The sequence below is a fragment of the Lygodium microphyllum genome, chromosome 18, assembly GCF_053477565.2.
Source record: "Lygodium microphyllum isolate KBCC chromosome 18, Lygodium_microphyllum_v1.1.10, whole genome shotgun sequence".
Taxonomy (NCBI): domain Eukaryota; kingdom Viridiplantae; phylum Streptophyta; class Polypodiopsida; order Schizaeales; family Lygodiaceae; genus Lygodium; species Lygodium microphyllum.
The window spans coordinates 91,351,416-91,928,131 of record NC_141152.1 but is presented as its reverse complement, the minus strand read 5'-3'; the positions used below and the strand labels follow the sequence as shown (position 1 = coordinate 91,928,131).

The following is a 576,716-nucleotide window of genomic DNA, read 5'->3' as shown; positions in this document are numbered from 1 at the left end:
GGAGACAACATCAATAATTGTCGGAATGTGAGGTTTGGTTTAAAGGTATCTAAATCTCTGACCAGATCATATTCCTTAATAGGATCCACTGGCTTCTCTAACCGGTTAGGGAATGGGGCAACACCCATTTTCATTTTCCTTTGTTCTTCCAATAGGGGCATCATGGGAACTACTTCTGCCACTTGTGGCACTTCCTCCTCTTCTATCTCCTAGACCTCTGGTCCTATCTCTGGAACTGTCTCTGTGACTCTCTGTGGCACTGTAGTGCTCTGTACGACACTGTCAGGCTCTGTTCTGTTCTGTTCTTCTGGTGGAAGATTGAACTTCATTGTTCTGGCAGGAGGATTATTTTCTTTCTGGATAGGTGGTTCCTTCTTCTTTGCACGCGTGATGGCAGCAACTTCCAATTCCACTAAATTGGAGGTAGGCTCTTGGGCCTTGGCCGGACTATTAGCAGCACTGTTTTTCACTGGGGCTGGGCTTGGATAGTCTTTTGCAGTATGGCCTTCTCCTTTGCATCGACTGCATAAGGGCTTATAATCCACTGACCTTCTGGGATTTGGACAATTTGGTGAAATGTGTCCCTTTTCTCCGCATCTGTAACACTCCAATTCTGATCTTTGACCACCGCCAGACTGTCTTCCTCTGTAACTTTGGGATGGAAATATTCTTGGACCGAAATTAGGACCAAACTCCCTAGGCTTGGGTCCAATATCCTATGTTATCATTTTGGATTCCAGCAAGTTGAATCTTGTGTCTTCTGTTAGATATGATCAATGCCCCACCCTCATTAGGTGCTACCAATGATCCATGGTGCTCAAAGTTGTAAGGCCCCCATTATGAGGAGAAGCCAAATGTGAGCCCGGACATTGGTTGAGTCCTGACTTGTATATCAGATGAGGTCTATGTGATCGGATGGCAAAAAGGTGACTGTTGTGGGTCTAATCTTTGGGTTAGACGGAGTGGTTAAGCTGGCCCGATGGTAAAGGGAATATTCCCTGGAATATTCCCTGGCCGACTAGTGGAGGCTCATATGGTAGGTCGGTCAGCAGGCCGACCTAACGACCTTCGCGGGCTATAAAAGCTAAACCCCTTCGCAGCCATCTCTCACTCATCTTTCACCCAATCAGAGTTGTTGTTCCAGCTAGCCTTAAGCTCTTCACCTATCTTCTGTCTAGATCGCCATCTAAGCTTCACACAGTGGAAGCGCACGGGTGGACAGAGCCATCTTTGTATCAGTTGTTTGGAGTTAAAGAATTTACTGATTCTCCTCTTATCTATTGTGTACTCTCTATCTCTTTCTCAGATTCTGTTCGCTGCGCCGTGTAATATTTTACATGGTATCAGAGCCCAGGGGGCTCTAGAGATCGGAGAGCGTGCAAGAGGCAAAGGCTTCAACAGCAAAGAGAAACGATGTCGACTCCGGGAAGCAGTTCTGGCGCATCAGGAAGCGGTGCAGGAGGTGGTGCTGCTGTACCGGCTATTCAAACACTGAGGATTCGTCCACCAACCTTCAGCGAAGGAAAGTTAGATGGTACAAACTACACCTTGTGGAAGTTCAAAATTACAACTATCCTTGATTCTTATGAGCTTCTGGAGACTGTGCTGGGGACTGACGCAGAACCACAGCCTACCCCCGACCCATCAAATCCTAGTGTGATGATTCCTCCGAATGCAGATCTTCTACGAGCTTGGAAACGAAGGAATACAGATGCATTGTGTGCCTTAGTTACAAGCTGTTCTGACAGTGTTTTGACTCTGATTCAGCATACAACCAAAGCGTCAGAGGCTTGGAATGTACTAAGGAGTCAGTACGAAACACGAAACCAAACAAGGATTCAAAACTTGGAGAATCAACTAGCAGCGGAGAAGTTTGCTGAAGGAGAGACGGTTGAAGCATTCATCACTCGGATTAAGAATCTGCGCGACCAGATGGCTAGCGCTGGGATACAAAAGACTAGCGAAGAGCTAGCTTGGAGGTGTCTTCGGATTTGTCCACAAAAGTTTGATGGACTAGTAACTGCCCTTAATACTCAGGTGAGACCTCAAGCTTTGACTTTTGAGGAGTTTTGTGCATTATTAATGGAGGAGGAGTTGAGGCTGAAAGCCCGAGAAGGAAGCAACAATGGAGATGCTGCATTCTCTGCCAATGCAAAAGGCAAAGGTGTTTCCTCCACCAAAAATGATGGTGACAAAAAGAAGAAGGGCGGAAAGAAGAAGTTTCAAGGAGAGTGCTTCTACTGTAAGAAGAAAGGACATGCAATTGCAGATTGTCGTGTCAAGAAGGTAGATGAAAAGAATGGTACCCTTAAAAGTAAAGGGAAAGAGACAGCCAATACGGCTGAAGCAAAGTTGGAATTATTCATGGCGACCATTGAGGAAGTGTGCTCCTCGGCGCAAGAAGAATCTACCACTGACTCTTGGGTGTTGGATAGTGGGGCCTCCCGTCACATGACCAACAAGAAAGGTCTATACAGTTCTATACAGCCTCTACAAGAATCCATCACTGTGATGGTTGGAAATGATGCTAAATGCCCTGCTGCGGGCACAGGTACTATTTCTTTTGTTGCTGCAAATGGTGAAGTCAAAAAGCTTTCAAATGTGTTGTATGTTCCCGAAATCAGGAGAAATCTCTTATCAGTTGCTGCCATAACTGATCTTGGTCATGAAGTGAGGTTCAAGAAGACAGGTGCAGAAATTATTGATAGTGCTGGCACAATTGTTGGCAAAGGTGAAAGAAGGAACAACCTGTATGAGCTAAGTGCTCTTACAGCCACCGCTGGAGTGGGCACAAGTAAGCTTTGGCATGAAAGGTTTGGACACATCGGATTTGCAGTATTGAAGGAGATGCAAAAGCAAGGTATGGTTGCTCACCTACCTACAATAACTGAATTGAAGGAACCATGTGAAGCTTGTATGATGGGCAAGCAACAAAGAAAGGCATTTCCACAAGAAAGCAAGAATAGAGCACAGGCTCCTCTAGAGTTGGTGCATGCTGACTTGTGTGGTAAGATGCCTACACAGGCCTTGGGGGGATCTTCTTATTTTATGTTGATCGTCGACGACTACAGTAGGAAGATGTGGGTGTACTTCCTTCGTGATAAGGCTCAAGCTTTTGGTAAGTTTAAAGAATGGCTAATACTTGTTGAGAATGAAACAGGGAAAAGTGTGAAGAAATTTAGAACAGATGGTGGTGGTGAGTTCAACTCAAAGGAGTTTGAAGGCTTTTGCAAGAGCAAAGGCATCAAGCGTCAATTGACGACGCCTCACACACCTCAGCAGAATGGTGTTGTGGAACGCAGGAATCGCACCATTGTGGAGATGGCAAGATGCATGCTAAAGGGCAAGGGATTGCCTAACCATTTTTGGGCTGAACTGTTAATACTGCGGTCTACATTCTAAATCGGAGCTATACAAAGGCTCTCAAGGGAAAAACACCTCATGAGGCTTACACTGGTAAGAAACCATCTGTCTCACATTTCAGAATTTTTGGATGTGAATGTTATGCACATGTTCCAGATGAGAAGAGAAACAAGTTACAACCAAAAAGCAGAAAATGTATCTTCTTGGGTTATAGTGATGAGCAGAAGGCTTACAAATTATATGACCAAGAGGCAAAGAAGATCATCGCGAGCCGTGATGTGGTGTTCAAGGAGGAGCCGCATACAGTGGAGGAGGAGAAGGCAAGTTCTTCCACTTTATCATCAAGCGAAGAAGTAGTCCACTATGAACCTGTCCCGAGAGCTATCCCTATCCTTAAGGAGGAGGAAGCATCATCTTCAGATGATGAAGAAAAAGTTCACCAACCTGACATCACCCCACCGGAAAAGCCATTTCCGCGCTGGGTGAAGCAACTCTATGACCACAATAATCCTATGCCTGCATCTGTTGAGGAGAAGGCAGACGGACCAAGGAGGTCTCAGAGAATAGAGGAGCAAAGGAGGGCTTCTGCTCACATAGTCAATATGGCCTTGATGGTTGAGATTATGAGAGAAGTAAAGGAGCCAACTGACTTAGAAGAAGCACTTGCAGATCCATCATGGAAGGCTGCTATGCAGGCGGAGTATGACAGCATAATGAAGAATGACACTCGGGAGCTAGTGGATCGACCAGCAAAGCGGAAGGTTATTGGCACCAAGTGGATATGGAAGGTAAAGTACAAGGCTGATGGTACCTTAGAAAAGTACAAAGCTAGACTGGTTGCCCAAGGTTTTTCACAAGTTGAAGGGTTTGATTTTCAAGAGTCATTTGCCCCAACTGCCAGAATGACCACTATTCGCACGGTACTTGTAGTGGCTACCCATAAGAAGTGGCCAGTGTACCAAATGGATGTTAAGTCAATGTTCTTAAATGGTGACCTCAAGGAGGAGGTGTACGTGGCTCAGCCACCAGGGTTTGAGGCCCCCCATTCTGAGAACAAAGTGTGTAAACTGAAGAAGGCATTGTATGGGTTGAAAAAAGCCCCCAGAGCATGGTACCAGCGGATAGATAGGTTCTTTTTAAACCTAAACTTCAAAAGATGTGCCTCAGATGCTAACTTGTATGTTTACAGGGATGGTAAAAAGTAGTGATTGTCCTATATGTGGACGACCTTCTTATTACAGGTGACTATGAAGATATGATCAACCAAACTCGAAAGGCTTTGAGTTCTGAGTTTGAAATGACAGACTTGGGCTTGCTACACTATTGTTTGGGGATTGAAGTCTGGCAAGAGCCAGGAAAGATCTTCATCTCTCAGAAGAAGTATGCATGGGAGATCTTGAAGGCATTTGGCATGACCGAGTGCAAGGAGATAGCTACACCTATGGAGGTGAATGCAAAGTTATCCGTCGAGGATACATCAGCACTAGCAGACATTGGGAGGTATAGGAGGTTGGTCGACAGTCTGATCTACTTGTGTAACACCAGACCAGATATCAGTTTTGCCATTGGTGTTTTGAGCAAGTTCTCAAACAAACCTCATGAGAGTCATTGGAAGGCTGGGATGTGGGTGCTCAGATACTTGAAGAAAACTCTTGACTATGGTATCACATACAATTTCGGAACTTCTCTTGTGGGGAACTGTGACTCAGATTGGGCAGGAGACATTGATTCCAGGAAGTCAGTTTTTGGTTATTGTTTCTCTTTGGGTTCAGGAATTTTCTCTTGGATTAGTAAGAAGCAACCAACAGTGGCGTTGTCTTCTACCGAAGCAGAGTACAAGGCAGCTTGTTTTGCTGCATGTGAGGCCGTATGGTTGAGAAGGATTCTATGGCATATGGGAGTGCAGGATGAAGAACCAACTGTGCTGAGATGTGACAATCAGAGTTGCATCGCCATTGCCAAAAATCCAGTGTTTCATGCACGCACCAAACATATAGAGATCCAGTATCACTATGTGCGTGATTTGATGGAGGATGGGATAGTGGAATTGGTCTACTGTCCAACAGAGGAGAATGGAGCAGATATCTTCACCAAAGCACTTACGAAGGATCTGCTTCAAGTTCATCTTCAGAGACTCGGCATTGGGCCGAGGAGATAGTTCACCTATGGATGGACATTGAGGGGGGGTGTTAGATATGATCAATGCCCCACCCTCATTAGGTGCTACCAATGATCCATGGTGCTCAAAGTTGTAAGGCCCCCATTATGAGGAGAAGCCAAATGTGAGCCCGGACATTGGTTGAGTCCTGACTTGTATATCAGATGAGGTCTATGTGACTGGATGGCAAAAAGGTGACTGTTGTGGGTCTAATCTTTGGGTTAGACGGAGTGGTTAAGCTGGTAGCAACTCGAGGCACATTGCATTGCCCGATGGTAAAGGGAATATTCCCTGGAATATTCCCTGGCCGACTAGTGGAGGCTCATATGGTAGGTCGGTCAGCAGGCCGACCTAATGACCTTCGCGGGCTATAAAAGCTAAACCCCTTCGCAGCCATCTCTCACTCATCTTTCACCCAGTCAGAGTTGTTGTTCCAGCTAGCCTTAAGCTCTTCACCTATCTTCTGTATAGATCGCCATCTAAGCTTCACACAGTGGAAGCGCACGGGTGGACAGAGCCATCTTTGTATCAGTTGTTTGGAGTTAAAGAATTTATTGATTCTCCTCTTATCTGTTGTGTACTCTCTATCTCTTTCTCAGATTCTGTTCGCTGCGCCGTGTAATATTTTACATCGTCTTCCTTCCTTCTCCTATCATGCATCTCCTTCAGAGAGCAAATATCCTCTGTATGGTTCTTCCGTAAACAGTAGGAACAGAAAGCTCCAGGGATGGTTGGTTTTCGTGTACATTCAGTGGCTAAATGGCCTCCTTGATGACACTTACCACACCAAGTATTTGACCGCATCGCATCTCTTCCTGCTCTTGCAACGTTGGATATCCTGGCGGTATTCACTTTCAGCGTCTGTAGCTGCTATGTAATCACATCCATCAACTCCTTTTTGATACTTGCAACTGAGTTGGATAAATAATCCTTCAAGCTTTCTCCTCCTGAGGTATTGGCAGTAGGGTTTTGAGGAGTCTCTGTAATCACTGCATAAACAGGTTGGGCTGGTGCAGAGGGATCTTTGTTCGGGTTCTGATTCAGAGCTCCTGTTTGAACTGTTGGCTATTGGTTCCAGTTGGTAGGGTTTCTCTATTGCTGCTGATTTGGCATTGGGAAAATTGGTTGGAACCATTGTTGTTGTGGTTGAACCATCATTTGAGGCATTTATTGTGGCCACTGTGGATTTGGTGCACTATACTATGATACTGGGGGCATCTATTGGTAGGGGTATGGGACTGTCCCTGGGACTGCATTTGGTGGGTACATCATTCCTGGCATCAGAGGAGGTAGGACTCCTCTTCCTGGATTCATCGCCAATCTAGCTTCCACTTCATCGTACAGTCTTGCACCTTCTGTTGCAGCTTGCAGTGTGGCTGGTCTTTGTAGCTCCACAAACTTACAGACTTCTAGTTGTAATCCTCTGAGAAACACCCCCTTCTGAATGCCATCATCTAGATTATGGTTAGTCCATCTCTTCAGGATGGATTCCATTCGTGAGACATAAGCTTCTACTCTTTCTCTAGAGGTCTGACTTAGGTTCATAAATTCCTCTCGCATCCGCTCTTCAAAACCTTCACGCCTGAATTTAGTGAGGAAGGCTAACTTCAGGTCATCCCACGTGCCAAAAGTTCCTGCTGCTTGTCTCTCATACCACTGAAACCCCGCGCCCTTGAAAGTGGCAGGGAATATTGCTAACCAATGCTCAGGGGTTCTGGCATTGTTAGCCACACATGCTACCATAAACTCTGCTACATGAAGATTGGGGTCTTCATTGTACTCTCCCTTAAAAACTGGCAATGGAACTACATTCGCTGGCCTGTCATCAATATTTCCAGGACGGATCTAGCTTGGAAGTGGAGCTCTAGCAGGAGGAGGAAGGGCTTGATGTGCCATTGGGACTTCTGTAAAGAGTTCCACAAGGGCGTCAAAGGCGGCTTCTGCTGCGAGCTCGTTCTCAGCTTTGATTTTTGCTTTCTCTCTTCTCATGTACCTCTGGACTCGTTCTAACGCTTGCCTCTTTATTGCGTCATTCATCAGGGGGTTGGCTCCACTATGTCGTTAGTGCTCCACAGAGGGATTACAGAAGGCTTCAGTCTCTGGAGGACTCTCTTGCCAACATTTCTTCTACTTCTTTCTTTTTAACATCTCTGAATTCTGCTTTCATGCCACTACACAGAGGAAGGTATTCGGTTCTGAAGGTGTCAAAATGCATACGTCTAAGCATTGTGGTGGTGCCATCATCATAGTAATGCCAGATTCTGATGGTTTCAACAGTGTATGTTGTGAAAAACACTCTGTCTACCAACTTCCAGTGGGTTGCTAATTGAACAAACAGAAGATTATCAGTACACCAAGCATCCCATGTATCTTCCTGTTGAGCATCCACGAACAAATTCCAACTCTTTTCCTTCTTGTCTTTGTGAACCTCCACAAACCAAGACTCCTGAGGCTTCTTCACAATCTCCCATTTGATGATGTCTGGAAACTTCTCAATGAATGCCAAATCTTCCATAGATGGTCATTCTCTCTGTTTCTGCTCTTTAGTTTATTCCCAAACAATTTGCCACCAAGATGCAAGTTTCTGCTGCTTCAACAGAAAGAGGAAACTGTCCACCACATAGAGCATGCATCATGATGGTGATGTGTTTCCGCCATTGTGGGATGAACTTCTTGTGGAAAGTAGCTTTGATTATGAGAAATTCCAACTCTTCAGTGAAAGAAGGAACTTTACAAACATCCATTGAATTCTTCTTTTCTTGGCAATGCCATTTCCTTCATTTTCAGCCTCTTCTGCTGCTTGTTGATGGCAAGCTTCCCCGGCTGCGCACCAAAAACATGGAGCCCTAAAAGGAACACCAAGGACAAGGGAGTTATCTTGCAAGAAAATCTATCTTGTAACATCAACAAGCTTTTTTATTAGGTTTTATATGATCACAATGAAGAAAAGAATACCAAGCACAACAAATCTTCATGCAGCATCATGTAGATCTCCCACGGATTTGATAGAATCAACCATATTCTTCAATATCTTCACAAAATCCATCAATAGAACAAAGAACACAAAGGAATACACCATCTTTGAATGGAAATACATCACATAGTATTCATCTTCAATGTCTTCATAGTCTTCTCTCTCAATCTCTCACATACAATCACTCTGTTTTCATAGAATTGGCTATCTCCGACTCTCTCTCTCTCTCTCCATCAATAAGACATCATATCCTCACTACAATATCTCATAATCACTCTCAATAATCCTTCTTAGGTTGTGGATACCCCTCCCAAGAGGTATGTCTGATATGAAGAGTCACCAGAGCCACTACAGTGTCTTTTCACAGCTCACTACTGTCACTTCACTTCAGTCTTTACTTGAGTTTTCAGCAGCTACTTCTTTCACTTCTTTTAGCTCTTTTGCACTTGTATTCACCTCTTTCCAAGGCTAGAAAACTTTCCTAAGCTACACATACATCCTACAGAACACATACAAAAGCATACAGAACAGTCACAGTACAGTACCAGAACAGCCACAGTAAGAGATAGAAGCTCTACAGAAGATCTACAAAAGGTCATCAAAAACCTCATAAATCATACTCAAACCATTCCAAAATCTCAAAAACTATTCAATAAGCGTTCACAAGATCTCAATATTCATCAATTATCAATCCATGCTTCATACAGAAGACAATTAGAACAAAACAGAAGCTATACAGAAGGTATACAGAACCAATCAGAACCAAATAGAACATCACAGAACCTCATATCTCCACTGAAAATCGTCATGAACTTCCAAAACATAATCAATATCATCCAAAACACTCTCAAACCACTTCCAAACCAATCAATCATCTCATAAAATCAACCATTCAGCTCTCAAAAACAACAAAAATCAGCCAAAAAATAAGTCATTTCAACACTCAACATAGGGCTTTCCACGTCTACCACGTAGCGGAAGTATTCCGGTCGTTCCCACTTAGGATCGACCTGAATTAGGGTTTTTCCTTATTGGTCATTTCCTAACGGCAACAACTTGTCTCGGACTCAAGTGAACTACTTTACGCAGAAACGCCAGGTCCGAAGCGGATTCACGCTACACTTGGTTCAAGGAGAATGGAAAATGAGAGGGATGCAAAGCTCAATCTCTTTGCCATAAGGCATAGTCCCATTACGTTTTCCTAAAATAGCATAAATTGGGGTCAATCATAACCCTAGGTCAACGCTTTTGTTGGTCGTGTTCTTCGACGACTGTCCATCATGATTTGAGAAAAGTTCCCGGCCAACTGGGACCACCCATCCGTAGGATGGATCTATGGCTACATCCACCGCACTTTCCTCGGGTTGTTTTAATTATCTAATTACCTAACACATTTAGTTGGACATGTATCAATCAGCTTCTTCAATTAGCCCGTTAGGCATTGATTCTTTCACGTAATCATATCACTTGACATAGAAAGATAATGTCAAACAAGTTCCTTATTAACATGTTATCATATTTATCTTTGAAATACAAAAGTCCAGCCCGTAGGCCTATACACAATCCGCCCGAAGGCTATCCAGCAATCCACAAGGATCACTAATCCAAGATTCCGCCCGTAGACTAGTATGCGGGCCTCAAGATCCAATCCCGAGTCACGTTAGCCTCTTGTGCAGGGCCTAGAAGGCAAGGGATTTACGGCCAGAGCCCCCTGGCACCCAAGCGTCCTCCTGCTCCAAGTAGCGCTCAACGGAGAGACCTCACGTGGCAAGTTCGGTCCACTTTCCCGGTGCAGTTAAGAACCCCCTTGGTTAGGGTTAGGCAGGCAGTCGGGGGTAACTGAAGCTGCCTCTCCCTTCAGGCCTTCAACCTGAAGTATTAGATATCCATTTATCTTTTTAATTCATTGATCATACAAAGCCAAATTGTGCTCTTAAATCTGTAACAAGCACAAACATTTCCATTGGTCGTTTTTGTTGACAAACTGTTAAGGAATGAATCCTTCCTCTCGAATGCGTTCAACAGTCGATCCAGGATGACTTGCGACTTGGCAAGATTCCCTATATCCTGGGTTAGGGCCGTACCCTATTAACCCAACTTGGTCAATACCTTAAGTTCATATGTTATACCAATTTATTGATTTGTCCTTTGCTCCAAGCAATTATTTTTACTCAAGAAAGATACTAAATTAGGATGATTATTCATCCTCTTGCAAGATAACTTACGTAAGGTCCTGCCAACCTTATTGCGAGAATTGACCATTCCCTTGTGATCCAATCACAAGATAATATGACTCCGCACTTGTTGTACAAGTGTCGCAACGAACTATGAGACTATTCTACTCATTGAATGGAGTTATGAAACAATATGTTCCTGATTACATTAGGCTGACGTCGTCAATCTAGGGTTCCAAGTTCCATCTCGTAAGATTCTTAGGGACAAACCCTAGTTCACTTTCCGAATATGTTTCACTGTCCCTACATTCGGTGAATGTGGGCAAGTATTTAAGGTATAAGAGTTTCAGTTTTAGCAATACGTGCGATTAGGTCACGTATTAATTCCTAGTGAATTTCTTGGAATTTAACTCATTCTAAACGAGTACTCTGTGGTTTAGGTGTTTAGGTTTGTGCCAATTTGTTTAACTCTTGAAGATAGTTACTTTAACATTTCATAAACACATGACTCGTTGTCTACGCATAAATTGATTTTTCAACCTTAACTTATCGATTAAGGTCAGGCATAGGTTAGGTTAATTCCAACTAACCTTCCTATAACTTGCGAACAAAATTCATGCTAAACAAGCAACCTTTTACTTGATAATTTATGCAGTTGACAAACAGTAATTGCCTAGAGTTATGCATCGTAAGAATCATTTCATGCCTTGCACTTTCCTAAGGATTCCTAGCACTTTCCATGATGATTCATTGCAAAGAGGATATGGGTTAATAATGCGATATGCAGTTTAAACTTCCATGTTTAATCGAGGTATACTATTTTAATTCCGTTTTATAACAATGGACATTAATCTAATTTTAATTTGTTGAATTGCATAGAGCTATTTACTAGAAATGCATTTATGCTCCCTTTATTTTGCTTGTTCAATTGAAAATATTAATGACTAAATTCCTCCGTCGTGAGCATTTAGTACAAAAATGTATCCTATATCCAACAATTATCCTTGCATGATTTAATTACAACAATACCAAATAAAAATTAGGAAGGAAAACCTGGGCTTGGGGTGAGATGTCCACGTGGATGCTAGGAGACGACCCTCCCACGGTTGCGCCTTGGACTTTCTTAGGAGGCATTGCAATTGTAGTCTTTCCGTCGTGGAAGTAGCTTTACAACTCCTTTTTGAAATTCCACCATGGCTTCCTTTGCGATAACTTGAAACGGTTTTAGAAGGCTTCCTCCTTGAAGTAGGGACTTTGAAAAAGGGGGTGTTTCAAAGTCTTACACGAATAAGGCCCATTAAAGCCATGGGAGAGGCTTAATGGCCTTTTTAAGACTCACAAGAATGGGGAAAAAAAAGGTGTAGAATCCCTTTACGAGGGCTTTTGAATGGGAAAGGAAGGTGTCAAAAGACCCTCAACACTCTCTTTTCTTTACGTGTGGGGCAGAAAAACAAGGTATTGAGAGAGCTCCAAGGGGTATTTTTTGCATGGGGAAAGAAAAGGAGCTAAGGGGCCCCTTAGGGGAGTTTGAGATACTGGGGGGGGGGGGGGGGGGGGGGGGGGGGGGTAAGGCCCTTTAAGGAAACTTTGGGTAAAACCCTCTTCTTTCTTCTTTTCTTTTTTTGGGGGGAAAAAGGGCCTATATAAAGCTTCAAGGGGAAATTTGAGGGGGGAAGGAAAAATGGATAAGGTAAAATTTTCTTGGGGAAAAAAGGGCCTTATAGAATCCTAAGGGAGAAACTCCAAGGGGTTGGGAAAAGGAGACCCTAAGGGAGCCTTTAGGGAGGAGTTTTTTTTTTTTTAAGGGAAAAAAAAAGTGGCTTTTCACGCTATAGGAAAGGGGCCTAAGGCCCTTAAGGAAAAATTGGAGGGGGGGGGGGGTTGGGGGAGCGTTTTTTTAAGGGAAAAAAAAAGTGGCCTTTAACGCTATAGGAAAGGGGCCTAAGGCCCTTAAGGAAAAATTGGAGGGAGGGCCGGGGGGGGGAGGGGGTGGAGAAACCCCAAAGCCCAACAAGAAGGGGGGCTTAGGAAGCCCCCCTTGGAAGCTTCTAAGCTTCCAGAAGCTCAAGACCACGTGGAGGGGGAGGTTCAGATCTCCACGTGAGGGGAGGAGACGTCGAATCGTGGCGACTGGCGCAGGTTTTAGGAGGCAGTGATTAGGCGGACTGACAGGAGGACAGAGGCTGAACGGCAGCGGCAGCTGACTGGCGTGGCAGCTCACGGCTCCCCTAGGGTGGACTGGTGACGACCTCCTTAGCATCTCCCTCCCTCACGATTCCTACAGGGCCACCTCCTATGGCAATAAAGGCAGCATCTTACCACAGGGCCTTCTCTCTCCCACTACTGCAATATATCTCCCTGTACAGCGTCGTTCCCCTTCAATATATATAGGGGAGGGGATGAGATCCTCCCTCCCCCATGTGTCGATGGGCATGCCCCATTGCCTAGGCAAGCTCCAGCAAGGAGCTTGCCTCACTTGCTATTCCCCTCTTCCTCCAGCTCGACGGTCGGCTGGAGGAGAGGGGAAATTAAAAAAATTGCTTAAACAAAAGAATTTTCCAATTCATTTATCCTCTATTGAGGCACTTCACGCGTGCTTGCGCCTTCGGAATATTACAGTTGAATTACAATTAGCTTGTTAAAATGTTGCAAGATCCACAAGTGTTTGATAAGAACAAAAATTTTGTTTACACACTATGTACTTGCACATAACTAAAATCAAGGAAAGATGGAAACATTGCTTTTGATGGTCAATCATTGTTTTTCAAAACCATAATAAGCTATAGAGCATGAAAATAAGAAACAACCAAAAGATCCAAGAACGCCTAGATCCTCAAGAATGAAACATGAGAACTCAACTTTCTTCTTCTTCTCAGATTCTTACCCTCATCACAAGCAAGAAACCCTAGTGTCAATTGGACATCATGAATGACTTCCTAGCAACCATGAACTCTTCTCAACACACTACACTATCAGGGTTCTCCAAGCTACAAAGCTAAATGACCAAGCAAATATCCTAAAAAGTGATAGGGTTGAGTACCTTCCCATGGCTACAATGGAAAACACTAATGCACTTTACCTAGATCAAACAACCCTTCATTCTTCCGATGATCGAAATTTAAAAGACATCACATTCTTAGAACCTCCAAACTTCTTCTTCAACTCCACAACATGATAGCCTAACTGCAAAGTATATGTTCCCAAAATAAACAAAATCCAAATGTTATGAAGTCATCTCATGACCCACCCCATACATCATCTACCACACAGCCTTGTAAGTCTAAAGGTTGTTGGAATTCCCATCAATTAGGCCATGTATACTACTACTTTATCCCGAGGCAACTAACCAATTCTATTGACCCTCAATGCATTGGATTCACCTCCATGTGTTAGGAATGTCCAAAATAAACAACATCTAGTAGCAATTTCCCTACACCTATCGGCCTTAAGACTTCTACTTGCATAGCAAAGGCTATCACCATAGACCCAAAAGATGATGAGCTAATCACACCTACCTATCTTAGGATCAAATGAGTTGTGAAAAGTGAGCATGTAATTGATGCTCTCATTGAAGAAGAAGCTTATTACAATATCCTCACATGTGATGCTTGGACTAGCATAGGATAACCTCAACTTGTGCCAACCAATGCCATAGTCAACCCATATGGGGGAGCCCCATACTCCATCCTAGGAAAATGCAAGATCCTAATGACCCTAGAGACTAAAAGCTTGCCAACTCTATTCTATGTGCTTCCCTAAATAGAGAGGACATCGAAAAGGAATCCTACTTGAAAGACCTTTCAAGCGAGCAGCTAAGTGCGATGCAGACTATGAAGCATATCAAATACCTTTGACCGTACCTGGTGTCAAGATAGCTACGATGTTTAGCAAAGCAAACCTTGCCATTGCTCAAGACAATGGAAAAAAACAATCTTTGATCTAGATAGAAACTCTAGAGAAGAGAGTTAGGCAATTCTTAGAGAAATCTTGAAGGCACAAATACAAAAGTAAATTTCCATTAGTACATAATTCCCTAATTCTAGTGTAAAGGTCAACATACCTAACAACTCCCAACCAGCTCTCAAAGCTGCTAGAAACAAACCCCCATGCAAAAAGAGACAAAGATCCTAGGGATACTAGCATAAACTTGATAGAGAGTTAGCACAATGCCATAGTGGGTTCCCAAAGTGTTGCTATGTGCTCAAGGGTATTACATGAGAAACCAATGGATTTGGTTACCCAAACCATCTGTGTCACCACCTCTATCATTCATAACCCAAAATTTACCCAAAGAAATGAAATGATGGGAACAACCTGAACATAGAACACAATCTAAGACAAAAACCACTCAAGATATTGAGCTAGCTAAGTTAGAAACTAATAAGCCAAACTCCACCCATCAAAAAAATGAGAATCATCCTAACTTGATTGAAGTACAACTTCTTTGATGCAGTTTTGAAATCCAAGGAGAAGTTGGCAATAACTCATGGGAAAACAACTACAAAAGAGGGACCCAAGTGCCCACCTCATGATGGTATTACTTTGCTACATATGACTGCTCAAATGAGAAAATAGTCACACCATCAAGAAGAATCAAGTAGCCACTAGAGGCACCAACTAGCCCGCTTAAGAGTCCCAAGTCTCCTAAGAGCTCTTCACCTAAGTAGAAATAGGAAACCCAGCAATAGCAACCTTGTGCAACTACTCAATCTATGAAAATAAACCCACAAAAACTAGCCAAGGATATTGCCATAGCCGACCAAGATGAGGATTTGTCCAAGCAATCAATCTTGATTGATGAAAGTAACCAACCCTCCAACTCAAGTGCTACTACTTTCCAATGAGAATCTCAACAATCACAACCTTTGGATGTGACAAAGGGCACATCCACAAATGAATAAACCCTTGTTATTCCACTCTCAAAAGTGACATTTCAAAAAACATCTTCATCACATCCAACACCCCCAATGCACCTAAGGCCTAGGCACATGAAGAAAACTCTAGAGGAGATGGCTGAGGAGATAATGCAATAAACCAATGAGCCAATAATGAAGTGTTTAGTCCAACTGGCTACAAAGTTGATATTTCTCATGCGTGCATATATTTATACCAACATTGGAAAATTGATAAACGAGCAAAAACAAATATTAGAAAATCCATTGATTTGGGATGAGCAACAACAGATTTTCTCTCACTATACATGACCATTATTTAAGAACTCATGAAAGGTATGCCAAAAGCCATAACTAGAGAGTTGTGTTGAATTTCTCTTTCTATACCTCCCTTTGTGAGCACTTTCGTATGCAGGATGTAAAGCCTATTGGTTGTCCATTGCCTTCTTATGTGAAGGTACCACAGGCTGATTGTTCACAGATAGATGAGCAGAGGGCCGAGATGGCCAAGATTCCCTATGCATCCGTAGTGGGCAGTCTTATGTATGCCATGATAGCCACTCGTCCAGATATTGCCTTTGCAGTTGGTGTTGTGGGATGCTATATGGCTACACGTGGCAAGAAGCATTGGGATGCCGTGAAGGGTATCATGAGGTACCTGAAGGGCATTGCAGATATGTGCATATGCTATGGCAGCCACGGTACAGGAGTCGTGGGGTACACTGACTCTGATTATGCACGACATGCAGATAGTAGGAAGTCCACTTCCGGCTATGTATTTACCTATCCTAGAGGTGCTGTTTCTTGGATGCCTAGGGTCCCATTAAATCTTACCTACCCTTGAAGGAAACCTTACATGCTTATGTATACCTCATTTTCTATTTGTACCTTAATTTGGATTTAAGGTTTTGTGTTTAAGCCAAAGATATGAAGGTGAAAGCAGTGGAAGATACTGGACTTGTTTGCAATGTTTGGTTTTATGTAAGCTAAGTTGTTTGATTAACGAAGGGTTAGAGTTCTCTTGAAAATGAATTGCCGAGAGAGGAGCCAAGTGACAAGCTAATTGTCAAGAGTTCTTTTTTTGAGGTTTCAATTATTTATTTTATATCATCTAACATGCATATACTTCAGAGTTTTCATAGCTTTTTGTCTTAGTTGACACACGTACTAACTCCTGCTTTGTGGTGCGCCTGCTTCATGAGGCCTTGTGTCTTTTCGACCATTGCATGTGCAAGACTCCAACAACATATTCTCGCATCATACATAGATGATAATGCGACTCGTATTCCTACCTATTGCTACTTTTGATGCATGCATATGTTAACAAAAAATAAGCATCATGCATTTCAAGAAACAAAATAAAACAGCTTTACTTAAACTAATTGAATTGAGTACACATCACATGGAATATATATATATATATATATATATATATATATATATATATATATATATATATATATATATATATATATTCTCTGGTGTTTTGGCTTTCCAAGAATGATGGTTCTATGTCACTAGTGGCAAAACCTATGAAGGAGTCCCCTTACCTTGTTGAAGCCAAACGATAAAGTTCATGTGTTTATTTGTGATTGTGACGTGCTTTGCATGGATGGCTCCTAGTTGTGTATCATCAAACACATTGATGAGAAATCCTTCTGAAACTATTTGCAAGGCCTCCATGGCTATAACAATCCACTTGCATGTCCATGGGCCATCATCTACTCGTGCCTAGGACCTTCCGAGCCCTTTTACTCGCACATCTTGCAATATTTACAAACAATGTTTTGGGAGGAACTTCTTGGGATGAGAAGCTCATACCCAAGTTGAATTCTCCTTATCTCTCAAAGGGAAATAGTCCTTGATCTCCATCTCCTCTTCTTCTATGGTGGTCATTATGGTCAAGGGGTAGCATGTGCTAGTACGTCAGAGGAGGATCCACCTTGTACTCCAAGTGGACCATGGCATCCATTCTTCACTTGAGGTGAAACGACAAGCAACTTGCTTGGTGCATGCCATGCAAGATTGAGGAGGGTGGGATCAAGGAGAGTTAGAGGCTAGGAATGTAAGAATTAAGGAAGTAATGAAAGCAACATGTAAAAATGAGAAGAAGAATGAGCTTCTAACCCATTTAAACCTAAAAACTAGGTTCATGTAGCTTCATACACATGGTCTATCATGTGATCGTGAATCCATAACCTTTTACTAGAATGCAACAAAACTTCACACATGCACACATTAGGTAGCCAAGAGCCCAATATACTTTTTTTGGCCCAAAAGGATGCCATGGGATTTCTTATTATTCAAAGTGTGGAGCTACTAGAAAAGTGGCTCTAGACACACTTTGAAAAAGGGGTATCCTAGCCTTTTTTTACTTAAAAAAATAGGGGGCTCTTGTCTACCTAACAAGTGTGAGTGTGAAGTTACATCCTATTTCTAGATAGTTTGACATTTTTAAAATTATATTGTATCAAAATTATAGATGGATCGATAATCAACAAATGAACATTGCAATTGCAAGCCTTTAGAAACTTTGCACCACACACGGATCATATAGAGGTATTAGGAGAAAAGTGTACAATGAGAAATGGTAAATTTTCACATGTTTTCCTATTAAAGTGGATGGTGTTATCAAGAACTACAACGAAGATACACATAGAATTTGAGAGTGAAGGACGAGAGCAAACACTTAATTCATATTTTTAGGTGAGAATAGTAGTTTTGCATTGGAACATAGTCACTTGTCCAGAGCATAAGGAGAATACTATTCCAAAAAATATAACATTACAAACTATATTCATTCTATTGGGACAAACACATCCTTCACTACTTGAAGATTTCTTACAAGTTGGAAGTCCTTGGGAGATATAATCATACGCTTCACATGTAGTGCATAATGCTGAGCATTAGTTATCAAGTCTACCAAAAGGACCTCTACAGTAGAATGCTATAGAGCATGAAGTTACTCTTTTGTGAAGCGATTGGGTCTATCCTAAACCTATGGCAAAACCCACCTCCTACTTTCTATGCAGTAGAGGTCTTGCATAATCTCGCAAACAAGCCTTGAGAAACTCGCCTTTCAAATGACGAGATCAAAAAAATGCTAATACTTTCTAATTTCTCTTAGGGACACTATATTGCACTTCCAATTGTGTTTCTTGTGGAGATATTAAGGAGGACCCCTCTTAGGGAAACTTTAGAAAGTTGGTTTAGGTTGAGAAGGAGATGGTCCATTCGTAGACTATGAAGTGCCATTGTGTCCACGACTGTATCTAAGCTAGTAGATACTCCATGAAGTTGAATATGATAATATGGGACTTTGACAGAAGCTTCTTCTATAGATATCTTAGACCTAGGCATCTTTCCTACAGAGTAAGAGATTTAAAATCTTAATGAATAAGATAGAAAGTGAACCCTCCTATATATTTCTTAAACTTTAAGACTTATTTACATGGATGCACTCTCTCTTTCTCTCTTAAATAATGAATTGCATTCACATTGAACACATTCTTCATCTTACTATCGTAGCTCTTTTCAAACCCACAATGCCTTCTTAAATCCTTAATTCTAATCACTTGGAATGGTTTTCTTTGGCATTTGAGGTATCATAACATGCTCTTTTAGTGACATAGTGATTCAATCACATCTACATTTAATTTACCAACACTTTCATATGCTCTCTTTTGTGAGAGTTGAGCTTCATTCACTAGTATGATCCTATACCACCAAGATAGCAATTGGATCATTAGATTTCTACCATTCATCCCTCCACCATGATCCATTTTTCTTTTGTATGCACCACATACTATCCAATGTAAAATTTTTGTCCCTTGTGTGGACCAAACTTCGATGCTTCCCTTTTCTATGAAGTATGGACTATGCACCTCAACAATATACTACAAATGTATATATCACACATGAATTAAAAAATGCTAAATAACTTATAAAATTTATGTGCTTCTAAAATATTGACTTAGTACGCATCATGTAATGTGTGATAGAACTTTTGTACTATGCTTTCACTGTGTTTTCATAGAAGTTATACACAACATCAATAAACTCTTGCTTATCTCCATTATCAAACACCAAATTTTAAAGGAAGGGAGCCAATTTATTGAGACTAATTCAAATCTTCTCTTTGGCCAACCTTGCTTTACCTCCATTACTTCAATTAGGAACCATAGTATGCAACTTTTTCCACCCATTGAATCTTTTAGCCTAGAAATTGTTACGTTTCCTTCCTCACTGATGGGTGGTGAAAGAGACTTCCTAGTCTTCACTCCTCCAAAGTAAGGATTTTTTGTCAAGTTACCATTTTTTCTAATCTCTTTTCATCTTTTTCAATCATTACTCGACACTTATATATCCTAATTTTTGATAGCACTCACATAACATTCCTACATATTGCAATGGCTTCTTTTTCAGGTTTCATCCTACAAGCAAAGCGAATATACTCATATACAATTTTCTCATGATTTTGATAAAAGCATGCAATGAAAAAATATAAACACGATACAATAGAATATTGTAGATGGGCTTCCAAGTGGAATCTTCTTTATTGCACGTCAATGCAACACTTGTTACCCTTTGCCAATTCTTCTTCTTGTTCTTTCCTTCCACCATCTCTATTAAGCAATATTGGTATGGATGCTCTGCATTTGCACCATTGGAGACTCCACACATGCATTTTAAATCTCTTAAGTCTCTTGCAAGATGCCATTCCGCCAAATATTTACCATACCCTTCAATTAAGAGCAACTTGCCATGTTCTTGTGATGATGGATGATGTTTGGAATGCTTGTGTGCATAAAGAACATCATTAGCATCTCAAATGTTTTCTTAGGAACCTTAAATGTATTGAGACACCACACACCGTGCTCTCATTGAATACTAAAGTTCCCTAGCTTACTATTATTGAATTGTAAAGCTTTGTTCATCAAAGTTATACTAACTCTTTCAAGCTTTACTCCTTTGATGACTTCACTTTCATCTAATTTAATAACAAACTATAAATTGTTATCTACACCTTGTATAAATCTAGATAATAATTATTGAGTTTCAGTGGGCTTCATCTTGTATACAATTTTGGTCCTAACTTTAGTGTTTCCACACCTTGAACATGCATGGGATCTCTTATTAACTCCAAAATTTTGCATTAAGTTCTCATCTGGCATATATTAACTTTGAAGATCTAGAAAGCCACATGATTCTATTTCTCTTCAACACATGACAAAACCCAGTCTTCACACCCATGAATATTTTTGAAGTTGTATTAATTTTGGCACTGCTACAAATGGATTGTGCATCCATAGTTGAGAAGGTATATATTTCAATGTGGATTTAATCACCTTCCTTCACAATCTTAAGCTTTGGATTGCTTAAGAATTTTCCAATTTACTTACTTTTAGCAATCTTCTAATAGATGATCCAAGCTCACCCTTACCTAGGTTTTCATTCTGAGCTTCATTGTATGCTTTAATACATTGTTTCCATTCACTACTATTCACAATTAACCCATTGATTGGCTTCTTCTTGCATTTTCACTCCTAAATTAGCTTGCTATTGATCTCTCTAAGGTCATTCAATTGTGCCTTTGTCCCCTCATATGAGATACCAATGTCATTGATAGTGTTCTACATTGTAATAATAGAACTATTTTGTTGAATTATAGTCTTATTTAGTTGTGCTACTTGTCATATGAGCTATTTTGTATGAAGTTGATGCATAACAATAACATCATGAAATTTTTTTATGGTTGCTTAGTAGGTTATAAACATTTGAATGCTTGATCATTGAGCTGCTAATTATAACCAAGCAACACATTATTACCCTTACACACGTATTTCAAAACAATTGTAATTCTCGAGAAAGTTAAAGGTTTATTAGTTAGGGGATCAATTGGGTAGATTTTTTTATCAGCCAATAAGTCCATCTACTTTAATCACATTTACCTATAGCTCTATAGAACTTGAGGGTTGCCACTAGTACGTTGGGTCCTTTTAACCAATGGGGCATATTTGACCTCTATTGCATTATGCAGCTCCTTCTTTTCTATATGCATTTTACTAATTACTTGTGCCCTAGTTGCATATATATGAATTGATTATATAGAGATGCTAATTAGAATATGAGTTTAGTATTTCGAGATTTAGACTAAAGAGAAGCCAAATGACACACTTATATATTAATAAGAATAGTGCTATTAAGTTTATAGTGATAAACTAGAGAGGCATAGGTAGAGACATTGCGATAAACACATAAAGATGCTAATAAAAATAGTTGGTTTTGTGAATATATAGAGATAGGTTGGGAGGATGCATGGAGGTATTAATAGAAATGGAGAACTCAGTTGGTTGTCTTTAGGAGATAGAGTAGAGATACAAAAAAAGGCACACAAAGGCATCAAGGAGAAGGAGGTAGTTTAGTGGAGTGAGGGAGGATATATAGATAGACACAGATAGATTGCATATAGTGGTTATGGATGAGTGATTGTGAAAAAGAGAGATATAACTAATTCTTTGTGTTAATGAAGGTTTCATAATGATAGAGAAGAGGTCACAGTAGAGCCATGAGAGAGTAAAGAAATGAGAAAAATGCCTTAGAGAGTAGGGATATCCAAGAGTGTTTGTATTTTGGAAAATTCAAATTTACTTCTAAAAACATGTTTTTTAAAAATGAGAAAATTGACCAATAGGTTGTTTTTTGACCAAAAGCTATGATATAAAAAACCCATAACTTAAAAGAAATATTCAAATTCTCATTTTTCTCATTTTAGATTGAAATATCAATTACCTCATATCTATTAATCATTTTTAAATATAAAATTTGTTTGAAAAAGGTTTCTTAAATGAGAAGAGAGAAGAATTTGAACAAATCATGCATGGATATTATAAAAAAGGAAAAATAAGATTGTTAAAGTGGAGAGAGAAGAGGATTATTTTACTATTCTTCTCTTCTCTTTACCTTATTTTAAGGAGGAGAGAAGGGGGACTAAAAGGCCTATTTTTTAGGTCATATGTTTTCCTAATATATATAAGCATTTTTTATCTATACTTATAGAATATTTAGTCAATACATTGACAAGTTTCTAGGTCCAAAATCAGTCTCCAAAATAGTCAGAATACCCATATCAAGTTCTAATAACTTAATGAGAATTTTGAGTAGATCACAACACATGCAATGTGTTATCTTGAGTACTACAAGGCATCTAAGCCTCAAAATATAAAAAAACAACATATTTTGTGAAAAGCCATGATTTTGAACTATTCTGAGAGGATTTTCATAATTTTGCCCATGATAGGTTGTAGATCAAGTCTATTTCACTCAAATTGAGTACTTGGATGACCATATTTTGAGTTTGAATAAAAATGTTTAGGTTAAAACAAGTTGTAGCCAGAAAAAGCAAGACTGCTCTTCTCAAGTTTTGATTATATTCCACTATTTAAAGGGTTTTTTGCTTAAGACATCTACTTGCCTACTTTTGGCGAATGTGTAGCATCTCTCCCGTGTCTCCCCCATGAGAACCCCCCGTTCTAAAATTTTTAAAAATTAACTCAAATTTTTTAACCTCTCTCTCTCCCTACCAATAGCATGTCGGGGGGAGAGAGAGAGAGAGAGGGAGTAAGAGTGGGAGAGGGGAGCATGCACCCCCGAGGTGTGGGGTGGTGGCTCGTCAAACGGCCGTCTCCCCCCCTCCCCCATGAACCACCCCCTCCCCACTGTATAAGGGGAGCCCCCCCTCCCCCCTGGAGGTGGTCTTCAGTGCCGCCCCCTGCTCCGTCTTCAGTGCCATGTCACCCCCCTGCTCAGCCTGAAACGCCGCCAGGCTACCAGGACCTCCGCCACCCTCATCATCATCATTTTCGTCTTCCCAGCACGATTGAGGAGGAGGAGTCACTGTCAGGCCAATTGCCAGAAAGGAAGAAGCTTCCACAAAGAGCTCCTAAAGGGTGTTTCACTCGTGGATCGTGTAAAGGACACAATTTGTTTGTGAAAGGAGTTTCCTTGCGAGAAGGAAGGACTGCCAGCTTGCAGAGAATTTCAACACACCCTCCACCTACCCGACTTATTTCCAAGTCCCAATTGTAATGGCCCCAAAGCACACAAGAGGAGCATGCGCGAGAGCAAGAGGAGCACATGTAGGAGTCCTCACCCGAAGCGCAGGAATCGATAATACCCCTCCTGCGGATGTTCAGGTTCCATCAAATTCACCTCCTTCATTTATGCATGATATGGGTGCATTAAGTATAAATTTGCATAGGAAAGACTTAATCGCATTGGAAATTTACTATAATTGAGTGCCTTGTTTTTTTTAAAAAAAGACCATAGGAATGTTCGAAAAATTTGCATGACAAGGTACTTATATTTCTTGCACCATCATGATGAAAGGTTGTTGCATTTTTGAATATATGGTTCAGGTGTTAAAAGATGCACTTATGCAATAATGTCCTAGTTGCATCCCGCATATAGGTTAAATGTAGATTGCAATGTTCCTGTGCATTGGAAGGTTTGCACTAGGTAATTTACGTTGGAAAGAACAAATTATGCAATAAAAATCCCTTGCGACGATCGTAAATAAGTTAATTCATAGAAGGATGTTTAATTAAAGAATAGATAGTTGCTATGAAGAGGAGTAAAAGAGTTATATTTTATTTAGAATTCGCATAAGCAACTGCATTCTTATTCACGTGACTTGCATGGGAAAAGAAAAGATTATGCTTTTATAGCATTATAAATTTATGTAGCATAACTTGCATGCATAAGTAGACATATGAAGGGAAAAAGGGTTATATTTCATGAAAAGCATATACGATGCAATACGCATGAAATAATAGTTACATTCAATATGAAAGATAGGTTAAGTTAAGTTAAAATGTTGCTTAGTATTGTGCTTGCAGAGTTAATCCAACGTTCTCGTACTTAGATCGTTCTATATTGCGAGTAAGAGAGGGTACTAGGCCTTAGGACACAAATACTAGTAATATCGACAAAGAAAGGGATGTAATTCCTCAAGATCGGCATTGTTACCTATCTCGTGCAACTAATCTGCAAGGTCATATGCTATTGCAACTAAATCATAAGATGCTACTATTGCATCTTAGGCTAAGGGAGGCGAGATCTAATTACAAGTTAGATTCGTTAAAAAGTCGAGTAGTCGCCCTACTACAACTCTCTCTCTTGGGGACCGATTTGTCAAACTTAGGAAAATTGTGAATTGCCAAGAAGCAAATTGACCAACCGAGGATGAGGGGGTCGCCCAAGATCTATTTGACTATGTACAAGGAGACCTAAGGTAATGAAAATTGGGATCGGTAGGGTATAAACCCTAACCCAAAGAAAAAAGGGAAACAAGCAACCTAGCTTGCCAAGCCCTTGGAATCTCGCCAAGTCACTAACAATCCAAGATCGAATGCTGGGAGTATTCGGGAAGAAGGAATCACACCTTAGCAGTTGGTCATACGAACGACCACAAAAATGATCGTGATTGTACACTTAGGTACCTTGTTTGAACTTCTTTGCTTAAGGAAATAATTCAAGGCCAAACACTTAATGCTTCAGGTTAATAGCCTAGAGGGAGAGGTAGGTTTAGTTACCTTCGACTGCCTGCCTGGCCCTATCCAAGGGGGTTGTTAGCCGCGCCGGGTACATGGACCGAACCCGCCGCGAGAGGTCTCTCCGTGGTGCTGCTTGGAGCAGGAGAACGCTTGGGTGCTAGGGGAGGCTCTGGCTGTAAATTCCTTGCCTTCGGATCCGGGACAAGAGGCCGACATGACTCGAGATGGGATCTTGAGGCCTGTGTACTAGTCTACGGGCAAACTTGGAGCAACAATCCTGATGATTGCCGGGATAGCCTTCGGGCAAGATACTTGATGTATTCCAAGACTATGATAACTAAAGATCAGATATTTGAAAAAGGATCTTGCTTGACATTGTTTTTTTATGTCAGTGCCTAAGTCGCGTGAAGGAACCTGTATTTAAATTGATTAATTAAGGAAGCTGCTTTTGCATGTCAAACATAATGTGGTATGTAATTAAATAACTAAGAAACCCAAGAAAAGTGCGGTGGACAAGACTTGGGAACGTCCTGCGGAAGGGTGGTCCCGGTTAGCTGGGAACTTTTCTCAAAAGACGTGATAACGAAACTGTGAAGACCTAGAGTCAATAGAGTTAGAATCCCGATTTATGCTGTTTTAGGGGAGTGGAATGGGATTATGCCTTATGGGCAGAGAGGTTGAGCTTTGCATCCCTCTCGTTTCCCATTCTCCATGAACCAAGTGTAGCATAAATTCGCTTCGACTCTGTTGTTCCTACGCAAAGTGGTTCATCTGGAGCTCGACGCTAGCCACCTCCTAGAGACTTGGCTGATAGGAAAAAAAACCCTGACTTCAGGTCCGTCCTAAGTGGGAACGGCTGGATACTTCTACTTCGGGGCAGACTAGGGAAGACCTAGATCGCAAACCTTGTGACATTCCTTGCGAGTGCTAGGTGGCGCTTTCTAGACTCTCTTCCCGATGGGCCGCTAAGAGGTGTCCCACAAGTGAACAAGCGGACACATGACAGTTGGTATCAGACCAAACCAACGAGATCTAAAGATTATAAGGGATCTTAATGGAGGAAGATAAAGGGAATAAGGGGGTAAACAGGGGAGGGTGAGTAGAACAGAGCAGTGTTTTCTATTGACAACATTTCTTTACTCACTTATGGATGCTGGGTTACAGAGTCACAAAGCATGGAGCAAGTTCTTAGTGTTCCAGGTCATGTTCATGACTCCACATGAAGCTTTCTACGATGGATCTTCCTATTCCAAAGGATGGTTGGAGTGGGGCTTGGTCTCCTGAGTTGCTGACAGAGGTGGTCCGTATGGTGTTTGAGGATTCTATCACGACCGATACCATGTTGATGTCATATATGTATCTACGAGGAGACTTGTTGATTCCAGATGAAGTGGATATGGCTTGGTATGTGGGAGACATGGTTTTATAAGCTGTTTTGTATGTCAACCATTTGGAGTTGCGAATAGATGACATGTTTCAGAGTTACTCCAAAGTGGCTACTTGCCCTGATAATTCTTGGCATACCATGATTGATTCTGTGGTCCTGAATCAAAGACAGAACACAGCCCCTACATATGTCCAGAGCACTAATCAACTGAGGGTGGATCGCATAGCTTATCTTTCCAAACATAATCCATTTGATTCTACCTTTTTTTATGCCTATCAGAGAAGATCTATCTTAGGTCCTTCTGTTCCTACCCTACTGTATTACCAACAAATGACTCACCGTTATGATATATATCTTTCCCTCTATCAAACCAATTCCACAACCATCTTACCCCTTCTTTTCCAACCTCAATCTTTTCCTCAAATTCCCATATTTACATACTGCTCTTTTATCGAGGATAGAGTATTTTTCCCTTCTCCACCATGTCCTTCTCCATCCATTCATGTACCTTCTACCTTTCCTATTTATCAGTTAACACCCTTCCTAAGTGATTCCCTACAATTTTCAGCCACTCCTTCATTAAATTATTCCTCCTTTTATGATTTTGCCTACCCATCTCTTCATCCACTTTTCCTTATTCCACTTCCATCTCGTGCCACTTCTATATCTCAACCACCTCAGTTGGTTAGTGACTATGACGGGTTTGATCATCAGATTTCCAGAAGAAGAGGATGGAGCTTGAATGATTCTCTTACAGGACCTCAGATAAACTGGCCCATAATTCCAGGAGATTGGACAACTGCCAGTCAAGCATACCAGAACTATATTCATTTTGCTCACCAATATTCACAGTCTCTAGATCCTTCGGTGAGATTGACAGCTCATTTTGCTTGGTATCTGGCGTATATGCATAGGCATTCTCATAATGATTCAAAGCCTTTTCCAAAGTTGTGCCTGAATGTCAATGTGAGCATTGATTCCTAGTAACTGGATGTATTGTACTTTCATACCCTTTGTTTGCCTAGCAGATACCTTGTCTTGTTGGAAAGAATGTGCTACCTTCAGTTTTTTCAGAATCCTCCCAAGACATTTGTATATGAATCTTTATCTATGGATCGTTTTCGAAATCACCAATCTTTCAAGAGGGATCATCTTCATTGATACCTTTGCCATGTATGGTGGATGATTTTTAATGATAAAATCTCTCTTTTTGGAGGAGTCATTCAGATGGTTGTGTTGTGTGTAGTGTTTGTATTGTGGGTTAATTTATGTAATAAGATCGTGGTGGTTGCCTATTCGATTGGCTTTCGTGCAAGCTACATTTTTGGAGATTTGTGGTGATGGGGTTGTGGTTGGAGAGTTGAAGATGCTGATGTAGAAGAAGAAGAAACCTCTTATATCCTTTATAAGTTTGTTGTGATTTTCAGTTTGATAAGAAGTGTTAATGTATAAAGGGTTTTCCTTTCGTTGTATTTTTATATCAGATACAGGTGATAAGTTGGGGTCGTGGTTGGATGGACTGTTTTTGAAGATGTATTGAAGATCAAAGTTGAGCTTTTGAATGAACTTGTATTCTCTTTTTCCTGGGTCACGAGGACGTTTCCTTATTAAGTGTGGGGATATGGTGAGTGTTGAAATGACTTATTTTTGGCTGATTTTTGTTGTTTTTGAGAGCTGAATGGTTGATTTTATGAGATGATTGATTGGTTTGGAAGTGGTTTGAGAGTGTTTTGGATGATATTGATTATGTTTTGGAAGTTCATGACGATTTTCAGTGGAGATATGAGGTTCTGTGATGTTCTATTTGGTTCTGATTGGTTCTGTATACCTTCTGTATAGCTTCTGTTTTGTTCTAATTGTCTTCTGTATGAAGCATGGATTGATGATTGATGAAGATTGAGATCTTGTGAAAGCTTATTGAATAGTTTTTGAGATTTTGGAATGGTTTGAGTATGAGTTATGAGGTTTTTGATGACCTTCTATAGATCTTCTGTAGAGCTTCTGTCTCTGTACTGTAACTGTACTATAGCTGTTCTGGTACTATACTGTGACTATTCTGTATGCTTCTGTATGTATTCTGTAGGATGTATGTGTATCTTGGGAAAGTTTTCTAGCCTTGGAAAGAGGTGAATACAAGTGCAAAAGAGCTAAAAGAAGTGAAAGAAGTAGCTGCTGAAGACTCAAGTAAAGACTGAAGTGAAGTGACAGTAGTGAGCTGTGAAAAGATACGGTAGTGGCTCTGGTGACTCTTCATATTAGACATACCTCTTGGGAGGGATATCCACGATCTAAGAAGGATTATTGAGAGTGATTATGAGAGATTGTAGTGAGGATATGATGTATTATTGATGGAGAGAGAGAGAGAGAGAGTCAGAGATAGCCAATTCTATGAAAACAGAGTGATTGTATGTGAGAGATTGAGAGAGAAGACTATGAAGACATTGAAGATGAATACTATGTGATGTATTTCCATTCAAAGATGGTGTATTCCTTTGTGTTCTTTGTTCTATTGATGGATTTTGTGAAGATATTGAAGAATATGGTTGATTCTATCAAATCCGTGGGAGATCTACATGATGCTGCATGAAGATTTGTTGTTGCCTGGTGTTCTTTTCTTCATTGTGATCATATAAAACCTAATAAAAAAGCTTGTTGATGTTACAAGATAGATTTTCTTGCAAGAGAATTCCCTTTTCCTTGGTGTTCCTTTTGGGGCTCCACCCTAGATCGCAAACCCCGTAACATTCCATGGGAGTGCCGAGTGGAGCTTTCTAGACATCCTTTCCGATGGACTGCTAAGACATGTCATGAAGATACAAGTAGACACGTTATAGTTGGTATCAGAGCCAACCAACAATTGAATTGCTTTTATAAAATCTTAATAATATAAAGTAAAGCAAATGTTGCTATCCAAACATTTTCTTACTTCCAATGCTATCTTGCAGAATTACGAAGCGTGGAACAAGTTCTTAGTATTTCGAGTCATGTTTATGACTGCAATGCATTCTCCGCATTATCAACAAAGGGTTGAGAGGATGAACATCTTGGAGAAAATCTATAATCCATCACCTTTGTACATGGAACAAAGATGGACGGGTGCCTCAGGAATCTACTATGTAGCCACCCACCAGTTTGCTTACCTACAAACCAACCTAAAGAGGATCAAGTGGTTGGAAGACTTGAAAGTCATGAAGCTGTTCATTTTTGTGGAAGCTCACATGAACTCAACTTTACATATTCGAGGTCGAAGGGTTGAGATGAACTCATATGTATATGAGGAAGTAATCCGTATGATCCCCGCCAACAGGATTAAAGTGTTGGGGCGCCATGAAAAGAATGGGTTCCAAAGGGAAGGATACCCTGAACTTCCAATGACTTACCGATTCCTGAAGATCCGACCATGAAAGCAGAGTTTGAAAGGGCGACAGTCCATGCCACTCTACACAAGAAAGGGCCAAATCGCCAGTTCTTGGTAATTCAAACACCGTCGGACTATCAAGGTAAAAGTTTCAAGACCTTGATTGATTGTGGCAGTACACATTTCTTTATCTCACCAGCTTGTGCAAAAAGACTAGGAATAGCCACAGTAGAAGCACCTATCTTGCTTGTGGAATTGGCAAATGGTCGTGAGGTTACTTGTACCAGACAAACTGCTAAGGTGGAATTCTTTCTGGGAGGAAAGAAGACTTCAGTCAAATTCAGAGTCATGAATTTAGGTATCCATGAGTGTCTACTCGGAATGGATTGGCTTAGACCTAATGACGCCCACATTCATTGTGGAAAGGGCCAAGTTTCCTTTCAAAACTTTGAAATGGAATTAGTCACAACTCAAGGTGAAGCTGGAATGCCAAAAATCCAATTGGCCAAAGTATCTCGGATCATAAAAGGATTACTTGTCTACTTAATTAAGCTCAACAAGTTAGATCAGAAGCAAGAGTCTAGTGAAGGACCTTCTTGGCTAAAGGAATACGCGGACGTATTCCCTGAAGAGTTGACAGAACTCCTGTCTCAAAGAGAAGTGGATCATGAGATTAAGTTAGTACCAAGAGCTGCGCCAATTGCAAAGAGACCTTATAGAATGTCCATACCAAAAGCAATTGAGCTGAAGGAACAACTCAAGCAACTACTAGATCAGGGCTACATCCAGCCTAGCAGTTCACCATGGGGAGCTCTAGTACTATTCCAGAAAAAGAAAGATGGAACACTTCGACTATGCATTGATTTCCGAGGATTGAATCAATCAACGGTCAAGAACAAGTACCCTATTCCTAGAATAGATGAGCTTCTTGATTGCCTTCAAGGTGCAAAGATCTTCTCCAAGATTGATCTTAGGTCGGGTTACTATTAGATAAGGATCAAGGAAGAAGATATCCCCAAGACGGCCTTCAATACGAGATATGGGCACTTTGAGTTCCTAGTTATGTCATTCGGACTTACGAATGCACCTGCCACCTTCAACAAGTTAATGCAGGATATCTTTAGGCCATATCTTGATGATTTCGTGCTTGTCTTCTTCGACAACACTTTAGTCTATTCTAAATAGGAAGAAGATCATGAACCCCAACTTTGGATTGTCCTTGAGACAATGAGGGCGCATAAGCTGTATGCTAAGATGAAGAAGTGTGCATTCTTCAAACATCAGATTGAATATCTAGGATTCATAGTATCAGCAGAAGGAATCTCAGTGGACCCAGCCAAGGTCAGAGATGTGCTAGAATGGCCAATACCAACATCTATCAAAGAAATACGCAGTTTTCTTGGATTGACAGGATGGTATAGGGTCTTCATAAAAAACTATGCTTTGATTGCAGCACCTCTGACGGACTTATTGAAGAAGCAAACTTCCATTGCATGGTCAACTCCCGAACAAAATAGCTTCGACAGAATGAAGCAAAGTTTGGTATCAGCACCTATTCTAAAACTTCCAGACCTCAATAAGGAGTTCGAGGTAGTAACTGATGCTAGCACACTTGCCTTGGGATGTGTGCTCATGCAGGAAGGTCATCCTGTAGCATACTCTTCAAGGAAATTGAAGAGTCATGAGAAGAATTATGCTCCGCATGATTTGGAATTGCTAGCTGTCATCCACGCTCTAAGGCTTTGGAGACACTACCTGTTGGGTAACAAGTTTACACTAGTAACTGACCATAAGAGTCTCAAATGGATCTTTACCCAGAATGAGCTCAACATGAGGCAACGTCGATGGATTGAAGTGCTGGAGGAATATGACTTTGAAATCAAGTACCGACCAGGTCAAGAGAATGTAGTTGCCGATGCACTTAGTCGCAAGTCATTCCTTAATTCCCTAATCTTGCAGAATCCATCAACATCCAGATCTCTAGCTACAAAAGTATCTATGCCAAATAACCCTATACTTGAGTTAGCTAGAGAGGATGCATGCCATGATCCGGCCTACCAAACAATGCTAAGGGAGATATCCATCAAGGATCAGAACCAAAAGCTACAGGCTAAGTATCATGAATTTTCTATCAATATGGACTTGTCTACTATAGAACGAGGTTGTGTATACTCGCAAGTCAGTCACTTAAGCAGAAGATGTTGTGGGAAGCTCATGATTCCCCTTTCTCAGGACATCCTGGCTATGCCAAGACTCTCAATGCAGTTAGGAAAAGCTACCATTGGGAGAGGCTCAAAGGTGATGTTCTAAAGTATGTCACCGAGTGTTTGCCTTGTCAACGTATCAAAGCTGAACATGTCAAGATGCCAGGGAAGCTGCAACCACTTGACATTCCCCAAATGAAATGGGAATTCATCAGTATGGATTTTGTTGTAGGCCTACCCCAAGTCCAGGGAGGATACAACTCCATCATGGTTGTGGTTGAAATGCTTACTAAGGTTGCACACCTTACACCAGTAAAGACAAACAATAAGGCTTCAGACATTGCACGATTGTTTATCAAGGAGATATTCAAGATACATGGGCTACCCAGAAGAATCATTAGTGATCATGATTCTCTCTTCACATCACACTTCTGGAGAGCTATCTTTGAAGCCATTGGAACTCAACTTTGCTTTAGCACCGCTTACCATCCCCAAACGGATGGCCAAACAGAGTGACTAAATCAAGTCATCAAGGATATGCTTAGGGCATACTGCTGTCGTGAGCCGAAGAGGTGGATTCAATACTTGCCTTTAGTTGAATTTGCCTACAATGCTTCTTACCAACAAAGCATTCAGATGACCCCTTTCCAAGCATTGTATGGTCATGACTGCCAAAGTCCCCTAAACTTCTTAGATCCAACCTTAAGGGTTGAAGCTTCAAGGCAGATGTTGGAAGAGATGGATGACCAAATAAAGTCAATAAGACAGGACATCCAAGCTGCCAAGGATAGATAGAAGGCATACACGGATTTGAAATGTCAAGATAGAGTCTTCAAAGAAGAAGACATGGTCCTCATTCGCGTACGCCCTAAGAAGAGTTCCCTATCCTTAGGAGATTGCAAGAAGCTAAGTCCAAGGTATTGTGGACCGTACAAGATCCTCAAGTGCCTAGGACCTAATGCTTATAAACTGTAACTCCCTGAGAACCTAAAGGTTCATAATGTATTCCATATCAGCCTATTGAAAAAGTATGTACCTAATCCTAACCATGTACTTGATGACCAACAAGTTGTAATGCCTAGTCAAGGAGTCCTTGAACTAAGGCATGACAGGATCTTAGATGCTAGAGAGAGACAATTGAGATCCAGAACCTTGAGAGAATGGCTCATCTAGTGGAAAGACTATCCCGAAGAGGATGCCACTTGGATAGATGAAGGCACTCTCAACCATCAATATCCCCAATTTATCTCGAGATGAGGACATCTCTATTCCTCCAAGGGGGAGAGATGAGAGCAAAGTTTTGAGCTCGGGATGTGCCTAAAATTTGCCAAAAAATCCAAAATTTAGGGTAAAAATATTTAACATCGAAGGCGGCGGCTCCAACTAGGACGATTTTAAGCACCAAGTGAAATACGACTCTTAAAAGGTGCCCGAGTGACACTTGTTGATTTTTGATAATTTTTCAGACTTTCATGTGGGTTGTCAGGAGTTTCCAGCTAATGCGGGATGTCAATCCGGATGCCCAAGTTTTTTCAGAGCTCGATTTGGAGCCCGGACGGGGAAATGGCCAAGAAACCGGTCAATATATGAAGAGGTGGACAAAGTTTGGCCAAAAGGGAGTGGTGCCTTTTGGGGCCTTTGGACCCCCCCAACATTTTATGCCACACATCAAATCGTGGGCAACATGGAGAAGAAGAAAACGTGAGAAGAGGAGGCGTCATCTGCGGCCGAAAAATGCGCTCATAATCTTGATGATCAATCTTCTGCCTGTGAGCAACCTACCCAATGGACATTGGGGCTTGCCTACCCTCTACCTGCTGATAATTTCACTGCCCTTCACTCGTGCAATGATGGCCTGGATGAAGAACTTTGATTTTAGTCTTTCTCTCTCCTCTCTCTCTCTCCCCTAAGGGGTTGTTCTTGTGTGCAAGAGGAAAATGAAGAATGATGAAGGAAAGCTTGTCTGGATGAGACCCGATTGCTTCCGAATCAATGAAGACATGAAGATTGCTGATTTTGAAGATGCTGGACATTGAATGTGGGTTGACCCGCTGTCAAAGAGATCGTGCAAGAGCTGCAGAACACAGGGTTCAAGGTACAGCAAGAAATAAAGACTACCAAGAAGATCTCGATAACACAATATTTGATGCCAAGTTCATTATATTGTTTGTCAAATAAGCTACAAGAAGTTCATATTCAAAATTTTGAAGACAGTTATGACTTTGGTTCATAGACTTGAGGAGACTTCAAGAGTTCAGCTGGACTGGGCAGTAATCCCTATGAACAAATTTTCAGAAATCTTTTCAATGCCATTACAATGAAGTTCCGTGGGCATCCTGATGCTTCTTCCTTATCTCCTATTGACATCTTGCAAAATTACGTCTACACACTCATCAAGTTCCAACTCTGTCATTTCAGGTTCAGGCCTAGAAGGTAAGATTCCCTCCATACACATCACAGTTCTGGGGTAAGTAAACCAGTTTCAGGAAAGTCTACAGTGAAATGAATGTAAAGCTTTCCCTTCATCTCTCTGGCATGCCCAATACATGTACAGCTAAGCAGAGCTCGCAAAATGGTATGTGGCTGATGATACTTGATTGCATGGCTCACTTCTATAGTTCCCAAGTTGTTCATCAATCACCATACAACAGTATTTATACCAGTCAAAGTAGTTGAAGTGCTGTCTTGAAGATGAAGAGATCTTGAAGATGAAGAGAACACAAGATCAGCCACTTTATAGACGGAATAACATCAGCAGAGGTCAAATCCGCAGCTTCCGATTGGTCTGGAATGCTGAGTGTGGGTGCTCAACAGCAGACTGATCATCTAATAAAACTCGAAGTCTATTCCTGATCGATACTTCTCCTGCTCGGGGGTCTTTTCATGATAACGACTCTGTGAAACTCCCTGTGCAAGCAGCTCTTTAACTCTTCCTCCAGCATACAGTTCAGACAGGCAACCGTGAACCTCTGTAATAACTGAGGCTCTAAATGCTCAGAGACCTAATTGAGCCATGGCTCGGTTAAATAGTATTTGAGTGGAGATGTCCATGTGCTGGACGCTATCCTGCAAATGGCTCATCAACAGCAAATCTCTGGCTGTGTGAAACTCCTCAGAATTTGCTTGATGATAGATGTCCCAAAGCATAGCCCTTGCTTCACTCTCTGTCCATCCTTGAAATTCTTTAAAGAGAACCGGAGGTATCCATGCTGAGGCCTGAGTTTTGCCCTGGATTGGCTTTGGATCTGCTGGTTCACTGAAACTTATATGATTGGCCTGTCATCGAACATCAAGCATGCAAGATAATTACAATGCTCATAGAATGACATTTGCTGCACTGGTACTGATGAACTCCCATGATTATGCTCGACGGTTACTTGTAGTCATCCTGAGTGGACTACAGGAGATCTTACATGGGCAATAGGGTGACGGAAGAGATAGTAGGGTAGGGTGGATGATGAAGCGACCAATCAGGCAGCAGCATATCTCCTCCGAGTTTGCCAATAATTCCAAATACTACAGTGGTTTCAGCGGCCAGCAATCGCTCTTGTTTTCCCTCCATCCTGTTCTGATGGTGGCAAGCATCTGATCCACATTCAAGCACTCAAGAACCTGCAGTTTCCGTCATGCCCGACAACTACTCCGGCACGTCCACCTTGTATTCTCAACGCAAAGGGCATCCTGCGTTGATTGGTCGACATGCACCATATGCAGTCACAAAGGAGGCAGCTGAAAGACGGCTTCATCCTCAGAAAAAGATCCAAACAAAAACACCCGGGAGTGGCCATGTCTTTAATTTGCATCAACTCTGTCGTATATGCCAGCAGGGCCTCTGCTACCAAACACTCCTCCTGGCCAGGCCGCTCCCGCCATGGCGCTATGCTGCATATTCTCGTGTACAAGGGAGTAAAATTCCCAATAATAGGGAGTGAATTCCTCTTATTCCTGTCTCAGCTCTGTCTTCCATAAAGAAGTACCAAGGGATCACAGACGATGCAGAAGAGAGAGGTTAAGCGCGAGAACTGTAGAGGGAGGAGGTCCGAGAAACCGTGCAGGCCATCGACTTTTGAGAGAGGTCGCTCCTAAAGGCTGGAAGCAGACTGTCGTTCGCCAAGTGTCAAAGTGGTGGATACATAAGCTCTGATGCTGTTCAGACGATTCATTGTGAGGCACTGCATATGAATTGCGGATAACAACGATGTCATCAGAAGATATCGAGCCTAGCTGAGTGCCAATGACACAATCGGTCTGGTCATTGCGCCTGATGTACGAGTCACAGATGTTGAAAAGGACAGTGGGATAGAGTTTGGCCACCGCCCCCGGTTGAGCCAGAGACGAGCTGCTGGATCATACTCCCTGTCGACACACCTTGTGCCTCTCAATTCCGTGCCCCTTAAGCTCCCCCTTGACGATTTCAGCTCCTCCCCTTTCCAATTCAGGCGCAGCCCGCCATTTTGCCTTTTTCAAAAATATCTTCCTCCCAGAATAGACTAGCTTTATTTTCATTAGAACTTCTTGCCTTTTGGATCACTAGAGAACATGTGCTTCACACGTCTTTAGGTATTAGTAAAGATTAGGGTGATGACAATACATATCATCTCATTATTCCACATATCTCAGTCCAGAGAATTCTCATAGCTTAGACTTGCTTGGGGCTGTGCAGAGGGCAGTACCAGGAACACAGCCTCCTAGAACAATAATAGAGATGCATCACCATGATAAATCACCAATACAACCCAGCCCTCTCTTACAGTGTCAATGAGCTTGCATACACCATGACCTTTGCCTCAGCTCTTGCCTATGTCGTACACAATAAAAAATAGCCCTATTTACAAGAGCAGAAGATTTAGGAGTCCATTCCTAATGATTTCTTGGATCCAAAGTGCAGGAAATATATACATTGGCTGCGGATTACTAAAATGCATCACACAAACAATAAATCACACGCAGAAATTGACACAAATGCACAACAAAAATAGAGGTGTTCACGGCTCAGATGCGCAGCAACACGACATCCACCCCCTCTAAACCTGCGCATCCTCCGGATGTGCCAACTATCCAGGATCATTCAAGTCCACAAACAGGTCAAGTCCATCTTCTGATTCTAGTAAAATTGTTTCTCCATCAGCTTCATCATCTATGTCTTCTGTCTCTTCTGCTTGTCTTTCCTCTACCTGCTCTTCTTCTGTCAATGCTTCAAGTGCATATTCTTCATCTTCTCTTCTCTTGAAAATCTTGACTCGTTTTCCAGCAATAGGCACCCTCAATAATGTTCCATCTAGTTCAGCCAGCTCATAGGTACCATTGTCAAAAACCTTTTTCACTTCATACGGTCCAAACCATCTTTGAACCATTTTTCTCATACTACTATGCTGATTTTCTAGACTACTGTCGAAGACTAGAACCCAATCTCCTTCTTTTATGGCTCTAGGCCTCAAGCGATGCCTTAAATCAAACCTGTCCTTATTTCTGAGACGGGCTGCCTTCAAACGATCAATAGCTAGCTGCACATCTTCTGTCCTTCTCTCTAGTTGACGAATCCGAAGGGCTAACAGCTCTTCCCTTGATAAATTCTCATGCCACGGAAGAACACTCCAAGTGAGAGCACAAATTTCAGTAGGCATGACAGGTTTTTGCCCATACATCAACTCCGCAGGCATGTATCCAGTAGTCACACTATGTGTAGAGCGATCAGCCCACAATGCAAAAGGTAGTAATCTCGGCCAATCTCCAATCCGACCTCTACAAGCTTTTGCCAATGCTTTAACTATTGGCGGATGTCCTCTTTCACTTTTGCCATTTCCCTCTGGATTATAGGCAGTAGTAAGAGCCAATTTAATCCCAAGCCGTGAGAAGAATTCTCTAGCTTCATCAGCATCTAGCTCTCCACGATCAGCTGTAATCTTGCCTATACATCCATACCTGCAAAATATTTCTTCCAACAAGAATTTACATACTGTAGTGGTGGTCTTCGTCCGCAACGGTCTGCCTTCAACATAGTTTGTAAGATCCTCCCTAGCCAAGACAAGATATCTCATCTGCCAAAGTCCCACTGGCAAAGTAACCAAGTCTACCACCCACTTGTAATGCATACATAGTGGATAAGTCGGATGCAACTCATCACGATGTCGCACTAAAGAGTAAAGCTGGCAATCCCTGCAAGTCTCCACAAAGTGAGAAACATCTTTATACATCCCTTTCCACCAGTATCTTTCTTTGATTTTCTCATAGGTAGCCCACACACCTCTATGTCCTGCCCATGAGCTCTCATGAAACTCTCGCATAATCTGTATTTGCATCACTACATCACAAACTACTCTCAAGGGCAAGCCTCCTCTCTTTCTTGGATGCTTCCAAAGAAAACCATCTTTCAAGAAATACCCATAAGCCTTCCTTCTGATTTTCTTGAATTCATCATCTGTCCAATCAGCTCTTCGAGTCAATGAACTTAGATACTGTCCAATTTGCAGCCACTCATCAACATAAAGTTCTTCAATAAAAGCTTCAACAGTAGATACATGACAATCATGAATAAGGATAGAAGCAGCAAACTCTGTCTCATCATCTTCTGCAAACATTGACTCCTCATCCTCATATCTCGCTCTAGAAAGCATGTCAGCAACTGGATTATCTTTCCCTGCTATGTGTCGAAATTCTGGATTCAATGATTTGATATAGGCAATCCATCGAAGCATCACTATATCTGGAGTCGAGCAACTAGTAATCATGCCAAGCAAAGGCAAACAATCTGTTTCCACAATAACTGAAGCTCCAATGAAATACCCTTTATCACACTTCAGTGCAGTGACTACTCCCCACAACTCTCTTTTGATCTGCGAATATCTCCTTTGTCGCTCATTAAGAACTTTAGCTCCAAAGCGGATAGCATACCTATTTCCATCAGCATCATCCTGTCCCACAGCCCAACCTATGCCAATAGGGCTAGTATCAACTGTCAACATGATAGGCCGTCCACACTGATAATCCGCCTTACGTAGAGTAGGAGCTGATTGCAACAGCTTCTTGAGCTTACGCATGGCTTTTGAATGCTTCTCATCCCAATGAAATTTCTGCCCTTTTCGAAGCAGCTGATAGAGAACATCTGCAATATGGGCAAAATGAGGAATCCAAATCATGTAAAATACACAAGCTCCCACAAATCTTCGCACCTCTGAAGTAGTCGAGCAATACTCTGCAATCCTGTTTATGGCATCCACCTTTGCAGGAGAAGGCTTTCTGCCATAGTATCCAACCATATGCCCAACTATGATGACTTCATTAACAGCAAAGACAGATTTCAGCCCTAAAAGTGTCAAATTTACCTCCTCTAATCGTGTCAATATTTGCTCACAAGCAACCAAGTGATCGGCCACAAACTGTCTACATCCACGCAAATCAAGACTTTCATTCTTTTCTTCTTCTGCACAACCCTTAATAGGCACATCATCTAGAAATGGTATGGTATATTGCGGAATATAGTCTCAAAGAACTCTATGCATAGCATTCATCATATGAGCAACTGAGTTTGTAGCACCTTGAGGCAAGGTACACATCCTCACAAGACCAATAGGTGTCCGCATAGTAGTAATATCCCTGCTTTCCAAGGCAAGCTGAAACTGATCATAACCTGAATACAAGTCACCTAGTGAATAGATGGCTCGTCCTGCAAAAGCCTCAGCAAATTCATCCACAACTGGACCTGTACCCACATTCCTGATTGTCACTTTGTTCACGGGCTGCATATCCTGAATAAATCTCAAAGTACCATTCTTCTTTGGTACAGTAAACCACCTGTTAGAATAAGGTGCAGAAGAGGGTTCCAAAATCCCCATTTTAATCTTCTCATTCAGCAACTCTATCAGCTTTGGCAACTGTGCTTTAGGCACAGGTATAGGACGTATATTCCATGGTACATGAGGAACAGTGAAGATGACCATAGGTGCAACCAATTCGGGACTAATGCAGCCAATTTCATGTGGAAAGAAAGCAAATGCCTTACCATGACGTCCAAGCATCTCTCTAAAACATTCTTTTTCCACAGGAAGCAAAAAATCTTCATTTCCAATCTTCAATTCTGCAAGAGTTTCAGCTGTAAACTTATGTCCAATATTTGCAGGATCCCTCAACATAGGCTGCTTCATAGCTTTTTCAATCTGTTCATCACTATCAGAAGGAAGCGGGCCTGCAACCGGCTTAACCTTCTTATCAACTGTTTTATATTTTGTGTCAACCTTGGCATCATTCAAGCACTCTTTTCTTTGCTGCAATTTCTGCAAATTTTCAGCATCTTTCAACTCTGTTGGCTGAAAAATTTCAGCCTTTAGCTCTATGGACTACATGGGTGCAGTCTGAAACTCTGTATGCAGAAATTTTTCTGCATTCAACTCTGGTGGCTGAATGGATTCAGCCCTCGGCTCTATGGATTGCATAGATGCATCCTGAAACTCTGTATGCAGAAATTTTTCTGCATTCAACTCTGTTGGCTGAATGAATTCAGCCCTCTGTAATTCTATTAGCTGATCAAGATCAGCCATAAATTCAGTTTGCTGAGTTTTCTCAGCCTCTAACTCTGTTTGCAGCATAAAACTAGAAATTTCCTGAAACATATCCAAGGTTTGCACAGGTATGATCTTTGAACCCTTGCATACATCAGTTTTCAGCATTGCTCTCATCTCAAACAATGTATCTGCATAAGACATCCCTCCATACAATCCATCCACATGCTCTTCTGCTTGCAAAATACCTGCATTCTTCAACTCTTTCTCCTTACGACCAATGTACTGCCTGGCAGCTCTAGGCAAATCTGAAATTTTCTGATAACTCACTGAACTATCTGAAGTAAACCCAACAAAGTTATTGGAGAAAGACTAGCTGCTAGGAGGCGAGATCTCCTCTTTTCTCCGCTCCGTACCACTGGCGTCTCGCAAGACAGCGGTACCTAATGAAAATCCAACTCCTTCGCAGGTAGTGGTGCCTCACGCAAGGAGTCCCTGTTTCTCGGATGATTTACCCCAACAGTCATAAACTGAACAGCTCGCATACCATCTTTACTGCGTATCCGCGCATAAGCTGATCCGTCATCCATCACTTTTGTTTCCATTCTTGCTTCTGTAATGAAAGGCTGTCCAAGAATAATCGGATAAGAGCATGAATCCTGAACAAAGCAATGATAATCCTCTTCAACATTACCAATAGAAATTCTAATACTCGGACAAGCAGCATACATATCACCAGAAGTATTATTGGCGGCTCTCATGCGCCAGCCATGCTCTGCATCCATAGACCACTTGCCACTTTCATAAACACCTCAAGCAATAAGATTAATCTCAGAACCATGATCAACTAAAGCAATCAAGGGAATTTGTTTCTCTCCAATCCTTACCACTGTCTCAGTGGTCGCTCTAGCCCAATGACTTCGTGAAAAATGGCTGCGAGGAATGAGAATAGGGGTCTCATCATCTTCATACTGCATAGGCTGCACTATTTTCTCCGATTGCGGATTAACAGAAGCATTCTCAACCTGCATCATCATGCTCTTTCCCAAGAGCTCCATGCCACAATCCCTGTAAAGTAGGTCCTTCCATCGCATGTCGTTTCCTCCGCAAAAGATCCTGCATCTGATCCTATATTTCTCTTCTAGCAATCCCAAGAGCCTCTCCAACAGTAAAAGTGACTTCACTATTCAAAATTCTTTCATGAAAAATCTTACTCATATCCGTTTGCATATCAAGGTCTGACAAGAGCTTGAATCCTGGCTCTTTTCTTGGTTGCCTCTTTTCTTTCTGCTTGTCTCCCATTGGTTGATCAGATCCTGTTTGAGCTGGAGAATTTGGCATAGGTGGAGCTGTAACAGGTGGTGAAACAAAGTCACCCCCTCTAGTCTTTTTGGAGGAACTAGGACCCTCCTCATCTCTTCTTCTCTTTTCTTCAACCATGGCATCTAAACCCTGCGTTTTAGCAATATAAGCAAAAATAGAATACCTGTCAACAGGAGAATCCCATCTTGTTTCTCCTCGGATGCTAGAGCCCACACAAGTCATAGTAGAAGTTTGAACTTTCCCTCTTCTCGCTATCTCCAAGGCAGAAGACCATAAGATAGAGTCTCCATCAGATTTCTGCTCAAGCTGGACTCCAAAAGCTGAAGCATCTCCTCTAACACTCACATAAGCTGATCGCGCAGCCATATCATCAACAAGCTTCTTCATACCTCCCTTACCAAAGTTCGTGTCAAGAGGAGCGCCAGTCTCTGTCAGCCATATCTTCCCATCTTGTCCCCAGAACACTACATTCTTCTTACGTGCTTCCTGAAAAGCATCACAATCTCTGCAGTGTTGGTGCTCTGTACTATCACACCAAATACATCGTCGCCCTTTTCTTTGACCAGCTGGAAAAGCAGTCACTGGAGCAGGTGCTACAGCAGGTACTGACATAAGTTGCTCCTTTAACTTACCAACTTCAGCTTTGACTGCTTCAATCGTCAAATCCGCCAAGCCTTTAATAACATCATCTACAAATAAGGGCACTGGAGCAGCAGGAACTGGTGGATTCACAACAGAAGGAGTAGGCTTAGGCAAAGAAGTTGCAGTAGGGGTAGAAGAAGAAGTCTCCAAGGATTTTTCAGGAACTAATCCTGTATTACGATGCAATCTGACTCTCCTGCGCTGCTTCTTGACAAGAGCATTCACAGCATCAATGACATGTCTCCACTCAGTCTTTAAACCTGAATCAGTAGCTTGATCTTCCAAAAGATCATCCAACTTTTCCTGCAAATCAGCATCTGCAGCTTGCAAAAATAACTCCACTTTCTGCATCTCCAAAGCTTGCTGTTCAGTCCCATCCAACTGATCATAACGGCTTTCAAACTCTCGCAGAAGAGCGGTAACAGAAAGTCCCTTATTAGGCATAGAAACCCATGCTAAAAAATTCCTGCGATTCATAAGACCTGTATCCTCCAGGAAATATTCATCTTTTAATGCCTTTTTAAATTCAGCCCAACCTGCATGTGCCTCTTGAATTTCTGCAATTCGACCTTCAAGAGCGCGCACCACGATCCGCAAGAAGTAGCGGCTCCAAACATCTTGAGAAACTCCAAAAAACTTCATCTTTTCTTCATACAAATGCAGGTAAGTTGACACTTGCTGGCCATTAAACTGCTTCATCTCCTGTTGGACAGCTTTCAAGGCATCCATAGCATCACTGTCTCGTTTTGCATGAACTTGCTGCTGCATATACATGGTAAATGACTGAAACAGGTTCTTCATGACATTATCATCTATCATCTCTTCTTGCGAGTCTCCCATCTTGCTGATGATGCAGCACTTTCACGTCGGGTTCACCAGAAATGTCAAAGAGATCGTGCAAGAGCTGCAGAACACAGGGTTCAAGGTACAGCAAGAAATAAAGACTACCAAGAAGATCTCGATAACACAATATTTGATGCCAAGTTCATTATATTGTTTGTCAAATAAGCTACAAGAAGTTCATATTCAAAATTTTGAAGACAATTATGACTTTGGTTCGTAGACTTGAGGAGACTTCAAGAGTTCAGCTGGACTGGGCAGTAATCCCTATGAACAAATTTTCAAAAATCTTTTCAATGCCATTACAATGAAGTTCCGTGGGCATCTTGATGCTTCTTCCTTATCTCCTATTGACATCTTGCAAAATTACGTCTACACACTCATCAAGTTCCAACTCTGCCATTTCAGGTTCAGGCCTAAAAGGTAAGATTCCCTCCATACACAGCACAGTTCTGGGGTAAGTAAACCAGTTTCAGGAAAGTCTACAGTGAAATGAATGTAAAGCTTTCCCTTCATCTCTCTGGCATGCCCAATACATGTACAGCTAAGCAGAGCTCGCAAAATGGTATGTGGCTGATGATACTTGATTGCATGGCTCACTTCTATAGTTCCCAAGTTGTTCATCAATCACCATACAACAGTATTTATACCAGTCAAAGTAGTTGAAGTGCTGTCTTGAAGATGAAGAGATCTTGAAGATGAAGAGAACACAAGATCAGCCACTTTATAGACGGAATAACATCAGCAGAGGTCAAATCCGCAGCTTCCGATTGGTCTGGAATGCTGAGTGTGGGTGCTCAACAGCAGACTGATCATCTAATAAAACTCGAAGTCTATTCCTGATCGATACTTCTCCTGCTCGGGGGTCTTTTCATGATAACGACTCTGTGAAACTCCCTGTGCAAGCAGCTCTTTAACTCTTCCTCCAGCATACAGTTCAGACAGGCAACCGTGAACCTCTGTAATAACTGAGGCTCTAAATGCTCAGAGACCTAATTGAGCCATGGCTCGGTTAAATAGTATTTGAGTGGAGATGTCCATGTGCTGGACGCTATCCTGCAAATGGCTCATCAACAGCAAATCTCTGGCTGTGTGAAACTCCTCAGAATTTGCTTGATGATAGATGTCCCAAAGCATAGCCCTTGCTTCACTCTCTGTCCATCCTTGAAATTCTTTAAAGAGAACCGGAGGTATCCATGCTGAGGCCTGAGTTTTGCCCTGGATTGGCTTTGGATCTGCTGGTTCACTGAAACTTATATGATTGGCCTGTCATCGAACATCAAGCATGCAAGATAATTACAATGCTCATAGAATGACATTTGCTGCACTGGTACTGATGAACTCCCATGATTATTCTCGACGGTTACTTGTAGTCATCCTGAGTGGACTACAGGAGATCTTACATGGGCAATAGGGTGACGGAAGAGATAGTAGGGTAGGGTGGATGATGAAGCGACCAATCAGGCAGCAGTATATCTCCTCCGAGTTTGCCAATAATTCCAAATACTACAGTGGTTTCAGCGGCCAGCAATCGCTCTTGTTTTCCCTCCATCCTGTTCTGATGGTGGCAAGCATCTGATCCACATTCAAGCACTCAAGAACCTGCAGTTTCCGTCATTCCCGACAACTACTCCGGCACGTCCACCTTGTATTCTCAACGCAAAGGGCATCCTGCGTTGATTGGTCGACATGCACCATATGCAGTCACAAAGGAGGCAGCTGAAAGACGGCTTCATCCTCAGAAAAAGATCCAAACAAAAACACCCAGGAGTGGCCATGTCTTTAATTTGCATCAACTCTGTCGTATATGCCAGCAGGGCCTCTGCTACCAAACACTCCTCCTGGCCAGGCCGCTCTCGCCATGGCGCTATGCTGCATATTCTCGTGTACAAGGGAGTAAAATTCCCAATAATAGGGAGTGAATTCCTCTTATTCCTGTCTCAGCTCTGTCTTCCATAAAGAAGTACCAAGGGATCACAGACAATGCAGAAGAGAGAGGTTAAGCGCGAGAACTGTAGAGGGAGGAGGTCCGAGAAACCGTGCAGGCCATCGACTTTTGAGAGAGGTCGCTCCTAAAGGCTGGAAGCAGACTGTCGTTCGCCAAGTGTCAAAGTGGTGGATACATAAGCTCTGATGCTGTTCAGACGATTCATTGTGAGGCACTGCATATGAATTGCGGATAACAACGATGTCATCAGAAGATATCGAGCCTAGCTGAGTGCCAATGACACAATCGGTCTGGTCATTGCGCCTGATGTACGAGTCACAGATGTTGAAAAGGACAGTGGGATAGAGTTTGGCCACCGCCCCCGGTTGAGCCAGAGACGAGCTGCTGGATCATACTCCCTGTCGACACACCTTGTGCCTCTCAATTCCGTGCCCCTTAAGCTCCCCCTTGACGATTTCAGCTCCTCCCCTTTCCAATTCAGGCGCAGCCCGCCATTTTGCCTTTTTCAAAAATATCTTCCTCCCAGAATAGACTAGCTTTATTTTCATTAGAACTTCTTGCCTTTTGGATCACTAGAGAACATGTGCTTCACACGTCTTTAGGTGTTAGTAAAGATTAGGGTGATGACAATACATATCATCTCATTATTCCACATATCTCAGTCCAGAGAATTCTCATAGCTTAGACTTGCTTGGGGCTGTGCAGAGGGCAGTACCAGGAACACAGCCTCCTAGAACAATAATAGAGATGCATCACCATGATAAATCACCAATACAACCCAGCCCTCTCTTACAGTGTCAATGAGCTTGCATACACCATGACCTTTGCCTCAGCTCTTGCCTATGTCGTACACAATAAAAAATAGCCATGTTTACAAGAGCAGAAGATTTAGGAGTCCATTCCTAATGATTTCTTGGATCCAAAGTGCAGGAAATATATACATTGGCTGCGGATTACTAAAATGCATCACACAAACAATAAATCACACGCAGAAATTGACACAAATGCACAACAAAAATAGAGGTGTTCACGGCTCAGATGCGCAGCAACACGACACCGCAGTCCCGCACCAAAACCGAGATCCCGAGACACAAAGCCTAAGCGGTAATTCATTTTTTATGAAGAAAAAATGAGTTTTTATGCTATTTGGTTGATGAAATATTGTTCCCATGGGCTGATTATGCATTATGATGTTTTTAGCTATGAGTTTGATCAGTTTATGCTCAGAAAATCATAAGTATAATGGTATAAAACCCGTAAAACACGCATTTAAAGGGTAAAATGGGGGTTTTTTGCAAGATAAAGGGAAAATATGAGACATAACATCTACAGAACCTGAAATTTTGCTGTCATAGAACATAAGGACCACAACCCACAATCAATCTTAATTTCTAGTCATTTTTATTGAAGAAAATAGAGGAAAAATACCAAAAAATGGTGAAAAATGGGTTTTAAATGGGAGAAAATTAGGAAACGATAAAAAGAAAATTCTAGAAAATTACATAAGTGTTTGTGCAATGTATAATGAAGGTAGAGCACGAGGTTGGCATCGGTTTACCCTCATTTCTATGTTTTTGTCCGTATTTATCGCTTTCTCTACAAAGAAATACACATAAAATGACTCTTACACCTATCAACGAATGCAAAACATTAAACGGTAGGGTGAGAGGGGAGTTTGAGCGTCAAAGTATGATTTTAAATTTGATTTATGTGTTGCATCATGCCTATAGGACATTGTTTTAAAAGAAAGGAAAAGGCAGCATGAGCGTAAGGCTCGGTGTCTCTCCTCGGTTCAATACATAAACGTTAGCATGGAAATCATGAAAAGATCGATTTTGCACAATGCACAATGCTGATTTTCTTTTGTTTGTGCACTAAACCATTCACATTCTGCACTAGGCATGGTTCATGGTATCAAAGGAAAATCTCCTAGACTACATGGCAATTGTTTTCTTAGGAATTTGATCCACGATTAAGAGTGTAAGGTTATCCCTTGTCGTAGGATAGAGGGGCGGTTTCCTAAGGGACTGTTTGGTGAGAAAGCATGGTATATCTCGTGGAAATACGAGAAATATAAAAGAGAGGAGTTTGTGTTCGATTGTTCTATATGTTTAGCAGCGCATCAAAGGGCCAATCCTTGCGATGTAGGAGAGCTGCAATGGAGCTGCGGTGTTTCCACCGAGAGGTTGCCTCCATATGTGTGTGATCGTGGCATTGCCAATGTGTAAGGGTTCTCCCTCTGAGGAGTTTAAGGGAAACGTTGGACTATAAACTATAAACGCATGAATTAGGCTTTAGGGCAGTTTGTCCTTTAGCATTAGATTGACGCTCCTGGTCCGCGAGGCCGTGAGGGTGTTTGCATGTCATGAGCATGAGGTCCGGTTAGTGCCATAGCCAATGCCAGCCCATTTCAGGTCCCATCAGTGGTGTGTCTGCCGAGAACTACCAATAAGTGGTGGTTTTCGGATCTAGGGTTTGTAGGGACAAAAAAAAAGAGTTGGTTTATGTCCTCTGACAAGGACCGTCAAGCCGAAATCCAGAAAGCAGAACGTGCTGAGAGGGCTAGACGGAAGTTAGAGATCATAAGTCATTATTCTCCTCAAAGGAGTAGTCCGGTACGTATAAGAGGCAGTGTCTTAGTGACTCAACTGCTCCATATAGTTTGTTGGATGCAGGAGGAAGCATAAGTTCTTCTTCTCCTCCACCAAGTCTACCCACTTCAAGTGGGGGTGTGATTCCGATAGTTCAAACTCCCATTGCTAATCCGATTGTCACCATGGCACAACCTATTGCAATTCCTACAGGGACGCCGGATTTACCAGCTTTAGGAGTTCTCTTGCCCATTTTTAATGGGTTAGCGAAAGAGGATGCAAAATTTCACATTTGTGAATTTCAAAGATTGATGTTCAATTATTGCATCCAAGATGAGGGACATCTCATGATGTTCTTTAATATGACGTTAAAAGGAAGGGCTGCGGTATGGTATCACAGCATAGAGTCTGGAACCATAACCACAATTGATCAATTTTATGTAGCTTTCCGAGGAGAATATGCCCCTGAAAGAGGTGGCCAATATTGGTTGCGTGTCTTCAATGTAACACGCCAAGACCCTCATGAGAATGTGAAAGCATATGCCAAGAAGCTGAAGGAAGTATTTCGTAAGTTACAAACTTACATTCCCATTCCACCGGCTGCCCAATTGCAATACTTTTTTCATGGGTTGGATTTTAATATTCAAGTACAATTGAGCAGTATGGCCTTGGCAGATTTAGACACCACTATTACGCAGGCAAAGGGAGTAGAAGCACGATTACAAACGGCCTACTCCTCTCGAATGAATGTTAATGCGGGTTTAGTACCTGGAGGCAATCTACCATTGACGAATGGAAGTCAAGGGATACCTATGACTAACCCTAATGGGAGAGGAAGTATGGTTCAAAATGTACCTTTGCTGCCAGCTCCTCCCAGTGTGACTATGCCTATGGCAAGTCAGTTGGCTCCACCAAATGTTGGAGGCCAAGTTTTGAAATCTAATGTTGTTCCTATGGGTCAACAACCAATGCCAAATCAGATTGTTAGGCCAATGGAAAGACGGGTCGACCGATCAAGGCTGTGAGTCGAGTGCATCTAATGTCCTTGGCAAAGCTAAGGATATGATGAAGCATTATACCGATATGATTTTCAAAAAATATCGACAAATAGCTGTTGACGTTAATTTCTTGAAGAAGCAGCAGAATCTGATAGGGAGTCGACGCCCTGAAGAGGGTGGATCCTCAATATTTAGTTGTAAGTGGTGTGGTGGACAACATTTCCCTAGAAACTGTCCAAATGTTAAATGTGACATTTGTGGAAAGTCGGGCCACTTAGCTGCTACCTGTTGGAGTAAGATTAGTTCCCTCCAACAAGGGAGTAAACAACCAGGTCCCATGAATCATAGAGCGCAAGGAAATAACTTGCAGCAGAATGATGCACCAAGACAAATATTGCAGAGGGGAAAGACCACTATAGAAGATTTGCCACAAGGCAATGGAGCCAGCCTTATTGAGGCTGTACGAGTCAATGATGCTGAAACCTCTAACTTAAGAGCCGTGATAAGAGGTTGATAAAGATCATGCAAAACCGGTTGAGGGAAACCCTAAGCAAGGGGATAAGGGGACGCAAGTCCAGAATCCTAGCATGGAAGGGGGACCGCTAAGGCCCATTGTTGACAAGAAAGTCGGCCCTAAAAAGGATGAGAAAGTGCCAAGAAAGAAGGCAAGAGCCAAGAAAGAAACACCAAAACCGGTCCAAAGACCAAAAGAGAGGATGGTTTGGCGAGAAAAGAGAGCTTTGGCTACCTATCATGACTTTGATTTAGCAAGTTCTCTTTGTGAAGTCAAACCAAATGTGAACCTCTTGTAATTGATTAAATTATCCCCAGGAGTACGCAAGGAATTCAAGAAGATCCTGCGTATTGGGTATATTGTAGAACCTTTGGGCATAGCACGAGTAGGGGAAGATTGGTTTGATCATGTTGAAAAGAATTGCCCTAGGGTTCCAGCTTATGTAGATGGAATATTAGTGGAACATGCCATTGTAGACACTGGATCCTCCGTCAATATCATGAGTTTAGAGTTGATGGAGAGGTTGGGTCTAGGCATCCAAAAAGACAACTCCACCCTTCTTAGAATGGCTGATGATACTCTTAAACAACCAGAAGGTTGCGTTACTAAGGTCCATATTACAGTTGCAAGTGTAGAATGCTTCTTGGAATTTAGGGTGATAAGATTTGTAGGACATCCTAGCTATCGAGTTTTGTTAGGTAGACCTTGGATCTTATGTGAACAGATTGTCAAGTCGATATACCTGCCAGTCGAGTGGTTCTAGGTAGAGGTGCTAATCGAGTAATAGTCGATGCTTACCCTGAGTCTCCTCAGAGTGAGAGACCTCCTTTATCCTCTACTGAATTAGAGACAGCAGATGATCCATTTGGTAGTGAGACATCATCCAGCGATGAATCTAAAGAGAGGTCCACTACAGAGGATATTTATCAGATAACTCTAAATGAGCCGATAGAGCCGCAAGATAGGATAAGAGATGAGGATGTGATTGAGTTAGACCTTGGCACACCGAATAATTCACGGCCAATTAAACTAGGTTCCATGCTCAGTTCAGCAGAAAGTGAGGACTATGTGTCATTGATTCAAGAATTCTGTGACATCTTTGCTTGGAGTTATGATGAGCTGAGAGGCATTCCTCCCAGCCTAGCTTTTCATACTATTCCTGTAAAAGAAGGCAGTCATCCTGTGCGTCAGAAAGTAAGGCGTATGCCTTTTGAACTTAGGGATGGGCTGTTTGAGGAGTTGCAGAAGTTACGGAAAGCTGGTTTGATCTTCCCTATTTAGCACACAGAATGGTGTTCACCAGTTGTCATCAAGAATAAGAAAAACAACTAGATCCGACTATATGTAGATTTTAGGGAGCTGAATAAGCAGACGATTAAGGATTACTACCCGTTGCCATTTATTGATCTGATTTTGGATCAATTAGTGGGTAGGGAAATATATTCGTTCATGGATTGCTTTGCAGGTTACAACCAGATGGCAATTGCAGAAGAAGACAAGTTGAAAACTACTTTTATTACTGTCTCAGAAAAGGATTAAGTGTCGCCTTGCGAGGGCTTGGTAGGTTCTTGGGTATCGAGACAGGACTTGAGGCTGATGCCCCGTTCTCCTTGGGTCACTACGCTCAGCTCTCTCCTTTTTGCACGCCCACGTATGAAACATAAAACCCTGAAAGAAGCAATGTGGTGAAAGAAAATACTTCTTGATCAGGCTATAGAAGTCCTTGCCTACTAGGAGCTCCTGGTTGTGTTGTCCTTAGTTAGGTAGGTAGTTCAGACCACCACTTAGGGCAACCTCTTTGATAGTTCTTTTTAGTTTGGCCGTGATGGAACAATTGGTTAGTGACTAGCTTCAGACCTTCTATCAGATTATGCTAGGCCTAGTCCTTGCGGATGTCATGCCTTGGTTTTGTCAGGCGGTAGGGTGAGCATTGTGCTGTGTTTAGTATATCTATTTTGTATCAGCTTGATGCTTCCTTTGGTTGTTTTTGTGCAGATCTATTGTGGGATTTGACGAGCTGAGTCACCCTATCCCATGGTCGCCAATGAGAGCGGAGTTTTGAGCTCAGGATGTGCCTAAATTTTGCCAAAAAATCTAGAATTTAGGGGAAAAATATTTAACATCGAAGGTGGCATCTCCAGCTAGGACGATTTTAAGCACCAAGTGAAATACGACTCTTAAAAGGTGCCCAAGTGACACTTGTTGATTTTTTATAAATTTTCAGACTGCCGTGCAGGTTGTCAGGAGTTGCTACCTAATGCGGGATGTCAAGCCGGTTGCCCAGGATTTTTCAAAGCTCGATTTGGAGCCCAGATGGGAAAATGGCCAAGAAACCGATCAATATATGAAGAGGTGGACAAAGTTTGGCCGAAAGGGAGTGGTGCCTTTTGGGGCCTTTGGACCCCCCCAACATTTTATGCCACACATCAAATCGTGGGCAACATGGAGAAGAAGAAAACGTGAGAAGAGGAGGTGGCATCTGCGCCCGAAAAATACGCTCATAATCTTGATGATCAATCTCCTGCCTGTGAGCAACCTACCCAATGGACATTGGGGCTTGCCTACCCTCTGCTTGCTCATCATTTTGCCGCCCTTTGCTCGCGCAATGATGGTCTGGATGAAGAACTCTGATTTTAGTCTTTCTCTCTCCTCCCTCTCTCTCTCCCCTAAGGGGCTGTTCTTGTGTGCAAGAGAAAAATGAAGAATGATGAAGGAAAGCTTGTCCGGATGAGACCGGATTGTTTCCGGATCAATGAAGACATGAAGATTGCTGATTTTGAAGATGCTGGACATTGAATGTGATTGATCCGCAGTCCTGCACCAAAACCGAGATCCCGAGACACAAAGCCTAAGCGGTAATTCAATTTTTATGAAGAAAAAATGAGTTTTTATGCTATTTGGTTGATGAAATATTGTTTCCATGGGCTGCTTATGCATTATGATGTTGTTTGCTATGAGTTTGATCAGTTTATGCTCAGAAAATTAGAAAATCATAAGTGGTATGGCTGAAATTAATGGTATAAAACCCGTAAAACACGCGTTTAAAGGGTAAAATGGGGGTTTTTTGCAAGATAAAGGAAAAATATGAGACGTAACATATACAAAACCTGAAATTTTGCTATCAAAGAACCTAAGGGCCACAACCCACAATCAATCTTAATTTCTAGTCATTTTTTATTGAAGAAAATAGAGGGAAAATACCAAAAAATGTGAAAAATGGGTTTTAAATGGGAGAAAATTAGGAAACGATAAAAAGAAAATTCTAGAAAATTACATAAGTGTTTGTGCAATGTATAATGAAGGTAGAGCACGAGGTTGGCGTCGGTTTACCCTCATTTCTATGTTTTTGTCCGTATTTATCGCTTTCTCTACAAAGAAATACACATAAAATGACTCTTACACCTATCAACGAATGCAAAACATTAAACGGTAGGGTGAGAGGGGAGTTTGAGCATCAAAGTATGATTTTAAATCTAATTTATGTGTTGCATCATGCCTATATGACATTGTTTTAAAATAAAGGAAAAGGCAGCATGAGCGTAAGGCTCGATGTTTCTCCTCGGTTCAATACATAAACGTTAGTATGGAAATCATGGAAAGATCGGTTTTGCACGATGCACAATGCTGATTTTCTTTTGTTTGTGCACTAACCCATTCACATTATGAACTATGCATGGTTCATGGTATCAAAGGAAAATCTCCTGGGCTGCATGGCAATTGTTTTCTTAGGAATTTGACCCACAATTGAGAGTGTAAGGTTATCCCTTGCCGTAGGATAGAGGGGCGGTTTCCTAAGGGACTGTTTGGTGAGAAAGCATGGTATATCTCCTGGAAATACGAGAAATATAAAAAAGAGGAGTTTGTGTTTGATTGTTCTATATGTTTAGCATCGCATCAAAGGGCCAAACCTTGTGATGTAGGAGAGCTGCAATGGGGCCGCGGTGTTTCCATCGAGAGGTTGCCTCCATATGTGTGTGATCGTGGCATTGCCAATGTGTAAGGGTTCTCCCTCTGAGGAGCTTAAGGGAAACGTTGGACTATAAACTATAAACTCATGAATTAAGCTTTAGGGCAGTTTGTTCTTTAGCATTAGATTGACGCTCCTGGTCCGCAAGGCCGTGAGGGTGTTTGTGTGTCATGAGCATGAGGTCCGGCTAGTGCCATAGCCAATGCCGGCCCATTTTAGGTCCCATCAAGAGAATGTAATATTCCGAAGGCGCAAGCACGGGTGAACTGCCTTAATAGAGGATAAATGAATTGGAAAATTCTTTTGTTTAAGCAAATTTTTTTATTTCCCCTCTCCTCAAGCCGACTGTCGAGCTGGAGAAAGAGGGGAATAGCAAGTGAGACAAGCTCCTTGTTGGAGCTTGCCTAGGCAATGGGGCATGCTCATCGACGAGTGGGGGAGGGAGGATCTTATCCCCTCCCCTATATATATTGAAGGGGGACAACGCTGTACAGGGAGATATACTGCGGTAGTGGGAGAGAGAAGGCCCTGTGGTAAGATGCTACCTTTATTGCCATAGGAGGTGCCCCTGTAGGAATCGTGAGGGAGGGAGAGGCTAAGGAGATTGCCGTTAGTCCACCCTGGGGGAGCCGTGGGCTGCCACGCCAGTCAGCCCCACTGTCATTCAGCCTCCGTCCTCCTGCCAGTTCACCTTATCACCGCCGCCTGAAACCTGCGTTAGTCGCCACGATTCGACGTCTTGTCCCCCCCACGTGGAGATCTGAACCTCCCCCTCCACGTGGTCGTGCCCCCCCCCCCCCCCCCCCCCCCCTCCAATTTTTCCTTAAGGGCCTTAGGCCCCTTTCCTATAGCGTTAAAGGCCACTTTTTTTTTCCCTTCAAAAAAAAAAACTCCTTCCTAAAGGCTCCCTTAGGGTCTCCTTTTCCCAACCCCTTGGAGTTTCTCCCTTAGGATTCTATAAGGCCCTTTTTCCCCCAAGAAAATTTTACCTTAGCCCTTTTTTCTTCCCCCCTCAAATTTCCCCTTGAAGCTTTATAAAGGCCCTTTTTCCCCCCAAAAAAAGAAAAGAATAAAGAAGAGGGTTTTACCCAAAGTTTCCTTAAAGGGCCTTACCCCCCCCCCCCCCCGTATCTCAAACTCCCCTAAGGGCCCCCTTAGCTCCTTTTCTTTCCCCATGCAAAAAATACCCCTTGGAGCTCTCTCAATACCTTGTTTTTCTGCCCCACACGTAAAGAAAAGAGAGTGTTGAGGGTCTTTTGACACCTTCCTTTCCCATTCAAAAGCCCTCGTAAAGGGATTCTACACCTTTTTTTTTCCCCGTTCTTGTGAGTCTTAAAAAGGCCATTAAGCCTCTCCCATGGCTTTAATGGGCCTTATTCGTGTAAGACTTTAAAACACCCCCTTTTTCGAAGTCCCTACTTCAAGGAGGAAGCCTTCTAAAACCATTTTCGATGGACAGTGCAAGTTATCGCAAAGGAAGCCACGGTGGAATTTCAAAAAGGAGTTGTAAAGCTGCTTCCAGGACGGAAAGACTACAATTGCGATGCCTCCTAAGAAAGTCCAAGGCACAACCGTGGGAGGGTCATCTCCTAGCATCCACGTGGACATCTCACCCCAAGCCCAGGTTTTCCTTCCTAATTTTTATTTGGTATTGTTGTAATTAAATCATGCAAGGATAATTGTTGGAAATAGGATACATTTTTGTCCTAAATGCTCACGACGAAGGAATTTAGTCATTAATATTTTCAATTGAACAAGCAAAATAAAGGAAGCATAATTGATTTCTAGTAAATAGCTCTATGCAGTGCAACGAATTAAAATTAGATTAATGTCCATTGTTATAAAACGGAATTAAAATAGTATACCTCGATTAAACATGGAAGTTTAAACTGCATATCGCATTATTAATCCATATCCTCTTTGCAATGAATCATCATGGAAAGTGCTAGGAATCCTTAGGAAAGTGCAAGGCATGAAATGATTCTTACGATGCATAACTCTAGGCAATTACTGTTTGTCAACTGCATAAATTATCAAGTAAAAGGTTGCTTGTTTAGCATGAATTTTGTTCACAAGTTATAGGAAGGTTAATTGGAATTAACCTAACCTATGTCTGACCTTAATCGATAAGTTAAGGTTGAAAAATCAATTTACGCGTAGACAACGAGTCATGTGTTTATGAAATGTTAAAGTAACTATCTTCAAGAGTTAAACAAACCTAAACACCTAAACCCCGGAGTACTCGTTTAGAATGAGTTAAATTCCAAGATATTCACTAGGAATTAATACGTGACCTAATCGTACGTATCGCTAAAACTGAAACTCTTATACCTTAAATAGTTGCCCACATTCACCGAATGTAGGGACATTGAAACATATTTGGAAAGTGAACTAGGATTTGTCCCTAAAAATCTTACGAGATGGAACTTGGAACCCTAGACTGACGACGTCAGCCTAATGTAATCAGGAACAGATTGTTTCATAACTCCATTCGATGAGTAGAATAGTCTCATAGTCTGTTGCGACACTTGTGCAACAAGTGCGGAGTCGTATGATCTTATGATTGGATCACAAGGGAATGGCCAATTCTCGCAATAAGATTGGCAGGACCTTACGCAAGTTATCTTGCAAGAGGATGAATAATCATCCTAATTTAGTATCTTTCTTGAGTAAAAATAATTGCTTGGAGCAAAGGACAAACCAATAAATTGGTATAACATATGAACTTAAGGTATTGACCAAGTTGGGTTAATAGGGTATGGCCATAACCCAGGATATAGGGAATCTTGCCAAGTCGCAAGTCATCCCGGATCAAGTGTTGAACACATTCAAGAGGAAGGATTCATTCCTTAGCAATTTGCCAACAAAAACGACCAATGGAAATGTTTGTGCTTGTTACAAATTTAAGAGTACTATTTGGCTTTGTATGATCAATGAATTAAAAAGATAAATGGATATCTAATACTTCAGTTTGAAGGCCTAAAGGGAGAGTAGCTTCAGTTACTCCCGACTGCCTGCCTAACCCGAACCAAGGGGGTTGTTAACCGTGCCAGGAAAGTGGACCGAACTTGCCACGTGAGGTCTCTCCGTTGAGCGCTACTTGGAGCAAGAGGACGCTTGGGTGCCAGGGGGGCTTCAGCCATAAATCCGTCGCCTTCCGGGCCCTGCACAAGAGGCTAACGTGACTCGGGATTGGATCTCGAGGCCCGCATACTAGTCTACGAGTGGAATCTTGGATTAGTGATCCTTATGGATTGCTGGATAGCCTTCGGGCGGATTGTGTATATGCCTACGGGCTGGACTTTTGTATTTCAAAGATAAATATGATAACCTATTAATACGGAACTTGTTTGACATTATCTTTCTATGTCAAGTGATATGATTACGTGAAAGAATCAGTGCCTAACGGGCTAATTAAAGAAGCTAATTGATACATGTCCAACTAAATGTGTTAGGTAATTATATAATTAAAACAACCGGAGGAAAGTGCGGTGGATGTGGCCATAGGTCCGTCCTACGAATGGGTGGTCCCGGTTGGCTGGGAACTTTTCTCAAATCACGATGGACAGCCAGAAGATCGTCGAAGAACACGACCAACAAAAGCGTTGACCTAGGGTTATGATTGACCTCGATTTACACTGTTTTAGGGGAATGGGATGGGACTATGCCTTATGGCAGAGAGGTTGAGCTTTGCATCCCTCTCGTTTCCCATTCTCCTTGAACCAAGTGCAGTGTGAATCCACTTTGGACTTGGCATTTCTGCTTAAAGTAGTTCACTTGAATCTGACGCTAGTTGCGGTTAGGAAATGACCAATAAGAAAAAACCCTAATTTAGGTCGATCCTAAGTGGGAACGGCTAGAATACTTCCGCTATGTGGCAGACACGGAAAGCCCTAGATCGCAAACCCCATAACATTCCATGGGAGTGCCGGGCGGAGCTTTCTAGACATCCTTTTCGATGGACTGCTAAGACGTGTCCTGAAGATACAAGTGGACACGTTACATCAACAATGATTGTAGTGATTGTCATACGTGTTTGCATTTCTTAGCTCCTAGGCTTCTAGACTCTATTGAATGCTGATAATTCAGTCTTTGGGTTCTTTAGCTTCAAATGTCTCAGCTTTGCTCAATGTCTAGACCTTAAGTTCACCTACACAAGGTTATTTATGCATGCCATGGTGAAAGTTAACCTATATGCCCTAGAATTAGATGTGTGTGTGGATGTGAGATGCAATGTGAATGTGCATGTGTTTATGTTGTGTGTATGTATGGGTGATGCTACATGTAGTGTGTTGTAGTTATGTGTGAATGTTTATCTAGTGTGTCTAGTGCGTAGTAAGTTGTTTGTCTACCATGTGTATAAGAAGGTATGCATGTGAGTGAGTGTCTAGTGTGTCAAGGGTGCCATGGTGTGTGTTACTATGTGAGTGTAAGGTGTGTGTAATGTACATGTGTGATAGGATGTGCGGTAGTGTGTCGATGTGTATGATAAGGTGTGTCTGGTGCGTATGTGTATCTATGTGTATAGTGAACGTGGGGAGTATGTTTGGGTGTGCACACTAAAGAGGTATAGATGCAGTTATTTGTATAGCTTCTATATGTGTGTGGTGTGTATGTGTATCTATGTGTATAGTGAACATGGGGAGTATGTTTGGGAGTGCACACTAGAGAGATATGGATGCACTTGTTTGTATATCTTCTATGTGTGTAGTGCTAGGTTGTGAAATACATGTTGTTGCTATGTGTGTGTGCATGTGTATGCTATGTGAGTGTGTGCGCATGTAGGTGTTGCATATGTTTATATGCATGCCAAGTGTGTATGAGTGATGTGTACTGTGTATGTATATGTAAGTAGGAGACTGCATACATAGTGATGTGTGTGCGCCACTACACGCAAGCATATGTATCTATATGCATGCCCATATATGTGTGTGCATGTGTGTGGGTAATGCTAAGAGTATGTGTGCATGGGTGAGATGTGTGGTATGAGTATATGTTTACCTAAGGTGTATGTGTGGGTGGGGTATGAGGTGTATGTGTAGGGGTTCTATGTGTGTGTGGTGTTTTCTTCAAATGTGTGTATGGTACGTGTGTCTATACATGTGTGGTGTCCTAAAGTATGTGTGTAATGAGTGTGTGTATGTGTGATGTAAGGTGTGGTATGTGTGCCTCATGCATGTTGCATGTTCTTATGTGTCTTGTGGGTTTATGTGTGTGTGTATGGGATAGGTGGTGTGTGTATGTGATGTGGGTTTTATGTCTATGTGTGTGTAGTGTGGAGCATGTGTATGGGTGTTAGTGGGATGCATTGTGAGGGTGTGTATATGTGTATGTGGCATATATCTATGTGAGTCTAAATGTGTCTACATGTGCATACATGTCTAGTGTGTGTGGGGGTGTGTGCCTATATGCATATGGGTGGTGTGCACGTAGGTGTGTTGTGCGTGTGGGTATGGGTTAATGTGAGTGTGCATATACATGTGCTATATGTAGGCACGTGTGTGCTATGTGTATGTCACATAGTTACATGTGGTGTGTGTCTAATGTGTAAAGGTGGTTACATGTCTAGCATGTAGTGATGCACGTGTGTGTGGGTAAGTGGACAGAGGCACAATGTGTGTGCATCACATGAATGATACCAATGCATTTGTTGTGTCTTCCATTACCATAAATCCTTCCTACTGAGTGGGTTGTACGTGGCTTTTGAAGAGGAAAGAGGGTGCCAAGATGTGCAATTGTATTGTTCCTATGTGTGTGTGTACCCTCAGTGCATGTGGAGGGTGAATGCATGTGTGGTGGTGTGTGTGTATGAGGTGTGATATGCATGTGATGGTGTAGTGGGTATGGTTGTGATGGACCTAAAAACAGGCCGGCACTGGCTCATGTACTAGCCGGACCTCGTCACTATGCACAAGATAACCCCTCGGCCTCGCGGCCAGGAGCGTCTATCAAAATCTCTGCCTTCCTACACATTGCGTTTGTAATACGTTGTAGTCCAACTGATCCTAACCCAATATTACTCCTCAGAGGGAGTCCCTTTCACATAGCCAAAAGGCTCGAATCACATACACATGGGGTTCCTCCTACGGCTGAATGCCGTCAACCCTCTGCGACTCTCCTACACCTTGGGGATTGGCCCCTCGATGCGTCGCTCAACATTTAGACATTTCGCACAAACGTCGCTCAAGGTACCCAATAAGCGTATCCAGGAATGTACCATTGTCCTTACTTGATTTCCCCTTTAGGATCCCACGACTAGCCTACAGCATGGGTATCTCACTGCCTCTCAACGTAGGTCATGTCCTCATAAACCAATTGCAATGCATGTCCAGGAGCTGATCACTGATACTTTTAAATTCTTTTTCATGCTCCATGCATTTGGTGGATGCCTAGTGCTCAAACATTTAGCAAACAATATTGTGCACAAGTGCAAAAACATTCTTTTAATGGTTTCCAACTACCATTCGTGCTTTGTTGCATGGGCTTAGCACCGAGGTGATCCTCGTGCTACTAAGCTCTTAATTTTAATTATCATCCATCCTAAATGCTATGCATAGAAATCAGCAACTTTTCCATCATTTCACACGGCATTTAGACATATTTCAACTTCTCTACCCTTCCCCGTTTAAGTATTGCATCGTTGGATAGATTTATAGGGTATTTCACCATCATTTTATGTATAAAAACCGGGAAAAACCACACTAGAACAAGAAGGTGGGGTTGAACTGAGGCAAATCCTCATGCTTCAGTCCCCACAAACATTCACAAACATTGCTCTTATTTATCCTTATTTTTCGGAACCCAAAATGTATTTTTCCCCTATTTTTTAGGGTTTTTCCACCATTTTCTTGTATTTTCCCTTATTTTTATGCATTATTTAATTGCTGAAAATTAAGAACAGGTTATGGGCTGTGGCCCTTAGTTCCTTCTTGCAGAAAAAATGAAAGTTTAGTTGATGTTCCTATTCACTTTCCCATTTTTATGCCAAAAACCCTCATTTTTCCTTGTTTTTTCATGGTTGACGTGTTTTAGCATATTATTTTGAACCACAAAATGCATATTTTTTTTATTTTTTTATTATGACCAGCAAGAACTCATAGAAAACAACAACATGAACAATTATTATCCCACATGAACAACATTTCATCAAACAAAAGCCATAAAAGCTCAAATTTCCTTTGAAAAATTTAAATTACCGCTTATTTGCGTGTTTCGGGTTTCATGTCCATGGCTGTAGATTTGGAAATCAGCAGCACTTCATGTCCAGCACAATCACCAATCACCATTTCCAGCCCGTGGAGCAATCCGATCCATGCCGGACAAGCCTCCACCATTCTTTCTTCTTCCTTCTTCTCCCCACATGAACTTGCCTTTAGAAGAGAGAGAGGGAGGAGAGAGAAAGACTGAAATCAGAATTCTCCAAAGAGGGCATCATTGCGCGAGCGAAGGGCGGCGATAGAGTCAGCATACAGAGGGGAATGAGGGCCAATGATGATTGGGGGGGGGGGGGGGGGGGGTTGTTTGCAGGCAGGTGGTTGAGCATCTCCATCCATGGCATGAATTTCGGGCGCAGTTTCTCCACGCTTCCTCCACGATTTTTATGCATCATGCCTCTCCAAAGTTTCAAGCTACATTTAAATTTGGGCTCCCAAGGGTCACTTGCCCATTTTGGCCAAATTTTGTCCACCCCTTCGTATCTTGACCGGTTTCTTGGCCATTTCCCCGTCCGGACTCGGAATCGAGCTCTGAAAAATCATGGGCGTCCGGCTTAGCATCCCGCATTGGCCAATAGCTCGTGTCAACCCGCACGACTGTCTAAAAAATTATAAAAAATCAACAAGTGTCGCTCGGGCGCCTTTAAAGCACTTTGGCGCTTAAAATCGTCCTAGATCGAGCCGCCGCCTTTGACAGTGAATATTTTTCCCTTGATATTCATAATTTTTAGCTATTTTTAAGCACTTCCCGTCACCTAAATTCCGCTCTCATTGGCGACCACGGGATAGGGCGACACAGCCCGTCGAATCCACGAACATATCTGCACATAAACAACCAAAGAAGCATCAAACTGATACAAAACAATTATCATCATAAAACTCAGCACAATGCTCCCCCTACCCCTGGCAGAACCAAGGCATAACATCCACAAGGAGTAGGCCTAGCATCATTTAATAGAAGATCCGAAGCGAGTCACTAACCAGCTGCTCCAACACAGCCAAACTAAAAAGAACTGTCAAAGAGGTTGCCTGAAGTGGTAGTCTGAACTACTGACCAACTAAAGACAACATAACTAGGAGCTCCTACAAGGCGAGGACTCCTATAGCCTGATCAAAGTGTACTTTCTTCCAGTACATGTCTTCTTTTGGGGTTTGTATTGGATGAACATACTTGGGCATGTAAAAAGGAGGGAGCTGAGCGTAGTGACCCAAGGAGAACAGGGCATCGGTCTCAGGACCTGTCGCGGCACCCAAGAACCTACCAAGCCCTCGCAAGGCGACACTTAATCCTTTTCTAACGCTCACTTTTATTTTCGCTCCACCCTTCCTTGTTTTGGTATTATTTATCCAGCAAGAAGCCACCCCTAGGAAGACAAGGTATCGGCCCCGGGTCTGACTCGTCCCCAGGAACCTACCAGGCCTTCGCAAGGCAATGAGCAACGGCTTATATATTTTCATTTCATTTCTTTTCTTTGATAGGGGTTAGAACCCCTTTTTACACACCTTCGTATTGATATTCATCTTTTAGGATGTACAGAGTTTCTTGGCATCATTATTATTATCTTCTAGCAGGCTTCTCTAACTGCCTCACTACTAACAAGAACTCCTAGAACGGCTGCCTAGCAGGCTGGCAGAACAGGGCCACTAGGACTTCCTTCTCAAACAGGTCTTTCAATGCCTAACAATGTCTTTACAGGAGGCAATGACTACTCCGACCTCCCTCAAACATACTTAGCCTAAACCTGGGACTTCATGCCTTGGTTGCCGGTCCCCAACAAAAATGTGTCCCCTCGACAAGTACAAATACACATAGAACAGGAAGGAAAGGTAGTCGTAAAGGAGAAATATCACCTGGATTGACCACAAGAAGCTTCCATCGCAGCAAAGGCTCCTCCAGGCTCCACCAAATTCCACTAACCACGAAATCTGTCCAGCACAACACTTAAAACAAAAACCCGATTAAACGCACCCGCACTAGACAGGGAAATGGCCCTCTTGGCCTAATGAAATGAAACACTTCACTACAAAACTGAATCGGCCCTCTTGGCCTAATGAAATAAAACAATACTATGTAGAACATCCACCGGGGAACAACCATGATAGACATCAAAGCATACTATTCCCAGGGGAATAGAGGCTCGTAGCCCTATACTAAGTGCATTAAATTATGACCTATCCCTCCTGCATATATCGCAAGAGGTGTTCGCATCACATGTCGTCTAACCAGTCTGTGGGTCCAAGATAATAAAGGCAGATGAGTCTCGCTTACCCTCTGCATCACCCAGATCAACCATCGTCTGCCAAAGAGGGCATGTTCAGAAAGCATACCCCACAAGCAACCAGGTCATGTCTCATCGTCAATAGATATATCGGGACAAGGGCCACAATTAAAGAAGAGGTCTTCTTCATACGCAAAATTAGCCAATGAATCGGCAAACTGATTCCAATTCCATGGAATCAGCTAAAAAGACACTCTATCGAATTCATCTAGCAGGGCTATGGCAGTATGATGGTACATACAAAGGATGGGGTTTCGTACCATGTACGTCCCATTGAGTTGATTTAAAACCAACTGAGAGTCCCCTTTTACCAAAAACTGGCGGATACCACCCTTCTTTGCAATATTCAAACCCATGATCAGGGCTTTGTATTCGGCCATATTATTAGTAAAATTCGCCTCGAGATAAGCAGCTAACTTCATGACAATGCGTCGTCGAGGGTCTCGGATGACAACTCCTACACTTCCTTTTTTACATGCACCCCTGGACGCCCCATCAAAGTACAAGGTGTACGTCCATAAAGGGTTTACATATCCCGCCATCCCGGACTCTACTCGTAATTATGGTAATCGAAATTCAGCATATTCAACGGGTGGACTGTAGGCTCCATCCCTCCATCATCATTGAATTCAACAGGGATGCTCGTCAAAATTTGTAGGTAGTGATGGCAGAAGACCTTGATTTCCCAAATAAATGTCCCACCTTCTTGCTTAATCACCTTGTATCCTTTGCTCCACCAAATGAGCTTCCCCTGATGATACCTCTGTTCTAAATATGGGTGTTCTAAATAAGGGATCAGACGACCCATCAACCTCTATCACGATTTCCTTGCAGATGTTTGATCGATCTTGCCTAGACCTGCAAGGCAGTCATAGCATTAGTGTAATCAGAAGTAATAAGGTTTAATCTTATTAAGATTAACCTTATTTTTAAATTCTATCCCCTCAAGGTCAGCTAACAACACTGTAGATTTATTATTTCCTATTCTAACGATCCTATAGGGCCCATCCCATTTGGGTTCTAGCTTGCCTGGGAATAATTCACGTCGTGCGTCATAATACAGAACAAGCTGTCCTTTCTTGAAGGTGTATTTCTTGGCTTTGAGGTCATGTAGTTGCTTCATTCGGCGCTTCGCTACTTCTTGGTGCAATAAGCTCTGCAGCTTAAGCTCATCTAAATGTGCCAGTGTCGTCAAGCGCTCAAAAAGTGCATCTTCACCGCTCAAAGAATGATTGATGCCAAACCGAATAGTCGGCAGCTCAATTTCTAAAGGCAAAACACACTCCTCCCCATATACTAACTTGAACGGGGTATGGCCAGTGGCTCGTTTGAAAGTCGTATTATAAGCCCACACTGCCACGTATAACTTTTTATCCCAATCCCGTTTCTTTTCTGAAACAATTTTGGACAGGATGCCCACAAGCTGCTTGTTGGTGCTTTCGACTTGCCCATTGGCCTGCGGATTATATGGGGTTGTCTTGTTATGCTTGATGTGCCACAACTCCGTCAAACCTTTGATCACCTTATTTAGAAAATGGGTTCCGCGGTCCGACACTAATTCTTTCGGTGGACCAAACCGGCATATTATCTGCTCTAAAAGGAAACTAGCAGTTTCTTTAGCATCATCTTTCCTTGTTGCACGTGCTTCTGACCACTTTGTGAAGTAGTCAGTTGCTACAATGATGTACCGCTTTTGCGTAGTCGATGACGGAGTAATAGGACCCACAAAGTCTATTCCCCACTTCTCAAATGGAAGTATCGCCATAATAGGGGTGAGTGGTCATTTCATATTCTCTCGACTATCATGTCGTTGGCAAATATCGCATCGCTTAACATACGCAAACGCATCCTGGAAGATGGCAGGCCACCAATAACCTGCTCTTAAAGCCTTCTGTGCTGTAAGCCGTCCAGCAAAATGGCCACCACAAGCAGAATCATGGCACTCTTCCAAAATGAATGGCACCTCGTCAGGCATCACACACTGGCGATAGATGTCATCAACCCCTTGCCGATATAATGTACCTGCGATCAATGCAAACTTTAACGCTTGCTGCTTAATTTTCATTTTCTCAGCCTTAGATAATTCGGATCCCGCCTCTCCCTTTGATAAATAATGCGTTATTGCAGCATACCAGGAGGGAATAGATGCCGTATCTATTTTAAATAACCACTCCATATCACTACCTTCAGCCACAGATTCTTTCGGCTCCCCAAAGTCCACAAGACATTCCACGATGCCTTGCAACCTTGGTGGCTTACTCTTGATTTCATAATCAAATTCCTACAAAGTGATTAACCACTTCGCTAAACGATCAGGCGGCTGTAACTTATTCATCAATAGTCAAAGTCCCTCCGCCTTCGTATAAAGCACGACTTTCTCATAGAGAATGTAATGCCTGAATTTCTTGGTCCCAAAGACCATCGCTAGACACAGCTTCTCCATGTAGGTGAAATTGATTTCGGATACCCCCAGCTTCCGACTAGCAAAAGCAATCGGGTGGTACCACTTCTCTTCCCAAATTTGGGCTAAACAGCAGCTGATACTATACATGGTGGCTGCTGAGAATATATAGAACACCTCACCTCTTTTAGGTGCTTTTAAAACGGGCGCTCTTGCTAGCTCTTGTTTCACATCCTCGAATGCTACCTTACAAGGGTCACCCCATACAAACGAACAGCTAAAGGACAATAAATTTGTAAGTGGCAACGTTCTTTCTGCTAAGGCGTTGATGAATCTACGGTAGTAACCAACCGAAGACAGAAAGCTATGAACCTCTTTCGGAGTGTGTGGTGGACCCATGGCAACTATAACTTTGACCTTCTCGGGGTCTGTCACAATTCCTACCGAACGGACCACATGACCCAACAATAGCCCATAAGGTACTCCAAAAACACACTTCCGTGGGTTTAGGGCGATGCAAAATTGTCTACAGCGCTCAAAGCATTTTCTCAGAATGATCAACTGCCTTTCTCTCACGGTGGCAACCCCTAAGTCATCAATAAACACCTTCAACTCTTCAGGGGATATGTCACCGAATGTCTTATCTGCTGTTCGTTGCCACGAACCAGGCGCATTGCATAAACCAAAGGCCATCACATGGTACGCAAAAGTACCAAATACAGTGATGAAAGTTGTTTTCAACTTATCCTCTTCTGCAATTGCCATTTGGTTATATCCTGCAAAGCAATCCATAAACGAATATATCTCCCTACTCGCTAATTGATCCAAAATCTGGTCAATAAATGGCAACGGGTAATAGTCCTTAACGGTGTGCTTATTCAGCTCCCTAAAGTCTACACATAAATGGATCTGATTATTCTTCTTCTTTCTAATCACAACTGGCGAACACCATTCCGTGTGTTGCACAGGAAAAATCAAACCCGCTTCTCGAAGCTTCTGTAACTCTTCAAGCAGACCGTCCCTCAATTCGAAAGGCATACGCCTTACTTTCTGTCGTACAGGACGACTGCCCTCTTTCAACGGAATTGTATGAACAGCAAGGCTAGGAGGAATGCCTCTCAACTCATCATAACTCCAGGCAAAAATATCACGGAATTCCTGGATCAAGGCCACATAGTCCTCCCTTTCTGCTGTGCTGAGCATAGAACCTAATTTGATTGGCCGCGAATCACCAAGCGTACCAAGGTCTAGCTCGATGACATCTGCATCTCTTATACGATCTTGGCCCTCTATCGGCTCATTCAAAGTGATCTGATAGATGTCCTCCGTGGTGGATCCCTCTTTGGACTCATCACTCGATGATGTCTCACTGCCAGATAAATCTTCTAATGTCTCCAATTCTGTAGAAGATAGAGGAGCTCTCTCACTCCGCGGGGACTCAGGATAAGCATCAACCACCACACGCTGGGCACCTCTGCCGAATATCAGTCGACCGGCAGGTATATCTACTTGGCAGTCCGCTTGCAAGATCCAAGGTCGTCCAAGTAATACTTGGTAACTTGGCCGCCCTGCAAAACGAATCACCCTAAAGTCCAACATGCATTCTACATTTGCAACAGTGACATGGACCTTAGTAATGCAGCCTTTCGGCTGTCTCAAACTGTCATCTGCCATTCTGAGAATTGTGGAGGTATCTTTCTGAATCGCAAGACCCAACCTTTCCATCAGTTCAGAACTCATAATGTTAACAGATGATCCTGTGTCGACAATGGCATAATCTACTAATATCCCATCGACATAGGCTGCAACCCTTGGGCAATGCTTCTCAGCATGCTCGAACCAGTCATCACCAACTCGCGCAATACCCAAAGGTTCTACGATATACCCGGTACGTAGGATCTTTCTAAATTCCTTACGTACTCCTGGGGAAAGCTTAATAAGCTGTAAAAGATTCACATCCGGCTTGACTTCGCAAAGAGAGCTCCCCAAATCGAATTCATGATAGTTCGACAGAGCTCGCTTTTCACGCCAAACCATCCGCTCTTTAGGTCGCTGAACCGGCTTTATTGCCTCTTTCTTAACTTTCACCTTCTTCTTTGGTGGTTCCTTATCGGCTTTACTTTCCACGGGCTTCAAAGGTCCCCCTTCCATGGCAGGATCCAAAAATTGCGTTCCTTTGTCGCCTTGTTTAGGGTTTCCGTCGACAGGCTTATCCCTGTCGGCTCCTCTACCCTTTTGACCTCTTGTAAGAACAGCTCGCAGATTAAAGGTTTCAGCATCATTAATGCGTACAGCCTCAATCAAACTAACCCCACTACCACTAGGTAGCTCCTCCACTGTAGTCTTTGGTCGTTGAAGTATTTGTTTAGGCCCGTCCTCTCGCTGGGAATCATTTCCTTGGGCACGATGATTAACAGGCCCTGGTTGCCGACTTCCTCGCTGGAGGGAACTGATCTTACTCCAGCAAGTAGCTGCTAAATGGCCGGATTTTCCACAAATGTCGCACTTAACATTTGGGCAATTTCTTGGATAGTGCTGCCCGCCACACCATTTGCAACTAAACCTCGACGGTGCACCCTCCTCCGGGTATCTACTTCCTATCAAATTTTGTTGTTTTTTAAGGAAGTTGGCATCAACAGCTATTTGTCGATACTGCTCCGTAATCATGTCGGTATAATGCTTCATCATGTCCTTAACCTCGCCAAGAACATTGGAAGAACTCGACTCATAGCCTTGGTCATTACTATGTCGTTCAATCGGCCTAACAATTTGATTAGGCACAGGCTGTTGAGCTACAGGCATGGTGTTAGAATTGACCGCCTGGCCTCCACTACTTGGAGCCATTTGACTGTCCGTAGGCATCGACATGCTAGGGGGAGCTGGTAATAAAGGGACATTCTGCATCATGTTCCCTCTCCCATTAGGATTAGCCATCGCTATCCCTTGACCACTACTGCCATTGGTCATTGCCACATTGTTTCCCAATACTAAACCCATATTCGAATTGCCGCGAGAAGCATAGGCTGCTTGTAGTCGGGATTCCACCTCTTGTGCTCGTGTAATGGCAGTATCTATATCCCCCAAGGGAACACTACTCAACTACAATTGGATATTAAAGTCCAAACCATGTAGGAAATATTGCAATTGGGCAGCTGCGGGGATAGGGATAGAGGTGTCCAACTTACGGAAAACCTCTTTTATCTTCTTCGCATAAGCACGAATATCTTCGTGTGGTTCTTGGCGGGTCACGTTGAGTACACGCAACCAATATTGCCCACCCCTTTCAGGGGCAAACTCCCTTCGAAAAGCTCCATACAATGCATCAATGTTCAATATGGTTCCGGCTTCTAAACCATGATACCATATAGCGGCTCTTCCTTTGAGAGTCATATTGAAGAACATCATCAAATGTCCTTCCTCTTGAATGCGACAGTTAAACATCAGCTTTTGAAACTCCCTAATGTGGAGTTCCGCATCTTCCTCAACTAACCCATTAAAAATGGGTAGCGGGTAACCTAGAGCCGGCAAATCCGTCGTTCCTGCTGGAATTGCAATAGGCTACGCCATGACGAGGATTGGATTTGCACTAGGAATAGGGGACGGTGGGGTTACACTTCCCGTACTTGACGTGGACTGGCTTATAGAAGGAAGGGAAGCACTAGAGCTTCCGCCTTCTCCTAACTTACTGCTTGTGGTCCTAAGACCACTAGATCCACTCCCTCGTAAGGGTTCACCACCGCTACGCTTAGGGGAATATCTCCTAAAAATTTTAGCACGTCGCCTAGCTCTTTCGTCTCTCTCTTGCTTTTGGATTTCTACTAGACGATGCTTATCAATAAATAACGGATCAATCTCAGTATCCTTTGGCATAAACTGCCAGTTGGTCCCTAAACAACCAGGATTCGAGAACCGCCACTTTTAAGCGGCTCCCGGCAGACGCACCACTGATGGACCTAAAAACGGGCCGGCACTGGCTCATGCACTAGCCGGACCTCGTCACTATGCACAAGACAACCCCTCGGCCTCGGGGCCAGGAGCGTCTATCAAAATCTCTGCCTTCCTACACATTGCGTTTGTAATACGTTGTAGTCCAACTGATCCTAACCCAATATTACTCCTCAGAGGGAGTCCCTTTCACATAGCCAAAAGGCTCGAATCACATACACATGGGGTTCCTCCTACGGCTGAATGCCGTCAACCCTCTGCGACTCTCCTACACCTTGGGGATTGGCCCCTCAATGCGTCGCTCAACATTTAGACATTTCGCACAAACGTCGCTCAAGGTACCCAATAAGCGTATCCACGAATGTACCATTGTCCTTACTTGATTTTCCCTTTAGGATCCCACGACTAGCCTACAGCATGGGTATCTCACTGCCTCTCAACGTAGGTCATGTCCTCATAAACCAATTGCAATGCATGTCCAGGAGCTGATCACTGATACTTTTAAATTCTTTTTCATGCTCCATGCATTTGGTGGATGCCTAGTGCTCAAACATTTAGCAAACAATATTGTGCACAAGTGCAAAAACATTCTTTTAATGGTTTCCAACTACCATTCGTGCTTCGTTGCATGGGCTTAGCACCGAGGTGATCCTCGTGCTACTAAGCTCTTAATTTTAATTATCATCCGTCCTAAATGCTATGCATAGAAATCAGCAACTTTCCCATCATTTCACACGGTATTTAAACATATTTCAACTTCTCTACCCTTCCCCGTTTAAGTATTGCATCGTTGGATAGATTTATAGGGTATTTCACCATCATTTTATGTATAAAAACCGGGAAAAACCACACTAGAACAAGAAGGTGGGGTTGAACTGAGGCAAATCCTCATGCTTCAGTCCCCACAAATATTCACAAACATTGCTCTTATTTATCCTTATTTTTCGGAACCCAAAATGTATTTTTTCCCCTATTTTTTAGGGTTTTTCCACCATTTTCTTGTATTTTCCCTTATTTTTATGCATTATTTAATTGCTGAAAATTAAGAACAGGTTATGGGCTGTGGCCCTTAGTTCCTTCTTGCAGAAAAAATGAAAGTTTAGTTGATGTTCCTATTCACTTTCCCATTTTTATGCCAAAAACCCTCATTTTTCCTTGTTTTTTCATGGTTGACGTGTTTTAGCATATTATTTTGAACCACAAAATGCATATTTTTTTGATTTTTTTATTATGACCAGCAAGAACTCATAGAAAACAACAACATGAACAATTATTATCCCACATGAACAACATTTCATCAAACAAAAGCCATAAAAGCTCAAATTTCCTTTGAAAATTTTAAATTACCGCTTATTTGCGTGTTTCGGGTTTCATATCCATGGCTGTAGATTTGGAAATCAGCAGCACTTCATGTCCAGCACAATCACCAATCACCATTTCCAGCCCGTGGAGCAATCCGATCCATGCCGGACAAGCCTCCACCATTCTTTCTTCTTCCTTCTTCTCCCCACATGAACTTGCCTTTAGAAGAGAGAGAGGGAGGAGAGAGAAAGAATGAAATCAGAATTCTCCAAAGAGGGCATCATTGCACGAGCGAAGGGCGGCGATAGAGTCAGCATACAGAGGGGAATGAGGGCCAATGATGATTGGGGGGGGGTTGTTTGCAGGCAGGAGGTTGAGCATCTCCATCCATGGCGTGAATTTCGGGCGCAGTTTCTCCACGCTTCCTCCACGATTTTTATGCATCATGCCTCTCCAAAGTTTCATGCTACATTTAAATTTGGGCTCCCAAGGGTCACTTGCCCATTTTGGCCAAATTTTGTCCACCCCTTCGTATCTTGACCGGTTTCTTGGCCATTTTCCCGTCCGAACTCGGAATCGAGCTCTGAAAAATCCTGGGCGTCCGGCTTAGCATCCCGCATTGGCCAATAGCTCGTGTCAACCCGCACGACTGTCTAAAAAATTATAAAAAATCAACAAGTGTCGCTCGGGCGCCTTTAAAGCACTTTGGCACTTAAAATCGTCCTAGATCGAGCCGCCGCCTTTGACAGTGAATATTTTTCCCTTGATATTCATAATTTTTAGCTATTTTTAAGCACTTCCCGTCACCTAAATTCCGCTCTCAAGTTGCATTAGTATGTATATTGTGCACTTAAGGGAGCTCACTCCTCCTGTGCACCCCACTCTCTTCGTCCTTGCTACAAGAGGAACTAAGGGGAGTAGGATGGGATAGGCGTGCATGAATCTCAGGTAAGTTACTCATGAATATATGTGTGCATTATGTGGATTCAAAATAAGCAATTTTTAAAATACCATTTTTATGCATTTTTTACATACAAAAGGGTGTAATATAAAGGGGTTATTTATATATTGAATAGAAAAGGGTTATATTTTATTCACAAAGAATTCACAGGTAAGGTTATTTATAAATATGCCGTGAATGCACGTGATGTAGATGATATACATATACTAACTTCCCCGAGGTATGAAGCATGTCTATGTGTAGGTAAGGTGTGCATATATATGTGTGTAGTTACATGTGCAAAGTGGGTTGCAGATGAATGCACCTCAACTGTCACTTTTCTCCCTCCTCTCTCCCCTTGACCCTCCCTTGCCAACAAGTTGGTTTTGGGGTCAGTTGAGAGTAAGTGAGAATAAGAGCGCACACACATATTAATCTTGTGCATGTGCCAACATTAAATCCCTAAATGCTATCATGTGGGCATGTTCCTAGTGCGAGATCTTTATGTGCATAAGGAATGGTTGTGTGCCAAGGTGTGTGTGTATATGTTATGTGTGAGTGTGTAAATGTGTTGTGTGCATGTGGTATGTGTGCTAGGTAGGATGTGCATTATGTTAGGGTGTATTGGGTATGGAGTGCATGTGTGCATGTGTGTGTAGCCTATTTGTGTGCTAATCATGTGTGAGATGCAAGTTAAGTGTGTGTGTTACTAATGAGCATCTCATATAAAGAATCCATAAATTACTCATGTTCAAATATGGTGACAACAAAATATTTTTTTAAATTAATATTTCGTCTTTTAATGAGAAAGAGCATGATGAAGTACATATGGGCCTATGAACCATCTTTAATAAGAGAAATATACATGGGATCATTGCAAAAAGATAAAGATTTTTCTCGAGCATTGCATATTTCAAATCAAGGTAAAAAGGACATGGCCAAGAGGTGATCCTCTTACCTACAAAATCAATCAAAGATTCTAGTTAGTGAGAACTAATAAATATTGATGGGTTGCACATGTTAGGGGACCACCTCAATTGAACCTTCAATGCATCCTCTCACCGTTGGATCCTCCCCTTCAGGACTTAGAAGACTTTGTGGCCACCATCACCACTTGCACATATTCCATCAAGGGATCTGACATGACTTGGGTGTCTCTAGAGGAATAGCTCATGGTATTTCAAGCAAGAAAGAACCACCAAAGAGTGGTGAATAGGCGTTTAGCCTATGTGGATCCTTTGCACAAAATATGCGTTGTTCCCATGGGAAATGCACCAAGTACAATACCTTTTGAGCTCATGAAACATGATTGTGCATTGGTTATTTACCTCCTTACATTGGATACACCCATAGAGAAGGAGAGTGATAAAGCTAGAACTCTAAAGTTTTTTGCTATCGCATATGGGGAGAAGATCCAATTAAATAGCCAATAAATATTCAAGAGGAACGGTAAGTAGTGGTGGAGCAAGGGTTGGCTATCATGGTGCCATCCTCTTCAAAAGAGCTACAAGTCGATAAATCTAACCTCGCCTCCTTGATACCCATTGAAGTAGATGACATGCAATACTTGCTTCTATTGAATGTGCTACAATACTTGGAAATGAAGGACAAATAGTTATCCTCTATGGGATATCTCATCGATTATGATTATGTGGATGTATATCCAATGATGGCAAAGGTTGGAAGATATGATGGCACAAGCTTAGATATAGTGAGTGCCGTAATAGCATCACAGGAGTAGATTTCCTTGGCTAAAGAAGAGTACCTTGTGCTAGATGTTGAGTTTGAAGCACTAGATCATGATTTATATGGACCAAGGTCCCAACTTCCTACCAAGGAGTTTGTGGATTCCTCTTCCCAAGGAGGTGTCTTGTTGACACATAAGAAATGAAAATACAAGATGATCTAGGAAATATGAGATTTCTAACTATCATATATTTTTACACGAGGAGACTTGAATGTAGGGTGCATTGGGTTCCCTAGAGTCCATCAGTGAAATATTGGCAACAAATGATGTATTTGCATTAAGGCAAGGAGGAACTTGACAAACGGATCGATGAAAGAATTTAGCTCTAAAGGAGTACATTGGCAACCTTGTTGCCAACTTGGTGGTCTTCCATAAGAAGTGCTCATCATGATGTGAGAAAAAAATCATGAAAATTTGGGCCTTGAAGATTGTCGAGCGATACCTCCAAATCTAGCTTGGAGAAGGTGGCACTAGTAAAGCAATCAAAGCTTCTCTACTTGTTTGACCAAGTGTGTGGTGGAGCAATGTATGTGCTCACTACATTATATGAGCTTGCAAAAGTGTGAGATTCTCTTCTTCTCGAGGAAGAGCTAAAGGAGATGTGTATCATTTTTGAAGCAAAGAAGGAACTTCTATTTTCATCAAAAGCTAGCCCCTCCTCTCTACTAATGAAAAAGCCAAGGAACAAATGAGATTTCTTATTCGCTATGAGCTCTTTGTATTTATCATCATTATCAAACATTGCATGTATTTTTCTTGATAAATAAAAGACAATTTGATTTATCTCTATAAATAAACGTTCTTTGAATAAATGTGTGGTTTGTGTAACTATGATGATAATGTGTGATACTTTAATGATGCATTTGCATGCATTAATATAATTCAATTTAATTATGTCAACACGTAGTAGGTTATCATGCCACTTTTCTTCCTCCATGTGAAATCTTTGGATGTTGCATGTGATTGGATAGCTTTTCGTGGATAGTAAACAATAAAACATGTAGGGACATTGAAGAGTTAATGCATCGAACAATTCATAAGCTTGATCATGCTTACCTTCATATATACTTAGCATTATGTGGGGACTGAACTTTATGTATGAGCTCATCCTCATTCGAAGCCTTATCCGTTCATCATTGTAAAGCTCATTGCTCTTGGTGTTAGTACTTATATATGCTAACTTTAGATTGAATAAAGAGGCAAGGCAAAGAGGAATGTGATAGAGGAATTTCTAGACAAAAAGGAGGGAGGAGCGTGGATCTTTTTGGTGTAGGAGTAAAAGCATGCTTTTTGTCCTACACATGGGTTTTTGGCCATGAGAGGAGAAAAAGAAAGAAAAACAAATAAGGTGGGGGGAAGAAGAAATTAGCTTTTTGACAATCTTTATGTTTTCATGCAAGGGGAACCGATACTTTTAGTAGCAATGCTAATGAGTGAGGAGGAGAGGAACTTGTGCTTATGAAGGATGTGCTTGTGCTTTTCTTTGGAGGAATATCTAACACCATAATACATGTGAGAAAGGCTGTAGTTGACACAAGCAAAGTTTGGAGGAGAACTTCCTTATCATGATGCAATAGCCTATTTGTTGATCCAACAGTAGGGATCGAGGGGAAGAGAAGAAACAATGGGATAAAAGGAGGATACATGAGAGAGGAGTAACATTAGCATCACTATATAGGGGATCACATATTGATTATGGGATGCTTAGTTGTGAGTATGTGTGGTGATTAGTTTAAGCATAAAGTTCATCATCATGTCTAAGAGGTTGCAAAGATCTTTTTGATTACCTTCGGTGTAGGGTTTTGAAGAATAAGGGAGGAGTAAGAGTCGTAATCATTTAGCAATGGGATCCAATTCTAGAACAATGGCGTCACTAGCTTTATCGTTTTATGTTTGATTGAAAGGTACTGAGAAATTTTGTGTGTTTCACACCAATTTCCCATCGACTGGTTGACTAACTACAGCAATGGTGTGATCGGGAGGGGAAATGTATAAGGAAGGAAAACTAAAGGTATAGGTCATCAAGAAAATAACAAGGATGGATTGCAGTAAGAGGACAATATAGTTGGATAGCTCATAGGATGGAGACCAATAGGGAAAAATTATCATGAAGTATTGATGCCATAACCTCGAGCTAAATCTAATAAGAGCCATGAAATATAGTGAAGCAAGCTCAACAGGGTAAAGCTAGGTGGCCAACTACAATGTTTTTTATGGAAGCTTGTATATGTGTAGTTGAAGGCTAGTAAAACACTTGGTGATGTACCAAATAAGGAAACATGTAGTCATTGATTGCTTCTTTGTTGTGTATGATATGTTTAGATTGAAGGCATTCTCATCATCCTCTAAACCATGTCTAGCTATAGGGAGTGAAGTTTTGACCTTAAGAAAGCAACAAACTAATGGCCTTGCTTTTGAGATCAAAGTTACTAAGATTAGCAAAAAGCTTTCAAAATAGCATCTTTGGCTTGAATCCATGTCCCTACCATTAAATTTCCATTTGTAGACCTTCCTTGATGAGATGTAATACTACATATAGACTCTTTTTCCCTTCTCGTCGTTGGTACACCACCCATGAATAATAGCTAGATGACAGCTATCCTTATCTACTCTAGTTCGTGGCTCAGTTAGTATGCCACCTTACTTAGTTGAGTTTGGTTTGAGACCCATATATAGGGTTCTTCTATTTCTTTGTATGAGAGTTCTTTTTTGCTTACACAACTAAGAAGAGGAAAACTGTTTTCAGCCTCCACCTTTGTGTGTATTCCCCCGTTGTGCAAGCAGAAAAGCTACAAGTGAGACTCCTTTCTTCTCTCCCACAATCTTGACATGGTATCAGAGCCTTGTTCGTGGTAAGGAGCTCAAGAAAGCAAACAAAGTTCGCGGTGTTCTAGTAAGAGGACCAGTGTTGCTTTCATTTTTCTATTTTGGGAGCAAGTCTCTGCAGGTAGCACAGCCAGAAAGTGCAAGAGTGCATTGTCTCAGATTGAGACGCCCTTCGCGGTGTAGCAAGAGAGCAGTATATGCTGCGGGAGAAGGCTTTAGCCGTTGGTTGCTCTGTTTTTTTTATTTGAGGTCATTTCGGGGCCTTTTTTGGAGGCAGAAGTTTTCTGCACGCACTCAGGAAAAGCCCTGTTTTATGCTGTGCGACCACTGTTCTACAGGTCGGTGAAAACTTACTGTAGAAATTGCATCGTATGCCTGTGCACAGAGACATTGGGAGTTACAGAATCATCCTTGTTGCATGTTGATGCAAAATCGTCACTAGGAAGTGACTGTGTGGTCAAATACCACTTTCGTCAGTTTTGCAGATTTGCTCTTGTGAGGCTGAAGCTGTGTTTTTTGCAGTGACAGAATTTTTTGCAGTATTCTGTAATGGGGTCTGATTCTCTTTCACAGATTGTCACTGAAAAGCTTGACAAGAACAACTTCCAAGCATGGAAGTTTAGAATGACGAATTTCCTTATGGGAAAAGGATATTGGGAATTTGTTGCAGGAAATGAAGAAGAACCAGTTCTTCCTGATGTTCCCAATCAACAGCAAATGCAGGCATTTAAAGCATGGCATGAGAGGGCTAGGAAAGTTATGTGCTGGCTGTCTATCAGCATTTCAGACTCTATGATTGTGCATATTCAGGATGCAAGTATGCCAAAGGAGGCATGGGATACTTTGTCAAAAATGTATAGCACAAATACGCAAGCCAGGAAAATGCAGCTCAAGCAAGAGTTGCACAATGTGTAAAGAGAAAGTATGAGCATCAATGACTACCACATGAAGGTGAAGAAGATTGCAGATGCACTTGCTTCCATTGGGTCGCCAGTGGATGATGATGATTTAGTTTCTGTGACCTTGAATGGTCTAGGAAAGGATTATGCACAATTCCGAACATCCATTTTCGTCCGTGAAAGATTTCCTAATTTTGAAGAGTTGATTGCTCTTCTAATTTCTGAGGAGCAGAGAAATGGTGGTGCATCTTCTTCAGGAGGAACTTCAAAAGAAGTTGTCGTCTACTCAAATGCTGGAAGAGATAGAGGCAGAGGTAGAGAAGGCCGATCTGGAGGCCGTGGTAGAAATCAAAATATACAGCAAACTCAAGAAAACCAATCCTATGGAGGAGGACGTGGTAACTCTAGAGGCAGGGGGAGCCAAAGAGGTCATGGTGGATGGCAAAGAGGCCAAAATGCAAATAGCAATGTTGAATGCTACTACTATGGTAAAATGGGTCATATGGCTAAAGACTGCTATAAAAAGCAGAATGACATCATAAATGGAAAATTGCAATAAGGGAATTATGCATCTTCTAGTAGACAGGGTGATGACAGAAATGAGCATTTGTTTATGGTGCAGCACATGACCAATTCTGTGACAAGTGCAGAAGAAAGCAACGATGCGTGGTATGTTGACTCAGGTGCATCAAACCACATGACAGGTCATGCAGAATGGATGCAGGATGCAAGGAAAATGGAAAAACCAAGATTTGTGGAGACTGGTGATGATACTGCACATCCTATTGTGCAGATTGGAAAAATTCATTTGTCTATGCAGGATGGGAAAAAGAAATACCTGTCGGATGTATTTCATGTCCCGAATATCACCAAGAACCTAGTTTCTGTTGGTCAAATGGTTGAGCAGGGCTTGCAGGTCAGATTTAATTCCCATGGATGCTTTGTTGAGGATATGAAAAATAAAGGTCGCTTGATAGCAAAAGGAAAGAAGAAGGGCAGAATGTTTACATTGGATGCAGACATGCCTGAATTGAGTGCAGCAATGTTTGCACATGGGACCGGTGTAGTTGCAGATATTGATATCTGGCATAAACGCATTGGTCATGCTAATGTATAGCGACTTAAATCAATGCAGGCCCAAAATATTGTTGCAGGATTGCCTAAATTCAAGGTTGCAAAAATGCATAAGGTATGTGAAGCCTGACAGTTTGGAAAACAGGCAAGGAAACCATTTCCTAGACATGTTCAAGAGAGTAAGAAGCCATTGGAATTAATCCACTCTGATGTGTGGACTACTAAAGCTGCATCTCTTGGAGGCTGTCATTATTTTGTCACTTTTATTGATGACTATAGCAGAAAAGTTTGGGTGTATTTTATGAAAAAGAAAAGTGAAGATTTTGGGCATTTCAAAACTCTTAAAGCTATGGTTGAAAAAGAAACAGGCCTACAAATAAAATGCCTAAGGTTAGATGGAGGGGGAGAGTACCTCTCAAATGAGTTTGCAAGGTTCTTGCAGGAGCATGGCATAAAGTAGCAATATTCATGTAGTCATACCCCACAACAAAATGGAATTGCAGAAAGAAAAAACAGGCATATTGGAGAGGTATCTCGTGCCATGCTCAATGAAAAAGACCTGCCATATTTTTACTGGGCTGAGACAGTTGCTACAGCAGTCTACATAATGAACAGGACTTCCACTGCAGCAATACATGGCATGACTCCAGAGGAGAGGTATACTGGTAAGAAACCTGATATTTCTCATTTGAAACCTTGCCGAAGGGACCCGAGATAAGGCAAGTTCATCAGTGATCCCTCCATTAAGTGCAATACGGGCCACTGTCCCCTTTTTGGCTACATTGCTTATGTTCATGTGCCAGATGAGTTGAGATCCAAGTTGGATCCAAAAGCTGAGAAGTGCATCTTTATTGGTTACTCTCTGCAGCAAAAAGGATATAGATGTTATAACCCTTCTACTCGTAAGTTTACAGTGAGTAGAGATGTTGTTTTTGATGAGATGAGTAGCTGGTATAAACCAGTAAATGTGATTGATAATGTAGATACACAAAATGGTAATGCTGCACAGAATTCACACCACAAGATATTAGTGGACCAGGAGCATCCTCTAGTAGTGGTTCACATTCTTCGCCATGGACAGGCAGATTGAGATCAGGAGAATCTTCTCAAAGCAATGTAGATAGTGGTATGCAGGTATCACGAAAAGGAAAAGAGAAGGTAGATCAGCCCATGTTTGATGTGAATGCAGGTCACTCTTATGCGGATGGTGAATCCAATGGCTCAGAAACAGAGCATTGATGATGAGTTGGGTATTCCTTCTATTGTTAAACTTGGAGTAAGGAAGACCAGGGATGTTTTGAGAGCACCTAGGAGTGAACCTACTTTGCGCAGGTCTACAAGAGCTAGGTATCCTGTGGATAGGCTGAAATATGATGGATTTACAGCCATTCACTGTGCCTATATGGTCAAAGTGATACAGGAACCAGAACCCACTTCTTTTGAGCAAGCCATGGGAAAAGAAAAATGGGAGAAAGCCATGGATGAAGAAATGGATGCCTTGGAAGCAAATGCTACATGGGAATTGGTACCTTTGCCTAAAGATAAGAATGCAATTGGTTGTAAGTGGGTTTATAAGGTGAAGCATAATGCAGATGGTTTTGTGAACAGATACAAGGCAAGATTAGTAGTCAAGGGGTATGCACAAACATATGGCATTGATTATGAAGAAACATTCAATCTGGTTGCAAGGATGGCAACCGTAAGAGCAGTCATTGCTATGGTTGCATCAAAGGGATGGTCTTTACATCAGATGGATGTAAAGAATGCCTTTTTGCATGGTGATTTGCAAGAAGAGGTCTATATGGAATAGCCACCAGGTTATGTGCATGCTGTTCATCCTGAGTTTGTTTGCAGGTTGAAGAAAGCCTTGTATGGCTTGAAGCAAGCACCTAGAGCATGGTCTGACAAGATAGGACAGTATCTTGTCACTATTGGCTTTCAGATTTCCAAGGCAGATTTTTCACTTTATGTGAGAAAAACAGAGAAAGGTATTATGCTGCTTGTCATTTATGTTGATGATTTGATTATGACACGTGATAGTGATTAAGATATCCTTCATGTGACAATGTTATTGAAGCAGAAGTTTGAGATGAAGGATTTGGGAGAGCTGCGTTATTTCTTGGGCATTGAGGTGATTAGATCACCAAGTGGGATATGGCTCTTGCAGAGGCAGTATGGATTGGACATGCTGTCCAAATATGGGATGACAGGTTGTAAGCCTATTTCAGTTTCTTTGGAGAAGAATGTGAAGCTGAGCGCAAATGCAGGTGAGCTTCTAGAAGACCCTACTATGTATAGACGCATAGTAGAAAGTCTGATTTATATGACTATTACTAGGCCAGATTTGAGCTATGATGTTGGATTGGTAAGTCAGTTTATGCAAGCTCCAAGGAAACTCCATTTGGATGCAGCTAGACACATACTCAGGTATGTGAAGTCCACATTGCAGTTTGGACTATTTTATGAGACTAGGGTTCAGATACAGTTGCATGGATACACTGATGCTGATTGGGCTGGTAGTATTTCTGATAGACGATCTACCAGTGGATATGTGTTCTCTTTTGGGAGTGTTGCAGTCACTTGGAGCAGCAAGAAACAGCCTACAGTTGCCTTGTCGAGCACAGAGGCTGAGTACAGGGGTGCAGCAATGGCTACATGTGAGGTAGCTTGGTTGCATAAGCTACTTTATGATATGCATCAGCCTACAGATGGGCCAGTTGTCATTTATTGTGACAACATGAGTAGTATAAACTTGGCAAATAACCCATTCTATCATGCTAGAACAAAGCACATTGAGGTGCATTATCACTATGTGCGGGAGAGGGTTTTACTAGGTCTTATTGATCTAGTTTATGTCAACACAGAGGATCAGGTAGCTGACATATTTACAAAGGCATTGGGCACAGAGAAGCTGCGCAAGTTCAGAGACCTGCTTGGTGTGCAGGAATTGGGATTGAGCTCGAGGGGGAGTGTTGAGATATCGAGCTCCACTCGTGATATGCCAGGGTGACCGTTGTGCATTTATGTCACCGACTTGTCAGTCGCAGATGCGGTTGATACACCGCCCATGAATAATAGCTAGATGACAGCTATCATTATCTACTCTAGTTCGTGGCTCAGTTAGTATGCCACCTTAGTTAGTTGAGTTTGGTTTGAGACCCATATATAGGGTTCTTCTATTTCTTTGTATGAGAATTGTTTTTGGCTTACACAACTAAGAAGAGGAAAACTGTTTTTAGCCTCCACCTTTGTGTGTATTCCCCCATTGTGCAAGCAGAAAAGCTACAAGTGATACTCCTTCCTTCTCTCCCACAATCTTGACACTAAGGACATTGAAAAATTGTCAAGAAGGTCTAATAGAATGGCATTGAACACCTTGTGAGGAAGACTTATTAGGAGAGGCAATGGAGGACTGATTGAGCCAATGCATCACGGGTAACAAGGGATAAGTAGAGCAGGCAATAGAAGGGGGATTGGTATAGAAGACTAGTTCAATGTTACAACTATGGAGAAGAAGGACATATCAATCCACAATATCCTTACCCACTTAGAGCTAGAGGTGATATATATCGGTTCCCTAGGAATTTTCCCAATAGACAAAATGACTTCAATATTGAGATCAAAGACCCTTCCACATCTCCAAGTCCTAAACCAAGTTTGGAAGAGAAAGGAAAACAAGTGATTAGTTGCATCATGGTTGATAAAAATAATGAGAGAAAGGAAAAAAACTTTAGTGAAGTAAAAGTTGAAAAGAAGGATGGAAAGATATAATTTTTGAATGTCATGCCTACCATAAAAAGAAGGAGAAAGAAGGGTACACCTGAGACTAGCAAAGAAGGTGAAGAGAGAGCAAGGATAGAAAAGAAAATGAAAATGGGGAAAGAGAAAACAAAACAAAGGGCTTTTAGGAAATATTATCATGCCATAAACACTTCTTTGGGAGAGGGTGAAGAAGATTATGATTTGAAAAGAGACAAGATAGAAAGGAAAGTTGATCTCACATTTTCTCAATTAATGGAATTATGTCCAAAAATGCATGGCCAATGGAAGAAACTTTTAAATTCAAAGTTCAAAGAGAAGAAATAAGGAAAGTTGATATCACATTTTCTCAATTAATGGAACTATGTAATAAAATGCATGGCCAATGGAAGAAACTTGTAAATTCAAAGTTGAAAGAGAAGAAAAAAGGAACCATAAGAGTTTTAAGTGTTGACGATTTAATTGATATTTGTCCTAATTGTAGATGCCTGGTATATGTGGGAGCTTTCGCTCAACCGCTAAGACCCATGGACCACTTTTTGCTTCAAGCATTCCAAGCGAGCTCTAATGGCTATCTCTCACCTAGCCGACGCGTCGTCGATCCTACGAGTGTAGTGAGCTTACCTTGATGCTTCGAGTACCCTCCTCTCTCTTGCACTCCGGTAGCTCCACGATTCTTGATCCTAGCTCAAGCATCCTCAATCCTCCTCTATCTCCAAGCTTCATCCTCCATAGCTGTGCGCGCAAGAGAAGAGAAGAGAAGAAGAGAAGAGGAGATGGTGAAGAGGTTCACCCTCTTGATCCCTCACTCCCACACACTCACTCCCTCACACTCTCACACTCCCTCTCTCAAGAGCACACACAAGCAAGAAGGAGAGAAAAAGAGAGGAAGAAGAAGACTCTTTTTGCCACACACCAAAAGAATGAGCTTCTCATTCACTTTTCAACTTTATATACAAAACCCTAAATCGCTTTTGGGCGGTCATCCCCTTTTTTCCTTTTTTACATGGCCAGCCGTAGCCTAGGCCCTTTTTCCTATTTCCCACCACTCTAACTTTATCCTATTCCCAACTAATGCGTACAATTTGCACAAGAGCGAGCTTGGTGCTCTTTTACAAGGATTCGGGAGCGCTTCCATATTTAATGGTGCGCCTTTTACTCTTTTGTTGTCTCGGGGCGACACTGAGACTTTCTGAGGGTCGTGCCCGAACATTTAAATTTTTCAGGGTTTGGTTACCGGTCAAGGCGCCCTTTTCTGCTTTTATCCTGCGCCTTTTTTGCTATTTTTGCTATTTCCTTTTTTCCATTTTCCGCTCCTCTGTGCTGCAGGAAACATGGTAACATTACCCCCCTCCTAGCCAAGTGCCAGTCCCATGGCACTGCGGTGGAAAATAGTGGCTAGTTAGGTCTACTGCTAGGCGGAACTGGTGGGTGGATGACACTGCTTCCAAGGTGGTTGTGTGAATGAGAGGTGATGGAGTTTAATGTCGATGACCAAGAGAGATTCTGGCGTGCTTTAGGCTTCATGAAGATGCTCGACATCTTTCACATTGTGGCGTCCATTATGTAGCCGGTCGTCCCTTGAGCATCAGAAACGCTTGAAGCAATAAGCAATCCCTTAGGAGGATGGTATTGGAGGGATTTATCCTGGAGAAGCCCCCCCCCCCCCCCTCTCCCCCGAACTCTGCCTTGACAGTGATATGGTTTGTCGTCGCCTTGAAAATTTGTGTCTTTGATTTGAAGATCTTTGTCTTTGAGTTGAAGGTCTTCAGTGCTGCGTTGAAGATCTTCAACCTTGCATTGAAATTCTTCAGGCTTGTGGAATCAATAAGCGATCCGTAGATCTTGAGGCGTTGGGCATGCATCTTTGGAAGATGAAGTTCCAAGATCTATGCCAATGGTAGATCCATGACTAAGTACTCCTTTTGCTTGATTTGGTTCAGTCATGGTAGCCATCAGCAGGCAGATGGTTGGTGGCATGAAGCACGTTGGTCCATCCATTCCAATGCAGAAAGGCTCCTGAAACAGCAACAATGGTGTCATGTCCGGCATATGGAACAGATTTTGGTCATTCAAGGATGTCGTGGGTGATCTTCTTCAGCTGAGTAGCTAGTTCTTGAAACTCGAACATAACCTACAAGAAAAGTTGTGCACTCCCTAAGGGGTGTGTCTGCCTCTTCGTGTAGTGCGTGGTGCTCCTGGCAGTGGAACTGGGAGATGGGTCTAGCCTTGGGCAAGCCCTTGGTAATGTCCACACTTGAGGACCCAGTTCGTGTGTCATTGGAGGTGCGGTGCAAGTCTTAGGGTGACAGGTCTGAAAGTCCTGCCCTTGATGTGCCCTAAGTGTGGGGTGGGGGAGCAAAAAAGGGCTAGGGGGTTAGGAGCGGAGCCGGCCAACCGCACCACCATCGGGCACGCCTAACTTGAGGACCCCTAGGTGCAATGGTAGTGCTCTATGTGGTGTTCAAGTGTTGCTGCGAGTGAGTGCTTGTGTGCTTCCTTTTTTTTTTTTTGAAAATGATAGCCATGCCTAATTGTCTTCATCGGAATGAGGAGGGGAAGGGGGTCGGATAGATTTACTCAAAAACTAGCGACTTTGCATGTAATCTTTCAGATTCATGCGGACATGAAGAGAAGTGGTGGAGAGGAAAGGGTGATTGCACATAGTGAATTGGCTGTCATTCATATCTTCTAAGAGGGCTAGGCAAAAAGAGAGAAGGAGACTAGCCCTAATCATAAGACGAGCCATGGCGCAGTTGTCTATAGCGTTAGGGTCAAAGAATAGGGGAGGTAGGCCGCGCTCTTATGGAGTCGGGTCCTGCTTAAGAAGTAGCCTAAGTAACCTAAGATAATTATAGGTTGTTACAAAAGTGGGGTCAGGACATGAGGAGAAATCCGCAAGAAAGTGTGTCATAGAATCATCTAGGCTTTCGACGGTAAAGAGAAGGGCATGCTCGAAGGATACTACATTAGAGTTATAAATAATAGGGAAGTCATACCGCCCGTGGAGGGTAGCATCAAAATCCACCCCTACCCTTCGAGGGTATGCCATGTAGGTAGGGTTGTTCCGCTTGAATGGCAGGGTGTTACAAAACGCCATCCAGGCGAGCATGTTGATGTTGCATACTCGCCTCCTCCACAGGGGTTGGCTTCTGTAGCCCTGTACAATGTGTGGGACTTCAAAAACTTTGTTCTGCTAGTAGTCAGCCGCTTCTGTGCCCCAAGAGGTTGGGGTCCTTTCTCGCTCTTCTAGCCATCTTTGCCCCAACCGACCACCGACCGCAATTACCTCGTCCATCACCTTGAGCAGCAAGACCCTCCGCAAACTGTTGGGTAGGAGGAAACTAAAGGTGAATGGATCCTTTTCTTGTTCATGTATCTCCCACAACACCAGTTCTGCGTGGAATCCTGCGGGGAGATCATCAGGTCACTGTGGGAGAGGTGTGGACGGCAGCACGGTTGGTTTGGCTCTCAGCTGTTTCCTTGCTTCCTCTACTAGCTTTCTGTGTCTTTCCCTAGAGGCGGCTTTTCTTTCCGCACATGGGTCCTCTTGTGGTGGCTCTTGAGACCGCGGCAAGGGGGGTTGGGGAACTACATCCTCCCTGAATCGGTTCATGTCGATTTCAAGTTCTGCTTCCTCCCCCTGCCGTTCTCCCTGTGCTGCTTCTTCTTCGAATTTGAGGGCGTCGATTTCCTGGGGGGTTAGGCCGGCCAGCAATAGGTATTTTCGTTGCTCATCCAAGCTCAGCCTAACCTCCGTAGGTAAGGGTGGCATCTGCAATCCAGCGTGTAAGGCTCTCCGCACCATGCCAAGCTTTCTCTGCGTCACCTCCAATGACTCTCCTTGCGTCGCGTGGGTGGTGTCTAGGATGGTGTCGAGGAAGGCCTTCTATTGAGTACTGAAGGCCACTTGGGCAGCTTCTGCCTTGCACTCTGCGATGATTTTCTCCTTCTCTACCAGAGCAAGGCGCCGCGCCAGTGTCTTCACCCTCTTTTCATTGTGTGTAGCCCACTCCTCTGCTCTTTTGTTCATCTCTTCCAAGCTCTCTCCTTACTTTAGGGTTAGCATCATGAGTTTCTGCTCATAGTCTTTCAAGTCCCTAACCAGCCTCTCTTGCCCTTCTTTTCCAGAGTTTAGTTGATCTGTCAGGCGCTCGATCTCCTCTTGTTGCTCCTTTATGCCTTGTTTTCTCTCCTCGTCCTTGGCATTTAGCTCAGTCACAAGCGCTCCACCTGAGCAGATTTCGTAGCGAGCTCCTGGTATTGCACTATCAGGAGCTTGTGCTCTCTTTGCATTTTGACTAGTTCCTGTGTCTCATTTTCAAGCTGCTGTCTCTAGTACTCCTCCCTATCATCCTTAGCCTTCATTTCTTGTTTGAGATATGCGATCTCCCTCTGCTGCATGGCTATCATCCTTGTTTTATCCAGTTGGAAGGCGGCCACTGATTCCTTCTCGACTGCCAACTTAGCCACGGCTATCTTGCGTTCCTCCTTAGCTTTCTCCAATTGGGAGAGCAGCTCGGTGACATACTCATCGTAATTATCCGATGGCGTCATCGTTGTGTGGATGGGCGAGGTTGAGGCTTCTACCTTCTGCCTTTTGGGCTCTTGCCTGGATTCCACATCTGTAGCTGGTCTCTTTTATCCTGTGGCCGTGGTTTCTGTGCTGTCCCTGGCCCATCTCTTTGTTAATGAAGTATTGCATCCATGCCACGAAGCCTGACACGTTCGCACTGGTCGGGATGCTAGGGGTGATGGTAGTGGGTTCAGTGGGAAGCACTAGGAGGGTAGGAATTGGATAAATCGGGGCCTTGCCCTTGCCCTCAGGGATTGGAGGTGGCACAAACTCCGGCACCTGTGTGCTAGACCCTGGCCCTACTTCTCTATGCGGGCTCAGGTTCCCCAATTCATCTGCTCGGCTTTGTTGCTCAATGGACCGGTGTGTGGCTTCCGCCAGGTCCTCTTCCTCCTTCCTTCATAGCTCTTCCTCTTCCTCATCCGCCTTTCTTTTCCTTTCCTCCTCCGCTTTTCTCTGCTCTTCCTTCTTTTTTCCTTTTTTATCTTTTTCCTTTCTTTTCTTCTCCTTTGCTTCTTGTTTCAATGCCTTCTTTGCTTTCTGTAATTCTTCTTTTTCCTTCTCCTCCTCCTATCTCTTCGTGCTCTCTCTCTCCTTGGCCTCTTTGAGGGACTCTTTCTTTGCCCTTTCCAAATATTCTCTCTCCTTCTTTCTGCCTTCGTCATCCTTCTTCTTTCTCTGCATTGTCTTCTTCTTGGGTTTCCTGGTTGCCTTTTTGCTTGTCTGTCCCTCCCCTTCTTCTTCTGTCTCAATTCTATCGGTGGACCTATCCTTGTCCTGGTGAGGAGGCGACCTCTCTGGCATTTCTCCTTCTCTCTCTTCCGCCTCCTATGCTTCCTTCACTGCCTTCTAGATGAGTGCAGTCAAGACACCTCCATACTCGATGAAGGAGGCTTTGGAGGAGGCTTTCTTTCTTTCTGTAACTTTAGAGGCCGGAGATTCTCCTCCTGCTGGTACACTTCCTAGGGCCAATGCTTTGGCTGCCTGATTGATCATTTTTTGCACGTACCCATTCCAATCTACTTCATCTAGGGTATGGGCTGCTACATTCTCCAGCACCGGTACGCTAATTCGATGCATCAAGGAATTGTAACGCTAACTGGAGAAGAGCACATGTATCAGCTTGGCCTGCATCCTGGCTTCTGCGTCAAGGATATCCTGGATGCTTATGCCATCATTTGTAAGCACATCTTCCTTTTTCATTTTCAGCATGGCATAAACATCCCTTTTTTGTTTCCTCTCTGTCTTTGGTACCAATCCCAAAGCCTTCTCCACCAAGGCTGGGTCTAAACGGACCTATACCTGCTTTGCATCTTCTCCTCTGCCCATTGTTATACTACCACATTCTTGTTCTGGGTTGTATGTTCTGAGGAACTCCATGCACTTCAGGTGATTCGACTCCTGCGAGAACTTTTCAAGGTACTTCGTGAGGTTGCATTGTTCAACCACCCTCCTGGTTGCTTCCTCCTTGGCCACCACGACTTCTATGTTGCAGATGGTTAGAAATTTGAGCTGGCTGAAGGCGCGGTTCTCTAGATGGATGCGGTATTGCTCCCTTTCCTCGTCTGTGAATGGGATTTGATGGGCACGGTCTTGCTGTGACATTTTATGCTCCTGCCATAAATCGTAACTTCCATTAGTACTTTCCACATATCAATTCGCTGATTGCTGAAAAAGAAAAACTCTATGCTTTTTTAATGAATTCATTAGGAAGCCATGTATATTTTCCTTTTTAGACTTGGACTTTTTGCCCTTTTCTTTAAAGTTTTCCTGCCCATTTTCCTACCCCATTTGTTTTTTCATACTACCTGTTTATGCTTTTCAATAATTTTACTTTGATTTATCCCCTTTGATTCATTTCTCATCTGATTCATTCCACCTTACCTCCTCCCCTTCCATCTTGAAAAGAATCCTTCCTAGAATTGAGGGTCAAAAGGTTAAGGGCTTTCGGCATGTTGGGGTAGGAGTTACTTGTGAAGGAGCCAAGTATAGAAATTTGGGTTGTATTCCAGTTGAGCTGCACGGTCCAAATCAAAGGGTCGAATTCCCACGTGCGTGATGTATGTGAGAACATCTGTGAGGAAGTCAGTAGAGCCGACCCGACTCGCAATGTGGAGTTCTTCCTCTATTAAGAGGCGGTCAAGGTAGGGATGCCCCTTGATGTGCTCTTCCATGGGTCGACACCGAAGAGTGGTTAACACTCTATATGAGGTGGGCGCGACATAAGTGGGATCATACTCTACTATTTTGATGGCTCGGCGTTGGTCATTATGTGGCATCCTTCAACTACCCATTGCAACCTAAGAGCGTACCACTGCCTCAAGAAAGGTGATCCAGTATCAGTAAGGTGTGATAACTCCGCGATTTCCTCGTCAGTGATAACAGAAGTGGTTCGTGGATCATATGACATGATAAGGAGCTATTTGATGGCTTGCTCCTTGGAGATCTCGCTATTAATCAACTCAGTAGTGGAGCAAGAAGCTTTTGCAAATGCGAATTCAAAGGTCTCCCAAGAGCAAGGCATATTGGGTACTTCCGTTGCAAAGGGTTCTTCCAACAGACCTGTCCAAGCGGTCGTAGCTAAGGGCTAGCAACACGAAGCTGGCATCAAGTCATTTAATGCATTCCACCACATCATCCCCGGTGTCCTCCGCAAGGTCAATGGCTAGCACTAGGAAGGATTTTCGTTCGTAGGAAGGCGTAAGGCCGACAGGTGGTTGAGGTTTGACAGAACAAGCACTTTTGACAATGAAGATGGGTGGTTGGGAGTTTCCTTGAGCCTGCAGTTGGGCTGTTTGGAATGTGGGTGGATTAGGGTCAGCCACAACAGATGAACTGCTGCATTTAGGTTTGTTTTGGGGAGTCGAATTGACTTGGTCGGATGATGCCTCTTGTGACGGTGACTACTGCTTGGGCCGATAGGCCGGTGCGACTCTCTTGGCCTGAAGCATAGATGAGTCAGATGGTTGGGGCTCTGGACAGCACTGCGGCTTATGGTTTTGAGGTGTCATGGGACGTGGGATGATCAAGCTTGAGGGTGGCGTACGAATAGTGCATTTGGCCGTGGGGGCCTTAGGGATCCATAGCCAGGTATTTCCCTCGTAGTAGCCTTGCGCATGCAAGAGGGTTTTAGGGACCCATCTTTGCTTGATCACACGGCGCTTCCTGTGATTGCATCTTGGCCTCCTAGGTTTAGAGTTCTGGGTCTTCTGAGGACAGGAGCTTCGACTCTTAGGCAGTTGTTGTGGCTGTTTAGGCACCCATTGAAGGTGAGGTTGTTGGGCCTTAGCTTTGGCATGGAAGTCGGGGAGTGGTGGCCGCGTACTACCCCCTCCTTAGTCTTGCCTACGGATGTTTCTACCGATGGCTATGCGGACGGTGATGGTGTAACGCAGCCCTTGCTGAAGGCTATGACAATGCACATGTTGCCTATTGCTAGGTGGATGCGCTGCAACTCATAATCAACATTACAGTGAGTCTTCTTTTTGAAGGTTCGCCCCAATAGTGACTCCATGCCTGCGTCTGTAGCACTTGGTAATATGTAAAAAAGCATTGGAACAGTCTCAGACTTGATAGAAACGATGACTCTGCACTTGCCGAGAAGTGCGCATGAGTGGGCCCCGTATGGGTTTAATTTGACAGTTGTGGGTTGAAGTAGTGGTTTGCCAAGTTGGATCCAATGACTGTGGGTTAAGACGTTGAATTCTGCTCCCTCGTCGATCAAAGCGTTGAAAGCGCATGTTTGCTTGGCAGTGACCATGATACGGAGGTAAGCGGGTTCTACGGCTTCCTCATCCTCTTCATTGATTTCAGTGATTGTAGCTACTCGTACTTTGATCGACGGTTCTAACAACGGTGGCTCATGCAAAGGATGCATGGGAGGGAAGTACTTCTTGACACGACTGCCATTGAAGAAGCCTATTCCCTCACCGTCTAGTGTCTCAAGCTCAACATTGCCAGTTCAGCTGATTGCACAAACCTTGAAGGTTCCGAGACCTCTGAATTTCAAATTTTTCTTATGCCCCTTAACTGACTAAGGGGCACTAAGTCACCTTGTTCAAATTCACGCTACTTGACATGCTTATCGAACCAGCTTTTGCGTCGGGCTTTCTCACAGATAAGCGCGTGGGTGGCTAGAAGACGAGTTTCTGATAGGCGTTCAAGCTCGACCAAGCGTTGCGTCTATGGCTCCTTCCCTTCCCATTGTTCTTGAAGTGCTATTCTCAGGCTAGGAATAAATAATTCTAATGGTACAATTGCCTCAGCTCCATAGGTTAGCCTAAAGGGGGTTTGGCCCGACAGCCGTTTTATAAGCTGTGCAATAGGCCCACAAGGCGGCCATCAGCTTGTTGTCCCAGGCGTTGCATGAGCCTGAGACTACTCTAGTTAGGACATTGATAAGAATCTTATTAGTTGATTCTTCCTGGCCATTCGCCTAAGGGTAGTATGGTGAGGATTTGTGATGGATAATGAGAAAGGTGGATAGGAGATGTGCTATCACTTCGTTTTGATGAAGTGCGTGCCTTGGTCACTAACCAGTTTGATGGGGCAGCCGAAGCGCGAGAGCACTTGCTCCCATAAGAACTTGGCAATCGTCCTCGCATTGTTTTTTTGTGTGGCTCTTGCCTCTGCCCATTTTGTGAGGTAATCCGTGGCTACAATGATGTACTTAGCTTGTGAGTACTGTGCCGCAGGACTGATGGGTCCTATGAAGTCGATTCCCCATTTTTCGAATGGTTTTCGAGAAATAATTGGGGTCAACTCCATTTGATCCTTGCGAATCGGTACTTTTGTCCATTTGCACTCGTCACAATGCTTCACGAATCACTCGGCGTCGCCGAAAAGCGTGGACCACCATAGTTGAGACTGCAGCATCTTCCGTGCTGTCGTGTCTCCACTAAAGTGTCCTCCCGCAATGCCGCTGTGCGCCTCAGAGAGCACATCGTGCATCTCATGCTCAGACACGCACCTACGTAGCAATCCGTCTTACCCCAGCCTATAGAGTTGGCCTGCAATCAGCTGGTTGGGCTGGATTTTCAGGATCAAGCGCCTAAGTCGAGCTTTTTCTATTGGTCACTTAGGTAGTCCGTGCTCGAGCACTTGGACTATGTCGTCCGCCCAATATCGCGTTAGATCAGCCTTAAATAAGCCTCTCTCGCTGGACAGGTGGAATAGGTGGGCATCGGGTAACTTGTCAATGATGCCTTGTCCAGCAGCTTCTCCTGTGGGGATGCTGTCAACGATGCCTTCTCCTGTGGGGATTTGCAGGCCTATTTCTTTTCCAACCATAGCTTTAAGAGTTTTGAAATGCCTAAACACTTCACTTTTCTTTTTCATAAAATACACCCAAATTCTTCTGCTATAGTCATCAATAAAAGTGACAAAATAATGATAGCCTCCAATAGATGCAGCTTTAATAGTCCACACATCAGAGTGGATTAATTCCAATGGCTTCTTACTCTCTTGAACATGTCTAGGAAATGGTTTCCTTGCCTATTTTCCAAATTGACAAGCTTCACATACCTTATGCATTTCTACAACCTTGAATTTAGGCAATCCTGCAACAATATTTTGGGCTTGCATTGATTTAAGTCGTTGTACATTAACATGACCAATGCGTTTACGTCAGATATCAATATCTGCAACTACACCGGTCCCATGTGCAAACATTGATGTGCTCAATTCAGGCATGTTTACATCCAACGTAAACATTCTACCCTTCTTCTTTCCTTTTGCTATCAAGCGACCTTTATTTTTCATATCCTCAACAAAGCATCCATGAGAATTAAATCTGACCTGCAAGCCCTGCTCAACCATTTGACCAACAGAAACCAGGTTCTTGGTGATATTCGGGACATGAAATACATCCAATAGGTATTTCTTTTTCCCATCCTGCATAGACAAAGGAATTTTTCCAATCTGCACAATAGGATGTGCAGTATCATCGCCAGTCTCCAAAAATCCTAGTTTTTCCATTTTCCTTGCATCCTGCATCCATTTTGCATGACCTGTCATGTGGTTTGATGCACCTGAGTCAACATACCACACATCGTTGCTTTCTTCTACACTTGTCACAGAATTGGTCATGTGCTGCACCATAAACAAATGCTCATTTCTGTCATCACCCTGTCTACTAGAAGATGTATAATTCCCTTGTTGCAATTTTCCATTCATGATGCCATTCTGCTTTTTATAGCAGTCTTTAGCCATATGACCCATTTTACCACAGTAGTAGCATTCAACATTGCTGTTTGCATTTTAGCCTCTTTGCCATCCACCACGACCTCTTTGGCTCCCCCTGCCTCTAGAGTTACCATGTCCTCCTCCATGGGACTGGTTTTCTTGAGTTTGCTGCATATTCTGATTTCTACCACGGCCTCCTCTACCTCTGCCTCTACCTCTTCCAGCATTTCAGTAGAAGACAGCTTCTTTTGAAATTCCTCCTGAAGAAGATGCACCACCATTTCTTTTCTCCTCAGAAAGTAGAAGAGCAATCAACTCCTCAAAATTAGAAAATCTTTCACGAACGGAAATGGATGTTCGAAACTGTGCATAATCCTTTCCTAGACCATTCAAGGTCACGGAAACTAAATTATCATCTTCCACTGGCGACCCAATGGAAGCAAGTGCATCTGCAATCTTCTTCACCTTCATGTGGTAGTCATTGATGCTCATACTTTTTCTTTGCACATTGTGCAACTCTTGCTTAAGCTGCATTTTCCTGGCTTGCGTATTTGTGCTATACATTTTTGACAAAGTATCCCATGCCTCCTTTGGCGTACTTGCATCCTGAATATGCACAATCATAGAGTCTGAAATACTGATAGACAGCCAGTACATAACTTTTTTGGCTCTCTCATGCCATCCTTTAAATACCTACATTTGTTGTTGATTGGGAACATCAGGAAGAACTAGTTCTTCTTCATTTCTTGCAATGAATTCCCAATATCCTTTTCCCATAAGGAAATTCGTCATTCTAAACTTCCACCCTCTCCTGCAGCATATACTGCCCTCTTGCTACACCGCGAAGGGCGTCTCAATCTGAGACAATGCACTCTTGCACTTTCTGGCTGTGCTACCTGTGCAGAGACTTGCTCCCAAACTCGAAAAATGAAAGCAACACTGGTCCTCTTACTAGAACGCCGCGAACTTGGTTTGCTTTCTTGAGCTCCTTACCACGAACCAGGCTCTGATACCATGTCAAGATTGTGGGAGAGAAGGAAGGAGTCTCACTTGTAGCTTTCTCACTTACACAATGGGGGAATACACACAAAGGTGGAGGCTGAAAATAGTTTTCCTCTTCTTAGTTGTGTAAGCCAAAAGAACTCTAGTACAAAGAAATAGAAGAACCCTATATATGGGTCTCAAACCAAACTCAACTAAGTAAGGTGGCATACTAACTGAGCCACGAACTAGAGTAGATAAGGATAGCTGTCATCTAGCTATTATTCATGGGCGGTGTACCAACCGCATCTGCAGCTAACAAGTTGGTGACATAAATGCACAACGGTCACCCTGGCATATCACGAGTGGAGCTCGATATCTCAACATGCGTGACATGTGATCAGCCATGTAATTCTATTTTCCCTTTCGTACTACCACAGAGAAATGGAACTCTAGAAGTAGGAGGAGCCACGAGCTATGCACCCTATAGCATAGGGTTTGTTTGCTAAATAGAGCAAGGCTTGATGGTCCACAAAAAAGACTAAGGGTGTGGCCAATAGATAATATCGGAATTTCTTCACAGCGAACACCATGGCTAATCCCTCCCTTTCTGTTGTCGAGTAGTTCATCTCTGTCTCAGTGAGTTGTCTGCCAGCAAAGCTCACTGGATAATCTAAGTTGTGCTCACCAGGTTGGCACAACACTGCCCCCATGGCAAACTTAGAAGCATCGATGTGGACGTGGAAGGTAATGGTCCAATTTGGGGCTCGTAGAATTGGTGTTGTTGTTAGAGCCTCTTTCAATTCTTCGTACGCTCGTTGGCATGCCTCGGTCCACTCGAAGACAATCAGCAGCTTGTACAATGGTCTGTGATCAGCGCATAGTTCAGTAAAAACCGCCGATAGTATCCTGTATGGCCTAAGAAGCATTCAACTCCCTTGTAATTAATTAGGGGCGGAAGGTCAACAATAACCATGACCTTCGAGAAGTCAGTGGCAATGCCGTTCTTTGACACCATGTGTCCTAAGATGCATCCGTGCTTTACCCAAAACTGACACTTCAAGGGGTTCAAGGAGAGACGATATAAGCAACATCGTTCAAAGACTACGCGGAGTTTGTCTAAGTGTTCGATCCAAGTCGAATGGACACACAGGTCATCGACAAAGACCTCTAACTCCTTGCGAAGCATGTCCTTAAAGATGGTGCACATGAGACGTTGAAAAGTGGCGGGGGCATTGGTCAACCCGAAGGGCATGACTATGTATGCAAAGACACTCCACTCAGTGGCAAAGGCGGTCTTGTGCATGTCCGCAGGATGCACTTGCACCTCGTTGTACCCTGAGAAGCCATCCAGAAAACTGTAGGCTTCCTTGCCTGCCACCCTCTCGAGCATGTGCTCGATGTAGAGCAATGGATAGTTGTCTCTCTTCGTAGCAGTGTTCACCTTCTTGTAATTGACGCACACTCGGATTTTTCCATTCTTCTTCATCACAATGACTATGGGTGATATCCAGTCTGTGTGCTCAATTTCGTAAATGAATCCATCTTTCATCAGCTTGTCAATTTCCTCTTTGACAGCATGAGCGTGTTTTGGATTCATAGGGTACGGTCACTGCTTGACCGGCATTGCGTCCGACGTCATGGGTATGTTGTGAGTCACAACACTCGAATCTACCCTCGCTTCACCAGTCAAGTCATCGGCAATGAATATTGGTCGGGGTATTTTCCCTTCCTGGTCTAAGTCTACCTCCTTGAATTTGGATGGTCCCTCAATTGGTTCGCTCGTCTGCCCTTGACGTTTGGCACCTAACAGAACCACTACCCTATCCCCTTTCTTGAATTTCGTGAAGCGTTTAGGGAGGGGAGGTCCTGCGGCTTTCACTATTCTTCTATTCGTGTATCCCTAGGTTGCTTTGCCTTTTCCTACCTTAACCATCTATGCCTCAGGTGGACGGGTAGGTCCCCCTTGGTACGTCTGGTCGTGGGCGGCCTAGGGATTTCTGGATCAGTATCCAAACTAACTTCTGATTCAGATTCAAACCCTCCATCCTCACTAGAAGAGGTGGTGTCCCCTGGTGGCCATAGTTCAGATGGCGATTCGGTCCTAAGTATTGATGTCATTCGTGGCTGGGCTAGGCCTGCTTGCTCAGGGTCTATGGCTCCTACACGTTCCAACCAAGCACAATCACATTCCATGCGCATGACTCCTCGCTCTACTCTAAAGGTATGCCTTTTCTACGGCTTGGCGTCTGCTCGTATTTGCTCAATTTCTTGTCCTTCAGTGTCGTATTCTATAGCATCTACTTCACCCTCGCTCTCATCACTAAAGGATTGGCAATCTTCGTATTTGTCGCTAGAATCTTTGTCATCCGACTGCTCGTCATCTCCTAGGGTTTGGTATGCCTCGTGTCAGTTATACATGAGGTTTAAGTCGTGCACCTTGGTCCATTGCCACTTGAATTCCTCTAAGAGATCCTGGAGTGGTTTGAAGTTTGCAGCTGGATTGCCAGCTAGCTTGTCCGTTAGGTATTCCAGTATCCCCTGGAGTTCTCTTTTGTTGGATGGTACGTGGAAGGTGACAGGCTTAGGCTTTCCACAGAGGCTTCCTGCCATCATGTAGACTGGTGTAGAGAGTGCTTCGTTAGACTTGCCGATCATTTTGATGGCTTGCTCATACGCCTCGTGATCTGAGAATGGCAGGTCAATTGTAGCGAGAACATGCATCAAGTCCCGCTCATCCTCTGGGCATGGGATATACTTGGTCAGGGGCCCATAGGGCTACTTGACCTGAGTGTTCCCCTTGAGCATAGAAGAGATGGCGTCTATGTCGACTGGTGAGGTCTTCCAAGTATCCATCTCTATTCTTACGGCGTCCATTATATTGCCAAGGAAGATCAAGCCGTTACCCCAATCTTCGATGACCCTAGCGTTGCGCATCCAGGGTCGGCCTAATAGGATATCGTAGTCCACTCCCTTCATGACTATAAAGTCAACAGAGAACTGGACACCTACAATCTTCACTGGCCAATTCTTAAGTACCCCGAATGGATTCACTCTCATATCGTTTGCTAATGTGACATTAAACCTAGCAATTTTGACAGGCAGGTTTTCCCAAGTCTGGAGCATTGTGTGGCTAAGCACACTAACCCCAGCTCCCGTGTCTACGATTCCCTTTCTTGTTGTGTCGCCTAGGGCTAGGACCGGTAAGACTGCGTGCATCTCAGAGCCTTCCCAAAAGGCATTGACGTGCAAGGATTTAGGCACAGAGTGCAATGTCAAACTTGGTAATTGTGTTTCTGCATCATGGTCTCGAGGGTCCACCGTGACCTTCTCTTGTGATCCTTCGACCCACTGCTTAATATCTTGCCATAGGGTAGGATGCTGCTTAAGCAGATCTCCCAGGCTAAGTGTTACAGGGGTAGTCACCAGCGTGGTCAGGAGATCGTTGGATACTCGTCCTTCCCCTAACCTAGATTGTCCCGGGCCAATGGCCACGGCTGATCTGCAGCTCTGTCGCGTCAAGGCTTGGTCTTAGCGGCACTGCTTGTGGCGCGGTTGCTTCTGTCGACTTAGGTTGAGGTGGTGATATCGGCATGCTTACGCTGGAGAGGTCATCGATCTCGTCCTCTATGATGGGCTCAGCATCTTTAAGGTGCTCTTGAGTCTCCTTCACCCATTCCTTCACCTTTTCTATGGCCTCTAACTGTCGCTTCGGATGCGGGTACTCCCCTACCTTAGCGCTTCCCTTTTCGGCCATCTTAGGGGCTGAAGTCTCTGCCTCTGCGTCTAAAACCTTCTTTCCAGCAGGCAGAGTCATGGCACTCTCAGTCTTTAGTGTGACCTTAGCTTCCGATCTCTTCTTTTTCCTCCTACGGCTTTTCTTCCCTATCGAGGTTGCGTCAAGATTGCTAGGTCCTGGCAGAGAGATGCCGGCGTGCTTCGTTTGGGCTCGGGTCATGACCCGCAATGAAATAGGTGTGGCCTCCCCATCAAGGTTTTCGACACCAAACAGCCCCAATGGGACAGATGGCAAGTTGGCTGAGCTAGAGGATGGCTTCCGCCTTGAGCAATCTACGAAAAGATGGGTGATTCCGCACTCTGCGCACCTTTAGTCAGCCTTGTCTCTATTTTGCTGTTCTCTTTCAAGGCAGCGTGATGAGACATGACCGGGGTGACCAAAAGTCCAGCAAGTGACTGGATCGTGTGGCTGCCCTCCTAGCCCTCTACCTCATCCTCGTCCTAACGCCATCACCGGCACGGGTCGATAATCCATGAGAACCACGTTGCCCTCGTCATCGTGCGAGACATAAGGGTATATATAGGTCTCTTCATCATTTGGCTCCTCTACGTAGTGTACTGGAGCATCGCTCGGTGGGTGGGTCACGTAAGGACCAGGCGGTCTAGGAATGCCAATGGGATTGATGTCCATTCTAGGGACGGTTGGTTTCATATCGTTAGGCGCGGGAAGAGCCAATGGGACTCCCCTTCCGAAGAATGGATGCGGCCTGTTCACTAGATAAGGCTGGCCGTAGGGTTGCGAGTATGGAAGTCTTCTTGGTAATCTACAATGCGCGACATCATGGCCGAACCTACCGCAGTTAGCACAAGGTCTTGACCTAAGGTCTTGACAATTGGCCGGCAAGTGGTTTCTGCCACAGTACACGCATTGGACGTGTGGGCGCGTTGGTCATCTCAACATGTCTTGCAACTTGGCCAATTCCATCTTGACCTCATCCAAGCCTTAGTCTGTCTCAGTGGCCTTCCCCTTATCTTGGGATGATGGGATTGACCGCTCACTAGAGGTTGACGTTCTCTCTGAGCTTCGCGAGTTGGTCTCCTCTAAATTTGAGCTCCTGGAGCTCCGCTTTTTCAGCTGATCATCGACTCTGATGGCTTCCTCAAACACTCTAGCCACCGTGTCCTGCTGCAAGCTTAAATTGCCTGCCAAAGCCTTATATAACTCCTCGTCTCGAATTCTGCTGATGAATACAATCAAAACTGCTCTGTTAGTCGGTCGCTCGCCCAGAGGGATTCTCTTAAAGAGACTCCTCGCATGGGTCATGTAGTCGCGGATGTTCTCCTTCTCTTTCTGCTTGATGTTCATCAAGCGTACTAGCAAGTTATCCGAGAATCCGGGCTCGGTGAATCTCTTGATAAAGAGATCCTTGAGGTCATTGAAGTTGGCTCACTCTGCAGCATCTAGGCTTGTATACCACGTCCTACCCTTGTCGCCTAGGCAAAGCTCGAATGCTTGCGAGCGTTGAGTTTAGTCGTTGAGGCCGTTAGCTTCGCAAACTTGCTCAAACTACTCAACAAAGTTGTATGGGTCGTCATGAGGTTGGTACTTATTGAGTTGCTTGGCAACAATCGGTATTTTGGCATGGCTTTTTGAGCCTTGGTTCGCCCCTAATCCTGCGAGCAGCGACGTAGCTAGTGCGGTGGCACTCTACTCTATTGCTGTATTTCTATTGCTATATTATCGAGCAGTCCTTTCATGAGAAGCTTGCTCAATGTCAAGTCTCCCTCTAGTGCTCTCTCATGGTCCGTTTGGTCTCGGCCAGCCAAGTTCAGCACCACTCGCTGCACCTCATGTAGCTCCATGCTTTGCCTTTGGCTCCTAGCCTGCTGATCCCTATTGTACTCGGCTATGCCCTGCAATGCTTTGCGGGCTAGCCTTCTCTCCTCCTCTAGATCTGCAATGATTGAGTCTACTATCCTGCCGCGGTGCTCGTACCGGGCGTGCGCATCATAACTATTGAATAGCATCTGGGAATACGTTCAAATCGAGCTCCTCATTAGACCGATGGTCTGAGCTCTCTTCCGTCATGGTCAAGTTCTCGCACTCCACTACGCTATTGATCAGGTTGAATAGACTTGACAGATCCTCGTCGTTGGCGCTCCTTGCTTGGTCCTATTCTATGCTTTGATGGATTGTCTATGTCTTGGGTCCTCTCCTATTGGTGGGTTCCTTGAGTGGTGTATCTGAGTGAGTTCCTTTGGTTATTGAATAGAAACCTCAATTCATGGTCACTCGGTGCGTGTGTCGTTTCGCGTGCACTTGTGCCCAATCAGGCTTTCAACTTTCTTAAGTGTACTTCAAGTGCGGAGATTCAATGTGAGTGTAGCAAGCAATTCCTCAGTGTCTTACACACTCTCGCTTGTTTCGGGCCTGATAGGCTTGTAGATCCATTTTCTGGCCATTTTGTCAGGGTTTAGGGTTTTCTCGTATGTTGCCTTGTTCGTTTTCGGTCAATCAGGTTTCACAGCTCAGCGGTTCGCGTCTAAGTCCTTGGGTCTCGCAACTACCCACTTCTAGCTGCCCAGCGGCTGCGCACTACAATTTCTCTTATTACGCATACCAGAATCAAGTTCTAAGCGCCCGAAGTGTTTCGACAATTTGCATTGCTGCGTATTTGCCGGGTCAGGTCAAATTTCTGAAAATTTTGATAAAAAGTTGCACTTGGACCAAGTGGTCCGAATTGCAGGGTCCGAGTAGGTCACTCGGACGGCCCAAATGGTACAGGGCCGAGGGCTGAATTTCGGGGATGGACTCGAACGGTTTTGATTTGGACAAGCCGAATGGCGGATTCGGACAAGGTGATTTGGATGGGCCGAGGCACAAGGCCAAGGGGGGCTGAATTTGAGACGTGGCCGAGGGTCGAATTTGAGACTCGGACGGGTCACTCGGGCGGGCTGAGGCCAGATGTGCCATGTGGCAAAAAGTTTTGACTCGAACGGCCAGATGGGTTGACTCAGACCGTTTACCTTGGACGACGGTCCGAGGGCCAGGTTTGGCCGGGTGGGCCAAGGGCCGATTCTGGGACTTGGCCCAGGAAAGGCCACTCGAACGGGCCGAACGCGGTGCGCGTAACCCGTGCGAATACGATTTCGATCGATTCACCAAATGTAGGCCGGCACCATGGCCACGCACTTCCAGATCCTATCTAGGGAAGTAGAGGGAGAGATTCGTATACCTGAACGGGCCGATAAGTGCATCGGTGATGCGATCGAATCGATACAGCCTAGAGCTCTCTATCTCTCTCTCTCTCTTTCTCTCACACTGAAATGGCACAAATGAGCTCTCCCTTGGCCTCTTGGCTCTTATATCCCTTCCCAAGTGTGGCGTTGATGCCCCCAATCACTCACTTGCCGATCTTAGGCATCACTAGCGAGCATTTTACCCATTTTGCACGATTTTTGCCCTGTTTTGCCCTATTTTGAAACAGTAAACCATACCCTTCTCCGATTCGATTTCCTAACTCTAACCTATGCTAAATGCAACAAAAATCGAAGGCAAAAAACTAAAATAGATTCTCCATGCTTTCCAATCATCAAACAACCAAAATATCCCAAAATACTTACTTGTTTTGAATATCAAAAACACCCAAACTTCCTACCTATCTCAAGCTCCGTTTCGGGGATGAATCCCCTACTTCGACGCTCGATATGAGGCGCACAAGTGCTCAAGCTTGAATCTGTTGGTCCCGGCAATGGAACCAAAATGTGGGAGCTTTCCCTCAACCGCCAAGACCCACGGACCACTTCTTGCGTCAAGTGTTCCAAGCGAGCTCTAATGGCTATCTCTCACCTAGCCGACGCACCGTCGATCCTACGAGTGTAGTGAGCTTACCTTGATGCTTGATCAAGTACCCTCCTCTCTCTTGCACTCCAGTAGCTCCACGATTCTTGACGCTAGCTCAAGCATCCTCAATCCTCCTCCATCTCCAAGCTCCATCCTCCATAGCCGTGTGCGCAAGAGAAGATAAGAGAAGAAGAGAAGAGGAGATGGTGAAGAGCTTCACCCTCTTGATCCCTCACTCCCACACACTCACTCCCTCGCACTCTCACACTCCCTCTCTCAAGAGCACACACAAGCAAGAAGGAGAGAAGAAGAGAGGAAGAAGAAGACTCTTTTTGCTACACACCAAAAGAATGAGCTTCTCATTCACTTTTCGACTTTATATACAAAACCCTAAATCCCTTTTGGGCAATCATCCCCTTTTTCCCTTTTTTACATGGCCGGTCGTAGCCTAGGCCCTTTTTCCCATTTCCCACCACTCTAAGTTTATCATATTCCCAACTAATGTGTACAATTTGAACAGAAGCGAGCCTGGCGCTCTTTTACAAGGATTCGGGAGTGCTTCCATATTTAATGGTGCGCCTTTTACTCTTTTGTTGTCTCGAGGCGACACTGAGACTTTCTGAGGGTCATGCCCGAACATTTAAATTTTTCAGGGTCTGGTTACTGGTCAAGGCACCCTTTTCTGCTTTTATCCTGCAACTTTTTTGCTATTTTTGCTATTTTCTTTTTTCCATTTTCCGCTCCTCTGTGCTGCGGGAAACATGGTAATAGTATAAGAACCAAAATATAGGTGAGGCCTATATTGATGGTGGAGCATATGTCAGTGTCATAACCCAAGCATGTGTGGAGCACTATGGTTTGAAAATTTTTGCAGGTTCAAGCTTGAAGATCATGCAAAGGCAAAATGTTTGGGTATTATCCAAGATTTGGATGTGAAGATCTATGGCATTCCATTTAGATTAATTGTCATATTATGCTTGTAGGTCTAGGTGCTTTTCCCTTAATATTGGGATGACCATGGCTTCACAAATCAAGAGCAATGTAGGATTGGGAAAGAGGTACCATCACCATCTAAGACAGAAGAAGCCTAACAAGAAAATTTGACATGTCTTTAAGGAAGCAATAGAAAGATAATGAAGAAGAAGAGGATGATAAAGATGAAGACTATGAAGAAAGTTCGAAAGAAGATAATGAAGAAGAAGATGATGATAAAGATGAAGACTATGAAGAAAGTTCTGAAGAAGATGATGAAGAGGAGGAAGATTTAGACAGTGATTATGATTCCAAGGTATTACAAGAAAATGAAGCATTATGTTGGAAGAATTTGATTATTAAAACTAATGCATGGAAATCCTTTTATAACGAGCAAAAGAATTGTTCTTTTTGTTGAAAGTTGAAGAAACAATAGAAGAGGAAATAATATCTGAAAGAGAGAAGAGTGAGAGTGAATATGATCAATGTGAGGATGAGTTCTAAATAATCAATAAATTTGAAGAAAATTTTGAAATTGGAGAGGATGAGAAACAAAAGTTATAATAGTTGGAAAAACTCATGAAATAAGTTCCACAAACTTCTGAAAAAAGAGAATTAATGGAAAAGATTTTCACTATTGAATTGTCTTTAATGGAAAAACAATAATACTTCACTTAGTGGATGGATAGGAGGCATGAGCCTTTAATTAGAGGGAAAATGGGTGCATTACCTAATCTATGCCCATGCTTTTTGTGGTATTTGAGTAATATTGAAAAGGGAAATAAGACCACCAATTTGAGCTTTTTATGTTGGTTTTCTAGGCAGTAAGGAGATTGAATCAAAGAGAGATCCCTTGTAAGGGGGTTGCTCTTTGTGAGGGTAGGGAATAAAAGCATTCATCAACGCATCTACAAAGTATATATGCCATATATGAAGCTGAGCAAGAAGACATACTTCATATTGAAACAAGGGACTATTATGGACTATTTTGAATAGTATAGACTATTGATATACATGGAGTTCTCTCTTTCTGCTCTATGTTTGAAGATTACTCTTGGCTATCTTGAATAGTGGAAATTTTTAGACTATTTTGTTGTGTCTTGCTCAAGTGCTATAATACGATGCAATATTGATGTTTTGGCTAAAAGAAGAGTATTTTAGGAACTCATAACAAGGATTTATATGTATGTATGGGGTGCATAGATTTTGGATTGTTTGTATGAATAGAAAGCTTGTTTTTGAGCCATAGATACATTTTTTGCTATATAAACTCATGTATGGTGAATCATAATAAACACGTATGAATATAAGTAGGTTTATACTAAGCAATAACCTCAGTTGTTCGTCTATATATTTAAGTACATGATGTATATGGTTTGGGCTCATGCTTTTATACCATAGTCATAACCTTTAGTTGGATTTCTTACATATATTAGATTTTTATTGTTTTGAACCATCTCCTGCTATGAAATTTCTTCTCTGTATACTTTGAGCTCTTCTTATCTAAGTCTTTTGCGACTTTAATAAATCGTGTATTATTTATTAATTATTAGTAATTAATAATATATTAGTTATAATTAATTATTTTAATACATATTTTATAATTATTAACTTTATTATAAATAATTAGTAATAGTAATGATACATAATTAATTAAAAATAATTAGTAATTAGTACTTCATTTATTAATTTTTGCATATGGATTTTTGATTGAGTAGGTCAAATCTCTTTAGCTTTTGCCAACAATGAGACAAGCCACATGTTTGTTTGTGTTAATGCTCACTTGAGGGGTGCTATTTATAACATATAATTATTTTGTACTACTAAAGAACTCTTTCCTATAAAAATATATTTTGTGTAAAATGTTCTCTCATAAAAGGAAGAATTTTTCCATTAATATTTTTCTTGGTCCAATATTATAATCCATGTATTTATTGGTGTATCCTTAGATTATGCCCTATATTTTTGGGGGTTACCATATAATAGTATCATATTTTTTCTATTATAAAAAACTTGTATTTGTATGAATGTAACCTAGAACTATATCATATAACTAAACTAAAGGGAAAAAATTTTATTACCATATTGAGATTGTTTGGCTCTGTGTGTGTGTGTGTGTGTGTGTGAGAGAGAGAGAGAGAGAGAGAGAGAGAGAGAGAGAGAGAGAGAGAGAGAGAGAGAGAGAGAGAGAGAGAGAGAGAGAGAGAGAGAGAGAGAGAGAGAGAGAGAGAGAGAGAGAGAGAGAGAGAGAGAGAGAGTGAGTGAGTGAGTGAGTGAGTGAGTGAGAGTGAGAGTGAGAGAGAGAGAGAGAGAGAGAGAGAGAGAGAGAGAGAGAGAGAGAGAGAGAGAGAGAGAGAGAGAGAGAGAGAGAGAGAGAGAGAGAGAGAGAGAGAGAGAGAGAGAGAGAGAGAGAGAGAGAGAGTGTGTGTGTGTGTGTGTGTGTGTGTGTGTGTGTGTGTTAATTAGTAATAGTGATAATGTAGTTGTAATCCTTGGACTAAAGTTGTAAAATTGTTTATTAAGGAGATTAGTATCTCCCATGGTTGCGCAATTATCTGGGCATCTTGGTGGCACATGCTGAATTCTATGAGACTTCTTAAACTATCATTGTCTTTTATTTTAACTCATTTAATTGCCTCTTGGCAAGAGATATTTTGCCTTATAGTTCGGACCTCCGAAAGGAGGCTAACTCATTACATGAAAAAGTGACCTCATCTACTAGCCTTCAAATGACTTTTATTCCTTTTTGAAGTTTTCTTTTCATTGGTGAATGATATTCAGTATGGTAAAATTAGTATCTATTGTTATCTATTTAAGGTTGTCTTTTCAAACATTGGTCAATGGAACAAGAGTGATTGATAAGGGATAATCATATTAGCAAGTGTTAGGATTATTACATCAAAGTGTTCAATGAGTATTGTTATTGAAATGTGTTCTTTCCTTTTTGCACCGATTGTCTTTTCTCTATAGAAAGGTGTAGCAAATGACGAAGAACACATTTCAAGGGCAACACACTCATCACATTTTGAGACATTGTAATGATACTAACAAAATTTGATTATCGGATAGCTATGGTTTTATGATGTAGAAGTCCCCATGCATGAAGGAGTTTGTGGTATGCGAGAACATGCATCCAAATATATTTACCAACCATAAATATAGAACATTTCTTTTTTACAAGACTACAAGTTCAAAGCATGAATTGACATTTCATTACTTCAAATTTCTAATTAACTATATTCTCTCTTTTCAAGGAGGATTAGGAATACAATATTAATTTATAGAATAAGTTCCAAAAATAAATAAATCTCCCTCTCTCAAAAGAATCATGCAAACTTGCAACTTTTAAGCTAGCATGACTCAAGGATCTAAATCTTTTTTTTTCATTAGGTCTACATATATACATAGTCATTTTCATATGTATAGACATTGGTGGATCTATAGATCATACTAGTTTTCTCAAGAGAGTCCATATTACTAGCATAATAATTATAGACCATTGGATTTCCATCATCATTAACCCTAAGATAATGTATCATGAACTATTATATTTTCCTTGGATAGTCAACATTCTTCCATCTATAAATTAAAAGTAGTAATGAAGGTGCTCCCACAAGTTAGAGATTGTGCACATGTGACACTTTGAGTGTTCAAGCTCTTCTAGATGAAAATCTCATCTATAACATCATTACTACTATTATGTTGAGTGTCTTATAGTTGATTATTTGGAAAAAATATCACAATTTATCTTTCATTAAATCATATGGTAGGAATTTGATGATGAAGGATATTCAATGATGTCTTACTATGCTAGTAATGTGGGTAGAAGGGGCAAAGCTAAAAATGAGACAATGTGCTCGAGAAACTAGTGTGATCTATAGAATTATCAATGTTTGTATTCAAGGAAAGTGTTAAGCAAGTAAGGTCTCAAGGTAAGGTCTGGAGGACTCAAAGCTAGGTCTCATGATTTGAAGATCTCAATGCTTTTTTAGTGAATCCAATATTTATAGTATTCATCAGAGTTTTGTGTTATGAGAGGTAGTAGAGCTATATACCATCCTTTATTTATATCTATCTTTACAATAGATTCTAGAGTCTCTAAACTTTCTAAACTCAACCAAACATTCCATATGCTATTAGATATTTGGCCTTTTAGGACTTGAAAGTTTATTTACAATGTTTCCTACATCTTATTTAGGTCTCATAGTTTAAAGATTCTAATATGGGTAGGAACTCTAGTGATGATGATTTTCTTCCCTACTAAATCTTCTTACATCCGTGGGAGGAAGAGAAAATCCCATCATCACTATACATTACCATCAAGGTTAGTATATCTAAACTCTAAAAGCTAAATAAGATACCCCAAACACTTCAAAATAGATTTCAACACTAATTCGATGCATCTATACTGTTTGAGAGACTCCAAAATCGCTTGCAAAATAAGATTAAAATAAGGACACACTAGAACTCTACCACCCATCTTGACAGAGGGAAAGAATAAAACATTCCTTGATTTTTGCGACATTAGAAATTCTATTGAACATTGTCATGGTATTCTTTGTCCATGATAAGAAAACATCCATTCGTTTGTTTTTGTGTTACCTTGAAAACCCCTACCAAAGAGCTGATATAGGACATTTTCCTTACTTGAACAAGTCTAAGTCGCACAAGTCTAGTGTATGTACCATGATGTATGCAGGATAGGAGCCTCAATGACTTGCCAAATGTTGCTTCATGATCATCTCTTATCCCCTTTATATGCTTGTTATATGCCTATACTCTTCAAAGTTGTGTAGAATGACTATGTCTATTTCCTTGAAGTCACATAAGTCAGGAGCATAAGACATGATGTTTTCTTGAGAAGAAACCTCTCTGACTTCTAAAAATCCTTTATCTTTACTTAGTGATGGTTGGAACAAAGTTTTGATGATCATAACCCTTAAAAATCCATGTGTAACATCATGAAAATAAAACAAGTCTTTTAAGTCCTTAAACATAGGACATGGTATGTAAGTTCTACATGACTTATGAGGACTAAGGAGGATCAATGCAATTTATGCCAAAAAATTTGGGCAAGAAGAGTGCAAATTAGGGTGCAACAAAATGGCAAAGGATGGAGCTCATAGGCTACCACACACATGGTTGTGAAGGCATGCAACCTCAAGAAGAAGATGAAGATCATGACTACCTTCCACCACTTGGCCAGTAAGTGACTCTTGTGCCCATGCATTGGCTGCCAATGAAGCCTCATGAGGTTGTCCAAATAGGGGTAGATCTATGTATTTAAGGGCCGACATTGGCTATGGCACTAGCCGAACCTCATGCACACAACAGACAACCCCACCACACGGCCTCGCGGCAAGGAGCATCTAAGACTCACTCTACACTAAATGCTAATGTCGATTCTGTGTTTGTATTAGGTCATAGTCCAATGTTTTCCATCCCTTCTCCTCAAAGGGAGACCCCATAACATATAGGCATAATACATTGTAGCACAAACATAGGGAAGCACCTCTCAGCAGACTACCACGGCTCCAACATAAAGTACACACGATACAAGATCCAATCTTTCACTTTGAACATATTTTAGGAGATACCATCTGTCCTTACCAAAACATTCCCAAAAAAACGATCAATGGTTCTTTGTATTCCGATGCCATGGTTGATATGCACATGCAAAAGTGGAGGATCCTAATGTGCTCAAACATAATTTTCAATCAGAAATGTGGCGTGCATGACTAGGCTTTCCAATTCTCATTTACTAACTCGTTGTAACGATGTAAGGATAGCATTGAGACAATGCTCATGCTACTATCCTCTTAATTAAAATACAATGAACCCTATATCATGATATGCATAAGCAAAATCAGCAATAAACAGCACCCAAATTGCATCATTTATACACCCCACCCCCTACTTTTAGGTAGTGCTTCCGTTGCATAGGTGTAGGGGTTCATTTTGGCATGTTTTGATATATGTAAAGTGATAAATCACAAAATTTGACAAAGAGATAGGGAAAAGTGAGACTAAACCTCATGCTCTGCCAATACCATTGAAGGGACCTCAAATGGGCCGGCACTGGCTACGGCACTAGCCGGACCTCATGCTCATAACAAACAAACACACCCACACGACCTCGTAGGCCAGGAGCGTCTATTTGCTGCTAAAGGACGAACTGTCCTAAAGCCTAATCTATGAGTTTTTTATTTTGTAGTCCAACGTTTCCCTTTCTATAAACTCCATAGAGGGAGAACCCATACACATTGGCAATAAATACCACGATAATCACATACATGGGAGGCAACCTCTCGGTGGAATCACCGCGGCCTCACTGCATCTCTCCTACATCGCAGGGATTGGCCCCTTGATGCGTTGCTCAACATATAGAACAAACAAACAAACTCCACTCTTTCATTTTAAACGTATTCCAAGAGATGCCATGTGTCCTTTCCAAATAATTTCCCAAGAAATGAATGTCTATCCAATGGCTTAGGTTGCCTTCCCACCCTCAAGCGTGGGTCATTGTCATCGAAAATATGTGCTATGCATCCAGTCATTTGTATTCTGATACCATGGTTGACATGCACATGCAAAAGTGGATGATCCTAAAGTGCTCAAACATAATTTTCAATCAGAAATGTGTGGTGCACAACCAGGCTTTCCAATGCTCATTCACTAACTCGTTGCGGCGATGTAAGGATAGCACCGAGACAACACCCGTGCTACTATCCTCTTAATTAAAATACAACAAACTTTATATCATGATATGCATCAAAAAATTAGCAATAATCAGCACGCAAATCGCACCATTCAAACATCCCACCCCCCCTACGTTTAGGTATTGCTTTCGTTGCATAGGTGTAGAGGTTCATTTTGTCATGTTTTAATATATGAAAAGCGGTAAATCACAAACTTTGACAAGGAGATAGGGCAAACTGAGGCTAAACCTCAAGCTTTGCCACTACCATACATCCACAAACAATCATTATATTTTTCCTTATTTTTGTGAAGTATATTTCTATTTTTCCCCTTATTTTTTCTATTTTCTTGATTTATTTGTCAATAAAATATGTTGTTTTCTGATTTTTCTTGTTCCAATCACTTCAACATACTAACACTCAATTTATTTTCCATTTTTCCCCCATAGGAACACATTTCACTCACCCGAAACGACAAAACTATCATTTTACCGCTTAAAAACCACATTTCGAGTTTTACGAGAATTAAATAGCGCATGTAAATCATTGCAAAATCAAAATTTTTTGATAAACAAAAACTAATCATGATGCAACTAGCACTCAAACAAATTTTCATCCAATAAGAACATCATTACCATCATAAAATACCAAAAACCCTTCATTTTCTTCATAAAAATGGTCATACCGTGTTTTTCAAAACTCGAGACGCATTAAATGACTGCATGACCAGCGGACGGAGCCTCCATTACTCTCAATCCAATGCTTCACATCAATCTTCAGCATCTCCATCACCATTTTCTTCAATCTCCCTCATGATTCCCCCTTCAAGATAGTGCGCATAAACAGCCCATAGAGAGAAGAGAGAGGGAGGAGAGAGAAAGAATAGATTCTGATCTCTTCATTTTGTCAGCCATATCTCGTGCGAAGACTGGCGATATGATTAGGGAAGAAGGAGCATTTTTCGGGCAATGTCTGTTCTATGGTGTGCTTGCTGTCCCAAAATCGATTTGTGGGGGGGGGGGGGGTGGTAGCGATTTTTTCGGCGTTGTTTTCAACCATGGCATGCTACCGCCTTCGTGGGAAAAATTGGAGGGGGGGTTTAAGGCCCCAAAGGGCACCCCCCTTTTGGTCCTAAGTTTTTGTCCACCTTTTCAAATTTGGTCAATTTTTGGCCTCTTCCGCGTCCGGGCTGCGATTCGATCTCTGAAAAATCCTGCGCATCCGTCTCGGCATCCCACACTGATTGGCAGCTCTTGGCATCCCGCATGGCAGTCGAAAAAATTATCAAAAATCCAAATTGTCTCTCGGGCCCCTTTTAAAAACCGTCTTTCACTTGGTGCTTAAAATCGTCCTAGCTGCAGCCGCCGCCTTCAATGTGAACATTTTTCTCCCAAATTTCAGATTTTTTGACAAATTTTAGGCAGATTCTGGGCTCAAAACTCTGCTCTCATTGGCAACCATGGGATAGGGCGACTCAGCCCGTCAAATCCCACAACAGATCTGCACAAAACAACCAAAGGAAGCATCAAGCTGATACAAAATAGATACATATTAAAACACAGCACAATGCTCACCCTACCCCTGACAAAACCAAGGCATGAAATCCACGAGGAGTAGGCCTAGCATAATCTGATAGAAGATCCCAAGCTAGTCACTACTGCTCCAACACGGACAAACTAAAAAGAACTATCAAAGAGGTCGCCCTAAGTGGTGGTCTGAACTACCTACCTAATTAAGGACAACACACCCCAAAAGTTCCTACTAGGTGAGGACTCCTATAGCCTGATCAAGAAGTATTTTCTATTAGCACATTTCTTCTTTTAGGTTTTTATTTTTCCATACTCGAGCGTGTAAAAAGGAGGGAGCTGAGTGTAGTGACCCAAGGAGAACAGGGCATCGGCCTCGGGTCCTGTCTCGGTACCCAAGAACCTACCAAGCCCTCGCGAGGCGACACTTAATCCTTTTCGAATGCTCACTTTTATTTTTTATCCAACCTTCCTTACTTTCTTCTTTTCCAACGAGACGCCACCCCTAGGAAGACAAGGCATTGGCCCCGGGTCTATTCTATTCTATTCTCTATTCTATTTTCCTTTCTTTTCTATTCTATTTTTATAGGGATTAGAACCCCTTTTACACACCTTTGTATATATTTATTGTCTTTTAAATATTCAAGGGTTTTTTTCCTCTCTATCATCATCATTTGTTTCCTCTGGCAAGCTTCTCTAACTGCCTCACAACTAACAAGAACTCCTAGAATGGCTACCTAGCATGGCTGCCTAGCAAGCTAGCAGAACAGGGTCACTAGAACTACTTTCTGAAATAGGTCTCAATGCCTGGCAATGTCTTTACAGGAGGTAACGACTACTCAGACCTCCCTCAGACAGGCCTAACCAAAACCTGGGACTTCATGCCTTGGACGCCGGTTCCCAACAAGAAAAGAAAATCCCCTACAAGTACACAGACACATATAGCATAAAAACACGGTACTCGTAAAGGAGAGATATCACCTGGATAGGGCCACGAGAAGTCTCCGTGCGACATAGGCTCCTTCCAAGCTCTTCTTTGAACCTATCTAGCACAGGACTAAAACAAGAAACCATTAACCGCACTCAGACTAAATAGACGACTGGCCCTCTTGGCCTAATGAAATAAAGCATTTCACTACAAAAATTGATCGGCCTTCTTGGCCTAATGAGATAAAACATTTAAAATCTCGCAAAGCTAGCCCTCTTGGCCTAATGAGATAAAATAGAATAGCACCTACACATCCCTCCCCGAAATAGTACAGATAGACAATAATATGCTCCTTTCCAAGGAGGAAAAATAGGGCTCGCATCCCTAAACTAAATGCATAAGATTATAACCCATCCCTCCTACATATATAGCAAGAGGTGTACGCATAACATGTTGTCTAATCAGCCTATGGATCCAAGAAAACAATGATAGATGGGTCTCGGCTACTCTTTGCATCACCCATATCAACCATCGCCTGCCATATATTGCATGCTCTTGAAGAAAATGTCTTCTTCCTAAGCAAGATTTTCCAGAAGCGCGGGTGATGAGGTAGGACAATGCAAAAGAGACTGCAAGTTTCCTCTTAGAGCAGATTATCTACCGTTTCGAACCACTTAAGGAACTAGTGTCGGACCGTGGAACCCACTTTTTGAATAAAGTGATCAAAAGCCTGACTGAAGCTTGGCAAATCAAGCATAACAAAACGACCCCCTATAATCTGCAAGCCAACGGGCAAGTCGAAAGTACTAATAAGCAGCTTGTGGGTATCTTGTCTAAAATAGTCTCTGAGAAGAAACGAGACTGGGACAGGAAGATGTATGTGGCAGTATGGACATACAATACAACGTTCAAGCGAGCTACCGACCATACTCCATTTAAATTAGTTTATGGGAAAGAGTGTGTGTTACCCCTCGAAATCGAGTTGCCAACCATACGGTTTGCAATTCACCACTCTTTGGGAGATGAGGATGCACTCTTTGAACGTTTCACGACCATAGCCCACCTGGATGAGCTGAAATTGCAGAGCTTATTACACCAGGAGGTAGCTAAACATCGAATGAAGTAGTTGCACGACCTTAAAGTAAAGAAGTATACCTTTAAAAAAGGGCAATTAGTTCTGTATTACGATGCGCGTAGGGAGCTACTTCTAGGGAAGCTGGAACCTAGATGGGATGGCCCATACAAGATTGTCAGGATAGGAAAAAATAGGTCAACGGCTCTACTAGCTGATCTACAAGGAGTAGAATTTAAAAATAAGGTTAATCTTAATAAGATTAAACCTTATTATTTCTAAGTATGCTAACACGGAGAAATGCATTGCAGGTCCATGCTGGGGCTGATTTGAGACCTGCAAAAGAGCTTAAAGCTGGTTGATGGGGCTATTAATTCCTTATTTGGAGCACCCATATCTGGAGCAGAGATACCATCAAGGGAAACTTATCTGGTGGAGCAAAGGATACAAAGTGATTGAGCAAGAAGATGGAACCTTTGTGTGGGAGATCAAAGTCTTCTGCCATCACTGCTTATGAATGTTGACAAGTATCCCTATTGAGTTTAATGAAGAAGGTGGGATGGAGTCGTCAAATCATCCTCTAAACATGCTAAATTTTGACTATCATAATTACGAATAGAGGAGTTCGTGATGGCAGGCTGTGTAAACCCATTGTGGACGTACACATTATATTTTGACGGAGCATCCAGGGGCCCATAAACCTCTGATAGTACCCTATCAATGACAAAAAGCTATGTACCTATTTCAGAGTGCATGGTGGACTCATAGCGACTATAAGCTTGATCTTTTCAGGGTCAGTTGCGATCCCTACTGAGCTGACCACATGGCCTAGCGATAGCCCATAAGGCACTCCAAAGACACACTTCCGTGGGTTAAGAGTGATACAAAATTGTCTGCAGTGCTCAAAGCACTTTCTTAAGATAATCAACATCCTTTCCCTTACAGTGGCTGCCCCTAGGTCATCAATAAATACTTTCAACTCATCTGGGGAGATGTCACCAAAGGTCTTGTCTGTTGTTCGTTGCCATGATCCAGATGCATTGCACAAACCAAAGGCCATCACATGGTACGCAAAAGTACCAAAGACAGTAATGAAAGTTGTTTTCAACTTGTCCTCTTCTGCAATTGCCATCTGGTTATAACCCGCAAAGCAATCCATAAACGAATATATTTCCCTACTCGCTAATTGATCCAAAATCTGGTCAATAAATGGCTGCGGGTAGTAATCCTTAACCGTCTGCTTATTCAGCTCTCTAAAATCTACACATAGTTGGATCTGGTTGTTTTTCTTCTTCCTGATGACAACTGGTGAGCACCATTCTGTGTGCTTTACAAGGAAGATTAAACCATCTTTTCTTAACTTCTGTAAGTCCTCAAACAGCCCGTCCCTCAATTCAAAAGGCATACGCCTTACTTTCTGATGCACAGGACGACTGCCTTCTTTTATAGGAATAATATAAACAGCCAGGCTAAGAGGAATGCCTCTCAGCTCGTTATAACTCCAAGCAAAGATATCACGGAATTCTTGAATCAAGGACACATAGCCCTCCCTTTTTACTGAACTGAGCATGGAACCTAATTTAATTGGTCGCGAATCATTCGATGTACCAAGGTTCAACTCAATCGCATCCGCGTCTCTTATCCTATCTTGTGGCTCTATCGGCTTATTTAGAGTTATCTGATAAATATCCTCTGTAGTGGACCCCTCTTTAGATTCATCGCTGGATGATGTCTCACTACCAGATGGATCATTAGCTGTCTCTAATTCAGTGGAGGATAAAGGAGCTCTCTCACTCTGAGGAGACTCACGGTAAGCATCGACTATTACTCGATTAGCACCTCTACCTAGAACCACTCAACTGGTGGGTATATCGACTTGACAGTCTGTTCGTAAGATCCAAGGCCTACCTAGCAAGACTCAATAGCTAGGACGTCCTGCAAATCTTATCACCCTAAAGTCCAAAAAGCATTCTACACTTACAACTGTAACATGGACTTTAGTAACACAACCTTCTGGTTGCCTTAGACTATCATCAGCCATTCTAAGAAGGGTGGAGCCATCTTTTTGGATGCCTCGACCCAACCTCTCCATCAACTCTGAACTCATGATATTGACGGAGGACCCATTGTCTACGATAGCATGCTCCACTAGTATTCTATCCACGTATGCTGGAACCCTAGGGCAATTCTTTTCAGCATGATCAAACCAATCTTCCCCTACTCGTGCTATGCCCAAAGGTTCCACAATGTACCCAATACGCAGGATCTTTTTGAATTCCTTGCATACTCCTAGAGATAATTTAATCAACTATAAGAGGTTTACATCTGGTTTGACTTCGCAAAGAGAACTTGCTAAATAAAAATCATGATAGGTAGCCAAAGCTCTATTTTCTCGCCAAACCATCCTTTCCTTTGGTCTCGGGGCCAACTTTAGTGCTTCTTTTTTAGCTCTTGGCTTCTTTCTTGGCACTTCCTCATCCTTCTTAGGATCGATTTTTTTGTCAACAGGCCTTAGAGGTCCACCTTCTATGCCAGGATTTAGGACTTGCGTTCCCTTATCCCCTTGCTTAGGGTTTTCCTCGACCGGTTTTGCATTATCTTTATCACCCTCTTTAGCCTTTTGGCCTCTTGTCACGGATCGTAGGTTAGAGGTTTCAACGCCATTAACGCGTACAGCCTCGATAAGGCTGACTCCATTGCCTTGTGGCAACTCCTCTATAGTGGTCTTTCCCCTTTGCAGTATTTGTCTTGGTCCATCATTTTGTTGGAGATTACTACCTTGTACTCTATGATTAACTGGACCTGGTTGTTTACTCCCTTGTTGGAGGAAACTAATCTTACTCCAACAGGTAGCGGCTAAGTGGCCCGACTTCCCACAAATATCACATTTAACATTTGGACGGTTTCTAGGGAAATGTTGTCCGCCACACCACTTACAGCTGAATCTTGAGGGACCCACCCTCTTCAGGGCGTCGACTCCCTATTAGATTATGCTGCTTCTTCAGGAAATTGACGTCAACAGCTATTTTCCGATATTGTTTAGAAATCATGTCGGTGTAGTGTTTCATCATATCCTTAACTTCGCCAAGGACATTAGAGGCATTCGACTCATAGCCTTGATCGTATATCCGTCGTTCCATTGGCCTACCAATTTGATTGGGCATTGGTTGTTGACTCATAGGAACACCATTAGGGTTCAAAGCTTGGCCTCCAACATTTGGTGGAGCCAACTGACTAGCCATAGGCATAGTCACACTGGGAGGAGCTGGCAGTAAAGGTACATTTTGGACCATGCTTCCTCTCCCATTAGGATTATTCATAGGCATCCCTTGACTTCCATTTATCAATGGTAAATTGCCTCCAGGTACTAGACCCGCATTAAGATTTATTCGAGAGGAGTAGGCCATTTGTAATCGTGACTCTACCCTTCTGCCCGCATGATGGCATTGTCTATATCAGCCAAAGCCACACTACTCAATTGTACCTGAATATTGAAATCTAATCCATGCAAGAAGTATTGCAATTGGGCAGCTGGCGGAATGGGAATGTAAGTTTGTAACTTACGAAATACTTCCTTAAGCTTCTTGGCATAGGCTTTCACATTCTCATGGGGGTCTTGGCTTGTTACATTCAAAACACGCAACCAGTATTAGCCACCTCTTTCAGGGGCATATTCTCCTCGGAAAGCTTCATAAAATTGGTCGATTGTAGTTGTGGTTCCAATCTCTATGCTATGATACCATACTGCAGCCCTTCCTTTTAATGTTATGTTAAAGAACATCATAAGATGTCTCTCATCTTGGATGCAGTAATTAAACATTAATCTTTGGAATTCACAAATGTGAAACTCCGCATCTTCTTTGGCTAACCCATTAAAAATGGGCAAAGGAACTCCTAAAGCTGGCAGATCCGGCGTCCCTGCACGAATTGCAATGGGTTGTGCCATGACGACAATCGGATTGACAATAGGAGTTTGAACTGATGGGATCACACCCCCACTTGAAGTGGGTTGACTTGATGGAAGAGAGAAAGAACCTCGCTTCCTCCTGCACCTAAAGGACTATGCGCATCAGTTGGGTTACTAAGACCACTGCCTTTTATGCGTATCAGGCTGCTCCTTTGAGGAGAATAGCGACTTACAATCTCCAACCGCCGTCTAGCCCTCTCAGCATATTCTGCTTTTTGTATTTCGGCTTGACGATCCTTGTTAGAGGATATAAACCAACTTTTTTGGTCCCTAACAATCCTAGATTTAAGAACCACCACTTGTTGGCAGCTCTCGGCAGACACACCACTAAAGGGACCTCAAATTGGCCGGCACTGGCTACGGTAATAGCCGGACCTCATGTTCATAACAAACAAACACACCCACATGGCGTCGCAGGCCAGGAGAGTTTATCTGCTTCTGTTAAAGGACGAACTATCCTAAAGCCTAATCTATGCATTTTTTGTTTTGTAGTTCAACATTTCCCTTTCTATAAACTCCATAGAGGGAGAACCCATACACATTGGTAATAAATACCACGATAATCACATACATGGGAGGCAACCTCTCGGTGGAATCATCGGGCCTCACTGCAACTCTCCTACATCGCAGGGATTGGCCCCTTGATGCGCTACTCAACATATAGAACAAACGAACAAACTCCACTCTTTCATTTTAAACGTATTCCAGGAGATGCCATGTGTCTTTTCCAAATAATTCCCCAAGAAACGAACGTCTATCCTACGCCTTAGGTTTCCTTCCTACCCTCAAGCCTGGGTCATCGTCATCGAAAACAGGTGCTATGCTTCTAGTCATTTGTATTCTGATACCATGGTCGATATGCACATGCAAAAGTGGATGATCCTAAAGTGCTCAAACATAATTTTCAATCAGAAATGTGTGGTGCACAACCAGGCTTTCCAATGCTCATTCACTAACTCGTTGCGACGATGTAAGGATAGCACCGAGACAACACCCGTGCTACTATCCTCTTAATTAAAATACAACAAACTCTATATCATGATATGCATCAAAAAATCAGCAATAATCAACACGCAAATCGCACCATTCAGACATCCCATCCCCCCTACGTTTAGGTATTGCTTTCGGTGCATAGGTGTAGAGGTTCATTTTGTCATGTTTTGATGTATGAAAAGCGGTAAATCACAAACTTTGACAAGGAGATAGGGCAAACTGAGGCTACACCTCAGGCTTTGCCACTACCATACATCCACAAACAATCATTATATTTTTCTTTATTTTTGTGAAGCGTATTTCTATTTTTTTCCTTATTTTCCCTATTTTCTTAATTTATTTGTCAATAAAATATGCTATTTTCTGATTTTTCTTGTTCCAATCACTTCAGCATATTAACACACAATTTATTTTTCATTTTTCCTCCATAGGAACACATTTCACTCACCCGAAACGACAAAACTATCATTTTACCGCTTAAAAACCGCATTTCGGGTTTTACAGGAATTAAATAGCGCATGTGAATCATTGCAAAATCAAAATTTTCCAATAAACAACAATTAATCATGATGCATCCAGCACTCAAACAAATTTTCATCCAATAAGAACATCATTACCATCATAAAATACCAAAAACCATTCATTTTCTTCATAAAAATGGTCATACCGTGTTTTTCGAAACCCGAGATGCATTAAATGACTGCATGACCAGTGGATGGAGCCTCCATTGCTCTCAATCCAATGCTGTATATCAATCTTTAGCATCTCCATCACCATTTTCTTCAATCTCCTTCCTGATTCCTCCTTCAAGATAGTGCGCATGAACAGCCCATAGAGAGGAGAGAGAGGGAGGAGAGAGAAAGACTAGATTCTGATCTCTTCATTCTGTCAGCCATATCTCACGCAAAGACCGGTGATATGATCAAGGAAGAAGGAGCATTTGCCAGGCAATGTCTGTTCTATGGGGTGCTTGCTGCCCCAAAATCGATTTGGGGGGGGAGGGGGGGTAGCGATTTTTTTTGCGCCATTTTCAGCCATGGCGTGCTACCACCTTCGTGGGAAAAATTGGAGGGGGGGGGGGGGGGGGGGGGGGGTTGGTTTTAAGGCCCCAAAGGGCACCCCCCTTTTGGTCCTAAGTTTTTATCCACCTTTTCAAATTTGGCTAATTTTTTGCCTCTTCCGCGTCCGGGCTCCGATTCAACCTCTGAAAAATCCTACGCGTCCGTCTCGGCATCCCGCACTGAGTAGCAGCTCGCGGCATCCCGCACGGCAGTTGAAAAAATTATCAAAAATCCACAAGTGTTGCTCGAGCGCCTTTTAAAAATCGTCTTTCACTTGGTGCTTAAAACCGTCCTAGCTGCAGCCACCGCCTTCAATATTGAACATTTTTCCCCCAAATTTTGGATTTTTTGGCAAATTTTAGGCACATTTTGGGCTCAAAACTCCGCTCTCAACCATGCATTCACAAACACTCATTATATTTTTTTCTTATTTTTATAAAGCCTAATTCTATTTTTCACTTATTTTTTTAATTTTTTTGCATTTATTTATCAATAATCACTATTATTTTCTAATTTTTCTTATACCAATCATTTCAACATACTAAAAATTTATTTTATTTTTATTTTTCCCATAAGAACACATTTTTCCCACCCAAAACGACAAAACTATCATTTTACCCTTATAAACCACATTTCGGGTTTTGCGAGATTTAAATAGCGCACATAAATCATTACGAAATCAGAATCTTTTGATAAACGGCAATTAAACATGATGCAACCAGCACTCAAACAATTTTCCATCGCATAAGCATGTCATTTATATCTTAAAATATCGAAAAACCTTCATTTCCTTCATAAAAAATAGTCATACCATGTTTCTAGGAAACCTGAGACGCATGGAATGATTGTGTGACCAATAGATGGAGCCTCCATCACTCTCAATCCCATAGTGCACATCAATCTTTAACATCTCCATTAATCTCCATCATCATTTTCTTCAATCTCCTTCCCGATTCCTCCTTCAAGGTAGTGCGCATGAACATCCCATACAGGGGAGAGAGATGGAGGAGAGAGAAATACTAGAACAGCAACTCAGCAATAGGGTAGCCATTTCACGGGCCGAAGGTGATGATGGAGAGCAAATGAAGTCTTCATCAGGCTACTATGATTGATCCATGGGGTTGCATTGAGGTGAGAGATGGCCTATAGCCCTCCTCCTCCTAAAAAAACATCGTTGTGCAGGTCGCCATGTCCTTTTTTTTTCTTCATGCGAAAAAAATGGACCTCCCTCCCCAATCGTCAAATTTTAGGGGGACCCAAGGGGAGCTACCAAGGGTCACACCATTTTGCACCTTAAATCTTTTTCAAACTTGGCCCTCTTTTGGTCTTGGCCTCAGGCACTCCCATTCTCACATCTGGCATCATACTTTGGATCTGTAAATTTTTGCTCAACTTTCTTGAGGTCCCACATTGCATAGCACTTCTTGAAATCCAATCCAATAGTCAAAAGAATTATGAAAAATCTGCAACCATCAGTTGGTGGGTCTTTAAAGCACTTTTGGAACCCGTCGGCTGCTTGCTGCTTAAAATCAACTCGATTGCTTATGCCGCCTTCGACGGAGTTTATTTTTCCCTTGAAATTTGGATGTTTTGACAAATTTTAAGCAATTCTTGGGCTCAAAAATCAGCTCACATTGGTGACCACTAGATAGGGCAACTGAGCCCGTCGAATCCCCGCGTCGAATCCCCGAACAGATCTACACATCAACTAAAAGGATCATCAAGCTAATACAAAATATACTCAACAAAACATATCACAACTCTCACCCTACCGCTTGTCAAAACCAATGCATGAACTCCATGAGGAGTAGGCCTAGCATACTCTGACAGAAAGCCCTAAAGCTAGTCACTAACCAACTGTTCCAACACAGCCAAGCCAGAAAGGACTATTAGAGAGGTCATCCTAAGTGGTGGTGTGAACTACCTTCCTAACTGAGGACAACTAGAAGCTCCTCCTAGGCGAGGACTCCTATAGCCTGAGCAAAAAATGTTTACATATAGCACATTTTTCCTCTTAGGCCTTTATTTTCCATACTTGAACTTGTAAAAAGGAGGGACTTGAGCGTAGTGACTCAAGGAGAACAAGGCATTGACCTCAGGACCTGTCTCGGTACCCAAGAGCCTACCAAGCTCTCGCAAGGTGACACTTATTCATTTTTCCTTTTTCATCTTTCACTCACTTTTATTTTTGCTCTAACTTTCTCGTATTTTTATTTTTAGCTAGATGCCACCCCTAGGAAGACAAGGCATCGACCGCAGGTCTTGTCTCGATACCCAAGAACCTACCAGGCCTTCACAAGGCGATGAACAACTACTCAATGATTTTTCTTTCTTTCCTTTTCTATTTCTACAGGGGTTAGAACCCCTTTTTACACACCTTTGTATATTCATCTATTTCCTCTAAGATATTTATTAGCTAACAGGTCAGCAAAACAGGGTCACTAGAACTGCCTTCTAAAATAAGTCTTTCAATGCTTGACAATGCCTTTGCAAGAGACAATGACTACTCAGACCTCCCACAGACATACTAACATATACCTAGGACTTCCCCGTGATTGCCGGTCTCCAACAAACAAAAAGAAGTACCCCTTACATACACATATATCATTAATTGCTTAAGGGAAAAGACTCGGAAAGGGGGACGAAACCACCCAGAATGGCCACAAGAAGCTCATCCGTAGTAACGGCTCCCTCCAGTGTCTTCATCAACCTATTTGGTATAACACTAAAACATAAAACTATTAAAAGCACCCGCACCTAAGAGACAGACGGCCCTCGTGGCCTAAAGAGATCAAGCATTTCCTAGCGACCTAATTAGCCCTCTTGGCCTAATGTAGTCTGATCATAATATCCAAAGTAACCATCCTTCCTAGCCTAAAATAGATAGGTCATTCTAATCCATGCAATACATGGTCTCCTTGGCATATACATCACATCCTATCAAACTAACTAGGATACCAAGGATAGCATACAATAGGACAGCTAGCCCCATGCTACTCATGCCACGCAACTCAAGGCTTGATCTTGGGCTTTTGTAAATCCACTAGCCCAAGCCTTTCTACTGATATAACATTGATATGGCCTATCCTTCCTTGGGTACCATTGGCTAGGTGAATGACATCATTGGGTTTGCATGTCCCACATTTATTTTCATCCAAATGAACTAGTCGTTCGAGCAACTTAGAGGCTCCTTTAGTAGAAAGAATCACAGCTTGGTGCTCATTCGAACCTTCCCTATTTGGGTTTTGACATAAGTCAGTGTTGCAACCCAAACTAGGTAGGGTTTCAATTTGAGACCCATCACATGACTGTATCGTAGAGCAGTGCATATTGTCAAATGTATCATTATGGCCTTTTATCACACGTACATGGGAATTGATCACAATATATCCACACAGTATTATTGACCTTGTATCTAACGCACCAACCACATTTTGAGACATCTTGGGTTTCCAAACCCATCTCACACCCCTTCTTACATTCTTAGACTACCTCAATGGCCCACATTGGTCCCATGGACTCACTCTAGATTTATCACTATCACCAGATGGCCTCACAGTCTTATTGCTTCTATTTAGTATAGGTCGACCTTTGGCATGCCGCATCTTCTCTACGCAAGATGTCTTTACTTGCCATTTTCCACTCTGCAATTGCCTATTTATAGGAACCATGCTCTTACTGATATCAACAGCATCTACTCAAAAGCATGACTCATTTAAAGATGGCAAAGGTCTCTTTAGAGTCTTTCCACTAGCAAAACTAGAACCACCCATAAGATACTTTTGCACACTCATAGGCCCAATGGTTCTATCAATGTAACTATCAGGGGTATATTATCCCTACTATTGCCATTTTGTGCTTGGAGATTTTGGCTCTACCAAGATTCCCCTCATAGGCTACCTTGGTATCAACAAGTGAGTTGTCTCCTTGTAGAAATGGTTGGAAGCTAGGATGCACTTAACTGAGTGGCAAAAAGAAAAGGAGTCAGATATTTACATGTTTTATACATCACTAAATACCTAAGCTGCAACTATGGCAAATACTCAAGGCACTGACAATATCACTCAAAATGTAGGAGAAAAGCTAGACAATAGAAACTTTTCTTTATGGGAGTTTCGTATGAAGAATTTTTTGGTTGGTAGAGGCTATTGGGACTTATGTACAGGTGATGAGGCTGAACCTGAAATGCATGAAAGGAATCCGACAAATGATCAAAAAAGGGCTCATAAGCTATGGACTGAGAGAGCATGCAAGGTGTTACATTGGTTTTCCTTATGTATATTAGATGCTATGGTTATACAGATTACCGGATGCAGTTCTCCAAAGGATGCATGGGACATACTCATGAAGAATTATGAAAATGTGACACATGTAAGAAAGATTCAACTAAAGAAACAGTTCAATAACATGTCTAGGAATGGAAGAAGCATTCAAGCCTACACTACAGAGATCAAGAACATAGTGGATCAGCTTGCCACCATTGGATCTTTAGTGTCTGAGGATGATATGATTGCAATGACATTGAATGGACTTGGCAAAGAGTATAAAGCATTTGATATGTCTATTTCTATGAGATTTTAATCCCCTAATTGGAATGAGCTGATTGCTTTGCTACTGCATGAGGAAGTTAAGCTTGGGCTGAATATAGGTTCTAGTATGTCTCAAAGCAGAGACATTGTTCTTTACTCTAGCCAGCATAGTAGAGGGGATAGAGGCCATGGCTCTTTTCGAGGTCGAGGAGACACTCGATAAAATTATGGACATCATCAATAGAATGCTTGGCATGGCACAAATATATAGGGCCAGCGTGGATCTAGCGACTTTAGAGGTAGGGGAGATCATTCCATGGTAGAGGTGGTGGATATGGTTCGTGGGAGTCAAATGATCAGTCAAACAGAGATAAGGACTATCATGACTATGGCAAATATGGACACATTGCAAAGGATTGTTACAAGAAGCAAGGAGATATGAAGGCAAAGGGCAAACAACATGGGCACTATGCATCTTCTAGCGGTGCTCATGATGAGCAGGTTGACAAATTGTTTGCCATGCAGCATGTGTCTAAGAATGCATCTAGGTAGAAGAGATATGAGAGATGGTACATTGATTTAGGGGCTTCAAATCATATGAAATCCCATGGAGAATGGTTTAATGAGATGGTTGTAGGTTCACATGGTTATGTGTGTACTAGGGATGACACCCAACATGACATTCAGCCACACAAGAATTGTTTCGTTGTTGATGCTTGATGGTAAGAAAAAGAGCCTGCATGATGTACTACATGTACCTGCAATAACCAAGAATCTTTTGTCAGTTGGACAGATGGCAGAACAATATCTGTAGGTGAGATTTAATAGAGATGGATGCTTTGTTGAAGAATATGGTAATGGCTGCAAATTGATTGCTAGAGGCCGAAGAGATGGCAGAATGTTTACTCTTGATAGATCAATTCCAAAATTGAAAGCAACCATGTTTGCACATGATGATGGTGCTATACGAGATGTTGAGATATGGCATAAGCGGATCAGCCATGTGAATGTACAAAAGCTGAAATCTATGTAGCATAAGGAGATTGTGCTTGGACTACCTAGGTTCAAGTATCATGACTTTGGATATGTATGTGATGCATGTCAATTTGGAAAGTAGACATGATTTCCATTTATGAGACATGTACATAATAGCTCACGACCCTTGCAGTTGGTACATTCACATGTATGGGATCCATCTCATAATGCTTCATTTGGTTGTGCTCATTACTACGTATCCTTCATTGATGATTTTAGTAGCTATACTTGGCTTTACATACTAAAACATAAGGATGATGTGTTTGATGCATCCAAGGACTTCAAGAAGCATGCTAAAATGAGTTGAGCTGTAAAATTTCATGTCTTAGATCAGAGACTTTGACATGTACCTTGCTAAACATGGGATCAGAAGACAGTTAACTTGCAGCTATATATCGCAGCAAAATGGTGTAGCAGAAAGGAAAAATAAGGTAATAATGGAATCGGCAAAAGCTATGCTGAATGAGAAGAGTTTGCCAAATGGTTATTGGGCTAAAGTAGTAGTGACTGTTGTCTATGTGTTGAATAGAACCCCTACATCAAGGATTCTTAATGTAACTCCATATGAGAGGTTGTATGGTCATAAGCCTAACATTTCACTCTTGAAGGTATTTGTAGCATTGCATATGTGCATGTTCTTGATGAAAAGAGGAAGAAATTGGATCCTAAAGTTGTCAAGAGTGTGTTTCTTGGTTATGCACAAGTCCGAAAAGCTTACAAGTATTATGTGCCATCTACATATGAGACATTGATTAGCACAGATGTTGTTTTTGATGAGCTGGCATCGTGGTATGGTAATCCTATTGCAATGGCTCCTAATGGATCAGTCAGTACTAGTAATGCTAAAAATACACCTACAGTGAGTACATCTATGAGTGATCCTATAGGTGATGGGTCACCTATAGTAAGTCCTTGGTCAGGACGCTTGCGGAGTCATACTCCTACATCCACTAACACAGTTATGTCAATGAGGGGGAGATTGGATAAGGGAAAAGAAAAGATACCTAAGGATGTGACAAGTCCACTTACAGCATGTTATGAGTCATCTAACAATGATAGTTTGGGCAGTGGGTTGGGCATTCCATCTATTATGACACCTGGAGCAAGGCAAAGTCATTATGTACCGCCTCATGAGAGGCAAGCTCAAAGTGAGCCACGGTTATAGAGATCTGAGAGAGTCAAAAAACCAATTGATAGGTTTACATAAACTAGTTATTCAGTCTGCCATTATGCATACATGGCTAGTGTGACAAGCTACAAAGAACCTACAAATTTTGATGATGCAAATACAGATGATACTTGGTGTGCTACCATGGATGAGGAGTATGTAGCCCTGGCTGAAAATGAGACATGGGAACTGGTTGAGTTTCCTGAAGACAAAGTCCCCATTGGCTACAAATGGGTGTACAAGATTAAGTGTAAGTCAGATGGTTCATTAGAACGCTGTAAGACCACACTGGTTGCAAAAGGGTATGCATAGCAATATGGCCTTGACTATTAGGAGACTTTCAATCCGGTGACAAAAATGGCAACAGTCAGAACTAACATTGCTTTGGTAGCATGCAAAGGCTAGAAAATATGGCAAATGGACGTCAAGAATGCTTTCTTGAACAGTGATTTGGTTGAGGAAGTATATATGGAGCAGCCTGAAGGCTATGTTCACTCGGATTTTCCTACACATGTATGTAAGTTAAAAAATGCTTTATATGGACTAAAACAGGCACCTAGAGCATGGAATGCTCGAATCAGCAGTTATTTAGAGCAACATGGATTTAGATTGGATTATGCAGATCACAAACTGTTCATGAAGAAGACAAATCATGGATATGTGTTTCTAGTGGTTTATGTAGATGATCTTATCATCATTGGAGATGATGAAGAGGGCAATGCTGAAATTAAATCATGTTTACAAGCTGAATTCAGAGTCAAAGACCTTGGTGAACTAAAGTATTTTCTTGGGATTGAGGTAGTCTCTATGCCTCAAGGTATATGGCTACTACAGAAGCAGTATGCTCATGACATGTTACAGAAGTATGGTATGGCTGAATGCAAGCCTATGGAGACACCTCTTGATCAAAATGTCAAGTTGCAAATTGATGTTGGGAATGACATAGAGAATGTGACCATGTATCGACAGATGGTGGGCAGCTTGATATACTTGACTATTACCCATCCTGACTTATATTATGTAGTGGGGCTGATTAGTCAGTTCATGTAGAAGCCTTGCAAACCACATTTAGATGTAGTCAGAAGGATCATGAGATATGTAAAGGATACTACAGATTATGGGTTGTTTTATGTATATGGAAAATCCCTTGACTTGACAGGGTTTACTAATGTTGATTGGGCTACTTGTGCCCATGACAGGAGGTCAACTAGTGGTTATGCATTTCAATTGGGCAACAGTATGATTAGTTGGAAGAGTAAGAAATAGCCTACTATTGCATTGTCTAGTATAGAGGAGCTGCCTTAGTGGCTTGCAAAGCAGTTTGGTTAATGAAACTGCTGAAAGACTTGGGAATATAGCTGGAAAGCATAGTGAGATTGCATTGTGATAACCTTAGCAGTGTTATGTTGGCTAGCAATCCTGTCTACCATGCTGGGTCCAAACATATTGAGGTTCACTACCATTTCTAGAGAAATGGTTCTTACAGGGCAGATTGACTTGATTCATGTGAAGACTGAAGGCCAGGTAGCAAACATATTTACCAAGTCTCTTGGTAAAGAAAAGTTCATATACTTCAAACAACTACTTGGAGTTTATCAGATAGTTTGAGCTTGAGGGGGAGTGTTAGAATATCAAGCTCCCGTTACTCCTTATGATGCCAGGAGGCATATTTCACGGTGGATTCCGTAAACTTTGATGACCGGGGCTCATACACAAAGTGGATTCTTTGTGCGAAAAGTTGATGGGGATGCCTGTCCTTTTTGGGCGTTTCATTAATTTAGTGTGTACATGGGTGATTCCATAGCGGGTGATTCCGCAAAATGCATATTAAATTAATAAACATTTATGAGTTTAGAGTGCGCACTCGTAATAAATTAAGGTTAGGATTTATTTCTAACCAGTTGATTTATTTATGTAGTTGAAGACTGCTAGGTATTCACTTTTGTTGGTTTAATTGTATTATTTTACTAACGATTGTGAATGCTTCAGTTGATGTGTAGAGATAGCAGCAGTGGCGGAGGAAAGCATTGGAGGATAGCGAGTATTCGATTTATTGATTATATTTTGATGGGCGCATACCTTAGACATGGCGCCTATATTTTGCTGCACCTACTTATTGAGGCATTGGATATTTATTATTATTTTGTATGCGCATGGGCGCACGATTATGTTATTTGTACTTGGACATTGTATTGGGCATGCCAGACTCTTTGGGCACCGTCCATTAGCTTTATTCCTATTTTGTGTTAAAGCAAACTCAAAAGCTAAAAGCTTGCTATTTTGTAATTTGGGCTATTATTTGAGCTTAAAGATGAATAATACATAAAACACATGCTTTGTGGAGTGCTCACACAAGGCATGGGGGGAGATTGCACCCAATTGGTCTCTTGTTCATGTCGTTCATGCTTTTTACCTTGTAATTTGTGCAAAAAGTAGAGTTCTATTGTTCTTGGGGACCTTTCGGCATTCACTACGCGAGCGTACAGCATCCGATCTGCGCACCAGTGGTATCAGAGCGAAGCTGAGATCAAGAGCTTCCAATCGCTACCCATCTTGTGCGAAGGTGGAGCTCCTGGAACGATCGAGCTCTACGGTCAATCTCGTCGCGAACGGTCGATACAGGCAGATTCCTGGTGATCAAGAACCCCTGTTTCCATCATCAGACTGCGAAGGACCGGTCTACAGAGGTGGAGGACCACTTCCATCTTTCCTATATCAAGTCGTGAAGAACAGAGATAAGCTCTCTCTTAATCTCAAAAGTTTTAAAGCCTAATAAGCTTCATAAGCTTCATAAGCTTAATAAGCTTAGTCTAGGCTTAAAAAGCTTAATTGGACCAAATCGTCACGTCTGGGACAAGAGTATGCCCGCAATTTTACCGCCGGCAGAAAAAATGCCCCCCCCCCAACGATTTCGCCATGCTTCATAGATTAAGCTCCTAAGCTTAATCACTTAAGCTTCTAATCAGCTAAGTCCTCTCAAAACTCCAAGTCATACACAACCAATCAGATTCTGCAAGTTTTTCAAGTCAAGTTCTACAAGTTCCATAAAGCAAGCAAGTTCTGCAAGTCTACAAACTCTACAAGTCACATTAGTCTAGTACTCTGCAAGTCAGACAAGTCAACTAGAGTCAAAACTGACTTCTGTTCAAAACTCATAGAAGGGTTGTTCCTGCGCAGAAACTCCGAACTGCAAAGTTGTTCATTGGAAGGTACTCTACGCATACGCAGGATTGCTGAAGCATTTTCAGCATACGAAGAAGGATAAAACACAGATTTTTCAAAGATTGTGAAAGCCATACCCAAAAATATATAAGCCTTGTATTCCCAAACTTGAGCTACGCTCATCCCGCTAACTTGATTTTGAGAGTGAGAGGTCTTTTGAGTTTTGCAGGATGACGGAACCACATATGGATGATTTAATGGCTGAAGGCGACCTACCTGAACCTACGATGGAGCAAAAGCTGGACTTAATTATGATGCAATTGGATGAAGAACGACGGGCTAGGCAAGCATTGCAAGTTCAATTGGCAAATTTACAAAGATCGACTACTGACAAAGAGGAACCTCAATCTGAAGATCTTATCCGACGTACCATTGACGCGACTCTCGAAGCTCAAACCATCTGCAAGGAATCAAAGATAAGTAAAAGAAATTTCAAGTTCCGTACTTTCAATGGCACTCGAGAGGGAAAAACTGTTCTTGCATTCATTAGTCAGTTTGACGACTACTTTCATGAGGAAACCTATGCAGAAAAAGATAAAATCAAGTGTGTCACTAATCATTTAGTGGACAAAGCATCTCTTTGGTGGACTGTGGTACGCAAGAGTATAGATTGTCCCACTACCTTGGAGAATTTCAAGAAGAAGTTTATGCAGAATTTCCTTCCTCCACAATTTCATGAGAAAGCTATAAAGCAATGGGATCTTCTTCAGCATCGGGATCGTGAGCCTATTCCTCAGCACACAGAGCGTTTTTGGAATGCATTACTCCAGCTACGCATGCTTGAAGACGTACCTGAAACGACACACAAGCGCAAGTATATGTCTGGACTCCTTGGGCATTACTACGCTGAAGTTAACATGTTCAAGCATGCAACTCTTGAAGACACAATTTCATTAGCTCACGACACTGAAGATAAGTTGCGAGGTAGAGACAGACGTCCACAGCAATTCCAAGCCAATGGTAACTATGGATCTAAACAATTCAACTCAAATTTTAGAAGATTTAATCAAGGTCGTTTTACTTCATCATCTTTCCGTAAAAATTGGGCAAAACCACCTGCTTTACCATCCAATGTCAATCAAAACCCCAAGCCTATTCCACAGCCAAATCCCAATATCCCTAGACTTCCCGCCATTGCAAACAATGTAACCAAAGCCAAACCTATAGTATGCTATAAATGCCACCAGCCTGGACGTCTAGCAGCAAATTGCCATTCAAAGAAGCCACCTGCCCATATCAACTACCTTGGAGCAATGGAAGAAGACAAACATGAAGATATGCCTAATTTCACGGAAGATGAGGACGACACTACTACTCCTTCGGATACTTTACTAGGTATGCCAACTCCACATTCTTTATTGACTATGAAATGTTTAGTGCATGGAAAGGAAAAGATTATTTTGCATGATGACGGTAGTACTCATGATTTTATTTCAGCAAAGTTAGTAAAGGAATTGAAGTTACAGACTGTACCTATGCATTATCGCATTAAAGCAGCATTCTTAGGCACTAGGTATAATGATACACAGGAAGTGCATGACTTAGAGATTCAAATTGGTCAATACACTGAAAGAAGAAATTTTCTAGTTGTTCCATTACAGTCGAGTGACATTATTTTAGGTATGCATTGGCGTCATCAGCATAACCCAGATATAGATTATTCCACACATTCAATTAATATTAAATTTCAAGGAAAACATATTACATTGTATGGTATGCATGCATCTAATGCTTTTCCACTGCTTTCGCATACTCAAGCTAAACATGCATTACGCAAGAGTAGTAAATCTTATCTCATTTGGGTGAATGAACTGCAAGTAAAAGAAAATCATATGCATCCTAGGCATAAAGAATTTCTTGCACATTTTAAAGACTGTTTTGCCAAAGATCTACCACCTGGTTTACCTCCTTCACGTCCAGAAGACCATAAAATAGATTTGTTTCCTAGTATACAACCACCTTGCAAAGCACCATATAGACATAACCAGATAGGGCAAAAAGAAATTCAGAGTCACGTTGAGGAATTACTAAATAGAGGATTGATTAGACCTAGTAGTTCTCCATTTGGTGCACCTGTTCTGTTAGTCAAGAAAAAGAATAATACCTATCGTATGTGCATTGACTATCGTGCTTTAAATAAGATCACTGTAAAGAATAGGTATCCAATTCCTAGAGTCGATGACCTTATGGATAAACTGCAAGGATCTGCTATATTTAGTAAAATAGACCTTAAGTCTGGTTATCATCAGGTGAGATTAGATAAGTCAGACATATTCAAGACTGCATTTAGAACACAGTTTGATCATTATGAATTTTTAGTGATGCCATTTGGATTGACTAATGCACCTGCTACATTTAGTAGAATGATGAACCGTATATTTTTGAAATATCAGTATTGTGTAATTGTCTTCTTTGATGATATTTTGGTGTTTAGTCGAAATGAGAAAGAACATTATGAGCATTTGTCATTGGTTTTCCAGTTATTAAAAGATAATCAATTGTATGCAAATCTTGAAAAGAGTGAATTTTTTAAAACAGAAATTGAGTGTTTAGGTCATATTGTATCATCTGATGGAATTAAAGTTGACCCTAAGAAAATAGATGCAATATTAAATTGGCTTGTACCTAAAAATGTGCATGAGTTACAATCATTCCTAGGTCTTGCTAGTTTCTATAGGAAGTTTGTACGTAATTTTTCATTACTTGCTTTACCATTGACTAAACTTCTGAAGAAAGGTGTTTTTTATCATTGGTCTGATAATCAACAGAAATCATTTGACTTATTGAAACATGCATTAACCCATGCCCCTGTTTTACAGTTGCCTGATTTTAATAGACCATTCTTTCTAGTAGTGAATGATGCTAGTGGATCAGGAATAGGAGCCGTACTTATGCAGGACAATCATCCTATAGCCTATTCTAGTTGTAAGCTGAAACCCTCTGAACTGAAATATTCCATATATGACAAATAATTATTAGCTGTTGTACAGGCATTAAGACAGTGGAAACACTACTTAATGGGTTCAAAATTTATGATTAAGACCGATCAGCAAAGTATTAGACATTTACTTAGCCAACCCCAAATATCAGACCAACATATCAAATGGGATGCCTTTATTCAAAGTTTTCATCCTATCATTCAATATCAACCCGGTAAAGAAAATGTAGTGGCTGATGCATTAAGTAGAAGACCTGCCATTCATAATATTTCTGCTATATCTTTAGATTCTTTGATTGCTATGAAAGATACTTATCATCATGATATTACTTTTCATGCTGATTGGAATAAATTAGTTCAAAATAACTTCATTCCTATTGATTCATTATCTTATAATGATGGATTTATGTTTTATGAAAAGAGATTGTGTGTTACAGTTCCATTCCGCTCTTTTGTTTTGAATGAGATTCATTGTCCTCCATATCAAGGTCATAGAGGTATCATATCTACTTTACGAACATTAATTGAAGATTTTTATTGGTCGCATATGGACACTGATGTATCTAACTTTGTTTCTGAATGTTTGATTTGTCAAAGAGTTAAGAGACATCATGGTAAACAGTATGGATTACTTATGCCTTTGTCTATTCCATCTAGACCTTGGGAACAAATTTCTATGGATTTTATTACTGGTTTACCTAATACTAAATCTAACCATGATATGATTTGAACAGTAGTAGATAGGTTTAGTAAACAAGCATATTTTATTCCATGTAAGAAAACTTTAACAGCAGCACAATTATTTTTGAAAACTATTTTTACTAACCATGGATTACCAAAAGTTATTATTTCTGATCGTGATTCTAGATTTTGTAACAACTTTTGGATTACTCTGTTTGCTAACCTAGGCACAAAGATTGATTTCTCATCTGCATTTCATCCTAAAACTAATGGACAAACAGAAGCCACTAATAGCACTATTCTAGATCTTTTACGTGCTTATACTATTTCTAAACCTCAGACATGGGATACACATTTGCATTTATTACAGTTTGCATATAACAATACACCACACACATCTACCAAGAAAGCACCGTTTGAAGTGATTTATGGTTATAGATTATCTACACCTATTGCATCTTTGTCAAATAGAATTCAGAGTGCTGATGATATTGCTAGTATGCATAATACTATTTTTGATGAGGTTAAAGTTATGATTGCCAAAGGCCAGCAATCATATACCAAGCAAGCCAATAAGAAAAGACAAGCAATGAATTTCAAAGTTGATGACTATGTTTGGTTGAGAATAGAAAAACGTAGACTACAAAGTGTAGATAGACACCCAGTTGTGAAATTAGCCCCTAGATTCTATGGACCATTTAGGATCATTCATAAAATTAATGACAATGCATTCAAGTTAGAATTACCACCTCACTGGAAAATTCACAACACATTTCACATTAGTTTATTAAGACCCTTTAGAGGCCAATTACCTGTACATCCTGTTTATGAAAACCCACCTTTGTTAGAGGAAGAGACTGAAATACTTGAACCTGAAGCTATCATGGACACTGTAGAACTGGCCGAAGATATTCTAGATATCTAGTTAAATTTAAGAACCATCCTGTAGAGGAAGCACAATGGATGCTCGCTAAAGACTTAAATGCTTTCCCCACTCTGTTAGCTCCACATTGAGCTAATAGCAATTGAGGTCAATTGTTATCCCACCCCGGGGGTATGATGCCAGGAGGCATATTTCACGGTGGATTCCGTGCCACGGTGGATTCCGTGAGGTTTTACGGTGGATTCTGTAAACTTTGATGACCGAGGCTCATACACAAAGTGGATCCTTTGTGCGAGAAGTTGATGGGGACGCCTGTCCTTTTTGGCGTTTCATTAATTTAGTGTGTACATGGGTGATTCCATATCGGGTGATTCCGCAAAATGCATATTAAATTAATAAACGTTTATGAGTTTAGAGTGCGCACTCGTAATAAATTAAGATTAGGATTTATTTCTAACCAGTTGATTTATTTATGTAGCTGAAGACTGCTAGGTATTCACTTTTGTCGGTTTAATTGTATTATTTTACTAACGATTGTGAATGCTTCAGTTGATGTGTAGAGATAGCAGTAGTGGCGGAGGAAAGCATTGGAGGATAGCGAGTATTCGATTTATTGATTATATTTTGATGGGCGCATACCTTAGACATGGCACCTATATTTTGTCGCACCTACTTATTGAGGCGTTTGATATTTATTATTATTTTGTATGCGCATGGGCGCACGATTATGTTATTTATACTTGGACATTGTATTGGGCATGCCAGACTCTTTGGGCACTGTCCATTAGCTTTATTCCTATTTTTTGTTAAAGCAAACTCAAAAGCTAAAAGCTTGCTATTTTGTAATTTGGGCTATTATTTGAGCTTGAAGATGAATAATACATAAAATACATGCTTTGTGGAGCGCTCACACAAGGCATGGGGGGAGATTGCACCCAATTGGTCTCTTGTTCATGTCGTTCATGCTTTTTACCTTGTAATTTGTGCAAAAAGTAGAGTTCTATTGTTCTTGGGGACCTTCCGGCATTCACTACGCGAGCGTACAGCATCCGATCTGCGCACCACCTTAGTCAGTCTATCTTTATGTGTGTGACCGACATTAGTAGGATACAGCTTTACATGTGTGTGACATTCAATAAGTCAGTGTAGTCAGTGACTTGACCACAATTAGTCTTTGTTAGTCATACCTATGTGTGTAAGTCTCTTTCAGTTAGTATGATGGAAGAATAATGGAAGAACAACAACAATGAGCTGAGGCTCATCTTCCACTCCACTCTGTCTCTCCCCCTCTCTTCCAACAACCTGTGGCAGGGTTATAACAACGATACCCTTTCTGCTCTAAAGAGTATCCAATAAAAATACATTTTTCAGTCTTTGGATCAAGCTTCTTCCGTAGCTCATCTGGCACATGAACATATGCAACGCAACCAAATACCTTCAAGTGTGATACATCGGGCTTCTTGCCATTAAAGCATTCTTCGGGAGTCATCCCATGAACTGCAGCTGTGGGGGTTCTATTGATAATATAGACAGCAGTATGGACAACTTCAAACCAAAAAAATTTGGCATATTCTTTTCAGCCATTAATGCCCGTGCAACTTCTATAATATGCCTATTTTTTCTTTCTACAATCCCATTTTGTTGTGGGCTATACATGCAAGTAAATTGTCTTTTTATCCCATGAGTGCTAAAGAAGCCACTAAACTCATTAGAGAGGTACTCTCCCCCTCCATCTGATCTCAAGCACTTCACTTTCAAGCATGTTTCTATTTCAACAGCTGCCTTGAAAGATTTGAAGTGCTCACATACATCACTATTTTCCTTCATAAAATATACCCATAGGTTCCTTGAACAATCATCAATAAATGTGAAAAAGTATTTGCTGCCACCAAGAGATACATTCTGTATGCACTACATCAAGTATATTTCTGCTTGCTTCTTTGTCATGCGAGAAGGGTTGTCTCACTTGGTTACCAAACTGGCATGCTTCACAGACTTTATGAAATTCTACAACTCTAAAAGATTTCAATCTAGAGGATACATCATCATGTGACCTCTTTCTTGTAATTGCATTCATCATATGCTGCATAACAAACAAATGCTCATTTTTGTATTCATTCTGTTGTGAAGATGATGCATAGTTTCCTTGCTGCAATTTACCACTGCGAATATCATCCTTCTTAGCATAACAATGGGTTGCAATATGACCTGTCTTGCCACAATAATGGCAAATAATAGTAGAATTTCCAGAACCTCTATTCTTCCATCCACCTCTTCCTCTAGAGCTCCCCCCTACCTCTAAAGTTTTCTTGGCCTCCTGAAACTTGCATTTCACCAAATTGCTGCTTGAACCTGTTTTGCTAGTTATCACTAGCACATCCCATATCATAGCCTCTTGAAGAGGATCTACCATGTTCCCTTCCTAAACTTGAGTAAAATGCTTGGACCTATTCATCATTTTTTTCAAATGAGTCACCTTGCATATTGATCTCTTCGATAATCATGAGAGAGATCAGCTCATCAAAAACTGGAAATGGCTTCCATACGTATATTTAAGTAACAAATGATTTTCATACCTTCTCATTATTAAGGCCACTCAAAGTGGATGAAACCAAATCATCATCATCAAGAATTGCATCAATTGCTGCTAAAGCATCTGCAATGCTTCTCACCTTCAAAACATACTCATTGACAAACATTTTCCCTTTCTTCAAGGTATTCAACTCTTGCTTGAGTTGAATCTTCTGTGCCTTTGTATTTACTGAAAACATGTTTTCAAAAATCGTCCAAGCTGCATGTGAAGTTTTTGCATTTTTGATATGTCCCAACATCGTATTATCAATGACTGCAGATAGCTAGTACATCACCTTTTTGTCTTTTGCATTTCATTCTTTCCATGATTTCAATTCATCTGCACAATCAGAGGGATATTCTAGCTCTGGCCCCTTTTCTTCACCTAAAACAAACTCATAAAGTCCCTTTCCAATGAGAAAGTTCGTCACACAAAACTTCCATGAAGGGTAGTTGATCTTGTCGATCTTCTCAATAATGGGATTTCCGCTGTTCTCTAGCATTATCACAAAAAAGATACAACATAGCAAACTAGTCTTCTACAGCCTTTCACAACAAGTGCACAGCAATACACCAAGCAACCTTTTTCACTGAATGATCATAGATGACTGTGACATCTTAGCATTACTTTCACTTTCTCGTTTCTCTAATCCCCATGGGTTGTTAATCTTAGAGGTACCTCCATGGATATTTTCCCATAGGGACCCAAACTCAAGCATGGTGTCACTTTCGGGGGAAATGCTAAAATAGTCAATCACATGACGTGTCCAAGATCCCACGAGACCATTCAGGATAGAAAAAGTATCTTTTGGGTTCTAGGGATTTCTTGGATTAATCATCATAAGGATGACCAAAGTTTTAACCAGTCTAACTTGATATCCACCGCTTCAAGGCGGCTCTCAATTAAAGCATAAGGCTAATAGGTTCCGTATATGACAAAGATTCAAAAACCGCCACTTCTAGGCAGCTCCTAACAGACGCACCACTGATGGGACCCAAAATGGGCTAGTTGGACGTCATGCACACAGCAGACAACCCCACCACACAGCCTTGCGGCTAGGAGTGTCTAAGACTCACTCTATACTAAATGCTAATGTCATTTCCGTTTATATTAGGTCATAGTCCAATGTTTACCACCCCTTCTCCTGAGAGGGAGATCCCATAACATATAGGCATAATACCTCGTAGCACAAACATAGGGAAGCACCTCTCGGCTAGCTACCGCGGCTCCACTACAACTCTCCTACACCTCAGGGATTGGCCCCAAGATGTGTCGCTCTAACATAAAGTACACACGATACAAGCTCCATCTTTCATTTTGAACATATTCCAGGAGATACCATGTGTCCTTACCAAACAATTCCCAAAAAGAACGATCAACTAACCTATAGCTTAAGTTGTCTCCCACACTCAAGCGTAGGTCATCATAATGGAAAACATGTGATATGCATCTAGTTCTTTGTATTTTGATACCATGGTCGATATGCACATGCAAAATTGAATGATCCTAATGTGCTCAAACATAATTTTCAATCAGAAACGTATCGTGCACAACCAGGCTTTCCAATGCTCATTTACTAATTCGTTGCAGCGATGTAAGGATAGCACCGAGACAACGCTCATGCTACTATCCTCTTAATTAAAATACAAAAAACCCTATGTCATGATATACATCAACAAAATCTGCAATAAACAACACCCAAATTGCATCATTCAAACACCCCACCCCCTACTTTTAGATAGTGCTTCCGTTGCATAGGTGCAGGGGTTCATTTTGGCATGTTTTGATGTATGTAAAGTAATAAATCATGAAATTTGGCAAAGAGATAGGGAAAAACGAGGCTAAACCTCATGCTCCGCCACTACCATACATTCACAAACACTCATTATATTTTTTCTTATTTTTATGAAGTGTGTTTCTATTTTTTCCTTATTTTTTCTTATTTTTTAGCACATATTTATCAATAATCACTATTATTTTCTAATTTTTCTTATATATATCATTTTAGCATACTGAAATTCAATTTATTTTCCATTTTTTCCCATAAGAACACATTTTCCCCACCCGAAATGACAAAACTATCATTTTACCCTTAAAAATTGTATTTCGAGTTTTGTGAGATTTAAATAGCGCATGTAAATCATTACGAAATCAAAATCTTCAGATAAAAAACAATTAAACATGATGCAACTAGTACTCAAACAATTTTTCATCGCATAAGAACATCATTTCTATCATAAAATGTCAAAAAACCTTTATTTCCTTCATAAAAAATAGTCATACCCATGTTTCTACGAAACCCAAGACGCATTGAATGACTACGTGACCAATGGATAGAGCCTCCATCGCTCTCAATACCATGCTACACACATCAATCTTTAGCATCTCCATTAATATCCATCATCATTTTCTTCAATCTCCTTCCCGATTCCTCCTTCAAGGTAGTGCGTATGAACAACCCATAAAGGGGAGAGAGAGGGAGGAGAGAGAAATGCTAGAATAGCAACTCAGCAACCAAGAAGCCATTTCATGGGCTGAAGGCAGTGATGGAGAGCGAAGGAAGCCTTCATTAGGCTATTGTGATTGATCCATGGGGTTGCATTGAGGTGAGAGATGGCTTATAGCCCTCCTCCTCCTAAAAAAACATCATCGTGCAGGTCGCCATGGCCTTTTTTTTCTTCATGCAAAAAAAATGGAAACCCCCCCAATCGTCAAATTTTAGGGGGCCCCAAGCGGAACCCCCAAGGGTCACACCCTTTTGCACCTTAAGTCTCTTTTAAACTTGGCCCTCTTTTGGTCTTAGCCTTGGGCACTCCCATTCTGGGACATCACACGTTCCAAAGAGGGCTGCAAAATCTCAAGTGTATCTCCCCATCTCAACAGCTGCTTCTCCAACAACGAGGCTAAGACACACTCATCGATGTAATCTCCATTTTTTGAGCCTTGGAAGCTTGGCATTTCCCAACCCATTGAAAGGCTGATAGCCTCAACATATTGCAATGGTTGTACTCAGGCAAGTCCAAAAAAAAAAAGACCAAGAAAATGAAAACAAAAAGAAAATGAAAAAGGAAAAAAGAAAAGAAACGAACGAAAAGATAAGAAGCACCCACGATCACAGCACAGCACCTAGGGGCCCTCAAATTAGGTACGTCCAGTGACCTTGGTCGGCTGGCTCCGTCCCTAGTCCCCTAGCCCTTTAACATCACCCACAATTGTTCAGGGCACATCAAGGGCAGGACATACCTAGGGAGCTTGTCTCGCTTATGGTTAGACTTGTCACCCTGACCCATTCGCACGATTCCCTCTTGCACTCTACCTTAGTACCATTGCAATCAATCGTGGTAAGCACCGTACGAATGGCCATGAAAAGTACATTGTCCTCATCATGCTACCCTAGAAGGAGAGGGTGTAGGCTTCTTCAATAGAAGTCGCCTTAAGAAGTACTACCCCCCAATGCATCCACTACAAGAATCTCCAGTGCTAGAACCCCCTGTAATAGTGAGAGTTTCCACTATCATCTTGATTGAGAAAGAGGATGAGGAAACGGTAGAACCTACCTACCTACGCATATCAATGTGATTGCCTAAAAGATCCATGTATTTAACACGCTTATTGATGAGAGAGATGATTGTAATATCCTTATATGCATGACCATTGGGCCCTCATTGGTCAGCCCCAATTGTAGCCTACTAATGACAAGCTCAACCCATTTGGGGGACAATCCTACCCATAGCTGGGAAAATGCAAAATAGTAGTCTCTATCGAGCTTGAAAGCCTACCTATGATCTTCTATGTGATGCCTAACACCAAGGCCACTGGTAAGGAATCATTGTAGATGCACATTCAAAAAACAAGCACATTGTAATGTCGACTATGACTTGTAGTGCATTCACCTCGCCATTGGCAATGTTCAAATAGTGACGGATTTCAGTAAGGGCAGCGTGGCTCCATCACAGCCTCTAGTGCCACCAGTATGGTCAATGAAGGATAAAAAGGGCATATCCAAAAGATAATGATGAAACTTCTTTACAATGAATACCATGGCTAGGCCTTCCCTTTCTGTTGTGAAGTAATTCGCCTCCGTATTTGTGAGTTGTCTACTAGCAAAGCTCATAGGATAATCAAGATTATGTTCACCAAATTGACATAAAATAGCTCCCACGATGAACTTCAATGCATCAATGTACACATGAAATGTTATATTTCAATCTAGGGCTTGTAGAATTGGTGCGTTCGCGAGAGCCTTTTTTAGTTCTTCATACGCGCGTTGGCATTCCTCAGTCCACTTGAATACGATTAGCAATTTGTAATGGGACCTAACGATCAATGCATAGTTCAAAATGAATCACCAATAGTACCATGTGTGTCCCAAGAAGCATTGAACTCCCTTATAGTTCATAGGTGGTGGTAGATCAACAATGACTCTAACTTTGGAGAAGTTGGTGGCAATGCCATTCCTAGATACCACATGTCCTAGAATACATCCATACTTCACCCAAAAATGGCACTTCAAGGGATTCAAGGAGAGGCTATACAGCCTACACCACCACTCGAGAACCGCGTGAAGATTATCTAGGTGTTCGCTCCAACTAGAGTGATGCATAGATCATCAAAAAATACCTCTAATTCTCACCTAAGCATGTTATTGAATATGGTACACATGAGGCGCTAAAAGGTAGCTAGTGCATTCGTTAGTCCAAAAACATGACTATGTAGGCAAACATGTCCCATTCTGCCGCAAACATTGCCTTATGCCTATCATTAGGGTATACCTACACCTAGTTATAACCTAAGAATCTATCCAGGAGACTGTAGGCCTTTTTTCCCACTACTCTTTCAAGCGTGTGCTCCATATGGGGCAATGGATAGTTATCTCTCTTCATTGTAGCATTGACCTTTTTATAATTCACACATGCTCAAATCTTTCCGTTCTTCTTTAGGACAATGTCACTTTCAAAGCTCACTTTTGACTCAGAGTCAAACTTGCAACCTTTGTTAGAAGAAGGAGTTTTCCTTAGTAGTTGCAGCTCTGAGGTTGATTCTGTTCTAAGGAGTGGTGCAATACTTAGTTGAACCAATCCAGCTTGCTCGTGTTCTATTACCCCTAGGTGATCCAAGACACTATTTCCCTTGTCTTGGGTGCTCTGGTTAGATCTTTCACTAATGGTCGTAGCTCCTTTTGAGGTTTTAGAGATAGTGTTGTCTTGAGTTGTGGGTCTTGAGCTCCTCTTCTTGAGTAGATCATCCACTCGTATGGCTTCTTCGAAGACCTAGCTAGCACATCCATTTGCAAGGTTGAGTTGCTCACCAAGGCCTTGTAAAGCTCTTCGCTTTGGATTCTGCTTATGAACACATTGGAGACCACTTGTTCACTAGGTCGTTCTATAGCTGGGATTCTCTTAAAGAGACTCTACACATGGGTGTGACTTAGTCTTGGATATTCTCCTTGTCCTTTTGGCTGATGTTCATCAACTTAACAATAATGTTGGAACATGGATCTAGGACATGGCAATGCGAAAGCTATGGAGGTTGAAAGATGAAGACCAAACTCATGGACATATATATAGACAAGACCAACTATCACACAAGTGAATTAGGTTCCAAGATTGAGACTTGGACTCATAAACACAATCTTATGTGCGGACAATGACACAGACACTTTATTGGAAAGAAAAGAGTATTATCATTGCCTTGAAAAAAGGAAGCAAGTACAATGCTTTATAGGAAAGTCTAGGCAGCACATCCTCCTACTGTGCTTATGGGATTCTTGACTTGAGCCCTCACTACTCCATCCAAAGAGACTGAAATAGGTGTGATTGCAAACATCTCAACACCCCTCCTCAATCACAACCAGAAGTACAAAGTGTGTAGAGGCTTTAGTGAGCAACCACCTAAAAAGTATGGGCACACCACAAACTTGGTGAACACCAAAGGCTATCGCAGAAAAGGCTAAGTGTGGGTACTAAATACATGGTGGACATCCAAAGGCTGTAACAGGGGCCTCAAGTGTATAGAGGTTGTAGTATAAGGTTTGCATGAGGAGTTTACAAGCTTATGTCAAAGGCATTAGGGCTAAGCAATACAAGGCTAAAAAATTCTATTAGAATAGAAGGATTGATGAGATTTGTCCTTCTCTTGGTGATCTTCTTCTTCTTCTTCTTTTGCTCCATAGTCTTCTTTTTCTTTAACAGCAACTAGATAGGCCTTTTGGGACCTCTTCCTGGCATGATAGAACTTCTTAGTGTGTCCGGTCCTTTTGCAAAATTCACAAAACAGCTGGTCCTTTCTTCCTTTGTTCTTGTTACTGACATACATCTTTTGTTCATCTTTAGAGGTGCTTGGATCTTCCTTTGACTTTATCTTCTTTTTCTCCTCTAGCAAAGAAGCTTTAATGTCAACCAATTTAGGGTTTGGCATGTTGATTAGGGTGGTTGAAACATTATCATAATTAGAAGGCAAACTTTTTAGCAAAACACTAATACAAATATATTCATCCATTTTGAGATTTATCCCCTGCAAGTTGGGTTAGGAAACTTTCCATGTAGTTCAGATGAGATGCTAGGGATGTATTAGGCTTCATATCAAGTCAAAAGAATTCAATCACTAAACCATACTTTGAGGACTTGGACTGTGCACCAAACAAAGTATCTAATCTATCCCAAGTGTCATGGGACGTGTCACAAGCATCTACATGATGGATGTAGCTGTCATCCAACTCCAATTTGATGATGGCCTATGCTTTGTCATCATTTTTCTGCCAAGTAACTGCAAGAGTTGCATCCTGAGGCTTCTTTTCTTGTCCATTGGTAATGGCCCATAGGCCCTTTTTCATCAGGATGAGTTTGATGTAGGTTTGCCAGGTGTGAAACTTGACTCCTTTGAAGTGAGCTATTTGAGAGTCTTTTTTCATTTTGAATAGCTGGAGTAGCAGCAAATCAATACCAAAATTCTCAGATTAGATTAGTAAATGAGCTGATTGTGTCAAAGGACACAAGTGGCAAAAGCCACTGAATGAGTGTCAATAGACACTATGCTTGCATCTTCTTGGGTCTTCCAAAAACTTCAAGATCTTCCAAATCCAAATGTTCCCCTCCTTGATTTGATGTTGGGAACTTCAAATTTAGTAGGTTGGAACTTAAGTTGACTGGAACAGTGAGAAACTTGAGTGAAAAAGAGAGCTTGGCATGAAATGGCTATGGTTGCCATAATTAGGGTTTGGACATAGCCTGGTTTTTTGCTTACAGCAGCTCATACAGTAAGCCATTTTGCAAAAGATTTGAGGTAAGAGTTGCTTGGGTAGTGCCCTTCCATTTCCTTATGGTTGTGGGAAGAATCATTGAGCATAGGTGTAGCATTAATCGTACGACAAGTTGCATACGAAATATGCACCAAATCTGAGAGAAACTCCAATGCCAATTACAGCGCACATGAATCTGGTCGATTTTTAGGACAAGACGGAGTGCCTTGACCTGGAGAAGTTATCCATAGAAGAAAGCTCAAGGAGATGTGCCTTGGCTGAAGAGATATCAACCCTCCAAGTCAGCTAGGTCCTACAGTCTATGACAGTCATGAAGGAAAGAATGAGGATGGAGGTAAGAAATGAGCTCATTAGCTGAGCTAGGTAGAGGTGAAGAGAAGCTGAAAGAGTAGAGAAGGGAGCCAAGGCCATGCCCGACTGGGCTGTGATATCATGTTGGAACATGGATCTAGGACATGGCAATGTGGAAGCTATGGAGGTTGAAAGATGAAGACCAAACTCATGAAGACATAGACACAGACAAGACCAACTGTCACACAAGTAAATTAGGTTCCAAGATTGAGACTTGGATTCATAAATACAATCTTGTGTGTGGACAATGACACAGACACTTTACTAGAAAGAAAAGAGTACTATCATTGCCTTGAAAAAAGGAAGCAAGTACAATGCTTTTGTAGGAAAGTCTAGGCAGCACTTCCTCCTATTGTGCTTATGGGATTCTTGACCTGAGCCCTCATTGATCCATCCAAAGAGACTAAAGTAGGTGTGATTGCAAACATCTCAACAAGTAAGGTTTTCAGAGTATCCCATCTCAGAGAATCTCTTGATGAAGAGACTCTTGAGGTTACTAAAGTCATTGCATTTGTCATTGTCTAGACTAATATACCACCATGTCTGTCATTTGTCTCCTAGGAAAATTCTGAAATCTTGTGCACATTGAGCAAGGTTCGTAAGACCGTTAGCCTTGCATACTTCCTCAAAGTGCTCCACAAAGCTATATGAGTCATTGTCAGGCTGATACTTGTATATTGAGAAACACGGATCTAGACCTAGTTAGCTATGGTGGACACAAATCAAATACACGATACATTATCAGAATGAGAGATTGTAACTCAAGTGAATTAGGTTCCAAGATAGATTAGCTTGGACTCATAAAGATTGTCTTGAGTAACTCAAATGGATAGTTCCATATATTTTTTGAAATGAGTGTCAAGTACATGCTTATATAGCTTTTGGATAGTATCACTCTCCTCACTATGCATATGGGATTCTGAACATCTCTTCCTAGAGCATACATCATTTGCTATTCTCAATACCCCCCTCAAATGATGAGTCTCTACCCTTGCTGGCTTTTGCCCCCCCTACATGTGAACATGGACCAAGAGACTAGCTCTTTGGCAGCCTAATCAAGTTAAGGCTTGAAACTTTACATCTTGGTAGGGTTTGTTACATCCACTATGGGAAACAAAAATCCACTATGGGAAATAAGGATCCACTATGGGAAGATTTTTTGTTATCGGCAGCAGAGAATATTTTCTTCATCTTCTTTGTGCTTCTTTCGCACCTATTAAAAAATACTCAAATCTTTGGATGCAATCAAGGGAACGAATTATCTAGTGTTCACTTTTATGTGACCATATGATACAATAAATTCATCTACCACTTAATTTTCCTCTCTAGAAAATGTTTGAGGAGCATTGCAACCATAATTTTACATGCAACCATTAATATAATGTCACATGCAAGTTTACAAGGTAGAGTGGACTATCAAACCATGCATTCTATTATGAAGGGAATAATCCACTTACTTCTAAAAAGAGGTCACATGAAACACTTATTGAAGGTTCCAGAACTGATAACATTAAGTCACCTCACAACATAATGGAACTAAGATTGAGTTGTCCACTTGAAGAGCTTATTTGTGCTGATCTCCAAGCTATAGATCTATCACCTTCAAGTCCTCCTGTAAGAAAGCTTCTATGACTTGATAAGTATGTAAGTTGGAAGCCAAGCAAGTGAAGATGGAACACCAATCCAGCTTATCAAAGCATATTCACCGGTTTCGAACTGCCAGATACTCGATCCTCATAAATGTAGTCAATTCCCTTGTAGTTGAGAGGATGTCCTACAGCTAAGTAATGGTGCAGCCGGCTCGGGAGTGGAAGTATCAGAACCTATAGTCAATGGGAATGGGGCTGCTCCAGAAGCATTGCATACTCTCCTACCAGATTGTGAACTCGAGAGGCTCCAAAAGAAAGGTAGTGATTCACCATGGTCTAATCCTGGAAAAACCTCCATCAAGATACCATACCTTGTTGGAAGAAAACTCTCGAAGAATGGAAGGAGCTTCCAAGTGCATGCTGATACTTGAAGGCTGTTAATAGACTTTCGGGGCATTGACCGTGGAGCCTACAAATTTCTTGGCCAACAACAAGGCATATAAGATTTGGTAGAACACCTCCATTGAAAATTACCACATTTTCTAGTAGCTTGCTCAACTCCTCATCATTCCTCACAGCTAACTGGATGTGGCAAGGGATAATTCTTGTCTTCTTGTTGCCTTGTGCTACATTGTCCGCAAGCTCTAGCACCTCAACCGCAAGGTTTTCCATCACAACAGCCATGAGACGAGAGCCCCAGCCCCCACACGCTCGGCATAGGCGAGCACAAACGAGGAAAGACACAATCCTTGTAAAAGAGCATCAGTCTCTCTCCTGTGCAATTTGTAAATGGAGATGGGCATGGGTAAAGGCACAATGCAAATAGGAAGGGAATAGATTAAGAGGACCTAGGCTAAAATGGTCGTGCATGTAAAAAGGGATGGGTGCCCAAAGGGGATTGGGGTTTTGTATAAAAAGGAAAAAAGTGAATGAAGAAGCTCATTCTTGCACGTGGCCAAAACTCTTCTTCTTCTTCTTCTTCTTCTTCTTCTTCTTCTTCTTCTTCTTCTTGCTTGCTTGCTTGCTTGAGCTTGTGCTTGTGCTTGAGAGGGAAGAGTGAGGGAGTGAGTGTGGGAGGGTGAGGGACCGTGGTGGAGAAGCTCTCCATCTTTTCGTCTCTTTTTCTTCTCTTCTCTTTTCTTCTCTTGTCTCGTGTGTGGCAATGGAGAATGGAGCTTGGAGCTTGAGGATCCAGCTTGCTTGAGCTTGCACCTTGGATCATGGAGCTATCAAAGTGCTTGAGGGAGGAGGCAACTCGATCAAGCATGGAGGTAAGCTCACTACACTCATAGGTGTGAGAGCGCATACGGCTATGTGAGAGGTAGCCATTGCACTTGGCTTGAAACGCTTGAAGAAATAAGCGGTCCGTGGGTCTTGGTGATCGAACAAGAAGCTCCCACATTTTGGTTCCATTTTCGGGACCAACAAATTTAAGATTTGAGTGCTTCTGCGCTCTAAATCGAGCATTGAAGTAGGGTTTGCCTCAAACCAGTGCTTGAGATAGGTAAGAAGTGAAGGAGTTGAAGAGGTATTCAATCTCCTTTGCAAGTAGTTTTTTCTGGTTTTTTGGATTTAGGTAAGTAGGTTGGATTAGTGTAAGTGGTTGCTTGTGATTTGGATGCATTTAGGTAATGAAAATTTAGGGAAATTAGAGAAACAAACAGTAGGGTTACTGTTGTAAAAACGGGACAGAACAGTAAGAAAAAGGGGCTTCAATGCATTGAGAGAAGAAATAGAGAAGAAGGAGAGTGGAAGACTGAAGAGCAAGGGGTTTAAGAGGTAAAGAGAGCAAAGGGGAGCTCATTTCTGCATTCAAAGTTGAGAGAGAGAAAAAGCTAGACAGGTATGTTGCAAGGTAGCTGTGAGGCAAGGAGAGCTTCGATTCATTCGATCATTCCGAGGCTACAAGTGAGTTGTTTTGTTTGCTAACCCCTCGTTGTTTGATTTTGGAGCTTGCCATAGACTAGGAGGAAGCATTGAGCGTGATACACCATATTTTTATCGAGTTTACACCCATTTTCATCACTTGTGTTTGAATCGTCTGATTTCTAGAATTGGACCATTTGACTACCTCTAATTATTCTGATTTTAAAAATGAGACACAATCAGATCATCTAATTGGACAAAATTTTGACAAGTCTAGAATTGGACATCCTAGAATCGGACAACCCAGAATCGGATAGCCTAGAATCGAGCCTAGAATCGGACAGTCCAAAATCGGATAGTCGATCTTGGAAATTGGAAGAAAAACTTGCAAATTGGATGGGAAAATCAAACATTAAATTTTGACAAACTTTGACCTCACTAGACCTTACAGAGGCCATGTCAAGATTGTGGGAGAGAAGGAAGGAGTCTCACTTGTAGCTTTCTTGCTTGCACAATGGGAGAATACACACAAGGGTAGAGGCTGAAAACAGTTTTCCTCTTCTTAGTTGTGTAAGCCAAAAGAACTCTCATACAAAGAAATAGAAGAACCCTATATATGGGTCTCAAACCAAACTCAACTAACTAAGGTGGCATACTAACTGAGCCACGAACTAGAGTAGATAAGGATAGCTATCATGTAGCTATTATTCATGGGCAGTGTACCAACCGCGTCTGCAACTGACAAGTCGGTGACATAAATACACAACGGTCACCCTGGCGTATCACGAGTGGAGCTCGATATCTCAACACTCCCCCTCGAGCTCAATCCCAATTCCTGCACACCAAGCAGGTCTCTAAACTTGCGCAGCTTCTCTGCGCCCAATGCCTTCGTAAATATGTCAGCTACCTGATCCTCTGTGCTGACATAAACTAGATCAATAAGACCTAGTAAAACCCTCTCCCGCACATAGTGATAATGCACCTCAATGTGCTTTGTTCTAGCATGATAGACTAGGTTATTTGCCAAGTGTATACTACTCATGTTGTCACAATAAATGACAACTGGCCCATCTGTAGGCTGATGCATATCATAAAGTAGCTTATGCAACCAAGCTACCTCACATGCAGCCATTGCTGCACCCCTGTACTCAGCCTCTGTGCTGGACAAGGCAACTGTAGGCTGTTTCTTGCTGCTTCAAGTGACTGCAGCACTCCCAAAAGAGAACACATATCCACTGGTAGATCGTCTATCAAAAATGCTACCAGCCCAATCAGCATCAGTGTATCCATGCAACTGTATCTGAACCCCAGTCTCATAAAATAGTCCATACTGCAATGTGGACTTCACATACCTGAGTATGCGTCTAGCCGCATCCAAATGCGGTTTCCTTGGAGCCTGCATAAACTGACTTACCAATCCAATAGCATAGCTCAAATCTGGCCTGGTAATGGTCATATAAATCAAGCTTCCTACTATGCGTCTGTACATAGTAGGGTCTTCCAGAAGCTCACCTGCATCTGCGCTCAGCTTCACATTCTGCTCCAAAGGAACTGAAATAGGCTTACAGCCTATCATCCCATATTTGGACAGCATGTCCAATCCATACTGCCTCTGCAAGAGCTGTATCCCACTTGGTGATCTAATCACCTCAATGCCCAAGAAATAATGCAGCTCTCCCAAATCCTTCATCTCAAACTTCTGCTTCAATAGCATTTTCACATAAAGGATATCTTCATCACTGTCACCTGTCATAATCAAATCATCAACATAAATGACAAGTAGCATAATACCTTTCTCTGTTTTTCTCACATAAAGTGAGAAATCTGCCTTGGAAATCTGAAAGCCAATAGTGACAAGATACTGTCCTATCTTGTCAAACCATGCTCTAGGTGCTTGCTTCAAGCCATACAAGGCTTTCTTCAACCTGCAAACAAACTCAGGATGAACAGCATGCACATAACCTGGTGGCTGCTCCATATAAACCTCTTCTTGCAAATCACCATGCAAGAAGGCATTCTTTACATCCATCTGATGTAAAGACCATCCCTTTGATGCAGCCATAGCAATGACTGCTCTTACGGTTGCCATCCTTGCAATCGGACTGAATGTTTCTTCATAGTCAATGCCATATGTTTGTGCATACCCCTTGACTACTAATCTTGCCTTGTATCTGTTCACAGAACCATCTACATTGTGCTTCACCTTATAAACCCACTTACAGCCAATTGCATTTTTACCTTTAGGCAAAGGTACCAATTCCCATATAGCATTTGCTTCCAAGGCATCCATTTCTTCATCCATGGCTTTCTCCCATTTTTCTTTTCCCATGGCTTCCTCAAAAGAAGTGGGTTCTGGTTCCTGTATCACTTTAACCATATGTGCATAGTGAATGGCTGTAAATCCATCATATTTCAGCCTATCCACAGGATACCTAGCTCTCGTAGACCTGCGCAAAGTAGGTTCACTCCCAGGTGCTCTCAAAACATCCCTGGTCTTCCTTACTCCAGGTGTAACAATAGAAGAAATACCCAACTCATCATCAATGCTCTGTTCTGAGCCACTGGATTCACCATCCACATAAGAGTGACCTGCATTCACATCAAACATGGGCTGATCAACCTTCTCTTTTCCTTTTCGTGATACCTGCATACCACTATCTGCATTGCTTTGAGAAGATTCTCCTGATCTCAATCTGCCTGTCCATGGCGAAGAATGTGAACCACTGCTAGAGGACGCTCCAGGTCCACTAATATTTTGTGACTGCTGCTGTGAATTCTGTGCAGCATTACCATTTTGTGCATCTACATCATCAATCACATTTACTGGTTTATACCAGCTACTCATCTCATCAAAAACAACATCTCTACTCACTGTAAACTTACGAGTAGAAGGGTTATAGCATCTATACCCTTTTTGCTGCAGAGAGTAACCAATAAAGATGCACTCCTCAGCTTTTGGATCCAACTTGGATCTCAACTCATCTGGCACATGTACATAGGCAATGCAACCAAAAATTTTCAAATGAGAAATATCTGGTTTCCTACCAGTATACCTCTCCTCTGGAGTCATTCCATGTATTGCTGCAGTGGGAGTCCTGTTCATTATGTAGACTGCTGTAGCAACTGCTTCAGCCCAATAAAAATCTGGCAAGTCTTTTTCATTGAGTATGGCACGAGATACCTCTCCAATATGCCTGTTTTTCCTTTCTGCAATTCCATTTTGTTGTGGGGTATGACTGCATGAATATTGCTGCTTTATGCCATGCTCCTGCAAGAACCTTGCAAACTCATTTGAGAGGTACTCTCCCCCTCCATCTGACCTTAGGCATTTTATCTGCAGGCCTGTTTCTTTTTCAACCATAGCTTTAAGAGTTTTGAAATGCCCAAAAACTTCACTTTTCTTTTTCATAAAATACACCCAAACTTTTCTGCTATAGTCATCAATAAAAGTGACAAAATAATGATAGCCTCCAAGAGATGCAGCTTTAGTAGTCCACACATTAGAGTGGATTAATTCCAATGGCTTCTCACTCTCTTGAACATGTCTAGGAAATGGTTTCCTTGCCTGTTTTCCAAACTGATAGGCTTCACATACCTTATGCATTTCTGCAACCTTGAATTTGGGCAATCCTACAACAATATTTTGGGCCTGCATTGATTTAAGTCGCTGTACATTAACATGACCAATGCGTTTATGCCAGATATCAATATCTGCAACTACACCGGTCCCATGTGCAAACATTGCTGCACTCAATTCAAACATGTCTGCATCCAATGTAAACATTCTGCCCTTCTTCTTTCCTTTTGCTATCAAGCGACCTTTATTTTTCATATCCTCAACAAAGCATCCATGAGGATTAAATCTGACCTGCAAGCCCTGCTCAACCATTTGACCAACAGAAACTAGATTCTTGGTGATATTCGGGACATGAAATACATCGGACAGGTATTTCTTTTTCCCATCCTGCATAAACAAAGGAATTTTTCCAATCTGCACAATAGGATGTGCAGTATCATCACCAGTCTCCACAAATCTTGGTTTTTCCATTTTCCTTGCATCCTCCATCCATTCTGCATGACCTGTCATGTGGTTTGACGCACCTGAGTCAACATACCATACATCGTTGCTTTCTTCTGCACTTGTCACAGAATTATTCATGTGCTGCACCATAAACAAATGCTCATTTCTGTCATCACCCTGTCTACTAGAAGATGCATAATTCCCTTGTTGCAGTTTTCCATTCATGATGTCGTTCTGCTTTTTATAGCAGTCTTTAGCCATATGACCCATTTTACCACAGTAGTAGCATTCAACATTACTATTTGCATTTTGGCCTCTTTGCCATCCACCACGACCTCTTTGGCTCCCCTTGCCTCTAGAGTTACCACGTCCTCCTCCATAAGACTGGTTTTCTTGAGTTTGCTGCATATTCTGATTTCTACCACGGCCTCCTCTACCTCTGCCTCTACCTCTTCCAGCATTCGAGTAGAAGATAGCTTCTTTTTGTTAAAAATGCGGGATCTAGAGCATGACATAACCGGAAGCTATGGAGGATGGAAGGAGAAGTGTAGACTCATGATGGAACGGACACTGTTTGTTACACAAGTGAATTAGGTTCCAAGATTGAGACTTGGACTCATAAACACAATCTTGTGTATGTGGACAATGACATTGACACTTTACTGAAATGAAAAGAGTACTATCATTTTATTAAGAAAGGAAGCAAGTACAATGCTTTATAGGAAAGTACGAAACTGCAGTAGGCACCATTGTGCATATGGGATAAGTTAGCCTGCATGTCCTTGACCCTGAGACTCCATACAAAGAGGCTGTTTGAGTGTGATTGCTGATTCTCAACACCCCTCCTCAATCACAACTAGGAAAGGCACAAAGTGTGTAGAGGCTGTAATGAGAACCAACTGCAAAGTGTGGGTATACCACAGACATGGCAAAACACCAGAGGCTGTCGCAGAAAAAGCTAAGTGTGGGTACCATAAACATGGTGGACATCCAGAGGCTGTAACAGGGGCCTCACAAAGTGTACAGGGACTGTAATGCCAAGTTACATAAGGAGTTTACATAGCTTATGGCAGGAAGCATTAGGGCAAGGAAAAATACAAGGCTATTAAAACAGTCTATCAGAATTATGAGAGTACAAGGACTGATGAGTCTTGTCCTTCCGATCCTGGTGATCTTCATCTTCTTCTTCCTTTGCTTCATTTTCTTCTTCTTCTTTGACTGCGACTAGATAGGCCTTTTGGGATCTCTTTCTTGCGTGGCAGAACTTCTCGGTGTGTCCGGTCCTTTTGCAGAAGTCACAAAAGAGCTGATCTTTCTTGCCTTTGTACCTGTTGCCAACATATAATGCATGCTCATCTCTAGAGGTACTTGGTTCTTCTTTAGTTTTTAGCTTCTTTTCTTCTTCTAACAGTGATGCCTGGATATCAACAAGTTCAGGATTTGGCATGTTGATTAAAGTTGTTGATACGTTATTATATTCAGGAGGCAAGCTCTTAAGTAGAACACCGATGCAAACGTCTTCATCCATTTTAATGTTGATTCCTGCAAGTTGGGTTAGGAGTCCTTCCATGTAATTAAGATGTGTGGCAAGTGATGTGCTGGACTTCATTTCAAGCCTGAAGAATTCAATTAGGAGACCATACTTTGATGATTTAGATTGTGCACCGAACAGGGTGTCAAGTCTTTTCCATGTATCCTGTGAGGTCTCACAGTTATCCACATGATGGATATAACTGTCATCTAGCTCCAATTTGATAATGGCCTGGGCTCTGTCATCATTCTTTTGCCAAGTAGTTGCAAGGTCCGCGTCCCGCGGTTTCTTCTCTTTGCCATTTGTGATGGCCCAGAGACCCTTCTTCATCAGGATGAGCTTGATGCGGGTTTGCCAAGTGTGGAATCCGACTCCTTTGAATCGAGCATTTGGCGAGTCTTTGCCCATGTTAGATTTACGGGAACAGTAGAAAATCAACTTCAGACTTTATTAGATTTGAGCAACAGAAGAATTGATTGAGAGACACAAGTGCTAAAAAGCACTAACTGAGTGTCAATGGATACCAAATCTGCAAAAGTCTTTTACTCCAAGTGATCTTCCCCTTCTTGGTTTGATGCTGATGTCTTCAAATCTGAGTGACAGTACTTTAACGAACTTCAGAGAGTATTGCTCAGTGATTAAAATCACTATTGATAACTTCAGTGAGAGAAACAGTGAAAAATGTCAAGATTTTGAAGCTTTTGGCTATGGTGGAATTAGGGTTTCTGAGACAGGGGCTTGGTTTTTTGCTTATTGCAGGAGCTACAGTGCATCATTTTCAAAACTTTTTACATATCTAGGAAGCTTATGTCATGGGCTACCAAAGCCCCATGGAGATTGTGCAGATCGTGGTCAGTATGCAGCGCGCAGGTGCCGCGAACAGAATCGGCGCATATCTGGACAACGAGGTCGAATTTCTGCAATGCTGGAGCCAGGGAGCATCAATGTCATTGATTATTGTGCCAACATGAGGCACCTTGAGCAGAGGAACAACTCTCCAGAAGAAATCGTGGGCTGAAATGGCCTGATTGAAGAGTTATGGAAGCTCCAAGCAAGGTAGGTCCTGTCTGGCTATGGCAGACACAGAACAGAGATTGGGGATTTTCACAATGCTGAGCTCCAGATGGTCCAATGTCCTGGATTGATGTGATACAGGGAAGCTTTATGAGTTGGGGAATACTTTTCCAGAAGGAAGCTCCAAGAGATTTGACCTGTGGAGTGAGATATAAGCAGTTCAATCTGACAGGGTGCTGCTGGCTATGGCTGCCATGGAAGCTTCAGTGAGAGTAGAGTTGAGAAAAGAAGTCATACACTGACACTGAGCTGGATGGAGGTTCAGAAGAATCAAGAGAGGCTGGAGAAGCAATGCCATGCCCAACTGGGCTCTGATACCATGTTAAAAATGCGGGATCTAGAGCATGACATAACCGGAAGCTATGGAGGATGGAAGGAGAAGTGTAGACTCATGATGGAACGGACACTGTTTGTTACACAAGTGAATTAGGTTCCAAGATTGAGACTTGGACTCATAAACACAATCTTGTGTATGTGGACAATGACATTGACACTTTACTGAAATGAAAAGAGTACTATCATTTTATTAAGAAAGGAAGCAAGTACAATGCTTTATAGGAAAGTACGAAACTGCAGTAGGCACCATTGTGCATATGGGATAAGTTAGCCTGCATGTCCTTGACCCTGAGACTCCATACAAAGAGGCTGTTTGAGTGTGATTGCTGATTCTCAACACTTTTGAAGTTCCTCCTGAAGAAGATGCACCACCATTTCTCTGCTCCTCAGAAATTAGAAGAGCAATCAACTCCTCAAAATCAGGAAATCTTTCACGAATGGAAATGGATGTTCGGAACTGTGCATAATCCTTTCTTAGACCATTCAAGGTCACAGAAACTAAATCATCATCTTCCACTAGCGATCCAATGGAAGCAAGTGCATATGCAATCTTCTTCACCTTCATGTGGTAGTCGTTGATGCTCATGTTTTCTCTTTGCACATTGTGCAACTCTTGCTTGAGCTGCATTTTCCTGGCTTACGTATTTGTGCTATACATTTTTGACAAAGTATCCCATGCCTCCTTTGGCGTACTTGCATCTTGAATATGCACAATCATAGAGTCTGAAATGCTGATAGACAGCCAGTACATAACTTTCCTGGCTCTCTCATGCCATGCTTTAAATGCATGCATTTGCTGTTGATTGGGAACATCAGGAAGAACCGGTTCTTCTTCATTTCCTGCAACAAATTCCCAATATCCTTTTCCCATAAGGAAATTCGTCATTCTAAACTTCCATGCTTGGAAGTTGTTCTTATCAAGCTTTTTAGTGACAATCTGTGAGAGAGAATCAGACGCCATTACAGAACACTGCAAAAAAATTCTGTCACTGCAAAGAACACAGCTTCAGCCTCACAAAGGCAAATCTACAAAACTGACGAAAGTGGTATTTGACCACACAGTCACTTCCTAGTGACGATTTTGCATCAACAGGCAACAGGATGATTCTGTAACTCCCAATGTCTCTGCGCACAAGCATACGATGCAATTTCTACAGTAACTTTTCATCGACCTGTAGAACAGTGGCTGCACAGCATAAAACTGCGCCTTTTCCTGAGTGCGTGTAGAAAACTTTCGCCTCCAAAACAAGCCCCGAAATGGCCTCAAATCAAAAAAACAAGGTCGCCTAGGGCTAAAGCCCTATCCCGCAGCATATACTGCCCTCTTGCTTCACCGCGAAGGGCGTCTCAACCTGAGACAATGCACTCCTGCACTTTTCGGCTATGCTACCTGCAAAGATCTGCTCCCAAAATAGAAAATGAAAGCAACACTGCTCCTCTTACCAGAACACCGCGAGCTTGGCTTGCTTTCTTGAGCTCCTTACCACGAACAAGGCTCTGATACCATGTCAAGATTGTGGGAGAGAAGGAAGGAGTCTCACTGCTTTCTTGCTTGCACAATGGGGGAATACACACAAGGGTGGAGGCTGAAAACAGTTTTCCTCTTCTTAGTTGTGTAAGCCAAAAGAACTCTCATACAAAGAAATAGAAGAACCCTATATATGGGTCTCAAACCAAACTCAACTAACTAAGGTGGCATACTAACTGAGCCACGAACTAGAGTAGATAAGGATAGCTATCATGTAGCTATTATTCATGGGCGGTGTACCAACCGCGTCTGCAACTGACAAGTCGGTGACATAAATACACAACGGTCACCCTGGCGTATCACGAGTGGAGCTCGATATCTCAACAAGCCAAGCCCTAGATGTAGGACACCCTGATAGATCCCAAGGTGAGTAAATGGGGCAATAAAGCCAATTACTCAAGAGTTGAGACTTGACACTCCTGGAGTGACTGCGGTCATTGACCATACCCCAATAGAGATCCAAACTGACAACTTGAAACTGCTACCCTCCAGACCACACTTCAAGCGTATAGCAAGAACCTAGAGTGGATCACTACGAGTGGCCGCCACCTATACGGAAGAGCTAGCATTAGCCAAAATCGATTAAAGGGAGCGTGATCTGCATTGATTGTGATTGAATTCACACATTTAGTCATATAAACACTTGGAGTGCACCAGAAAAGCTAAAAGCTTGATTTCTCACATCGCACATTGAGGAGCACCCCACTAGTATCGAGTGTACAAAACATTGAGAATTGGTTTAAATAGCAAGGAATTCACACAAGATAAGGTAAACTAAATGAACCAACTAGTAGAAGGAGACCCCCAAACATTGAATAGTGGCCAAGGATCCCGATCACCGAGTACTAAGAGACTTAAATTGTCTAGCTGCTTAGGGAGCAACAATGATAGGCATGATTAGGGACATAGCTCTACCTGACTTGATTGATCTAATCGACACCCCAGTAGCTCAAGAAGTCGGCAATATGCCAAGAACCATCAACAACCCAAAAAATGATGAGCTTGACTTGGAAAATTTCCTAGTCGACATCCAACGACAAACTGATGACATGATATGACCTACAAACCAAAATGGAGCATCACAGTAGACTAGTCGAGGACATCATAGCCAATCTAGAGGAGGAGAGAAGGTTGGCAAGGAAAATGCTACAAAGCATGGCCACCTACAACTGAGAGTAAGGAGCTCAAAAGATGAGACAAGACATAGAAATGTGTGAGATCCAATGTGTCTTAGATCTCACCAATAGAACCAAGACATGACCAAATGCTGAGAGGGAGATAGCCTTAGAGGCTAACCTCACACCAAGCGAGCTTCTCATGAAGCAACTCTTAGACAACACAACTGTGGAGTAGAGTGAAGTAGCCCTAGCGACTACATTGCTAGTAGAACTGGGAATCGCCTCAAATTCTAAGAGCCAAACCAAGATACCTATGGTTGCTAAGCAACTCAACAATGTTGAGAATAGCAAATGATGTATGCTCTAGGAAGAGATGTTCAGAATTCCATATGCATAGTGAGGAGAGTGATACTATCCAAAAGCTATATAACAAGAGACATATGCTCTTTTTAGATAAATGACATTCAACTCTGTTATTATACCACTGAAATCTTTGAGAAAACTGAGCCAAATGTTTCTTAAATCAGCCCAAAATCATAACCATACCATTCGGACATCAAAATAGCATACCCAAAGTATCAAACATGCATTATGGAATTTATTGTTTGCTATCTAATCCAAAACTTTTCTGTTTTGTGTAAAATAGAGAATAGAAAACTACACAAAATCAACTCAATGAGTGCCCAAATTTCTAGATCTCTTCTCACTCTTCGTTTCTAACTATAGAATGCCTAAATCCAATATTGTATGCAAAAGATATGGCCAAAATACGATAGTGATGTCAAGCTACCATAGCTATCCACGACTTCTACTATATACTCTATATCCACTCAAAATGGTTAAAATGACTACTCCTTAGCTCAATAAGCACTCAACAAGGCTCAGCTAAGCCTTGGAAAGCTCCTCAACAAGCCGAGGGCAAGTTGGAAGAAGGGAAGACTCAATGCATACCTCAAGAGAAAGAAACAATGGCTACCATGAAACCTTGAGTTGAAGCTTTGAATCTAGGCTAAAGCAAAGGATGAAGAAGATCCTTGAATGGTTGGCTTTGATACCAGTTGCAAGAAGTGAGCACACGTTTGAGACATCATAGTTGCATTTAATTTTCAAAGTAGACCTAGGACAAAAGAATAGATGAGCTATCCATGTTTGATCATAGTGACAAACTTGAAGGGGTTCAATCAAAGACAATGGCATTAATGTTTAATCCAAGTGTTAGGCTTATGGTGCTATGATAATAGACATTAGCATTTGTGGTCTACTTGGGAGCTAAGTAACCTTACAAGATACAATGTTCTCTCACTTCTAGCTCATAGCTAACAAATTATTTTGTCCGCCATGGTGGCATGGTGTCTTGTCCATTCCCTCTTCCCTTCTATACCCCTCTAGCCAACTCACTTTTAGTTTTATAGATTTCAGGAGGAAATTGCTAGTTAGAAATGAATTGTAATGAGTAGAGGAATCACTCATTGCTTAAGGGAGATGACCTTAAGGTTACAAATGAAGCCCCTCACATGGTAGACCTTCCATCCCTAACTTGGTTATTTGCAATAGTTTTATAGACTATTGCATTTTTTCTCGTTATTAGTAGTGTATTATCAAAATGTGAAAAATGTTATTGCCTCTCTCTCTCTCTCATGTTTTCCATGTAGTTCCTACACTTGAGAATATATATGTGTATAAAGTATTGGTTACTTCTTTTTCTTATTACTTATCTAACCTCAAGTTTGAAGTTTGGAATATTGTTTCTTACTTGACTTTCATAACTTGTAGACATTTGTTTCTTTGTCGTGGAGCACCAATCAAGTTTGTAGTTTGGAACACCCTTCAATGTTTTACCTTTCTCCATCAGGGCAAAGGAGATACAAATTTTGAAAAGTAGGACCACCACAAGAAAAATCCCTCACACACTAACCTTCCGAAAGAATTGTACAATGTGGTTAAATAGTACGGTAAGGTTATATTATATTTAAATAAGACTTTGAAAATGGAATTCTAACTACCCTCAAATTTGAAGGATGCACACCACACTTACCTTGATGATGACCTTTGTTTGAGGGTTTGATCATGTGGGGGTTTGGTATTACAACATAGTTGATATGGCAACCACCCACATCAAGCCAATGGAAGTAAATGAGTTGATTCCAAGTGTTTGCTTTGGTTAGTTGGGTGGTTGATTGCTAGAACTCTCTATCTAATCCTCCTTTCCTCTTGCCCTCGTATGGTCAATTCTTATGATAGATGCAAGTACATGAGTTGATTCCAAGTGTTGCTTTGGCTAGTTGGGTGGTTGATTTGCTAGAGGTATAATCCAACTCTCCATTTGATCCTCCTTTGCTCTTCCGCTTGTATGGTCGATTCTTGTATTTCTATATGATATTCTTTACCAATACTTATTTTTATATATCAATGGCCATTTACCATCACCCCTTACGGAGCACATAGATGCTTGAAGGAAGGGAAAATGCTTGACTCGTTCATTAGGCCGACTTTACACGTACCGTGTGAGTCGCACACGTCTGGGAAGCTCAAGCGCGTGGCCTTCTCTACCGACTTAAAATACAGAATCATCCAAGCAACTCTTTAAGAGCCTGAGTTGGGAAGGTAGAGAACATCAACAACCATCAAGCGTTTCTGAGTTCTAAGGTGAAATCATTCAACACACACACGCGCACGCACAAGATGGGACACGGCCACCACCATCACCACCACCATCACGACGAGTACGCAGGAGGCAGCAGCTATGGCGGCCACCATCTTCCACCTCCTTACCCCATGTACAACTCTGCCTACCCTCCTGCTCCTCCGGCGGTTCTTCCATACTATCCTTCCCCTGACCCGTATGCCATGAGTAATTACAATATGCAGCCTCCGGCTCCCTACTATGGCGCCCCGAATAACATCTACCAGCAGGACCAACTGAATCACGCCATCGCGGAGGAGCATCGCCATCGCCGGAACGAGCACGTGGCGGAGGCGGGCGCAGTGGCGGCAGGGGCGTTTGCGCTGGTATGAACAACCGGGCTCGGACCTCGAAATATACGGAGGATTATGTGGTAATGGTGCGTTTGTGGTTTTGGTCCTGAATCCTGATGATAAATTGTGGTGGGTGCAGTACGAGGCTCACGAGGCGAAGGTGGATCCTGCGCATGCCGCGAGGCACAGGCTGGAGGCGGGCGCGGCCGGGGCGGCCGCCGTCGGATCTGCGGCTTACGCCCTCCACGAGCACTCCCAACACAAGAAAGACGAGCACCTCATCCAAAGCCTTGGCGGATCATCAGGCCACGCCTACTCTCCTTCTCATCATGCCCATCATCACGACGGACACCACCACAAGCACCACCACTTTTGGTGATTCGGTCTCTCCGCGGCTTACACGTATTTCCTTCCTCCCTTCCTCCTCCTCTGGTTTTCAGATCTTCGAAGCTTTCATGTCAGTAAGTATGTACGCGACCGTGTAATGCCCCTGCCTCCCTTCCTCCTCCTCTGGTTTTCAGATCTTCGTAGCTTTCAGATCTTCGAAGCTTTCATGTAAGTAAGTAGTATGTAGGCGACCATGTATGCCCCTGCCTCCCTTCCTCCTCCTCTGGTTTTCGAAGCTTTCATGTAAGTAAGTATGTAGGCGACCATGTATGCCCCTGCCTCCCTTCCTCCTCCTCTGGTTTTCGAAGCTTTCATGTAAGTAAGTATGTAGGCGACCATGTATGCCCTGCCTCTTCAACACTAGCAGACTTCTAGGGTTTCAATTTCAGATTTGTCAAATCTTTCAAACCAGATAATAAAACACTATGAGATTGGACCTATTTGATCGTGAATACATCTTCATCTTCATCTTCATCATTCGTATATTAAGATCTTTGGACGCCTCATTGAAAAGTTCCCTGACGCGTGGAAAAGTTCTCCACGCAAGTGCTCCTGGGGATAGTCGGATTTTCTTTGCTACATTTCACGTTAAGAGCTAAGAGTTAAATAAATACACCTCCAATAACTATGTGAGTATGGATCATTGGATGTGCATCTATGTATGATGAGTTTATGCACATGTGCCTATGTCGTCTCCTCAATATGGTTCCATTTGTGCACTTCGCAAGGATTTCTCCTTCCAGAATCTCTTTGTATACATATGCATTTAAGATACGTTTTTGTTTGTATCTTTTTGTAAGAAATGCTTTTGGTTTAGTCACTCTTACATCTTTTCTACAAATACTATTATCTAACCCCTCCGATACTCACATAGCCATAGTTCCACCATCGCCAATATTTTTTACATAATCTTTAAAAAAAATTCTCCTATTTTGAAGTATTCTTACTTGCATTCCTTTCCTTTTAAGTAGCATTCTTCTCTAATTCATTTCAATGATATCTAGGCATCATCAAAGGTAATCTTGTAATTTTATATTGGCTCTATATTTATAATATGAAGGATGAGCACGATAAATGAAAAATGTTGAGATGTGAAGCTTCATATGAGTTGGCATCTGCCGCACACCTTGGTGATGTGGCAAGACTTTACTCATTGACATGTTAGATTATCAACATGGAGGACATACTAATTATTCTACAGTTGACTCATATATACATGAATAAGCAAACACAAAGTAAAGTGATGTATTGGCTACATGTGAGTGTCATTAATAGTATGATAGGATATTTGTAGAAATTTGGAATAAATAGTTGACTCATATACATGAATAAGCAAACACAAAGTAAAGTGATGTATTGGCTACATGTGAGTGTCATTAATAGTATGATAGGATATTTGTAGAAATTTGGAATAAATAGTTGACTCATATATACATGAATAAGCAAACACAAAGTAAAGTGATGTATTGGCTACATGTGAGTGTCATTAATAGTATGATAGGATATTTGTAGAAATTTGGAATATTTATTGGAGTATTTCATTATATGGTAGGTTAGATATGATGATCTAATCACCTTCTTGGGCTATAAGAGGAAGATCCTTCAAAATGCATTTTCAATCTATCTTTTACCCAATTAGAATTCCTCCAACTAGCCTTAAACCTCTTATGTCATTTCTCTAGATTGCCATCTAAGAGCTTCGCAGTGAAAGCACACGGGTGACAACCATCTTTGTATCAGCTTCTTTGGAATTTAAAAAGTTTATACTTTTCTTATATTTACTATGTTTAATCTCTATTCCTTGCAAAGATTCTATTTCTTGCTATTGTTTAGAAGAATCTAACAATGTTGTTTGGGATAAACACATCAAGGCTAGAAAGCTACAATTCAAGTCAAATCTAAAGTAATATAAAAGATAAAATTTATCAATCAATGACTATGCATTAAAAGTCGAGAGTTTTGTAGAATCTCTAAAATATCAAGGTAGTAGTTGATGATGATAATGTTATGGAGTATATTTAAATAGATTTAGAGATGAGTCCAAGAGCTTCAGGTCATCTATGAACACCATGGATGCTACATTGTAAGATGTGTTTCAGTAAAGTCATACATGAGTGTGTGCGAGAAGCGAGCTTTTGGAGCAAGCTCTTTTTGGCAACCTTGAGTTTTATTCCACATAGTCCACTTGGTCCTCTTTTTCTTTTGGACATATATCAAGCACCAATGTTGCTCCTCCATTGCCACCACCACCTCTACCACCGCCCCTACCACCACCACCACCACCACCATAAGCATCGCCATTACTACCACAACATCTTACTCTCCCTCTCCTCATTAGAACCACAACCAATTCTCCTCTCTCTCTCTCTCCTCATATGTTGAGAACCAACCATTGACATCTCACTCTCCTCAATAACATTACCACCACTAGCACTGTCACTACACTACCATATCTTACTCATAACCACAACTGATTCTCCTCTCTCTCTCTCTCTCTCTCTCTCTCTCTCTCTCTCTCTCTCTCTCTCACATATGTTGGAAACCAACCACTGATATCTCACTCCCCTTAATAGCATTTCTCTCCTCTCTCTCTCACATATGTTGGAGACCAATCACTGACATCTCACTCCCCTTAATAGCATCTCTCTCTCTCTCTCTCTCTCTCTCTCTCTCTCTCTCTCTCTCTCAGACCCACAACATGCATCTCTCTCTTCTCCTTCCTCTCAATAACGCCCTCCCTCTCTCTTTTTTACCCCTAACTCTCTCTCTCTCTCTCTCTCTCTCTCTCTCTCTCTCTCTCTAACAATGCACTAGTAGTTCTTTCTCCTTATTTACATAACTAGATTAAGCTTATGTGCTTATCTTTGATAATATTATTACAATGTTAATGGTTCAATTATGCATATATATGAGATATCACACTACATATACATTCACATTTTCCTCTCCCTTCTTTGCATGTATTTTATAATTACATCTTCATGTGTTAGTACTTTAATTATGCACACACGAGCAAACTATTGACACATCTACTAATACTTGCACATTGCTCTCTCTCTTTCTCATTTGATTAGGCTTACATATGGATTAAAGTTATGCATTCGTTTACAATAGACCCTTGCAAGCAATTGCTTCACAATCTCCATAAAATATAGCTCCATATTGCTGCATTACTTATAACTGTTATTCCTTTCAAGAAATATTTATTTTAAACTCCAAACTTCAACAATCAAATATTTTAATATACTAATATATTTTATATTATATTGCATGAACTTACTGTAAAAACTACCAAAAATACTAAATCCACAAATGTATTTACAAGTTAGTGAACTACTATGTGCAAAGAAAATAAACATATTTATTGCAAATATTAAATATCAACCCAACTTTCCATTACTGGAGGGTGAAATGGGTATTCTCTAACAAACTACTAGACTCCCCCATGAAAACCTGTTAGCTCAATCAAACATGGAAACATGTATTCCAAGAGAATAGTATTGAAGAGATCTTCCTCAGTCAAATAGGAAAACATGTGTTTAAGAGGATGCTATCCATGGGATTTTCTTAAAATGTAAATGGATATGTAAAGGAGTTAGGTGGGTTACATTGTATCTTTTTTATGCTATCATCCACAAATAGTATCATTGTAGGGCTAAAGTGTGGCCAACTAATATCATCAGAACATTTTAGAAATTGTGGCTTCACCCTGACTCCTTACTGAAGAATGAGTTACAAGAACAAATGCACTCGAGGTATCACTTTCCTGCAATTAGCCATATTCTCTTTAGAAGAAGACATAAAAAGTGTGACATATTCTAAAGAATACATGTGGAATTACTTACCAGAATTTGGATCCTTATGTCTCTTGCACCTTTTTTTCTTTGAGTATTTTTGGTATAATGTTTTTTTGTTGGAGAGGAATTCACCTTCAGGTAGTCAAGGAAGATAAGACATCTCTTCGGTACACCTCCTCATTTTGCCTACTGCTCAATCTGGTGATCCTTATATAAAAGCTACTCCTTCAAGTGCACCTAATCTGTGCATTTCCCTAGCAAAGTTTGCAATATCCCATTCTCCAATTATTGGGAATGCAGGGCCATCGTGCCTTTTATATGTACACGGGTGTGAATATACCCTTAGCACATTGTACTTTCATATATATATATATATATATATATATATCTAAAAACCTAAAGAGGTACACTTGTCATTGTACCCACAAGTCGTGCTCACTCTCACTCTCTACTCTGCACTCTCCCTCTGTCTCTGTCTCTCTACTGACAGCAAGCACTGCGTGTCTCAATCCTCGTGCCTCAAAGCTTAACAAATTGGTATCAAAGTGCAGGTGTTGAATGCTCCATCAGTCGTGCATGAGTCAGTCAACAGAATCAGAGTTGCAGGTTGGGCGGCAGGACTGATAAAGTCTAAGTCATCGAGTTGTTGCATGTGTGGGCGATAGGACTGACGAGGGCGTGCAGTAGTGACGGGCTGCTAGATGGCGTGCGACAGGTCGTCGATAGGCGATAGTTTCACCAGGTGCAGGATAGGGTAGTTGCATTCTCACACAGACGACTGGCGAACGGGTCCAATGCAGGTGAACGAAGCAGGCAAGCAGCAAGGAGGCATGTGACGGGGCTGGAGGCAATGGTGTTGTGAGACGGGGCGCTACTGTGCGATGGGTGACTGTAGCGACCAGCTGACGTGCGGCAACTGACGGGTAGGTGCGCTGACAACGGAAGCAGTAGCTAACGAGACTCGCGTGGCCAAACGGGCGCTGTTAGTCTTGATAGGTCAACGGGCCCGTCATCCAAAACATTATTTTCTTCAAAATCTTTTTTTTTTTTAACCCCTCCCTCTAACCGACGTTCGCGCACATAACACACAAAGTGCAGATTTTTGCAATCTTGGCTCGGAAATTTTGGGATTTTCTCGGATTTGGGGATTGTGATGCAGAGCAAGATCATTTATCTTAGAAATCGCAAAAATTTGTGACATTTTGCCTCCGACATTTGGGGCTTTTCATGTACATGCAAAATTGGACTGAAATTTACCCAATTTCTCGACATTTATGCACATTGGACCCTGTGCAATTTGGGGCTTTTGCTGTTTGGGCGAAATTTGTGGGCCATTTGGTCATTTTATGTACATGTGGATTTAATTCCATGCAATTTGGATACCTAGCACTTGGAAAAATTTGGGGGTTTTGTTGAAATTGCTCTATTTTGGCAAAATTTGCATGTTCTATGTATGTCAGAGGCAGTGCAGATGTATGGTTGATGCTTTGAGCACAAAAATTTTGGGGCTTTTTGACCATGTGTGTCAAATTTTGTGCTCGTGGGTGCATGTACAACAGAAATTGTAGCTAAAATTTAGGACTTCTCATGTAATGTGATGTATTTGCCCCTAAAACAGTTGTAATTAGTTGTGAAGTGTTACAGCACAAGGTTTAGTGCTTCTAAAAATTTATATGCAGATTTGAAATTTTTGCTTCTATGTGGCTATCTATTGCTGGTTGGTACTTGTTTGTACCTTGGTCACTTGTGTGACAGTTTGGGCCTGCATTTGTTGAATTTTTTTGTCACATTTGGGCTAAAAATCATGGCTAGCAACAGTGACATTAGTAATGTCATGCACATTAAGAAGCTTGAAGGAGCACATAACTTTGCAGTCTGGTAAAAACAGTGCTACAATATCATGTTGTTGAAGAAGCAAACAAAGCTTATTAAGACCAAAGGGACAAAGCGTGCAGATATGGAACATGAAGATTGGGATGAGTTAAATGAGCTTACACTCTCAACCATCGAGCTATCGATTTTTGATGCCTTGTTGTTTAACATTGAAGGTTTGGATTCTGCATATGCTATTTGGACTTGACTGGAAGAACTGTATGCATAGAAGAGTGCCGCAAGCAAAGTGTATTGTCTTAAAAAGATTACGGATTTGTGTATGAAAGAGGGTACAGCAATGTCCACTCACTTGAGTGAGTTTAACTCTATTTTCAACCGGCTGGTTGCCTTAAAGTTCTTGATTGATGAAGAATTTAAGGCTACGTTCTTGCTTTGCACTCTGCTAGAGAGTTGGGATACATTCAGGATTGTTATGAGCAATTCTAATGCGATTCTTTTGTATGTTGATGTGGAGAATATTGTACTCATGGAAGAAATGAATGGGCAGAACAATGCATCTAGTAAGTCTTCTAGTGCTTTGCATACTAGGGGTAAATCACAATATAAATGCAAATCTGATAGCAAGGGATGCCGTAAATCACGTGGCAAGGATGTTGAACATTGTGGCAAGCAGGGTCACTTTAAACATGACTGCTACAAATGGAAGAAAGAGAAAGGAAAGGACAAGAAGACAAATGATAGCAAGGAAAACAAAAAAGAGAGTCGGCCTAAGAAGAGCGGTGTCAAAATTGAAGAGGTGAATGTAGTCACTCATGACAGTGACACTGGGAATGACGTACCCTTGGTCTCTTCACACTTTAGTGCACGTGCTTTACTTGCAAACACAGATGATGACATGCATACTTGGATTCTCAATTTAGGTGCTTCATTTCATGTCACCCCTCATCGTGAGTGGTTCTCTGACTATACAGGGGGTCAACATGGTGTTGTCCATCTTGGGGACAACAATGCATGTGACATTGTAGGCATTGGCAATGTGCAGTTGCAGTTTCAGCATGGCTCTGTGTTCACACTTCAACATGTACACCATGTACCTTAGCTTAAGAAGAGCTTAATTAGCATAGGGCAACTAAATGACGATGGATTTCATACCACCTTTGGTGATGGGAAATGGAAGATCTGTAAGGGATCTAGAGTGATTGCCAAAGGTTCTAAAAGTAATACCTTGTATATTCTCCATGTATCTAGTGTGAGTGATCATGTTGTTGCCATGACCGAGCAGCCAAGTGTTTCTTTGTGGCATGGCCGGTTGGGACACATGAGTCAAACTGGAATGAAAGTTCTTTCTCATTTGGGTTACTTGCCTTGCCTTTGTTATGCTGATTTTGAGCATTGTGATCATTGTGTTTATGGTAAACATGCACAGACATCTCATAAGAAGTCTCTTTCGCTGAAATCTTCTCCTCTAGAGTTAGTACATTTCGATGTATGTCAAATGCCAAGGTTATCTTTAGGGGCAAAGAAATCTTTTATCACCTTTGTCGAAGATGCTGCACGGAAGGTATGGGTTTATCCTATTCGTAGCAAGGATGAAGTGCTTGACAAGTTTAGAAAATTCCTGGCATTGGTTGAAAATCAGATTGATAAGACACTTAAGTGTCTTCGCTCTGACAATGGTAGAGAATATGTGTCCAAGGTCTTTCAAGCATTTTGTGGCAACAAAGGGATAAAGAGGGAGCTCACTGTCCCTCATAATCCACCCCAAAATGGAGTTGCAGAGCGTATGAATCTGACCATACAGGATAAGGTCCGTACGATGCTGCCTCATGGTACATTACCCCATGGTTTTTGGGTAGAGGCTGTTATGAGAGCCGTACACTTGATTAATTGGTCATCAAATAGGTCTTGGGAGAGGAGAGGGGAGTTCCCCAAGAAGCGTGGTCAGGCAAGCCACCTTCATATGCATACTTGAAAGTGTTTGGCTATGAAGCATTTGTGCACATTCGTAAAGAAAAAACACAACAAACTTGAGTCAAAGTCTTATAAATGCATTTTCCTAGAATATGGTGACAAGAGTGAAATGGGATATAGATTATGGGATCCCCAGAAAAGGAAAGTAGTACGCAGCAATGATATCTTCCGGTAAGATCGCATGCATAAATAGCTCAAAAAGATTGAGGAGGTCTGTAGGGTTGTATTTCGCGAAGAAATACCTTTTGGACAACAAAATGTGCCCGTTGTACAGTAGTAAATACCTACTGTAAATGAACCTACAAACACAAAAAATAATGTTGGAAATGATCAGCCAACTATTGCCCATGATGATGAGCCACCGGATGTGTAGGAACAGCCAGGACAACAAGCTATTAATGTTGATTTGTAGACTAAAATGCCAGGACAGCAAGTTGAAAATGCTCAATAGCCTAGCAAACAATGATCATTGGGTTAGGAGATCGTCTAGGGCTACTAGACAACCTGATAGATTCATTCCTGGTGCAAACAATGTGGCTGGTGTCATGTTGGCAGACTAATGGTGAACCATCTTGCTTCAAAGAAGCAATGGACAGGTAGGATAGCAAGAAATTGTATAAAGCCATGTTGTCAGAAATGGAATCTCTTGAGAAAAATGGCACTTGGGACTTGGTGCAGTTGCCTAAAGGGTAAAAACTCCTTCCATGCAAATGGCTTTACAAGATGAAGGTCACTTCTGGTTCCTCACCAAAGTACAAAGCAAGATTGGTTGCGAAGGGATACAAGCAGGAACATGGAGCTGACTTTGATGAGATCTTCTCTCCTGTAGTCAAGATATCTACATTGAGAACCATTTTGGGCTTGGTTGCAGCTCAGGATATGGAGCTCATACAGATGGATATAAATACTGCATTCTTACATGGTGATCTACATGAAAACATATATATGCAGCAATCTGAAGGGTTTGTGGAAAAAGGGAAAGAGAAGATGGTATGTAAGGTCAACAGAAGTTTGTATGGGCTGAAACAAGTACCAAGAGAATGGTATCATAAGTTTGATACATTTATGCAGTCTCAAGGTTTTCATAGAAGTCAAGTGGATCACTGCTTGTACACCAAGAAGGCCGCAAATGGAAGCTTGATTATCTTGCTTCTGTACGTTGATGACATGCCGATTGCTAGCAAGGGATACTTATGCCTTGGACTCACTGAAGCAATGTCTTCATGTGGCAGCTTTGACATGAAGGATATTGGTGATGCAAATCACATTCTTGGCATGCGAATACTCAAAGATAGGTCAAAATGATTACTCTATCTATCTCAGCAGGAGTATATCTCCAAGGTTTTGCAGCGTTTCAATATGGAGGGGGGGAATTTTTGGGGTTCCATTGCCTCCATATGTGAAACTCGGTGCAGAGGACAGTCCTACATCTGATGATGAGAAGGCTGAAATGGCCAAGATACCATATGCTTCAGTTGTTGGCAGTTTGATGTATGCTATGGTTACTACATGTCCTAACATTGCCTTTGCAGTAGTGGGAGTGGTTAGTAGATACATGGCAAACCCTGGTAAAAAGCATTGGGAAGCAGTGAAAGGTATTATGAGATACCTCAAAGGCACAAAGGATTTGTGCATATGCTTTGGAAAGTAGAAGGCATCGGTCATTGGCTTTACGGATGTAGACTATCCTGGTCATGCGGATTGTAGAAAGTCCACTTCTGGGTATGTGTTTACCTTCACAAGAGGAGCAGTCTCTTGGATCTCCAGGCTACAAAAGTGTGTTGCATTGTCTACTACAGAGGTGGCTACCATTAAGGCATGCAAGGAGGCTTTATGGCTTTCATGCCTGGCGGGAGAGCTTGGTATTACAAAGTTACATGTTCTCCATTGTGATAGTCAGAGTGCTATCATGCTAGCACGGAATCCCATCTTTCATGCAAAGACGAAGCACATACAGGTGAAGTATCACTTCATTAGACATGTACTTAACAACAAGAGCATTGAGCTTGTCAAAGTGCATACAGATGATAATCTTGCAGATCTTCTCACAAAGGGTCTTCCAACAGAGCGGTTTGCTCATTGCCGACAGATGATGGGAGTTGGATAGATATATGTATTTCAGCTTTGTACATATCTAGACTTAGCTGATTATTTTCTCCCCTTAAGGCACATTGCCTTTAGGTGGGAGGTTGTTGGGAATAAAGGGCCATCGTGCCTTTTATATGTGCACGGGTATGAATACACCCTTAGCACATTGTACTTTCATATATATATGTCTATCTAAAAACCTAAAGAGATACACTCGTCATTGTACCCACAAGTTGTGCTCACTCTCACTCTCTACTTTGCACTCTCTCTCTCTATCTCTCTGCTGATAGCAAGCATTGTGTGTCTCGATCCTCGCGCCTTAGAGCTCAACACCAATTACCCACACATGAACCTACCATTCATACCTCTTTTACATATAGAGAACACATCAACAAGATACCATTACAAATATACTTCTATAGAAGGATACTAAGTTATGCCTGTAGAGAAGTCTCTATGTTGCTAACTTGCATGACTTCTAAGACTCAATATCATCATCAAGTTTTAAATTCTCTTTATCTCCTATATGAACAAGAAGAACAAAAATGTTGTAGTAGTTTCCTCATATATATATATAATGTGACTTTATAATCATCTCTCTAAAGGGATGTGAATTTTTTTTTGCCAAACAGGGGTTGCCGGCAACCCCTTCTCGGAGAGAGAGAGAGAGAGAGAGAGAGAGAGAGAGAGAGAGAGAGAGAGAGAAAGAGAACTTTGAATCACAACTCCCCTCCATCATCTCTCTAAAGGGATATGGAATTTTTTATTGCTAGATAGGGGTTACCAGCAACCTCGTCTCAGTGAAAAAAAATCACAAGTTACCTCCATCTCTCTGAGGGGACTTATGGAAATTTTTTTGGTTGGGAAGGGGTTGCTAATAGCTCTATGTTCAATAAAAAAAAGTTTTAGAGAGGACTTGTGAAAAAAAAAATTGCTGAGAAGGGATTGCTAGCAACTCCCTATTCGATGAAAAAAAAATCACAAGTCCCCTTAAAGAAATGATGAAGGAGACTTGTGAAAAAAAATTCATCTCAAGAAGGGATTGCAAGCAACCCTCTTCTTGACGCGTTGCTAGCAACCCCTTTCTGGACCAAAAAAAAAGTCAAAGTAAGTCTCTCTCTCTCTCTCTCATTTATCTTGCTTTCTCCTTCTCTCATTCATCTCTCTCTCTCTCCCCCCTCTCTTTATATATTTATTTAGTAGTTAAATTAAAAATAATTAGTAATTAACTAAGTAATAAATTAATTAGTGCATGTATGTATGCATCTCTCTCTCTATGTGTATGTGTGTGTATGTGTATGTGTTTGTACATGGCCCTTATCTTCATTTCTCACTATGTGTATCTCTTGCAACTCTGTGTTTCTCTCTCTCTCTTTCTCTCTCTCTCTCTCTCTCTCTCTCTCTCTCTCTCTCTCTCTCTCTCTCAGAGAGAGAGAGAGAGAGAGAGAGAGAGCTCTATATATCAGTAAAGAGAGAAATTGTTCATTGCAACACGTCACAATCCAATGTAATACAAGTTCTATCGATTTGGAGTGCTTGTACAAATGTTTTCATATTGCAAACATGAGAGAGAGAGAGAGAGAGAGCTATTTGTTTAAACACCTTTCACAATATAATATAATATAGATTCTATCAATCCAAAGTGCTAGCACAAATTATTTTTGGATTGAGAGAGAGAGAGAGAGAGAGAGAGATGGTGGTGATGGTGACATAGATGGCATAATCTGAGAGAGAGAGAGAGAGAGAGAGAGAGAGAGAGAGAGAGAGACTAAGAATGTGTGTTCTGTGAGAGGAGAGAAAGAGAGAGACAGAGATAGAGAGAATGAGCTACTTATATGTAGAGAGAGAGAGAGAGAGAGTGTGTGTGTGTGTGTGTGTGAGTGAGTGAGTGAGTGAAGGTGGTGGTCAAGGTAGTGATGGCAGTGGTAGTGGTAGAGCTAGCAACGATGGCGGCGGTGGCAGTGGTGGTAGTGGAAGTGGAAGTGAAGGTGGGTATATCTAAGGTTGGAATAAGTGAACTATGTTGAATAAGAATAGAGCGTTTGCCCAAAAAAACTCACTCAAAAGCTCACTCAAAAAACTCACTTCTTGCCCTTCACCATCATACATTAATAAAATTTAGCCTTGCAAGGTGCCTTCTGTGTGTGCGTGTGCGTGTGCGTGTGTGTGCGCTTCATGTCAAGTCATATATATGTCACTACAAGTAGTTACTTTGTTTAGTTGTCTTTAAGACCATGCTTATTAGGATCCCGTTAGTACAAATATATGTATATTCTCCCAATTATACTTTTTTCTTCTTAGATATTGGGAATCCCATTGATGCATTCTTCTTTTTTTTTGTAGATATACTTAGTTCTCAAGGCTTCATAAGCATAATTATATCATATCAAAAAATTATGTCAATTCAATTTGCAACATTAGCAATAGTAGTTGTAGTGTACTTAGCAATCCTTTTAAAGCCACATGAAATGTTAGGGTTGTTTCAAGTGATGGTTTCAAATTGGATTGCTAGCAAAGTGTAAGTGGACCCTTTTCCTTAGCATAATGGGTTGAGTGAGGTGATTAATTTTTATATATTTATTAAAGAATACAAAATACTATTTTTATAAAGCTAACAGAATAGAGTGTGTTTTGATTTATTTGGACAAAAAGCAAGGCATGCAAAGTGAGGGGAAGCATGAAACACAAAAAGGATGCTTTCAATGTATTTTGGACACTAAAGCTTATTCTAATATTATAAATACATGCATGGGGAAGAAGCTTACCCATGCATGGGGGGAGATTGTACCCAATCGTGTATCGTGCAAGTTCTTGGTATTTTCTTCTCTCATGCTATTTGTTCACTTTATATTGTATTCTCAACTATGTTCTATTCTATTGTGAGGGCAAGCAACATTGCTATCAAAGCAAGGTGATTGGTTTGTGCATTAACATCAAGAGACTAGCCATCCATCCATGCTTGGAAGTCATCATCAAGGCACATCTCAATATCCACTAGTTGAAGGCTTCATACAGTGGTTATTCTCCAAAAAGCTTGTGGTTTTCAAGGGTGTTGTCAATACCAAGTACCTAAGGCTAAAAAAGACTTGTAAAAAGTCTTCTCAAAGGTTACTATCTCTCTCCTATTTCTCCAAAAACCAGACAGGGCTGCCAAAACCACCCATATTAGTGGTTTCCTCCACCATAAGTGGTTTTAGACAATACAAAACAAGATAAGGATCCAAGGATGTTGATCTAATTGCACCACCTTGATGGCCTCCAAACTACCATTCACTACCGAAAACGATGTCAATCTTGCCATCTCCATCAATGAACAATTGTTGTTGTCAGTACCTTCATCACATATCAAGGCAATGTTTCACGCTTTTAAGCTTTATTATGCTCATCAATTTTGATGCCTATCCTTTTACCACTCAAGAAAGGGGAGGGTCATAAATTAAGTCCCCCTTCATATTGGCAACACACATTAGCATCCTTCCATCTATCTGCCAAGCATAGTGCAACCAATACAGTACGCACATGTTGCACAATAAATCATGAATCATGCAGCAAATAAACAAAATCCACAATAAATTTTGATAAATTACTATGATAAACATAATTCCGTAATTTCGTCACAACCACCATGACCAGATTGCTAGCCAAAGCACCTAGTTGCGCCGAGTAAGCAACTATTGTACTTGCACCCATCCATACAAGTCTCAAACTTCAAAACTCCATTCATGTGACATCAACAATCGCTAGAATAGCTTTTGAACCACCAACGAGAAACTACCCATTTGAGAATCACCTCTATATCCTCCTACTAAAATCCATTTATCATTGAGAACAAGAGAATCTCGTGCCCAATTCAATAGACTGCCTCTTCATCTTTCTTGGGATAGACATCTACAATTGTGGATGAGAGAATCCTCCCTCCAAGCTACACACTTGGTCCTCTTGTTTACTCTCCTCCATGGTTGGAACAATTAAACCCTAGTCATGTCCCTCAATATAGCTTAGCATGCCCTCTATAAATAGATAGCCTAAAGCTCTCGCCCATAGAAAGTGGCATTTGAACTCCTCACTAATGCATTGTATCTAAAAGTGCAAACAAAATCTATCATATTATTGTTGACTTATGTATGTATCAACTATTTTGTTATTAACTCTAACTATGATGATGACAAACAAAAGCTCACTATAATATATATATACTATTACTTTTAAAATACTATTGACTATACATCCATAACAAAACTATGAACTATAGCTTTAGATGCTAATTTTTCAAGTGATGAAAGGACTTGGTGGAAAGGGAATGCATACTTATAGTTCTTTGAAGCATGAACTAGTTCATGCTTAAGAAACTACTTTTTCAAGGAAAGAGAAGACTTGGTTGAATACGAATGAGGGCTTATATTTCTTCAAAGCAATGCAAAGAAAGAAAGAATACTATAAGAATAAATGTGTTAGCTTCAACTACAAACATCTAATCTAAACTATGAACTATAGCTTAAGAAACTACTTTCTCAAGGGAAGAGAAAACTTGGTTGAATAGAAATGTGAGGTGCTTACAGTTTTTTGAAACATACAAAGAAGGAAAGACTTGTTGAACACAAATGTAAGATTATATTTCGTTATAGTCTATAAAGAAAGAAAAATGATCTATAGTAAGCAAGTGAGTAAGGTAGTTATACAACCTAGGCACTAAGAATATTAAGTATTGCTATTAGCATACCATTAACTATACTATTAGTCTACTTACACAACACTACATTTATTGTAGGACTAAGACTACAACTATATTAATGTCTTAAACCTTTTATACCAAGCAAGTATAGCAAGTATTTTTGAACATTTTTCCTCGAACAAAAATACTAATGTATTATTTTTAACATTGGTAATAATTGAGAAAATTTGATATTCACAAAGTTAGTTGTTAGAATTTTTGTTTTGTGGAGAGTTCAAAGCATCCTTGAAAATTAAAGTGATAGTTTAGATCTCTAGGAAATTAGTATAAAATAAAACAAGATGTCAAACCTATAATAGCGATTGAGAATGTCTCCTTCAAGTATAGAGCTAGTGTCTTCATTTTCAAGAGGTATATTTTTTATTAAAAGTTAGTTGTTAGAATTTTTGTTTTGTGGAGAGTTCAAAGCATCCTTGAAAATTAATGTGATAGTTTAGATCTCTAGGAAATTAGTATAAAATAAAACAATATGTCAAACCTATAATAGCGATTGAGAATGTCTCCTTCAAGTATAGAGCTAGTGTCTTCATTTTCAAGAGGCATATTTTTTATTAAAAGGAGAATTTTAAGAAAAAGTTTCCAAATTTTCTATCTTGAACTTTTTCCAAACTCACATGTATCTAAAATTATAAATAGATGTTGCTTAATTGGTATTTAGAAAAGAATAAATTTGAAGAAACAAAATAGAAATGTTTCGTGCAAAGCAGCAAGAAAGACTCTAATTGATTCCATATAAGCTTAAAAATTCATACTATACAATTGATAGTATTTTCCCTATACTTTTACATATTAATGTGATTTATCGAATTCTACCATTAAAAACATTAGAAACCTTTGTAGATATAACAAATAATTTTTATTATTATACTAGATAAGAGGTTATCATTGTTTACAGCAAGATTGCATAAATACTTGTGATTCATTGAGTCATCAAGACAAACTAGGGAAAGTTACTAATTTGTTGATTGTCATGATAAACAAAGACATGAAGAGTTGTGCATAGGGAAATTGGAACTTGACAATGGAGTCAAGTTGAAGGATTCCTTTTAAGGTCTTTTCTTTTGTCTTTCCTATATAGAAGTAGTCAAATAAGTAAATGGACGTTGATCATATCTAGAGTGCCTCACTTGGCCATGTTATGTGTAAAGTGGCCATGCCACTTATTGCACAAAGGGAAGCCCCCCTACAAACTCCATTGCCATGTTATGTGTAAATTGTCCGTGCCACTTTTTGCATAAAGGGGAAGCTACCCTACACACTCCATCAATCCAAGAAACCAAGCGTACCTTTAACAAATGTCTCCAAAGAGCACTATACATTTTTGAAAACTTGTGAGACTCCACATTTTAACTTTTTGTAAGACTTGGCTCGATCATCGAGCATACAAAATGCCAGATGCAAAAATCTAATCCCACTAGATGGACTATAAGATGGAGCTATGTTGTGAGTCTTAGGCTAGATTTAATAAAGAACTAAAAAGAAGATGGAGTATCTAAATAAACTAAAACTTGGTGCACATTGGGTGATGTTAATTAAACTTTATCCCTTTAGTATCAATAATTGCTTAGAAACTTACTCATTCATGCTAGGTGGAGGAGGATTTTCCAAACCATTCAATAACTCCTTCCAATATCCAATAGTGAGTAGTCTTGGTGGGACTTTGTAAATGACATTTTTCAAGCTCCTAAACCATAAAAAAAGTAGTGATTGACCACAAAGGGGCATGTCTTGAGATCTCCAAGTGATAAGCACGTTGGGAATATATTGGATGTAAGAAATGACGACATAGTGTCACCAAAACTTGTAAGATATTGTATTTCCACATTTTATATATTCTCTATATCTTGCCTCTCCATAAATAAGAGAGCTTGAGCATCACAACATGATCTATAAAAGACAATGCATTCATTATTTCATGAGTGGATGGGGGTAGGATGATGCCAAATGACAAAGTTGAGTCTTTCTTGACCTTTATAAAATAATTTAATTACATTTTCAACATTAGTTAGGTTTAGAGAATTATGTAAGCCTTTAAGAGATGTTAGATATCACCTTGCTTGGTCTCTTGAGGTCAACAACATATTATCTCTTTGTAATATCTTTGACAAAATCGAATACACAAGACTTATATATGAGCACACATGACTATCACTAAGGCACATCTAACCACGTCATCCTATTATACTAGAAAGAAACATTACATGCTTTTTGCATTTAAACTTTAATTTCTTCATCCATAGATGATTATTAGGTTTAGCAACTCAACTAAAGCATACAATAATGAGTATGTGCACCCCTCTAATAATGGAGTACATAATGAAGTTTTTAAAAAAAGATTGCATGTAGTATTTAATATGTGCACCCTCTAATAATTGAGTAAATACTAAAGTAAAAAAATGATTGTTCACAATTTTCTCCATCCCTCTCATTTCATACATGGAAAAATAGATCATGGACCTATTATTTAACACTAGAACAAAAAAAAAAGGCTTAAATGCAGTCCATGTAGAGACCCATTTTTGTAATCACATTGTATGTGCAAATTGAATGAGATCATAGCTTACAAAATTCTAGGTAGGACTAGACCTACAATAGTGCAACCAATAATGCCATGGTTCCTTTTTACTCTTGTGCACACATCGAGCATGATTTATTATCAAATATACATCATTATATATGGAACCAACATATCAAATAGTGCAATACACTCAATATGGTATATTTGAAGACATTAAGCAATGTTATAGACTTTTAGAAAAACAAAAACACACAAGTCCATATAAAATGGTAGTGGAAGTTTCCAAATAGTCTCTTTTTTTTTCCATTATAAATATCCATGCGTGTACATAAAGGTTTGAAAGCCAAAAGTAATTGAATTGCATTACAAATTAGGGGAACTAAAACTTTTCAAAAGATGTTCTTTGCTACATTATCGATATACATGGGTGTACATAAAACTTTGAAAGTTGAAGTTTGGCTTGCAATACAAAATAAACAAACGTAGGAGCATTGGATGCATTCAACATAAGAAAAATATAAAATTAATAAATTATAAACAAGGTATTCACAAATAGAGCCTCTCATTATGCTACATCGAAGTATGACAAACCATCTAATTTCATATGGATTTCTCATGCCTCTTTGTATTGCTAACTAGAGATCCCTTCTACTAATACTCTTGTGTCTACTTCCACTCACTATTTTTAGCTCTAGAAGCATGACTTTGTGGTGGAAGTCTCTTTTTGGCTATGTCGTTCCTCTTACTACCAAAGATCTATTATTCTCATTGATTTATGAAGCTTACTTCTTATCTATTTGTCAATAAAACTCTACTCTTGTGATTAATAAACTCATTATATGCATGAATGGTTTCTTTAATCGATTTCATATTTTTTAAAAGAGCAAGGAAAACTCTTTACAGTGCATGCACTATAGGATGGAGGCGTTGAGATATCAAGCTCAAACGAATTGACACTTACATACTTGCATGATCGTTTTTGCATCCATATTACTGATGTGGTTGGTACTTGCATCAACATATCATTCCAATGATACTTTAGAGTTGGTTGGACATCAATTCTGGACATCAGTTTGTCTACCTACCTGATTTATGGGATATCTATCTAGTCATCTTTCTAGTTAGTGTGTTCACACTCTAGACCGCTTGTATATTATGTATGTTGTACTCACTCTTGTTCTTGGTAGACTATTACAGTGAAGGGAAAAAAAAAGACTAGGGTTTTTAACATCCTATCTTGTGGTATCAAAGCAACGTTCAAGTGAGAAGCTGTGGGCCACAAGTACAAGAGACCACAAGGAAGCCTTATTTTGGAGTACACTCGTGAAAATTTCTCTCATATGATCTCCAATTAATGAGCTTTCTTCATGAGCTTGGAGTGCTTGAGGAGTGTAAAAGACCTTCAATCTGAGCATGTGCAGTCAAATCCATGGTTCAAGTGCATTTTAAATCACGTTCAAGAGTTATAGGTTGTTTTTGTACAAATCTTGCAAGGTTCACGAGCTCTACAAACCTCATCATTTCACAAACAAGATGAGGGAATTAGGCGTTGCATATAGTATTTATAAACTGTTAGACATCACGGTGTTGCTCAAGGTATACTTATATATTAAGTTCATTATAGGTAATAGTTTACATAAATTAGCAAGTTTGATAAAAGCATGTATTTGGGTTTCATTACATAATGTCTAAGGGATTAATCATATTGTCAATGACAAGCTTGACAAGCATAACTTCCATGCTTGAAAGTTCAGATTGACAAATTTCTTTATGGGTAAAGGTTATTGGGACTACATTGAAGGAAATAATGTTGAGACTCTAGAGTTAATGAAGAAAAATGTCATGCATGAGCAAGCCAAGGCATTTAAGGAATGGAACCAAGATGCTCAGAAAGTTATTTGTTTGCTTTTTCTTTTAGTGTTTCAAACAATATGATTGGGCATATATAGAATGCAGATAGTTCTATAGAAGTATGGAATAACCTTGTCAAACTATTTAGTACAAGAAAGTCACAATTAAAGTCTAAGTTAAATCATGATAAGCATGGCAATCTATCTATTAATGACTATGCATCGAGAGCATTGTTGAAGCCCTTGGGTCTATTAAAGTTCAAGTTATTGATGATGATATAGTGACTATATGTTTAAATGGTCAATATCTATGTTGATATTGGAAAAGAAAAAGCCTAAGTTAAATAATGTTAAGCATGGCAATCTATCTATTAATGACTATGCATTGAGAGCATTATTGAAGCCCTTGGGTCTATTAAAGTGCAGGTTATTGATGATGATCTAGTGACTATATGTTTAGATGGTCAATATCTATGTTGATATTGAAAGAGAAAAACTTGAAAATTATTGCATTTCCATCCCAAAGCAATAATATTTCATAATAAGTGCTATGTTCTAACCTGAGCAGACATAGAGGTCGTGTTGGTAGAGATCATAATGGTGGCCATTTGAGGCAAAATCAAGGGCAATCTCATGGCTCACAAGAGCAGTCACATACATGTGGTAGAGACCAGTCTCAAGGTATGCGGAGCCATACTAGGGAACATAGCAAATAGAACACATGTTATGATAATAGAGAATGTTACAATTGTAGTCAAAAAGGTCATATCGCATGAGATTGTTTAGAAAAGAGAAGAGGTGGAAATAACAAAAATGGGAGGAGATAGAATAACATTTATACACCTAGTAGTAATCAAGTCGATAATGAGAAATTGTTTGTTATGCAACATATACTAAATGCAATAAATGCACATGTACCAGCAGTAATGACTAATGAAGTATGATACGTGGATTCAGGTGCCTCTAACCATACATCTCATGAAGAATAGTATAGAGAAATGAGCAATCCTGAAATGCCTGGTTTTGTGAAAACTAGTGATCATATAGCACATGGGAGTGTTCCATTGCCTATGTAGAATGAAAATTTAAGTGTTTGGTTGATGTGTTGCATATGCCACACGTCACTAAGAACTTGGTTTGTGTTACGCAAATGGTTGAGCAGGGACTGCAGTAAAGTTCAATCAAAATGGCTACTTTGTAGAAGATTTTAGAAATGGATGTAAACTAGTTGCAATAGATAAGCATGTGGGAGGGATGTTTACCTTGGATATAAATGTGCTGAGAGTTGAAACGATGAATGGGTTGCCTCTTACCCATCCAACCTCCAATCCTCGCTAAGAGAACTAAAGAGGGGCACCACCTAGCCAAAGGGAGGATGGGCTAGGATATCCCTTTTCTCAAAGAGAATCAAAAGAACCAAGACACAACTTCACAAGAGAGAATATATGTACTAGAAACCATATTATAATATGAAAGAGAGAGAGAGAGATGAGAGGAGACGGAGACAAGAGGAGAAGAGGTAGAGAAAGCTTGCCATTATGTATTCATGGAATGAGAAGATGAGAAGAGAGGGAGACAAGAGGAGAAGAGGTAGAGGATGAGAAGAGAGGGAGACAAGAGGAGAAGAGGTAGAGGAAGCTTGCCATTATGTATTCATAGAATGAGAAGATGAGAAGAGAGGGAGACAAGAGGAGAAGAGGTAGAGGAAGCTTACCATTATGCTACATAATAAAAGAACTCACTCATAGCTTACCTCAAAGAGATGGACTAGCATGAGGGTATTCTAGAGTGCTCTCATGTGCTTGTCATTGTCATTCCCTCTATGTCATTCTCTACATCTCCATGGGCTCCTTATATAGCCTCTATGAGAGATTAGATTAAGCTAATCTTCTTTATTAACATAATCCTAGATGATGTATAGCATCTTTGAAAATATAGAGAATAGTGGATGGGACAAGTCCCCACATTGGTCATCATGCAAGAAGTCAAGGGTGGCGGTAGACAAAATAGAGAAAGGGAGCTAGATTACAAGAGGTGGGTGCCCAAAGCACATTATCATAATATATTTACAAGAAGGATAGAATGAAAAGTTGATGTGGTGAAAGAGAGAAGAAAATTGCATGTAGCTAGCAGTCTACACCTTCATAACTTCAAATTGATGAAGAATTTGAAAACAGTTTCTTCTGCAACTTTGTAGACCAGGTCAAAACCAATCGGGTAGCACGGAAATTTTCTTGAAATTTTCATTTTCTTGGGAGTTATTGAGATTATAAAAAACGGCTTCCAAAAGCTACTTTGGCTTTAGTCCCCCATATATATATAAATACATATAAGCATGTGACAGAAGAAGTCCATGCTTGTAAGATTTTGTGTAAGATCCAAATAACACCATGATGTGGATCTCTAATGATGGTGATAGATTCCAAATCTTAGTGATGCAGGCGGAACCCATGTGTAGTTGGAGGCTAGTCCTTTTAAAAATCTATGCACTCACTCAACTCCGAGGTGTAATCCATTTCCATCTTCACTAAGAGAACCATCCCTTTTACCCTTTACATTGACATCCCTCCTAAGAACTTGTTCCCCCCATTTGCTAGAGTTATCATAATCGAGAAGCAATGTAGCATACCTAGTGCTTGAAGAGTAAACCCAAAGTGATATGGTAAGGCTCTTGATAGGGGTTTTGGCCAAATTTTGTGATAAAAATCCGGTTTGTAAAAAACCTGGATCATTAGCCCTTCCCTTAGGCTAGAGGCATTCATGCCTCTAGCTGGCTAATGATGGTTCAATAGAGCAGGGAGGACTGCACCCCCTTAGTTGTGGCTCTTCATTAAATGACTGCTCCAAAGTGTCCATGTCTCTTTGAAAATAAGGCTTGAGTCGCCATCCATTTACCCTTGTCTTGTGAACTCTCCCATCCATGTCACCTAGCTTATAGCTGCCATTTGGATATCTCCTTATGACCATGAATGCCCCTTCCCACTTGAATACAAGTTTAGCATCCTTTTTGTTATCAAAGTGATTATCATAGCGTAGCACAAGTGATCCTTCCCTTATGTGTTTGCTAGTCAGCTTCTTATTAAATGTCTTCCTCCTCTCTTCAGCCTACATGGAATAGTGTTGGACTGCTGCTTCTCTGTCTAACTCCAGCCTCTCTAAATCCAATATCCTTTCCTCTCGACCAGCTACTAAAACACGTAAGCTGGCCAGTTCCACCTCTATAGGAAGCAAAGCCTCTTGGCCATAGATGAGGTGAAATGGAGTATAGACAAGTGAGGTTCTAAATGAAGTCCTATAGGCCCAAAGAGATGCACTCAATTTTTTATCCGAGTGCTTGGGGTGCATGCGTATTTGCTTGGTAATTATCTTACAAATCAGCCCATTCACTTTTTCAACCAAACCATTACACTATGGGTAGTAGGGAGTAGAATGCATGTGCTTGATTTTTAGCCTTTCCATTAGCTCCCCTAATAGGTTGGCCCTAAAACCAAGACCTTGATTAGAGATAATTTCCAAAGGTGTGCCAAAACTGCAACAAATATTTTCAAACATAAATTTTTCCACTTCTTGGGTGGTGATCCTACTAGTTGTTGAAGCCTTTGCCCACCTCATCATGTAGTCCACACCCATTATGATGTATTCCTTGCCAGACTGAGTTCATGGGAGTGGCCCTATTGCATCAATCTCCCATTTCTCAAATGGGCCATATGTAGTTATGGGATTTTGTTCCTCATGCACTAGCTTCCTTGGTCCCACCTTTTGGCAATCATCACAAGTGTGGCACCAATGTTGCACATCTCAATGTAGACTAGTCCACACAAAACCGGCCTAGAGAATCTTCTTGCTGGTTATTTCTTGAGCAAAATGTCCACCACAAACCCCCTCATGGTAGCTCTTAATCACATCCATAATCCCCTTTGCTGTTGGCACCCTTCTAAGCACTGCATCATTTACTTTGCAATACAACACATCATTTATCAAGTGGTATTTAGTGGCCTTAGTAGCCAGCCACCTTTTCACACTCTTACTCATATGTGTAGGTGCCTCACCATGCTCAAGAAAATAAAGCACATCTTGTAGTTGAAACTTACCATAAAACAAGGGAAGCTTTACTACAATGATGCCCACCATTACCTCTTTCAATTTTTCAGCTACTAGAGCATCTGCGTCGCCATTTGTGCGCCTTAGCACAAAATAGATTTGGGTTTTCTGTAGCTTTCTCATGAGAGTTTTAGCTTCTCTCATTTTCACTGGAGCGATTGATGCAATGCCCGATGATGATGATTTAGTGTCGTCTACCTTGGGTGGACTTAACAATGAAAAGGCTTGGAAGTCTTTTGTAAATTCCGTATATGTCAGAAAGCCATTTCCAGATTTCGATGAGTTGGTCTCCCTTATGATCACTGAAAAGATCAACATGCAGAGTGAGACATCTGAAAAAAGTGGTGAACAGGTCCAAGCTTTCTACTCCAGTTCAAGAAGGGGACATGGCAGGTTCTCCTCAAGAGGCCATGGTTCAGGATGTGGTAGTGACAACCAACAAAATAGATTGAATCAGCAATTTGGCGATATGCAGGTTTCAGGAGGTCGTGGTAACTTTAGAGGCAGGGGGAGCTTTAGAGGAAGAGGTGGATGGCAGAACAAAGGTTCTAACAACTCTGGTATTGTGTGTCACTACTGTGGCAAAACAGGTCATATTGCAACCCAATGTTATGCTAAGAAAGATTATATTCACAGTGGTAAGTTGCAGCAAGGAAACTATGCATCGTCTTCATGATAGAATGAAGACAAAAATGAACGTCTGTTTGTTATGCAGCATATGTTGAATGCTATTACAAGAAAGGGAACACATGATGATGTTTGGTATGTTGATTCAGGTGCATCCAATCATATGACTAGCTATGCTGAATGGTTTGGAGAGATGCAGGATTTGCAAAATACAGATTATGTGCAGACAGGTGATGATTCATGCCAGCCAATTTCACATATTGGAAAAGTTTCATTATCCTTACATGATGGTAAGACAAAGAGTCTTTCAGACGTATTACATATGCCATCTATTATAAAGAACTTGGTGTCAGTCGGTCAGATGGTAGAGCAAGGGCTGCAAGTCAGATTTAATGCAAAGGGCTGCTTTGTAAAAGACTTAAATGACAAGTGCAGGTTGGTTGCAAAGGGAAGTAGAGTTGGACATATGTTTACTCTGGATGCAGGAATTCCTACTATGAATGCTGCTATGTATGCTAAAGAAAAAGATGTTGTTGCAGATATTGAAATTTGGCACAAACGCATTGGACATGCAAATGTACAAAGGCTAAAATTAATGCAGTTCAAAGGGTTTGCCTACATTTAGAGTTGCATTCATAAGGTATGCGAAGCATGTCAGTTTGGTAAGCAGGCAAGACAACCCTTCTTACATGACAGAGATGTAAGCAGAAATATCCTTGATGTTGTGCATATAGACATTTGGGGGCCTACACAAAATGTATCTCTTGGAGGCAATTCATACTTTGTCACATTCATTGATGATTGTTCTAGAAAGCTGTGGGTATATTTTATGAAGGAAAAGAGTGAAGTGTTTGAGCACTTTAGAACTTTAAAGGCTACAGTTGAAAGAGAAATAGGCTTGAAAGTAAAGTGCTTGAGGTCAGATGGAGGGGGAGAGTACCTCTCGAATGAGTTCAGTGATTTTCTAAGGTCTCATGGGATAAAGAGACAGTTCACATGCAAGTATACCCCACAGCAAAATGGGTTTGCAAAAAGGAAAAATAGGCATATTGCAGAAGTTGCACACGCCTTATTGGGACTAAAAAGAATATGCCTAAGCATTTTTTGTCTGAGGCTGTTCATACTGCTGTTTATATTATGAACAGAACTCTCACAGCTGCAGTTCATGGTATGACTCCTGAAGAATGCTTTACTGGCAAGAAGCCTGATGTATCGCACTTGAAGGTATTTGGCTGTGTTGCATATGTTCATGTGCCAGATGAAATACGGAAGAAGCTTGATCCAAAGGTAGAAAAATGTGTTTTTATTGGATACTCTTTAGAGCAGAAAGGGTATCGTTGTTATAACCCTATCACATGTAAGCTCAGAGTGAGCAGGGATGTCATCTTTGATGAAATGAGCAGTTGGTATGCATCTAGTGGTAATGCATTGGATGATAATCATGATCATGACACTCATGTGCAAGCTGAAAAGCAAGAATCCCAGACTCTTAGTGGACCAGAGACATCATCTAGTAGTCCTTGGTCTGGGAGACTAAGGAGTAGCTCTACATCTTTAAGTGCATCTAGTAGCACTACAGGTAAAGACAAAGGAAAGAATAAAGTGTCAGATGGCATTGATGTAGTTCTTGATGGAGACTCTAGTGGCTCAGAGAGCTTGGATAATGAGCTTGGTATTCCTTCTGTCAGGACACCAAGTATACAAAGAGCTCATAGTAATGTAAAGGCTCCATTAAGTGATCTGGTGGTACGCAGATCTAGCAGGGTTAGATACCCTGTTAAAAGATTTGGTTTTGAAGGTTATGCAGCTCACTATTATGCTTATATGGTGAAACTAGTTGAGGATGTTGAGCCCACTTGTTTTGAGGATGTTGTTGAGGATGCAGCTCACCATTATGCTTATATGGTGAAACTAGTTGAGGATGTTGAGCCCACTTGTTTTGAGGATGCTGTTGGTCATACTCATTGGAATGCAACAATGGATGAGGAGATGGCTACATTAGAGGCCAATAAGACTTGGGATCTAGTATCATTCCCGAAGGGCAAGAAAGCTATTGGATGTAAGTGGGTTTATAAGATTAAGCACAATGCAGATGGTTCTATTAGTAGGTACAAAGCTAGGTTGGTTGCAAAAGGCTATGCCCAGACATATGGCATAGATTATGAAGAAACCTTCAGACCAGTTGCTAGGATGGCAACTATCAGATGTGTGATTGCTTTGGCAGTAGCCAAAGGTTGGAGGTTGCAGCAAATGGATGTGAAGAATGCCTTCTTGCATGGTGATTTGCAGGAAGAAGTGTATATGGATCAGCCAGCAGGTTATGAAGATTTAGAGCATCCCAAGTATGTGTGCAGGTTGAAGAAGGCACTCCAAGCACCTAGAGCATGGTCTGACAAGATCAGAGAGTATCTTGTCAATATTGGCTTTTATGTTTCTGATGCTGATCACTCACTTTATGTGAGAAAGGGAGATGCAGGTTTGGTCATCATAGTCATCTATGTGGATGACTTGGTTATTACAAGTGATAGTGATAGTGGGATTGCTGAAGTCAAGGACTTTTTGAAGAAGAAGTTTGAGATGAAGGATTTAGGTGAGCTAAGGTACTTCCTTGGCATTGAGGTGATCAGATGTGATGATGGTATATGGTTGTCCCAAAGACAGTATGGGTTGGATATGTTGTTCAAGTATAGTATGACAGCATGCAAACCACTTTCAGTCCCATTGGAGCAGAATGTAAAGTTGAGTGCTTATGTTGGGGATGAGATAGAAGACCCTACTATGTTCAGGAGGATAGTGGGGAATTTGATCTACATGACCATTACAAGGCCAGACTTGAGCTACGTTGTTGGTCTTGTGAGTCAGTTTATGCAAGTACCTAGAAAGCCACATTTGGATGCAGTCAAACGCATATTGAGATATGTGAAGTCCACATTACATTATGGACTTTTCTATGAGGCAGGTACAGATGTATAGGTGTTTGGATACACAGATGCAGATTGGGCTAATAGTATGTATGATAAAAGATCTACTAGCGGATACATGTTCTCTCTCAGTAGTGCAGCAATTACTTGGAGCAGCAAAAAGCAATCTGCAGTTGCTTTGTCGAGTACAGCGGCTGAGTATAGAGGTGCTACTGTTGCAGCATGTGAGGTAGTATGGCTGCAAAAGTTATTGGTTGATTTAGATGTGCAAGTGGAAGGTTCAGTTGTCATTTATTGTGACAACATGAGCAGTATGCATTTGGCTAGGAACCCTGTGTTCCATGCTAGGACAAAACATATTGAAGTACACTACCACTTTGTGAGAGAGAAGATACTAGCAGGTGAGATTGACTTGGTGTATTCAGCACACAGGATCAGATAGCTGACATCTTCATGAAGGCATTGGGTACAGAGAAGCTTCAAAAGTTTCAAAGCTTACTTGGAGTTGCAGAGATGCAGTTGAGCTTGAGGGGGAGTGTTGACATGACAAGCTCAACACATGCAGACATTAATGATGGACCGCCTGGTTAGATGCGTCCACACATCTACACTTAGCACATCGGTGGTCATTATGACTCTCACTTGGCCACTAACTCATTGCTTATTATATTCAGGTTGTTACACCTATTTACAGCTGGCATAGAGCACCAGTCGACTAGTGTAGTCAGTTATGCATTGTTTGACTTAGTAGACCACTTTTCTTTATGTTGTATATTATCTATACTTTGTGTACATTGGAAAGAGTGTGGAAGAAGAAGAAGAAACTAGCAAGAAAATGTTTTTACATCCATCTCTCTTCTTATCTTTTGAGTGAGCTTCTCCTTGTGTATTATGTGTGTGTTCGGTGCAGCATCTTGAGCAAGTCCCCCCACCATGTGATTCTTGACATGCTCAACCACACTTTTTATTAGCATGAGCTTTATCATATGGAGACGCATAATGACATGGTTGCCAGGCATCACTAAATGATATAAAAAATTGATGTCACAATTGAGAAAATGTCCCTCTCAAACTCTAAGACTCAACAAACCCTAAAGCAACTCACCACTCTTGTAGCTTAGTTAGCTACCACTTTGGCCCAAGAAAAGGCAAATGAATCCAAGCACAAGTCTTGAAAGCTTCCACCACTAGAGCCACTACATAGTCTACAGGGCATTCTTGGACCCAAGGGTATTCTCCCTTCTACCTGTGAAGTTGGTGAACCCTCTCATGCTCATGACAAGCCTCTGTTGAGCTCCCCCATCATCCATGCATCCAACCCTCCAATGAGACCCTCACCCACCATTGGTAGAAGCTCCCCTACTCTTCTTCGAAGCCCCAATGGAACTTATATGGCCTGGCCCCATCATGGACAGTACGGTATTAATGGCCATCATAGAAATAATGGGCTACATGGCACTAATGGGTAGCATGGCTATAATGGGCAGCATGGTATAAATGCATAACATGATATGCATGGACAGTAAGGTTTCCATGGGGAGCAAGGCCCTCATGATCTCTATAATAAGATCCTTCTCACTAGGTATAATGGGCAATCTCCATAACCATCAAACTAACTTGGAAGTATGGACCTCCAAATTAGAGTCCTACTTGTTGGGGGTAAAGGCACCTCCGCTTAATTGTCCGTGTATTACTACACTGACAGTACCTACACCTGCACATTGCAGGCAATGGGTGCCCATCACCATCACTTTATTCTTTATTCTTTTAGTGATGGATAAGAACGATCACACATTGTGACTGTTGGAGTTCCCACATTGTGAGTTTCTCTCCCTCTTGCTCTTGCTCTCCCGCGATAGTTCTCCCGTGCAAGCTTTGATCCTTCTCACCTTTCAACTGGTATCAAAGCATGGTTCCTTGAGCATTTGAGCTCAATTCCACGACTCCTTTAGCATTCATTTGAATCCCTACACCATTGGCTCTCACTCTTGGTAGCCATATCCGACTCCTTCGAGCTCCGATCCAGCTTCCCGAGCACCTACCCACGGTCCATTTGGGCACCTTCAGGGCATTTCTTCAAATGTATTGAAGCATTATTTTGAATGTTTATTTCAGTTTGAAGGGTACATTAGGAAGAGGCTACAAAAAAATTCGTTTTTTACTTCAGTCCACCCTTGGCACTCATTGGCAGTTTGAAAACACTTCATTTGGCACTTGGGAACACCCCCTTGATGCTTGGCATTGGTGGTTTATCATTGGCATTGATTTGTGGACTGGTTTACCTTAGTCTAGGACTATTTTCTATAGTCCACAGGCAGCCACAAATAATATTACATCAGCACTTTATGTTTATGCTTGGATAGCATTGACATTTGATGCACGGTGGTCCTGAATGGTCCCCGATGTTAGGGGAATGTATACCTATTGATTAGCCATCATTTGGAGCTAATTTAATGGCCCAAAATAATCAATTTTACACAGTAAAATCACTAATGTACTGGTGCACAGATCGGTCGCAGTATGCTCACGTAGTGAATCCCAGAAGGTCCCCAAGAACAATGAACTCTACCTGTTTGCACAAAAAACAATGTAAAAGCATGAACGACCAAAAGCAAGAGACCAATTGGGTTCAATCTCCTCCCATGCCTTGTGTGAGCGCTTCACAAAGCATGTATTTTATGTATATTTCCATCTTCATGCTCAATAATAGCCCAATTTACAAAAATATGACAAGCTTTTTAGCTTTTGAGTTTGCTTTCTACAAAAATAGGAAATAAAGCTAATGGACGGTGCCCATAGAGTCTGGCACGCCCAATCTCAATGTCCAAATAGAAATAACATATCCATGCGCATAGGCGCATACAAAATAATAATCAATAATCGATGTCTCAATAGACATAACAAAATATAGGCGTGGCGCCTATCAAAATATAATCCAAAGGTCGAATACTCGCTAGACTCCAATGCTTTCCTCCGCCACTGCTGCTATCTCTACACATCAACTGAAGCATTCACAATCGTTAGTAAAATAATACAATTAAACCGACAAAAGTGAATACCTAGCAGTCTTCAGCTACATAAATAAATCAACTGGTTAGAAATAAATCCTAACCTTAATTTATTACGAGTGCGCACTCTAAACTCATAAATGTTTATTAATTTAACATGTATTTTGCGGAATCACCCGCTATGGAATCACCCATGTACACACTAAATTAATGAAACGCCCGAAAAGGACAGGCGTCCCCATCAACTTCTCGCACAAAGAATCCTCTTTGTGTATGAGCCCTGGTCATCTAAGTTTACGGAATCCACCGTAAAACCTCACGGAATCCACCGTGGAATATGCCTCCTTGCATCATGTACACTCCAAGATTGAAGCTTATTTAGTCACTTTATGCTTTGCCTACTAGTCGAGTGCTTCCTGAGTGTTTCATATGAGTATTGGAATGCAAATGAAGGTTGGCAAATGCTTTGGATGGTTCCAGAATGTAGTTTGAGCCTTGTTTGAGCTCCATATTGGCTGGCATTTATTTGACATTGGTCTACATTGGCATGCTTTGTGATAGAGGTTATACCTATGGTCTATGTATGACCTGTTGTGGTACATGCTTGATGCTTATGTTACCTACACATGCTAGCTACATTGTTTGGACTTGAATGCTATTGGAGCTTCATTTGGGCTTGACTTTGGATATTTTAGAGCTTATTTTGGTCTTGCTTTGGCTCATTAGAGATTGATTGGAATTGTCTTCATGACATTGGATGCCATCATTGGATACTTGACTGCTCATATGCTCTATACGTCTTACTGATGTATGATCTTGGATACTCCATCACTAATGCTCTTACATGCTTTGTTTGAGCTTAAATGCCTGAAACTTATAGCTTTTGTGCCAGTGGGAACATCTTTGTACACTTACTAGACATTTAGCAATGTACGGGTTATGCATATTGAGCTTTTGGATACTTGAGACTGAGATCTCCTCGTGGATGATGTATGGTTGATATGCTTTGGTCCGTGTAGATGTACTTGGGCTGACTTGGCTTTGTATTCGGTGAGCAGACACTGACTTGTGTCAGGTCTTGGTAATGGTATGTACATTTTGCCATGTTGATTGGGGGGCATACTGACTTTACTAATGGCCTTTGTTTGACATGCTTGGGTGTTGGCTCATGTCAGTTTGATTGTTACATGCTTGTTTATGCCCACTTGATGCCAGTTTTGCATTGACAATCAGTGATTGACTTTGAATATTGGATTTTGCCTACTATTAGCTCTCATTCTACACTGCTACAAATTATTATAGCAAGCATATATCTCCGAACTGTGATGTATTTTTCATGCTAAATCATCCAAGTTTGATGTACTTTTGATGGTACTTGGTGGGCAACATCATTAAATACTCATTTCTCACCATTTTGCCTTGGTTTTGGTGGTTTTTTGGTTATTTTCTATAGTTTATAGCAAGTAGTTTTGAACTGTCTGCACTGTTTCAGCTTGCAGTATGGCATCTTCTTCCACTGATAATGATATCTTCAACATCACTAAGCTTGATGGTATGAATTATGCCTATTGGAAGAGCAAACTTTGGCAAGTATTGGTGAAAAAATAGCAGATAAAGCCACTAAGGTTGAGTGGAGAGCAGCCTGAAAGTATGACTAATGACGAATGGATGGAGCTTGATGAGTTATGCAAGTCCACCCTCATCTTGTCTCTCACTGAACAAGTGCATTACACTGTGGTTGAGGAAGCACATAGTTGTTGGCAGCTTTGGGATAAGATCAAGAACCTCTATGTCAAGCAAAGTCTTGCAAGTCAAATGTATTGGCTGAAACAACTTATGGATCTCTATATGAAAGAGAATGTGACCATGTCAGCTCATTTGAGCCAATTTCATGCTATTCTTAAGAACTTGGTTTTGCAGGCATTGATTTCAAAGAGGATGTTACTCCGTTGTTCTTGGAACTCTTAATGAGACTTGGGATGTATTCCGCACTACCTTATGTGCTTCTGCCGGTCCTTTGAAGCTATCTGATGTTGAGAACTCTCTTCTGCAGGAAGAGATAAACCTTAAGAACTCGAATGCCTCTCGTGTGTCTCATGCTTTGACAATTAGAGACCGACATGATGGAAATGCAAAGAATGACCGTGATAATGGCCGTGGAGACAAGATTCGCAAAAATCTCGGCCCAAGTTGCGTGGCAAGTTGCACAGTAAGTCTCGTGGGAGAAATGCAAATCTGACTTGTCATCATTGTGGGAAGAAACGCCACATAAGGCCACAGTGTCATGAATTGCGCAATGAAAGGCGCAAAGACAAGGGGAAAGAGAAAGTGCAAGAAAAGTCTTCTAATCGCAGCATAGTACCTACTAAGTCAAGTATTAAAATTGAAGAGATCTATGTTATGCAGCTCGAGGATAGTGATGGGGATTATATCCTTGCAACAGCTTCATCTAGTGCTTCGCAGATAATAGAGATACACTCTATGTTACACAGTGTTGACTCAGGTGCATCCTTTCATGTAACACATTTCCGAGATGGTTCCATTCATACCATTCTATTTTGGGTTCTATGCGCTTGGGTGATGACAGGTCTCTTAAGATTGTCGACATTGGTAATGTTAGGCTGCAGTTTCCTTCTGGCACAACAATTTTGTTATGCACAATGTATGTCATGTACCTGCATTAACACGTAGTCTCATGTCTGCGCTGAACAGCTTGATGACGCAAGATATCCTATATCTTTTTGAGACTCTGCATGGAAGATTACTCGTGGAAGGCTTGTGCCTGCGAGAGGTTCCAAGGTTGGTAGCCTCTACCCCTTAGTTGTTTCTAGATCTACAGTTGATCGTGCTTTGTCTGTTGGGTCTTTACCTCATGTATCTCTTTGGCATGCCTGTTTGGGGCACATGTCCGTTCAGGGAATGAAAATGCTTTCTGGTTTGTAATACTTACCACCCCTTGACTATTCTCATTTTGATTATTGTGATCATTGTCTTTATGGTAGGCATACTAGGTCTACGCATAAGAAGTCTGGTATGTCATGCATGAGTGAGCCCTTGGCTTTAGTATATTCTAATGTCTGCATGCCCATGCCCTGTCAATCTTTGGGTGGTGTGAAGTATTTTGTTACTTTCATAGATGATTTTTCACAAAAAGTATGGGCTTATCCCATAAAGCAGAAGTCTAATATATTGTCAGTTTTTTAGAGATGGCTTGCTTTGGCAAAAAACCAATCTAGGCATTGGCTGAAATGCCTTAAGATAGATAATGGGGATGAATATGTATCACATGCTTTTGAGTAGTTCTATGATGAGAGAGGTATTAAGCATCAGTTGACCCCCCTTACACACCTCCCCAGAATGGTATGACTGAGCGGATGAATAGGACCATCTAGAAAAGGGTTCACAATATGCTTAGCCATGCAGGCCTACCCCAGTACTTTTGGACTGAGGTAGTTACAATTGTTGTGCATATCATTAATAGATTGCCTTGTAATGCCATCGATTTCCAAGTTGCAAAGAAGGTATGGATGGGAAAGCCTCCCTCTTATGCGCATTTATGTGTCTTTGAATATGAGGCATTTTGCCATGTGCCCAAGGATAAGCGCAACAAGTTGGATCCTAAGAGTGTTAAATGCATATTCCTTGGCTATGGAGGTGTAAGAGAGATGGGTTACCGTCTATGGGATCCGCAAGCATGGAAAGTCATCCGCAGCTATGATGTAGTCTTCCATGAAAACAAGATGCATAGGCAGCTTGAGAGAGTCGTGGAGATACGCAAGGTTATATTTCAGGAAGAGTCACGAGCTCCCATACAACTTGTTGGACAGCCTACAACAGCAACAGATGCTCATGGCCAAGGTGTTGGATAGAATCTTGGTATACTAGGCATAGGCTGCATCAAAGAGCATGCTCATCAAGTTTCACAATCCTAATATCGTTCATTATTTAGGACTTGCTATGTATAGCCATGAGGGTCCTATGTTACTTGCATTTCATTGTTGAAATGACTCAATTCTCCAACATTAGGTAGATGTAGCTAATTCCAAGAGAGATCCAAATGATGGGCCTTCTAAACAATTCATTAGCCAGCTCCGAGGATGATGTTGGTACGTATGAATCTAGGAGAATGCACTTTCTTAATCGTTAACTTTGCAAAAACGATGAATGCATTGCATAAAAGAATTAATTCATGATAATTTATACATAAAAGGCATCATCTTTCAATTTACCCAAACATCAAGGAGGGCGTTCTTTGGGATCATTTACAACTAGAGTATAGAGATGAAGTTCAATATGCAAGTTATGTATCTTCATCAACCATCAAACCTTGGATGAAGCTATGCATTTATGAAATCTTTGCAAGCATGTGGCTTCTAAATTATTCTTGCCAAATCTCCCATCTTTTAATGTAAAAGAAGAAAATTACACCATCAGTTATATTGTATACCGGCTCCCATCACTAATCTTACTATATAAAACTAGTCTCATATATTATATCAACCAAATTGTACATAGGATCCTATCACTAGTCTTAGCATATGAATACACTCCTATCATAATGTTACCACATGAAAGTGGGAAATTTTTTCCAAAGCAGTTGGATAGAATTTGAAACTTAGATTTAAATAGGGATGACTCTCACAGATATTTCAATGTCAAGAGATTTATCAATCAACAATACACTCATGTATTTCAACTCCATGAATATAATGGTCTCCACTTAGACAATGATGTATAAAAAACTTTCATTATTATATGTAGAGAAAACACTTGGCATCTCCAATGTTTTTGTCATTAACTTCCTTATGTGCAAGTTCTCCAATGTATTTGTTCCATATGTTGAAATTTTTCTTGTTATTTAATATTTACTTTTTGAATTTGTATTATGATGTTAAATTTAATATTTTATGTATTCATTAATGACTTGCATGAGTTATTCAAATCATGGTTCTAGTCAAATTATTATTTAGAGCCTTTAACATATATGTATTAGCACATCTAACATTAGTTATCACGGTTTGAGAGACTCATGGCTAACCTAGATAATTGCATGAATCTATTGAAAGTACAACAAATTATAGACAACAACTTTAATTCAATAGGAAAAGTAAGTCCATTCAACCACCTCCCCTATGATAGTGCATGTGAGATTTTACATATGTGCACTTTGAAGGAGGTGAAAGAGCTATGCCCATAAAGATTCTTAAGAGAAGAGCTTTTCCACGAGTTGTAAAGAGATGACATCACTAAAGTTATTGGATTTTGCCAACATCTTGGTTTGACAAAAGCTATTCTCAAACTATTCATCAAAGTTGAGAAGGTAATGACAAAATAAGCAATTGCATTTATACCTAGTGTAACAAATATACATAAGTGATATACTAAAAAGAAAATTGGACTAGGTGCAAAGAAACCGATCAACATACAAATAGGCAAGTACCAAGGTTGTTGCAAGAAGGGAGAATTGGGAACTAAAACATATAATCTTGATTATAGTGATCCAAGAATGGCATATATGAGGCTTTCTAGAAAAAAAATGGAATTATTTGAAGAACTTGTAGATAGTCTCATGAAGGAGTTGAAGGGCTTTATAGAGAAAGAGACAAAGCATGATAGCATGTTGACGATATATTGAAAGAGCTCAAGGCTACTCGAGCTAAGATAAACTAAAGTAGCCAGCACAATAATGAGTGGGATCTTGACTAGATCCTTAGTGAACTTACAAGGCTATGTCTCAATCTTTCTGTATTTTTGAGTCTAAAGGTATTATCTTGAAAATATCGTAAATTTTTAACCACATACTTTGATTCCAATTATATACAAGTTAGTTGCATTCCAATTGTGTACTTTTTGGTCCCTAGAAAGAAAATAAAAGAATTATAGAGCACCACCCCAGACCTAGGTACGCCATACCATGCACACCAAACCAAAAGGACAATGATATCAAGGTTAGTTTATATATTGAAACATACATGTATACACTCATTCATATGTAGCCTCTTGTAATTAAAAGAAAATTACAACATCATGGTCTTTTTAACCACTAGTAGTGAAACACTCTATATCACAATGTGTCCATATTACAACTTCCTCTTTAATGAGCTTGATGTCTGCAAGACTAGGAGGATAACTCTCTGGAAAATTCTTCTCTTCAAGCATAATGGGCACAAAGTAATTCTCAAGATGTGACATGCTAGTGCCACCTTAAAATAGCCTTATTCTTCATCTAATAAAATCAAGCTCTCAATCCACAACTTACACACCAAGAGTAGTAGCATCACAATCCTCTACAATTTGCAAAAAGGTGACAAGTAGAACAATTTAAAGTACTTTAAGGTTTGGTATCACCTCCAAAATGTGGGAACATATGGCCTTTCTCTTCACCAACTCCAAGACTTATCTTCCAATGCAACACCTCCCACACAAATTTCACTTCAAACTTCACATAATCTTCCACTAAAGTCTTATGTGCTTTAGAAGAAGTATTGTTTCCTCTTTACTGCCTCCTTAGTCGATAAAATGGGTCCTTACTACCATGTGTTTCATGGAAAAATAAATCATCCTAAGAACCTCAATAAATTGAATGGAAGCTCATTCTAGTGTGCAAAATGTATCTTCAAGTATTTTATTGTTCTTATTTCTTACATACTTGCAATGGTGGCAAGAACTTGAAGGAGGCTAAGAGCATTGATCAAGCACTTGGAGTAAGGAGAATATACAAGGATCATGAGACCATCTTCAACTTCAGATCAAATAAAGTACAATGAGAGAAAGAATATATATATATATATATATATATATATATATATATTACAATTATTGGTTCTCTAATTGAAAAGAGTAGTACCAAATACTGGTTGGCTAGAGTAAAGACATGTTTAATAAACTCCTGGACATGACCATGACAACCTAGCAAGAGAAGGAGAGCACACAATGAGAGATGAATAACATTAGGAGGCCAAATGCATGGCTCATTTGATCTCCAAGTGACGTAGTCACCATATTAGTGGAAAGAGGTTTCTCCACGAATCTGATGCCTTACAAATTGTGACCCACGTGGCCAATTCACTACTTATAGGACTTAGCATCACACCTAGGACCAAGGATCAAGCAAATATCTCCTTAATTGCCAAGTAGAAAAATGTAGAGTAGGGATGACCCTTAAAACCTCATAGATAATTTGAAGACTGAAAAACTGCCTTCCAAGCATAGAAAATTGATGTATCTCAGGCAAGAGAAGCTGCAAGTACACTTGCATAGCCTCCAAACCTGCAAGAAATCCTCTCTTCACCTAGAAAATTAGCCTTCCACTCAACAAGAATGAGGCACACAAAACATGTGTTCATCATCTTCATCCTCACTCTCTCCTTCCATGGAAGAGATAAAGCAAGAAAGCATAAGAAAGGAAAGAGAGCAAAATTAGTACCAATGCAAGAGAGAGAAGAAGATAAGTGCAAGAGGAAGATAAAGAAGAGAGAAAAGGAGGTTGCAACTACCTCTCTCAACCACTTTTCTCCCAAAATCACACGACTCATCATTCCCACTTCCTTTTTGTATTTATTTAGGATATTTGTCTTACATGGCTCTTTCTTGAAACCTTAGAAAAAGTAGGTTTGACTATTGAAAATAAAACAACCTCTCAACCTTTCAAATTGGAAAAGTGACACACACACATCTCAAGGCCTTGACTTTAAAATTTTCAAATCATGCCTTTTACAATGCTTATCTTGAGATTTTGCAATGAAGTTACAAGGTTAAATTATCAAACTACATAAGATTTCTCGATGAAGATCATATTTGTGTGCCTAAATTTGCACAAATTTGGGGGTTATCATTCCTCCTCTTCCAATCTTGTGAGCGCCCTCATGAACACTTTGAAAATACACTTTTGCCTTGAAATAAGCACCACATGTTGATGAAGAAACTACAACTCTTCACATCACATCACATCACATTGCTTTGGACCACCTCAACCAGTGCCCGCCGTCCAAAGACACCATACTTCTTCACACTTCCACATTCAACTTCAAATATCATTTTGAACTTTTTCTTCACACCAACATTTCAAAAAATCTTTCACTTTGAATTTAAAAGAGCATCAAGCAAAACACCATCCAAAAGAACACAAGCATGCCCATAATCTTTTGCAAAGAAGGAAATGTGAACCACCAGCTTCAAGCACATTGTCCACCGATCCATGGGAAAGACCATGGATTAATCTCCTCGCAAAAGATTGATCTTGTAGCACACCCTCGCAGAAGATCAAACTTGAAGAGCTCCACCCAGAAAATTTTGTGTGTTTGCCTTTCATTAGTTGAGCTTTGATGTATTGGCTTTTAGTTTTATGGTGTATAGAAGGGTTGAGAAGATAATGCTATTTTTATATGAGAAATATACATTGAAGAAGGCAAAACTAATAGAAAATAAAGTCATTTTCTGGAACAACTGAGAGGAAAGAATGCAAGAATTGTGATTGCCATGAGAGTTCCTGCAAGAGGTGAAGGATCAGCAAAATCAATCAAGGAGGAGGATGGAAGTAGCATGGCAAGATGTCGTCTTCTTCTTCTTCTTTTCATCACAAAAAATCTATGTCTTCTTCTTCTTCTATTTCACAAAAAACCTGCATCCTTCTTTTTTTTCTTCTAACACCATATTAGAGATATTGGGAATTTCCCAAGTCCCACTTTGAATGAATGTCTTACTTTGGTGAATGAAAGAGAGCACTATGTTTATGTTTATCTTTAAAGGGTACTTTGTATGTTACAAATATGAGATCACACATCTTGAGAGCTTAAATGATGAATGTAAGCTATGTGGCTGTTACGAGATTTGGATTTCACATCTATCTTTTCTAGCATACTAACAAAATATGATGTTGTATGGTGGTGGAAACATCAAGGAGGCTTAACTAGTATATACCTAGGAAATTGCCAAGTTTAATGTAAGAATACAAAGGTTTGATGGAGTGGAGAGAGAATTTAGAATACAAGAGCCTTAAACATTGTATGAAAATATGTCATCATGGCCAAAATTTATAATGTTATGGATTTGAAGATATTATAATACGAGTTTTTTCTTTTAGATATAGCATCATTTAAAGTGACATGTATAAGTTTCATGAACTAGGACCTTAAAAGAGTCACTACTAACTAGGTGTGGTTTAATAACTTGATCTAATACCATATCGTAATAAGTTTGGATAACCTATGATGTGATGGTTCTTTTTTTGTGTAAACCAATAGACACAAGTATGTCAAATAATTACTCACTCCATTTACATTTTTTGTATGTATATGCATGATATATAAATATTTTTTATTCAAAATTTCTATCTATCTTGACAATATATGGACAAGATGGATATTGACTTTGGCCAAAATTAACTAGCTTCACACTTTGACTAGCTAAATGAATTTTCATATCATAAAATAAAGATTTATATACCAAGCTAGAAGTTTATGATTTTTCTAAGACTAAAGATTTAACCTTTGACCAATGGTTTGTGTTTCCAAATAAATAGACATAAATTTTATTATCAATTAAGACTTATTTGTTAGCTAAGACATAAAGTACAAATTTGGACTTAAACCACTTTATAAGAAATTTGAACACAATTAACTAATGTTATTGAAAGAATAAAAAACATTAAGTAGATTCTCTCATTGATATTGGTGGCATTTAAAAACACCAAGATAACTACACAAAACACTTTAAATTTTTAACAAGCATATATTTTATAGCCATGCAAAAGCCCTTAATGTAAGGGATATATTTACTATGGAAGTCAAAATTAGTCCATATAGAGTCACTGTCTTGTTGCATCATGTATAGTGGAAAAATACAACTTTTGTAGATAGTTGGACTACCATTTATGAAATGTTTGTGATATCCTAACTCATGAGCAAGTTGCATTGCTTCCATATCTTTCAAAGTAGAGACTAAAGGAGTATGCTTCAACATGGATAATTGTGAGTTGTTCAATGTAAGTGATAGATGATGAGAGGCATTTGTTGAGTATGCTTGTATAGTAGATGGTTATAAAGTACAAAATAGGATTTAAACCACTTTATAAGAAATTTCAACACAATTAACTAATGTTATTGAAATAATAAAAAATATCAAGTAGATTCTCTCATTGATATTGGTGGTGTTTAGAAACACAAAGGTAAGTACATAAAACACTTTAAATTTCTAACAAGCATATATTTCATAGCCATACAAAATCCTTTAATGTAAGGGATATATTTATTATGAAAGTCAAAATTAGTCCGTATAGAGTCAGCGCCTTCTTGTTACATCATGTATATTGGAAAAATATAAATTTTGTAGATTTTGTATAAAACATTTAGCTACACTACCATTTATGAAATGTTTGTAATATCCTAACTCATGAGCAAGTTGCATTGCTTCCATATCTTTCAAAGTAGAGACTAAAGGAGTTTACTTCAACATGGATAATTGTGGGTTGTTCAATGTAAGTGATAGATGATGCGAGGCATTTATTGAGTATGTTTGTATAGTAGACTATCATAAAGTACAAAATAGGATAAAAACCACTTTATATGAAATTTCAACACAATTAACCAATGTTATTGAAACAATAAAAAACATCAAGTAGATTCTCTCATTGATATTGGTGGTTTTAGAAACACCAAGGTAATTACATAAAACATTTTAAATTTCTAACAAGCATATATTTCATAGCCATGCAAAAGCCTTTAATGTAAGGGATATATCTATTATGAAAGTCAAAATTAGTCCATATAGAGTCAGTGCCTTCTTGTTACATCATGTATATTGGAAAAATACAAATTTTGTAAATTTTGTATAAAACGTTTAGCTGCACTACCATTTATGAAACGTTTGTGATATCCTAACTCATGAGCAAGTTGCATTGCTTCCATATCGTTCAAAGTAGAGACTAAAGGAGTCTGCTTCAACATGGATAATTGTGAGTTGTTCAATGTAAGAGATGGATGACATGAGGCATTTGTTGAGGATGTTTGTATAATAGATGGTCTCTTGAAGCAAGAAGTAATTGAAGGTTGAACATATATACCATCTTTATCAATCATGGTCTTGTGCGGTGTTGATGATGAAGATGAAATACCATCATTCTCTACTCTAGTCCATTCATCAATGAAAACCTTGAATTGAGCATACAATTCATGTCCATATTGAACTAGATCCTGTCCATATCGATCAAACTTGATGACTTCACGTGCATCATGGTATTTGCTTAAGCGAGTCAAGTATGGTAGAAGTTCTTTGATCAAGATAGAGTCTTCATGATCAATATCAAATGTTTTTGGATAAATGCAATTCTCAACAGGATTTGGGCATCCTTTGTAAGGACTATCATCTATGAGAATAGTCTTGGTATGTTGACAAACATCTCCATATTGATCCCATACATACTTCAGAGGCTTGAACATTGCTTCTACTCCCATCTTATCTAGCCTATATATGATTTTGAGTCAATGTCTATGATATTGTTCTTGGCCCCAAATCATGAAGAAATGATACTTCCTTTTTGCATGGATCTCCAAGCACTTAATAACTACCATGACATTCTTATGTAAAGCTGTTGACCAAACTCCCACTTGGAATCTTGCAAATAAGGCTTCAAGAAACTCCATACATCCTAGTCGAAGAACAAGCCATTGCTTTCCCATTTGAAAGATTTGAAACCTTTTAGACTTAGCAAAGCATCGTTGTAAAAGAAGACCACTGAGATCAAGTATTACACATAATTGTGTTGCATTTCTTATCAAGGAAACATCAATCGCATCATCGTGCTCTACTGTTGTTGAATATGTTAGATATCCAACCATAGATGTCTTAGTTGAAGTTACAAAGAAGAAAAAGAAGCACATTAGATTCATTTACTTCCTCATCATTCTACCTAATGTTTGAGCTATAAACTGGCATCGAACACTAAAGCAATTTAACTTCACATTGATAAATACATAAATAGGTACTACTTAAAAAATGATGTCTTAAGAAAAGAGACATTTGACCATGTGGTCAAATCTAATCAAAAGTAATATCATGAGGTGAAAAAAATATATATGACGATTTTTTTGAAGTAAAATCTATTCTAATAAAGTCATTTTTTCATACCTACTTTTTATCGCTAGTTATAAGTATACTTGAGATACTAACAATAGATTCTTGTAATTAGTTACACAGATTATATTATCATTATAATATTCAACATACTCAATTTTTAAATAGGCCTTCAAAATGGCATGTACAAAGAAGATGTTTATTAGTCCTAATTATTAAAAGAAAATTTAAACATGATACTTTTAACCATGTGACCAAAACTATGTCACATATAAGTGACACGTGACAATTTAATTGAGATAAGTTATACTCTATTTGAATAAGTTTTCATAGTTTCTTCTTAAGGACTAGCCATTCTATTTTTGAACTAGTTATATCCCATAGATATTTAAACTCAGGAATTGTAACAAGGATTTTACCTTAATATTCCATATACACATCTCAAAAGATACATTGGAGAGAAATCTTTGTTGCAATATTTATTACTAAGGTAAAACTCCTTTGGGAGGTGCAATGAATCTTTTTTTGGGTGTGCAATATATTGTTGGATTTCTTATCCTAAGGTACATGCATAGACATACACTAGTGATGTAGTAAAAGAGGCTATAAGAGATAAGAGATTTGACCATGTGGACAAATCTAACCAAAACTAACATGACAAGATCATAACACAACACATATAAGAGTTTAATTGAAATAAGATCTAAAATAGACTTAAGTAAATTTTGCATAGCTAGCTCAAACTTTTCATTATGATAAGTATTCTTACACACTTCATTTGTAGTAGAGTGGATACAACCTTTCCAAACTTTATAGAGTCCCATTTCATTCCCTCAACCCCATGTGCTGCATCTAGAACAACAACCCCAATGGTAATTAAATCTCTGTAAACATTATGTATAAGATCAAAGGTTTCTAGATTGCATCTGACAGCATATACATGCCAAGGGAAAGTAGTGGAGGATTGAAGAGGATTTTGCTTTTTTCCAATTAGGAAGTTCACAATATCTTTTGCTCCATTTGGTAGGGACCCTTCCACGTGTGAGATTCTTTGATACCCAATCATTGCAAATGCCTAAAATCTTTGTGTAGACTTCATCATTAATATCATAATCATCAACAAGCTCTTCCCAAGTCTTCATCACAGCGCTACTTTCTGGAACTGAAGCATTGAAAAGAGTGACTAATTCCTCCTTTATTAGGACCCTATCTTGCTTGATTTGCTTAGCCCTTGTTTCCATGTCAATCATATCTTCCTTATCCCATTTCTTTCTAAGAAAAAGGATATGACCTTCATTGATCTCCTCTTGTAGTGTAAGGATGTCTCCATCCTTTAAACCCATAAGGCAACCAAATGCAGCAGGAGAAGGTTGCCTTCCCTTTTTTCTCGAACTCTCCTCTTGGGATATAAGTTCACCTCTAGGGTATCTCTTCATGATTTTGATCCAACTATCAAATATTTCTTGGGAGCTAACAATCATATGGCAATATCTAGATGCACAATTTTCTCCAATGTATGCCACAAATCTTTACAAAAAAAAGATCAAAATAGTGAGCATAGAACAAAAGAAAGAGCATCACACTAATCTTCACAAAAAAAGAAGGTAATCTTATATGTGATTACCTGCCATGGTACTCTTTGAGAGCTTATCTTAGAAAGCCCTTGTTGGGGTTTTGGTGAAGAATCAAATGCTAGCCACTAATCTCTTAATTGTTGAAGTTGCTCAACATAAGGGGCATTCTTCATAACATTATGCGATTCCATATTTGTCATTCGTAAAAGCTCAATGCACATTTCTGCAGGACAATCAACTAATATTCTAGCATTTCTTGTGGTGTATAAATGCTTGGTTGCTAGACAACGTGTAGTATTACTTTGAATATATATCTTTGTTGCATGAATTGAGTGAAGCCCTGATATAATCCAATAACTATAAGTGTCCAACTTATTAGCATCCACCTCATCACGATGCATTGGTCTCTTCTCATTGTTGTCTTGTACAAAAGGCATAAGATATGCTGTTGTTGCTGGGTTCATGGGAGTCTTTATGAAAGACGTGGTTAGCTTCTCTACATAATCCCAACATAGTGACCTATAAGCATACAAAGGAGGTGCCTCATAACACCTATCAATGAGAATAGGAAATTGTGTTGTTGGACCAAATGGAAAGAATTCTTCAAACATGTGAAATCCTGATTCTTCCTTCTTTCCCTTCTTCTTAACTATTTCAGGAAAATCGAATGTTCTTTCTACTCCCTTGACCTCAAGAGAAATTATTGGCTTTGCAGGTGTAACTTCCAACATGGAAGGTAAAGTGGTATCATTCTTAGTAGTGTTAGCAGCCATACTAACAACAAGAGCTTGTGACAAGGAACTTTGTTGAGGTGATTTTGACTTTGAGCTTGTGAGATTCCATGAATTATTTTCTTCTTGAGAAGAAGATGAAGATCTCAAGTCTATTTGTTTATCTTGGAGCTTCATTCTTTTATTGGGGCGATCACATTTTCTTAATAGGGAAAGTAGCTCACTATTTTGAATAGCTTGGAATGCTAATATAATGTCTTTTGTGCCCTTTACCTCCTCAAATAAGGTCCATCCCATTGTTTTCAAAGAGTATTCTTCATCCTCTTTAATACGGGCAGAGTGAAATGACAAAGGATCAAGTTTATATACTACATTTTTCCCCTTGATCTTAACAAGATTACATGGTATTCCCTCTTTCCCAGCACATCCATCTGTTATCTTCTCTATGACACCATCTTGTTGAAAAAATGCAATATCACTCTTTAAAGTGAATAAGAGAACATTGTTAGCCCTTTTTCCTTGACTATCATAAACATCCACATACCATGGATACACAAAACCACCACTAACTCCATCAATGGTTTGGGTCTCCTTTTTGGATGTGCTATCTTTCTTTGCCGTTGAATAGTTCTACAAAGAGAAAAAGTTGTTAGACAAAAGTGGATTTAAAAATATTCAAAATTCACAAAACCCAAATATATGTATAAGATTTCTAAGTTGAAAATTGAAAACACAACAACACAAGATTTTACGAAATACAAGACAAATGTACTCCAAAGGGACTCTTCCATAAAATGAAATATTGAAATTTGAGATTACGTGTGGTATGAGATGCAACTATAAATATGTGTGCTTATGTATCAAATCTCATGGATTATCATGGCCCTAAGTTAGCATTAATTATGTTTCTCTTGCAAGAATCATACAGTAAAAACTTTGCCATGGACTTCAGTGAGAAGATCAAATTCTATTAATAGTGAGACTTGACCATGGGCTTAACCAAATGGTCAAGTGATAATGAAATGTTGAGTGTGAGTGTGGTATGAGATATAGTGAAAAATTATTGTGGTTATGTAGAAAATATCATGGATGATTTTGTCCCTAAATTAATATTGGATTTCTTCTCCATGTAAGTTTCCTATGCAAGGATCATACTCTAGGAACTTTGCTAAGATTTTTGGCCATGTGGTCAAATCCTATTTAATCAAAGAATGAGATTTAGTCCAATATGAGATCCACCTATATATCAATGTGGTTATGTAGCAATCTCACAATTCCATTTGGCCCAAAGTTAACATTTTAATTACTGTACATGTAAGTTTCCCTTGAAATGAGCTATATTGTAGAAACATCGTCATTGGTTTTAGCCATGTGGTCAAATCCGATTTAGTCATAAGACTTATCTATAAGATTGGAAACTTTGCCATGGTTTTTTACCATAGGGTTTTTAAAGGCTAATTAAAGAGAGGATGAGGTTTCTTGTGATATGAGATTCACAAATAAACAAACATAGCTATGTAGCAAATCCCATAGATATCAATATAAGATAAAGTGAAAAACACTTGAAATGTGGAGATTTGACCTCAAGGCGAAACCTATAAGATAAGACTATTTCTATAAACTGGTTTTAACCATATGGCCAAATCTAGTTTCATAACCATATGAAGAAAGTGATTCATTTGTTGTAACATGCTATGAAATTGGAATTGACTATATAGCCAAATATTGTTTTATAATGGAATGAAAAAGTGGTCTCATGGTTTGCAAGATTTATGAGATTAGATTTGATCATATGGCTGAACAAAACAAGAATGGGGGATTCTTGGATGCTAGCATTGATAACAAAATGAAAGATTTGACCATATGGCCAATTTTTATTTTGTAGTGGAATGGAAAAAGTGGCTAATTTGTGGCAAAATGATATGATATTTATAGGAAGTTATGAAAAATTGAAATGAAAGAAATGGTTTATGGAAACAAAGTGGTTTGTTTGTTGCACAACAAGTTTTGACCACATGGCGAAACTTCCTATAAATGTAGTAGGTAATCAAGGAGTTCCAAGTAGAACATGGTCTTCCTTTTTTGGAGATAATATAGAATATGTTTTTCTTAGAACATTTTTCCATACAACCAAATCTAGCATACCCAAATTTTGTGTGATTGAACCCACCATAGATTTAGTCTTAATTTTTTAGGATCAAATTCCAAAAAAGTGTTTTGTTTGTTGCAAGACAAGATTTGATCACATGGCCAAATTATAGAAAGTAAGGAATTCTAAGTAGAAACTAGCCTTTCCTTTTGGAAGTAAGCAAGGGTTGATAATATAATAAAGCATTTGACCAAATGGCAAAATGTCATTCTTGTAGTAAAATGAACAAAGTGCTTGATTGGTTGCAAGATATTATGATACTATAAGAGTCCTTATTTTGACCAAGAGATAGCTTAAGAGAAGATTTGGCCACACGGCAAAATCTCACAGTATATTGGAAAAAATAACATAAATTACTTCTTATATTATAAGAAAAGATTTGACCTCATGGCTAAATCTCAGATTGTATTGAATAAAATAACAAAAAGTACTTCTTATATTGCAAGAAATTTTTTGACCATATGGTCTAATCTATAAATTGATGAAAGATCATGATATGTGTTGTTAGAAGATCAAATTACAACCTATGGCAAAATCATATTGAGTATTTGTAAGTATTGTATAGCCATATGCTTATTGCAAAATTATAAAGAGTGTAACTATAAAATCTGATGGTAATGCTTTTACTATGAAAATATAGTATAATGGAAAGTTCTATATAGTAAAGTATAATACAATGTATAAGAACTTGATAAAATGCTCTAATATTACGGAATGATATAACAAGTATAAGGCTAGGTTTAGCCTTGAGGCAAAATCTTGAGGTGTATAGCATCACAGAATAGAAAGAAAGGCTAGTATTTTGAAAGTACTCATCATTGATAAAAGCATTGCACAAACCATTTATTCCATATTCACATCTAAGAGACTTTTTTCAACATTACACAAATCATATATTTCATTTTCACAACAAAAAGAGTATTTTCAACAATGCAAGAAGTCATGTTTTCAATATTGACGTAAAGTGAAGCTATCACTTGCAAGGTAGTGGTTGGACAACAAAAAAGACAAGCACTCTAGGAGATCAATCAAGCAATCGAGAAGAAGAAGAAGACATTGAATTCTCAAGAGTGAGTGCCTAATCTCATTACTACAGAAATACATATACAAAAATACATATTGCATTTAGTTTTCATACATGATTCTTATTTAGAAAATGCTTTTGGTGTTTGATCTTAATATTATTTGCCAACGTAACAAAAATCACCCGTGAAGTAGGAGCAGGCACGGTGTGGACTGGCGATCATTCACTGCCTTGTTGAATTGCTGAAGCCTTGGAGCAAGTTTTCTGATTTGAAGACGAACGTAGTTTTAGTCATAATACCCTGATTCGAACCAGAAATTGCACTGCACAATCTGTTTTAGTTTGAGAAAATGAAATAGTGGAGAGTAGTCAAAGAAGAGAAGGGGGATAGAACCGCCAAAGATTAGGGCTGCAACACTTGCAATAAGAGAGGCGCAACAGGAACATAGATAAAAATGCAGAGGATCAAAGATGCAAAACCTGCAACTGTGAAAATGCAACAGAGAAAACGCTCAGGTTAAAGAGTTGCGTGGAAGAGAGAGGGAGGGGAAGAGAAACTCGTTTTGAAAAACGTCATGATTAGTTGTAAAGACCAACTCATGAAACGAATCATTTAATGTATCACGCTATTCGAATAACCATAACTTGGTACGGAATACGAGTAGATTTAGATCTTATTTTTGTGTCTATTTTTTAGTTTTATTAAAGATTTCAAGTCGCGATTTTTAAAAAAATCATGTAATGGCTATACCGTCGGCCGCCGGGGTCTACTGGCAGCCCCCGAACCCCGCCGTTAAGGGTGTTGCCCCCAAACCCCCATCGGGGGCACTGCCCTCGAACCCTCACTGGGGGCGTTGCCCCAAGACCCCCACCGGGGGCATTTCCCTCAAACCCCCCCGCTAGGGGCATTGCCCCCAGACCCCCACAAGGGGGCACTACCCCTCAGACCCCCCGTTGGGAGCATTGCCCCCAAACCCCCACACCGGAGGCACTGCCCTCAGACCCCCTCTAGGGGCGTTGCCTCCAAACCCCCATCAAGGACACTACCCCCAACCCCCTACTAGGGGTGTTGCCCGCATACCCCCACCAAGGGCCCTACCGCTTAAACCTCCCATTGGGAGCTTTTTTCCCAAATCCCTACAACGGGCGCTATCTCGAAACCCCAACTAGGGGCATTGCTCCCAAACCTCCACCGAGGACAACATTGCCCTCAAACTCTTACCAGGGTCATTTCTCCTAGACCAGCTCCTTCCCCCTCGCCCCTCCTTAAGAACCCACCATTGGGATATTGCCCCTATTTCCACAGCTAGAGATTTTGCCTACATACTCTCTATCCTACCCTACTAGAGATTCTACTCTCGAACTATCACTAAGGTAGGTTCAAAATCCTCAATGATATTACGCATTACATATTAGATACATTTAATATACATAATCTTACAAAATATGATTTACTATATTTAAATTAGATTTATTAATTATTAATCAATTAATTTTATTTATGTATGTATTTATTTATTTATTTAAAATATATATTGATAATATATTCCATAATATGCACATAGTACGATATACTAATATAACATGATTTAGACTAAAATAGTATAACTTAAAAATAAAATGTAATATGATACATTTTACTATTATCAACAAGTAGGTAGTATAAGATTTATAAATATTTAACCATGATAAAAATTATCTTTCCTTCTCAAATAGCTTCTAATTGATGCTAAAATTTTCTCAATATTTATAACTTTGTGCCATAGGGAATGAAATCTCCTATTCTTTAAAGGTCATTGTGGTTTCAACATTTAAGCACAATGTCAATTTTTCTCAAAAATATCTTTATCCTTGTTGTCGTGTGGAATACATGAAATAAAGGTTTTGATCATTTCATCAAATATTTTCTAATGGAGATCACAAAAATTATTTATTCTTGTTGACATACAATAAAGGCTTTAAACCTTTGGCTAAATCTTGTTCTATGGACATTACAAAAATTTATTATTTTTTATATCATCTAAGTTAAATACATGTTTTGACCATATGGCTAAATCTTTTCTTGTGGATATCACAAAGAATTTTAATCCTAAGTCTTGTGTAAAATAGTTGCAATAGAGGTTTTGACCATCTAGCTAAATCTTTTTCCATAAAGATCACAATGAACTTTTATCCTTATTATATGTATTTGGCTTGAGTCTTGACCATTTGGCTAAATATTTTTCTATGGAGACCACAATGAGCTTTGATCATTTTTGTCATGTGAAATACATACAACAAAGGTTTCAATCATTTGACTATGTTTTCCCCTATGGGGATCACAAATAATTTTTATATTTATTATGATATGGAATACATACAATAGATTTTTGACCAGGTGGCTAAATCTTTTCCTATACACATTATAAATAATTTTAATCATTATTCTCTTGTTGAATAGATATAGTACAAGTTTTGAACATCTGCTATATCTTTTCTCAATGAGAACACACAAGGAAGTTTTTGCTTGCTCAAAGAGTAGCTAATAAAATAAAGTAAAATCAAGGCAACTAAAAATAGTAGAAGAAACTTTTCTTATTTACTTTAGGGTGGCACAGTTCATGAGAAAGTTTGTTTTTGGCCATATAGTCAAATCTATCCCCTTCTTTCTGTACGATGTTTCCATTAATACTTTCTATTATGGAAGTTGGACTCATTCTATCTAATGTTTAAGTACTTTTTTTGTTTCAATGAAATTTGATACTTCATTGTATTTAGCAATTTCATCACTATTTTCTTCTTTCTGAGAGGTGACAACATACTAATTATAAAATCTCCATTTTCTTACTTGTACAGGTATCATGAATAACGAATTTTATTTTGGAGAAACTGTGAATTTGCTAGTTGATAATGAGATTGTTGCACTTGGTAGAGTGCATGCAATACATCCAAATGAGACATGCCATGGAGAAACACTTGAATATGGATATATTTCAGTGGCTATTGATAAATGTTTAAATGTAGCAGCGTATTTGCCATTCCCAACAATTGATGCAATGAAGGTTCATGAAGCTGTAGGTGGTTTTGCAAAATGGGGAAAGAAAGATGTGGTGGTTGTTTCAAACTCAATAACAATTCATGATGGAGGAGATGATTACAATTCAGACCATGTCCTACCTTCTGAGGATATTGATGTGCTTAGCATTCGTGAAAGTTGGAGAGAACGTAGAAGTGATGCTATGGATAGAAGGCAACACTGTGTGTGTTGGGACAAGGGTTTTATTATTGGCTTTTCCATATGATGTGATAAACTTTGAATTGCTAAGAGAAGAGGATGTTGGTGTGGTGGTATATAAAGCCCTTGATCAAACCACAGGAACATACATAGATGACAACCTCCATTGTGTCACTTTGGAAAGATGGCCTATTAAACAAGTCACCTTTGATGATGGAACATCACTGCTACAACAACAATCATACATGCAATTTGTCTCTACAAATGCTTGTGCCAAAAACATGGAAGATACCAATGAAGATTATGTTTCTGCAAAAAAATCAATTTTTGTTCAGAAGAGATCATATTGTATGGTCAATAGAAAGCCTTGAATTATTGCCCCTAAAGGTGCAAACTTGAGGACTTCTATGGACTCCATTTCACAGGTTTCCATGATTGATTGTTGCCAAGAAAAGTGTTGTCAGTTTGCTGATAGAGAAGCAATGCAACAATTATGTAAATACTTTTGGGAATTGCAATTTGAAGACCGTACAAACTATGTTTATGACAAGTTTGAATCATCATGCAGGATTGATTACTTGGGAACAAGGAAGTACAGCTTTATCTTCAATGGACAAGTGGTATGTGGAAGGGCATGGTATGAGATTCATGGAATCCCAAAGACATCTTTTCACAGGTACAAAACACAATTTGAGCATGGCGTGAGGAGGGCAATGCATGGAAACAAGGGGGTAATAAGAGCAGCTTGGGATCACACAGAGATGGGAAGAGCCATCCTTAGAGACTTTGTTAAGAAGAATGCAGAGCAAATGCCACACAAGAGTAGAACAATGCAAGATAGATCAAGGGAGACACAATTGGTCATCCCAGATGTTTACAAGCAGGTAGATATATGGGCAGAAGTAAATACAACATTGAGTGGTATTGGATGTAAGAAAATGTCCTTGTCCACCTTCAATCGTATTTGGAACACAGAGTTCAAGCATGTAACCTTAGCAAAGACAAGTGAGTTCTCCAAATGTAGTATTTTCTCAGAGATCAAAGAGCAACTTGCAGCACTTCAAGAGAGAAATGTGCTTCTAAAGTTGGAACATATACTACAGTTGGCGCTTGGCCTCAGCATTAGATCCAAATAAAAACTTGTGCATCATACATGATAAAATGGACCAGCAAAAGACAGCTATCCCCAAGTTAAGGCTTCAATCAAAAGAGACTGAAAAATCTACTCAACTACCAGTTTCTTTAGCAGGCATGATTACATGTGGACATGGAGAAGGTAGATATGGACATTTCTCACTCGATCTATGGCCTCATGATCCTAACTTCACAATTGCCTCATTGTCATTGTACTTTAGGAACTTGGAGCGACTACACAGGCATGCAAATGGTGATCTACAAGTAGATGGAATGCCAAGATCAACCTCTGTGCTACTAAATGCCCTCAACTCGAAAAAAGCACTAGACCACCATCAAGGTGTTGCACAAAATAAATCATGCATGGAAGATAATACACCACAGGATGACCATCATCATTTCAAACGATTGCCAGAGAACTTACTACTTCAACTTGATAATTGTGGGTCAGAAAACAAAAACCGCTATCTCTTTGCATATATATCATTGCTTGTTGCACGAGGAACATTCAAGATGATCCAGCTTGGGTTTCTCATGGTGGGTCATACACATGAAGACATCGATGCAATGTTCAGCAAATTTTCATAGAAGCTAAGGATGAGCATGTCCTTCACTTTTCCTCATCTTATGCAACATTTTCAATCATGCCAAATGACTAGTCCTACACCTTTCTTATTGACACATGTGCCTGACTTTAAGAGATACATTGAGGGATACTTGTGTGATTCGAAAGATACACTTGTTGGTCACTCAAAACCTCTTCAATTTCAGTTTTATATGCAAGGAGATACACATGTCATGCAATATAAGATGCATCCAGAGTCCCCAAACTGGTTACCAAGAGAAGGTGGCATTGAATTATGGAAGAGAGACCTTGCAGGAAAGCCTACTCTTCCAAAGGGTGTTCCAATGTTGCTGCCCATGTTTGAGTACGTTAAGGATCATCAAGGAGTAGTAAGTGGAATTAAAGATTATTTGAAGTATTAGGAAAGATGGTCAAATGTACAAGGACCTGAAGCAGAGTTCACAAAGTTTATAACACCAATGATTGATTATTGGAAACATATGATCTACACTCTTCAAACTCCAAATGTCCAAGAAGATTTATTTTTCATAGATTTTTGGCCAAGAACACAAAGTGATGTAACCAATATAGATATAGATAATGCAGATGACTTCATTGGATTGGTAGAGTTAAATGATCACTATTGTGGTCCTCTGAGCAAACGACCCAAACATGCATTTAAACCAATGCTTGATGTTAAGAAAGATGACTTTGTGCTTGTTAGACCTTCAGATCCAGTATATCCAATATGGCTTGGTGTTGCACAAAGTGAGGTTGATACAAATAGACATTCCAAAAACTTCAACAAGGTACATATACAATATTGGGCACTAGTTTGTAGTCGTAAAAAATGCTACAGATGCAGAGATGTATTTTAATTGTTGGGATAAATATTGGATGTGCAACAAAAAAGATCCTGAACGATGGGAAACAATAGATAGCATTGTCTTCTCTTGGATGAAGAAATGTACAAAATCTCCCAAAAATTTTAGAATTCCCCCAAAGGTTGTATTGAAGGCCAAAGAAAGTCTACAAGAATCCATCGACTGAAGATTTTCCTTGAATATTTCAAGGATATTAAAACTAAGGTGTTTATTAACACCACCTTTTTGAGTTTTTTTCAATCTCTTGGAAACAACCATAAGCAGTAATATGTTTAATTGCACCAAGTTCCAAATTAATGAAATTCCCAAAATTCATGAAATCCATTTTGATTTGGTTTTCCCATATTAATGGGAATTTCCCAAAATCCTGAATATGGAGTTTTCTTCTTCGCAAAAATATATGTGTCATCTTCGCCTTCTCAAATATCTACATCATCTTCATTCAACCACTGCTTTACATTGTTGAAGCTTTCCTAATCTGTCACATCATAGACAATAATTATTCCATGTGCACCCCTGTAATAGCTACTTGTTATTGTTTTGTATCACTCCTGCCTGGCAGTGTCCCAAATGTGAAGCTTGATTGTTTTTCCATCAAGTTCTACAATGCCAATATTAAAATCAACACCAATGGTACTGATATAGCTCTCCAAATATGAATCATCCACAAATCGAAGAAGCAGGCAAGATTTCTCCAACTCCTAAATCACCTATTAGCAAAAGCTTGAAAAGATAGTCATATTCACTGTTCATGGTTGCAGGCGGCAACAGAACACATGCAGGATCCCAGAGAGCTCCCTCTCTCCAAATGGCGACAGAAAAATGCATAGACGGACGGAGAGACATCTTCATTTGAATAAATGACAGCACCCTTCCAATAATCTTTCTTGCAAGCCTTGAAACCACTTCTTCTCTTGGCAAATGCACCAATGAAAATTTGCCTTCCAAGCACAGAAAATCTGCCATATCTTGGGCAAGAAAAGCTGCAAGTACACTTGCATAGACTCCAAACCTGCAAGAAATCCTCTCTTCACCTAGAAAATTAGCCTTCCACTCAACAAGAATGAGGCACACAAAATATGTCTTCATCATCTTCATCCTCACTCTCTCCTTCTTCCATGTAAGAGATAAAGCAAGAAAGCACAAGAAATGAAAGAGAGCAAAAGTAGTACCAATGCAAGAGAGAGAAGAAGATACGTGCAAGAGGAAGATAAAGAAGAGAGAAAAAGAGGTTGCAACCACCTCTCTCAACCACTTTTCCCCCAAAATCACACGACTCCTCATTCTTACTTCCTTTTTGTATTTCTTTAGAATATTTTTCTTACATGGCTTTTTCTTGAAACCTTAGAACAAGCAGGTTTGACTATTGAAAATAAAACAACCTCTCAACCTTTCAAATTGGAAAAGTGACACACACACATCTCAAGGCCATGACTTTATAATTGTCAATCATGCCTTTTACAATGCTTATCTTGAGATTTTGCAATGAAGTTACAAGGTTAAATTATCAAACTACATAATATTTCTCAATGAAGATCATATTTGTGTGCCTAAATTTGCACAAATTTGGGGGTTATTTAAGACTAATCACCTCAAATTAGACTCAAAAAAGGCTCAATCCTTTGAGTTCTATCTTAATGATGATAAAGAGAATATGTGGCCAATTCACTTCTTATAGAACTCAGCATCACACCTGGGACCAAGGATCAAGCAAAGATCTCCTTAATTGCCAACTTGTAGAAAGATGTAGAGCAGGGATAACCCTTAAAACCTCATAGATAATTTGAGCAAGTCTTCAAGACTAGTCACCTCAAATCAGACTCAAAAAAGGCACAATCCTTTGAGTTCTATCTTAATGATGATAAAGAGAGACTATGTGGCCAATTCATTACTTATAGGACGCAGCATCACACCTGGGACTAAGGATCAAGCAAAGATCTCCTTAATTGCCAAAAGTAGAAAGATGTAGAGTAGGGATGGCCCTTAAAACCTCATAGATAATTTGAGCAAGTCTTCAAGACTAATCACCTCAAATCAAACTCAAAAAAGGCTCAATTCTTTGAGTTCTACCTTAATGATGATAAAGAGAGACTATGGTTCACTAGATTAGACATGGTTGAGAAATTCTAATTATCCACTATTAAGGACCTTTTCATCATCCAATTTGCAAAGGCCAATTATGGACAAAAGCTTATCCTATAGCTCATGAATTTAAGACAAAAGGAATGAGAGAATATGTAAGACCATATCTTCGAGATCTAGAGTCTGTACAAATGTATCCCTATGCCATGGCTATCACAAAAGGCTTTGTTAAATGAATTCAATATGAGAGAATCTATAAGTGCATGGAGCTTTTCCAAGCTCAACACTAGACTTGATGGAACACTTATTGATTCAAGCACTTCTCTTGACTTGCTACTACAACTACCTCTCATATAACCATTGCCCACCCTCAAGCTTACCATACCAAACTTATGGATTTGCATTGTCGTTGTAGTCTATTTGTGAAGTTGCATTAATGACTCCATGACTCAAGTGATGTTCCTCAAGTGAGCTCCACCTTCATAGCTTTGATTTTTGCACTTGCTTTGCAAACAAGAAGAAGAAGAAGAAGAAGAAGAAGCAAAGAACTTTACCTATGCAGCTCTCTCTCTCTCTCTCTCTCTCTCTCTCTCTCTCTCTCTCTCTCTCTCTCTCTCTCTCTCTCTCTCTCTCTCTCTCTCTCTCTCTCTCTCTCTCTCTCTCTCTCTCTCTCTCTCTCTCTCTCTCTCTCTCTCTCTCTCCAGCAAGATGAATAAGTAAGAAACAAGAGGAGAGATCCATAAGATTACAATCCTTTGGGCTTGATTTTTGGGCAACTTGCCTTCTATTTGGCCTAAAATTAGAATGTTACACCCTCAAAATTCCAAAATGAAAAAGCCAAAAATTTAGAAATGGAAGATAGTCCCAAGGCAAGAAAAATGGAAGAGAAAGGCACACTCAATAAAAAAAATCTAAAGACATGAAGTGTAGAAAAAAGCCTTGAATGTAAAAGAACGCACGCAATAATAAGTGCACCGTAATATGCTAGCAAAAAAAGCATTGAGTGCATTGTAATTCATTTGTAAAATAATTTCAAGCTTTCTTTCATGCAAATTGTAAAGAATGAGAGGTGCAAGTTGACGCTTATGCTAATAGGAAGGAGAAGAAAACAAAGTAGAGGAAGGGACGAAGGCCAGACCAAAAAGGGGGAAGGCCACCCAAGAAAGGAAAAGGGCATGTATAATAGTCAAGAAATGAAGAAAGAAGCTCATTTTTGTGTGTGATCAAAATTTCTCTCTTCTTGCTTCTTGCTCTTATTTCCTTCTTGTGCATGAGAGAGAAGGGGGAGTGTGAGAGAGGGAGAGAGTGAGAGAGTGTGTGTAAGGGAGTGAGGGACCATGGAGAAGCTCTTATTCTCCTCTCTTCATCATCTTCTTCTTCTCTTTTCCCCTTCTTGCACGCATAGCTATGGAGGTCAAAGCTCGAAGCTCAGAGAGGGAGTTTGCTTGAGCTTGCATGTTGAATCTTGGAGTCATCTACATATTCGTGGAAAGAGGTACTCAATCACATTCGAAGGTAAGCTCACTACATTGGTGTATGAAAGAGTGTGCATGGCTATGTGAGAGGTAGCCATAGCTCTCGGCTTGAAATGCTTGAAGTAATAAGTGGTCCGTGGGTCTTGGCAGTTTGCCCATGAGGGTAACAACATTTTGGTTCCATTGTTGTGGGGACCAAGAGATTCAAGCTTGAGTGCTTGCGTGCTCCAAATCGAGTGATGAAGTAAGAGTTTATCTCCAAAATGGCACTTGGTTTTAGGTAGAAAGCAAGGGAGTCAGAGGTTATTCAATCTCTTTTGTTGGTTAGTTTAGGTTTAGGAAGCTTTATGTGCATCAATTAGAGTAGGAGTTGTGTAGTTTGATCAGATTTGAGGCATTAAGGTGTGGAAAATAAGGAAAAAGAAGGAAAAGATAACTCTCTAGATAACTAGGAAACTAGGAAATAGGCGGAAAAAAAGATATTTTTTATGTCCAAGGAGGAAAATAGAGTGTGAGGGGAGAAAGAGAGAACACAAAAGGTGAAAAAAGAGTTAGAGACCTCATTTGCATTCAGTGAGATTGAGAGAGAGCTTGTGAGGGGAGAGATAGGGAGTGATAGGTCTATAGGCTATAACACCTATGATCCTTCCACTGATACATTCAGCCCTTCCAAGTATGCTATGAGTCCTTCTTTACTGATTGTTGCATTGTTCTAGAATCCTGGGAGCATTAAAGTAGTGAGCATTAGGCCATTTAAAAAAAATTTAATGCCATTCAATGGGTTTTCGGGTGCTAGTCACAGTGACCACAAGCCTTGGACGGCCCTAGCTCTCGGATGTCCGATTCACTTAAGATAGACCCATTTAGATGTTCGACTCAGATGGGGGTCTGACCACTTGGCCTCAAACGGCCAAACTTGGGGCCTTGAATGGCCACTCAGACACTCGGACAGGCAGCCCTCATCTAAGTTTGAGTTTGGTCACTCGGACAGCAAGATACTTTGAGGAGTCCACTCAACGCTTGTCAAGTGTTTTGACTGATTTTTGACCATATTGGGACTTGTTAGAGCTTGTTGTTAGCTAGCCAGTAACCAACATGAAGTCTAGACCATTAGGTGAAACCATAGAATAGTTGCACTCGAAAGCCTTGACCTAGCAGTCCGAGGAGGGGATTGAAAGGATTGACCATTGGCTGCTACCATGGATAGAGACCCAAGTTGACCCACTAGCTGAGACCACCTGGCATAATCCATAGAGGACCCATCTTCAACTATTAGGAGTAATCAAAACCCCTTCCAAAAGCACCAAGAACATGAAATCGATTGGATGCAATTGACGTCATCAAAGGTTACGCTCAACATTGTAGGCATTTAAGCACATGTGAAAGCTGGAAAGACCGATTTTGCATAGTGCACATCAAGTCACATTGCAAGTGTATAAGTGTTGCACATTAATGAGTGCAAAGGATATTGAAAACATGTTTATGTTCCAATAGATTCAAGACACATTTTTTGCAAGCATGATATACATGGAGCCATGCCATTGGGATAACCAATTGTAGAAGTCACATGTCTTGTTGGATGTTGATGTTATGTCTTCTTCAATTGAATCAATGTATCTTACATAGATAAAGGAGATATTATTTATGTGTTTAACCATGGGAAGCAATATGAATTTGAAGAAAATTACCATGATAAAAGCAAATTTATTTTTGTTTTTGATTGAGGTTAGTCGTTGTGAATAATTGCTTATAGACTGGGGGAGGGGGGGGGGGGGACTAAATATGTCACATGTTTTTTGATAATATGTATCTATCCTAAATAAGTTGAATGACTCTTGCTAGACAATGTGAAGATAGCACAAACAAGGACACATATCAAAGTATGTAGATGCACTTTCTTTTTCTATGAATATACAAGTAGGATCTACTTAATGGAAATCAAATATGTTGAGTCAAGGAACATAAGTTGTTGGTACTATTGTAATGAAGGGCATACACACAAAATAGTGGTTGATAATTCAAAGGCTTTGGGACTAACATTAAGGAATGGTGAAAAGAAAAAGGATTAAGTGGATGAGAAGGCCAGTTAGCATGAAATTGGCCTAATGCATAGAAAAAGAGATAGTGGGGGAAGAAGAGGAGTATTGGTGTTCAAAGCACTATTAGAGCCATTGGCCCGACACACTGTGTTTGTCCTTAGTATGGTTTAGAACCTTAGTCATAGTAGTTCTATACGTAAAGCAGTCTTTAAGTGTCTTATGAAGTTGTATGCCTCATGAAGTGCAATTTATAGGTAGTTGTAAAATGTGACTTGAAGAAGCACTGTGTGTCTTTCTCACGTATGGATCATCATTCTTGATCACAACCAGTTGTATGACAAAGTTTCTTGCTTAGCAATACAATTTGATAGTGGCTGCCATGACTCATACCTTTGTTTTTGCTCTTTTTCAACATATTCTTTGGTTTATGTATTTGATTTATTAAGTATTAGTACTAAAGTATGTGTTCTCATATTCATATATCATTAATTATGAGTTTCCTACTAGTTGCTTGATGAGGTATTAGGTATTTTTTATATTGCATGATGTAGTTTACTCTATTCATGTATGAGACAGTTCAGTCCTATTATGCATTTGGCGTAGACCGAAACACTACAAGATACAGGTCTCATACTGACGTTCAAAGCGATGAAAATGTTTATTAAAAAAATTACCCTCACCATCACTAAATGCGTCGGTATTAGTATCTCCATAGAATCGTCACTATTAGCGTCGGTATTTGTGTCGTTATTTGCATCGCTTACGCAAATACCAATGCTAATAGCAATGATTTGCAATGTCAATAGCGACACGTGTAGATAAATTTGCGATGCTAATATCGACGGTTACAGAGAAAAAAAAATTTGTGGCAGGGTAGTCGCTTACGCAAATACCAATGCTAATAGCAATGATTTGCAATGTCAATAGTGACACGTGTAGATAAATTTGCGATGCTAATAGCGACAGTTACAGAGAAAAAGAAATTTGTGGCAGGGTAGCTTGTTGTCCTGTCACATGTAATACTATGTGATGTATTTACATTCTACAAATGGATTACATGTTAAGTGTATAATGGTCGTCAAAATGAGCACAAAATGTACTAGAATCCATAAGAATGAAACATAAAATAGATACAAGATCACCGAGGGAAACTCATGGAATCATGGCAAGATACAAAGGATGATAATAACATAGTACATAGAAGATGCCTGCATAAATCACAAGACCAAAAAGAAAGAGGATGTGTGCTCCACGAATCCAAGCGCGAGCTATAAATCCTCACCATCCAAAAGCTCATCTCGACACAAAGGAGTATCGAACGGAGTCTGAAAAAAAAAACAACTACTACACATCAGTCCACTATACATAATGCATTTTAATAAAAATAGTAACTAGGGACAAGAAAGATGAGTGACTTACTGGGTTGCGTGCATAGAGTCTATTGATCAATGCAATGAGATCATGTCTCTCTACATATCGAGTCTTTAGGTCGATGGGATCGTGGTTTGTAATGGAGTACTGCAAAGAAAACAAAATACAACTGTTAGAAATATGATTGTCAGTACAAGCGATATTGCAAAAAAGAAAGCGAGAAGAACAAAAGAAAAACTTACAAAGTCCTCCAAAATAAGTCATGTGGCCACCACTCCCAAGATGATGGACCACCCCTGCCTCCAATCGTGCCCTCGCTGCCTCGTGCTGTTGTCTCCAACGTCCCAGAGAATCTATAGTCTCCTCCTGAGTCTCCGCCAGTCATTTGCGTCGAGCCACTCGAGCTTCGAGGCACCACTCTTGAGTACCTTGCATGCATCCGATCATCTATGTAACATGTACGCACGTATGCACTCCATCATCCAACATGTGGAAAACCTTTCTGCAGTGATGGGTACCGAAAACTCCTCATGCAAGGATGTTACTATGTAATCCTTGCTCCCCTCGAGTACGTTCTTCCAATGGTCCAAGACGTTGTGCTGAAAAGCTTGTTGACACAACTCTCTTATACGAGCCATCACCCTCCTTCCCTCATCATTCATGATCACGACCCCTGTCCTATCATCTACAAGGTATCCATACCCCTTTAGGGTATATTTAAGATGTGTCCTCTTCCACCTACGTCCGCGCTCCTGGGTATAACCAAGAGACCCCTGTACATCTGGTATACCCATGAGGGTGGTATCTCTCGAAGTAGCACCCATAGAGGTGCCACCTGTGGATGGCTGAGAGCAAAAGCTGGAGTCACTGGAGTAGACGTCCCCACAAGTGTAACAAATCCTACGGGTCACGCAACTTCACCAGAACGACGAGACGGAGACACTGTATCGGTGCCTTCACAACAACCACCTGAGCCATCCTCTCTCGAACTTGCATGCGAGTGAGGAGTAGCACATGTATCTCGAGCCGACCACAAGCTCACCGCATCCACATCTTCAGAGCATCCCCCAAAATCACTCCCTCTGACCGGCCCAAGTTTGGAGCGTCGACCTTGTCTACTAGAAATTGAAGCATCAGAGTGTGCCGATGTAGATCTAATGGAACGACTTGATGGTGTCAGAGACAGCTCCTAGTCCGCCATATCTCTGAATCGAGCCATGTGATTTGGAGACATACGTGTAAATATATCTTGCAACTCCTCGCCACTCATCCCTCAACTCATAATGCTCTCCAAAATATTGTCAAAGGTCACCTGCACAAACAAAAAGTAATGTTAGCATAGTCAATATAAAGATTCAAGCAAAGCACGGTAATATAACTCTTTAAAAAAATGATGATACTTAAAATGCATATTCTAGAGTACTCTTATAAGCGATTCATCAACGAATTGTGTAGGCGGATGCTGCAAATATGACGTAGCCTATGGTCTCATATCAATCTCCTGGCATAACTCTGTATAGACTGGAAGGTCGATATAGTCAGGTCACCACAAAAGGATGAGTCCACCTCATTTTGAGAGAATTCTTGGCCTCCTATCTTTCCGTCATCGTTACTTGATTCTGCCTCCTCCTTTATACTCTCCAAGCCATCTTCGACCTCCACTCCTTGTAATATCAATCCCTCTATCTGCATACTGCTCTCATCTATGCCGGGAACATTACTTTCATCATATACTCTCTCACTTCAGGGAGCTGACGGTACAACATACCACCATCGAGGTTGTCGAGGGTTTGGATAGAAAATTACATGTTCAAAATTACATACAAGAGAGATTCAATAGTTGTGACACATATCATGTCATAATAAAATTTTAAAAAATAGTTCATGCACTTGTTCACAATGGGCCGGCTAGACAAATGTGTCATGCAAATCTGTCCATTTTTTTTCAGAATCTATTTTGAGAAATCCAAATGGACCTCGTCGAATGATTGCCCCGGCTCCTTCCAGTACCACTTTGAACCACTGTACATCAAATATGATCATGGAGAAGCTATGGTAATTCACTGTGATAACACTTTGCAAATTCTCAAAATACTCCATCTCATCTATAACGGTGTTTGGATCTGTAGCTCATTGTTGGCTCTCTTGCTCAAACTTTTCCATGACACCACAATTCGTTGTCGAGCGCATTTTGTTGATGCGCTCGATGTAGAAATGTCGCCCGCGCAACCATGCCATATTGTACATTGAAACAATTAGATTAGTTATCACATATAAAATCTAGATACGACAGTTTATAAAACATGTGGTCACCTTTGGACTACATCCCCTCAAGAATTCCCACTCCTTAGTAGAGACCTCCATTCCTTCGCGAGAGGATGCAATCAAAGCTTCATATAATCATTGCATAGACATAAACCGCAACATCTCCTCCGTGCCTTCAGGATATCGAATCGATCGATAGCGTGTACTGCGTCAAAATTTTGATCGCATTTCTTTTCAATTTTTTTTTGCTTGTTCATACTTAGCGAGCCACGTCTCCATGGATGCATGGTGCAACATACAAAAACGATTCACTTTCTCCTCCATTGCAGCATCCATCCTTTTTTCTACCCTATTTCCAACCACCACATCTCTAGTTAGTCTATCATTGCTCTTCAGCTACCATAGCATACTATTGTCTAAATCTACCGTTGATAGCCATTGTGAAATATGTACTAACACCTCAGACACCAACCAACCTTTAGCCATGCTACCTTTTGGCCGAGCTCATTGTTACACAAAGCCTTTCAAGGTTTTCATGAAGCACTCCAAGAAGAGCATCCATTGGGTATGGATAGGTCTCTCAATCTTCACTTCACCTACAAGATGCACTAGGAGATGGGTTTGTATCATGAGTATGCTAGTGGGCATGTACTTCTCAAAGAGATAAACCATCTCCATTGCTCCCCGCCTTGCGGATTCAATAAAGGATATCTTGATCTCCTTTTGTGAGATCCATTGCACTAAATTTAACAACTTGTAAATCGCCCAGCATATTTCTGGAGTAAGGCATCCTTCGATTGAGATTGATAGTATTCATGCATACTCCACATTAGAATGACTCGTATATGTTGAGAAACATGCGGGATCTAGAGCATGGCAGTGAGTTATGGTGGATGGAAGGAGAAGTGTGGACTCATGATGGAGAAGACAAAGACACTGTTTGTTACACAAGTGAATTAGGTTCCAAGATTGAGACTTGGACTCATAAACACAATCTTGTGTATGTGGACAATGACATTGACACTTCATTGAAAAGAAAAGAGTACTATCATTGCATTAAGAAAAGGAAGCAAGTACAATGCTTTATAGGAAAGTAGGAAACTGCAGTAGGCACCACTGTGTATATGGGATAGGTTAGTCTGCATGTCCTTGGCCCTGAAGCTCCATACAAAGAGGCTGTTTAGTGAGTGTGATTGCTGATTCTCAACACCCCTCCTCAATCACAACTAGAAAGGCACAAAGTGTGTAGAGGCTGTAATGAGAACCACCTGCAAAGTGTGGGCACACCACAAACATGGTAGACACCAGAGGCTGTCACAGAAAAGGCTAAGTGTGGGCACCAAAACATGATGGACATCCAGAGGCTGTAACAGGGGCCTCACAAAGTGTGCAGGGACTGTAATGCCAAGTTACATAAGGAGTTTACAAAGCTTATGGCAGGAAGCATTAGGACAAGGAAATACAAGGCTTTTAAAACAGTCTATCAGAGTTATGAGAGTAGAAGGACTGATGAGTCTTGTCCTTCCGATCCTGGTGGTCTTTATCTTCTTCTTCTTCTTCCTTTGCTCCATTTTCTTCTTCTTCTTTGACTGCGACTAGATAGGCCTTTTGGGATCTCTTTCTTGCGTGGCAGAACTTCTCGGTGTGTCTGGTCCTTTTGCAGAAGTCACAGAAGAGCTGATCCTTCTTGCCTTTGTACCTATTGCCAACATATAATGCATGCTCATCTTTAGAGGTACTTGGTTTTTTAGCTTCTTTTCCTCTTCTAACAGTGATGCCTGGATATCAACAAGTTCAGGATTTGGCATGTTGATTAAAGTCGTTGATACATTATTATATTCAGGAGACAAACTCTTAAGTAGAACACCGATGCAAACATCTTCGTCCATTTTAATGTTGGGGATCTAGAGCATGGCAGTGAGTTATGGTGGATGGAAGGAGAAGTGTGGACTCATGATGGAGAAGACAAAGACACTGTTTGTTACACAAGTGAATTAGGTTCCAAGATTGAGACTTGGACTCATAAACACAATCTTGTGTATGTGGACAATGACATTGGCACTTCACTGAAAAGAAAAGAGTACTATCATTGCATTAAGAAAAGGAAGCAAGTACAATGCTTTATAGGAAAGTAGGAAACTGCAGTAGGCACCACTGTGCATATGGGATAGGTTAGCCTGCATGTCCTTGGCCCTGAAGCTCCATACAAAGAGGCTGTTTAGTGAGTGTGATTGCTGATTCTCAACAGTATATTGGTAGACCATCATGCTTGCTCATATCTTCCACAGCGACCCCCTCCTTCCACAAAATCTTAAGCTCATCGATTAATGGACGGAGATAGACGTCCATATTCTTGACTTTTTAGCGGCCACAAATGAGCAAGCTAAGGATCATGTATCCTTTCTTCATAGAAAGCCATGGCTGGATGTTGAAGTTAACAAGGACTATAGGCCGCACACTGTAAGAAGTTGAGCGGAGACCGAATGGGTTCACACCATCCATAGCAAGACTGAGCTGGGGCTCTCGTGCAAAGCCTAGAAAGGCAGAGTCAATGTGGCTCTATGCGCGTGAATCTACTGATATTCGTTGGACTCTATTTGTGGATCTATTCTGTGCATGCCACATTGTCAAGCTTGCCATACCCGATGTATAAAACATGTAACGCATACAAGGGATAAGTGGAAAGTGCCAAAGAATTTTTTGAGGGATGGTTTGCCCTTGGAAGTCCTATCGATACATGTGAGCACTATACTTTGGACATGTTTCCATAGTCTCGTACTCTCCTCGAAACAACACACAATAGTTGACACATGCATGGTTGCTATTGTAGTCCATGCCAAGCTTTCGTAAAACATGTCACGCATCATTATGAGACTCAAGCATGGTATTTCCAAGTGACAATATACGATACTTTAGCAACCTGAAAAGAAATCATAAAACACCTTGAAAAAGCACAATTGTTTTTTATAATAGTGCCGAAAAGAAATCAATGAAGCATATGTAGAAGGTACCTGAACAACTCAGTCACACTCGCATCGCTCCACCCGTATTTTGCTTGGCGAGATACTCGGCACCCATCATATAATGGTATGGATGCTTCCTCTCTTAGCAGATTAGATGTCTCAGCATCCATGGGTATTAATGCACCGATTGCCTCCATCTTAGGCTCCAAGATTGTAGGAAAGTCTGAAAGGCTACTTGTCTGGTGCGCAGATCGGTCGCAGAATGCTCACGTAGTGAATCCCAGAAGGTCCCCAAGAACAATGAACTCTACCTTTTTGCACAAAAAACAATGTAAAAGCATGCACGACAAGAGGCAAGAGACAAATTGGGTTCAATCTCCCCCATGCCTTGTGTGAGCGCTTCACAAAGCATGTATTTTATGTATATTTCAATCTTCATGCTCAATAATAGCCCAATTTACAAAAATATGACAAGCGTTTAGCTTTTGAGTTTGCTTTCTACAAAAATAGGAAAATAAAGCTAATGGACGGTGCCCATAGAGTCTGGCACGCCCAATCTCAATGTCCAAATAGAAATAACATATCCGGGCGCATAGGCGCATACAAAATAATAATCAATAATCAATGTCTCAATAGACATAACAAAATATAGGCGTGGCGCCTATCAAAATATAGTCCAAAAGTCGAATACTCGCTAGACTCCAATGCTTTCCTCTGCCACTGCTACTATCTCTACACATCAACTGAAGCATTCACAATCGTTAGTAAAATAATACAATTAAACCGACAAAAGTGAATACCTAGCAGTCTTCAGCTACATAAATAAATCAACTGGTTAGAAATAAATCCTAATCTTAATTTATTATGAGTGCGCACTCTAAACTCATAAACGTTTATTAATTTAATATGCATTTTGCGGAATCACCCGCTATGGAATCACCCACGTACACACTAAATTAATGAAACGCCCGAAAAGGATAGGCGTCCCCATCAACTTCTCGCACAAAGAATCCTCTTTGTGTATGAGCCCCAGATTCTTTGTGTATGAGTCCCGGTCATCTAAGTTTACGGAATCCACCGTAAAACCTCACGAAATCCACCGTGGAATATGCCTCCTGGCATCATTGTCTCCTTTGGTATTGATGATATAGACTGGGTCGTGCCTTCCAAGTGGTGGATTGGCTCAAGCACTCCATCCATCACATGCCCACGAACTCTTCTAACTGGCCGCAATAGGTACATTCCTCCTTGGGATAATACATCACCTCCTTGTATAAATATTACGACCACGTCTAATGTTTTTGTATATGATATTCAATTAGCTTGCAAAAATAATATAAGACATGATTGATACACATTTTTCTTACCGTTTGCTCAAAGTCTAAGATCGTTTGATCAATGATCCCCTATTGAAACTCACTAAAGAGTCATACGTGTTCTATAGACAAGTGACGCTTTCGTCTGATTGCCAGCTTGCATTGAGAGCAAGGACACTAGACACGTTGATTAAGATACGCCTCGTGATCTTAAACATCACGACCATCATTGTTTTTCATTTTGTCTACACTATGACAAACAATTGGTTTTTGTTCTCTTTTTCTTTTTCTTTCTTAATTTGTTTAAGAAGGGATTTCTTCTCTTGTAACTCAACAAAATTAACGTCAACTAAAGTCTTGGTTTTCTCCCCCTTTCTTTGCACTCTTCGTTTTATGTTCTCTCCCCCTTCTCTCTCTCTCTCTCTCTCTCTCTCTCTCTCTCTCTCTCTCTCTCTCTCTCTCGCTTTGTTACCCTTATCTTTGTTTCTCTCCACCCCCTCGTGTTTTCTCTCATTCTCCTCTCTCCCTCCCTCTCCCTCCCTTTCTTTCCCCATTTCTTTGCTATCTTTAATGTTTATTCTCTCTCTCTCTCTCTCTCTCTTTCTCTCTCTCTCTCTCTCTCTCTCGTTCTCTCTTCCTTTTACTTTCTTCTTCTTCCTCTCCCATTTCCTCTGTTTCTCCCTCAATACACCTTATTCTCAATATAAAAAAGAAAGAAAGAAAGAACAAGAACAAACTAAGAGGGCGATCATCTCTTCGTGACAAACCCTCTCTTTGTTTCTCTCCACCCCTCTTGTTTTCTTACTCATTCTCCTCTCTCCCTCTCTTTCTTTCTTATATTCTTTGTTATTTTTCATGTTTATTCTCTCTCTCTCTCTCTCATACTCTCTTCCTTTTCCTTTATTCTTCTTCTTCTTCTTCTTCTTCTCTCTCTCTCTCTCTCTCTCTCTCTCTCAATGCACCTCATTCTCAACAAAAATAAACAAAAGAAAAGAAGAAATAACAAGAATAAACTGAGAGAGGGGCAATGTACTCATCGCAAAGGCCCGAGGATGGATTCTTCGCCTTCTCTTCATGATGGCCTCTCTTCTTCCTTCATGCACTTTCTCCTCTTCTTCGCGAACGATGATGGCGGTGGCAAGAAGCTCTCCTTCTCTCTCTTTCTCTCCCTCTCTCTCCCAAAGGTAGGATCTCTTTCGCTCTCTCATTCACTCTTTGCAAAAAAATGCCACACTCGCGTTTCGCCCACTTTTTTTTTTAGTAGAGTCGCTATTTACGATGCAAATAGCGATGCTGCTAATATGCATCACAACTGTTGATCACTATGCCCCTATATCCTTATAGTGAAATAAGCACTAATCTCAATAGAAGTTAAGGTACATCGTGTCCTAATGGACGTTTCTTGTGGCAAGAGAATTCATAGCTAGTTGCTTCACAAAGTAACCAATTGTGAAAAACCCCAAAGGTTTTATGTTATGCATAAGTATTTATATATTTAAGAACATAGCTTTACACATGTACAAACATGTATTATAAATGTACCAAGAGATCTAAATGATTTTCAAATATGATTCTATGATGTATCTAAAATGAAATCCATAATATTGTTCACGTTGCACTTGTGCCATTCAAAGTGCAACACTAGATCGGTGCTTCATACCGGTGTAATAATATATTAATTAAAATTATAGCAATACTAATAATAAGTAACATTAATAAATATATTAATAATATTAATTAATATTAACATATTAATGAATATTTACTACATTAACATATTACTTTATCAATAAATTTTTTGTAATGGTTGAGATTTTAATTAGTACCAAGGGGAAGCCCTCCTATCCTAAAAAACTTGGTGTGGTTAGTAAGTAAACTAATGGTAGGTTGAGACCAACTTGTCATAGATGGCTCACTTTAGGAGAGATCCCATGCTCCTGATGTTGGGAGAGGTCCCCATTGCCATCCATGCATGGCACCAACTCTGTTACATTAGTGGGAAGCTATACATCAATCATGCTGATGCCCATCATTAGCATGTAGTGGAAGCCCACACCCACGTTATCAAGTTGCTCATGTAATCCCCACTAGATCACACACACACACAAGCATAAAGCAACTTAATCATTATGATATCTATAAAGATTTCTCTAAAGCATAAATAAACTTTTATTAGTGAAAATTAGTTGATCTCTTACATGTACAAATTGTCTCCAACAACCATACCAATAGATGGTTTGTAAAAAATGTGTGATTATTGTGATACATTCAAAATTAATAGTATGAATTCAGATTAACATATAAAATTACAACATATATAATAACTACAAAACATCAATATTAATATGAATAATGCATATTGATATGCATATTTCATATTACTTAGCACAATTGTGGGGTGAAACCCTAAGGTTTTATGGGCAATGATAGAGGATTAGAGTTTGCACATTGGATCAAGGGGGGATGGTGTTGGGACTATCAGGGCTACTCTGTGTGTGTGTGTGTCTCTCTCTCTCTCTCTCTCTCTCTCTCTCTCTACATCCCTTTGTTTCTTTCCTCCGCCTTGCTCTCTCATTCTATTCAAGAAGTTGAGAGAACATTAAGGCTTATGGGGGAGTACCAAAGGGGGGGCCATTAAGACTTATTGGGATAGAGGTCAAGGTTTCTTAAAGATAATAAGTAGGGTTTGGAGATGTGGTTCAAGGTTTGTGGGTGGCTCCAAGATTTGGGGGGCATGGGCTTAGGGTAATTAGGGACTCCTTTGAACATGGGGTTTTTTGGGGTATAAGATTTGGGGGTTCTATGCTAAGGGTTGTAGAAGGTGGCTAGGATTGTGGTATATTAATACTTAAGCGGACATTGGGCAAGGTTACTACATGCCCCTTTATTTCTCTAGTGGCCTCTGGATACCCTTGTGCAATGTTCACAAACAATTGAGGTTTAATGTAAAACAAATTGCAAAAATTTCAAACAAACCTTCAAAGATTGAAGAAGAAGAAGAAGATTTAAAACGAAGAATGGTAATTACATGTACTTTCATTTCAACCCCCTACTCGCGCGCGCCCCCCCCCCCCCCCCCCCCCCCCGGCGGAAAATAATTTGAGACAGCGACGACGAGCAAACATGCACCATGGTCTTTGGGGGCAAGGGGAAATAAACCCTAGCAGGCTGTTCAGAAATTGATTACGTAAAATGTTGTCTTCGGAAAGGCTTACTTCTGGGTAGGTGCGTCCAGGATGGCGGGAGAAGCAGACCACCAGTCCAGAGCAGACACGGTTGTCGCCTTTCCACACGGGTTTGCCATTCCCTACTTTGGCCGAAGAGGGGAAGAATACCACAAACCCGTCCATCGCCCTCCTCTCAAATACTCGTCGGACCATCAACTGCTTCCTCTCATTGCCTCCTCTTTTGCCAAGGGTTACGCTTGTGGTTTCGGCTACTATGCTGCAGAATTCCTTTACAAAATTCACACCGACAAGACGCACCCTCTTTACCGCGGAAGGCTTACCTCCAAACAGTAATGTTAACTCCTTCTTCCATGATCGCCTTCATTAGAGTCGTATTGAGAATTGGCTAACTGCTATTATATGAGATCGGTAACATCGTGAAGTCCACTGCCATTCACTTGTTTCGCGCGCACAGCATACTGTACAAGGCATATTGGAACCAAAAAATGCAAATGATTTTCATAAATCTTGTGTACTGGCTATTCGTTGAAATACGCGTAGAACTACAGCCCTTGATGCAAACATACGCACACGTACAAGAGTATTTTCGGTCATACATGCTTTACACATGTATTGTATGTACATACAAACCCACACATGCATGTATTGTGTGCAGCTGGCAAAATGGTATGGCAGTTTGGATTCTTTGTTCGTGGTTATGATTTATTACTTAGTTCTTTTTTGGACGAGACTTTTGGGGGCAGCTTTGGGCTATCCAGAAAATGACAAGGTATATATCATATGTCCCATGGTATTGGAAAGAAAGTTTGGAAAACGTTTGCTCTTATGCTTTGGACCTACTTACATGGATGAGGTACAAGCTGATTGCTGCAAGATCCAATGTACAAGTCAAAGAATGGTGTGTGCAGGTTGTCATTGTCAGAATGCAGGGTTTCTACACATCTCCATGTATGAGCTGATAAAAATCTGGGCAGACATCAAAGTGCCCTTGGCCTTTATCAGCCATTGGCACTTTTCATATGTGGCCCTTTAGCTCAAAGGTGCTCCTTCTTGCTGAAGGCTGTTGTTTCTTACAACAATATTGATTGAGATGTGGTATATACTATGCTAGATGATATGTGCATTTGTTAAAAATTTAGGATTTCCAAGGTATGTCTGGATGTGAGTTAACCTATAGTGAACTAACATGTGTGTGCATGTCCGCACATGCGGAGAGAGAGAGAGAGAGAGAGAGAGAGAGAGAGAGAGAGAGAGAGAGAGAGAGAGAGAGAGAGAGCACTTTTTGGGGATTGCACAATTCTAAGGCTTGGTGGAAATTGACAATAGTGGAGGGATAGAACAATAAGACTCCATTCCAATGAAAGGTATTCATTTGGAGAATGTTGGTGGGGGGCCTTCCCCTTGTATCAACTCTTTAGCATAGGTGTATTTCTAATGGGAATAGTTTCTTCTGTACCACTATGGTTGAGTCTTCGCGTTATAGATTCATCTCCTGTCCTTTTGCTTGGAAGACTTGGGCCCTCCTCTTGGACATTTGGCATGGTGTGGTGGGGACTAGGATGTGTCCTTTTGATTGGGTATTTGGTAAAGCTAAATATTATGGTCTGGGGAAATCTCATATGAAGATTTTGTTTCACTTTTTAGATTTTGGGATTATTGGCATATTTGGTCACTCACAATGTGTCCATTTTATATGCCGCCTTAGGCATCCAACATTGTGTTGTGAAGCTTAAGGGACTTCTTCAATGGTGGTAGCTCGATCTTATACAACATGTTAATATCTTGTTCAAAGATGACTTAGTTTCTTGGCATTGGGTGGTCTTGTCAGTGAACCTACCTTGACTTCTATACTTTTTTATTTTTTAAAAAACTTTGTCTATGATATAATATTACGAAAGACCAAATCAGCCTATGAGACCAAAATGTTACGTCTCAAAATTAGGGAATTCTTTGAAGTCCCAAAAGCTGTCATCTAATGCTATGACTAACCAAATGGAAAATAAACAATACATAGCTAATGAATACAAAATAATGTCTAAACAAAATACAATGTGGAATTGCTTTGGGGGCACTCTCATTCCTAGATATCTCTCATGGGTTAGAGAGATCTCCTTTCATGAAAGAGCTGTGATTTTATTTTTCACTACTAAAATTCCAATGGCTTTTGGGTATTTTGCAAGAGGATTGCGTTTGAGGAGATTTTTGCAAGTTCGAAGGGGCTCTTTGAGGTTATGCTTAAATTGCCTCAACAATGTGATGTATTTTTGGATAGGCTTTTGTTCTTCTTTGATTAAAAGCTAGTGAATGTTTTCTGAAGTGGATGCAACATTGGAAGTGTAGGAGACTATTGTAATAGATTGCAGAACACAAGAGAAGAGAAAAGCAAGAATAGAAAAACATTGCAAAGGAAAAACTCAGAGATATACTTGGGAAATTGAATCCATGTACCAAATATAAGGCATTCACGTACAACAATGAGTCAATGGTGCTAGTAGTCATGTTTGTCATGCACTGCCATCTATTGCTTGTGAGCCTCAATTTGAGATAGATGGGAACATTAGGAGCTTTGATATTTAGTTTTTCATGCATTTCGATGGAGGAGGCAACTCTGTTTAGAGTATGCATTTCTTTTTTAGTTGTGTTTTAGGTGTGCCCACATTGGTTGGTTATTTTCCAACATAATGCATTTCTTTTGCAGTGGTTTTTGTTTGCATTCACACTAGCTTGATGAGGCAACAAGTTGATCCAATAGGTGGCAATGTTTTCTTCATTATTTTATTTAGGTCGGCTAGATTTGGCATTATTAAATTACAATTGGACAATTTTTAAGGGTTTTTAGTATATGTTGCAGTTCCCTAGAGTTGGTAGATTATTTTGTCTTGTAGGTTTCTAGCACACTCCAATATTTGGGCCGTTTATTCTATTGAGAGCATGCGGTTTTTTATTTTTTTTTCTAGTCGGGTTTTAGGTGTGTCCATGCTAGGTGGTTATTTTCTAGCATAGTGCATTTCTTTTCTAGTAGCTTTTGATTGCATTCACACTAGCCTAACGAGGGCAACTAGTTGATCCATTAGGTGACAATATTTTTCCTCATTATTTTTTTTAGGTTGGCTAGATTTGGCATTATTAGATTGCAGTTGGCCAGTTATTAGGGGTTTTTGCTATATATAGTAGCCCCATAGTTGGCAGCTTACTAGTCTAGAATTCTTTATGACAACCCACATCCTCAATCGAAGACAATCCTGGAGTAACTTCTTATCTAGGTTTGACTTTGCCATCACCTATTGTCTAGGATGTCAACAATGCCAATCGGATGCTTTATTAAGAAGATCCTACAGATAGAAGTGGAATTCTTGGGGTATGATGTCTCCTAGAGAGAAATCTTCATGGATCCCAAAAGATTGAGACTATTCTTGACAGGCAGACACCCACATGTGATTGTGATGTCCAATGTTTTCTTGGCTTTGCCAACTTCTATAGGATATTTATCAGGGGTTACTCAAAGATAGTCACACCACTCACTTGAATCGTAGGAAGCTCAAAGTTCTCATGGACCCTAGAAGCTGAAAAGTCCTTCTAGACCTTAAAGACCACTTTCACTCTCATTCCAAGATATCTCTCATGGGTCAAAGAGATCTCCTTTCATGAGAGAGCTGTGATTTTATTTTTCACTACTAAAATTCCAATGGCTTTTGGGTATTTTGCAAGAGGATTGTGTTTGAGGAGATTTTTGCAAGTCCCAAGGGGCTCTATGAGGTTTTGCCTAAATCGCCTCAACAATGTGATGTATTTTTGGATAGGCTTTTGTTTTTCTTTTATTAAAAGCTAGTGCATGTTGTCCGAAGTGGATGCAACATTGGAAGCGTAAGAGACTACTATAATAGATTGCACAACACAAGAGAAGAGAAAAGCAAGAATAGAAGAACATTGCAAAGGAAAAACTCAGAGATATGCTTGGGAAATTGAATCCATATACCAAATATAAGACATTCACGTACAACAGTGAGTCAACGGTGCTAGTAGTCATGTTTGTCATGCACTGTCATCTATTGCTTGTGAGCCTCAATTTGAGACAGATGGGGACATTAAGAGCTTTGATATTTAGTTTTTCATGCATTTCGATGGAGGAGGCAACTCTATTTAGAGTATGCATTTCTTAGGTGTGCCCACATTGGTTGGTTATTTTCCAACATAATGCATTTCTTTTGTAGTGGTTTTTGTTTGCATTCACACTAGCTTGATGAGGCAACAAGTTGATCCAATAGGTGGCAATGTTTTCTTCATTAGTTTATTTAGGCCGACTAGATTTGGCATTATTAGATTGCAATTGGCCAGTTTTTAGGGGTTTTTGCTATATGTTGCAGTCTCCTAGAGTTGGTAGATTATTTTGTCTTGTAGGTTTCTAGCACACTCCAATATTTGGGCTGTTCATTCTATTGAGAGCATTTGATTTTTTTTTACCTAGTCGGGTTTTAGGTGTATCCATGCTAGGTGGTTATTTTCTAGCATAGTGCATTTCTTTTCTAGTGGCTTTTGACTGCATTCACACTAGTCTAATGAGGGCAACTAGTTGATCCATTAGGTGACAACATTTTTTCTCATTATTTTATGTAGGTTGGCTAGATTTGGCATTATTAGATTGTAGTTGGCCAGTTATTAGGGGTTTTTGCTATATATAGTAGCCCCATAGTTGGCAGATTACTAGTCTAGAATACTTTATGAAAACCCACATCCTCAATCGAAGACAATCTTGTTGGAGTAACTTCTTATCTAGGTTTGACTTTGTCATCACCTATTGTCCAGGATGTCAACAATGCCAATCGGATGCTTTATCAAGAAGATCCTACAGACAGAAGTGGAATTCTTGGGTTATGATGTCTCCTAGAGAGAAATCTTCATGGATCCCAAGAAGATCGAGACTATTTTTGAGAGGTAGACACACACCCACACGTGTCCATGATGTCCAATGCTTTCTTGGCTTTGCCAACTTCTATAGGATATTTATCAAGGATTACTCAAAGATAGTCACACCACTCACTTGAATCATAGGAAGCTCAAAGTTCTTATGGACCCTAGAAGCTAAAAAGTCATTCTAGACCTTGAAGACCGCTTTCACTGTCATTCCAAGATATCTCTCATGGGTCAGAGAGATCTCCTTTCACGAAAGAGCTATGATTTTATTTTTCACCACTAAAATTCCAATGGCTTTTGGGTATTTTGCAAGAGGATTGTGTTTGAGGAAATTTTTGGAAGTCCCAAGGGGATCTATGAGGTTATGCTTAGATCGCCTCAACAATGTGATGTATTTTTGGATAGGCTTTTGTTCTTCTTTGATTAAAATCTAGTGCATGTTGTCCAAAGTGGATGCAACATTGGAAGTGTAGGAGACCACTGTAATAGACTGCACAACACAAGAGAAGAGAAAAGCGAGAACAGAAGAACATTGCAAAGGAAAAACTCAGAGATATGCTCGAGAAATGGAATCCATATACCAAACATAAGACATTCACGTACAATAGTGAGTTAACGGTGCTAGTAGTCATGTTTGTCATGCACTATCATCTATTGCTTATGAGCCTCAATTTGAGGAAGATGGGGACATTAGGAGCTTTGATATTTAGTTTTTCATGCATTTTGATGGAGGAGGCAACTCTATTTAGAGTATGCATTTCTTTTAGTTGGGTTTTAGGTGTGCCCACATTGGTTGGTTATTTTCCAACTATGCATTTTTTTTGTAGTTGGGTTTTAGGTGTGCCCACATTGGTTGGTTATTTTCCAATAATGCATTTCTTTTGCAGTAGTTTTTGTTTGCATTCACACTAGCTTGATGAGGCAACAAGTTGATCCAATAGGTGGCAATGTTTGCTTCATTATTTTATTTAGGTCGGCTAGATTTGTCATTATTAGATTGCAGTTGACCAGTTTTTAGGGGTTTTTGCTATATGTTGCAGTCTCCTAGAGGTGGCAGATTATTTTGTCTTGTAGGTTTCTAGCACACTCCAATATCTGGGCCAAAGCATGTGTTTTCTTTTTCTAGTCGGGTTTTAGGTGTGTCCATGCTAGGTGGTTATTTTCTTGCATAGTGCATTTCTTTTCTAGTGGCTTTTGATTGCATTCACACTAGCCTAATGAGGGCAACTAGTTGATCCATTAGGTGGCAACATTTTTCCTCATTATTTTATTTAGGTTGGCTAGATTTGTCATTATTAGATTGCAGTTGGCCAGTTATTAGGGGTTTTTGCTATATATAGTAGCCCCATAGTTGGCAAATTACTAGTCTAGAATACTTTATGAAAACCCACATCCTCAATCGAAGACAATCCTATTGGAATAACTTCTTATCTAGGTTTGACTTTGTCATCAAATATTGTCTAGGATGTCAACAATGCCAATCAGATGCTTTATCAAGAAGATCTTACAGATAGAAGTGGAATTCTTGGGGTATGATGTCTCCTAGAGAGAAATCTTCATGGATCCCAAGAAGATCGAGACTATTCTTGATAGGCAGACATCCACGTGTGACCGTGATGTCCAATGTTTTCTTGGTTTTGCCAACTTCTATAGGATATTTATCAAGGATTACTCAAAGATAGTCACACCACTCACTTGAATCATAGGAAGCTCAAAGTTTTCATGGACCCTAGAAGCTGAAAAGTCCTAGACCTTGAAGACCACTTTCACCATTGCCCCAATCCTAGTCCACCTAGATTCTACCAAGCCATTTTTCTTGGAGATTGATGCATCATACTTGTTAGCAGTGAGCTCCCTGTCGTGTCAGCAGTGCCACGTGGCACGTGGCAGCAGTCGGACTGTTTGGTTGTCCATCGATTGCAGTCGTTGCATTAAATGCAGCCGGCTTGCCTATTTTGGCATTTTATGAGGCATTCTTTTCAGCCTTTTAAAGGCTTAAGTTTCCAGCAGTTTTGATCACTTGTGTTTGATAGATTTCAGCTTGCTGGTGACAGAGACAACACTCCGGGCTAACGGAAATTGAGGTCCTCAAGGCGGGGAGACACACACAGATATTCTCTCTGCAACCGTGTATAATCTGCATCCTTATATTGTATTCTTCATTGCAGATTTTCTGCGTTTCACTCTCACTCTCTCTCTCTCTCTCTCTCTCCTCTCTCCGTTCACTCTCTGTCACGGTCATTAGCTTCCGCATTGCTTCACTCATGGTATCGAAGCATTGAAGGATTGACCTAGGGTGGACTTATCCGAAGAGGAGTTTTCAGCGTGACACAAGGTTGTGTTTTCTGCGTTCAAGTGCGAGCAGGTGGGCTGCGCATCAAAACAAGACTGACGCGAGCGTGGGCATGCGAGAAAAGAGAAGATTTGCTGAAGCTGCTGCTGCTTTTTTACTATTAGAGAAGAAAGAAGGCTGTGTTTTTTGCCTTCAATTGCAGATTTTACCTTATCATCGCCTTTGGTAGTTGAAGAAGGTTCAGGATATGGAGACAAGAGCTTTAGTAGGCTGCATTTTCACAGTCAGAGGGTGTTTCTTTTGCGTTTGTGCAGGCATTGCAGGTGAAGATGTCTACAAAGACTGACGTGGAGTTCTAGGCGATCATGGGCCGGAAGGTGTCCGCCGTCTTACCGGCTCTTTCATCAGATCAAAAGCTTGATGGCGACAATTATTGTATATGGTGTGTGATGATGTTGGCCATCTTGGAGTCTTATGATTTGACGGAGCTTGTGATGGAGGGGATTAACCGGCCCTCGATGAGAGACGAGTCCAAACTCTCTTCCAGTGCTCATGCGGCCCAGTCTCATTGGGACAAATTGAATGCTAGGATTTGTTCTTTCCTTTTTTTGTCTTGTACAACAGCCGTGATAGTCCATATAGAGCACTTGACGATGGCTCGGGAGATATGGTTGGAACTTGACCAAATGTACAACTGGATGATCCTTATGAAGAAGGGAAAGGACCAAAAGAAGAAGGGGAAGGACCAAAAGAAGAAGGAGAACAACTAAACCAAGAAGAACAAAGAGAAAGACTCGACATGCCATATTTGTGGTAAGACAGGCCATTGGAAGAAGGATTGCCTCGACAAGGACAAGGACACCAAGAAAAAGGATACGAAGGATTTTGTGCAGTGGCTGCACCCTCATCAACTGCTTTTCTACACTTAGCGGTCATTTAGGACCCTACACTGAAGACTTTTGATGTTGTGATGACAGCTTGTCAAGCTTGAGAGTGGATCGTGGATAGTGGTGCCTTTCGGTACATGACTCCTTCGACAGTAGGTGTTACCCATTTGCGACCTTCGCGTGGGCAGATTCTCATAGGAGACAGCTCTTCTGTGTCTATTGTTGCATGGGGTAAGATGTAGCTGATTCTCGATGGACGTGGTGGTACCCACACTTTCGAGATGTTGCATGTGTCATGTTTAGGGTATTATTTGCTTTCGATACATAAGATTTGTTCTCTTGGTCTCTCAGTGGAGTTTGACAGTGATGTTGTTTGCGTTCTTGATCGTGGATCGAGGAAGGTTTTCTCTTCAGGGTATAAGGAGAATGACATCTACAAATTGAAGTCTTCTTTTGCTCTCATCTCTCTTCTTCTTACCTCTCAAACACAGTCTGAGCTATGGCATGCTCGGTTTGGCCACCTAAACTATGAGTATCTTCGGAAGGTGTTGCGAGGATCGCTTGTTTGAGGTTTGTTGGACATAGTGGTGGGCCACTAGCCATGTGTCTCGTGCATTCATGGGAAACAGTATAGGGATGCGATTTCCAACAAAGCTTCAAGGCAATCTACTTCACCTATGGAGCTTGTATCTACGGATCTTTGTGGCCTAACGAGGAATGAGTCCCTGAAGGGGAGCTTGTACTTCATGTTGATCGTAGATGACTACAACAGGATAACATGGGCCTATTTTGGACGTTGAAGTCAGAGGCTTTCTCCCACTTCAAGGATTGGCTTCTCTTCGAGGAGAATCGATCTGTTTTGAGATTGAAGACCTTGCGATCAGACAAGGGTGGTGAATTTATTTCTAATGAGTTTGCTCGTTTTTGTGCAGATGAGGGGCATTCACTAAGAGTTTGCTAATACCAACACTTCTCAAGAGAATGGCATTTTGGAGCGGAAGAATTGAAGTGTGATCGAGATGGTGCGTACCATGATGGAGCATCGATAGATAGTTTTTGTGGGCTGAGGCAGTGGCTACGGCAGTTCACATCATCAATTGATCTTCCACTTCAGCCATTGATAGGATGATACCTTTTGAGGCTTACTTTGGGACTAAGCTTGATGTCTCTTATTTCGAGATCTTTGGGTGTAACGCCTATGTGCACATCCTGAAGACGTAGCGTGACAAGTTTGAGGCGGCTTCCCAACGATAGGGCTTTATTGGCTACAACTCCCAATCCCAAGGTTATCGCTTGCTTGATCCCGTTAAGCGGGATGTCTACACGAGTGGAAATATGTGGTTCATGGAAGTTCCAACCACAGAGGGAGCGAGGAGCACCTCGTACTTGGAGATCCAGGGGAGGGTTGGGCTCCCGCAACAGTTCCTTTGGAGCCAGAGCCTCTTGATCGAGAGTCTTTCTTAGATTTCAAGTTTTCTCTTCCACTGGCTACCCCAGTAGAGATTCTGTTAGTGGATATTCTCGAGTCTTCGAGAGATGTAGTATGTTATTTGTTTTGTATGTTGATGACTTGATTATTGCACGTGCTCATACCTAGATGGTCGTAGAGACGAAGGCATCCCTATATCAAAAGTTCAAGATGATGGATTTAGGACTTCTCTATTTCTTTTTGGACCATGAGATTTTTCAGTCTCAGAGGGGGATTTTAATCTGTTAGCAGAGATATGTACAGGAGCTCTTGGTGACTTTTGAGATGGAGGATTGTCGATTCATTTCTACTCCTATGGATCCGAACTGGAAGGCCACTTCACACGCAGATTCTCCTTTGGCGGATGCTACTTGCTACCATCAGCTAATTGGCTCATTGATTTGGCTCCTCAGCACACGGCTTGTTCTATGTTTTGCTGTAGGTCTCTTAGTTGGGTTCATGAGTGCGCCTCAACAGGTGCATTGGCAAGTTTCTCAGAGAATACTAGGATATCTGAGGGGGACCTCTGACTTAAAGATTCATTATCCAGCAGGTGCAGGTGCTTCTGATCTTTTTCTTGCAGGTTGGAGTGATTCAGATTGGGTTGGCGATGTGGATCACAGGCGGTCTACTATAGGTTATTGTTTTACCTTGGGTGTTGGTTCTATCTCTTGGAGTAGCAAGAAGCAGCCCATGGTAGCCCTATCTTTGATTGAGGTAGAGTATCGAGCTGTGTCTTCTACCACATGTGAGACGGTGTGGCTTTGGCAGTTGTTGAAGGAGCTTGGCTGCCCCCAAACCCGTCCTACTATCTTGCGGTGTGACAATGGGAGTTGCATTGCCTTGGCACAGAGTTCCATATTCCATGCTCAGATGAAGCACATCGAGATCCAGTATCACTTCATTAGGGAGAAGCTTTTGGATGCGACCATTAATGTGGAGTACTGTAAGATTGAAGACAATCTTGCAGATTTGTTATGAAGGCACTTCCCCAGGCTTTGCTTCATCGACATTCCAGATCTCTACATTTGTTGCCTTGTCCAGGATCTGAGAGGGGGTGTTAGCAGTCAGCTCCTTGCCACGTCAGCAGTGCCACGTGGCAGTTTTGCCACGCGGCAGCAATCGGATTGTCTGTCTGATTGCAGGCGGTTGCATTAAATGTAGCCGACTTGCCTATTTTGACAATTTACGTGGCATTCTTTTCAGCCTTTTAAAGGCCGAGTTTCCAGCAGTTTTGATCACTTGTATTTGACAGATTTCAGCTTGCTGGTGACGGAGATAGCACTCGGGGCTGGCGGAGATCGAGGTCCTCAAGGCAGAGACATACACAGATATTCTCTCTACATCTGTGTATAATTCTGCATCCTTATACAACATTCTTCACTGCAGATTTTCTGCGTTTCATTGTGTCTCTCTCTCTCTCTCTCTCTCTCTCCTCTCTCCGTTCACTCTTTGTCACGGTCATTCACTTCCGCATTGCTTCACTCTGACAACACTACGCCTTAGGAGTCATCTTGTCCCAGCATGGAGATAATGGTCATATGCATCCAATGGCATTCCACTCAAGGAAGTTCTCCCCTCTAGAGATAAACTATTAGATCCATGACAAAGAACTCCTTGCCATTGTAGATGCCTTTTATACTTGGCGTCATCATCTAGAGGGTGCAACCCATAAAATTATCATCTACATAGATCAAGGTAGGTTTCAAGCACTCTTTGACGTCTGGGTCATTCGTCCATCTTTCGGTGCTGTCATCCATTATCACTTGATCCGGTGCCCTTAGTGACGCCTCTGGCTGTGTGCAGGGACTAATTAGTCCTCCTTCCTTGTATTTAGTACTCTTTCAAAGTTTAGTGCAAATTTTCTTCTTCCATTCCGTACTTTCATTGTAGTCCTTCTCTTCCCTTCTCTCTTTGTGTTTGTGTTTTCTCTTTTGTTGTGCACTCTTACAACCGGCTGTGTGGGCACTGGCACTGGCTCCCTCTCTAGTAGGACTTAGTTTGGAAGTTTGTAAGTGAATGAATGAATGAGGACTCAGGAGGGAGCTTGCCTATAAATAGCCCTAAATTTGGGAAAAGTCGACCAATTGAATAATTATAAAAGATACTAGTTGACTAGATTAGCAAATAACCAATAAAAACACTTAGCTGGCCAAAAATAGGCCCCAATAAATCAAGCGTCTATAGATTAATGTGCCCAATTCGCAAACTCACACGAGTTGACTAATTTATGATTTGATACAATACAATGATACAATGATAATGAGTCATCAGAGTCCACACAACAAAAGATACTCTTTTAAGATAATGGGTATCTGATACAATACAATGATACGACGACTTTGACTCTTTAGAGTCATGATCCATTCTGTCGTTTTTGGTAGCCACATCCAGGGTCTAAGAAGGGGTGTTAGCAGTCATTTGTGTCATGCACAATCATCTTTTGCTTGTGAGCCTCAGTTTGAGTCAGATGGGGACACATTAGGAGCTGACATTTTGTTTGTTTGTCATTTTATGTGTTTTGATGGATGTGGTTGTTGAGCTAAGAAATGCATTGCATGCTGATTACTCTCTTAAATAGCCCCAAATCATGCTTATTTAAATAAAAACACAAAATTGGTACATGGTTTGAGAGAGTTTCAGTGAAACCCTAATTTGGGAGGGTCCATCCACATCTATAAATAGACAGGCTGCCCTCGTTTAATCTTCATCCTTTCTATGCAAGTTTTTTGTGTTCACGCGAAGATCTTCGCCATTAGCCTTCCTCCATGTGGCTGTCTAGCCTGTGTGACTGCTTCCACCACACCGTTTGCTGCTCCAACCCTTGGTGACTGCCCTTCCAGCTGTTGCTTGCTGCTTGGCGCTTCTTTCACTGTTGCATTTGCCCCCAGACAGCCATCACTAGCCCTAGTCGACCCCTTTTCTGATGTGTTTGATTGTTTCAGCCATTGTTGACGTCCTTGTGCATCTCCATTGCTGTCACCAGGCATCCTACTACTTTCGGTGATCTACGATTTGATCTTCTACATCCTCCAATATACTTCGATTGGTGGTTACAACATTCAGAATCCTTCTTCGGTGGATGTTACACTCCGACACTCATTGCTCTACCCTTGAGCATTTTATACACTCTTACATTCGTTTACTTGATTCATTCACTTCAGAGTTCTCCTTTCCTCTCTATTTGTGTTTGTGTTTTCCATTTTTAAGTTTTGCGTTTTGTGTTTTGCATTTAGGTTTTGAGTTTTGCATGTCATTATCTGTGTCTTTGTGTTTCTATTGCAGTTGTACACTTTGTGTTTCCTCAGTGCAAACCCTAGCAATTTCCACACATGGTATCAGAGCCGGTGCTCTTGTCAAGAGTATCCTGCGGATATTGTGAAGTGCTAGGTTTTGTGCAAGGCACACGAATGACTCGTAACCGAATCACAAGGTCTTAGTCACCTTCTTTTCGAGGCCTCACGATGTCTTATCAGGCTTCTCCTATTAGCTAGTCATTTCTTGGACAGTCTGAGTAGTACGGCAGTCCACGCAGTCCATGTCAGCAGTCCGCCAGATTTGCTGTGCAGTCGGCTGCATTTAAGTGCTGGGATTTCCTATTTTTTTGGCTATTTATAGCTGGTGTCGTGGCTCACTCCAATATTCATTATTTAGATTCTGATCTTGAGATTTGTTGGCTGAGACAGACTGTGCTCAAGCTGACCGAGATTGAGGTCATCAAGTCGGAGACATATGCAGATATTTCCTCTGCCCCCTTGTGTATTTCTGCACTCTTATACAGCATACTACATCGCAGATTTTCTGCATTTACACACTCTCCTTTTCTCTCTCTCTCTTCTCTCTCTCAGTCTTTGTCCTATGCTTCTGCATCGTTGCACTCTGACATCTCCATCATTGGAGGCCTTGAGGAGGCATTATGAACTCAACGAGGAAGATGACACCCCACCTTTACCATCACCTTCTTTGTTTTCTTCTCTTATTTCAGATTTCAGTTTCATGACAAAGGTGGAATTTAAAGAGTACTTGTGCATCATGTCCTTCAATCTTCATTCTTTTGTCTTTTGTTGCATTTATTCTCACATATATATACATTTGCATCAATGCATTGGATATTCAATTAGCTTTTCATTTCCATTTTGTTTATTTTTTTGGAGCATCTCACTATTGACGTGTGTACTTGCAGATCTTCATCTCTTTTGTAAAGTTTTGTTTTCATAGTAGGGCTAACGTGCAGGTTTTTTTGCACTGGTCGTGCTTGGACTGCGCCTTGGGCGGATCCTGAGCTATTTCCACCAATAGTTTGTACACCACACCACCATTTCTTCATCACCCCTTCCCCCGTCTTCGCCACCCTTGAGTGGATGGGTAGCTTTTCTGTTTTGTGATGGGTTGGACCTAGCCATCCCTTCTCATTCTCCTATATTGTACAGTTACTTAATTGACCACCAACCATCTCTCCAAACATCTTTATATTTATTAAAAAAAAACCCCATATAGTTCATTGTGGTTTCATCTACCTTTACAGGATTTGGTAGGCCATTGGGTAGTCGACGTGCACCCTTTGTTTGATGCCTTGTTCTCTCTAGGGTGACTACTTGGACTCCCTTGGTAAGATATTGGTCGTCTCTGTAGTCTTGGTAGGCCACTAGGCAACCATCGCGTACCCTTTGTCCGATGCCCTAGTTGTTTTGGGGTGGGACGCCTTGGGTTGGCCTTCCTTTCTAGCTCTCTTTTGGGCTTGAGAGGGGGTGTTGAGCTAAGAAATGCATTCTGTATTGAATAGTCTCATAAACAGCTTCAAAACATGGTGTTGAGCTAAGAAATGCATTCCGTATTGAATAGTCTCATAAATAGCTCCAAAACATGCTTATTTAATGAAAAACGCAAAATCGGTGTACGGTTCAAGAGAGTTTCTATGAAACCCTAATTTGGAAGGGTCCATTCACATCTATAAATAGGCAAGCTGCTGCCATTCAGTCTTCATTCCTTCTATGCAGGTGTTTCGTGTTCATGTGAAGATCTTCGTTATCAGCCTTTCTCCATGTGGCCGTTCAGCCTTTGTGATTGGTGCCACCACTTTGTTTGTTGCTCTAGCCCCTAGCGACTGCCCTTCCAACTGCTGCCTACTGCCTAGCGCTTCCACTACTCCGTTTGGCCCTAGACAGCCATCGCCAGTTGCAATCGACACCTTTTTTGCTGCATTTGGTAGTTTCAGTCATTGTCGATATCTTGGTGCATCTCCACTGTTGTTGCTTTGTATCCTACTCCTTCCAATGATTTGCATTTTGGTCTTATACACCCTCCAACATACTCCAATTGGTGGTTATAACACTCGGATTTCGTCTTCGGTGGATGTCACACTCCAACACTCACTGCTCTGGTCTTGAGCATTTTGTACACTCTTACATTTGTCTATTCCATTGATTCATTCACTTCAAAGTTTTCCTTCTCTCTGTGTTTGTGGTTGTGTTTTTGCATTTAGGATTTGAGTTTTGCACGTCATTGTTTTGTCAAAAATAATAGGTATGCTATGATACCATGTCAAAATAAGTGACAGTGCAGAGAGAGCAGGGTTTGCGGGGAGTAATACAGAGTGTGTATAGCAAAAGTTAAGAGAGAAGAGAAACTTAGAAACATAAGAGGAACATGGTGATGATGCACTGAATCATGCTATAAGAAGAAAAGCTGATACATCGAAGCTGAAGCTCAAAAGATAAGTGCACTGTCCTGTTTGAATTAGGCAGCAGTACTTGTGGGAATCTGCACAGTGAAGGGAGCAAAACGTAGTCCTCGGGGCAGTGGGCTATCAAAGTAATCACTACTGGAAGGTGAAGGACAGCTGTTGAGGGAGTGAACTGCAATCCTTTGATGCCTTCAAAGATGTGGAAGATGATCACGAGCTGTCAAGGAAGCGAATTGCAATCCTTTGATGCCGAGGAGTGACGTGGGTAGCAAAACGCAAATCCCAGAGTATCAGAGTTGTCAAATGCAGGGAGAGCAGCCTAGATGTTGATGCCATGTGGATAATGATGACGCTAGATGATGGAGGATGAGTTGGGCTGCAAAAACGCAGGTCCCAACAGCCCGTGTGATAGACGAGTGATGAAATCAGTGATGATTGGAGATGGAGACCGTCACCAGAGGCTAGGATGCTGACGCCAAGTTGGAGATGATGACACTAGGCAAGGAGAAGGCCTCTAGATTGAAAAACGTAGGTGAAGGTGGAGCCTGAAGGAGAAGGGTGCTGACGCCAAGCAGATGATGGTGACGTTAGGTGGAAGGTGCTCCAAACGCAAGGCTTGATGATGGAACCAGGCGCCTGAAGTAGAAGAGGAAGGGCGAAGGCAGCCATGAGTCATGAACCGTAATGTCCTTCTGAAGGGGTGTGAGGGCAATGGAAGGGTTTGGTGAGTGAAGGGAAGTGGTGGTGATTGAAGAAGGTGGTGAAGAATGACTGAAGAGAGATTGGGGTGGTATGAATGAAGTGATTGCCTATTTATAGGCATAAGCTATCTAGGGTGGTGCACCACTGTGTGGGCGCCCACTGAAAAAGTGGCCAAAATCTGGACACCAGCCCTTTTTGGGGCTATGAGTGCGAAACCCTAAATGAAGTGTGTAAACTAAAGAAGTGGTTTCTCAACATGTTTGTGTCTTTGTATTTCTATCATGGTTATACACTCTGTGTTTGCTTAGTGCAAAACCTAGCAGCCTAGCAGTTTCTTCATAGTGGCAGCTCTCTCTAGAGTGTGCATTTCAGTGCATTAAAGTTCTAGTTAGTTTTGTGTTCAATGGCTGTTTTAGAGAGCCAGCTTAGTGGGTTTCTTTTTTATTGATGAGAGGCTGTGTTCACACCGTTTGAGGTTGGTGACTGGTTTTTGCCAATTGATTGCATCAATTGCAGCCTCAAGATCAAGTCGGCTAGATTTATGACAACATCATGGAGTAGTTGGTGAGTTCTTAGTATTTTGAGCTATTTATAGCTCGTCTCGGTCATTGGCATAGGCACATTGTCTTTCATGTGTCAACTCTATCCATTATCTAGTGCTTCATTCCATCATTAGCTCGTCTCGGTCATTGGCATAGGCACATTGTCTTTCATGTGTCAACTCTATCCATTATCTAGTGCTTCATTCCATCATTAGCTTGATTTGGTGTCTCATTGATGCTTTGGGCTGCGTGCAAGGATTGATGAATGTGCGTTGTATTCAACATTCTTTTGGAGTTTAGTGCAGATTTCTTCTTCCATTCTCTTCTCTCTTTACAGTGTCTCTCTTCCCTTCCTCTCTCTATGCTCATATTCTTCTTTCGTTGCACAATCTCAGATTTGTCCATAGAACCTAAGGTACCTTCTGATGCTCTAGTCTGGTCCTTGCCATCTCAGTCATAGTCTTATTCTTTCACTCCAAGATAGTGTTCTCGTAAGGCACCTTCTGATGCTTCAGCATGGTCCTTGCCATCTCAATTAGTAACTTCATCAAATTTGATCAACACCATTAAAGCATGTCAAAAACTCATGTCCTCGTGACAGTAGAGGAGATTGAGAAACATTAGAAATCATAGGCAAACCTTCCACAAGCATTGGCCTAGCCTAGCCATGTAGAAGAACTCAATGTCCCTTGACAAGGAACCACCATTTGAGTCAATTGAAGGCGTTGATAGTGGATGTAATAGCCATTTGTCCTTAAGCCGAACAAAACCGGCCATGCCACCAAAGAATATGGTGGCCTTGTTTGCATTGGTCGTCATTGTGGATTAGTTAGCATGATCATTGCCGAAGAAGCATGACACCATCTCATCTAGACAACATAGAGGTGGGGCTATCAAAGGCAATGAAAAGTGGCCACCAATAGATCTTGATGAAGCATGCTCGAAGCCACCATCCTCCGAAGAAGAGGCTAGGGGCACCAAAGATGCGCAGTGAACTCGTGAAACTTAGAACATGGTTGAAGCAAAAGATGAAGAGCATGTAGCTGCAAACCAAAGACCAAGCATCCTCCAAGCTTAAAAAGAAAGGCTCAAAAAAGCTAAGGTTAGGCCATGATGATGAAATCTCAAGCCACTCAAATAGAAAAGTCATAATGAAGATTGGTGATATTTAAGATGATTAGCAGAGAATAGAGAGATAGAGAATGGCCCCTTCGATACAGCTCTCTAAGGATGCAGCCCACTGCAAGCTTCAACCAACCTAAATGGCAGTCTTCCAGCCATGTCTCAGATGGCCTTGAACCTGCTCTAGCCAAGGATTTTCTTCCACTGCTGAGCAGATGGAGGCCTCTCATCATTCTTTCTACTGTTTCATTATTTCTGTTTTCAAATTAAGATCGGAGATATGCTTCCTGTGCTACCTTACATCACTTTTTACATCCACAAATCCTGGAATGCATGTGATTGTGGTAGATGAGATCTCAAGGACTCACAAGAACTCAATTAAATAACACTGATAGCTCCATTTTTGAACTAAATTTTGTATTGTTTATTTCTTGAATCTATTAAAGCTGTCATTCCTTCTCTGCTGATGTTGATGGCTTGTATTTACAAGGGTTTGATGATTCCTAAAAATCTTGCAATATATATCAGTAACTTTGTGGAGCCTTTATGCCTGTGATCTGATCCATGCAGCAGTGTTGGTTTTTTGTTGTTAGGATCAACTGCAATTGGAGTTACAGGTGGACTGTCATTTGGAATTGAATGCTGTGTTCTGCATGGAACAGAATTTGGACTTGAGAGGCTGCGTGGTGAGTTAGTTTATTATGTTTTCTCCACCTTTGTGTTGGGCAATTGTCTAAATACTATGTGAATCTGGGATGCAATCTTATTGGTGTTTTGCAATTGACGTTCAGTACTTGCGACTTGATATTATTGAGTTACTTTCGTAACTGCGGTGTAGAACTGGCAGTGCAGGAAGATCTGTTTGTGGCTCTCATTGAGTTGATTCCTGTTCCACCATTGTGGTTTGCAATTGTCTAATCTTAGTGGGAATTCTAGTTTGTGGTTTTGTGGGGAGAAATTTGGGCTGCAGAGCACAATGCAAGCCATGTTGGTGCTTGTGATGCATCTCTCTCTTGGGGAGCAAAAGTAGCTGATCCCACCGGGAAGTCTTTCTATTTTATTTGTGGCCTTATAGTCAATTCTTTTGATGACAGTGAAGGAATAATCTTCAGAGAGGCTTATGTTTTGGAACTTAAGTGAATACCTCAGTAACATTGTTTTAGACCTTAAATGAATAGCTCACTAACATTGTTGGAATCAGGTGTGCGCGACATATACAATTTAACAATTGCTGGTGGACTTGGTTTTGGTGCCCTGCACATTTTCTCGGCCGAAAACTTTGTAGCTATTACAAAACAGCAAGTTGAGTATTGAAGATGTGCACCCTTGGCATTGATTTTCTGTTTTTGAAGATTCTAATCGAAATGCTATCCCCATTTCTAAGCTTACTCTCTTACTTTTATGCAGTCAAGGTTTTTAGGGAGGTTTCCTTTGATGATTGCAAGTAAGACAGAGCATCCCTACAATGACCTTTCCCTTTTTTGCTTTGTTGTGATCACTGACCAAGCGAATCTGACAGTTGGTGCAGCTGTGGGTAGCTTTGCTCATGCTGCTGAATTCGCATTTTATCACATCACGACCATGGCACAGAAAAAGTTTGTCAAACTGGAAAATCCTGCTGGATCATTCGTACATTAAAGTTTTGATTATATGTGTGCAATGAATCATTGCAGCCAAGAGCAAGAGTATGCATTGCAGCCAAAAACAAGGGGATGCAGCTTAATATATCATCTTATTGATAATTTAGACCAACCAGGCTTTCTTAGCCTGCTGCGAGCAATGGAAAGCTTCTCAGAGATTGTGGCCTTTCATGCTGCACAATTTGGGCAAAAGATTTGGTAACCAGGCCATGTTAATCACGTTGTGGCATGTGAGCACAATTACACTTACGATTTACAGATGGAAGGATGCAGTTAACTTTTTCCTTACAGAAGGATAAAGGTATATAATCCTTTCATACCATCAAGGCAAATAAATGAAGTGGCAGTTTCATTCTCAGTTCAAGTATAGAAGATTAAATTCGATGCTTGCCATGATTATCAAACCAATGTAAAATGACAACCGAGAAATCAGGACCATTCAAGCCCTAAATTGGAAGCGTTCACACTAATTTTTGTCTTGTACTTTTGTAATGTTTATGCATGTAGACGTGCAGCTAGTCTTGTGCTGCTCAGTCAATTGATCACTATGCATTGATGTGTTGCTAAAGGCCCACCTTGGAACTGCTCACACGCAACAGTAGGCCATATTGACCATAATTCGTCATTAAATTTCAAAATGCAAGGCTTCCAATGGCCCGCTTGTAAGTAATGAGAAGCTTTGGTAATTGTGTTTGTTATATAAAACACAAACCTTGCCAGTAATGAAACACAAATCCATGAAGCTTAGGTTTTTCTTGGTTATTCTATAAGATGCAAACCTCTTTTCTATTACCACAAACAAAAACTTGGGAGATAATAAGAAACACATTTCTTGTGACTAAATATAGAGTACTTTTATGCAAATGAAAATACACACACACACACACACACACACACACACACACACACACACACACACACACACACACACACACGCCCACGCACTCACAATAAGAAGTGTGTTAATGTCTTTAAAAGGCCAATGTGGCCTATGAGAAAGAATTGTATCTCTTACCTTAACAGAAAGAAAAGATAATAGGCATGTCTATAAGAGAAGATGTTAGGTGATATTCCATATAAGAATGTCTTTGGTGTAGACATAAGTGATATCACTAGGAAAAAGAAAAAGAAAAAGAAATATATTAATATATTATACTTCTTAATGAAGAATCTCCCACAGGTGGAAATGTAGCTCTGTGTGGTTGAGGTGTCTTAGTATATGTCTCTTGTGGTGCTCAAGAATAGCTCTAATTTGTTTTTGACAAAGGTGTTGCAGCCTCTTCTTGGGTAGGCATGGGTATTTTGCTCGATTGAGTGTTAGCCTTGTTGGTTGTCTATTAATAGTGGTTGCCATCCTATGCATGATTTCAATTGTGATGGTAATCTAGATGTTGACTATGATGAGTTGATGATTCAACTTTCTTTTTCCTCTCTCCTGCGTCTAAACTTAGGACCTAGCATTGTGAGGCAATTGTGTTGGAGGGATTGGATACATGCCGGTAGTGGATGGGATGGCAACGACAACATTGTTAAAAGTACTTTTTTGTACTAGCATTGTTGGTTTGTCTTGAGTTGAGACATCCTCTCTCGCGTCTCAAGTCAAGACCTAGCATTGTGAGGCAATTGTGTTGGAGGGATTGGATATATGCCAATAGTAGATGGGATGGCGATGGCAACATTGTTCCATTGGGAGCAACGCATAGGGTTTGCTTTGAGAACGGCAAGGAGGTTGGCTTTGTGGTTGGCTACCCAACCATCATCACTTCTACCCCATGGGTAGCTTGGGCAACTCGTTTGACTTGCTACATGTTTAGTTTGATCTTGTCTATTCCTTCCCTTCGTTAGGCAACTCATTGACCTAGGAGGGGTTGCCTCATGCTAGGATAGGTGGGTGGTAGATGCGGGTGCGAGCCACTAGAAGCACCTCCTCATCAACTCCACCTACATCTCCATGTCAGATCGGAGGTTTAGGCCTCACCCATGGATTCCCCTAGGAGTAACCAAAGCTTTCTCAGATGTTGTGTAGAGGCTTTGCTCTTGCGCTTGGCACACGAGTCTTAGAAGGACAATTAGCACGATACCAATGTAAGAGTCTCACAATGTCGGAGGTTTAGGCCTCACCCATGGATTCCCCTAGGAGTAACCAAAGCTTTCTCAGATGTTGTGTAGAGGCTTTGCTCTTGCGCTTGGCACACGAGTCTTAGAAGGACAATTAGCACGATACCAATGTAAGAGTCTCACAATGAGAGCTAGCACGACAAACCAAAAAAGGGAAATCTCTCTCTCTCTCTCTCTCTCTCTCTCTCTCTCCGTCTCTGTGTTTGATTTTTTCTTTCCTCTCTTTTGTTTTGAGCGATTAAGGTGTGTTCCTATTGCTTTTCTAAGTATATATAGTATAGATCTTGCTTGGCATAGGACAAGCATGCATGCCCATTGTGATGGCTTGGAGGGAGGATCTCTAAAGTTGCTTGAACTGACATACCTATACAAGGGTGGAAGCATAGTTTGATGGTATAAAATTGTACCCATTTTTAATTTTCCCTTTTGGTTCTCTTTGGCAAACTTGGAGGGAGTTTGATATTTCTTTTTATGCCATCAAAGTTTGAAAATAACCTTTGTAATAGAAATTTGAAAAAAAAAAGAATCCCAATCATGGCATGAATATTTGACAATTTGAACATGTGGATAGTGGTGGTTGCATGCTAGCTTTCTTTGTATAATTTTTATATGGCACGTAAGGTCATGCATACATATACAAGGTTGGGAGCATGGTTTGGTGGTACAAAAATTGTACCCATTTTTAGTTTGTCCATTTGGTTAACTTTGGCAAACTTGGAGGGAGTTTGTTATTTCTTTTTATGCCACTGAAGTTTTAAGAAACCTTCACAATAGAAATTTGAATTAAAAAAGAAACGATAGGAATCCTAATCATGGTATGAGCATTTGACAATTTGAATGTGTGGATAGTGGTGGTTGCATGTTAGCTTTCTTTTTATAAAATTTAATATGTAATTTTAGGTCCTCATAGCCATACAAGGGTGGAAGCATGATTTGGTGGAACAAAAATTGTACCCATTTTTAGTTTGTCCCTTTGGTTCTCTTTGGAAAATTTGGAGGAAGTTTGATATTTCTTTTTACACCATTGAACTTTCAAGAAACCTTTATAACATAAATTTAGAATAAAAAAGAACAAACGATAAGAATCCTAATCATGGTATGAACATATGATAGCTTGAATGCGTTTATAGTGGTGGTTATGCTTTTTCTAAAATGATTTTTTATATGTTATTTCAGGTCCTACGTGGGACCTTTTCGCCATCTCTACTTTGCTCGATGACCAGTGTCTTCTTCTAGTATCCTCTTCCAACTTAGTGAGAACTCTTTTGCATAAGCTCTGCTTCGCTCGATGACAAGCATCTTCCTCTAGCTCAGTGGGGACTCTTTTGCCTAGGCTTGTGCTCTCTTGTTTTAGTTGAAGGTGTCAAGCTTAAAGCTATTAGCGTTCCATGTGCAATTGCTATATATGAGGATACCAACATGCAAATGCACTCCAAGGGTGATCCCTAGAGTTGCTACTAAGAAATGGTCCAAGAAAAAGGGGGCCAAAACACCCGCCAATTGTTAGAAGGTGGCCAGTAGTACCAAGGAGCGATATAGCAACATGGGGTTTGGAGCATTGACATAGGACATAGCTCAATCATTTGAGAGGATAGATGGTTTCTTTAGTGAGATCATGAAAAAACCCTCATTTGTGCATGAGAACAGATCAACAAAACAAAGAAGAGGGGTAAGTAGTTGCATGAACAAATATAGGTATCTATAGGATGAATTTTTGGTGCTTTGCAGTAAGAAGAGGGGTAAGTAGTTGTATGCTTAGATATAAGTATCTAAAGGATGAATTTTTGGTGCCTTGTAGTAACTAGTTAAGTACTTATGCATTGCAAGGAAAAACAAAAAGGATGAGTACCTCATACTCACCAAATTCTGCTATACAACAGAGGAACTACTTGAGGAATATGACCTTTGCCTTGAGGGGAAGGTCACTTGAGACTTGACGGATGCGTATCTTCTCAATGCTCACAATGTTCACGCTATGGCATCAAAAGAATGCCAAGCTATACCTAAACTATTTATAGCTTGGATTTTTTGAGGACTGTAAACTATTTTTCCATAAGGTGTACTAGGCCCCCCCATCATATGGGGAGATCATGACAAACTTTGCTAGGTGCTATGCATTTGAGATGTACAATGATGCAAAAAAAGGCCCATCAACACATAAGATAGCATGGGCAAAGTTTGGGGTTAATGGGCTAAACATGTGCAAAAGCAAGCGTGGAGGGTTGGAAAGGAAGCTGGACAATTGGAGGAGGGCAAACGACATACTTTAGTGTGGCTTGTATAGGTTGAATAAAAAGATCGACTATACACAAGGTGCAAGCAACATTTGCACTGAAGAGGGTGATGCTATGATTTTTAGGCCTTTTGAAGCAGATTACATTGTTGATTTGTAGAGCATTGCTAACTAGGTTTCATCAAAGTGTATGCAAAAGATGAGTAGGTTGCATGTGTGGAGGGAAACTCTCCAATGAAAGAAGGAGAGCTTGCTAAGGGTTGAGGGCCCCAATGACGTGGCTAAGAAAACTAAGGACGACATTATCATGTTTGAGCAATGCCTCACTAAGCTATACCAACAAGGTCTACATGAAGAGTTAAAAAGATGTTTAGGATGATTTGAATGCGTTGAAGCACATGCTTTGTCAACTTGGAATCATAGAGGATTTGCAGCTTCTTGCCTAGGAGGTGGAAGCTATACATATACTTATACCTTGCCTTATAACATATTTTTTTTCTTTTGGTAGCTATTGTACTTTTAGTTGGCCTTGTGTTGTTTTTATTTAGGTGCATTTTGATAAAATTTAGATCTTTTTGACTATTTTGACGCTTTTTGCACAAAAGGTGAACAAACTTCTAATACATTTTGGTACATTTATGAAGTAAAATTTTGGACTCTTTTAATATATTTTATACATTTTGGTACATTATTGTACATTCTACAATCAACCATTTTGTACATTTTAAAACATAGGCAAATTTTTTGGATATTATGATATATTTGTCATGGATATTTTAGAACCTTTGGTACCTTTCAGTACATTGTGGTACCATGGTCTTATGTTTGTTTCTACTTTTTGCAGTAGGCCTTTGGGAATTTATATATCCTAAAGCCATATAAATTGGTTAAAAAAATCATATTAAATTTTAATTACTATTTGGTACATTCTTAAACATCTTTTAATCCTATTTTTGTGACCTCTTTGTAAGGTTTGGTACATTGTTATACATGTTAGTATAAATATTGATACATTTCGGTACATTATCTCTTGGTACATTATATATTGGTACATTTTATCTTAGTACATTTTTGTACACTTAGGTACATTTGGAAATATTTTATATTGCTCTTTGTTGGTACATTGTGGGACATTTTTGTACATTGTCTTTTTGTTCGCATGTATTTTTGCAGTAAACCTTTGGGGCATTGTACTATTTTGTACCTTTTGTATTGTTTGGGATGCGTTTGTACCATTTTTCAATGTTTGGTACATTTTATCTACTCTCATTTTGTACTTTTTGCAATAAATCTTTGGGGAGTTTTATTGGTTGGTACTTTTTATACTATTTGGGACATGTCTGTACCTTTTTGTAATGTTTGGTAGTATTTGGTAGCTTTTTGTAGCTCATATATGTTCAAAAATCCTTGCAACTATTTTTGTACTAGGTTATATTCTATGTGTGCCAAGTTTTTAAACTTCATCTTTCAAAGTCTAGAGTGTTGTGTTTTGGTTTGAATTTAATAGAGTTAATGTATCTGTTTTTGGTAGTTTTAGCAAAGTTAAAATCTTGTTTTAATCTATTGGTACAATTTGGTAGGATCATCACATGCATATGTATCTTGAGCATCAAGTTTGGGTTCTTTTTAGTACCAATCTCAAACTTAGTTACTTTTTTATTGGTACTACTTGATTGCTTCAATGTTACCTCCATTGTTTATTGTTTATTAGTATTTACATTCTTGTAGGCATGACCCTACTATTATTTACCGACATGACATTTTCATGTTTTTTCTTTAGATGGAATGCGATTTGCTCAGGTCGAGTGTTAAAAGGCTCAGGTCCATAGTTACTTGTTAAAATGCTTCTTGTCATTTCTTCACCCTTGCAATTGCATATATACCATATGGATTCTACATGTTAGGATCTATTAATGATGATAAGGCTTTCACATTCAAAGAAGTATCAAATATGATTTAAAAATTTAAGAAAATAATAAATTCTCCATTGTTTAGATTTGTTATCTTTCACAGTATACACTAAGCTGATAGTGTGGCATTTTCTTTGAAAAATAAATTACATGGAGCAAAATCTTTCATTTGGTATAATTTATTTACTCTCTACCCACAAAATAATTTATATTCTTGTATATGTTGATGTTTTTATAAACTTGAGTGATAGAAAATGCACGATACCATTAGAGAAGAAATTCAAGATGTGCTAGATGATTTGCCAAATGACATTTCAGAGGGAGACATGGGCTACACTATGGGACTTGATGAAGATACACATAAACCCTGTTAGCGATTCCCACTCTTGAGTAGTTTTTGATGTGCATGAGGAGGTGCCAGGCATAAACAATCCCCCTATTACAAATGTAGAAAGGAAACATGGTACGCATGATGCAGAGCTAGAGTCTAGGGTGGATGGAGTTAAGGACCACAAGGAAGAACCTATTAATTGTGAAGTGTGCTTGGAGAGAGAGTAGGAGCCCACTAAGTCTGCAACCTATGAAGTGCAAAAGGGGGACTTAGAGTTAAGGACCACAAGGAAGAACCTATTAATTGTGAAGTGTGCTTGGAGAGAGAGTAGGAGCCCACTAAGTTTGCAACCTACGAAGTGCAAAAGGGGGACTTGGAGAGAGAATAACTCCATTGAGCTCGATGTTAGTGAAGAGTAGAAGGGGGAGCTAGAGGGAGAGGAGGAGCACACTGAAGTTCCCATCGTTGAAGAGCAAAAAGGGGGAGGTGGAGAGAGAGCAGGAGTAGAATTTAGGACTTGTAGAGAATGAGCAGTAGCCAAGTGAACATGATACTCCTCTAGTAGAGTTTTCTTGTATAAAAGGGACAAAGCGCTCATGCAAGATATAGTGTATTTGCAAGCATTACATGGCTTTGTAACTCAGCCATTTGTTACGAGTCTTTTATGTCACTTGATTTTTGGTGTTTTTCGGGTTCAACTATGTGTTTTATCTCTCTCACATGCTTTGTTAATGCCACTTTTGAGTTAAGCTATTTGTTTTGTCTCTTGTGCATATCTCATTTGTTAATTTCTTTTGTAGCCATGAGACCTTGGTGGCTCGATGAGCATAATGTTGTAGAAAGTAAGCTTCCAAAAGATCTTCCTGCAAGAAAAGGAAGATTGATAATTGTGGATATCAATGGGATGCTCTTGAAGGGCCTAAAAGATATCTATAAACAGGATCGACTAGATGGCAATCTAGGTTAATAGAAAATGTTAATGTATAGCGAGGCCAAAAGCCAAAAAGTTCCTGTTGAAACTAGGACCTCGAGCAAATGTTATGATATGGAGATATTGTAAGAGGCCAAAACTAATGTAGATTTTGTTTGCATAAAGCTATTTGTTATAGGCCATCGATATTTCTGTGTTCTATAGTCTTATTGATCAAGTCTTATGTTACCATGCGTGTATGTACATATATATTTTCACAAGAAGAGTGTGAAGTATTGCGATAGAGTTTTTGTGACATTCCTTATGTTGGTGTTATGTGAAAATTTGTGTACTTTGTAATTCAACTCCAATGCTTAGAAGTTGTATGCTGGCCTTGTTATTTACAACCACTCCTACCTACCACATTGTGTACTGATTTATCATATCAAATTGTAAATATATCATAGCCTTTTTTGGGTACTTCTTGGTAATTTCAACCTTTTCTAATCTACAATTTTTGACATATGTTGTTTTATTTGCTTTAGTACTCTGAATACTACTGGAGTCATTAGGGTCTAATTGATATTGTAAGTGGCACTATGTGGTCATTTTAGGGATTTTAAAAATGTCAACGGTGATTATTGTACATCTGTTTGCTAATATTGGCGAGTATCAAAATTTTGTACTATTTAAAATTAGCATTGTATTATAGTAAATTCAAGTTTGGTACTATGTTTTACTTGCTATCTATTCTAGAATTGTTACATATTGATCATCATCATCACCATATAGCATACTATTGTATATGCTTTCATAAACCTTGGTAGATAGCTTGAATATGTTTTGACATCAAAGGATAGGCTCCATGGAAAACCTAATTGCTCTTACAAGGTGTGAGTAGATTGTAACCAGAGATGTATGTTCAAGAAGGCTATATGTGTCAAAACTACCTTTAACTTGGCCATAGTATAAGCCTTCAACTACTTTTCCCACTTCAATAAATTTTTTGTATCACGCAGCCTTTTGTGCCTTCACTTTTTAATACATAGTTTTGGTGCATTTGATTATATAGAAATCCTCATCTTCCTCTGCTGCCTTAACTGCAAAGTTGTTTCTAATGGACAACAGTTCATACAAATGATCAGGGTTCCCTTCATAAATGGGTAGGTCCGAGTGATTTTGCATTGGCAAATCAAAACCAAAACTCTCAATGTCTCTAGCATAATCATTCTCCTCATCACTACAAGCATCCTCTGATTCTAGGATAGGCATGATGACGACATAGTTTCATTCTTCTAAATGTTGCCAATTCTTGCATATTCTCAATTGTCCATAGATATATGAATCACAAAAACATAAGAGTATTTGATAACGTAAAGCACATGGGTCATTCTTTGAATATCCATAATGCAATGAAACATGCATGAGCCCTCGCAACACTCTCATAATCCCATTGCTAATCTCGTTCCACGTCATCCTTGGAAATTAGCAAAAAAACTCGATGTACTGTATCCATGCACCTTATCTTTAGGCTTGAAATGTGTTATTTAAATACTTGACTATATCAATTGCACACTTCATAGGCTAAGCATTTAGTTTCAACTCCTCATGAGGGTTCTTTGTACGATTATCCCAGCTCCATCATGCTCCCCTTTTCCATGTTTTGACGTTGAGAAGTTATGTATCCTTTGCAAATCTATTAAGTGGTAATACCTATCTACAAAGTAGAAAGGTCTTCGAGCTTTGAACTGAGAGGCATACCTAGTGATGCTGTAAAAAATAGCCATTCTGTTTCAACTACTTGTCATGGAGAAGAAAAAAATGTTGTACAAAGAGAGTATCATGTAACTTATTGTCAAATATGTAAGAATGGAGTGTCTTTTTCATATCATCTCCATTGTTCCTGATATAAGTTATGTGAACATTTATTGTAACTAGATTGGACCACCAATGCATGGATTGTATCTTGTTCTACATCTAAAATAAGTAATTCTCTACAAAGTCAATAACTGAAGCAACATCATCAAATGAAAAATTCATTAAGTACTCTTTAAATTACTATGCTTGCCATTGAAAAATGAAGTTGTGCTTGATGAAGCATGTAAAATGAGAGAACATGTCAATAAAGGCAGAGCTTCTCATTTGTTGCACCACCAAATCCTTTCTTTTCTTCTTAGCCCCACATGCATCCATTTGCCTTATTGAGACACTTATTAAGAACTTCACAGCCATGTCTCTATTGTCCACTGAAGTCTCATTAGGACACATTGTTAACATCTTAACTCTATATCTACCACAATACTTGAATAAGCATTTTTTGGTATGGTATTTTGAACCACCAAGCTCTGGACACATTAAGTGATTCGTATAGATTGGTGATGTTATGATATATAGATTGGTTTGCCATACATTGACTTGGATTATCATTTTTGCAGCAGACAAAACATGTGAATGCATGATCCTTTCCATGGTGCCTAAACTTGCTTTGTCTCATCAAAGTAAATGCCTTTTTAAAATATCTTAGTTGGACATGATACACACATCAACCAACAGGTATGCCGCTCTTGCAATTTCTTGACAAAGTAAGGCTTTCATACCTCAAAGTATCTAAGAGACATTTGTACTTCTGGATGGGTCCTATAAAGATGGTTTCCTCTTCAATGGAAATTACACAACGACTAACAAGAAATGTTGAGAACCATAGCTTGCCACTTCTTAATTCAAGATGTCTTACAACCAAGAATTACAAGAGATGTTGAAGCCATGGTAGCTTGAGAATCAATTGATGACAGTTGCTGCAAGGAAATCACCCCTTACAATGGTGGGGAAGGAATTACCTTTGAGCTCCAAGAAATGGAGATGTGAAAAATGATTAAAAGATGATTTACATTGGCACCCTCTTGCCTTTTATACTCCAGTTTAAAATAGGCTAATTTCCTAAAAGCATGAAAATTGCCTTATTACAATCCATCCCTACCCAAAAGTTTTGTCCTCAAAACTTTGAAGACTGAAAGGACAAGTGAATGGTAAATGTTAAGAAATGAGAGACCAATGCTGAATATCCTTGTTGAAGTTTTCCATTGAAAAGATCTCCAAAATAAGCTCAAAATAGTGGAAATTTGGAATGCTGTCCTAAACAACGTAGTGATAGTAAATGACCTATAACTTTGGATAGAAATGTCAGAATGACACATATGAGATATATAAATGAAGTATACTTCATAAGGTATCCATCCATATCATCAAAATCCAATTTTGATGTCGATAAGTCAATCATTTTCATGACAAAAAATTATAACAGCAAGCTACCCACTGTGTAATGAACTAATTGTCTTCTTAAAGAAGCCATAGAAATTGATCTAAATATGAAGCATGTTGCCAAGATGACTCTTCCATAGGCAATCCCTTCCACTTGAATAGATATTCCATAACAATACGGTTCCCTAGAACCTTCTCTCTCTTGCCAATAATCCTTTCAGGCTCATAGATGATTAAGCCATCTTCATCAAGAGGAGGTAGTTCTTCAAGAACTTGTATGTCAAGGCCAATGTATTTCTTGAGTTGAGACACATGAAAAACATTATGAACGCATGTGGTTGAAGGTAAATCAAGTTGGTAAGCAAGATCTCCAACTTTCCTCGTGATTTGATATGGAGCATAATAGCGATGAGCAAGCTTATTATGTCCACCCTTGAGAGAAGCATAACGAGACTTAGGTACTTTCAAAAATACAGATTCTCCTTCTTGAAAATCCACATGCCTTCTTTTATCATCCGCATATAATTTCATTGTCTCTTGTGCCTTCCTGATGTTTGCTTTGCACTACTTCATTAAGGCTTCCATATTTTCCAACTTTTCTCAAGTAAAGAGGATTCACTTCGTCATGAAACAATGCTGAAGGTACTTGGACTTTATATCCATACAATGCCTCAAATGGTGACATACCAATACTCATGTGATGAGTATTATTGTAACAAAACTCTGCAAGATGAATCCGATGATCCCATGGATTTTGTGTATCATGGCAAAAGTGTCCGAGGTAGATTTCTAACCATTTATTGACCCTTTTAGTTTGGCCATTTGTTTGTGGATGGTAGGCAATACTTGGAGTTAGTTTGCTATCCATATAAGTAAAAAGGATTTCCAACAATTCCCCATGAACTTGGAATCCTTGTCAGAAACAATCTTCCTAGGTAATCCACGAAGTCTGAAAATTTCTTCCATGAACTGATTTGCTACCTGTTTGGCTGAATATTGGACTTTGGTAGGTAAGAAGTAGGCTGATTTTATAAGACAATCAACCACAACAAAAATGCTATTCCAACCCTACTTAGTGGTAGGAAGTCCTATAATAAAATCCATGCTGATATCAGTCCATTTACCACATGTGGGATAGGCAAAGGCTAAAGTAGACCACTAGGCAATAAATTTGAATCTTTATTCTACTAGCATGGTAAGAAATTCATCACATACTCCTTGACATATTTCCAAAGTCCCTTCCAATAGAAACATTTATGGATCTTGTCAAAGATTTTAAAAAATCCAATATGTCTTGCTGCCAAAGGAGAAGAATGCATCTCTTGCAAAATTCAAGACCTAAATGATGATTGAGGGGTCAAGTATACTCTCCCTTTATACCAAAGAAGTCCATTTTGCCATTTGAAATTGGAAAATTCAAATCCATCATATTGCTGTAATTTCTTCATAGTATTGGCAGTGTGCTCATCTGAAAGATATTTTTCTTGAATGTCCTGGATCCAATCCTTATGTATGGTAGAGATGGTAGAAATGGAACATGCCCACATCCTAGATCCAATCCTTATGTATGGTAGAGATGGTAGAAACAGAACATGCCCACATCCTGGATAAGGCTTCTGCCACTACATTATCCTTGCCTGCCATATAAGAAATCTCAAAATTATATCCTTGAAGTGTAGCTAACCATTGTCTTTGTTTGGGAGAGAGATTTGGCTGAGAGAGGAAATACTTCAGCACACGATGGTCGCTCTTCACCTTAAAATGGTTGCCATAGATGTAGTGGTGCCACTTCTTGATTGCGTGAAAAATAGCTAACATTTCCTACTCATAGACGTGGAGTTTTCTTTCTTTACCATCATCCAACTTCCTTCTTTCATAAGCAATAACACCATGGTCTTGGCAAACAACCCCAATACCTTCGCCACTAGCATAAGAAAATATAGTGAACTCCTTGGAAAAGTTTGGGCACACTACGATAGGTGTTGAGATGAGAAGACTTTTCAGCTCATTGAAACTCATAGTGGCTGTAGTATCCCAAAAGAAGGCTTTCTTTTTCAATATGTCAGTGAGAGGAGCTACTATATGGGCATAATTCTTGATGAATCTCCTATAGAAAGAAGATAATCCAAGGTGGTATGGGCCAATCCTTGATGCACTAGACCTTTGGATCAATCATAATTCATTTCTCACCAACTATATGACCCAAGTATTCTACCTCATCAGCCATAAAAGTATCCTTGCTTTCCTTTGCAAAAATCTTGTGTCTTCTCAAGGTAAGAAGGACTTCTTTGACATGCTTCAGATGTTCCTCTCTATTCTTGCTATAGATGAGAATATCATCAAAGAATACCAAGACTGATTTATATAAGAATGGCTGCAAAATCTTGTTCATAAGAGCTTGGAAAGTTGTAGGTGCATTTGAAAGTCCAAATGGTATAACTAGGAAGTAGTAGAGACCTCTTTCTGTCTTGAAAGCTGTCTTGTACTCATCCCTTGCTTTCATCCTGATTTGGTGATAATATGACCTTAAGTCAATCTTAGTGAAAAATCTTGCATCCTCGAGTTCATCCAACAAATCATCAATGCGGGGGATTGGGTACCTGTTCTTTATGGTGCTCTTATTTAAGTCTCTATAGTTAATACACATCCTAAATGACCCATCTCTCTTCTTGACAAGTAGTACGAGAGAAGAAAAAGGTGACTGACTAAGTTGAATAAACCCCATTTTTAACAAGTCTTTAACATGTTTCTCTACTTCTTCTCTCTCATACTTGAATAACCTGTAAGGAGGTTTGTTGATGGGCTTAGTGTCATGCATTAAATCAATAGGATGATCCACTTCTCATTGAGGAGGCAATGATGTAGGTGGTTGGAATATGTAACTCATCCAAAAGTTTACATAGACATGGATCTTGCTCCTTAGGTGAAGTAGATTATTGATTTTCATCTACCTTTGATAGAATAAGTGTGAAATGCAAGACATACCATTGATTTCCTTCTTCATCTTCTTCTTGCTAATTATTTTCACTTGCTTTCTCTCTGTCATTAAGTTTTACTTGTTGCCCATTCCAAGTAAACTCCATGAACATCTGATTTAGGTCCAAAGAAAAATTTCCAAGCTGTTTAAGCTAATTGTAGCCAATGATGATGTTAATAGGACCCATATCTAGGACAATCAAGTCTGTCATAATAGTGCAAGACTATGATAATTCAATAGGAGTCTGCCAGCATATCTCTTTGCTCAACTCTTGAGCATCATTAGCCACTTGTACCTTCAGTAGGGCATCTATTTCTTGAGGTAGTAACTTCAGCTCATACAATGATTGACATTGATAAAACTATGTGTGCTGCTTGTATCAATGAGAATATGAGCAACCCTTGAATTTAGAGTACCCTTGAGCCAAAGTGTATTTTTACCTTTACAACCCATCCATGCATCCTGAGATATGAAACATAACATGGACTGACAAGAAACCATAGAAGGATCCTCAATCCCTGATGCACGAGGATCAAATGAACCACCTGCATCATAAGGGAAACTATTAATCGGCTCTAATTCCTCCTGTGTGTCTTGATCATCATGCTCATGCATCTCATCATAAGTAGGAACTGTCTCTACTTGCAAAAGATTTCCTTCTTGTGTCCCCTCTTCATCAGAGTCTTCAATATTCAACATATTAGACTTTGCCATATATCCTTTGCACTTCTGCTTGTGCTCAGGAGACCATTTCTCCCCACATTTATAGCATAGATCCTTGGATTTGTCATTGGAAAGTGCATTGTTGCTATTGTTATTGGGATATTGCTTAGTTGCACCTTCAGCCCTCTTGAATTCTCCTTTGGATCAGCATTATATCTGAAATTATTGCCTTGTTTTGAAGCATATGATGTAGGGTAAGTTGGAACCTTGTTGAAATTATTTTGAAACTCGTTTTTGGCTCTAAATCCCTCTCTTTGTTGACTGAATAGTTGTCCAAATCTCATAGGTTGATTTGATTGATAATTCATTCCCGTTTTGGGTTGAAATGAAGTCAAATATCTTCTATATTTTTGGATATACCTTTCAACATATTGAATGGTTGCATGGACATTTGTAGGCTTGACTGCCCCAACTTTAGCTGAAAGGTTTGGATCAAGACCAACAATATATTTATTCAGTTTGGCTGAATCGAAAATGCATTCCACATACATGGAAAGGTTTAAGAATTGTCTGGAATACTCCCTCATGGTAGAAACCCTTTGCCTAAGATTATACCATTTCCTTTCAAGCCTTTCCTTCTCCATTGGTGATACAAACAATTGAGTATTGATTTGAAGTCCTCAACACTGAAAATTCTCCCCAATCTTGGTCATGTATCTCCACTACATATGCGCATATCCCTCTAGGTGTAGGGCTGCATAACAAATCTTTGCTTGATCATTGCGTGGGTAGAGAGTAAAATCCATTTTCAATTTGTTGATCCATTCCTTAAGTTTGGTCGGTGAAGGGTTATCTCCTTTGAAATTGGATATGTTGATCTTGTCCTTGTATTCCTTATCATAATGATAATGCCGCCCATTATGATTGGTATATCCAAAAGACTGATGCCTATTAAAATGATCACTCATTGCTTGCGGTCCATGATTAGGAGTAAATGAATGCTATCCATTTCGATTATTTTCAAAAGATTGACAACCAAACAATGAGTTTCCTTGTAATTGTTGGTTATGAGTGAATATCCCATGTGGCAACCTATCATCATGATCTTCAACATGCTGGAAAGTGTCTCCATTCCTTGCTTTATCATGTGCATATTGCCCTTGATTATCTCTCGCATTATGAACTTGATTATGTTGAGAACCGAACTCCTTATAGAAGGGATGACATCCATGTACAAACTCATTTATGTCATCATGCAGGGGATAATCTTGTTGTCCCTTATCTCTTGAATTAGTGAAGTTTGGCATGTTTATATTCCAAGAGTTGGTATGAGGTTGAATTGTTTCATTCACCTTAGAAGGTTCTCCATGTTCAAAAGTGGATGGTATATGTTGGTGGGCTGTTGTGAACCTCACATTGCCATAAGTAATAGGTACATCTTTAGTATGGAAAGGTGGATTGCTTTGCAATTTGTTACCCAATTTGCTGAATATTGTAACCAGCTGTGCAAATTTGGCATCCAACCTATGGTTTTGCTGCTCCATATGTGTAATCATCTTGCCAAACTTGTCATCCATTGAATGGGTAAGTTGGATTTGACCTTCATTCATATTACCAACTTGCTTTGATAGTTGTTGGAAATCATTGGAGTCATGAGAAACATTTACTTTAGTTCTAGGATCATTGTCATGAGGAACCCTTGGCCATTGGATCTCTTCATTAGTTGTACTATTGCCCATAAATTATTGTCCTTGATTTGTGACCCCTATTGTAGGATTTGCTTTAGCATTGTAATCTTCTAATCTCTCATTAATGTGCTCCAATACCTGCTCCTTCTTATTCCTTGCCATCATGGAAAGTGTAGTAACTCAAGACTGCCTGTCAAAGAATGGTCAATAACTAGAGCTATACTCCTCCAATCTAAGTGGTTGATAGCTCAAAACAAAGATAATAACACTTATTTAAACAAAATTTATCAAAGTTACAAGTTTGGGAGAGGTATATGGTTGCTTCAGATCAAAATAGTGTATCCTATCAACCTGTCCAGGTGTTGCCTACAATGACCACATGTCACTAAAATGACAAAAACTTTTGAACCGTAGGTCCAAATGAGGTGCTTTATAGTTAGGGTCGAAGCTAACTTCATCCTCTAGGCATAGAGTATAAGAACCAATTTTTTAGAATGAAATATTCCACTTCTGAAATTGATTCTTTATGATTGTCTAGGATGAGATAGCAATCTGTAACCACATGTAAACTCATTGTTTGGACCTTGTTTCAACCCATTTGGTCATAGATAATTAAGAATCCCTTGTAGGTATACTGAAGTTCAACCTGTAGGCTTTGTCACCAACTTGTGATCACCTTCAAAGTATATGTAGATCTATATCTTTGTTCAAAACTATCATCAACTGCCATGTTTTGTCCTATTTGGTACCAAAAGTCTTCAAGTCTTTGTCCACTCTTTCCCAAGTGGTCTTCCATGGTCCACCAACTACGGTGAGGGATAAAACGACAGACATGCACTTGAATGGGCTTTGAAACTTCGGAAGGTGTTAGTTCTTTTCGGGCTAGATTGTGTACCCCTATGGAGTCATAAATAGCAAGGGAGGGTCATCTCACTATTGTCTTGCTATCTCATCTAGCTTCAACCTTTATCCTCAGTTAGAATATACATGGTAGAGCTAGTGTTCTAAAAACCAGGGCATAATATGCATGGCTGAATCAAGATTTTGATATTTCCATGATATGCAGGAATTGCAAGGTAAAATGTATATAAATGAGGATGAGAAAGGTTTACCTATAGTAATCAGTGACTCACTAATTTACTATACTTACCTTTTACAAATTTCTCTTTCAATGATTGAAGAAGATGTTGCTTGAGTCAAACTTCAACCATAAAGGTTGATAGACCTTCTTGAATCCAACAAATGATCAAGAGAAGAATAGACTCCATAATCCCACACATTAGCTCCAAATTTGGTCCAAGAATGATGTCTAAATCAAGTCTTCAACTTCAAAGAGTAGTATAGATGAAAATCCCTTGAATTTGAATCCTCTTTGATGGATCCAAATTTCAAAGAAATTCTTCAATCCCTGTCATACTTGTAGTTCAAGAGAAGATTGATCTTCAATCTTGAATGCATTGCTTGGATTCTTCAAAATTTTGAATACCTGAAGTAGAAGAGAGGTCCCTGAAGTGATTTAGAGCAAAACTCTATGAAATGGAAGAGAATAATCCAAAAATTTGATGCCTAAAGCTTGCTACCTTTTTTTGACTCCATAACCAACTATCCTTGAAGCTGCCAAGAATGGTTCAATGTCGGTCCCCTAATTGTTGAGAAAGCTCCAGGAAGCTTGATAGAGTAAAATCCCTTTGATATCTTCAAGAAATTTCAAGAGATTTCACTGCTGTCATAAAATTTGCCATAGCCAAGGTCTGGGAGATCTAGAATGATCATGAGAATGGGAAATAGCTCTGTGTGCTTGCTGGAAAGCTTGAAGAATCCATGTAGTAGCTTGCTAAAGCCATAGCCAAGGCTTATGTAGTTGAATTTTTTCGTGAGTTAAGAGAGTATGTTTTCAGTGCAAACAATTCAAACACATACTCCCCTACTTCAAAATGAGAAGTAGATAAGGCAATCTTAAAGCTACTCTATAGAGAGCTTAGACTCAAGGATTTCAACCTTGGGAGTTGCTTGAGCCACAATGTCTTCTTTCCAATGCATCTCATGCTGATTGCTAATTAAAAATGTCTACCATGTATACTCTGGCTGAGGAAAAAGGCAGATGCTAGGTGAGGTGGTAAGACAAAAGAGAGGTGACCCTCCCTTACCACTTAAGACCCTGAAGGGATGCACAACCCTTCCCGGGGGGAACTTTGCCCACCTCCTGGTGATCCGGAGCCCAATACTTGTTTGCAGGTGTACGTAATTCCATAAGCCCCACTTCCCTACCACAATGATCCCTCTTGGATACCCCACAATGATAATGGCACCCCTTCGATTGAAATGGAATTTCAAGGGATGCCAAATAATGACTAACGTTGAGCAGCGAAGAGCCATCAAGACATCAGAATACGAACCAACTTATGTCTCTCCAACCTCGTATAGGGTGTTAACTACTATTTGTGACCGACCCCTAGAAAAGCACATCAAAGGACACCCTTACCTTGATCGCCTCTTGACAGAGCAAGAGTTACATATTGCTAGTCGCATTATAATATACAATAACAATTTGATACTTCATAGAAGCATTTGATATTTTACAGTACTTTTTTGATACTATAAAAGGGAATGTACTAGAATACTATATCCATTTGGTGTCGTACATTTTCAATTTGGTACTTTGCAAAAGCTTTTGGTACTTCAAGGTGCCCTTTTGGTACTATACTAGGGAATGCACCAAAGTACTAGATCCGTTTGGCACTATGTAGAAAAAAGTTGAAACTTTACAAAAAGGCTTTTGGTATTGTACTATGAGATACAATACACTAGTGGAGCCATTTTGTCACCTCCATTTGGCAAAGTACAATATCATAATGATACTACAAAGCACTGAATTGATATACACTAGCAATGTGTTGGTACCCAAACCAAATGGAATGCTCTCAAAATTATCGTTGGTATGAAAGTAAAAAGTAGATGAACCTTGGAGACTATTGCTCCAATTAGATAAAAAGTGATATAAAGTACCTAAGATGGAAGGCATAGGGTGGTACAAGTTACAATACTAAATGTTTCTATAAGAAATACATGATGTATTGTAAGTTTGCTACAAGGGATGTAACAGATATAATGACATGGATTATATATAGACTATAATATACCTAACATATAACAGAGGAACATAAGATAATAGGGATGGTTCGAATTAACTTGTGAGTCATTAAGAAGATGCATAGGATGCTTTAGAACACTTTTTTGTCCAATCTACTTTTGACATATATCCTTTTGTTGGGTGAAACTCGAGTCTCCATGCTCCAAATGGCATACATTGGATTCATAATTCCTAATTCAATTGTGTTGATATCATGTTGAAGCAATTGTCTTTGAGAAGCACTCAATGGCAAAGCTTCCTCATTATCTTTTATCTTAAGACAAGAATTGGCTACAATGTCTCTGATGAACACCCAAAATACATGGTATTCTTGTATGGCTCATTTGTGTTATGCCGTTGTTATTATTCAACACTATCGTCAAAGATGATCTCTTTAAGTGAAGTGGAGCATCTTGAGTTGATTGAGCACATTATGGATGTTGGATATAAGAGTGCTCTCAACATTACTTGTTGATGATTGCAGGTCTTGCAAAGTTGGATGAAGTAGAAGCTACTTAGATAACTCTCTTTGGGAACTTGTTGTAAGCCCTAGTGTTTACTTGCACCAAAACTTTGCCATAGTTTAACATATCTAGATGCTTTCTTTGCATTGCTTTATCAATTGAAGATGGATCTTTCAACATGCTACTTTCTTTTTCTTTCCATCTCTCTTTTCTTAGCAACCCAATACTTACACATAAAAGCCGTTTTCTTTTTGAGACAATGTGTTGTCCCATAGATATTTGAATTTCTCTTCATAGTTTGATCAGTGGAGCCAATGCATTAGATAATATCAATGTTGAAAATACCTTTTGTATTCTCACTTGGCTGATTTGTGTGGAATGGGGAGTTGACATGTAAATTGTCCATGTTAAATTAATTTGTGGTGCTATAGAGGGAAAGAGCTTTCAAACAAGCAATGAAAGGTGAAGACATGAGAGAGAGAGAGAGAGAGTTGACTACAAAAGGGGACATCACAAGAAAGAGAGGAAGAGCACTTGCTCTATCAATATTGATTGTGGAAGGGGATGGTGACACACATAGACAGAGTCATCATGGGGAGGTGGAAATTAGCTATTGCAATCAAATGTTTTTTAAAACAAGGAAAAATAGATTCCATATAACACCAAACAAGAAACCAAATTTGAGGTGTGCTCTAAAAAAAATAGGTAACGTCCTTGTGAATCCATATTGTATTACCAAACCATGCTTTCACCCATAAGTGAAAAAACTAAATATGTGCTTTTTTGCTTGGTAGTGATTATGATATACAAAGCGTCCCATAGCTAATGCTAGTGTTGTAAAAGCTGAATTGCAATGCAAAGAGTGTATGGACCAGCTAGCATGGTGGATTTCTTATCATGCTATGAGGAAAGCACCATGGAAATGAAGGCTAGGGCTACAAGGATTGCCCCATCACATTCTCCATTACCTCCATCTCGAGCTTCTCCAATGGTGTCCATCATTGTGCTCCCCCACTACCACCCTCCATGGCATGAATATGAAAACATGGCATTATATCCTCCCTCTTTGCCTACTTGCTTGGCAACCATGTCACCTTGCATCTACCACATGCGTTCATTTTTCTACTTTACCACATCACCTTGTGTCAAGCTTCTTTCCAAAACCATTAAAAAAAATCATGACCTAAGATTGCAACTTAGATAGGAGATCATAGGACCATTTTCTCTTAAAATATTGTACATACTTTATGTGGAGGCCAAATAAGCAATTTTTATAAACGAGTTTGTCATTAGCATGAAAGAAGATAGATGGAGATTAATCAATGGAGATGAAGTATAGCATCAATCCCTGTAAAACTTTATCTCACCCTTTGTGTTTTATGAAAAGTTTTGGCGATATATACCCAACCAATCTAATTTTGTGCCTTGGTTACACTTTATGTGCATGTGTGCTTTAGTACATACACCTCTATGTGTGATAAAAAGAAATTCAAAAGCATTAATATAAGATGACTTTGTTTCTATTTAGATTGTGCATTCAACACCGATGTATGCAAGGTGGGGATTTATACTTCCTCGCCCTGCTTTCCATCCAATTTTTAGGTGTCAAAATTTGATTCCTGGTGACTCCCAATCTCCATTCGGTACAGCCAGACATCGACAACGTGAGTGTGGACGGCGCACGTTTTGCCCGGCTGGAACTGGCTATATCCTTGGACTCGCATGTGTGTAGAAGGGCCAAAGATTAGCAAGCTTCTCGAAAACCCCGACACCTTTAGGACAAGAACTTGAGTATCCCTGCGGTGTACTTGGAGCGGGGAAATCCTCCGCTGGCATTGCAAATGGCTCAATCATTTTCTCCAATTTCTGCAAAGTGAGGTAAGAGGAATTCCCTTGTAATGCGACAGGTGAAGATACAGGTAATGTGTGATCGCGAAGGCATTCAGAGGCCTGCATAAAGGAAGATTTCAGTAGTTACGGGCCGATGTAACTCATCTTTACTGGGAAATACTTTGAGTTGATCGTTAGCTGAATCTTACTGCATCCAGATCAATGGCTGCACCGCAGCTAAACATTAGTTCTACTCGAAATCTTTTGGGGTCGTTGAGAGTGGCCTGCCGGTGTGTAGTCCATTAAGAGGTATCAACAATTGTAAGTGCAGGAGCCCGTAAAGCAAGAGACAGCGAAAGATACTCACTGCTGTGTTTTCATACATCCTCAATACAATGTGTGTCAGATAGTCTAGCTCCTTGGTACAAAATATTCTGTGCAAAGCTTCATTTGAAACAAGTCCTCCTTCACCTTGTAGCGACTCATCCAAATTGCAATACCTCAAAACATTCATTAAAGAATGTATATGTGATTCCTGCATAAATGCAAGGTTTTATGGATCAGACAGTTTCAGGCTTCCCTATAGTGAGAGCTGACAACACACAACTAGCAAACAACATAAAGATGTTTGTCCTTGGAAAGTCTCTCTCTTTTGGCAAATGACCTGCAGACATTCGATTAGCTTTGAACCGGAGCACTTTTCTCTCAACTACATGTAAAATTTGCTGTCAAGATAATCAACCAGCCAAATGTACTGACCACTCGTATCCATTTATCTAGAATTTTTCAGGTGCATTTTAAATTGTACTCAGGATAGTGAACCACCATACGACAAGGGCTGTCATCAATTCATGTAGATGTGACTCATTATTCACTTCCCTTAAGCATGGCCATTCGATTAGGAAGATTGCTAGATAACTGACATACTTGAGTCAGAATCATACCGATGTGAAGTATAGGCGAGTGCGAACATGTCGCTCAGGTGTTTTCACGTCTGCATATCTACACTCAAATGAGTAGTCAATCCCATATATTTTTTAATGCTAACTCTCGCATGTCTAATTTCTCACTTCATTGATGGAAAAACATGACTGGCACATCTACATTTTTCAGAGGGATACTTACAAATTCAAGATTAATGTACTTACTTGGGATCTAGGCGGTACTGTGTCTCTTTATCATTGTCTTCATCAGCATCTAATGATTTTTCACTATTTGAGCTCGACCTTCTAAAGCTTTCAAATTTCCTGTTCTTTACAGATCTTGTGTTATCGTCTATCACCTTTGCCAGATTATAATCTTGTCCATGTTTGACCTCTGCAATGTTCATGGCTTCCTCTTGTGTATTATGAAGATCAATCAGAATTTTACCCAGAAGCTTTCGAGCAATCTGCAAAAAGAAAAAGCATGTCCAATCAAGATCCAGTGTGGTGTGAGCCTCTATTAATGTGGTGTAAACCCCTATGCCATGACTCATGAGAGATCAATATTCATGTGAACATATCAAAACTTCTGTAAGAGAGGTTTTTCTTACTGTCTGGATAGAAAAAGGAACCTGACTATTTTTTCAGATACTGGGGATGCTGGCACATTTGGACCACCCGAAATGCTTTTCTCTTTGATTCGGCTTCTAATGTACCGCGACATATTGCAAGGCTTAAAGGGCTCTTGCATTGGCAGCTAGATCTCATCAGGCACTCTGACTTGCTCCCTCGGGAGGATTTGTATTCCTGGCATTTGGCAATTGCCTCTGGGTCCTTGCCATGATTGGTGTAACTTTTTAGTACTCTAGTCCGGGGATTTCCCACACGTTGGCCTACGGCCCTCGTGCCTCTTGTACTCGTGTAATCATGTAATCTTGTACTTTTTTCGTAATTAATACAATTACCTTTTACGAAAAAAAAAAAAAAAGGAACCTGACTATTGTAATCGGTATAAAAAAGAAAACTTCTTGTCAACGATGTAGAATTTTCTTTTTCCAGAGGAGAGAAAAATCTATTAATAGATCTCCTTGGAATATTCATACCTTAGGATATTCATACACAACACTTTTTCTGAAAGTATGGCATGACATTCATAATGCTGCTCAATGGAGTAGAGATTACTCTTCTATCATAGTGGGAAATGGCTAAGGTTATGGAGGAAATCCATGCACATAGTGAGAATCGTTTGTGGTTGCATAACCATTAGACCTCGTGAATCTTATGAGTTGAAACCAATCTTCCTTTTGGGAGAGGCTAATAATGTTGAGAATTAGACAATCACACCTCATATAGCCCCTTTGTATGGAGCAGTTGGGCTAAGGATATGCAGGCTTGCTCAATCCCATAAGCACAATGGTAGGAAGTGCTACTTATCCTAAAGCTATAAAGCATTGTACTCGTCTATCATTTAAAGGAGATATCATAGTAATTTTGTCATTTTACTTAAGTGTCATTGTCAGTGTCTTATGAGTCCAAGCTTCCATCTTGGAACCTAATTCACTTGTGTAATAGTAAGTCTTTTCACTATCTATGTCATCATGAGTCTTGTATTCATCTTCCAACCTCCATAGCTGCCATGCTCTCTCGGTCAATTGGAGTTTTTGTCATTCAGATCTGATCAGTTCCAACAAATACAAAATTCAAGAAGAAGATTTGAAGCAACATTCACTGATCAAATCAGCAAGGAGCTCCAACATGTCCTTCAAAGGAGTTGGGTTTCATACCTGGCAGACCCGCATAAAGCTTATTCTGATGAAGAAGGGCCTATGGGCCATCACTAATGGACAAGAGAAGAAGCCCCTGGGATGCTGCCCTTGCAACAATTTGGTAAAAAAATGACCAGAAGGCTTAAGTCATCATAAAGCTTGAGTTAGATAATAGCTATATCCACCATGTGGATGCATGTGACATGTCCCATGACACTTGGGATAGATTGGACACATTGTTTGGTGCCCAATCAAAGTCCTCAAAGTATGGTCTATTAATTGAATTTTTTAGACTGGACATGAAGCCTAATACATCCCTGACATCTCATTTGAACTACGTGGAAAGTCTTCTAACCTAGATTACAAAAATAAATCTAAAAATGGATGAAGATATATGTATTGGTGTCTTGTTAAAATGCTTGTCTCTAGATTATGATAATGTTTCAACCACTTTAATCAATATGCCCAACCCTAAATTGGTTGACATTAAGGCCTCCTTGTTAGAAGAAGAAAAAAAGATTAAAGGAAAAGAAGAAACTGCAAAAGCTGGACAATTGTTGTATGTCAATAACAAAAACAAAGGCAAAAAGAACCAGCTAATTTGTGACTGCAAAAGGATCGGACATATTGAGAAGTTCTATCATGCCAGAAAGAGGTCTTAGAACGCCTATCTTGTAGTTGTGAAGGAAGAAGACCATGAAGCAAAAGAAGACCATCGAGGGCAGAAGGACAAGCCTCACTAGTCCTTCTATTCGTATGAAGTGATACCTCACCTCAATGTGTTTTGTCTTCGCATGGAAGACCGGATTCTTGGTTAACTGAAGCACTCATAGAATCCGAATGCAGTGTAGGGATAGCATCAATACCCAGGTCATGGACCAAACGACCTAACCATATGGTCTCCTTGCAAGCCTTAGTGGCTACAACATACTTGGCATTAGTGGTAGAAAGAGCTGTATACTTTTGCACCTTCGACATCCAAGAGACAGCACCTCCAGCATAGGTGAACACATAGCCAGAAGTGGACTTTCTAGTATCTGTATGTTCTACATAATCAGAGTCAGTGTATCCCACGGCTCCTATATCCTGGCCGCCACAACATATACACATCTGCAATGCTCTTCAGCTACCTCATGATATCCTCACGACATTTCAATGCTTCTTGCCAAGTATAGCTATATAGCGTACCGCAATACCAATTGCAAAGGCAATATCTGGACGGGTGGCTATCATGGTATACATAGGACTGCCCACTGCAGATGCATAGGGAATCTTGCCCATCTTGGTCCTCTGCTCATTTGTCTGCGGACAATCGGCCTGTGATACCTTCACATAAGAAGGCAATGGACAACCAATAGACTTCATGTCTTGTATGCGGAAGCACTCAAGGACTTTATGAATATACTTCCTCTGTGACAAGTAGAGGAGTCCCTAATGCTTGTGGCGTCTAATGCGCATACCAAGTATGTGAGAGGCATGTCTGAGATCCTTAATCTCAAAGCTATTCTTGAGGTGAGCCTTAAGAGCATCTAGCTTATTATGAGCTTTCCCTGCTAATAGCATGTCATCCACATAGAGTACCGGAATAAGTAAAGATCCATCAGGGGCTTTCTTCGTGTACAAGCACAGATCCATAGCACTACGACTCTAGCCCTATGACTGTATAAAGGCATCGAACTTATGATACCATTCCCTAGGTGCCTGCTTCAAGCCATAAAGACTTTTCTTCAACTTGCATACTAGGTACTCCCTGCCAGGCTCTACAAAGCCCTTAGACTGCTCCATGTAAATCTCATTATGCAAATCCCTATGTAAAAATGCCGTCTTGATATTCATCTAGTTCAAGTCCAAGTCAAGGTGTGCAACCAAAGTCAAGACAAAGCGTAGGGTGGTTATCTTAACCATAGGAGAGAAGACCTCATCAAAGTCAACACCATGCTCCTGCTTAAAACACTTTGCTACCAATCTAGCCTTGTATGCCGACTTGGAGTGTCCAGGGATACTTTTCAGCTTGTACACCCACTTGCATGACGGAGCTTTTTTGCCAGCAGGCAAGGAAACCAAATCTGAAGTCATGCATAGCCCTCTCCCAAGAGTGACTGTTACCTCTGTGCATAGCCTCATCATAGGTGAGAGGCTCTCCTGCATCAATAACCAAGACATAGTGAATCGAGGATTGAAATCTGTCAGGGGGACATCTATCTCTAATAAAATGCCGCACTGCAGGCTTTGTTGCCTGCTCAACATTCTGTCCAACATCTTGGCCATGGGCATCTGCTGTTGCTGCAGGTTGTCCAGCTGGTTGTATGGGAGCTTGTAACGACTCCTGAAATATAACCTTGTGTTGTCTCTACGACTCTCTCAGGCTACCTATGCATCTTATCTTCATGGAATACTACATCATGACTACGGATGACTTTCCGCACTTGCGGATCCCATAGAGGGTAACCCATCTCTCCTGCATCTCCATAGCCAAGGAATATTCATTTAACACTCTTAGGATCCAGCTTGTTATGCTTGTCCTTGGGCACATGGCAAAATGCCTCATATCCAAAGATATGTAAATGCGCATATAAGAGGGAGGATTTCCCGTCCATATCTCCTCTGTAACTTGGAAATCGATGGCACTATAGGGCGATCTATTAATGATATGTACAACAGTCATAATTGCCTCAACCCAAAAGTACTGGGGTAGGCCTGCATGGCTAAGCATACTGCGAACCCTTTCCTAGATGGTCCTATTCATCTGCTCAGCCATATCATTCTGGAGAGGGGTGTAAGGGACGGTCAACTGACACTTAATACCCCTCTCATTACATAACTACTCAAAAGCATGTGATACATATTCACCCCCATTATCTATCCTAAGGTATTTCAGCCTATACCTAGACTGGTTTTCTGCCAAAGCAAGCCATCTCTGAGAAACTGCTAAGACATCGAACTTCTGCTTTATGGGATAAGCCCATACCTTACGTGAAAAATCATCTATGAAGGTAACAAAATACTTCGCACCATCCAAAGACTAATAGGACATGGACCCATAGACATCAAAATGTACCAAAGCTAAGGGCTCACTCGTGCGTGACATACCAAACTTCTTATGCATAGACCTAGTTTGCCTGCCATAAAGATAATAATCACAAGAATCAAAATGAAAATAGTCAAGGGGCGGTAAGTACTGTAAACCAGAAAGCATTTTCATTTCCTTAACGGAAATGTGCCCCAAACGGACATGCCAAAGAGATACACGAGATAAAGACCCTACAAACAAAGCGTGATCAACTGTAGATCTAGAAACAACTAAGGGGTAGAGGCTGCCAACCTTGGCATCTCTCGTAAGCACAAGCTTGCTATGAGTAACCTTCCATACAGAGTCTCCAAAAGATACATGATATCCTGCATCATCAAGCTGTCCAGCAGATATGAGACTGCATGTCAATGTAGGTATATGACATACATCGTGCATAACAAAATTGCTGTCAGAAGGAAATTGCAGCCTAACATCACCAATGCCGACAATCTTAAGAGACCTGTCATCACCCAAGCGTACAGAACCTGAAATAGAACGGTAAGGACGCACGCGAGTCCAAGAGCCAACACTGTGCATACATAAGAGTGTATCTCTGTCATCTGTGAAGCACTAAATGAAGCTATTGCAAGGATATAATCCCCATCACTATTCTCGGGCTGCATAACATTGATCTCTTCAATTTTAACACTTGACTTAACAGGTACTATGCTGTGATTAGAAGACTTTTCCTGCACTTTCTCTTTCCCCTTGTCTTTGTGCCTTTCATTGTGCAATTCATGACACTATGGTCTTATGTGGCCTTTCTTCCCACAGTGATGACAAGTCAGATTTGCATTTCTCCCACAAGACTTACTGTGAGACTTGCTACGCAACTTGGGCCGATATTTTTGAGAATCTCGTCCACAGCCATTATCACGGTCATTCTTTGCATTTCCATCATGTTGGCCTCTAATTGTCAAGCATGAGACACACGAGAGACATCCAAATTCTTACGGTTTATCTCTTCCTGTAAAAGAGAGCTCTTAACATCAGATAGCTTCAGAGTAGTGGCAGAAACACATAAGGCAGTGCGGAATATATCCCAAGACTCATTAAGAGTTCCAAGCAAGAACAACGGAGTGACATCCTCTTTGAAATCAATGCCCTGCAAAACCAAGTTCTTAAAAATAGCATGAAACTAGCTTAAATGAGTTGACATGGTCATATTCTTTTTCATGTGGAGATCCATAAGGTATTTCAGCCAATACATTTGACTTGTAGGACTTTGCTTTTTATAGAGGTTCTTGATCTTATCCCAAAGCTGCCAAGCACTTTGTGCTTCCTTAACCACATTGTAATGCACCTATTCAGTGAGAGACAGGATGAGGGTGGACTTGTATAACTCATCAAGCTCCATTCATTCGTCATTCGTCATTAGTCATAGTTTCAGGCTACTCTCCACTCAACCTTAGTGGCTTTATCTGCGATTTTTGCACCAATACCTGCCAAACTTGGCTCTTCCAATAGGCATAATTTGTACCATCAAGCTAAGTGATATTGAAGATAGCATTGTCAGTGGAAGGAGATACCATACTGTAAGTTGAAACAATGCAGACAATTCAAAATTGCTTGTTGTAAACTGCAGAAAATGACCAAAAAACCACTAAAACCAAGACTAAATGGGAAGGAGATATATGCTTGCTGTAATTTATGACAACAGTATACAATGAGAGCTGACAGTAGGCAAAACCCAATATTCAAAGTTAATCACTGACTATCAATGCAAAACTAGCATCAAGCGAGCATCAACAAGTATTTAATAGTCAAACTGACATAAGCCAACCCCCAAGCATGTCAGACAAAGTCTATCAATAAAGTCGGTACACCCCACAATCAACAGGGAAAAATGTACATATCACTACCAAGACCTGACACAAGTCGATGTCTGCTCAATGAATACAAAGCCAAATTAGCCAAAGTACATCTTGTAATATTCCCGTTGAAAATGTTACGAGGCCGTGCAAAGTCTCGGGCAAATGATAATGCTAGCATTATGTTAACGGACAGTGCGATTGTATTACGATAGTGGCAGAAACGACGTCTAATGGTTTAAAGAAACCTGCATATCCTCGTATGAACCTCCTCTTGGGGGGGGAGGTTAAGAGGATAATATTAGATTTATTTCAAAATTTTTTTTTTCTTCCTCTTTCCCTCAGCCGAAGCGTGGCTGAGGGAAGAGGATGGGGCTATGTTGGGAAATAGGAGAGGTGGAGGAAGAGGAGCCATGCAGGCACCACGTGGGGGAGGGAGACCTTACCCCCTTCCTATAAATACCCCCCTCTAAGGGGTGAGAAGAGGGGGTGGTGGGAAAAGCTGAGAGGCCGCGGAGGGGCCGTGAGGAGGCTGCTGCGGAAGGGCCGTGAGGAGGTTGCCGCGAAGGAGAGGGGACTGAGAGGACGCCATTCTGCCCAAAAGAAGGAGGGAAAAGACTGTTGTTGCAAGAGGCCGCCGTGCAAGAAGGCCGCCGTGCAAGAAGAGCTGTCGTGTTGCTCTGGGGTCGCCGCCGTCATGGAGGGTGCCAAGATCACCACTGCTGCCTACTGAATCCGCCGCCACCTCACAGGCTGAAGCCGCCATCGCCAGTCGTCATATTCTTCCCCCTCAATCATCTCGTTGATCCACATACTCCTGGGAAGCAAAAGATTCCTAAAGCTTTGGAAGCTTCTAAGGATAAGCCCATAAGCCTTGGTCCTACGCGCCCTTTCCGGTTTTAAAAACCGGGTTTGTAAAGCTCCAAATCCCACAAGCTTGCTCGCCTTCCATAAGCCCAAAAACCCGCAAGCCCGGTACTCTCAAAGATCCACACTTTGGAAGGGATCTCCGGCGTACGAGGGAAAAGGGGAAAGATCTTGAAGCTGCTCACAACGGTTGGAGAAGACTCACCGATCGCGTAAGGGTAAAGGCAAACCGGAAGTCCGTAAGCATGCTAACGATGGCTCCCAAGAAGTCGCAAGGCGCGCCTGCGGGAGGTTCTTCTCCTAGCATTCATGTGGACATCTCCCCGAGCCCACAGACCCAGGTTTTTTTTACTATTGTGATTTCATACTAAAGTAACGCATTAGGCATGACGACTCCACGGATTAGGAAGCACCCGTGCATGTTCAAATTCACCTAGCCTAGTTAAATGCAATTGGGAAAAATTGGTATTTTTAATATAAACGCTATTTGTCCATCCATCTTACGACCTTAATAGTAAATTGTCTTGTCGTGCATTTTCAAAGGAAAGCCACATATTGCCTAGGGTTAAAGAGGAAATTGTTAAGTGCATTGGTCATGAAGGAAAGGAGTATTTTTGCAATAACTCCCTTCGTTAGGATTCTCATGAGGAAATTGTTAATTCCTGTTGCATGGCATGAAAAAGAACCCCGATCTTATATAAGTTGCATGGGAAAAGATGCTTGCAATTAGATTAAATCGACACTTACCTTAGTATTGCATGAACTTCATTCACGATGTTGTTGTATCTAAGGGTCGCACTTATACTTTCGCGAATTTCATTTCATCAAGTTGCATTTAGGAATGATTGCATGGCTTATAAAAGCATGAAATGCAAATACTTAGACAAAAGGTTGTAGGTGTTATTCCTTGATGTAAATCCTAGTAGGCCCTATGTAAGTTATTCTTCAAATTATCATGCCCTTTTGACTTTAGCAAAAAGGGATAGGGCTATTGCGGATCTTATGGTGCGTAGAAGTAATAGATTACATGTTTACATGTATTGTAACATTTTTCAACTATTTTTCTACTTTAGATCAAGTTTATCATCTCTAGGAAAGAATTGTCCTTGTCATAAGACAAGTAGGTCAATTTACCCAAGTCATTTGTGGTATCATGACTGTTAGGGTTTCGTATAGGCATAACTAGCCGATTCAATAAAAACCTCAAGTACTAGCTAGGGCTTGGCACGTTAGAAATGCAGCCAAGTATCGTACTTGGACGCCAAGTCAAAGTCCTCAAACCCAAAGGTCCTACCCACTTTCCCGGAATGTTGAGTCAATTGGACGCTCACGCAAATAATGATCTAGGGTTTCTACCCTAAGGATCATTCGACCTAATGCTAGAACTTGGATTGAGTTGGAATCCCTAGGACCGAATGTTGTCGGCCTAGTGCAATTAGGATTGGGTTGAGTAAGAAGACACCCTAAACCCTACTTCTAGTCTAATCATAATTCCTTGACCAGAAAACACCATTCAATGGGTGAAATGATCCCTTGGAATAGAGGCGACACTTGTGCAACAAGTTGCAACGCCGCATAGCCTTGTGGTTGATCACAAGAAGGTTGGCAGGTTCTTGCGCAAGTTTAACTTGCAAGAGGATGAGTAGTCATCCTGTTACATCAACCTTATTGGGAAAATTTGCCAAGTTAAGGGAAGTTAGGTATTTGCTTGGAAGCAAATGATCAATCAATAAATTAAAGCGACATGGTTGCCAGGGTTTACTGTTAATAAAACCTAAGGTATTGGTTAAGTTGGGTTAACAGGGTATGACCCTAACCCAAGGACAAAAGGGTGAACAAATAAATCCTTGGGGGATCTTGCCAAGTCGAAATTAATCCCAGATCGAATGCTGGATGCATTCGGAGAGAAGGATTCACTCCTTAATGGTTGGCCAAATAAACGACCACTGAAATTGATTGTGCTTGTAATAGTTTAGAAAGCACTGTTTGCATTGTTTGCTCAAGGAACTAAAGGATGAATAGATATCTAAATGCTTCAGGTTGAAGGCCTGAAGGGAGAGGCAGCTTCAGTTATCCCCGACTGCCTGCCTGACCCTAACCAAGGGGGTTGTTGACCGAACCCGCCGCGAGAGGTCTTTCCGTTGAGCTCTACTTGGAGCAGGAGGACGCTTGGGTGCCAGGGGGGGCTCTGGCCGTAAATCCCTCGCCTTCCGGGTCCTGCACAAGAGGCTAACGTGACTCGGGATTGGATCTCGAGGCCCGCATACTAGTCTACGGGCAGAAGCTTGGAATAGTGATCCCTAGCGGATTACTGGATAGCCTTCGGGTAGATTATGGACAAGCCTACGGGCGGAACTCCTTGTATTTCAAAGATAAAATGATGAAATGATAATAAATAATTTGTCTGATATTGTTTTTCTATGTCACGTGATAAGATTACGTGAAGGAACCAGTGCTTAACAGGATTAATTAAAGAAGCTGATTGCTATATGTCAACCTAAATGTGTTAGATAATTACATAACTAAAACAAACTGAGGAAAGTGCGGAGGATGGACCATGGGTCCGTCCTACGGTTGGGTGGTCCCGGTTAGCCGGGAACTTTTCTCAAAAATCTCGAAGAACAGCGGGATGATCATCATTATCAAAGCGAATAATGAGAGCGATAACCTAGAGTTACGTCTTACCCGATTTACGCTGTTTTAGGGGAACGGAATGGGACTATGCCTTATGGCAGAGAGGTTGAGCCTTGCATCCCTCTCGTTTCCCATTCTCCTTGAACCAAGTGCAGCGTGAATCCGCTTCAGACCTGGCGTTTCTGCGTAAAGTAGTTCGATCGGGTCTGACGCTAGTTGTTGTTAGCTAATGACCAAACAGGAAAACCCTAATTCCGGTCGATCCTAAGTGGGAAACGGCCAGGATACTTCCGCTACGTGGCAGACGCGGGAAGACCTAGATTGCAAAACCCGTAACATTCCATGGGAGTGCCGGGCGGAGTTTTCTAGACATCCTTTCCGATGGACTGCCAAGACGTGTCCTAGATGATTCTAGTGGACACGTTACACATCTACACGGACCAAGGCATATCAACCATACATTGTTCACAAGGAGATCCGAGTCTCAAGTATCAAAAAGCTCAATATGCATAACCCGCATTGCTCAATGTCCGATAAGCATACAAAGACGCTCCCACTAGCACAAAAGCCGTAAGTGTCAAGAAAATAAGCTCAAACAAAGCATATAAGAGCACCAATGATGGAGTATCCAAGATCATACATCAGTAAGACATCCAGAGCATATGAGTGGTCAAGTATTCAATGATAACATCCAATGTCATGAAGACAATCCCAATCAATCTCTGACGAGCCAAAGCAAGATCAAAATACGCTCAAGAATATCCAAAGTCAAGCCCAAATGAAGCTCGAGTAGCATTCAAGTCCAAATAATGTAATTAGCATGTGTAGGTAACATAAGTATCAAGCATGTACCAATGGATCATACATAGACCATAGGTATAATCTTTGTCACAAAGCATGCTAGTGTAGACCAATGTTAAGTAAATGCCAACCAATACGGAGCTCAAGCATCCCAATAGTCATATGAAACACCTAGGAAGCACCCGTGACCAATAGGTAGAGCATAAAGTGACTAAATAAGCTTCAGCCCTGGAGTGTACAGCAGTGATTTACTGTGTAAAATTGAGTATTTCAGGCCACTAAATCAGCTCCAAATGATGGCCAATCAATAGGTATACATTCCCCTAACATTCGAGGACCATTCGGGACCAACCGGGCATCAAATGTTAATGCTATCCAAGCATAAACATAAAGTGCTGATGTGACACTATTTGTGGCTGCCACTGGATTGTGGAAAACAATCCTGGACTGAGGTAAATCAGTCCACAAATCAATGTCAATGATAAACCATCAATGCCAAGCATCAAGGGGGTGTTTCCAAGTGTCAAATGAAGTGTTTTTAAGCTACCAATGAATGCCAAGGGAGGGCTGAAGTAAAAAATGAATTTTGCAGATCTTCAAGCTGACCCAAACAGGGTTGATATTGCTGGGTATGCTGCTGGTCCACGTGGCATTAATGGGGTGGAAGGGGGACTCAAGTAGGGCCTAAAGAAGGCCTAATCAGGCACGAGCTAAGATATGAAATGGGGGAGCTCCAATGGTTGTGCCCCTTCTTGCTGTACCCTGCAAACTGAAATAAACACTCAAAAGAATGCTTCAATACCCCTGAAGGAATGCCTCGAGGGTTCCCAAATAGGCCGGGTAAGTGCTTGGGAAGCCGGGGAGTGATCGGAGCTCAAAGGAGTCGGATATGACTGCCAAGAGTGAGAACCAATGGTGTAGGGATTCGAATGAATGCTGAAGGAGTCATGGACCATGCTCGAATGCTCAAGCAACCATGCATTGATACTAGTTGAAAGGTGAGAAGGATCGAAGCTTGCATGGGAGAGCAAGAGCAAGAGAGAGAGAGACTCACAATGTGGGAACTCCAACAGTCACAATGTGTGACCGGCCTTCCCTTAATTCATCTTTCACTAAAAGAATAAAGAATAAAGTGACGGTGATGGGTGCCCGCCGCCTGCAGTGTGCAGACGCGGGTACTGTAACTGTAGTAATACATGGGCGGCTAGGTGGAGGTGCCTTTACCCCCAACACATGCACCACCACGCTAGTCAAATATCTTTGGGACAAACACCTAGAGCCACCAACTGCATGAAACACATAGTGAATCACTAGTCTATTCAATTATCCAACACCTCACACAGCCTTTCATTAATCTATTCACATAGTGAATCACTAGTCTATTCAATTATCCAACACCTCACACAGCCTTTCATTAATCTATTGCAACAGAGTATGCCTTTAGTGACAAGACTCATTTCAATAGGTTGAACTTCACAACTTGGTCAAATTTGATGCAGTAGGTTCAAGATTCCTAGGACTCATGGGTCCTTATTCAAAGGTTGGAACCCCAACTTGATATATGTTGGTCCTCATATGAGGTACTCTACTCTTTCAAGGGTAGAATTTCCATAGCTATTGTTGAGTTAATGCAATGTTTCATGTCTAAGTTTCACTCATAATTATAACATTTTGACCTTGCATCTGAGAATTGAGTACATTTGGTTCATTACTATGTAGCTCGCAATTATACCCAACGTGTCAATGTCGACCATGAGCTCAAAGCATTCAACATCATTAAGAGGGACAATATGACAATCAAGTTGGGAAAGTATATGTATTTACTTTCCAAATTTGCCACTATTGGCCCACCAAAGTGAGATGATGGTCAAGTCACTTTTCATGAATAAGTTGCCCTACACATATTTCAATTTCATGCAGCAAATCATTTCACATCCACAATGGCCCATCTTAATGAACTTAAATGCCAACTCTTGCATTTCCAAAGGTAGTTCTAGTAGGTTCACAAGAAATCCCCTTTATCACATTTAGAGGGGATCCTTGTTTTCAATTGTTGTGTTAAATGTCAATGGCCTGTAGCCGAGCTAGGACCCCTTGCATATGTACACATTGTACAATCATATATAAGTGAAAATAACGAATAATTAATACACAATTTATTTTTTATCCATATAATTGTCTTGTATTCTCTCTCAACCCTCTTGCACTACATAACTTCTACCTTGCATCCCATCATTACGTCTCTCAATTGATATTAGAGCGGCACTCAATACTTGTGGGAGCTCATGCTTAGAGTGAGGAGTGCAAGTAGTGAAGCTTTATCACGAAGGTTGAGGATTTGAGTCTCTTTTTCAACATTAATGTTTGCTTCCAATACCTTGATAGAGATACTATTCTCATCACCAAGATTTAGATCCAAGTCAAGCAAGTGCTTAAGCTATTGGGGCTTGATTTGGGGTAACAATAGCCCATTTTGGCATTAATTTGGGCAACCATTGGTGGTTGGGATTGAAGCAAAAGACCTTGCATCTGGATGCTTGGGAAGAGATCTTGGTACATGGTTTTGATGTACGGAAGCACAAGGTCTACTTAAGCATGGGGTCAGCTTGTCATTTGAAAGCAGGGGCCTTCTTGTCAAAAGCACAAGGCTTAAGGAAGAGATTTAAGCAGGGCCTTTAAGTCGGGGGCTTGCTATAGTCTATAGTAGAGAAAAAGAAAGAGAGAGACTTGATGATTTGTTGCTGAGATCTTGATGTCTATGAGCTTTGTTGCTTCCTGAAGCTCTAGGTGGCTGTTTCTACTAAAAACCTGTGTTGATGCATTTTGTCGAATTATGCATTCCATTTTCCCATCTTTTTTCATGTTCTGATAGCTATAGGACACTTATTTTATCTTGGAAACCTTTTTTTGCAACCTTTGGATTAAGTTCAATTGAGTTAGAACTGGTTTCATACTATAGAAATAAGATATGTGTTTTGGAGATTCTTTTGTCTCAGATTAATAACCTAGAAATTCTAAACAGAATTGCAAAAAGATTGATATACACTAAAGAGTGTGCAGGCTATTATGGTATTCTCTTTGCTATCATATAAGAGCGCTTTATTTTGTACTTTTTGGTCTTGTGGTTGATCATATCTTGGTTGCTTGCTGTGCATTTGTCTCAGTTTTGGGCTATCAATGCTATTTTAGCCGTTGTTTGGCTTTGCGGGGTCACTTGTATTGTAGCTAGTTGGTCTCTTTTGAGCTTCCAATTGAGCGTACCTTGGAAATTTGCTATATAGGATATCTTGTTGGCATTATGGCTTCTTTATCGACTTTAGAAAATACACTGTTTAATATTAAAAAGCTTGATGATACTAAATTTTCATATTGAAAAAGGAAAATTTACAATGTTTTAGTCTAAGTAGTAGATAAAGCCTATCAAATGCAAAGTGTTTAAGCCTAAGTACATGGATGTAGATGTATGGAAGGAATTCAATAAGATGGCATGCTTCACTATTATGTTGATACTCTCAATATTCATATATTTTAATGTGAAATATACGGCAAGTGCATATGGTGTATGGAAAAAGCTTGGTGATCTATATGGGAAAAAGGTGTAGCCCGTAGGTTTATTGGTTAGAAAAACTCATTGATCTCCATATGGAGGAGGGGCCTTTAATATCTAATCACCTCAACAAGTCAAACATTGTTTTCAACAAATTGACATCTAAGAAGATTATCTTTCATGATTCAATGAAGGCCGTGTCTTTATTAGTCACCTTGCATGAGAGTTAGGATACTTTCAGGACAACCATTTGCATGAGAGTTAGGATACTTTCAGGACAACCATTAGTACTCTGCACTTGTAGGTGGCCTTACAAGTGCTAATGTTCAAAGTAGTTTACTCACTTAGGTGGTGAATAGAAAGAACAAAGCACGGTCAAAGAGTCCAATACATGGTCAAATAGTCCAATACGCTTATGGTGAGAGGAATGGCAGGGGTAACTCTCATGAGAGAGGTAAGTTAAGAAGCATATCATGCAACAAAAAGGATATAGAATGTTTCTTTTGGAACAAGAAGGGGCATATTAAAAAGGATTGTTGGGAGATTACAAAAAACCTTTGATATGAAAGACTTGGGGAATGCTAGTCACATTCTTGATACTCTCCGTGCACTCTCACTTTCTCTATTGTCTACTCTGTCTCCAATTGAGAGCTTCCATCTCCGTTCTCACAATTAAATTAATTTTCAAAAGATTAATTTTGAAAATTAATTTTATAATTATTCTAGTACACAGAAAAATAATTCCACCAACCAATAATTAAATTGACTAGGCCAATTTTTCTTCGAAGTATCCGTTTGCAGTTATTGACCCTTAGACTGACACTAATTAATTAATGTCTAGTCTCTAATGTCACCACTGTCATTAATACCCAATAAATTTGTCTAGGCCCAAATTTGACACTAGGTACCTTTTAGTACTTGTCAAGCATAACTTAGTACAACTTTTTCCTTTGGCACCAACTGATATCTTGGAATCCTAGGCTCCACATTGTGAAATAATGAACTTGCATCTCACGTGCAAGTCATATTAGCACATTTGATTAACTTTTAATTAAATGTCAAGTAAAGCAATAAAATTTAATGTTCTCGTGACATACAAGTACCTGGGGCACTATTAGAGAGGATTGATAGTACTGTAAGAGTGAAACAAGGATGCCCACTTTCACCCACATTATTTGGTTTATATATAGATGAAGCATCTATCTATATTGATTGATAAGGAGGAGCTAGCGCTAGCCTAGCACGGGTGTTGATATTGATATTATTGTATGCAAATGATATTGTTCTCATTTCTGATTCAACAAAGGGATTCTAGTGCCACCTAGATGCTTTGCACATCTTTTGTAGAGACAAAGACCTCATAGAAAACCTTGGGAAGACTAAAATCATGCTCTTCATCAATACTTCACCAATATGTGTGACTATATCCATGTACTAGTTCACATTTGGAGGAGTTATAGTGGAGAAGTGAGGGAATATGTCTATCTAGGAGTCAGCTTCTTTGACCCACGATTTTCAATGAGAGGAGCATTAGAGGCAAGTCTCTAGTACGAGGGGCACTCGAGAGTCAATGTGCTCACATACAGTTCTAGGAGTCTCACACCAAACTATGGTTCTTTGATACCCTAGTCATACCTACACTACTATATGGAGTAAAATATGGGGCTGCAGCGTGTACCTTAGGCAACTTGGCTCACTTACTGATCAAACTGAAACAAAGGGAGATTATTATGATGACTGGGATAGCATGAAAAGGCCATTGAGTATGATGATAGCACGCATGATTAGGAGTAAGCCCTTCACTCCACATCCCATTGTCAAAGCAAAGCTAGATCTAGGTAGCACCTATAATCATGGAGACACTCTTTAGGGTGGTGAATTTTTGGCATAGATTATGGAAGCTCCCATATCATAGATACTCTTGATTGGTACTAACTTCATCTAGACAACTAGCAACAAAGGGTGAGAAGAATTGTTGGTTTTCATAGATGACTATTTGGATGAGCCTACACAATTTGTCGCCTTCCACCTTTTGACTATAGCCTTGATTGCCCTACACTTTATCTCAGCCAATCAAAGGTGAACCGAGTGATCACAACTGATAAGTTGAGGATTGAGATAGCAAGGACATGCATCCACCCATCACTCCCTCTAGGATTGAGGATTGAGATAGTAAGGACATGCATCCACCCAAATCACTCCCTCTAGGATCAAGGATAAAGTTCTATTGGAGCCATTTCTTGTGTCTCTTTGATGATGGATTCACTATTCGGCTAGCATACATGAACATCCATCTCTCCCATAGCATATGGATTGCTATTGGATAGATTCGCAGCTCCTCTCATAGGCCACAAATGGAGACAAGTAGATGGATAGATACTCTAGTAGAGGATAGGACTTGCAACTTTGTTACCGAGAGCCCACGACAGAGGAGTACTACATATGCAAATGTACAATATACTATGATATACAAGAATGGTATCAATGCTTCTTTTGTGACGGTTTTGAACCTGCTCATTGTGTTATAGCGTACAAGGACCAAAGATGCCTAGGTTTTTTCTTCTTGGAGCTCCAAAGGCACCACATAGTACTACTGCGAGACATGAGGCCAACTACCAGAGGGACCCATACAAAGGGTAGTGACAAACTTTTTTCACATATTGAATCCTTGTGACACCACTAGCCTAGCAGAGACAAGGCCACCTTGTCGACACCTTCCATTCCACATCGTGAAATCACATTAGATAGAGAAATTTCACTTTGTTAAGCATGAGGACCCCATCTACCAGGACCCATGTCCAAGGAAACCGCACCATAGTCAGATCTGAGCCATTATCACGAGACACCGAAGACTCAGGCATATTAGTGGAGTAGTTAGGAACCGCATCATAGCTAAGATCATGTGCAAATCTTGAGACCAGCTACAACCTATAGTCTCCACCACAGTTTTCTGTAAATAGTTCTGCCAGATTATGTTTTCCTTTTCTTTCTACCAATGGGACAACACTAGACATTGTTCTACTCTAGCATAGTCCCATCGTACAATTATTCTCAGCATTGTTTCATAGGCCAGTTACTTATTCTAATGTTATCTTCACTTTACATCATCAAACATATGTCCAAGATTTATTAGTCCAATTAGTACCATACTAATAGTATTGAACAGTCCTAATCATACGCGATTGGATGTGACAACCATGCCCCAATGTTGGGTCAAGCCTCATGTGTATTGACTTGTGGCTCTTGACTCTTAACCTTAAATGTGGCTCTAGTATCCAACTAGGGAGCTAACTTACTGGTAAAAATTACTCCAAGGACTCATAAACATGGTACTTTGAAGTTACAAATCACCACCCAACCTGCCAGCTTCAGGGCTCTTTATTATCCTTCATTTTATACTCATATTAGGAACTTCCTTTTGCCCTTTGGACTTCATAATGGATAAAAATAAAATTTTCAGAAGAAAAAGAAAGGTATCAATTTAGACAGTACCATTTTCAAAAGAGGTTGCAAATGGCTGTCAAACATTTCAAAAAGCTAGTCTACCTTGGAACCAATTTTCAACTTGTGAGCTGGGTTGATCCCATATTCATTAGGTATAACCCCATCTGCAAGTGCCTACAAAAGGAAAAGAAAGAAAATTTCAAACAAGACACATGAAATGATATAGTCGATGATGTAAAACAGCTCAATCTCGGGGAAACCCAACTTAATACAAGTCTTTTCTTTGTTTTAAATTGTCTGTGTAGTTAGACACCTAACTGGATATACACCCAGAAAGAACTAGATTTAATATTGCTTCAAAGCACCAAATTTTAGTTAGATGCAGTCAATAGATATAAATATTGCATATCTTGGTGGTAGGTAAGAAACAAATTTCTCCCAACCTCTAATCTCTACGTAATGGTGATTACTTGCGTGAAAGTGCATGCTCATCAAGCTAGTAATAACTATGAAGTCCTCCATTAGTTGCAATCATTAGAAAAGTTCTCTCTTAACAACACAGCTTTAGATTTGACATTCAAAAATCACACTTGATGAGATGAGATGTCTGTTTTTTAGTTATCAGAAAAAGTGGGCATGGGTGTTACTTTGTAGGACTGAAAAGAACTGCATAGGAGATGCTGATACAGAGTTAAATGGTGACGAGACTTTTGGAATAATAATGTTAGCAGAATAAAGAGGGTTGACTAATTTAGCACTAAAACTTCCAATGAACATCCTTATTCCATCTACCATGGACACATCACATATGCACTTTATGAACACATTATCTGGACTGAACTGTGAATCTGTATCATGTAGCCTTATAAAACAAACTTATCCTGATTCATTTATCTTGCATATACAACATCATGCATGCACATATCATTAAAGATTATTAAGGTGTGATAAAATCCTTGTATGTGGCCTTCAAGGTCTTATAGTTACAAGGAGCCCCATTTCAAGCCCTAGTGTGCCTACCGAGCTTTGACAATGTCCTCACTGCACATCAATGAAGTTGCATCAAAGTTCCTGATACAATTGATAGTTCTAGATTGAGTGTTTAGTACTCTTGCAAACCATTAACAGAAATTGCAAATTTCATCTCAAGATTTTTGTAAGGACTTGCTATACATCCAAATAGGAAGATATTCTGTACCTTTGCAACAGTGTAAAGTTCCAGCAATCCATTGAGTTTCAGATGGGCATTATGTACAAGGTCATACCTGCGACACAAGTAATCAGATGTTTCAGGAACCAGAAATTCTGCCGAATGCATAGCATAATTATTTCTTATTAGGGACTTGATGCAACCACATAAAGCTACAGAGTCCTTGGTCTTGAACTCTGAACCAGATGAGAGTAGGTTGACATGAAACAAAGATTCAAGTAGTTACTTGGAAGAGTCGTATACGTCCGGGATCTTTGTGATATCAAATCGACTGTTATAAAAACCCAGATTTCATTAACAAAGAGACTCAAGCAATCTTCAACACAAAGCACGGGTAGAGCTGCATTAATGAAACCAAACAGACACAGATTGCTTGCCCTTTTCGCTCTTTGTAAATGTCTCTTTCCAACTTCTTCCACCGAGCAAACATTAGAAGAAATCCTTCACTTCCACAAGGCAAACCTTCATCAATTCTATCCACATCCATATTACATTTACCAAGGGCTTTTGCTTGATCATACGGTGGGAGAACCTCATCTGATGTGGTAACTGCCAATCTGTCCTCTTCTGTTTTACACAATGTCTTCACTTGGCTGGTAACCTTTTTTATTAGTTCTACCTACAGTTCCAGAGAGAAAATGAGAACATCATAATCATTTCCTGATGAAAAAGTTGTTGCAGCTTTCTACATGTTTTTAAGATGGTAGCACATTCTTGAAATGGAAAACTTGAAACAAAATCATCTAATCTGTTGTCGTCATGCTGAAAAGTATACTACAAACCTTGATGTAGATAACAGATAAGAGTTAAGGAAAAAAACTTTGTTGAATTTGGGGGACTACAGCAGACTCTTGAGATAACTCACATATGCAGTAGTAAAAAATAGGGAAAGACACTGTCAGACATGGCTGCAATAATTTTGCAAGTCACCCCTTGTGTGCATTAGTGAATTCAAGTTAACATGACATCAAACATTTGGACATTGAAAAGACAGGTGCGTGTACACAGAAAATGAAAGAATGGCAGTGACACAGTTGTATCAGTACTTTGATAAGTCCATGGATAGCAGACATCATAGTACTTAAACACTAAGCAATAAACAGATCCACCAGCATATTGAGCATCATCTTGTAAAGTGAGAGCTCAGTTTCTTCCATTATGTGTACAGTTTTGCTGGAACTTATCTCAGATTTACAGAATCCAGATAGTGATAGGTCCACTGGAATCTGGCCCCATTGAAGCATGCTCAAAGCCTGAAGCTGACATGGAAGGAATGCAGCTCTCTCGTAGCTTCCCTAATTTCAGAGACGTATTGCAGCAGCAAAGAGGACAAGCAGTGGAGTTTAATGTTTACTGTTGAATCACTTGATCCCACCACTTCCAACCCTTCTCACCTATGGGAGCCATCTTCTGGCTCTTCACCATCTTCTCCACTCCAAACTTCACTAATCTTCAGCTTCTTTCTCCTATTAATATGCTTTGCTTCCACCTCTCCAACCATACCAATCACGAGTACCTTTCCCAACATTCATATCTCATTCTTTATGTCTTGTTGCACCAATATTTATTGTGCACTTGAATGGCCTAATGTTTATATCAACATAAACCCCTGACTATTGCTACTCTTTTTATCCTTTGTTTTGCCTTCAAGGTGTACGCTATCTTTGTCTCTATCTAGGAGAAATCCTTGGAAACCAATACATTTTGTCTTACTATAACTATGTCTTGAGTATAACTTCAGCTCCCTCACACTTGCTACTGGATCTTATTTGGTGCATAGAAACCTCATACTTACTGTGCCTTGTGTATGGAAAGCTGCACTAGTAGTCCCTCGTTTGCAAGGTCAACATCTCTAAACCATTCTCACTTGAGCGACTCGATTTAGACAAGGACATTGCTTCATAGTCCACTACATATGTAGCACATGTTTCCTCTTTGCCCAATATGGATCAAAGCAATTCAAATAGCACACAGTTTGATGGGCTTGCCATCTCTATCAAACTTGTAAGAATTGCACGACGTAGGGTATAAAATCTGAGCAAGGAATAGAGAACACACAACAAATCAGAGAAGAAAAATTTCCTTAATTCCAAACAGACTAATACAAGATGGCTCTATCCACCTGTGTGCTTCCACTATGAAGCTTAGATGGCAATCTAAATAGATAATAGGTGAAGAGTTTGAAGGCTAGATGTAAGAACTCTAACTGCATGAAAGAAAGATAATTATGGTTTTGAGGGGGTCTCCCTTTTACACCCTGGAAGGTGGTCAAGTTGGCTTGACCAACCTACTATATTATGAACTTTTGCTAGTTGGTTAGGGAATATTCTCTTTCCTATCAGGCTAGGTGTGAAACCCTTGGGCCCTTGTCAAGGGGGCCACTGGAGACCGCCCCAGCCAAGGGCTACTTTTGCAACTCTCTAATCCCAAAATAGGGGTCCTTGATAACTCTCACCCCATAACTTGATGTAGTGTATCTCAAGTTGCTACCAGCTTAACTATTTTATCTAAACCAAAGGATAGAGCCACAACAGTCACCTTTTTGCCACTTGATCACATTGACCTCATGGACCCAACCGATGTTTGAGGTCACATATGGCTTCTTCTTATAATGGGGACCTTACAACTTTGAGCATCATGGATCATTGATGACACCTTACAAGAATGGGGCATTGAGCATATCTAACACCTCTCCTCACAGTCCACCCACATGTGAACTATATTCTCGGCCCAACGTCAAGTTTCTAAAGATGATCTTGAGGTACAATCCTTCGTAAGTGCGTTGGTGAAGATATATGCTCCATTCTCCTCTATTAGATCATAGACCAACTCTACTATCCCATTCTCAATCAAATCACACACACAGTAATATTGGATCTCGTTATGTTTGATATGTGCATGGAACACTCCATTTTTGGCAATGGGGATGCAACTTTGGTTGTCACATCTTAGCACAATTGGTTTTTCATCTTACACTACCATATGCCATAGAATCCTGCTTAACCATAATTGCTTTTCATGCTGCAAAACAAGTTGCCTTGTACTCTAATTCAATAGAAGAAATGCCATTGCTAGTTGCTTCTTACAAACCCAAGGGGAAATTCTTAAACCTAAGGAGAAACAATAACTAGAATTTGACTTTTTGGAATTACTATCTCTTACGTAGTCTAAGTCATAGTTCCCTTGTTTCAAAATTGCATGTGATACCATAGTCAAGAGTTCACTTCAAATATCCAAGCACCCTCATTCCAACCTTCCAATGACTCTAACAGGATTTCTTTGAGACCTTGCTCAACACACCAACAACAAAACAAATATCTAGCATGGTGTTGCACAAATAGATAAGGCTATTGACGAACCTACTATACCTTCCAATGTCTGCCAGTGCTGATGTATCACCAATGGAGAACTTCGCATTGACCTCCATACATTAGCTATCTCCTTGCAATCTATCATTTCAAATGCTTTCAAGATCTCCCAAGCAGACATTTTCTAAGAGATGAAGATTTTTCTTGAGACTTCAATCCCCAAACAATAGTGCAAGCCAAGACTGTAATTTCAAACTTAGAGCTCAACGCCATTCAGGTTTGATGGATGATCTCTTCATAGTTACCTGTAATAAGAAGGTCATCCACATATAGGATAGTCACTATAGACTTTTCAAGATTCCTATAAACATATAAGTTAGTATCTAAGGCATATGTTTTGAAGTCTAAGCTTTCAGTCCATACAATGCCTCATCCTTGATGTCACCATTCAAGAACATTGATTTAACATCCATTTGGTAAATGAGCTACTTCTTGTGAGCCGTCACTACAACTATTGTGCAAGTAGCAGTCATTTTGGTAGTTGGAGTGAATGATTCTTAAAAATCAAACCCTTCAATCTATGCAAATCCATATACAACCAATCTAGCTTTGTATTTTTCTAAGGTTCTATCAACCTTGTACTTTATCTTCTAGACACACTTGGTACCAATAACCTTTCTCTTGGTTGATTGATTCACTAACTCTGAAGTGTCATTCTTGTTTATGCTATTATACTCCACTTGCATAGATGCTCTTCCATGCTAGATATAAAACTGCTTCTTTTAAGTCAATTGGCTCCTTTACTTCTCTTATGATCTTAGCCATCAAGGCCATATTGACTATGTAAGTAGAAATCTTTCTTTACTCCTATGTTCTCTGAGACCTCCTTGGTCCATCTACCTTTTCCTCAACAAATGCAAGTATATGATTGTTGCAATTGTAGATTTGCTTCACCTATTGTGGTAATAGCTTTTCTGGTGTGTGATACGAAGTTGGTGAATATTCTTCTCAATGTACTGGACTATTGCTTTGCTTGATGATAAAGTGAAAAAACTTACATTTTCCTCCATTGTATGTGGTTGTTCCTTAAACATCACATCATGGACCGCTATAATCTTCTTTGCCTGTTAGTCGAGTAGCATTTCTATGGATTTTGTAGTAGGATTGCCCTGTACGAATCAAGGTCATGATGCAATTTGGATTGTGGTTGACCGATTGATGAAAATGGCTCGATTCATTCCTACAAAGACAATTGTGAAAAGCCATGATATGGCTGGTCTCTTTATCAAATACCATTATAGACTTTAGGTTTGCCCGATGAAATAGTCATTGACTAGGACCTTAAGTTCATAGGCCATTTTTGGCAAATGGTTTTCCAAAATTGGAAACTCGATTGTCCATGTCCTCGGAACATCTACAAACCAATGGGCAGACCGAATGGATGAATCAAGCCATGGAGGACATTCTTCATGCATATGTCTCCTGTAGACAATTTGATTGGGAGCATTAGCTTCCTCAAATTGAGTTTTCTTATAACAATGCTGCTAAGCATTCGGCTACTGATTATAGCCTGTTTATGCTTATGTACAATAATGAGCCGAAACCACTGATTGCCACAAAGCTCAAGGGGGTGAAAATGCAGTTTGTAGTTGACTTTCTGTAGAATATACAGGAGATATTGACGACTACTAGAGAAAGCATTAAAATGGCCCAAGATTGTGCCAAGTTTTATGCAACCAACATTGTACTTCCAAAGAGCTCCAAGAAGACATGTGGGTTTACCTTAAAGTCCCAAAGGGCTGTGATTCAATGACTGTTGGCAAGTGCTATAAATTATCTTCAAGGTATTGTCCAAATTACCAAGAAGATAAGTAGTTAGACTTACTTTCGGAAATCTCAGTTTACACTGTTCCATGTGAGTCGTTTGAAAAAAGACTAGGACAAGGTGAGAAGATTGTTCCCATTAAGAATGTCCTGTGGCTTGAAGATACTGCTCGTTATGTTCCACTTGAACCCAAATTGGTTCTTGAGCTTAGGACTAAATAATCCCATCAGACTGTTTATTTGAGTATTTGGTTAAGTGGAAAAACCGCTCGGAGACAGAGGCTACTTGGGAGTTGGTACATTCATTGAAGAGTTGTTTTCCTTCATTCCTAAGGATATTGCTGAGGATAGCAATCATTCATAAGGGGGAAGTGTTGTGTCCCTAGACATTCGGATGGACACTAGTAGCATTGGTCATAGTGTTTATAAAGTAACTTAGTGCGAACGCACTAATGACACTTTGAGGTTAGGGTAGTTGAGTCCTATTTATAGGACTCAAGGCCCTATTGTGTACATTCATTGTGTGATCACCACTCTTGGACTCTTGGCCCATTGGCCGACGCATTCATACACTAGGATGGTGTGGGTTGGTGGTAAAGGATGTCAACCCTTGGGATGTGGTTGTGGTTTGGAGTGTAGCTCTCAGGCTTGGGGGTGAGCTTGTTTGGCTCTATGGCTAGAAGGTGAGTCTAATATCCGGTCCCTTTTATGGTGAGTTTGACTTTTGTCTTGTCTCGTGCGCAAGTTGATCCTAGGGGGGATGTTTCACTATGTATGATTTTATGTTAAGTACCATGGTTGGAACGCAAGGGGTTGTAGCTTGGGTCACAAACAAGGGCCCAACAACATCTTAAAAGGATCCTGAGTCAAAATCACTCACAAGTATTGTGAACATAGGGACATTGTCACTAATGAGAGTTGATTGCTAGTATCATAGCTTGGTATGTTTGGATTGTGAGATGTAACCATGCTATAGATATTTAAGATGTATTGAAAGCAGAGACTTTCAAGGATTTGGACAAAGATCATGCACTCTCCACAAGAGATGGAAGAAGATGAAGGGCAGCTCTAAGACAATAAGGAAGAGAAGAGAGGCCCTCCTATAGACATGGGACTCTGGCACTTTCTTCCACATTGCCCCTCAGATGGTTTGGCATAACAGCCCACCAGATTGGTTGTTCACACAACCATTATATTTGTGATGTACTTAGTTATCCTTTGCACAATTCCCTATACTTAGTATCAAGATGACTTTATTTGTACTTGGTAGCCTCTTGAGAGAAGGAAATTCATGCTAGAGGTTAACTCTTTGGGCATATCATATGTGCTCATATGTGTTCCACATGTACACTATCGTATGGTTGTACTGTACAGCTCACTAGTGTGTGAATATATATAGGAGTGGGGCATGGAACACAGTTCTGCACCCCCACTTATAGGGCTGCTTTACACATGACAAGAGACAAGGGATTAAGCACATTCCACATTGCATCTTGTCATGTGCCAAGTTAATTTCATTAATCATTGCATGTTGCATCCCTTACCCTGGTTCATTGTCTCTCTTGTGTTTCGTTGTATTCTTTGATTGTCATCTCATAGCTTTGTGTTCCTTGACTGTAATGTTATGTCTTAAGGCTTCCACTGTTTTGCACCACTCTAGCATGGAAACATGAAATAAGTATTTGCATTCTTACATTTTCTTTTAACATTGTTGTTCTAGCATACTTTGATTATCTTAGCTAGGAACCAATGTGTTTTGCGTCAATTGGCAAAATGTGTTAGATTTGCTCAATGTCCCACCCTCATAAGGTGCCACTGATGATCCATGGTGCTCAAAGTTGTAAGGCCCCCATTATGAGGAGAAGCCATATGTGAGCTCGGATATTGGTTGAGTCCTGACTTGCATGTCCGATGAGGTCTATGTGACCGGATGGCAAAAAGGTGACCATTGTGGGTCTAATCTTTGGGTTAGACGAAGTAATTAAGCTGGTAGCAACTCGAGGCACACCCTTGATGGGGGTCTAGGGGTAGTGACCCCTGGCCCGACGGTAAAGGAAATATTCCCCGACTGACTAGTGGAGGCTCATGTGGTAGGTTGGTTAGGCCGACCTAACCGCCTTCGTGGGCTATGTTGTATACTCTCTCTATCTCTTTCTTAGATTCTGTTCGCTGCACGGTGTAATTTTTACAAAATGATCTCCCCTTGCATTGACTTGGCTAGATCCCCATAAGGTGGCTAGTCTCCTATAAGCTCAATGTTGATGGTGTAAAGTTTATAGTCAGATTTTACAGGCTTTACTAGGTTTTTGTGTGCACATTGAAGTAGAATCACACCACCTCATGTATGCAATACATAGGACCTGAAATCTTCCCCTAACATTCGGCTTGTGCCTAGCACATTGACCTATACACGTAGTTGTGCACAACATCTAGGTGCTGCAAGTGGGTTGCATCTGTTGCAACACGGCAATTGTCTTGTCTCTTATTGACCAATGATGCTGCCTTTGTCTCATTCACTTCCTTGGCAGCTGCATTGATCTACGTTATATGCTTTCTTGCACTTAACCTGATAGTGCAAGTAAAATGTGACCGATTATATTACTCAAAAAAACTGATTACAACAGAGTGCTCATGCTCAACAGACTAGCTGGAGCTGATGAAAGTGACAATACATAATGTATACAAGCCTCTTAAGGCAGTCTGGGGGGGATGGGGGCAAGAAGCCATGGAGGGGGGGGTGTATCGCCATCTGGGGCTGCTTGCCTACATCACGAAAAACAGGTCTTGGCCACCCCAAGTGCGCATGAAATGACATTGGAGCTCCTGATGAGCCTTGGACTCGCCCTGCATCTGATCCCATCGGCCATAGAGGGAGTGGATGATGGAGGTCCAGAGCTCTGCTAAGGTTGCCTGTACTGAAAGTCTCTCTCTGCCGAAAGCCTCTTGACACCACGCCTACCAAATATGCCAACCAGTAAGACTCCCTATGATCTCCCATACCTTAGAGTGGTCTGCTGTGGACTCCAGAACCTGGCAGATGGGTAGAGCCTCTAAACCGACCCCTACGCACAAACCTACCTCAATAATGAATATCGTGTCTTGCATCCTGACCTCATACAAAAGGTGACGGCCCTGGTTGACCGTTTGCCAACAGAAAGCTCCCCATGAGATACATCCAAGGCTGGGTGCTATACGACGAAGGATGCGGCATGCTCCTCTCCACACGAGCCACGTCGCCTCATATGCTCAAAGGCAATGCTTTGGGGTTTCCAAAGGTTGCTGCGTGTAGCGCTTACAACCTTTCTCCTACATCTGGGAAAGCCAGCTTTCCACCGCCAAGCCTCCATGTGCCACTGGCCATAGAAAATATGATACCCTCCTCAACCTCCAACTATTCCATAGGCAGCGCCAGAAGGTCAGCTAGAAAGGCTCCGTGATGCTGTGCTCCGCCTAGTGCCTGCTACGTGACGGCACCCAATCCTGGCGGTGTACTCCAAGAACCTTGGTGGCTTCTTGGCGATCGCAGTGGCCAGCCATAGCCACTCTCCTTGATCCCACTCCAGCTTATCAAGTGGCCTACCCTCCCAGATCCGGAGGGGCCACTCCCTAAGTTCTTGCCAAAAGACAAAAGGGTCCAGCCACCATGTCTTCCCCTAAAGGCCAATCACCCGGATTCTCTTCCATGAAAGGACAGCTATCCCCTCATCTTGTTGCCCTCTATCAAGAGCCAGACGCCCCCCCTCCTGTACAGTGAAGAAGGCCCAAGGTGGAGTGTTGCCCACTCTACCTGCTACTTGTAGGGGGATGCCTGCTGGTGAGAACATAGTGGTCCATACCTCTCTGGGCTCTATTGGCTCTCGTATTGGGGGAGCAAGCCACTCCTGAGGTATAGTTGCGTCTATCTCTCTTCTCCTCAACTCCACTCCTCTCTGGCAACCTGATACTCGTTGCAGTACCTTCTCGTCCACCATCCTATACACCTCCCGCTATGTCCTAATGGTACGAGTCGGGCCAGCCTCCCAACCAGCCCACTGGATATGGGGGCGCTCGCCAATTTGCGCCCCTTCTCGATCGCTGACTTGGGGGTTCCAGATCACCGACTGACGGGTCTATCTCCTCCTGGCAGCTTGGGGGACTCTAGATTAGAGCCTTACAAAGGTCATGCAGCACGCAGAGCAGGTTGCGCAGGAAAGGTGATATGGGGGGAGGGGGGGGGGGTGATTTGAGCTGACGTGAAGATTCATCTCAAGGACGGCTTCCACTCACCGCCAAGCCTCGGTCTACAATCCTGAAGACCCTCCTGCAATAGGACCTTCCAGGCCTGCCCTCGCGGTCTGAGGCCGCAGACAACTAGCTTGCCCAAAAGGGCCATACTTTGATACTCTGGGTCTATGATCCCAAGCCCTCCGTCTGACCGATGCCGTATGATGGTTGCCCATGCCACCTTGGCCTTGGAATCCTTGGAGCCCTTTGACCCGAATCAAAGGAAGTTCTATACTAGGCAGCGAAGCAACACTACGCAGGATGAGGAGAAGCACCAACACAAGGCGATGTACCAAGCCGTTGCTAGGAGGACTTGGTTAACCACTAGGACTCGGCTGGCTAGTGAGAGGCGAGTCGTGCTCCAATAGGTCAGCTTCCTCCAAATAGAATCGAGGACTAGAAGAAACTGTTGGGTGGGAGGGATGTCGAGTCTCACCTGGAACCCTAGGTACTGGACAGTTTGCCCTCTGCTCACCCATATAAATCCCAGGTGGACGCCCCACTCCGTGCTAGAGTCCAGGTCTATGAGGAAACCAACCGACTTTCACTAATTGATTTTCGCTCCCACCGTAGAACAGAACACCTCAAGAGCTAGCTTGACTCTCTCCAGCATCAACTCATCGTCCTCTATGTAGAGTGCTATATCATCTGCATACTCTGAGTCTAGCAACTCAGTCTCCTCTCTCACTAGAAGTCAAAGGCCGTGTAATCCGCTCACATCTGACTTGAGGAATTGAGACATCATCTCTGCAAAGAGTAGGAATAGGTACGGGGCTAGGGGGCAGCCTTGCCGGACTGATCTCTCCAACCAAAACTCCTCCCCTCACCTACCATCTATGAGGACCCCGTGAATCTAAGCCTGGGGGAAACCCAACCTCACCATGGTGCCCTCTAGGAAATCCCAGTCCACCCTGTCATAAGCTTTCTCGAGTCCAACAAGAGTAGTACGGCCAGTCTCTGCTCACTGTGCTGAGCCCACTCTGTCGCCTCAAAGAAGGTGAATACATTGTCTAGGATGCTCCTATCCTGGACAAATCCTGTTTGTGTTGTGGATGATGTGTGGAAGTACGGGGTGTAGTCGCTTACCAATTATCTTTGCTAGTGCCTTATAGGCCACTGACAATAAGGTGATCGGTCTCCATTGAGAAAGCTCCAACTGGTCTCCTCCTTTGGGGAGAAAACTAATAAGGCCTGCTAAAAGGCTCCCTGGTATTTGTCCTGAAGTGAAAATCTCTTGGAAGGCCATCAGTAGGGGGTCCTTCACCACTTCCCAGTAGGTAGTGAAGAAGGCCTTAGAGAGGCCATCCTCTCCCAAGCATTTCTACCCGTCTTGTGTATGGAAAGCCTCCTTTAGTTCCTTCTTTGTGAGGGAAGCTAGGAGGGAGCGTCCCATCTCCTCTGTGATGAGGGACAGGATGTGATCCCAGACCTGCTGCCTACATCAATGTCCTCTAGCTGAGACTCTCTCTTGCTATAAAAGGCGTCTGTAGTAGTCGGTGGCAATCTCCATCACCTCATCTGAGCTAGAACGAGTCCTCCCATACTTATCTCGAAGGTTGTGTATTTGCTCTCCTGAGGTGCAAGGTTGGTGCGCCTGGAAAAACTCCTTGCACATTGTATCCCCCTTCCGTGCCCCCAGAAAGCTGCTGAGGTGCGGAAAAAGAACTTTGAGCGCCTGTCCTCTAGGCTAGCAATGGTTGCTCGCGCGTGCACCTCCTGTGCGTGGAGGGTGGGATCCCTTGGTGCCTCCTGTAACAATCTCTGCGTGGTTGCAAGGTCCTGCCGCAGTGCTCTCTTCTCCTCCCAGCTCTGCTACATGGCCTGTATGACTGCCTCTTGGTAGATTCTGCTCGATTTGGCCAAGACCTTTGCAACCTCCTCTACAATCCGGTCCCTCTTGCCCCATTCCCTGGTCCAAATCTGCTCTATCTGTCTCGTCACCTCCTCCCTCCTGTAGATTGAGTCAGGGATCCGATAGGATCGTGTGTCTAGGGCAAATGTTGAGGGGTCTAGTGTCAGGAGAACCAGCAATGATCGGACAACGTGGTGCCTACCAACTACCCAATCTGGCCTCCCTGAGAGCCTCCCCACTCTCCTACATAAAACTTGTCCAACCGCTCCAGCAGGACTCCACCTAGCCGCCTGTATCCCCAATAGAAGTCCAATGGCCTCTCCCTTCCTGTGAAAGGCAGGGTCTCTCCAGGCATCGCGTGCTCCTACTGCCAGTAGAAGGACCACCCATGCCTCTTGCTCCTCCTTGGCCATTCCCTGGTAGTTTCTGCCTTTGTCCTGTTGGTCCTCCAAAGCCTTCAGGTTGTTGAAGTCTCCTCCAATGATCCAAGAGTCCACCTCTGGGAGTCCCTCCACGATCTCCACCTAGAATGTGCTACGTGCTCTAACCTCCGCAGGGGCATAGACATTGAGGACTCCAAGGCATGAATCCCCAATATCCAATCCGATCCATAGAACCCTCCTTGCCACTATTGTCCCGTGGTCTCATACACAGGCGGTGAGACTTTGGGCCAATAGAGGTGCATACGCCTCCACTCTTGCCGTGGGCACCTATGGCGTGCTCCCAGTAAGTATGCAAGCTGCCCGGGAGTACCTTCCCTACCCGCTGGGCTTGGGTGGGAGTGAGTTTGTGCTCTTGTAGAAGTAAGATGTTGATCCGTCTGGCAAGGATAGGCTGCAGCTCCTACCAAACAATCAACTTCCTGGAACCACATGTCCCACTGTAGTGAAGGCTATTCACATTCCAGGATGCAAGGTGTAAGCTCATGGGGAAACTTGCGACTGACCGAACAGACATCTATTCACTGTGAAGGCTACTGATGAAGAGGAAAAACTATGGGATATACAAGTACGCTTTGTCATAGGTTTGGATGGTGAATTCCAGTCCCCCATGGTGGTCCTCAACCGACGGAACATAGGGGTGATAGATGCTCCAAGTGGTACTATCAATGCATCTATCAGCCATGCTGAGAGTCGTGACTCTGTGCACTGGTAGAAAAGGACCGCCTGTGCCAGGGGCCATTCACTCACATCCTTTGGAGCTCTCCACTGTGGAGGGGCTCGGAAGATAATGCTCAAGTGTGGGACCTCGGCACTAGCCCACTAGTTAATGTCCATCATGCAACCAAGCCACTGCTGTGCAAACAGTGCTAGTCCTCCCATCCACAGGGAGATGTGGTCCACCACTTGACTCTTCAACTCCTCTATCTGTGTCGACATCCAATCCCTTAAGTGAGAGGAATGAAGAAAAAAAGCGTAGTTTGGTCCATCCAGTGGTGCTAGTAGATGGACCTTGCCCCTCCTTTACTTGCGAACCATGAAGATCCCCACCTCTAGAGGTAGTGGGAACTCTTTGTGCTCCGCAACTCTCAGGTAGGACCATGGCTCACTGTGGAAGAACTCCTGTGGCAAGAGCTGTGCCTATCTCGGGAAAGTGTGACGGGTGGTAGGGGCAGATGAGCTAGTGGCTGTGTGGGAGGGGGAAAATTGCTGGTGCGAGGAGGATGTAGGCGTGTGTGGCTCATCACCTCATGTGGGAGGGGGGGGTGGGTTTGGGGGGGATCATCTGAACCGGGTGCGGATCAGGGGGGGTGGGTTTGGGGGGGATCATCTGAACCGGGTGCGGATCAGGGGGGGTGCTCCGCAAGGGAGGTGGTGGGGGTGAAGAGGATCGAGTGGTGATGGGATGATCGTAGGTACGTGGCAAGTGTGGGGTGGGGGGGGTGGGTAGCCCTAGAAAGGGGGGGCTGTGGATGAGGGTCAGTGGGGGGGAGCCTGGGAGATGGAGGGAGGTGGGTGTGGGGATTGTGGGATCTCAGGTGAGGTAGTCTGTGGCGCGGGTGGTGGCTGTGGGGGGATTGTGGTCTTGCTAGGTGGGGGGAGGTAGCGGAGTGCTCTACCGAGGGGGTGTTGCTCACCCTCCTGCTCCTTGCTGTTGAGTCTGCATCTAAGGAGCTGGCCGTAGCTCCCCCTTCCGTCTCCCTCTCTGTCGTGTCTGGACTCGAGTGAAGTCTGCTGCCTGATGCCCAAAGTTGTGGTAGCGCGGGCACTACCCTGGTTGCCTAGTCACAATGACCTACTGCCTAAAGAAGTGACTTCCCACCTCAATCTCCAAGAACTTTGGTATACTCTTTGTGTCTTCCACGGTCACTTGTACCTTTGGGACTCCTGCAGTTGTCAGTGCATCCGCGAAGGAGGCAGGAAGAACTATGCTGAAGAGCTGTCCAAAGTCCTCCACTAATTCGGGGAATAGTAAGGTGACTAGGTGTCTGAGAAATCTCGTGGAGCGCAAATGTCTCCACTGTGAAGCCGCTATACCAGGGAACCATGTAGATGACCCCCTTCATGGAGGCATAGGACAAGCTCTCCACTAACTCACGAACTGCATCCGCAGAGGTGAGTCGAACCATGAAGATCTCTCGGGCCATGAGGATTGCCTCCACGATCTGCGTTGTGCCAATGCACAGCATGGAGTGGAGCCAATCCCGTAGCTGGGCCCTCGATGGGGAGTGTCCTATGACCTGACCAAAGATCGATGTTTCTTTCAACTCCAACTCTGTGGCCTGGACGGCCAAGAGCTGTTCCTTAGAGAGGATGATGCGCAAGGTGTTTGACTAGGGGGCACTTGCAGAATGCGCTGGTGTATGACCAGAGGTTTCCATTGCGCGTCCCTGCTGAAAACTTGCCTATCACGTTGCTATGCTACTGGGGGGGAGGGAGCAACTAGAGGTTTGGGGGGGGGGGGGGGGGAACTTCTGTTTTCCAAACGGTGGTGTGACCGCCTGGCCGGGCCTCAAGGTGGGGGAGTGTGCGAGGAGGGGGCGGGGGGCACAACACGTGGCTAGGGGGGAAAAGGTGGAGTGTAGGCAGGCCTAGGGTGGGCAGCCGGGCAGGGGCAGGCCCAGGGAGAGCGAGCGGGGGGGCAGACGGCAGACGGCAGACGCAGGGCGAGCAGGCGGCTGCAGAGCGGGGGGAGGAGGATTGGCGAAAGGGGAGGGGGGACTCGCGAACGGGAGGGGGGAGAACGGGAGGGAGGAGGATTGTCGAATGGGGGGGGGAGGAGGGGTGTCGAACGGGAGGGAGGAGGATTGGCACAGGCGGGGGGAGGGGAGGACTGGCGCGGTGGCAGTTCGAATGGAGACGGGGGGCAGCAACGACGTGATGGCGGGAGCGCTTCTCGTGGGGAATGCTTGATCACACTTTTCTTCTCTTTGGTGTAGGAGAGGTAAACCTGCTGTTTCAGCATAGAATGGTTGATACTTAACCTGATAGTGACATTGTAGACAATGATCATACATCGGCAAAAAAGTCCAGCCAACCGTTCTGTGTGTTATCCCAACTAACATGAAGAAAATAGAGGTTTTGGCCCTCATATTTTCATGATGTTCATGTGTTGACTCCTTTACAGGAAGTCTTTGTGTCTTTTGCATGTGTTTTAGATTCATAGAGGTTGCTTGTATATGTCTGTCTTAAAAATGTTTTGATTGAGTTGTTTTCCTTATTTAAACCATAATATTTGTGGTACTTTTCCCCTACCTACCTCCTCTCATGCAACAGAGGTTGGACTTCTAGGACCTCTAGTCCATCGTCACCATATGGTGGATGCAATAATGCACATGAAGATGAAAAGATGGTCTTGTCTGACTTAAAGTCACTTATAAAATCCACAAAGTTACAGTTGGCATTTATTATCGGAATTGACAACAATTGTGGCAGCGTATCACTAGCATTACTAGGCCACAATTGTGATAAGAGTACAAAGAATGGTGAAGTATGAGGGTTTTTTTTTCTTTCCGGGTGAAAAGAAATTTCTATTGATAACAGCTTGGATAAGTCCCCCTGAGGTAAAAATGCAAAGTATAAGGAACTCTATAAAGAGTGTCTAAGTACATCACGAATACAATGGTTGTGTGAACATCCAATCTGGTAGGCTATAGTGCTCTGAGGGGCCGTATGAAAGAAGGTGCGCAAGTCCCAAGTCTGCAAGAAGGCCTCTCTCCTCTTCCTCATCCTCTCAGAGCTGCCCTGCATCCTCTCCCATTTTTCCCAAAGAGTGTGGATGATCTCTATCCACAACCTCCAAAGAGTCTCTAATGTGGATACATCTTGAAGGTCTATAGCATGACTGCACCTCAAGATCAAGATATAACAAGGTATAATACTAGCAATCAACTCCAATTTGTGATAGTGTCCCTTGGTCCAGTGTGCCTACAAGAAGTTTGGAGTGGGGATTCCGATGAGATCAGCAAACTAAATTGTCCCTATCTAAATAAATTGTTGTGTTATCAGCAAACTCCACACAGGAAGCTCCTCAAACTTAAGGATGGGTAACTTGATGCCTCTCATACCTATGGATTTTCCTCTCAAGAAGGAGCTCATAGTATCTGCTACAAATAAGAATCCGAAGGGGGCTAGTGGGCAGCCCTGCTCATGGATCTTTGGATGTTGAATCCCCCTCATTTGCCCCACTGGTCATAACCTAGATATGTGCTAAGAAATAATGAGTCACTGCTCCCCTAAAGCACTCTGGGAATCCCATCCTCACCATCATGTCCTCCAGGAACTCCCAATCCACACAGTCATATGCCTTCTTGAAATCAAGAGGCAGTACAATGAGGTCCTGGTTTCTAGAGCAAGCAAAAGCGAGGGACTCCCAGAAGGTAAAATTTTTGTCCAAGTTGCTACACTCTTGGACAGAGCCAGTCTAGGGTTAATGATATATGGCATCAAAGGGCTAGTCTAAGACTGATGCCTTCACAAGGATCTTGTAGGCGATTCGAAGCAAAGTTATCAGCCTCCACTTTGTGATCTCCAATCTGCCTACGTCACTTCCCTTGGGAATAACGTGAATCACTTCTCCAAAATTTTCTCTGGCATAGCCCTATAATGTCATAATTTCCTACAAAGCAGAGATGAGGCCTGTGCTGATAAGATCCTAGTAGCTCATAAAGGACTGATCTAGCTCCTCAGTAAAAAGGCCATTAGGTGTCTGCCATACTGTCTTCCTGTCCCTCTCATAACCAAGGGTTCTAGTCATGGATCCAAGCAAAGGCTATGTAGTACTATGTAGCTACTTGTCCCACCCCCAAGGCCCTTGTGAAACAGATTCATCACCTCTCCTGAGTCTTTCTATGCCCTTCCTGGAGTGTTTCGGCCCCTATGGTGCGAAAATAGACTCTATTAGCCTTTTCTCCAGATTGGGTCCAAAAGGAAGCTCTTGCATGAAACCTGTATTCGATCTAGCTTCCTTCATGGCATCAATCTTTAATCTAGCAATATGCCTCCTCTTAGTCACCCATCCACACCGAGGACATCTCTCCTCCTTCCTCTGTAATGTGGCTAGTGGTGCTCTTGCAGTCATTTCTCAATCTAGAAGGTCCTGTCTGTCCTCCTCATGGCTTCCTACCTGAAGAAAGAGCTGATCTTCTGAAGGCTCTCATGCAAGTCTCTAGCTGCCTGTCTGGCTGAACAGGGTCTAGATTGTGGTAGAGATCAAATCATATTCTTTATAACCACACTTTTGGTATTCTACCAGAGTCTCATACTTCACAGCTGGAGGAGGTGCAGTAAGGGGTAAATGCAGGAGTAGGCTTATGGGAGAAGCAGGAGGGACAGGTGGGAAGGCTTGCAGGCGGGGGGGCAGGCTGGCAGGGGGAGCAGAAAGAGTGGCACACACAGCTGGCCGGTGAGCAGGCGTAGGTCCAGGAAAGGGGCGAATAAGCTGAGGGGACGAGTGGAGGGAGGCCCTCCAACAAAAGAATGCATGTGTGAGCTTCTACTGTGGCACAGAATCATTCCAATAACATCAGTGCTTCACATGTTGCTTCTAGTGTTTGCATGTTATCTGTTGACTTGTACTACAATAATCAAAGATCAACAGCATACATTTCACCAGTCTCTGCTATAAGTTTCCAACTTTGATAACATCATCTTTAATGAACCTTTTGGGTCAAGCTATTTATAGACATCTGTATCACATGCTCAGAGTTATCTAACTGCATTACTAAAAAATGACTGCTAGCAGAGGGTGAACATATTTTACCAGCTTAGGGAGAAGCAACATTGTATTGGTAGGAAGACCAGCTCCATCCATCATCCATGGTAGTCCAGAGTTCATTGCCTTTGCTGATTGTGGTGATACAATTATGTCATAAAGGCGAGCCTGTAAGAAAGAAAACCGAATTCACAACTATGACACACTTAAACAGGAGAGACAGCAAATTTTCAGATAAAAGAATGCATGAAATAGATGGAACGGCCCATGCCTTTGCTTCTTCCATTTCATTACTCGCTGTATCAAGCCCATCCAGCATTGAAGAATCCTTGCTTACGAGTGACACCTTTTAAACACAAGCAGTGATTAAACCATTCAATCTGATTTGTGCACTCATTCTTTCCCACCTATATACAGTTAAGTCTTACCAGAATAGGTGTCAAAGGACCTTCCAAGTCTAGCAAACCTTTTGCAAAAGCTGCTGCAGACATCTGAGCACATGGAACATAATAGGAATTACTCAAATTTGAAATGCAGATATGCCTTAACATCTCTGCTTGAGCAGTCTTCAAGTTCGTACCTGCACTCGACCCTCATCTGAACTGTAGATTTTAAGGTCATGACGGTATGTGCTATGAAGACGGAGCAATCCAGTGCCTTCACCTAACATATCAAAAGAGGTGTTTTAAAAGTAGAATCTAACAATATAAAGTCTGATTATTTGACAGAAGAGATTGAATATACTCCATCTTGGAAGCATGATAACATATGGAATATAGACTATGTACCCTTTTATTTGTCAAAATTGGAGGTGCTAGTGAAATGTGAAAGAGAGATGGGGGTGGAATTGATATACCTAAGCATTCCAAGGAAAGCCCATGACTTAACCTGAGCAACCATGTCATTTTCATAGATGAAAAGAGTGAGAACTAATTTCTTCAGATATGTAATTTATGTGTCTCCTAGAGAAAATCCCACCAACTGAATCTCCACAGAAAGAAAGTCCCACACTTTGACAGCACACCTAGTTGCTTCTCATAAGGCTACATCTACCAATCTTTTGAACCTTGCAAATGCAAGAGGAGCCAAAGAGCACTCCCCATCAGGCACACATTGGCTCATATGCTCTCATGTATGCAGTTGTCCATGGACACAGCTCCTACAGAGATGGGTAATCAAATTTGAGGGCACTTTCCTTAGAATTGAAGCATGGCTGGAGATGACTGACTCTTCAGGCTACTCAGAAGCACAGTGCAGCTTGACAGTTCGCACACAGTGAAGGGTCCTCAAGAACAGTTCCTTGGACATTCACACTGCAATCACCTAGCCAATTGACAGATTTCCCTAGCTTTTTAGACAACATTGCTTTCTTCCTTAGATATGGTGAATCATTTATTCCCTTTCTCCTAGATGAAGGCAGCAGCTTAGGATGATGTATCCTTGGACTTTCCTAGGCAAACCCACACTCATAGCCACTCATTCGACTAACTGCATGCAATAGGCATCGGGCATTAGGAACTCACACAATTGCATTCACCTTAAGAATACACAATCCATCATAGTCAACTGAACTTACCTCTTAGCTTGGGACGTAATGCACCCACATCTCCATTAGGCAGATCCCCTCCCATTCAAGTTCTCACTCACCTAAGTGATCATTTAACTTTCAAAGGGGTGAGCTTCCAAGTCTTTGTGCATCATACATTCCCTTAGGCCGTTACCATAGGCATTTAGATTAGGAACACACTGCATGAGGCACATATGCCGCATCCCTAGACACCCCATTCTCACCTCCTAGGCACTCAACCTTGTAGTCATCTGCACCAACCTTAGGATAGCTTCATAGCATCACATAGACTAGGTCTCTTCTATACTAGTGTGCGCGTGCAGTCCTGCTTAGCACACACTCTAGGACCATCTTTAGGTGGGATTAGTTCACACCTTGGGTATTCTTATGTCAACCCAGACTGATCATATCAAGAAAGAACCATCACCCTCGAACATGCACTCACCCATCTCCTTAGACACACTTACATGCACCTAGGATAACTTCCATTTAGCTACACTACCCTTGGGGTCAAATAGTTCTTAGGATCACATCTAGACCCAACTTAGGAGATTCACCCCATGCTTAGATCTGATACACTAGTCTTAGGTCACCTAGGATCACAATTCACCACATGCCCAAGTTCCAGGCCATGGCTGATTGACTGCTGAGAACACTGTACTGAATTCAAAACATTGCAAGGACACGTCATTAGCAAACATCTAAGCCAACAATCCCAAGAGAACCTAACTGAAAACTAGAATTAGTTCGAAGTGTACGGTATAATTGTCTCGAAGACCCAACCCAAGCTTAATTTCCCAAGATCCAATGAGTTTTCTTGTTTCCTTGAGTCACATTGAAGAGAGTTCTTTAATCACAATATTCGACTTAGGCCAGTGGAATAGCTCCTCTGGGACCTCCAGAGACTTTGAATCAAATCCCCTGTGTACCAAGCCTAAAGACCAATAAACATCAGTCACAAGGCTGACATATCATGGTCATGCAATCCCTCAATTGATACGGCTCTTGATATGCCTAGAATGTTGACACTATAGAATTGGTAACAGATAGTCAAGCTCTATTTCTTTGCCACTGTTGCTCAATCAAAACCCTATGAATTGCCATACATTAGACCTTGGAGGACCTGCATATAGCAGGTCTTGGGTCTGCTTTGGCTGTACCAACAATGCAAATTAAAAAAATTCACTCAATCTGTGTCCATACAGTCGCATCCCCGCCTAGCTACTTAGAAGTAAATCCTGTCCGACACATGTACTTGTCTCAAGATACCATCAAATCAATGTAGTCAGCAAATGCTCAGCTTAAAAAATCAGCTTCAGCCCCACTCAACTCACACAAGATCTCCTTGTTTGCATTCAATGATTGCAAACTACAACCTAGCTAGCTAGAGCTAGAACATGTCCAACATACATATATGGATCTATGTGATTACAAATCAGAAAGATCGGAGGAAAACCAACATATAATCACACTTCTCAGCAATCTTTTGTTGAGATATTTGCAATCACACCTACTTCAGTCCCTTTGTGAGGAGCAGTGAGGGCTCAGGACCAGAATCCCATATGCACAGTAGGAGAAAGTACCACCACTCAATTCCTATAAAGCATTGTACTTGCACTCTTTTTCTAAGGCAATGATAGTACTCTTTTCTTTCTAGTAAAGTGTCAATGTCACTATCCATACACAAGATTGTGTTTATGAGTCCAAGTCTCAATCTTGGAACCTAATTCACTTGCGTGACAATTTTTCTTTGTCAAGGTCAATGTATTCATGAGTTTCTTCTTCCTCTTTCAACCTCCATAGCTTCCGCATCTGCCATGCTCTAGATCCCACACATCTCGACATAGTATCAAAGCCCAGTCGGGCATGGCATAACTCCCTTCTCTGCTCTCTCAGTCCCTCTTAACCTCAGGTCAGCTCATGGTTCTCATTTTCCACCTCCATCTTCACTTGATCTTCTTGGCAGCCATAGCCACCTTGTACCTATCCTGCTTCAAGCTCTTAGATCTCATCAACCAGACAAGATCTTGACAAGCTTTCTTTTGGAGAACTGTAGCCCTGCTCTTGGAGCTCCTCTCTATCACCTCAGAGCTCAACATTAGGCCATTTCAAGCTCACCATTGTGAGTCTACACAGTTGCTGCCCTGTGTGTCTGCCATAGCCAGATAGACCCTGCCAACTTTGAGGAGCTGGATCTTGCAATAGAGGGCATAACTCTTCACGCTGTCTTCTACAAAGTTGTTCCCCAACTTCAGGCGCATCATCTTGGCACAACATAACTCGACATTGCACACTCTATGCGACGGCATTGCTGAAATTCATTGCTGCCGTCAGAATTGTGCCTGCTAACGTTCGAGCTGCTGCCGCCATCGCTATAGGTCGCGATGTTGACGACCACCATAGGGCATTGATAGCCCATCATTCAAGCTTCATTTTGATGAAAAAAGTTTTGAAAATGATCCACTGTAGCTCCTGCAATCAGCAAAAAACCAGGCTACCCCCAGAAACCCTAATGCAAAAGCCATAGCCAAAGCTTCAAAATTCTGACATTTTTCACTGTTTCTCTCACTGAAGTTATCAACAGTGATTTTAATCACTGAGCAATACTCTCTGAAGTTCATTAAAGTACTGTCACTCAGATTTGAAGGTATCAGCATCAAATCAAGAAGGGGAAGATTAGACTTGGATTTAAAAAGAGTAAAGGACTTTGCAGATTTGGTGTTCATTGACACTCAGTTAGTGCTTTTTAGCACTTGTGTCTCTCAACCAACTCTTCTGCTACTCAAATCTAATAAGTCTGAAGTTGATTTGCTACTGTTCCCGTAAGTCTAACATGGGCAAAGACTCTCCAACTGCTCGCTTCAAAGGAGTCGGAGGGGTTTCATACTTGGCAGACCCGCATCAAACTCATCCTGATGAAGAAGGGCCTCTGGGCCATTACCACTGGAAAAGAAAAGAAGCCTTGTGATGTGGATCTTACTGTAACTTGGCAAAAGAACGATGATAAGGCTCAGGCCATTATCAAACTGGAGCTAGACGACAGCTATATCCACCATGTGGATAACTGTGAAACCTCACAGGATACATGGAAGAGACTTGACACCTTGTTCGGTGCACAATCTAAATCATCAAAGTATGGTCTCCTGATTGAGTTTTTCAAGCTTGAAATGAAGTCCAATACATCACTTGCCACACATCTAAATTACATGGAAGGACTTCTAACCCAACTTGCAAGAATAAACATTAAAATGAAAGAAGATGTTTGCATCGGTGTTCTACTTAAGAGTTTGCCTCCTGAATATAATAATGTATCAACAACTTTAATCAATATGCCAAATCCTGAACTTGTTGATATCCAAGCATCATTGTTAGAAGAGGAAAAGAAGCTAAAAACTAAGGAAGAACCAAGTACCTCTAGAGATGAGCATGCATTATATGTTGGTAACAGGTACAAAGGCAAAAAGGATCAGCTCTTCTGTGACTTTTGCAAGAGGACCGGACACATCGAGAAGTTCTGCCATGCCAGAAAGAGGTCCCAAAAGGCCTATCTAGTTGCAATCAAAGAAGAAGAAAAAAATGAAGTAAAGGAAGAAGAAGAAGAAGAATAAGACCACCAGGAGGAGGACAAACCTCATCAGTCCTTCTATTCAGACAGAATTTTTTAGCTGTGTATTTCCTAGCCCTAATGCCTCAAACATAAACTTGTAAACTCCTCAGTTATCCTTGTACTACAACCTCTGTACACTTTGTGAGATCCCTGCTACAGCCTCTGGATGTCCATCATGTTTGTGGTACCCACACTTCGCCTTTTTTGCGATAGCCTCTGGTGTTTTTGCCATGTTTATGGTGTGCCCACACTTTGCAGGTGTTGCTTTCACTAAAGCCTCTACACACTTTGTACTTTTGGTTGTGATTGAGGAGGGGTGTTGAGATATTTACAATCACACCTACTTCAGTCCCTTTGTGAGGAGCAGTTAGGGCTCAAGACCAGAATCCCATATGCACAGTAGGAGAAAATACCACCACTCAATTCCTATAAAGCATTGTACTTGCACTCTTTTTCTAAGGCAATGATAGTACTTTTTTCTTTCTAGTAAAGTGTCAATGTCACTGTCCATACACAAGATTGTGTTTATGAGTCCAAGTCTCAATATTGGAACCTAATTCACTTGTGTGACAATTTGTCTTTGTCAAGGTCAATGTATTCATGAGTTTCTTCTTCCTCTTTCAACCTCCATAGCTTCCGCATCTGCCATGCTCTAGATCCCGCACATCTCGACATCTTTCAACTCAATTCATTCCCTTGAAGATCTTGTTCAATACTTACAATCTGTGCAATTTTGACCACCTAGTTAGAGCCTTTTGTCATGGACTGATGTTTTGCCTATGGTGTCCCATGATCATTTACTAGAAAGATTAGAATTGTTTTTCAGAAAATAATCAATAAAAGAAATCAGAGATTTACTGATTTTTCCTTTTCCTCAATTCACAAAAAAATTCAACATCTCTTGCTAAGCCTAATCAAGCACATGCAATCCCATGATGCTCCTCAAGCGCATTCACTAGCCTTTATTGGCAAACAAACACGGCATCGAGCGTTGTGTTCATGTATTGTCTCAAAAGGCGTTCAACATCCATAGCACATTGTAGCTTTGCTCCATCTCGTTTAAGCTGCTCATGAGTCAATGTCCTTTTCACAACTACAATAGCTCCATCATGTTCTCCATTCCCATGCGCAAATCCAAAGAAATAGTGTGTCATGGTTAAACTTGTGATTCCTTTGTACCTAGACATGAAATAAAATTGTCTTTTTACTTTGAATTGAGATGCGACCCATCCAACCAAATAGTTGCACTCATACGCAGTACGAACTGGTTTGTACTATACGGTTCGTACCGTACCATACCATACGAATTTGTACCAAAAAACAAGGTTTTTTATTTTTTTGGGGGCATGGTTGTTGTTTTTGGTGGTGGTTTGGGTTGTTGACTGTTGTTGTTGTGGTGGTGGTGGTGATTTTGTAGCCTTGATCGATCAACCAAGAAAGGGGGTGGAAGCTTGATTAGACTCCTCATATATGTTTTGTTATGATTTATCCTAAAGCCAAAGGCCATACATAAGGTATTCAAGCAGTTTCAAACGTTTCTAATTGATGTCCCATCATTTTTCACAATATGTTAGTGTCATCAATAAATAAATTCAGCACCATTTGAGAATTATCAAGTAGCTTAATCCTATTGATTTTACCTTTGTTCACAACTCATTTTGCACCACCCAACCCAAAGCATTAGTACACATTGCTAATAAAACTAGGCCAGAGGATAGTTTGACCTAATGTACCTTTTGAGAGTACACGAATTAGTGAATGTACCATCGATAGCTACTTTAGCCTTAGCAATGCCAAACAAAACCATAACAAAATTCATAAATCTTTTACCAAAACCTTTGGTGGTTTGTTTGGTAACTGTTTGTTTGGTAACTGTTGGTCTCACAGGTCATTTTGGTCTCTTGTAGACGTTAATAAAGCATCTCATGTCATTTCATCTTTCTCTCTCTCTCTCTCTCACCTGTCCCTCTCTCTTAATCTTCTCTCTCTCAAGCATACATGCCTCTTATTTGTATGATCATTCATGTATGATGTATCCACTCCTATGTATGTACTTGTAAGTTGAAGTGCATGTTGCGCATGCGGCATATGCCATAGAGGTTTTGGCGTGTTACCCTCAAGTATTCATCTTATATACTCCAATAGCATTGCTATTTAGACTTTAAACATCTGTCCTAACATCTATAGTTCAAAATAATGAAGTTAAATTTTTTTTTCGTACTAATATCGAACCGTACCTTACAAAATCTTACGGTACCATTTAGTACCGTATTTTATTATACGGTACCGTACCGTACTTTTCGTACCTGACAACTATGAACCAAACCTAGTGCTCTTCCAATTGCAAGCCTATGAATCTATTTTAGAAGTTCTTTTTTTCTTAGAAGAAAGAAAATTTTCTAATCTACGCATGAATTCGGCTAATCAATCTAATCTACTCGAATCTCCAACCCTTTGTAGATCAGTTACTTTCCAATCCAGTTTTCCTACTCTTTGTCTCATGAGGTTTCCCAATTGTGCATATCTCAGAAAAGCTCTCCATCTTGGTAGTGTGTGGTGGATTCTGCCCATAGAAGGTGAGGATATACAACTATCGAGAATCTATTTTCCGTCTTGGCAACAAAACCAAAATGTAGGTTTGACATCCACTCTATGATGGACTTCGATGGATTGATTCATGCACTCTTGAACTATCAATGCTTTGTTATCTCTCACATTTGCAACTACCCTCACCTAAAGCATTCTAGTTATCCTCACCTAACAAAGCCAACCTTCCTCCTAAGAGAGGGTGGTGATTAAGTACTAATTACAGCCAACACAAAATTCACGTAAACTCAAAATGCACACTTTACCACTTTAATCTTGGACATTGGACACATGGTTGGCCCCAAAACTGGCACCCCTTGCAATATTTCTTTATCTTACATTACAAATGAAAGAAGTACAACTGAGATCCTCTAATCTCCTTTGCTAATCTAAGTGCCTCTTGATGTTAAAATTGACCAGTAAGTCTCTAAACCAATTTGCCTCTTGATTTACTTGGGGATTGGTCTTCACCCTGCTTCTTGAAAAACAATTTAGCCCCAAATCTCATATTGGCTAGTTGGCTTTTTGAATCTTCTTGAAAATCCTCAATTTTAGCTGTTGAGATTCAAGTCCTAGACCCTAAATTGTGAGCATGCATCTTGAGGTGGCTGAAAAACCCTAATTTTCGCTTTGTAAATTAGGGTCTACAATAGAGATTGGTTGATATCTCTTCCTTTGATAGTGCAAACTGCTAGAAAATGCTGAGATAACTTGAGAGATGACTAGGGGATGAGATAGAATGCTATAGAGAGAGAAATTTCAGAGTTTCATAATGAGAAACGCTAAAAAGCTACTATTGTCTTGCTCGAATAGCCATGGAAGCTCTCATCCATAGCTTAGGACCACTAGAAAGATTGATGCCGCCTCTTGTATGCTGTCATTTGCACTAGAAAGACTTTGGACTATTGTCACTTGCTCCTGCAGGGCTCCAAACTACTGTCACATGCTATAGGACAGATCCCTAGTGATTGCAAATCACATCAATAGCCTCTCTTTACTCTCTAATAGTCTCCTTCTCTCTCACAATGGCTTGAATAGAATTTAACCAGCATTTAAAAACGTTTTTCTCACTTACACAGGCAAGTTTTTCCAAGTGGAAACCTTTTAATCTCGAGAAAATCAATTTCATTAGTCAATAATTAAATCGGCTAGGACAATTTGTCTTCCAAGTGTTTTTGAGTAGCTATTGACCCTTAGGCTCACATTAATTAATTAATGCCTAGTCTCTAATATCACCACTGACATTACTGCTGAATGAATTGGTCTAGGCCCAAATTTAACATTGGGTACCACCTAGTACTTGACAAGCATGACTTATTACAACTTTTTCCTTTGCCACTAACTAATATTTTGGGGGTCTTGGGTTCCACACTGTGAAACAATTACCTTGTACCTCACACGTGCAAGTCGCATTAGCACATTTGATTAACTTTTAATGAAATGCTAAGTAAAACAATAAAATTTCACGTCCTTGTGATAGACCACCCCCTTGAAATCTCTGGAATCATCCTTCATTGCATTGCATTGTGCCAAAGAAAAAGCATACTGCACTAGAATTTCCATAAGGTATCATAGTTACAACATTAGCCACTCTTGTCCAACTATGCCATATGTTCCAAATCTCTTGAAAATTTTCCAGCCAGCATATACATAAGATAAAATTGAAAATTAGTTCAGAACTAGTGCTAGGAACCCATTGGATGCATCCATAACTCATGTTTCTCAATAGATCTAACTTCACAACCATAGTAAAGGATAAACTCAGCATAAACCATGGCTGAGATTGTCAATGACATTGACTAACATGCTACTGTCCATGGAACTAGCTGTAAACCATTCGAAACTATGCATAATCTGATCATAATTTGATCATATGTTGATATAAGAACTGATCACAAACTCAATGCAAAAACTGATGCAAAATTGATCCCAAAAGTGACTATAAATGGTTCTCAAGCTGATCAAAAACTAGACTGAAACTGATTAGAATTTGATCACAAAATTGAGGCAAAAGCTCATGCCCAAGTGATCATGAACTTCTACTGAAACTGGTGCAAAAGTATAGTCTCAAAGCCACGATAACAACCATACTCATTTGCATAGAACTCATAGTGACTAGTACACTCAGTAGTAACCTCATGGCAAACATACTATCAATACAGTACCTTGGATGCATGCTAAATACATTTGAGATCCATTACATATGAGAGTTGTTGCAAAAAGAGGAGTGAAAGTGCTACCTCTCCCTTGAGCATTAGGCAATGTTCCGAATCTTTGCTCTGCTGAAGCTAATTGAGTCGGAACCGAAGTCGTCTCTAATTGAAAGGCATCTCGGTAAAGTTGCAACAACTGAGGATGGTATGCCAAGTCCTCCTCTTCCATCCACTTTGCATCTATTGGTGAAACAATGTTGAAGCTTCACCAAAAAGCATATGGAAACTTTACTTCTAACTTTACTTGCCTCAAACCTCCACTAGGTTGTAGGCCTTTCTTCCCGTTAAGCATTGTGATGCTTTATACTTTCACACTGCTGCAATTCCAACTTAATTAATATGCAACATTGCATCTAGTTGACTAGCCCCTCATGTGTATCTTGTTGAGTATTTCACTCACGCCTCACTTACGCCTACGCTCACATAGGAGTGTTCGTGATCAGTAGGACATTGGGACACTTTTTACTCTCGGTAGAAGAGGTTTTTTCCCCTAGACTTATGGTATTATTTCGTATGTGCTTATGACACACACTTATGGGCACTTACCGTGTTCGGGTGTGAACACCCCCTTACAACACTAAGGTTTAAGGGTTGTACCTTGTACTTTCAGTTTTACACTCTTTCAGTCTCTTGCATTGGGTATTGTGCTTCACTCTCTATTGTCTACTATTTTTCTGTGCTGAGCTTTGATCCTGTCCTCTCTCGCATTTGGTATCAAAGAAGTGGCTTTGCTCTGCTCAGCTTGACAGGCCAGTCTACTGTACAGGACACCGTGGCCACGTCCTGACAACAGAGCCCGTCAGTCTCGTAGCACCCTACTCGCCAGCTCGCCAGTGCTGTCCGCCTCAACAGCTCAACCTGCTTCTTCCCACGTCAAACAGTCACTAGCCTGCCTGGGCCCTCTCCTGCTACACAGTCCCTGTCCAGTCTTCAGACGCCCCGTCAGCTCTGCTACACGCCCCGCCCATCAGTCACGCTGCATATGCTAGAGAATGGCGCCTGCAATTGCTAAGCCCGTCTGTAGCAGCGCCTGTAATAGCTGATACCCGCCTGAGGCCTTATACTCGCCCGTCGATTGCGCCCCTTTGTTGTTTGTCACCTGCTCTGCCCCTGCCCTGCGACGTTAGTCGCTTCACCCGCCAGCTCGCCTGCGACGTCCTGCCCGATAGTTCTCTAGTCCACAGCTGGTTCGCCCTCCGCCAGTCAACCCGTCGAACACCTGTCTGACGACTCTGCGTCAGTAAACCGTAATTTTTCTGGTATTTTTTTAATTTTTAATTTCCTGCAATTTCTGGAAGCAAGGGTTCCCACACCATAGACACAAAATTTAGGAAACGTGTTTGGGACATATTGAATGCAATTTTTGGACACATTCATAATTTTTTTTTAGGGCTTTTATGTTTTCTGGGAACATTGGCATACGCACTGTAGCTACAGTCACTGACAAACTATTTTGATGAATCCGAGGTAAGAAATTTTGGGGATTTTGCTAGTACAGTGTTGCTGAACATTGATTGCATGTTGGACTGCATGCATAAGAGACAGTTTTGATAGAGTGCATCTCTGTACACTAATTGTAGAAAGTTATTTCCTACAATTTCTGAAAATTTTCAGATTTTCAATGTAGTCCTGCTTCGACATTGCTCTTTTGCATCTTTATTTGGTAATTGAAAATCATGGCAAATCAGGGAGGAGATGCTTTCACCTATGTATCCAAAGAGGACAGATTGGATGGAAATATTCACTTTGGTCCTTCATGATGAAGAATGTACTTGTGGCAAAAAATCTTTGGGATTATGTTAGTGGAGAAGTAGCTCGACCTGGAGTTGTGGCTCCAGTTACTCCTCCTCCAGGAGGACGTGCACCACGGGCACCTCAGCTTGCTCCACTTCAACCACTTCCCCAAAGAACAACAGCTCAAAAAGCATGGGATACATGGGATGCACAAGCTTTGTCGCTGATTGCATTGGTAGTTCAATGGTCAATCATCCCCCACATTCGTTCAACAGCTTCTTCACGAGAAGCTTGGCTAACTTTGGAGCAGATGTTTGCAGGAAAGAATGAGACTCGCATCTCTTTCTTAAAGAAAGAGCTAGAGACATTGAAAATGGATGAAGGTGATTCAATTCAGGATCACTTGAATAAAATTCAGGACTTACGAGAGCAACTCATGAATGTTGATGAGTACTATTCGGATGCACAGATGATATCTACCACTTTGAACTCATTACCTCCTTTGTACTTGGCTTTTCATACGACCTTAAACCTCACCATGAGGATTGCCGCACAGCCAATCACTTTTCTTCAGTTAGTCAGTTTGCTTCTAGAGGAGCAAACACGGAGGAATAATGGTATGGATGCTATAGCCTCTGAGCATGCTTTTATGGCTAGACAGAAGGGCAAAGGCATAGAAACAGGAAACGGCTGGAACGGCCCCCTGGCACGCGGAATCGTCGTCCCCGGCATGAAGTCGTCATGGGACGCGTTGCTAATCGATGGAACGTTCCCTGTCCCGTTTCAGATAGGGAACGCCACGTAGCACCCACTTACCTTCGGCTGGCCGTTGCTCCCGCCCGATAGTCTGCAGACTGTGACTGTGTGTTTCCGCCTCCTTCATCTGCCCATTCCTGCCCTTGGTGACCAATCCGCTAGGCTCCAGCCGCCAATCCCCCCGTCTCCTCCCACCTCTTTCTTCTCTTCCTTCTCTTCCTTCTCTTCTTCCTTTTTCCTTCTTCCTTCTTCGTTTCCCCTTGGACCTTCTCCCTTGAACCTTCTTAAGTTCTCTTCCTTCTCCTCTTCTCTTCTTCCTTCTCCCTTCTCTCCTTTTCCCTTCTCTCTTGACTCTTGACTCTTGAGCCTTCGAAGTTCTCCCTTCTCTCGAGACTTGAGTTCTCACTTCTCTCGAGCCATTTTTATTTCAATTTTCAGCCTGAAATGGCTTCATCTTCCCGCCCCGCTCGTCGGGTTGGTGGTCCAGGAAGAAGGTCTGATGATTGGTCATGGTGGGAAGAAGTAAATGCTGACCACCCATTGAGTGGTGGAGGATCTCGACCATGGACTTGCAAGCTTTGCCCATACAAGTGAACTAGTGAGCAAACAAGGTAATCCATTGAGCCGAGCATTTGTATTTCGAATTTTTATTGATTTTAATTTTTCAAAGTTACTTAAATATTAGAATATGGAATACCAATTGCCACTTGTTCCGTTTTATGCATTAATCACGTGCAAGCTCATCTCCTACATGAGCCAAATTCAGAGGTACAATTTTTTCTGAATGTGACCTTTGAGAAGCAAAGGGAGCTTCGTGACGGTGTAGTAAGTCAACAAGCTTATCTTGCATCTAGACCACGGTGTTTTGCAGTTAACCCTGTAACTTTTGTGACACCATCCCCATCAAATGTGTCTAGAGCAGGGTCAGTATTACGAAGTGCTACCTCCACACCTACTGCAGGCATTGCATCGACCATGGCATCAACAGCGCCACATGTTACACGTAGACAGAGCACACTTGATGCTAGTTGGGATCCCAAGAAGGAAGAGGTGGATACATCAGTGGCATATTTTTTTTATCATGACCACATTTAATTTCGTGCAGCAGGTCAGAGTATTTTAAATTGATGTGCAAGAAGATTGGTAAGTATAGCCCTTCGTATTACCTCCATTATTAGAGACCTTACACACCACTTTGCTCAACAAGGAAAAGTGCCTTGTTGAGCAAGCAATAGTGACTAGAAAGAGCCTGTGGGCTAAAAACGGAGTTTCCTTGATTGTTGATGGTTGGAGTGATACAGACAAGTGATCCATTCATGGTATGGTTGCTTATTCTTGTGGGAAAATGTATTTCATATCTTCACATGATGCATCGGGGATAGGAAAGTCAACAGATGTACTTGCAGCAGAGTGGGTTACAGGTATTGAACTTATTGGCCCAGAGCATGTTGTGGGATTTGTTGCAGATGGAGAGCCCACAAATAGGGCAGCAGGTGCTATTATCCAAGGATATTATCCGCATATCACAGTTTTATATTGTATGGCTCATTGCTTGAACAACCTACTAAAGGATATTGGTAACCTGTCAAGGATTGCACCTATCATAGAGCAAGAAGCTCAAATGGTTAGCTTTGTTTTGAATCACCAATTTCTTCGCCATCACTTCTCTTTGCGGTCGAAGAAGACACTTTTAAAATACTATGATACCAAATTTTCCTTAAACTTCTTGATGCTAGGCAAATTAAGAGAATGCACTGGTGCCTTGAAGCAGTTATTTTTTAATGATGTGTTCACCTCATCAACATTGGCAGATACTCCTACAGGTATCTTATGCTTGGAGAAAGCAAATAACTCCACTTTTTGGAATGATGTAAAGCGGATAGATGCTATGGTATCACCTATTGTGCATTTATTGAGGGTTATGGATGCTATGCAACCTTGCATTGGCAAGGTATATGAGGCTATGGATAGGCTGAATGAAAAGTTGTAGGAGTTGGCACTAAATGATGAGGCGTATGAGGAGATATACCATTTAATTGTGACGAGGTGGAACTCCTATAGTTCATCCATGCATGCCGCTGCATTTGTTGTGGATCCTAAGTTCCAGGGCAAGGGCCAGGAGAATGATACTAAGGTAATGGATGCATGGAGACTTATATTGTCTTGTCTAGTGCTTGATCATGGCAATAGATGAAAGATCAGAGATAATCTTTCATGTTATAGGACCTTTCGGGATTCTTTTGGTTGTGGGATGCATAGGAGGATCACTGTAAGATTGGGGCAACTTTGTGGTGGGAGGACTATGCTTTAGATGGTACTGAGTTGCAGCAACTAGCCATCCGTATTTTGAGTCAATTAGTTAGCTCCTCTTGTTTGGAGCAATTGTGGAGTACATACGCTCACATTGCTTCAAAGAAGAGGAACCGTCTTGGTGTGGAGAGGGAAAACGATCTAGTATTCGTCAGTGCTAATTTGAGGATGTTATGTAACCGTATGACAACAAATCCCGATCCATTTACAGAGTGGGAGATGCAGCGAAAAGAGGAGACACATGCTGATGTTGAGGGAGATGCAGCAATTCATGGTACACATGATGATGAGGCTGACACTTCAGGAGTAGCTAGAGCAGCCTCAGATCATGATGATGATCTTTGATTTAGTTTACTTATCATGAGTCTCAGGATACATGACACATGTACATTGTATATGATATTATGATCATTGATGACAGTGTGAGTCATGACACTTGGGGGATTGTGCCATGCCGATATTATATTTTTACTTACAATCTTGTAGTTGGCCTTTGGGCTATTTTGACATGCTGCATTTTGCTTCAGTCTAGAGATTAGACTTTATATTTGTAGTATTTTTTAGGGCAATGAGCATGTTCTTTCAAAGATTAGAATTTAGACTTCATATTTATAATATTTTAAGTTTTTTGGCAATGGTACCATAGGCATGTTCTTTCACCTTAGACTTTAAAGTTTAGTTCATTGTTCATTGTTTTATCATTTATGGCATATGTATTATGCATTTTATAATTGAATAGCTTACCTCTTGAGCCTTGTAAGTTGCAATTCAATTTCGAATGAGTAGTTTTAGAATGATGCATGATATCTTAAAGTTAAAACTTAAAATGATTTGAGTCCACATGGATTATGAGTGAAATATTAATTTTTTTTCATGAATTTTAATTTTTTTAATGCCGTTCCTGTTCCCACGTCCCCGTTCCCTAGGTTTGGCATCCCAGTCACCATCCCCATCCCCGTTACCCGTTCCCGTTCGCCGTTTCATGTTTCTATGCCATTTACTCAATTGCATTTCCAAGATAGTGCTGAACAGCTTTGCCATGGCTGAACTGACCATAATCGTGCAGTAGTTTGTGAGCAAATTGTGATCTCCTCCCTTATACTCCAACAGAGTTGGGGACGAAGAGTAGGGCAAAGGGTACAAAATGATAGTTTTAAAGCTTGGTTATGAAACATCATCCTTTGGACTCCTACACAACACCTATGCTCCAGAGCTGAGAAGCTATGGAGGAGAGTCAAAAGGACGATCTTTCATGGCATTAGCCTTGGCCACAAAAGGCAAACAACAACCCAACAAGTGAATACAAGGATTTTTCAAGGGAGCCACACCTTTCTCCTTGTTGGCCAAACCTTGAGGATGGTTTCCACTCTGGACTATTTGAAACACAGTGGACCAAGAGGCACTATCATAGGCGAGAGTTAATTGCTAGCATCATTGCTTGGTTCATTTGGAGTGCCAATTCTCCTACATATCTCCTACATATAGTACTTCACAAGAGATGATAATCTTCAGCCTATTAGTGATACATAAGAATTCTTCTACGATCATTGGTCTAAGTACAAATATGAATTAAAAGGACAAGTTACATTAGATAGCATCACTGGTCTAAGCATTCCAGCTACTAATACATACCTTCTTGAGAGTAGACAAGTTAATTGTGACTGTATTCAACACTGATTTTTTCTGTAATTTTTTTATCCTCTCCATTGAGTAGGATCATTCAACCATGAAGGAAATGAGAGAGACATATTTTGATTAGGAAGAACAAGATAGAGTAACTTGGTGCAAAAGGATCATGAATTATTCTATTGGTTTTGGCCATGTCAGTGATCTTCGGGATATTTGTACTGTAGAGACTCTAGGATTTCGACTGAGACTAATTATATAGTCCACGAGGGATGGGACAAACTACACGACATCCCTGAGCAGGTGAGGTGCATTCAAGTGGACACAGGACTCTAGTACCTTTTTCCACTTAAAGGCACATTTGCTCTAGCATTATAGCCCACCTGACTTTCTTCACCGTGTAGGAGGGGGGGCATCTGGCCCTTGATAGAGGGCAGCAGGATGAGGGGATAGCTGTCCTTTCGTGGAGGATTTGGGTGGTTGGCCTTTTGGGGAAGACGTGGCAGTTGGACCCCTATGTTTTCTGGGAGGAGCTTCGGGAGTGGCACCTTTGGATGTGGGAGGGCAGGCCACTTGACGAGTTGGAGTAGGATCCAGGAGAGTGGCTATGGCCGGCCACTACTGTTGCCAAGAAGCCACTGAGGTTCCTGAAGTACACAGCCAGGATTGGCAGACACGTATTGATGCAGAACGACATGGACTGGGTGCCGTCGCGTAGTAGGTACTAGGTGGAGCGCAACATCACGGATGCTTTCTGACGATGGACTTTTTGGCACTGCCTATGGGACAAATAGAGGCCGAGGAGGGTATCGTATTTCTTATGTGGCTGGTGGCACATGGAGGCTTGACGGTGGGGAGTTGGTTAGCCCAGATGCAGAAGGATGGAGGGTGTAAACGCTGCACACAATAGCTTCTGGAAACTCCAAAGCACTGCCTTTGGTTGTGTGAGGCGGCGCAGCTTGTGTGGAGAGGAGCATGTCGCATCCTTCGCCGTATAGCACCTAACCTTGGATGTATCTCATGGGGAGCTTTCTGCTGGCAGGTAGTCAGCCTGGAATCATGACACAATATTTCTTATCAAGGTTGGGTCGTGTGTAGTGGTCAGCTTGGAGGTTCTACCCATCTGCCAAGTATTGGAGCCCACAACAGACCGCTCTGAGGTATGGGAGATCGTAGGAAGTCTCACTGGATGGCATATCTGGAAGGCGCGGTGTCGGGAGGTTTTTGGCAGGGAGAGACTTTCTGTACATGCAACTTTAGCAGAGCTCTAGACCTCCATCATCTACTCCCTTCGCGGCCGATGGGACTAGGTGCAAGGCAAGTCTTGAGCTTCGTCAGGAGCTCCGTTTTCATTTCATGCGCACTTGGGGCGGCCAGGACCTGTTTTTCATGACACAGATAGGCAGCCCCAGATGGCGATACACCTCTCCTCCATGGCTTCTTGCCCCCATCTCCTCTAGACCACCCTGAGAGGCTTGTACTTGATATATCTGTGGCTCTGCATCAGCTCCAACTAGCCCCTATAAGGCCTTTATGTACTTTGTATTTTCTACAAGCTGTCATGCACCAACCCGGTCATTTTTGGGCTTACAAATACTAGGAATGATACCTTATTTAATCTAAATCCAGTGTTTGACCATGTCATCTAACTAGGCTCTGAACATCCTTTAATTAGTGCTCCCATCCCAAATGTCAGTCATTTTGTATGTGTAAATATCAACAACAAATTAATGAACATGAAATTTCAATTAAGTACCTGGGTACATCGAATTTCTAAATTCACGACCAAGCTCTTCAGCCTGCAAGATGGAAACAAAATACAAATGAACAAGGAGCATAAAAACTTATACTGTTAACAAATGACAAGTTGATAATAAGCAATTAGGTATTTGATTGATAAAATTTTACTTCTTGGATAAACTTCACACTCATTATCTACCAAAAGTAGCAGTGGAGCAAGTCTACATTCATCCATACCAAGACTTACAATAGAGAGAGTGGTGTGGGCACTTGATACCCACCAAGAACAAGGAAGTAAGGCTTGAGAGTGGAGTCGTGATGTCTGTGACCAATAGATTTTAGAAAAGAGCTTTATTTCTTTCCAAAGAAAGATAAGTCTCTTAACAATCACCTCAAAAAGACCTTTTTGAGGCATAAATACAATTGAAAATACAATCCTTATATAAGTTATAACAGTACATCAAAGAAATAAGAAGTCTAATACAAGGGCCAAGTAAACAACCAGTCTAGCAAGTTATAAACTCAAACCATGTGCACTCTAAATGGAATAAGCTACTCGAATCCCAAATACAAAGAAAGGCATCTCTCCTCCTCATGCACCTAGAGAGAGTTTCTAAACAAAATGCCCTACAAACACTATCTAGATGATCGAAGCAACTAGCAATCAACTCCACTGTGACAATGCCACTCAATCCACTTCATTTGCGTTCAAATCATGCTTAAATGTTGATCACAACTAAAATAGTGGAGAATGAGGAGTTCCAAACTTGAACAAGGGCAGATGTGGAAGCCCAAATCTTGCCGATCATGTCCTCACCTTGCCTCCCCTACTAGGGGTTACCTAGTTGAGGGGTGGGGGTCTAAGTCTTTTGTTTAGATTGTTGCCTCTTACCTTTGATAGATACTGATCATCAAAATGAGAAGCCTTTTGATAGTGTTGGCAATACTCGTCTTTCCTTGGTACATTCTACCACTTGGGTTTTAAGGATGACTGGGAGTTCCCTTGTTGATTTTGATTTTAAGTTTGTTTTTTATTTTAATTGTGTATGGGCATAACTGTACATATGCCTCTTCGTGGCACATACTCAATCATCAACTTGCTAGTCTTAGAACTTCTGTCTTGTTGACTTACTTGGTCCGCTCATGGAAAGTGGTACTTCATGAATCTTGTTGGTGGAAGCAATGAGCATTTGCAAGGCATATCTATGCAAGCTTAATGGTTAACTATCTCAAGATTGTTTCATGGGAAGGAAACAACATGCTAGACCTACGTTTAATCGAATGGCATGGCTACGATTGATATCTATTGCTGATATGACCTTTCCGATTGGCCCAACAAATGTTTCATGCCCCTAAAGGATGTTGTGACTTATGAGACACTATTTTAAAATTCTTGCATGCTTGACAAACCTTCCTTGGAACTTCTTCTAGATAATCCCTAGTAGAATTGGAGATTTAAGGGACACTTGCATTTGGAACATGCATAGGTTAATTGGATTTATCGTTTGCTTATTAAAGATCATGATTGGCTAGCAAGGGGAATTCCATTTGGCACCTCCATAAAACCATGATATGGTGGAAGTCAATGGTAATGAAGGGCTGGATCAATAAAAACCCCTTCAAATGCAAAGCATTTACTTGGTGAATGTTGGTGGGTGACCTCCCTCTTGCTATTGCACTTTCTAGATGCAATATTTCTAATGATCCATGCTTAGCTTTGGACGATTACGAAGCTCCTGCGCGTTGCGCTGCTGCCTTGCCATCGCCCTTCGTTGTTTAGGTTTTGCAACGTTGCATAGGTGTAGGGTTCATTTTTGTGTAATTTTTCATTTTAAAAACCGATAAAGACGCTCTAACATGAAAACAAGGTTGAACTGAGGCTTAATCCTCATGCCTCAGCCTTGTTAAACATTCACAAACATGCATCATATTTTTTCTTAAATTTTAAAGCAAAAAAACCCATTTTTCTCTTTTTTTTCCCCTATTTTTCTCTATTTATATATCCATAAAAATAGGGTATTTCTAATCTATGATTCTTGACTGTTCATGACAGCTGGAAGATGGTTTTTATCAGTATTTTATCCCATGTGAATTTCGTTTCCCCACCCGAAACCAACAAAACTTTCATTTTCCCTCTAAGAAGGTGCTTTTCGGGTTTGCATTTAATTATTACGATCATACATCATTACGGGTTCTGCATTTTTTTCATATACAGCCCTCAATCATGATGCAAACAAGATTCAAAAAAAAATTCATCCCACACGAATTTCATTTAGATCATCAAACAACAAAAACAAGCAAATTTTCTTTATAAAAATGAAGCATACCACGTACTTGCGGGTTGCGGGTTTTTTGACAATTAATATGGGCTGCCAATGGTCTCCGACTAGCAATCATTCTTCAATGTTTAACACCTTCCCTCAACCTACTCTTAATCTTGGAGCAATCCGATCATCGTTGGACAAGCATCCTTCAGCCCCCCTTCTTCTTAATTAGTTCCTTCGTGTGAATCACCATTTGGAGGAGAGAGGTGGAGGAGAGAGAAAGACTAAATTTCATTCTTTTTACTAAGTGCATCAATTTCAAATCTATTCATGGCGATGAAAGGCGAAGAAAAATCTGCAACTCAGGGCCCCCTCCATGCCTTGCATCTCTCACTGACTAAAAATGCCAAATTTTCTCCAAAAATCGGCCACGTGAAAAAATACAACGATGACAGAGAGGGAGATGGCAAGGGGGGCCTCAATCAGCCCCTCAGACACAGCCACAACAAACAGAGAGCAGGAGGGCGAGCGATAGATCCCCGGTAGAGCACCCCATAGCCCCCCCTAGCTTGTCCCACTCGGTAGGATCACAGACCTCCACATCCACCACCCACGTAGGCGTCACATGCTACCTCACCCAAGATCTCACAACCCCCACATCCACCCCCCCCAACACCCGCCTCATACCTCCGATCACCCCACCATCCCTTGATCTTCCTCCTCCTCCCCACCATCTCCCCCACCGATCAGTCCCCTTGATCCTCACCCAGTACAGGTGACCCACCCCCTTCCCCCCCCCTTTCCACAAGAGGTGACGAGCCTCATATGCCCATATTCTCCCCTCACTAGCAGCCTAGCCCCCCCGCCCTCCCCCCACAGCCACCAGCTCATCTGTCCATGCCACCCGTCACACTTTCGCGAGACAGGCGCAACTACTACCATAGGAGTTCTTTCACAATGGTCCGTGATCCTACTTGAGAGTTGCGGAGCATGGAGAGTCTCCACCACCTTTGGAGGTGGAGATCTTTGTGGTCTGCAAGTGAAGGAGCGGCAAGGTCCATTTACTAGCACCATCGGATGGACCAAACTAAGCTTTCTTCCTTCAGACCTCTCATTTAGGAGACTGGACGATGACACAGATAGAGGAGGTGAAGGGCCAGGTGGCAAACTACATCCCCTAGGGGATGGGAGAAGAAGGACTAGCACTCTTTCCCAACAATGGCCAGGTTGCATGATGAACATTAACTGGTGGGCTGGAGCCAAGGTTCCACATCCGAGCATAATTTTTCGAGCTCCTCCATAGTGGAGAGCACCAATGGATGTGATCAAGTGGCCCCTAGCACAGGCTGCCCGTTTCTACCAGTGTACAAAGTCACAACTCTTAGCTTCGGGCTGATAAATGCCCTGGTGGTACCGACCGGAGCATCTATTACCTCCATGTTCCGCCCGAGGGCCACCATGGGGGAATGGAGTTCACCTTCCAAGCCTATGGCCCCATAGCTCTTCTTCTTCATCAATAGCTTCCACACCGAACAGATGCCTGCTTGGTCAGTCACAAGCTTCCCTATGAGTCTACATTTAGCATCCTGGAATGTGAATGGCCTCCACTACAGTGGGGCACATGGTTCCAGGAAGTTGATTGTTCGGCAGGAGTTGCAGCCTGCCCTTGCCGGACCGATCAACATCTTACTTCTGCAGGAGCACAAGCTCACCCCCGCCCAAGCCCATTGGGTAGGGAAGGTACTCCCAGGAAATTCACACACCTACTGGGAGTATTCCATCGGTGCTGCCCATGACAAAAGTGGAGGCCTATGCACCTCTATTGGCCCAAGCCTCACCACCTGTGTACGTGACCACGGGACGATTGTGACAAGGAGGGTCCTATGGATCAGATTGGGTATTGGGGACTCGTGCCTTGGAGTCCTCAATGTTTATGCCCCTACAGAGGTTAGGGCACACAACAGGTTCTGGGTGGAGATTGCAGCAGGACTCCCACAAGTGGACTCTTGGATTGTTGGAGGAGACTTCAACAACCTAGAGGCCTTAGAGGACCAACAAGCAGGGCAGAGGTAGAGATTACCAAGGTATGGCAGGGGAGGAGTAGGCGGCATGGGAGGTCTTTCTCCTCGCACTAGGAGCACGTGATGCTGAGTTGAGCAGGATCAGTTGCCAAGAGGCAGCCCTACAAAAGGCCGGGCAGCAGAGTTGGGAGGAGAGAGCACTCCGACGAGACCTAGTAGCCACACAAAGACTACTCCAAGAGGCACCAAGGAATCCCACTCTCCATGCACAAGGGCTGCGCGCACGGGCAGCCCTTGCCGGTCTTGAGGACAGGCGCTTGTAGTTTTTCTTCCGTGCCTAAGCAGCCTTTTGGGTGACAAAGGGGACACGATGTGCGAGGAGTTTTTCTAGGTGCATCAGCCTTGCACCTCAGGAGATGAGATTCGCAGTCTCCGTGATCAGTATGGGCAGATTCGCTCTAGCCCAAATGAGGTGATGGAGATTGCCACTGACTACTACACACAATTTTTTCAGCAGGAGGCAGTCTCAGCTAGAGGATAGTGCTGTAGATAGCAAGTTTGGGACCACATTCCGTTCCTCGCCACAGAGGAGATGGGACGCTCCCTCCTAGACCCCTTCACAGAGAAGGAATTAGAGGAGGCTTTCCATGCACAAGACGGGCAGAAATGCTTCGGGAGAGGATGGTCTTTCTAAGGCCTTCTTCACTACCTACTAGGAGGTGATGAAGAACCCCCTATTGTTGGCCTTTCAAGAGATCTTTAGCTTAGGACAGATGCTAGGGAGTCTACCGGCAGATCTTATCAGTCTCCTTTCCAAAGAGAGAGACCGGTTGGAGCTATCCCAATGGAGACCGATCATCCTGTTGTCAGTGACCTATAAGGCATTGCCAAGATGATCGGTAGGCGACTCTGCCCGTGCTTCTAGACATTGTTCATGACACACAGACAAGTTTTGTCTAGGATAGGAGCACTCTAGACAATGTCTCCACGTCCTTCGAGGCAATTGAGTGGGCCCAGCACAGTGGTTAGGGATTGGCTGTACTTCTCGTGGACTTTGAGAAAGCCTATGATAGGGTTGACTAGGACTTCTTAGAGGGCACCATGGTGAGGTTGGGCTCCCCCAAGCATGGATCCGGAGAGTTTCTGCACTTTACAAATTAGCTATCGACAAGGTTCTCATAGGTGGCAGGAGGGGGGAGGAGTTTCGACTGGAAAGATTCGTCCCACAGGGCTATCCTCTTGCCCCGTATCTGTTCTTACTCTTTGTGGAGGCAATGTCCTACTTGGTCCAGTCACGTGTAAGTGGGCTACGTGGCCTTTGACTTCTGGTGGGGAGGAAATGGAGCTGTTAGGTTCACAATATGTAGATGATACCGCCCTTTATATAGAGGATGATGAGTTGATGCTGAAGAGAGTGAGACTAGCTCTGTAGGTGTTTTGCACTGCAACTGGAGCGAAAATCAACTGGCGAAAGTCAGTTGGTTTTCTTATGGACCCAAACTCTAGCACGGAGTGGGGCGTCCACTTGGGATTCAGATGGGTGTGTAGAGGGCAGACCGTTCGATACCTAGGGTTCTAGGTGGGACTCAACATCAATCCTGCCCAGTAGTTTCTTCCAGTTCTCGACTCTATCAAGCGAAGCTGACCTTCTAGAGTATTGCATGTCTTTTCTTAGTGAGCCGAGCCCTGGTGGTCAACCAGGTCCTCCTAGCGATGGCTTGATACATTGCCTTGTGTTTGTGCTTCTCGTCGTCTTGTGTAGTTCTGCTTCGCCACCTAGTGCGGAATTTTCTTTGGGGCCGGCTCAGACGGTTATAGGGATTCTCGGGCCAGGTGGTGTGGGCGAGCATCATTTGGTATCGATCTGAGGGAGGGCTTGGGATCATAGACCTAAAGTTCCAGAGCCTTGTCCTTTTGGGCAAGCTAGTAGTCCATGGGCTCGCACCAGGAGGGCAGACTTGGAAGGTCCTTCTGCAGGAGGGTCTCCAGGAGTGCAGACCGAGGCTTGGTAGTGATTGGAGGCCATCCTTGAGATGGATCTTTACGATGGCCCACATCATGCCACCCAGATCTTCCTTCCTCTAAAGCCTACTTCGTGTGTGGTAGGGCCTCCGCAAGGCCCTCATTCAGAGCTGCCCAAGATGCCAGGAGGAGATAGACCGCTAGTTGGTGGTATGGAACCCTCAGGTTAGAGATCGGAACGAGATACAGATTGGCAAGCGCCCCCACATCCAGTGGGCTGGACCTGCTCGTACTATCAGGACGTGGCGTGAGGTGTATAGGATGGTGGATCAGGAGGTGTTGCAACAGGCATGAGGTTGTAAACGAGGAGATGAGTTGAGGAGAAGGGAGATTGATGCAACGATCTCTCAGGAGTAGCTTGAACCCCGATTCGAGAGCCAGTGGAGCCTGGCGAGGTGTGGGTTGGTAGATTCTCGCCGGCAGGTATCCCCTAGAGGTGACAGGTAGAGTAGGCGGTGCTCCCTAAGGGATTTTCTTCACTGTGTAGGATGGGGGATGTTTGGTCCTTGAAAGAGGGCAGCAGGATGGAGACTTGGCATACCTTCCAAATGTGGTTGGTCTCCACAGGAAGACTTGGTGTCTGGACTCTTATGTGTTCTGGGAGGAGTTCCGGGAGTGGCGCCTCTGGATATGGGAGAGTAGGCCACTTGATGAGCTGGAGTGGGACCCTAGAGAGTGGCTATGGCTGGCCATTGGGGTCGCTAAGAAGCCACTGAGATTCTTGGAGTACATAGCTAGGATTGGTAGACATGTACTGATGCAAGAGGACATGGACTGGGCGCCTTCGTATAGCAGATACTGGGAGGAGCACACCATCACGGATGCCTTTTGTAGGACTTTCTAGTGCCGCCTATGGGACAGCTGGAGGCCGAGGAGGGTGTCGTATTTCCTATGGCTTTTGGCACATGGAGGTTTGGCGGTTGGGAGTTGGCTAGCCTAGATGCAACAGGATGGAGGGTGTAAACGCTGCCCATAGCAGCTTTTGGAAAGTCCAAAGCACTGCCTTTGTTCTTGCATGGCGGCACAACTCGTGTGGAGAGGAGCCTGCCGCATTCTCCGCCGTCTAGCACCCAGCCTTTGATGTATCTCGTGGGGAGCTTTCTGTTGGCAGGTAGACAGCCAAAGCCCCATCACCTTTTGTATGAGGCTGGGATGTAGGACACGATTTTCATCATTGAGACTGGGCCTTGTGTAGTGGTTGGCTTGGAGGCTTTACCCAGTCGCCAAGTATTGGAGCCCATAACAAACCGCTTTGAGGTATGGGAGATCGCAGGGAGTCTTACAAGATGGCACATCTGGAAGGTACGTTGTCAGGAGATTTTTGGCGTGGAGTGCCTTTCAGTATAGGTGACCTTGGCAGAGCTCTGGACTTCCACCATCCACTCGCTCCACGACCGGTGGGACTAGGTGCAAGGTGAGTGTCTCGAGCTTGTCAGCAGCTCAGTTTTCACTTTCTGCACACTTGGGGTGGCCAGGACCTGTTCTTCATGATATAGGCAGGTAACCCCAGATGGCGATACACCCCCCCTCCATGGCTTCTTGCCCCCATCCCCCCCAAACTGCCTTGAGAGGCTTGCATACATGATGTATTTGTGATTTTGCATCAGCTCCAGCTAGTCTGTTGAGCATGAGCACTCCGTTTTAATCAACCTTTTGAGTAATATAATTAGCCACATTTTACTTTGCAAAAGAAAAAGGTTCATGCTTCTTCTACACTGCAAGCATGGAGACTTGTCGCCACCTGTTCATACTCGATGGCAAGAAAGATCTAGTCCCTTTTGTCTAAGATTTTGTGATGTATCATGGAAATTATTCCGCATCCCCATAATTGGGTGTTTGGCAAGTCTAAATTTTCAAATCCTTTCCGACCACAAATGAAGATTGTGTTTCACTTCTTGGGCTTTTAGGTTTATCGGCACAACTAGACTAGTCAAAATACCTTCATTTGTTATTCCCATTCTTGTGTACAAGGTCATATTGCTCATCTAAGAGGTCTTCTCCACTGGCTACTTAATATTGTGCATTATGCGAAAAGAATGGTCTCCCTAGGGATGATTTGGTCACATGGCATACGGTAGTTTCTTCAATTCCTGTACCTTCCGTTTAGTCCATTTGTGACTCTTGTACTCTTCTAGTAATTATTATAATTACCCTTTACGAGAGAGAGAGAGAGAGAGAGAGAGAGAGAGAGAGAGAGAGAGAGAGAGAGAGATGAAATGATATGAAGCGATGGCGGGAGCAGGACCGTAACCCTGACACGCCGTCGTCACGTCTGTAGCCGCCGTCGCTTGATCCGCCATCGCGCCTGACGCAGCCATCGCTTGTCACGCCATCGCCAGTCCGCCGCCTCAGTCGCCTGTCTGCGACGCGACAGTCGCCGTCGCCCGTGCTTGTCCGCCTGTGCTTGTCGGTCGCCTGCTCGCCCGCCTGTGCCTGTGCGCGTCAGTCGCCGTCGCCGTCGTCCGTGCCCGTCTCAGAGAGAGCGCGAGAGGATCTGACGCGCCTCTCCTGACCCGCCGACGTGCTCCTCTGCCTCACGCGCTGCCTGCGTTCGCCCTTCGGACCCGCGTGGGGTCTGTTTGACCCTGCGGCTCGACTCCTGCCCCTGCCTGTCTGCGAACAGCTAGTCGCCCTACAGTGCGCACCGCAGAGAGAGAGAGAGAGAGAGAGAGAGAGAGAGAGAGAGAGAGAGAGAGAGAGAGAGAGAGAGAGAGAGAGAGAGAGAGAGAGCTCGCCCTCTGCCTGGACGTTCCGTTGCCCCCTGCCTGTTGCCTGCCCTGATCTGCCCGTTTTGCCACCAAGGGCCAGCAGCCAGTCACACCCAGGTTGCCACACAGAGCGCGCGACAGCGTGAGCCAGCAAAGGGAACGAGCCCGTCTCTGCCTGCGAAGAGGAAGAACGGCCTGTGCATTCCTGCCTCCCGTGAGATCTTCGTTCGGCCTCTGACCGGTATACGCAGTGATACACCATGGCTGGCTTGGACCTGGATTTTATAGACCAAACGGTTGCAGCGCTTGGTCCGGACTCTGATACAGAGGAACCCGATGATATGGTTCCATGCAATGAAGAGATGCCCACTGCTCCTGACTTTCAGCCTGCAGGCAAACGCACCAAGCACACTTCGAAGGAGTCGATGGATCATCAGGATCGTTCCTATGCTCAGGTTGCTTCGGACTCTGCAGACTCTCAGGATGTTGACTGGGAGCATTTGCTAGAGTTTGCCAACACTCTACTTGGCGATTATGTTCAACATAATCAGGAAGCCTTTTCTGACTCTGCACCGGAAGATGTTTTGGAAGCCACTGTTGACCCCAAATCTGTCTTGCGCTCCTTTTCAGTATTCTATGATCACGCGGTGATAGTCTTCTTCACTGGTAGAATCCCCCAGCTTTCCCGTATTCGCCAGTGGCTGCACAGCCTGCTACAAGGAGAATGTGTTGAAGAGATTTTTGTGGGGCCCCGAGGTTTTTTTGAGGTGTTGTTAAAATCTGAGACGCACTGTGTTGCTCTTCTGTCTAAACTGCCTCTGTTTCTTGATCGTCGTTTAGTCCATGTTGTACCATGGCGCCCAATGGCAGATTTTCAGCGCCTGCTACAATGGGAGTGCCCTGTATGGGTTGAAGTGGAAAATTGCCCGGCTGTTTATTGGCCTCTGTTGAAGGATGCCATGGCTGCTGTGGGCACGGTTTTGGTCCCTCCAAGTTTAAGGGCAGTGAATCGTAATCGCTTGTGTATGTTATGGGACACTATCAGGAAAAGGCCTGCGTGGTTACATCTCAATTGCTCTGGCATGCATCCCTTACACTTTCGTTTGAAATGGGGCAATTTTGCAGGACACTGCTTTTCCTGTGGCAAATTAGGGCATTTCATGGCCGAATGCCCAGAACAGCAACACACTTCAGATGCGGGGCATGTTGCGTTACCCATGGAAGATATGGTATGTGATGTCCCATCGCAGGATGCTATTCACCCACCTAAAGCTCTGGATAAAGGTAAACAACAGGTTTCGGTTTTAGACTCCCATGGCACAGACTGGGTTGAAGTACGCGCAAAAAAAGGTAATAGGGTGATTGCTGGCATGGAGATTGTGCAACATGCCCCGCAAAAAAAGGTAATAGGACGATCCGAATACACTCTCCGAGTGGACTGAGGACGGGGGGCAGAGGAAGCCATCGCAGGAGGAGAGTGCTCCGACGGCAACATTTCTTTCCTGTGCATATAAGTACGCATGGAATTATTGTGCATATGTGTAGGGATTATTTCATCGATCTTCTTGGTTCCACTGCTCCACCTTTAGCCCAAACTACTCAGGCCCGTTTAGTCTTTTATGACCTAGTTCGTAATCAGGTTCCGCAAGACATGCAAGCCACTATGGAGTCAGATATTTGTGAGGCGGAGGTTATGGATGTTTTGTTACACTTACCCAAGGATAAAAGTCCTGGCTGGGATGGTCTCACCAATGAGTTCTTTGAGGTTTTTGCTACCCAATTGGCGAAACCATTGACGGCTTTGTTTCAACAGGTGTGGGAAACGGGGATTATGCCTTCCTCATGGAAAGAAGGACTTATTAAATTGCTTCCGAAGGTTCCTTCGCCGTCTATGTTGAAACATTGGCGCCCAATTTCTTTAATGGGTTCTATGTACAAAATCTTTTCCAAAGCAATGGCGAATCGGCTCCACAAGCATCTCCCTGCCATTGTGCATCCTCTTCAATATGGTTTCATTAAGGGCCGAAACATTCTGCACAATGTGTTAAATGCGCAACTGGCGATTGATTATGCACGGCATTCTCATCAAGAGGTCGTACTGATTCAATTGGACCTGGAAAAGGCTTTCGACTATCTGGACTGGTCTTTTGTTGCAGAGCTTATGTATGCTATGGGCTTTGGTGATCGGATGTCTCGACTGATCTACATCATCAGTGCAGCGGCGTCTTCGCGAGTCATGTTGAATGGAGGAGTTACCGCGCCATTTGCCCTTGCCCGGTCTGTCAGGCAGGGGTGCCCATTGAGCCCGCTCTTCTTTGCCCTTGCGAATCATCCGGTTCTTTCGATGTTATCTCATATGGCAACTTCCTCTCAGTTGGCTGGATTGTCGCTTCCTTCTGGACAACATTTCATTAGTCAATCCTTGGCTGATGACAGTTTTATGATTCTGCCGGCGGATAATGATAACCTTCGCAAAGCATTGGATGTTTGGGCTCTCTTTGGTTAGGCTTCCGGCCTTCGCATCAATGCGTTGAAATCAGCAATTCTCAGCTGCACAGAGTCGGATTTGCAGTCATTGAATTGGCAAGGTATCGTTGTGCCTCGTGGTTCCATTGTCAGGCATCTTGGCTACCCCTTGAGCGTTGATGTTCCACCAAAGCAGCTTCTACAGTGGACTTCTCAGAAACTGGCAGCTAAGTTCCTGTATTGGAAGTCTCAAGCTTGGCCATTCCATGTTCGCCTCAAAGTAGCCCAGACAATTATGTTGCCGATGCTCACATATTTCTTGCCCTTGCTGCCCTGGACTACTACTACTCTGAATGCTCTGACTCAATTTATTCGTTTCATGTTATGGAAGAAAGATTCCTTGTATGCAGGCATTTCCTGGATTTCTTGGTCGCATGCGTGCATCCCCAAACGCATGGGTGGAGGAGCTATTTTGGATGCCCAAACTCACATACTGGCCCTCCGTTGGTCTCTTTTTCGTGCTATGTGCTCAGATCATCATCCGTGGGTCGTTATAGCCCATTATTTCCTTGAGGAGCAAGGGCTTCAGCATGGTAATACCCGAATCCAGAGTTCGTGGTGGCATGTCCTTAATGCCGATTCCCGATTCTCTTGTTCCTCTTCATCACTGCTTACCCATTTGGTATGTTCCTGGAAATTGGTCCTCCGGAAGGCTTAGTGGCATCCAATGGAGGATCGCTTAGTTGCTAATTCTTTTCAACTAGAATTGCTGGCAGTCTCGCGGTTACTTTCATGGGAAGGTAAACAAGAGCTTCGACCACAATTCAACCGTATGGCACGTTTGGGCTTAACTTCAGTCGCGGATGCCACCCTTGCCAGTCGCAATGTGTTGATATCATTTCGTACAGCCAGGAGGATCTTTAGGATCCCTCGTGGATACATGCATTTATGGGAACAGCTTTTGATGGTGCTCCAGAGCAGACAACCCTTTCCTGCCCTTGCTTCGGATCATCCTTGGCAGGATTGGGACTTTGAAGGCCACCTGAGTTTAGACAAAGCTTCCGCTAACCAGGTCTATCATCTTCTGATTAAAGATCATCACTGGCTGGTCACTAAAGCTAATGCGCTATGGGGATTGCGTAAATCCCAGTCATGGTGGAGGGCAACTGTGATGGAAGGATGGCTGAACAAGACACCCTTCAAATATAAGGTCTTTCTTTGGAGGGTGATGATCGGGGGTCTTCCGCTTGCTTCGGCTCTTTCCAAGCGACGAATATCCAATGGCAATTGTTTCTTTTGCACCACCAGTGTCGAATCTGCTCGTCACCGATTTCTTTCTTACCCTATCGCTAAGAAAATATGGTCGTTCTTGTCAGCCGTTTGGAGAGCAGTGGTTGGTTTCTCGCTAAGGCCCTTTGATTGGGTCTTTGTGCAGTCCAAATACCCAACACCGGCACAGCCACATATGAAGCTCGTGTTTCACTTTCTTCGATATTGGGGCTGTTGGCATAACTGGACCACTCGGAATGCTTTTCTTTTTGATTCCGCCTGTAATGTTCAGCGGCATATTGCTAGGCTTAAGGGCCTCTTGTATTGGCAGATAGATCTTCTTCAGCATTCTGACTTACTTTCCCGGGAGGACTTGCGTCCCTGGCATATGGCAATTTCCTCTATATCTTTGCCATGACCTTGTAACTCTTAGAACTAGAACCGTTTCACATGAAGGCTTAGTGCCATCATGTATCTTGTAATCAAGTAAACTTGTACTTTTTTTCGTAATTAATATAATTACCCTTTACGAAAAAAGAGAGAGAGAGAGAGAGAGAGAGAGAGAGTATATTAACATCTCTAAAAGGCCAATGTGGCCTATGAGACCAAAGCAATACATACAATGATGGTGTGTTTCTCATCTGGAACGAGAAAAGATGAAAAACATGCCTATAAGACTGAAAAAATGAAATAGTGTCCTATAAAAGGGAAACATGTCAATGATCTAAAAGTGAAAGTAGAAAAAGGAAAACTCTCCATCAATGAGATGTTTGTCCTCTAAGGAGGTGTATCTCTGCATGGCTGAGGCGTCTTGGCATCTGTCTCCTGTGGTGCTCCATGATGGCTTTAATTTGTCTGTGGTGTGGATGTCTAGGCCTTCGTCCGGGTGGACATGGGCGCCTAGACCGGGTAAGTGCCACTGCTCTATCCAAAGGGACACCTACAGAAGATGAGGTCCAATGATGATGTACTCCTATAGGCTGTGTGGCAGTAATAGTGGTATCTGCCATACTCTGTCATGTATCAGTGAAAAAGTCAGTGACTGCTCTCTGTCTATGTGAGCCGAGCTGTGGGGGCCTCGTACTCCGTAGAATTGTTGCTCTGCGCCTCTGGAGCTTCAAGAGGAAGAATCCCAAGCATCTCTGATCCTCAAACTGCATGATCCGTCTTAGGGGTCCAAAATCCTCTCGAAACAGACAGTGGTATCTACCTCGTATATCATAATATACAGTGCATTGGCAGATGTAGTGTTCCTCTGTCTCTGGCTCTCTGTCGCATAGTGGGCATATGCGTTTCTCTATCTGTATACCCTCCCATCTGCTTGTCTCAATCCTTAGGTGGTGGGATGAGGTACGGATCTGACCAATAACTGTGCGTAGTCCATGAGGCAGTTGTGTGTCCATGTAATTGGGTTGGGTGATGAAACCATCCTCAGATACCTGAAGGAAGTGGGTCTGGTAGTGTGCCATCCTCGTGCTATGGGGGGAGGGGGGTCGGATCCAGGTCTTCTTCGTATCTAACTTCAGTATGTCTGCTCTGATCACATGGTTTAGCTCTGATCGGCTTAGGTCAAGTGTAGGGCAATCCAGGCTATAGTCAAAGGGGGGTAGTCTATTAATCTGCAGCCCATGTAGACTCATCCATGTACTCATCTGAGCATACCAACAATGTCTGTCACCATTTGCTGCTAGTTGTCTAGAAGAGGCCAAGGCTAGCCGTGGGTATCTATCTTGGGGGAGCTCCCATAGTCTATGTATGAAAGGCATTGCTTGGACCAAGGCCTCAGCCACCATGGGTGATGCTCCCAACTCAGCTCTGATAATCTCATGTGGGGTCGAGCTCTACGCTTGTATCATACGTGAGATCATCATGAACAGTGGTCTTTCCATATGCTCCCACCCGTCATAGTATTCCTTCTCTGGTCCATCCTGGTCTCCCAAAGGCTGTCTCCTCGTGTGAAAGAGACTCGGACCCCAAATAGCTGCCCCATATAGGAGTGTGGGTGTAACCAGGGTGTCAAAAAGCCACAATTTGGTGCATGGCTCATGAAATTGTATGTGAGCACATTGCCTCTCCAATGCACCTAAGGCTGCATATGCTTTTGCCAAACGAGCCTCTGATGTCTCTCTCCAAGAGAACTATGGTCCCTTCAATGTGACCCCCAAATAGACATACTGCCTAACCATCTCCACTGGCTCTCCATCAAAAGTAAACTGGTGCTCAGCTCTTGTCACCCAAGCAACTGAAGTGTTAAATACCATAACTTTAGTTTTCCCAAGGTTCACCTTAAGATCTCTATCTCTGCAAAAAGCTAATAATGCATCCAAGTGTCTATTTAGTCCCTCAGGTGAGTCAGATATAAGTACAATATCGTCGGCATAAAGCAATAATGGTATCAGCACTCCAGCTAGGCTGGCTCCGGCTCCACTAGTTCTGTCCACATATTCTGAAATTTCATCTATGTACAACCCAAATAGTGTCAGTGAAAGTGGACAGCCTTGTTTCACCCTAATGGTGCTATTGACTGTATCTGAGATGCCCTCAGGTGTTCGTACTCTGCCCGTCACTGTCTCATACAAGGCATAGATACTCCACTGTATCTCTACAGGCACATCAATGTTTTGCATTCTTCTCTTGAGTCTAGCACGTGGCACTGTGTCAAAGGCCTTGCGAAAGTCCACAAAACACCAGTAGATCTTTTTCTTGAATGCCTTGCCTTCTTTGATGATTGCCCTCAATGTAAAGATATGGTCTAGAGTTGTATATCCCCTCCTGAAGCCAGCCTGGCCTTTCGATCTCAGGCCATGCATCTCGGCCCATTCACTCAATGCTTGTTCCACGATAGAGCCATATATTTTGGCCAGCATGTGTCCAATCATGATAGTTCGATAGTTACTAGGTAGTGCGGGGTCTCCACTCTTAAAGAGCGGCACAATAATATGGTCTGACCAATAGGTTGGAAATCCCTCACAAACTGCCCTATTAAAGATGTGAGCCAGCGTTGGTGCCAAGATATCACAAGCATGCGCGAAGTGTTCAGCTACTAAACCATCATGATCTTGGGCTTTTTCATTTTTTAGTTTCCATATGGCATTTCTCACTTTTTTTTCTGTGAAAAATCTGCAATTTGCTGGTCTTGAGGTTGAGGGGAGTGGCATAGGCTCTTGGCTAGGAACATCATAGAGTGTGCAAGCATATCCATGCCAATCATCCGGTCTAGTAATCTGTAAGGGTGGCTGGTTCTCATGCATCTTTTTCCATGCTCTCTTGCTGTCCTGTCCCAAGAACATGGAATACATTTCTGTTTCTAGTCTGCTCAGGTATTCCCGCTTCTTTTTGCGTACCAATCGTCTGAAGAGTGTTCGAGCATGCTTATGTGTACATATGCCAAGTACACACACACACATACACACACACAGAGAAAAAGAAAGAAAGAAAGAAAGTTATATTAACGTCTTCTAAAGACCAAAACTGGCCTATGAGACAAACTGTGATACAACTGATGAGGTCCAGCTATCCAAAATAAAAGTGCTGAATGAAAAGCTAAAAACTGGAAACTGAAAATACGGTGCTGTGAGTGTGATAAGTGTCGTGTATGTGTATGTGCGTATGTAGCTCTGGTACTCCAGATAATGGCTACAAAAGGGGAACAAATGTCGGCTGTGATAGGGGAACAAATGTTGGCTACAAAAGAGGAGAGAGAGAGAGAGAGAGAGAGAGAGAGAGAGAGAGAGAGAGAGAGAAAGAGAGAGAGAGAGAGAGAGAGAGATACCTCCAAAGCAGGTCGCCAGAATTCTTTCGCAGTATTGGCTGATTTTCTGGATGAGGGTGTCCTGGATGCTCTCGCAGAAAATGTGAAATCGAGGCAGCAGGGCCTCGTTCCTGACTTCCTTCTTTGAGGATACATGAAGATAGCCACATGGAATGTGCGAGGCATTTGCTCTCGCCATAAGCAACATGCCATGTGGACCGTCTTGCACGAGAACCAGTGGGATGTATTGTGTGCAGTTGAGCACAAAAGTCACGGTGAAGCAGGAAAAGTGATGGATTATCATGGATTCCGTCTATTTTATGCAGGGACTCATGCTACGCACTATTCAGGCGTGCTGATGATTGTCCATGAGAGATATCAGCCTGTCCTTGTTAAAAATGATGTGCACGGGCGCTTTTTGGTGATCGAAGTCTTATTTGAAGGAGAGATTTTATGGCTGTTGGGCCTCTATGCTCCGAATGATCCCGCATCCCGACGAGATCTTTGGTCCACTTTGTAGGGCTCCATGTCACTCGGCCGAAGGGGATTCTTGATGGGAGACTTCAATATGTGTGTTGACTCTTCTCAATCCACTTTAGGGCATTCGGTAATGGATACGCCGGAAAGCCGGGTGTGGAGTTCCTTTGCTTTGCACGTGCTCAAGCAAGATCTTTGGTCGTGGCTTCACCCTTCTTTTTCAGGATTTACTTTTCATTCTGCACAATATGCAACTACCTGGTTGCGACTGGACAGAATGTATATCATGCAGGGCGATGATTTTCTCCCCGAGATGCTGGAAATGAAGGTCTTGCGGCAATATGCGTTGTCGGACCACTTCCCCCTCCAGCTTGAGATGCGGGCACACTCTATTGCACCTTTTGTGCAATTCCTAGATAGGCTCCCTTTACGTTTCAACTCCTCTTATTTGAAGCATTCAATTTTCCACGGCTATATGCAGCAGCTGATTGAGAGGTTCTTATTGGACTTCGCCTCTGAGGGCTTGCCTTCATTTGCACGGCTGCTCTCTAATGTGCAGCGGGTTGCTCGCCAGTATGGGATTCATCATGCCTCGCTTTGCCGCCGACGTCGACATGCAGCAGAAGACTTACTGGCTTTGGTCCGTTCCTTGCTCCTGGATTCCCCTGATGATGATTTTCTGCTGTCTCTGGAGAGGCGGTTGGCCCATCTTAGTCAAGTGTTTCAGTTGAAATCTTATCAACAGGCCAAGCTGCACAACTTGACGGACACAATGCAAGATAGCGCCTGCCAGTCTCATAAGTTCTTCCGCGCCTTGCATGCGTCTCCGGCTCGCGAAAATATGATCAGACTCCAGGATTCGGAAGGTCGCATGGTCACGGATCCGCAGACCATAGTCACTATGTGCAGAAACTATTTTATGGACCTTCTTGGTGCCTCTTCCTCGCCTTCTAGCCAGGTTACGCATGCCCGCTCGGTCTTCTATCATCTGGTCCGCCAGCAGGTTCCAGCTGATATGCAAGCCGCTTTGGAGACGGATATTTGCGAGGAAGAGGTTATGGACGTTTTGTTGCACCTGTCGAATGATAAAAGTCCTGGCTGGGATGGTCTCACTAATGAATTCTTTCAGACCTCGGCCACGCAATTGGTGAAGCCATTGGTGGCCATGTTTCAGCAGGTGTGGGAAACGGGAGTCATGCCCTCCTCATGGAAACACGCTCTTATCAAACTCATTCCAAAGGTCCCTTCGCCGTCAAAGTTGCAACACTGGAGACCAATCTCTTTGATGGGCTCCATGTATAAAATCTACTCCAAAGTGCTGGCAAATCGGCTTCACAAGCACCTTCCAGCTATTGTGCATCCTCTCCAATATGGTTTCATTAAGGGCCGCAACATTCTGCATAATATCTTAAATGTGCAAATGGCTATTGACTATGCGCGACACTCCGGCCAGGAAGTGGTATTGATCCAATTGGACTTGGAAAAGGCGTTTGATTATGTGGACTGGTCTTTCATTGCAGACCTCATGTCGGCTATGGGCTTTGGTACCCGAATGTCCCGATTGATCTACACCATTAGTGCTGAGGCTTCGTCCAGAGTTATGCTTAATGGTGGAGTTACAGAGCCATTTGTCCTTGCACGCTCGGTCAGACAGGGTTGTCCTTTGAGCCCTCTCTTCTTTGCCCTGGCGACTCACCCGGTCCTTTCAATGTTATCCTCCATGGCAGCCTCTGCTCAGCTGGCCGGCCTGTCTCTTCCGTTGGGTTAGCACTTCGTTAGCCAATCTTTGGCTGATGACACCTTTATGATTTTGCAGGCGGACAAGGACAACATTCGCAGGGCATTAGATGTTTGGACACTCTTTGGTCAGGCCTCTGGGCTTCGCATCAATGCCCTCAAGTCAGCCATTCTCAGTTGCACGGAGCCTGATTTACAGTCCTTAGGCTGGCAAGGCCAGGTGGTTTCCCGTGGATCCATTGTCAGGCATCTTGGATACCCATTGGGGGTGGATGTACGGCCAAAAGACTTGCTGGAGTGGATTTCACAAAAACTGGCGGCGAAGTTTATGTATTGGAAGTCGCAAGCGTGGCCATTCCATGTCCGCCTCAAAGTGGCCCAGACAATCATGCTTCCAATGCTAACGTATTTCCTGCCTTTGTTGCCATGGACGCCTACTACTTTGAAGGCCCTCACTCATCCCATCCGTTTCATGCTGTGGAAGAAGGATTCACTGCACGCCGGCATTTCCTGGATTTCGTGGTCACACGCATGTACCCCTAAGCGCATGGGTGGAGGAGCTATTTTGGATGCACACACTCATATGTTAGCTCTCCGTTGGTCCCTTTTTCGTGCCATGTGTGTGGACCATCACCCATGGACCATCATAGCCCGTTATTTTCTTGAGGACGGCGGGCTCCGCCATGGTAACACACGGCATGGACCATCATAGCCCGTTATTTTCTTGAGGACGGCGGGCTCCGCCATGGCAACACACGGCTTCGGGTCTCCTGGTGGCATGTCCTTAATGCTGACTCTCGTATTTCCAGTCCCTCTTCCTCTTTGTTACTGCACTTGGTCGGCTCTTGGAAAGTGGTGCTCCAAAAGGCCCGTTGGCACCCAGTAGGGGACCGCTTGCAGACTAACTCCTTTCAGCAGGAATTGTTGGCAGTATCGAGACTCCTTTCCTGGGAAGATAAACATCAACTCAGACCAAGATTCAATCGCATGGCCCGTTTAGGTATGACGTCGGTTGCGGATGCTACCCTTGCCACTCGCAATGTCCTCGTATCATTTCGGACTGCTCGGCGACTCTACAAGATCCCGCGTGGATACCGTGATTTATGAGAGCTGCTTTCGTTGGAACTTCAGGGTCGGCAACCCTTTCCTGCCTTGACTGTGGATCGCCCTTGGCAGGACTGGGACCTTGCAGGCCGCCTCAGTCTGGAAAAGGCCTCTACTAATCAGGTGTATCATCTTCTTGTTCAAGATCACCAATGGCTGGGAGAGAAAGCTAATACTGTTTGGGGACTGCGGAAATCGCTGTCATGGTGGCAGAAAACGCTGATGGAGGGCTGGCTCAATAAGACACCTTTCAAATGCAAGGTTTTTCTTTGGCGGGTGATGATTGGTGGTCTTCCTCTGGCCTTGGCCCTTGCCAAGCGTCGCATCTCGAATGGCAATTGTTTCTTCTGTATCACACTGGCGGAATCGGCCCGACATCGTTTTCTCTCTTGCCCGCTCGCCAAGAATATCTGGTCGCTCTTGTCGCACATTTGGCGCGCGGTGGTGGGGTCCTCGCTAACTCCTTTCGACTGGGTTTTTGTGCGCCCGAAGTATCCCGCACTGCCACAGTTGCATGAGAAGCTCTTATTTCACTTTTTCAGACATTGGGGATGCTGGCACATTTGGACCACGCGCAATGCTTTTCTCTTTGATTCGGCCTCTAATGTACCCCGACATATTGCCAGGCTTAAAGGCCTCTTGCATTGGCAGCTAGATATCATCCGACACTCCGACTTGCTCCCTCGGGAGGATTTGCATCCGTGGCATATGGCAATTGCCTCTGGGTCGTTGCCATGATTGGTGTAATCTTTTCAGTGCATCACTACGGGGCTTCCCCACACGTTGGCCTAGGGCCCTCGTGTATCTTGTAATCAGATAAAAAAGAGAGAGAGAGAGAAAGAGAAAACCTCTTCACATGATGGCTTTGTGTCATCATGTATCTTGTAATCCAGTAATCTTGTATTTTTTCCGTAATTAATACAATTACCTTTTACGAAAAAGAGAGAGAGAGAGAGAGAGAGAGAGAGAGAGAGAGAGAGAGAGAGAGAGAGGTTTCAATTATCTTCACGAAAAAAAAAGAGAGAGAGGTTCATTATATAAAATCTTTTCCAAAGTCATTGCCAACAAATTGCAGAAAGTGTTTCCACAGTTGATTCATCCCCGTCAGAATGGGTTCATTAAGGGACGGAACATCATGCATAATATTCTGAATGTTCAAATGGGGATTGATTATGACAAAGCTTCTGGCCAACAAGTAATCGTGATCTAGTTAGATATTGAAAGGCTTTTGATCATGTCAATTAGTCCTTTATGAGGCAATTGATGTCTACCATGGGATTTGGTCTCCGCATGAGTTCTCTTATTGACATCAGTCAAGATGCAATGGCACATGTTACACTTAATGGGGGAGTCACACAAGAGATTGCTTTATCTTTTGAGAACCATTGGGAAGAGAGAGACCAACAATCTTCCCATTCGTAGCCAACCGAAGATGATTCCTTATGTTTCTCAAGGCTAATCAAACTAATGTCAATTAGGCAATGGTAATTTGGAGTTTGTTTGGTTTGGCCTCAAGCCTTCATATTAATGCTCGAAAATCAATATTGATCTCTTGTATGGAGATAGATTTGCAAGAATTGGGCTGATAAGGGGCTATTGTTTCCAAAGGAGATATTATGTGGCACTTGGGATACCCCATTGATGTGGATGTTCCTCCCAAAGCACTACTTGACTAGATGTCCTCTAGAATTCAAGATAGGTATATGTATTGGAAATCTCAAGGCTGGCCTCTTCATGTGTGGCTCAAAGTGGCACAATCTATCATGATTAGTATGGTATCTTATTTCCTACCCCTGCTTCCTTGGACCAAGAAGTCTCTCTTGGAATTGGTCCAGCTTATCCATTTTATGTCATGGAAAAAGAAGGGCAATCATTTGGGTCACGTGTGGATATCTTAGCAATATATTACTACCTCGAAATAGTTGGGCAGAGCTGCTTTATTGGATGTTAATCCTCACATGAAAGCTTTGAGAATAGAGCTTTTGCAATCCCTTTGCATGCGGACTCATCCTTGGACTGATGTTGCAAAATTCTTTATCAAGGAGACTGATATCTCCCATGGTCACATAGTTATCTGAGCATCTTGGTGGCATTTGCTGAATTCTACAAGGCCTCTTAAATTATCCCAGTTATTTATTCTAACTCATTTGATTGCCTCTTGGGAAGAGATACTTTGTTTTACAGTTTGGCCTCTCCTAATCTCTGAAAGGAGGCTAATTCATTAGAGCCAAAAGTATTGGCCACATTCAGGCTGCTCCATTGGCAGTGAGATAAATTTAATTGGATGGCTTGTTCGGGGCTCCAATCGGTACAAGGTGCTATCGTTCTTGGTTAGTCCCGTCCATAGTTTTTTCATACAGAAATCATATGTCATACACAGACGGGTATGAAAGTATGATTGGCATAGGATTCACACCTTGGGGTTGAATCATATGTTGCCCTAATTTTAAAATTTAATGTTAAAAAACTGTAAAATGTACTGGCCTGCATGGAGGAAGAGATTTTGGACACACACGTGAATACTCAGAAGGTTCTTCACTTCTTTTCTTCCTTTCATGAGCAAGGTATTATTCTCTTCTTTACAAACCAGATTCCTATTCTCACCAAGATCCATCAATGGTTGGTATCTCTTCTTCAAACTCATGGTGTGGAGATTTTTACTAGTTCCTAGGGCTTCTATGAGGTGGTGCTTGTGCCTACTGACCCTTCTTTATCATTGGACCCTCTCCGCATTTATTTGCATCGTTGAGGTGTGCAGATTGCTTCAATTTCCATTGCTCACAAGGATTCATAGCCTCCCAAAAAGCCGCAACGACGACAATCTGCTCGCACCAGCCCTGTTGACCTTTGATGCTAATGGTTAAGTGATTACTTTGTGGGAACGCAAGTACCCAAGTTCTACCTCCCGCCCTACACATGGACCTTCCTCCTCACGGGCTAATGCTTGGCGGCCCAATCCTTTTGCAATGGTAGGAAACTTCCTTAAAGATGATGTGCTGGAGACATTGGCAGCAAAGGCCCAGACCCACGCGATCAAATCTCCTCATCAACACTCTTGATCTTGTGTGTCATTTAGTCCCATGGTGCCTTTTGCACACTTGTCCTTTTCTGTTTGTTGAACTCAAACGAGTTTATATATGATGGCCTAGAGCCACCCTGGACCTTCTAATCCTATTATCTTGTAACTTTTTCGTAATTAATATAAACAACCCATTACCAAAAAAAGAAAGAGAGATGTTTATCGCACATGCTTGTCTCAATATTATCCTACATGAGGCATCTTGTGCAGACATGTGTGATGCTGCAAGCAGCTCAATGCAAGGATTCTGACCCTACACATACACCAACTTGTCTTGCGCAACATGCAACTCTAGAGGCAACTATGTTCCTATAGCCTTGCTATGACATGGACTTACAGATTAACGTCTTTTGAGGCCAAAATCGGCTTGTGAGACAAAACCATCTACAATGCTAATTGTCCCTCAACATCAAAAGTGTGATGCGCTAAAAGATGAGTGATATATTGTAAAAAGAAGCTAAAGCAGTGTTCAAGACAAAATAGTGCTCACATTGGGATTGTTAGCAATCATGTTTGTCATGCCTTGTCATCTCCTACCTATGAGCCTTAGTCATGGTTGTCACGTCCGATGACGTCCAATTAGTACAGTCCGATGCTAGTATGGTACTAATCGGACTAATAAATCTTGGACCTACGTCTGATAAAAGAAAAAATACATATAATTTTAAGTCTATGCTTAATGTTTGGACTTAAAAGTTAAAACATAAACTTAGAAAGTAAAAAGTGCAAAAGAGAGTTGAAACAAGACTCGAGAGTGTACTATGTAACATGAATAATGAAACCACCAACTTTATTATGAGCCAGATGTGCAATCTCATACCAAAAGTGTACAAAAATGGATTGAGATAAAAGCCATCATCCATGGCTCAATCCGAATCAAGATACATGATTACTCTCGGTGCTCATATCACTATCGGCATCGAAGGTGGAAGCATCCTCGTCATGGCTTGAGGAGCTATCACCCTCCTCAACAAAATTACCCTCACTAATGACATTGCCCTCGTCATCATACTTGGGCTCTCTAAGCTCTAGGTGGGAGGCAATGATAGGTATGTCTTCCTGGGCCGAACAAGAAGTACTTCTCGAGCCACTTCCACGCCTCGTGTAGCATCTAAGGGCCCCACAAGCATCACGGGCAGCCGATGTGGATGCCGAAGTGGAAGTCCCATTGCTACCGGAGTGAGGGTGAATAATAACACAGGCACACCATGCACGAGTGCAAGAGACACGCCGGTCCATCTCCTCGAGCTCCAAGTAAAGCTCCGTAAAGATTTGCTCCTCCTCCAAGTCTCTTGTGAGTCACACTTTTAAGTGTACTAGCGGAGAGCTTTAGTGAATCCACATTTATTTATACATTTAAAGAATGAAGATCTTAGATTAAACAAATGAAACTTTTTTAAATATATTTCATAATCTATGAATAAAGTTATGAACTAAAAAGTATAAAAATTAGATATACGATACATGTCTTGCCATAGACATCTCATGCATATTGCGTAGCATGCGTAAATTGGAGCGACAATAAATTAGTCGCTCCAATTGTCGTGTGCTAAGCTTGTTACGAATTTTGGTGTGCATGAGGGAATAGGCAAACCAATTCCTCTCACATACACTCGACGAACAATCCTAAACCATGTGAAGAAAAAGCAAGTTTAAACTTTAAACTTGTAAGTTGTAAGTTGTAACTAGAATTAAATGAAAAAAGAAAATAGATTTTCAAACCTGTGCAAGAATACGTAAGGCTACTCTTTGAAGGTGAGGCAATTGGTAGCCAAATGACTCCCACAAAAAAAGGGGCTTTACCAACAATTCCCACTTCCAACAGACGGTAGATGCGAAAGCGGTGCCCCTTTGATCACTATAATTAATGAGCTCCCAGAGGAAGGCACCTTGGTGCTCTTCCATCAAAGCCTTTGGAAGAAAGGCATTACGATCAGCAGGACATTGGCATTCATGAAGAGAGAGGGTTTTTTGAAGGCGGGATGCAAGAGTGTCGCAAACCCATGTATGGGTCGCTTCATCTACTCCCATATTTTCTTTGTCAAAAAGAGAATGTCATCTCTTTTAGGGGTGGTATCTAAGATATCACTACAGTAGGTATAAGATGATAGAGATTTAGAGGTGAAATTTGAAAAGAAGGCCCCTAAATGACCGCTCAGTGGTAAAGGAGAGTGTGAGCCAATATGAAATATAGATTCTAAAACTAAACAGAAGTATGAATCTTAAAAAAAAAAAACAATACCATGAAGAAGAGGCCTTCCCATCCAAGATGATCGATGACTGTATCTCCTCTATCGCATCCGCCATAAGATGATAGAGACCAATAGGGGCCCCCTCCATGTCCGTCATGTGAAGCACCTTATAGATGGGAGTGACGACAATGATAATGCTCCTCATATCCATCCAAAATTCCTCCTTTAAGCAAAGCCTTTGAACAGCCTTTGCATCCACTGAAAGAAATCAATAAGCTGTGAGACTGACACTCTCCTCTGTGTAATGCTAGCCTACAGTAGTGATATGCAGAGCCTTTGAATCTCAACTACGAACAAGTCCAAGTGGCGCTGATGTGGAGACTCCATGACTAGTTTGAGGGAGGCATATCCTCCAAATAGCGGGGTGTATCTAGCTCGAGTTGTGTTATAGGCTCTACACTTGCAAATGTAGTGCTCCTCACTCTCCATTCTCCTCCTAGCATGATTTGCAAATCTTCCCACCTCTGGGGATGTGGGCTGCCCTTCGAGTCTCAATCTCAATCTTGTGAGAGGATATCTTGAGCTTGCCAATGGCTACTTACCTGTCATGTGGCATGTATACATCTAGGTATCCAGGTCTTTGAATGAAGCCATCCTTTGTAGTCCTCATAAAGTAGTCTCTGTAGTACATCTTCGAGGGAAGGGGCAGCTTGGGTGAAATCCATGTATGTTATATTACAACTCGTAAAGGTCGTGCCACATGACCAAGTTTCTCTGTGTGTGGAAGAGGTATATGAAGGGGAAGTCAGGGTCATATTGAAAGGAAGGAGACGGTCATGTCAATCCCATATGCTATAAGACACTGCTCGAATTGTACATACCATGAAGTCTCATGTCCTGCTTGAGCTAATTACCTAGAGGACTCAAAGGCTCTCCTAGATAGTCTATATGGGTGTATATCACCTACTCTATATTTAAAGCTCGTAGTCTAAAAAAGGGCCTCCATCATCATGGGAGGTGCAACAAACTCGGCTCTAACAATCTCCTCTGGTACTGTTGGTGTTAGGGGTAAAGGAGCTTGTGCCTAACCCCCACGTGTTCATTACATTGAAAGTACTCGCACATTCATACACTGCAAGTAGTGGGTACCTATCATTGTCATTTCATTCTTTATTCTTTCAGTGACATTTGAATAAGGGAAGGCCAGTCACACATTGTGATTGTTGGAATTCCCACATCATGTCTCTTGCTCTTGCTCAAGAAGTACTCCTAGTTCGGCCCAGGAGGACATACCTATCACTACTTCCCACCTAGAGCTTATAGAGCCTGAGTATGATGATGAGGGCAATGTCATTAGTGAGGGTGATTTTGTTGAGGAGGGTGATGGCTCCTCAAGCGGTGACGAGGATGCTTTCACCTTTGATGCTGAGAGTGATTCGGATTGAGCCATGGATGATGGCTTTTATCTCAATCCATTTTTGTGCACTTTTTGTATGAGATTACACATCTGGCTCATAATAAAGTAGTTGGTTTCATTATTCATACTACATAGTAAACTCTTAAGTCTTGTCTCAACTCTCTTTTGTACTTTTGATTTGAATCTCTAAGTTTATGTTTTAACTTTTAAGTCCAAACATTAAGCATAGACTTAAAATTATATGTATTTTTTTTTAATCGGACGTAGGTCCAAGATTTATCAGTCCAATTAGTTCTGTACTCGCATCGAACTGTACTAATCGGACGCCATCAAATGTGACAATCATGCCCGATGTGTACAAAAGTCATGAAGGGCATCAAGATGTTGTAGATCCTCCTGTGATTCAACAACCAAAACCAGATTTTCATCATAGAGCATAATAGAGACTCAATATACCTACTATCTCCACCCCATCACCCCCTCCTCATGTGATGTGATCTTCTATCTCGTCGATGCAGAGACCAAAGAGTCTCGGGGGGAGAGGACATCTCTACTTCACTCCAATGGTGCTAGAGACCATGCCTGAAAGTTCTCCTAAGGCATCTCACTCAGCCCATCACCCTCTTGTAGAGTGCATAGATACCCCAAATCATGTCCAATGGGATCCCTACTGTCTGGAGCCTTTGTAATAGTCTACCTTGTGGAGTCGTATCAAACACACTTCAAAAATTCACAAAGCAACAATAAAGTCTCTTCTCTCATTTTCACCTGCTCAATCATGCTCCTCAAGGTGAAGATGTGCTGGAGTGTAGAGAACCCCCATCCAAAACGATCTCATCCTACTACTCTCAATCTCCCTCTCTTTGCATATACATTGAGCTCTGCCTCCATCAATGCTCCATATATCTTTGCCAATGTGTGGCCCACAATGCGAAGAGAAATAGAGTAAAGCTTGAGTGGTGAGAGACAAAAGTATATGGATTTGCAAGAGCACACTTCTTTTGCCTGATACACTAGTTGTTTCCCCTCTCTTTTTATAGCTGAAGAGAGGGGAGGCAAAATATCTTCATGTAATATTAATATCTAGAGATGGAGTGGTGGAGCACGTTTTCTCTAGACTATCGCCAAAAAATCTTTGGGTCACGAGCTTGCAGTTGGGTCAACTGTGCCTCTAGAAGTCTCCAAAAAAAAAGTTTGGAGGAAAAAATCCCTGGTGGGGCAGTTGTTGAGACATGTTGAGGGCCAGTCTGCCAAGGTCCAAGAAGTCTCCAGAGAAAGCTGGGCTAGAGAAAAGTCCAAAAAACTCTCATGGACCTCAAAGTTAAATCAACTCCAAGATTTAAGCCACAAAGCTATGTTGATACATGCAGAAAGATTCTGTCAAGGTCAACTGCATCATGTCGATGCATGGCAGGCATCAACATGACCTACCTCCACCCTCTCACAGTCATCCCTCTCTAGCATCAAGATATAGGAGCACCACACCACTACCATAGGATAGGGACATCCCCAATTTGTGCAAAGATGTGCACCATGGGAGAATAGGTGTCACAATAGATGAGATTGGGGAATGTGAGAACTATCATAGATAAACCCACTAGACATTGGTCCAGCCTAGCCATGTCGTAGGAGATGTCGGCTTCCCTCAGCACAGAACCAACATCCAAGTCCAGTCCAAGAGGTCAAGGATCGATGCAGCACCAACTGAATAGAATCGGGCGATCATCTCTGCATTGATCACCACTGGTCGATTAGGATGATCACCACAGAAGAAGCATGAAATCATCTCATCTGTGTAGCATAGAGATGGAGCCACCGAAAGGTGACCATCAAGAGGACTTGATGAAGCATGCTAGATACCATCCTTCAAATAAATCTCTAGGAGCACCAATGAGGTAGAGAGAATTTGGGAGGCCCAAAATAGGGACAGAGGAGAAGACGAAGAGCCTACAACAGTAAATCAAAGACCAGAGATCCTCCAATCTCAAAAAGAAAGCCTTAAAGATCAAGATTAGTCCATTAGCCATTCTCAAGTCATAAAAAAGTTCAGTGATATGCAAGATAAATTATAGAGAATAGAGAGGGTAAGAGAGTCCTCGGGTACTTCTATTCAACCAAACAACCATTGGAAAAGGTTCAACAGTTCAATAACACAGTTCACACAAAGCAATAGAACAATACATAGATGGGGGCAGTAGTGAAGTGAGTGGAGTGAGCAATCACAATAATCAACACAGGAGACCCTCTCTACAGGTAAAAATACTGCAAAAATAATCAAATCAGCAAACATGCAAAGTAAACCACAGTCCAGAGCAGGCCATCCAAAAGCACAAGATCTGTTGGCTACAAGATAGGTAGGCAACGGCATCTACAGGGCAAATCAAGACAGCTGAAGTGCAAAACATAGGTCAGGCAGGCAAAAACATAGGTTCTTAGGATAAAGAGGTGATAAAACATGTCAGCCACCTCTACACAAGGTCTTCTTGCAAGGGAGGTTGCCCATCCTCCACAATAGCTTGCAGCAGCAAAGCACATGTTTTAGGCACCATGCGTCACACTGCTGTGCAGCTATTCTCTGCCCAAGTAGCAGGGTATACCTGCCTTTTCCTCATAATGTGTATCATCCCCTACCTTACAGGTTTTTACCCTTCTGACGGTGTAGCTGGGACTTGAGATGAGGTTAAACCCAAACTGCCTATCAGAGGCCTGCCCATGGGGAAGAGCCCACATTTACCCACCAGAGGGACTTGAACAGCCGAAGCAGTGAAAAACGTGGAGTCTCAACAGCTCAGGGAGCAGTAAAATCAGATCAGCCATTTGAAGAAGAGGTCGCCCAATATAAAGCAGGCCCAAAAGCACCAAAATACAGCACTTCCAGACATGAAAACAGTGAAACACAGCCGTATAAAGCATCACAATCAGTAGCATTTCTCTAATACCATGTGAGAATGAGCAATGAAAGCAAAAGAATCACAACTGCTGAATGCTGAGATGAATCAACAGTGAAAGAGAGAACACAACAATGAATGATCAATCAATGGATATCCATAATGCAAGACATGGCATATACAGTACAAACCACACAAGCGATGGCACGTGCAATGACCAACAGTACCTCGAGTCTTCTCTCTTGGATGTGATCTGATACAAAAAGTGAAGGAGAGGAGTACAAATAGGCTCCAGGATCAGACCTGAAACAAATGAGCTAGCCCTAAACAAACCACCCAACTTCCCATAAAGGGTGTCTAATAATAAGCCTAATAAAGAGCCTAACACCCCTGGAATGTACACCGCTAACAATATGTTCTGTCAGGGCACAGATTTTCAGTAGATCATTGCTATGGTATGGGACGTGGTAATAGTTCCTAGGGGCTTATTGTCCCCCATCACTCTATATTTCATTGTACTCATGACCAGTGATCTGAGAGAGTTAGTTTTGTACATTTCATCTGTTTTATGGGCTCACATTTGGGTATTTGTGAGGCACCTAAGTGGGTAGTTGAGTGGCCTATTTCTTGCCCACTTCATTATCTTGGGCCTTGTTCCTTGGCCTCTATATATGAGCCGCCTCTCCTCTCACCATCACATCACCTTGCACACCTACATCCGAGAGATATGAAGCACTCTGGTCATCAGCCATATATGACCCGTGTGGTCTGTACTCACATTCTCATGCCTCTCTATATGGATTCCATGGCCCCTTTCTCCATTCATCGAGTTCATGTGTTCCTTCTTTTCTTGTTCATCTTATTCAGCATTTAGCAGTTGTGCTTTACTGCTTCTGGTTGTATATCTCATTCTCACAGATAGATGACCTTGTGTCCAAGAGTGTAGCCAGAATCGGATCTCAAATAATGGTCTAAGAGAAGCGGCTCTATCGTTGGCACTAACTAGTGCAAGCCAGATGATACAAATCTCCAAGCACTGATAATGGAAGCTGTGAATTTGGCCTCGAAACTCCTCCCAAGATCTATGGTCCTAATCTCCTAAAAAGTCTAATGAATGCTAGACTGTCATGGCTCTCCAAGTGTGGGAGTAATAACTGTTATCTCCCATCTGGAAGAACCTCTGAGATTGACCTTAACCAATAAGGCTTTACTTTGACTATCTGGGTTAATAATTCCCAAATCCCCACTGGATCTGGGCTAAATGATAACATCCCAAGCAACCTTTGCCCAGGCTGGAGTACCATTATCTTCTCACCAAATATTAGATGTGATATCCCTATGGGCACCTACAAAGTGAGTTGTAGATGCTTGCCTCCAATTCTCAAAATGCCTTCTTTTATTATAACAAAAAGAGTTTGACCTTAACCACTAAGGCTCTACTTCGACTATTTGGGTCAATAATCCCCAAATCCCCACTGGATCTGGGCTGAATAAAAACATCCCAAGCCACCTTTGCCCGGGCTGGACTAGCATCGCCTTCTCACCAAATATTAGAGGTGATATCCCTATGGGCACCTACAAAGCAGGTTGTAGATGCTTGCCTCCAACTCTCAAAATGCCTTCCCCAACAAAAAGAACTGCATTTGCCCCCACCCCCAAAAAAAGAGTTTTCTGCATCCATATTTATTATTTACCCAATTCAGATGGTCCAAGTAGCAAACTACCCAGAAATAAGACTGATATCCTACAGTTCAATCACAGATAATCAGGAATTAGGAAATATAAGAAGCACCTAATGCAATAGAGGGACTGTTTACTGTCAAAGGAGCAGTTTCCAGAGGCCTAACACTTCAAAAAGAAAGAGAGAATAGCAACAAACAGATTTTTTACTCAGTAAAAGCTTAAATACCTGCTTCCTTCCTGCATGTGTAAGAACTCCTCCATATTTTAAAACCATCAAAGCCTCAGTAGGTTCTTCCTCCCCAACCTCACAATTGCTCTTCAAAACTCTCACCCACTTTGTGGGCTTTAGCTGCACTTTCCGATATATGCCAGAGAAATATCCACCCTGATGTATCCACCGAGAAATAATGCATGAATATCAATTGATTAAAAACTGCTGGTACACAAGGCTATATCTAATAAATACCAACCCAATATCTCCCCATCTTGCAGCTACACAATTTAGTTTGTATAATCACAAGAACCTCATAGTGGTTTTTCCTTGTCATTCCATCAACTAGATCGTTGAACTATTGAAGAAAGAGAAAACAGCAACAGAAAGAAGACAATCTACAAAAATAAACCTTTATTGACCATCAGATTAACCACACATTTAATTCAGTATCAGATGTCTATGTTGCAAACTTGTAACTATGGAAGTATCATTGGAAACAACCGCATTAGAAAATCACCACTAATGACTCTTTCTCAAATGTGGGTATCCCCAATCTCACAGCTACACAGTAAATAGAACCTAAAGGCTTTACCTTGTCATTCCATCAACTAGATTATTGTAGTAAACAAACAGGTCTAAGAGCAAAAACAGAGATAGAAACAAGACAACCTACAAACGAACCTTAATATTACAATGACCACTAAATTATCCAAACATTTGATTCAGTTTCAAATGCATGCATCCCAAACCTGTGTACCAAAGTATCACTAGGAACAAGCACATGAAAACATTACTGCCAATGGATTTCTCAGTGTGGGGTAACATACCTAGGCTTCTAATCACAGGGTAGCATAACTCATCTTCTAATAGTTCAGATCAACATAGCTCTACTTCTAAATTTTTCAAAGATTTTGCAAGAAAAATGACACATCTTGGAATAGAGGCTAATTCACCATTTCCTGCAGAAGCATGTGCAATTTATCCTTTTAACAACAGGTGCAAGGATCGACAGTCGACTCCAGCAACCTTTTGCCCACTGAAAATATAGCCTTGGAACAATTGAATTTTAAGCACAGAATTGCCCAGGCAAAGGCCTGATTGGGTTAAGAGTTCTCAGTTACATGTTCAAGAGCCCTTTTTATTACTGCAGAAAAAAACCTGAATACAAGGAAGTGCTCATGGTCAACAGACTAGCTGGAGCTAATGCAGAGTCACAGATATATGAGATGTGCAAGCCTCTCACGGCGGTCTATGGGGGATAGGAGCAAGAAGCCATGGAGCGGGGGTGTATTGCCATCTGGGGCTGCCTGCCTGCATCACGAAAAACAGGTCCTGGCCGCCCCAAGTGCGCATGAAATGACAAAAGAGCTCCTGAGCCCTGGACTTGCCCTGCGCCTGGTCCCATCAGCCACGGAGGGAGTGGATAATGGAGGTCTAGAGCTCTGCTAAGGTCGCCTGTACTGAAAGTCTCTCTCCGCCAAAAGCCTCCTGACACCGTACCTTCCAGATATGCCATCTAGTAAGACTCCCTATGATCTCCCAAACCTTAGAGCGGTCTGTTGTGGGCTCTAGTACCTGGCGGATGGGTAGAGCCTCCAAACCGACCATTGCGCACGACCCTGCCTCAATAATGAATATTGTGTCCTACATCACGGCCTCATACAGAAGGTGACGGCCCTTGTTGACAGCCTGCCAGCAGAAAGCTCCCCATGAGATACATCCAAGGCTGGGTACAATACAACGAAGGATGCGGCATGCTCCTTTCCACACGAGTCGTGCTGCCTCACACAACCAAAGGCAGTGCTTTGGGGTTTCTAGAGGCTGCTCTGTGCAACGCTTACGACCTTCCTCCTACATTTGGGCTAGCCAACTTCCCACCACCAAGCCTCCATGTGCCACCAACCATAAGAAATACGATACCCTCCTCGACCTCCAACTATCCCATAGACACCGCCAGAAGGTCCATTGGAAAGGCTTCGTGATGCTATGCTCCGCCCAGTGCATCCTACATGATGGCGCCCAATCTATGTCCTTCTGCATCAATACATGTCTGCCAATCCTGGCAGTGTACAACAGGAACCTCGGTGGCTTCTTGGCGACCGCAGTGGCCGTCCATAGCCACTCTTGCGGATCCCACTCTAGCTCATCAAGTGGCCTGCCCTCCCAGATCCAGAGGCACCACTCCCTAAGCTCCTTCAAGAAGACATAAGGGGCCAGCCACCATGTCTTCCCCTAAAGGCCAATCACCCAAATCCTCCTCCACGAAAGAATAGCTATCCCCTCATCTATTGCCCTCTCTCAAGGGCCAGACTCCCCCTCTCCTACACGGTGAAGAAAGTCCCAGGTGGAGCGCAACCCACTCTACCTGCCACCCGTAAGGGGATACATGTTGGTGAAAACCTAGCGGCCCATATCTCCTTGGGCTCTATCGGTTCTCGTGTCGGGGGAGCAAGCCACTCCTAAGGTATTGTTGCGTCTATCTCCCTTCTCCTCAACTCCACTCCTCTCTGGCATCCTGATACTTGCTGCAACACCTTCTTCTCCACCATCCTGTACACCTCCCGCCATGTCCTGATGGTACTCGCCGGGCCGGCCTCCCAACCATTCCACTGGATGTGGGGGCACTCGCCAATTTGTGCCCCTTTCCGATCTCTAACCTGGGGGTTCCAAATCACCGGCTGACAGTCTATCTTCTCTTGGCAGTCTAGGGGGCTCTGGATTAGGGCCTTACGGAAGCCCTGCCACACACGGAGCAAGCTGCATAGAAAGGGGGACCGGGGGGGGGGGGGGATTTGGGCTGTCGTGAAGATCCATCTCATGGGTGGCCTCCACTCTCCGCCAATCTTGAAGACCCTCTTGCAATAGGATCTTCTAGGTCTACTCTCTTGGTGTGAGGCCGTGGACTACTAGCTTTTCCAACAGGGCCATACTCTGATACTTTGGGTCTATGATCCCAAGTCCTCCCTCTGACCGATGCCAAATGATGGTCACCCACGCCACCTTGGCCTGCGAATCCCTGGAACCATCCTGACCTAGACCAAAGGAAGTTCCGCACTAGGCGGCGAAGCTGCACTACACATGATGAGGAGAAGCACCAACATGAGGCGATGTACCAGACCGTCGCTAGGAGAACTTGGTTCACTACCAGGGCTCGGCCTGCTAGGGATAGGCGAGCGGTACTCCAGTAGGTCAGCTTTCTCCGAATAGAGTTGAGAACTGGAAGAAACTGCTGGATGTCGAGTTTCACCTGGAACCCTAGGTAACGGACAGTTTGCCCTCTACTCACCCATCTAAATCCCAAGTGGACACCCCACTCGGTACTAGAGTCCAGGTTTGCAAGGAAACCAACCGATTTTCGCCAACTGATTTTCGCTCCCGCTACAGTATAGAACACCCCAAGAGCTAGTCTCACTCTCTCCAGCATCAACTCATCATCCTCTATGTTGAGTGATGTGTCATTTTCATACTTTGAGTCTAACAACCTCTGTCTCCTCTCTCACTGGAAGTTGGAGGCCATGTAAACCACTCATGCGTGACGTGAGGAAGTGAGACATCACCTCTGCAAAGAGTAAGAATAGGTATGGGGCCAAGGGGCAGCCCTGCCGGACAGATCTCTCTAGCTGAAACTCCTCTCCTCTCCTGCCACCTATGTCAAGAGGCCTTAATACAAAACTACAGTGCGTAATTCCACTGACTTGACACTCATTGTTACCACACCCTTGCTCGTCTCTAGGTGCCCTCATGCTTTTGTTCCAGAATAAAAGCACAGAGGAACTTGTGAAATATAGTGCATGAAGGAATATTCACTGCTAGAGACTCTTTTCTCATACAAAACGAAGATTCTATGCTAGCCTTTCTGACAGTGTTCAGAACTTTCATATTTCTTTGGAGTGCTTTGAAGGTTGAGTGCAAACTTTGCAAGGATCGACATTTAAGGAGGCTTGGATATTTTGTAAGAGAAGCATACTTGCACAAATTAGTGGGATGGATATTTTCATTCATCAAAAGTCTGCTGGGAGTCAATCCCTGAAACTAGGAATAAATCTGCAGTCTGAAGTACATGTTTTGCATGCTCCTGCAAAAGATCGAAGTAGCCTCATTCCAGGATATATGTCATGTTACTGTTGAAATCTCTAAACTTTCAGAAGCTGAGGTATGATATCTAGACATCAGCTTCAATTCTCAAACATTAACATAGGTACACTCTCCTTGTGTCCACGAACCCAAGACAGTGGTAGTGCTGTCTCAAATCTCCAAATCAACATTTGTAGAACAATGCATGCCACAAAGGTTGAACCCAGAGATCACACCACAAAGATCAATGCTACCAACTGTTTCTTATCAACTGAGCATCAGAGTTTGTGAAGACACACCTCCCCTTCGAAGAGTTGATATCCTAGAGGAACTTGACGTTCCTGGAATAAAGTCTGCTTCACTAATGTAGTGCTCTGTATTTTTCATTGCAAATTTATTTTTGGATGCAGGGATATACTCTAAGAAACCTTTTCGCCACAAAAGTATTGTCCAGATTGATCCTTCTGTTAGGAAGGCCTTTGGTGGACCTGGGCACTTCAAGATGGTCTCCTAATTGGCCAAATTCCTTCCTTTTCAAAATACTGACTCCAAAGTTTTCTACGAGTTCTGAATACAACCAGAGACGATTGGATCTGTTTAATTTGGTAATCTTCTATAAGAGAAGCTTATTGGCGAGTCGCACGAAACAAAAATCTAAATCAAGGGGAAATAGACGCCTCCCAAGAAAAGAAAAATTCTACTACAAGCACCTCAGTAATAATCAGGTATGTATGCACAGGCCAAAAACAAAATGGAACCACTGATAGCACAGGAAATTTTGACAGCATAATATGAAACCGTGTCTAGAATCCCTTGTTATTTCCTCAAGGGAGCGGCCTACTACCAGACTTGTGGACTAACCAATCCAGCAGACTAAAATGCCAACCATTAGTTTATCTCTCAATGAAAGGTGATAGATTCTCACATATGTAAGAAGGTTTCGCACCTCTTGTTCATGCAATCTGAATCACCTTGCATGTGCCCCTGAGAGAGTGAATGAGCTCCATCCAAATCTTCTTAACTGGATGCTCGCCCACCCAACCCTACAAATCATGCTGAGAAATTGTTGCCATCTTCCACTTTTCTTCCACTGCCAGCCAGCAGCTTACCTCAGCCGGCAAACTACTTCAACTGACCAGTAGCCATTCCCCCAGTCTCTGCACTGCTGTCCCTCTGCCGTATAGCAAAATTGGAACCTACTCCAGGTCCTCTCTGTTTCTAACCTCTCAGTTTCTAACCTCTTCACTCAACAGGGACACCCACATAGTACAAGAAACAACACTTTCAGCACAATGAAGGAACACGTGAAACTTCTGAGAGACAGCAAACAATCCTCTGCCTTCAGCACAGGACTCCAGTGCAGCCCCCAATGTTTCTCAGCTTTCCCATTCCTTTGATTTTCTCCTGACATGGAGCTTGCCCTTAGGGACAGAGTGGTGACCCTCAATTCATCATCTCTGGCCTGCCAGCAGGTTGGAGACTGACCACTATTCCACACACCACAATCCAGCAAGCTCTCACAAGCACCCAAGCAAGGGTTACAGGAGTTAAGCTATTAATGGCTCGCCTTCCTGCCTCTCCCAAAGACTTCATGGTTCAACAATCTATCACCCATTCGAAGCGCACAGCAAAAGATTCAGGAGAAGCATTGGTGAACCTCAATACATTCCAACAACTAGCAGTGAAAACCAACAACACTCACAAGCTATCCTTGCAACCAGATACCTCTCTTCTACACATTTTCTAGTACTTCCGATGATGATATTAGCATAGGAATTTAGGTTTTACAAACCGAACAGAAGATTATCAGGCAATAGAGCTCCTAAGAGAAAACAATTTGAGGATCTCAAGGAATGGCTCGTGTGTCTGCTCCTTCATGTACCAATGGTCAACAAGAAGGGCATGTTCCTCAAAAGTGCTCTTTGCAGAAATTTTACAGCTCCTAATGCACTGCAAGCCTTGACAACTCCAAATTCTACTAGCTCAAATGCTTCAAACCACTCCTACATATGAATTCCCTCCACCCCCTCTCCCTCCTCATTCTACTTTTTCTCAGGTCCCCCAACTCAGAGTAATCCCACTTTGCTATCTACCCATTCAGTCTGGAATATACTGAATCTCCTACTCCTTCCACAAGATGAAGAGCTTCACAACCCCCCTGACTGTCCAGGTTTGGCTATAGGTGCTGTTAGTATGGGTATTATTAAATAAGTGCACTGTGCACCCTTCCAGAAACCTCTTCCCCATGTCCGACCTGGTCAAGTTCTAGAGGTCATTATGCTGAGGATTGTCTCAAACTAAAAGCTCTCAATCAAGATCCTTATACCACCAACTGGATTGACATGGTTTCACCCACAAGTAGGGAACCCTCAACCTTCATGATTATGCTCACACAATCTCAAGCCAAAAGCCCTTTGAAATCCTTCCACTATCTCTGCAGAAATTTCCTCTAGAAATGCTTCCTCTACCTCTGGAGAAAGCTCATAAGTTCCCATCGGAGATTTTTCCCTCAGAAATCCTACAATCAACTATAAGGTCTTTGCGAAAAACCCTCAAGTCTCAATTCCTGTGGATAAGTTTTTAGCTGGAGAGAGTGCTCTCTGTTATCTGCAAGTCACCACTTAGTCACTTTCTATCAATGGTCCCAAAGAGTTTGCCAATGTCGTGCCAAAGTTAAAGGAGGGCTAGAATGTGATGGAGGAGATTTTTGAGCTAACCCAAGAGCAACTATATCATCCATCTACAGTGAGAATGGTGATCCAGGTCTCAATGATCAGCAATAGAGTGAAGCCATACCCCACGAAATTTATTACAGTAAGTGACTTGACCTTTCTCTTCCTCATGCTTGTAATCTTAGTCCTCTATTTCAAGAACATGTACAAAGTATCCTAGACCAAGTCAAGAGTCAGCAGCTAAGTGCTTCTGTTTCTTTCCTAAATAAACCATTAGAATCTATTAGTGTCAAATGTCACTTGATGTTGGATATCCCTATCATTACTGAGTCTCATAGCCCCCGACTCTCAGTAGAAGTCCTAACACATAACAGTGAGGGAGCCATGGTGGATGGTAATTCAAGAGTAATTATACTGCCCAAGGCCACACTTCTCACATTAGTGCTTGAGGTTAGACTAGAGTAGCAGAACTCCCCGCCATCGTGTTGCGCCGCTGCCCCCCCGTCTCTGACAAAACTGCCACCTGCGCCAGTTTTAGCCTGCAGGGAAGACATGGCAGTTGGATTTTGTCTTTTGGATGGAGCTCAAGGAGTAGCGCCTCTGGATCTGGGAGGGCAAGCCACTTGAGGAGCTGGAGTGGGATCTGGGAGAGTGGCTATGGCCGGCCACTACGGTTGCCAAGAAGCCACCGAGGTTCCTGGAGTACACTACCAGGATTGGTAGACACATACTGATGCAGGAGGATATGGAGTGGACGCCGTCACGTAGTAGCAGGCACTGGGCGGAGCACAACATCATGGAGCCTTTCCGACAGACCTTCTGGCGCTGCCTATGGAATAGTTGGAGGCCGAGAAGTGTATCGTATTTCTTATGGCTGGTGGCATGTGGAGGCTTGGTGGTGGGAAGTTGGCTTGCCCAGATGCAGAAGGAGGGAGGTTGTTAGCGCTGCACATAGCAGCCTCTGGAAATCCAAAAGCACTGCCTTGGGTCGTGTGAGACGGTGCAACTCATGTGGAGAGGAGCACGCCACATCCTTTGCCATATAGCACGCAACCTTGGATGTATCTCATGGGGAGCTTTCTGTTGGCAGGTAGTCAGCCAGGGCCTTCACCTTCTGTATGAGGCCGGGATATAGGACATGATATTCATTATTGAGGCAAGGTCGTGCACAGTGGTCGGTTTGGAGGCTCTACCCATCCGCTAGGTACTGGAGCCCACAGCAGACCGCTCTGAGGTATGGGAGATCATAGGGAGTCTTATTGGGTGGCATATCTGGAAAGCGCGGTGCCAGGAGGCTTTTGGCGGAGAGAGAATTTCAGTACAGGCGACCTTAGCAGAGCTCTAGACCTCCATCATCCACTCCCTCCGGGGCCGATGGGATCAGAATCCAAGGCTCGTCAGAACTTCGAGGTCATTTCATGCGCACTTGGGGCGGCCAGGACCTGTTTTTCGTGAATATAAACCAACCCCCCAAGCCGGCATACAAGGCTAGATTGGTAGCAAAGGGTTTTAAGCAGGAGCATGGTGTGGACTTTGATGAGGTCTGTTCTCCTGTGGTTAAGATGACCACCCTGCGCTAAGTCTTGGCTTTGGTTGCTCAGCTTGACTTGGATGTATACCAGATGGATATCAAGATGGCTTTCTTACATGGGGACTTGCATGATGAGATTTATATGGAGCAGTCTAAGGGCTTTGCAGAACCTGGCAGGGAGCACCGAGTGTGCCAATTGAAGAAAAGTCTTTATGGCTTGAAACAGGCACCTAGGGAGTGGTATCATAAGTTTGATGCCTTTATGCAGTCACAATGCTACAGCATGAGTGCTATGGATCCGTGTCTTTACACGAAGAAAGCCCGTGATGGTTCTTTATTGATTTTGGTCCTCTATATGGATGACATGTTGATAGCAGGGAAAGCTCATGATGAGCTAGATGCTCTTAAGGCTCAGCTCAAGAAGAGCTTTGAGATGAAAGATCTGGGACAGGCCGCTCACATACTTGGTATGCGCATTAGACGCGATAGGTATCAAGGACTCCTCTACTTGTCACAGAGGGAGTACATTCATAACGTCCTTGAGCGCTTCCGCATGCAGGACGTAAAGCCTATTGGCTGTCCATTGCCTTCTTATGTGAAGGTATCACAGGCTGATTATCCGCAGACATGGCCAAGATTCCCTATGCATTCGCAGTGGATAGTCTTATGTATGCCATGATAGCCACTCGTCCAAATATTGCCTTTGCAGTTGGTATTGTGGCATCCTATATGGCTACACCTGGCAAGAAGCATTGGGATGCCGTGAAGGGTATCACGAGGTACCTGAAGGGCACTGCAGATATGTGCATATGCTATGGCAGCCAAGATATAGGAGTCGTGGGGTACACTAACTCTGATTATGCAGGACATACAGATAGTAGGAAGTCCACTTCCGACTATGTATTCACATATGCTGGAGGTGCTGTTTCATGGATGTCCAGGGTACAGAAATGCACGGCCCTTTCTACTACAGAGGCCGAGTATGTTGCAGCCACTGAGGCTTGCAAGGAGGCCATTTGGTTGGTTCGTTTGGTTGCTGACCTTGGTATTGATGCTATCCCTACACTGCATTTGGATTCTATGAGTGCTATTCAGTTAGCCAAGAATCCGGTCTTCCACGCGAAGACGAAACACATTGGGGTGAGGTATCACTTCATACATGGGGTTGTTGAGGACAAGTTTGTTGATCTTGTGAAGATGTCGACTGACCAGAATCCTGCATATCTGCTCACGAAAAGCCTCTCTACAGAGCTCTTTGCTTTCCTCAGGAGGATGATGGGCGTGGGATGAGATGACGTCTTTCCTCATCCTGTTGTACATATATACATGTTGTACTGTCTTTTTCTTTTTCTTTTCACTCCTCACTAGGGCAGATTCGCCTTTAAGTGGGAGGTTGTTGGAGGTAAAGGCGCCTCTGTCTAGCTGCCGGTGTATTACTACACTGACAATCACCGCCACTACACACTGCAAGTGGCGGGCGCCCGTCACCGTCACTTTATTCTTTATTCTTTTAGTGACAGTTTGAATAAAGGAAGGCTCGATCACACATTGTGACTGTTGGAGTTCCCATTTCTTGTCTCTCTCTTTCTTGCTTTTGCTCTTTCGCCATAGCTCTCACGTGCAAGCTTTGATCTTTCTCACCTTTCAGGAACTTCTATCACTCCTATGGTCCGGCCAAGGGCCACCATGGAGGAATGGACCTCGCTGTCCAGACTAGCGGCAAAGCGTACCTGCATTCCTCATAGCTCCTCGTCATCAATAATCTCCACACCGAATAGATGCCTATTCACGCAATCACAGGTTCCCCCATGAACTTACACCTTGCATCCTGGAATGTGAATAGCCTCCACTACAGTGGGCCACGTGGTTCCAGGAAATTGATTGTTTCGGCAGGAGTTGCAGCCTATCCTTGCCGGACGGATCAACATCTTACTTCTACAGGAGCACAAGCTCACCCGCATCTAGGCCCAGCGGGTAGGAAAGGTACTCCCAGGCAGCTTGCACACTTACTGGGAGCACGCCATAGGTGCCCACGGTAGGAGTGGAGGCATATGCACCTCTATTGGTCCAAGTCTTACCGCTTGTGTTCAAGACCACCGGACGATAGTGGTAGGGAGGGTGCTATGGATCAGATTGGATACTGGGGACTCATGCCTTGGAGTCCTTAATATCTATGCCCCTACAGAGGTTAGGGCACGCAATAAGTTCTGGGTGGAGATTGCGGAAGGACTCCAAGAGGTGGACTCCTAGATTGTTGGAGGAGACTTCAACAACCTAGAGGCTTTGGAGGACCAATAAGGCAAAGGGAGAAACTACAAGGGCATGGCCGGGGAGGAGCAGGAGGCATGGGAGGTGTTTCTACTAGTAGTAAGAGCACGGGATGCCTGGAGAGACCTTGCCTTCCATAGGAGGGAGAGGTCGCTGGACTTCTCTTGGGGATACAGGCGGCTAGGTAGAGTCCTGCTAGAGCAGTTGGATAGGTTTTATGTGGGAGAGTGGGGAGGCTTTCGGAGAGGCCAAATTGGGCAGTTAGTGGGCACCACGTTGTCCGATCATTGCCCGGTTCTCTTGACACTAGATCCGCCAGCATCTGCCCTAGATACACGATCTTGTCGGATCCCTGACTCAATCTATAGAAGGGAGAAGGTGACGAGACAGATAGGGCAGATTTGGACCAGAGAGTGGGACAGGAGGGGCCAGATCATAGAGGAGGTTGCAAAGGCCCTAGCTGAGTCGAGCAAAATCTGCCAAGAGGCAGCCATACAGGCCAGGCAGCAGAGCTGGGAGGAAGAGAGAGCACTTCGGAGGGACTTTGCAGCCACGCAGAGATTATTACAGGAGGCACCAAGGCATCCCACTCTCCACGCACAGGAGGTGCATGCGTGAGCAGCCATTGCTAGCCTAGAGGACAAGCGCTATAAGCTCTCTTTCTGCACCTCAACAGCTTTCTGGGTGCGGAAGAGGGACACGATGTGCAGGGAGTTTAATGGTAGGGAGAATACTCTTTTAGATAGTCACGGAAGTTTCATGAACTTCCATCCAAACAAGAAACCATGGAACTGCATGCCCCCCAAACACTAGAAGTGATTTTTAAAGCACTATCTGACACATGTGAAAGAAGGATAATTAAAAAACCATACTTAGAATATTATAAGTTTTTGCAAATGACGACCTTCAAAAATGTTCTGAATGCACTACCCCAATCCTTTGACGAGAAAGCACTCTACTACGGAGCAAAAACAGTCACAATTGTATTAGAAAATACATGCACACATGCATACACACAAAGCACACATCAATAACCCTTACAATTCAAAACATTACCACACTAGATGGTACTGACAGGTGGGCAGAACAATTCACATATTTTAGGTTCATTGTATATGTGGTAATACTTGGATACACAGATGTGGTTATCCAAAAATTGTATGCGTACAAACACAAAAAGAAAACACTAGTAACTTCTCAAACAGAAAACATTGTCACACTAGATAGTACAAATGTGTCGACATAATCATTCAAACGCAATAACAGCTACTCTGAGAGAAACTGAAAATGAGAAAAATCAAAATCTGTAGGAAACCACATTTAGCACAAAATGGCCAGAGTTTCTCTTGCAAAAGAACATTTTCATTGTTGGTGTTGCCTCTGTATTATGTTGCTTTATAAACAGGAAAATACTTAGAAAGACAGATATGTTCACGTGCCTGCTGTCCAAAACTAAGAAGCTTCTAACAAGTCAAGAAACTAAATACGAGTGCCAAGTATCCTTTGTACACGAAAAAACGCTCACAATTAGAATACTAGCACAACAACAGAGAAATATCTAAAGCAAATCAACCTCCTCTAAAACAGCTTTCACATGGCGTAGTTTTTCAGCATGCTCTAGGTCTTCAATCTCACTATCACTCCCTCTGCTAAACCTGTGCATAAAAACAAACGAAAATCTCCCTTTACCAGACATCAACATCAATTTGCAAAACAACCCTTTTTCCCCTTCAAGATGACTGTTGAAATTCATGGAAATTTACACCAAGCTAAAAACAGGTTTATCCATCAAGTCCTACTTTAGACTTCAATTAAAACTTCAAGAGAACAAGAGGAAGAAGAAAGGACTCTCCGCAATAGTGTCTAGACATCAAAATACCACACTAACTTGGAATGGTTGGACCACTTCAAGGAAGACTATTCATGTCCAAAGAGTGACAATAAGGTCTACATTATGCTGAACTAGGCATTTGCATCAATTAGATATATGTATGTATATTTGTAGTACAAGTTACCACTTTAGCTTTTGCATAGTTAGATGCCAAACCACAATATATTACACTCACTATTCAGTGGCCACCAGCTGCTGCCAATAAGAGGCAAGTGTTACTATCACCACCATTTCATGATGCCACGCATTGTCACTATGGCTTCCTGTATATGACCTGAAGCTCTTGTATTCATCTTCAAGTCCATCTAAGCATGCATGCACAACATTATCATCATCAACTACCACACTGATAGATCCAAGAGCTTCCACAATACTCTCAATCTTCCAAAGCATAATCATTAATGGATAGGTTTCCTCTTTTCACTTGGTTTAGCTCTAACTTGAGCTATAGCTTTCTCACCTTTGTGTTTACTTCAAACGTCTTGTCAGATTCTTCCATGCAATAGTGGGGGTATCAGATTCCTGCAAATAGCCCATAAAGCTATTTGTGCCAATATATGACTTTACTCTATGTCTACTCTCAATCTTTCTTAGCCTTTACCTATTTTGTAGTAGCATTTCGCGCAAGAACTTTGGATGCTATGCTGTATGTCATAAAACTAGAAGTTGAATGCTGGCTATGAGGACTAACAAACTAACGAAACACATGGGTGATGACCACCAAATGGAAACAGGAATTGGTTAGGAATTGAGGTGGCCCTTGTCCCAACCCCCTCACCTTAAGTAATAAAGCTGCAAACAAAAGGCGGAAAACTTAGACACCCCACCAAAAAAGGTGATGCTGAAAGATGTTCCAAAGTTGCTGAAATAGTTTGGAAACTCCATTTTCAGTTTGGGGTGTTGGAGACTGTAGTCACAAACCCCAAAACAGTGCATAGTAATAAGTAGTCCGAAACCCCAAAACTGTGCATAATGATATCCAAACCTATGCTACTTTTTCCTTTATAGACATTCTAGAAGTAAAGAAACTTTAATAGGTGACATGCATATTTAAAATATTCAGACACAATAACTTCTATAGTTTTTATTTGTTTGCAAAATAGCTTTCGTCCATATTTGGGATTCAGACACCCTCTTTCTTACTATCCCCGAGATGGTCTAGCATTTTAGCCCACTAGATTGGTTGTTCACACAACCATTATGTACTTACTCTTCACTAAGTTCCTTGTACTTTGTATTTACCTCAGGGTTTTTCTCTGTGGTGTTATTAATAGAATTCTCTTTTCTTGGGGGAAAAAAAATATGGCTGATAGTAGAACTCAAAAGTAAACAAAGAAGTTAATTGATACACCACACCAACTTCATCTATATGATAAACCAACTTTATTTGCAATTTAATTAACTCCCTCCAATTTTTGCTACTGTCCATTTGCATATGTACACGTGCACTTGCTATATAGCATCAACTTTGTTTATATCCTAGAAACTATTCACAATATACATGGCAACTTGATGCCAGTGCATAAACTTCCCTCCAATTTTTGCAACCGTCCATTGCATATGCACACAAGCACTTGCTATATAGCATCAACTTTGTTTATATCCTAGAAACTATTCACAATATACATGGCACCTTGATGCACTATAACAAGATACTATGAAAAAATATTGAGCACTTTATATGCAACTTGATATAGTGTATAAAGTTTATGCCAAAACTTGTATGACTTAGAAGGCAATTTGATGCACTACATCAAGTTAGTACAAAAACCATGGAATATTCTACCTGGCTTGATGCAGTGCATTACATTGATTGGTGCCAAAGTAGCTCATAGGTATGCTACACATGATTAGAGGAAAAATACACAAGTCAGGGGGAAAGAAATTACGGCTCCCCTCTCCTCTCCTTTCCTCCACCTCCCTCATGCAAAACAAAACTCTTAATAGAATCATAAAAAATAGAAAATATAGATATTTTGTTATTAAAAATCCAAGTAGAGCACCTCACACATACATGTGCTGGATTCTTAATATATCGGGGAGCATGTTTAGTGTCTAGCTCCAAGCGTATTTTTATTTTTAATTAATTTTTATTTTCATTTTTTTAGTTTTTTAGGAAAAAAGTTCATGGAAGGGATAAAAGCCTCCCCTTGATGTTACAAGGACATCACAATTAGTGTGGAATCGCTTTCATCAACATTGCCATCTCAATTGGATGTTCAAGTGCGAAGACCTAGATTTTGGTCATGAAACTAAGAGAAATTTCACCAGGAATCAAAAGGCCCGAAGTTGTGCATAATCTGGTCCTAGAAGCAAAGTTTCAAAGTGATTAAGGCTAATTTAAAATCTCATATTTGCAAATAAGAGGCTAAGATGTAGCGTTGATGGCATGATGACAGCCGGGATAAAGGCATGTGGCACACCTCTACAAGTGAACAGCCAAGACACATCGATGGAGATGGTGATGCATAGGGAAGGCAACCAGCTGCAGATTGAGATGTGGCAAGGCAGTTGTGGTGACTACTTGAAGGCGACAATGTGGCTTATGTGTGCTGCTCATGGCAGGACAACAGTGTCAAGGATGGTTGATGTCAACATTGACTGTGATACAACAGCAGCAAGGATATTGGGTTCTCTTGCTCTAGTACCACCATTGGGTGGAGGAGTTTCCAAATGATGGATGGCGTCTAAGGCGGATGGAACTCCGTGGTAGGGAGAGAGATATGAAATGAAATGGGATTATATATTAATATCTACTAAAGGCCAAAATGACCTATGAGACAATGAGTTACAATCATCTTGTGAAAATATAACTATCTGAAAAAGAACTAAACATGTAAATGATCAATAGAAGAGTTAAAAGCTATAAGCTAATGATAAAAGGAGAAAACCTACCTCATAGACTCCATAGTGATAAAAGCTGATGTGCAAAAGCCAAGACTAGCAATATCATGGAGGTACATAGGGCCTAGCACTAGCCCAAGCAATAATCTCCTATATCCGAATATGAATGTGCCACTGATGTCTATGTGCAAAAGTCAAGACTACGAGTATAATGGAGGTACATAGGGCCTAGGACTAACCCAAGCAATGATCTCCTATATCCACATATGAATGTGCCACCGATGTCTATGTCGAGGTCTAGGACATCTAGATTGGCCCATGCTCAAAGTACAAGGCATGCACTCAAACACATGACCTAGGAGAGCCTTCCAAGCCTCTATGCAACTAGCTCAAGTAGGACACAAGACCTCATGGTATGCACATGTCAAGCAATGGTGCACAAGATATAAGATCAACATGGAACACCTTCCCCCCTATCAATATGACCCCGACTCCCTCCATACACCTCTCTTACACTGAGAGGAACTTGGTTAAGCAACATGATATCTACTAGCTACACATACAGTTTACATGGATCTCATCCCAACAGACCCTTCCCTAAAAGATATTATACTACACATGCCACTTTATGAGGACTGCAACTGCAGAAGGTTTTCATTCAAAGACCTAGATATTGTTATATACGGAGTTGGTGTGATGAGATGCTTTAAACACAAAAACACAATACCAATCATACCACAAAGCACAAACTTATAATATAGAACATAGTTAGGGTTAGGGTAACTCAGAGACAATGAACACAGAAAATAATGAAGTGAATGACTGTTGAATATACCATAATGCAACAAACACACTATGCAGTGAGTGAATACTATACCACAAACTCCTGTATCTTGAGGATTAGGGCAGGGGTAATGAGATGGAAAGTGTGTCGTACTCTGAACGGATCCCAAAGCGCAACAAGCCAACCTTGAGATCTTGAACACTACAAAACACAGCAATGTGAGTACTGGATCTGATGTAGATGACAGAGAGGAGAGAGATTATGCAATAAACGTAGAGTGAGGAGAGAGAAGACAGCAAACACAACATGCAGAGGGCTGGCGACAGCTACAGGAGAGAGAAAACTACTCTTCACAGTCAGCAAGGTTGAGAGACAACCTACAAGATGAGGCGACGGCTAAGGAGAGAGAAAACTGTGCAGGCAACAGCTCCAACAGCAAAACACAAGCAAATTGATGACGTGACAGGCTGGTGACAGTAGGGAAAATCAGCAGTAGTAGTCAATAGGCTGAAATCAACTCCGAACAGTGGATGGAAGGCTAGAAATAGGCGCCAGACTATTGTAGAAAGCAATGGCCAACTTGAACTGCGATGTCCTTCGCGTTTAGGGTGTGGGCAACAAGCTGAAAGACCTAAAATCTACAAAACGAGTTTGGAAGAGTCGAGGGTAGATTGCCTATCTATAGAAAGTTTGGGAGCTCCCATTTAACTCTCTCAAACCGCACTCCATTATAGGGTTTTAAGTAAAATAAGACTAAAATAAGCATAAAATAAGGTGTTTTGGGACTGTTTAAGTGGTTAATGACATTTCTTAGCTCAACATCTCCTCTCAAGCCCAAAATCGGGCTAGAAAAGTGGCCAGCCTAAAGTTCTGTTTACTCCAAGGCGTTCGACCCCAAATCAACCAGGGCATTGGACAAAGGATGCTTGTCAGCTGCCCACTGGCCTACCAAGACTACACAGACGATGGTTATCTTACCAAGGGAGCCCAAGTGATCACCCCAGAGAGGTTAGGGCATTGGACCAAGGGTGTGCGTTGGTTGCCCAATGCTTATCAAGTCTTGCAAAGCCGGATGGAATCAACAATGAGCTTCTGTTTTTATTTTGTTTTTATTTTTATTTGTTTTTTTTTTCTTTAAATACATAAGTAATGGAGGGGCGGCACCCAATTAATTATCAGATAGGAAACAAACCCAAGTCCTTCAGAAAGAAGGCAAACCTATCCCACACTTTATAAGATAAGTGCCTAAGGATAATGTAAGTGTGAGTGGGCCAATTATATGGGGAATATGTGGAGAGGCAAAAAAGATGATGGTGAGCTTAGCAAGGCAAGCATGGAAAAACTGCTGTGAAGAACTGCCATGTATAATGCCATGAATATGGTGGATCCAAAATCGACCACTCATGAAAGACCGAAAAGGGATAAATACGCACAAATGCATATTTACAAGAATAGAATGCCAATGCATGAGGTAATGCAAAGAGGTATGCAAGAGTTCATGCTCATGCAAAACGCGATGCAACGGTGCCACTGGATAGTGCTCTCACATGGGAATCGTTCGCTTGTCCCAGTGCCCTTTTACAATCATGTCATCCTGACTGCAGACAAAATTATAAATGTCCTTAAGTACAATACAAAGAATAAATGTCTAAAATGTCTAAAGCTAAACTATAAACATCATTACCGTCATTGAACAAGAGAAGAAACTGTCCCCTCTCAAATTGGAGGGAGAAGCTAGAGGAAAGCATCCTCTACCCGTCAATCTGAAGAAGTAGAACATTCTAGTAAGTACTAGCTCCTGCTGATGCACGCACTCCTACTCCACCCCTGCCATCGTACCAGTTTCCCCTGCCTTCTGCTACGCCTACTCCCCCGCCTTCGACTCCGCCTTCCCCCCCGACTTGTCTCTAGCACAACTCTCCCCTAGCACTGCCTCCGCCTCCTGCTCTGTCCTTGGTGCGACCCCCCCCATCACTGTATCCGCACCCACCTGTTGTGCCAGATCTCCCCCGCCTGAACATAGCTAATCAAGCAACAACATTTATGAGGCAAGAAACACCAGAGAGACCCTCTCCAAGGGCTGGCAACAACATAGCTAATCAAGCAACAACATTTATGAGGCTTAGGACAATAGGCGACTGAAACTAATGCAGTCAAATCAGGACAGCAATCAGATTGAAGGCAGTTTGCTTAGTCGTTCTTAGCATCTCTCAACCTTTTGAAGTAGATCTCAACCAAATTTGTGGACAACAAGAAGAATTCTACTGTAAACCCTAAATTTCTGCAGAAATTAGGATTTAGCAACCACTTGGCACCTGTGCCATCAGTCAAGGGCATCATACACTGAAATCAGCATCTGAAATTCAAAGAATTGTTAGGGATTTCAGATGCCAGCTCATCCATTGTGAATTGAGGCAGCATTTGACCTGTTAAGGTTCCATTAGAACAAGTCCTAGATGAAAATCAACAGGCAATTAGCTTGAATTGCTTGTTGATTGTTTGTATAGAAAGGGGCTTTTGGATTAGCAAAAGAGATCGTGGAATCTCAGCTTGTACTCAATCCATTAGCAATTAAAGTTAAAGAAATACCAAAAAGGGCACTAGTTTTTAGGCCAACAGGATGTCTACTGTATAAAATTCTTAAGGTAAAGTGTGCATTTCAGTTTATACTCTTAAATTAATTGTTGTTTAAGTGCCTGATTAGGTTTTACCACCCTATCCAAGAAAGAAGGTTGGTTTCAATATTAGCGGCCGATTCCTCATCCACTAGAGCCCTAACCTACCATATCCAACTTTACACATGATATGGTCAAGAAAATGATAGAGCATCTGCAACATGGCGATCAATGGACAACACACATATGCACGGTAAGCATTTCATTTATGCTATAGACACCATGGCTCCTCTCCTTTCCTATATGTTTAACAAGGCCCTAGCGGAAGGCTTTTTGGATGACTGGAACATGCACACTATTGTGCCTATACACAAATTTGGAGAACCCATAGATCTGGGTAACTATAGGACATCATGGTAGACCACATACTGACCAAGATCTACAAAGCAATGCTAGAGGCAAAGCTTAGTGCATATGTAGAGAGGGGGTTTGAGAGCAACACGACAGGTTGGATTTAGACGAGGTTTCTCTACACATGTCCATATTTTCACCTTGAGGACCATGGTTGAGCAGACAAAAATGAAGAAGAAGAAGCTCTACTACTCCTTTGTGGATTTCCATAGAGCTTTTGACACAATTCCACAAGATAGATTACTAGAGAGTTTGCAAACACTGAAGATTCCATCAAACATAAGATGTAGTATTTACGCATTATATGAGAGGGTGACTAGTCGAGTAAGATGCCCAAGAGGACTATTGGATGTGGTCTCTAGTACCATAGGAGTGAAGCAGGGATGTCCCCTCTTTGCCACTCTTTGGACTCTACATTGTTGAGATAGATAACCACATCACGTAAGGAGGCAAAGATGGAGTGGATATAGCACATACATTGATCTCCATTTGTCTTGGTCTCTAAGTCACAGGAGGTTTTATAGCAACATCTACATGCCTTTCAAGATTCCTATATACAACATGGATTGATGGTGAATCTTGGGAAAACAAAGATTCTTATCTTTCACACATTGGCCCTAGTGGGGAGAAGGTCAATCTTCACTCTAGGAGCTCATCACATGGAGGTAGTGGACTCATATGACTACCTTTTTTTTTGTGCAAATAAAGAGTGGCTAATTATATTAATTCAGGAAAAAACCTTTGAATACAAGGAAGGGCTCATGCTCAACAAACTAACTGGAGCTGATGCAGAGTTGCAAATATATCAAATGTACAAGCCTCTCAGCGTGGTCTAGGGGGGATGGGGGCAAGAAGCCATGGAGAGGGGTTGTAACGCCATTTGGAGCTACCTGCCTGCATCTCGAAAAACAGGTCCTGGCTGCCCCTAGTGCGCATGAAATGACAACGGAGCTCCTGACGAGCCTTGAACTTGCCTTGCACCTTATCCCATCGTCCACAGAGAGAGTGGATGATGGAGGTCGAGAGCTCTGCTAAGGTCGCTTGTACTAAGAATCTCTCTCTGCCGAAAGCCTCCTAACACTGCGCCTTCCAAATATGCCAACCAGTAAGACTCCCTATAATCTCCCATATCTCAAATTCGTCTGTTGTGGACTCCAGTACTTGGTGGATGGGTACAGCCTCCAAACCGGCCACTCTACAAGACCCTGCCTCGATAGTAAATATCGTGTCCTGCATCCCGACCTCATACAGAAGGTGACGGCCTTGGCTAATGGCCTGGAGATCAAAGCAACACACCAACCTCGAAAGCAAGGATATTAGTCACAGAGGTTACACCAAAGAGTGAGATGAGGGAGATTTGCTGGCACCATGACCAATACTTGGCAAAGCTCAGAGATTAAATGAGATACTACCCCTATACTACCTCCTCGAGGATGTATGACATACTCTACCCACACTAATTTCGACTAGGTGGAAATATGGATTATTATATCTTCATACCCAGCTACACAGCTACATATATACAGCTTTAAATATACCCCTCCATGATCCCTCCATTGTATCCCCACTATCCTCTCATGTATACCACTTTAGTCTCCCTTTGCACTATATGTCACCATCACTCATCACAGTTTATTACGTCACCCTTTTATGTTTAGTGAAGATCATAATTCTACATGGTTACGTCTCAAAGGCTGACTTTGGCATCAGAAAATGGTAATATTTCTTTTGTTCTTTCTCATACACATAGATACACATGTTCTATGTCTGTGTTTAGTCTCTAGTCACGGCTTCAGCACAGAGTGCTACCACAGTTAAGTACTCTCACGGCATGATACTATCTGCAAACTGCTCACACTCTCAACTCGCCTCACATGCACCATCTAACTTGGTTGTAGTTCCCCTAGTCGTGCTCAGGTGAGACAACAGCAAAGGAGAGAGCATACTACTTGACACAAACGTGGCACACTCGGAGTGAGTAGAACAAAAAATTATGAACTACATTAGCACAGGTAGTATACCAACAGCTAAGAAACACCAAAAGGAAACAACTCTTATCTCTGAGGGAGGTGAGCTATGCCCAAAACAACAAGTTCTACTGCAGAACTCAATTATTACCGGTACCAATTGTTGGGCAGCTATTATGTTGAGCCCTGATTAGAACATAACGTATCTGAGTAAGTACTTCCAGATATAGATAAGGATAGGTATCTACCCCTTGCCCAACCATCTTCCACCCCTACTACTATGTAGGGGCAACACCACACTCTCTAGTATTACTACATCATCTATGGACCATGGCACCTCCTCAAAGTCCTAGTCAACCCTACCATACATTTTCTCAAAGGGGAGAAGTAGCATTGCTATAACCTACTCTATGGCCATGATGTTTTCCCAGTCACTCCTATCCTAACGAAAAAAGTTTGTTGATCATCTCTTGTAGGGATTTGTATAACATTGACAAAGAGTGAGGGAGAGCCAATGGTTGACAATGCTCCTCCTTAGGAAGAGACATATCAAACCAGCCAAAAGGTTCATAGGCATCTATCTTGAGCTGAAAATCTTCAGAAAGGCTGCAAGAAAGATCCTTTACCTCATCACAAAAAGTCATGAAGAAATCATTGGAGAGGCTATCCTCACCTAGGCATTGCTACCCCTCCTAAGCCTTGCAGCCTTGAAGAGTCTCATACTCCATGAAGGGCACCAAGAGTGAGCGACTAATCTCACACCAAGATGCAATTCTGAACCTCCTTGTGACCAAAACATGTAACAATGCTTGGTCTAGCTAAAAAGGGTATATAGAAATTTATAGCTAAAAGGTTCATAAGCATCTTGAGCTGACAATCTTCAGAAAGGCTGCAATAAAGAGATGCTTTACCTCATCACAAAAAGCAAAGAAGAAATCATTGGAGAGGCCATCCTCACCTAGGCATATCTACCCCTCCTAAGCCTCAAAACCTTGAAGATTCTCATACTCCATGAAGGGCACCAAGAGTGAGCAACTAATCTGATGCCAAGAAGCAATTCTGAATCTCCTTGTCAGACCAAAATACATGCAACAACGCATGATCTAGCTAAAAGGTATGAAAGTAGTTGCAGAGAGAATAGACATTAACCGAATTGCCTCCACATGGTACAGCATGATTTCTCCACTACTCCTCTTCCATCTTTGGCTATTGTTGTGCGTTTTTTTAATTTTTTCAAACAGTAGAAATTCCCATGGAAGGAACTTTAGCTCAGTGTGAATAACTTGTCAAACTTCCCAACAAGTGGATGGCTTCAATGATATAGAAATACCTCCTTTTCCTTGATAGAACTCTCTTTTACAGAGTAACAAACCACATATGCATATAATTAGCATAGTAATGCATATTCCTCTAGTGCTTAACTGAGGCAGAAAGATTGAAACTACTGGTACAATGACCTTATTTTGCATTTCAGAACTCGGATATGCAAACTAATCTTAAAATAACTGAATTGTTTTTCTCCAATGAAATTAGAGATCAGAGAATACACTTTTATAAGATGAGCAGTAAAAGGATGCACCTTGCTCGTGGAACAAGTAGTCTTGTTGCATCCAGAAGATCTTGAAGTTGAACTGCACTCTTCAACTTAGCCTATTGATAGCCATCATTACTCTCCAATAAGAAAAAATATGTACAGAAAACAGAGCTAGAATCATAGCCATACAGTCCTTATGAGACATGCATGTGCACTAAGAAAAAAACTGGAAAGAGTCACATGCCAACCAACGGCTCTGCAACTTTCAGGCATACCAGCAATGTGAGTTCGTTAAACCATATTGTGAAACTTGCATTCTTCATACAGGACAGTGCTAAAATGCAGAAATACCTCTGCCCGTGGCCTTCCACCATTGTATTTGAGCATCAGATTCAGTAGATGTTTCTCAGTAACTCTCATTTTTACTTTCTGTTTGGGAGTCCGGTCGCCACTACAATTACAATATTTACAATAATAAGGAACTTATCAGTAACACCGCATCTAATCATTATGCAAACAATCAACTCTAGGATTACTTTAATTTCACTCACTGCCTCAGTATTGCAATGACGCATCTTAGTTCCTCTGACTGACCAAATGTCCCACACATAATAGTACTTCTCTGCTTACTGAAATCACTTTGTACAGGTTGTGTACATTTCCAAGGTTGAAAGGGTGGAAAAGGTGACGATAGATGTGGTGCCTTTGCATCAAGAAACATTTTCCTCAGAACACAAGCAGCATCATCATAATATCTGCAACCATGTATGCAATGAAATGACTTTGTCAAGCACCAAAGAGAAAGCATTTCACTATTCTTTTATTAGGAAGATTCTGCCATACTTATGAGAATTTTTAACAAAGCTCCAACCGTTAACATCACAAACATAAGAACGTCCTTGTGACCGTAAAAGGTCAAACCCGCAGACCTGTCACACCACATGATTGCAAATGTTGCTGTCAAATCATTGAATATATGCAAGCATGCAATGATCTATGTTACAGAAATTACAATCAGCAATATGGTAAGGCCACACCGCTTGGCCAAAGGCAACAGAAACTTCTCTAGCCATGTCCTTTTCCGGTGGAGTTAGAAGCACAGGATACCTGATCTGCAGATGAAAACACCAAGTTTAATTCTCATTTGGATGAAGTACAGAATTTTTGGACACTGAAGTCGAATTGGTAAAAGAAGACTAAAGGCATGTTAGCCTTCAGTACAGCTACAACTGCAATCACAAGAATGAAAGAACAAAGGATGTTGACTGATTAAATTTTCAGTAGTGTACCCTTTTGTATTTCTCAGCAGATTAATCATACTAACACCCTTGCTCCTTTACCTCATCTAGTCACACTTGACCAGAACGTTGATTATAAAGCATTAATTCCATGTATGTTTTCACTCTCACATCATTTCATAGATTTCCTTTCATTTTGTCCTTCTGTGACAAGATGTTACAAGTTTGTCGTGCACTTCCCACAAACTCTTCAGGTAGATAAAGAAACTTTGATCTTGATGCTCAAAAGAATATTGCAAATAAACAATTTGGAGAAATGCCACGAGGTGGAAGTTAGAATGCCAGTATGGTTTAGAACCATAGCTGCTGCATTGACTTGCTTCTTTAGGACTCCTTCCCTCTAGGAATGCACCAAAAGTCAACTTCCCATCACGCTTTCTACAAATTCTATTTTATTTTAGCAAGTCCTTGGGCACTTTAATAATGTCAAACTAGTGAAAAGAGATATTTTCTTTGACGATCAAAGCTTCTGCTAACAGCAGCCCTCTTAATCTGCCTCTCTGCTTCCATTGTGCATTCTCCACCCTTAGCGTCAACTTAAACTGTCAGTCCTTTCACACTGATTTTCATCCATGCAGAAAATTTCCAGGCATAAAACTTATTTTGTTCCCAAACGTTCATCCTTCTCCTAGGTAAAAAGGTCTGCTAAGCTAAAAAATAGTTCACAGGATGGGTACTATAAGGCCCATGAACAACCATGAATCTCAACACCAGTACAAGGTACAAGAGGTAAACCAGGCTGGCCGCTGTGGAGGAAGTATTTCTTCCTCTCAAATCAGCTGCATGAAAAAGAATCAGCTATTTTCTGAAAAAATGATGCACCAAGAAGCATTATTGTTCATATCCAAATCGCAGGTTTTCACAAATATCAATCTAATATACATTCAAATGATTTGGGTATACTGGATGCTAGCATGATATTGGCTGAATGTGCACTTGTTTTTTTGAACCAACTTTCCCCACAGACTTAATACACCATCAGCTTTTTTCTGGAAGAATGATGCACCAAGAAGCATTATTGTTCATATGCAAATCACAGGTTTTCACAAATATCTAATATACATTCAATAATTTGGGTATACTGGACGCTAGCATGACATTGGCTGAGTATGCACTTCTTTTTTTGAGCCAACTTTCTCCACAGACGTATAACACCATTGGATCCTGTTGCACTTCTTTTTTTGAGCCAACTTTCTCCACAGACTTATAACACCATTGGATCCTGTTGCTGAAGAAGCTGGAACATGGTCTCCAAGCAATACAGAAACAATGACAGATTATTACATCACCAAAAAGTACAAAGATGAAACAGGGTGGTCGCTATAGAGTGCCAGAGCATCCTACAATCTTTTACAAAAACAAGTACAGCTAACCTCCTTTCCATCAGCACTTCTCATAACCACCCCATCAACTACAGGAGATTTTCTAGCCTCTGCATGTGCGTAGTCTGGCCCAACTGTGTACACCTGTAACAAGTCTTGAATCTTGAATAAACACATCACAATGCCAAAATATTTCACAATTAAAGTGCTATTATGCTATGACTCCGCAAATAGACTAAGTTTGCTATATTCAGCTGTGATAGTCTTGATAGTAATAATTAGCTTTATTTCCAAGTAATGCAATAAAACACACCAGAGTCTCAAATATTCACAATGCACTCTTAGGCTACAGCTTCTTGCTGTAGAAATTATGTTTTAAGACTTGATTTTTGCACCTTATACCACTTTAGATCAAAATTCCAATAATACACACAATCAAACCAGCCTCCACAATTTCCATCATTGGACTCAAGTATAGCATCATATCACTAGTGCAACAGAGTAGACAGGTCAAAAACCTTTTCTCGATAAGGACTGTCCCTCCCAAGACCTTGAAATTCTTCGTGCTGAGAGGCAAAGGATAACATGGCCATCAAACGGAAGCAGTCCCCCCCTCCCCCTGGGGCTGAGGCAGCACTGACAAAGTGCTCAACACCTGGACCTGAGCCTGACTTTGACAGCACTGTGACTCAACACCCGGCACACACTTGAGACCCTGCCATAGCCAGAGAAGTGATGTAGAGTGCTGATGGGGCCTGTCCCAAACAGCTTCCCTGCTCTGGTGCCTAGCTCTGTCAATGCGCCGACATGTCACTTGGAGTACAATGCCCTGTCCAACATCCAACCCACCCACCAACTCCCTGCCCACCACCACCACTTCTCGCCTGCCACTTGTCTGCCCGCCACCAATGACCTTCTAGCGAGGAGCCTAGGAAGAAGCTTTTGATATGGAAGCTTCAGTCTATCACACCTATGTTGAGCTAAAAATGCATTACATGCAGATAAGCCACATTAAACAACCCCGAAACAAGCTTAATCAATCTCACTTTTGCAGTTTGCAGATGCCTTCTCTTTACTGTCCACACCCCATTCATGGAGGATATCTTACTTCGAGCTGCTGCCTACTGCTCCTTATCATCAGGTGCCTGCTGTCCAGCGTTTCTGCTACTATACGTGATTGTTTCCAGTCTTCCACCTTGCTGTCTGGCCAGGCAACTGCAGTCTGCTCCATGATCAGCTGCTGTCTGCTGCCACATGGCCTACCAACTGCATTTGAAGCCTGTACGACCAGCCCAAACCTGCATTTTCCTATTCTTGGAGCCGCCTAATCTGCCAAGTCATCAACCACATGCATTTCGCTGTTCCTAGAACTGCATGGCCTGCCATGTCATCCAGATTGCTGCGTTTACCAGATTTAATGCATCACCAGGCTGCTATGTTCACTATCCATCTACTCCAACTACCCGTCAATCACTAATCTATTGTGTTTCGAGATCCATCAAAGTATGATATGCTCACAGGATCTGTCATATAAATCTTGACCATGAGCTTCAAAACTTCAAAATCACTAACCGGGATGAGCTTAAGGTCAAGTTGACTGAGTATCAGCAACTTCTTGCTGAATTCTCCACTACAAGGGCCCCTACATCCCCTAATGACCAGGTTACTTTATTCCTGAACAAGCTGTCTAGAAAATACTTCCATATTGTGCAGCAAGTGACCTCACAATCCACCATGCCTATGTTCAATGAATTTGAGTGTCATCTATTGTGTTACAATTGGCTGTTTGACCAATTTTATGGTGCTTCCTCTGTAGAGGAGGCTCTTATTGTCTCTTCTCAAAAGGGGCAACAAGAACAAGGCAAGAAAATCAAAATTTAAATTTTAAAAAACCTCAAAATCAAAATCAAATTCAAACTCAAAACCAAGCTCATGAGTCACAAGGGAACTCCTGGTCATCCTCAAAATACACAAAGCAAAATGTACCAAAGAAAAATCAGTATTGCTAACATTGTCAAAAGGCTCACCACTTTAACAATGACTATCAATCAAAGGCAAGAGGCACACAACCCAAACAAAAGACTCAAACTCCCGCCCCTCAGTTGGGTAAACCCCAAAAAGGAAGGCAAGGTGGTGGCAATCAAAATCAGGGCCACTAGTGAGGCTAGACCCACACTACCACCAATCAACCATCACAACTAGTATAACTCTCAACTCTAGAGAGCATGTCTAGCTGATCTGCTAGACATAAGGTCCACCTTGTCTACATGGAGACAGCAAAGTCTACGAGCTTAGTCCATATTCACAAGTCTCCTCTTGACAAGGTGACCGCAGAGGCCCACTCTACCCGCTCAAGCATATCTTCTTCCATATGAATCATGGATAGTTGACCCACCCATCATATGATCCCCATCAAGGAAATTTTTGTCTCCCGAGTGCCTACAACCAGGAATGTCCAATGTGGGAATAACTCTTCCGTCAAGATCCATGGTCTAGCTCATGTCAAGTTTGCTATTGATGAGGGTAGGAATCTCGCTTTGCTAGATGATGTATATTATGTCCCCTAGTTTAGAGTAAACCTTTTGTCCGTTTAGTAGCTTTGCCGATTGGGGTGAGAAAATTTCATTTACAACGACCACAGACGAGGTTGTAAACTCTCACATTAGTTTAGTGATTGCTCTAGATGAGGCACAACCTAGTGACCTCTATATGATGACTCAATTCCTTTCCTAGCCAACAACTGAGGACTCGAAGTTCCACCACTTTCAGGCTTTAACAACCACACAAGAGCTTGCTAACAATGAGAGCTTTTGGTATTATCACTTCGAACAACTTAGGTATGACTCACTCTATGAGCTATCACCATCATACAATACCCATCAAGGACATTTTTGTCTCTCAAGCACCTACAACCAAGAATGTCCAATGTGGGAATAACTCCTCTGTTAAGATCCATCTTCACTTCAATAAAAACCAAGTAATCATTCATATAAATTCTCGCATCACAAACAAAGAAATTTTTACTTATAAGATAGAATATCTACACTGCTCTTTGTTGACAACTGCAACAATAATTGATTGTGAAGTTATAATCATCGAAACCAAGGAAGTACATCCACATCTTCTTGCTATGGAGGTTGACAATCAACTTAAAATAAGAAGATCCCCCCACGGCTTGTGTTGGCATTTTACCGCACAAGTCAGCATGCCTCTAGTACCTTGGTTGTTTACTGGATAAGGTCAATATACTACTAGAAAAACTTATAACTCGAGTACAAAATGCATCTACATTTCTTCATTTCCAAGTTCATAGAAAGTTTACATTTAGCACGTCAAGTCTGATATTGACAAGGTAGAGTAGGAATCTCGCTTTGTTAGATGATGGATATTATGTCCCCCAACTTGAAGTAAACCTTTTGTTAGTTCAGTAGCTTTGTCCATTGGGGCAAGCAAATTTTCTTTACAATGGCCACAACCGAGGTCGTAGACTCTCAAATTAGTTTAGTGATTGCTCAAGATGAGGAACAACCTAGTGGCCTCTATATGATGACTCAATTCCTTTCCTAGCCAACAGCTGAGAACTCAAAGTTTCACTGCTTTCAAGCTTTAACCACTACAGGAAAGCCTACTAACAATGAGAGCTTTTGGTATTATCACTTCGAACAGCTTGGGTATGACTCACTTTATGAGCTATCACACCATCAAATGATCGAGGGCCTTCTACATCTTAAACTATCCAAAGATGTCTATCTAGCCTGTCAAATTGGAAAATTAGCACCGCACTACATTTCCTCAATAAACTACACATAGAGCTAAGGTGCACTTTCAATTGATTCAAGTTGATCTTTGTGGGCCGACATCTATAGTTGCCCTTAATGGGATGATGTACTTCTTTTAGTGAAAAACATTTCTAGATACATGTGGATGTACTTTCTAAAGCATAAATCTAACGTATTCACCTACTTTTCTTCATCGGTACTTTTGGTGCATAATCAAACTAGTTGTTGTGTAGATTGTATGATGAGTGATAGTGGTGGTGAGTTTATCTCCCTCAAGTTTACTGAGTTTCTACACGAGCATGATATTTCTCACCAACTTATCTCTACCAACTCTCCCTCTCAAAATGGAGTTGTAGAGCATAGGAACCAGATTATGCATGGCACGCTCTATATTGTTCGTAGTAAAGATTCCTAAGCGCCTTTGGGTCAAGCTTAACACTTCAGTGTACATCCTCGACCAATGTGCAACTGTGGCAGTACTTCAAAAGATCCCCTTCAAGGCATTTTTTGACACCCGACTTATTTTTCGGTTGTCATTTTTATATGCACACACTTGATGATACAATAGCAAAGCTTACCCCCCGATCTAAACTCATTTTTCTTGGCTCTTCCTCCGAGGCAAAAGCCTCTTGTTTGTTCTCAATCCTTGGACAAATAAGGTAATTGTCTGAAAAGATGTCATTTTCTATGAGAGGGATATTGTGATGTCCAATACAATGGCCTCTGAGCCAATTTCTCCCACTCTCATATTGGAGATAGTGCCATCTCAGCAAGATCTATTATCCACTCAGAGCCCATCTGTAGAGACTTTAGTACCCAAGCCTCCTTGCAAGATCCATTACCTTGCTAAAACCAGCAGACCATGTGGAATTTGGAAATCCTCCCACTGGATTCCAATATGAAGGACCCTAAAACATTTGTCTAGCTTGTATCTAGTGTACCATTTGCGTTTGTCTTTATGGCAAAATATATAGCTCAAAATCTTTCTGGGCCAGAGAGTTAAAGCATCTCCAATGGCAAGAGGCCATGAAAAAGGAGCTTGAGGGCATTGACCGAAATGAGACTTGGAATTTGTTGGATTGTCGAAGCCACAAGAAAGTCGTCGAGATGAAGCAGGTCTTTAGGACAAAATTGAAAATTGATACAACTTTGAATAAATACAAGGCTCGCCTTATAATGCAAGTGTTTCAACAAAAACATAGCATTGATTCTGAGGACACTTTTGCACCCGCTAATACGAGAGCACTAGATTACTAGATTTCTACTCAAGAGACTAGACTAGATGCAAGATTTTTTATAAGAATTCTGATTACAAGATAATTCCACGTAGGGATACAAGGTACAATGATAACTTAACAAAATACAAAAATCCCACAACCCGAGACCGTTGGTATAGACAACAGGACTCAATAGGATATGAAGGATCCCACAATCCGGAACCGCAGATATAGATACAAGATATCAGAATCACAAGACCTCCCTCGGGATAAGAAGATATAAGATAGTACTAGACAAGATTTTGTACTATCATCAGTCTCCTTATGCCCTGAAGGCCATGCATCTTGCCCAATAGCATTATTTTCAGCTTGCTGTCCATGGTCGAAGCCTTGTCCAAGGTCAAGCATTACATTTTCTTCATTTCCATGTGAACGTTCATATTGAGAGGCATCATCATTGCTTGAGTCCATCTCACTTTATGAAGACATATTGCTGTAATTTCTCAGCTGAGATTAAAAATCAACACTAGCACAAAGCTTTGGCTTGCAATCAGGCGTCTCAGGCCCACCAAATCAAGGGATTGAGTGGTGTCTCGGCAATGGAACCATGAAACCAGCCTTCCTCCTCAGATAGGGTGGTAAATCCTAGATTACAACTTAATTACAGTAGCAAACAATGAATGCAATTTTGAAAAATACAAATTAACCTACTGATGTTGGACAAGCACACACGATTGGCCCCAAAATTAGCACCCCTTTCGGTATTTCTTTAGCTTTATTGAAGAAACAGTTGACTTACAATGGGATTCTCCCAATCCCTTTTGGTATTTCAACTCCCCCTTGCTATCCAAAGTGACCAACAAGTCTTCAATCTATTTTGCCTCTTGATTCGGGCACTCAATTGGCCTTCACCTACTTCATAGACGATGGAAATGGCCCAAATTCAATGGCTGACTAGTCCTCCACCTGAATTCAGCTGAAATTCACCTTCAACCTTGTTGAATCCAAGTCTTGGAGCTTCCAATTTTTGGCACGCTTTCCAAGGTTGCTGGTAAATCTTAATTTCTGTTGTAAATTAGAATTTACGGTAGAGAAATTTGCAATTTCTCAATCTCCAAGGATCCAAATGCTGAGATCTTCACAAGTGACAAGACAACAGGAGTATAATGGAAGACAAGACAATACTAGATACCACGACTAGACAAGAACTAGAACTAGAACTCGAAGTTACTTACTTGGAAGTTTCAACTCCTTGAGCACCCAAGACTGGCATTGGCAAGACTGAGGAGCTCTATGGCGAGCCCCTCCTTTTATAGAGAATGTTCCATGATGACATCATCAATGAAGCAAGTAACGACATGACATATCTTCTAGAAGATTCTATGATGACATCATCAATGATGCAAGCTATGATATGGCATATCTTCTAGAAGGTTCTATGATGACATGCCAAGAGTAGTTCGCATGGTTCGCTCGAGGATGTCATGTTAAGAGTATGTTCACATGGGGTGTGGATTCATATGGCATGAGCAAGAATTAATCCGTACACTTGATCATGGCATGTTCATTCAACCACCCCCTCCTCCAGCAACGAGTTCCAAGAGGAGCAGCTTGGTGGTTTGGTCCAAGCTTCATTGGATTCCTCTTATGAAATTCTTTAGCTTTAAGAGGTGCTCCTTGAAGATATTCTACAGGTTCCTGAGTGCGATCATTGATGTCATATCCTTTCCAGTGAACAAGGTATTCCAATTGACCTCGGAAGATCTACTTGAGGACATGCTTGACCTCAAATTCTTCATGATCTTCAATCTAGACAGGTGGTGGGAGATTCGATCTCTCCCCCCTCAGTGGTGAGCTATGATATGGCTCGAGCAAGGAAACATGGAAGACTGAGTGGATCTTCATGGTACTGGGGAGTTGGAATCTGCAACATGTGATAGAATGATACGAACCCTGTCTTGAATGGTCTTGTTCATACGCTCTGCAACACCATTTTGGGGTGGATTGTGAGAAGCGGTGAGCTTCCTTTTAATCCCTTTGCTGTCACATGGGGGCCTAGTAGTCGGGAGTTAGCTAGCCCAAATGCAATAGAATGGAGTCTACAAGCACTACCCACAACAACGCTTGGAGACTCCAAAGCATTGTCTTTCGTCATGCAAGGCAATGCAACTCATGTGGAAAGGAGCTTTACAATCTTCTCTATCAAGTGGCACCTAGCCTAGGGTGTATAACTTGGGGGGGCCCTTCTATTAGCAATCAATTAGCCAAGGCCATTACCAATTCTATGAGGTAGAGATCTATCATACAATCTTCATCATCAAGGCAGGCTCTTGCATTGTGATTGGCTTGGATGCATTGCCCATCCATCACATACTGGAGCCCACAGCGTCACAATCACAGGTTTGGGAGATCATTGGGAGCCTCGCTGTACATCTAGAAAGCACGCTACACCAAAAGACCTTTGGTGCTGAGAGCCTCAGTATGCACAACCTTGGGTGGCAGAGCTCTAGACATCCATCATCCACTCACTCTGCAGCCATTAGGACCAGCTACAGGGCAAGTTCCGAGCCCGTTAGGAGCTCCAATAGCAGCTCTTACTCATTTGGGGTGGCCACAGCCTCTTTTTCAGGATACATGCAGGCAGCCCTAGGTGATAGTACATCTCCCCTCTATGGCTTATTTCCCCCATAACCCCCAAACTGCTATCAAAGACTTGTATGTATGATTGTTTTTAATACTGTGACAACCCCAGCCAGAGTGTGAAGCGTATGTACTTCACTGTAAAACTCTTCTGAGTAATATAACTAGCCACATTTTTTACCCAAAAAAAAAAAAATCCACTTGATCCCTTCATGTTAGACTATGAATTCAATCAATTATCATGGCATAAGTCCAGTTTTACGTCCCATTTTATTCCTTGTGATCCTTTTATGTTTAGAAAACCCATACAGATTGTAAAGCATTGAGATTGCTCAAGGCTGATTTTGTTTGCACACCCAAAATGAATGGAGGCTCACTAATTTGAACATGCATTATAATCATGTCTTGGTGCACAAGGTCACATTTTAATGGGGTTTATTTGAGCAAAAATACTCATGGCCCATTATGCTGACTGCTTTGACAATCGGTGAGACAACTAAGTCATGTGGAGCACTCATTGGAGGACAACATTTACAACTTATCCTTGCTCTTGATAAATCTCAAAGACTTTAAGATTGAAACTTCAAGGGTAATACCTTTGGTTGCCATGCTCTATCTCTCCAACTAATGGCATCCATGAAAGTTTACCAATGAATTCTGCTGCCACCTTCGATTGACAAAAATGGGAATGATTTGGCATTTGAATAAACCACTGAGATGGTGAAAAATAAACCTCGACAAGATTTGGTTAAAATAGGAAAAGCAAGTTTCCATCAAAGCAAAGGTTCATTTTTTGGAGGTGCGTGGTTTGAGATTTGCCAGAAGGCCAAAAACTGGCAAAACTTTGTATAGCTTCCTCCTACTGATTGCAGTGTTCATATACTTCAGAGATTATTTTCCATCTCCTTTGGTATCCTCTGGCATCTCATGAGGTTTTAGATAGACTTTCTGGCTACTTATATCTCGTCGCAGTATTCTAAATTCTTGGCTTGGGTTAGATACTGAGCACTTTGGAAAATCTGGACTCTGCAAAATCATACGTATATGGCCATCCGCCTGTTTCAGCCATGCGGTTCCATTCATTGTTCACTGCAATAATCACTGTAAAATAGTTGTCAATTGAGTGACATTAATCCATCCACTACCATTGTGTTTTACCACTAATATTTATTTTTTTGGAATAGAAAGGTAATTGAACCCCAAACAACCCACCCAAAAAAAAAGAGAAAAAGTAAACAGGCAACATGTTTTGTAAAAAAATGTCCATGAAGCATTGCCAATCTTCATACAAGCACTCGAAGTCACCTTAACATCAGTTCCTCCAGTTGGCATAAATTCCTCGTAAATGTACGATGCATCTCGTCGGACATTTCTAACTTGAGGCTGAAATTCACTTGAGCGATTACCCACCTATGGAACAAAAGAAAAACTCTGGATTATTTTTAGTTCATTACCATAAGACTCTCCTTGATATGGTTTGGCAGACTATACAACATCCTTTACCCACAGTAAGAATACAGAATGTGATTGTCAAATTCAGAGAAGCAGACCCTTCATTTGAGATGATACCCATAAATACACTATCATCACAGAATCACCTTGCGAAACAGTTCTTTCATGCCACCACCAGCTGCACTTGGATAGTATATTCTGATATTGTGGTTCTCACCTGCACAAATTTAAGGAAAACCTTAAGATGCACCATTACACACGTGCTGCAAACTTATTTTTAAAATGCCTTCACAATACTAAATCCTTCAGCTTAAAATCAAGGTAATATTACCATAGGTGTTCAGAAACACCTTGATATTACTTATGTGAACCTAGACCAACCATTCCAAAGTTGCACACTACACTGTTGCACTCCAAGACTTTTAAGGGTATTGCTATAACAAATATGTTTCAGCTTAAAGTATAAGTGTCCACATATATGCTCACAAGTGCTAAGTCCTTGAGACCTTCTCAATTTATTGTGTTAAGTTGACAGCACAGCGAACTTTCTTCCATCATTGCTAACTAGGGGAATTGAAGGCACACAAACAGGAACAGACAGGCCGTTTTGCAGACATGTGCCCTTGATGCAGGACATTTAATCACTTTTTGTCTAAAAGCTCAAATGAAGAGCAGTAGATATGACCAAGCTTATCCAGACAGAATGAACTGCAGTAAATGATTTAAAAAAGCTAAATTTGATCCTTAGCCACTTCGAGCACTTCGGTTGACCTAGAAGCAACAAACAACTATGTCTCAATCCACTTTTGCATGCACACATCTAAAAATGTGCGACATATACATGTAGAACAGAACATTGTGGAGTTGACACTCTGACAGAACATGAAGACAGATACATTGTGTATACAAGACAAACCAATCTAGCTGGTTATCAAAAATTTGTCCAAATGGTTTTCATATACATTATTGAATTTTGCATATTTTCTCCCATGCTTGTGTTTTGAAAGGGCATGATTTGCAGTCAACCATGATATTAAATCATCCTCATAGCAGGCTGCCCATTGTGCAATGTATTTTCAATAGTTCCATTTTGAGCTCAATGGTGTGCATGGATCCACTGTGTTAGATTGAAGAGCTCAACAATGGCATCAGCTACTCACTGTTCATGGGTGAAAATTGCATTTCTTTGTGGACAAATCAATTAATTCTCCTACTTTGGAGGATTAGCCTTTTGGAGTATCACATATGATAGCAATAGAGAAATATAACAGAAGAAGACTTTTTAAACAATCTGAATTCAAAATAGTTTTGGAAAGCTAGAATGCCATCTCACCAGAAAGAAGGCAGTGGTCTAAAAACTAGATTTACCACACATGTTGCTGCAATCAGTAACATTTTAAGGACAAGCACAGACAGTCTTTGAGCATAATCTTTTTGTAATCAATCATATTCACCTCACAGTGTAATAATCATTCACCAAAGTGGCTTTGAACTACCAACTCGTGTTTGTGGCAATTGCTTACACCTGCGTATTAATGCACCTCATGTTCATCCTTCTGGTCAAGTTGGCAACTTTCACATGTTGATTTCTAGTAGAAAACAATGGAGCATACTTTTGGGCCCCATTGTTGTGCACAACTTCTGACTCTCTCTCTTGACAGGTCATGTACGAGCACCGGGAGGGTATACGATGGGGTGTCTATGCATTATATGAGGCAGTGACAGGTCATGTACGAGCACCTGGGGGGGGTGTCAGAGAGGATTGACAGTACCATTACTTGGTTCTATCAGATCTGGTTCTCCTTTCCTTTCCTTTTCTTTTCTATCAATGGAACAACACTACACATGGTTCAACCCTAGTATAGTCCCATCATATAGTTATTTTCAGTATTGTTTAATAGGCCACCCACTTATTTGTAATGTTATCTTTACCTTACTGATGAGATGACATTAGACATGGATGTACTCTGGATTTTGTCTCCTAGGCCACATTGGCCTTATGTAGACATTAATATATCTTTCCTTCTTTTCTTTCTTTCTTGTGTGAGGTTTCGAGAGGTATTCTGGCTTGCTGAAACTTGCACGTACATACCTATGCTCAGGTGGACCTCAACCACTCATGCACTTCTAAACTTATGTTCCTATACTTGACAATCTGAAGATCTCGCCAGCTTTTGTTCAAGCATTTTCTTTGATGAGGCTATGAGTCAGGTGACAAACTCACAAAGGTTGCTGAATTGATAACTTCCCTAAAATTAGTGCACTGATCTTATCAAGAAACTTTCCTATCTCACCAGCTTTTGTTCAAGTATTGACTTTGATGAGGGTTTGAGCCAGGTGACAAACTCATAAATGTTGCTGAGTTAATAACTTCCCTAAAATTAGTGCACTGATCTTATCAAGAAACTTTCCTTCATAGTTTAACATACTACTCTTCCGTTCCCCAAAAATCAAAAGGTGACAAGGTTACAAACAAGTTAAGTGTTGTATCAAAAAAAGAACACCTCACAATGTGAAAGCTTATCATTTCTCTAGACTTCTTACCATCAACAGGTTTTTCAACAAAGGGTTTGCATATCCGCTTCCCTCCTACTTCAATGTAATCCTCTGCTTCAACAAAGTAATCAATATTCTGAAAAGGGTATTCTCTATTTACAAGAGTGTAGTCAGGAGTTGGGATTCCATGCTTTTCCAAATGCTGTTATCAAAATCAACAAAAGATTCAAGAATATCAGTACACAAACACACGACACCAAAACTAGGTTTCCTCCCAAGGACACAAAATGTGACGTTTTCAGGTCTCATATCTCTCTCCTTTCCTCCCTCCCTCCCTCCAAACCTCAAGTCACCCAACTCTCATCAAACTTCCCCACCATGATAGTCTACACAAGTGGAACAACACTAGATTGGCTTTCGAGATTAGAGGACCAGCACCATAGGTCCCATCCATGAATGAATCCCTCAAACATAACTGAGATACTAGCCATCAGTACTCTTGATAGGAACCAAACACCACACCATCTGGAAATGTATATCATCATAGCATTATAGAAGAATGCCCATCTATTAAAGATGTAGCATGTCCTCTTTTAGTTGTACACCTAGATAGTCATAGCCATTTGCATTCATTTTTCCTTTTCACTATTTGAAATGGTTATTCTTTATAGACATGATGTATACAATAGTTTGGGCCTCCTAGATCATATTGACCTTTAGAAGACATTAATATGCCTCTATCCTGTGGGCCTTGATGATTTCTAGGATGCTACACAACAAACTCTCAATACCACATGGAATCATGAAAGCAGGGTAGCTCACGCCCGTCACGTCGCAAGCTGCCCCCCATTACGTCTGTTCGCGCCTGCCTAGATCAATTGCGCCATCGTCAGCGGCGGCCGCTACATCAACTCGCCCCCCCACACTGAGCCCCCCCCCCACCCCCGCCCCAACGGCTCGCGACAGCCCACCCCACCTATCCGTCTTTTCCCCTCACCCCGATAGTTCGCCCCCCTGGCCCCAACGGATTTGGCTGCCTTGTCTACACCTAATCCATTCCCCCCCCCCCCCCCCCCCCCTGGCATTCCACCCCTGCCAGCCCTGCTGTCCACGCCATAGCCACCCCCCGCCCTGCTGTCCCCCCACCCTCCAATTGCTCCCTCTCCTGCAACAACTTTCCCCCCTCAGGTAGCACTGCAACGTGATTGGCAGTTTTCTCCGAAGGGTCGCACAATCAAAACCTCTGGTCAAACACCGGCGCACTCAGCGAGTGCCCCCCAGTCAAACACCTTGCGTGTCGTCCTCTCTAAGGAGCAGGTCTTAGCCGTCTGAGCTAAGGAGCTTGAGCTAAAGGAAACAGAGATTTATGGTCAAGTAGTAGGACATTCCCCACAGCCAGGGCCCAGCTTCGGGACTGGCTTCACTCCACGCTGTACGCTGTGCATCGGCACACCGTAGATCGTGGAGGCGGTCCTAATGGGCCAAGGGATCTTCATGGTCACGCTCAGTTCGGCAGACAGAACTCGCGAGTTACTTGCCAGTTCACCATATGCGTCCACAAAGGGGGTCATATACATGGTCCCTTGGTGCAGTGGGTTTACTGTGAAGGCATTTGCACTCCACAACAGGTTTCTTCAGCACCCAGTCACCCTTCTTTTCCCCGACCTGGCAATAGAGTATTGCTAGTTGGTGGAAGACTTTGGACGGCTCTTTGGCACTGTCCTTCCCGCGTCTTTCGCGGATGCAATGACAGCAGCAAGAGTCCCAAAGGTACCGGTGGCAGTGAAAGAGGTCAAGAATATCCCACAGTTCCTAGAGATTGAGACAAGCGGGCACTCCTTTAGGCAACAAGTCATTGTGACTGGGCAACCAAGGCAATGCCTGCGCTGCCACAACTTTGGGCATCAGGCAGCAGTTTCTACGCGTTTTCGAACAAAGGCGGCTCCGCCGACAGGTCCACAGGTGGACGCTGACGGCTTCACATGGGTCCAAAAACGACAGAGAGGGAGACGCCAGGGGGGGGTGCAGCCAGCTTCTCAGACCCAACCTCGACAACAGGGAGTAGGTGGGCAAGAGACACCCCCTCGGCAGAGCACTCCACAGCCCCTCCCAGCAGGACCATAGCCCCCCACAACCACCACCCGCGTCACAAACTACCTCACCTGAGATCCCATAGCCCCCACATCCCATGTCCACCCCCCACAGAACCTGGCCCACAGCCCCTCCTTTCCAAGGCCACCAGCCCCCCCCATACCCGCCATGCATCTCTGTCCATACCACCATCCCTCGATCCTCCATCCCCCCACCACCTCCCCTACCGAGCATCCCCCCTAATCCGCACCCAGTTCAGATAATCTCCCCCAGACCCACCCCCCCCCCCCCCCTCCCACACGAGGTGATGAGTCACACACGCCTACATCCTACGAGCACCAGTAGTCTACCCCCTTCCATACAACCACCAGGTCATCCGCCCTTACGGCCCGTCGCACTTTCCCGAGACAGACAAAGTTGTTGCCACAAGAGTTCTTCCGCAATGGCCCATGGTCCTATCTGAGAGTTGCAGAGTGCGGAGAGTTTCCAGTACCTCTAGAGGTGGGGATCTTCATGGTTCGTAAGTCAAGGAGGGGCAAGGTCCATCTACTAGCACCACCGAATGGACCAAACTACACCTTTTTTCTTCAGTCCTCTCACTCAGGGAAGTGGACGACTACACAAATAGAGGAAGAGTTGAAGAGTTACGTGGCGGACCACATCTCCCAATGGATGGGACTAGCACTGTTTGCATAGAAGTGGCATGGTTGCATGATGGACATTAACTCGTGGGCTGGTGGCAAGGTCCCACACTTGAGCATTATCTTTCGAGCCCCTCCGCAATGAAGAGCTCCGAGGGATGTGATCGAGTGGCCCCTGGCACAGGCAGCCCGTTTCTACCAGTGTAGAGTCACGACTCTCAGCATGGCTGATAGATGCATCCACTACCTCTGGAGGTGGGGATCTTCATGGTCCGCAAGTCAAGGAGCGGCAAGGTCCATTTACTAGCACCACCAAATGGACCAAACTATGCTTTCTTCCTTTAGACCTCTCATTAAGGAGACTAGACGATGACACAGACAGAGAAGGAAGTGAAGGGACAAGTTGCAGACCACATCTCCCAATGGATGGGAGGAGGAATAGCACTCTTCCCAGCAATGGCCAAGGTGTATAATGGACATTTAACTGGTGGGATGGAGCCGAGGTCCCACATCTGAGCATTATTTTTTGAGCCCCTCCACAGTGGAAAGCATTGATGGACGTGATCGAGTCGCCCCTTGCACAGGCCACCTACATCTACCAGTGTACAAAGCCACAACTATCAACCTAGCTAATAGATGCCCTGGTGGTACCACCTAGAGTATCTATTACACACCGGTGGTACCACCATGGGGAAATGGAGTTCACCTTCCAAGCTTGCGACAAAGCACATTTGCATGTCCCATAGCTCTTCTTCTTCATCAGCAACACCGAATAGATGCCTGTTCGGTCAGTCACAGGCTTCCCCATGAGTTTACATCTAGCATCCTGGAATGTGAACAGCCTCCATTACAGTGGGGCACGTGGTTCCAAGAAGTTGATTGTTCAGCAGCAATTGCAGCCTGCCCTTGCCAGACAAATCAACATCCTGATTTTGCAGTCACCGCCAAGCCTCGGTCTACAGTCTTGAAGGCCCTCCTGCAATAAGACCTTCCAGGTCTGCCTGCCTAGTGTGAGACCGCAGACAACTAGCTTGCCCAAGAGGGCCATACTCTGATACTTTGGGTCTATGATCCCAAGCCCTCCCTCTGACCTATGTCGTATGATGGTCGCCCACGCCACCTTGGCCCTAGAATCCCTCGAACCATCAGACCTTTACCAAAGGAAATTCTGAACTAGGTGGCGAAGCTGCACTACGCAAGATGAGGAGAAGCACCAACATGAGGCGATGTACCACGCCGTCGCTAGGAGGACCTGGTTATCCACCAGGGCTCGTCTGGCTAGTGAGAGACGAGCCGTGCTCCAATAGGTCGATTTCCTTTGAATAGAATCAAGAACAGGAAGAAACTACTGGGCAGGAGTGATGTCGAGTCCCACCTGGAACCCTAAGTACCGCACGGTCTACCCTCTGCTCACCCATCTAAATCCTAGGTGGACGCCCCACTCAATGCTAGAGTGCGGGTCTATGAGAAATCCAACAGACTTTCACCAGTTGCTTTTTGCTCCCACTGCACAACAAAACAAGAGCCAGCCTCACTCTCTCCAGCACCAACTCATCGTTCCCTATATAGAGGGATGTATCATCTGCATACTCTGAGTCTAACAACTCACTCTCCTCTCTCACTAGAAGTCGGAGGCCGCGTAATCCGCTCACACGTGACCTGAGGAAGTGAGACATCGCCTCTGCAAAGAGTAGAAACAAGTATGGGGCCAGCAGGCAGCCCTGTTGAACCGATCTCTCCAGCCAAAACTCCTCCCCTCGCCTTCCGCCTATGAGAACCCTACTGGTGGCCGATCCGTAAAGGACGGAGACCCCACGAATCCACACCTGGGGGAATCCAAACCTCACCATGGTGCCCTCTAGGAAGTCCCGGTCCAACTTGTCATAAGCTTTCTCGAAATCCAAGAGTAGTATGGCCAGTCTCTACCCACTGTGCTGAGCCCCCTCTCTCGCTTCAAAGAAGGTAAATACATTGTCAACGATGCTCCTATCCTGGACAAAGCCTATCTGTGTGTCATGGATGATATCTGGAAGCACAGGGCGTAGTCATCTACCAATCATTTTTGCCAATGCCTTATAGGCCACTGACAGTAAGGTGATCGGTCTCCACTGGGAAAGCTCCAATTGGTCTCCCCCTTTGGAGAGAAGACTGATAAGGCCTGTTGAAATACTCCCTGGCATCTATCCTCAAGTGAAAATCTCCTAGAAGGCCATTAGTAGGGGGTCCTTCACCACTTCCCAGTAGATAGTGAAGAAGGTCTTAGAGAAACCATTCTCCCCCAGGCATTTCTGCCCATCCTGTGTATAGAAGGCCTCCTCTAGTTCCTTCTCTGTGAAGGGGGCTAGGAGGGAGCGACCCATCTCCTCTGTGACGAGGGACAGGTGTGATCCCATACCTGCTGTCTACATCTCTGTCCTCTAGCTAAAGCTGTCTCCTGCTAGAAAAGGCGCGTGTAATAGTCGGTGGCAATCTCCATCACCTCGTCTAGGCTAGAACGAGTCCTCCCATACTGATCCCAAAGGTTGCGTATCTGCTCTCTTGCGGTGCAAGGCTGATGCACCTGGAAGAACTCCCTGCACACCGTGTCCCCCTTCCACGCCCAGAAGGCTGCTAAGGTTTGGAAAGAGAACTCCGAGCGCCTATCCTCTACGCCAGCAATGGGTACTCTTGCACGCACCTCTTCTGCGTGGAGGGTGGGATCCCCCAGTGCCTACTATAATAATCTCTGCGTGGCTGCCAAGTCCTGCCGAAGTGCTCTCTCCTCCTCCCAGCTCTAGTGCCTGGCCTGTATGGCTACCTCTTGGCAGATTCTGCTCCACTCTGTTAGGACCTATGCAACCTCCTCAGCTATCCAATCCCTGATGCCCCACTCTCTAGTCCAAATTTTCTCTATCTGTCTCGTCACCTTCTCCCTCCTATAGATCGAGTCAAGGATCCGACAGGATCGTGTATCTAGGGCGGATGCTGGAGGGTCAAGTGTCAAGAGAAACGGGCAATGATCGGACAATGTGGTGCCTCTCAACTGCTCAATCTAGCCTCCACGAGAGCCTCCCCACTCTCCCACATAAAACCTATCCAACCGCTCCAACAGGACTCCACCTAGCCGCCTGTATCCCCAAGAGAAGTCCAACGACCTCTCCTTCCTGTGGAAGGCAGGGTCTCTCCAAGCATCACGTGCTCCGACTGCCAGCAAAAATACCTCCCATGCCACCTGCTCCTCCCCAACCATGCCCTGGTAGTTTCTACCGCTGCCCTACTGGTCCTCCGAAATCTCCAGGTTGTTGAAGTCTCCTCCAACTATCCAGGAGTCAACCTCTGGGAGTCCATCCGCGATCACCACCCAAAACCTATTGCGTGCCCTAACCTCCGTGGGAGCATAGACATTGAGAACTCCAAGGCACAAGTCCCCAATATCTAATCTGACCCATAGAATCCTCCCTGTCATTGTCGTCCCATGGTCTCGTACATAGGCAGTGAGATTGAGGCCAACAGAGGTGCATACGCCTCCACTCTTGCCGTGGGCACCTATGGCGTGCTCCTAATAAGTGTGCGAGCTGCCCGGAAGCACCTTCCCTACCCGCTGGGCCTAGGTAGGGATGAGCTTGTGCTACTATAGAAGCAAGATGTTGATCCGTCCGGCCAGGGCAAGCTACACCTCCTGTCGAGCAACCAACTTCTTGGAACCACATGTCCCACTGTAGTGGAGGCTATTCACATTCCAGGATGCTATGGCGTGTTCCCAGTAAGTGTGCGAGCTGCCAAGAAGCACCTTCCTTGCCCGCTGGGCCTGGGTGGGGGTGAGCTGGTGCTCCTCCAGAATCAAGATGTCGATCCGTCCGACCAGGGCAGGCTGCAGCTCCTGCCGAACAATCAACTTCCTGGAACCACGTACCCCACTTTTTTTTTTCCAAGAAAATGTGGCTAATTATATTACTCAAAAAGCTGATTACAACAAAGTGTTCAAGCTCAACAGAATAAATTGGAGCTGATGCAAAGTCACCACTACATCATGTATACAAGCCTCTCCGGGCGGTCTAGGGGGGATGGGGGCAAGGAGCCATGGGGGAGGGGTATATCGCCAAACGGGACTGCCTGCCTGCAGCACAAAGAATAGGCCTTGGCCGCCCCAGGAACGCATGAAGTGACCACGGAGTTCCTGACGCGCCCTGGACTCACCCTGCACCTGCTCCCATCGGCCACGGAGGGAGTGAATGATGGAGGTCCATAGCTCTGCCAAGGTTGCAAGTGCTGAAAGTTTCTCTCCACCGAAGGCCACCCGGCATCGCGCCTTCCAAATATGCCATCCAGTAAGACTCCCTATGATCTCCTATATCTCTGAGCGGTCTGCTGTGGGCTCTAGTACCTGGCGAATGGGTAAAGCCTCCAGACCAACCACTGCACATGACCCTGCCTTGATTATGAAAATCGTGTCCTGCATCCTGGCCTCATACAAAAGGTGACGGCCCTGGCTAACTACCTGCCAACAGAAAGCTCCCCATGAAATACACCCAAGGCTGGGGGCTATACGTCGAAGGATACGGCATGCTCCTCTCCAGACAAGCTACGCCTCCTTACAAGACCAAAGGCAATGGTTGGGGTTTCTAGAGGCTGCTGTGTGCAGCGCTTACAACCTCCTTCCTTCTGCATCTGGGCAAGCCAGCTTCCCACCGCCAAACCTCCATGTGCCACCAGCCATAAAAAATACGACACCCTCCTCGGCCTCCAGCTATCCCATAGGCGGCGCCAGAAGGTCCGTCGAAAGGGCTCCGTGATGCTATGCTCTGCCCAGTGTCTACTGCGTGACGGTGCCCAATCCATATCCTCTTGCATCAGTACATGTCAGCCAATCCTGGCAATGTATTCTAGGAGATTGGTGGCTTTTTTAAAACCGCAGAGGCCGGCCATAGCCACTCTCCTAGGTCCTACTCCAGCCCATCAAGTGGTCTACCCTCCCAGATCCAAAGGCACCACTCCTTGAGCTCCATCCAGAAGACATAGGGGTCCAGTCGCCAGGTCTTTCTCTGAAGGCCCACCACCCGAATCCTCCTCCATGAGAGGGTGGCAATCCCCTCATCCAATTGCCCTCTATCAAGGGCCAGACGTCCCCTCTCCTGAACGGTAAAGAAGGTCCTCTGGGGGGCGCCGCCTACTCTACCTACCACCTGAAGAGGGATGCCTGCTGGAGAGAACCTGGCTGCCCATACCTCCCCGGCCTCTATTGGTTCTCGTATCGGGGGGTCAAGCCACTCCGGAGGTATTGCTACCTCCATCTCTCTTCTCCTCAACTCCACTCCTCTCGAGCACCTTGATACTCGTTGTAGCACCTCCTTGTCTGCTATCCTGTACACCTCCCACCATGTCCTGATGGAGCGAGCCGGGCCGGCCTCCCACCCAGCCCACTGGATGTGGGGGCGCTCACCTAACTGTGCCCCTTCCCTGTCTTTGACCTAGAGGTTCCAGATCACCGGCTGACGATCTATTTCCTCTTGGTAGCCCGGGGGGCTCTGGATTAGGGCCTTACGAAGGCCCTGCCACACACGAAGTAGGCTCGGCAAGAAAGGTGATCTGGGTGGGATAATCTCGGCTAAAGTGAAGATCCATCTCAGGGACGGCCTCCATTCCCCACCAAGCCTCGGTTTACAATCCTGAAGGCCCTCCTGCAGTAAGACCTTCCAGGTTTGCCCACTTGGTGTGAGACCGCGGACAACTAACTTGCCCAAGAGGGCCCTACTCTGATATTCTGGATCTATGATCCCAAGCCCTCCCTCTGATCGATGTCGTATGATGGTCGCCCACACCACCTTGGCCTTGGAGTCTCTGGAGCCATCAAACCCTGACCAAAGGAAATTCCGCACCAGGCAGCGAAGCTGCCCTGCGCATGATGAGGAGAAACACCAACACGAGGCGATGTACCAGGCCGTCGCTAGGAGGACCTGGTTAACCACCAAGGCTCGAGCGGCTAGTGAGAGGCGAGCCGTGCTCCAATAGGTCAGTTTCCTCCTAATAGACTCTAGAACAGGAAGAAACTGCTGGGCAGGAGTGATATCAAGTCCCACCTGGAACCCTAGGTATCGAACGATCTGCCCTCTGCTCACCCATCTAAATCCCAAGTGGACTCCCCACTCCGTGCTGGATTCCGGGTCTGTGAGGAAGCCAACCAACTTTCGCCAGTTGATTTTCGCACCTGCTGCAACACAAAACACCTCAAGAGCCAACCTCATTCTTTCCAGCATCACCTCATCGTCCTCTATGTAGAGTCCTGTGTCATCTGCGTACTCTGAGTCTAGCAACTCAGGCTCCTCTCTCACTGGAAGTCAGAGGCCGCGTAGTCCACTCACACGTGACCTGAGGAAGTGGGACATCGCCTCTGCGACAAATAGGAACAGGTATGGGGCCAGGGAGCAACCTTGTCAGACCGATCTCTCCATTCGGACCTCCTCCCCTCACCTTCCTCCTATGAGAACCCTGCTGGTGGCTGATCTGTACAGGCTGGAGACCCCGCGAATCCAAGCGTGGGGAAATCCTCACTTCACCATGGTACCCTCTAGGAAATCCCTGTCCACCCTGTCGTAGGCTTTCTCGAAGTCCAATAGTAATACTGTCAGTCTTTGCCCACTGTGTTGAGCCCACTCTGTCGCCTCAAAGAATGTAAATACATTGTCTAGGATGCTCCTATCCTGTACAAAGCCTGTCTGTGTGTCATGAATGATGTCTGGAAGCACATGGCGTAATAGTCTACCAATCATCTTTGCCAGAGCCTTATAGGCCACTGACAATAAGGTGATCGGTCTCCACTGGGATAGCTCCAACCGGTCTCCCCCTTTGGGGAGAAGATTGATAAGGCCTGCCGATAGCCTCCCTGGCATCTGTCCTGAGGAGAATATCTCCTAGAAAGTCCTCAGTAGGGGGTCCTTCACCACCTCCCAGTATGTAGTGAAGAAGGCCTTAGAGAGGCCATCCTCCCCCGGGCATTTTTGCCCATCCTGTGTATGGAAAGCCTCCTCTAGTTCCTTCTCTATGAAGGAAACTAGGAGGGCGGGTCCTATCTCCTCTGTGACGAGGAACGGGATGTGATCCCATACCTGTTGTCTGCATCTCTTTCCTCTAATTGAAGCTATCTCCTGCTGGAAGAGGTGTGTGTAATAGTCGGTGGCAATCTCCATCACCTCATCAGGGCTAGAACGGGTCCTTCCATACTGATCCCTAAGGCTGCGTATCTACTCTCCCGCGGTGCGGGGCTGGTGCACCTAGAAGAACTCCTTACACATCGTGTCTCCCTTCCGCGCCCAAAAAGCTGCTGAATTGCGGAAAGAGAACTCCAAGTGTCTGTCCTCTAGGCCAGCAATGGCTGCACACGCATACACCTTCTGTGTGTGGAGGATGGGGTCCCCTGGTGCCTCCTGCAACAATCTCTGCGTAGCTGCCATGTCCCGCCGGAGTGCTTTCTCCTTCCCCCAGCACTGCTGCCTAGCCTGTAGGGCTGCCTCTTGGCAAATTCTACTTGACTCGGCTAGGACCTCTGCGACCTCCTCTGCTATCCTGTCCCTCCTCTCCCACTCTCTGGTCCAGATCTGCTCTATCTATCTCGACACCTCCTCCCTCCTATAGATCGAGTCAGGGATCCGATAGGATCGTGTATCTAGGGCAGATGCTGGGGGATCAAGTGCCAGGAGAACCGCGCAGTGATCGGGGATAGTGTGGTACCTGCCAACTGCTCAATCTAGCCTCCGCGAGAACCTCCCCACTCTCCCACATAAAACCAGTCCAACCGCTCCAACAAGGCTCCTCCTAGTCGTCTGTATCCCCAAGAGAAGTCCAACGACCTCTCCCTCTTGTGGAAGGCAGTGTCTTTCTAGGCATCCCGTGCTCCGACTGCAAGCAAAAAGACCTCCCATGCCTCCTGCTCCTCCCCGGCCATGCCCTGGTAGTTTCTTCCCCTACCTTGTTGGTCCTCCAAAGCCTCCAGATTGTTGAAATCTCCTCCAACAATCCAGGAGTCCACCTCAGGGAGTCCATTTACAATTTCCCCCCAAAACCTGTTGCGTGTCCTAACCTCCGTAGGGGCATAGACATTGAGGACTCCAACACACGAGTCCCCCATATCCAGTCTGATCCATAGAACCCTTCCTGCCACTATCGTCCCGTGGTCTCGTACACAGGTGGTGAGACTTGGACCAATAGATGTGCATACGCCTCCGCTCCTGCCATGGGCACCTATGGCTTGCTCCCAATAAGTATGCGAGTTGCCTGGTCCGATAGTGCTAGTAGATGGACCTTGCCCCTCCTTGACCTACGAACCGTGAAGATCCCCACCTCTAGAGGTACTGGGAACTCTCCGTGCTCCGCAACTCTTAGGTAGGACCATGGGCCATTGCGGAAGAATTCCTATGGCAATAGCTATGCCTGTTTTGGGAAGGTGTAATGAGAGATAGGGGTGGATGAGTTGGTGGTTGTATGGGAGAGGGAGGACTGCTGGTACGAGGAGGAAGTAGGTGTGTATGGCTCATCACCTCCTGTGGAAGGATGGGGGGTGGGTCTGGGGGGGACCACCTGAACCAGGTGCGGATCAAGGGGGGTGCTCGATAGAGGAAGTGGTAAGAGGGAAGAGGATTGAGGGATGGTGGGATGGACAGGGATGCATGGAGGGTGTGGGGGGGGACTGGTAGCCCTGGAAAGGGAGGGCTGTGGGCCAGGGTCAGTGGATGGGGAGGGGGGCCATGGGATGTTTGGGGGGAAGGGGAGAGGGGGGGAGGAGGGGGGGGGGGGGGGGAGGGGAGGGGCACGGGGGGGGATGTGGAAGCTGTGGGAACTCAGGCGAGACAGTCTGTGGCGCGGATCGTGGATGTGGGGGACTGCAGTCCTACTGGGTGGGACGGGCAAGGAGCGGCTGTGGAGTGCTCTGCCGAGGGGGTAGAGCTCGCCCACCTGCTCCCTCCTGTGTCGCTCCCCCCTGCGGTCTCCCTCTCTGTTGTCTCTGTACTCGTGTGAAGCCATCCGCATCCACTTGTGGGCTTGTCGGCGAAGCCACTCTAGCACCGAAGCGCGTGCACTGTACTGCCTAGTGCTCAAAGTCATGGTAGCGCAGGCACTGCCCTGGCTGCCTAGTTACAATGACGTGCTACCTAAAGAAGTGTCTGCCTGCCTCAATCTCTAGGAACTGTGGGATATTCTTAACCTCTTTCACTGCTAACCGTACCTTTGGGACTCCTGCGGCTGTCAGTGCGTCTGCGAAAGATGCGGAAAGGACCGTGCCGAAGAGCCATCCAAAGTCTTCCACCAACTGGCGATACTCTATCACCATGCCGGAAAAGAGAAGGGTGACCGGGTGCCCAAGAAACCTATTGTGGAGTGCAAATGCCTCCACAGTGAAGCCATTGTACCAAGGGACCATGTATATGACCCCCTTCGTGGACGCATAGGATGAGCTAGCAAGTAACTCGTGAGTTGCGTCTGCCGAGCTAAGCCGAACCATGAAGATCCCTTGGCCCATTAGAACCGCCTCCACAATCTGCGCTATGCCAATGCGCAGTGTGAAGCTAGTCCCAAAGCTGGGCCCTGGCTAGAGAATGTCCTACTACCTGACCATAAATCGTTGTTTCCTTTAGCTCCAACTCTTTAGTCCGAACGGCAAAGAGCTGCTCCTCAAAGAGGACGACACGCAAGGTGTTTGACTGGGGGGCACTCGCTGACTGCACTGACGTCTAACCAAAGGTTTCCATTGTGCGTCCCTTTTGAAAAGCTACCAGTCACGTTGCGGTGCTACCTGAGGGAAAAAGTTATTGCGGAAGGAGAGAGTAATTGGAGGGTGGGAGGGGGAGAGGAGTTGTTTTGGCGGTGGGGAAGGTGTTGGACGCCGCGAATGTCGGGTTACGACGGATACCGCACAAGGGGGTGGTACGTCTGTCGGACGGAGCCGAGATTGCAGGAGAAAGGTAGCGCGCCAAGGGCGGGGGGGGGGGGGGGGGGGGGGGGGGGGGAGAGGGGCAGTGCGGGAAAAATAGCAGCGTCGCAGGGGAAGGGAATGATGGGGGGGGCGGTGTGTCCTAGGACGACGGGCGGGATAAAAGGACACGATAGCAGTGGCCAGACGGGGCGGGCGCGAGCTATCAGGGCGGGGGCGAGCAATCAGGGATAGTGTATCAGACGGGGCGGGAAGGGGGGGGGAGGGGGTTTGCGAATTAGCATGGTGGGCGAGCAAACAGGCTAGCACGATCAGTCGGGGGAGTGGGCGTGAACAGTCGGGGCAGGGGGCAACAGTCCGTCGTGACGAGACAGGAGATATAGGGGAATTATTTTTTGTTCGTGTGTTATATAGATATAACTTTTGCCCAAGTTAGACAAGCTATCCGAAGATCTTAAGAAAACAAAAAAAGCAGCATATAAGCATAGAAGGCACTTAATTTTACAAGAAGGAGATTAGATGTAGTTGAAATTTGATAAAGCTCGTCTAAGAAACTCTAACAAGCCTTCATCCTAACTCACTAAGTTTGCAATGAGAAATTATGGACCATTTCAAGACACTGAAAAGATTAATGATGTTTGTTACAAGTTACAACTTTTAGAGCATTGAAAATTTCACAATGCTTTTCATGTCTATCTTCTGAAGCCTTATGAAGGACCTCCGCCATTGGAATGTATAATAGAGAATCCACTAAAGTAAATAAACAAAAGGGGATACTTCAACCAAAGCAATTAGTCTTTCATATAATCAAGAAACATTTTTAGAAAATTCCTTTTGAAATTTAAAAATTACTCTCATTTAGATTCTAAACGGATACCATAAGAGTATTTTAAAGACTATCCAAAAACACTTGTAGCTTATGAAAAAGCCATAGGATCAAAAATACTTTAAGCAACGTCTTGAGGATAAGACGGATTTCAAGAGGGAGGGATGTAACAAACCTTTTGCATATAAATTGTTACAAAGACATATTGGCTCAATGATTCCAAATTAATTTGATGCTCATGTACTTTGAAAGGTAATTTGTATTATTTAAGTATTTCAAAATATAATTAAATGTTTATATTTCTATTTAAAGATATTCAATGTTCAAAACACCCTATAATTATACTTGAGTCGTCACTGACAAGATGCCCAAGAGAAATTAAAAGTTTAGTTGGAGGATCAGATTAACAGGAAAGCTTTAATGATTGAGACTTTTACACTCAGATAGTCGCATTGACTAGAAGCCTATACAATGAGTGGTTTCAGAAAGTAAAATCATATGCTTATGATCAAAGAAACAAGCCATGAACCAATGAACCTATATAATAAAGCTCTCTAGAAGCTAAATTTGGCAACTCCTAAAATTTAGGAGATTACTATTTTTGAAAGTTGCTCAAATTGAAATTTCGTTTACGTAAAAGGATCTAGAATTTCACAAGGAATAATTTTGTCTTTAGTAATTATCTCAAATTCCTAATCATTTGAGAGATTTTTAGAGTACAAGATTTGGAAGCTTCTTTCTTTGAAAAAGTGATAAGTGGCATCTAAAATAGAACATGTGTCATTTTGAAAAGACAGTTAGAAACTGGGTGGGGTTCCTTATATCTTTCATTCTCGAAAGGTCACCCATCCTGCCATCGTGCCCTTAATTAGAAGTTTTCTATAATTAGGCTAACCATCTTATGAAAATCTTCCTCCATTTAACCTAGGATTCAAACCTAGTCTCAACTCATCGTTGTTACACTAATAGTAAGCTAGTTTTCTCTAGCAAGTATGAATTGCATTTCCAATACTCCCCCTCAACCCACACCATGGTTGAGGTCCTAGTGCAACCCAAGCTCAGCAACCTGAAACTTGATACCAAGTTAGAAACTAGGTGGGGACCCTTGCACCTCCTGTTTTAGAGAGGTCACCCATCCTAGTATTGTTCTCACCATTGCACACTTAACCAAAAGTTTACCATAGTTCGACTAGCCATCTAACCCCCAAAACCTTAAGGGGATGGATGACCTCCTGTCTATCTAATTATGAAATCTTCCTCCATTGGTCTAGGATTCAAACCTAGTCTTAACTCATTAACGTAGTTTTCTCCACCAAGTGTGGATTGTATTTCCAACAAAGACAAGTGTCCCTACACTCATCATTTTCAACACACACTCGTCATTTGTAACACCTACTTTTCACTTTTGAGCATCCAAGCCCCACACTTATATATTAGATGTCTCTCTCTTCATTTGGAATAAGCTATTATGCTGAAATTTCAGCCATATGCATTGTATCTCCTATCTATCTGGCATCCAAGAAACACTTTCTACTTAGTTTGATCTAATGCAAGCACTAAAGAAAAAAATTAGCTTGCTACCCGAGTTTGCAGAAATTAGGGTTTCAAAACCCTAATTTTCAGAATGGCAACAAATCAGCCTTTTGTATATGGTTCACGCACTTGGTACCTATGGTTTTCTTTCAGTAAATTCATGTAAAGAGGGAAGAACCGGTTCCCCTCTCAACGTGGCACGATTGGGGTGAAACAAGGCTGTCTACTTTCACCAACACTATTTGGGCTGTATATAGATGAAATTTCAGAATATGTGGATAGGACTGGTGGGGCCGGAGCCAGCCTAGCTGGAGTGCTGATACCATTACTGCTTTATGCCGATGATATTGTACTTATATCTGACTCACCTGAGGGACTAAATAGACACTTGAATGCATTATCAGCTTTTTGCAGAGATAGAGATCTTAAGGTGAACCTTGGGAAAACTAAAGTTATGGTATTTAACACTTCAGCTGCTTGGGTGACAAGAGCTGAGCACCAATTTACTTTTGATGGAGAGCCAGTGGAGATGGTTAGGCAGTATGTCTATTTGGGGGTCACATTGAAGGGACCACAGTTCTCTTGGAGAGAGACATCAGAGGCTCGTTTGGCAAAAGCATATGCAGCCTTAGGTGCATTGGAGAGGCAATGTGCTTGCATACAATTTCATGAGCCGCGTACCAAACTGTGGCTTTTTGACACCCTGGTTACACCCACACTCCTATATGGGGCAGCTATTTGGGGTCCGAGTCTCTTTCACACGAGGAGACAGCCTTTGGGAGACTAGGATGGACCAGAGAAGGAATACTATGATGGATGGGAGCATATGGAAAGACCACTGGTCATGATGATCTCACGTGTGATACGAGCAAAGAGCTCGACCCCACATGAGATTATCAGAGCTGAGTTGGGAGCATCACCCATGGTGGTTGAGGCCTTGGTCCAGGCAGTGACTTTCATACATAGACTATGGGAGCTCCCCCAAGATAGATACCCACGGCTAGCCCTGGCCTCTTCTAGACAACTAGCAGCAGACGGTGACAGACACTGTTGGTATGCTCAGATGAGTACATGGATGAGTCTACATGGGCTGCAGATTGACAGACTACCCCCCTTTGACTATAGCCTGGATTGCTCTACACTTGAACTAAGCCGATCAGAGCTAAACCATATGATCAAAGCAGACATACTGAAGTTAGATACGGAGAAGACCTGGATCCGACCCCCCTCCCCCCATTGCATGAGGATGGCACACTACCAAACCCACTTCCTTCAGGTATCTGAGGATGGTTTCATCACCCGACCCAATTACATGGACACACAGCTGCCTCATGGACTACGCACAGTTATTGGTTAGATCCGCACCTCATCCCACCACCTGAGGATTGAGACAGGCAGATGGGAGGGTATACAGACAGAAGAACGCATATGCCCACTATGCAACAGAGAGCCAGAGACAGAGGAACGCTACATCTGCCGATGCACTGTATATTATGACATATGATGTAGATACCACTGTCTGTTTCGAGAGGGTTTTGGACCCCTGAGACGGATCATGCAGTTTGAGGATCAGAGATGCTTGGGATTCTTCCTCTTGGAGCTCCAGAGGCGCAGAGCAACAATTCTACGGAGTAGGAGGCCCCCACAGCTCGGCTCACATGGACAGAGAGCAGTCACTGACTCTTTCACTAATACATGACAGAGTATGGCAGATACCACTACTATTGCCACACAGCCTATAGGAGTACATCATCATTGGACCTCATCTTCTGTAGGTGTCCCTTTGGATAGAGCAATGGCACTTAGCCGGTCTAGGCGCCCACGTCCACCCGGACGAAGGCCTAGACATCCACACCACAGACAAATTAAAGCCATCATTGAGCGCCACAGGAGACAGATGCCGAGACGCCTCAGCCATGCAGAGATACACCTCCTTAGAGAACAGACATATCATTGATGGAGAGTTTTCCTTTCTCTACTCTCACTTTCAAATCACTTTCCCTTTTATAGGACACTATTTCATTTTTTTTCAGTCTTATAGGCATGTTTTCATCTTTTTCTCGTTCCAGATGAGAAACACATCATCATTGTATGTATTGCTTTGGTCTCATAGGCCACATTGGCCTTTTAGAGATGTTAATATACTCTCTCTCTCTCTCTCTCTCTCTCTCTCTCTCTCTCTCTCTCTCACAGCTTCGTCTCACCACTTCAACTACGTACAGGCGACGCAGACCATCTCTCTCTCTCCCTCCCTCTCTCTCGCCCTCGTCCGAGATCAGCCCCCGTCCGAGTTCCCACCCCCCGCCCCCCCCTCCCCCACAACAATCTCGTCCGAAGCTCCCCCCCACATTTGGACGTCTCTCGTCCGAGTCCCACCCTCGTCCGAGTTTCCCCCCCCCCCCCCAAATCCCGTCCGAGTCCACTGAAAATCGGACGCCCTCTCGTCCGACTCGGACACTGCCACTGCCACTAGCCCTGCCCATACCCGACTTTTCCGCCACCGCCCATCACGCATCCATAACCACAATGAGGCCGGATGCCCACACCCCCAGAGCAAGCCCCGGAACCGTAAGGAAGGGATGGGCTCGAACAAGACATCCCCGTCACCAAGTAGCCGCACAAGGGGGGAGAAGAATGAGAAATACTCAGCGATTTGGAGCAGCATTGACAAGGTGACAGACTACCACACAAGGAAAGGCATGGAGGCCCTCCGAGATGTATGCAAGGCGCATGACCAAGACATCAGCAACATCAAGGAAATCATAGCAGCAATGTGCGCGGAAACTGCACACCAAATCAGGTAGGAAATAAGCACGAAAGTGCAAGAATGGAAGAACGAAATCTACGCCGAGATCACATCACACTTCACCTCTTGGAAGGTGGCCATTGAAACGTCCCTCCAGGAGAGAAACAAGGTGATCGAAGAACTGAGGCACGAGCTCGATGAATATAGAAACCAGCTGGACCTACTCAAGAAGAAGGAAGGAGAAATCACCGAAACAACGCCCACCAAGGTGCAATCCGAGATCAACGAGTTGAAGACACAAGTAACAAAGGAGCTCAACACATGGGCGAATATAGTGAAACAAGCACAAGCCGAAGTGGCTGAGAACTCCAAATGGATTGAGGTAGCCAAGAAATCGCCAACAAAGAAGGAGGAGTTTGTGAATGCAGCACTGGAGGAGGAGAAAAAGAGAAAGCTTAGAGCGCTCCACATCCGGGTGGTCGGATGGAAGGAAGGGGATAGCCCCCTGGCAGATGCCCAACAGATATGTGGAAAGCTGGGAGTAGAGGACCCTCAAATAGTGGAGAATGCATGGCGTGTAGGGAAAGACCTCACCAAGGGAAGGCCTCTTATCCTCAAATTTGCCAACTTAGAATCCAGACGAGCCTTCCTCTCTAAAAGGACAGCTCTAAAAGGGGAAAAAGACTACCTGGAGGATGACCTCACACCCGCACAGGTGGCACACCGTAAAGAATGCATGCCACAGATCTGGAGGCTCGCAAAGCAGGAAAATGGGCAGTATACAGAGATGGTCGGGTCATCATCACAGATAAGCGCCAATGACGGGGTGCGGCCTATGAGACCCACCTGAGTTTTGCAGTGTGGAACTGCAACGGAGCTATGAAGACAGATGCAAGATTATTCCAGGAGACCTTCACCAGCAAGGACATCGTCCTCTACACAAAAACCCACCAAAGCCCAGGCACCTACTTACCAGAAAAGAGGGGATATAGATGGTAGACGGCATGCCGCCCTAGAGCCCGAACAAAAGGAGGGACCCGAGGGTCCGGAGGGGTGGCTGTGTTGTACAGGGAGGAGCTACAGCCCATGGTGCAGGTCATGCGGAAAGATGAGGAAGCCCGGTTCATGTGGATCCGGATATACACAAATCGCCCCCGAGATATATACATGGCGGTGTGCTATTTCCCACCAGCAAACTCCCCATACGCACCACAGAAGGGCGAGTCACCATACCTACCACTGTACGAAGATATCATGCACTACTCCAGCCTGGGGGATGTCACGTTGGCTGGAGACTTCAACGCACGCATAGCACAAAGGCAGACCCCCTTCTTCGAGAGCGAAGACCACATGTACAAAGAGATTGCACCGGAGGAGATAGGACTCAACCGGGCGTCACAGGACACAGCTGAGTGCACCGAATATGGCGAACACCTACTGGTGTTAGGGGGGGCACACGGACTGGCCATCCTCAACGGCCTCGACAGATGGCCCGGGTCGGATGCCCTCACATGCTTCTCACACAGGCACGCGGCCAATTGCATCGGATGGGGGGCACATGGAGCACCCACACAGAAACTGGGAGCAAGCACAGTGGACTATATCCTCGGCCCTCTATCACTTAACACCGACGTCCAGTCCCTTAAAATATCACCTCGCCCACTTGCAGTGGCTGCCGACCATGCATACCTACAATTTGACATAACCTGCAAGTATGACCTAACCCCCCCAGCAAGCAATCCCCCAAGATTCCCCAGGTACCACTTTACCAGGCTAACTGCGAGTGCATACTCCGACCATCTCTATTGGAGCCTGCAAGAAATGAACCCCCACGCACCCCTGGAGGAGGTCATAGCACAGTTGGCGGGCACACTATACACCTCAGCTGCCGAATACTTCCCCCACACATCCCCCTCCCCCCACCCCACCCCTCCGAACAAGAATGTCCCACAGAATAGCTGGTACGACGCAAAGTGCAGGGAAACCCGGCTCCGTCTTCAACAGGACGAAGCACGGGGAGTACACACGCATAAACAGGCACGCTTGATCTTCCGTCGCCTAGTGCGACGGAAGAAACGAGCCTACCTCTCCAAAGTGGGACACGAATTCTACCAGCTATTCTTAGGACACAACATCAAAGAGGCATGGAAGGCGTTTCAAGAACCCCGAGCCCAAACGCCCATCACCTCCCCGGACACTTGGCACGCATATGCAACCTCACTATACCAAGTACCCAAGCAGCCCCAGCTACCCCGGCCCCCAGGGAGCAGACCCAGATCATCCACATTCTTCAGCACGGGGCGGGTTCGGGACGCCATTGACAGACTCCAAAATGGCCGTGCCCAAGACCACGAAGGCTTGGTAGCAGAGCATTTGACCCATGCTAGAGACATACTGGCACCTCTCCTAGCACACATGTTCAACAGAGCCCTATGCGAAGGCTTCCCAGTCAGTTGGTCAGCCAACACCATAATACCTATCCTGAAGGCCGGAGACCCCATGGTTCCCATGAACTACCGAACAGTCATGGTTGGCCATGTACTAGCCAAGCTCTATGGATCCATACTGGAACACGAGCTGAGCAAGTGGGTAGAGCAACACCAACACCGAGCAGCAGGACAAGCAGGGTTTAGAAGGGGGTTCTGCACCCTTGACCATATCCTCACACTGAGAGCCATCATAGAGGAGGGCAGAGCGCATGGAAGACGGGTGTACTGCTGCTTCGTGGACTTCCGCAAGGCCTTTGACACAGTCCCACGAGCGAGGCTCACGCAGAGACTACAGGAACTGGAGGTACCAACCGAAATACGATGGGGGATACTGGCACTATACGAATCGGTAACGGGCCGAGTTCGGGCACCGGGAGGGCTGTCAAAGGAGATCACCAGCACCATCGGAGTCAAGCAGGGATGCCCACTCTCGCCCACCCTATTTGGCCTCTACATTAATGAGATCTCAGAGTACATAGATAAATTGGGCGAGGTGGGATCGAGCCTGGGAGGGACACTCATACCTATCTTACTATATGCGAACGACATAGTCCTCATCTCCAGCACATCCGAAGGGCTGCAGCGCCAACTGGACACACTACAGGCCTTCTGCCAAGACAAAGACCTAACTGTGAACCTGGGGAAAACCAAGGTCATGGTGTTCAACACGTCAACCCAATGGCTCCGTCGGTCGGTACCCCCCTTCACATACGGTGGAGAAACCGTGGACGTGGTCCAAAGATGTCTATCTGGGGATTACATTCTCTGGACCGAGATTTACCCTGAGAAAAGCCGCGGAAGATAGACTAACCCGAGGCTATGCAGCCCTCGGGTCAATGGAGAACCAATGTGCCCGCATACAGTTCCAGGAACCCCGGACAAAACTCTAGCTTTTTGACACCTTGGTCACACCAACCCTCCTGTACGGGGCTCCCATATGGGGGTCCAATCTCTACCACACGCGGAGGGCCCCATAGGATCAGCCACTGCCTGAGGAGGAGGCCACCTATGAGGGATGGGACCAAATGGAGAGCCTAGTACTTATGATCTCACGGATGATCCGAAGCAAGCCCTCCGTACACACGAGATCATCCGCGCAGAGCTGGGGGCACCGCCCCTCGTGGCTGAGGTCCTCTTCCAGACCGTGACCTTGCGCCGAATATGGGACCTGCCCCAGCACCGATACCCCAGACTCGCCCTGAAGTCATCCAAACAGCTAGCAACACAAGGGGACACTGAGTGCTGGTACGCCTGAACAGAGACCTGGCTACGGCTCCATGGCCTGCACATGGACCACCTCCCCCCACTACAATACAACCTAGACTGCCCACACCTGGAGCTCAACCGAGAGGAGGTAAATCGCATCACCAGAATGGATATCATCCAGACAGACACCGCCAGGACATGGGTGACCCCCACATCAGAACTAGGAACCAAGAAGGCTTTCTACCGAGAACACTTCCTGCAAATCTCCCCGGACGGCTTCATCACCCGCCCAAGCTACATGGACACACACTTGTCTCACGGGGTCAGAAGTGTCATCGGACAGATCCGCACGTCCTCACACCAACTACGGGTCGAAACGGGCAGATACGGGGCCAACCCCCTCCCCCCAGAAGACCGAATCTGTCAGCTCTGCATCTCAAGCCAGAGACAGAGGAACACTATATCTGTAGATGCCCAGTGTACTACAAAATCCGGGGACGCTTCCACTGCCTATTCAGCGAAGGATTCGGACCACTCTCCAAGGTGATGGAATTCAAAGACCAGAGATGCCTGGGGCTCTTTCTACTAGAAATATGACGCCACAAAGACCACCTCCTACGAGCCACGGAGCAAAGACAAGGAGCCACCAACCAACGCACACTCAACGACTTCTACCGAATACCAACTACCCTCCCCACCACCAAGGCCCCACCAGCCCAACCGGCCTCCCGGCCCCCAAGGACCACCTTAGAAATAGCCACGACGCGAGGGAAAGCCCGGCGAACATGCCCCGCCGGCCCCCGTCCCCGCAAAAGACACTGGTCGAAGATACAAGGGATACTATGCCGCCATCGGAGGGCCCTGCCCCGCCGCTTTAGCCTCTCCATGCTAGACCGACCCATGCGGGACATCTTGAGATGAACACCCCGGGAGCAGTTCCACACCGCACTGGGAGTATCTCTAGATTGTATCTAGTCCAGATATCATTTTGTACCTACTCAATTTAGTTCAACATAGCATAAATGTTAGCTTCACTGGGACTTTTGAAATCTCCCAGACATTTGTATGCAACATTTTGGTCTCATAGGCCAACTTGGCCTGTTGTAGATGTTAATATACTTCTTCTCTCTCTCTTTTTTTTCGTAAAAGGTAATTGTATTAATTACGAAAAAAAAGGTACAAGTTTACATGATTACAAGATACACGAGGGCTCTAAGCCAGCGTGTGTAAAATCCCAGTATGAAGCTACAAAAAAGTTACACGAGTCATGGCAAAGACCCAAAGGAAATTGCCATATGCCAAGGAAGCAAGTCCTCCCGAGGGAGTAAGTCCGAGTGCCGAATGAGATCTATTTGCCAATGCAAGAGATCTTTAAGCCTGGCAATGTGTCTCGGTACATTAGAGGCCGAATCAAAAAGAAAGGCATTCCGAGTGGTCCAATTGTGCCAGCATCCCCAATATCTAAAAAAGTGGAATAAGATCTTCATATGCAACTACGGCGGTGTGGGGTATTTTGGGCGCACAAAAACCCAATCGAAAGGGGTTAGTGAGGACCCCACCACCGCGCGCCAAACCTATGACAAGAGCGACTAGATATTCTTAGCGAGCGGGCAAGAAATAAATCGATGTCGGACCGATCCACAGTAGTGGTGCAGAAGAAACAATTGCCGTTCGAGATTCGACGCTTGGAAAGGGCCGAGGCAAGAGGAAGACCCCCAATCATCACCTGCCAAAGAAAGACCTTACATTTGAAAGGTGTCTTATTCAGCCAGCCTTCCATCACAGTTGCCTTCCACCATGACTGAGATTTCCGCAATCCCCATACAGTATTAGCTTTAACACCCAGCCATTGATGATCTTTAATCAGAAGATGATACACCTGATTAGCAGAGGCCTTTTCCAGACTCAACCAGTCTTCTGCAAGGTCCCAGACCTGCCAAGGACGATTCACAGCAAGGGCAGGAAAGGGTTGCCTGCTTTGAAGCACTAACAAAAGCTGTTCCCATAAATCAAGCTATCCACGCGGGATTCTGAAAAGTCTCCTGGTAGTACGAAACAATGCAAAGACATTACGACTGGCAAGGGTGGCATCCGCAACTAAAGTCACATCCAAATGGGCCATGCAGTTAAATTTTGGTCTGAGCTCATATTTGTCTTCCCATGAAAGTAATCTCGAGACTGCCAACAATTCCAGTTGAAAGGAGTTAGTATGCAAGCGGTCCTCCACTGAATGCCAATGCGCCTTTTGGAGCACCACTTTCCAGGAGCCGACCAAATGCAGTAACAGAGAGGAGGACGGACTGGAAAACCGAGAGTCTGCATTAAGAACATGCCACCAGGAGCTCCGAAGTTGTATATTACCATGCCGAAGCCCGCTGTTCTCAAGAAAATAACGGGCTATAATGGCCCACGGGTGATGATCCACACACATAGCGCAAAAAAGAGACCAACGAAGTGCCAGCATATGAGTTTCGGCATCCAAAATAGCTCCACCACCCAGGCGTTTGGGGGTACATGTATGTGACCACGAAATCCACAAAATACCTGCGTGCAATGAATCCTTCTTCCATAACATGAAACGAATGGGGCGAGTGAGAGCCTTCAAAGTAGTAGGAGTCCACGGCAGCAATGGCAAGAAATATGTGAGCATTGGCAGCATAATTTTCTGAGCCACTTTGAGGCGGACATGGAAGGGCCACGCTTGCGACTTCCAATACATAAACATAGCTGCTAGTTTCTGTGAAATCCACTCTAGTAGTTGCTTTGGCCGAACATCAACACCCAACGGGTACCCAAGATGCCTGACAATGGAGCCACGGGGAACAACCTGACCTTGCCAGGCCAATGACTGTAAGTTAGACTCCGTGCAACTGAGAATAGCTGATTTGAAGGCATTGATGCGAACACCAAAAGCATGACCAAAGAGCGTCCAAACATCTAATGCCTTGCGAATGTTGTCCTTGTCCGCACGCAAAATCATAAAGCTATCATCAGCCAAAGATTGGCTAATGAAGTGCTGTCCCAAAGGAAGAGACAATCCGGCCAGCTGAGTAGAAGCTGCCATTGAAGATAACATTGAAAGAACCGGGTGGGTTGCCAGGGCAAAGAAGAGAGGACTCAAAGGGCAACCCTGTCTCACCGAGCGTGCAAGGACAAATGGCTCTGTAACCCCACCATTTAGCATAACGCGCGAAGAAGCCGCAGCACTAATGGTGTAGATCAATCGGGACATCCGAGTACCAAAACCCATAGCAGACATAAGTTCTGCAATGAAAGACCAGTCTAAATAGTCAAAAGCCTTTTCCAAATCCAATTGAATCAATACCACTTCCTGACTAGAGTGCCTTGCATCGTCAATAGCCATTTGCACATTTAAGATATTATGCAAAATGTTGCGGCCCTTAATGAAACCATATTGAAGAGGATGCACAATAGCTGGAAGGTGCTTGTGGAGCCGATTCGCCAGCACTTTGGAAAAGATTTTATACATCGAACCCATCAAAGAAATTGGTCTCCAATGTTGCAACATTGACAGCGAAGAAACCTTTGGAAGCAGTTTGATAAGGCCTTCTTTCCATGAGGAAGGCATGACCCCTGTTTCCCAAACCTGCTGAAACATAGCCGCCAATGGCTTCACCAGTTGGGTAGCCGCGCTCTCAAAGAATTCATTGGTGAGACCATCCCAACCAGGGCTTTTATCCTTAGGCAGGTGTAACAAAACATCCATAACCTCCTCCTCACAAATATCTGCCTCCAAAGTAGCTTGCATATCAAGTGGAACCTGATGGCGGACCAGATCATAGAAGACTAAGCGTGCATGCGTAACCTGGTCAGAAGGCGACGGAGAAGAACCAAGAAGATCCAGAAAATAATTCCTGCACATATTGACAATGGTCTGCGGATCAATGACCATGCGACCTTCTGAATCCTGGAGTCTAGTCATATTTTCTCGAGCAAGAGAAGCATGCAAGGTGCGAAAGAACTTATGAGTCTGACAAGCACTATCTTGCAAATTGTCAGTCAAGTTGTGCAATTTGGCCTGCTGATAAGATTTCAACTGAAATTCTTTAATAAGATCAGCCAAACGTATCACCAATGACAGCAGAAATTCATCATCTAGGGTGTCCACCAACAACAAACGAACCAAAGCCAATAAGTCCTCCGCTGCGTGTCGACGCCGCCGACAAATAAGAGACATGATGGATCCCATACTGCTGAGCAACCCGCTGCACATTAGAGAGCAGTCGTGCAAAGGAAGCCGAGCCCTCAACGGCGAAGTCCAATAAAAACCTCTCAATCAATTGCTGTATATAGCCCTGAAAGATTGGATGCTTCAAATAAGACGAGTTGAAACGTAAAGGGAGTCTATCCAGCAACTGCATAAAAGGTGCAATGGGTTGTGCAAGTATCTCAAGCTGGAGAGAGAAATGGTCCGAGAAGGCATATTGCTGCAAGACTTTAATTTCCAGCCTCTCAAGAAGAAAATCATCATCCTGCATGATATACATTCGGTCCAACCGCGACCATGCAGTTGCATATTGTGCAGAATAAAAAGTAGACCCTGTAGAAGAAGGGTGGAGCCAAGACCAGAGATCTTGCTTAAGTACCTCAAGAGCAAAGACATTCCACACCCGACTTTCCGGAGCATCCTTCACCGAATGCCCTGAAGTGGACTGAGAAGAGTCAACACACATATTGAAATCCCTCATCAAAAAACCCCTTCTGCCAAGTGACATGGAGCTCTGCAAAGTCTTCCAAAGATCCCGTCGGGATGAAGGGTCATTCGGAGCATAAAGGCCCAGCAACCACAAGATCTCTCCTTCAAATAAAACTTCGATTACCACAAAGCGGCCCTGTACATCATTTTTAATAAGAACAGGCTGGTATTTCTCATGGATAATCATAAGCACGCCAGAATAGTGCATAGCATGTGTCCCTGCATAAAACAAGCGAAACCCATGGCAATCCACAACTTTTCCTGCTTCACCGTGACTCTTGTGCTCAACCGCACACAAGACATCCCATTGATTCTCATGCAAGACAGTCCACATGGCATGTTGCTTATGGCGAGAACAAATGCCTCGCACATTCCACATGGCTATCTTCATATATCTTCAAAAAGAGAATCAGGAACGAGGCACCGCTTGCCTCGATTTAACCTTTTCCGCTAGAATGTCAAGGACACCTTCATCCAGAAAATCAGCTAGCACTACAGAAGAATTCTGACGGCCCGCTTTAGAAGTACATGGAATATCCACTGCCTTGGGAGTGGAACGGGGATAACGACGATCCCAGGGTGTAATCACATTACCTTTAGTATCAAACGCCAACTTAGCAGGTGGGCCCTTTGGACCGTCTGTATATACTTTCCTCATAGACTGATTACGGGGAGTAGAAGGAACCATAGTACGCGCAGCATGCTGTGAAGATAACATTTCTTTCCTACGCATATACGTGTGCACGGAATCTTGTGAAACATTAGGCCCAGAATCTGCCAGGCCAGCATCCAACTTTTTACCTTTTTTTGGACGTGCCTCTAGCCAGTCATTGCTACCAGAATCCAAACCCAGGACCTGTTGTTTACCTTTATCCAAAACATTAGGTGGCTGGGTGGCCTCCTGTGACGGAGCATCAAGCACCATGTCATCCATAGGCAGCACAACATACGCATCATCTGAAGACGGTTGCCTCTCTAGGCATTCGGCCATAAAATGCCCGAATTTTCCACACGAAAAGCAGTGTCCTGCAAAGTTGCCCCATTTCAAGCGAAAGTGCAAAGGATGCATGCCAGAGCAATTAAGGCGAAGCCACGCAGGCCTTTTCCTGGCAGTGTCCCATAACACACACAAACGGTTTCGATTCATGGCCCTTAGGCTTGGGGAAACCAACACCGTTCCCACAACGGCCATGGCATCCTTTAACAATGGCCAATAGACAGCCGGACAATTTTCCACTTCAACCCACACCGGGCATTCACGTTGAAGCAGGCGCTGAAAGTCTGCCATAGGGCGCCATGGCACAACATGGACCAAACGGCGATCAAAGAACAATGGCAGTTTGGACAGGAGCTCAGCCCGATGCTTCTTCGATTTCAGCAGCACCTCATAGAAGCCTCGGGGCCCAACAAAGATCTCCTCAACACACTCCCCTTGTAGTAAATGGTGCAGCCACTGGCGAATATGGGAAAGCACTGGGATCCTGTCAGTGAAGAAGAGTATAACCGCATGGTCATAAAACACCGAAAAAGAGCGCAAGACAGTTTTCGGGTCCACCGTGGCTTCCAGAACTTTGTCAGTTCCCGAGTCAGAAAAAGCTTCTTGATTATGCTGGACATAATCGCCAAGCAGAGTATTGGCAAACTCCAGCAAATGCTCCCAGTCAATCTCCTGCGAATCCACAGATCAGAGGCAACCTGCACATAGGAACGTTCCTGAGGACCCATTGTCTCGTCGGAAGTATGCTTGGAGCATTTGCCCACAGGCGGAAAGTCAAAACCAGAAGGCATCTTCTCTGTGCAAGGAACCATATCCTCCGGTTCCTCTGTATCAAAATCCGGACCAAGGGCTGCCACCGTCTGGTCGATAAAAGCCATATCCAGCCCAGCCATGCTTCTGTCCTCTCTCTCTGTCTCTCACTCTCTTGCTCTCGCACTGTCGCTAGAGAACGCATAGGGTTGGGCGCAACCCTAACCGTGCAAATGCAGGAGGGTGAAATGCGTGGGGCTGGGCGCAACCCTAACCGCGCAGGTGCAGATGCTGGCAGATGGCGGCAGGGAGCAGGCAACGGTCACAGAGCATAGGTCTGTCAGCGACGTCAGGAGCCCTAACACACAAGGTGGACGCGCAAGGAGCAAAAGCCAAAGTCAAAGTCACAGCCGAAGTCGACGTCGCAGGTCAGGCGCACGACAGCAGGGCGCGGCAACAGGGCACGTCAGGCACGGACGCTCGGCGGCACGGCGGGTCACGCGATGGGCCAGACGGGCACTCTCTCTCTCTCTCTCCCACCAGCCCAACCGGCCTCCCAACCCCGGGGGACCACCTTAGAAATAGCCACAGCGAGAGGCAAAGCCCGACGCCCACGCCCCGCCGGCCCCCGTCCCCACGGAAGACACATGTCAAAGATACAAGGGATACTACCCCGCCATCGGAGGGCCCTGCCCCGCCCCTTTAGTCTCTCCATGTTAGACCGACCCATGCGGGACATCCTAGGATGAACACCCCAGGAGCAGTTCCACACCGCACTTGGAGTACCTCTAGATTGTATCTAGTCTAGATATCATTTTGTACCTACTCAATTTAGTTCAACATAGCATAAACATTAGCTTCACTGGGACGTTTGAAATCTCCCAGACATTTTGTATGCAACATTTTGGTAAGTTGGCCTATTGTAGATGTTAATATAACTCTCTCTCTCTCTCTCTTTTTTTTCGTAAAAGGTAATTGTATTAATTACGGAAAACTCTCTTCTTTTTTTCGTAAATACGGAAAACTCTCTCTCTCTCTCTTTTTTTCGTAAAAGGTAATTGTATTAATTTTTTTAAAAAAAATACAAGATTACTGGATTACAAGATACATGATGACCCAAAGCCATCATGTGAAGAGGTTCTCTTTCTCTTTCTCTCTCTGTTTTCTTATTACAAGATACACGAGGGCCCTAGGCCAACGTGTGGGGAAGCCCCGTAATAATGCACTGAAAAGGATACACCAATCATGACAACGAGGCAGAGACAATTGCCATATGCCACGGATGCAAATCCTCCCGAGGGAGCAAGTCGAAGTGTCGGATGATATCTAGCTACCAATGCAAAAGCCCTTTAAGCCTGGCAATATGTCGCGGTACATTAGAGGCCGAATCAAAGAGAAAAGCATTGCGCGTGGTCCAAATGTGCCAGCATCCCCAATATCTGAAAAAGTGAAATAAGATCTTCTCATGCAACTGTGGCGGTGCGGGATACTTTGGGCGCACAAAAACCCAGTCGAAAGGAGTTAGCGAGGACCCCACCACCACGTGCCAAATGTGCGACAAGAGTGACCAGATATTCTTGGCGAGCCGGCAAGAGAGAAAACGATGTCGGGCCGATTCCGCCGGTGTGGTACAGAAGAAACAATTGCCATTCGAGATGCGACGCTTGGCAAGGGTCGAGGCCAGAGGAAGACCACCAATCATCACCCGCCAAAGAAAAACCTTGCATTTGAAAGGTGTCTTATTTAGCCAGCCCTCCATCAGCGTTTTCTGCCACCATGACAGCGATTTCCGCAGTCCCCAAACAGTATTAGCTTTCTCTCCCAGCCATTGGTGATCTTGAACAAGAAGATGATACACCTGATTAGTAGAGGCCTTTTCCAGACTCAGGCGGCCTGCAAGGTCCCAGTCCTGCCAAGGGCGATCCACAGTCAAGGCAGGAAAGGGTTGCCGACCCTGAAGCTCCAACGAAAGCTGCTCCCATAAATCACGGTATCCACGCGGGATCTTGAAGAGTCGCCGAGCAGTCCGAAACGATACGAGGACGTTGCGAGTGGCAAGGGTAGCATCTGCAACCGACGTCACACCTAAACGGGCCATGCGATTAAATATTGGTCTGAGTTGATGTTTATCTTCCCATGAAAGGAATCTCGAGACTGCCAATAATTCCAGCTGAAAGGAGTTAGTCTACAAGCAGTCCCCTACTGGGTGCCAACGGGCCTTTTGGAGCACCACTTTCCATGAGCCGACCAAGTGCAGTAACAAAGAGGAAGAGGGACTGGAAACACGAGAGTCAGCATTAAGCACATGCCACCAGGAGGCCCGAAGCCGTGTGTTGCCATGGCGGAGCCCGCTGTCCTCAAGAAAATAACGGGCTATGATGGTCCATGGGTGATGGTCCACACACATGGCACGAAAAAGGGACCAACGGAGAGCTAACATATGAGTGTGTGTATCCAAAATAGCTCCTCCACCCATGAGCTTAGGGATACATGCGTGTGACCATGAAATCCAGGAAATGCCGGCCTGCAGTGAATCCTTCTTCCACAGCATGAAACGGATGGGATGAGTGAGGGCCTTCAAAGTAGTAGGCGTCCATGGCAACAAAGGCAGGAAATACATTAGCATTGGAAGCATGATTGTCTGGGCCACTTTGAGGCGGACATGGAATGGCCACGCTTGCGACTTCCAATACATAAACTTCGCCGCCAGTTTTTGTGAAATCCACTCCAGCAGGTCTTTTGGCCGTACATCCACCCCCAATGGGTATCCAAGATGCCTGACGATGGAGCCACGGGAAACCACCTGGCCTGGCCAGCCTAAGGACTGCAAATGAGGCTCCGTCCAACTGAGAATGGCTGACTTAAGGGCATTGATGCGAAGCTCAAAGGCCTGACCAAAGAGCGACCAAACATCTAATGCCCTTCGAATGTTGTCCCTATCCGCCTGCAAAATCATAAAGGTGTCATCAGCCAAAGATTGGCTAACGAAGTGCTGACCCAACGGAAGAGACAGTCCGGCCAGCTGAGCAGAGGCTGCCATGGAGGATAACATTGAAAGGACCGGGTGAGTCGCCAGGGCAAAGAAGAGAGGGCTCAAAGGACAACCCTGTCTGACCGAGCGTGCAAGGACAAATGGCTCTGTAACTCCACCATTAAGCATAACTCTGGAGGAAGCCTCAGCACTAATGGTGTAGATCAATCGGGACATCCGGGTACCAAAGCCCATAGCCGACATGAGGTCTGCAATGAAAGACCAGTCCACATAATCAAACGCCTTTTCCAAGTCCAATTGGATCAATACCACTTCCTGACCGGAGTGCCGCGCATAGTCAATAGTCATTTGCACATTTAAGATATTATGCAGAATGTTGCGGCCCTTAATGAAACCATATTGGAGAGGATGCACAATAGCTGGAAGGTGCTTGTGAAGCCGATTCGCCAACACTTTGGAGTAGATTTTATACATGGAGCCCATCAAAGAGATTGGTCTCCAGTGTTGCAACTTTGACGGCGAAGGGACCTTTGGAATTAGTTTGATAAGGCCTTCTTTCCATGAGGAGGGCATGACCCCCGTTTCCCACACCTGCTGAAACATGGCCACCAATGGCTTCACCAACTGCGTGGCCGAGGTCTGAAAGAATTCATTCGTGAGACCATCCCAGCCAGGACTTTTATCCTTTGGCAGGTGCAACAAGCCGTCCATAACCTCTTCCTCGCAAATATCCGTCTCCAAAGTGGCTTGCATATCAACTGGAACCTGCTGGCGGACCAGATGATAGAAGACCGAGCGCGCATGCGTAACCTGGCTAGAAAGCGAGGAAGAGGAACCAAGAAGTTCCATAAAATAGTTTCTGCACATAGTGACAATGGTCTGCGGATCCGTGACCATGCGACCTTCCGAATCCTGGAGTCTAGTCATATTTTCGCGAGCTGGAGACACATGCAAGGCGCGAAAGAACTTATGAGACTGACAGGTGCTATCTTGCAATGTGTCCGTCAAGTTGTGCAACTTGGCCTGTTGATAAGATTTCAACTGAAACACTTGAATAAGATGGGCCAACCGCCTTTCCAGAGACAGCAGAAAATCATCATCAAGGGAATCTAGAAGCAAGGAACGGACCAAAGCCAGTAAGTCTTCTGCTGCATGTCGACGTCGGCCGCAAAGCGAGGCATGATGGATCCCATACTGGCGAGCAACCCGCTGCACGTTAGAGAGCAGCCGTGCAAACGAAGGCAAGCCCTCAAAGGCGAAGTCCAATAAGAACCTCTCAATCAGCTGTTGCATATAGCCCTGGAAAATTGAATGCTTTAAATAAGAGGAGTTGAAACGTAACGGGAGCCTATCCAGCAGTTGCACAAAGGGTGCAATAGAGTGTGCCCGCATCTCAAGCTGGAGGGGGAAATGGTCCGACAACGCATATTGCCGCAAGACCTTCATTTCCAGCATTTCGGGAAGAAAATCATCCCCCTGCATGATATACATTCTGTCCAGTCGCGACCAGGTAGTTGCATATTGTGCGGAATGAAAAGTAAATCCTGAAAAAGAAGGGTGAAGCCACGACCAAAGATCTTGCTTGAGTATGTGCAAAGCAAAGGAACTCCACACCCGGCTTTCCGGCGTATCCATTACCGAATGCCCTGAAGTGGACTGAGAAGAGTCAACACACATATTGAAATCTCCCATCAAAAACCCCCTTCGGCCGAGTGACATGGAGCCCTGCAAAGTGGACCAAAGATCCCGTCGGGATGCGGGATCATTCGGAGCATAGAGGCCCAATAGCCATAAAATCTCTCCTTCAAATAAGACTTCGATCACCAGAAAGCGGCCCTGCACATCATTTTTAACAAGGATAGGCTGATATTTCTCATGGACAATCATCAGCACGCCCGAATAGTGCGTAGCATGGGTCCCTGCATAAAACAGATGGAATCCATGACAATCCATCACTTTTCCTGCTTCACCGTGACTTTTATGCTCAACTGCACACAGTACATCCCACTGGTTCTCATGCAAGACGGTCCACATGGCATGTTGCTTATGGCGAGAGCAAATGCCTCGCACATTCCACGTGGCTATCTTCATGTATCCTGAAAGAAGGAAGTCAGGAACGAGGCGCCTGCTGCCTCGATTTCACCTTTTCCACGAGAGCATCCAGGACACCCTCATCCAGAAAATCAGCCAATACAGCAAAAGAATTCTGTCGACCTCCTTTAGAGGTAGAAGGGAAATCCACTGTCTTGGGAGGGGGGCGGGGATAACGCCGATCCCAGGGTGTAATAACATTTCCTTTGGCATCGAACGCCAGCTTGGCAGGTGGGCCTTTGGGGCCATCGGTATAGGCTCTCCTTGGAGACTGATTACGGGGGGCAGACGGGGCCGTAGGACGCGCAGCCTGCTGTGAAGTGGCCATTTCTTTCCGGCGCGTATATGTGCGTACGGAATCCTGGGGCGCGGTAGGCCCAGGATCCGCCAGGCCTGCATCCAACTTTTTACCTTTTTTGGAACGTGCCTCAATCCAGTCAGTGCGACGGGAATCCACACTCAGGACCTGTTGTTTGCCTTTATCCATGACATGAGGAGACTGAAGAGCTTCCTGGGGCGTGGCATCAAGCAGCATGTCGTCCTTGGGCAGCACAACCTGCGCATCTTCCGAAGACGATTGCTTTTCAAGGCATTCGGCCATGAAATGCCCCAATTTACCACATGAAAAGCAGTGGCCCGCAAAGTTGCCCCATTTTAAGCGAAAATACAAAGGATGCATGCCCGAACAATTGAGACGAAGCCACGCGGGCCTTTTCCTGGCCGTATCCCATAGCATGCATAAACGGTTGCGGTTCATCGCCCTGAGGCTTGGGGGAACCAGCACTGTTCCCACAACAGCCATCGCATCCTTCAACATGGGCCAATAGACCGCCGGACAATTTTCCACCTCCACCCACACCGGGCATTCGCATTGAAGCAGACGCTGGAAGTCGGCCATGGGGCGCCATGGCACAACATGAACCAGGCGGCGATCAAAGAATAGCGGCAACTTGGACAGGAGCTCAACGCGATGCGTTTCTGATTTCAGCAGGACCTCATAAAAGCCGCGAGGTCCAAGGAAGATCTCCTCAACAGACTCCCCTTGCAATAGATGGTGCAACCACTGGCGAATATGCGAAAGCACTGGGATCCTGCCCGTGAAGAAAAGTATAACTGCACGGTCATAAAACACAGAGAAGGATCGCAAGACTGATTTGGGGTCCACCGTGGCGTCCAGCACATCATCCGTTCCCGCAACAGAAAAAGAGGTATTATGCTGGACATAATCGCCGAGCAGAGTATTGGCGAAGTCCAGCAAATGCTCCCAGTCAATTTCCTGCGAGTCCACAGGATCAGAGGCCACTTGCGCATAGGAGAGTTCCTGAGGACTCATTGGCTCATCAAGCGTATGCTTGGAGCGTTTGCTGGCAGGCGGCAGTTCAGAACTCGGCGGCAACTCCTCCGTGCATGGCACCATATCTTCCGGCTCCTCTGCATCGGAATCAGGGCCAAGGGCTGCCACCGTCCGGTCAAGAAAATCCATATCCAAGCCAGCCATACTGCTGTCTTCACACTCATCCTGGTAAAGGGCGAGCTAGGTTAGTTGAGGTCGATCCTGTTTCTGCAAACGGAAGGCGTTCAAACTTCGGGCGTCGACGGGGCCACAGGGCGCTACACGCTGACGCAGGGGAAACATTCACCGGCGGCTCAGGCGGGCAGTCATCAGGCGAGCAGGTGCAAGCTGGCACAGGCGAACAGGTGCGGGACAGGCAGGCAAGCCCGAGGCGTCAACGGCACGATCTGTCAGGACGCGCAGGTCCAGGCGACGGCAGGGGCAAGGGTAGGATATCTGGCGACGTGGCGACGGGGCAGCCTGACGCGTGGACGACGGATCACACAGTCGACAGGCGGCAAGGCAACGGGGCGCGCAGACCTGCAGCGACGTGGCGGCGGGTTGCACAGGCGGCGAGCGACGTGGCGACGAGATGCACAGGCGCCAGGCGATGACAACGTGGGCGACGGGATGCACAGGCGACAGGCGCTGAACGTCCCCCACTTAGGTCTAGCGAAGAGCTCCGTTCTCTCTCCCCGCCATCGTTCCCTTCTCTCTCTCTCTCTCTCTCTCTCTCTCCCCTCTTCTATCTCTCTCTCTCTCTCTCTCTCTCAAGCCACATCTCTCTCTCTCTCTCTCTCTCTCTCTCTCTCACACATTTTCATGGTGATAATTGACTAAGTTGGTTAAGTTCAAAGTATTGTCATTCTCGCATTCTTCCCCACCCTTACATAGAAGACAGCCTCCGAATGTTTCTAGCAGTAGCAAATGCAGATCAATGAAGTCTCTCTCTCTCTCTCTCTCTCTCTCTCTCTCTCTCTCTCTCTCTTCTAATTTTCATGGTGATAATTGACTAAGTTGGTTAAGTTCAAAGTATTGTCATTCTCGCATTCTTCCCCACCCTTACATAGAAGACAGCCTCCGAATGTGTCTAGCAGTAGCAAATGCAGATCAATGAAGTCTAGATGAAGCTGGACAGCTCAAAACAGTAGGCAGCTGGCTGAAAAGTGTCTGATGATGAAGGCGACAGCAGCTGGACTGAAAAATGCAGTATGCAGTGATTACGTGGTAAGCTAACGTGGAAGCCTGGACAACAAACAACCACAAATCAGAATAGTATGTCAACTATAAACGCAGGCAGAACTAGAGCAAACAGAAATTGGTGATAGCTGGAGAATGTCAAACACACGCTGAAATAGGGCAAGGATCAAATGCAGCCAAATTAGCGGTCACCAACTATAGGAGAGTGTCTAGAAGCAGCACCAGTAATAGACAGCAGCTTGAACTGAGATATCCTCCGTAGACGGGGTGTGAACAGAAGAGACAATCGCCAACAATCTACAAAACAAGAGTGGGCCAAGTGGTAGGCAACTTGTCTATTTATAGAGGTGTGGATCCTCCCAAATTATGGTTTGGCTTATGGGACACGTACACTCTCTAGGAACATATTTCTTTTACTGAAAATTTAGTGATAATATGTTTTGGGGTTGTAATAAAGAGCTAATCAATTTATAATGCATTCCTTAGCTCAACACCCCCTCTTGGGCCCAAACTAGAATCGAGAAGGGACTGTCAAGATAGCTCAAACCCATAATTACCTCAAGGCATTCCACCCCAAAGCAACTAGGGTATCGGGCAAATTTGGCAACTATGGATGTCCACATAAATGTTATATGTTGATGATTTAGTTTTAGAGACACAGGAGAGTCTTTGAAGACATTTGGAGGCCCTACATAGTTTTTGCCTAGATAGATGGTGAACCTTGGGAAAACCAAGGTTCTCATTTTCTACACATCGGCTCAAATTCACAAGGGATCATCTTTCACTATGGATGGGCAGCCAATGGCTGGCGCAAGCAATAAAGGAGTGGACTCACCAAAGGATACGCATCATCAGTGCTTCTAGAGAGACTATCACCAAACATGCCTACAAGAGCCATGTACTAGGTAGCAGCTATTTGACACCCTAGTCACTTCAGCTCTTCCGTACTCAACAGCATTGTGGGCCCCAAGCCTAGCCACATTAGTTTGGACACAAAAAGAGAGACCCCAAATTATTTTTCTATCATGGATAATATGCAGGAAACCCTCAATGCCACATGAGATTCTTAGAGTAGAGTTTGTTGCACCACCCATGGAGATAGAGGCTCTCTTTCAAATCATCACTTTTATACAAAGAATGCAAAGCATGACGCTAATAGTTTACCATGGAAAGCATTGGCAGCCTCCAAACAAATAGTCAGTGAGGGGTATGAGAGCTCATGGTACTTCTAGGTGAAGCAACTACTTTCCAGATATGATATCGACATGACAAGCCTGCCCCCTTTCAGTATGACCCCAACTCACCTCTTGTCCACAAACAAAGAGGAACATGAGCATCAAGCACGACCTATATCAAATGACATATATACAGAACCTAGATGGCACCCCCTACCCCTCTCTAGAGTAGAGATATGGGGCTGCAATTTATATCATAGGCACCTAAACCCACTTATTGATTAGATCGGAGTAAAGAGAAATTATTATGATGGTTAGGATAGCATGGAAAGACCATTGATCATGATCATAGTACATATGATTAGGAGAAAGGCCTCCACCCCACATCCCCTTGTCAAAGCAGAGCTAGGGATAGCATCTATAATCGCAAAGGCACTCTTTAGGGCAATGGCTTTTTTGCATTGACTATGGGAGTTCCCACGCCACAGATACTCCAAATCAGCACTAAGTTCAACGGCACTAAGTTCATCCAAATAGCTAGCAATAGCAAGCAAGAAGGATTGTTGATTTTCACAAATAGCTATTTGGATGAGTCTACATGGTTTGGATAGTGACCATCTCCCACCTATTGACTACAAGCAAATCGAAATTGAACCACATGATCAAAGCTAATATCTTGAGGACTAAGATAGCAAGGACATGGGCCCAACCAGCACTCCCTCTAGGATCGAGAATGGAGTTCTAACAGAGTTATGTCTTGCATCTATCTCATGATGGATTTGCTGTTTGGCCATTGTACATGGGCATCCATCTCTCCCATGGCATATGGGCTGCTATCTGATGAGTTCACACCTCCTTTAACAAGCTACAGATGGAGACATACAGATGGACAAACACTCTAGCAAAGGATAGGATTTGCTAGCTTTGTGACCAAGAGCGTGAGATGGAGGAGCACTTCATATGTATATGTACACTATACTATGACATATGAGGACAGTAGCACTGCCTCTTTTGTGATGGTTTTGGACATCTTTGTTGTGTTATAGAGCATGAGGACCAGAGCTGCCTAGGTTCTTCCTCCTAGAGCTCCAAAGGTGCCGCACATCACTACTACAAGATGGGAGGCCAAATCACATAGAGGAATGCACACAAAGAGCAGTGAGAGACTTTTGTCATAGATCAAACTCTACTGACACCATGGAGTCACATTAGACAAAGCCATTTCACTTCATCAAGCAGGATGACCCCATCTACCAAGATCACAACTAAAGAGGCCACACCACAACCGGATCAAAGCCATCATCAAAAGACACCAAAGACTCTCCACCAATCACACTAATCAAGTAGTTAGAGACCACATCATAGCATATATCATGTGCAAACCTTGAGATCATCTATAGCCTATAGTCTCCACGACAGTTCTATAAATAGTAGTGTCATATTAGGACTTCCTTTCCATTCTACTGATGGGACAGTAAAAGACCTGGTTGTACTCTGGCATTGTCCCAATACACATTTATTCTCAACAATGTTTCATAGCCCACTTATTTCATTGTTATCTTCACCTTATTCATGAGATGACATTAGACATAGATGACATATTAGGAAGTTGAAATGGTTTCCCATAAGTGACAATAGGCCCTAGGAACATGAGAAAACCCTCCAACTGATCGGAATGACATCAGATTGTGTCGCATGAGCAAAAGCATATCAGCAAATAGAAATTAGTCCAAGCCTTGCCATTCTGTTCAACTGACCCTAGCTTGTTGTTTCCCTTTCCTGAACCAAGCCTTTTTCAACTTGTAGAGAACTAGCTTGTAAATGATCAGATCATTGTAGGAAAAGACATTGCTTAAGACCAACGGGTTGTCTTCCAAATTCTTTGACAGAGAGGCATCATCATAATGAGATTCTTCACTGCTTGCTGAATTTGATGATAGCTGAGAACAATTTCAGTAATTTTACTTGCAATCCTGGCATAGAATAGGTGCAACAGGTCCACCTACTCAAGCAAGTTGACATATCCCAACAATGGAACCATGTAACCAATCTTCCATACTTAGAAGTGTGTGAATCCTTGATTATTCAAATGATTACAGCAAGCAATTGTTACACAAAATAAATAGTGAAATGAAATTCAACACTTTACAAACTTTGGGAAAACTGCCCTTAAGAAAAGGGCTAAGCCAACATCCATTGACCCCAACCTTGGTGTGTCCCTTGGAATATTTCTTTCTCATTAATCCCAAAGGATGCTCTGATACAAAAAAAAGAGGAATGAAGCTTGCAAAATAGTAGGGGATTAGGCTGAGAGCTTGAAATCCCTCCAAGTTCCGTCAACTAAATTTTCCTTCCAGAAAATCAAGCTCAAACCATGACAAATCTAGATCAAATTGCTGTCCTTTCTGATCAGCAACTCTAATCCCCCAATTTGCCCCTTGATTTGAATGCCTGGAGCCAAATTATCCTGTTGCATGCAATTCAGCCTTGCTATAGACCACCAAATGACTACCAATCAGCTATCAAGTAGCTGAATTTACAGCAGCAACCTTCACAAATGATTGAAGTATGTATGCACACATCCCAAGACAGCCACGCAAACCCTAATCCTTAATGTTTGCAGACCTGAGATCAGCAAAAACCTCTCCTACCAAGAGTAAAAAGTGCCCCAATGTCCTACTGATCACCGACACTCCTATGTGAGCGTAGGCATAAGTGAGGCGTGAGTGAAATGCCCAACAAACCCCCCTGGAGTGAAGAGTGATCAAGAGTACAGGGATCATCCGCCACCAAAGGAGATCAAATTTAAAGCATTGCGAAATGCTTCAAATTTTTCACAAGGAAGAGCTTTGGTGAAGATGTCTGCCACATTACTAGTGGTAGGACAATAGACAAGGCTGATATCACCTGCATATAGCCTCTCTCTAACAAAGTGATAATGTATCTCAATGTGTTTCGTGCGTGGATGAAACACTGGGTTCTGTGCCACTGCAATGGCACTCTGACTGTCAGTGAACAAAGGAGTAGGCTCCGTAACAGATACATCCAAATCAGCTAGCCAGCATCTAATCTATACGCATTCAACTATGGTAGTGAAAGGTGCCTTGTATTCAACTTCACATGAGGATGTGGCAACAGTGGACTGTTTCTTGCTAAGCCAAGATATGCAAGACAAGCCAAGAAAGAAACAATGGCTACTAGTGGAGTGACGTGAATCATGATCACCAACCCAATCAGAATCACTGTAAGCATGTAACTGCAGTGTTCCCCCCTTGGCATAAAGCAATCCAAGAGATCTAGTACCCTGCAAGTAACGGAAGACACACTTAACAGCTTGCCAATGTGACAAGCGTGGCTGATGTATATATCTGCTCAGGGCTGAAACTACAAACTATATGTCTGGCCTAGTATTGCATAAGTAAATAAGACATCCAACTGCTGAAGCATATGTGTGTATATCAAACAAATCACTGTCATCATGTAATGACAGTTTAAGTCTAGGTTCCATTGGTGTACAAACTGGCTTGCAATCTTGTTAGCCAAACTTCTCAAGAAGTTTACCAATGTATCTTAACTGTGATAACCCAACACTTCTAGCATCATGTATAAATTGAATGCTCAAGTAATAATGCAAAGACCCCAAGTCTGACATGTCAAAAGTTTGCTGCAAATTTTGTTTAAATGCTGAAATCTGATCAGCATGTGTCCCTGTAAACAAGAGACAAATGATCAACATGGATCCCCCCTCTTTACATGCGTAAAGGATAGACTCAAATGAACTGTTTATGAACCCTTGGCTAAGCAAAAAAGCATCTATCTTTGCATACCAAGCTCTAGGAGCTTGTTTCAAACCATACAAAGCTTTTTTCAGCTTGTAGACCAAGTGTTCCAAGCCCTCAACTACAAAACCAATGGGTTGTTGTACATATACTTCCTCATGAAGTTCCCCATGTAAAAATGCAGTTTTAATATTCAACTGATGCACAGTTCATCCATAATGAGCAATCAAAGCAACCATAGACCTAATGGTCCTCATACAGGAAGTAGGAGCAAATGTCTCCTCATAGTCAATGTCTTTTTTCTGTGCATAGCCTTTAGCTACAAGCCTTGCCTTGTATTTGTCAATGGATCCATCTGCATTCCGTTTTAGCTTGTAGACCCATTTTGTTCCAATGGCTTTCTTCCCAAATGGAAAAGACACCAAATCCCATGTTTGATTCTTAGTGATAGAATCCAATTCAGCTTTCATTGCTGCCATCCAATGCACACTCTATTATGCATCCTTAAAACATTCAGGCTCCTCATCATCAAGGGTGCTTGCTGCCATAATGAACTCCATGGTATGTACAGTATCATGCAGACAAGCTTGCCTTCTAGTACGACCAGCCATGGGTGCATCCAAATGACTATCTTTCATAATCTATAAATACCATCTAGGCATTTGTCTTGCCTCCTAACTGTGCATAAGCTCTTGCTGAATTTCAGTCTTAACACTTTGTTGAATATTCAGATCAGCCAATGGCTGATTTCCTGTATTTTCCAAAGGAGTAGCTGGCTGAACATTGAGTTCACTTGCTAAAACTCCAGCTGAATCACCAAATGTAATGGGAAACATCCCTTCAAATACATCACGGGCAGCCTGATATATGTCTAAAACAACCAGGGACAATTCTGATTTTTCATCAAATAGTATATCCGTACTCACAAACACATTTTTCGAAACACGATCATAGAGTCTGTAGCCTTTGCTCTCACTGCTATATCCCATAAAAATGCATTTAACAGCCTTGCTATCCAACTTTTTACTAAGTACCTTTGGAATATGTGCATATGCAAGGCACCCAAAGGTACGAAAGTGTCCAATAGAGGATTTCCCGCTGTTCCAAGCCTTAAAAGGTGTAATTTTCTTCAAAGCTTTGATGGGACATCTGTTCAAAACATGGCAAGCACACATGACAGCTTCCATCCAAAAACTGTGAGGCAAGCTCTTTGCCTTTAGCATACATCTAGCCATCTCCATGAGTGACCGATTATTTCTCTCTACAACCCCATTGTGCTGTGGAGTATAAGCAGTAGTATACTGATGAACAATGCCCTTCTGCTTCAAAAAGGAATTTAGCATAGAGGACACGTATTCCCCCCCTCGGTCCGAACGGAGAGTCTTAATTTTACAACCAGACTGGTTTTCAACAAGTGCAATAAAAGTCAAGAATGCATCATACAATTCTGACTTTTTGACCAAAGAGTAGACCCAACAAAATCGAGTAAAGTCATCAATAAAAGTCACAAAATAGTAACATCCTCCCAATGACTTTGTTTGCATAGGCCCACATACATCTGAATGTACTAACTGCAACCTGGCTTTTGCTCAAAAAGCAACATCACGGGGAAACGAAAAAACAATGCATTTTTCCCAAAATACATCCTTCGCACAAGTGCTCAGGAGGTCTCTCCAATAGAGGTAATCTATCTGGCATCTGCGTACGATGTAAGAGCATCAAGCTGCCAAAGTTCACATGCCCCATCCTAGCATGCCATAACTCTACCTGTATCATAGCAGAAGTAAGAGTGGATGTCAAATACGCTGACTGATGAAATGAAATAGCATCCAACTCATATAACCCATGACATAAAGTGCCTATCAAGACCAAAGTCATGTGTTTTTTGTCTCTTACCATACATCGGCCATCATCAAATGTGACCTGTAATCCACAATGTGCCAAAGAAGACATAGAGAGCAATTTTTTCTTTATGCCTGGCACAAATAAAGCATCCTGTAGGTGGAGAATAGAGCCATCAATGCCAATGAGCACAATCTCCCCAATACCTCTAGCAGGGTATGATGCATTGTTGGTACACTGTACAGACTTGCCAACTAGAGCTCCATGAACACATGCAAATAAATCTCTGCGAGATGTAATATGCCTAGAAGCACCACTGTCAAAAAACCAAGTGCCTGCATCCTCAATAAAGCTGAATGCTCAATCTACCCAAGAGGTGTCATAACTGCATATGTAAAAACAATAGTCCCTGTCTGTAACAAAGGACACGGACTCAGTAGCAGTGGAAGGAGCATCATAAACAGACATTCCTGACTCCTTTTTCTTCTCTTTGGCAATGTGCTTTATGCTCTCAGTGATATAGTGGCTTGGCTTCTGCAATAATAGCATTTTCCCTTTTTGGCTTGCGTGCCCTCTTGTTTTTTGTTTGCCTGTGATGTGCCAGAAGTCCCAGAACTTTGCGGAGCATTCTTCACTTGGCTGCCTTTGCCCTTTTGTCTAGCCATAAAAGCCTGCTCAGAGGCTATAGCATTCACAACACTATTCCTCCCCTCCTCTAGAAGCAAACTGACTAACTGAAGAAAAGTGATTGGCTACGTGGCAATCCTCATGGTGAGGTTTAAGGCTGTATGAAAAGCCAAGTAATAAGTAGGTAATGAGTTCAAAGTGATAGATATCATCTGTGCATCCGAATATACTCATCAACATTCATGAGTTGCTCTCGCAAGTCCTGAATTTTGTTCAAGTGATCCTAAATAGAATCACCTTCATCCATTTTCAATGTCTCTAGCTCTTTCTTTAAGAAAGAGATGTGAGTCTCATTCTTGCCTGCAAACATCTGCTCCAAAGTTAGCCAAGCTTCTTGTGAAGAAAATGCTGAACGAATGTGGGGGATGATTAATCACTGAACTGTCAATGCAATCAGCAACAAAGCCTGTGCATCCTATGTATCCCATGCTTTTTGAGCTACTGTTCTTTGGGAAAGTGGCTGAAGTGGAGCAGGTTGAGGTGCCTATGGTGCATATCCTCCTGGAGGAGGAGTAACTGGAGTCACAACTCCAAGTTGAGCTTCTTCTCCACTGACATAATCCCAAAGATTTTTAGCCACAAGTACATTATTCATCATGAAGGACCGAAGTGAATAGTTATTTCCATCCAATCTGTCCTCCTTGGATACATAGGTGAAAACATCTTGATTTGCCATGATTTTCAATTACCAAAAAATGCAAAAGAGTAATGTCAAAGCAAGACTACACTGGAAATCTGAAAATTTTCAAAAATTGCAGGAAATAGCTTTCTGCAATTAGTGTACAGAGGTGCACTCTATCAAAACTGTCAGTGATTGTAACTACAGTGTGTATGCCAATGTTCCCAGAAAACATAAAAGCCCCAAAAAAATTTATGAATGTGTCCAAAAATTACATTTAATGTGTCCTAGACACGTTTGCTGACTTCTGTGTCTGTGGCGTGGGAACCCGAGCTTCCAGAAATTGCAGGAGAATAAAAAATTTAAAAAAATACCAAAAAAACGCAGAGCCGTCAAGCACGCCTTCGACGGGTTGACTGGCAGCAGGCATCGCGGGCGAGCTGGCAGGCGAGGCGACTGACGTCGCATGCGAGCTGGCGAGCGAGGCGATTGACGTGGCAGGGCAGGGGCAGCGCAGGTGACGAACAACACAGGGGCACAAACTGTCAGCCAGGCGGGGAGTGCTCAGTAAGTGGGTGACACTCTGACGATGGGCGGGCATTGACGGGCGATTCTTAGGCATGGAGCTGCAGAGTCGACACTGCACATAGACAAGTGGCATTGGCCTCAGGCAGGCGATGCAGCACTCACCAAGCGGGAGTTAGGAGGCACTTTGGACTCAACTGGCGGGAGATGGCACTTCAGACGAGACTGGCAGGACAGCTAGCGTGGCGTGCAGCTAGCATGGGGAGAAGCAGGTCGAGCTGCTGAGAATAAGGCACTGCTATGCACGGCAAAGGAGCAGGATGTCACCTTCTGAAGGTTGAGGCTGGACCTGAGCAGAAATTCCGAATGATGAACGGAGCTGAGCTGAACAGGACCTAGGCTGAACAGAGCCAAAGCTCTGATACCAAATGTGAGGGAGGACAGGATATAAGCTCAGCACAGAAAAACAGTAGACAGTAGAGAGTGAAGCACGACACCCAATGCGATAGACTAAAAGAGTGTAAACTCGAAGTACAAGGTACAACCCTTAAACCTTAGGGTTGTAGAGGGGTGTTCACACCCGAACACCGTAAGTGCCCGTAAGTGTGTGTCATGAGCACATATGAAATAACACCATACGTCTAGGGGAAAAAACCTCTCCTATTGAGAGTAAAAAGTGCCCCAATGTCCTACTAATCACCGACACTCCTCTATGAGCATAGGCGTAAGTGAGGCGTGAGTGAAATACCCAACAAGGTATTGGCTGAATGGATCAGAATGGATTTGTGGCTGAAACATTTCCCTTGACCATACATGCAACCAGATCCCTTCCTCATACCTAGCAGCTCAAGCCACTGCTTCATCCTCCTTCACGCCCTCAGCTATTGGCTGAATGGATCAGGATGGACTTGTGGCTGAAACATTTCTCACACATGAGCGACCTCATTGGTTTTCTCACTAGCAACATATTCAATTGAGCACCATATTTTGGGTTCCTCTCTAGTTGGTGGGCCAGCAATACCATACTACAAATTCAAGAGGCAAGAGACCCCACCGAGTATGCCCACTCCCATTTTCATGTGTGCGATCAATCCCCCTATTCCTCATCAACAAAGCCTCAACATCTCGGATAATGATTTTGTGGCCGAACATTTCTCACATGCAAGAAACCTATTTGGCTCCCTTACGAGTGACATGTTTAACAAAGTCCCATGTGATGGGTTCCCCTCTAGTTGGGCCACCAATACCATAGCACCAATTTGTAAGGCAAGAGATCCCACCAAGTCAGCAACTACTAGATTGGCCCTAGATTTTTCATTCCCCTCTTGAGCATGAGTTGAGCAAACAAGTTGAAAGCACTAGGGACAATGTGCATGGATAGGCTAGCTTTAGACAAGTATACCCCGCGCAACCCCAACAACAAAGATAGCCCTATCACAGTTACCAAATAGAAAACCTAGCTCAATTGCATTGTTGGTGCCAATCAATGAAAAGGCTCGAGATAGATGCACAATGGAAGGCAAATAGGCACAAGATAGGGAGGCTCAATCCATCTTCTTCTTCTTCATTCTTCATTCTCATCTTCTTCCTTTCTCCATGTTTTCTACAACGAGTATCTCTAAAAGTAGATAGATACTCTTGACTTAAAGACACTTAACACACACACTCACTTTATTGATGAGTACATAGAGTATGACTATAAGCTGAGACATATTTCTCAACACTCCCCCTCGAGCTCACAATGAGCTTGCAAACATAGTACTCCAACTGCACTTCAAAAATACTCATCTAATGCTTTGGTAAAGATGTTTGCAACTTCATTGTTCATTTTGACATGCACCAAGTATATCTCTCCATCCATGGCATTCTCTCTGATAAAGTGATAGTGCACTTCAATGTATTTTGTCGTAGCATGATAGAGTGGGTTCTTTGCAAGCATAATGCTATTGATGTTATCACAGTACATGATAACTCATCCATCTCCATCCCCATGTCACATAGAAATAGTCTCGGTCATATTTGCTTACAAGCTGCCAATGCTAATCCTCTATATTCTACTTCAATGCTTAATAATGCTACTATAGGTTATTTCTTGCTGCTCCAACTTACCATGGCTAAACCAAATGAAAAAGCATATTCACTAGCAAATTTGCTATCCAGAATACTTCCAACCCAGTCTGCATCCATATATCCAAACAAAGTAGGCTTGATTCTTTTCTCATAGAACAAGCCATAATTCATTGTCTTCTTCACATACCTTAGCATCTTTCCAACTGCATCCAAATGTGATTTGCATGGCTTTTGTATGAACTAACTTATCACTCCAACTACATAACTCAAATCTGGTTTTGTTATGGTCAAGTAGATTAGATTACCAACCATCTTCCTAAACATAGTAATGTCTTGAACATAATTCCCATTATCAACCATCTTGGTCCAATGGTGTATCAACTAGCTTACATGCAATTATCCCATACTTTTTCAATATCTCCAAAAAGTATTATCTTTGCACTAATCAATTTCATTTGGCATATCTATCACTTCTATGCACAAACAATATCTTAGCAATCCAAAATTCTTAATCTTAAACTTCTTGTGTAAGCCATACTTCCACTTCTACAATCTTTCTCTCAAGAGTACCTATTATATGAGATTATCACCATAGATGACCACAACCACCATACCATCCTCAAAACGTCTGGCATAAAGAGAGTATCAGCCATACTCTGCGGAAATCCCATGTTACATAGAAACCTACTAATCCTGTCACACCAAGCTCTATTGTCTTTGTACCAACCAAATTTCATTTGGCATATCTATCACTTCTATGCCCAAACAGTATCTTTGCAATCCAAGATCCTTTATCTCAAACTTCTTATGTAAGCCATGCTTCACTTCTACAATCTCTTTCTCAAGAGTACCTGTTATAATGAGATCATAAACATAGATGACAACAATCACCATACCATTCTCAAAATGTATGATATAAAGAGAGTATCAACCATACTCTGTGGAACTCCCATGTTACATAGAAACTTGCTAATCCTGCCACACCAAGCTCTAGGTACTTGCTTTAATCCATACAATGCCTTCTTTAGTTTGCATACATAATGCAAATACTTTGTGTGTACATACCCTTCTAGCTGCTCCATATACACCTCCTCTTCTAATGTACCACTCAAGAATGCACTCTTAACATTTAATATAGATTCTAGCCATAAATCAAACCCAAAGCAATCACTAATCTAACTATAGTCATTTTTGCAACTAGACTCGCTATCTCCTCATAGTCCAATCCATACGTCTGAGCATATATATCTAAGTGTGACCTTTTACAACTAGCCTTGCTTTATTTCTTTCAAATGAACCATCTGTGACCTTTATATACCCACTTACAACCCAATAGTTTTCTTTCCATAAGGTAGCTCAACCACATACCAAGTCTTGTTCTTGCTCAAAGCATCCATTTCTTCGTCCATTGCCTCTCTCTAGTCTTTGCTTTCAACCACTTCATCAAAGCATATTGGCTCTTAAGTGTTATATATGAGAAACCATATAAGAAAACTGCATTTCCATGTAACCATTGTATGTCAATCTATCAACTGAATACCTTATTCTTTCTGATTTTCTCAATTGAGATGCATTGATGGTGTCTCAACTATTCTTGAATGATGTGGTACATACTACCCTACACTTTTATGTTTGGAGTCTTAACACGAGGTATCCCAAACTCATCAAAGACTCATCTTCTGGACATTCACCAACTAGCCTTTTTCCTTTTGGAATTTCAGTCCTCTTTTGTGTGGTCTTGAACCTATCACTCCATGGTCTAACATTTCCACTATTTTCTACGTTGCTTTGTGGACCAAATACATCCTCAGTATCCTAATTTCCATGACTATTGTTTGCTGCAATTTTCTTAACATAACCATCGTAAGTATCCATATTAATTGCAATCTCAGGTCTATATCGTGGCTCATACTCACCAAATCTCATATCCCTGCTTGTGTAAGCCTCTCAAGTAACAAGATCATAGCACCTACATCCCTTCTTTTCATCAAGATAACATAGGAAGATGCATTTGACTGCCTTTAACTCCATCTTCCAATTGAGCTAAAAATGCATTACATACTGATTGGCTCATTAAAACAGCCCCAAAATATGTACATTACTAAAAGTTTTATTAAACAGTGCACGGTCCTGGAGAGTTTCTAGGTCCCATAACCAAAACCCTAATTTGGGAGGATCCTTCTATATTTGTAAATGGCCAAGCTGCCCACCATTCATCCCATCCTTGTCTTGTAGGTTTCAGCCATCAGCCCTCTTCCACTAGTAGTCCAGCCCCCAATGACTTGCTAGGTGGTCTACATCTGTCATCCAACCTATGGGTGATCAGTTGCCATCATCTTCAAACAGTTACATTGCTGCATTTACCAAATCCAACCCCAAAGACTCTTGCATTATAGTTTCCAATGTGGTGCCCTTCCATTTCTAGCATTGGCTTGATTTTGCATTTGCATATACAATGGCTTTTTTTGTGTTTTCGGCACTTTTCTTTATCAGTCTTTGCTCCAACTCACATTTACTATACTCAGGATCCATCTCTAGTGGACGACACACATCAACACCTCCCCAACCCACTCCCACGAGAACCAACGGCTGTTGCATAACTCTACCCTTGAGCATTTCGTACATTCTCTCATTCATTTACAGCATTGATTCATTCACTTCAAAGTTCTATTTCTCCTCTATTTATGTCTATGTTTTTGCGTTTTGCATTTCTGAGTGTCCCAACCATGTTCACATTTCGTCTTTTCTCTGTGCAAACCCTAGATCTTCACATGATATCACAGCCAGTATTCTTTCAAAGAGTATCCTTTGGCTATCATGGAGAGCTTTGCTTTGTGTGAGATACTCTAATTCATGATGGCTCAAACAACTCCATCTTCGGATCCTCTAATGATTTGTCCAGCTACTCCTTCAACTAATTTGTGTATACTACTCCTTCAGTTATGTAGGAATAAACTATAAGTTAACATGGAGACCCAGATTGATACCAATATGGTTTTGAAGAAAACTTTGTGTTCTAAGATATTCTACTCTGTTTCATCTGAGTATGGGTTTGGTGTTTCCCATTTAACTTACATTTCCCACCCTTCCCTCCCACATTCACTTCACATTTAGATTCATCTTCTTTCAATCTAGATCCTTACTTTAGACCTACAACAAGTTATCCAGTCTTAGCGCACATTGTCTTTCTATGATTGAGAGGGGTTTCCTACCCTTTCTTGGCATTCTACAGGTTTCAACATTTGTCCTCAACATCGGTCTCCCTTCCCTGTTGTACCACCCCTTTCCATTGCATGATCATCATCATCTTTGTACTAGGATGCTTCGGCAAGTAAACAATTGTCCCACGAGCAACACTACTACATGAGTATTCTCATCATGTGCCACACTACTTTCCATCTCATTGTGTAGAGCACACCTAGGCAGATCCTGAGGTTGTTTTTTCACCACCTTACCACCACACTTACATACTTCTCATTTTTCCTTCGTCGTGAACATCTTAATGCCCTGGTTGCTTTTGGGATAGAATGACTTAAGATGAAAATGGAGTTGAGCTTTTTTTACAGTCCTTTCTTGGTTTCACTTTTGGGCCTAAGAGAGGGTGTTGAGCTAAAAATGCATTACAAACTAATTAGCTCTTTAAAACAACCCCAAAACATGTACATTACCAAAATTTTCATTAAACACTATGTGGGAGGATCCTTCTACATTTACATTACCAAAACCCTAATTTGGGAGGATCCTTCTACATTTATAAATAGACAAGCTGCCCACCATTCAGCCCATTCTTGTCTTGCAAGTTTCGGCCATCAATCCTCTTCCACTATTGTCCAGTCCCTAATGACTATTGTCATGTGGTCTACAACTCTCCCCCAATCTCCCACTACTATGGGCAACCAGCTACCATCATCTTTAAGCGGTTACATTGCTATATTTACCAAATCTAGCTCCAGAGACTGCTGCGTTATGGTTTCTAGTCTAATGCCCTTACATTTTCGACATTGGCCTAATTTGCATTTGCATCAACAATGGGCCGTTTTTGCGCTTTCAGTATTTTGCTTTATCAACCTTTGCTTCGAGCAGTGGTTACTGCACTAAGGATCCATCTCCAGTGGATAACACATATTCACACCTCCCTAGCCCACTCCCACGAGAGCCATCGATTGTTGGACAGTTCTATCCTTGGATATTTTGCACATTTTTTTATTCATTTAAAGCATTGATTCATTTACTTCAGAGTTCTTTTTCTCTCTATCTATGTTTTTGTTTTTGTGTTTTCCATTTTGCGCTTAGGATTCGTATTTAATGTGTTATTTTCTAAGTTACTGTGTTTCAGTCGTGTGCGTACATTTTGTGTTTTCTCTTGCAAACCCTAGCATATCTTCACACTTCCTTCTCAAATCATCAACAACATGCACATAGCATACACAACCAAACACCCTGAAGTATACAACTATAGGTTTCCTGCCATACATTTTTTCATAAGGTGACATATGATTCATAAGTGTTGTAGGTGTCATGTTCATAATATGAATTGCAATACGTACTACCTCAACCCAATAAGTCAAAGACATATGCATTTGATTCATCATGGCTCTAGTAACTTTAACAATAATCCAATTCTTTCTTTTTTACTACACCATTCTAATGTGGTGTATATCAACATGTAACATGTCTTTTGATCTCATGATCTGTCAAGTAGTCAGAAAACTCATTAGACATGTCTTCACCCCTATTATCTAATTTTAGGCATTTAATGAATGAACCAAACTACTTTTTTGTCATGGCTTTGAAGTCCAAAAACTTATCAAATGCCTCATTTTATGCTGTAGAAAGTAGACTTTAGTCATTCGACTAAAATCTTCAATGAAAGTAATGTATAATCTATATTTCCCACTCAATGACATGTTCTGACATGGACCCCAAATGTCTGAGTGTACCATTTCAAAGGATATGGACTGATTCACCCCTCTCTTTGGAAATGGAAGTCTAGATTGTTTTCCAAATTGACATGCCTCGCATAAATTGTCATAATCTACATAGCCCAAGTGCAAAAGGCCACATGCTATCTGTCTCAACTGCATTGGCTTCAACCTTTGTAAGTTTACATGTCCAATTCTTCTTTGTCATATTTCCATATCCTTGTCTTGTCCATATTCTATCGCCATATATATAGAGCTTTGTATAATGGGAGTGCCAACATCCAATGTAATTTCTTTTGTCCTTTTGCAATCACTTGCCATTTCTAAACTCCTCAATGAAGCAACCATACTTTTAAATCTGACTTACAATCCTTGATCAACCATTTGTCAAATAGAAGCAAGATTATTTATGATAGTAGACAGATACAATACATCTTCTAGTTTAGTCTATATATTCTCTAGTAGCCAATGGAACACTGCCAATATGAGTAGTATTATTTAGAGTATCATCCCTAATGGCTACATACTCCTCATTTGCATTTCCTGCTTCCTATCAAATCATTTTTCAGTTGAACTTTGAAAAAACTCCTACCAACACGCCGTTGCCCTCGCCCCCGTCAATCGCCCCCCCCCCCCCCCCGCTAATTGGTGTCGAGCCTCCCGTCCCTCTCGCCTGCAACGTGCCATCGTGCTGCTCTCCCCGTCTCGGCGTCAAGCTGCGCCACCCATCCTCGCCACCACGTTATCCCCCTGTGCCCTCCTCATCATTTCCATGCCCCCCCTACCTTGTGGCCCTCCCCTCCCGCCCTGGTCTGCATCCATTGCGCCGCCTCCTGCGCCCACCCCCACCCCCCGCTTGCACCCTATTCGCAGGGTGACTCCACCCACCTGCAACCTAACTTGAAAAACAGCAACTCCCTCCCCCCTCCTCGCCATGGACACCCCCCCCCCCCCCTCCAGTTGCTCCCTCCCCTTGCAGCAACTTCCTCCTTCGGTAGCACAACACCGTGATAGCTAGGTTGTCGACGGGGATGCGCAATGGAAACCTCTGGTCAGACGCCGGTGCATTTTGCGAGTGCCCCCCAGTCAAACACCTTGCGCATCATCCTCTATGAGAAACAGCTCTTAGCCGTCCGTGCCACAAAGCTGGAGTTAAAGTGGCGCCTCTAGATTTGGGAGGGCAGACCACTTGATGAGCTGGAGTGGGATCCAAAAGAGTAGCTATGGCCGGCCACTGTGATCGCCAAGAAGCCACGAGGTTCCTAGAGTACACATCCAAGATTGGCGAATATGTGCTAATGCAGGAGGACATGGATTCGGCACCGTCGCATAGCAGGTACTGGGCGGCGTCGAAGGGTTTTTGTCAAAAGGTCGAATCCACCGGGGATCAGAGGTAGAAGGAAGTAGAGATAGGAGATGGAAGAGAAGATAGAGAATACCCAAGTGGTAAACACGACAAAAACAAATCACAATGAATTGAATCAATATGTATTGAAAGAACCTGGAATCTTTGCACTACTCAGAAGCAATCTCCACGCATTAGTTCTCCTGGAGCTCCTTCGTAGACCAAAAACGTGGATTAGAAAAATCAGCCCTTTCTCTGCTGTCCGAAACCCAAATCTGATGGCTCCGTTGGCTCCGAAAGGGGGGTAAAACTGAAGGACACCTAATCACGGATCTCCCAGATCACTCCTCCTTTCAGTTCAATCTGCAGTTTTCAACCTGTTTGCAGCAATCGCGACGCGCACGATTTTGTCCATCTGTCCTTCTTGTGAAGATCCCCTAATTGGCTGAAAAAGCAACTAGCTTTTTGCATGCCATCCTAATCTAGAAGCTTTTTCTAACTTTTTCGGATTTTTTCAATAAATAATATCAAAAATAGACTAAAATTATCCAAAAACCTAGTATTTTCGGATAATCCATGCAACTCACACTAGTACTAATGGCTCAAATCACATTGACTCTCTAGATCAATAGAGAAGTAGGATGATGATGCATTCCATACTTTTTCACTGTGTCCTCATAACATCACGACATCCACCCCCTCTAAACCTGCATATCCTCCGGTATGTGCCAAAATCCTAGTTGTCACCGGATTCTGAGTCCTCCTCATCCTCTGCAACCATATCCTTTACTTCTTCATCTTCCATATCTTCCTGGCTAGCTCCTGTATCATGGCCAGTATTTTCTTCCAATTCTGGCAACTCATGGGCAGTAGATTCCCGCCTTTTGAACAATTTGATTCTTTTCCCTGCTACCGAAAGTTTTATGGCTGTTCCATCCAGCTCATTTAATGCATAAGTAGCATTATCAAACACCTGTCTTACCACATAGGGTCCAAACCATCTTTTGGAAACTTTACGCATGGCACTATGTTGGTTATCTAAACTGCTATCATAAACCAATACCTAATCCCCATCTTGTATGGTTCTTGGTCTCAGTCTATGTATTTTGTCAAACCGTTTCTTGTTCTATATACTTGTTGCCCTTAACTTTGCAGTTGTTGCCTCTATGTCTTCTGACTTTCCCTCCAACTATCTAATGCATAAGGCCAACAACTCCTCTTGATTCAACTCCTCCTCCCAAGGTAACACACTCCATGTGACTATCATCTCTTCTATCGGTATGATAGGTTTTTGACCATACATCAATTCTGCAGGCATATATCCTGTAACAGCACTATGAGTTGTTCTATCAGCCCACAAAGCATAAGGGAGCAATTGTGGCCACTCTTTTATCTTCTCTCCACATGCTTTTGCCAATGCCTTCACAATAGGTGGATAACCTCTTTCACTTTTGCCATTTCCTTCAGGGTTATAGGCTGAAGTTAAAGCAAGCTTTATCCCCAACCGTGCAAAGAAATCATGAGCTTCATCTGTATCCAACTCACCCCTATCTGCTGTAATTTTTCCCACATAGCCATATCAACAAAAATTCTCTTCTAAGAGAAAAGTACATACGGCATTTGTCGTCTTAGTATGTAGAGCTCTCCCTTCCACTTGATTAGTCAAGTCTTCACGAGCAAGCACAAGATACCTCATTTGCCAAAGACCTGTAAGCATTGTGACCAAATCCACCACCCACTTAAAATGAAGAGACAATGGATATGTGGGTTGCAATCCATCCCGATGTATCACAATTGTATTCCCGTTTGAAAAATATTACTAAACCGACCTCCCGCGCACCGTAAACTCATGCAAAGATTATCTTCAATGCCAGCAGTTAATCTATAACCGCACGCGAGAAATGGAGAACTCTGTCTTGGCAAAACAAGGCCGGGGATTCAAACCCGCATAGCCGCGGGGAAACATCCTCTTGGAAGGAGGTTAAGAGATAATAGTGCAATTAATTTCAAAAAAAAAAATTATTATCCCTTCTCCCCCAGCGGATGCACTGCTGGAGGAGAGGGAGTGTGGGGGGATGGGCTAGTAGGGGCTGCATAAGGAGAGGGGGGGAGAGAGCCATGCAAAGGGCCACGTGGGCGAGGTCCCCTCTCCCCCCCTTGGACTATAAAAACCCCCCTTAGTGGAGGGGGGATTGGTAGTAAAGAAGCAGAGAGGCTACACTGTATTCGTGAGGGAAGAGGAGGACTTAAGGCCGACGCCGTGAGAGAGGGAGGTCGCCACCGTAACCGCTGCAGGCCGCTGGCCATCGCCGCCGTCCAGTTCGCCAATTTCGCCGCCGCCGTTTCCTGAGGAGGCCACCATAAGCTTTCTCTTTCTCCACGTCAATCCTGACTAAAAGTCAAAAGCTTCTAAGGTGGGGGCTTCCTTAACCCCCTTTCACACAAATCCCATAAGTCCATTCCTACCCCCCCCCCCCCCCCCGGGATTTTGAAGAGAAGGAGAGGAAGCTTATAAATCCCCCTTCCCACCAATCACCCCTAGCCGGGATTTTGAAAAAAGAAGAAGAAGAACTCTCAAGCCTCCATTTCCGCAAGGCCGTTCACAAGAACCCTTTCGCGAACCCCCTCTTTTTCCAAAAGAAAGAAAGCCCAAGCTCCGAATCCTAAGGCCTTCCATAAGCCAAATTCTGCAAGTCGGTACTTCTGTCAAGGATCCGTACTTCAAAGGGAATCTCCGCGTACGAGGGAGACGGGCAAAGATCTTAAGGTTGCGTACCAAGGCAAGTAATTCGAATCCGCGAAGGCAAACCAGAAGCCGAAATCACGATGGCCCCTAAAAAGTCACAAGGCGCACCTACAGGAGGATCATCTCCTAGTATTCAAATCCACCTAGCTAAATGCGATTAAAATAAATTGGCTATTTGAAATTTACTTGAAGTAACTCACGACACGAAGTTGGTCATTTGTACTTTCAATGGAATGAACAAAAAAGAACATAAGGTGTCTATGCATTTTTAGCAAGTTGCCTTTGTGCATTGCAAAGCGACGAGTCTAGAACAACTAATGACTATCATTACAAAGTCGAAATTATTGTAGTACACCTTTAATTATGCATGGAAAGATTAAATCGCATGTCGCATTTTTAGACAAATCTTCTTCGTAATGATTCATTAAGGAAATCGTTATCAACCGTAGGAAATTCCAAAGCATGGAAAAGATTCTAAGGGCTGCATGAAATAGGTTAACTCTAGCTTCAATTGGCATGAATCTCATTTAACTACGTAGTAGTTAGGAAAAGGTTGCATATTGCACATTCGACGTACATAAGAATTTCATTCATCAAGGGTACACTTAGGGAAAGGCTGCATGGTTCATTTAAGCGTAAAATCTTAAAAGCTTAGTGGCATGATTCATGAATCCAAGTCCTAGTAGGATCAATGGAAATTATGCCGTAATTTAACATGTGCTTTGGTCTTAACAAGAAAAGTTAGGGATTGTGAATCTAGTCATACGTAGAGGCAATGAATCGCGTGCTTACGTGAATTGCGACGTAATGCAACTAGTTTTTCCCCTTTTAGATCAAGACAACATCTTTAGGAATGGTTCGTCCTTGTTGTAAGACTGGATTACCTAAAACACCTAAACCGCAAAGGATTCGCATAGGATGGTTAAATGGATACAATAAAATACTCCAAGTACTAACTAGGGTTTAGCACGTTAAGGACTTGACCTAGTTTCGCACTTGTTGCCAAGTCGAAACCCTCATACCCAAAGGTCCTACCCACATTCATGGAATGTAGGGACAATTGGATGCGCTTGCAAGAAACGATCCAGGGTTTCTACCCTAAGGATCACTCGATCAAATGTTGAAACTCAGATTGAGATGGAACCCCTAGGACCATCGGCCTAGTGCAATTGGGAATGGGTTGGATAAAAAGACACCCTAAACCCTGCTTCTTGTCTAATCATGATTCCGTGACCAAAAGACGCCATTCGATGGGTAAAATGATCCCACGGAATAGATGCGACACTTATGCAACAAGTTGCAACATCGCACGATCTTGTGGTTCGATCACAAGAGAGTTGCCAATTCCTCGGAATGAGATTGGCAAATTCTTGTGCAAGTTTAACTTGCAAGAGGATGAGTAGTCATCCTATTATATCACCTTTCTTGGGGGGAAAATTTTGCCAAGATAAGGAAATTAGATGTTTGCTTGGAAGCAAAGGACCAATCAATAATTTGGAGCGGCATGGTCGCCATGATTTACTGCTTATAAAACCTAAGATATTGGTTAAGTTGGGTTAATAGGGTACGGCCTTAACCCAAGGACAGAAGGGAGAACAGACAAACCCTTGGGATCTTGCCAAGTCGCAATTGATCCCAGATCGAATGTTGGATGCATTCGGTGAGAAGAATTCACTCCTTAGGAGTTGGCTAAATAATGACCACTCGAAATGATTGTGCTTGTAACAATTTAGAGAGCATTGTTTGCTTTGTTTGCTCAAGGAACTAAAGGATGGAAAGATATCTAATTCTTCAGGTTGAAGGCCTGAAGGGAGAGGCAGCCTCAGTTACCCCCGACTGTCTGCCTGACCCTAACCAAGGGGATTGTTAGCCGCACCGGGAACGTGGACCAAACCCGCCGCGTGAGGTCTCTCCGTTGGGTACTACTTGGAGCAGGAGGACACTTGGATGCCAAGGGGGGGCTCTGGCCGTAAATCCCAAGGGAGGACACTTGGGTGCCAAGGGGGGGCTCTGGCCGTAAATCCCTCGCCTTCCGGGCCCTGCACAAGAGGCCAACGTGACTCGGGATTGGATCTCAAGGCCCGCATACTAGTCTACGGGCGGAATCTTGGATTAGTAATCCCTGTGGATTGCTGGATAGCCTTCGGGCGGATCATGGATAGCCTTTGGGCGGATTATGGATTAGCCTGTTGGCTAGACTTTATGAATGTATTCCAAAGATAAATATGATAACCTGTCGAAAAGGAACTTGTTTGACACTGCTTTTCTATGTCAAGTGCTAAGATTACGTGAAGGAACCAATGTCTAACGGGCTAATTAAGGAAGCTGCTTGATGCATGTCCAACTAAATGTGGTAGATAATTAGACAACTAAAGCAACCTTGAGGAAAGTGCAGTGGATGTGGCCATGGGTCCGTTCTACGGATGGGTGGTCCCGGTTGGCCGGGAACTTTTCTCAATCGTAATGTGGATAGCAAGGAGATCTTCTCAAAGGAAATGAATGGCAAGGGCGCTGACCTAAAGTCTAGGTTACAATAATCCCGGTTTATGCTGTTTTAGAGGAACGGAATGGGACTATGCCTTATGGCAGAGAGGTCGAGCCTTGCATCCTTCTCGTTTCCCATTCTCCTTGAACCAAGTGCAGCGTAAATCCGCTTCGGCCCTGGCGTTTCTGCGTAAAGTAGTTCACTTGGGATTCGAAGCTAGTTGCCGTTTAGGAAAATGAAAATTAGGGGAAGCCCTGATTCAGGTCGGTCCTAAGTGGGAACGGCCGGAATACTTCCGCTACGTGGCAGGCGCGGAAAGTCCTAGATCGCAAACCCCGTAACATTCCATGGGAGTGCCGGGCGGAGCTTTCTAGACTCTCTTTCCAATGGACTGCTAAGACGTGTCCTGAAAGGGAAGAGGTGGACACGTTACAGTCATATCATACATGTTTCCACAAAGTGAGTAATATCCTTATACATACCCTGCCACCAATATCTTTCTTTGATCTTTGTAAAAGTACCCCAAACACCTCTATGACCAGTCCACAAGCTTTCATGAAATTCTTACATTACTTTTACTTGTGAAGCTCTATCACCCAAAACTCGCAATGGCATACCCTGTTTCTTTTTAGCATGTTTCCATAAGTATCCATCTTTTAAGAAAAATTCATAGGCTTTCCTCTTGATCTTCTTAAACTCCTCATCTGACCATTCATCTCTCTTTGTTAATGTACTGAGATATTGACTAATTCTCAGCCACTCTCCTGCATATTTGTATTTCAGAAACACTTCTACACAGGATGCAAAACATCTAAAGTGTCTTCTCTTTGTTGTCCAAGCTTCTGTTAATGCTATAGCAACACCTTGCATTACTAAATTCACTCTTGCAACATCATTTTCAACCATAAGAAAGTCATCTTCTTCCTCCTCATCCATCATCCCATCTTCATTCTCATAACGTGCTCGAGATAACATATCTGCCACTGGGTTATCTCTTCCTGCAATATGCTGAAATTCAGGGTTCGAAGATTTAATGTATGCAATCCACCGAAGCATAGCAATGTGCGGGGTAGCACAACTAGTAATCATACCCAATACCGGCAAACAATCAGTCTCAATGACTACATGAGCACCCATAAAATACTCCTTATTACATTTAAGGGCTGTCACAATTCCCCATAATTCTCTTTTTACCAGTGGATATCTTCTCTATTGTTCAGTCAATACTTTTGCATCAAAGCGTATGCATACCTTTCCCCTTCCTCATCATCTTGCCCAATTGCCCACCCAATCGCGATTGGGCTTGTATCAACAGTAATAATGATAGGCTTTCCATGTGAATAGTCAGCCTTTCTCAACGTAGGAGTAGATTTTAAGAGTTGCTTCAATTTCTTCATTGCTTTCTAATGCTTCCTTTCCCAATGAAATTTCTGACCTTTCCTTAGAAGCTGATAAAGAGCATCGGCTACATGTGCAAAGTGAGGAATCCATATCAAATAGAACACACATGCACCCAAGAATCTACGCACCTCTGATACATTCGTGCATACATCTCGCATTCTATCAATCCAATCTATTTTTGCTGGTAATGGCCTTCGCCCATAAGGCCCACACATATGCCCAACAATCAAAACCTCTTCAACTCCAAAGACAGACTTTTGTCCAGAAAGAGTTAAATGCAACTTTTCTAGACGTGTCAAAATCCTCTCACAATCCACAATATGGTCTGCAACAAACTGTTTGCATCCATGAGCATCCATCTCTTCATTCTTTTCATCCACTGCACATCCTTTGATTGGAACATCATCCAAGAAGGGCATAGTCAATTGTGGTATAAAATCCCTGAGTACCCTATTCATAGCATTTATCATGTGTGCCACTAAGTTTGTTGCACCCTGTGGGAGAGTACACATCTGTACTAACCCCAAAGGAGTCTTCATGGTTGTGATCTCCCTGAGTACCCTATTCATAGCATTTGTCATGTGTGCCACTGAGTTTGTTGCACCCTGTGGGAGAGTACACATCTGTACTAACCCCAAAGGAGTCTTCATGGTTGTGATATCCCTGCTTTCAATTGCAAGCTGAAACTGATCATACCCCGAGTAAAGACCACCCAAAGAATAGATCGCTCTGCTTGCAAAAGCCTCTGCAAATTCATCAACCACAGGACCTGCACCCACATTTCTTATGGTCACTTTATTGACCGGTTGCATGTCTTGAATGAATCTCAAAGCTCCGTTCTTTTTGGGCACAATAAACCAACGATTTGAGTACGGGGCTGAAGAAGGCTCCAAGATCTTCATGCGAATCTGTTCATTTAGCAAATCCATCAGCTTTGGCAAGTAAGCTTTAGGCACTAGAATAAGCCTCAAGTTCCATGGTACATGTGGCACAGTAAATATGACCATAGGAGAGACAACATTTGGATCCACACAACCTATTTCACTTGGTTAAAATGCAAATGCCTTCCCATATCTAGCCAATATCTGCATAAAATAGTTTCTCTCAGCAGGCAAAAAAAACCCTTTTGCACCAACTTTCAATTCCTGTAATGTTTCAGATGTAAACTGATGACCTATATCTTTAGGATCCCAGAAGCTTGGCTGCCTTGACACTTTTTCATACATACCCTCACTCTCTGGTGAAAGTGGCAAAGCAATTGGTTTCACCTTTTTGTCGACTGTCTTATACTTTGTCTCCACAAGTGCTTCAGTCCATTGTAATCGTTCCTGCTGAGCAAACAATGCTATAATATCATACATATCCAAAGAACATACTAACAACACTTTGTTTTCAGCCTCATTTTCTGCATGTATAGTTGCTGAAATTTCAGCCATAGTGTCAGTAATATTCAGCCCATAAAAGATGCCTGAAATGCCATCATTTTCAGCTAACAGCCCCAATGATCTCGGTTTCTTAATAGCCCATTTCATAGATATGCGTTCAGCCCTACACATAGCTTCCATAGGCTTAAACCAACATGAACTGTTTGCTGTAGATTGAGAATTACCAATAGTAAATATATGCTTCATTTCATCAAGACGCGAGTACACCCTCTGAACAGCACTACTGTAGCCCCACATTACAACAGTGCTTAATGAAAATCCAGGTCTTTGAATTCCCTTGCATTTGGAACCAAAGGAGACTCTCGAAGCATATCACGATTTCTAGGATAATTAACACAAACAGTAAGAAATTGGACTGCTTTTCTCCCATCCTTGCTTCTGACTCTTGCATAAGCAGAACCATCATCAAGCACCTTTGTTTCCATTAGCACACCTGTAATATAGGGCTGTCCCAAAATCACTGCATATGAGGAATTATCTTGCACAAAGAAGTGTTGCTCTTCCTGTACATCACCAATTGTCACTTTTACATTAGGACATGCAGCATAGAGCTCCCCTGAAGAATTATTTGCAGCCCTCATACGCCAACCATGATCAATGTCCACAAGCCATGCACCATTTTCATACAATCCCCGCTCAATGACATTTATCTCAGACCCATGGTCAAGTAAAGCAACACAAGGAGTTTCACATTCCCCTATTTTCACTACCATTTCAGTGGTAGCTCTAGCCCAATGATTTCTTGTGTAGTGACTGCGAGAAATAAATCCTAGAGCCTCTTCTCCATATTGTTGTATTTGCCTTACTCCACCATGCATATTGCTACAAGACAATGCATTTTCAACCACTTTCTTCTCTTTTCCACATGCTGTCCATTGCTTGGAAGCATCCTGCATAGACAATCCTGTACTTACTTCATGCTCATATTCAGCCCGAATACCCAACAAACCAGTTTCCTCTTCAAATTGCAGCAATGCACTAGTGGTATCACCAAGAAACTGATGCTTCCTTTTAATTATGTCAATGATCTCATCATGAAATTCTCGCTTGCCAATGCCAAGCACCTCTCCCAAGGTAAATTCCACCCGGCTGTTTAAGATCCGTTCTTCAAGAACCTTCTTAAGATCTGTGGCTGTCTCAATGTTAGATTGCAAATTATATCCTGGCTGCTTGCCCTTCTTTTTGCCCTCTTGTTTGTTATCCTGTTTTTGCTTCTGACTGACCTCTTCCATAACATGCTCGGGAGGTGGCTGATTTGCAGCTTTGGGTTGATCCACACTTCTTGTCATTCTTTTAGATATCCCTGCAATATCTTCATCTCTTTTTCGTTTTTCTTCCACAAGTACATCCATGTTTTGTACCTTTGCTAAATATGCATACACTGAATATGCATCTACCGGTGATTCCCAACCAGTTATGCCATGAATGTCTTGCCTTGCATGAGACATTTCACTATCAGTGACCTTTCTCTTTTCAGCTACATGTAAAGCATGTGTCCATATTTTATCCTTTGGACCAACCATCACTTGGCCATACATTCTATCCAACTGTAGACCAAAAGTAGAAGCATGTACCGCCGCATAAGCATTTCAGACAGCCAAGTCTTCCAACAACTTCTGCATACCTCCCTTTCCAAAATTCAAAGCAAGAGACAATCCCGTTTCTTGTGCATGGATCTTGCCATCTTTCCAAAATATAAGCTTTCATGCCAAGGCCTCCTGATAGGCAGCACAATCCTTTCTCTCGTGCTGCAAACTATCACACCACATACATCTTTTTCCAGGCTTAGGATCTACTGCCGGTCCCCTTTCCTCTTGTCCTTTTTCATCCAATTTTGCAACCTTCAATTGAAGACCCTACATCCCTTTGACCAATTCATCTAAGACATCTTCCCTAACAGAGGGAACAATAGCAGGTACAGCCATAGGGTTAGCCACAAAAGCGGGTGGCTTACTAGATACTTCAACTGTCTTACCCGTAACAGTGGGCAAGCTAGAGACATGCAATCTTTCTCTTCTTCTATGCTTTTTCACAAGCGCAGTAACACCTTTCTTGACATGTCTCCACTCTGTTTTCAAACCTATCTCTGTAGTCTGATCCTCCAGCAAATCATCAAGCTTCTCTTGAAGCTCAGGATCAGCTGCCTATAGAAACAATTCAATTTTCTAACTTCCAAGAGCTTGTTGTTCTGCAAGATCCAACTGCTCAAATCTACTTTCAAATTCTCTTAACAATTTTGTAGCCACAAGACCCTTATTGGTTGGGTTGTATAACCCACTCCTGAAAAGTTTTGCGTGTAATCAAACCGGTATCCTCAATGTAAAATTCTTCCCCGAGTGTCTTCTTGAAGGCTACCCAGTCAACATCCGGCAAGTATAATTCAGTAATCCGTGCTTTCAGTTCATGAACAGTAACACGTACAAAATACCGGCTCCATGCAGATTGAGCCACTCCAAAGAATTCCATCTTCTGAGCATAGGTATGTACATATGCAGATACATTCCTGCCATTGAATAACTTCACTTCACGCTCAACTGCTTGCAAAGCATTCATCACAACACTTTCTGTTTGAGCTGAAGCTGGCATCACCTGTTGTTGTAGAGGATGTTGCAAAGGCCCTAGCCGAGTCGAGCAGAATCTGCCAAGAGGCAGCTATCCATGCCAAGCAGCAGTGTTGGGAGGAGAAGAGATTATTGCAGGAGGCACCAGGGGATCCCACCCTCCACGCACAAGAGGTGCGCGCGCAAGCAGCCATTGCCGGCCTAGAGGACAGGCGCTCCCAGTTCTCTTTCCGAACCTCAGCAGCCTTCTAGGCGCAGAAGGGGGACACGATGTGTGAGGAGTTATTCAAGGTGTACCAGCCCCGCACTGTAGAAGAGCAGATATGTAACCTTCAGGATCAGTATGGGAGAACCCATTCTAGCCCAGACGAGGTGATGGAGATTGCCACCGACTATTACATGTGCCTTTTCTAGCAGGAGACATCTTCACCTAGAGGACAGAGATGTAGACAGCAGTAGACAGCAGGTATGGGATCACATCCCGTTCCTCGTCATAGAGGAGATGGGACACTCCCTCCTATCCCTCTTCACAGAGAAGGAACTAGAGGAGGCTTTCCATAAACAGGATGGGCAGAAATGCCCGGAGGAGGATGGCCTCTCTAAGGCCTCCTTCACTACCTACTGGGAATGGTGAAGGGCCCTCTACTGATGGCCTTCCAGGAGATTTTCACTTTAAGTTAGATGCCAAGGAGTCTCTTGGCACGCCTTATCAGTCTTCTCCCCAAAGGGAGAGACCGGTTGGAGCTTTCCCAGTGGAGACCGATTACCTTATTATCAGTGGCCTATAACGCACTGGTAAAGATGATTGGTAGGCGACTATGTCCCGTGCTTCCAGATATCATCCATGGCACACAGACAGGCTTTGTCCAGGATAGGAGCATCCTAGACAATGTATTTACCTTCTTTGAGGCGACAGAGTGGGCTGAGCACAGTGGGCAGAGACTGGCAGTACGACTCTTGGATTTCGAGAAAGCTTATGACAGGGTGGACTAGGATTTCCTAGAGGGCACCATGGTGAGATTGGGATTCCCCCATGCTTGGATTCATGGGGTCTCTGCCCTGTACAAATCGGCCACCAGCAGGGTTCTGATAGGTGAAAGGCGAGAGGAGGAGTTTCAGCTGGAGAGATTGGTTCGACAGGGCTGTCCCCTAGCCCCATATCTATTTCTACTCTTCGCAAAGGCGATGTCTCACTTCCTCAGGTCACGTGCGAGCAGATTATGCGGCCTCCGACTTCCAATGAGAGAGGAAACTGAGTTGTTAGATTCAGAGTACGCAAATGATACAGCCCTCTACATAGAGGACGATGAGTTGATGCTGGAGAGAATGAGGCTCGCTCTTGACATGTTCTGCTCTACAACGGGAGAGAAAATCAACTGGCGAAAGTCGGTTGGTTTCCTCATAGACCCGAACTCCAGCCCCGGACTCCAGCACGGAGTGGGGCGTCCACTTGGGGTTTAGATGGGTGAGCAGAGGGCAAGACCGTCCGGTATCTAGGGTCCCTCTCATGGAGGAGGATTTGCGTGGTGGACCTTCAAGGGAAGACATGGCAATTGGACCCCTATTTTTTCTGGAAGGAGCTCAAGGAGTGGCGCCTTTGGATCTGGGAGGGCAGACCACTTGTTGAGCTGGAGTGGGATCTAGGAGAGTGGCTATGGCCGGCCTCTGCGGTCGCCAAGAAGTCACCCAAGTTCCTAGAGTATATTGCCAAGATTGGCAGACATGTAATGATATAGGAAGATATGGATTGGGCGTCGTCACGTAGCAGGCACTGGGCAAAGCACAGCATCACAGAGCCCTTCCGACGGACCTTCTGGCACCACCTATGGGATAGCTAGAGGCCAAGGAGGGTGTCGTATTTCTTATGGCTGGTGGCACATGGAGGCTTAGCGGTGGGAAGTTTGCTTGCCCAGATGTAGGAGGGAGGTTGTAAGCGCTGCACACAGCAACCTCTAGAAACCCCAAAGCACTGCCTTTGGTCCTATGAAGAGGCGCAGCTCATGTGGAGAGGAGCATGCCGCATCCTTCGCCGTATAGTACCTATCCTTGGGTGCATCTCATGGGGAGCTTTCTGTTGACAGACACCCAGCCAGGGCCATCACCTTTTGTATAAGGCCGGGATGCAGGACACGATATTCATTATCAAGGCAGGGTCATGCGCAGTGGTCGGTTTGGAGGCTCTACCCATCCGCCAGGTGTTGGAGCCCACAACAGATCGCTCGGAGGTATGGGAGATCATAGGGAGTCTTATTGGATAGCATATCTGGAAGGCACGGTGTCAGGAGGCTTTCAGCGGAGAGAGACTTTCAGCACATGCGACCTTAGCAGAGCTTTGGACCTCCATCATCCACTCCCTCCGCGATGGGATCAAGTGCAGAGCGAGTTCAGGGCTCGAAAGGAGCTCAGAGGTCACTTCATGCGCACTTGGGGTAGCCAGGGTCTATTCTTCGTGATGCAGGTAGACAGTCCCAGTTGGCAATATACCCCCCTCCCCAATGGCTTCTTGCCCCCATCGCCCCCAAACCGTCTTGAGAGGCTTGTATACATGATGTATTGGTGACTTTGCATCAGCTCCAACTAGTCTATGAGCATGGGCACTCTATTGTAATCTTTTTTTTTTTTTGAGTAATATAATCAGCCACATTTTACTTGCAAAAGAAAAAAAAAACATTTGCTTTAACTGTATCTTTCTTGCCTCTGTGTAAGTGACATACATCTTTTCAATTATCTCCCACACATCTTTACATCTACTTGGTTTTTTTTTATGTGTGGAATCAAAGTCTCCGAAACACATATAAAGATCCACTATAGTACCTTCCTATTTTTACTTATTCAATCCTTGTAAACCTTATTCTCTTCCTCCATTGGCTCCTTAGGAAGCTCAAGACATGAACTCTTTACTAAACACCATAGTTGTCCTTTGTTGATGTGTTCCCAATATTTTGTGCTATTTGCACACTTTCCAACATTATGACTGCTACAATTTCAAAAAAACCAGCAATATACAACATGCCAAACTACTGCTCAAGAAGCCTACATCAATTGAGCATCATCCACAGGTTTTAAGACCAAAAACCATTAAATAGGCCCAAAAAACGCCAGTAAACTGAAATCCAATGAATTAAGCGACATGCATGCGTCCCATTGCAGCCAAAAACATCAATATAGCATGCCTACATGATGTACATCTATTGTCCAACAAGAAATACTATATAAGGAGCTCAAAAGGTGTCCATATAACCCAAAAAGCATCAAAATACGAGTCTAAAATTCATAATTTTTCTTGCTATATTGCTGCAATTTTTTGTGCTGAAAATGGAATCCACAGAAAGTCAACATAAATAATTTTTCTGTGATTTTTTCCCTTCCAGAATGGCACCTAAAAGTTGCATAGAAATTGTTTCTTTTGTCTTCAAAACAACCAGTTCTCTTTCCCTACAGCGTGAGCACTCAGTTTGTGAATCAGTTCAAATCTAACCACTTCAGCTCTACAAGTGTGAAAGCAAATTCCCAATTAACCAGTTCAAGGAGTACTCCAATGTGAACACAAGTTTCAATCTTTGGTAGTGTAAAAATTGTTATTTTGAGAGGGGCCTTTAACCTTAGTATTAAGGTTAAGAAGCCTTTTAAAAAAGCTAATATATTTGTAGCAGGATGGCACTGAATCCTGCCAAGCCTTCAGCCCATTTTCGCCATAGTCAAATCCATCGCCAACATCCTCTTGTTCTCCACTAAGATCCAAGAGCTAAAGCTCTCTTGTAGAGGCAAAGTCTAAAATCAAACTTCTCCTCTCTTCTCTATTCATTGTTGGACAAAGCCCGTGCTTCTTTAAACAAGCTAACCATGTGCTTTCAAGCTCAAGCAAACCTGAAGCTTAAGCACTCCCCTTGCTTCTGGCATCCATTCATGTGCTGATTCAATTCAAAAACAAACTAAAACCTTGCTGCAATACTTCTATTTCTAGTCTTCAATGGCTTCCCGAATGCATTCAAAGTGGGCAATAGAGTCCCAAATCCGAGCTACAATGGCTCTTCCAATCCGTACACTTGACTTGAGTTGATTAAAAGAATATTTGTACCTCATTTAATTGCAAACAACAAGCCTGCAATCGATGTAGACCAAGCTTGACGAGCTCCTCAATCTAATTCTTCACTCCCACTCTAATACCAACTGAAAAGACTCGAGCTAGACATGCAACAAAAGGCAAATAGGCACAAGGTATGGAGAGACAATCGATCTTCTTCTTCTTCTTTATTCTTCATTCTTATCTTCTTCCATTCTTCATGTCCTCTACTATGATGAGTATCTCTAAAAGTGGATAGATACTCTTTTGACTTGTCACTTTACACACAATCTCACTTTATTGATGCATACATAAACTATGACATACACTAAGACACATTTCTTTTTTTTTCGTGAATGAGTGTATATTAATATTGGAATATTTACATCGGCCTTCACGCCAACCAAACAGAAAGGATACAAGTCTCACATTTTTACATCAGACCATCAGGTCAACAAAGAAGAAAACACAAGTACACCTAAAAGTCTATCACAACTGTAACACAAAAATGTCACTCAGAAAGGACAGCTGGAGTGGAGCAAATAATATCCAACCAGGGAGAAGCAATGTCAGGAAGAACCAAATCAGCTAGGACCATAGAGGTGATCTGCCATAATACTAAACCACGAACACGGGCCCCATGACCATGGATACCCGATACTATATAAAAAATGAAAGCATTCCGAGTACGCCAAATATGCCACAAGGCTGTCCATCTAAGGAAATGGAACTAGCAGGAATAATCTAAATGCAAAGAAGACGAGGAAATCATCTTTCCCATAATCCACGAACGAACTGATATCCGTTGCTGAGTTGCCGCAGACCACACACGGGAAACAAAACTCCAAATTTGTCTAGCAACAAGGCAAGAGACAAAAAGATGAAGCATTGTTTCATCGTATGCGGTACAGAACACACAACGACCAGCAAAGATCTTGTGGGCTCGCAGCACATCGCTAGTTGGAAGACCCCCAATTAGTAGCCTCCACATGAACACTTTACCCTGATACAGAACCTTAGACTTCCAAAGCTGGATGAATCTTTCCTGCCACTTCTTTTTGCTATCCCAAGTATGCCATACTTTATTAGCCTTTTCTATGATCCATCTCTTGGCCTCCACTATTTGATGATAAATCTGGTTAGTTGATCTTTTCTCAAAATCATCAGGAATCACAAACTTCCAATCACACCATGGAGAGGACTGTTGTAATACCGGCAAAGGGGAGAACCTCAAAAGCCTATTCTATATAGACCTAAGACAACCAAATGTCATGATAACTGCGAGGTACCCAGAAGTGCTAACATATACCCCGAAAAGAATAAAGACAAGCTTGTCCAGGAATGACATCATCAAGGACTGTCTGCAACCCCAAATGAGCCATCGGATTAAACTTATCTTTGTGCAAATATTTATGAGGCCAATCCAACAACCTGGAAGTAGCCAGCACTTCTCCTTGCAATGAATTCTCCTCCTTACGAGAGTCAGGAGGGCGCCAAACTGCAAAGCATAACATCGCCTACCAAGAGGCAATCAAATGAGAAAGGAGAAAACACTGTGAGACCTTTATAGGTCTTGTGGAATTAAACACATGCCACCAAGAAGCATGAATAACCGTGCTGCCATGAGAGATTCCAGTATTTTCTATGAAAATTTTTACAATATCTGACCACGGATGATTCTCTGTACATAATGCCTGTAAAAGTGCTAGCTTCAAGGCTGCCATATGCAAGTTAGCATCCAACAAAGTTGCTCCCCCCATCCTTTTAGGAGTAGTAATATGCTGCCACGAAATCCACACCTGACCTAAGCAATTCCCTTTCTTTTTCCACAACATGAATCGGATAGGTTGAACCAATTCCAGAAGAGACTTCTTGGTCCAAGGAAAAAGAGGCAAGAAAAATGAGATCATGCTGATCATGATGCATTGAGCAACCTTAAGTCGCACATGAAGAGGCCAACCTTGAGACTTCCAGTACATGAACCGATCATGAATACGGGATGACATCCAATCCAGCAATGTACGGGGAGCTACATCCACACCAATAGGACAGCCCAAATGTCTGGTTATGTTTCCCCTAGAAATCACAATACCATGCCAGCCCAAGGCCTACAAATCATTCTCCGTGCAAGAAAGCAGTGTAGATTTCTGAGTGTTAATATGAAGTGCTGATGCAATAGCAAAAATATTCCATGCAACCATTGCTCGATTGACATTCAAGTGATAGTCTTAAGAAACATGAAGGAATCATCTGCCAATGATTGCCCCAAAAGTTGGGCCCCGCAAGGAAGAGTCAAACCAACTATCTCCCCTTGATCAGCAGATATGGTATAAGACACATTTCTCAACACTCAAGTGAAGCTAAGTGTGATTGTCAAAAACGATTTCTTCCTTTTCACTTGATCGGTTAGCGTACAACTATGTGAATGCTCAATTACATATGTGTTTGTTGCAGACATTTCTCTAGGTAGTAGGTCCTATATAGCACTTTATTAGAAGACACTAAAGCAGGTTCACAGCAGTCTTTAAGAGCACTCTTTCTTGAAAATCAACGGTAAACTTGATTCTTAACATGCATTAGAATTTTGCAAATCTCTCCACCATGGATCATTGTACACCTTTTTTACAGTAGTAAATATCAGTGTCAAAATACATGCAAGCGGTCATGTTCATGTAATTTTCTTCTCATAATTTAGCTTCACAGAACAGCAGCTTTCACTCAAATGATCATCTTTAACAAATGCTGGCAGTCCTGACTATGCATCCATCAGTCAATAATCAGGTCACATTCAAAATTTATATAATTCCTTGCTATAGCCAGAAGTCGACACTCAACATACAGCATAGACATTTCGCCTGTCACGAAGTAAATGTTGTAGCTTGAGGTCGTTAACAAGAAAAGGCCTGTAAAATACAAAGGAAGAAACCATGAAATTGGACAGCTCTGCAAATTATACACGAGGAAATAGATCTTCTTACACTTAACATTGTCATGTGGTGCTTTGGCCAACTTACAGCTCCTTAAAAAACTTCGATACAAAGAAGGAAAATGAAAGCTAAACATTTGAGTGAAAGAGTTGTATCGTTTTTCAATTGGCTTATAATAGAGGCATGCACGCACACAAAAGAGAGAGAAAAGAAAGCAAAGAAGTGAAGGGGTGCACGGTAAAAGTTTACGCAAAAGACTTTTATTAGTTGAAGCAACCTTTATATCCTTATTCTTTGTAAATAAAATATCTTCCATTATTCAAGGGAAGGAAGAAAGAAGAAAGTTATATTAACATCTGCCAAATCCCCATGATGACCTATGAGACCCAAGTATGTGATACAAATGTGAAGTGCACGAAAGTTTAAAATTGTTCGTATAAGGGCATTACGAAACTGTGTAAACTATTATAAGCAAATGAAATGAAAATGAAAACTAGTGAAAACTGAGTCTATAAAGCAAAGCAAAAACTGATGAGTAAAAGGATATGACATAATCCTCTCTCAAGGGCTAAAACCATGGCATCACAAGGCTGGCCTGCCTCCAGTAACCATCTCATCTCTCTCTCTCTCTCTATCTCTTCTCTCTCTCTCTCTCTCTCTCTCTCTCTCTCTCTCTCTCTCTCTCTCCAGAAACCTTCACACACGCACACACACACACACACACAGAGACAGAGAGAGAGATTTACTTATGCAAGGCAGCATATGCCTCTGCCTTCTCAAGAGGAAATCCAGTAGAGTAGAAAGCAATTAGGCAGTCACATACCGGCCACCTGTAGGAAAAATATATAACTGAATCAAGTATCCAAGCATTATTTCTTCATGTTACTCCAATAATGTTCAGGTCACTAATTGTGACTATATGGGAGATGAATAATGGTGGAGGCACGGAAATCTGAACCAAAGCAACCAGTGCATATAAAGGAAAACAACTAGCTACATTCTTATTTTCGAAAAACTTATTTTTGACATTGTTAATAACAAATATTTATTGTGTCTTTATTGATTGAAAGCTTCACACATAGCATTCACAAATCCTTTGGCATTTGCATGCCTCTGCTCTTCCATCCTCAGTATCAAATTAACATAGATGAGTGATGTATGCTGCAAACAGCAAGATTCATCAATAAGCAGCCATGTTGATGATATTGAACTGAGCCATGTTGATGTTGATGTGGGAACTTTTGGTAGTGTACCAAAGTGCCCATGCATACAAGACAACTCAAACATAAAAATCTAAAAGCACAGAACCAATCAATCCAACTTCACAGCCATTTCAAAACCTCTACAAACCAGTCCATACTCATGCATACAAAGTTGAGATAGCTAGCTTATTGTTTTTCGTGCACTGTCCCCACATGTCTTAGCCACAAAGGCAGTTGCCACATGCCCAAGAATGACCAATATTCAAAACCATGCTAGGATATTTTGATTTTATGCAGCAGCTCAAAGTGACTTTCACAAAATAAGATTTCAAACTGAGAGTTGCACTTTCGGATTTCACATATGAAAGTAGAAAGAATCAAGTGACAGGACACTCTTTTCAGAGTTCCTTGTGCTTTGCATTTTACGTAGGCTATTTAAAAAAAATTCCTTTTCTTGAAACAAAAAATCAGGTGATAGATCCTTAACATAGAAGAATGGGTACCTTCTAAACATTCATGCTTCCAAGCCACATATTGGGTCTATCTTTTTGATCTCACTCAATCCTTGTGGTATACAAACTGCCTTGGAGTCATGTCTATTGAAGTAATGTTGAAGCCTTTGTCAAAAGATGTTTGTCTACGATGACAAAATTCCACATTTCTAACAAACAAGGCCTTTTTTCCCAAAGAAAAGAAAACTCTATAAATAACACCTCAAAGAAAATCCCCTTGAGGTAAAGTAACAAGTGCAAAGAAACCAATAGAGAGTAGCTAAGTTTTTGTCCAAATCCTCAAAAGAGTCTTTGTACTGGTGGCATCCTGAAGATCAATAGCGTAGTTGCACATCGCAGTCCAAATGTACCAAGCAATAATGCTAGCAATCAGCTTCCATCTACAACAATGTTCCTAGGTACATTGTGCTTGTGAGTTATCGAGAGCCTCTTCTCTTCAATCACTATTTGCAATCAAGTCGAGCCATACTCTTGAATAAAGGACTTAACTCTCCTTGGGGAGAATCTCTATATAAGTTCTTGCCTCAATTGAAGCCTTGTTCGCAATTTAGGAGATACAACAAGAGATCTAGAGGCAAAAAGTACAAAGCCTCAAGGGGCACAAAGCTATGATAAAGACAATGATAGAGGGAGTACCTCCTAAGTAGAGAAGAAATCGACCCCAAAACCAAAACACATGCTATACTTGTTGCAACAGCCAATGGTTGAAAAAAAAGTCAACCACCTCTTTGACCTAGATTTCTCTCTTCTCTAGAAAGGATATCCTCTTTTAGGTCATTGTTACAAAGAAATACCAAAATTCAAAAACATAAATGAAAGCATACGAAAAAGCATAAACTCAACAGAACACAATTAGGGGTAGGGTAACTCAGAGATAATAAACACAGTGAAGATATGAATGAATGAATGCTGAATATACAATGTTGTGTCCCGAACTCTCATGTATCAAGGATCAAATGCAGAGATAATGTGTTGGAGAGTGTGTTGTACACCTAATGGATCCCGAATCACAACAAGGCAACCTCTAAGATGTCAAACAGCAACATATGCAGCAAATGAAGTGTTGGATCAGAGTCGTACGCATAGAGGAGAGAGAAAAGCCATCAACGCAGCAGCAACTGATGATGTGGAATCTGTACGGCAGCCAGCAGTGAAAACCCAGCTATAGATGATGATGTGGCAGCTTATACAGCAGCCAGCAGAGGTAAAAGCAGCAGATCTGCAATCGACTAGGGAAGGGCGGCAGCCAATAGGTGTAAACGCAACTGTAGATGCCATGTGGCAGCTGACAGCAATAGAGGAGTAATCAACAACAGCAATCAGAGCTGGACAGCAGCTGCAAGAGGTATGAACTGTGCGATGAAGGCTAGAAATAGGTCCCAGATAAATGTAGATAACGTCGAGCAGCCTCAGCTGAGATGTCCTCCATGAACGGGGTATGGGCAGTGAAGATAGAGGACCTGAAACCTACAAAAACGAGATTGATCTGAATGGAGGGCAGCCTACCTATTTATAGAAAGTCTTGGGACCTCAAACCTCCCCCCATTTAGGACCCCCTAGTGTGATGTGTGATGTCATAAAAGGTGCACTTAATGGAGGGTGAAAAGAGAGGTGTATCAAAACTAGTGGGTGGGATGGGTGGGAGATTTAATGGATTTGTGATTTGTGTAGATGCAAGAAATGAGCTAGGTTCCTTATGTCCATTAAATTCAAATGATGAAAAAGATGATTCACCAAAATCAAATTAACCATGAGATGTAAAAGCTAAAGGAAAATATGAAGGAGCACTCATCAATGAATGTTGCAGCTTTTGCTTACCTTTTCTTAAGTTCAAATGGAAAAATATATTCTCTTCAGGGCTTATAAACCAATACTTGCTATGAAGAATTCCTTCATCTTGAGGAAGTATATTCAAAACATTGAGAAATATTGATTTGCGTATCTGACATAGGAGTGAATGAAGGTGGGGATGTGTATGGAAAAGATGAAAGAGGTAGAGATGGAGATGATGGTGGTAGAGAGAAAAATGGTTTGTACTCCGTGCTAGTTTCCACATCAAGATGGCTAGTCCTTTGTGGAGCTTCTATCCTTCCTATAAAATCATTAGATCGGTACACCAAATCTAAAGGGAATAACTCAAATTTACCTTCAATCTGTTGATAAGCTTGATACATGAGGATGAGATCATATACTCCATCGTAATCCAAAGACTCTCTAGCAATGTCAAAACTTACAAGGAGCAAGCTGTGAGGTCCACCCTGTCTCGTATCTCAGTGTGCTAGGCTCAAAATATAGTATCCCGAAACAACGTTTCACAGCTCCTGAAACAAGAGAACCGTTTTGGTCTGAAAAGGAAAAGAAAAAACGGTGTTTCACAATCCTATGGGGAATGGGTAGACCGAGTAAGCTGCACTACCTCCTGCAGCTCCTCTAAAATCTACTCCTCCCTCCTCCTCCTCCTCATCCTCATCCTTCTCCTTCTTTCCTGCTTCTAAGTTCTTCTCCTTCCTTCTTTCCTTCTAAGTTCTTCTTTTTCTTTCATCCTTCTTCTTCTTGATTCTTCTTCCATCCTCCTCCGCCTCCCTCTTCTCCTTCTTTTTCAATCTTTTTCCAAGTCCTTAACTTTTTCCAATTACCTAAGCCCTTAACCTTAAGGTTTAAGCCTTAAACCTCTTCCAACTTCCATCCTTTTCCTTCTTCCAAGTTGAAAGTTTAGAGCCGAGAGTACAATGTCTGCAACAACATATACCCGAATTTCATATAAAACTTTAAGTCTTTATGTCATATGATCAAAATCATGATTTACTACACGTATCACAAGTGAAAACTCAATGGTTAAGACAATTAAGACTCAATTTTCAAAACTTTAAACAACAAATTTATGACTCATAAATCATCTGAAGACTGACATCAAGAATGGCGGAACCAAGATGCATAATAAGTAAAATCAAGATACATATAACTATGTCATATCAATAATATGTGAGAGATAATCTATCTGAAGTCCAATGAGTACTAGTAACTACTAAGTATCAACATTAATTAACCACCATAATATCATCATGTGCATATGTAATGCCACTAGTGATTAGTAACCGCAATGCTTTCGATCATATAATATGAACACTTAAAGCTTTATATGAAATTTGGATACATATTGTTGTAGCCATAGATACATTTACATATCTACATAATAACCTATGTATTTTAGTATAGAATCCGAAACATCGTTTCCACCTTTCCAAAATTTAACTAAACCTCCAAAACTCCGGTTTTTTCCATTTCCATTTCCCCCCGTTTTTGAAACTCCGACGTACTATGGCTCGGGAGCATCATGATGTAGTAAAGATATATTCAAAGTCATCTTGCCCTCCTATTATTCCTACTTCTTACGAAGGGCTTTTTGTCAAAGAGAACCTTGCTCTAATACCATGTTAAAAAATACGCTAATGTGGAAACATAAATAAAAGCGTATGATAAAGCATAAACTCAACAAAACATAGTTAGAATGAGGGCAACTTAGAGATAATGAACACAGTGAAGATCTAAATAAATGAATGAATATTGAATATACAATGCCTATGCAGCAGCAAACAAACCATGTCTCGAGGACCGAGACAGAGGTAATGAACTAAAGAGTGTGTTGTTCTCCTGACATCTCGAATCGCAGCAAGGCAGCCTCCAAGATGTCGAACAATAGCAAACGCAATAGATGATGTGCTCGATTAGTGTCGAATACGCAAAGAGAGAAAAACAATCAACACAGCAACAACTAAGAATGTGGTAGCCTGTACAGTGACTAGCAATGAAAACGCAACTATAGATGATGATGTGGCAACATGTATAACAACACGCAAAGGTAAACACAGAAAATCTGCGGTCAACTAGGACAGGGCAGTAGCTAGCAGGTGTAAACACAATTGTAGATGCCATGTGGCATCTAGCAAGGACGCAATTGATCAGAAGCAACAGTCAAGACTGCACTAAAGCTGTAGAAGATGTGGTATACGCAATGAAGGTTGAAAGCAAGTCCAGGATGGATGTAGACAATGTCGAGCAGCCTTGATTAAGATATCCTCCGCGAACGAGGTGTAGGCAGTGAAGCTAGGGGCTTGAATCCTGCCAAAACGAGATTGGATTGAATGGAGGCCTCTCCCCATTTTAAACTCTCTCAAACCGCTCCCCGTTTTATGGTTTTCATTAATTAAGAATTTTTGGGGTTGTTTAAGAGGCTAATTCAGCATGTAATGCATATTTTAGCTCAATAATTTTGACTAATAGAGAAAAGATATTCACTTTTATGGTGGAGGGCCACCTTCAATGAAAAGACTTGGATTAGGCAAAGTTAACAAGATTCTCTGAAGAGAGGATCAAAGAGTGGCATATTGTGTTGGCTTGATAAATGGATAGATAATTGAGCCTATTAGAGAAGGCCCCTTTAGGCATTACAGTGAGATCCCAAAGAATGAGTTTGGAGGAATCTATTCCTTGATAGGCCATGCAACATGGCCTTATTTGGCTACACTACCAAGTTTGGAAAGAGGATTCAAATGAATAGGATCAAAGCATAGCCAATAGCTACTTTCCAATGTGCCAATAGGGTATCTCAAAGTTGGACTCTTAGAGAAGGCTAGATAACAACTTTAGGCCCACCAAGATACCCCTCTTCCTATGACTACTAGCTCATGGAAGCTTAGTACTTGATACATGGCTTGGATACGAGAAGATCCCAATGGCATGTGTGAGATGTGCTACACCAAAGAAGATGCAGAGACGCTGCCTATAGCATTATCCCAGAGCTTAGGATGTAGATGGTCTTTCATGGCACAACAAAGACCATGGTTGTGATGTGCCGGTCATAGCTTGGGTTACAAACAAAGATTCACCACGTGGATACGAAGATATTTAAGGAAGATAGTATTTTCTCATTATTGGATAGCCATTTGAGTAGAATCCCCACTTGAGATTAGTCACAAGCACAATGGACCTAGGGGCATTATCACAAATGGGAGCTAATTGCTAGCATTATTGTTTGGTGCATTTGGATTGCAAGGTACAATCATACTATAGACCTCCAAAATGTCTCCATTATAGAGATTCTCTAAGGATTTGGATAGAGGTCATTGATACTCTTTGCAAGAGTGTAAACACCCCGAACAACGTAGTATGCTTAACAATTATGATATTCGCTTGTTTTCGAGATTTAATATAAAAAAGAATGAACACTTAAAGCTGAAAATGAAAATTACTCACAAAATTACAACCATGATAATGTAAAAGTAATGGAGACAAGATTGAGGGTTGAAGATGGGCAACCCTCCCCCGAAGGAATGTATTTCTACTCAACCCAAGTCCCTTAGGGAAGAGCTCAGTTACAATCAACCTAAGAGTGAGGAGAAGTAATTCTCACTCTCACAAGATCATGCAAAGATGTACAAACACACATGCATTATCTATTATGAAATGATAAGAACTGATTTCTTTACAGTATGAGAGAACAAAGAGGGGAAATCAGCCTTTCTCCATCGTTGATCAGCAGTACATGGATAGGGCTTGCTTCTTGTTGCTAAAATGGAAGAAAGAGCTCGAGAAGGAGGTGCCGTAATGAATTTACAGGCTTGCTGTCCTGTAAAATAGCAGTGATAGAAGAGGGAATATGGAGGAATTTGATAATGGAGAAGTGGGGGATGATGATGGGGATGGATGGGGCCAGTTTCTGGCTATCTCTGGGTGCTATACATGAGTTTACAGCAAAGAAAAATGATGTTGAATGAAGAAAAACGAGCTCTTATTTATAGGAGAGGGAAGAGCTAGTACAAAAGGGAAAAGTGGAGTAGCACAAGACAAGTGTCCAACCACATGTCATGAGTTGTGACAAGTGGTGGGACTCTTGGAAACTTGTGTGACAAGTGTCTTGACACTTGTCTCTTCTCTATGGCCTTCCTTTTTGGGCTGAATACTGTCAAGAATAGAAACAACCAAATTTAGTGAGCACAGTCAGGGTACAAAATTTACTATTTTTAGAATGGCATCCCTATTTTTTAGGACTAGCATTTTTAGGCTAATTCGAGGCTCCTAAAATTTAGGGACCCCCCAATATGGGTGTCATATGAAAGCTTTTTCCGTGTACATCGCAAAAATGGTATCAGAATCTTCATGTGACTTTCCTATGCAAAGAAATGTGCATTTCAAGCTTTCAGCCCACACATGCACATTGTACAAGCATTTTATGATCATGCCATCTTGTTGATTGTAACTCTTTGTTCTGGCGGATCTAGCCCACACTTCAAGGCATCAATCATTTCTGTGTGCGAGTCTAACCCTGATATGCGTGAGTTTTGGTCACAGGCGCCCAATCGGGCCATTTAGGTGGAAGTGTGAACTATCTTTTCTCTAATCCACCACGTGGGTCCACCATAACCTGTGACCACTCATCAGTGGCCAGCTCCAATGCACTTTTCTTTATATCTAATTAGTGCAAAGGAAACAAATTTAATAAATCATTATATAGACAAATTAATGAAAAATGATACAAATTTTGTTTCTATAGAGTTGTGACAGCCCTCTGGCTTTTATTCAGCTGTCCTCAGCTGAAAAGCTTCTTGATATGGCTGAAGAATGTCTGGGTAATCCTTCACGAATTTTTCATCTACCCACTGTGCATCTGTTGTGGGTAGATTATTGAATTTTAGTAAGAATTTTCGTGTCACAAGGCCACTTCTCATGGTTCGATCCTTGTGAAACAAAATCTGTTCAAGTTCCAAGAGTTGCTCTGTTTCTTCAACTTCTGGGGGATCTTCAATAATGGGTTCCTTTGGTTCTGGTCCTATGTAAGGTTTTAGCAAACTTACATGAAAAGCATTGTGTATTTTCCAATGAACAGGAAGCTCAAGTCGATAAGAAACTTCATTTATTTTCTCAATCACTTTGAAGGGTCCAAAGTATCTACTGGAGAGCTTTGGAAAAGATGAATTTTGATCGGAACCTTGTTTGAGCCTGCTTTTATCAAACTTTAGCAAGACATATTGACCTTTTTCAAAAGCCAAAGGTCTTCTTTGTTTATCTGCTTGCTTCTTTTGTCGCTCTTGGGCAACTTTGATAGTGACTCGAACTTGATCCATTGCTGTTTTTAAATCTAAAGCAAACTCATCAGCAGCAAAAATCTTATCTTTAGTGCGAATAATTGGAGAAGGAATCACTTTACCCTGTACTATTTCATTTGGAGCTTTCCCTGTGGATGAGTGCACTGTATTGTTGTAAGCAAACTCCAATAATGGAAGATATTTCTCCCATTGTGACTTATGTTCACTAACATAAGCTTTCAACATATCCAAAAGAGTGAGATTCATCACCACTATTTGGCCATCACTTTGAGGATGAAAAGCTGAGGAGAACTTTAAAGTGGTTTCCAAATTCTCAAATAAAGCATGCCAAAAGTCACTTGTGAATTTGGAGTCTCTATCTGAAATGATCTCGAAGGCATACCATGTAATCTGAAGATATGTTGAATGAAAAGTCTTGCAACTTGTGTGGATTTCAATGTTTTATGACATGGAATAAAATGTGATTGCTTGCTGAATCGATCAATTATGACCCAAATCATATCATGACCTTGAGGTGTTCTTGGAATACCTGAGATGAAATCCATTGTGATAGATTCCCATGGATCTTTGGGCACTAGAAGAGGTTGCAACAATCCTGGAGTTTTCTGCCTATCATACTTGGATTTTTGGCATACTAGACAAGCCTCAATGAAGTTATGTGTATCTCTTCGTAATGTTGGCCAATAAAAGTAGCGCTCAATTGCACTTAGAGTGGCTGCCCTCCCTCTATGCCCTGAATAAGGGGGTTCATGACTTTCCTTAAGCACCTTTTGTCGAACAAGAAGAGTGACACAAAGGCGATTGTTCATGAGAAGGTAACCGTTTTTGATGGAATAATCTGGATGAGAACCTCCTTGCTGTAAATTTGACCAAATTGCTACAAAATCAATATCTTCATCGTTTGAAAATCTTCATGATGAGCCACTATAATAGTTGCAATGCGAGGCACTCTAGAAAGTGCATCAACAACTACATTTTGTTTCATTGGAGTGTACATAATTTGAAAATGAAACATAGACAATAAATTTTCCCATCTTGCTGTTTCTCCTACAAATGCTTTTGAGTCTTGAAATACTTCAAGCTCTGATGATCAGTTTTAATAAGAAATTCATTGCCTAAAAGATAATGTTTCCATATCTTCAAAGCATGAACCACTGCTAAGAGCTCCTTTTCATAAATGTCATACCTTTTCTCCACATCATTTAGATGGCGGCTTTCGAAGGCTACGGCATGGCCTTCTTGATTTAGCACTGCACCAATACAATCACCGCAAGCATCTGCTTCCACCACAAATGGTTTTACCAAATCTGGAATGATAAGAACAAGTCCAGAAGTAAGAGCTATTTTCAGCCTTGTGAAGGCTGCCTTCTCTTTTTCCTTCCATTGGAAAGAGGTCTTCTTCTTTGTAAGGTTATGAAGTGGAGAAGCCATATGTGCAAAATGCTTGATGAAGCGGCGGTAATAAGAGCATAAGCCAAGAAACGATCGCAGTTCATGTACATCATGAAGATGAGGCCATTCTTGGATTATCTTGATCTTTTCAGGATCCATCTGAATCCCTTCAGAAGAGATGACATGCCCAAGGTAATTTATTTTATGCATGAAAAATTCACTCTTTTTACCATTTACCAAGAGTTGATTTTGTTGAAGTAATTGTAGAACAATCTCCAAGTGTTGATGATGCTCCTCTTCATTTTTGCTAAAGACAAGAATATCATCAAAGAAAGTACCGACATATTATCGATGCTCTCTAAAGATGCGCTCCATCATTCGATTAAAGGTGGCTGGTGCATTGGTTAATCCGAAAGGAACCACCAAGAATTCATAAAGACCGTATGAAGTGCGAAAAGCAGTTTTGTGTACATCTTGTGGTATTACCCTAATTTGATGATAACCACTCTTTAGATCAATGCGGCTGAAAACCTTTGAGCCTCCTAGACGATCCAAAATGTCGTCAATTCTGAGAATAGGAAACCGATTCTTCACAGTGATTTTGTTGAGGGCTCGATAATCAATGCACATCCTGAATGTGCCATCTTTCTTTTGAACAAGAAGAACCGGTGAACAAAATGGTGAGCTACTTGACCTAATTAGCCCACGGTTGAGTAGGTCTTCGACTTGCTTTCTGATTTCTTCTTGTTGAGGACGGCTCACACGGTATGGTGCTATATTAGGAGGAGAACTGCTCGGAATAATATCAATATGATGGTCTTCTGGCCTTTCTGGGGAAAGCTGATAAGGAGGATCTTCCGAAAAACAATCTTTATACTTTTCCAATAGCTGAAGTCGCTCTTGGTTTTCAGCATTCATATTATTTTTTCCATCAGTGACATAAAGCAAACAACATTGAACACAATCCTTAATTGCTCTAGAGACTTGCATATGGCTAACCATAGGTATGGTGTCTCCAGAAACTCCAACTTGGATCTCGTACTTCTTGCCTTTGTTGGTGAGTTCTACCTTCTTTTTCTGAGAGAAGATGGTTGAATCTACTCTATGATTCCAGGGCATGCCAAGAATCACATCGCAACCATCAAGGTCTCCGATACAGAAGGTATCTTCATCACTGTAGCCTTGAATTTGAAACTTGAGCTTACCAATGTAGGGTGTCACAGTCTTCACTGTGTCACCTTCATCGGCATTTAAAGCTTGGCGAACTTCTACCGGAGTGTCCATCTCTTCATTCTTTAATCCAAGCTCTTTAGCTAATTGCAAGGAAATGACATTTTCATTCACCTCAAGATCTATCAAGAATAGTGCTTGCTTACCTTGCAACTATCCCCAAGCTTTTAATAATTTGCGCATCTCTAGAATGTGAGTTGCGTTTGCAACTACATCACTGATAGCATTGATTTTCACTGGCGACTTAGGCTTGTTGTCGAAAACCTTGCTTTGTCCTTTGTTTAGACATTGCTTCGCTATGTGGCCTATTTGTCCACATTTAAAGCACTTCCCTTCTTTCATGGAGCACTGCTTTTCTTCTTCGGAAAGTTGCTTTGCTTGTGGGTATAGATTGGAGCGAAATTGAGGAGCATTAGGAGGTGCATAGGACTTCATCTTCTTTTGATTTGATGGCTGCTTTTGCCGCTATTTTTGTCCTTCATTTGGGGCTGAATACTCCTCATCATCAGCTACTCTCTTCTTATCATTCTTTTGGAATGATTTGTTGCCATAGTGCTCCATTTCCCATGTCTCAGCATGATCAATGAGTTCCCTGAGACTAGAACAATGATAATGATTAAGAGCAGTACGAAGTTTAAAATGCAAACCTCCTTGAAACTTCCTAAGCTTTTCCGAACTGCTGATCTTCTTGAAATGTTGGACCTTCAAAAGTAGCTCCCAAAATCTCTTGGTATAGTCGCCAAGTCACTCATTTTTCCTTTGCCAAAGTCGATCCCATTCCATTTTTACATCTCTTTTGAAATGAACAGGAAAAAATTGGCTTTGTATCATGCGCACGAAGGACCGCCATGATTTTGGGGCAGCATGATCATATTCCAACCCCGTCCACCAAGTATGGGCTAAGTCGGTCAAATGTAAAGCTGCAAACTTAATCTTTTCTTTTTCTTTATACTTGTCACGACCATACAAAATTTAAAATTAACGAATAAACTTCAGAGAAAGATCAAGATTTCGGGAACCATCATACATACTGAACTTGATCTTCTTTTCAAGTTGAGATAGTGACTTAGTCTTTTTCTTCTTCTTATGCCTTCGTCCATGCCCGGATCTTGAGTTTGAAGATGATGACGTGCTTGATAGGGATGAAGATGGAGACGAGGGTGAAGAATGTCGACGCCTTTGACGATGATGAGGTCTTCCACGAGAAGGGTGTGACTCTTCGTCACTAGAAGAGGGTCCATCAGAGTAGGCGCCAGATGACTTTGAAGAAGAGGATAAGCTTCGAACAATCTCTTTCTTTGTCTTGAAGTAGAATGGGACTACCTCTTAGAAGTAGTTGGACTTCTTGATCGGCTCCTTTCATTGGTATGGCTTTGTCTCCTTGAAGCATATGGGCTTCTTTCCTTGAATTCTTTGGGATTCTCAACTTTTTCTAGTTTGAGAAGTTGCTCACGAATTTGCTGATTCTCCTCTCTAAGACTTTGAATGGCTTGAAGGATAGCACTCGACTGATCCATTGAGACTCTAAGAAAAATATGCTCAAGCACTCAATGCAAGGGCTGAAAACAAACAAACTTATAATTGTAAGCACTACCAGTGTTGGGTGAGGACCGAGCCAAAGCTCTGATACCACTGTAAACGCCCCGAACAACGTAATATGCTTAAAAATTATGATATTCACTTGTTTTCGAGATTTAATATAAAAAAGAATGAACACTTAAAGCTGAAAATGAAAATTACTCACAAAATTACAACCATGATAATGTAAAAGTAATGGAGATAAGATTGAGGGTTGAAGATGGGCAACCCTCCCCCGAAGGAATGTATTTCTGCTCAACCCAAGTCCCTTAGGGAAGAGCTCAGTTACAATCAACCTAAGAGTGAGGAGAAGTAATTCTCACTCTCACAAGATCATGCAAAGATATACAAACACACATGCATTATCTATTATGAAATGATAAGAACTGATTTCTTTACAGTATGAGAGAACAAAGAGGGGAAATCAGCCTTTCTCCATCGTTGATCAGCAGTACATGGATAGGGCTTGCTTCTTGTTGCTAAAATGGAAGAAAGAGCTCGAGAAGGAGGTGCTGTAATGAATTTACAGGCTTGCTGTCCTGTAAAATAGCAGTGATAGAAAAGGGAATATGGAGAAATTTGATAATGGAGAAGTGGGGGATGATGATGGGAATGAATGGGGCCAGTTTCTGGCTATCTGTGGGTGTTGTACATGAGTTTACAGCAAAGAAAAATGATGCTGAATGAAGAAAAACGAGCTCTTATTTATAGGAGAGGGAAGAGCTAGTACAAAAGGGGAAAGTGGAGTAGTACAAGATAAGTGTCCAGCCACATGTCATGAGATGTGACAAGTGGTGGGACTCTTGGAAACTTGTGTGACAAGTGTCTTGACACTTGTCTCTTCTCTATGGCCTTCCTTTTTGGGCTGAATATTGCCAAGAATAGAAACAATCAAATTTAGTAAGCACAGTCAGAGTACAGAATTTACTATTTTTAGAATGACATCCCTATTTTTTAGGACTAGCATTTTTAGGCTAATTCGAGGCTTCTAAAATTTAGGGACCTCCTAAAATTTAGGGACCCCCAATATGGGTGTCATATGAAAGCTTTTTCCGTGTACATCACAAAAACGGTATCAGAATCTTCATGCGACTTTCCTATGCAAAGAAATGTGCATTTCAAGCTTTCATCCCACACATGCACATTGTACAAGCATTTCATGATCATGCCATCTTGTTGATTTGTAACTCTCTATTCTGGCGGATCTAGCCCACACTTCAAGGCATCAATCCTTTCTGTGTGCGAGTCTAATCCTGATATGCGTGAGTTCTGGTCACAGGCGCCCAATCGGGCCATATAGGTGGAAGTGTAAACTATCTTTTCTCTAACCCACCGCGTGGGTCCACCATAACCTGTGACCACTCATCAGTGGCCAGCTCCAATGCACTTTTCTTTATATCTAATTAGTACAAAGGAAACAAATTTAATAAATCATTATATAGACAAATTAATGAAAAAGGATACAAATTCTGTTTCTATAGAGTTGTGACAAAGAGATAAGAGAGGCTGTTAGGTGGCTCTAAGAGAAAGAAGAGAGGAGAGAGATGCTTTGAGGATCTAGTGTTGAGAAACCCTTAGCGTGCAGTTTGCGTTTTTGCATTTCTGCATTTTACATTTAGGGTTTGCGGCCCCAAAAAGGGGCGCCATTCTAGACTGACTGTGCCTATTTATAAGCCACTCTCTCATTTATTCCTTACGGCTAATTCATTCAGTCCGTCACCTCCTCTCTCCAGCCTCTCCACTACCCTCACACCCTTTCAAGAGGACATTGCGGTTCGTGGTTCGTGGCTGTCTTCATCATCTTCCTTGTGCTACGACACCCTTGGTCCCTTGTATCACATTCACTCCATGATTCGGAACTTCATCATTCCATTCATCAGAGTTTCTTCTCTCTTCTCTTCTCTTCTCCATGTTTGCCGAGTTCACTCCGTGTTCCTCCCTATAAACCCTACTGTCTCGCTCGTACGTTATCTTTTGACATGGTATCAGAGCTAGATCTGCTCAACCTACAGCGAAGATCCTCCATTCCAATGAAGGCAAAGACCGGTGGCAGGTTCGGCATCCACTTCTCTTCTTCTTCCGGTGCATCAGAATCTCGTTTTCGCAAGTTTCAGGTGTTATCAACTTGCTACCCACACCCCGTTTCGTGGAGGACATCTCAGCCCTTGCTGTCCATCACTATTCCCTACAGTCTGGCGCCTGTTTCCAGCCCTCCACACGTTGATTGCTGCTGATTCTGCCTGACGACTAACTGTTGATCATTTGCACTCCTGTCATACAATCTGCCACGTCAACAAACTGTTGCATTTGCAAGCCCCAACTGCCGCCCTGACAGTTTTCTCTCTCCTGCTGCAGTCGCTGCAGTTTTTCTCTCTTGCAGGCTCTCTTGCCCGCCCTGACAGTTTTCTCTCTCCTGCAAGCTGTCATGCCTGCATTTTTAGTCTCTCTCTCTCTTGCAGGCTGTCCTGCTTGCGTTTTTAGTCTTTCTCTCTCCTCACTTGCATTTTTCTTCTAGTTGCAACCTCTTATTGTTGGTAGTATCCTCCTCCCACTGGCAACTCACTTCCAACCCTTCCACTACTCTCCCACCCCTTAAGGCGGACATTGCGGTCCGTGCTTCACACTACCCTCACACTCCTTGAGGCGGACATTGTGGTTCATGGTTCATGATGGCTGACCTCTTCCTTCTTCAACAAGACACACCGGTACCATGGCGTCTCCCCCGACAGATTGCCCTTCTACTGGGTGTTCCTACTGCAGCACGAACGGTCATCCCACCGAAGACTGTTGACATCAACCTTTCCTCCCCACTCCTCAAGAGTACATACGTCTTCCACCAGGCTCTCCTTGTGCCACCTCTCCTTTCTGGGCCACAAAGATTGTTCTACATCGGTGTTACAACTCTATAGAAACAAAATTTGTATCCTTTTTCATTAATTTGTCTATACAATGATTTATTAAATTTGTTTCCTTTGCACTAATTATATATAAAGAAAAGTGCATTGGAGCTGGCCATCGATGAGTGGTCACAGGTTATGGTGGACCCACACGGTGGATTAGAGAAAAGATAGTTCACACTTCCACCTATATGGCCCGATTGGGCACCTGTAACCAGAACTCACGCATATCAGGATTAGACTCGCACACAGAAAGGATTGATGCCTTGAAGTGTGGGCTAGATCCGCCAGAACAGAGAGTTACAAATCAACAAGATGGCATGATCATGAAATGCTTGTATAATGTGCATAGGTGGGCTGAAAGCTTGAAATGCACATTTCTTTGCATAGGAAAGTCACATGAAGATTCTAATACCGTTTTCGCGATGTACACGGAAAAAGCTTTCATATGACATCCATATTGGGAGGTCCCTAAATTTTAGAAAGTCCCTAAATTTTAGGAGCCTCGAATTAGCCTAAAAATGCTAGTCCTAAAAAATAGGGATGCCATTCTAAAAATAGTAAATTTTGTACCCTGACTGTGCTCACTAAATTTGGTTGTTTCTATTCTTGACAGTATTCAGCCCAAAAAGGAAGGCCATAGAGAAGAGACAAGTGTCAAGACACTTGTCACACAAGTTTCCAAGTGTCCCACCACTTGTCACAACTCATGACATGTGGTTGGACACTTGTCTTGTGCTACTCCACTTTTCCCCTTTGTACTAGCACTTCCCTCTCCTATAAATAAGAGCTCGTTTTTCTTCATTCAGCATCATTTTTCTTTGCTGTAAACTCATGTACAACACCCACAGATAGCCAGAAACTGGCCCATCCATCCCCATCATCATCCCCCACTTCTCCATTATCAAATTCCTCCATATTCTCTCTTCTATCACCACTATTTTACAGGACAGCAAGCCTGTAAATTCATTACAGCACCTCCTTCTCGAGCTCTTTCTTCCATTTTAGCAACAAGAAGCAAGCCCTATCCATGTACTACTGATCAACGATGGAGAAAGGCTGATTTTCCCTCCTTGTTCTCTCATACTGTAAAGAAATCAGTTCTTATCATTGCATAATAGATAATGCATGTGTGTTTGTACATCTTTGCATGATCTTGTGAGAGTGAGAATTACTTCTCCTCACTCTCAGGTTGATTGTAACTGAGCTCTTCCCTAAGGGACTTGGGTTGAGCAGAAATACATTCCTTCGGGGGGGGGAGGGGTTTTGCCCATCTTCAACCCTCAATCTTGTCTCCATTACTTTTACATTTCCATGGCTGTAATTTTGTGAGTAATTTTCATTTTCAGCTTAAGTGTTCATTCTCTTTTATACTAAATCTTGAAAACAAGCGAAAATCATAATTGTTAAGCATACTACGTTGTTCGGGGCGTTTACAATCGGCTATCAAAGTACTATACTCAAGGCAATAAGACGCATCCGATGCACACTAAGTCCTTTCGAGCACATGGAGAATCGATTGGTGCTATGACCACTTGGAGATTGTCGCAATGCCAGCGGAAATCTTCTCCTACTTATTTTCAGGTACAGTGGCTTCCACGACCTACGGCTCTGCAGTCCGCTCCACCGAGAGATAGTGATTGTTTGATACCGTCTCCTCGTCAGTCTACTCCTTCGAGAGATAGTGGCTGCTCGACTCCTTCCTCTTCTTCGGCTACCCAGTCCACTCCACTGAGAGACAGCGATTGTTGCCCACCTCTTGCTCATTCTGAGCCCCACCTTTCCCTACCCTTAACTACTCAAGTTCGAGAGGCTACCTCTGGGAGCTCTTTGGCACCCCAGATACCTTCAACACGACCGGTGGTACTTCCTTTGTCATCAAACATTCAAAGTCCGTGATCCATGAGCTTTTGGATTCCCTATCTACTTTAGAGGGGGATTCATAGGGGGATGTTATTTCTTTGCTCTCTGAGGAGGCATCTACTTCTCCTTTGACTTCAACAGGTGCCCCTCCACCTCCCACCTCAGAGAGAGAACCTACTCCACATGAAGTTCTTCACCCATCCTTTACTTTCTTGGGGTGGCTGTCTTCGACTAGTCATCTCTTCTATTGATATCCAAGATCTTCAGGTACCACCTTGATCGGAATCTCGGAGATTCAGCCGCGACCTGGTGACGAGGCCTTCCTATTCCTTCCAGCATGGATGCATGGAGCTAGTGGCTTCTCTCCCGAGGTTGAGTTTTGGGTTCTCCAGTTCACTCTATCTACTGTTCTTTACTACAGGTTCCCTTTGCGGTGGAAATCTTGGATCTTAGGGATCCTCTACATCTTCTTCCTCCTCTTCTCTTCTTGCCTTGGTCACTTGGTCAGCATGGAGCCACCTCCCGAGATCAAGTACGGGCATATCCTTATGGTACTCGGCACCACACAAAGTCCGACATTTCTCCTATGCATTGCATGTTTTCATCATCTTTGTACTAGGACGCTTGGGCAAGTGAACAATTTCCCCACGAGGGGTATTATCCACGTGGCACCTGCTGCATGAGCATTCTTCAGCATGTAGCCTTGCATCTCCACCTCACTCTTCTCTTGTTCCCCTTTTTGGGCCTAAGAGGGGGTGTTGAGAAACCCTTCCCCTGCAATTTGCGTTTTTGCGTTTTTGTGTTTTGCGTTTAGGATTTGCAGCCCAAAAAGAGGCGCCATCCTAGACTGACTGTGCCTATTTATAGGCCACTCTCATTTATTCCTTATGGCTGATTCATTCAGTCCGTCACCTCTTCTCTCCAACCTCTCCACTACCCTCATACCCCTTCAGGAGGGCATTGCGGTTCGTGGTTCGTGGCTGTCTTCATCATCTTCCTTGTGCTACGACACCCTTGGTCCCTTGTATCACATTCACTCCATGATTCGGAATTTCATCATTCCATTCATCAGAGTTTCTTCTCTCTTCTCTTCTCTTCTCCATGTTTGCCGAGTTCACTCCATGTTCCTCCTCGCAAACCCTACTGTCTCGCTGGTACGTCATCTTTTGACATCTAGGACTCAACACTTTTTTTCGCACACCCCACCAAATTGGCTATTCACATAACCATTGTACTTGTGAAGTACTTAGACACTCTCTACAAGTTTCTTTGTCCTTTGTTTTCTACCTTAGGGGGACTTGACTATGAAGGCTCTACCTGAGGTATGCTTTCAAGTGAGACTACTATATTGAGCCTTTTGTTTTCTAAATTAGGGGGACTTGGTTGTGGAGGCTCGATCCGAGATATGCTTTCAAGTAAGACTCTTATATTGAGCACAAATTTTTTACTTCTTGATCATTAACGATGTCTCTCCTACAACAAGTCAAAGTAGGTTGATGGAGAACACGCTTGTTGCATATTAGTGTTATAAAAATACATCATCTTTTCAACCATTGCAATAATTGGTAGTCATTAAAGGACCAAGGTGCCACCCACCCTTCATGCTCACTACACACATCTTCCACCTATCCAATGACATTGTATTGGACATAAAAGCAAGATATGGCATATAGCTTTGAAATTTACCGTGTCTATGAACATAGGTGTCATACCTAACAAGTACCTTTGAGGCTATTCCCAAGAAGGGTGTTGTTTGCAGTTAGATAGCATCCTTTCCATTGAGGAGTAGGTGAGTAGCACAAATCTAGGCAGCTGAAGCAATGAATGCTCACTGGATTCAGAGTACAAAGTTCTACTGCCGTTTTGAGGGTTTAACAAGCTAATGTCATCAGATGAGCTTTTGGTTGATCTAGAGCTAGATTGAGACTTTCTCTCAAGCATCCAATGATCAAGTATGGTGAGACCATGGCATCTAATGATCAAGTATGGTATGAGAAACTGCTGAAATTTCAAGATTTGATACCCAATCCAAGCTATTCTCAGCAATCTAAAGAAATATTGAAAGAGGCACCAATCTTTGAGGCCAGTTGATGTCTTTGTGCAAGGTAGGCCATTTTTTAGTGTTGTAATTAGTGTTTACAAATACGGGTTTTGAAAGGTGAGAAGGATCGAAGCTTGCACGCGAGCTATGGCGGGAGAGCAAGAGCAAGAAAGAGAGAGACAAGAAATGGGAACTCCAACATTCACAATGTGTGACCGGGCCTTCCTTTATTCAAACTGTCACTAAAAGAATAAAGAATAAAGTGACGTGACGGGCGCCCGCCACCTGCAGTGTGCAGTGGCGGGTACTGTCAGTGTAGTAATACACGGGGCGGCACGGCGGAGGCGCCTTTACCCCCAACAACCTCCCACTTAAAGGTGAATCTGCCCTAGTGAGAGAAAAAAGAAAAAGAAAAGACAGTACAAATGTACATAGGTACAAGGGATGAGAAAAGGCGACATCTCATCCAACGCCCATCAACCTCCTGAGGAAGGCAAAGCGCTCAGTAGTGAGGCTCTTCGTGAGCAGATCTGCAGGATTCTCGTCAGTGGAGATCTTGACAAGGTCAACAGACCTGTCCTCCACGACACCACGTATGAAGTGATACCTCACCTCAATGTGTTTCGTCTTCGCATGGAAGACCGGATTCTTAGCCAACTGAATGGCACTCATAGAATCCGAATGCAGTGTAGGTGTAGCATCAATCCCAAGGTCAGCAACTAGACGGCCTAACCATATGGCCTCCTTGCAAGCCTCAGTGGCTGCAACATACTCGGCCTCAGTGATAGACAAAGCCGTACACTTCTGAACCCTGGACATCCAAGAGACAGCCCCTCCAGCATAGGTGAATACATAGCCAAAAGTGGACTTCCTACTATCTGCATGTCCTGCATAATCGGAGTCAGTGTACCCCACGACCCCTGTATCCTGGCTGCCATAGCAAATACACATATCTGTTGTGCCCTTCAAGTACCTCATGATACCCTTCACGGCATCCCAATGTCTGCTGCCAGGTGTAGCCATATAGCGTGCCACAACACCAACTGCATACGCAACATCTGGACGAGTGGCTATCATGGCATACATCAAACTACCCTACCCACGGCTGAAGCATAAGGGATCTTGGCCATCTCGGCCCTCTGCTCATCTGTCTGCGGACAATCGGCCTGTGATACCTTCACATAAGAAGGTAATGGACAGCCAATAGGCTTTACGTCCTGCATGCGGAAGCGCTCAAGGACTTTATGAATGTACTTCCGCTGTGAGAGATACAAAAGCCCCTGATGCCTATCGCGCTTAATGCGCATCCCAAGTATATGTGAGGCCTGTCCCAAATCCTTCATCTCAAAGCTCTTCTTCAGCTGAGATTTAAGAGCATCTAGCTCATCATGAGCTTTCCCTGCTATCAGCATATCATCAACATAGAGTACCAAGATAAGCAAACTGCCATCACGGGCTTTCTTCGTGTAAAGAAACGGATCCATAGCACTCCTGCTGTAGCCCTGTGACTGCATAAAGGCATCAAACTTATGATACCATTCCCTAGGTGCCTGCTTCAAGCCATACAAGCTCTTCTTCAACTTGCACACTAGGTGCTCCCTGCCAGGTTCTGCAAAGCCCTTAGGCTGATCCATATAGATCTCATCATGCAAGTCCCCATGTAGAAAATCCGTCTTGACATCCATCTGATATAGATCTAAGTCAAGCTGTGCAACCAAAGCCAAGACTAAGCGCAGGGTGGTCATCTTAACCACAGGAGAGAAGACCTCATCAAAGTCCACACCATGTTCCTGCTTAAACCCCTTTGCTACCAATCTAGCCTTGTATGCCGGCTTGGGGTGTCCAGGCGTACTTTTCAGCTTGTACACCCACTTGCATGGCAAAGCCTTCTTGCCCTTAGGCAAGGCAACCAAATCCCAAGTCTCATTCTTATGCAGGGAGTCTATCTCAGACTGCATAGCCCTCTCCCAGGAGTGACTGTCACCCCTGCGCATAGCCTCATCATGAGTGAAAGGCTCTCCTGCATCTGTAACCAAAACATAATGCATAGAGGGCTGAAATCTGTTAGGTGGACGTCTGTCTCTAGCAGACCGTCTCACCGCATGCTCTGATGCCTGTCTAACTGCCTCTCCAACACCCTGGCCCTGTGGAGGAACTGCTGCCGGCTGTACTACTGGCTGTGCTGGAGCTCTAGGCTCCTCCTGAAAGATCACTCTACGGATCTCAACCACCTTCTCAGGCTGCCTATGCATCTTGTCTTCATGGAAGACGACATCATGGCTGCGTACTATTTTCCGCGCCTACGGATCCCATAGGCGATAGCCCATCTCTCCTGACTCACCATAGCCAAGGAATATGCATTTAATGCTCTTTGGATCCAATTTACTCCTCTTGTCCTTGGGCACATGGCAGAATGCCTCACATCCAAAGACACGGAGATGCGCATAAGAGGGTGACTTACCAGCCCAAACTTCCTCTGCAACCTGGAAATCCAATCCACTGGAAGGCGATCGGTTTATGACATGCACTGCTGTACTAACTGCCTCAGCCCAAAAACTCTGGGGTAGGCCTGCATGGCTAAGCATAGAGCGCACACGCTCCTGAATAGTCCTGTTCATGCACTCAGCTAAACCATTCTGGGGTGGGGTGTAAGGGGCAGTCAACTGACGCTTAATACCCCTGTCATCACAAAACTGCTCAAAAGCACGTGAGACATATTCTCCCCCATTGTCAGTCCTAAGGCATTTCAGCCTGTACCCAGTCTGGTTCTCAACAAGAGCAAGCCAACGCTGAAAGACTGCCAAGACATCGGACTTTTGCTTTATGGGATAAGCCCACACTTTCCTAGAAAAATCATCAATGAAGGTAACAAAGTACTTCGCGCCACCCATAGACATGCAAGGCATAGGCCCACAAACATCAGAATGCACCAATGCCAAGGGCTCACTCATGCGTGGCCTACCCGATTTCTTATGCGTAGACCTATTCTGCTTACCATAAAGACAATGATCACACGAGTCAAAACGTGCATAGTCCAAAGGCGGAAGATACTACAAACCAGATAACATTTTCATTCCCTTCAAAGACATATGCCCCAAACGGGCATGCCAAAGTGATACATGTGGGATAGAGCCCACTGCCAAAACATGGTCTACAGAAGACCTAGATACAACAAGAGGATAGAGCTTGCCAGCCTTGGCGCCTCTAGCAAGCACAAGTCTGCCTTTGGTAATTTTCCAGGCAGAATCCCCAAAACAGACATGAAACCCTGCATCATCCAACTGTCCTGCAGACATAAGACTGCGCGTAAGCGCAGGTACATGACGTACATCCCTGAGCAAAAAGGAACTGCCAGTGGAAAACTGCAACTGAATATCTCCACAGCCCACAATATCAAGAGACCTGTCATCTCCAAGTCTGACTGATCCAGATACAGTACGGTAAGAGTGAAACCACTCACGGTAAGGCGTCACATGGAAAAACGCACCTGAATCCAATAACCAGCACTGTGCATACATACTAGATGTCTCAGACAAGTGTGAAGCATCAGAAGAACTAGCTGCAAGTATAAACTCATCACCACCATCGAACTCCTCAGTCTGCGTGACATTAATTTCCTCAATCTTGACGCTGGACTTTGCAGATACTATGCTGCGATCAAAGGACTTCTCCTGTACTTTATCTTTCCCCTTATCCTTGCGCTTCTCATTGCACAACTCATGACACTGTGGTCTAATATGGCCCTTTTTCCCACAATGATGACAAGTGACATTTGCATTGCGCCCACGCGACTTGCCACGAGATTTAGACCGACCCTTCTGCGAGTCATGGCCTCGGCCATTACCACGGTCATACCTGTCATTCCTGCCTCTAACTGTCAAAGCATGACTACCACGAGAGGCATCCAAGTTTTTGCGATTCACCTCTTCCTGAAGAAGAGCACTCTCAACATCTGCCAATTTTAGAGTAGCACTAGAGGCACAAAGAGCAGTGCGGAATACATCCCATGACTCATTCAAAGTCCCAAGCAAGAAAAAAGGAGTTACTTCCTCTCCAAAGGTGATATCCTGCGAAGTCAGGTTCTTCAGTATAGCATGAAACTGGCTCAAGTGAGCAGACATAGTCGCATTATCCTTCATGCGCAGATCCATAAGCTGCTTCAACCAGTACATCTGACTCGCCGGACTTTTCTTATCATAAAGATTCTTGATCTTATTCCATAGATCCCATGCACTCTGTGCTTCCTCAAATACATTATAATGTACCTGTTCAGTGAGAGACAATACAATCGTGGACTTGCATAGCTCATCAAGTTCAAGCCAGTCGTCATTGTCCATAGTTTCAGGCTGCTCCCCACTCAACCGAAGTGGCTTAATCTGAGATTTCTGCACCAAAACCTGCCATATTTGACTCTTCCAGTAAGAGTAGTTGGTACCATCCAACTTTGTAATGTTAAAGATGGCACTATCATGCGAAGATGACGCCATTATGCAGGCTGGAAATGCCCAAACGGTCCAAAACTGCTTGCTGTTTTACTGCAGAAACTGCCCAAAAATGACCAAAACGAGGTCCAAAGGGCGAGCAAAGTGTGCCAAAAGTTGCTGCCCTCTTAGTACTAGGTGCGGTACACCAAATCAGGATATTTCAGCATGAAAAGTACACCTCAATCCACCAATAACTGCTTGCTGTAATAAATTGCAGGTATGCAATCTAGAGAGCAAACTGTCCCAAAATAGGATCCAATGTCAAGCAAACAATGCTAGGTCCAAAGCCGGCATGAAACGGACATAAGCAAGGCCAATGACAGTGAAAAGAACATGAGCTCAATACCGAAGCATGTCAAAATAACATCTGCCAGTGAAAGACACACCCCCAGACACTCTAGGCAAAGTGTTCCTGTAACTGCCAAAACCTGACACAAATAGGTGTCTGCTCAAAGAGAAAGATCCAAATATGAGACTCAACTCATAAGCATCCTGTGAACCAAGAGTACATCAATGCACATCCATAAAGATCGGAGTATGATCCCAAAGTCTCAATGCGTATGTAGCTGCTCAAGACATAAACTGCTCCAAATACATGTAAGTGCTCCAATAGCATGCAACTGTCAAAGGTCAAGCAAGCATGTAAAATGCTCCCACTGGCACAAAAGGCGTACAAAGCGAGCTCAGAAGCTCAAACAACCCAAGAGAAAGCACCAGTGATAAGTGACCCTGTCAATGCATCAAGCGCATCCAAGAGAGCATGACATGCATGAAGCACCGGTCGTATTAACCATGAAGCAATACATAAGCCCAAATAAGCTCTCGGTCAACTCAATGACATCCAAATAGCAACCAAGATCAGTGATCAAGTAAGCCGGGAATGCTCAAATACATCCAAATCCAAGCTCCAAATGTCGGTATGACATACATGAACCAAATAGCATATATCACGAACCAAAGCATGTAATGCAAAAGCCTAACTGTCAAGCAGAGACATGAGGCATAGGCGGTCCACGAGCATGCCAAGTCGGTCCAAATGCCAGTGAAAACGGAGCTACTGCGAAGCTCAAAAGCATCCCATAATCTCATACATATGCTCCAAGTTGTCCCCAAATGTCAGAGACATCATGCCAAAGCTCAAAGCATATATCCGGTATCGGTAGGTAAGTGCCAAAGCATGTAAAGTACCTTCATCCCACTGTTATTCCAGCATGTATTTACTATTCTAAACAGTAGATTTCAGCCCCGAATTCAAGCCAAAATCATGGTCAAACCAAATGCATACATCCCCAATACATCCGGGTAGGAAGTAGACCGCATACGGGCATCAAATAGCTCCAATGGAATGAGGCATAAGCAACAAATGTCAGTGTCAGGGGTGCTGCCCTGTTTCCAGCACTGTTATGCAGTAAATGACAGTTTCAAAACTGAGAATGATCAGCTCCCAACCTCAATGTCAAGCCAAAGCATCAAAATGACATCCAAAAATGGCTCAAATGCCCTCCAAATAGGCCAATGATGAGTGCTCCATGAGCAGCAAAGCATTCAGCTGTAAAACGTGGAGGTCAAAGTCTGAAAATGGGCGCCATATTCAGCGTGTTGAGGCCTTGCTGCTTAATCACGTGGCTGAATGTTGAGTGTGGGGGGGCTCAATGATGGCCCAAGGTAGGCACATACCAAGCCATGAAGGCCCAATGCAAAGGGGAGGGAAGATATGAGCTATGGAGCTCAAGAAGAGTGGCTGCCCTTTGTTCCTACCCTGTTTCAAACTGAGAATACACTCAAATGCCTGCAAATGCTGAAGCAATACCTCAAGGGCAAGGCCCTGATGAAGCTCAAGAAGGCCGGGATGGAGCTCCGGAAGCCGGGGAGAGTCGGGAGCTCGAGAGGTCGGCTATGGCTGCCGGGATGGAGACCCAATGCGTGAAGCGAGTCGATGCGAAGGTCAGGAAGCACCGAGTCGAGCTCGAGCAAGAGAATGCCAAGCTCTGATACCAGTTGAAAGGTGAGAAGGATCGAAGCTTGCACGCGAGCTATGGCGGGAGAGCAAGAGCAAGAAAGAGAGAGACAAGAAATGGGAACTCCAACAGTCACAATGTGTGACAGGGCCTTCCTTTATTCAAATTGTCACTAAAAGAATAAAGAATAAAGTGACGTGACGGGCGCCCGCCACCTGCAGTGTGCAGTGGCGGGTACTGTCAGTGTAGTAATACACGCGGCGGCACGGCGGAGGCGCCTTTACCCCCAACAGGTTTATCGCCCTTTTCTGCACCAATCTGCCCATACAGCTGAGAACATACTAAGGTTGATTTAGTTCTATCTTCATGACAAAGCTTCCAACAGTGTCATTAGATGACTGTAAATATGACTTTTGTATTCTATATGATTATTCTCAATATACGTGATTCTACTTTAAAAGAAAAAATTTGAAGCATTTGCTTCCTTTGCTGCATGAGCTAGGTTGGTGATTAATCACAAGGTTTCCATATAGGGACAACAAAGAGTGAAAAAAGTAGTAATATGGTAAGTACATCTCACATTTCCAAGTTCTTACACAAGAATAGTATTCAGTGCCAGCTCAACTCTACTAACTCCCCGTTCCAAATCGGAGTGATTGAGCATAGGAACTAGGCGTTGATGAACATGGCACATTCCATGCTCTTTGCAGCTAAATTTCCAGAGGGCTTGTGGTCAGAAGCAGTAAACGTCTCCTTGTATATCTTGAACTGTAGCCTAAAAACACCCCTTTTCTTGGCTCCTGTCCTTCAGTTTTCCACCTCCAAGTCTTCAATTGTTGTGCATGCTAAATAAACTATTTAAGGTCTGAAATTGATGGTCCCAGCATTCAGCAAGACCTTCCCTGATAAAACCAACTCAAAACAGTAGCCCAGAAGTTGTTTATATCTGGAACTGTTAACAAAGGATTAGTTCACTGTATGCTGAGACATTTCAGATGCCATACAAGACAGTAAAATCCCTGCAGTAATAGTCATTTAACCTCCTGCAAAAATGTCTCCTGATAAGATCAACTTGAGGGCTTACATTCCTTACCACTATCAACATTGATTAAGATGAATTCAAATCCAAAACAGTAAGCACAACAGACCTTCAGTGCTCAGACATGAGATTCTCTCTCAATGCAATCACTGGTGTTACAACAGACAACAAACAATGTAAGCTGGAGTCCTGATCTAAGCTTCTCATTCTTATGGGATATTCCTCTGAATCAAAGCCTTATGGATGAAGGAACACAAACACAGAGACAAAGGAACAGAGAGAGACTACAAGAAAAGAAGAAAAAACTCTGAACTGAACAAGGAAAGAATGCTGAATTCAGGACTGATGAGTCCCTACACGAAGCCCACAGCATCAGCGAGGGCACCAGATCAAGCTGATGATGATAGCAGCACCAGAGATGGAGGAAGATGACAAGGTCCAAGTGTGCACCTTCCAACGAAGAAGGAAGGTGAATGAATGATCTGCCAACTAATTGGAGGAGGCTATAAATAGCCAAATACTCCCAAATCTGGCCAACCTCAAATCTAGGGCCAAAATATGGCACACCAGCATTTAATGCTGGTCCAACTAGCATTTAATGCTAGCAAAATGCCAAAAAAAACTCCCAAAAAAATCTTGGAAAAGGTTGACAATGTTTGGCAGGTGACACAGACTAACGAATGCAGAAACTGCCTAGGAAATGCACACAAAATCACGACTGGAGGAGAAAATGCACTAAAAGGCAATAAACTGAGTGCTTTAGAATGAGCTCCCTCCACTGGTAACCTCTTCGGCATGCTCATCACGCTCCAAAACAAGAGGGGCAAGCTCCTCCCATAGAAGCTTTTCACGGATCCTCAAGGTAAAAGGCTAGTGTAGAAGACATCAAATCAGGGAGATCGTAGTTGAGTCAAAAGGATCATAGCCATATCCTCTGAAGAGATCATCCTGTCAAGGGACGCAAGCTCGTCCCTCATATCCTCCAGCCTATTAATATGATCCTTCATGGAAGAAGAATCATCAACAACGAGCATCCATAATTTCTTCTCCAAAGTAATCCGATGCGCAAATGTCTTTTGATGGTACAAAGAAGCAAGCTTTGTCCACACTTCCACTGCTTTCCACAACTTGTGCACATGTACTAGAACAAAATCCTGTAAGCTCATAAAGAGGAAAGATCGGGCTCTAGAGTTGAGCCGATCCCATAAGGCCTCACGATCCATCCATGATCCAACGGTGGGATCCTCCACTAGATAGGGAATAGGGTGGGTAACAAACTCCCAAAGATCAAAGGTATCAAGGATACACTCCACCTTACACGACCAAAGCTAGTAGTTTGAACCGTCAAGCCGGACCTCTTTGGGTAAAAAAGGGAGTACATGCACCTATATAGAGGGTGCAATTGATGGCACATGGAGGCCAGTAACATGGGCCTTCTGTGAGACATAGAGAGAACGGGAAGGAGAGGATTCCTGAACAACGAGCTATGTGACCTCTGTTCTTCACAATCCGTGCGATATTCTTTACAATAATCTCACCATTGTGTGGAGTGTGGAGAAGGCTCCTCATCTATATCATCAAAGCCACAAAACTGGTTGTAAGACATCTTTAAAATCCTGCAAGACATCCACAAAAAATTTGCGTTTTGGTAGTAGACAACCCCGAAACAAAAGGAAACGGCTACAAGATCACAAGGAAGTCGATATAAAGGGTCCGCCTAGGGGAAAAATCTTGTCACCTACACAAAGAAGCTCTCACTTTCAAGAAGAAAGCTGTGTTTTCAGCAAAATGCTGATGTAGCAATGCCACCTAGTAGTTTGGGGGTGGTCTCCTCCACAAGAAATCAACCTTGTGCTTCTCTCAAGTGACAACACCATGTGAGTGCACAATGGAAGAAGGAACACAAACATAGAGGCAAAGAAACAAAGAGAGACTGCAAGAAAAAAAGAAAGAAATGTGCATTGAACAAGGAAAGAATGAGGACTGATCAATCCCTACGTGCAAACCACATCATTAGTGAGGGTACTAGATCAGGCTAACAATGACAGCAGCACCAAAGATGAAGGAAGATGACAGAGTCAGAGTGTGCACCTGCCAAGGAAGGAGGAAGATGAATGAATGATTTGGCAACTGAGTGGGAGAGGCTATAAATAGCCAAATACCCCCAAATCTTGTCGACCTGAAATTTGGGGCCAAAATATGGCCAACCAGCATTTAATGTTGATAAAATGCCAAAAAATCTCCAAAAAAAATCCTACAAAAGATGGACAATGTCTTGCAGGTGAGCCAAACTAACAAATGCAGAAACTACCCAAGAAATGCACACAAAATCCTGATTGGGGGAGAAAATGCACTGAAAGGCAATAAACTGAGTGCTCTACAATGAGCTACCTCCTTCGTCAAAACACGTGACAAACAAGTCAGAGCTCCTAAAGTCCTTGTCTGACTCAGATTGAGGCTCACAGGTAGAAAATGACAAGGCATGACAAACATGACTGTTAACATCCTCAAACAAACAAGATCTTGATTCAAAGAGATGTTTCTTATGATAGCGACATTTTGGACTCCACTGCATCTATCACTGACAATGCTCCCTATCTTGTTCCTACTAAGCCCAATTTACTTTCTACTCTCCATCCACATGTAGATATTTCTACCCCTAGCTTGCCTCCCTAGGACCCGTTACCTTGCAACAAACCATGCAAAATTCCTTCCATCATGCTGCTCTACTCAAGATGACCCTACAAAGTCTGGTAGGCTCAATCCTTTAGCCTCCTACATGTGTGTCTTTATGGTAGATTATGCATCTCACTCTAACCATGTGGCAAGAAGCCATCAAGCTTCCAATTGGCAGCCACAAAAAAGAATGTGGGAAGCCTAGAGCTAAATCTGCTCTATACACATTCATTATTTGGAAAGTGAACTTGCTTTATACCCTTGGATCTTAATTTCCAAATTGGATACCACTATGTCCATTATTTTGGTGAAAAAACATGTGTCTATTTGTATTTCTTTTTTTTTAAATACAACTAAGTACAAGTGCTCAATAGTCCAAACAAAGCTTAATACAAATCAAAAGCCATATATACAAGGAAACTACCTATATTATTAGGAACAAAGACTAAATGACATCCCAATGCAAGGTATTTGATTAAGCATGGGGATAAGAACCCACAATGTTGTGTAACATCACCAAGTTTTGTCATCCCATGGGATAAATAACAAGCTATGGTAACCTAAGTATAAAGGCACTACTACCAAAGCTCCCATCCATGCAAAAAGTCCCCTTGAAGAAGCTACTCCCAACAATCTCTATCAAAGTGAATGATAGATGATCAAAGCTCCACTAAAGTGGTATTCAATAGGCCCCCACTGGTAAAGATCAATGGCAACAAGCCTTGCAAATATGCTACTTTGTGACACTGCTCCCACACCTCTAATCATGACATCATAGACTCTAATACCTAGCAACTAGGTAGGTCCTCCAAACCTACAAAGCCACCTAATCATTTTATTGGTTTTCTTTCTCCTGCTTTTTGGCTAGCCGGCCACTGGTCATAGACACTTGTTTTTCAAGTGGAAGAGAGATCATCTGGCGGAGATACACTCAACAGTTCGTTCTACATGTCTATGTTCTTCATTTCAGTGTTCAATCATTCCATATTTCTGTGTTCTATTGTCTCTCTTCTCTCTCCCTCTTCTCTTCATGTTCATTTTCTTTCAATCTAGTCATACACTTCCACATTCACTGCACTCTAACATGGTATCAAAGCAACTTTGAAGGGCTGATTGATCGTGGGCTACAGCGGGAGCGAAAATCAACAGGTGAAAATCGATTGGTTTCCTTATGGACCCGGACTCTAGCACAGAGTGGAGTGTCCACTTGGGATTTAGATGGGTGTGCAGAGGACAGATCGTCCATTACCTTGGGTTCCAGGTGGGACTCAACATCACTCCTGCCCCAGCAGTTTCTTCCAGTCCTCGACTCTATTCGGTGGAAGCTGACCTACTGGAGTACTGCTCGCCTTTCCCTAGCGGGCCGAGCCCTAGTGGTTAACTAGGTCCTCCTAGCGACGGCTTGGTAGACGGCCTCGTGTTGGTGCTTTTCCTTGTCCCGTGTAGTCTAGCTTTGCCGCCTAGTGCGGAATTTTCTCTAGGCCAGGTCAAACAATTCCAAGGACTCCCAGGCCAAGGTGGCGTGGGCAACCATCATCCGGCATCGGTCAGAGGGAGGACTTGGAATCATAGACCCAGAGTATTAGAATCTGGCCCTTTTGGGCAAGCTAGTAGTCCGCGGTCTCACACCAGGAGGGCAAACATGGAAGGTTCTATTGCAGAGGGTCTCCAGGAGTATAGACCGAGGCTTGGCAGTGATTAGAGGCCATCCTTGAGATGGATCTTCATGATGGCCCAAATCATGCCCCCCAAATCCCCCTTCCTCCGCAGCCTACTTTGTGTGTGGCAAAGCCTCCGTAAGGCCCTAATTCACAGTCCCCCCAGATTGCTAAGAGGAGATAGACCACCAGCAAGTGATCTGAAACCCCCAGGTTAGAGATCGGGATGGGGTTCAGATTGGCGAGCACCCCCACATCTAGTGAGCAGCCGACCCGGCTCGTACCATCAGGACATGGTGGGAGGTATCTAGGATGTGGGACCACGAGGTGTTGCAGCGGGCATGAGGTTGCCAAAGAGGAGTTCAGTTGAGGAGAAGGGAGATTGACACAGCGATACCTCAGGAGTGGCTTGACCTCTCAATACAAGAGCCGATAGAGCCTGGTGAGGTGTAGAGGCGAGCTCAAGCTCAACCGCCAAGACCCACGGACCGCTTATTCTTTCAAGCCTTTCAAGTGAGCACTAATGGCTACCTCTCACATAGCCGACGTGCTATCCCTCTCTACAAGTGTAGTGAGCTTACCTTGATGCCCGATTGAGTTGCTTCCCCTCTCAAGCACTACGATAGCTCCACGATTTGTGATACAAGCTCAAGCATCCTCAAGCCTCTTCCTCCAAGCTCCATCCTTCATAGCCACGCGCAAGACGAGAGGAGAAAAGAAGAAAAAGAGAGGAGATGGTGGAGGGCTTCACCTCCAAGATTCCTCACCCTCACACACTCACTCCCTTGCTCACTCACACTCCCTCCCTCAAGCACTCACAAGCAAGCAAGCAAGAGAAGAGAATAAGAGAAGAAGAAGAGTCCACTTTGCCACACACCAAAGAATGGGCTCATTCACTTTTTGAAGTTTATATACAAAACCCTAAATCCCTTTGGACAGTCATCCCCTTATCCCCTTTTTTACACGTCCGGCCGTAGCCTAAACTCTTTTTCCCATTATCCTCCTAGCTTCCTTCCAACCGTCCATCTACCTTAACAATTTGCACAGGTGAGAGCCCGGCACTCTTAAAATAAATCATGGTGCGCCTTGCGCTCTTTTACAAAATGTTGACTTGCACTTTTTCTTGTGCGCCTTTCTCCTTGATTAAGGACTTTTCTGCACTTCATGTATTTTCATATTTTTCTTGACACGCCTTCGTCTTCCATTTCACTATTTCCTTGACCTTGTCTTTTGCTTGAGATTTTCCGGATTTTCCACCTTGTTCATCTGAGGGTTAACATTACCCCCCTCCTAGATGAGTGCCAGTCCCATGGCACTGATATGTAGTAATTGGAAGGTGGGATGGGTGTAGCCAGATGGCTTTTTGAGTTTGTATACAAGTCCTTGCAGGGGATGATGTTGGATGGACTGGCCCTTGAAATTGAAGATATAGTTGGGGCGAGTCCTTTTTTGCTGCTGATGTTGAGAAGAGTCGTCCTTTGAAATTGAAGACATAGTTGGACGAATCCCTGCGTGGAGAGAGGCGGATGGACGGATCCATCTTTGAAATTTAAGACGGTGTTAGACGGATTCCTGCTTGGAGGATGGCGGGTGAACGGATCCATCTTTGAAATTTAAGATGGTGTTAGACGGATTCGTCCTTTGGCTCTCCTTGGCTGCCTTCTCTTGCGCAGTTCCAAATGAGCTTCTTCATTCACTTTTCGACTGGGGCTGCCTCGGGTTTGCCTGTTATGGTGAACCTTCATGAAAATGTTGTCGCATAAAATGGCCCCTCTCTTAGGTGGGTGCTAGTCCCAAGACTGCGATTTTGAGCTGATGAGGGTTCAATGAGAGAGGGCGGATGTGAGTCGATGATGACGAGGCTACAGAGGAATTGAGCTTGGGAAGAAACGGATCACCCGGTTAAAGTGGTGGGGGCTGGGGACGTATTGTATGGATGATGGGGCTGCCGAAGTCGGTGGTCGAGGCCTTTGTTTGTACCTGGAAAGAAAAGAAGGTGCACTACCTAGGGGTGTCTCTGCCTTACCATGGAGTGCGTGGTGCACATGCTTGTGGATTGGGAGATGGGTCTAACCTTGGGCAAGCCCTCGGTGTGTCCCACACTTGAGGACCCAGTTTGTGCATAAGGGAGGTGCGCTGCAGGGAGCTTAGGGTGACAGGTCTAACCATAGGCAAGAGTTACCTTCCTAGATATGCCCTGCCCTTGATGTGCCCTAAGCATGTGTGGTGGGGGATCAAAAAGGCTAGGGGATTAGATACAGAGCCGGCCAGCCAAGGCCCCGGACGCACATAACTTGAGAACCCCTAGGTACAAGACTGTGACCTATGTGCACCTTGTTGTGTCTATGTGTGATTTCTCTTTCCATTTCCATTCTCTGCGCGTGCTTGTTCTCTTTGTGCCTCCTTGTCTTCTGTTTCTTTTTGGCTTATCTTTCGTCTCCTTCTTTTGCTTCTTCTTTTTTCTTCTTTTGCCCTTTTTTTTTGTTTGGTTTTTTTTTTAATATTAAGTTACATAGTCATGACAGAAGTTATCCTTTGTCATCGGAGTGAGGTGGAAAAGGGGGCTTAATAGATTTGTTAAGGAATTGGCGGCTTTGGAGATACCCCTCGAGGCTTAGATGGACTTAAAGGGTGGTGGTGGAGAGGAATGGATGATTGTAGCTGGTGAAACGACTATCATTCATATCCTCTAGACGAGCTAAGCAAAATGAAGGTAGTAGAGCAGCTCGCATCATTAGTCGACGAGCCATCGCGCAACTATCTATAGCGTTAGGATCAAAATGAAGGACTGGGAGGCCACGCTCCTGCCGAGTAGGGTCTTGCCTAAGGAGTATCCTAAGCAGTCTAAGGTAATTACTAGTAATAAAGGCAGGGTCAGGGCATGAAGAAAATTCGTTGGTGAAGTGGATTAGGGTATTATACAAATTTTCTGATGTGAAAACGAGGGTCAGGACATGAAGAGAATTCCTTGGTGAAGTGGATTAGGGTATCATACAAATTTTCTAATGTGAAGACGAGGGCATCTTCATATGTAGTACAATGAGGATTATAAATTATTGGGAAATCATAGCGGCCGTGGACACTGGAGTCAAAATCCACTTCCACCCTTCAAGGGTAGGGCATAAAGGTTGGGTCATTCCGCTCAAAGGGTTCAGTGTTGCAAAACGCCATCCAAGTGTCCATTGGTGTCGCAGACCCTTCTTCTCCATGTAGGTTGGCATTCCTAGCTGGGCACAAACCTTGGTACATCAAAAACTTTATTTTGCCAAAATTCGACATCTTCAGTGGCCCATAATGTGGGGTTCTGCTCTCTCTCTTCCAACCATTTCTGTCCAAGCCTGCCTCCGATGTTAATCACCTCCTCCACCACCTTGATGGGCAAAACCCTACGTAGGGTGGTGGGGAATTGGAAGTTAAAGTCGAAGGGGCTTCTGGTCGTTTCTTGCCTTTTCCAAATTACAAGAATAGTGTGGAAGCTTGCTAGGGAATCGCCCGCACATGGTGGGATAGGTGCCTCGGGTGCCCTCGCTCCCTTGGCATTCCATTTTCTTTTTGTTTCCTCCACCATTTGTCTTCTTCTTTCGCTTAGCACCACCTTTCTTTCTATGGAGATGTCTACATGTTGCTGCTCTTCAAGCTTCAGGGAAGGAGGTGGTGGGACAAGCTCTTCCTCGTGTGGTCCCATTTCAAAGTTCATATCTATCTCCCTCTCCTGTCTTGGCTCCTGCCGCTCTTCTTCGGTGAATCCCAATGCGTCCACTTCTTGTGGGGTTAGGCCTCCCAATAGGAGATAGTGGCATTGCTCTTCCAAGCTTGGGCAAACTGTCACCAGGTGGTGATACTTTTATATCACTAGGTGGTGATACTTTTTACAGTTGCTTTTCTTATTTACTTATATAAATATATTTTTTTTCCTTTTCTTTTGTTGCTGTTGCTTTTTACCCCCAGAGTTCTCTTGGAATAAGCGGGATCTTTGCATGGCCAGAAGAGGCAGCCATTGGGACAAATTGGACTAATGGTTTGTCTGAGCCTTAGGACCAGTTCCATATTGAATGGGCACTGAAGAATAGAATGCCAATGGTTTGGGATTGTGTACTTAGCCACTGGAGATGGTGCAGGACAATGAGCCTGGCCAAGATAGAAAATGCACATATGAGAATACTCACGGAATAAAAATCACTGTAACTAAGCCACATTACACTTTTTGATGTGGTCGCAATGATAAAAGTTGCACAAAACAACTTGAGGAATACAGGGGTCATCATCCCTAAAATTTAGGGAGTTACTATTTTTGGATCCCAAAATCTGTTCACGTCATTATCTTCGTTTTTACACGAGGATTAATTCTCTGGTCTGTGCCGAGGTCAAATTTTGCACCAATCATGGAGAATTTTAGACCGGAAGGTTTAAACGTGAAAATTGTTACGTGTATGCCATGTGGCACAAATTTCCGAGAGAGAGAGAGAGAGAGAGAGAGAGAGAGCATTAAAAAAAAAACGTAATAGGCTTAAGGGGCAAATGGGAGAATGAAGTTTTGAGGAGCTGAGGGCAGATTGGTGCAAGAAAACCAGCCATGGATAGTACTTCTACGTCTCTGACTCAAGCACAAAGGTAGAGCTTGCTCCCTCTGATCAGCTCTCTCTATTCTCAGAAGAAATGCTTTGCATGATGGATTGATTCCATCGAAGGTACAATTTTGTGTCTTCTCTACACATGCTGAATCAAAACAGTGAACTCTGCACATGCTGAATCGTAAGAACAGTGAACTTTGCTCATGCTGAATAAGAACAGTGAACTCTGCTCATGCTGAATCAGAACAATGAACTCTGCACATGCTAAATCGTAAGAATAGTGAACTCTGCTCATGCTGAATAAGAACAATGAACTCTGCACATGCTGAATCGTAAGAACAATGAACTCTGCACATGCTGAACAGTAAGAATAGTGTGCTGGACAGTAAGAACAATGAATTCTGCACATGCTCGACAGTAAGGGATGTTGATCTAGACATGTTGTACTGTTACTATGCAGCTGGAATTTACTTAGAAGAGATGAAAACCAACTGTTCACAGGTTATGTGTTTTGAAACATTACCATTTTTTTTGTAATTTTCTATCTTTTAATTGATAAAGAAATACCGAGAGGGGCGCCGGTCTTCGGGGCCAATCTAGTATTGAGCGAGGGAGAGAGGTCTCTGTTTATGTGTGTGTATGTAAAGTCCAGGTGTTAATTGAAGGAACTACCGCTTTATGTGAGTCATAGACCGGTTGCACCAACTCCCCTAGGTTGTAGCGGCATCTGCAGTCCAACTCTACGAGCCATTCCCAGTTTCTTTTTCATGGCCTCTATGGACTCTCCCTCCTCTGCCTGGATGACACATCCAATAGGGTATTCAAGAAGATGCGATGTTGTGTTTGGAAGCTCACTTGGGCAGCCTCCGCTCTGCTTTCAACAAGTATTTTGTCTTTCTCTACTTGAGCAAGACGGTATACCAAGGTTTTGACTCTTGTTTCATTCTGGTTGGCCCATTCTTCTGCTCTCCTTTTCATGTCTTTAAGGCTTTCCCCCTACCTCTGAGCTAACACTATCAGCCTTCGTTCTTAATCTTCCGTTTTTCCCCTTAGCTTTTGCTACTCTTCCTGTGTCGAGGCAGCCTCTTGGGTTAATCTTTCCACCTCTCTTTCGTACCTGCGAGCTCTTTCCTCCCTCAGCTTCTCCAGTTCTTCTGTGGCTTTAGTGATTTTCTCCATTTTAGCTCACAAATCTTCGTAGAGCCCCACAATCTCTTCATTGTGCCATCGCAGGCATTGTATAGCCTCGGTTTCTTCGTTCAATCGCACCTACCATTCCGCTTCTGTCTCTTCTTTTAGCTTATAGCTGCTCCTTCAGCTCATTAACTTCCCTTTGGACCATGGTTATTTGGCATGTTTTCTCCAACTAGGATGCAGCCATGGCCTCTTTTTTGGCTTCTAGCTTTGCTATTGCGTTTTTTTTTCTCCTCCTTGGCTTTCTCTAGTTGAGAGAGAAGCTCCTTGATATATTCATCGTATTCTCCGGGTGGCCTCTCTATTGCGGGAACGGAGGTTGTGGAGGCTACCACCTTTTGCCTCTTCGGGTCTTGCCTCGACTTGGCGTCTGTTGCAGCCAACCTTTTGGTTCCTAGAAGAGAAGTTCCTTCTCCAACTCCTTGGCTCATTTCTTTATTCACAAAGTATTGGACCCAAACCATTAGGTTGCTGGCGTCCACTTGGGTCGTAGAACTGGGTGTGGACATGGCAGTGGTGGTGGCGGGCACCAGGGGAGTGAGAGTGGGGGTGATTGGGGCCTTGCCCTTGCCTTCTTGCACCGCAGGTGGCACGAACTCTGACACGTGGGTGCTTGAGCTCGGCCCTTCATCCTTAAGCGGGCCCGCGGGTTCCGGCTCCGTCCTGTCTGGATTGTTGCTCAATGGCCCTGCGAGTTGCGAGGGCCATGTTCTCAACTCCTCCTCCTCCTCTTCCTACTTTCTCCTTCTTTTCTCCTCGGCCTTTTTGGACTCTCCATAAGCCTTTTGCAAGTTCGCTTTCTCTTTTTTCCTGCTCTCCTCTTCCTGCTTTTCTTGTGCGATTTTCTTATTCATCTTCTAAGCCTTTCCCCAGGGTCTGCTCTTCTTGTTCCCTGTTTTCTTCTTCCTCACTCAGCATCCTTTCGCTAGACTATGCCTCCTATTCCTGGTAAGGCGGCGACCTGCTTGGTATTTCATCCACTCCTCCTCCTCCTTCTTGCCCTTGCCCCAAGACTTCCCTGATGATGGCGGTAAGAACCCCACCAAATCCAATGGTTAAGGCCTTTGAAGACGAAGCCTACCTTTTAGCGCTGGTGGCAGGGAATTCTCCTCCGGCGGGCTGTCCTCTCGTTACCAAAGCCTTTGTTGAGGTCTCAATGGTCTCCCTCAAAAAACCGTAGAGGTTCACCTCATCTAGCTACCGTGCCGCAATGCTCTCTAACAGGGGGACATTAATGTGGCTCATGATGGTATTGTACCTCTGACTAGCAAACAATGCATGCACCATCTTGGCTTGGAGTTGGACTTCGAGATCCGGAATATCCACCAAGCTAACGCGGTCGTTGGTGTGAACCTTCACCTTGTCCATTCCTAGCAAGACATATATGTCTCTCTTCGGCTTCCTCTCTACTTTGTTTGCCAAGCCCAATGCTTTTTCCACCAGCTCTAGGGTCAATTCAATCTGCACCCGACAAGTTTCCTCTCCCTCATGCACAATTACAGTGTCGTGGTTCCTATGAAAATTCTGCAAAAACTCTGCACATTGAATGTAGTCTACCCCCTGGCCTACTACTTCTATGTATTTCTACAGATTGCATTGCTCAATGATCTACCTCACAGCCCGTTCTTCGATGGCCACGTCTTCTAGGTTGAAGATGTGCCGAAACTTAAACTGATTGAAGGCTTGTGTTTCCAACAAAAGACCGTATTTTGCATGTTCTTTTTCTGAAAAAGGTAATTTGCCAACCTTTTCTTGGCCTGCCATGATGGGTACTTGTCATGAAACCATATTCGCCATTAGTGTTATTCAAAATAGTCATAAACAAAAGGAAACAACTACATATTTGTTGAACTGAATTGCTCAAGTGCAGAAGTCGACTTTTCAATTAGTCTGTTGATTTCCAATTTTATTAACCTTTTCTGCACTCACAAGTTGTTTCATCCTACCAATGTGTGCCTTTCCTTTATTGTTTTCCTTATGTGTTTGGTTTAATTTACCTTACCTTACCCCCTTCCCCTTGGAATTGAGAAGAATCCTTCCTAGGATTGAAAGCTAGAGTATAGAGGACATTCTATACATGGATATAGTGCTTTACTTTCGTATGAGCCAAGCATAGAAGTTTGGATTATATTCCATGTGAGGATACTGGTCCATGTCGAAAGGTCGGATGCCAAGTTGGGTAATGTAAGTAAGGACATCGAGCAAGAAGTCGCCGGAGTCCATGCAACTAGCAATGTGCAATTCCTCCTCGATGAGGATGCGATCTAAGTAGGGGTATCCGTGAATATGTTCTTCCATGGGTCGGTGACGAATAGTCGTTAATACCCTATAAGAGGTTGGAGCAACATAAGTTGGGTCATACTCCGATGTTTTGATTGTGCGTCATTGTTCAGCATTTGACATGACCTGACACCCCTCGAGCTCCCATTGGAGGCGAAGAGTGTACCATTTTTTCAAGAAAGGGGAGTTGTTGGCTGCAAGCTATTTCAAGTATTCTATCTCTTGATTGTTGGCACAAGTTGTGCAGTTGTCATATAAGGTAATGAGACGTTGCTATTGCACTTGTTCGCGGAAAACCTTGATGGCAATCAGCTCCGCAACTGCCTTGGAAGCCTTGATAAACACAAATTCCGATTCTTCCCAAGAACAAGGGAGTGGCGTACTTCCGTTGCTATAGGTTCGTCCAAGAGTCCCAAGTCTAAGCAGTCATAGCTTTTAGCAAGCGACATGAAAGTCACGTCCAAGTGTCTAAGGCAAGCAACCAAGTCATCCCCCGTATTTTCAGCTAAGTCTGCGGCCAAGGTTAGAATAGATCGCCGCTCATAAGAGGGGGTTTGACAAAACTAGAGAGTTCACCAACTAATGGTCGCAACTTGGTTTGCTCCTTAGGTTGTAGCTTGGCCTCATGTTCGATGGGTTTGGTTGTAGTTGCGGTTGTCATGCTACTAGATGCTTCTAAGGTTTGAGGGGTACCATCAGTGTTAGATTTGGGTAGTTTGTTAGTAGCAGACTGCGGTTTTGGATGATAGATTGGTTTAAGCCCTGTTGATCTAGGCTTTGAAGGTTCTATAGGCTTGGCGTCCCGATTCTCTTTCCCGAGTGTCTCTAGCTCAATGTTTCGTATGTCCAAGATCAAGGGTAGCGTTTGAGTAGGACCTTTGGTTGTTTTGGCTTTAGGTAGCCAAATCCACATGTTACCCTCATAGTAGCCTTGTGCTTGCAATAAGGTTTTGGAAATCCATCGCGGCTTTGACCGTATGTCGATGTTTATAGTTTCGTCCTTGCCTCCTAGGTTTCAAGTGTGGGTTTTTAGCTTTGCGAGGGCGTGGGTGTTTGCTTCTAGGTGGGAGTCCTTGATGTTTAGGTACCCATTTGGACTAGGGTTCATTGGCTTCAATGTTGGGTTCAGCGGGTTGCCAGCATTGAGGCTTGGCAGGTTGTGGCGAGTCACGACCCCCCTCCTTAGACTTGACGGTGGGGTTCTCTACCGGTGGCTTTGCGGACTTGGAAGAAGTCACACTGCCCTTGCTAAAAGATGTAAATATTCAAACGTTGCCCATGGCTAGGTGGATACATTGCAACTTGTAGTCGACATTACAACGAGCTTGCTTCTTAAAAGTTCGTCCTAACAGCGACTCTGTGCCTACATCTTTAGTGTTGGGCAACACATAGAAGAGCATCAGCATGCTTTCAGACTCAATAGAAATTGCAACCTTGCACTTTTCCAAAGTGTGTATGATCGGCCTCCATACAGGCTGAACTTACCGTTAGTGGACTGTAATTGCGGTTTGCCAATTAGGGTCCAATGGTCATGAGTTAAAGACATTAAAATCAACTCCCTCATCAATCAATGCATTGATGGTGCATGTGTGCTTGGCAGTGACCGTTATACTTAGGTAAGCTGGTTCTACGGCTTCCTCATCCTCGTCGTCCATCTCAATGATAGTGGCTACTCGTACTTGGATGGGAGGTGCTAGTATTGGAGGCTCATGCAATGGATTCGTGGGAGGGAAGTACTTTTTTATGGGACTGCCATTGAAGAAGCCTATGCCCTCACCTTCTAGGGTTTTGAGTTCTACGTTGCCACTTCGGTTGATGGTTCGAACCCTAAAAGAACCTAGCTCTCGAAACTTCATTTTCTACTTATGTCCTTTGACTGAGTACAGCAGTACTAAGTCACCCTGTTCAAAGTTGCGTTGTTTGACATGCTTGTCAAACCAGCATTTGCATCTTACCTTCTCGCATATTGGTGCATAGGTGGCAAGAAGCCGAATTTCCGACAAGCGTTCGAGCTCAACTAGGCATTCCGTCCATGCCTCCTTCCCATCCCATCCCTCTTAAAAATCTATCCTCACGCTAGAAACGAAGAACTCTAAGGGTAGAATTGCCTCCGTACCATAGGTCAACCTAAAGGGCATCTTGTAAGCCGTGCGGTAGGCCCACAAGGCCGCCATTAACTTGTTATCCCAGTCACTGCACAAAGCAGAGATGACCTTGGTCAAGACGTTTACCAAGATTTTAATTGTGGATTCAGCTTGACCGTTTTCTTAAGGGTAATGAGGCGAAGATTTCCAATGGATGACTAGGAAGGTGGATAGGAGATGAGCTATCACTTCATTAATGAAGTGTGTACCTTGGTCGCTAACTAGTTCGACAGGGCAGCTGACGAACCCTGAGATCACTTGCTCCCATAAGAACTTGGCAGTGGTCCTAGCGTCATTTTTTCTCATAGCTCATGCTTCTACCCATTTCCTTAAATAGTTAGTGGCAACAATGATGTATTTGGCTTGTGAATACTGTGTCGCGCGGGACTAATGGGTCCGATGAAGTCAATCTTCCATTTCTCGAAGGGTTGTCGTGCGATAATTGGGATTAGCTCCATGTGATCCTTACGAATAGGGACCTTAGTCCATTGGCACTTATCACAATGCTTCACAAATCGTGCTGCATCTCGGAACAGAGTAGGCCACCACAGCTAGGACTACAACACTTTGCGGACTGTCGCATCTCTGCTGAAATGTCTTGTGATTCCGTCGTGTGCCTCTGCAAGTACGTCATGCATCTCATGCTCACACATGCATCTGTGCAATAACCTATCTTGCCCCAACCTGTAGAGTTGGCCTGCTATCAACTGATAGGGTTGGATCTTTAGGATGAGTCGCCTAAGTCGGGCCTTTTCTATTGGTTGTTTCGGTAGTCCGTACTCAAGCACTTGAACTATGTCATTTGCCCAATACGGCGTCATGTCGGCTCTAAACAAATCCCTTTTGCTAGACAAGCTAAATAGATGTGCGTCTGGCAGCTTGTCTACAAAGCCTTGCCCAACAAATTCTCCTGTGGGGATGCGAGAGACATGGTTAGCCATGTAATGCTGCTTCCCTTTACGCACCACCATGGAGAAGTCAAACTCCAAAAGCAGAAGTAGCCATCTAGCAATGCGTCCTGTAGCGCAAGGTTTGTTAACAAAATACAACAAAGCTTGATGGTCAACAAAGAAGGTAAAAGGTGTAGCCAAAAGATAATGCCGAAATTTCTACAACAAACACCATGGTCAAGCCCTCTCTCTCACTTGTTGAGTAATTTATTTCGGTCTTAATGAGGTGTCTGCTAGCAAAGCTCACTGGATAATCCAAGTTGTGTTCACCAGGTTGACACAACACAGCTCCCACAGCGAATTTCGAAGCATCAATGTGCACATGGAACGTGAGTGTCCAATCTGGAGCTCGTAGAATTGGTGCCATGGTCAAAGCCTTTTTTAGTTCCTCATAAACGCGTTGGCATTCCTCGTTCCATTCGAGTATAATCAACAGCTTGTATAGAGGTCTAGCAATCAATACATAGTTCAATACAAACTGTCGATAATACCTTGTATGGCCTAAGAAGCACTAAACACCCTTGTAATCAGTTGGGGGTGGAAGATCGACAATGACCTTGATCTTCGAGAAATTTGTGGCAATGCCATTCTTCGACACCACGTGTCCTAGGATACATCCATGCTTCACCCAAAACTGGCACTTCAAGGGGTTCAATGAGAGACGATATAGTCAACACCATTCAAAGACCGCTCAGAGTCTGTCTAAGTGTTCTCTCCAAGTAGAGTGAACACACAAGTCATCCACGAAGACCTCTAACTCCTTCCTCAGTATGTCTTTAAATATCGTGCACATCAGTCATTGGAAGGTGGCTAGCGCATTAGTCAACCCAAAATGCATAACTATGTAGGCAAAGATGCCCCATTCAGTGGCGAATGCGGTCTTATGTCTATCGTTAGGATGCACTTGCACCTGATTGTATCCAGAGAAGCCGTCCAGAAAATTATAGACCTCTTTTTCAACCATTCTCTTGAGCATGTGCTCGGTGTACGGCAGTGGGTAACTATCTCTCTTCATAGCTACATTTACCTTCTTGTAATTGGCACACAATCTAATCTTTCCATTCTTCTTTAATACGATGACTATGGGGGAAACCCAATCCGTGTGTTCAATTTCATAGATAAATCTTGCTCTCATTAGCTTGTTGATTTCTTCCTTGACAGCGTGGGCATGCTTTGAATTCATGGGATACGGTCGCTGCTTAACCAGCGTTGTGTCAGGTGTCATGGGTATATTGTGAGTCACTACACTCGGGTCTACCCCTTTGAGCTCTTCTAGGGACCAAGCAAAGACATCAATATACTCTCGTAAGAGAGCAGCAAGACCTTCTTCCTCTTTCTTAGTCACGTCATCGGCTATAAAGACAGGTCGCAGTATCTCCCCTTCCCTGGCTAAATTGACCTCTTTGACCCTGGCGAGTCCCTCGATTGGTTCGCTTGCTTGCCCCTGTCATTTGGCTCCTAGCAAAATCACCACCCTATCTCCTTTTTTGAATTTCGTAAATCACTTTGGTAGGTCTTGTGGTTTTCGCTGTTGTTCTGTCTGTGTTTCCCGAGGCAGCTTCTGTCATTCCTCCCTTAACCGCCCGGCGTCTTAGGTGGACGAGTAGATCCCCTTTGATGCATCTAGTCTTGGAAGGTCAAGGTATCTCAGGATCACTATCTGAGCTGACTTCCGACTCAGAATCAAACTTTCTGACTTCGCTAGGAGTCTCTCCTGGTGGTCGCAGCTCAGACACTGAGTCGGTCCTTAGCAGTGGTGCATCACTCTGTTGTGCTAGACATGCCTGCTCGTAATCAATTGCGCCTATATGCTCCAACCAAGTTCGATAGCAATCCCTGCGCATGACTCCTATCTCCATCCTAAAGGCGTTCTACTTGTGTGGTCTAGAGTCAACTCGTATTTGTTCGATTACACGTCCCCCAGTGTTGTATTCTATAGTATCTATTTCCCTTTCGCTCTCATCATTGAAGGAGCAACAATCTTCATATCCGTCATCAAAGCTGTCTCTGTCTGATTGCTCCTTATTTCCCAAGTCCTGATACATCTCTTCTGGTAGATCAAGGATTAAAGCCCATTTGTACCTTAAGTTTAAATCGTGCACCTTGGACCATCGCCAATCAGGCTCGTCCAAGAGATCTTGGAGTGGCTTGAGTTTAGTTGCTGGATTACTAACCAACTTGTTGGTCAAGTACCCTAGGATCTCTAGGAGCTCGCGTCTATTGCTCGAAACTTGGAATGTGACAGGATTGGGTCTTTTGCATAGGCTTCCAACCATCATGCAGACTGGTACTGAGGGTGTGTCCTTCGTCTTGCCAATAGTTTTGATGGCTTGTTCGTATTCCTCATTGTCCGAGAATGGTAGGTCGATGGTAGCGAGAACATGCATCCAATCTCGCCCGTCCTCAAGACATGGGATATACTTGATTAAGGCTCTATAGGATTTCCTAATTTGGTCATCACCCTTCAGCATGGTGGAGATGGCATCTAGGTCAACCAGCGTAGTCTTTCAAGTATCCATCTCTACTCTTACAGCCTCTATTCGATTGTCTAAAAAGATAAAATCATTGACCCAGTCTTCTATGACTCTCGCATTGCGCATCCAAGGTCAGCCTAGCAGGATGTCATAGTCCACTCCCTTCATAACTATAGAGAATTGGATTTCTGCGATCTTCACTGGCCAATTTTTCAACACTCTGAATGGTTTCACCTTCATTCCGTTAGCCAGTGTAAAGTTGAATCTAGCAATCTTGACCAATGGGTTACCCCAAGTTTGAAGTACTGTATGGCTTAGCACACTCACTCCCGCCCCCGTGTCTATGATTCCCTTTCTTGTGACATCTCCCAAAGCTAAGACTAGCAAGACTGCATGCATTTCTGTGCCTTCCCAAAAAGCATTGACATGCAAGGATTTAGGCATGGAGTGCAGCGTCAGACTCGGTACTTGCGTTTTTGCGTCGTGCTCAGGCAAGTCTGTGGCAACTGGCTCATTTGATTCTTCGACCCACTGTTTCAGCTCTTACCATAGCATTGGATGCTACCTAAGCAGGCTGCCTAAGCTTAGCGTCATAGAGGTAGTCACCAGTGTATTAAGGAGATTGCTAGCCGCTTACCTCTCTTCTAACTCTACAGTTCTTGGCCAATGGCCCTGACTGGTTTACTGGCTCGTAGCATTTAGACTTTGTATAGACGGCACTACTTGTGGTGCCATCACATCCCTTGATTTTGGTTGTGGGGGAGAGACTAGCATGCTTATGCTTGAGAGATCATCAATCTCATCTTTCAGTATGGGCTCAATATCTTTTAGGTGCTCTTAGGCCTCCTTCACCCACTCCTTCACCTTCTTGATGGATTCGAGTTGGCACTTCGGGTTGAGGTACTCCCCGACCTTAGTACTTCCCTTTTTAGCCGTCTGTGGAGCCGATGTTTCTACCTCTGCATCAATGACTTACTTTCCAATAGGCACTATTGTGGCACTTTCGGTTTTGAGAGTGACCTTAGCATTTGGCCTTTTCTTTCTCCGTATCCGACTCTTCTTTCTAACTAAGGTTGCGTCAAAGTTACTAGGCCCTGACAATGATATGCCGGCTTGCTTTGTCTACGAGTAGGTCATGACATGCAATGGGATAGGCGTGGCCTCCCCATTGAGTGTCTCGACACCGAACAATCCCAATGGAACTGATGGCTCATTTGTCAAACTAGAGGATGGCTTCCTTCTAGGGCAATCAACAAAGAGATGAGTGATTCCACACTCGGCGCGTGGCCTCCCCATTGAGTTTCTCGACACCGAACAACCCCAATGGAACTGATGGCTCGTTTGTCGAACTAGAGGATGGCTTCCGTCTAGGGCAATCAACAAAGAGATGAGTGATTCCACACTCGGCGCATCTTAGATTAATCTTATCTCTATTTGCTTGCTCCCTCTCAGGGCAACGCGAAGAAATGTGTCCTAGGTGACCGCAAGTCCAACGCACGATTATGGCTCTTGGGTCTGCCCTCTCCTAGGCCTCTACCTCTCCCTCTACCTAACGCCATCATCAGTACTGATCGGTAGTCTATAAGAACTGTGTTGCCTTCTTCATCATACAATACATATGGGTTTACATAAGGCTCATCGCCGTTTGGATCCTCCACGTAGTGGACTAGAGTATTACTTAGTGGATGGGTTACATAGAGTCCAGGTGGTCTAGGGATATCTATAGTGTTTATCTCCATCCTAGGGGTGGTCGGCTTAACGTCATTAGGTGCTAGGAGGGCCAATGGGACTCCCCTTCCAAAGAAGTTTGAAGGCATATTCGCAAGGTAGGGTTAACCATAAGATTGCACATATAGGAGTCTCCGGGGTAGTCGATAATGCATGGCATCATGGTTGAACCTATCACAATTAGAGCAAGGTCATGACCTAGGGTCCTGACACTCGACTAGAAGGTGATTTCCGCTACAATGCACACATTGGACGTGTGGGCACGTTGGCCGTCTCATCATCTCTTACAAATTGGCTATTTCCATCTTCATCTCTGCTAGCTCTTGTCCTGAATCAGTGCCCTTCCCTTTATCTTGAGCGCTTGGGCCTGATCTCTCCCTCGGTGTTGAGACCCTCTCAGAATTCCTGGCATTGGACTCTTCTCGATTCGAGCTTCCGGAGCTTCTCTCCTTGAGCTGGTCATCCATTCTAATAGCTTCTTCAAAGACCCTTGTCAGTGCGTCTCGCTACAAGCTCAAGTTGCCAACCAAGACTTCGTAGAGCTCTTCACTTCGTATTCCGTTAATAAATACCGTGGACACCGCTCTTTTGGTTGGTCTCTCGCCCATAGGGATTCTCTTGAAGAGGCTCCTCACATGAGTCACGTAATCTCGAATGTCCTTTTTCTCTCTCTGCTTGACGTTCATAAGTAGCACTAGCAAGTTATCGGAGTATCCAAGTTCAGAAAATCTCTTAATGAAGAGATTCTTCAGGCCATTGAAATCGACACGCTCCGTAGCATCCAAACTTGTGTATCAAGACCGGCCCTTGTCACCTAAAGCACAATCCAAAAGCTAGGGAGCGTTGAGTAGGATCAGTGAGGCTGTTGGTCTCGCAGACCTGCTCAAACTTCTCCACAAAGCTATACGAGTCATCGTTTGCTTCGTATTTGTACAACTGCTTTGCTACCACAGGAAATCACGATTGGCTCTTAGAGCCTTGGCTGACTCCTAACCCCGCCAATAGCGATGTTGCTAATGCTACAGCGCTCTACTCTGCTGCCGTGTTATCTAGCAACTGCTTCATCAGAAGCTCGCTCAGTGTGAGATCTCCTTCTAGCGCTCTCTCACTCTCTGACCGATTTCTGCCTGCTAGAGCTAGCTCTCTCTGGATCTCTCACATTTCCATGCTTTGGCGTAAGCTCCTAGTTTGCTGGGTTATACGCGGCTAAGCCTTGCAAAGCCCTACGTGCTAGCTTCATCTCCTCCTCAAGATTTGCTATGATGTTCTTTGCAAGTCTACCACAGTATTCTAGCCGGGTTTGAGCATCGTATTTGTTCACCAACTACTGGATAGCATCAGGAAAATCTCCTAGGCCAAGTTATTTGTTGCTTCTACGGCCTAAGCTACCCCTTCCATATCCAAGACTTCCTATTCTTCCAAGTTATCAATCAAGTTGATGAGGCCAAGTAGATCCACTTCCACGATAGTGTCGGTCCTTGTTGCATCAAGCTTTTTAGCTGTGTTCTTCACTTGCTCTTACTTTTGGGGATTCGATCACCCGTCTATGTCTTGGGATCTTCTCTTACCGGTGGGATCCTTTAAGGTTTTGTCTGAGTGAGTTTCTTGTTAATTACAATCAGTCCTCAACTTACCCTCACTCTGTGCGGGTGTGTGCGGGTGTATTCTTTTCCGTACACCATGCGCAATCAGGCTTTTAGCTCTTCTTAAGTGTGTTTCGGGTGCTGAAAATCAAAGTGAGTGAGAAAACGAAGTGTCTACGCAACTCTAGCACTCTTGTTTATGGGTTGGCCTGATAAGGTTATATGTTTGGTTTTTGGCTGTCCTCGCCGGCTTATAGGGTTTTTCGCTGCGCTATGCCGTTCAGCTTGCTCAAGGTCAATTTGGGGTCTTACAATCAGCCCACAACACCAAACACGTCCAGTTTGTGGAAACGCGCTGTTGCACGATTCCTAGCTGTTCGGCCAAGATTTCTAGATCTGTAACTACCTGTGAGGCATTCGGTGGATTCTTTCGGCGCGAGTCACACTCTTCATTGATCAGGGTTTGTCAAATTTCCAGATTTCCTCTCTCAGGCTGTGTCCGATTTTGAAAATCGGACATCCAATTTACTAGTGTCCGATTCTAGAAATCGGACAAGGTCAGGTCCAATTGTCACGATCAGACAAGATGTATCCGATCGGACAGCGTGGGTTGGTCCGATTTGGCTATTATCTGATTCGCAAAATCGGACACAAACGCTTAGTCCGATTCGGATAGGTGTCCAATCGGATAGGTCACTGGGTCCGATTCCGTGTTCCAATTGTCGCGATCGAGCGTCCAATCGGACAAGGTGATGTGTTTGATTTCTTCTCGTCCGATTCTCAGAATCGAACGGAAATGGATTGTCTGATCAGACAGGTCACTGGGTCCGATTCTATGTGTCTGATCTTCTGGATCGCACAAGATCTTTGGTCCAAGCGTCCGATTCCGCGGAATCAGACACTGGAAAGAGCGTCCGATTCCGCCGGTCAAAACACGTGTCGACTACGATTTGCTAAAAATCTCCACCCTAAAGCTACTACCACCTACAAGACCTTCCAAAATTCAAGCAAGGGTGTAGGCCAAGGGTATCCTGTACCTAAATCTCACAGAAAACTCCGATACGCTCCAATCAATCCGATGTGGACTCGTGACCTACAGGCTCTCTCTCTCTCTCTCTCTCTCTCTCTCTCTCTCTCTCTCTCTCTCTCTCTCTCTCTCTCTCTCTCTCTCTGTGTGTCCACACTACGTGTGATTCCCTATACCCAGTGGTGAACCCTCTTATGTGCGGCGTCACGAGAGTGTAGTCCTGGGATGTGTCTATGTTGTCTCGCTTTTTGGATTGAATAATACAAGAGTATACCTTGAGCTCATATATAGTGTTACCTTTCTGTGCCGTATTGAGTGCGTAACGAGTGCTCTCTCTCTCTCTCTCTCTCTCTCTCTCTCTCTCTCTCTCTCTCTCTCTCTCTCTCTCTCTCTCTCTCTCTCTCTCTCTCTCTCTCTCTCTCTCTCTCTCTCTCTCTCTCTCTTCACACTACGTGTGATTCCCTATACCCAGTGGTGAACCCTCTTATGTGCGGCGTCACGAGAGTGTAGTCCTGGGATGTGTCTATGTTGTCTCGCTTTTTGGATTAAATAATACAAGAGTATACCTTGAGCTCATATATCGTGTTACCTTTCTGTGCCGTATTGAGTGCGTAACGAGTGCTCTCTCTCTCTCTCTCTCTCTCTCTCTCTCTCTCTCTCTCTCTCTCTCTCTCTCTCTCTCTCTCTCTCTTTTCGTAAAAGGTAATTGTATTAATTACGGAAAAAAGGTACAAGATTACATGATTACCTGATTACAAGAGACACGAGGGCCCTAGGCCAACGTATGGGAAATCCCCGTACTAATGCACTAAAAAGCTTACACCAATCATGGCAACGACCCAGAGGCAATTGCCATATGCCAGGGATGCAAATCCTCCCGAGAGAGCAAGTCGGAGTGCGGGATGAGATCTAGCTGCCAATGCAAGAGCCCTTTAAGCCTGGCAATATGTCTCGGTACATTAGAGGCCGAATCAAAGAGAAAAGCATTGCGTGTGGTCCAAATGTGCCAGCATCCCCAGTATCTGAAAAAGTGAAATAAGATCTTCATATGTAACTGTGGCGGTGTGGGGTACTTTGGGCGCACAAAAACCCAATCGAAAGGAGTTAGGGAGGACCCCACCACTGCGCGCCAGATTTGCGACAAGAGTGACCAGATATTCTTGGCGAGCGGGCAAGAAAGAAAACGATGTCGGGCCGATTCCGCAGTAGTGGTACAGAAGAAACAATTGCCATTCGAGATTCGACGCTTGGAAAGGGCCGAGGCAAGAGGAAGACCACCAATCATTACCCGCCAAAGAAAGACCTTGCATTTGAAAGGTGCCTTATTCAACGAGCCCTCCATCAACGTTGCCTGCCACCATAACAGCGATTTCCGCAGTCCCCAAACAGTATTAGCTTTCACACCCAGCCATTGGTGATCTTGAATGAGAAGATGATACACCTGATTAGTAGAGGCCTTTTCCAAACTCAACCGGCCTACAAGGTCCCAGTCCTGCCAAGAACGATCCACAACCAGGGCAGGAAAGGGTTGCCTACCCTGAAGCTCCGACAAAAGCTTTCCCCATAAACCACGGTATCCGCGCGGGATCCTGAAAAGTCTCCTAGCAGTCCGAAACGATGCGAGGACATTGCGAGTGGCAAGGGTAGCATCTGCAATCGAAGTCACACCTAAACGGGCCATGCGGTTAAATCTCGGTCTGAGCTGATGTTTGTCTTCCCATGAAAGTAATCTCGATACTGCCAACAATTCCAGCTGAAAGGAGTTAGTCTGCAAGCGGTCCCCCACTGGATGCCAACGGGCCTTTTGGAGCACCACTTTCCAAGAGCCGACCAAGTGCAGTAACAAAGAGGAAGAGGGACTAGAAAATCGAGAGTCAGCATTAAGGGCATGCCACCAGGAGGCCCGAAGCCGTGTGTTATCATGGCGTAGCCCGCTGTCCTCAAGAAAATAACGGGCTATGATGGTCCACGGGTGATGATCCACACACATGGCACGAAAAAGAGACCAACGAAGAGCCAGCATATGAGTTTCTGCATCCAAAATAGCTCCACCACCCATGCGTTTAGGGGTACATGTATGTGACCATGAAATCCACGAAATGCCTGCCTGCAGTGAATCCTTCTTCCATAGCATGAAACGAATGGGATGAGTGAGAGCCTTCAAAGTAGTAGGCGTCCACGGCAGCAATGGCAGGAAATACGTTAGCATTGGTAGCATAATTGTCTGAGCCACTTTGAGGCGGACATGGAATGGCCACGCTTGCGACTTCCAATACATAAACTTCGCCGCCAGTTTTTGTGAAATCCACTCCAGTAGGTCCTTTGGCCGTACATCCACCCCCAATGGGTATCCAAGATGCCTGACAATGGAGCCACGGGAAACCACCTAGCCCTACCAGCCTAATGACTGTAAATCCGGCTTCGTGCAACTGAGAATGGCTGACTTAAAGGCATTGATGCGAAGACCAGAGGCCTAACCAAAGAGCGTCCAAACATCTAATGCCTTTCGAATGTTGTCCCTGTCCACCCGCAAAATCATAAAGGTGTCATCAGCCAAAGATTGGCTAATGAAGTGCTGCCCCAAAGGAAGAGACAATCCTGCCAGCTGAGCAGAAGCCGCCATTGAGGATAACATTGAAAGGACCGGGTGAGTTGCCAGGCAAAGAAGAGAGGACTCAAAGGGCAACCCTGTCTGACCGAGCGTACAAGAACAAATGGCTCTATAACCCCACCATTGAGCATAACTCTTGAAGAAGCCGCAGCACTAATGGTGTAGATCAATCGGGACATCCAAGTACCAAAGCCCATAGCAGACATGAGATCTGCAATGAAAGACCAGTCCACATAGTCAAACACCTTTTCCAAGTCCAATTGAATCAATACCACTTCCTGACTGAGTGCCGCGCATAGTCAATAGCCATTTGTACATTTAAGATATTATGCAGAATGTTGCGGCCCTTAATGAAACCATATTGGAGAGGATGCACAATAGCTGGAAGGTGCTTGTAAAGCCGATTCGCCAGCACTTTGGAGAAGATTTTATACATCGAGCCCATCAAAGAAATTGGTCTCCAGTGTTGCAGCTTTGACGGCGAAGGGACCTTTGGAATCAGTTTGATAAGGCCTTCTTTCCATGAGGAAGGCATGACCCCTGTTTCCCAAACCTGCTGAAACATGACCGCCAATGGCTTCACCAACTGCGTGGCCGAGTTCTCAAAGAATTCATTAGTGAGACCATCCCAACCAGGACTTTTATCCTTAGGCAGGTGCAACAAAACATCCATAACCTCCTCCTCGCAAATATCCGCCTCCAAAGTGGCTTGCATATCAAGTGGAACCTGCTGGCGGACCAGATGATAGAAGATCGAGCGGGCATGCGTAACCTGGCTAGAAGGCGAGGGAGAAGAACCAAGAAGTTCCATAAAATAATTTCTGCACATATTGACAATGGTCTGCGGATCAGTGACCATGCGACCTTCCGAATCTTGGAGTCTAGTCGTATTTTCGCGAGCCGGAGAAGCATGCAAGGCGCGAAAGAACTTATGAGACTGGCAGGCACTATCTTGCAATGTGTCAGTCAAGTTATGCAGCTTGGCCTGCTGATAAGATTTCAACTGAAACACTTGAATAAGATGGGCCAAATGCCTCTCCAGTGACAGCAGAAAATCATCATCTGGGGAATCCATAAGCAAGGAACGGACCAAAGCCAGTAAGTCCTCTGTTGCATGTCGACGTCGCCGACAAAGAGAGGCATGATGAATCCCATACTGCCGAGCAACCCGCTGCACATTAAAGAGCAGCCGTGCAAATGAAGCCAAGCCCTCAAAGGCGAAGTCCAATAAGAACCTCTCAATCAATTGCTGCATATAGCCCTGAAAAATTGGATGCTTCAAATAAGAGGAGTTGAAACGTAAAGGGAGCCTATCCAGCAACTGCATAAAAGGTGCAATAGGTTGTGCCCGCATCTCAAGTTGGAGGGGGAAATGGTCCAACAACGCATATTGCTGCAAGACCTTCATTTCCAGCATCTCGGGAAGAAAATCATCCCCCTGCATGATATACATTCGGTCCAACCGCGACCAAGTAGTTGCATATTGTGCGGAATGAAAAGTAAACCCTGAAAAAGAAGGGTGAAGCCACGACCAAAGATCTTGCTTAAGTACGCGCAAAGCAAAGGAATTCCACACCCGGCTTTCCGGCGTATCCATTATCGAATGCCCTGAAGTGGACTGAGAAGAGTCAACACACATATTGAAATCTCCCATCAAAAACCCCCTTCGGCCAAGTGACATGGAGCCCTGCAAAGTCGACCAAAGATCCCGTCGGGATGCGGGATCATTCGGAGCATAGAGGCCCAGCAACCATAAAATCTCTCCTTCAAATAAGACTTCGATTACCAGAAAGCAGCCCTGCACATCATTTTTAACAAGAACAGGCTGGTATTTCTCATGGACAATCATCAGCACACCCGAATAGTGCGTAGCATGTGTCCCTGCATAAAACAGACGGAATCCATGACAATCCACAACTTTTCCTGCTTCACCGTGACTTTTGTGCTCAACTGCACACAATACATCCCACTGGTTCTCATGCAAGACAGTCCACATGGCATGTTGCTTATGGCGCGAGCAAATGCCTCGCACATTCCACGTGACTATCTTCATATATCTTCAAAAAAAGGAAGTCAGGAACCAGGCGCCTGTTGCCTCGATTTCACCTTTTCCGCGAGAGCATCCAGGACACCCTCATCCAGAAAATCAGCCAATACTGCAAACGAATTCTGGCGACCTGCTTTAGAGGTAGAAGGAAAATCCACTGCCTTGGGAGTGGGGCGGGGATAACGCCGATCCCAAGGTGTAATCACATTACCTTTTGTATCAAACGCCAGCTTAGCAGGTGGGCCCTTGGGGCCGTCTGTATAGACTTTCCTTGTAGACTGATTACGGGGGGCAAACGGGGCCATAGTACGCGCAACCTGCTGTGAAGTGAACATTTCTTTCCTACGCATATATGTGCGCACGGAATCCTGTGAAGCATTAGGCCCAGGATCCGCCAGGCCTGCATCCAACTTTTTACCTTTTTTTTGACGTGCCTCAATCCAATCAGTGCTACGGGAATCCAAACCCAGGACCTATTGTTTGCCTTTATCCACGACATTAGGTGGCTAAAGGGCCTCCTGTGTCGGGGCATCAAGCACCATGTCATCCTTAGGCAGCACAACCTGCGCATCCTCGGAAGACGGTTGCCTTTCAGGGCATTTGGCCATAAAATGCCCCAATTTACCACATGAAAAGCAGTGTCCTGCAAAGTTGCCCCATTTCAAGCGAAAATGCAAAGGATGCATGCCAAAACAATTGAGGCGAAGCCACGCAGGCCTTTTCCTGGCCGTGTCCCATAACATGCATAAACGGTTTCGATTCATAGCCCTGAGGCTTGGGGGAACCAACACTGTTCCCCAAACTGCCATCGCATCCTTCAACAATGGCCAATAGACCGCCGGACAATTTTCCACTTCCACCCACACCGGGCATTCTCGTTGAAGCAAACGCTGGAAGTCGCCCATAGGGCGCCATGGTACAACATGGACCAAGCGGCGATCAAAGAATAATGGCAACTTGGACAGGAGCTCAGCTTGATGTGTTTCCGATTTCAACAACACCTCATAAAAGCCGCGAGGTCCAAGGAAGATCTCCTCAACACACCCCCCTTGCAATAAATGGTGCATCCACTGGCGAATATGTGAAAGCACTGGGATCCTGCCAGTGAAGAAAAGTATAGCGGCACGGTCATAAAACACCGAGAAGGACCGCAAGACTGATTTTGGGTCCACCGTGGCTTCCAGCACATCATCAGTTCCCGCGTCAGAAAAGGTTTCATTATTATGCTGGACATAATCGCCAAGCAAAGTATTGGCAAAGTCCAGCAAATGCTCCCAGTCAATCTCCTGCGAATCCATAGGATCAAAGGCAACCTGCACATAGGAACGTTCCTGAGGACCCATTGGCTCGTCAGAAGTATGCTTGGAGCGTTTGCCCGCAGGCGGCAGTTCAAAACCCGGAGGCATCTCCTCCGTGCACGGCACCATATCCTCCGGCTCCTCTATATCGGAATCAGGGCCAAGGGCTGCCACCGTCCGGTCTAGAAAATCCATATCCAGGCCAGCCATACTGCTGTCTTCTCTCTAAAGAAGTCGTCAGGCGGCAGTCGTCAGATGGGTCTCCAGGCGGCGCGCAGGTCTAGGCGATCCTCTCTCTCTCGCTCTTGGCTTCCTTAGCTAGGGTGCGTTGAAGACTGCCCAGACAGCAGGTCTGTTTCTGCCTAGGGCAGAGCTGTCCCTTCTCCCAACATGGCGTCTGTGTCTCAGGAACAGATCTGGGCGCCACACGAACAGGTTGCAGGCGTGCACGGGCAGAGGTCGCGGAAGGCAGGTACAAACGACAGGTTGCAGGCGTGCAGGGACAGAGCTCGCAGGAGGACAAGGGCAGAGCTCGCGGAAGCTCTCTCTCTCTCTCTCTCTCTCTCTCTCTCTCTCTCTCTCTCTCTCTCTCTCTCTCGGCACAAGAACATGCACTTTGCAGGCACCCACAGGCTGCAGACGCAGTACGGATGGCTGGCGGGGCAACAGCTAGGATGTATGGGTTAACTGGACAGCTGGCGAAGCATGTCGAAGTGGCCAGGCGTGCAGCACGTAAGCAGCGACAAGGGAGAGACTGCCTGACGAAAGCAGTCAGGCACAGAACCAGTCGTTGACAGGGATGCAGCGAATAGGCGAACAGGCGACGGGGCGAACAGGCGACGGGACGAACAGACGAACAGACGAACAGGCTCTCTCTCTCTCTCTCTCTCTCTCTCTCTCTCTCTCTCTCTCTTTTCGTAATGGATGTTATATTTATAAACTCTCTCTTTTTTTCGTAAAAGGTAATTGTATTAATTACGAAAAAAATACAAGATTACAGGATTACAAGATACATGATGACACAAAGCCATCATGTGAAGAGGTTTTCTCTTTCTCTCTCTCTCTCTTTTTTCTGATTACAAGATACACGAGGGCCCTAGGCCAACGTGAGGGGAAGCCCCGTAGTAATGCACTGAAAAGGTTACACCAATCATGGCAACGACCCAGAGCCAATTGCCATATGCCACGGATGCAAATCCTCCCGAGGGAGCAAGTCCGAGTGTCGGATGATATCTAGCTGCCAATGCAAGAGCCCTTTAAGCCTGGCAATATGTCGGGGTACATTAGAGGCCGAATCAAAGAGAAAAGCATTGCGTGTGGTCCAAATGTGCCAGCAACCCCAATATCTGAAAAAGTGAAATAAGATCTTCTCATGCAACTGTGGCGGTGCGGGATACTTCGGACGCACAAAAACCCAATCGAAAGGAGTTAGCGAGGACCCCACCACCGCGCGCCAAATGTGCGACAAGAGCGACCAGATATTCTTGGCGAGCGGGCAAGAGAGAAAACGATGTCGGGCCGATTCCGCCGGTGTGGTACAGAAGAAACAATTGCCATTCGAGATGCGACGCTTGGCAAGGGCCGAGGCCAGAGGAAGTCCACCAATCATCACCCGCCAAAGAAAAACCTTGCATTTGAAAGGTGTCTTATTTAGCCAGCCCTCCATCAGCGTTTTCTGCCACCATGACAGCGATTTCCGCAATCCCCAAACAGTATTAGCTTTCTCTCCCAGCCATTGGTGATCTTGAACAAGAAGATGATACACCTGATTAGTAGAGGCCTTTTCCAGACTCAGGCGGCCTGCAAGGTCCCAGTCCTGCCAAGGGCGATCCACAGTCAAGGCCGGAAAGGGTTGCCGACCCTGAAGCTTCGACGAAAGCTGCTCCCATAAAGCACGGTATCCACGCGGGATCTTGAAGAGTCGCCGAGCAGTCCGAAATGATAGGAGGACATTGCGAGTGGTAAGGGTAGCATCCACAACCGACGTCACAACTAAACGGGCCATGCGATTAAATCTTGGTCTGAGTTGATGTTTATCTTCCCATGAAAGGAGTCTCGATACTGCCAACAATTCCAGCTGAAAGGAGTTAGTCTGCAAGCGGTCCCCTACTGGGTGCCAACGGGCCTTTTGGAGCACCGCTTTCCAAGAGCCGACCAAGTGCAGTAACAAAGAGGAAGAGGGACTGGAAATACGAGAGTCAGCATTAAGGACATGCCACCAGGAGGCCCGAAGCCGTGTGTTGCCATGGCGGAGCCCGCTGTCCTCAAGAAAATAACGGGCTATGATGGTCCATGGGTGATGGTCCACACACATGGCACGAAAAAGGGACCAACGGAGAGCTAACATATGAGTGTGTGCATCCAAAATAGCTCCTCCACCCATGCGCTTAGGGGTACATGCGTGTGACCATGAAATCCAGGAAATGCCGGCCTGCAGTGAGTCCTTCTTCCACAGCATGAAAAGGATGGGATGAGTGAGGACCTTCAAAGTAGTAGGCATCCATGGCAACAAAGGCAGGAAATATGTTAGCATTGGAAGCATGATTGTCTGGGCCACTTTGAGGCGGACATGGAATGGCCACGCTTGCGACTTCCAATACATAAACTTCGCCGCCAGTTTTTGTGAAATCCACTCCAGCAGGTCTTTTGGCCATACATCCACCCCCAACGAGTATCCAAGATGCCTGACAATGGAGCCACGGGAAACCACCTGGCCTTGCCAGCCTAAGGACTGTAGATCAGGCTCCGTACAACTGAGAATGGCTGACTTAAGGGCATTGATGCGAAGCCCAGAGGCCTAACCAAAGAGCGTCCAAACATCTAATGCCCTGCGAATGTTGTCCCTGTCTGCCTGCAAAATCATAAAGGTGTCATCAGCCAAAGATTAGCTAACGAAGTGCTGACCCAACGGAAGAGACAGGCCGGCCAGCTGAGCAGATGCTGCCATGGAGGATAACATTGAAAGGACCGGGTGAGTCGCCAAGGCGAAGAAGAGAGGGCTCAAAGGACAACCCTGTCTGACCGAGCGTGCAAGGACAAATGGCTCTGTAACTCCACCATTAAGCATAACTCTGGAAGAAGCCTCAGCACTAATGGTGTAGATCAATCGGGACATGCGGGTACGAAAGCCCATAGCCGACATGAGGTCTGCAATGAAAGACCAGTCCACATAATCAAACGCCTTTTCCAGGTCCAATTGGATCAATACCACTTCCTAACCCGAGTGCCGCGCATAGTCAATAGCCATTTGCACATTTAAGATATTATGCAGAATGTTGCGGCCCTTAATGAAACCATATTGGAGAGGATACACAATAGCTGGAAGGTGCTTGTGAAGCCGATTCGCCAACACTTTGGAGTAGATTTTATACATGGAGCCCATCAAAGAGATTGGTCTCCAGTGTTGCAACTTTGACGGCGAAGGGACCTTTGGAATTAGTTTGATAAGGCCTTCTTTCCATGAGGAGGGCATGACCCCCGTTTCCCACACTTGCTGAAACATGGCCACCAATGGCTTCACCAACTGCATGGCCGAGGTCTGAAAGAATTCATTAGTGAGACCATCCCAGCCAGGACTTTTATCATTCGACAGGCGCAACAAAACGTCCATAACCTCGTCCTCGCAAATATCCGTCTCCAAAGCGGCTTGCATATCAACTGGAACCTGCTGGCGGACCAGATGATAGAAGACCGAGCGGGCATGCGTAACCTGGCTAGAAGGCGAGGGAGAAGAACCAAGAAGTTCCATAAAATAATTTCTGCACATATTGACAATGGTCTGCGGATCAGTGACCATGCGACCTTCCGAATCTTGGAGTCTAGTCATATTTTCGCGAGCCGGAGAAGCATGCAAGGCGCGAAAGAACTTATGAGACTGGCAGGCACTATCTTGCAATGTGTCAGTCAAGTTATGCAGCTTGGCCTGCTGATAAGATTTCAACTGAAACACTTGAATAAGATGGGCCAAATGCCTCTCCAGTGACAGCAGAAAATCATCATCTGGGGAATCCACAAGCAAGGAACGGACCAAAGCCAGTAAGTCCTCTGTTGCATGTCGACGTCGCCGACAAAGAGAGGCATGATGAATCCCATACTGCCGAGCAACCCGCTGCACATTAAAGAGCAGCCGTGCAAATGAAGCCAAGCCCTCAAAGGCGAAGTCCAATAAGAACCTCTCAATCAATTGCTGCATATAGCCCTGAAAAATTGGATGCTTCAAATAAGAGGAGTTGAAACGTAAAGGGAGCCTATCCAGCAACTGCATAAAAGGTGCAATAGGTTGTGCCCGCATCTCAAGTTGGAGGGGGAAATGGTCCAACAACGCATATTGCTGCAAGACCTTCATTTCCAGCATCTCGGGAAGAAAATCATCCCCCTGCATGATATACATTCGGTCCAACCGCGACCAAGTAGTTGCATATTGTGCGGAATGAAAAGTAAACCCTGGAAAAGAAGGGTGAAGCCACGACCAAAGATCTTGCTTGAGCACGTGCAAAGCAAAGGAACTCCACACCTGGCTTTCCGGTGTATCCATTACCGAATGCCCTGAAGTGGACTGAGATTATAAACTCTCTCTCTCTCTCTCTCTCTCTCTCTCTCTCTCTCTCTCTCTCTCTCTCTCTCTCTCTCTCTCTCAAAGCCAAGACTGCAAATGAGGCTTTACTTGGTCACCCAAAACCTTAAACCTTTGCTCAGCACAACCTTAGCCTTCCCGATCGCTCCCCTTGCGACTCTGGCACATTTGAGCACTTCTTTTTCCCATTTTTTCCCTAGTTGTGCCCTGTTAAGCCCTGTTTTACAGCAGTGAACCCTAAGCTTTCCACTCCAATTCCTCCATCCTATCTTACTCTAAATGCAACAAAAATCAAAAGCAAAGTACTGAAATGATTTCTCCTACTCAATTAATCATCAAAAACCAAAAATACTTACTTGTAGCACAGATCAAAAACCCAAAATCTCCTATCTATCTCAAGCTCCAGTTTGGGGGTGAAACCCTTACTTCGACACTCGATTTAAGCACTCAAGCTTGAATCTATTGGTCCCGGCAACAGAACCAAAATGTGGAGGCGAGCTCAACCACCAAGATCCATAGACCGCTTATTCTTTCAAGTATTTCAAGCAAGCACTAATGGCTACCTCTCACATAGCCGATGCGCTATCCCTGTCTACGAGTGTAGCGAGCTTACCTTGATGCCAATTGAGTTGCTTCCTCTCTCAAGCACTCCAATAGCTCCACGATTCGTGATGCAAGCTCAAGCATCCTCAAGCCTCTTCCTCCAAGCTCCATCCTCCATAGCCACACGCGAGACGAGAGAAGAGAAGAGAAGAGAAGATGGTGGAGGACTTCACCTCCAAGATTCCTCACCCTCACACACTCACTCTCTCACTCACACTCCCTCCCTCAAGCACTCACAAGCAAGCAAGCAAGAGAAAAAAAGGAGAGAAGAAGAGCCTACTTTGCCACACACCAAAGAATGAGCTCTCATTTACTTTTTAAACTTTATATACAAAACCCTAAATCCCTTTTGGGTGGTCATCCCCTTATCCTCTTTTTTACACGGCTGCTAGGCCCCTTTTTCCATTGTCCTCCTATCTTCCTAGCTTCCTTCCTACCGCCCATCTACCTTTACAATTTGCATGGGTGAAAGCCCAGCGCTCTTAAAATAAATCATGGTGCGCCTTGCGCTCTTTTACAAAATATTGACTTGCGTTTTTTCTTGTGCGCATTTCTCCTTGATTAAGGATTTTTCTGCACTTCTTGTATTTCCATATTTTTCTTAACATGCCTTCATCTTCCATTTCACTTTTTCCTTGGCTTTATCTTCTGCTTTAGATTTTCTCGATTTTCCACCTTGTTCGTTAACATGAGGTATGTGCCACTAGGTTTTCACCACCAAGTATCCCCCTACAGGTGGCAGGTAGAGTGGATGGTGCCCGACATGGAACTTTCTTCACTGTGCAAAAGAGGGGACATCTGGTCCTTGACAAAGGGCAGCCGGATGAGGGGATAGTTATCCTTCCGTGGAGGAGGATTCGGGTGGTTGGCCTTTAGGAGAAGACATGGCATCTGGACCCTTATGTATTCTGGAAGGAGTTTCGAGAGTGGTGCCTCTAGATATGGAAGAGCAGGCCATGCAGCTAGGATTAGCAAACACGTGCTAATGCAAGAGGACATGGAGTGGGCACCTTCGCGTAGCAGGTACTGGGAGGAGCACAATATTACGGATGCTTTCCGATGGACTTTCTGGCGCCGCCCATGGGACAGCTGGAGGTCGAGTTGGGTATTGTATTTCTTATGGTTGTTGGCATATGGAGGCTTGGCGGTAGGAAGTTTGATAGACCAGATGCAGAAGGATGGAGGTTGTAAACACTGCACACATCAGCTTTTGGAAATGCCAAAGTACTGCCTTTAGTCGTGTGAGGTGGCGCAGCTCATATAGAGAGGAGCATGCCATATTCTCCGCTGTATAGCACCCAGCCTTGGATGTATCTCATAGGAAGCTTTCTGCTGGCAAGCAATCAGCCATGGTCGTCACCTTTTGTATGAGGCTGGGATGCAGGACACGATCTTCATCATTGAGGCTGGGTCGTGTGCAGTGGTCGGCCTGGAGGCTCTACCCATCCGCCAAGTATTGGAGCCCACAGCAGACCGCTCTGGGGTATCAGAGATGGTAAGGAGTCTTACCGGATGGCGCATCTAAAAGGCACGGTATCAGGAGGTTTTTGGCAAGGAGAGACTTTCAGTACAGGCGACTTTAGCAGAGCTCTAGATCTCCATCATCCACTCCCTCCGTAGTCGATGGAACCAGGTGCAGGGCAAGTCTCGAGCTCGTCAAGAGCTCCATTTTCACTTCATGCGCACTTGAGGCGGCCAGGATCTGTTCTTCATGATGCAGGCAAGCAACCCCAGATGGCGATACACCCCCCCCTCCCCTCCATGGCTTCTTGCCCCCATCCCTCCCAGACCATCTTGAGAGGCTTATACACATGATTTATTTATGACCTGGCACCAATTCCAACTAGTCTATCAAGCATGAGAATCAGTCTTCTCGAGTAATATAATCAGTCACATTTTACTTGGGGGGGAAAAAAAACTCTCGACTACCAAAGAGTCTCTCGAAATCAGTATCTCCATAGTAAAAAGATATCCAAAGAAATACAAAAAGTCTCTAGTAAACTAGAATTTCTCTAAAAAAGTCAAGCCAAAAATATAAAAGTGCTAATAAAGCGTGTTTCTATAGTATATACAAAAATGTGATTGAACTCCATGTGCATACACTAACTTCACCTTGCAAAGATGATGCAAGAAAAAATCTCTCCCAAAAAGAGACAGCCTAGTCTAGAGAGAAGTTAAGCAAGAATCCCCAAGTCTATAGAAATGGCAATAGATAAAGGAGCACCTTAATCCAAGATTTAAGATATACAATTGCTTTCTGGTACCAGAGTACAACTGAATCTTGATGTTAAAAAGCTGTTCTACATAGATATAAGAAATTTAGCTAAAATTCTAAGAAAATTGCATCTATGGCATCAATCGGTTGTGCTGGTACATTATATGTGTCACTAAATTGATTGCTTATTACGCATTCTCTATTTAGTAAATTTATGTCGATAAATTAATGACTCACTTTTCTTTAAGTGTTGATGATGATCTAGCATGACAATGAGACCATTTAGAGACCAATATGACCGGGATATCTGATACAGACAGTACAAGTTATGAAGGGAAAAGAGTGTCTGTCAAGTGTAAGAGTGTACACAAGAACCAAGAAGTTACACATAAATGAAGATGGATTGAGTTCTAAGAAGAGGAAGTGCATTAGCATTATGTATATGTATTTATATGTGCATCTGGGGACGCCTGGGATCGTTTACTTGTGTGTAATGAGCATTGCATTCATTTGGGGTCATCCTCTCCCTTACAAGTCAAAGGTTTAAGGTCTTTTCTCTTTTAATGAATTAAGAAGAGAAGTAATTCTTTCACTAAGAAAGACGAGAGAGATAATTCTCTCACTAAGAAAGACAAGAGACATGATCCTCTAGAAGTGAGCAAAGAAGTGATTTTCCCTTTCTAAGGTCTAAGATAACAAAAGCTTTTATGTAGAAGTCAATCTTAAGGTTGAGGCCCAAGGAAATCTAATGAACTCTCCTTATCTATGGCTCAAGGTGGTTAAATGGACCATAAGTTAAGAGTAGAGTTTAAAAAGCTGATTTTCTTAAAATAAACATGGTGAATCCATTTTTAAAATATCTCGCGATAGAAAGCCGATCTCTAAAAACGGCCCGCGTGGTTATCAGAAACGGCGAGATCTACAACTTTTGTGTTGGATGTTTTTTCATCCAAGTAACAAACGGAGAGATATTCCAAAATTGATGTTGCGTGTAGAGTAGGTCCTGGAACAGCCACATCTTGCATGAAGATCAGCCTTTCCAATCTTGGCACTCAAGTCTCTCTCCAAGAAGAGAAGCTCTTGGAGCCTATAAAAGGGAGGCTCTCCTTAAGTGTGGAGGAGGTGAAGGAAGTATCACTTTGCATGCATCCAAGAGAAGAAGAGAAGGTGCAAGTGTTGTGGAAGCTCTATTGAAATCAAGTTCCAAGGGGAGAAGAGAAGGTCCTGCAGAAGAGAAGGTCCTGTGGAAGCTCTGTTGAAATCAAGCTCCAAGAGGAGAGCCCTACACATATTGTGTAGGAGAAAGAGCGACTCAAGAAGGATCAAAAGGTGTCAACTTCCAAGTTGTGCAAGTGTTAGTTGGTTGTATACCGTGCAAGGAACCGCGATCTTGTTCCCGAGATCTACAAGTTAAGAACTGGCTTATGTATAACGAAGGAGCTTGCTCCTTGTCAATAATATAACTCCACAAGGGGGGAGACTGGCCCATCTTCCAATCCATAGTGTGTTGTCTATCTCTCTATCTCTTTTCTCTCTCTCTTTCTCTCTACATCTTTCTTTTCTCTCATATGTTCTCTCTCTACACCAACATAATATTCACCATATATCTTTTAAGTATATAAGAAGGTCAAGCGTGTATCTCGGATCTTATGACAATGTGCCACTAATAGTAACTTGCCAAGTCACAAAAGTGTTGATAAGAAGATCGCATAGAAGTGCATACAAGTCAATCTAACAATAAATTTAAATCGACACCAAAAGGCACATGTAATGACATGTATAGACTGTGAGACCTCTAGAAAGAGCTTAATAACATCAAAAGCTTTTCTCAATGTGAGCTTAATCTCCACATGGATCACACAAATATTCAATTTTATTGGGAATACTTAGTTTATCTTTTTGCACACCGGCCCAATTTAACTCTCACATGAGAACAAGCAGATTTATGTTCTGTGCAAGAGGTGTTTCTCTTTTGCCTGTTTATATTTTGGTGTGGAAAGAAGGAATATGGAAAAAGCAACTGGGAGGGAGATGGAGTATAATGGAGATGCTGCATACTCGTGTCATAAAAAGCAAACAATCAAAGCACAAGAAAGCTAGCTTTGCTAATGTAGAGGCTAAAAGAACTTACTGCTCCACAATATCCTCAAGGATTACCTTGTCTCCGAATACAAAAGTCTGATAATCAAAAATAGCCACAAAACATCAAGTTTTTAGTATGTGTATACGTGTCCACATATTCATGTTCAATACCATATGTTATGCACAATCATGATATCCAGGGAAATGTTGACCATCAGAAACTTTTTTTAAACGAGCATACAAGAAAAGAATTAAAGCACTCCTTCTTAGAGCTGACACAGACCATTCCATCCATAAAAATAGGCATTGAAAAGAACATCATATACTAGAAGGAGTCAAACAGCTTGACCTATACAAAAAATTTACCTCAAACTCCCCAAAGGCTCGCAGCCTATCAAGAATCTGCATCATGGGAGGAGAGCATGCCTGAAATTTGCCATCCCATTAGATGAGATGGCACATCAAAACTAAAGATAAGTTTGAAGATCGCCTTACCAACATGTCTAGCTCTTCTATTGTGTTTTGAACAATTTATGGCACTATACACGGTCAAACGCCATTTGCCTTTATGAACTTGAATTGACGGTAGAAACAAATACCAATTTAAAGGGTTTACAAAATCAGCATAGTTAAAACAAAGCCAAGAAAACATGTGAAACTGATCACAAAGGACTTTGTGACAAATAAAAATGGCTATTTCTAATAACTCGCTAACAGGCATCAAAATAAAATAACGGACAGCACTGCCAAGTAAATTACAATTCTGCTAAAGATAATTTTCCATGCAAATGGGATCTTATAATGCGCTGTCAAATGTCTGACATCAAGATGATAGCAAAGAAACAATGCAATGGGTACACAAAAAGGAGGAATAAGGGAGTATTCAGCACATGAGAACAAGCGTGGGATACAAATGTTTAAGTAGAAATAGAACAACAAGCAGCTAAGAAGATTGCTTCTCTTGTAGAAGCAAGAAAATATATGCAGCCTGTTCCAAAAATGGTACACCACAATAAGCATGAAGGTTCCTGACTGCAAAGGATGCACCTGTCCACCATTACTTATGGCCAGGCATCTTAACAAACTGGACTACGAAAAAAAATAATCGGTCATCTCTAAGTTAACTATCTTAGACTTTTACGAAACCTGGCAATAGTCTACATTGAAAATGGAAGTCCTCTTACACGTTCAGTTGATTATGTCATAATGAATCTTATATCGATGCATTAGCTCTGATTTTTGTGTTGGACAAACCGAATTTTATCTGCAGCCATGCGAAGATTATCATTCTATGTTCAGGAATTTGTAGGATAAAGCTAAACCAAATTCTCTAAAGTAATTGGAATAGTCTCGTCAGTCCTATCAAGTAATGCCGATATGCAGTAACGCTGTACACACGTCGAAAGGAAATAAAGAAAAGGCGCTTGGCTTGAATCGCTTCGATGCTTTCAATACATGGTCGATAACCTTGAAAGCCTAAGAGAAAGTAAATGGAAGGCTCTAGGAAAAGAGAAAGAATAACTATTAAAAATCTGCATCCAAAGGTAGCTGATACGGAAAACAGAATCCTGCACTCACCTTCTTCTCCAACACGCATACTCCTACAATAATCTTTCGCTGGCTTTGGGAGCTATCCATGGTGCATCACTCACATTGGCACTTGCTGGAACAGCTTGTCTTCTGAATCGCCTTTAGCAAGCTCCGAAGAAACCTCCAAGAGAATGAACCTATCAAAAGAAGACGAATACTAAGAAAAAAGCCATGATGTCAGGAATGAACCTGTTGAGACCGCATAGCCGGAAACTTTGCTCCCAATCAGGCACTATACACGAATAACCGGGAAAAAGATAGAAAGATGACTGATTTATTCTTTCTATAGACCTATGGACTCTAGATAACCGGAAGCAGCCACATTTGTTTGTACAGAAACCGCATTGTTTCTGTACCTCGATTGAAAGAAAGTGGCTGTTGATAATAATACGTATTGTGTTAATATGTCCTTCCTTTACGTCTGCATGCAGAAAAAGTCTATATGGTCGAGAGCTAAATAGGGGAAACTAGTTGCTGCTTCGGTTTCTTGGGCGGGAACTATATATGGCCCGGTTTACCACCTGTCCCACGCCTTCGCAATTGCTTTGGACGCGAATAGTAGAAATTCTCGCTCTCTGCTGAATTCGTCACCTCAATGTACCTGTTGAGCGCATACCCCGCGGGACCCAAACGTTCAAGTTTCCCGTACAAGTATTTCATAGCAACTGTCGATTCTTTTACATGCATCAGCCCTCAATGAACACTCCCAACAACTTTGGAGACTTAGTCACTCGATCTAGATATTGAGTTCACCAACCATATCTTTAAGAGTTTGGGATTGCCACGTTTTTATAAAGTGTTACTATACAATGCTCATGAAAATTTGAGGTTTATTATCAAACGAAGTATTAAACTTTTTTAAAAGCCTTGAAATTGTAACAATTAACATTTTCTAATTGTGTATCTTGGAGTAGAATACCCATATTTAATCACAAGTGTCACTCTTACCTAAGCAACTGCCTTCCACATACTCATATACTAGCAACACCTCCTTTCCTACTGTGCAATAGCCCATCAGAGGCACCAAGTTACGATGCTTGATCTTCCAAATGGTTTTCATCTCTACTATAAACTCCCTATCGGCCTAACCTCCTAGAGGTGATATTTCACAATCGATAAAAGGTTGGAATATCCACTACATTGATTTCCTACACGAGAAGAACCTTGTTTAAACATTTGAAACACATTGCAACATGTAAAGATAGAAATTAGGGGTGGCTAATTGCACTTGTGGAAATCATGGGATTAGATCTAGTTCTACTCACTTAACTTTTGGATATTACATATCTAGATATTAACTTTTCAAAATTGCTAATCTACAAGGCTCCCCTTTTCTCTCACCAAAAAAAACATGGGCTAAGCTAACTCATCACTTGGCCCTCAATACTATTTACATTTTCAATTTCAAAAAGCAATCAAATGCCCTATAATTTTTTTTCCTTTGATAGTATGCTATGCATGCACATAAGCTCGATATGTATGGGTGTATGTGTGGTTGGTGTGTGTTACGACAAATTAAAATATTCTTATAATTAAACATGTTAATGATAAAGAAACATTGAAAGCCAATACATTAGCAAGAAAGTGTTACAAATTAAATAGCCGAGTGTTGTAATATTCCATAAGCAAGTTAAACAATAACTTGGAAGAGAGGGAGACCATCTAGTACTTGTAAATGAAACAAGTAGATCACTAGTAAGAACCAAAGGTTCCACCCTACATTATAGGTGTCAACAACAGCCTCCCATTGTTATCCCTTTCACTTTAACAAGAAGTTACTACCTTGCTTTGCTCCATGATAATGGCAAAGTTGAAAGTAAACTTATAGCAATAGCAATGGAAGCAATATGTCCAAGATTGTATCAAACAAGGGGTAAGGAATGGCAAATATATGTCTTTTATAGAGAAAAGGGAAATGGAGTTTTGGCCGAGGAAGGCACCTTGGAGGAGGTTAAAGCAATAATCTAAAGTATCTCTAAGGATGGTAAAGAGTATATCTCCACTTTTATTTAGTGTTGGCACAAGGGAAAGGCACACAATATATATCAATAATGAATCCTTATATTCATGATATAGTAAGATACACAATTGAAGCACATCTCTGGACTACACCCTTGTGACGCCACACATGTGAGGGTTCATCATTGAGCCTATGGCATCACATGTAGAAGCCCAACCTAGGCAAAGCTCAAGTGACTACTACTCCCTACATAGATGCATCATCATGGTATACCTATAAAGCCCTTATCCTTACACTCACCCCACTCAATGGATTGTTGTCCTCAATAAACTAAGGTTGGTTTTCTTGACTCATTATGGGGTCTTAACACATCTCCTTCTATCAAGTTGGATAGTGTTTGTCGGTCTAGCACTTAACTTATAATTAGCAAGGTCTTAACACAACCTTTTCTATCAAGCTGGTCAATGTCTACCACACTACAACTTGGGGGTGTTAACACAACTTTTTATATCAAGCTGGCGCTATCCATCTAGACTCTGCTCTTTTATTTCTTTTTTCATTCTAGTCCACCCTTGACTCAATTATATTTGAAGAGTGAAGGCTTCATAATCCTAACATTATTTGGCTTGGCTCTTATGGCTTTGCACACCGATCTTTGTAGGTGCAATCCCAAGTTGTTGTGCTATGGGGATTAAGGCGTGGTGGCTTAGTTGTCACCATGTCGTGCCACACCTTAAGAGAAACAATCCACTGAGTTGCTCAGTGCATAGTTCATCCCTTCCTTTGAGCCTTTTCCTTAGGCCTTGGAGACTTGGATCTTTGTTTATTTGCCGATACGCTTTACCCTCATCACCAAGTCAAGTACTTGGGGTTGTTTCCCTTAGCCCCTTTGCTAGATCCTTCTTACTTGCCTTGAACTTAAACAAACTGGTTGGTTTAGCTTATCCTTTTGCATAGAAGGTGCAATCTTAGTGCATGGCACCTCTTTGCTCTTCTTAGCTTCATTCGGAGTTGAAGTACTTTGGGGACTATAGACTAAGTCATAGATCGGATTGGGATTGTGCAAATAGAGGTATCATTGAAGTTCTTAGGGTGACACCCATGTTTGGAGTGCTTGACATATCATGGATCCATACAATTGGGTGGAAACTCTTACACTACTTATAGCCTGAATGTCAAGATCTCGATCTTCTTTACCATCATTGAGTATGGTTCCAATGGGATCCATAGTCTAGAGACATTCACCCTTAAGAGTAAGTTCAAGAGTTCTCCAAGACTCAATTGGCAAGGTTCCCTTTCATAGTTCTAAGTCACCTTGGTCAGCAGACCATATTGCGAGCACTCCCTCATGCTCTCCCTTCTTTGAGACTTCATCCTTTGACTCATTCCGTCCAAGCTCGTAAGGGTTCACCTCCTCAAGTTCAAAGGTATAGCCAATGAATCCATTGTTGAAGTACACTTAGTTCTACTTTAGTCTAATTTGGTTGGGATGGGGTGTGTCTTCAAAAGCAAGGGCTACTTCATCCTTAGCCACAAGCTTAGCTTGGGGGGTTTCAAAGGCATCCTCATTCTCATCTCTCATCTTGGCTCTAGTGTCCTGCCTCCATTTCTTAGCATTTGGTTTCACCTTGCTCTTCTTCTTCTCATTCTTTATCTTCTTGGCCTTGTTTGCCTAGGTCTATCTTTTGCTCCTCTTCTTCCTTCTTATTCTTTTCCAAGTCATATAACAGAAAGGCACGCAAGATATATCAATAAAAGGAATCCTTATATTCATGATAGAGAAAGATGCAACACCGAGGCACATCTCACCCTTGTGATGCTACACATAGAAGGGTTCACCACTAAGCCTAGGGAATCACATGTAGAAGTCAAATTGAAGTAGAGCTTGAGTAACTACTACACCCTATATAGGTGCATCTATAAGCAACCTCATGGTATATCTACACAGCTCTTACCCTTACGAGGGAGGGGAATGTAGGATGATTATATACATGATAACAACAATGCTCATGACAAGTACAATTGTAGATACATTTTATGTCTATAATGAGGGGGTGAGATTGATGCATACAAGTTGAGAGATACTATGCCAATTATGTGTGCTAGCAAGTATACATCACTACAAAGTCATCTAATGATTAACAAATTGTAGTCCTTTTTTACAAGGCTTAAAAGAGCCTTAATATACAAGAAGAGACAATTGTGAAAGAGAATATAATGTGCAATTGAATTTTGGATACATACCCAATACCCTAGAGCTAACAATCTCTATTATGCATTATAGAGCTTGATGTGAGTTTGGAGATACAATAAAACAAATGCAGTAGTCCAATATGTCATGATGAGGCTGCTAGCCTATGAGTTATCATATAATACCATCATCAATATACTATGAGCCATTAGCCAATAAAGGGCTCATAACAAAGGTTTCCCTTTTATAGAGAAAAGGGAATGGGAGTTTCGGCTAGAAAAAGCACCTTATAGGAGTCTGGAGTAATAGTATGAAGTACCTCTAAGGATAGTAAAGAGTGCAACCCCCCCTTTTTGGGGGGGGGGGGCAAAAAAAATGTAGCATGATTGTATACATGAGAATTACAATGCTTATGATAGGTACAACAATAAATATATTTAAGCTTGTAATGAGGGGGTGAGATTGATGCATACAAGCTGAGAGATGCTATGGCAGTTGAGTGCATTAGCAAGCATAGATCACTACAAGGAAATCTAAAGATTGACAAACTATGGTACTTATTTGCAAGGCTTAGAAGATCCTTAATGTACAAAAATAGATTGTTGTCAAAGAGAATGTATGTGTAGCTAAATTTCTGATAGATACCTAATACTTGTAGAGCTAAAGGGCTCTATTAGTAGTCTAGTATGTCACGAGGAGGCTGTTAGTCTATAAGTTATTTTGTAATAACATCATCAATATGCTACGAGCCATTAGCCAATAAAGGGGCCAGTCCATAGATACAAACATGCTAATGAGGCATAACATGATATTTCATGTTCAATTGCAATTTGTTGTATATTGTTAGTTACTTGAGGCATAACCATACTAATGAGCCATAACATGATATGTCATGTTCAATTGCAATTTATTGGCTACTTGAATAGTACAATAATTATGTAGTATGGCCAGTCATAGTCCATAAGAAAAAATGATTAGAAAAGCTTATGCCCATCTTGGCAAAAAGTCATCAAAGGTCTCATATTATCCATGAATGAACACCATCGGTGGGTGTGGTACTTAGTCCCTTAGGGATTGTACTTTCATATCATTCTCACATAGTGGATGTGACCTTTTAGCACTCTTCTCTCTTGTTGTTCATTGTCTGTGTGTGTGTGTGTGTGTGTGTTGTTGAACCCTAACCTAACATTGGTATCAATTAGCACTTTGCTTGTGAGCCACCATTGCTTTAGCTGCCATCAAGCCTCAAACTTGGCTTTCTACGTTGGCAATCTACTACATAGCTTACTCATAAGACATAACACCTTAAGCAACCTATTCATCCATGTCTAGTAATAGCTTGTTCTATCTAAGTCAATTGTTCCCTTGTTCTGCCTATGTCAATTGTTCCTACTTGCTATTGCCAACCGACATCTACTTAATAGCTCATCACTTGCAGCTTGCACCATGAACAACCTACGCATTGATAAATCTACATTGACAACTTGTGTGCTCATCGCCAAGTTAGTCATAGACCCGAAAGCTCCTATTCCATCAAGCACCATTTAATTCACACATGTTGCATTGCATTTCTACTTGACATGATAAAACATAAAGCTATTCAATGCGTCCAACCTTAATAAGCATTAAGCCACTTAAAATCACTCATATTTGTGCATGGTACCCCTAACAAACACAAAATTTGGGGATTTAGACATCAAATCTTTCTAATTTTCTTCAAGAATTTTGGGGATTTTGCCTAAAATTCTCAAATCTCACCAAAATATTGGGAATCTTGCATTTGCTACTCTGAAATTGCTTGATTTTGCCCTAAAATTTGGGGGTTTTCACATTTGAGTTCAAATTTCATCAATTAAATTTGGGTCTTTTGTGAATTTTTTTCAAATTCATTGACATTAAGGCGAATTACACCTTCTACATTGACATTTGCACACATTGAAGACCTCTTAGTTGTGCAAATTCTTCATTGATACCATTGATTTTTCAAAAAATTGTGAGTTTTTGGCATTTTATTTGCTTTCTTTTTGTGCTCCACCTACATTTATACTTTGAATAGCAGTAGCTAATCACAAAAAAACTAGAAAGTTTAGCAAAACAATGGTAGGAAAAATGGTTTTCTCAAGATGTTTGGGGACTTAGATTCATTGGATGGCACTAATTATCCCATGCGGGCATGAAGCATGTTCTTGTTGCCAAGCAGCTTTGGCATTATGTATGTGGTGTAGAAGTTAGGCCTACAAGCCTAGTTACATAGAATGATAGACATTCTTCTAGCTCATCCATTATCACCGGTGGATCTTTCGCTCCATCTAGTCCTGCATCTCCCACAGTAGACTAGTTGAGATGGGATGGGTATGATGCCCAAGCTCATGCTTTGATTGCCTCGTGTGCAAGGGATAGATTATTCTACATATTCAATCATGCACAACGGCCAAGGACACTTGGGATAAGCTTACTTCATTGTATCAAGTGGAAAATGAGGGCTCGCATAGCCTATTTGTGTAAACAGCTTGAGATGGAGCACATGACAAAGGGTGATTTTAAGGATGCATATATTACACGTCAAGGACATCACAGAGCAGCTTGCTAATATTGATGAAATAATTTCTAATGTCTCAACATCTATAGTCTTGGCTAGTCTTCCTGATACTTATCAAAGTTTTACCTCCGCAATTCATTTACTTGCAAAAGGAGATGCTAATGCATATACATTTGATGTATCGGTGTTACTATTTGAAGGGAAAACCCTGAGTGAAAGCACTTGAGCGAAAGTAAGAGCTATGGTGAAAGGAGTAAGAGAGTAAGAGTAAGAGACACGGGATGTCGAAACTCAAATAGTCACAATGTTTGACCAACCTTCCCTTATTCAAATGTCACTAAAAGAATAAAGAATGAAGTAACAATGATAGGTACTCGCTACCTACAATGTACAAGTGTATGGATACTATCAATGTAATGAATACATAGGCAGCTAGGCATAGGTGCCTTTACCCCCAACAACCTCTCACTTAAAGGCAAATGTGCTCCTAGCGAGGAGAGAAGAAGAAAAAAGTGACAAAGTACAAATGTACATAAAGTACAATATGATGAGGAAATATGTCATCTCATCCAACGCCCATTGACTTCTTAAGGAAGGCAAAACACTCTACTAAGAGACTTTTAGTTAGCAAATTTGCAAGATTTTGGATAGTTGAGATCTTGACAAGCTCAATGGACTTGTCCTCAACGACCTCTTAGTATATAAAGTGGTAATATACCTCAATGTGCGTTTTCTTCTCATGGAAGACTGAGCTCTTGGCCAATTGAATAGCACTATAGAATATGAATGTAGTGTGGGGACCACATCAATAATACCAAGGTTTGCAACCAAATGACCTAACCAAAGAGCCTTCTTGTAAGCCTCAGTGGTTACAACATGCTTTGCCTCTATAGTGGATAGAGCCATCCAAGAAACAAGACCTCTAGTAAAGGCAAAGATATAGCTAGAGATGAACTTCATATTATCTGTATGTCCTACATAATCAAAGTCAGTGCATCGCATGACTCTAGTATCCTAGCCACCATAATATATCACATATTTGCAATGCCCTTAAGATACTACAAACGAATAATCATTTTCATTCCCTTTAATGACATATGCCCAAGGTGATGATGCCATAATAATATATGTGGTACTACATCCACCATCAAAACATGGTTGATGGACCCAGATACAAGTAAGGGGTAAAGAGTACTAGACTTGGCACCTCATGTGTGTCGAGACCTAAAATGGGCCCGACACTAGCTTTGAGGCTCTAGTCAAAGGCCTCTATGCTCAACCAAAACACTCCATGGTCTCGCGGGGCTAGGGCCGTCGGGAGGCTACACACTGATCTAACTAAATAAGCATTTGTATGGCTTGTAGTCCAATGGATAACCCTTATCCCAAACTCCTCACAAGTAGTCTCTACACATATTGGTGTTATTCACTACATAAAACATACATAAGGAGCACCTCTCAGCTAATTGCTGTGGCCCCCAAGGCTCTCCTATACCTTAGGCGTTGGCCTTGATGCACCATGAATACATAAAGCACATATGATAATTAGTCCACTCTTTTAAACAATCATTCTAGGAGATAAAATATAATCCTAACTGAACACTTCCTTGAAGAAATGATTGCTAGTCCTACGCCTTAAGATACCTCACTCTCAGCATTGATCAATGTTTATGAAGACAATTTCTATGCATCCAAGATGATATTGTGTGTTGAATGCAATGCAACAGTGAATGATTCATAGTGCTCAACTATTTTTATTCATTTAAAACAACATTGTGATAGTGTCAAACCATTTCTTTCCATATTTTCATTCTAAGTGTAATTGATGTATTGCATAAGTTTAGCACCCAGCATGCTCATGCTACTAAACCCTTTAATTCTCAAAACACACATATTCTATATGCAAAGTGCATTAAAAAAATTTAGATTTAGCGTTTAATCAACACTTATTACCCCCTCCTCTCCCTACTGTTTAAAGTTATGTATTCGATGGTAGATCTAAAGAGCATTTTGATGTATTTTTCTTCAAAAAAAAAAAACTCACCTTAACATAAAGATAGAGCTAAAGTGAGGCTAAATCTCATGCTTCAGTCATACCATACATCCAGAAACATATATTATTTTTTCTTATTTTTCAAGCACAAACGAATATTTTTCATACTTTTTTCTATTTTTCCTATTTATTTATCAATAAATACTAATATTTCATGATTTTCTCATGTGACTTGATATTAAATTTGATGAGAATTATTTTCGTCCCTCATTTAATTCCATATAAACACCATTAACACATCAAAACCACCAAAATCTATGATTTACTCTAAAACCACAATCTACAAGTTTTGCATCTTTATAAAAAAATTAATAAACGACTGATTCTTGTTGATTTTCTTAATGTTTTCCATAAATCAAATCATTAATAATTAAAAACAACCATTCGTAATCAATATTTATCATTAAAAAATAAAATTTATCACTCACTCATAAAATTACGCTTTATTTCACATGTATCCCATATTTGAAATGCTGTTGATGCTAATTAACAGTCGCTAATGCTCCTTCAGACATCGATCCATGCTCCATCATGTCTCAACAACATCATCTCCTAATCAAAATCTCTCAAATCAGCCCACCCCCTTCTCTCATAGATTGATGCGTAAAAACGAGCACTAAGAGGAGAGAGAGGGAGGAGAGAGAAAGACTAGATTGTAAAGTTTCTATTTGGGTAGCCATTTTCCACTATACAATCAGTGATTAGGAGTAAAAAATTGGGAGAATTCATTGCCATCATCAGATTGATGTCTTTTTTACAACCCCGAATTCCCCCTCTTCCACAAATCAATGTATAGGAGGGGGCCTCGTTTTGATGCAAGCTGCCATGGAACCCCCTCCCCCCCAATTTTGTAAAAATTTGGGGGCTTTGTCCCCCCCAAAGGCCCATGGCCATTATTTTTTAAAATATTGGTCAACTTTGGCTTCCAAAGTGCATGGCCTTCTGTAGCTTCTTTGCCTGGTGACGGATCGACAATCCGAAAAATCCTACACATCCGTAGCTTGAGATCCCAAATGGCCAAGAAGTTGTCACACTTCAATCCAATAGTAAAAAAAAAGACGAAAAATCCACAACCACCGCAATAGTTAAAATTTGCATTCCCGTCGTCTACGGTCACTTAAAATCATCAAATTTGCATCTTCCGCTTTTGTTAGGATTTAAATTTTGCGTAAAATTTGGATCATTTTGCTCTTTTCTATCATATACTAGGCTTTTAAATTTAGCTCTGATTGGCGACCATGGGATAAGACGACTCAGCCCGTCGAATCCCATGAATTGATTTGTATCAACAATTACAACAAAAAGCATTAAGTTGCCTTGAAACAAAATACTCAACAAAGCACAAACACGACTCTCACCCTACTCCCTGACAAGTTCAAGGTATCAAACCCACAAAGGATAGGCTCAGCATAATCTGATAGAAATCCAGAGCGAGCCACTAACCAACTGCTCCAACATCATAGACTGGCTAAAAAGAACCATCAAAGAAATCATTTGAGGTGATGGCCTCAACTATCAACCTAACTGAGGACAATTGGACTAGAAACTTCTACTAGGCGAGGTCTCCTATAGCCTAGTAAGCATATGTTTTTGTATTTTATGATATTTTGCCTTTAAGTTTCCATAATTGGGCATGTTAAAAGGAGGGAGCTGAGTGTAGTGACTCAAGGAGAACAGGGCATCAACCTCAGGTCCTAACTCGATATCCAAGAACCTATTAAGCCCTGACAAGGCGACACTTAATTTTTTTCTTGTGCTCACTTTTATTTTCGCTCCAACCATCCTTAGTATTGTTTCCAGCTAGACGCCACCCGTAGGAAGATAAGGCATCAACCTTGGGTCACCCGTCCCCATAAGAACCTACGAAGCCCTCGCAAGGCGATGATCAACTGCTCTTAATAATTTTTTTTTCTTTTCCTTTTTTATTTGAGGGGTTAAAACCACTATTTACACACCTCTGTATTTTTTCATTTCAATTATATTCAAATTTTCTCTTCTTTTTATTTTAGCAGGCTTCTGTAGCTGCCTTGCTAGTAACAAAAGCTCCTAGAAACAGTTTCCTAGCAGGCTATCACATCAAGGTCACTAGGGCTACCTTCTAAAACAATTCTTAGAATGCCTAACAATGTCTTGACAAGGGGCGATGGTCTTAGACCTCCTTTAGATACACCTAACCTAATCATGGGACTTCATGCCTTGATTGCTGATCCTAACAAAAGAAAAATCTCCCACAAGTATATAAAGAAATATACCATAGAAAGAAAGTACTTGTAAAAGGAAAAATATCACTTGGACTTGGCCACAAGAAGCTTCTATGCAATAAAAGGCTCCCCCATGTTCAATTAAATCTATATAGGACAACACTAAAACAAAACCATTAACCACATCCACACTAGATAGACACATGGCCCTCTTAGCCTAATGAACTATAGCACTTCACACTATAGAATAATTGGCCCTCTTGGCCTAACGAAATAAATCATAAAATGACTATTCAGTAGCCTACTGTTAAAACAAGCCCTTGGTCTCAACATAACTCTATTGAAGCATAAGACCAACCAAGGTTGAGGGCTCCTTCAGCCCTACACTAAGTGCATCAAGTTATTAGCTAACCTCCTTGCGTAAATAGCAAGGGATGTTTGACGAATATGATGATAAGCAATCCTATGCATCAATGACAGGATAGGAAGGTGATCAATTGCCACTTGACTCATAATCCATACTAACCAACGACGACCAAAATAGGATGTGTCAGCAAGAAATTCCCAAAGTAGTCTTGAGTTGATATTAGGAGGCAAGTGTAAGAGCACCCCATGACCATAATTGAAAAAGATATCCTCAACAAAAGCATAATTGGGCAGGGAATCTGCAAAGCGATTCCACTATTGAGGAATAAGATGGCAAGTCACTTCCTCAAAAGTATACATCATATCCAAGATTGCATGATAGTACATCCGCAGAATAGGATCCCTCACACTATAGGTTCCATTCAATTGATTGATCAATAGCTGTGAGTCACCTTTGACCAATTTAACCAATAGGTACCACCACATCATGCTACATACAGTCCCATGATTAAGGCCTTGTATTCCACCATGTTATTTGTAAAAGCAGTACCAAGATAAGCTCCCATTTTCATAATAACCATTAGGAGAAATATGGACTCTCTTTTTTTTCCCTTAAGGGGTTTCTCTCGCCTCTCTCTCTCTAAAAAGAGATTCCAAAATAATATTATGATAAGAGATCTTCTACAATCAAGCAAATCTTGTATTTGTATTTTCAATAGATTTCACCTATTATTTTATTCTCAAACTGTAGGATAAGGTCACTTTTTCTCAAAATCCTCATAACTAAAAAAATACAATTCTGTTTTCTCTAAAAATGGAGCCAATCATTAATATACGACTCTTTAATACCCTCATGACTTTTCAACATGAAAATATATTAGAATCATTCTCATTCTTGCTTCTTAAAAGGGCACAAGTTAAAAAACGATATAAAATGATGTACACATCATATTTTAAGATTATTTTTTACCTAGATACACCTTTTTTGACTTGAGAGTTTTCTTGTAAATTTTTATCATTTCGGACAAGTATATGCCTATTTCTAGGCATTTCTTCATTCCCTCTCAAAGCTCTAGTTTTGTCTGAAATTTTGTATACTCTTCTCCTTCCCTCCAAAATATGGTTTCTTGGATATGAATTCTTTTGAAGCAACACTCAGTACTATCTACAACACTCTCTACCTTACTATAAGCAATCTTAGGAGTGGTTTTGATAGCATTTTCTAAAATAAAATAATCTCTATCTATAACACTCTCTACCCTGCTACAAGAAATCTCCCTCTTTAGTACTATGCTATAAGATATTTTTCTCTTCAACACTCTATACTACAAGCAATCAAGTGATAATGGAGATATCTTTATTTTTTAAATCTCTATGATGTTATTATTCTTCATAGTTGTTGTTTAATCCTTAAGTGTCAATTCACACACACACACACACACACACACACACACACATATATAGAGAGAGAGGGGGGGGAGAAGGGGAGGGGAAAGAGAGAGGACTGTGTGAGATGAACTAAGAAAATAAGTGATAGAGTGATAGAGAGTAAATTAGGATAGAAGATAAGATTATGCTATTGTTCTCCACTAGCCAAGCTTCTGTATAAATGTGTTTAAATATATTTGATCAATTCAGAGAGAGAGAGAGAGAGAGAGAGAGAGAGAGAGAGAGAGAGAGAGAGAGAGAGAGAAAGAGAGAGAGTATTTTGGATAGAACAGAAGATAAGATTGGATGTTGATTAGAGGTAGATTAAAAGCTAAGATTACAGATAGATTAGGGGTTGATTAGGGTCTATCATGACTGAAATCAAGAGAAAGAGACAAGATCCAATTGGGTTAAAAAGAACATAGATATAGTGAATCAAAGGGGGTGTAATTGTGTGATTTGAATGTTAATCCAAGTTAAAATTGGCATATATATTTTTTTACAAGATGCAGGTGCAAGACGTACCAAGAGAAAGAGAGATATTCACATTCAATTGGAGGATGAATATGCACCAATGTTTAAAAGAACTATAGAAAGGGATGATGTAATAAGATACTAGATGCAATAATAAAGAAATGTAGGGAAAAAAATTTTGGACCTTTAGGTTGATGGGTGCATTTAACCACCCAATCTAGTCACTCAAAGGTCACCACAATTTGAAGGGCTTACATCATTTGTAAAGTTCACTTGTGAAGGCAATGAATGATTATATGGATACACATGCAGACTTGTCACACAAGGATTAGCAGGGGTTCATCAAGCCTTGACCAATATGCAGACAAGATTACAAGGGAATATGCAATCTTTGATGGAAAATGATAGATTATTGGCTGAGAAGGATAGGGAGAACCAGAGCCTACAACAAGCATTGTCTGTCATTGAAGATGCTATGCATGCTACACACATGCAAAATGTGGAGTTATAGTCTAAAGTTATGGACTTGGAGAAGGAGAATCAAAACATAAAGAGGAAGCTCACAAAAACTTTGGAGATTGGGCCCACTTTAAAAACCAAAGAAGCATGTCGACACATTCGATTAGTTAAACCAATTCACCAATTAACCAAAGAAAGTGGACAATATCATAGATGGATATTTGCTCAATTTGTTGCAATGAGAAATATGTTCTCTGATGCAGAGAATGATACTATTGCCAAAGTCCTAAGCAATGATATGGTCAAAAATGCATTGGAAAATCGTAAATTCAGGGATATTGTAGATGGTGTCACAAGTGAACATCTTAGGGATATGAGCAACTTGTTTACTGCTATAGATGCCCAAGGATTATGTGACAAGGTGGGAATGAGTTCTGAGTCATATAGTATTCTCTATCAACAATTGGATACAGGACTTAAGCAAGTCTTTAAAACTAAGTGAGTAATGCCTCTACCAAAACCATTTCGCGTGAAGAATTAGTGAGTCAACGCGTCTGAAAAATATACACATATTGAAGTATGGTTCCAAAGAAGTTGCATTTGTATTGAATGCATCCAACAACTTTGTATTGGATATATGTAGGGTTCATATTGCTATGGTCAAGTTCTACAATATGTCTATGGAAGAATGTAGAGGTATCCTCAAAATTTGATGTGAGTGAGATTATTAAGGGGCAAAAACTTGAACGTGTGAGTATAACACTTATGAATCGAGCATTGGATCCCAATATCGATGAAAACCATCCTTTATACTTCAGTGTACAATCAAAGAATGAAATATGGTGGCTTGCAACATTTGAAGTACCAAAGGAGAACCATGAAGTACTTAAATTTTTTTTAACCTCACTAATATACCCAGTATTATTCAATAGCAAAATAATGGAGCAATTTTACACATCGAGGGGTTTGGAGACTATCAAGTTGAATGTCATCTTGCGAGTGATTTAAAAACATTGAAGTGTATGTTTGGTTTATCGAATGTAGCAAATGGAAAATTTTCGTGCATATATTGCATGCAAACTAGGAAGAAATGAAAAGATGGAAAGAAAGAATGGCTTGCCAAGGCAGGACAATAAGATGCTCCAACATGTGATCAAAAAGTCATGAGAAATGAAATGCTAGTTCCAGTGGATCCAAACTGGCGCTCTATTTTGGAAATACCATCAACAAGGATTCACTTTTGCACCTTGGATTGTTTGGTTAGAATAATTGAGAAGCTAGTATATGAATATATATGCTTTGCATATAAGATGCAGCATGTGTTAGAAGCTAATGCTACATGCAAGAAGGTAGAATAAGTCCTCCTTGAAGTTGGATTGCACGGGGGCCAAGTAGAAATAAAAAAGGACGAGAAAAATTGGGAAAGAGTGAAAATATCCCTTGTAAACCATGCTTTGATGGATCCAAGGCTAGGAAGTTTATATCTCCACCTCGAGATGAGGAAGGCAATATACTTGTAAAACAACCAGAGAAGTATGAAGCATGGAAAAAGTTGCACCTTGCTGTCCCGGATTGGAGCAATGGGGGACGAATGAGGATTGCAAAGGCAGAAGTGTGGATACACCTAGATAGATTAGCAATTCTCTTACAAAAGTTGAGGTTCAGGGATGGTGATGCCAATACATTTAAAGAGATAGTTGCTAAATTTCATAAGTCCATGGTGGACATGGACAACAAATAGTATAACACACTACATGGTCAATATTATCACCATTACAAAAAAAAATCATCATTTTGAATTAGGTTGTGTTTCTAATCTCTCATCTTGTGTAGCATATACTTGAAGCACATGGTCCATACTTTGTAGATCAAGGAAGTTTGGCAGTATGGTCAACTCAAGGCATGGAACGATTTCATTGGCAAGATCGTTGTGCTTTTCAAAAGGCAACTGATCATGGAGGTGGCATCAATGATTCCAATTCTATGAGGAAATTATTACAATGGTGGTATAGGAGATTAAAGATACGATATGAGGAAAAAGAAAAGAAGTCCAAAACCTCTCAAGCAAAATTTATAAGTAGGGCAATATATGAAGTGAGAAAAGCAAGATATGAAAACATCACAACTAGACAACGCCATGCAGAATGGTTGGCAACCCAAGAGAGAGATGGCAAGAAATGGAGACCTATATAAAGATAATTCTTTTGATGCATTTAGAGTCCACGAGAGAATATAGGTATCCAGGATATGACACATCAATACTCCTATCTTTAACATGAGATGTCTTGTAAATTTTGTTTAAAATTTTGAAGGTTTGTCATTATGTTTTTCAAAGTTGATTTCAAACTATGTTTTTTAACTATGAAAAGTCAATTTTGAAATCCTATGAGAAAGATATGAAAGTTTCAAACCTTGGAACATTCACTAGCCTAGATAGAGAGGGGTATGAGGGGGGTGGTACAAGACAGAGAGAGGTAGGGATGGGGTGGATAAATGAAATGAAATGATAATTTTAAAGTTCATTTACACCATAGTAAGTTTAAAAGTTTCGTACTTAAGTCAAGTCTCTTCTTTCATTTTTTCCCATTACTCTTCACTCTACCCTCCACCTTTCTATCCTTCATTATTACAACCATGGCATGTTCCAAGCTTCCTATCAAGAAGGCGCCTACAAGAGCAAGAACTCTACACTCTTCCTAATCTAGTGAGCGTACTGTGAGTGACAAAGGTCCCTTGGTGTGGTTGACAACGGTGGCCCTGTTGCAGCTAACAATGGTGGTGCTACTGTTTCCAACAATGGTGGCCCTAGTGTGGTCAATAATGATGGTTTGCCATTGTCCAGAAATGGCAGTCCACATGCTCCAGTTGCTCCACCTTCCACTATTGCTCCAAATGGTAATACATGTCCTCCAACACATAAGAAGCCAAGATGGAGACCAAGCACAGTTGCACTACGTGAGATAAGGAAATTCCAGAAGAGTCCCAACTTGATTATTCCTAAGGCACCATTCTCTAGGTTGGTGTGAGAAATACTACAAGATTTGCAATTAGGGCATCATCACAAGTTCTTTTCAAGGAACTAAGCAAGGAATGTGGGGCGATGGTCAAGCCAAGCCTTGCTTGCTCTCTAAGAAGCAGCCGAAAGTTCCTTGATTGATCTGATGGGTGATTGTCAACTTTTAGCCATTCATGCCCAACGTATGATTATTAAGCCCATAGATATGGTTCTTGTTCATAGGATCTGCAACAACAAGGATACCTTCAAGTATTTGATAGTAGTGACCTACAAAATGGAGCTAAATTTTGTCTAGCTCTAGTTGTACTTGGTGCAATGCACTATCTATCGTGTATTTCATGGTTTCGTAATGCCAAATTTGATATTTGATATTCTATTTTGCCATGATTTTCATTGTATGTATTTCCAATTTTTTAATTTTGAAAGTCGTTTTGTTGAGGATAAATTCAAAGTGCAATCACACACACATCAGTGATCAATTGTATATGGGCTGATGCACTATATCTTTATTGTATTTAGCGGTTTGGCAACACTATATTCGATATGCGATATTCCATTTGATCCATGACTTATTTTTTTGTGAATTTTTAAGTTTCCAATATTTCACGTAGTTTGGTTGACAACACATTTAATATGCAATTGCGCACACTCGGTGTGGTGGTGAGTTTTCTGTTATCAGTGAAGTATGATCCAGTTAATGCATTTTTTAAAAATGATTGAATCATCAATTTTATAAATTGAAATCTAGTGAAACTTCACCCACATGTTGGGCATCATAAAAACTCATGGATATTAAAAAATTGGCCCCATTAGAAGTCTCTGGGATACCTGTCCAGAGGCTTGCGTCTGGGGCCCTAAATCAGGTCGGAGAGGTGTCTCAGAGACTTCTGATGGGACCAAATTTTTTTTGGGTACTTGATGTATCCTAGAGGAGTCTACATGTAAAATTTCATGTTGATCGGATCACTGATCATATTTTTCCAAAGCCTGGATACATTAATTCAGGTTTAAGGATTTTTTAAAAGTTTTGCTATAAGTTTAAAGTTTCACCTCATTTTACACATTTCACTTTTGAGTTTTGAGTTTTCTCTCCTAGAAGACATGGCATGTACCAAGCAAGCGGCTTGGAGACATCCCCTAGAAATCCTATGCATAGGCCACCTCCCCTAGCTCCACCATCACCACCACCACGCCAGTATCGTAAGTGTAAATGGAAGCAAAGCATAGTGGCTCTTCGCAAGATCCACCATTACCAGAAGACCAGCACTTCCTGATACCAAAGGGTCCATTCCAAAAGATAGTGCGTGAGATTATGGATGGCATATTGATTAAGAACAACAGGAGGCACTTCCCAGATGGATCATGCTTGCAACAACCCTATCGCTAGACTGTCCAAGCCCTCCTTGCACTACATGAAGCTGCCAAAGCTTACCTCATCGACTTGTTTGGAGACTCGGTCTATGCAGCAGTACATGCAAGGAGAGTCACCGTCACTGATAGGGATTTGCGGATAGTGAGGTTCTTTTGGCGATGGAAGGATAGTCCTTGCAAAGATCAACAACAATAGGGGTATACTACCAAAATATATACGGAATGTAGCTTCCAAAGAGATTTTGTAAAACCCTAATTGTAATGGATCTGATGTAGAATGTTATGAATATGAATACAAATTTTTTGGCGTGTCTTATTTTTGTTTATTCACTTGTTATTTGTTTTATTTATGTCTTTGAGTTATCGTTACATGCATTTGAACGAATACATGTTGTGCACGAACTTGATAAAGCACTAGGTATTAAATTTAGGGTATGAATCATGTTGCGTATGAATCTGATAAATAAACATAACATTTAAGTAAAAAACAATAATAAACGACACATATGACAAACTAAATTGTATGCAAGTCCAACAAATATCTGTTTTCATTACTTCAAGATAAGATTATAAATTACATTACATTGGTGATGAGATATCATTTGGCATTAAGTACATCTACTCTCTCCTAGGCTTCTTCGACCTATGCTCCCCATGGTCAAAGCTATTCGTGATCATAGGCAGCAACACATATTGCCTTAGTAGTTCCTGCCTAATGACATTGGGATCTTGAATACTAGCAACCATGCCACGGGCCATTGTGAAAAAAAGTGGCCCAAACCTAGTACTAAAGAATAAGTAGAGGAGCTTCGAACGTCAAAGCAACACTACTTTCTGCAAGCTAGAGTTTGTTGGGATGGTGTTGAAGGGTCCTAGTGCCCTCAACTTCAAGAAGTTCTCAACAAAAGTCGGAGAGCATGTCTTATGAAATACAATTATGTCGCTTACAAGCTGGCCGATATACTCCTTCAATGCTAAGTCTTGCACCCTTGGCTACCAGATTGGCCACCTTGTATAGATGAAAATTCATCTATATAGACAATATCTTGCATCACACAAGTTCAATGTGAGACTCATTGTGTCAGACTCACTATGCATGGAGTGTGCTAAAGATAAATACATCGGATTCATGCAAAAATTTACCAATAGGGCCTCTAGGGCATTGGGAGCATGGAGATAAAAATTTGTTGGGATCGGGCCACTAGAGCGGCCCTGAACAGAGACTCGCATCTGGGAGCCTGAATCTCCATGCTCCTGATGCCTTAGAGGCCCTACTGGTAAATTCTCAATCTACTCTTGGATGCTTACAATGATAGAGATGTCATCGACACTCGTGCCATCATATCGAGCCATCTCATCAACATGTGCTGGGGCATCTTGTATATCAAAATCTATAAAATCATCAGGTGCATCACACACCATGATACAATATAGTTCTTTTTCTCTTAGCTCCAAAATTTCTAGTACATCCTACATAAGTAAATATTCTACCCCCTCAATGATGATAGCATGGAGAGAAGCGAGGGTTGGCTCATCGCTTGTCAGTGTCTCATCAAGGCAAGGAGGTGGATGCACAATGGCTAAGCTTTGTGCTACCTCTACTCTCAGATTGAGTGTGATCTCCTTAGGCTCCCTCTCAAAATACTCTAGCTGTGGCTGAGAGGGTGTGTCAATGTCTTTGTCACTGTTCTCTTGCACCTCAATGCACAAAACATATATGGCAAATGTTGCATCACGCTTGATGAGACCCATCGTGGCGTGGTCCTGGGATGAGGTGGGCACTACTTTGGTGTGGAGATGCTGCCCATATGCATGAGGGCTCGATTTATTACTTTTTCATGGCTTGATCCATCACGTAAACTATGTAAGAAATCTATGGGGACACATCAGGGAGCAGAGTTCGAAATAGAGCAGGTAAGAGGGTTTGTCGCATCACAAAATGATGCCACTATACTAGAGCTAGGGTCTATGGCGAAAAGCAAGCTCTCTAGACTCAAGATCATGCAAAACCTAGGGTATATCTGGTTTCCTATGTGTGTATAGCATGTGGAGCTAATCCATGCAACGAAGGCGAGAGTGGTAGCCATGGCACACAAAGAGAGAAGGAAGGAGAGCACAAGTGTAGGGAAGTAGAGAATGAAAGTGAAAAATGAGTTTGGAGTTATAGGTTTAATGTATCTGGGGTTTTAAATAAGGGTTCTTTTTAAACCCTAAAGTTTCAAATTAAAACTCTTACCTTAGTTTTTTTATTTCAATACTTTAAAGTCACCGTTAAAATTACTCATACAAACAAATGCTTCGTTCTACATTATTATATCCTCGAATATACTTGGATCGCTGAGTATATTCAAGTCCAAGTAGAGAAAATATAGAAAAATTTTAAGAAAAAAATCTAAAAGACCTTCAAAATCCCTTGGATCCAATTTAATATTTAATTTTAAGAAATAAGTAGAAGATATGAGCTACAATATATCATTATGCAAATACAATATTACATAGATTATAGAACTCCATCCTGCAATTTAATTATGATTTTAACCAGCACGATTGACTAATTACAATATGTATTATTGCCTTAAGGAAATTAACATCAACAGCTATTTGCTTGTATTATTCGGTGATCACATTAGTATAATGCTTTATCATATCCTTAACCTCACTAAGAATATTCGGGGCACTTGACTCATAGCCATGATCGTTTACCTATCATTCCATTAGCCTAACCACTTTATTAGGAATTGGCTATTGATTCCCTAAAACAATATTAGAATTTACCGTTTGGCTTTAACATTTGTAGAGCCATCTGAGTAGCCATAGGCATGGTCACATTGGGAGGGGCTGGCAATATGGGCACATTTTGAATCATGCTTCCTCTCCCATTGGCAATGCTCATGGGTGTCCCTTGACCTCCATTTGTCAATGCCAAAGTATTTCTAGCACCTAAACTTGGATTCAAGTTTTTCCTAGAGGTATAGGCTGCTTGTAATCGTGACTCTACCTCTTTTGCTCATGTAATAATTGTATCAATGTCAACAAGAGCAACACTGCTCAATTGCACCTGGATGTTAATGTCCAGCCCATGCAAAAAATTATTGTAGTTGAGTAGCATAATTGGAATGGGAATGTAAGTTTGTAACTTACAAAATACTTCCTTTAGTTTATTGGCATGGCCTTGAACATTCTCGTGAGGTTCTTTACGTGTTACATCAAGAACATGTAGCCAATACTGACCTCCTCTTTTAGGGGCAAACTCTCTTTGGAAGGCTATGAAAAATAGATCAATCGTAGTTATGGTTCTAGCCTCCTCTAGGCTATGATAACATACTACAGCTCGTCCTTTTAGAATCATATTAAAGAATACCATCAAGTGTTCTTCATCTTGGATTTGATAATTGAACATTAGCTTTTGGAATTCATTAATATGAAGTTTTGCATCTTCTTCTGCTAACCCATTACAAATGGAAAGAGGAAATCTTAAGGCGACTGGCAAGTCCGACGTTCTTGTTGGCAATAGGTTGCACCATGATAACAATTGGATTCACCAAAGGAGTTTGAACTAATGGCACTACTACCCCACTCGAAGCGGGCTAACGAACTGGAAGAGGAAGTACTAGAACTTCCCTCTCCTAATGGACTATTCATGGGACTAGGGTTACTAAGACCTCTTCCTCGTAGGGATATCGGACCACTCCATTGAGGAGAATATCTCCTAATAATCTCAGCTTGCCGTCGAGCCCTTTCAGCTCTTTCTTGCTTCTAAAGCTCGGCTTGACAATCTTTTGGATCTATTTCACTGCCTTTTGGCATACACTAATAAACTGGTCCTCAACCAAGATTCGGAGACCACCTTTTATTAGTGGCTCCTGATAAACACACTACTTGTCGAGACCTAAAATAGACCCAATACTAGCTCTAAGGCTCTAGCTAGAAGGTCTCTATACTTAACTAAAACACCCCATGGCCTCACGGCTAGGAGCGACTGGAGGCTACACACTAATATAACCAAATAAGCGTTTATATAGCTCGTAGTCCAACAAATAACCCTTCCCAAAATCCTCACAAGGAGTACCTACACATATTGGTGTTATTCACCACATAAAACAGATACATGGAACACCCCTCAGCTAATTGTCATGGCACCTCTACGACTCTCCTACACCTTAGGGATTGGCCTTGAGATGTGCCATGAATACATAAAGCACGTACGATACTTAGTCCACTCTTTTAAATAATCATTCTAGGAGATAAATAATGATCCTCATTAAACACTTCCTTGAAGAAACCGATCGCTAGTCCTATGGCTTAGGATATTTCATTCTCAGTGTGGGCCAATGTTTATGAAGACAATTGCCATGTATTTAGGATGATACCATGTATTGAATGCAATGCAACTATGAATGATTCATAACGCTCAACCATTTTTATTAATTTAAAACAGCATTGTGACAGTGCGAAACCATTTCTTTTCATGCTTTCATTTTAAGCGTAATTGTTGTGTTGCATAGGGTTAGCATCGAGCATGCTCATGCTACTAAATCCTTTAATTCTCAAAACACACGTATCCTATATGCAAAGTGCATAAGAAAAAATCAGATTCAATCAACACTTATTTACCTCTCCTCTCCCTATCGTTTAGAGTTACGTATTATTCGGTGGTAGATTTAAAGAGAATTTTGACGTATTTTTCTTCAAAAAAATCATAAATACTCACCTTAACATAAAGATAGAGCTAAAATGAGGCTAAAACTCATCCTTTAGCCATACCATACATCCATGGACACATATATGATTTTTTCTTATTTTTCAAGTATAAAAAATATATTTTCTCTATTTATTTATCAATAAATATTGTTATTTTCTGATTTTTTGATGTGACTTGATTAAACTTGACGAGAATTACTTTAATTCCTCACTTCATCCTATGCGAACACCATTAACACATCAAAACTCCCAAAATCTATGATTTACTCTAAAATCGCAATTTATGGGTTTTGCGTGTTTATAAAAAAATTAATAAATGAATGATTCTTGATGATTTTCTTAATGTTTGCCATAAATCAGATCATTAACAATAAAAAACAACCAATTCCAATCATTTGCAACCAAGATTTATCATAAAATAATAAAATTTATAACTTACTCATAAAATCACTCTTTATTTCACACATATCTCATATTTAGAAGGCCATTGATGCAAATTAGCAACTGCTAATGCTCCTCCAAACATGGATCCATGCTCCATCATGTCTTATCATCATCTTCCAATTGAAATCTCTCAAATAAGCCCACCCCCTTCTCTCATAGATTGATGCATAGAAATGGGCACTAAAAGAGGAGAGAGAGGGAGGAGAGAGTAAGACTACATTTTGAAGTCTTTGTTTGAGTAGCCATTTCTTGTGATACAACTAGTGATTGAAGCAATAAATTTGGAGAATTCATTGCCATCATTAGATTGATGCCTTCTTTACAACCCCAAATTTCCGCTCTCCCATAAATCGATGTGTAGGAGGGGGCATCATTTTGATGAAGGCCACCATCGAAAAAAACTCCCCCCTCCCCATTTCATTGCCATCATTAGATTGATGTCTTCTTTACAACCCCGAATTTCCACTCTCCCATAAATCGACGTGTAGGAGGGGGCATCATTTTGATGTAGGCCACCATGGAAAAAAACTCCCCCCTCCCCATTTCGTTAAAATTTTGGGGGCCTTTGGCCCTCCCAAAGGCCCATGGCCATTATTTTTAAAAATCTTGGTCAACTTTGATTTCCAAAGTGCTCGGCCTCCCATAGCTCCTTCATTGGTGTGATCAATTGACGATCCAAAACATCTTGCATATCCGGCTTGAGGCCCGAACCACCGAGAAGTCATTGTGATTCAATTCGGCAATCAGAACAATTATGAAAAATCTGCAACCACTGCAATGGTCAAAATTTGCATTCCTATTGTCCACAGTCACTTAAAATCATCAAATTTGCATCTTCTATTTTCGTATCGGGCTTTAAATTTTGCATAAGAGTTGCATCATTCCGCTCCTTTTCAGCATGTCCTAGGCTTTTAAATTCGGCTCTCAATGTGCTAGAACAAGCTTCCCATGGGCAAGATTCCAGGATGAATTATCAAAAGGTACAACATAACCTGCATCATCCAACTATCGAGTTGAAAGTAGACTTTTAGTCAAAGCCAAAATATGGCATACATCATGCAAAATAGACATATTTCCTAAAGGAAATTGTAGGTGGATATCTTCAATATTAACAATACCCAATGCCAAGTCATTATCCAATCCAAAAAATCCTGTCATGCTATAGTAGAGTGGAACAAGGTCTCTCCCACGATGATCATTAGTGCTTTTACCATTATTGCCTCTAATTGTCAAAACATGAGAGGTGCAGAAAGAATTTATATTCTTTTTGTTGACATATTTATTCAAGAGTGCACCCTTGATATCTTGCAATTTTAGCCCATCAATAGGCATATTTGCACAGATAGTAGTATGGAATATGCCCCATGACTTAGGCAATGTGACCAACAAGAACAAGAAATGAAGATTGTCCTTAAATTCAATCCCCTAAAAAGACAAGTGGTTGAAAATAGAACGAGACACATTTAAGCGGGGAGACATGGAAGTCCACTCCATATGAAGGTCCATGAGAGTTACAGCCAATACATTTGAGAGGCAAGGCTCTATTTATCATAGACATTACGATTTTTATCCCATAACTGTCAAGTGGTCTGCTTGTTAGGGACTACATTATAATAAAACTGCTTAAAGAGTGACAAAATGATTGTAGATTTACATAACTCATGTTGTTTAGCCCAATCCTTTACATCAAAGTATTGGGCTTTACACCCTCATGTCTCAATGGCTTAATCTGCAATTTCTACACTATAATTTATCAAATTTGTGACTTCCAATAGTTGTAGTTGGTGTAGCTATAGTTGGTGCTATCCAACTTCTCAATATTGAATATATCACTATCATCTGATCCATCATCCATAATTCAAGAAATGAAAGCACAATCCAAGACAAACAAGCTATTGTAAATGATAGAAAAACAATCTAGAAGTATAGCCAAGATAGTGCCTAACAGAGGAAAAATTGCAAAGAGCGATGTCCACTAACTACCAAAGAATGATGGTCCAAATCAAGGCATCTACCCTCATATTAATGATGCATAAACTTGCAATTACAACATGTAAAACCCAAAGCCAAGTGTGAGCAATCAACCAATAAAATCCAATATGCAACTACCAGCTGTATCTTATAAGAAGGAGGATATGTACAAACCACTAGCATCACTAAGAATACAGCCAGTACCAAGACCTGATAAACTCAATATGTCAAAGGGAGACACATCCAATATCCATAATGCTAGTAGATCTCAAAGATAGTGGAAGAGAATTGTTAGATACACAACTGATTGAGCAAGTGTAAAGAAGTTTAATACATAGCCAAGTAGGATGAATACATCATTGACCACATCTTGACAGAGATAGGTGCCAGCTCAAAGCATGAAGCAAATCATGCCACTAGGCAACAACCGCATCCAAATAGCATGTGGAGAGCATAAACATAACTCAACCCAATCCCATAGCATAAACCCAAACCTCTACTTAAATGCAAAGTATACAAGTAGTGCAAGTAACTCCCATTGGGGCAAAACAGAATGCCAAATGAGCAACGCAAGCTCAATTGATCATAGGCATGACATCCAAGCATCCAAGATACATGAAGCATAAGCCCAAAGCATAAAACCGATTAGAATCTTCAAGCTCATAATTACATAAGCCACTTAAGTAACCAAGGCATGTAACCAAATCTAAGATAAATGTCACGGAGCTCAAAATTGAAGCTCAAAAGCTTTTAATAGAATTTTCAGGTGTAGACCATCAATGGCATACATCAATAGACCAAATGAAGCATCCAAATAATATCCAAAAGCAATAGATATAGAACTTTCATTTGTAAAATCTTGTTGTCCACTATATTATAGTACTTAAATGATAGTGAAATTTGAGCAATGTTGAGCTCAAATCAATCCCAAAAGCATTTCAAGATATCAACATAACATCCCCAATGATCTAGCATCAATATGCAAGCATACAAGCATTAGTAGAGCAATATGAAAGCCACAATATCTGAGAAGCCAATGTTCTAAGTTTGTTACAATAGGTCTACTATTCATATACAAGAATAATAGATTTTGGGAGCTCCAAAACTCAAGTGTTCAATGTCAAGGAAGTGTCCAAGAGGTTGCCCAAGTATCGGGGAGTGTCAAATTCCACACATGAGGTAGGAGATGCACCAGACTGATGAAGAAAGGGGTTAGCAGCATTAGGCACAATTCACACTCTTGTTGCTATTGGTCTTGCTATTGATGTTGGCCTTCAAGGTAGCTCTTGAAGCTCAAGGGAAGCTCAATGGGGGCTCGACAATGCCTAAAAGAAGGCTTGATCACTGAGTGTAAGCAAAGAATCAAGTGCATACATTAAGGGAGGAACCCATGGCTTCCCTAAAGAATGAATTCTTGTAGGTATTGATACATGTTGAAACAAGTTGAAGAGAAGCTCCTCGAACTTAGCTCTGATACTAGTTGAAGGGGAAAGCTCTGAGTGGAATCACGTGAGCAGAATGAAGAGCTATGGTGGAAGGAGCAAGAGAGCAAGAGCAAGAAACATGAGGTGTGGGAACTCCAACAATCACAACGTGTGACCGACCCAAGGGGCATGTTATTGAAGAATGCAAAAAGAGAATGGCAAGTGAAAAGAAATAAGAATCGGGCATGAGTGTTGCTGAAAATTCAGCAAATGCAAAGGATGCAACCACACATTTGGCAAGCTTGGCAATCTGATGCCTTTTTTGTGCATTGTTCGTATGATTCTTCTTCCCATGAGCATGGTATTTTAGTTACTGAAAATTGCAACACATGGTATTTTGATAGTGGAGCTTCCAATCACATTATGTCCTTTGGTGTGACTTGTTTGTATCATATGCAAATGTACAAAAGGGGAGATCCGTTGCATGTGCAAACAATGCTTCATGTGCAATTCAAGGCATTGGTCAAATTCCCATTATTGTAATGGATGGGAAAACTATCATGCTTGAAGGGGTCTTGTATGTGCTAGGCATAAAGAAAAATTTGCTTTTAGTTTCAGCCTTTGCATGTGCTGGTTTTGTTGTCAAATTCCACATGAATCAATGTAGTGTCTATGACTGTAGAGATGGGAATGCCCTCATTGTCACTGGTACATTGTAAAATGGACTCTATTAGCTTGATTTATATGAGAGGAGAGCATCAAGGATGCATTATAGGTTGATGCCACCATTGTGGATGACACTAAGTTATGGCATGTTTGGTTTGGTCATCTTAATTATGGTAGTTTACTTTGCATCAAAAGCAAAAATATGGTGCTTGATCTCCCTTCGTGAAAAGCACCTACTCATAATGTATGTGAAAGTTGTATACTTGGAAAAATGCACCGTGCTTCATTTCCCAAAGATTGATGTATGCATGTTGATATGAAATTATAGCTTGTGCATAGTGATGTTTGTGGGCCCATGTGTGTCAAATCCATTGAGGAATACTTGTAATTTATTACTTTCATAAGTGACATCACTCATCATTGTTGGGCATATGCTTTGAGGCACAAATCAAAAGTGTTTATATGCTTTAAAACCTTATTGGCATTGGTTGATGTTAACCCTCAAATAAATAAGGTGAAAAAGCCAAAAAATCTAAAGCAGAAGACAAGGCAAAGGCAAAAGTGAAACAGAAGATGAAGGCATGCCAAGAAGAATTTGGAAACACAAGAAGTGCAGAAAAGTCCTAAATCAAGGATAAAGGCGCACGAGAAAAAGCGCGAGTCTGTACTTTTGTAAAAAAGCGCAAGGTACACCATGATTTATTTTAAGAGTGCCGGGCTCTCACCCGTGCAATTTGTAAAGGTAGATGGGCGGGTAGGAAGGAAGCTAGGAAGATAGGAGGACAATGGGAAAAAGGGCCTAGGCCATGGCCGTCCATGTAAAAAAGGGGATGATCGCCCAAAAGGGATTTAGGGTTTTGTATATAAAGTTGAAAAGTGAATGAGAAGCTCATTCTTGTGTGTGGTAAAAAGTGGCTCTCTTCTTCTTCTTCTTCTTCTTCTTCTTGCTAGCTTGAGCTTGTGCTTGAGAGAGGGAGTGTGAGAGTGTGAGGGAGTGAGTGTGTGAGGGTGAGGGACCAGGGAGGAGAAGCTCTCCATCTTCTCCTCTATTCTTCTCTTCTATTCTCTTCTCTTGTCTTGCTCGCGGCAATAGAGCTTGGAGCGTGGAGCTTGAGGATGGAGCTTGCTTAAATCTTGCACTTGGATCGTGGAGCTATTGGAGTGCGTAGGAGAGGAGGTAACTTGATCGGCATGGAGGTAAGGTCACTACACTCATAGATAGGTAGCACATCGGCTATGTGAGAGGTAGCCATTAGTGCTCGGCTTGGAACACTTGAAGCAATAAGTGGTTCGTGGGTCTTGGCGGTTGAGCGAGAGCTCCCACTACATTTTGGTTTCATTGTGGGGACCAACAGATTCAAGCCTTGAGTGCTTGCGTGCTTTGAATCGAGCATTGAAGTAGATTTTTCCCCGAACCGGTGCTTGAGGTAGGTAGGTAGGAAGTGAGGGAGTTTGAAGAGGTATTCGATCTCCTTAGCAAGTACATTTTTGGTTTTTGGACTTGGGAAAGCATGATGGAGTAGTGGAGGTATTTCCCGTATGATTTTTTCTTGCATTTAGGAAGGATAGGAGCAAAACATTGGAGTACACAGTAGGGTTTTCTATTGCAGTATAACATGGTAAAACAGGGAAAAGAAGGGCAAAAAATGAAAATTTGGGTTAAATATTAGTAAGGGAAACAAGATTAAGGTGAGTATAGGCTTGGGCAGGGTGATAAGGGGCCAGGAGTGGCAAGAAAGACCACATTTTGTATTGCAAGGTTTCAGGAGAGTTGGAGAGAGGGAGAGAGCTTCATTGCATGGACCTGCTTTGATCTTGTCATCTAGGAGTTAGTTGCCCAGCATAGGTAATTCCACACCTTCCCCTACATGAGTAGCTTGGATCTGGAGGTGCTCAATAGGTACTAAGCCCTCGATTGCTCGACGCGACGAATTTTTGGAAGTCCGGTGAAAAAACACATCATGCTCGGCCCGTCCAAGTGACGACGATTCTAGGCCGAGTCCCAGAATTGACCCTTAGACCACTCGGCCATTCAGCCCTCAGACCACTCAATCCATTCGGCCCTTTAGTATTCGGCCCTCGGCCAACTACACTTGGACGCCTTTCACTCGGCCCGTTCGAGTGAAGCATTCGGATCACTTGCTACTCGGCCCAGCCGACTCAGCCATTCGACCCTCGGCCCACTCGCCCAACCCCATTCGGACAAGTTATCATCCGGCCCTTGGCCCACTTGGCCACTCGGCCTTTGGACCACTTGGGCACTCGGCCCTCGGATAAACACACTCGGACCAGCGGAATATAACATTTGGACTAGTTACATTCGGTCCTCGGCCATTCGGACAAGCCGAATCGGGCATTTGGCCCTTGCAATTCAGACCTGTTGGGTCGAATTTGGATTTGTTCAAAATTCTAACCTGTAGATTCTGAAACCAACCAGAGACCATGCAGAGCCAAAAGCACATCATAGATCTAATAAGAAACTGAAATCTAGAGCAAGCAGTTCAAAAGTTGGCTATGAACGATCCATCAAATCGCACATGGTGGTTACCGTAATGGCCCTGCGGGTCGGGGGGGGGGGACTGCCTCCCCTGGACCCTTGCAGAAGGGGGGCTTTGCCCCCTCCGCACCTCCCCCAAGTATGTTGGAGAGAAAACGGGCGCCGTGATAGGTTCGCCAAATTAGATCCTAGTGTAGTAATGGCTCTACACAAGCATGGATTCTCACTTGCAAAGGAGCAACCAAAAGCCCATACCCAAACAAAGACAAATAGAGACCCTAGAACCTCAATGGGCCAATCTAGCCAACAAAGGCCACACCGTAAAAACACGTATATGTTGCATTTGGACTGCATCTACTCAAAGCAAAAATCAACAATATCATGCTACAACTGCGAGGATGGCTAGATATGAAGTCTTGACGATAGATGCACCTTGAATAGCACTGCACAGACGATCCAAGACATTAGTGGAGAATCCACATCTGGTTGTGCAGTTGAGGACTCAAGGGCATTTGTCAAAAGGCTTAAATTTATAAGCCAAGACACGGAAGATGAAGACATAGTACCACCCGCTTATCTTAGGGTCAAACTCACCGCAAAAAGGGAGCACTTTGTCGACGCTCTCATCGATGAAGGAGCCGATTTTAATATCTTGACCTATGAAGCATGGACCCTACGAGGCCAACCAGAGCTCACACTAACTAATGAAATTCTTAGTCCTTACAGGGGACACCCACAAGCACTTATAGGGAAGTGCAAAATCATTGCAACAATTGAAACCGAAAACTTGCCTATCCTATTTCATGTTTCTCCAAATAGTGCTAATTGCGAAAAGGAAACCCTCCTAGAAAGACCCTTCAAAAGGGCGACAAAGTGTGAGGCTGATTATGTAGCACAAAGGATACACTTGACACTACCGGATGTGAGGATAGTCACGACCTTTAGCAAGGGTGACCTCATAGAACCTTGTGGGAAAGGCAAGGAAGGTGCTGACATAACATGCAAGCCTAGTAATGAGAGCAAGGACCTGTTGAAAGAGTTGATACAAACATAGGTTGAACAAAGAGAACCAGTGAGTGAGGCCATGCTTGAAACAAGAAGGTTAAGAGACAATGCCAAGGACGGGTTTTGGACTTACAAATATCGTAGAAGACCCCAAAAGAAGCCCAAGCCTTATAGACAAAGGTATCAATGGAGAGCCAGCACAATGGCGAGATGGATATCCAAAGCGTTGCTATGTGCTCAAGGGTATTACGTAGGTAACTGATGGATTTGGATACCAAAAAAACCCCTACTAAACCTCCTCTATTAGCTGAAGGCCGGATTGCATCAAAAGCAAACAAGTGCAGGAGGAAATCTAAACAAAAATCCAAGTCTTGAGGCAAGAAACCAAGCATGACTATTCGAAAGGTAGATCCTCAGCCTAGTGTGCTTAATAAGTGGACATCAGATATAACCATTGAGTGTGCACAAAAACCATTAGTTCCTAAGGAGTCTTTGATTTCCCAAGAGGATAATGAGCACCACAGGCACAACGTTGCTCATGGTAAGGCTGATTGCTTAATAAAGCACATGGCAAAATCATCTAAGAGTTGTGAGCAAATCTTTCAACCAGTGCCAAGTCCACCTAGGAGTCCCAAATCTCCTACACCCTCTTTTCCTAAATAGACACAGGAAGCACAACAACAGTCATCAAGTGTAGCTGCTCAATCCCAATCTCTATCTCCAGCTAAGCCTCCAAATGTCCAAGAGGTGGGACATGACACCACCCGCAGCTCTCGGCCCAAGGATATGCCTGTGCAATCTATTGTGACTAGATCAACTAAGGATCAATTTGCACAAGTGAATGCTCAAAGGGGAACAAAAGACATGACAACTTTTGATCTACCTAAGGACTTGATACCACAATCTATCAACAATAGCGAGTCCATTGAACTAGCCGTTACTACTTCCGATCAGGGATCATAGCAGTCACAGCCTTTGGCCGTGACGTTCCCCCTTGCGGAATATGTCCTTAGCAATTCACCTATGAGGAAGAGGTATCGCAACCAACATCCTTGACACCTGCAGCACTTCCAAAGCATCTAAAGCCTAGGCTTGAGGAGAAATCTCTCAAAGAGGTGGCCAAGGAGAGGGCGCATCTGACCAATCAACCTAGCAAGGCTATTCAATAAGCCGTAGCTATGCCCCATGAGGACACACTAGAGAAAGAGAATGCTGAGGCCCAACCAAGCACATCAACGACTGACCTAGTTCAAGGTTTCGAGTCTTCAAGGGATATACCTCGATTGCCTAAGAAAAAGAAGAGAAAAGAACGAAAACAACAACGGCAGTTGCAAGTGGTTGTAGACCCCAAGAACATTGAGACCAAGAGCATGGAAGGACTTGGGAATAAAGCATCGAGTCCACCCACTAAGGAACCCATTGCCATCTCCCCTAATAGTGGTGAAACCTTAGAAACATTCGTGTGTTCTGCTAAGTCAAAGCAACCATCACCATCAGCGGTTGCTTGCACCACTCAATCCATCGATAACAAAACTTGCATTGACTAATCAAGAGTGGATACGACACTGTCACAACAGGGTGACAAATCTATACCAACCACATCCAAGGAGAACCATGATGCAATAATAAAGCCTCAGGAGAAACACGGAAACCCCGAGGACAAAAGGAACCCAAGAATTGACCAATCTTTCTCATCTAGGCCTGAGCCCCCAGCCATGCTAAAGCCTAGGGAAACTCCTAGAACCTTGCATGAGATAGCAATCAAGCAAGCCCTCATTGAACATAGAAGTGTTGCAGAATGCTTAACTGAGTTGGATGCTAAGCTCAAAGTGCTCGCACATATCTACGTCCTAGCAGACATGGGCGCATTCCCTAGGGGGCAGCTGAAAGAATGCTTGCCATTTTTCCTATCTTGGAAAGAGCAAGAATATCTTGACGAGCACTATGACAAGCTCCTGCATGAAGGCATGTGACTCATCTCTGATGAGGAAGCCAATGAACTACGCTTAACTGTGACATTCAATGATGTGCTCTACCAACCAAATCTCTTAGAGATAGAGCAACTAAAGCGATAGTCCAAGGGTCGAAGTCAATTCGAAAAATGTTGGTTTGAAAACCGCATTACAATGGCCAAACTGGGAGCCCAAATTATGACAGTCTCAGAGGAGCAATTGGCCAAATGGCGGTCTCAAAGAAGAGACCCAACCTATGTGGCACTGACTTCCTTTCGAGTATTGACTACCATTCGGGATATGGACTTAGTCGGAGCTAGCAAAGAGAACTCTCTGGTTGATAAGGTTCTCACTGAGGAGGAGTTACATGTTGCTCGTAGAATTGGACAAGGTATCATGCTACTTGATGTTGCAAAATATCTATTGTTATTGAGTAAGCTACCACGAGTACTGGATGCATGTGCCACACTCTAGTACAATCCTGAGTTCTACAATTGGTTTTTATCCTCATGAAGTGACATGGATTCGTAAATATCTGCATAAATAAACAATGAGTTTTGTGACCCTGTGTAGATAATATCAACATACATATGATAGTCAAGTGCAAGAAGAAGAGTTGGGTTTGACAGGCTAAGCTCCTCAGGTCCTCCTCTCACCACATGTCTAGAATTCATGTGACCATTCTCGCCTCCAGGTGGAGGGCATGCAACCCTCATTACTGCCATACGAAGCCAGACCAACAATCTCTGATGGCATGGATACGGGGCCGTCCCCTTTTATACACCTTTCCCGTATTTGGTCTATCCTTCCAGGGATGAGGCCCACTCCACTCCATCGCAACCAATCCACACAACTTAGCATAAGGCAAGATCTCCTAATGGCTGGAATACGCCCCGTAGTCGAGCGCAGGAAGAATATCATCACGGGGACCGTCCCTCTATAACAAACATTGCATGCCTCACCTCACCCCTTCTCCTCATATGCGCTTGATAATCCACTGTTTAATCCCTTTCATGCAAATGATTTTATACTGCTTCAAAGCCTAACCTTGGTTCACATTTTGCAAATTTTCCCACAGTAGCTGTCATTGGAGCACACAATGCAGCTGGCATGCAAGGAAGCTCTTCTTCACAGAAAGGAGCATAAGGCACAAGTGCCTCCACTAGAGCGATATGTGCCTACCCTTAAGAGGTACACACCAAAAAGAGACCCTAAGCAACACCCTCCCGGACGTAGGCCAAAGACTTCCCAGACCAGGAGAACAAAGGCTCAAGGGCATGCTCGGGGGGTGGCAACCCGAGCCGTGCAGGCCCTCACCAAACGCTCGGGCACCAGGTGCTTGAAAGAGGAGAAGGCAGCTAGAAACAAGAGGGAATTTGATGAATTATTTAAAAGCATTCTTGAAACAGTTGCGGCCAGGGACTACACCATTCGAGTCCCAACTGATATCTTCTCCCCGCCTAGCCTGACATGAGCCCACCACCAACATAGCCCCAATCATCTGATCACCCAAATTCACCCCGCCTCATACAAATAGAATAGACCCTATGTTGTATAAGCTTCTTGCCAAATGCCATCTTGTCATAATTTTTTTTCCTTAAGTGGTTAAAGGGACAGGCCCCCCAACTGTATAAATCTCCCTTACTACTAATCCATGGCATGTCTTTAACAAGTGCCAATGATATGCATCGCAGCCAGCACCATAGGATTTTAATAAAGTAATATCTTTTTGGGTTGCATCTGCTCATTATAATTGATGCATGTGACTTGCATATACTCTCACGAAGTGTTAAGTGGATGTAGGACGACACAAGTCTTTGTACGAAAGTGTTCAATGCCCAAGTCACCACAAGACCACCAATCTCACAAAGAGCCATGATGAAGCCACACCGCCGAAATCGAAAATCACCCTTGCCGATCGCCCACACCGCATGGCCCAAAGCACGATTAACGGCCACTTTCTCTTTCTGGGTCAAACTCTACACCTGGCATTCACGGCAGCTGTTACCTCAATTGTACTAACATCGCATGTTACAAAGAGGTTTTGCAAAATCTCCAGTGTATCTCCCCATCTCAACAACTGTTCCTCTAGCAATGCGGCTGGGACACAAGCATCGCTGTAATATCCAGTTTCGCAGCCTTTGAATCTTGACATTTCCCGATCCAATTGAAAGGCTGATAGCCTCAACGTATTGCAATGGTTATATTCATGTTATTCTTTAGCAAAAAAAAAAAGGAAAAGAAAAGGAAAGAATAAAAAGAAAAAGAAAAAGAAAAAAGAAAAGAAAAGAAAAAAGCACTCACAATCACAGCACGACACCTAGGGGTCCTCAAATTAGGTATGCCCAGTGACCTTGGTTGGCTGGCTCCATCCCTAGTCCCCTAGCCCTCTACACATCCCCCACAATTGTTCAGGGCACATCAAGGATAGGACATACCTAGGGAGCTTGTCTCACCTATGGTTAGACCTATCACCCTGATCCATTTGCATGATTCCTTTTTGCACTCCGCCTTAGTATCATTGCAATCAATCGTGGTAAAGCATCGCATGAATGGCCATGAAAAGTACACCATACTCGTCGAGCAAACCCAATAGCTACCGGCTACTGCAAGTTCGGTGTCAATGTGTTCAATTATGCTACATCGTGCTGTCACAACGCAAAGGATGTCTTATACACCTTCTTGTGTACTTCTTCTCAACATGGACAACTTTGCTTCATCCACACATTGTTACAAGGAACAAAACCCATAGTCTTCTAATTACGTAATATCTAAGTATGCACGAGCACTCACATAATATTTGCATCGAAATATATACACAGTTTGGGTCCTCAAGTGCAGGACAATACTCTCAGCTTGCTTAGAGTTCGACCTATCTCCCAAACTAATCAAACTACGTCTTGTGCACGATAAGAATACTAGCACTATCCCCAGGGAGAGACCACATATGAGAGGTTTTCAATTGCAAGTACTAAAGACTCCATTAAATGCATCGTCAGCTCTTCATCATTACTCAATTTTGACCTCTTGACCATTCCTATCATGCAAGCCCACCAAAGAATTGGCTTGTGCAGAATCCCCACAAACCACCACGTGTGCCAGTCCCCAACGCAATTCCCAACAATAAACAGCCCTACCCCCAACTCCAATCACCCTACCACCAGCCACCCATGCCAATAATGTGGCCCCAATAACCTTCATCTACCCACCACCAGAAATCCTCCAAGGCAACCATAAACGTCCTTGCCACCCATGTCTTCGGTGCATGCTAAAGCCTGCTACCTACGACAATGAGTGCCATGGGACTGGCACTCGTTTAGGAGGGGGATAATGTTAACCCTCAAATGAATAAGGTGGAAAAGCCAGAAAATCTAAAGCAGAAGACAAGGCAAAGGCAAAAATGAAACAAAAAATAAAGGCACGCCAAGAAGAATTTGGAAACACAAGAAGTGTAGAAAAGTCCTAAATCAAGGAGAAATGTGCAAGAGAAAAAGGGTGAGTCTATACTTTTGTAAAAAAGCACAAGGTGCACCATGATTTATTTTAAGAGTGCTGGGCTCTCACTCGTGCAATTTGTAAAGGTAGATGGGCGATAGGAAGGAAGCTAGGAAGATAGGAGGATAATGGAAAAAAGGGCCTAGGCCACGGTCGGCCATGTAAAAAAGGGGATGATCGCCCAAAAGGGATTTAGGGTTTTGTGTATAAAGTTGAAAAGTGAATGAGAAGCTCATTCTTGTGTGTGGTAAAAAGTGGCTCTCCTCTTCTTCTTCTTCTTCTTCTTGTTCTTGCTAGCTTGAGCTTGTGCTTGAGAGAGGGAGCATGAGAGTGTGAGGGAGTGAGTGTGTGAGGGTGAGGGACTAGGGAGGAGAAGCTCTCCATCTTCTTCTCTATTCTTCTCTTCTATTCTCTTCTCTTGTCTTGCTCACGGCAATGGAGCTTGGAGCATGGAGCTTGAGGATGAAGCTTGCACTTGGATCGTGGAGCTACCGGAGTGCACGGGAGAAGAGGTAACTCGATCGGCATGGAGGTAAGGTCACTACACTCATGGATAGGTAGTGCATCGACTATGTGAGAGGTAGCCATTAGTGCTCGGCTTGGAATGCTTGAAGTAATAAGCGGTCCGTGGGTCTTGACGGTTGAGCGAGAGCTCCCACTACAACTGAAAATGGCAGTGGATGCAAGTTGATTACACTACTTACCGATCAAGGTGGGGAATATATGTCATGGGAGCTCAATTCTTTTTCGAATGTGAAAGGGGCATTGTTTGTCAGTGTACTACACCTTACACACCTCAACAAAACGGTGTGGCTAAAAGAAAAAATTACATTTTGATGAAAATTGCATGTTGTATGCTTTCACACAATAAGTTGCTCCCAAAGTTTTGGCTTGATGTTATCATGTGTGCAGTGTATGTGCTAAATTGCAGCCCAATTAAAGAATTGGCTAAAGGTTGGATACTACTGATGCTATATATTCATGTTTTTGGTTGTTTGGCATATGCTTTGGTGATATAGCTATGAATACATAAATTGCAAGACAAGGCTATCAAATGTATTTTTGTTGGTTATAGTGTAGAAAGTAAAGGAGGGTACCACTTGTACCAACCCTTCACCAAGAAAGTTTTTGTTTGTGGAGATGTGTTATTTTGTTGAATATGCTGACCAATCTTTCATGGACTTAAAAAATTAGCCCAATGTGTAGCCTATGGATATGTTTGATAGTTTGTTTTTTTATTTTAGCAAAACGCACTTGATTTTAGTAAATTTCAACAACCTATTGAGGGTTTATAGCAACAAATACACATTGAACAATAGGCTGATTTTTAACCCATTGATGAAGATATTGTTAATTATGAAGTGGTAGATGAAAGGGCTATTATTTGAGAAGCTAAAATAGTCCCTAGTGAAAGGTGAGAAGGATCGAAGCTTGCATGGGAGAGCTATGGCGGGAGAGCAAGAGTAAGAGAGAGAGAGACTCACAATGTGTGAACTCCAACAGTCACAATGTGTGACCGGCCTTTCCTTTATTCATTTATCACTAAAATAATAAATAATAAAGTGACAATGATGGCTGCCCGCTGCGTGTAGTGTGCAGGCGCGGGTACTGTCAGTGTAGTAATACACGGGTAGCTAGGCAGAGGCGCCTTTATCCCCAACAACCTCCCATTTAAAGGTGAACCTATCCCAGTGAGGAGTGAAAAAGAAAAAGAAAAGACAATACAACATGTACACATGTACAATAGGATGAGGAAATACGTCATCTCATCCCACACCCATCAATCTCTTGAGGAAGGCAAAGCGCTTCATAGAGAGGCTTTTGTTGAGCAGATCTGCAAGATTCTAGTCAGTCGAGATCTTGACAAAGTCAACAGACTTATCCTCAACGACCCCACGTATGAAGTGATACCTCACCTCAATGTGTTTTTTCTTCACATGGAAGATTGGATTCTTGGCTAACTGAATAGCACTCATAGAATCTGAATGTAGGGTAGGGATAGCACCAATACTAAGGTCATGAACCAAACGACCTAACCAAATGGCCTCCTTGCAAGCCTCAATGGATGCAACATACTCAGTCTTTGTAGTAGAAAGGGCCGTGCATTTCTGCACCCTGCACATCCATGAAACAACACCTCCAACATAAGTGAACACATAGCCAGAAGTGAACTTCCTACTGTCTGCATGTCTTGCATAATCAAAGTCAGTGTAGCCCATGATTCCTATATTTTGGCTGCCATAGCATATGCACATATCTGCAGTGCTCTTTAGGCACCTCATGATACCCTTCATGACATCCCAGTGCTTCTTGCCAGGTGTAGCCATATAGCATGTCACAACACCAACTACAAAGGCAATATCTCGACGAGTGGATATCACGGCATACATAAGTTTTCCCACTGCAGATGCATAGGGAATATTGGCCATCTTGGCCCTCTCTCATCTGTTTGTGGACAATCAGCATGTGATACCTTCACATAAGAAGGCAATGGAAAGCCAATAGTCTTCACGTCCTGCATGCAGAAGCGCTCAAGGACTTTATGAATGTACTCCCTCTGTGACAAGTGGAGGAGTCCTTGATGCCTGTCGTGTCTAATGCGCATACCAAGTATGTGAGAAGCTTGTCCCAAATCCTTCATCTCAAATCTCTTCTTGAGCTTAGCCTTAAGAGCATCTAGCTCATCATGAGCTTTCCTTGCTAATAGCATGTCATCCACATAGAGTACCGAAATAAGCAAAGATCCATCATAGACTTTCTTCGTGTACAAGAACGGATCCATAGCACTAGAGATGTAGCCCTGTGACTGCATAAATGCATCAAACTTATGATACCATTCCCTAGGTGCTCGCTTCAAGCCATAAAGACTTTTCTTCAACTTGCACACTAGGTGCTCCTTGCCATGCACTGGAAAGCCCTTAGTCTGCTTCATGTAAATATCATCATGCAAGTCCCCATGTAAGAAAGCTGTCTTGACATCCATTTGGTACAACAAGCTATGCAACCAAAGCCAAGACTAAGTGCAGGGTGGTCATCTTAACCACAAAAGAGAAGATCTCATCAAAGTCAACACCATGCTCTTGCTTAAAACCCTTTCCTACCAATCTAGCCTTGTATGTCGGCTTGGGGTGTCCAGGGGTACTTTTTAGCTTGTACATCCACTTGCATGGCAGTGCCTTCTTGCCAGCAAGCAAGGAAACCAAATCCCAAGTCATATTCTTATGCAAGGAGTCTACCTCAGACTACATAGCCCTCTCCTAGGAGTGACTATCACCCCTGCGCATAGCCTCATCATAGGTGAAAGCTCTCTTGCATTTGTAACCAAGACATAGTGCATGGAGGGCTCAAATCTATTAGGTGGACATCGCATTGCTGGCACATAGTGCATGGAGGGCTCAAATTTGTCAGGTGGGCATCTATCTCTAGTAGAACGCCGCACTGCAGGCTCTGTTGCGCTTGCTCAACATTCTGTCCAACACCCTGGCCATGAGCATTTGCTGCTGCTGCTGCAGGCTGCCCAACTACTGTACGGGAGCTCATGGCTCCTCTTGAAATATAATCCTGCATATCTCCTCAACTCTCTTAGGCTGCCTATGCATCTTGTCTTCATGGAAGACTATATCATGGCTGGGGATGACTTTCCACGCCTATGGATCTCATAGATGGTAACCCATCTCTCATGCATCTCCATAACCAAGGAATATGCATTTAACACTCTTAGGATCCAGCTTGTTATGCTTGTCCTTGGGCACTTGGGCACATGGTAGAATGCCTCACATCCAAAGACATGTAAATGCTTATAAGAGAAAGACTTTCCTGTCCATACCTCCTCTTTGCAACCTAGAAATAAATGGCACTACAGGGTGATCTATTAATTATATGTACTGCAGTCTCATGACGACCTTAGCCCAAAAGTGCTGGGGTAGGCCTACATGGCTAAGCATAGTGCGAACCCTTTCCTAGATGGTCCTATTCATCTGCTCAGCCATACCATTCTAGGGAGGGGTATAAGGGGCAGTCACCTAATACTTAATACCCCTCTCATCACATAACTGCTCAAAAGCACGTGATACATATTCCCCCCATTATCTGTCCTAAGGCGTTTCAGCCTATACTCGGATTGGTTTTCTACCAAAGCAAGACAACTCTGAAAAACTGCCAAGACATTGGAATTTTGCTTTATGGGATAAGCCCATACCTTAAGTGAAAAATCATCTATGAAGGTAACAAAATACTTCGCACCACCCAAAGACTGATAGGGCATGGATCCCTAGACATCAGAATATACCAAAGCCAAGGGCTCACTCATGCATGACATACCAGACTTCTTATGTGTAGACCTAGTCTGCCTGCCATAAAGACAATGATCACAAGAATCAAAATGAGAATAGTCAAGGGGAAGTAAGTACTGCAAACCAAAAAGCATTTTCATTCCCTTAACGGACATGTGCCCCAAACGGGCATGCCAAAGAGATACATGAGGTAAAGAACCCACAGACAAAGCATGATCAATTGCAGATCCATAAACAACTAAGGGGTAGAGGTTGCCAGCCTTGGCACCTCTCGCAAGTACAAGCCTCCCACGAGTAGTCTTCCATGCAGAGTGAATTGCATGAAATTTGATAAAAAAAGTGTGATCTCACTCTACTGTTATAAAAAGTGCATTGTGTTCATTCACATTGCTTGGAAAGAGATCAAAAGCCTATTTATGCACTGTGCACTATGAATCGCATAAGGCACAAAAGATTGTCTGTCACTAATAGGAACACATATCCTACCAAATTAATTCAAAAGAAAGGGAAATAGGACCAAACAAGGAAATAAAAACTTGGAATTGAGTAGTTGAGCCCAACCATTCTATCATTGGGAAAGAAGCACACACCATCAAACAAAGACAATTATGGAAACAAACCAGGCAAAGACAAGCGACTAAATATTATGTTGAGAATCTATGGAAACAAGTGACTAAAGACAAGAGACTATGGAAAGAAAGACAAGAGCACCTACCACTCTACCCAATATCATTGGTAGCATCAAAACCTTAGTTGCACAAGAAAAAAAAGCAAACATGTTATCCATGAGCTCAAATATTGACAATCCAAAGTTTGAACCTAGAAAATTTTCATCTATAATCAAGCAATTGCTGGCCCAATATGAGTAGAAAACATGAATTCTGCATGTGGTTAGATCAGTTCATGAGATCATAATTGAATTAGAAGAAGAATGAAGGCTAGGAAAATACCTATTGTAGTAGGTTGTTAGGTTTACACAAGTGCAAAGAGTTGATTAGGTAGAGAAAAGAGGCCAAGCTTAACCAGGTCTAGTGCATCTTGGCGTTTGTTAGATGTACTAGACCAAGATCCAATGCAGAGAAAGAAAGAGCGCTTGAAGTTGAGCTCACTTAAGTTTTGTTGGACAATTCAATTAGCTACCTCAATCTTGGCTAGATTAGCAATAGCACCCAACACCAGGAGCCAAACAAAAATCCTGATAGTAATGAATCAAAATGTAAAATGAAGGAGACACAACCCTCATAGCTTCATAGAGTAGTCTGTGGGGACAACAAACTTTAAGATGCTAGCCAACATGCACACGATTTCAAGTTGTGCATGGGAGAAAAGGGAAAGACTTGGTTTGCTAGTCTCAATGATGTTGAATGCAATGACTTTGACATGTTTAAGGGCCTTTTCATTTAAGAGATTCTTTGAAGCAAGATATGTTGACAATTTGATTATTAAAATAATGAATGATTGTCAAAAAGATAAAGAGAACATCCGTGATTACATTATCCATGCTTGAAGTCCATACAAGAGGATTCCAACAATTGAACAACCCACTCACAAAGCAGTCTCCATTGTATTCATTGATGGGATTAAGAAAGAGGACCTCTATAAATTGCTAGGAATGAGAAATTTGAGCCTATAAAGGGACATGCTAGCGACGGTTTTCAAAGAAGTCATCTATATGGAAGATTTGCTAAAAGAGAGAAATACAAAAGCCATTCAACCCTTAGGCAGCATTACTATCCATGGCAAGAGATCTATGATCCATAGTAATCAACCTCTCGTAGATATACATGACAAGGGAAAGAGTGTAGACATTATGCAAGAAATGGTAGGGCTTAAGTTGGAGGTTTTAAAAAATGAGGATGCACTTCGATGGCTCATGAGGCTACACATTCAATGTATCCACTATGTGACATCAATCATCTTCCTTTAGAATGTTCAGACCATCTACATGAATTGCAGAGGGGTTGACCATAAGGCCATGCATTGTCGATTTCCAAGGAGGCTACCTTATCCTCATCCTTATCCACAACCATACCACCCCACAACCAGGTGGTTCCACTATGAAAGAGGAGCTCCACTCTCTTTGCTGGTGTCTAATGAACAATGACCTATAGCTCTTAGGACTAAGATCAATCTAAAAAGAATATCCATACCACTCAGGCCCATTGTCACCCATCCATCAAGTGATGCTATTGTGTGCTTCATGGAGGAGCCACTAGAAAAAGAACCATAAATGAATCCTTACATCACTTATGACAAAGAAGGATACCCGATCTTAATGGATTTTAGACCAATTCTAGTCATTTCTTTAAGTAGGGATGAGGTCAAGGCAATGAGAAAACCCACCACAGGAATCTCTAACTTATTGGATGTGTGGTCACCTAGGACACATATAATCTAGATGCTTGGAAAAAGAACAAGCGAATAAGGACAAAGCTAACTTGAGATTCCTGGAATGTGGTGTCACACATTTGTATGCTAATTATCTTGGGAAAAAATCCTCTACTAGCTCGATAGTCATACCATCAATGCCTCTTGGACTCTTTAGCATCAAAATGCTCAATGAGGAGGCCACACCAATTTCCTTAAATATCATGTCTAGAGACCAAGTGAAACATGCCGCATTCAGTGCCTAGACCTAGTAACTTGGACACTTCATCCATAGGTAGAAAGAATCAAAAGAAAAGAAAGAAGAGAGCTGAAGTGACATTAATGCTCAAGATTGACAATGCCACAATGTTAACAAAAGGAAAACAAGTTTTTGATGCATAAGCAAAAATGTCTACCCCAAAAATAAACGAGAAGGGGAGCAATAAAGTTAGAAAAGACCATAATTAGAGATAATAAACAAAGTGAAAATTTGGGTGAAGGAGGGACACGCACATCTCCAAGACATTGATCTAATAGTAGAAGAGGAGCTACAAGACTTGTCAATGGTGAGTTTGCTTTCTTCTCCTACTTATATAGGGCTAGAAGAAAACCAAATACTAGATGTATCTCCTCTAGATGCAAGTGGTGGTATAGTTAAACATCAACCATATCATGACCACTAGAAATAAAATATCAAGGGATACGAGTAGAAAAAATCGAGTGCTAGCTTGCTCACTACTTTGATCTTAATAAAGATCTCCCTATCGCTAGAATAATTATTGAAGCAGAATCCTTCACTCTAGAAAACATTGAAAAAGTGGATAGCATGACCAATATAGCCAGAAACATCAACTCTACATGACTACAACATTAGTACATATATACCTAGTCTAATCCTAAATCCAGAACTGGAAACTTACAAGTAAATGCCTTTCGGGAGGAAACAGAGATGCACATAATCCTTCATATCATTGCATCAAGGGACTCCACCAAAAATAGGAGTGTTGACATAATACTAGGGGTTAGTATCCTCAACCATGTAGTTTTGAAGGCTTGGGACAATCCACCTATGGAAACTATACATTTTAATATCATATTGGCCAATGGAATAGATATCAAACCATTTGGTATGTTGAAGGATTGGCCTATTAAAATCATAGGTATCAGGTTCTCAATGAACTTCATTGTCATGAAGCGAGTGTCAAGTATGACATCCTACTTGGGCAACACTAGATGAGAAGTGCATGAGCAATCAAGAACTAGGGCAATAAGTTAACATTCCTTGAAAATCACACAAAAGAAGTTAGGATTGAGATGGACACATGGAAGACCTCACCAATTGGCTTAGATGCCATCTTTGCCTTGGTACATGGCAACAACAAAATTGCACTAAATTATGGCCCACTCATGAAATACATCCCCTATCTAGATAATGACTAAGATTGGATGCACATCCTTGTTGCTGCCATTGGCTTTTCCTTTTCGAATGATGAGGATGTTTTATGTGAGGCTGGAATGCACAATGTAATAGGGGAAGAAAGGGTGATAAGCAAGTGGATTGGTTAGTGTTATATGAAATTGAGATTGCTTGTCAATGGAGTAGTCAAGATGGATTGTGACATGACTTGGCTAGAGTATTTGAAAGTACTAGATTATGAGCAAGTGAGACTTGGCCAAGTGGATTCAATAAAGTTATATGAAATCGGGATTGCTGTTGAGCTATGATTTCTTGGAGAAATCACTTGAAGAAACACCCTCAATAAGTGAAGGTTGTGTTTTTAAGTCTAAAGCAAAAGTTAGCTCGAATAGTAACTTGGAAATCCCTTTGCTACCAATGGGGGGTCTTCTAGGCCACCTATGGTGCAAAAGGCTAAAGGAGGAGAGGAAAACGATTACAACGATCATCAACATACTAAGAAATAGAAAAAACCACAGAATCTTCCTAAACTCTTCACAAAATTTTAAAAAGGAGATTGGATAGTGGTGTTGCTAGGGGCTAAATGAGAAGGAAAAACAATTATGACAATAGAAGGTCCAACAAATTTTAAAGGCTAAAGGAGGAGAGGGAAAATATTACAAAGATCATTGATATATTGAGAAATAGAAAAAACCATAGGATCTCCCTAAACTCTTCACAAAATTTTAAAAATGAGATTGGATAATGGTGTTGCTAGGGGCTAAATGAGAAGGAAAAACAATCAAGTCGATAGAAGGTCCAACACAAGTCAAAGAAATTGATTTAGCAATAGACAGTGAAAGCCTATACCTGTATTTATCATTGACGACCTTACCAAGGATGAGGAAATTAATCTTGTGAGAGTTCAAGGATGTGTTTTCTTGGTCACTTGAGGAGCTCAAAGGAATAGAGCCCAATATCATCACCCACAATATCCCCATGGCCATTAGATATAGTGCCAATAAAGCAATGCCCTTACATAATGAATCTTAAGCATGCTTACATTAGTCAAAGAAGAGATAAAAAAACTCTTGAATGCTAGATTCATCTATGAAACTGAGCATATAGATAGGGTTTCCCAAGTAATCTTTGAATGATGTAGGTAGTACTGTCTCTCTTTAAACCCTGTAAAGTTCCAATTTTAGATAAAACACAAATACATCAATTGAAGAATGACATTACAATTAAATTTTTGAAAGTTAGAGTCATTATCGATCCTCTAGCATTAATGAACTACAAGGGAGTTCAATGCTTCCTCAACCAAACTAGATATTAGCAACGGTTCATACTAAATTATGTACTAATTGGTCAACCTCTATACAAGCTATTGATAATTTTTGAGTGTATCGATGAATATCAACATGCCTATGAATAGTTGAAGATGCTTTGACAACAACACCAATTCAACAAGTCCCAAATTAGAAAATAACCTTCTATGTATATATTTATGTCTCAAAGTTTGTTCTGTGAGCAATGTTATGCGAGCATAGATAGCATAATTTGGACTATCTAGTGAGCTTTACTAATCACCACTCACGGGCACTAATTGAGTAATTCTACCCTAAGATAGAAGAGTTGGCACAATGGTGTTTGCTACGGAGAAATTTTGTTATTATTTATTGGCAACACCATTCACTTTATTCACGGACCACCAAGCTTTGTTACCTTGTCAATAAGCCATGTGCTATCGATTGTATATCTTGATGGTTGCTACTTCTTCTCAAATTTGACTTCTTAGCAGTACGAAAATGAAAGCAACATTTTATGGTTGATCATTTGTCTCAGATACCCAATGGAGAGCTAGTAGACAAGGGCATTGCGGATTATCTTTTTGATGCACATTCGTTTGAAATATCTGATAAACATTTAAAAATTTAGAAGGACAAGAGAAGTGAAAATCACATCAACTATCTGATGCATGCAGATTTTTTATAAGAATATTATTTTAAAACTATTTTAGAAAAGAGAGATGGGCTCACTCTCATGCAAATTGTAAAACTTGAGTGAGGATGAGTGCAAGAGATCTTGGCCTAGCAAGCTGAATAATAGTTGTAAAAGATAAAAGAGTATATGCAAGGTAAGAGATGATTGATCTAAGACAATGTGATAAGGGGGTGCCCAAGAAAACTAAGGCCATATATAAAAGCTAGAAAGTGAAAATATAAGCTCATTCTTGTGGTGTGCAATCTTCTAAGCTCTCTTTTTGCTTCTTGCATGCATCTTACTTGAGAGAGAGAGAGAGAGAGAGAGAGAGAGAGAGAGAGAGAGAGAGAGAGAGAGAGAGAGAGAGAGAGAGAGAGAGAGAGAGAGAGAGAGAGAGAGAGAGAGAGAGAGAGAGAGAGAGAGAGAGAGAGAGAGAGAG

The 576,716-nt window shown here is 42.4% G+C and overlaps 3 protein-coding genes and 2 pseudogenes across 3 annotated transcripts; 2 read left to right on the top strand and 3 right to left on the bottom strand.

Moving 5' to 3' along the window:
- Positions 1–158,479: 158,479 nt before the first annotated feature.
- LOC148021151 (uncharacterized) lies at positions 158,480–159,810 on the top strand. Its single transcript, XM_087698994.1, has 2 exons — positions 158,480–159,016; positions 159,123–159,810. Exons 1-2 carry the CDS (start codon positions 158,690–158,692, stop codon positions 159,360–159,362), a joined length of 567 nt encoding a protein of 188 aa, XP_087555120.1. The 5' UTR covers positions 158,480–158,689; the 3' UTR covers positions 159,363–159,810.
- An 11,195-nt stretch (positions 159,811–171,005) lies between these two features.
- LOC148021150 (uncharacterized) lies at positions 171,006–248,465 on the top strand. Its single transcript, XM_087698213.1, has 6 exons — positions 171,006–171,062; positions 228,897–229,188; positions 247,061–247,153; positions 247,669–247,769; positions 247,875–247,911; positions 247,987–248,465. The coding sequence occupies exons 1-6, from the start codon at positions 171,006–171,008 to the stop codon at positions 248,103–248,105; spliced, it is 699 nt and encodes a 232-aa protein (XP_087554339.1). The 3' UTR covers positions 248,106–248,465.
- Positions 248,466–257,667: 9,202 nt separating this feature from the next.
- Positions 257,668–268,788, bottom strand: LOC148021149 (uncharacterized; annotated as a pseudogene).
- A 261-nt stretch (positions 268,789–269,049) lies between these two features.
- LOC148021147 (inositol hexakisphosphate and diphosphoinositol-pentakisphosphate kinase VIP2-like) lies at positions 269,050–530,642 on the bottom strand. The gene is made up of 32 exons (XM_087698993.1): positions 530,383–530,642; positions 530,015–530,163; positions 528,803–528,862; positions 528,486–528,532; positions 464,170–464,253; positions 463,336–463,399; positions 393,367–393,520; positions 390,969–391,039; positions 390,676–390,780; positions 381,786–381,878; positions 380,152–380,226; positions 379,958–380,043; positions 379,666–379,869; positions 379,466–379,565; positions 379,160–379,230; positions 370,746–370,799; positions 368,642–368,723; positions 356,536–356,694; positions 325,248–325,290; positions 307,673–307,755; positions 307,521–307,583; positions 307,364–307,438; positions 307,141–307,260; positions 290,070–290,311; positions 289,919–289,963; positions 289,681–289,747; positions 288,585–288,656; positions 270,768–271,009; positions 270,564–270,621; positions 269,987–270,154; positions 269,829–269,903; positions 269,050–269,739 (listed from the first exon to the last, which is right to left on the bottom strand). The coding sequence occupies exons 2-32, from the start codon at positions 530,072–530,074 to the stop codon at positions 269,494–269,496; spliced, it is 3,168 nt and encodes a 1,055-aa protein (XP_087555119.1). The 5' UTR covers positions 530,075–530,163; positions 530,383–530,642; the 3' UTR covers positions 269,050–269,493.
- LOC148021148 (uncharacterized) lies at positions 349,006–350,469 on the bottom strand (annotated as a pseudogene).
- Positions 530,643–576,716: the final 46,074 nt, after the last annotated feature.

What these genes read in the sequence shown, in the direction of transcription:
- LOC148021147 (XM_087698993.1), bottom strand. Translation starts at nt 530,074, where the DNA reads ATGGATAGCTCCCAAAGCCAGCGAAAGATTATTGTAGGAGTATGCGTG. An exon ending in GAGCCTTTGGGGAGTTTGAG is followed by an intron (nt 528,533 to 528,802) that starts GTAAATTTTTTG and finishes TTTGATTATCAG; the next exon opens with ACTTTTGTATTCGGAGACAA. An exon ending in CTGTTGCCTTTGGCCAAGCG is followed by an intron (nt 380,044 to 380,151) that starts GTGTGGCCTTAC and finishes GTGGTGTGACAG; the next exon opens with GTCTGCGGGTTTGACCTTTT.
- LOC148021151 (XM_087698994.1), top strand. Translation starts at nt 158,690, where the DNA reads ATGGGACACGGCCACCACCATCACCACCACCATCACGACGAGTACGCA. An exon ending in CGGCAGGGGCGTTTGCGCTG is followed by an intron (nt 159,017 to 159,122) that starts GTATGAACAACC and finishes TGGTGGGTGCAG; the next exon opens with TACGAGGCTCACGAGGCGAA.
- LOC148021150 (XM_087698213.1), top strand. Translation starts at nt 171,006, where the DNA reads ATGGCGGCGGTGGCAGTGGTGGTAGTGGAAGTGGAAGTGAAGGTGGGT. An exon ending in TGGACTTGAGAGGCTGCGTG is followed by an intron (nt 247,154 to 247,668) that starts GTGAGTTAGTTT and finishes TGTTGGAATCAG; the next exon opens with GTGTGCGCGACATATACAAT. An exon ending in TAGCTATTACAAAACAGCAA is followed by an intron (nt 247,770 to 247,874) that starts GTTGAGTATTGA and finishes ACTTTTATGCAG; the next exon opens with TCAAGGTTTTTAGGGAGGTT.